The sequence below is a fragment of the Tachyglossus aculeatus genome, chromosome 8 (assembly GCF_015852505.1).
Source record: "Tachyglossus aculeatus isolate mTacAcu1 chromosome 8, mTacAcu1.pri, whole genome shotgun sequence".
NCBI lineage: Eukaryota > Metazoa > Chordata > Mammalia > Monotremata > Tachyglossidae > Tachyglossus > Tachyglossus aculeatus.
Window position 1 is genome coordinate 30,958,134 of NC_052073.1, and position 576,716 is coordinate 31,534,849.

Genomic DNA, 576,716 nt, shown 5'->3' on the forward strand with positions numbered 1-576,716 from the left:
GAGTGCTTACTATGTGCAGAGCACTGTACTAAGCCCTTGAGAAAGTAGAAGACAACAGAATTAGCAGACACCTTGAGAGCACATCACCACCAAGAGGCTTTTCCTGTCTAAGCCCTCATTAAATCCTCTCCCACTCCTATCTGCATCCCCCTTGCACTTAGGACTTGCACCCTTTATTCACCCCTCCCTTAGCCCCACAGCACTTAAGTACCCATCCACAATTTATTTATTTATATTAATGACCGTCTCCCCCTCTAGAATGTAAGCTCACTGTCTGCAGGGAACGCGTTTACCAACTCTGTAATATTGTACTCTCCCAAGCGCTTAGTACCATGCTCTGTGCACAGTAGGCACTCAATAAATACAACTGATTGTTTGATAAATGGTTACTAAGGTAGGGGCAGCAGGCCATAATGGAATAAGATTTTTGTTCCAAGGGTAAACGAAAGTCCTAATAGCTCACTAAAGTTTTCTGTGAAACTTTCTTAATTCTCAGTATTCTTAGACTTTCCTTCTCCTCCTTCCCTTTGTTTGTGGTTTGATCACTTTACTACGCATTAACCACACCACCAGAAGGCCAGATCTCTCTTGCCACTAGCCGAGCAACTGCCCCAGAGTCTTGGGATTGGACTCATCTGTGATGAGCCCCAAGGGGTCCAGGGATCAAACCCACCATTACATGAGACTAAGCCCCAGACTTCTGCTCCTGGAACTTTAGTTTCCAATGTACCTCCTCTAAGGCCTGTTTGGTTCTTCAGTACCAGACTCCAAGGATTTGGGTCTTAAATCGCACTCCCATTTGACCTCCTGGAGGGGGGAACGGAGGCTACAAAGAAGGGAAGGCTCCAGGGCCTCCCCTAGGGAGTTGTCCCACCCACCATTTCTTCTGACTGCTAGCAGTTTTTCTCAAAGCCTTGGTAGGGACGGTTGAAAATGAGACGGTTAGCTAAAATGAAGTTTCTGGATTACTCATGGATTAATTTAACTATGATGATTCTAGCCACAATAGACAAATATAGTAAAGAAAGTCTGCCACCCCCAAAGTGAGACCACCCAATCCAACTCCATGAAGGCTCCCATCAGATCCTTCTCCAGGATGGCAGAGAGAGGACTGTGCCTGAGGCTATGGTCCCTTCTAGATCGGAAAGGCAAGCAGCTTGGAAAGCAGGGTGGCCTAGTGGAAAGCGCAGGAGCCTGCCTCCAATCCTGACTCTGCCACTTGCCTGCTGTGTGATCTTGGGCAAGTTGCTTAACTTCTCTGTGGCTCAGCTTCCTCAACTGTAAAATGAGGATGAAATACCTGTCTAAATTGTGAAACCCCGTGTTAGACGGGGACTATGCCTGACCTGATTAACTTCTATCTATCCCAGCACTTAGTGCTGGACAAAGTTGTCAGCACTTAACACCATAAAAGAAAAAAACAAAGCAGCATGGCCTAGTGGAAACGTCAGAGGACCTGGATTCTAATCCCAGCTCCACCACTCGCCTGCTGGGTGACAGTGGGCAAGACACCTTTTCTGTACCTCAGTTTCCTCATCTGTAATATGGGAATTCAACAGCTGTTCTCCCCCCTATTTAGACTGTGAGCCCCACTGGGGACAGGGACTGTGTCCAAACTATCTTGAACCTAGCCCAGTGCTTAGTTCAGTACTTGGCATACCTAAGTAAGGGACTGAAGAACAAACAAGGTTTGAGGGTTGAAGGGTTAGTCACTCAAACTTGTGTAAACTGCACGGCATCCTACTTTTTGTGAGTCAAATCCATTGGAATTTCAATGTGTATTTTAGGAGACTACTCCTTTAAAAAAGCTACCACATACTTGGCTAAACCATCCCTGTTCACTGTCAGGAATTTCAGGGATCAACCTATTAACTGTGACTAGGTGAGTGGTGTGCAACAGAAGTGCTATCAAATAGCGTGCGTCAAAATAATCACATTCTTTTTTCCAAATTGTAGACTGATATCTACATATCTTTATATTCTGCTGCTTCCCCTAGCTAATTTATTTTAATGTCTGTCTTCCCCACTAGATAGCTCTTAGGGTAGGGATCATGTCTACCAGCAGTATTGTATTGTAATAATAATAATAATAATAATAATGGCATTTATTAAGCATACTATGTGCAAAGCAATGTTCTAAGCACTGGGGAGGTTACAAGGTTACAAGGTTACAAGGTTATCCCATGGGGGGCTCACAGTCTCAACCCCCATTTTACAGATGAAGGAACTGAGGCACAGAGAAGTTAAGTGACTTCCCCAAAGTCAATTGGCGGAGCCAGGATTTGAACCCATGACCTCTGACTCTCGGCCCAGGAGTCAGAGCGTTGTGGATTCTAATCCTGGCTCTGCCACTGGACTGGCTGTGCAGGCTTGGGCAAGCCACTTCATTTCTCTGTGCCTCAGTGACCTCACCTGGAAAACGGGGATTGAGACTGTGAGCGCCATGTGGGCCAGGGATGTCGTCCAACCCGATTTGCTTGTATCCACCCCAGCGCTTAGTACAGTGCCTGGCACATAATGAGCGCTCGACAAATGCCATCATCATCATTATTATTAGTCCTCTTCCTGGCACACAGACAAGTGAGGGGCAGGCCAGACCCCATGGAGCCCCCAGTACAAACAGCTTGACTCGGTGTTAAAAAAAATTCACAAATATGTGTCCACTTGGAAATAATTCAAACCAAAAAGGTGATTCCGCACCTATCCTTTAACCTGTGCCCTCCACCTGACTTTAACCGTTCCACCTGACTTTCACTTCTGTTCTCAACTGTCCTGCCAAGCCATCGATGGAAGTTCACCTGATTATAAGGCCATGCCCAAAGTCCATCCACAGTCCGGGGCAATTCTGGCATGGCTACTGTCTAGACCAGTCAAACTTTAAGGAGAGCCTCCTGTGTGCAGAGGACTGGGCAAAGTGCTGAGGAGAGGACACCAGAATTAGTATAATTGATCTTTGCCCTCAAGGAGTTTACCATGAAGACAGACACTGTGATAAATTACAAGTAGGAGAAAGCAATAGAGTATAAAGATTTGTACGCAACTGCTTGGGTACCTTTGAAGTGCTGATTCTCGGGGGAGATGGTTGGGGATTTGAAAGATGAATTGGGGAAGGCCTCCTGGAGGAGATGTGATTTTTTTAGAAGGGCTTTGAAGACGGGGAAAGCAGTGATCTGCCAGATGTGAAGGGGCAGAGTTCCAGGCAGAAGGGAGCAAGAGGTAGATGGCAAAATGAGGCACAGTGAGTCACTTGGCCTGAGGAGAAAGAAGCATAGGAGCTGGGATGAATTGGGAGAAAAGATAATTAAGGGGAGAGAGTTGACTGAATGCCTTAAAGCCGTAAATTGGAAATTTTCTGCTTGAGGAGGAGAGAAAAGGGCAACCATTGGAAGTTTCTGAGCTCCTTGTGGGCAGGTATCACATCACCCAACTCTGTCCTGTATTCTCATTCATTCATTCAATCGCATTTATTGAGTGCTCCCAAGCGCTTAGTACAGTGCTGTACGCACACTTGATAAGTACCACAGATTGATTTGTGATGTGAGAACGAGGTTTAAGAAACTCAGTAATAATAATGGCATTTGTTAAACGCTTACTATGTGCAAAGTACTGTTCTAAGCACTGGAGAGGCTGCAAGGTGATCAGGTTGTCCCACAGGGGACTCAGTCTTAATCCCCATTTTACAGATGAGGGAACCGAGGCACAGAGAAGCTAAGTGACTTGTCCAAAGTCACACAGCTGACAATTGGTGGAGCCAGGATTTGAACCCATGACCTCTGACTCCCAAGGCCGGGCTCTTTCCACTGAGCCACGCTGCTTCTCAATGCTAAGAAACTCAACGTCCAAGGACTCTTGGTGCGAGACCCTGTCGTTGCCGCATGGAGAAGCAGCGTGGCTTAGTGGCAAGAGGCCGGGCTTGGGAGTCCGAGGTTGTGGGTTCTAATCCCGGCTCTACCACTTGTCAGCTGTGTGACTTCGGGCAAGGCACTTCACTTCTCTGGGCCTCGGTTCCCTCATCTGTAAAATGGGGGTTAAGACTGTGAGCCCCACCTGGGACAACCTATTACCTCGTATCTACCCCGAGGCTTGGCAGTGCTTGGCACATAGTAAGCGCTTAACAAATACCATTATTATTATTATTATTATTATTATTATTATTATTATTATTATTATTATTATCATCATTACGGAGCATGGTGGAGGTTCCCTACTGCCAACCTGGCAGCTGGAAATCACTGCTACTGCCTGAACTACGCAAGCAATGCAGTGATCTGCGCAGTAGCAGCACAATTTTGCTGCAGTGAAAGGAGTGCAGGTATTTGCTGTGTCTGTGTGCTGATATCTACCGCTCTTTCCCCCATATTCCCTTCATTCTCTCTCTTAACCTGCTTTCATTGCCCCCCTCTTTCCCCTTTGTCCCCACTTTTCTCTTTCACTCTTCTCTCGGTCTCTTTTAACCTTTGCTTTATCTTTCTCCCTTACCTGAGTTGATAAGTGCTTAGTACAGTGCTCTGCACCCAGTAAGATTGAATGACTAACTTCATCCCCTGCTCTGGTCACTTTAATACGGAACGTATAGCCTTTGTGGGCTAAAATTGAGGCGATTACATCACAACAAAAACTCCGATTTTATAAGAAAGCCTTTTCTTAAACTGAATACCCGTGGAAAACCCGTTTTTATATCCTGCTTCTCGGGGCTCCCGTGGGGAAATCTGCCCACGGCAACCCGGCAGGGCCTTTATGAGTCAGGGTGATAGCAGCATCAACCCCTTTAAGGTTGCTTTTTTTGGAGCCACGCATCCAGATGACACATAAGGACGTTTAAAGGGAAAAACATCACAACAGAACCACAACAAAATTACATTTTACGAGGCAATGCAATAGCCCTGTCAAAAGTGTCACCCTCTGTGAGGCCGGTGTTTCCAGAAGCTGTAAAAATTGTGTATGTGTGTGTCGGGGGGGTTCTCTGCAGGTCCCTTGATATTTCACCTTAGGAAGAACGTCAGGATTTGAGTATGGGTGGGGATTCTGCTCTTAAATTCCCTGCCCACATTGTAAAGCTGTTTACGCTTTTTGGGTTCTCTTGTTTTCTGGCTGCATTGTCGGTCTCTGGGCAGGCTGCATTCCACTTGGGGCAGATAATAACCCGTGGCTAATATCCGGTGAGGAAGAGGTGGAGACTGTCATTATCCGTCTCCATATGTTGCCAACTTGTACTTCCCAAGCGCCTAGTACAGTGCTCTGCACACAGTAAACGCTCAATAAATACTGGATTGATTATCCAGCAGCAGGCTGAGCCACCCGATGCCACCTCTTGCAGCTATGCCCCCGATGACCCGGCCTGGGAAGCCCTCGGGGGTCTCGTCTCCCCTCCGAATTCAATATATTTTAAATATAGATAAATATTATTATTCAATTATATTTATTGAGTGGCTAAGTGGAAAGAGCCCGGGCTTGGGAGTCAGAGGTCGTGGGTTCTAATCCTGCCTCTGCCACTTGTCTGCTGGGTGACCTTTGGCAAATAAATCACTTAACCTTCTCTGGGCCTCAGTTGCCTCATCTGTAAAATGGGGATTAAGAGTGTGAGCCCCACGTGGGACCACCTGACTATCTTGCATCTACCCCAGCACTGAGAACAGTGCTCGGCACATAGTAAGCACTTAATACCATTATTATTATTATTATTATTATTATTATTATTATAAGTGTCGCAGGGTGGGGGGGAATAAATAAAGAGGGAGAGTCAGGGCGACGTAGGAGGGAGTGGGAGAAGAGGAAAGGAGGGCTTAATCACGGAAGGCTTTTTGGAGGAGGTGTGCTTTCAATAAGGCTTTGAAGAGGGGGCTTTCAGCTCTCACTTAACTACTTATACCTTCTTCATTCCCCGGTTCGTGGGTGAGATCCAGGGGAGCGGAGGAGGCGCCTCGATCTCGGCCCCGAGGAGCGGATAGGGCCCGGGTTCTAATCCCATCTCCGCCACTCGTCTGCTGTGTGACCTTGGGCAAGTCGCTTGGCATCTCTGGGCCTCATCTGAAAAGGGGGATAGAAACTGTGAGCCACAGGTGGGATGGAGATTGGCATAATAATAATAATAACAATAATAATGTTGGTATTTAAGCGCTTACTATGTGCCAAACACTGGGGTAAATAATAATAATATTGGTATTTGTTAAGCGCTTCCTATGTGCAAAGCACTGTTCTAAGCGCTGGGGTAGATACAAGGTAATCAGGTTGTCCCACGAGGGGCTCACAGTCTTCATCCCCATTTTCCAGAGGAGGGAACTGAGGCCCAGAGAAGTGAAGCGACTTGCCCAAAGTCACCCAGCTGACAAGTGGCGGAGCCGGGATTTGAACCCATGACCTCTGACTCCAAAGCCCGGGCTGTTTCCACTGAGCTACGCTGCTTCCCCGATACAAGGTAATCAGATTGTCCCCCGTAGGGCTCACAGTCTTCATCCCCATTTTACAGATGAGGTTACTGAGGCCCAGTGAAGTGACTTGTCCAAGGTCACACAGCTGACAAGTGGCAGGGTGGGGATTAGAACCCACGTCCTTGGACCCCGAAGCCCGGGCTTTTTCCACTAAGCCACGCTGCTTCTCGCATCCCAGCGCTTAGCACAGTGCCTGGCCCAAGGTAAGCGTCTAACCAATACCATGGTGATGATTTCGAGACTGTGAGTGTGTTTCTAGACTGTGAGCCCGTTTTTAGACTGTGAACCCATTGTTCGGTAGGGATTGTCTCTATCTGTTGCCGAATTGTACTTTCCCAGCACTTAGTACAGTGCTCTGCACCCAGGAAGCGCTCAATAAATACGACTGAATGAATGATGAGGAGGATGATAAATAAGTGGCTTAGTGGAAAGAGCTCGGGCTTGGAAGTCAGAAGATGTGGGTTCTAATCCTGCCTCTGCCACTTGTCTGCTATGTGACCTCTGGCAAGTCACTTCTCTGCTCCTCAGTTCCCTCATCTGTGAAATGGGGATTAAAAATGTGAGTCCCATGTGGGACAACCTGATTGCCCTGTATCTACCCCAGCGCTTAGTATAGTGCTTGGCACATATATGTTGCCGATCTGTACTTCCCAAGCGCTTAGTACAGTGCTCTGCACACAGTAAAATGCTCAATAAATACAACTGAATGAATGAATGGATAGTGGCAAGAGCCCAGGCTTGGGCGTCAGAGGTCGTGGGTTCTAATTCTGCCTCCGCCACTTGTCAGCGGTGTGACTTTGGGCAAGTCACTTCACTTCTCTGGGCCTCAGTTCCCTCATCTGTAAAATGGGGATGAAGACTGTAAGCCCCATGTGGGACCACCTGATTAACTTGTATCTACCACGCTGAGAAGCAGCGTGGCTCAGTGGAAAGAGCCCGGGCTTTGGAGTCAGAGGTCATGGGTTCAAATCCTGGCTCCGCCACTTGTCAGCTGTGTGACTTTGGGCCAGTCACTTCACTTCTCTGGGCCTCAGTTACCTCATCTGTAAAATGGGGATTAAAAATGTGAGCCCCACGTGGGACAACCGGATCACCTTGTAACCTCCCCAGCGCATAGAACAGTCCTTGGCACGTAGTAAGGGCTTAACAAATACCAACATTATTATTATTATTCTCTGGGCCTCAGTTACTTCATCCGTAAAATGGGGATGAAGACTGTGAGCCCCACGTGGGACAACCTGATCACCTTGTAACCTCCCCAGTGCTTAGAACAGTGCTTTACCCAAAGTAAGCGATTAACAAATGCCATTATTATTATTACCCCAGCGCTTAGAACAGTGCTTGGCACATACTAAGGGCTTACCAAATACCAAAATTATTATTATTATTCTCTGGGCCTCAGTTACCTCCTCTGGAAAATGGGGATGAAGACTGTGAGCCCCACGAGGGACCACCTGATCATCTTGTATCCATTTCAGCGCTCAGAACGGCGCTTGGCACCTAGTAAGCGCTTAATAAATGTCATTATTATTATTATCACCCCAGCGCTTAGAACAGTGCTTGGCACATAGTCAGTGCTTAATAAATGCCATTATTATTATTATTACTACCACATCGCTTAGAACAGGGCTTGGCACCTAGTAAGCGCTTAATAAATGCCATTATTATTATTATTATTACCCCAGAGCTTAGAACAGTGCTTGGCACATAGTAAGCGCTTAATAAATGCCATTATTATTATTATTACTACCACATCGCTTAGAACAGGGCTTGGCACATAGTAAGCGCTTAATAAATGCCATTATTATTATTATTATTACCCCAGAGCTTAGAACAGTGCTTGGCACATAGTAAGCGCTTAATAAATGCCAATATTATTATTATTATTACCCCAGCGCTTAGAACGGTGCTTGGCACATACTAAGGGCTTACCAAACGCCAAAATTATTATTATCATTCTCTGGGCCTCAGTTACCTCCTCTGGCAAATGGGGATGGAAGACCGTGAGCCCCACGAGGGACCACCTGATCGTCTTGGATCCATCCCAGGGCTCAGAACGGCGCTTGGCACATAGTAAGCACTTAATAAAGGTCATTATTATTATTATTACCCCAGCACTTAGAACAGTTCTTGGCACATAGTCAGTGCTTAATAAATGCCATTATTATTATTATTATTATTACTACCACATCGCTTAGAACAGGGCTTGGCACCTAGTAAGCGCTTAATAAATGCCATTATTATTATTATTATTACCCCAGCGCTTAGAACAGTGCTGGGCACATAGTAAGCGCTTAATAAATGCCATTATTATTATTATTACTACCACATCGCTTAGAACAGGGCTTGGCACCTAGTAAGCGCTTAATAAATGCCATTATTATTATTATTATTACCCCAGCGCTTAGAACAGTGCTTGGCACATAGTAAGCGCTTAATAAATGCCAATATTATTATTATTATTACTACCACATCGCTTAGAATAGGGCTTGGCACCTAGTAAGCGCTTAATAAATGCCATTATTATTATTATTATTATTATTATTATTATTACCCCAGCGCTTAGAACAGTGCTTGGCACATAGTAAGCGCTTAATAAATGCCAATATTATTATTATTATTATTACCCCAGCGCTTAGAACAGGGCTTGGCACATAGTAAGCGCTTAATAAATGCCAATATTATTATTATTATTATTACCCCAGCGCTTAGAACAGGGCTTGGCACATAGTAAGCGCTTAATAAATGCCATTATTATTATTACCACAGCGCTTAGAACAATGCTTGGCACATAGTAAACGCTTAATAAAAGCCATTATTATTATTATTATTATTACCCCAGCGCTTAGAACATTGCTTGGCACATACTAAGGGCTTACCAAACACCAACATTATTATTATCATTCTCTGGGCCTCAGTTACCTCCTCTGGAAAATGGGGATGGGAGGCCGTGAGCCCCACGAGGGACCACCTGATCATCTTGTATCCATCCCAGGGCTCAGAACGGCGCTTGGCACATAGTAAGCGCCTAATAAATGTCATTATTATTCTTATTACCCCAGCACTTAGAACAGTTCTTGGCACATAGTCAGTGCTTAATAAATGCCATTATTATTATTATTATTATTACTACCACATCGCTTAGAACAGGGCTTGGCACCTAGTAAGCGCTTAATAAATGCCATTATTATTATTATTATTACTACCACATCGCTTAGAGCAGTGCTTGGCACATAGTAAGCGCTTAATAAATGCCATTATTATTATTGTTATTACCCCAGCGCTTAGAACAGTGCTTGGCACATAGTAAGCACTTAATAAATGCTATTATTATTATTATTATTATTACCCCAGCGCTTAGAACAGTGTTTGGCACATAGTAAGCGCTTAAAAATTGCCATTATTATTATTACCCCAGCGCTTAGAACATTGCTTGGCACATAGTAAATGCTTAATAAATGCCATTATTATTATTATTATTACCTCAGCGCTTAGAACAGTGCTTGGCACATAGTAAGCGCTTAATAAATGCCATTATTATTATTATTATTACCCCAGCGCTTAGAACAGTGCTTGGCACATAGTAAGCGCTTAATAAATGCCATTATTATTATTATTACCCCAGCGCTTAGAACAGTTCTTGGCACATAGTAAGCGCTTAATAAATGCCATTATTATTATTACTACAGCGCTTAGAGCAGTGCTTGGCACATAGTAAGCGCTTAATAAATGCCATTATTATTATTGTTATTACCCCAGCGCTTAGAACAGTGCTTGGCACATAGTAAGCGCTTAATAAATGCTATTATTATTATTATTACCCCAGCGCTTAGAACAGTGTTTGGCACATAGTAAGCGCTTAAAAATTGCCATTATTATTATTACCCCAGCGCTTAGAACATTGCTTGGCACATACTAAGGGCTTACCAAACACCAACATTATTATTATCATTCTCTGGGCCTCAGTTACCTCCTCTGGCAAATGGGGATGGAAGGCCGTGAGCCCCACGAGGGACCACCTGATCGTCTTGGATCCATCCCAGGGCTCAGAATGGCGCTTGGCACATAGTAAGCGCCTAATAAATGTCATGATTATTATTATTATTACCCCAGCGCTTAGAACAGTTCTTGGCACATAGTCAGTGCTTAATAAATGCCATTATTCTTATTCTTATTATTATTATTATTACTACCACATCGCTTAGAACAGGGCTTGGCACCTAGTAAGCGCTTAATAAATGCCATTATTATTATTATTATTATTACTCCAGAGCTTAGAACAGTGCTGGGCACATAGTAAGCGCTTAATAAATGCCATTATTATTATTATTACTACCACATCGCTTAGAACAGGGCTTGGCACCTAGTAAGCGCTTAATAAATGCCATTATTATTATTACCCCAGCGCTTAGAACAGTGCTTGGCACATAGTAAGCGCTTAATAAATACCAATATTATTATTATTATTATTATTATTATTATTATTATTATTATTATTATTATTATTACCCCAGCGCTTAGAACAGGGCTTGGCACATAGTAAGCGCTTAATAAATGCCATTATTATTATTATTATTATTATTACCCCAGCGCTTAGAACAGTGCTGGGCACATAGTAAGCGCTTAATAAATGCCATTATTATTATTATTACTACCACATCGCTTACAACAGGGCTTGGCACCTAGTAAGCGCTTAATAAATGCCATTATTATTATTACCCCAGCGCTTAGAACAGTGCTTGGCACATAGTAAGCGCTTAATAAATGCCAATATCATTATTATTATTATTACCCCAGCGCTTAGAACAGGGCTTGGCACATAGTAAGCGCTTAATAAATGCCATTATTATTATTATTATTGTTATTATCATTATTATTATTATTACCCCAGCGCTTAGAACAGTGCTTGGCACATAGTAAGCGCTTAATAAATCCCAATATTATTATTATTATTACCCCAGCGCTTAGAACAGTGCTTGGCACATAGTAAGCACTTAATAAATGCCAATATTATTATTATTATTATTACCCCAGCGCTTAGAACAGTGCTGGGCACATAGTAAGCGCTTAATAAATGCCAATATTATTATTATTATTATTACCCCAGCGCTTAGAACAGGGCTTGGCACATAGTAAGCACTTAATAAATGCCATTATTATTATTATTATTATTACACCAGCGCTTAGAACAGTGCTGGGCACATAGTGAGCGCTTAATAAATGCCAATATTATTATTATTATTATTATTATTATTATTATTATTGTCCCAGCGCTTAGAACAGGACTTGGCACATAGTAAGCGCTTAATAAATGCCATCATTATTATTATTATTATTATTATTATTACCCCAGCGCTTAGAACAGTGCTTGGCACATAGTAAGTGCTTAATAAATGCCAATATTATTATTATTATTATTACCCCAGCGCTTAGAACAGGGCTTGGCACATAGTAAGCGCTTAATAAATGCCATTATTATTATTATTATTATTATTATTATTATTATTATTATTATTATTATTACCCCAGCGCTTAGAACAGTGCTTGGCACATAGTAAGCGCTTAATAAATCCCAATATTATTATTATTACCACAGCGCTTAGAACAGTGCTTGGCACATAGTAAGCGCTTAATAAATGCCATTATTATTATTACCACAGCGCTTAGAGCAGTGCTTGGCACATAGTAAGCGCTTAATAAATGCCATTATTATTATTACCACAGCGCTTAGAGCAGTGCTTGGCACATAGTAAGCGCTTAATAAATGCCATTATTATTATTATTATTACCTCAGCGCTTAGAACAGTGCTTGGCACATAGTAAGCGCTTAATAAATGCCAATATTATCATTATTATTATTACCCCAGCGCTTAGAACAGGGCTTGGCACATAGTAAGCGCTTAATAAATGCCATTATTATTATTACCCCAGCGCTTAGAACAGTGCTTGGCACATAGTAAGCGCTTAATAAATACCAATATTATTATTATTATTATTATTATTATTATTATTATTACCCCAGCGCTTAGAACAGGGCTTGGCACATAGTAAGCGCTTAATAAATGCCATTATTATTATTATTATTATTATTATTATTACCCCAGCGCTTAGAACAGTGCTTGGCACATAGTAAGCGCTTAATAAATGCCATTATTATTATTATTATTACCCCAGCGCTTAGAACAGTGCTGGGCACATAGTAAGCGCTTAATAAATGCCAATATTATTATTATTATTATTACCCCAGCGCTTAGAACAGTGCTTGGCACATAGTAAGCGCTTAATAAATGCCAATATTATTATTATTATTATTATTATTACCCCAGCGCTTAGAACAGGGCTTGGCACATAGTAAGCGCTTAATAAATGCCATTATTATTATTATTATTATTATTATTATTACCACAGCGCTTAGAACAGTGCTTGGCACATACTAAGGGCTTACCAAAAACCAAAATTATTGTTATTATTCTCTGGGCCTCAGTTACCTCCTCTGGCAAATGGGGATGGAAGGCCGTGAGCCCCACGAGGGACCACCTGATCGTCTTGTATCCATCCCAGGGCTCAGAACGGCGCTTGGCACATAGTAAGCGCTTAATAAATGCCATTATTATAATTATTATTACCCCAGAGCTTAGAACAGTGCTTGGCACATAGTAAGCGCTTAATAAATGCCATTATTATTATTGTTATTACCCCAGCGCTTAGAACAGTGCTTGGCACATAGTAAGCGCTTAATAAATGCTATTATTATTATTATTATTATTACCCCAGCGCTTAGAACAGTGTTTGGCACATAGTAAGCGCTTAAAAATTGCCATTATTATTATTACCCCAGCGCTTAGAACATTGCTTGGCACATACTAAGGGCTTACCAAACACCAACATTATTATTATCATTCTCTGGGCCTCAGTTACCTCCTCTGGCAAATGGGGATGGAAGGCCGTGAGCCCCACGAGGGACCACCTGATCGTCTTGGATCCATCCCAGGGCTCAGAATGGCGCTTGGCACATAGTAAGCGCCTAATAAATGTCATGATTATTATTATTATTACCCCAGCGCTTAGAACAGTTCTTGGCACATAGTCAGTGCTTAATAAATGCCATTATTCTTATTATTATTATTACTACTACCACATCGCTTAGAACAGGGCTTGGCACCTAGTAAGCGCTTAATAAATGCCATTATTATTATTATTATTACTACCACATCGCTTAGAGCAGTGCTTGGCACATAGTAAGCGCTTAATAAATGCCATTATTATTATTATTACCCCAGCGCTTAGAACAGTGCTTGGCACATAGTAAGCGCTTAATAAATGCTATTATTATTATTATTACCCCAGAGCTTAGAACAGTGTTTGGCACATAGTAAGCGCTTAAAAATTGCCATTATTATCATTACCCCAGCGCTTAGAACATTGCTTGGCACATACTAAGGGCTTACCAAACACCAACATTATTATTATCATTCTCTGGGCCTCAGTTACCTCCTCTGGCAAATGGGGATGGAAGGCCGTGAGCCCCACGAGGGACCACCTGATCGTCTTGGATCCGCCCCATGGCACACAGCAGGAGCTTAATAAACGCCATCGCTATTATGACTACGTTGCCATCTTGTGCTTCCCGAGCGCTTAGTCCAGCGCACACCGTGAGCGCTCAATACATAGGACTGACGGTGAGGGCTGGAACCCCTCAGCAGGCCCGTTGCCGTGGCAACGCCCGTCCCGGGTCGCCGGAAGTGACGACACGAGCGGGCCGTGGTGGGGGGAGGGGGAGCCGCGGCCGGGGTTGGGTCACGTGACGGGGTTTGACAGGGCCGCCGCGGGAGGGAGGGATGGTGGGCGCGGGGGGCCGGGACCGCGGGTGTCACCCGTCTCCTCAGGAGGACAGTCAGACAGCCCGTCAGTCAGACAGCAGTCAGTCAGGCGGTCGTCAGTCGGCCAGTCAGCAGAGGGCAAGGAGAAGAAGCGCCATGAGCCCTGGCGGGAGCTCCAGTGAGGCTGAGGGGACCCCCCCCCCCCCCCCGCCCTGCCCTCCCTAGCTCGGGGCTGAGCGCTTACAGCAGTGCTTAGCACCTTAACAACCGGCTCCTTCTCCTCAGCAAAGCCCCCCCCGTATCCTCCTCAGCAGGGACGGCGACCGGAGTCGAGCCCGGCCATTGCTGAGCCTGTCGGGCCTACAGGCCCCGTCGGCCTGTTCTGGTGGTGATTTCTTGTCTCTTCCCGTCCTTTCCCGTCCTTCGGGCCGCAGAGACGCTGGGCCCAACCGGGACACGATTCCAGAAACAGGGACACACTCAGAGGGAGAGACGGGGTCGGATTTTTGCTCCCTCCCCAGGACCTGCTGCTTCTCCTGTCACCTCAGTGGAGGCCTAGTTTCCCTGTGACAGCTAGGGAGATATATATCTATATATATCTATATCTATATATAGATATCTATCTATAGATATATCTATATATAGATATTGATATATATATATATATATTTGGTGGGGCAGCATAATTTGCTTTCCTTTCATTTTGAACGCTTGTGAATTGAACCAGGAGCGGCGACGACGGCGGCATTCCTACGGAAGAAAGGGGAGGACTCCCGAGCTTCTGGCGAGGAGAGACCTGGGTGGAAGTTTGGGGTGAAAATGAGACCAGAAAGAGGTAAATCCTTTCGCTTTTTCCCGAATCCTAATTCGTCTGATACCTGTATGGAGTGTGTATAGAGTGTGTTTGCCCGAATCCTAATTAATCGGTACCCGTATAGAGTGTTTTTGCCCGAATCCTAATTAGTCTGATACCTGTGTAGAGTGTTCTTGCCCAAATCCTAATTAATGATACCTGTATAGAGTGTTTTTGCCCGAATCCCAATTAATCTGATACCTGTATAGAGTGTTTTTGCCCGAATCCTAATTGATACCCGTATAGAGTGTTTGCCCGAATATCTGATACCTGTATAGAGTGTTTTTGCCCGAATCCCAAGTAATCTGATACTTGTATAGTGTTTTTGCCCGAATCCTAATTAATATGATACCTGTAAAGAGTGTTTTTGCCCGAATCCTAATTGATACCCGTATAGAGTGGGTTTGCCCGAATATCTGATACCTGTATAGAGTGTTTTTGCCCGAATCCCAAGTAATCTGATACTTGTGTAGAGTGTTTATGCCCGAATCCTAATCAGTCTGATACCTGTATAGAGTGTTTTTGCCCGAATCCCAAGTAATCTGATACCTGTATAGAGTGTTTTTGCCCGAATCCTAATTAATCTGATACCTGTATAGAGTGTTTTTGTCCGAATCCTAATTAATCTGATACCTGTATAGAGTGTTTTTGCCCGAATCCCAAGTAATCTGATACCTGTATAGTGTTTTTGCCCGAATCCTAATTAATGATACCTGTATAGAGTGTTTTTGCCCGAATCCCAAGTAATCTGATACCTGTATAGAGTGTTTTTGCCCGAATCCCAAGTAATCTGATACCTGTATAGAGTGTTTTGCCCGAATCCTAATTAATCTGATACCTCTATAGAGTGCTTTTGCCCGAATCCTAATTAATCTGATACCTGTATAGAGTGTTTTTGCCCGAATCCCAATTAATCTGATACCTGTATAGAGTGTTTTTGCCTGAATCCTAATTGATACCCGTATAGAGTGTTTGCCTGAATATCTGGTACCTGTATAGAGTGTTTTTGCCCGAATCCCAAGTAATCTGATACCTGTATAGAGTGTTTTGCCCGAATTTTAATTAATCTGATACCTGTACAGAGTTTTTTGCCCGAATTTTAATTAATCTGATACCTGTACAGAGTTTTTTGCCCGAATCCTAATTAATCTGATACCTGTACAGAGTGTTTTTTGCCCGAATCCTAATTAATGATACCTGTATAGAGTGTTCTTGCCCAAATCCTAATTAATGATACCTGTATAGAGTGTTTTTTGCCCGAATCCTAATTAACCTGATACCTGTATAGAGTGTTTTTTGCCCTAATCCTAATTAACCTAATACCTGTATAGAGTGTTTTTGCCCGAATCCTAATTAATCTGATACCTGTGTAAAGTGTTTTTCCCGAATCCTAATCGGATACTTGTATAAAGATTTTTTTTTTAGTTGTCGTTGTTTTATGGAGGGGTTAAGCATGACTTTTTTTTAAAGGAACGATTGAAAGTGTAAAATGAAAGCCAGGGACGATTGTGACATTAAGTGGACACACCATCCAGGGCTGCAAGTATAGATCAATAATTCTATTGATATTGATGCTGTTGATGCCTGTTTAGTTGTTTTGATGTCTGTCTCCCCCCTTCCAGACTGTCAGCCCAATGTGGGTAGGGATTGTCTCCCTTTAGTGCTGAATTGTACTTCCCAAGCGCTTAGTACAGTGCTCTGTGCTCACAGTAAGCGCTCAATAAATACGATCGAACGAATGAATTGGGCAGATTGTCACTTCAGATCGGGGTTCATTTTGTTGTAAAAATTTTAGGTGATGAAGTTGTGTGGCAATTTGTTAAAGTAAATCTTCTTGACCCAGATTGTAACCTTGATAAGGTTTATGTAGTCTTGACGAATTGATTTTTGGGAGATGGAATGGAGGAGAGGAAATCAAGCCCAAATTAATATATTACATTCTTAATTTCCTGTCATATATTGTTATCTTATTTTTATGCTTTCTGGACAAGCCAAATAATTGCTTTTGTTATATATCCAGGACTGTATACAACTCTGATTCTTAGATAACAAGCTGGAAGGGAGGTTGGGTTGAGGGGGTGCCTTGAGTTAAATTTATTTCCTCATTTCTAAATCTGGATTTTTAGGAATTATCCTGTACATAATGTAGTACTTTTCAAGAAATAGAAATGGCCTGGAAACCTCTTAATTTATCTTTAATTTTGTTGAGAAAGATGGCAGAGGCCACCTTTATAGAATTCAGGAGTCTATACTATTTTTGCTTTTGTTGAAAACAAAAATCCAAGAAATCAAATTAGGAACAAGCCTTATATTTTTGTTTAGCTTTTTCAGATGTCTAAAATTTTTAAGCCATTTGTAATTTATAGCTATACAGAATTAGTTCCTGCTCTGATCTTGGTTTTATTTTTAAGATCTGTTTTAAGTCTACGAAATATACCTCGTCTTTGAGGTTGTAAAGTGATTGTGATGTAGCTATTTACAATTCAGATATTAGGCAGTGAATATTGTTCTACACAGTATTTGGTAATGTGACTACCAATTTCAGGTCTTTTTATTTTTTCAATGAAACTTAACATTGGGAGACTCTTCTGTTTACTGAATAAGATATAGGAAAACCCGGGTAAAATCTTTAAAATATGGGGTTTTTCATTTATTTGGTTTTATTATTTTTACTTTAAAACAGGTAAGTTTATGCAGCTGTGTAGTGGTATGCCTTTAAAGGGCCTAGATATTCCTGAGTGAGTTTCATTTGGGTGCCAGTTTAGTTGTCGGATTACAACATTGACATTTGAAAGCTATCATCAAGGTCAATTCTTGCATCTCCAAATAAATAAGCAAATAAAACCGAAGTCAATATTTGCATGGTTTTTTGTTAACTTACTTTAAGGTAGAATCAAGTAGAGCAGTTCAAAATGTTTTATCTGACTTTCTTTTTCTAAAGCTAGTAATAACAGACCCCAAATACAAGAACTGATGTAGTTTGCTAAGGAAGACCAACAGATACAAAAGTCATCACTCTTAAAGCTGTGGATTTACCTCTCCAAGATTTCATCTCAGGATTTCTTGTGAATATGCCAAGAATTGTATATCTAGTGCTCCGAGTACACTTCATGATCACAATCTTCAGACGTTGTTAAAATAGAACATATTAAGCGATGCTTTAGTCACCAACAAAACGAAGTGTGTTTTGGATCCCCAATAAAGAAACCGCATGGCTATTTTACCCATCGAGCTGTCATGTTATTCAGTTGATCCTTTGGCGTTGGTCTTCAGTGCGACCCTAAGGTTCAAATCAGGCACACGGATTCAAACGTGAATTGGTAATAACAGTATGAGGGTTTATGTGTGCTGTGTGCTCTGCAGCCACAGCCCCACAGGATAGCAACCAGTCAAGTGTACAATCACCTGTTTAGTTTGGTGAATGTGAACAGTAAAGAATTCATGCGAATCTTCAACCGCCAAGAGCCAAATATATAGAATACCTGCGCCTTTAGTGTACTGGGCCGACATCCAAATTGGAGAAACTTCAAAATCCGAAAAGGTGCTTAAGAGCACTGGCAATTCATATTTCCATAGCGCTACCAGTTGTCATTTTAATTTTATTATTTCAACAATATAAATGTTATTGTCATGGGACCTCACAGAGATCGGTCTCTGTTCAGTAAACTGATAGATACCATCGAGTTGGTCATGAGTGGAAGCTTTCGGCGTGGGAATATAGATCTAGAAATAAGTTAGAACATCAATTTTGAAATGTGCAAGAGTTTACAGACATCGTGGTACACTCCCCAGCGCTTAGTACAGTGTTCTGCACACAGTAAAGCAGTCAATAAATACCACTGATTGATCTTCCAAAAGATTCTTAGCAAGCCATGCATGTCTTGAGGAAATAGTCAATGGGCTATATAGTCACAACCCCATTACATACTGCGGAGCTATTAAGGTAGAGGGAAGAAATGGTGGGGAGAAGAGTGGAAAGGAAAGAATGGAGAACAATCAGGATACGCATGATAAAACTGATGGTACACCTGCCAATAATGAATTGTTTGTGGTTGCAAGTTGCAAAGTGCAACAAAAATGTCAGGCCAGGGAGAAAGAAGAAAATAAAGTCGCCTTGAGGAAGGAAGTAGTCTGCTGTGTGACCTTGGGCAGGTTACTTAACTTCTCTTTGTCTCAGTTTTTTCATCTGTAAATTGAGGATTAAATACCAGTTCTCCTTCACTATGAGCCCCATGTGGGACAGAGATTGCATCCAACCTGATTTATCTTGAATCGCCCCCTCTGCACTGAGAGTTAGTGTGGGCAGGGAATGTGTATTCCAGCTCTGTTGTGCTGTCTCCCAAGGGCTCAGTACAGTGCTCTGAACACAGTAAGCAGTCAATAGATATTGATTGATCTACCTCAGTGGTTAGTATGATGCTTGGACATTGTAAATTCTTAAGAAATACTGTTATTATTAAAGCATTAGAGGAGCTGACCTTCTGATAAGGTACCATGTTATTATTAACAAATGGAAATTACCTTCATTGAGAACTGAAACTAAAACCTTTAAGAAGGTAGGCTTAAGAGCAGGGACCTGAATTCCACTCCAAGCAAACCCTACAGTGTGCGTTGAAGGAACACAAGAGAGCTGGATTTTAAGCTTCTGCTTAAAAGATGAAATAATACTAAATCATCCAACTGAAATATTTCAGACCGAAAAGTTTGAAGGGCAGTTGGGCAACTCCAGTAGTCAGAGCAAATGAAAGGGGGTGATTGGATACCTTTGAAAAAGAAAAAGGATAGGCTCCCTCTGGTTATACTTTGCCACCAGCATGTCAAAGGCTGGCCTTATTGGGCTCTTATCTAGTTTCCCTGATAGGTTTTCCTAGACCTGTTGCTGCCAAATGGTTCTATAATTGGTGTGTCTCCTGACTTTCTAATACAGAAAAGGTTAAAAGAGTTGTTCTCCCATCTAACTAGTAAGAGGAAAGGAGTCAAATTACTCCAAAATTCCCATGGCGGGGTGCGTGGTCTTATTAGTTTGCTACTCCTAATCAAATTATACAATATGCAATTTTTTAAAAAATGTGTAGTACATTATTAATCTAACTCAAAATTTGCAGAGCACACAACTTTGCCTTCCTTTTACACTTGGTTCTGTATTCTTTGGTCACTTGATAGTCACCCCTCCTTCAGCCCCACAGCATTTATGTACATATCTTTGCTTTATATTAATGTCCATCCCCTCCTCTATCATTGTGGGTGGGGAACGGGTTTACTAACTCTATTTTATTGTACTCTCTCAAGTGTTTAATACAGTGAAACATAGTAAGTGCCTTGTTCAGCGAAAGATTTGATAATATTGTAGATCAGTGAAAATTATTCCACCTAATCCGTTAAATGTTGTGCAGAGTATTTAGAAACATAAAAGAGAAGTAAATGACAGACCCTGTCCTTGAAAAACTTGCCATCTGTCATCAAATATTTTTCTTTAGCTCAGTCGTTTTTACTAAACTTGGCCTTTTTCTTCCACCATTATTATTATTATTTTTTTAAGTGCTCTGTCTTATGTACATGACTGGGTCATCACTGAGACCAGCTCAGTTCTGGGGTGCTCTGTTCATATGAGTCACACAGCATCGGTTCCTTTGTTGCAGTATGTATCTTGTAGGGTGCAAATTACATTTGAAAAAACAACATACTGAGGTATTTTGCATTTACTGATACAGGCTTTTGAAAATCTTTTTTTTCCCCCAGAAAAATTGCAACTGTTCTGCAAATGTTGTTACTGTAAGGCCAGGGGCTACTACTAATGAGCATTATCATTTATTTGAAAAAGGAGGAAAAAAAGATCATTAAAAGGAGAATCTTGGGACTCGTGCAAGGAAGGATTATTGGAAAAGTGGATTTCTCTTTTCTGTGCAGATGTTCAGGGCAAAATGTTCACTTTTCTTCAATCTGACCACAAAAAAGATTTCCCAAATGGATTGCTTTTGGACTTTGAAAACTGTATTTAAATCCTTAAATTTAAATTTGGATTCATTTAGAGTCGACTCAAGTTTTAGCTTTTACATTCAAGTAAATGGCCTGTTCCCTGTGAAGCAGTTGTGGGCAGGACAAAATGGGAAGTTTGTTTTTTTAACAGTCCATATATTTAATGAAAGACAACCTAATTAAGATTTTTCTGACATCTCCAAAGTATTGTCTTTTCAAATAGAGAAACTTAGATTTAATGTGTTGGAAGACATCAAATCTCAGTTGTTTAAGGAACAAACGTTAGGTGTATGGCAGGTTAGATGTTAGGTTAGAGAACCAGTGTGGCTCAATGGAAAGAGCACGGGCTTTGGAGTCAGAGGTCATGGATTCGAATCCCAGCTCTGCCAATTGTCAGCTATGTGACTTTGGGCAAGTCACTTAACTTCTCTGTGCCTCAGTTACCTCATCTGTAAAATGGGGATTAAGACTGTGAGCCCCATGTGGGACAACCTGATCACCTTGTAGCCTCCCCAGCGCTTAGAACAGTGTTTTGCACATAGTAAGCGCTTAATAAATGCCATTATTGTTGTTATAATGTAATAATCTTTCCTGCTTTACGGAGAAACCAAGATGACTTTGGAAGTGCTGCAGTCGTGAGGGGGGAAAAGGGGGAAAAATAGGAAGGGTTGATCATGGGATCCCTGAATTTAAACACTTCTGTGTCAAAATAAAAAGGTTGGGTTGACATAAACAATTGCAAAAAATGACTGGTGAATTAGATTTAGAATCTGTGATCACTATTACCCCATTACCGTGCTATACTATAAATGAACGAAGTTTCTCCATTTCTCTGTTAAACTATGTGGCACCTGTGCAACTGAATTTAAATTTGAGCCTTATTTCAGAAAGTGAGAAGATAGGCATTATTGTAGCAAATGAGTATTTAAGTTGCCAATAAAAAAATTAAAAATAAAAAGCAATTAATCAGGGGTATTTATTGAAAGAATACCAAGTGAGAAGCACCGGAGTAAGTTTTGGAGAGAACATAATAGATGTAAGAAACACAGTCCCCACCCACGAGGAGTTTATGTTTTGAGAGGGAGACATAAGAGATACTAGCCCAGCACTTTTTATATTTACAGCTTCCCATTGCACTACTGAATCTTTGCACATTTTAGAACACTTCCTTTTTTCTTTTTTCCTGTAAATTATTGTCTGTTTCCCCTATTAGACTGTGAGTTGCTTGAGGGCAGGGATCTATCGTACTCTCTCAAATGCATAGTCTCTGCACAAGGAAGGATTTCAATATTCATTCAATCATATTTATTGAGCGCTTACTGTGTGTAGAGCACTGTACTAAGCGCTTGGGAAGTCCAAGTTGGCAACACATAGAGACGGTCCCTACCCAACAACGGGCTCACAGTCTAGAAGGGGGAGACAGACAACAAAACAAAACATGTAGACAGGTGTCAATCATCAGAATAAATAGAATTGTAGCATAGCGCTGTGGATACAGCATGGGCCTGGGAATCGGAAGGTCATGGATTCTAATCCTGGTTCTGCCACTTGTCTGCTGTCTGACCGTGGACAAGTCACTTCACTTCTCTGTGACTCGGTTACCTCATCTGTAAAATGGGGAATGAGACTGTGAGCCTCATGTGGGACAGGGACTGTATCCAACCTGGCCTGCTTGTATTTACCCCAGCGCCTAGTCCAGTGTGTGGCATATATTAAGCACTTAACAAGTACCCTAGTAATTACTATTGTTATTACAAAGCTGGCTGTGGGCACAGGCAGCTTTGTGCTCCCTCCCACAGCCTGCTGCCAACCTGGACCATGGGGATGGCCTTGGAGATTCAAAAGGGGCAGTTTTGGGGACCGGTTGAAGAAACCCCAAATGCTCTCCATTAGTCAGACAGACATGTTGATGCCAGGATTTCTGGGGAGACCTCAGGATAGATCGTGCTCAGAAAAAGTGCTTTATGGTACAGACACCACCAAGGATTAAAATTCCTGGATTTTTGAGGAGGAGGGTGACATGTCCTGAATTTTTCTGTAAAAAGGTGATCTGGGCAGCAGAGTGAAGTATGGACTGGAATGGAGAAAAGCAGGAGGTTTGGAGATTAGCAAGGAGGCTGATGGAATAGGAAGAATGATTGTATTAACGTAGCAGTTTGGATGGAGAGGTAAGGGCAGATTTTAGCGATGTGAAGGTGGGACTGACGGGATTTGGTGACGGATTGAATATGTGGGTTGAATGAGAGAGAAGTGTCAAGGCTAATGCCAAGATTATGGGCTTGTGAGACAGGAAGGCTGGTGGTGCCGTCTGCAGCGATGGGGAAAGTCCAGGAGAGGACAGGGTTTGGGTGGGAAGATTAGTTCTGTTTTGGACGTGTTAAGCTTGAGGTGACGGGAGGGAGGACATCCAAGTAGAAATGTCTTGAAGGCAGGAGGAGATGCGAACCTGGAGAGAGGGAGAGAGATCGGGGGGAGGAGGTGTAGATTTGGGTATCATCCACATAGAGACGGTAGTTGAAGCCATGGGAGCAAAAGAGTTCTCAAAGGGAATGAGTGTAGATGGAGAATAGAAGGGGACTGAGAACTGAACCATGAGGGACCCCCACAGTTAGGGGATGGAAGGCAGAGGAAGAGCCTGCATACGAGACTGAGAATGAACAGCCAAGCCTGGTTAGTGGTATTAGAGTGACGAAGGGATAGGGGAGCGAGTGGGTTGAGTTCAGTAGAGGGGCGGTGTTGAGAATATCTATTTGTTCATCAAGCATGGGTAGATTGGGTATGGAGGCTAAGTGGGGTGTGATGAATTGGGAGTGTTGGATGAGGTCAAGAGATTGGAAGTCTCTGTGAGGGAATAGCACAGACTGACCTCCTTATCTTCCCTCCCAAACCCTGCCCTCTCCCTGACTTTCCCATCACTGTAGACAGCACTACCATCCTTCGTCTCACAAGCCCTCAACCGTGGTGTCATCCTTGACTCCGCTCTTTCATTCACCCCACACATCCAATCTGTCACCAAAACCTGCCAGTCTCTCCCTCAGAACATTGCCAAGATCCTCCCTTTCCTCTCCATCCAAACCGCTACCTTGTTGGTGCAATCACTCCTCCTATCCCAACTGGATTACTGCATCAGCATCTTCTCTGACCTCACAACCTCCTGTCTCTCCCCGCTTCAATCTATATTTCACTGGATTGTCTTTCTACAGAAACGCTCTGGGCCTGCCACCCCGCTCCTCAAACATCTGCAGGGATTGCCTATCAACCTTCACGTGAAGCAAAAACTCCTCACCCTCAGCTTCAAAGCTCTCCATCACCTCGCCCCATCCTACCTCATCTCCCTTCTCTCCTTCTACAGCCCAGCCCGCACCCTCCACCCTTCACTGTGCCTCATTCTTGCCTGTCCCACTATCAACCCCTGGCCCACGTCCTCCCTCCTCACATCCACCAAGCTAGCTCTCTTCCCCACTTCAAAGCCCGACAGAGAGCTCGCCTCCTCCAGGAGGTCTTCCCAGACTGAGCCCCCCTTTTCCTCTGCTCCTCCTCCCCTCCCCATCGTCCCTACTCCCTACCTATGCTCTACCCTCTTCCCCGCCCCATAGCACTTGTATATATTTGTACGTATTTATTATTCTGTTTATTAATGATGTGTATGTATCTATAATTCTATTCATCTATTTTGATGCTTTTGATGCCTATTTACATGTTTTGTTTTGTTGTCTGTCTCCCCCTTCTAGACTGTGAGCCCATTGTTGGGTAGGGGTTGTCTCTATCTGTTACCGAATTGTACTTTCCAAGTGCTTAGTACAGTGCTGTGCACACAGTAAGCGCTCAATAAATACAATTGAGTGAATGAATGAAAGCTTGTGGTCAGAAAGAGGGATTTCAGAGTTGGTGAGGGTAGAGATTATGCAGTGGCTAGAGATGAGGCTACCGAGTGTGTGTCCAAGTTGGTTAGTGGGGAAGGTCAGGTGGAGCAGGAGTTCAGTGGAGTTGAGGATTGATAGGTGGGAAGCAAAGGGGCCATCAGGAACATCTATGTGGATATAGAAGTCCCCAAAGATCAAAGTGGACATGGAGAAAGAGAGGAATGTGTGAACGGGATCAAAATGGTTAAAGAAGGTTGCAACACCTTCTTTGCTTCACCCTACTCTTACATACCAGTCAATCAGTTGTATTCATTGTGTACTGTGTACAGAGAAGTGTATCATGTGCTTGGGAAAGTATAATATAACAAGAGTTGGTAGGCACATTCCATGTCCACAACAAGCACATAAGTGGCGTGGCTTCGTGGAAAGAGCACGGGCTTGGGAATCAGAGGTCATGGGTTCTAATCCCGGCTCCGCCACTTATCAGCTGTGTGACTTTTAAGTCACTTAACCCTTCTGAGCCTCAGTTACCTCATCTGTAAAATGGGGATTAAGACTGTGAGCCCCAAGTGGGACAACTTGATAACCTTGTATCTTTTCCAGCACTTAGAAAAGTGCTTGGCACATAGTAAGTGCTTAACAAATACCATCATTATTATTATTATTATAAATACTGTGGGGCTGAGGAACGGGTGAATAAAGGGTGCAAATCACGGTGATGCAGAAGGGAGTGGGAGAAGAGGAAATGAGAGTTTAGGGAAAGCCTCTTGGAGGAGACGTGACTTCAATAAGCCTTTGAAGGTGGGAGAGTAATTGTGTATCAGATATGAAGAAGGAGGGTGTTCCAGGCCAGATATCTGGAGCTTTCGTGCCCCAGGAGCACCTGCCTTGCTTTTAGGTCATCATCATCATCAACAGTACTGAGTGCTTACTATATGCAGAGTACCATACTACAGCTTGGGAGAGCACAGTAGAACGGAGTTGGCAGACACATTCTCTGCCCACAGCGAGCATGCAAGCCTCGAGAGGGAAACAAACATTAATATAAGCATATAACTTATAATGTATAATTTATAGATGTCTACATAAGGGCTGTGGGGTGGACGGTAGGGCGAATATCAAATGCCCAGAGGTTACAGATCCAAGGACATAGATGTACCAACTGGAAGACAGGGCAGAGAAACCCCAAAATAGTGTATGATGTTCTGTGCATGCTGCTTACTGGTCTCCTCAGTTCTCACTGGTGAGCAAGCCCAGAGCATCTGGCTGCCTTGGTGGTTTTATTTTGTAATGGCCATTAGGGCCAATAAGACACGGAACACAAGTTAATATTGCTAGGCAGTAGCTCAAAGTTCAAAGATTGGAATACACTGTTTATGGGGAGGTCATTGACTTGAATAGTTTTTTAATCAAGTTTTTAGTACAAAAAACTTTGTTCCTTCACAGTGGATTTGGAATGCCACTTTTGTAAATGAGAAATTGATACAAAGCAGTCTTTTACTGCGGAAAAAGCAGGTTCTTATAGTAGGGTAATCCTCTTAAAATAATATGTGTTTATTTTAGAAGATCAGAGGGAAGCCGGGAAGGATGGTGGTTGCAGAGCATTTTAAATAACTCAAATATTGAGTTTCTGAGACATTGAGTACATATCTTTAAATTACAAATTATACATTTATAGACCATAAGCTTGTTACGGGCAGGGAGCGATCCACTAATTCTGTTGGATTGTACTCTCCCAAGTGCTTAGTACAGTGGTCTGCACATAGAGCTCAGTAAATACCATTGATCGATTATCTTCCTAAATTTTGTAATCGGATACAAAACAATGAGGTTTAGTAAACTACATTTTTTAAGAAAAGGAAGACTTGTTTCCTAACCTCATTTACAAATAACTTTCTTAACCTCCCCAATGAGTATATAACTTTATGGATACATGCTGTGAAATATTTTAAGTGTTTAAGGACATTGGACTGCCTAGGATTTCTGCATTATAACTTTTTTTCTAACCAGCCCACTAGTTTGCATGATCTCATGAAGCTCTAGGCTCTGTCACCTTGCTTCATCTGTTTCATTCTACCCTTAAAATAAAACTGAGATTGGTAATTAAACCCCAGCTGCACCCCACAGAAAGTTCATGGAAAATATTTTCCATGCAACCAAATTAAAAAGTTTTCAATAAGGAGTGCTTGTTTAGAATAAACACATAGTTTATGAAATGAGATGAGTGTTGTTTTAGAAACGATTGCACCAAATTGAGCAGGCCCGCATAATGTGAGCGTTTCTGTTGGGATTTATTTGTAGTAGAAAATATTGGCTTTTTTCTGCCCCAAATCTCCACAACGAAAGACTTAGCCGAGTGCCAAAACTCTGGGAATGGGGCTGGCAAGCGAGGACTACTTTGGTCTTTCTAAGACTCCTAAATTTAAGGATAACTGTGGGATGTGTGTGTAAAACAGTATCTCTGTGTTTTTTTAAAAAACCCTGCCCCCTTGTTGATGGTTCAGGCTTCAAAGTAGGGTTGTTGGTCTGAATTATGTGGTTTGGCTACGTTCAACAGGGTAAGCAGATACACTCACGGAGGCCTGCACTAGGGAACACGCACACCATATTAGTTGTGTTGTGCACTGTTGTGTGAGCAACCGTTTCTCCCAGCACTGCACCCTAGTCAAGCAGACTAGTCTTTCTAAACAAACATTCCCTAGTTAGCTAGCGTTGTTCTAGCCCAAATATCTATATTGAATGTGACTGACACCTCTCTGCTTCATTTTGTGCAGTCCCATGGAGAGTGAAATCAATCAGTGGTATTTATTGAAACTTTACTGTGTGCAGATCACACAGACTGTGAGCTGTGACTGTGAGCCCACTGTTGGGTAGGGACTGTCTCTATATGTTGCCAATTTGTACTTCCCAAGCGCTTAGTACAGTGCTCTGCACATAGTAAGCGCTCAATAAATACGATTGATGATGATGATCACTATACTTAACCACTTGGGAGAGTACAACAGTTGGTGGACATATTCCCTACCCACGTGAAGCTTACAGTCTAGGTGAAATTAGTGAAATTAGGACAAGTGTCTTAAATCCCTTAAATCAGCATTATTTGTGTGAAAAGCACTTTGGGATTTTAGTAGAAAAGCTTTAAATGCTAAATAGTATTTCTTATCATTTTAAATTAAATACACTTTGAAATTGTCACAGAAACTTAGATTTTGAAATTTTACTGGTGGAGGATGAGGGCGAACTAATTTTTCTTTACCTCAGTAGTTATTAGTCCTTGGTCTACCATTGCAGACCCTGGTTCCATGAAATAGTTGGAGGATTAAAATATACATTATTAATTACCAGAATGGGCCATGAGTATACCGAGTGACCATCTTACTTTATAGCAAATTAAGAACTAGTTTTAACCCATGCCAAGTTGTGGCAGCTTTTTTTGATTACAAGTAATGGGGAGTGACTATAATAACTACAATTCTTTTAAGCCATAATTAGACTTCATGTAGGTAATCAATGAGTTCCTAGTAGTATAAGCTGTGAGATTAAACAACTCCAATAGACTGTCACACATGTCAGAGGAATAATTTAATTTATGAGGAATGTGTTATTGTAATTACACAAATCTTTAGATTCGATCAAGCGCTTAGGACAGTGCTCTGCACACAGTAAGCTCTCAATAAATATGATTGAATGAACGAATGAATAATCATGAAAATTTAAAATACAATTAATTTAGTTCCTTAGCTTCCATCGATTTCCCTCGCTACACTTTTCACATTTTTTCTAAAATCGGCACACTTTCTACTTCTGTCAGGTGACTTTTGGAAAGCAAGAAATCATCATTTGGGTTCTTATTTTAAGTAGTCAAGTTGAGTTCTCTCTCAAATTTAGGAAGGCTTTCCATTGCTCAGGCTTCAAAAGGGAGAAGAGCCTCCTTCTAGTCTCTTACCATATTCCTTTGAAACCAGTTGCAAATTTGGCTTCAGGGGAGAATAAGCACCAGTAACCTAATTCGCTTGCTGGCAGGAGCCTCTAGTTACATTGTGTGACAGAACTTTGCACAGGCCCCGCTTGGCACATGGTATCTGAGCCTCTGGTGCCAGATTACACACAGTCCGCAGATTTATGACACAATCGGTTTCTCAATACTGCATCTTAAAATGCAAGTCGAAACCTATTCTTTAACAGGAACAACATTATAAGTTGGAGCTAGGATGGAGGTCCTGTTTTAACCAAAGTTGCCCAAGTTGTGTAGTCAATCAATTGCAGATCGGAAATGTAGCCTCATCAGTGACTATTCAGTTCTCCTATAACATGAGGGGGGGGTTCTTGCAAAACCTCATTATAGTATGCCAGAAGAACGTTTCCTAAATGATCTAGCCAAAATACATAGTGAAAACACATTATGGCAGAATAGAAATCATATTGCCACGAAAAGTTAATACAGTACACAAAGAAATATACAAAAACATCATTCCGTAAGGAATTTAGAAAGCCTAGAGTAATTTAAACCTTTTTTCCAAACAAAAAATAGCCTAGTCGGAGGGACTATTTGCGGGAGTTTTTCTGTTGTCTTAGTAATAATATTACAAATACAACTAAGGCTGTTATTGTTCTTATTGTATTTGTTAAACACTAGGTGCCTAAGATTGTAAATGCTTGTAAATCACCCTCCCCCAAAGCAGACCCCCACCTAGGACTGCTTTCAAAAAATAAAATTAACAGTTAGACACAGCTGGTTGAAAAATGAAGAGGAATAGATGATGGAAGAATATGCTATGATGTTTACATGACTAAAACAGGATGATAAAACATGTTATTAAAAACTATTTTAATTAGATATTAGACATTTACTGAATGCTAGCAGCATGCTAGATAGACACTGTATGAAGCGTAAAGTTCTTGCCTAGTAGGCTTAGACTATAAATAGCCCTTGTCCTAGTCCATTTTGACAATGTAGTATGAAGGAAGCCCAAAATAGACTAGAACATTTTCTTCTTGTCCCTATGATTTTTGGTTGTGTAAACAAACCATATTCTTGGAATCAGGGTAGGCCAAATCCTTCTGAAGACAAAGAGTGTTCACCAGATCTTTGTGCCCAAATCAATTAAGGTCATGAAGTGATTTTACCTTGAGTATTGAATAGCCATAGCACCATTTCGTTGCACCATAATAATTTCGGTATTTATTAAGCTCTCCCTATGTCTCAAAGTACTGTGCTAAGCACTGGGGTAAATATAGACAGATCAGTTGCTGCGAGATCAACGCAGTGAGTCGCTGTTCCATGCAGGTATCTGTCCCTCATTTTACAGATGAGGAAACTGAGGCTAAAGTGACTTGCTCTTCTGGTTGAGAAGGAGAGCTGGGATTAGGTCAGTATCAGGCCCCCTGATTCTCAGTCCTATGCTCTTTCCATCGGAACAGGCCAAGTCTCTGAAATGATGTTGCTACTGGTAATTGCTATTTGTGGATGCTCTGTAACCAGCATCCCATTCATCCCGTAAACTAAGATAGACTGGCCATTCTTGGTTGATGTCACTTTCTGTCTGTTGCTTCCTGGTGTTTCTTTTGGCTCTTCTTCTCTTCGCCGCTTTAAACCTCTGCTTAGAAAGAACCTAGCCGTGTCCGGAGCAGTTCATTCATTCAATCGTATTTATTGAGTGCTTACTGTGTGAGGAGCACTTGTGTTTTAGGATGGTCGGCCCTCCCATTATTTCTGGCAACGACACTCGCCTTGAGAGTGCCTGGTGTTGCTTTCGCCTTTGCCCCCGTTGCCTCACAATCCTCCAGAAGTTTCCACTCTGGGAGAGCTGTTCCTTTCTTGATTGACATGTCTTTCTGCCACCGCGCTCTCATTCATTCATTCATTCATTCATTCATTCGTATTCACAGTTTTCAGCAGAGATGCAGAATATTCTTTCCGAGGTCTCGTTCCATTGCGCCCTTAAAACATTTTCCTCTATACCCCTTAGTTTTTGGTTGCCCAACTTCAGCTCTAGCAGCTGTTGGGGTATCCTTCTGTCATTCATTCGTTCTCACAAGTCCCATCCTGTGAGGCTGTGTGGAAGAGAGCGTAACTTCAACGCAATGGGGACTGATTTTGTTCCAGAGCTTCAGGCATGGCACTCTGCCTGTCATCCTCAAAGGTCTCTCAGTGCATCGCTGGACAGAAAGCAGCAGAATTTGTGGCAACTTTCAGCCGTTGTGCTAGTGAAAATTTGGGGCTGTGTGTGGTGTTTCCCTGATGCACTCATTCTCCATCGGTTTATGGTCAATTTGTAGCCCTGTGGAACTCTGCAAAGTGCTCTGTAATGATTTTGGGGTGTTAGTTGTGAGGCTCCTGGGCATAATCATCAGTGGGCAGTAGCTCCAGATGTCGATATTAAGAATGTGTGATGATGCTCAGAACCTTTTGAGGTTTCCTGAGGGCCAGACTTGTTTTCCAACACTGATTTCCAGCCCCCCAAACCCCCACCATTGCATCTTCAGAGACTGGCTGTGAATAAGAATAGATTGAATAAGACTAAATATTAACCTAAATACCTTAGTGAGAATGCCCTTTAATGAAATTGTTCAGGGTGACGTGTATTTAAAGAAGCAATGATTGTTTATTATTATTTCTTCAGTGAAAAGAAAAGATCTGTTGGAGGTGCCAGTGCAGTGAGCCAAGTTTAGATTTTTTTGTTATGTAAGGAGACTGTTGACATCTAAGTAGGTTGTACTGTCTTAAAATTAGTCAATCAGTGGTGTTTACTGAGTGCTGAGCAGAGAACTGTACTAAGCGTTTAGGAAAGTACAGTACAACAGAATTGTAAAAGTACTCTGAGTATGGCCTACCTTTTAAAATTATGCCAAGCCGTGGGTAATAAAGTCCTTATTTGATTGTGACTGAGGAATAAATCATGTGAAAAGCAAACGTATTCTTCAGGCGATTCAAGTAGTTGAAAAAGATATAAATATTCAAGGTTGGGTGTCCTTAGGACAAACTGTTAAGAGGAATTGCAATAGTTCTAAGTCTATTTAACCTTTGTGCTTCCCAGGTAATATGAAAATTTGCTTAGTAGAACAAAATTTGTTCTTAGGCCTAACTTCCAGGATTGCTCTTACTGTAGAATTGCACTAAATTGTGGATTGGTTAACTGATAGATGTAAATAAGAACATCAAAGGACTTGATTGAGCTGCATCGTGATATAAACTCTTGTTTTTTTTGAGGGGGGCCTTGAACTTTCACACAGATCAGAACTTTGGTTATGTAATAAGAAGCACTCTCATTGGCAGGGGATGAGAGGTGATTATGTTTTCATAAGTACAGTAATACTGTAATCCAAATTTTGTTTGAGTTCTTACGGAAAAAGGCATTGTGCAAAAGCAGGATACTATTTCTGAACATCAAGCTTAGGTACTTCAATTTCACACTTGTTGCTTTTCCCAGGAGCAGGTTTTTTTTTTTAAAAAAATGGCCTTTTGTGGTTTTGCAGGAATTTCAAAGATTATTATTTTTAAAAAATAAAACTCAGCCTTAAAGAGATGTGAAGTGATAGGGTTTTCTTACTTCATCAGATTGGATTCAAATAGTTTTAACATTCCATTTTTAAGTCTTCCACTTTGTACACGGTGCATTGCTTGAGGTATGAAGTGTAATTTTTATGCTGCATATACCAAGTTGATCTCCCCTCCCTTCTTTGCCTTAAGCTTTAATGCGTGCACTGATGGAGAGCCGTTTCAGAATGTCCCCTTTCTAATTGGTTAATAATAACAACACAAGGTATCAGTTTTAGTGGCTCCTGCTACTCTGTACTTGTTGTTTTTCTGTTCTTTCCTCTCAAGTTGCCCAAACACAGCTGAGTTCACAAGAGGAGAAAAGAAAACACGATAGTGCTGCCAAATAGACAGGAAACTGTAGTAGCCTAGCGAGCAGTGAAGGGTTTAAGCACGCCCTCCATCCAATCAGCTGGGAGTGCTGTTGCTATGTGCACTCTTACTCTGCCGCCTTTGTGAAAAATGTCTTGCACAGAGAGAGGTTGACTATGCACCCAAAGCTGAACATTTTGTTTCAACCACTGCAGACATCTGGAGCCCTCAGCGTCTGACAGTGTAGCCTATTTTGCAGCCAAAAGGCAACCGCTTCCACAGAAGGATTCCAGTATGGTTTACAGGAGAAACAAAGAGCTAAACAGAGAAGGTGTGTAATGAAGGAAGTATTTTTTAACTGCTTTATGTCGTTTTGTTTTTCTTCCAGCTTTGATTAGACGTTTAACCATTTGGGTGGTCTCGTTCCGTGGGCTTTTATTAAGGGCTCTGAGAATTGCGTGACCGTGAAAAATGATGTTAAACTTAGGTTGTTATTGATGATCATCTTTCTGGTTTTTTGGACTACAAAATTAGGTAAGATTATTGTGCTGAGCTAAACAACATGAATGGGGGAAGGGAGAGAAACCTACTTATGAATTCGCTGGTCTTATTTAATGAAATAATAATCCAATAGGAAGACATTGGTAAGAGATTAAAGGAGGAAGCTTTGATTATACAGCCTTTATGAAAATTCTTTTGGGATGAGAGTACGTGTGTTTTGTGTTTTAAATAACAAATTAAGCATAGGCTTTCTTCAGACTTTCCTCATACCGCAATGGACAATGGTAGTCCAAAGCTTATTAAGATTTTTGACATTTTTTTTTGACATAATCGAGCTTCTCAAACATTTCCTTTTACAAGGCATTATCTAAAGATCGCTACATCACACTGCACATTGTTTTCTGTTGTTTCACTGGTTTCACCAGTTCAGAAATGGAGACGCGAGTTAATAAGTGTAAACTCATTAAGAATTTTAAAAACACCTCAGACTGAATTCACACTGAGTCAAAAACCTGTTCAGAATAAGTGAGTTTGTTTGGAGGCAACATACACCAAAATATTTATATACTTAGGGACTGAGTAAGAATGAAAGGAACTTTTAAGGAACTGACCTGTTTTTGTATTATAGGCACTTAGTGATTCTGGTTCATTTTTACTAAAATCTAATATGTGACTTCTTTATTTTCCCTGGAAATCACATTGCTTAGCTGTATTTTTCTGGTCTCTGTTTTTTATGTAAGGCAGATTGTTTTTCATAGGCCAAAAAATTTAATGTTTTTATATATACTATTATTGAGGAATTTATTAGAGTTCTGTAGCATTTTATAATATTTGCCAGTGAGTCAGATAAAGTTTGTTATATCTTTCAGCTACCAGTTATTAGGATTTCTCCAAATTTCCCTTCACATGCACACAAAATTTTGTGCTTTATTTTGTTTCTCTGCATAATCAGCATTTAATATTGATTAAACTTAACTCTTAATTTAAGACTTCTGGTGTCCTTTGTTGATGTTACTCAAGAATGTCATATTCAGTAAGGAAAATGGGTTAATTGTTATCTCTCTACTTTAGCTGGTGAGTACCTATTCTCATCATCAGTGGTATTTATTGAGCATTTGTGTGCAGAGCATTGTACTGAGCGTTTCTACCTGTTGGTAGGAATGTTCAACGTTCAAGTTGGTTTTGGTGACAAATGGAAGGTGTTTGTCCTCTGGTAAACCAAGAGCCCTATTTTATAAAAATATCTAAATGTTGATTTGAGAAAGAAAAGGAAGTAAACTAAAGTGAAACCAACTATCTTTTGAAGTCATTTAACTAAGATAAGTTTCTTCATTTACATTACCCAAGTAGACTCTTATAGGCCATATTATTAGGATATGTTTTGTTCATATAATGAAAACTCTTGAAGAGTAACCATATATACAGTGTAGAAAGAGTCCATTTTCTCCTTCCATTTAAAATACTGCATAAAATTCATATTGGGTTAATAAGGCAATATGCAAAGAAGCTGTGAATTCCTATGACAAAATCTGACATTTAGTTGTTGAGTAGAAGTATTAAAATAGCTGAGGGAATAAAACTTGGAAAAGAGTCTTAGGATCCATTAAAAGTGGAATATAGAATGTTTGAAAATTTGGCTGAAATACAGTCAGTTCTTACAGAACCCCCTGTCAAGGAAAACTAATGTTTTAATACTCACCCAATGTCCAATGTTGTGTGCTTCCACATAAACCATTGTTTCTAACATCACGTAGAACTGCATCCAGACATGTATTTTTTGTAAAAACAGCTCCAAATTTTGCCATCACATCCTATCCAAAACACATGCATTCGTCAAAACTCATTTTATTAGTAGGGCGAACTGAGCGGTTAAGAACCAGTTTCAGCGATAACTTTTTAAATGGAAAATTACGGTTTGAAACATGAAAGGGAATCTAATGGACAAAAGTAGTCCTTACTCAGGGTGACATTCGGAGACTGGAAGACAGGAGTCCCAGGTTCTGTTTCTGACTCTGCCATGTCACTTCTTACTTTCCCCATCTGTAAAATGGGGATAAAATAGCTGTCCTCCCTCCCTCATAGTCTTCAAGCCCCATCTGGGATAGGAATGGTGTCTGATCGGATTATATTGTGTCTGTTCCAGGGCTTAATGTTTTGGCATGTAGTAAGGACTTAAAACACCATCATTGTTATCCAAGAGAAATCTTATTTCCGTAGGGAAACACATTAATGATGCAGGCGTTAAACATTCTCATGTAGGAGGAAAGGAGGAGGAAACCTAGTTGACCAAATAAAATACTGCATAAGGACCTGAAGCGTGAGAAAAGAAGTTTCCCAACGTGGAAACTAGGCCAGACTATCAAAACACAGTACAAATAAGTAGAGTCCTGAAGGGGGAAAAGCTAAGTTGGTTGTAAGTAGGGAACATGGCTACCAACTCTGTTATGTTGTACTCGCCCAAGCACTTAGTATAGGGCTCTGCACACAGTAGGCGCTCAATAAATATCATTGATTGATTTGCATCATGTCCTACGAGAAACAGCAAAATGGTCTGGAAATATAGTGGGAATAAGAAAAGGATAAAGAAAGCATATTAGGTGGGAAAGCAAAACAGAAGTTGCTACTGAAAGGACAAACTTAAGATGAAGTTTTTATGATCCTATTCCTCCCCGCTTACTTTTGAGATGTGAATGTGTAAGATGGAGAGAGATTCTTGTGTACCTGCTCTCCAGCCAGGGAGATCATGTTTAAAGCAAACGTTGTGAGAAACTTTCAAACTGATTTAAGGGTTGGAAAAAAGACTTATGGGGAAAAGCCAAGGGGTGATTTATCTTGGAGAAGATTAGAATGACAGGCAACCTAAAGTCTCTGAATAGACATTACTCAAAGGGTGAGGACCAGCTATTTCCCATCTTCCCTGAGGAAAATGCAAAAACATTGGGCTTCAACCACAGTGTGACGGATTCAAGTACAATGAGAAGCAGCATGGTCTCGTGGATAGAGCACCGGCCTGGGCGTCAGAAGGTCATGGGTCCCAATCCTGGCTCCGCCACGTGTCTGCTGTGTGACCTTGGGGAAGTCACATCACTTCTCTGGGCCTCAGTTACCTCATCTGTAAAATAGCTGTATTTGGGCTCAGTCACACTTGCATAGCATCACTGAATAGTTTCAGTGGCTCCATCATTCCAGGCAAAGAGGGAATCCGAGTCGGCAACAATTCATTGATCTTCACCAAAAATGGCTAATTGGCCTACAGTCCAGTTCTTAGTGGAGACGCCACCATTAGTAGAGTCATGAAGAATGGTAAAGTTCCCAGGTCTATTGCTCTACTGACTGAGTTCTACAAGCAGAGAATGCATATATGGTGTAGACATGTAGACATGTTGACACATATATGGTGTAGAATATTGAGGACATGCCATCGAATTTCAAAGATGGCACCGTTGTAGTGAGTGGGGAGATATGATAGTAGTGTTATTTACTGAGTGCCTACAATGCAGCACATTGTACTGAGAGTGAGATTCTTCCATTTAGGAAATGAGTCTCCCTCATTTACCGGAATCTGCGTTCCCTGGGCACGGAGGAAGAGATGAGTTTCTCGTGCTTCTCCTGCTAGATTTTCCCTTTCCACGAGGCTTGTGGACAGGCAGAAGGAGGACTGTCTAATGGACCCTGGGAACTGCGCTCCTGGCTGCTCGGTAGCAGCTGGCGGTAGGATGCTCCCCCCAACCTACAATCCGTGTGTTGAGAATAAGGCTGTGTATGAGGGGAGGCAGCTGGAGAATGTGAGCCAGAGAACACAGGGTTAGATTGTTTTTGGCACGGGCTCATTGGCTCCATGCCCTTCATCATCCCTCCTCCTCCTTCAGCAATACTCCCTTTGGGCTGTGCATATCATTATACACGTGTGCAGAAGGCAGGTACAATATGTGTGCATGGAAGGGTGTGTGTTCTTTCCCACCTCAGAAACATGTTTCTGACCATGCGAGGTCAGCTTGGTGTCTCTTCTGGGGCAGGTGGACACTCTGCCTCAGTAAAAGTCTGCTACTGATACGTAGAATTCCTCCATACTGCAAACTTGTTGTGGGCAGGGAATCTGTCTGTGTATTGTTATATTGTACTCTCCCACGCGCTTAGTACAGTGCTGTGCATACAGTAAACACTCAATAAGTACGATTCAATGAATGAATGAAAGATTATTTTCATATTTGGGGCAAAAAAAGGTTTATAGGCATTATTTTTTTAATGCTATTTGTGAAGCGCTTACTAAGTGCCCGTCACTGTTCTAGGCGCTGGAGTAGATACAAGAAAATCGGGTCCGACACAGTCCCTTTCCCACATGGAGCGTACAGTCTTACTCTCCATTTGACAAGTGAGGTGACTGAGGCATAAAGAAGTTAAGTGACTTGCCCAAGGTCACACAGCAGACAAGGCCGGGATTAGAACCCGTGTCAATAAGGCTTTTTAAAAAATTAATGCAAAGAAAAATAAACCGCAAGGAGCTAGGTAATAGTGCCCTTAGTATGCTGTTTACACCAAAAATACGGTTGTAAGTAACTCCAGAAGGAAGTCTGACCTTTTATTTTTCTTAAACCCCATTACTCTTCATGAGTGGAGAATTTCAAGCCCTTCAAAATGTTATACTAATAAATTTAATGACTAGCTCGGTAAGTGGTAAATGTGAATTCTAATACATCTGCCCCCTTGGCATTTTTATGTTTCACAAATGAAATTAGCACACAGTTTGCATAGTCACATCAGGCCTTTGTATTGGGGGATCATGTAATGATACAAACCATCATCGTGTTGAATCTGAAAATTTTCTTTGTAAGATTGGAGGTGACTGCAGCAGTCTCAAGGGGCCAGATGTTGGTTTTGATCCATTGTTGAACTCTCTTCTGTTCTGGGTCCCCCGAATTCCCTGGATGCCACAGGAGCAGAGCTTCCTACATTCGCTCAGAGGAAAAGGACAAAATGTGCAGCATGGTCTAGTGGATAAACCCAGATGACCTGAGTTCTGATCTCGGCTCCACCGCTTGCCTTCTCCCTCTTACTAAGACCGTGAGCTCCTTAATAATAATGATAATAATAGTAATCGTGGTACTCGTTAAGCCCTGACTGTGTGCCGGGCACTGTGCTGAGCGCTGGGGTGGATGTGAGCAAATCGGGTTGGACACAGTCCCTGTCTCACGTGAGACTCACAGTCTCAATCCCCATTTTACTGATGAGGTAACTGAGGCCCAAAGACTTGAAGTGACTTGCCCAAGGTCACACAGCAGACAAGGAGCAGAGCCGGGATTAGAGCCCATGACCTTCACGCTTCAGGTGGGACACGGGACTGCAGAACTGTGCCCGGCCTGATTTGTATCCACCCCAGTGCTTAGAACAATGCTTGATGCATAGTAAGTGCTTAACAAATACCATTAAAACAAGCAAACACACCAAAAAACTGTCCCTGGGAGCTATGCTCTTCCCTGCAGATTATCTTTCTACAGAAACGTTCAGGACGTGTCACACCACCCCCACCTCAAAAGTCTCCAGTCTCCGTATCGAACAAAAACTCCTCGTTCATTCGATCGTATTCACTGAGCGCTTACTGTGTGCAGAGCACTGTTCTAAGTGCTTGGAAAGTACAATTCAGTATCTGCCCTCTGCAGATTTAGAACACGTTGAGGGCCATGCAGCACCGTGAGCATCAGTGTATCAATATCAGTGGTATTTATTGACTCGCTCTGGGCAGGGAAAGCATCTGTTTATTGTTCTATTGTACTCTCCCAAGCACTTAGTACAGTGCTTTGCACACAGTAAGCCCTCAATAAATACGATTGAATGAGTGCATGAATATTGAGTGCTCAGTGTATGTAGAGCCCTGTACTTAAGCACTTGGGAGGGTACAATACAACAGAGTTAGTAGACACTTTCCCTGCCACAGTATCTGCAGAACTCTGATCTCTACCGAAAAGGTGGTGGTAATAAGGTTCGTCTACTGAGCATTGATAGGTGAGTTTAATAATAATAATAATAATGATATTTGTTAAGCACTTATGTGTGCCAGGCCCTTTACTAAGCATTGGGGTGGATACAAGCAAATCAGGATGGACGCGGTCCCTGTTTCACGAGGAACCCCAGTCTCCATTCCCTGTTTTACAGTTGAGGTCACAGTAAAGTGACTTGTCCAAGGTCACAAAGCAAGCAAATGGCGGAGTCAGGATTGGAACCCATGACCTTAATAAGCACTCCTTTTCATTGTTGCTCTTCAACACTTAGGAAATGTTTAGGCTACGGAATGACTAGCTATAATAGAGATCATCCTCATTCTCATGGAGTATAATGAAACAGCCTTAAAGCTGAATTTAGAGCTGAAGAACATGGCAATAAGGTTTAAGAAGGATTTAGGTCAATTCCTGGGCATTAGGTCCTTAAAAGTGTATTAGAGGCCAAATTTAGAGATGTTAGAGATCTTTAAGGTTTAGAAAGATTTGTGGATGATAGGACCTAGTTGGGCATTAGTGGAGGAGGACTCTTCAGAGGATTTTTAGGAAGGTTTTGAAGGTGGGGAGGCTGAGATCTGGTGGATTTGGGTGGAAAAGATATTTCAGGCCAAGGCGTGAGCCAGGAGTAGGAGGCGGACAAGATGAGGGTGGTGAACAGTTAAGAAGTGGAGCCTGCGAGGAGGGAAAATTGTGAGATTTGGGGAGGGAGTAGTGGGCAAATGAACACGTTTGACTAGGCTGACTTTTTTTTTTTACTTCTCAACTGTGCAAATGACTTCTTGATAAGTAACAGTGCATCTTTTATTCAAGTTCCACAGCAATTATATTTGTTTATATTACAGTCTGTTTCCCCCTCTTGACTGTAAGCTGGCTGAGGGCAGGGAACGTGTCTACCAAGTCTGTTATATTGTACTCTCCCAAGCGTTTAGTACAGTGCTCTGCACCCAGGAAGCACTCAATAAATACCATTGATTGATTGAAGGCACTGAGGTTTTAAGTCTGCTGACTGCAGCGTTCTCTCAAAGTTTCCTCAGATTTCCCAAAGAAGGCACATACATCTCATTAGCTCTTTTAAAAGAAAGTGTCAAAGCAGGATATCTGAGAGGACAGAAAAGTTTGTTGTAAGTGCTAAAGCAGTGCCAATCTGGTTAAAAGCAGTGAAGCCTGGCATTGAAGAGGGCAGCCAGGCTTATCAATTCAATTTGGCTGGCAACAAAAAGAGCTTGCAGCTTTTAAAATATGGTCACTCCTGTAACATGCAAAAATCAGTATTTTAAGCTGACCCATTTGCTAATTTAAGGCATGTACACTATTTTTGTCCTTGGTTAGTGGCAGTTGCAGGTTGAAGTTATTCTGTTCCAAAAACCATTTTGAGTCTTCCTTACCCCCTCATTACAGGTCCAAACCTTTTGGTCTTTTGTTCAAAACAGAGAATTTAAAAATAAATAGTCCACAAATTATGGTCCTACCAGTTGATATTTTAAAACTTTTTTTTTCCATGATTCAGTGCATACATACACATAGAGAGGGATAAAATGAATTTTCAAAGATGACTTGCTGGTAAAAGCCTATGCAGAAAAGTCTTATGCCTGACTGAAAATCCATTTCACATTGGGCACTCATAAAGAGTTTCTTACTGCTTTGCTACATATGCAACTTCAGTAATTAAAACAACTGTCCAGTGAAAAAGTTGGGGTCTATTAAAGATTTCAGAAAGTTTAGTGAGGAAATTGTCAAATGAAATAAACAGTGAGTTTTTAAAATAGCCCTTGATGTTTGCTTAAAAATAGTATTCTGAGTTGACATTGTTGGACCTAATCTAGAAAAGCAAGGAAATACCCAAAGAGGCTGTAGTGTTTAGGCCTGTCCATTGTGGATAAGCCTTGCAGAATGCTTCAGATAATGGTTGATTTTACTTGGCATTGTGGTTTTCAGCCCAGCCCGCCTTCAACTCAGGCTATGCTTTTCATTTATTTGATGTTTATAAATGTTACTTTTGTAGAACTTAGTTCTACATCACGGCTGTGCCGCGGATTTGACTGTTTCAAGTAAAGCTTCAGTGCGTGTTTCCCCACTCCTGAAGAATCTCCGGTGATTGCCCGTCCACCTCTATATCAAACAGAAACTCCTTAGCACCGAATCACTCTGCCACCTCCTACCTTACCGCTCTGATTTTCTGCTACGAGCCAGCCCACACATTTCGCGCCTCTGATATCAACCTACTCACTGTACTTCCATCTTGCCCGTCTTACTGCCGGCCCCTTGCCCACGTCCTGCCTCTGGCCTGAAACTCTCTCCCCCTTCAACACCAAACTCAATCCCACATCACTCATAATTTATTTTAAAACCTGTCTCCCTTTCTGTATGCTCCTATAGAGAACGTGTCTACGAACTCTGTAATAATTATATTTCCCCAAGCGCTTAGTATAGTGCTCTGCATATAGCAAGCGCTTAAAAAATACAATCGAAGATCGATTGGTTGCTTACAAACCGTTCTAGATCCTCTGTCAACTGCTGTGACTTTTCCATTTTCCAAGAAATATTTATCTGCATTCTTCTCAAGGTGGAGCTGCAGAAAGAGATACAATTTTTCACAGATGTAGGTAAGCCTGACCAACTCTGCCTGCAGATGTCCAAAAAGGTAGATCTAAAATCTACAACTGAAAGTTGTTTCGCACCTTCTCCATCAGTGGGATTTATTAAGCCCTTTCTGGGTTCAGACACTGTACTAAGCACTCGGAAAAGTACAGTGCAGTGGGGATGGTGAACACTATCCCTGCCCACAAGAAACTTAGTCTGTGGAAGGAGACCGGTATTAAAATAGATTGCAGACTGGGAAAATAATAGAGTATCGGGATATGAACGTAAGTGCTCCGGCTCTGGGGTGCATGTTAAAATTCTTAAGGGGTACACAGACTGGAGGCTAGTTGACACAGAAGGGAGATTGGGTAGGAGAAATGAGAGCTTATTTGGGGAGGCATCTTGGAGGTGATGTAATCTTAGGAGGGTTGTGAAGGTCAGTCAGTCATATTTATTGAACGCTTACTGTGCTTAAAGCACCATACTAAGCACTTGGGAGAGTACAATATAACTATAGAACAGACCAGCATAAGAGAAAGTGGGGAGAGTGAAGGTCTGTTTTACATGGAGCAGTTCTACCAACTCTGCTATCTTGTGCTCTCCCAAGCACTTAATACAGTGCTCGGCACACAGTGAGCACTCAATAAATACCATCGTTTGGTTGATTGATTATGTGGAGAGATTGAACACGCAAATCTTTAGAGATGAGCAGCGTACTACTTGCTAGCTGGATTCAGCAATTGCAAGCTCTGGACTATAAGCTCCCAAGACTGGAAACTCACTGTGGGCAGGGAATGTGTCTGTTATATCCCAGCTTTGCCAATTGTCAGCTGTGTGACTTTGGGCAAGTCACTTCACTTCTCTGGGCCTCAGTTACTTCATCTGTAAAATGGAGATGAAGACTGTGAGCCCCCCCGTGGGACAACCTGATCACCTTGTAACCTCCCCAGTGCTTAGAACAGTGCTTTGCACATAGTAAGCGCTTAATAAATGCCATTATTATTATTATTATTATATTGTCCTATCATACTCTCCCAAGCACTTAGCACAGTGCTCTGCACAGAGTAAGCACTCAACAAATATGACTGACTTTTACATTATCATTTGCTCATTTTTAGAAGCACAGTGCACTGCCATAATCAACAACAGTAGGATTTATTGAGCATTTATTATGGGAATAATACTGACCTAGGCCTTAGGGAGTTTCCAGAAGAATAGCAGTAACAGTCCAAAGTAGTTTTCAGTCTAGTGGGATAAAAACACAAGACGAATATAGAATTAGTTGACTAGGAAAAAACGTTTATAAATTTCAGAAGTACAAGTAAGAAGAATGGGTAAATACAAGAGGTGATACATGAGTGCAAAGAGTTTCCAGAAGAATAGCAGTAACAGTCCAAAGTAGTTTTCAGTCTAGTGGGGTAAAAACACAAGATGAATATAGAATTAGTTGACTAGGAAAACATTGATAAATTTCAGAAGTGCAAGTAAGAAGAATAGATAAATACCAGAGTGCAAAGGTGGTTATAGGAATGTGGACATCTACCCCTTAAATTTTATATTTTCTTTCTCATCTCGTCCCCTCTCACCACCTAAAAATACTTGTCCCCAACCTTTTTTTCCAATTAGTGACCTTCAGTTGGTCATCCTCAGGAGCCCTTCTGTCTGTCTCCAAATTTGCTCATTCCTCTAGACTACAAGCTTGTTACGGGCAAGGAACGTGTCTACTGATCGGGTTGTATCGTACTCTCCCAAGCGCTTAGTACAGTGCTCTGCACATAGTAAGCGCTCAGTAAAAACATTGGCTCCACAACTCTGAAAAAAGCCTTGGCTCAATCCCAGCGCACCCTTTTGCTAGAGCTCCATTTCCTTGCTCTCATTCTTGTTTCACTGAGTTCACTCCTGTTTTTCTTCCTTCCTTTCGGGCGGCTCCTTCTCTGGCACCGTGGCTGGCCACCTCGTACTTCCTAACTGTGGGTGTCTTCAAGACGGTCCTCAAGAGTTGCCTACCCTTCTCACTTTGCACTCACTCCCTTGGGGAGTGCATCTGCTCCCCTGGATTTGGCTACCAATCAATCAATCAATCGTATTTATTGAGCGCTGACTATGTGCAGAGCACTGTACTACCACCTCTGCGTGGATGCCTTCCGAATCTATCTTGCTTGTCTCAGTCCCTCTCCCCATCTGCAAAGTATCATTTGCCCCTGCTTACAAGACACGGAGGAGTGGTGTGGCCTAGTGGAAAAGAACACGGCCTTGGGAGTCAGAGGACCTGGGTTCTAATTCTGGCTCAGCCATTTCCCTGCCGTGTGACCTCAGACAGGCCAGTTAACTTCCTTGTACCTCGGTTTCCTCCTTTGTTAAACGGGGATTCAGTACCAATTCTCCTTCCTAAAAGACTGTGAGCCCTATGTGGGACAAGTACAACATCCAATCTGGTGGTTCGGGTCTACCTCAATGCTTAGTACAGTGCTTGGGACATAGTGAACGCTTAGATACCATGATTATTATTATTACTACATCTCGATGTCTTACTTGCTACTCACCTCCTCCAGGAGGCCTTCCCAAACTGAACCCGCTCCTTTCTCTCCCACTCTTCCCCCTCCCCATCCCCCCGCCTTACCTCCTTCCCCTCCCCACAGCACCTGTATATATGTATATATGTTTGTACGTATTTATTACTCTATTTTATTTGAACATACTTATTCTATTTATTTTGTTAATATGTTTTGTTGTCTGTCTCCCCCTTCTAGACTGTGAGCCTGCTGTTGGGTAGGGACCGTCTCTATGTGTTCCCAACTTGTACTTCCCAAGCGCTTAGTACAGTCCTCTGCACACAGTAAGTGCTCAATAAATACAACTGAATGAACGAGTGTCAAAAAAGTGAATTCCTCATCTTTCCCCAATTTCCTCATTAAAGTTGAGAGCCCCACCATCCTTTCTGTTTCCAAAGCCTGCAACTTGGCATTTTCCTCATGTTTCTCCCACTGTATTCATTCAGTCGTATTTATTGAGTGCTTACTGTGTGCAGAGCACTGTACTAAGCGCTTGTATCAACTCTCAAGTCCAATTATTATTGTTGTCATTATGGTATTCGTTAAGCACTTTGTGTCAAGCACTGTTCTAATCTCTGGGGTAGATACAATACAAGTTCATTAGGTTGGGTATAGTCCTTATCCCACATGGGACTCAAAGTCTAAGAAGAAGAGCCGCATTTAATCTCCATCCTCTAGCCTGTGAACTCCTTGTGGGCAAGAAACCTTTCTTCCAACTCCGTTACATGGTATTCTCCCAAGCACTTAGTACGGTACTCTGCTCGAAGTGAGTGCTGAAAAAATATGATTGCCCGATTTTACAGTTGGGGAAACTGAGGCACAGAGACATTAAGGACTTGCCCAAGGTCACAAAGCAAGCACTTGGTAGAGCTGGGATTAGAACCCAAGTCCTCCAACCCTCAGGCCTGTGCTCTTTCCACTAGGTTATGCTGCTTCCAGTTTGTTGCCAAGTGCTGATGGTATTTCCTCCATAATATTTTCCAGATTCTCCCCTTTCACCTTCATCCAAACAGCCACTCCTCTGATCCAGGCACTTGTCCTATCTTGGATCTACACTGCCTCCGCCCTCATCCCTCTCCGGTCCATACCGAACTCTGCCGGCGAAATAATCTTTCCACACCCACCTCTCCACATCTCAAAAACCTCCAGTCGTTATTCATTTCTGCTTCAAGAAGAAACTCCTCACGATTGACTTCAAGGCCCTTCATCAGATCTTTCCCTCTTGCCTATCCATACTGTCTTCCCACTACTTCCCCGTTTGCTTTCTGTACCTCACCATGCCTCCCTCTTGACTTTCCCTCCTCCAACCTGTGGCTCAAGTCTTTCCTTCTGCCCTTCAAATCCATTTGATTCATTCAGTCGTATATATTGAGCGCTTACTGGGTGCAGAACACTGTACTAAGTGCTTGGAAAGCACAATACAGCAATAGAGACAATCCCTGCCCACAGTGGACACAGTTCTCCCCATCTCCCAAGCCTTCTGATATCTTACCACCTCAAGGAGCCTTTCACTGATTTATTTTTCTTCTCCCCACGTAACGTCGCTCGTATTATGATCTCAGCACATATTATCATCTTGTACATTCACAATCTCCCAGTGCATTTTAGTACTTATCCATTTACTTTCTCTACTGTTTGTGAACACTTTTTGTAAATTGATGTATATCGTTCTTCCCTTTAGATTATAAAGCCTTAATTGATAAGGGATCATGCCTCTACTGCTGGTACTCCACGCTGCTAGAGAAGCAGCGAAGCTCAGTGAAAGAGCCCGGGCTTTGGAGTCAGAGGTCATGGGTTTGAATCCTGGCTCTGCCAATTGTCAGCCGTGTGACTTCGGGCAAGTCACTTCACTTCTCTGGGCCTCAGTTCCCTCATCTGTAAAATGGGGATGAAGACTGTGAGCCCCCTGTGGGACAACCTGATCACCTTGTAACCTCCCCAGAGCTTAGAACAGTGCTTTGCACATAGTAAGCGCTTAACAAATGCCATTATTATAATTATTGTTACTCCCTCAGACATGTAGTACAGTGCCCTGTAGGTAGCACAGTAGGCACTCAGTAAATACTACTGCCTGATTAATAGCTCAGTAGTAGGGAAAAGCCTTCAAGGAGGAACTGTCTTTTTAAAATGGCTTCTAAGGGGAAACATAAGTACAATAAAACTAGGTGGAGGAACTAAAGATTTGTGTAGGAAGTAAAATTGAATTTCTTTTGTCTTCCGTTCATATCCTTTAGAAAAATATTTCTGCTCAGGGGTCAGTTTCATTGCAGAATCGATAAAATAATTTCAGCCTTAAATTCTCTCCGGCCTACTTGAGTGGAAAGATCATATTTATCCATCTCAAGTTTACCTGCATCCTCCAGCTTAATTCACTTCTTCTAAGGCAGCCTTTGAAATGGGTATTTGGAAAGGCCGAAGTGATCTTAAGGTAATTCAATACCTTGTTTAAATTCTAGGTACTGTCGGTTAGAAGCATCCTTGCTAATTTTCTGTTAGTGTTGAATAAGGGGGAAAGCCTGTTTCAAGTGAAAATCCATCTATGAGGCCGTGTGTTTGTACAGTTTGGGGGTTAAATGTTGTATTGGGCAGAAACTCAGGTGTAATTATCTTTCAGCCAGAATCACACCAGCACATCAGCAGAAATCAAAGGACACAGTCTGATATGGATAGTCTTATTCCAATCCCTTCTGCATCGCCCTGACTTGCTGTCTTTTAGAACAGTGCTTCGCACATAGTAAGTGCTTAACAAATGCCATTATTATTATTATTATTATTATTATACAGTCGTGGTCCCTGGGAACATGCATTTCAAAGCAAGATTTTACATTTGAAGAAAGGAACTATCTCCGTCTAGCACAGCTTTGGAATGAATTTAGCCAAGGGCGAATTTAGTGACGTTTATTTGCACAAAAAACAAATATTAGCCAAGTCTGCAAGGGGCAAGAGAGTTTTTTAAAAGGAATTTTCCAGTGGAAAAATCAATTTTTAACTTTATTCTTCACGGAGCAAAATCTAATCTTCAACATAACCCTCATATTAGCAGGGGTCACGCTGCCCTTGAGTTCCCTCTCCGAATCTGTTCCAGGAAACACGCCAACCCAATTATCAGAGAAAGTCAGAGTTGGACACTGCCCCAACCCCCAATTTCCTGCTGGGGCTACCAGATTGGAGGGCCGCGGGATCCGAGAGTCTCGGAGGGCTGGCTGCCTGGTGGCTGGCGGGGGACAGGAACAATGTGATGTCACTCTGCAAACCCACCCTGCAGACTTGAGTAGCTAAAAATGTCACCTAAAGTTGGCTTTCACTCCCTAGACACAATCCAGCCTTCTAGAATAGGCAGTGTTAGTGTGCTGATGTGATGGGGGAGTGGGATTATCTCTCTCCTTCTTTCAAGAGGGTCCGGGGTGGGAGGGAGGATTTGTGCTGATCTCTCAGCCGTGGGACACGGAGTTGTCATTGCGGATCGGCTATGGAAGTGGCTTCTAGCCCCGGGCCATCTGGTCCGCAGATGCGAACGGATACAGCATGGAATACAGTCCAGTTCTGTGGCGGCATCCAGGAAGCTCCAGGGAGACAGAACTGCATCCAGGATGGATTCCTTAGGAGAAGCAGTGTTGCCTAGTGGATAGAGCTGCACAGGGCTAGGAGTCCAAAGGCTGGGTTATAATCCCGGCTCCCCCACTTGTCTGCTGTGTGACCTTGGCCAAGTCACTGTTCTGTGCCTCAGTGACCTCATCCGTAAAATGGGGATTAAGACCATGAGCCCCATGTGCGACAGGGACTGTGTCCAATCCCATTTACACGCCTCCACCCCAGCGCTTAGAATGGTGCCTGGCACGTAATAATAGCAATAACAATAATGATGGCGTTTGCTAAGCGCTTACAATGTGCCAAGCACTGTTCTAAGTACATACAAGGTAATCAGATTGCCCCACGTGGGGCTTACAGTCTTAATCCCCATTTTAAAGATGAGGTAACTGAGGCACAGAGAAGTTCAGTGATTTGCCCAAAGTCACATAGTAAGCGCTGAAGAAATACCACAATTATTAACATTATTATTGTTTTCATTGCCTGCTACACAGTCTGGGCAATGACAAAGGGGAATGGGGCTCCGCTTCTCATAATCTTGCAATGGGCAAGGAACATGTCTGCAAATTCCGTTGTATTGTGCTCTCCCAGGTGCTTAGTAAGCGCTCAATAAATACCATTGATTGATACTCCACATGTGCTTCGGCATCTCCATCTCCGTAGCCAGAATAGTGGACTGCACTTTTCAGAGGGCTAGGGTTTTAGGATTTGTGGCCTGATGACACTGCAGGTCAAGAAGAGGTGAAGGACAGAGGCTGTCCATTGAGGCTGTCCAGAGTGAACAACTAGAGTAGGGGTCTTTCTGCTTTTTCCTGTCAGGGTGGCTCAATGGAAAGACCATGGGCTTGGGAGTCATAGGCCATGGGTTCAAATCCCGGCTCCGCCAATTGTCAGCTGGGTGACTTTGGGCAAGGCACTTAACTTCTCTGTGCCTCAGTTCCCTCATCTGTAAAATGGGGATTAAGGCTGTGAGCCCGCCCGTGGGACAACCTGATCACCTTGTATCCTCCCCGGCGCTTAGAACAGTGCTTTGCACATAGTAAGCGCTTAATAAATGCCATCATCATTATTATTATTATTACCCTTTCTTGGCTACTGATAATAATAATAATGATACCTGCTAAGGGCTTGCTATCTGTCCAGCACTGTTCTAAGTGCTGGGGCAGATACAAGTCAGGTTGAACACAGTCCCCATCCCACATGGGGCTCACACTCTTAATCCCCATTTGGCAGATGAGGTAACTGAGGCCCAGAGAAGTGACTTGTCCAAGGTCACACAGCAGACACGTGGCAGAGCTGGGATCAGAACCCAGCTCCTTTCAAGTCCCAGGCCCGTGCTCAATCCACTTAGCCTTGCTGCTTCTCGGTGCAGGGTGATGCGGGCTGACCTGGCGTGGCCGGAGTTTAAAGATGGCACACGAGGGGCATCCGCTGGGAAGTGAGAGGAGTCTCCAGAGAAGTGGGGCCAAATGAAGTACGGGAGGTGGGTTTGAGGAGAGGCAAAGCGAGCGACACCTGCCATCACACCACACCTGGGTGATGGATATTTGGTCAAACGGTAACCGTGGCCGCCCCTGACCCTGGCTGCCCTCGGGGATGGAGCTGGTGAGAGAGTGGCTTCCAACAAGAAGGCTGTAGAGCTACTGGAAGGGCTATTTTTTGGATGCGCCGGTGGCTGACCTTTGTTCCTTAAGTCTGGCATCCAACTCTTCAGGCCTGGATGAAGTTCACCGTCCTGCATCCCCTACGCCGCCGTCTTCCTCCTCCCTCACAGAGCTTCATCCGAGCAGAGGAGCCTTAAATACTGGAGGGAGGCTCCGGCCTGGGTGTGCAGTCAAACGGCAAAAGACTCGACACTCTGCTTTTCACAACAGTGCCAGGCCCTTAAATGTGCCCCCACCCTCCCCAGTTAATTATTGGTGGTATTTGTTAAACTCTCAGTGTGTGTCAAGCACTGTTCTAAGCGCTGAGGCGGATCTGACCTAATCAGGTTGGACACAGTCCCCGTCCCACGTGGGCTCGCAGTCTTAATCCCCATTTTGCAGGTGAGGTAACTGAGTCACAGAGAAGTGAGGTGACTTGCCCAAGGTCACACGGAGGGCAAGTGGTGGAGCCGGGACTGGAACCCAGGTCCTTTTGACTCCCAAGCTCTAACCGGTAGGCCGTGCTGCTTCTCTACTGGAACCACTCTTGAATAATAATAATAATAATAATGATGGCATTTGTTGCCAATTTGTACTTCCCAAGCGCTTAGTACAGTGCTCTGCACATAGTAAGCGCTCAGTAAACACGATTGATGATGATTTGTTAAGCGCTTACTATGTGCAAAGCACTGGTCTAAGCGCTGAGGAGTATACAAGGTTGTCCCATGGGGGGCTCACAGTCTTCATACCCATTTTGCAGATGAGGGAACTGAGGCACAGAGAAGTTGTGACTTGCCCAAGGTCACACAGCTGACAGTTGCTGGAGCCGGGATTTGAACCCATGACCTCATTGAGCCACGCTGCTTTGAAATCTCACAGCTAGAAATCTTCGAGTGTGTAACCTTAATGTGGTGGTTTCAGTTTTGCCATGCTAACTTCATTCATTCAGTCTTATTTATTGAGCGCTGACTGTGTGCAGAGCACTGTACTAAGCGCTTGGGAAGTACAAGTCGGCAACAGATAGAGACGGTCCCTACCCAACAGTGGGCTCACAGTCTAGAATGGGGAAAGAGAAAACAAAACGTTCGGATAAACAGCACGCAGAAGCAAATCTCTCTTGCGTTTGGTTTGAAAACAGGATTGCTACCATCGGTGCCATTAAGAAACGTGGATTCTGGTTGGACCTGTTTTTCAAATAAATGTTTATTTTGCCCTATGCAGATGGCCATTATGTTTACATGAAAAAGTGGCACATCCCACTCAGTAGAAAGAGAAAATCTGTATCTGCCATTACAAGTGATAATTCTATTTTTGGGGGTTTTTTATGAGGACTATGTAAGATGTGCCTTCTCAGTTGAAGCCACTTGGAATTTTGCATAGTTTAAAAATGAATAGGCCCCATGAAGAATAGGAAGAATTTGAAATTTTCACATGGAAAAGTGAAATTCAGTATAGAGCAATTTGCTGACAGAACAGGTTGTTTATACTGGGGGTAGGAATTTGAAGTATTCTTTATCTTTGTGTTGGAAACTTCTCAGTTGAGGGTGAGCTCTCTGAATAATAATAATGGTAGTATTTTTTAAGTGCTGTCTACATACCAAGCACTGTACTAACCATGATTGATGATGATGATGATGATGATGATGAGGATAGATACAAGATAGGTTGGACAAAAAATCCTGGCTCAAATGGGGTTCACAAGTCTAAGGGGGAGGGAAAACAGGTATTGCATCCCTGCTGTATGGATGAGGAAACTGAGGCAAAGAGAAATGAAGTGACTTGACCAAGTTCACACAGCAGGCAAGTGGCAGAGCTGGGGTTAGAACCCACATCCTCTAACTCTCGTGCTCGTTCATTAGGCCACATTGCCAGGGACTGTCTCTCTATTTCTGGTGCTCTCTCCGGCGTATTTTGGGTATTTAAAGTTTTGGCTAAAAATTCCTCAACCCCATAGAATTCTGGAGTTGTCTCCCTAGGGCCTAGTACAGTATTCTGAACACAGAAGGTACTCAATAAATACTGATGATCTTCTCTACACTTGTCCCTTTTCATCTTTCTCTGTGATATATATGTTTGTCTAGCTTGTCCCTTTTCCTCTTTCTCTCCCCCCCCGACACTCTGATATATATGTGTGTGTGTGTATGTATATATATGTACATATATATATATCTGTATTTAGATAGAGATATAGCTATTTTTTTGTGTGTGTGTATATGCTCTAAAAAAAACCCAGGTAAACTTTCATACGTTTATTCTTTCTAAAAAGACTGTAGAAAATGGAAGTTTTTGATTAAATGTAATTTTTTGTTTTGATTTTATCTTTTTTTCAGCTTTTTTTGGCTTTTGGTGTCTGAACCAAATTTTGGGGGAAAAATAAGATGACACGTGAAGATCAAAGTGATCACTGAATGGATAGTTTTAGTTTCCATAACTCGGTCATTTGAACGTTGGGCAACATTTTTCCATTTGTTTTTTAGTTTTCTTTCTTCCTGAGCACAATCACGCTGTACACTCGGAGTATTTCATCAGAGGCTGTTCTCTACCAGAAGTAGGGAGTGTTTCTTTTCTCTTATCTAACCTTTTCTGAATTTATTTTAAAAATCCAGTACCAATTAGGGAAGTGTTTCTTTTCCCTTATCTAACCTTTTCTGAACTTATTTTAAAAATCCAGTACCAAATTTCACTGTTGTAACTCTCTACACAGCCATCTTATGTGACTCTTTTGAGGCTACTCAAAGGGCCACCAATTCTATATTATCCACGGTCTTCTAAAGATAGATCTGTTATTCCTTTAAGTAGGCCAGCGTCAATTAGATTAAAAATAGAAGGATTAATTTCCATTCAAATGCATACCTGAAGTAGTTAAAATCGTGTATAAATTATTTATTCCTAAACAAAGTACAATCTGAATAATACTTCCAGATCATCTTCTCCCCCGCTTTCTAAAAATTTTAATGTCAAATTTGACCTGCTGGAAGAGATTAAAAGTAGGCTTTGACACGAACAAAAGCATTGTTCAGCATAGATTTCAGGGTTAAGCATGAGTTGAGATTGCCAAATTGGCCTGCACAATTGCCAGTTGGAAGCCCCAGGAATATTATAGAAACACATGAGAGTTCATTTAATTGCTGAGGCGAATGCACTCATCTGAAGACCACTTTTTATTTTAAAGAAGGAGTATAATGGTCTGCAGTAGTACCAAAGAAAGGATATGAGGGTGCGCATTTTCCCAAGGAGGTTTTCTTTTCTCTAAATGTAGGTTTCGAGCTTCGGTGATCAAAAACACACTGGTGCTATTTTCTTGGGAAAGGTTTAAGGATAGTTAATTTTTGCAAAAGGATATTTCATTTATTTAGACAAATCACATTCTACCTCATTTGAATTCATCCTCCAATGGTGATCTATGTTCCAGACATGTGAGAAGCATATGAGCATCATGTGTTCCAGACATAGAGAAGCAGCGTGGCTCAGTGGAAAGAGCCCGGGCTTTGGAGTCAGAGGTCGGGGGTTCAAATCCCGGCTCCGCCACTTGTCAGCTGTGTGACTTTGGGCAACACTTCTCTGGGCCTCAGTTACCTCATCTGTAAAACGGGGATGAAGACTGTGAGCCCCCCGTGGGACAACCTGATCACCTTGTATCCTCCCCAGCGCTTAGAACAGTGCTTTGCACATAGAAAGCGCTTAACAAATACCATTATTATTATTATTATTATTCTCTGGACCTCAGTTACCTCAGCTGTATAATGGGGATGAAGACTGTGAGCTCCCCCGTGGGACAACCTGATCACCTTGTAACCTCCCCAGCGCTTAGAACAGTGGTTTGCACATAGTAAGCGCTTAATAAATGCCATTATTATTATCATTATTATTATCTTTACTAAATAGAGGCCCAAGACTGAAAAAGTGACAGTTTTTCATATTCCCCCAACTCTAGAGCAATTGATGAGCCTGGCCAAATATCAAGCTTCATCCTCCCTAGGGGTTAGGATTTGGCACTTTCACCGCCACGGCCGAAGTTCGATTCCTGGTCAGCGAAACTTGATTTTAAGGGAAGCAGCTTGGCCTAGTGGACAGAGCGCGGGTCTGGGTGTCAGAAGGACCTGAGTTCTAATCTCGGCTCCGTCACTTGGCTGCTGTGTGACCTGGGGCAAGCCACTTCTCTGTGCCTCGGTACATAAAATGGGGATTGATACCGTGAGCCTCATGTGGGACACGGACTGTGTCCACTCCAATTAGCTTGTATCGACCCCAGCGCACAGTACAGTGTCTGGAACATAGTAAATGCTTAACAAACACCATAAAAAAGAGGACTTAGGTTGAGGTGGTGCTTAAAAAAAAACCTGCAGCGTGCACCCAAGCCTCTGCAGTTGTGAAGGTTTAGGGAGATCTGAAGTGGGGTCCAGGCAGACACTTCCAAACCCAATTGGTGAAGCTTCTGGGGCTAAAAATAACCAGGAAGCCATGCCGTCCTTGGATGCTCTGGGCCTCATGAGGCCTGACTTTGCCTTTTCTCGGCCCAACCCAATTCCAGAGCAACAATTAGAGAAGCTTCCCCCATGGAGAAACAAATGACCTTTGGACCTTGGGATTTTCAGACCATATTTTCGTCCATTTGGGGGAGGTAGGATTTCATTATTTCAAGGAGTCAGCCATGATGTAATTTCTATGATTAGCACCAAATTCAGCCATGTAATACTCCGTCTAAACAGAAAAATATTCAGAAGAATTGTCAAAGGATTTGTTATGGGCCGAATCACAAAATGTCAGCTGCTCTGACTCAAGCGAAATGGAAAATTTTAAATTGTGCTGAATTTTCACATCTTAACTACAAAACAGTGTGCTGTTATGGCCTAATTTTTGCATCTCCTTTGTTTTCTGAGCAGTATGTACTTGACTCATGGCAATGCCCTAGATAGAGAAGGAGCGTGGCTCAGTGGAAAGAGCGTGGACTTTGGAGTCAGAGGTCATGGGTTCAAACCCCCGACGCCGCCAATTGTCAGCTGTGTGACTTTGGGCAAGTCACTTAACTTCTCTGTGCCTCAGTTACATCATCTGTAAAATGGGGATTAAGACTGTGAGTCCCCCATGGGACAACCTGATCACCTTGTGACCTCCCCAGCGCTTAGAACAGTGGTTTGCACATAGTAAGCACTTAATAAATGCCATTATTATTATTATTATCTGCAGGATATTTTAATTGTGTTTCCCTTTCCTCCGTGAGCCTCAGTTACCAGGAGAGAAGTTCATAGAAGCAGGAAAAATAAGAAACAGGGGTGCACTGAGGCCCGAAGAGAGGAGAGAGGAAACTGAGTCTGCATTTTTTGGGTCACAGCGCCTTATGGCTGGGTCATAGGACCCGGGTGGAGTGTGGAGGCATTTTCTTCTAGACTGTAAGCTCCTTGTGGGCAGGGAACATGTCTGCCAACTCTGAACACAGTAAGTGCTTAGTCAATTTCCTCACCACGGGCAGGAAACGTGCCTGCCAACTTGGTTGTACTCTCTAAAGCGCTTAGTACAGTGCTCTGCACACAGTCATTGCTCAATAAATGCCATCGATGATGGTGATGAATACAATTGATCAGTTTTTTTCCTGACACAGACAGAGATCTTCCTTTCAGAAACACTGGGAAGCAAACGTTACTAGATAAAAGGAAGACATTTATGCTTAATACGAGTGTGCAGTTGGGTGGCAAGGTAGGTTCTGTGACATTTTATTCTGGGTTGAATGTTTAACTTGTCACCTTTGTCACCTTCCTTTCATTTGCTTTTATTCCCACCAACATTGTCACCCCGATCTTGCTGTCGTCTGTGTTACACGAGGAAGTGGAGGGCTAGCCGGTCGGGTGCCACCCTCTGTGCTGGCCACCCGGATTCAGTAGTCGCTGTCAAGTCCCTGGCATCTGTGTATTCAGTGTCTCAGCTGCTTTGGACACATCCCCATTACACGTATCACCTTCATGGTTGATACACTAGACGACGTGTCGCTGTTGGGGTTTCTTTCGGGTGCCTATAGTAGAAGCGATTTTCAGATGCTGGTGAACAGCAGGTGCAGACCTCTGCAAATCGACTTTCCCAATTGTCCCCACCCCCTTACCTTCCCGTCCTGAAGCTCAATCGCTGCCTAAGCACCAACGGGAGTATTTTAAAATGCAAATGTCTCTGTCCATTTCAGCGCAACTTTCAACACGGGCATTTTTCATACACCCCCAACTCTCGGCTTTTTCAAGCACCACACAACAGTCTCCCAAGTTATCTGAGGCTTGAGGCCAGCCACCGCATTCCACAAGCCCTTACCCTTTCACCCACCAGGTACGACCAGAGCGGGGGCTAGCCAGATATGTCTTTTTTTGTTCCTTTCTCTCTGTCTTTCTGCTCTTTCTCTTCCTTCTCTTCCTGAATTTTGTTTCATCACCACCTTCCTTTTCCATTCCCCTCTGCCACTCTCTCCCTCCTTCACTAATGTTCCTATGTATTTCCGCGGGGCTAACTTTCAGGTCTCTTCTTCTGCCCACCAGCCGAGGGACCTTATTTTTGTCCCACTCGATATCCCTTAGCCCTGTTTATGTAGTCTCTCTGTCCCTCTTCTCCCCTTAGAGAACCTCTGTCTATTTCTTCTTCTCATTCCCCTTTTCCTTCATGATTAATGACATTCCTCTCAGTCTTTCCTTGGACCTGAATATCTAGGGACCCTCTTCTTTCCTAACCTCGCAGCCGATTCTCCCCTTTTTGTCCCTTTTCTTCACTGCCCGTAATTGCCCCTCCAAGCCCCCTCTGTCTGGTCCGTACTTCTGTTTTCCCTTCTTCAACTTCCTTCTCCACCCAGTGCCCTAAGTGCACTCCCTGCTCTCTCTCCTTATAGCTGTATGTCTCTTCGAGTGTCCACCCCTCCTGAGAATTAGCCCATTGTCAGCTGGGACTGTAGTAGCCGTCCCCAGGGGCCTCCCAGGTCTCCTCCCCCCTCCCAGGGATTAAGCATTCTATGGTGGAAGAGCTGGGGTAGACTGGCAGGTGGCCAGGAGGAAGGGAGGAGCCCTACTCCTTCCCCTTTCTCTGCCAGTCTTAAGCCTCAGCCCTCTTAGTCAACGAATTCATGCCCCTCGGAAGCCAATAAAAATGTTCCCAGAGACTGCAGCCATGCAGCTACCCGGGGGTGTGGGTGTGTTTATGCCTCTCTCTTGTACGTAGATAAAATCTTACCGTCAGAGATAAAATCTTCAGCTGGAAAAGACAACGCTACTCACAATTATAGACTATTACTAGCCACTTCTTAATTGCTGGAGGGAAAAAAATTCAAAGTTTGAAGAAACTGACCAAGTTATCCTTAGTTACACATATATTTGATCCCTTTGAAAGTTTTCACACTTCCACTAATAACCTACCATCTACATGCCAGATCAATTACCCTGGCAAAAAATATGAAACCGTTCTTGGAGGTTTCCTGTTGACTGCGTTTCCTTTTCTTTTAAATGGTATTTGTTAAGTGCTTACTATGTCAGGCACTGTAGTAGGCACTGGGGTAAGATACAAGATAATCAGGTCAGACGCAATCCATTTTCCACATGCGATTCACATCCAGCGCTTAGAACAGTGCTTCCAGCGCTTAGAACAGCGCTTTGCACATAATAAGCGCTTAACAAATGCCATCATTATCATTATTATTAACCCCATTTTACAGATGAGGGAGCCGAGGTCCGGATAAGTGAAGTGACTGGCCCAGGGACACACAGCAGACAAGCGGCAGAGCTGGGACTAGAACCCAGATCCTTGGGACTCGCAGGCTCTATCCACTGGGTCATTCTGCTCCTTGAGCACTTACTGCATGCAGAGCACTGTAGTAATAGTGATTATGGTATTTGTTAAGTGCTTACTATGTACCAAGCATTGTTCTAAACACTGGGGTAGATACAAGGTAATCAGATTGTCCCACTTGGGGCTCACAGTCTTAATCCTCATTTTACAGCTGAGGCACAGAGAAGTTAAGTGGCTTGCCCAGGGTCACACAGCAGTCAAGTGGTGGAGTCGGGATTAGAACCCACGTCCTCTGACTCCCAAGCCCGGGCTCTTTCCATTAAGCCACACTTCTTCTCTAAGTGGTTGAGGAAGCTGGTGGTGGTCTTCAGACACAGATGTTGCTGCCAATCAGGAGATTGTTATCCCTTAATGTGAATTTATTTGAGAGAGGAGTTCATTCACGCTTGCCCATTTTGTCCGTGGAAATTCCATCCTGCACTTTTCTGGCCTCTTGCCATTTGGATGAGCGTCGCTCAAAAACGAATGGCGAGGAAGAGCTGGAAAATAACATGTTAGAGCAGGACAAATGCGCGCAAGGTCATTCATTTCAGGGGGCAGCACAGTCTCACCGGACTCATGTCTGGCTGGATTTGAAGGCCCGATCCCAGCAATTGTCCGTCAGCAAAAACATCCATCCCCCCGTCAGCTGCTGCGTGATGAGGATAGAGGTTTCCTGAATGAAACGAATCCAGATCCTATCTTCTTCAGGCCACACACCTCATGCAGGACTGTGATGCCGACTCCACCACCGGCCAATCCGTATGCAAAAAGTTTTCCTATCGCCACGTTCCCTGGGCAATCAATTCCCACTGGCGTATAGTGTCCCTGATCACAAGTGGCACCGTACTGAAATGGCCTTTGTAATAGCAGAGGAGCCGGGTGGAAAAAGGGCAAGACTTCACACTCTGCACCATGCTAGCCAGGAAGCCACGAATGGGAAAGGACCAGTGGAGGGAAACATAAAAAGTGAGGTGGCGTTCTGTTGCCCGGATCCAGTTTGTCAGCTATCTCTGAGAGAGATTATCCCTTCCAGCGTTCAAAATATTAGCATCCACTTAGCGTTTGGTAGTGGAGGCTTCAGCTGCGGAAAGTGAAAGACGACAAATACAGTCCACGTGTCTGAAATGCGTCTATTTTTCTCTCCCACGACTTCCCAGCTTGGGAGAACACACCAGAAACCAAACATGTGTTCCCTGCATTCAAGGAGGTCATGGCCATTGGGTGACCAAGGAGTTCTCCTGCCCTTAGTGCTGCTCAGATCCCCCCTTTCTGATTTGGAGAAGGAGAGGGTTCCAAGCGGCAGTGGGCGAGAGGAAGGAGGCGGGAGAATCGAGGATGAGGTACGGTTTGAAAGTCGGCTTGAGAGGGAGGAGGAGAGTGAGTAGGGGAATCGTAGGTGGAAAGAGCAGATGGGTGAGAGTGGGTGAGTTGGTGTAAATCCCCAAGCCGATTGTGCGAAGTTTTTGTTTGATGTAACGGGATACAGGAAGTCAGTGGAGAGGGAGAGATTTGTGGGCCGAGAGATGCTTCTAGATGAAGATCGATGCAGTTGAGTGTATAGTAGAGAAGCAGAATGGTTTACCGGGTAGAGCACGGACCTGGGTTCTAATCCTGGCTCCGCCACATGTCTGCTGTGTGACCTTGGGCAAGTCATTTCACTTCTCTCTGCCTCAGGTACCTCATCTTTAAAACATGGGGAGTAAGATTGTGAGCCCAATGTGGGACAGGGACCGCTTCCAACCTGATTAACTTGTATCTACCCCAGTGCTTAAAACAGTGCTTGGCACATAGGAAGCACTTAACAAGTACCATAATTATTATTATTATTATTAGTTGGAGGTGGTAGAGCCTGGAAGTACAGGGATCAGAGAGCAGCCTTGTATGGGTAGACTAATGGCAATGTGACCAGAGTTTGCATCGGGGTGGTAGCTATTTGGGAGATGAGAAGGACAGAGTCAAGAGCTGTTGTGTAGGAAGAACCTTTAGGGTTTGGTAGTAGTTTGATTATGAGAGTTGAAAGACAGTAAGGAGTTGAGGATGACACGGAGGTTCCAGGTTTCATGTGGTATTATCGACTGATACGGGAAAGTTAGGTGAAGAACTGGAAATAGGGGGAATCAAACAGTGGTATTTATTGACTGCTATTTATCGTGTGCAGAGCACTGTTCTAAGAGCTTGGGAGAGTACAATACAACAGAGTTAGACACAACGAGCTTACAGTCTAGAGGTCTGGTCACCAAAAATGGTAAATTGGATTTTGGGCCACCAGCCGGCCTGTATTGAAAGGGGCACAGGCAGTCGGGCTGGCCTTAATGGATGGGGCTGAGAGGAGTCCGCCTTCCTGTAGCCTCTAACACCTTTGTTCTTATTCTGAGGAGGTTTAAATTGTTTTGCTAGCACTCTAGAAAGTCACAAAAGTAGAGATACTGTACCCTACATAAATCACAGCCCCAGGAGCCCAAATATCACTTCTTTGTGCTGAATAAGTTCCACTTCCTAAAACTTCTCCAGTGTGGGAAAGATGAGAAGTTCTGTTTCAGATACGTTAAATTAAAAGTGTTGGCAGGCAATCCAACTAATGATAATAATAATAATAATAGTATTCAAGTACTTACTATGTGCAAAGCTCTGTACCAAGCACTAGGGTAGATGCAGTTTAATTAGGTTGGACACCGTCACTATCCCACATGGGGTTCGTAATCTAAATGGGGGAAGAACAAGTACTGAATGAAAAAACTAAGACACAGAGAAGTGAAGTCACTTGGCCAAAGTCACCCAGCAGATCAGTCGGTGGTGGAGCCAGGATTAGAACCCAGGTCCTCGGATTCCCAGGCCCATGATCTTCCTGCTAGACCACACTGCTTCTTCATTCATTTAGTTATATTTTATGGCACGCTTATTGGGTGAAGAACACTGTGACATGAGAGCAGTACTAAGCCCTTGAGAAAGTACAGTACAACAATAAACAGACATATTTCCTGCCCACAGTGAGCCGACGGTGTACAGTCTAGGGTCTGGAATGTCTCATGACAACGCCCACGGAGGCAAGAAAAGATGCAGGATTGCCAGTCAGATCAGAGGTCAAGACTAAAGAGATTTGGGCGTCATCCACATAGGGTAGTTGAAGCCATGGGAGCCGATGAGTTCCCCAAGGGAGAGGATTTAAAGCAAGGAGAATAAGAGACTCAAACAGAGCCAAGAGGCTGGAAAGGAGCCAGTGGGCAAAACCGAGAAGCAGCAGTCAGGAAGAGAATCAGTGAGCACTGTGTCAGTATCCAGCGCTTAGAACAGTGCTTTGCACATAGTAAGTGCTTAATAAATGCCGTTATTATTATTAAAGCTGAGGTCAGATGGTATTTGTTGGGAGAGGAGGGGCCCACCTTCTAAAGCAATTCAGAGGTCAAAGATCATCAGGGCGGCGTATAGCCATTTGGAGTCCACTTTGAAGAGGTCGCTGGTGACCTTAGAAAGAACATTCTCTGTGGACTGAACAGCCTGAAAGCCTAACTCTAGTGGGTGGAGAGAAGCAGCTATATATGACTCAGTCTAGGACTTTGGATAAGAATGGGAGCAGGGAGATGGGATAATAGCTGGAGGTGGTCAGGGGTTCAAGAGAATCCCTTTTTTAGAATGGGGAAGACTTGAGTGTGTTTGAAGCCCTAAGGGAAAGGAGTCACCAGAGAATGAGAGGTTGAAAATAGTAGGAAGGAGGGAAGGAGAAGAAGAGCAAGTGATTTGGGGGGCGGTGAGAGGGTATAGGGTCAGAGGCGCAAGTAGAGGAAGTGGGTTTATAGAGCAGCTGGAGACCTCCTTGAATAAAAGCTGGGCTGGGCAGCAGAAGAAGATAACTAGAATTGGCTAGGATGGGAGAGCAGGCAAGATGGAACAGAGGAACGCTGTCTATTTCAAGCCGGGGTTAAGTCCCTCAGTTATTATGTAGAACTTAAGTGAGCCAGAGGAGATCCAGTGATAGTAACTGTAGATTTTTTGATATTACCTACCTAATAATAATAATAATATTTATGGTATTTGTTCAGCACTTGTTATTAAGCGCTAGGTGGATACAAGCAAATTGGGTAGGACACAATCACTGTCCCAGTCTCAATCCCCATTTTACAGATGAGGTAACTGAAGCCCAGAGAAGTGACGTGACTTGCGCAAGGTCACACAGCAGATAAGTGGCGGATCCGGGATTAGAACCCATGACCTTCTGACTCCAAGTCCTGTCCTCTGTCCACTATGCCATGCTGCTTCCCTAAGTACGTCTGTATTTTAAAGGCGTGCCACATAAACTAAGTAATGTTTCCTCCTGAAAATTGCATGTTACTACACCTTGTTTCTTGGGAGCGTGATGAGCTACTTCCCTGGTCCCAGGTGATGCCATCTAGATATTTCCCAGCACTGGTATGACCTTCTCGAGTTGGCAATCATCATCAATCGTATTTATTGAGCGCTTACTATGTGCAGAGCACTGTACTAAGCTCTTGGGAAGTACAAATTGGCAACATATAGAGACAGTCCCTACCCAACAGTGGGCTCACAATGTGGCTAAGAATGCAATGTCGGCATGGCAAAATTTGAGGAGAAACCCTAAGGCTTCCCAGGGTGCCCCAGTGAGCTTCAGCACTGATCGAGTACCTCTGCCACCTAAAAAGAAAAATAATTTGGATAATACTGTCATTTTTCAAAGGATTTCACCTACTAGTCTGGAGAACCAAATCTGTAAAGTTCATGGACTTTGGGATGGCCACCCAAGGGAGGAATCAGTCATTTTTTTCCCCACCCACAAGTCGTCCTTCTATACTTCTTGCACCATTTTTATTGTTCTGTCACTTTCAGTTTTCCCTCTTGTCTGCATCAAAGTCAGCCAAAGAGCAAGGACAGGTACTTCAGGAGCCTTTTTCTCCACAACAGAATCAATACCCTCGGAATGGTTTCAGCAATTCCTCCAAATCACATCAACTAAACTGGCGTGTTACAGTAGGTGATGTGAGAGCTGCGTTAGGTTTTTAGGGTTTTTGTATCGACCAGTTTGCGGAGAAGGTAAGAAGTGACCCATTCGAAAATAAAGAGTGTTAGTTGTTAATGAAAACAAAATGAATGATGGCAGTAAGGCTATTTGTATAATACCAGGCATATTGGGGGGAGATGATATAGTGCTTTGCATACATTCATAAAGAAGAGTTTTGTTTTTTTGTTAAACACCGAGATTGTTTTGTTTCTTATACTCTTTTCCTCCCTTGTTCTTAATTTCATCCGTTTCCATCAGCTGTTTTGCTCTGGGTCATGGAACAGTCAACCCCGCTTCTCCATGTTTTTACCTCCCCTTTCCCTTGCCTCTTAAAAGACTCTTTTAAAAAAGAATCGTAAAGCATGAAATGTACTTAAACTCTCGGTGGTGTCTTCAAAATATGTGTTCTTGTGTCTGCTTAATTTTAGGTTTTAAAAAAGTTACGGAAATATCAAGTGGAGTCTCTTGTGTTCCATAGCTGTTCTTGTTCTGTCCATAATGTCCCTCCCCTCTGCAGTTTTCTGCCATGAGCCTCACCTGTGTTAGCCCCATCCCGCTTATAATTTATTATTATTATTCATATTAATCATATTTATTGACCACTTACTGTGTGCAAAGCACTGTACTCAGCGCCTGGAAGAGTACAAGATAACATCAAACACATTCCCTGCCCGCAACGAGCTTACAGTCAAAAGGGGGAGTCACCTCCTGTTGCTTCCTCCCGTTTCATTCCTTCCCACCAGTTTCTTATTACTGCTCAACTCGACCCGCTCTTTAGCTCTTTATAGCTTCTCTTGAGATCCTCCTCGCCGGTTTTCGAGATGGCTGCTATTCATTGTTCGTCTCAACAGCCTTGGAGGTTTTACAAAGGCATCACAAGGTCTCATCCAAGCTTGCTCCATCCTCACTCTGAAGAACCTCATGATGGAAAGATGTGTCCTCAGCTGACAGAGGACTGGCTATTTTTAGTCCAGAGGGCTTGGCAGTTGGCAAGATCCACGTCGAGTGGTAATAAAATGGCAATGGCAGGGATTTGGCACAGGAAACAGAGAAGTGAAACTCAATGCCACTAGGAGGTAGTTTGCAGAGAATAGTTTTATATTTCTCAGTATGACGTCTTTTATATCTAATCAATGATTGTTCCCACATTTTTATGGTGCCTTCCTGTTGAGGAAGGAATAGGTGACCTTTGATTTATACTGGGGATAAGGAGGACAGTGTTTGCAGACACTGAGTATATCAGTCAATCACTATTATTTATTGAGTGCTGTACTAAGCGCTTGGGCGAGTGCAATATAACAATAAACAAACATATTCCTGCCCTCAATGAGCTTGCAGTCTAGAGGGGGAAGACAGGCATTAATATAAATAAATAGATCAATCAATATAAACAAATTACAGGTATATACAGGAATATGCATTTGTGCTGTGGGGATGGGAGGGAATGAAGGAGCAAGTAAGAGCGGCGCAGAGGGGAGCGGGAAAAGAGGAGAGGAGGGCTTAGGGAAGGCTTCTTGGAGGAGATGTGCCTTCAATACGGCTTTGAAGTCGGGGAGAGCAGTTATCTGACTGAAATGAGGAGGGAGGGCGTTCCAGGCCAGAGGTAGGATGTGGGCGTGAGGTCGGCGGCCAGATAGATGAGATCGAGGTACAGTGAGAAGGTTAAGGTACAGTGAGACGTAATATACTTGCTGTCTCCTCTTCCAATCCTTGATCCCCTCCAGTCTAATCTCTGCCCCCGTAATCTTAACAAAACTACCCACTTGGAGTTCTTCATGCCAAATCCAATGGCCTCTGCTTCATCCTAATCCTCTAGACCTCTCAGCTGTCTTTGATATTGTGGATCACTCCTTTATTCTCGAGGCATTATCCAAACTTGGCTTCACAGATTCCCACCCCCTAATTGTGGGATTCCATCAAGGCTCAGTTCTGGATCCCCTTCTATTTTCCACCTACACCCTCTCCCTTAGAGAACTCATTCGCTCCCATGGCTTCAGCTACCATCTCTATGGGGATGGTTCCCAAATCTACATCTCCAGTCCTGATCTTTCTCCTCTGCAGTCTCACATTCCCTCCAGCCTTCAGGACATCTCTACTTGGAGGTCCTGCTGACATCTCAAACTTAACATGAGCAAAACAGAACTTCTCCTCTTTCCACCCAAACCGCATCTTCCCCCCGACTTTCCCATCACTGTAGACAGCACCACCATCCTCCCTGTCTCACAAGCCTGTAACTTAGACGTTATCCTTGACGCCTAGCTCTCGTTCAACTCCCCTGTTCCGTGTCACCAAATCCTATTGATTGTACCTTCACAGCATCGCTAAAATCCACCCTTTCCTCTCCATCCAAACTGCTACCATGTTCCTCTAGACTGTAAACTCGTGGTGGGCAAGGAATGTGTCTCTTATATTGTACTCTCCCAAGCGTTTAATACAGTACTTGGCATACAGTAGGTGTTCAATAAATATGATTGACTGACTTGATCCAAGCAATTATCCTGTCCCGCCTGGACTTCTGCATCAGCCTCCTTGCCGACCTCCCTGCCTCCTGTCTCTCCCCACTCCAGTCCATACTTCACTCTGCTGCCCAGATCAATTTTCTAAATAACCTTTTGATCCACGTTTCCCCGCTTCTCAAGAACCCACAGAAGTTGCCCATTCACCTCCATATCTCTAATAGAAACTCCATACGATTGAGGGGTTTTAAAGCACTCGATCACCTTGCCTCCTCCTATCTTATCTCACTGATATCCCACTACTACTGATAATAATAATGGCATTTATTAAGCGCTTACTATGTGCAAAACACTGTTCTACTACGACCCAGCTGGCTCATTTTGGTTCTCAGATACCCACCTGCTCGCTGTACTTCGATCTCTTCTATCTCACCCTCTCGCCCACGGCTTGCCTCTGGCCTGAAACTCCCTCCCCAATCGAATCTGACAGATCGTCACCGTCCCCACCTTCAAAGTCCTACTAAAATTTTATCGCATCCAAGAGGTCTTTCCTGAGTAAGCCATCACTTCCTCTACTCACCCTTTCATTGTGTCTCCCTAGTACTTGGATTTGTACACTTTATTCACCCCACCCACAGCCCCACATCATTTATATCTGTCTGCCCTTCTGTAATAATAATAGTAATAATACTGTAAGCTCCTTGTGGACACATAACATGTCTTCCTATCTTCCTATTCTGTTATATTGTACTCTTCCAAGTAGTTAATACAGTGCTTTGTACGCAGTAAGTGTTCAATAAATAGCAGTGATTGATTCCAAGAGAAGGGGCACCCACAATGCTGAAGGCTATTGAGAGGTCAGGGAGGATTAGGGTGGAATAAGGACCATCAGATTCAGTGCGAAGGAGGTCATTGGTGACCTCAAGACAGCAATTTCCGTAGCATGGCGTATAATGGATGAGGGCAAGATGTAGATTGTAATAATAATAATGATGGTATTTGTTCAGCGCTTACTATGTGCCAAGCACTGTTCTAAGCGCTGAGGTAGATACAAGGTAATCAGGTTGTCCCACCTGAGGCTCATAGTCTTAATCCCCATTTTACAGATGAGGTAACCGAGGCACCGAGAAGTTCAGTGGCTTGCCCAAGGTCACCCAGCAGACAAGTGGCAGAGCCGGGATTAGAACCCGCATCCTCTGACTCCCAAGCCCGGGCTCTTTCCACTAAGCAGCATGATGGTAGACAGTTAAGGAGAAGTTGGAGGAGAGAAAGTAGAGGCAGCAGGTGTAAACAACTGTTTCAAAGAATTCAGATGGGAATTAGGCGGTAGATGGGGTGATAGCTGGATGGTGCAGTGGAGGTAAGGATTTTTTAAGGTCAGGAGACACGTGGGCTTGTTTGAAAGCTCATTCAGCTCCAGGATCAAAGATACACAAATATCCCTCACTGAGGATCAATTTTAGAAAAGGGTGAAGTCCATGAAGAGGCAACAAGAAGGATTAGGTTTCATGTCAAATAACTGGGGCAAATGTGAATCAGTATAAATGACAAATATCTATCTTTATAATGAATTGTATTGGGGAAAATAGTGTTGAGTGAATTTCATGTCAAATAACTGGGGCAAATGTGAATGAGTATAAATGACAAATGTCTATCTTTGTAATGAATTATATTGGGGAAAATAGTGTTGAGTGAATTTCTGCCCAGAAGCAGGCCTGGTACTTAAATTGCTTGATTTTCAGAGCTTAAAGCAATGTAACGTTTAAAAGAAAATGCTAGAGAAATCATTTTAATGATCAGTCAGGTTGGGATATTTTCATGAACAGACCATTGACTAGAGATTACTAGTATTATAATCTCTCTTATAAATTAATAATAACAGTGTTTATGAAGTCCTCACTGTGTGCCAAGCACTGAAATAAGCTCTGGGATAGATAAAGCATAGGCAGATTGGACACAGTCCCCGTAGCACATAGAGCTAAGAGTTTAAGAAGAAAGAACAGGTATTTAATCTTCATTTTACAGATGAGGAAACCGAGGCACAGAGAAGTGACTTGTCCAAAGTCATGCAGCAGGCAACTGGCAGAGCTGGATTAGAACCCAGGTCCTCTGACTCAGGCCCAGGCTCTTTCCACTAAGCCAAATTGATTCTTTACGGATTGAGGAGGAGGTAAAATCGGTAGCTGGGTAGATTGCCTCTAATCCCCACTCCCATCCACTTACTTTTCTTGGTCTAGGGCTTTGGTCTCCTTTGTGCCTCCTTCTTTTGTTGACTCACTCACTCAATCGTATTTATTGAGCGATTACTGTGTGCAGAGCACTGTACTAAGCACTTGGAAAGTACAATTCGGCAACAGATAGAGACATTCCCTACCCAACAGTGGGCTTACGGTCTAGAAGGGGGAGACAGGCAACAAAATAAAACAATAAATCAGTAACATCAAAATAGATAGAATTATAGGTATATGGACATCATTGATAAAATAAATAGAATAAAATGTACAAATATACACAAGCGCTGTGTGCTTTACATATCTGTCAATCACCAAGACCAAAACTCACATGAATTTCTTCAAGAAAAAGCTTTCATTGATTCATTCACTGTCGTGTTTATTCAGTGCTTACTGTGTGCAGAGTACTGTACTAAGCACTTGGGAGATTAGCTTTGAAAGTAAACCTTCAATTTTGAAAAAGCGCAGAAATAATTTCACACTGGAAGAATGCCTTTCCAGCTCCTTAAGAATGTGTGTGAAATATTAATAACTCTTTGGATTGTCATCAAAATAAAGAATGGGGTCTCTTGTTTCTGGAGTAGATGTGGGTGTCAACTGTGGGTTTTTACACGTGCACGTGTGCACATTTGTGTAAAATAGGGAAGGAAAATGAATTTTTTATTTTAAAATTCATGTTTCACATTCTGTTCTGACGTAGAAGCTGAAAGGAATTCATTCTTTATCCTTTTTTTCCTAGAAGACAGGGAATTTCATAAATTCAGAAAAGTGTTCAGGAAATACTGTTTCTGTTTTAGTTCTACCGAAGCCTGGGTATCATTAATTGTTTCCTTTTAACGTTACATTAAGCCATCTTAATAAAAGTACTCTCTTCTCAAAATTCTAGGAATATTTTTATTCAGTTGATTCAGAGCTACATGCAGATAAGGAGCAAAATGTTCCGCAGTCATGACTACAAGACAGCCGCGTAAAACAAGGGAATTTGTTACACTGTGTATCTGCTGGAATCAAGTTATCTCATTGTGATTTGTGAAAAGCAATGCCAGCTGTTGCTTTATATATTACTCAGGGTGTTGTGGAACTCAAATTCTTTGTACAGTATAAGGCCAGATTGAACCTAGAACAGTAACAGTGATTATTCTTTGTTTTTGATGAATTCTTTGCTTGGTATTGTGAAAGCTGTCCTATTTTCCAATTTAAAACTGAAGCCAGTGTTTATAAAGAAAAGTTACAGTAAGGTCGAATGAGATAATATGGTTGTACTTCTTTTGTTTAAATGTAATGCTTTAAGCTTTTTCATTCAGTGCTGACAGGATGTAACAACCAGGTAGTGAACTTTTATATTAACGTCTGTCTCCTCCTCTAGACTGTTAGCTTGTTGTAGGCAGGGAATGTGTCTACCAATACTGCAGAATTGCCTAGTGCTTAGTACAGTGCTGTGCAATATTGAATTTATTGAACATTGATGATGATATTGATTGAAGGGAATCAATATGGTGTGGTGGCTAGGGCCAGGGCCTGCTAACCACAGAGGAAGCACAGCAGTCGGCGGGATGGTGGCAGGGTTGCCCAGCTGCTGCCTCACCTTCTCTTCCTCTGCAGCGGCAGCCACAGCCGCGACTACTGCTTTTATAATCTCTTTTTAGCCTCCGTAATACTCAGATGCGATAGTTGAATGGCAGCCCTTACCTTCATTTTATGTAAGGCGGAACAGACAGAGAAATGAAAAGATACGCCAAGAGCATCAGGTCATTAAAAGGAGCGTCCCCCGGAGCGATTGTTGGTGTCCGTCCATTTCAGCAACCTGGAACTCATCAGAAGAAATTCAATTGCCTTGTGCTTGGTAATTTTAAAGTATTGCGTCAGACCGATTCAGGTCCTTCCTTCCTATAAAAATGACAAATCGAGCCCTGTTGAGTGAACTGGAGTGGAGGCAGCGACTTTTAAGGATATACTTTATAGTTCCCATTCCCATTGAGGGTGAAGAGTGCATTCGGAAATATACAGTTGTCCTTGGTATTCGAAGAAGACTCCACTTGATGGTGAAATTCATCAGTGTGTGTGTGTGTGTCTGAAAATGTCTTTATGGGATTTACAGTCCCAGCCACACTGTGCACACAAAAAGGCTGGCCCTTGTTGTGGTGGTGTGCTTAGTGACTGTAGCACCTGGCATTAGTTTCTCTTTTTCCTCCTTGCCTTTTGTTCCTGACAAAGTCAGTGTTCAAAAAGAAGCACTCCGAACCCCATGAGGGACAGGGACCATGTCTGACCTAATTTTCTTATATCTGTCTCAGTGCTTAGTACAGTCCTTTGCTCGTAGTTGCAATTAACTAAAACCAGAATTATTATTGATAGCAGTACGCCGTGCTTGTCTCGCCTCAGGAAATGCCTCCGGATTTTCAGCGGAGGTGCAGCATTTTCTGAGGCTTTGCTTTACCGCGACCTTAAAATGTTTCCTGGGCTCTGCGTGCTTTCAGTGTTCATGTTTCAGCTCTCCATATATTTGGATATCCTGCTGCTGCTCATTTTCCTCTGGAGTCCTACCCAGTCTAGCTGTCACAGGTGCAAAGCTTCAATGCTTGGAGACTAGATTTGGTTCCAGATCTTCACTGTTTGTGATCTCGTCTTGACATTAGCTATTGAGTATAATGCTGGTGGAGCTGCTCAAGAAACCAAGTGTGGGGTCAAGGGCTCACAGCCATAGAGACGGTTGGAGAACACTACAGCTCTGTAGACTTTTAATTTGGTTTTCAGCCTGTTATCCCGTTTGCCAGTCTCTCAAAAGACATGCCCACTTGGTTTTCAGTCATTTGCGTTTCTTCTTGGGTGGGGGGGGGGGGCCTGGGGCACAGTCATCAACATCAAGTCTGATGAGTTGGAAAAGTTTCCCAGAGGTGGGAAGCAAATTCTAACCTCCCACATCCAGGTCTCTGTCACATCTTCCAGCAGGACTGCATAATGAACAGAACTGGATCCATTATGCGCAGCCGCTTTTTCTTATTTTTGTGGTATTTGTTAAATGCTTTACGGTGTGTCAAGCGCTGTTCTCAACGCTGGGGTAGATACGAGTTGGCTACAGTCCCTGTCTCACATGGGGATCAATCAGAGAAATACCAGAAATTAATACCAGAGAAATCAATACCAGAGAAATTAAGTGATTTGCCCAAGGCCACACAATGGGCAAGAGGCAGAGCTGGGATTAGAACCCAGGTCCTCTAACCCCAGGCCCATGCTCTTTCCACTAGCCTTCACTGAACCTCTGTTTATTCTAAGGGCAAAGGGGAAATGGATTAGACAAGGTGCCCTCAGCCCCGATCCAGCCTGCTGTTCCACTGAGTAGTCTGAGAATGAAATTTTGAGGGCAGCCAAATTTGCTTAATAATTTCCGGTGCTGAGATCTGCCGATGGCATCAGGTGCTTTGGTAAGCTCTGTGAAACCGGGTAGCGGTCTTGGTACTGTTCTTTGTACCTTTTTCTGTACCAGATGTGCAGTAAAGACCACATCCACTGTGCCATAGATGTGGTCTCAAACCAAGCGATTCCAGGAACGTTTGGTGGACGACACCCCACCTACTAGGGTTTGCAGAGCCTCCTCTTCAACAGGGAAGCCCGGATGTCTACAGTGCTGGCAAACCAGACTGCTGCTGCCCCGATAGCCCCGATCTTGCCCAGGGCCTCCTCCTTTAGGGAGGTGTGTATGGGGCGGGTTGGAGGAGGGGTCCCACCACAGCTGGGACATGGGACAGTTTTGGCTTTTCTTTAGTAGTGATGGTTTTAGAGAGCTGTCTACTTGGCTTATGATCAACAGCACCCATTACAAGATGGTTCATTTGGGTGACTTTGGGCAAGTCACTTAACATCTCTCAGTTACCTCATCTGTAAAATGGGCATTACGACTGTGAGCCCCATCTGGGACAACCTGATTACCTTCTATCTATCCCAGCGCTTAGAACAGTGCTGGCACATAGTAAGCACTTGACAAATACCAACATTATTATTATAAGGGTGCCATCTGCCTGAGAAGCAGAACGTCTCTGTGTGGTTTCTTCATCCGGGTGTTGCCCCCTTTTTATCATCATCATCATCAATCGTATTTATTGAGCGCTTACTATGTGCAGAGCACTGTACTAAGCGCTTGGGAAGTACAAATTGGCAACATATAGAGACAGTCCCTACCCAACAGTGGGCTCACAGTCTAAAAGGGGGAGACAGAGAACAAAACCGAACATACTCACAAAATAAAATAAATAGAATAGATATGTACAAATAAAATAAATAAATAAATAAATAGAGTAATAAATATGTACAAACATATATACATATATACAGGTGCTGTGGGGAAGGGAAGGAGGTAAGATGGGGGGATGGAGAAGTGAAGTGAAGCCCAGAGAAGTGAAGTGGCCTGCCCACGGTGTCACAGCCGGCGAGTGGCGGAGCCAGGATTAGAACCCAGGTCCTTGTGAGAGAGGCGTTGGCATCCCTTGTACAAATGGCTGGTGTCTACGCCTTGCAGCCGCGAGACCCAAGCAAGGCCTCAAATCTGCCCGGCACACCTGCTGAGCTCTCCAGGCGTGCAAGGGACACACTGATGAAACTGAAGGCGGTCCTTATCGCCGCTAAAGCCGGGGAAGCAGGTCAGCAGCTCTGCCCTGAAGAAGACCTTCAGTGATCTAAATTAAAGGCGTTTCTTTGGAATGAAAAGAATGGACTGCAGGCTAAAGAGAATTAGTAGATGGCAAGTGTTGGCAACTCATTGCAGAAGCTTAAAACTGGAGGGAATGAGAGTCAACATGAGAAGGTGGATGGAGATCAAGTGGTCGGTTATTAATTATAAATCAAGGTATCGTGGTGGAATGGTTGGTGGGGGGCACAAGGGGAGGAGGGTTGGAGCCCGATGCACAAGGAATCAGAGAAGCGTGAAAGGTGATAATGAGGACCAGGGAGGAGGTCATTTGGGGACATATATTTGAACTGCAGAGAGCAAATTGTGTGGGAAGATGGTAGGTTTCAATACCCTTATAGCAATTTTTTTTTATATTTAGGAACTCGTACGTATTTTAAATGCAAGTCCGTTCTGTGGGAGTGCAGCCTGATTTAGCTTACCATCTCAAAGCAACCTAAAAATAGCGCACTTCATTGTACTACAGCGAAATTTTGTTCAGATTGCTACTTTGCGTTGCCATAATTTGGGGGTTGAGCTGAAATGATGTCTTATTTTTGGCAGCTCCTGTATAGGAAATAATTTCGAAGGGATTTCTTTGGTGGCCACATCTCACCTCTTGAAGAACAGATTTGTCCCAACTAAAAATACGCAGAGGAAGAAACTGATTTTCCGGTTTGGTGGGTGGGGTGCGGTTTATCCACAGCCCGTCTTTAACTCCAGGACCATTTACGGTCACTCGAGCTGGAGCAGGGGGGCTCTGGTGCCGATCCCTGAACAACTCGTGGCTTAGCGGAAAGAGCCCGGGCTTGGGAGTCAAAGGTCTTGGGTTCTAGCCACATATCAGCTGTGTGACTTTGGGCAAGTCACTTAACTTCTCTGTGCCTCAGTTCCCTCATCTGTAAAACGGGGATTAAGACTGTGAGCCCCGCGTGGGACAACCTGATTACCTTGCGCTTAAAACAGTGCTTGGCATTCAGTAAGCGCTTAACAAATACCGTCATCATCATCAACCCCTCCCACTCTTCCCCCCACCCTTGCTCTTTCTTTCCCCACAGTACTGCTTCAGCAGTACTCTTAGGCTGTAAGCTCCTTGTGGGCAGGAAATGTGTCTACCGACCCTGTTGTACTTTCCCAAAAACTTAGTACAGTGCTCTGCACCCGCGGTAAGTGCTCAGTAAATACCATTGATTGACTAATTGGGTTGGGAAGGCATGTACAGAGCCAGGTGTGCACGGTTGAATGGAGATGGGGAGAAAGGCAGGATGGAGGCCGGGCCAGATTCTACTGCCCAGGACCTCCCTAGAACTTTAAATTGCCCCTTGCACATTGTTATTCTTTGGTTCTTTAATGTTTTTACATTTCATTTCATTTACATTTCATTTACAGTTGCTCTCTTTCCTTTCATCTATGTTATTAAACCAGTGGGATCCAAATCAGGGTCCTTCTTGTTGTCTTATATTAGGTCCTCTCTGAAAGACACTCATCCAACTAATGACCCCACTCTCTGAGTATAGCCCAGCCAATACTATTTCTATTAGTAGTAGTATCATCATCATCGTTAATAGTAATAATAGTATTTCCTAAGTGCTGTGTATTATTTCTTCAGGAACTGAACACTGAAGCAGATACAGGATAATCAGATTAGACACAGCCTCTATCCCCTGTGGGGCTTACAGTGTAAGTAAGAGAACAGGAATTGAATCCCCATTTTACAGATGAGGAAGCCGAAGCGTAGAGAAGCTGTGACTTGCCCAAGGTCAGACAGCAGGCAAGTAGCAGAGCTGGGATTAGAATCCAGGTCCTCTGGCCCCCAGGCCGCTGTTCCTTCCACTATGCAGCTTAGTTTATCGACCTCTTTTCCAGATATTTCACAGTCAATCACTTTGAGGAGAGACTGTGAGCCCTTGTGGACAGGGAATGGGTCCATTGTTATATCGTAATAATAACAATAATGATGGTATTTGTTAAGCGCTTACTATGTGCAAAGCGCTGGGGGGATACAAGGCGATCCGTTCCCACGTGGGGCTCACAGTCTTAATCCCCATTTTACAGATGAGGTAACTGAGGCACAGAGACGTTAAATGACTTGCCCAAAGTCACACAGCCAATAAGTGGTGGAGCTGGGATTAGAACCCATGACCTCTGACTCCCAAGCCCGTGCTCTTTCCACTGAGCCACGCTGCTTCTCGTACTCTCCCAAGCGCTTAGTACAGTGTTTTGCACACAGTAAGTGCTCAGTAAATACGACTGAATGAATCTGTGAAGCTGGTTGATATTTGGATTTAACCGTTGTAACACGTACTGATCTTATGAGCAATCACAAAAATCCTTGAGTCCTCCATGCAGCCTGGCAGATGTCAGTCAATAGTGTTTATTGAGCACCTACTCTGTACAGAGCACTGTGCTAAATGCTTGAGAGAGTTCAGTAGTTAGTATATACACTCTCTGCCCTAGAGGAGTAAAGGCAATCTAGTGGAGATAATAATAATGGCATTTATTAAGCGCTTACTATGTGCAGAGCACTGTTCTAAGAGCTGGGGGGATACAAGGTGATCAAGTTGTCCCACGTGGGGCTCACAGTCTTAATCCCCATTTTACAGATGAGGTAACTGAGGCGCAGAGAAGTTAAGTGACTTGCCCAAGGTCACACAGTAGACATGTGGTGGAGTCGGGATTCGAACCCATGACCTCTGACTCCAAAGCCCGTGCTCTTTCCACTGAGCCATGCTGCTTCTCTGCGTGTTTGGAGTATGATATGTAATGCTTGGGGCAAATGATTTCACCCTAGGAACGTGATACCCAAATCTCCATCTCCAGCCCTGATCTCCTTCCCTCTCTGCATTCTCACATTTCCTCTTGCCTTCAAGACATCTTCAGATGTCCTCCAGTCACCTCAAGCTTAATATGTCCAACTCAGAACTCCTTATCTTCCCACCCAACCCCTCTCCTCCTCTGACATTCCCACGACTGTAGACGGCACCACCACCATCCTTCCTGTCTCCCAAGCCCGTAACCTTGGCGTTATCCTTGACTCCTCTCTCTCATTCAAGTCACATATTTAAACCATCCCTAAATCCTGTCAGTCCCACCTTCACAGCATCGCTAAAATCCACCCTTTCCTCTCCAAGTTAATACAATCACACATCCCATCCTGGATTCCTGCACCAGCCTCCTTGCTTCCTGCTTCTCCCCACTCCAGTCTGTACTTCTCTCTGCTGCCTGGATCATTATTCTTCAGAAACGGTCAGGACCTGCCACCCCACTCCTCAAAAAACTCCAGTAGTTGCCCATCTACTTTTACATCAAACAAAAACTCCTCACCATTGGCTTTAAAGCACTCCACCACGTTGCCCCCTTCTACCTCACCTCACTACCCAGCCCACCCACTTCACTCCTCTATTGCTGATATTCTCTCTGTGCCTCCATCTCACCTATCTCGCCGCCGACCTCTCGCCAACATCCTGCCTCTGGCCTGGGACACCCTCCCTCCTCAAATCATCGTCATCATCATCAATCGTATTTATTGAGCGCTTACTGTGTGCAGAGCACTGTACTAAGCGCTTGGGAAGTACAAATTGGCAACATATAGAGACAGTCCCTACCCAACAGTGGGCTCACAGTCTAAAAGGGGGAGACAAAACCAAACATACTAACAAAATAAAATAAATAGAATAGGTATGTACAGGTAAAATAAACAAATAAATAGAGTAATAAATATGTACAAACACGACAGACAGTTGGTCTCCCCCCCTTTTCAAAGCCTTATTGAAGGCACATCTCCTCCAGGAGGGCTTCTCTAAGACCTCCCCCCCTCCGCCCATTTCCTCTTCTCCCCCTCCCTTCTGCTTCACCCTGACTTGCTTCCTTTGTTCTTCTCCCCTCCTGGTCCCACAGCATTTATGTACATGTCTATAATTTATTTATATTAATGTCTGTCTCCCCCACCTCTAGAGTGGGCAGGGAATGTGTCCGTTTACTGTTGAATTGTACAGTGCTCTGCACCCAGTAAGCACCCAGTAAATACGACTGAATAAATGAACGAATGTACTTCCTTCCCCATATTGTAACCAGTCTGGTGCCATCCTTGTGCTGGGGCTCACTGAAGCGCTCCCCGGGGACTTGGGGGAGAACTCTGAAGCCCTTGTTTGCCCACTAGCACTTGTCTGAAAAATCACACAACTTTAGGGCGAGAGTTGGCCCAGAGAAGCAGCATGGCCCAGCAGAAAGAATTAGAGAATTAGAGGCCTGGGTTCTAATCCCAGCTCCACTCTGTACCTGCTGTGGGACCTTGGGCATACCGCTTAACTCCTCTGTGCCTCAGTTACCTCATCTGTAAAATGGGGATTACACCCTCCTCCCTCCTACTTAGCCTGGGAGCTCCATGGGGAACAGGGACTGTGTCCAACCTGATTTGTCTTGTATCTGCCCCGGAGTTTAGAACAGTGCTCGACACATAGTAAGTGCTTAATATGATTTTTTTAAAAGCAAACTCAAAAAAAAAAAACCTGTGACTGGAATTCCTATGAGCAGGAGTGACTAGGGCCAGGAACCAGAAAGGAAGCAGCCCCTGCTCTTCAAAATAACCCAGTTTTACCCGGCCTCTGACCATGAAGGACTTTCTGGGTTCCATATCTCTCAACAATGGGAGAATTATCCCTGTATCTATGCTCCGGTGTCTCTTCTAATATCAGTTAAACTCTTAACAAACCTGAATTTGGGGGTCATCTGGGAGGACTTTCCTGTTCTCCCAGGCTTTTACCAGGAAGATTAGATTATAATTACGATACTTTGTTCATTTTTGATATTCGGGGGCGTGACTTTTCCAGTTTCCCAAGGGCTAGCATGTTGGTTCATTATTTAAAAATAGAAAAGTAGACATTCTTTTTCGTGTTACCAGAGGACTTCCAAGACCATTGAAATATTAATAGTGCGTAACCAAAATCCAGTATTTGGTCCAGTCTTTCATTCGTATTTTGCAGATGCTTTCACTGCCTGAGAGGCATACAGAAAGTTAACTGATTTTTTTTTTGTTTTTTAGATCATTCAGTATGGCCTAGTGAAAGCATTGTAGTCTGGATTCTAGACTGTGAGCCCACTGTTGGGTATGGACCGTCTCTATATGTTGCCAACTTGTACTTCCCAAGCGCTTAGTACAGTGCTCTGCACACAGTAAAGCGCTAAATAAATACGACTGATTGATTGGTGGAAAGACCATGGGCCTGGGAGTGAGAAGACCAAGGCCTTAGTCCCGGCTCTGCCACTTGATTGCTGTGTGACCATGGACAAGTCACTCAGCTTCTCTGGGCTTGTTTTCTCATCCTTTAAAATGAGGATTCAGTACCTGTTCTCTCTCCTACTTAGCTTGTGAGTCCAATGTGGGACAGGGACTATGTCCAACATGACTATCTTTTGGGCAGGGATGGTCTCCATTGCTGAATTGTACTTTCCAAGCACTCAGTACAGTGCGCTGCACACAGTAAGCGCTCAGTAAATACGATTGAATGAATGAATGAATGTTTGGACATAATAAGTGCTTAATAAATACTATTCGTATTGTTATCCAGCAAATCGGTGGAAGAACCAGAACTTTGATGTCAAAGTTGACTTAACTAATTTCTGGGCTGCTTTTCAGTGAAGGCGATACCTGAAAATAGAAGGTAGCCTCTAGAATTATAACTGTTAGCCTAAATCAGGTTATCTTTTAGAAAATAAGAATATTCTGTGTTTAACTGTAATCTCTTTTCTTTTCTTTTTAATTTCAGATACCCTAGACGAATATTTTGAATATGATGCAGAGGAGTTCTTGGTCTCCCTGGCCTTACTGATTACAGAAGGGCGAACACCAGAATATTCCATAAAAGGTCGAACCGAAGGCTATCATTGTCCTCCATCGCAGTCCAGTCAACCACTAACGGCAAAGCATGAATGCAGCGACAAATTTGCCCAGGTATTCTTTCATTCATTCAGTCGTATTTATTGAGCGCTTACTGCGTGCAGAGCACTGTACTAAGCGCTCGGGAAGTACAAGTTGGCCACGTATAGAGGCGGTCCCTACCCAACAGCGGGCTCACGGTCTAGAAGGGGGGATATGAGACTGTAATGATGGTAATGCCTTTCTGTTTTATTGGACACCCTCTATCTGCACCACGTAAAAGGGATCCAAAGTAACAAACGTCAGCTTTGCGTCGTTTCTCAGTAAAATAGCCCTTTACACTGAGGCAGCCAGATGAGTTGCGGGACACCGTACAGTCAGCCCAACAGCCATTCTTTTGCATTTTATCTTCTCAAGTGTCGTCAAGCCCGGCGAACCAGGTCTGAGGTTATGTTGCTCTGGAAGAACAATCTCCCTATCATGGTCGAGGTGATCCTGCTGCCTGACTGTTGCTATAGCGATGATGGGCCCACCACGGAAGGGAGCGATTTAAACGACCCTGCCATTAAACAAGACGCGTTGTTATTAGAAAGGTGGATCCTGGAGCCAATTCCTCGACAGTAAGCTCTTTGGCTTTGTTCTGCATTGTTCTGCCACGTACTTGTTTTGATTTGGAGACTGATCCTTTATAAAAAAAAAAGGGCATCCTTTTCACTCTCTGTCACTGCCGTTGCTCTCATTTTTATGGTATTTGTTAAGCGCTTAGTGTGTACCAAGCACCGTACTAAACATTGGTGTAGATAGGGGAAGCAGTCTGGCGTAGCAGATAGAGCACGGGGCTGAGAGTCAGAAGTTGTCTGCTGTGTGGCTCTAGGCAAGTCACTTGACTTCTCTGTGCCTCAGTTACCTCATCTGTAAAATGGGGATTAAGATTGTGAGCCCCATGCGGGACAGGGACCATGTCCTACACCATCGCTTAGAACAATGCCTGGCACATAGTGACCACTTAAATACGACAGTTATTATTATTACAGGTACTTTTATGCAAGATAATCAGGCCCCACATGGGGCACACAGTCTAAGTAGGAGGGGGAACGGGTATTAACTTCTCTGTGCCTCAGTTACCTCATCTGTAAAATGGGGATTGAGACTGTGAGCCCCACATGCGACACGGGCTGTGTCCAACCTGATTAGCTTGCATCGACCCCAGCATTTAGTACAGTTCCTGTAAGCACTTAACAAACATCATTTTTTTTTAAAATTATTGAATCCCTATTTTGCAGATGAAGGAACTGAGGCACAGAGAAGCCCAAGGTCAGCCAGCAGACAAGTGGCGGAGCCGGGATTAGAACCCAGGTCCTCTGACTCCCAAGCCTGTGTTTTCCCCACTAGGTCATGATGCCTCCCTGCACTGTTTCGATTTAGGTTTTTTTTCAGCAAGATACTTGCTCTTAACAGTTGACCCAGAAAGGTATTCGTAATGGCAGAAAATTTAAGAGGTATTTTTGAATTTGAATTTTATGCCATCCAGCAAAATAATTAAGTTGTTTTTCCCCTAAAAGATGGGAGATTGCATCTAGCAAACTAGCTCTGCAGTCATATCAGAATAATTTTTTCACATATCGTAGGCTCTGTATGTAGCACGTAGCTAATAGAAAACAACGCCAGAATGGGATTTTGTTTCATTAGCTCAATTGTTTTAATAATGTATTGTCTTTGTGTCTGTAATTAGGTGATGACTCATACTTTCCTTCAGAATGTTTAGGAAATGTAACTGATGCAGGGGTTGGATTCAGCTTTGGCATCAATATCCTTTTCAGTTTGAAAAAGATCAGTTTTAATAGAGTTGGGTTTTTCGGAAGATTGGAATATTCGCAATGAGCTAGATTCTCTCCTGTTTGGAAAGGCAAAGAAGCTCAGCAATTTAGGATTGCGTGAGACAAAGGAGTTGCAATTCCAGTTTACCCACACAGCCTCATGTTCTGGAACTCAGTGCCTTTCAAAATAGAGCTTAAATATTTCTAAAATGCGCTATTTTTGTTCCTTTGCACGTCGACCTGTCGAAAGCTGATTGAGTTTTTGGTCTTTACCTTTCAGAAGCGGAGATCGGTTTATCGAAGAGAAGACTCTGCTATTGGCAGTTCGCTCATTTGTGTTTTTTTCCCAGTTAAGTGCTTGGCTGAGTGTCTCCCACGGTGCTATTCCCCGCAATATTCTGTATAGGTAAGTTCAGAGACTTTTTAAAAAGGACGGTATTTACTCCGAGTCCTAACAGACTGCTTCTGGAGTGCATCCTCGTTTACAATAGCTCAGGTGTCAGGGTCCACGCTGTTTAGTAAGTGCTTACTGCATACAAACCTAAGGAAATTAAAAATATGATCTCTGTCCTCAATCAAATGGGGCAGATAATAACTTGAATCGACAAATGTGTCATAAAAGCATAATCAATCATTTGTATTTCTTGAGTGCTTCGTGTGAGCAGAGCACAGCACTAAGAGCTTAGTACAAGTGGGTAGATGTAGGGAAGCGCTTGAGAAGCAGCGTGGCTCAGTGGAAAGAGCACGGTCATGGGTTCTAATCCCGGCTCCCCCACGTGTCTTCTGTGTGACCTTGGGCAAGTCACTTAACTTCTATATATGTTTGTACATATTTTTTACTCTATTTATTTTATTTGTACATATCTATTCTATTTATTTTATTTTGTTAGTATGTTTGGTTTTGTTCTCTGTCTCCCCCTTTTAGACTGTGAGCCCACTGTTGGGTAGGGACCGTCTCTAGATGTTGCCAATTTGGACTTCCCAAGCGCTTAGTACAGTGCTCTGCACATAGTTAGCGCTCAATAAATACGATTGATGATGATGATGATGAACCTCAGTCACCTCATCTGTAAAACGGGGATTGACTGTGAGCCCCACGTGGTGTACATGATCGCCTTGTGTGTCCCCCCCCAGTGCTTTGCACATAGTAAGCGCTTAACAAACGCCATCATTATTGTTATTATAAGCCAATTAATAACGTGCCCATGTGACTGTTGGGATGGCCTGACTGAGCTCAGTACAGTGGTTTGTATACACTAGGTGGTCAATAAAAACCATTTGTTTTGATTTGGAGATTCATACTTTTTTTAAAAAAGGCAGCCCTTTCACTCTACCATTGCCATTGTTTTCATGTTTATGGTATTTTTTAAGTGCTTAACATATACCGAGCACCGCATTAAGCGCCGGTGTAGATAGGGGAAGCAGCCTGGCATAGTGGATAGAGCAGAAGGTCATGGGTTCTAATCCTGGCTCCACCACTTGTCTGCTGCCTTGGGCTGTGGCCTTGGGCAAGTCACTTCACTTCTCTGTCCCTCAGTTCCCTCATCTGTAAAATGGGGATTAAGGCTGTGAGTCGCAAGCGGGACAGGGACCTTGTCTAACCCAACCCAGTTTGCTTGTATCTACGTCAATGTTTAGAACAATGCCTGACACATAGTAAGCACTTAACAAATACCACAGTTATTATTATTACTATCATTATTATTATTATTATTATTAGAGAAGCAGCGTGGCTCTGTGGAAAGAGCCCGGGCTTTGGAGTCAGAGGTCATGGGTTCAAATCCTGGCTCCGCCAACTGTCAGCTGTGTGACTTTGGGCAAGTCACTTCACTTCTCTGGGCCTCAGTTACCTCATCTGTAAAATGGGGATGAAGACTGTGAGCCCCACGTGGGACAGCCTGATAAACTTGTAACCTCCCCAGTGCTTAGAACAGTGCTTTGCACATAGTAAGCGCTTAATAAATGCCATTATTATTATTATTGTTATTATTATTATTATTATTATTATTACAGGCATTATTCTACAAGATAATCAGGTCCCACATGGGGCTCACAGTCTAAATAGGAGGGGTTTAGTGGATCGAGCACGGGCCTGGGAATCAGAAGGACCTGGGTTCTAATTCTGCCTCTGGCACTTGTCTACTGTGTGACCTTGGACAAGTCACTTCACTTCTCTGGGCCTCAGTTCCCTCATCTGTAAAATGGGGATTAGGAGTGTGAGCCCCATGTGGGACAAGGCCTGTGTCCGACCTGATTAATTTGTATCTACCCAGTACTTTGAACAGTGCATGGCACGTAGTAAGCGCTTAAGCACCATAATTATTATTACTATCGACCGAGAGGTAGGGTAAAATAATTTGCTCAAGCAGTGTGGGTGCTCTCAAACCAGGAAGTGCCAACTTGTACTTCCCAAGCGCTTAGTACAGTGCTCTGCACACAGTAAGTGCTCAATAAAGACGATTGATGGTGAAGTGGAACGGGATATTGGACTTTCTCAAACCCGTAGTTCAGTGCACACGGTAAGCATTTAGCAAATACCACTGATTGACTGATGAATTGCAGGTTTCATTGAGGTGGAGCAGGTCTGAGAGAAATTCCAGGTGAACTTCACCATATCGGAAAAGGGAGTGTCTCTCAGTCGGTAGTCATCAGCAGCCTCATCAGTCGTATTTATTGAGCGCTTACTATGTGTAGAGCACTGTACTAAGCGCTTGGGAAGTACAAATCGGCAACATATAGAGACAGTCCCTACCCAACGGTGGGCTCACGGTCTAAAAGGGGGAGACGGAGAACAAAACCAAACATACTAACAAAATAAAATAAATAGAATAGATAGGTACAAGGAGACTATGGAATCCAGGGGTTGGCTTGGACAGTTTCACTCCTGGGCTTCAGCTCCACCGGGGTGACACCCAGGATTTAATGTCGACCCCACTGCCCAGTTGGGTTAGTGCCCTATTTAGAGGTTCAGAACAAGGAGTATATTCTTTCCCATCCGTGGTACTATTGGCCCGTTACTGTCCTTCGTATTGTTTCGCTGGATTTCAGTCCCAAACCTCTGCCTAAGCGAAACGGTGCCTACCTGATTTTCTGTCTCTCGACTCCTGTGCCTTGCTTTAATTTCCTGCTCTGTTCGTGACTGTGGCGGTCAGAGATGGGGAAGCGGCGGGAGAGGGTCGACTTGAGCGGCATCCTCTTATTATCATCCTCCCCCTTCTAGACTGTGAGCCCACTGTTGGGTAGGGACTGTCTCTATATGTTGCCAATTTGTACTTCCCAAGCGCTTAGTACAGTGCTCTGCACACAGTAAGCGCTCAATAAATACGATTGATGATGATGATGATGATCTGAATCGACAGCATTTACTGGCAGCTGCTGGGCAGAGCACGGTCCTAAGCCCCCGGTGAACATACGACAGTAGAAGCCGTGATCGTTCCCCCGACGGAGCGTAGATCTCCTGGGGGATTGTCTTCTGCGAGGGCAGGATTACCAGTGGGGCCAGCCAAGTCAGATGCACGTGGGGGCCATAAAGAAGCAGGCCAGAGTGGGGCCCAGGAAGCCTAGACCTCCGGGTTCAAGGGCACGGAGCAGGTGCGTGGACGGTTTAGATAGTTCAGCGCTTAGAACGGTGCTTTGCACATAGTCAGCGCTTAATAAGTGCCGTTATTATTACAGTTCCGGGGACCGGGAATCCCGGCGATGACGGCGACGATGGGTTTTATCAAGCGTTGACTCTGTGTTCTCGGCGCTGGGGGAAATGCAAGCTAGTCAGGTTGGACACAGTCTGTGTCCCAAGTGGGCTCACGGTCTTAATCCCCATTTTACAGACGAGGTCACTGAGGCACAGAGGAAGGGAAGCGACTCGCCCGAGGTCACACAGCTGACGAGTGGCGGGGCCGGGATTAGAATTCAGTGCTCTATCCACTAAGCCATGCTGCTTCACACTAAGCCTTAAATGACTTGTTTCTCTTCACTCCCTCTCCCCACATTCACTATCATTAGGAAAGGGTGAAAGGGAGCCCAACGTGAAATTCCGTTTTGGAGTCTGCCTGGAATTTGCACCCTCCCTACCCGTGCATGCTCCCTTATCAATCATATTTACTGAAGCAGCGTGGCTCGGTGGAAAGAGCCCGGGCTTGGGAGTCGGAGGTCACGGGTTCTAATCCCGGCTCCGCCACTTATCGGCTGCGTGACTTTGGGCGAGTCACTTCTCTGTGCCTCAGTTACGTCCTCTGTAAAATGGGGATTAAGACTGTGAGGCCCCACGTGGGACAACCTGATCACCTTGTATCCCCCAGCGCTTAGAACAGTGCTCTGCACATAGTAAGCGCTTAACAAACACCATCATTATTATTATTGCTATTATTGAGCGCTTACTGTGTGCAAAGCACTGTTCTAAGCGCTGGGGGATACAAAGTGATCAGGTTGTCCCACGTGGGGCTCACAGTCTTGGAAGCGCTTGGAAGAGTACGCATCAAACACAATCCCTGCCCACAACGAGCTTATTCATTCATTCATTCAGTCGTAGTTATTGAGCGCTTACTGTGTGCAGAACACTGTACTAAGCGCTTATGGCCAACATGACCAGACAGCCCACATTAGGAGGGACGGTACACATTTTGCCCCTCCTCTGCCGACCCCTTCCCATCCCCACCGTCCAACGGCCTTTCGGCCGGACTTGCCAAAGTTCCTATTTCAGTAGAAACAGGGTTGCTGGGTCGGGATTGTCCGTATCTGTTGCCGAATTGTACTTTCCAAGCGCTTAGTACAGTGCTCGGCACACAGAAAGCGCTCAATAAATACGACGGAATGAACTGGATGAGTGAACAGCAGCAGCTAGAGCAGATAAGGAAAGAGACAGCAGTCGATAAAGCCGCACACTGCCACTGGCCCTTAATGGCTTCTCGCGGGCCGGCCCGGGGGAAACGTGGGGAGGCCAGCTTGCCGTTTCTCTCTTTGCCAAGGATGTTTGTGGTGGTGAGGGTTTGTCGATGTGTGTGTGTGTTGTCCCTGTGTGTACACGCGTGTGCGTGCGGGCCTCCGACTCCCTCACTTTCTCTCCGTCTCCCTCTTGATTCCCTGCGCACTCAGCCCGTTGTCCCCAGTCTCCGGAAGTCTGGCCTGCCTGACTCCCTTTTAGCCCCAGAAAATGCGGTTGCTTTATTTTTACCAGTCAGTCGTATTCAGTGAGTTCTTACTGCGTGCTGAGCGCTGTACTAAGCGCTCGGGAGAGTACACTATAACAATAAAACAGACGTATGCGGCTCCCGCCGAAGCGAAAGGCTAAGCGGCAGGTTTGTGGTTCGTCCCAATCCTTTCCTCACATATAAAATCCCTTTAAAGCTGCATTCATTCAGTCGGATTTGTTAATAATAATGATGATGGCATTTATTAAGTGCTTACTATGTGCAAAGCACTGTTCTAAGGGCTGGAGAGGTTACAAGGTGAGGTTGTCCCGGGCGGGGGCTCACAGCCTTAATCCCCATTTTACAGATGAGGTAGCTGAGGCCCAGAGAAGTGAAGTGACTTGCCCAAAGTCACACAGCTGACAGTTGGCGGAGCCGGGATCATCGTCATCGTCAATCGTATTTATTGAGCTCTTACTGTGTGCAGAGCACTGTACTAAGCGCTTGGGAAGTACAAATTAGCAACATATAGAGACAGTCCCTACCCAACAGTGGGCTCACAGTCTAAAAGACTTGATCTGAACCCGTGACCTCTGACTCCAAAGCCCGGGCTCTTTCCACGCTGCTTCTCTGAGCGCTTACTGTGTGCAAAGCACTGTACCGAGCGCTAAAGTTGGGAGAGACTTGTCTGAGTGTAGCAAATGGGACCACTCCCTTCCTTGAAATGCCCCTCACAGTTTGGGTACTGTGAGTCTGTGTTTCATAAACTCACAGAATTCATTCATTCATCGTCGTATTTACTGAGCGCTTACTGTGTGCGGAGCACTGTGCCAATAATAATGATGGTATTCGTTAAGCGCTTACAATGTGCCAAATACTATGTGGAAAGTACAGTTCGGCAATAGAGAGAGGAATCCCTGCCCACCCCGGGCTGACGGTCTAGAAGGGGGGAGACAGTCATCTTAAACAAGTGAACAGGCATTCGTGGGCAGAGATCGTGTCTACCCACTCTGTCATATTGGACCCTCCCAAACGGTCTCTACCTACAGAAAGCGCTCAGTAAGCACCACCGATCGACTGATTTGATTGTCAGGCTGGTACAAAAATAACACGAGCCTCTAATGCCAACCCAAAGGCTGACCGTGCGTGGTGTTTCTCGTCGCAGGGTCAGTGCTGCCGACGTGGACCTGCAGTGGCATTTTTCCCAGACTCCAACCGAGCATGTGTTTCCCGTTCCCAACGTCTCTCACAACGTGGCCTTGAAAGTCAGCGTCCAGTCCCTGCCCCGACAATCTAACTACCCAGTTTTGAACTGTAGTATTCACACCAACCTGGGCTTTTACGAAAAGGGGATTCAAGAGCGCGACTATCAGACTCTTCAACACTGTGATTCCAATGAAGTAGAGCAGTGCAGCTCCCCCAGCCCCCAGCGTCTGTGGAGCAAGCAGAGTTGGACCGTAGTACCCGAAGGCCTGTTGCACGCCAGGAAACCCCTAACCCCGGAATTTACCACAACTATCAAGAATTTCAAACTTTATCCAGCTTCTGGCCACGGATCTGACTTTGGGTCCTCACCGCCCAGGCTTCACTGCTTCAGCGCCAGCGGAGACGCGAAGCCACCCGACGCGTCCGTGCGAACGTTGAAATCGTTTTCGCTGGTGGATCCCCGTGGTCCCAGTAGCCACGCTTCCCGGCCGCCCAGGGGAGAGGCTAACCCCTTAATAGGCTCTCTCCTCCAGGAGCGCCAGGATGTTATTGCTAGGATTGCACAGCACCTGATTCATTGCGACCCAACTCATGTTCCGGGCAGTTCGTTCGGAGGGCAGGACTCCGGCGCGGTCCACGCGAAAATCTTCCGGAGTTCATACGAAAACGAGAACTTACTGAAGAGGAGCAAGGAGAACCCTCCGGTTCCTTCGGTCGGCCCAGAGTTCGCTTCCTCCGAAGACACCAGTGCGGCAAAGGCCAGACCACGACCCTCCGGGCCACCGATCAACACCTCCGTCTCCAGTGGCCGGCCTCCTCATCAGTCAGCCGCCGAGACTAACCCTCTCATCGGCTCTTTGCTTCAGGAGCGGCAAGAAGTAATTGCCCGGATCGCGCAGCACCTGATTCATTGTGACCCATCTGCATCGCACATCACCGGGCGGCCCTTCAACGGGCACGACTCTGGTCCTCTTCGCTCGAAAGTTTTTCGGGGTTCGTACGAAGGCGAAAACCTGGGGAAGAAGAGCCAGGACGCCAACTCGGAGTTTACCGAAAACAACAGCGAAACGAAAAACAGGACGGTTCCTGAGGACCCTCTCGGTTCTTTAAAGTGTAACGGCGGATTGAAGTCCTCTCCAAAACCACAGGCGAGGAGAAATCTTCATTTAGCAAAAGCCAGCGAAGTTGTCCAAAGCACATTTCAGCAGACTCCGAGTAAAGCTTCCCCACTACTGACTTGCTCTAATACATCTCGTAGCGGAGAAAACAAATCGGAGTCGCCGGACAGATTGGAAGCAACCCTTCCTGGTTGCGCACTTGTAGGCCAGGACGTCAGTAATGGACTTGCTAAGCAGCATTCGATTTGCAACAGCTTTGATGAGCAGATTTGCACACGTAAACTTAGGGAGAGAACAGTCGAAACCGAGAATAGGAATCTGGAGTCTCTGACTAATCTCCATCTAGAGAGCTCAAATAAACTTGAAGGTTCAAAGAAAGCTGCTGGCACGCAGATATCTGACCCTTTGCCGAAACGGGAGCTTAAGTGCTTAAATAAAGACTCCAAGAAACCAAAACCATTGGAGCAGAACGGCCAACTTGTTAGGATAGAAAATTACGCAAATAAAGACAGTGACAGCTCGAAATGCAAAAATAAGCCAGACAAGTTAGAAACCGAGCATGATGAGAACAAAGCCCCGACCGATCGAGAATGTCAAAACTGTGGTCAGAGAAAGCCTTTAGAGGATCGTCTGGCAAAGTGCGAGCGCCTAAAAAACACGGACATCCTGGTAAGTAGCAACTGGATTTCAGGTTTGCTTGGTTCCTCTGAAGTGGCCGCCCATCCTTCCAGTTGAGTGTTACGGTCTTCTCTGAGCCTTCTCTCTCTCATTTTGGCTCTGAACTCTGTTGTAGGCCATATACGCTTCGGTATCAGCATCACCACCAGTGGTACTTATTGAGTGCCTAACCACTGTTCCGAGCACTTGGGAGAGTGCTATGCAACACGCTCCCTGCCCGCAACGAGCATACCTTCTAGATGGCAATGTTCCTCCCTTGTTTCTGCTACTTAGGCGTGCCTAGCTGTGGTGGGAAAGAACTTGATACTCGTTTCTATTCCAGACGTGAATCCCAAGGGAGTGTCTTGTTTTCTGGTTTGTGCGTCTGTCGAGTCAAGACATTTGAAGGATTACCTGCATTTATAAGTGCAGTGACCAGGGACCTTTGTTCTATGTAAAGTGCTTACAGCTACCCCTTCACTATTCCACAAATCAGACTGTGAGCCTCATGTGGGACAGGGACTGTGTCCAATCTGATTAATTTGCACGTCCCCCCTTCCAGTGCTTTGAACAGTCCTTCACACACAGCAAGCGCTTAGTAAGGTGGCATCGTCATAATAATTTCCCAGCTGATGGATTATCCAAGCCCTCTACTTGTTCTCTCCTGCCTGCCTTTAGACTTTTCAGTGTTCATCAGCAGCTCCTCCAGAAGCGGGGAGAAGAGGTGACCCACAAATTCCTCCATACACTAAGAGATTTTTAATGGAAAGGATGTTGACACTTTGGGTTATAACTTAATCTTTTTCATTATCTGGACTTCTGGTATCCATGCTGTTCCTGTCTTTCATCTAAAACCAGGGCTATTTGAGAATTGATTGCATCCTGTTAGATTAAGCCCAGATTTCCTTCTAAGTGGAGATAGCAGAAAACATTTATATTGCTTTCATCCTAAGTAGGATGATCTCTGGGTGGGGGGAAAAAAAGCACGGTGGAGCTCTCTGATCAGTTTTTGAAACTGAGACTTCTGGTAACCTTTCTTTAAAAACCTTTCTATGGGATAACCCCATATAGGTCGCTGGTGCCTGGTCTGGGTTTTAGTGGTGGACCAGAGTTCTTCCGTGTGCGTTTTTGGATTGTTCCCACCATTAGCCTGTGTCTCCGTTCTCACTTTCATCTCTGGGTGTGAACTGTCCCCCTTGAAGGAACATTTTGCTTTTTGTCCCACTCAAGTCAGGTCCATACTCCGGGCTGCGGGCACTCGCAGCTTCCCGGCTATTGCACCCCTAATTTAGATGTCCCCTTTCTTTCCCTGGGCCATTCCTGGCTTTCGACCACGAAAGGAAGAGGGAGAGGAGCAACTCCGTTAGATCCCCTCCATCGTTCACGGCCCACCCAGTGCTATTTTTAGGGAGGTGCTTGGGCTGTCTAAATTCGGTGCCAGAAGTCTCAAGGAGGGGAAGCATGGACATGGGGAGGGAATTGGGAGCTGGAATAGCTGCTCCCAAAATACCAGTGCTACCTTTGCTGGTGAATTTCAGGGCTGGGAGTGAACATTCTTCCCCACTACACTCTTCCTCCGCCCTCGTTCCCTGATTCAGGACTGATAGCTGGCAAGAAGCAAGGGGTGGGAGAGGAGAATCTCTCGTCCTCTCACTCCCGATCACGGTACGGCCCATCAATCTGCAGAAGTGTCAACACCCAGCTCTGGTTGATGTCTTCTTCTCCTCCGAACACCTCAAAAGCGAGCCCTGTTTTTAGGATGCTTTATGTTTTAGGGCATGGACATTTCTGATTTCCTTATAATTATGTGCTGCAGTAACAACTCTCTAAAACCTATGCTCAGGATGTAACATGTCAAAGAAGACGCAGTGTTGCTGCATTAGGAAGCAGCGTGGCTCAGTGGAAAGAGCCCGGGCTTTGGAGTCAGAGGTCACCGGTTCAAATCCCGGCTCCGCCAGTTGTCAGCTGTGTGACTTTGGGCAAGTCACTGAACTTCTCTGTGCCTCAGTTACCTCATCAGTAAAATGGGGATTGAGACTGTGAGCCCCCCATGGGCCAACCTGATCACCTTCTAACTCCCCAGCGCTTAGAACCGTGCTTTGCACATAGTAAGCGCTTAATAAATGCCATTATTATTATTACTGTCAAACCTTGTATTTTCATAAATCAGTCAACTAAATACCTAGTGGAAAATAAGATGTTAGTCATTTGTGGTGTCCGCAGTGTCATTTTTCACTGGCAATGCTTCAGGAGATTTAGAAATATATTTAGTATGTTTCTTTAAAAATCGCTGTTTCTGAATGGATTGGTTTTATCTTTGGGTAGTAAAGAATAGGAAAATATTTTTCAGCTCTGAATAAGGAAGGAATGTGGAAACTCGGGCATTTTAGCACTAAGGATCTGAAGGCATTGCTTTCAAACATGCTCATGTCTCGGCTATCCTAAAAAAACATCCCCTTGACCCCACGGCTCCTTGAAAGTATCACCGCATCTCCCTCCTACCATTCCTTTCCAAACTCCCTGAGCGAGTTGTCTGCCGCTGCTGCCTCCACTTCTTCTCCTCCAATTCTCTTGTCTCGGCTATCCGAAAAAAACGTTCCCTTGACCCCGCGGCTCCTTGAAAGTATCACCTGGCATCTCCCTCCTGCCATTCCTTTCCAAACTCCCTGAGCGAGTTGTCTTCCGCCGCTGCCTCCACTTCTTCTCTCCAATTCTCTTCTTGACCCACTCCAGTCTGACTTCTGCCCCTGTCGCTCCACAGAAACCCCCCTCTCAGGGGCACCGATGCTCTCCTTCTCGCCAAATCCAACAGCCTCTACTCCATCTTAATCCTCCTCAACTGCCTTCAACACCGTCCAACACCCCGTTTTCCTGAACACATGATCCACCCTTGGCTTCACCGACACTGTCTTCTGTGGTTCTCCTCCAATCTCTCTGGCCTCTCAGTCTCTTTTACGGGTTCTTCCCCTGTCTCCCGCCCCTTAACTGTGAGAATCCCTCCAGACTCATTTCTGGGTCTTCTGTTCTCCATCCACACCCATTCCCTTGGAGGACGTATTTGCCCTTACGGCTTCAACTGCCATCTCTACGCGAACTATTCCCCAATCTGTATCTCCAGCCTCGTCTTTCTCCCTCTCCGCAGTCTCACATTCCCTCCTGCCTTCGGGACATCTCTACTTGGATGTCCTGCTTGTCGGCTCAAACTTCACACGTCCAAAACAGAAGTCCTCATCTTGTCACCCAAACCCTGTCCTTCCCCTGACTATCCCATCACTGTAGACAGCACCACCATCTACCCTGCCTCAAAAGCCCACTAACCTTGGCATTATCTTTGAGTGATCCCTCTCGTTCAAACCACACACTCAATCTGTCACCAAATCCTATCTGTTCAACCTTCACAACATTGCTAAAACCCAAACTGCTAGCGTGTTCATCCAAACACCTCTCCTATCCCTCCTTGATTACCGTATCAGCCTCCCTGCCTCCTATCTCTCCCCACTCCAGTTCATCCTTTATTCCGCTGCCTGGATTATTACGGGAAGCAGCGTGGCTTACTGGAAAAAGCCCGGGCTTGGGAGTCAGAAGACGTGGGTTCTGATCCCGGCTCTGCCATTTATCTGTTGTGTGACCTTGGGCAAGTCCCTTCACTTCTCTGCGCCACAGTTCCCTCATCTGTAAAATGGGGAGGAAGACCGTGAGCCTCACGTGGGACAACCCGATTACCTTGTATCTACCCCAGCGCTTAGAACAGTGCTTGGCATGTAGTAAGCGCTTAACAAATCCATCATTTTAATTATTTTTCTACAAAACCATTCTGTCCAGGTTTCCCACTCCGCAAGTAACCTCTCGTGGGTGCCTATCCACCTCCATATCAAATAGACGCTCCTTACCATCGGTTTGGAGGAACTCAACCCCATTCCCCCCTCCTACAACCCAGCTCACACATTTCACTCCTCTAATGCCAGCCTACTCACTGTACCTCGCCTGTATTTTGATGCCAGCCTCTTGCCCACGTCCTGCCTCAGACCTATTATGCCCTCCCTCTTCATATCCAACAGGCCGCCACTCTCACCTTCAAAATCTTATTAAAATCACATCTCCTCCGAGACCTTCCCCGACTAAGCCCTCATTTCCTCTTCTCCCACTCCCTTCGGTGTCACCTTGTCCCTTGAATTTGCACGCGTTATTTACCCCTCCATCAGCCCCAGGGCATCTATGTCCGTATCCATAATTTATTTATATTAATATTTATATTAATGCCTGTCTCTAGACCATAAGATCGTTGTGGACAGGGAACATGTCTACTAACTCTGTTATATTTTACTCTCCCACGCACATAGTACAGTGCTCTGCACACAGTTAATGCTCAATAAATACGGTCGATTGATTTGATTGAAGGATCACGTGAAGTGTTTCTATTTAAAAGTAGAATTTTTTTCTGGCAGAGAACAATACCGTTGAAGCATTCAAGTGTGTGGCGGAAACACAATTTTCGTTCCTTGGATGGGACCTCAACCAAGGCCTTCCATCCTCGAACTGGATTGCCTCTACTCTCAAGTCCTGTAAGTTCTGTTGACTTTTAACCTGTTTTCTGGAGATAGGTCAACTAGCTTTAAGTATTTTTAAATAATAACTTGTCCACAGTAAAAATAAAGGAGTAACAAAGTAAGTACCAGCCATAGCTGAATGAGGAGACATGCTGTGTCCATTAGCAAAGATTACTATAATCTGTTTTTTACAATCTTTTGTAGTCAGTTAAGGTTGAACATTTCCAATGTTAAGGATTATTCCATTCTAGAAAGTATGTAAGTTTGCAATTTTTATAATCAGCTCAAGTGTATTTAGAGGTGAAAGGCCTCATTATATATTATCCCAAACTGATAGAAATCGCAAATTAGACATCAGATCACAGGCCTTAGTAAAATTCCACCTAAATTGCTAGTTAGGTTATGTGCGTTTGCAAATGTAGAAATGAACACATATGAATTATTTCAAAGACTGAACACAGAAAACCTTTCAGCCACTGTTGAGTAAAAGAACAAATAAATAAATAGGCAAAAAGAGTCTTGTACTACTGTAGATAATTGGAAAATTTCTCAGCACTTTAGTGTGATGATATGACTGATATGACTTATGAGAAGCTGTGTGACTTTGGGCAAGTCACTTAAGTTCTCTGGGCCTCAGTTCCCTCATCTGTAAAATGGGGACTAATCATCATAATAATAATGATGGCATTTATTAAGCACTTTCTATGTGCAAAGCACTGTTCTAAGCACTGGGGAGGGTACAAGGTGATCAGGTTGTCCCACGGGGGGTTCACAGTCTTAATCCCTATTTTACAGATGAGGGAACTAAGGCCCAGAGAAGTTAAGTGACTTGCCCAAAGTCACACAGCTGACAGTTGGCGGAGTCGGGATTTGAACCCATGCCCTCTGACTCCAAAACCCGGGCTCTTTCTACTGAGCCACAGATTAAGACTGTGAGCCCCACGTGGGACAACCTGATCACCTTGTATCCTCCCCAGCGCTTAGAACAGTGCTCTGCACATAGTAAGCGCTTAACAAATGCCATCATTATTATTATTATCCATGGTTCAGCATCAGCACCTGAAATATATGCGTATTCTTGTACACCATAATTAAAATTATTTTACCCCACAGTTGCAGTTCCTGGCAAGAATGTAAGCTCATTATAGGCAGGGAATGTGTTTGCTAATTCTGTTGTATTGTCCTCTCCTAAGCACTTAGTACACTGCTCTGCACATAGTAAGTGCTCAGTACATACTGTACTTCCCAAGCGCTTAGTACAGTGCTCTGCACACAGTAAACGCTCAATAAATACGATTGATTGATTGTTGATTGATTATGCGTTCATATAATGTTTTCAAAATCAATCAGAGACTGGTCAAGGTTTCCCCAACGTGGTTACCCTTGGAGGAATGTGGTTCTGAGTTCTTAATTTAAGGTTTTTTTTGTTTTGTTTTGGAATTTGTTGAGCACTTACTAAGCGGCAGGCACTGTGCTAAGCACTGGGGTAGGTACAAGCTAATCAAGTTGGACACAGTGCACGTCCCACATAGGTTTCACCGTATTATTCCTCATTTTACGGATGAGGTAACCGAGACCCAGAAGAGTGAAGGGACTTAACCAAGGTCACACCGCAGACAAGTGGCAGAGCCAGGATTAGAACCCAGGTCCTTTAGGCTCCCAGGCCCGGGCTCGTTCCACTAGGCCAGCCTGCTTCCCAGACCTCAGTTCTGCCTTTCTCCTTTCTCCTTCCCTGTCACAGTGGAAAGCCTCAAAAAGCTGCAGAACTCTTTAAAACCTGTTCTTACTCTTCATTTGAAATGGGAGCACATCATTTGATTTGATTTGTTTTGCCAGGGAAAGCTGGGACTTGACATTACTTGCCTCAATCCATCAGTAGTATTTATTGAGTCGGTGCAGAGCACTGAACTAAACTTTTGAGAAAGTACAGTAGAGGTAAAAGTCCCGATCCCTGCCTTGAGGGAGTTTACAGTCTAAGGAGGAAGATAGACATAAGATAAAATACAGATAGGAAGACATACTCAAATTATAGAGTGGATAAATATATATATATGAGTTTGTCTATAAACATAAAATGTGCCAAGAGGATGTGAGTGTAAAATTGCTAACAGTAAGGAGGGTATGAAGTGAGAGCAAAATTTTCTTTCCATGTTCAGTGTTTGTCTCGGTTTTTCCAGCACCTTAAAATATCTTTTCATCCTCAATGGAATTTATCGAGCATTTACGGTGTGCACAGCACCATGCTAAGTGCATGGGAGAGCATAGTACAATTCTGATTATTATCCTTGTATTTGGCATTAAAACGTCTTAATGTTCATAAAATATGGAGAGGGAAAACATATTGAATATGTTTTAATTTAGAACTTCAGATGAAAGTCCTATATGCATATATATCTCAAGTTTTAGCTTTTATTGATTTTTGCTATTTTTTAATGTCATAAATGACTTTTTGTTCCAAGGTTCCTCAGAGAAAAATGCCATCCGGTTGCTTTGATCTGGATTCATCATTGTTACAGTTGAAAAACTTATCTTCCAGAAGGTAATAATTTTGGTATTTACCAGAAATTTGACAGATACCCTTCTTGCACATTAACAGATTTTAGACTGTGAGCCCACTGTTGGGTAGGGACTGTCTCTATATGTTGCCAACTTGTACTTCCCAAGCGCTTAGTACAGTGCTCTGCACACAGTAAGTGCTCAATAAATACGATTGATGATGATGACAGATTCCAACCTTGCTCCAAACACCCGCTAAGCTCTTCTGTGCATGGAACCGTTCCATTAAGGGCAGAGGGAAGTGAGAATCTGATTGATGATATTCTTTCACGAAATATTATTCAATCGGTAATTTTGCCGGTCAGGGAGTACTTCTGTTTTAAATTGCTTAAATTCTGTGGTGCTTCTCATATCTTTAAACAGTGGCTTTCAAACATTCTCAGAATATACCTGGGTACTTCAGTTGCACACCTCCTTAAATGTGCTACCTGTTTGAGAGTGTTGACTAAGACATTATTTAACATATGTTAAACATTAACATTAACATTTTTGAAGTAGTCTGTCATAGGCTCAGTCTTTCAAATGTATTCTGAAATGCCTTGTCAACCTATTTCGTAATCGAGACGAGAATTGTAGTTTTTTCGTATTTAAGATTAGCGATTTGGGGTTCATGTAACATCTAGACCCACGCTCAAACCGATTTTCAAGGTCTCCGAGAGGCTTATAAAGGGTTTTTTTCAGACTTACAGAGACTACTGCTGCCGAAATCTGAGTTCCTGTTTGATGGAGGTGAACTAGAAACTTTTGACAGTGTGGTGTTTCTGTCCAGAAACCTGCCATTTGTTTTATTAAAAAAAAAAACGCTTCAAACATTTGATACCATAAATTTTAAGTTCATGTGATTGTAATGGCATCCAACATTCATATGATCCCTTTATTATTCCAAATACCTTTTTTCGTAACCTATGAAATTGTTGTGGTACATAGCTTTAATAATAATAATAATGGTATTTGTTAAGTGCTTACTATGTGCCAAGCGCTGCTCTAAGCACTGGGGTAGATACAAGGTAATCAGGTTGTCCCACGTGGGGCTCACGGTCTTAATCCCCATTTTACAGATGAAGTGACTGAAGCTCAGAAAAGTGACTTACCCAAAGTCACCCAGCTGACAAGTGGTGGAGCCCGGGATTAGAACCCACGACCTCCGACTCCCAAGCCCGGGCTCTTTCCACTAAGCCGTGCTGCTTCTCAAAAGCCTACAGCACCCGGTATTCCCGGGCGGTCGCCCACCCAAGTACTAACCAGGCCCGACCCTGCTGGGCTTCCGAGATCGGGAACGTAGAGGGTGGCATGGCCGTTGAATGGTCTCTGTAACCGTCGATTTATTTTTTTGACATGAACTAAAGACATGTGGCCTTAAGAAAGAGTGAGAGATGGTCTTTCCCAGAATATCGAAGCCGCTTGAGCAGCATTTGAGACCAAAATGGTCAGTTCTTGCCTCCTCTTTCAAAAGATGGGGGTCCTGACGTTGTCATTGTCTACAGAGGGAAGCTTTGCCGTACTAGGATTTATACTTGGGAGAGTCCAGTGTGTACTTGCTTGGTGCCAAAGACATATAGAACTAATTGGACCTTGTACGTTTGTGTGGGAAATAATGAAGTGCGTTATGTTTTCCGATACCGTTGAAAAGTCATCCGACGTACTTGAAATCGTGTGGTGCAATTTCTTAAAAATGATTTTAAAATTTGGATAATGATCTTCTGTTCAACTACTAGACAGAAATAATGAACAGCTAGCTGGAATAATCTGCCACTTGGATTAACTTTTTAATCAACTTTTTAATTAACTTTGGATTAACTCTTTTCTTTTCCTAGTCCACAGCCGTGTGCGAATATAGAAGGTGACTCAGACAGCCACGGAAAACCATGCCTGAGCTCTAGTGCTCCACCTGTAACAAGTCTTAGTCTTCTAGGAAATTTTGAGGTACGGTGCACATTTCCAGAGCTGTAGCATTTGTTTTTTCCCGATTCGTATATTATTTTGGGATTTCTGTATCGTTGCTTTGTGGGGCTGGTTCACAATTCACATTTGAATTTTGACGCTATGCCACGTATGTGGTTAAATTGGACACAAAATGCGATTTGCTGTGGCTTCCATTTTCAATACCTGCCGTTTCTCTTAGGATCCTGGTATTAGCATTATGAAAAGTACATTCCCTCGTGAGTATTGCCATCATACTGTTTGCTCTGTCCTGCACGATAGGACAAAAAAAAGAATTCTGGTAAAGTCCTGGCCTCACAATTTACTAGCCCCCTTGCTCTCCACTTTCCTTGGGTCAGCTGTCCTAGGCTAAACCAGTCCAGGGGACACAAAATCACTGAATTTTTATCTCCTTCTTTACTACATTTTCCTGCTTTCCCTGGCCCAGATAATATGAGGCTTAAGATTAGAATTAGGATGCTTTTAAATGCATGGGTCTTGGTGGATTGTTATTCATTCATGTTTTTAGGAAAATCTGAAGTACCGTAATGTCTACCAACTATATATACTACTCTCCCAAGCGCTGGGCACAGTGCTCTGCATATAGTAAGCACTCAGTAAAAATCATTGGTTGATTTAACATTTTCAAAGGTAAAAGGAGCGAGCTCCTAACAGTTCCTGGAGTTTATAGCAGGCCTTTCATTCTATGGGACCTCAGAGCACTTCAGAGAAACTGAAATGTTAAACAAATTATACCCAGCAGTTGTTTCATTCACCAGCAAAAATACAGCTATAATACTAATAATAATTATGGTATTTGTTAAACATTTACTGTGTGCCAAGCACTTTTTTAAGAGCTGGAGTAGATAGAAGGTGATCAAGTTGTCCCACGTGGGGCTCACACTCTTAATCCCCATTTTCCAGATGAGGTAACTGACGCACAGAGAAGTTAAGCGGCTTGCCCAAGGTCACACGGCAAGCGGCGGAGGCAGGATTCGAACCCACATCCTCTTGACTCCCAAACCCGGGCTCTTTCCGCTGAGCCACGCTGCTTCATAAATGAGTCGTATTTATTATTCCCGCTAATTGCGGAACAGCAGGCCGACCCTCTTCCCAGGCCCTTGGGACAGGAATTAGAGAATATTTTATCCCAGGATACCCCTCCCAGTAGCTTGGAGGTTGGAGTTGGTCGACGACAAGTAGATCTCATGAATATATCATACCAATTTAAAAATTAATCAATCCATTGATCGTATTTATCCAACACTGTGTACAGAGTATTGTACTAAGCACTTGAGAGAACCCACACTGTCTGCCTTCAAGGAGCTGCCCAGTAGCCACAAAATTAATGACAGAGAGGAAGAAAGAGATAATGGAGCGCTAGGTATGTGTTTGAGTAGTAGAGTACATACATCTTCATGTTCCAAAGGGCAGAAGCGCTATGTAATGAGTTGGGAATTCATAAGTGCTGAAGCGGTAGATGGGAGAGCATGATTTGGGAAGCAGAAAACAGCCCACGCAGGGTTGGGAATGCTTAGAGAGAAAGGAGGCGTCTGGCTAGTAGCCCCCTGCCCTCCTCCTCCAGGGGATGCTCCTTGGAATTGGTTCTCTGTTTTGGTAGAAGAGATGCGGGAGCCTTGGCCATATTTTTGTCCAGGCTGTTGTTTCCCCAGTCCAACCCTGATCTGAGAGATTACCCCTCAAACTTCCATATCACTGGATTTTATCCCATCTATTTCATCCATTTCCAAGAGCACCTTGTAGGTGATCAGATCACCCCAGCAATGATTTGTTGGAGGACCCGCGAGCTTTCGTCACTCTTTCCAGAGAAAAGATCTTGCATTCTGCTGAAAAAGGCATCTCGTGTAACTAATTTGCCACCTGTCAATGTTTCTCAGGTTCCTCCAAAGTTATTTCTCAGACACTGTGCTTTTGGGACCGTTAGCGTAAGGTAATAGTGGCAATGGGCCTAGAAGAATGGGTTAGCGAGCCTTGAGAAGGGACAGATATGGTCGAGGGTGAGAGAAATGAGCACAGAAAATCATGACTGAGTCATGGGGAGAAGTCAGGAAGCCCTAGGGGAGGTTGACCTGTAGACTGTAAGCTCGTTGTGGGCAGGGAATGTGTCTGTTATATTGCACCAAGCGCTCAGTACAGTGCTGTGCACAAAATAAGCACTCCATAAATACGATTGACTGAATACGGCAGCACCATACTAACGTTGGCCTCGGCATGGAATTCATTTTCGGTCATAAGTTTTCAGCAAGCAACAAGAGTGAGATCTCTCATGCTTCATTTGTATAACTCTCTTTTTAAAATATAATCAGCATTACTCTGTAGATCACAGGATAAGTGACAAGTCTACTGTGTTCTATTTGGGATTGTACCCTGGAGGACTTGAATTAAAATTCCTAATTAGGTCAGAAGGAAAGTCGAGATCAGTGGTCTTATCCATAGTCATTCATTTGTGCAGTTCTTAAGTCAACCTTAGAAATGGTAAAATTAGGCACAGATCGATAGAGTAGTTTGTCTTCCCTGCAGACATGATATCCGTGTGTATGGCAATGTTTCAAGAGCAGTACACTTGTTAGAACTCGGGAATTTATAATAAAGCTGCCCACATTATGGCTGACTCAAATTATAAATTCACTCACTACAAATGCACAAGAAGGGAGATAGCATAATTATTCAGTTACGGCAGATATATGTTTCAAGTTCAGAGAGTAATGAGAATAGAAATTCTCATTGTATATTTTAAAAATACAATAACCTATTTTTTCAAATTATTACCTTTGGCCAAGTAGCTGTAAAAAGTGGCATTTCGCGACACTGTACAAAGTTGTATTATACCATGTACTCCATATGTTTTTGTTTTATATGAAGAAGAAACAGGTATCATCATTGTAAGTGGATAAAGTAATCTTGACTTGATGCCCTTTTTTTTTTTGTTTTAATCTCGCAGGAGTCTGTCTTGAACTATCGTTTAGATCCTTTAGGCATTGTCGATGGTTTTACAGCCGAGGTGGGGGCGAGTGGAGTTTTCTGCCCCACTCATATGACACTTCCCGTCGAAGTGTCCTTCTACAGCGTTTCCGACGATAATGCCCCCTCTCCCTATATGGCAAGTACATTTTTACTCCTTTTTTGGTTGCGTTTCCCTCCAAAATCAAATGTATTTGAAATTTTGAGGAAGCCGATGCTTTTGGTCTATCTTCGGGGATAAGGGAATATGATTTTCCCTAAGAGCAAAAAGAAAGGCGATTACCGCCCTATATTGGAATATTATCTGCAGTCTGCCTTTGACCTAACTCTAATAGTGTATATTTTCTATATAATTGAAAAACGATCCTGTTGACACGGTTTATATTTAGGACTGCGTGCAGCCCTACAGCACAAAACAGCTGTTTATTTTTCCGAGCTAGAAAAGCGCATGAATATTTTTTATTTGGCGCGTGCGTTCCTGGTCCTGGGTTCTAATCCCGGCTTTGCCACTCGCCTGCTGGGTGATCTTGGGCAAGTCACTTAACTTCTCTGTGCCTCATTTCCCTCATCTGCAAAATGGGGATTGGATACCGGTTCTCCTTCCTGTTGAGACCGTGAGCCCCACGGGGGAGCTGATTATCTCATATCTGCCCCAGCGCCTAATACAGTGCTTGGCATATAGTAAGCACTTATCCCGATACCACAATTATTTGACTTGTTGTGTACAGATTCAGAAGCTCCTCTGGGCAGATCAGCAAAGCAATCTAGGGTGATGTCGTATAATTCAGGAACCGCTGCTGTGGCAGAATACTGTCAAAGCCACTGCATCTGAAATTGTACCTTTCCCTTGTTTTTATTTACTCCTCAACCCTCCTGCTTTGTTCGTTTACTGCTTAAATTTGAGGAGTTGTCTTTTCAGAAACTGTGGCTAGAGCGGCTGGTCCCAAATTTGCCGCTCCGGAATCAGCCTAATTATCTTCTTCCAGTTTGACCTCTGGTCCGGGGTATTTTCTGGGCAGTTTGAGCTCCCGATGAGTTCGCCAAGCGGGCCAGGTGTTCCGAAGGGGTATTTTAAAGTATCGAGTTATGGCTTTCAGAGCGGTAAAATTTCCAAAACCGAGTTATTTGCGATGAGGTTGGAGTTCGGCCAGTATGTGGGTGCGTTTTCCAGATGAAGGTTGAGAAAATCGAATGCGGTATTTCCAACAAAGAGATGAAGTAGGGGGCAGGAGAGGAGAGGGTAGGTGGGAGCACATTTCCCCATTTTTAAATAAATATAGCTAAACTTTATTTGTGTCCGATGAAAAGAAGCGACTCTAATGCATGCCTCAAACTTCTTTAGTTCATATTGTTAAAAGTGGAATGCATGGGCAATTAAAACAAGCTGTTACTGTTTTTTGTCGTGAGCTTTTAAATTTTAAGTGGTCACATGATGCTACAGGCATGAGTCCTCTTCCGTCCGTATTTTCTAGATTCATCCCCTGGATGCCAACTCGTCAGGGGCGATGGAAGCGAGGTTCCTTGCAGTTTTTTGAGCTGGACACCCAGCCTCCCTCCCCCCGGGGCCGAAAAGAGCCAGCCTGGTGGCTTTCTGGCCTGTTGCCTCTTCGAAGCAGGCCCTATCCCAGTCTCCGCTCTAATTCTGCCCACCCCCGCAGCCCCATTTCAACCTCAAATTCACAATTAGAGTTGGCCTGCCCGTTAACGTACCATTTTACGGCTGGAGATGCCCTATTCCGCAAAGAAACCCTTTGAACGGACGGCCCGGATGGAGATTTGCCGTGAGCTGGCAAAGCCCACGCTTATAGAGAGGACGGCTGGCGTCTCCCTAATCTGCCGTGCACCTGGATGACGACTATTATCCTCCTGGTGACATTTTGAAAGCATTCTTTGGGCATTAGAATTATGGTTATCTAATAACCATACCCATACATAACCATACAGCGCTTAGAACAGTGCTTGGTACGTAGTAAGCGCTTAACAAATACCATCATCGTTATTATTATTATTATATACCCCTCAGAACAGACACCCGGCAGCCTGGCTCGGGGGAAGCAGCGTGGCCTAACGGAAAGAGCACGGGCCTGGCAGTACGGGGGACCTGGGTTCTAATCCGGGCTCCGCCACTTGTCTGCTGCGTGACCTCGGGCAAGTCACTCCCCGTCCCTGGGCCTCAGCCGCTTCGTCTGTAAAATGGGGATTAAGACTGCGAGCCACTGCGGGACGTGGACTGTGTCCAACCTGATTAGTTGTATCTACCCCAGCGCTTAGTACGGTGCCTGGCACAAAGTAAGCGCTTGACAAATATTAAAAAAAAAGACCTTTCAGTAGCCAGCCGTGACCGCCGGGCAAAATCAACCTCATCCTTAATCAGTGGTATTTATTGAGGGCTTACTATGTGCAGAGCACCGTTCTAAGCGATTGGGAGAGTCCGATATAACAATTAGCAGACACGTTCCCTGCCCTTAATGAGCTTAATAGGTCCATTCTGATGAATACGCTGTAAACAAAATGAGAGCAGTGCTGCTTGCTGGACTTGTCCTTCCTGAACTGTTTAGTTTTGGGACCCCAGAAGGGCTCTTTGACCTTCCCCCGTATCTGGCTGGGGACCCCCAGAGCCGTCACATCTCATAGCCTTTGAATCCAAGAACGAAACGATTTCATCGCGGTTATTATTTACCGAGCACCGAAGCCTGGAGCGGCGCATATCCTTTAAAGTTCGATGTACGTACGGCACAGAGTCACAGTGTTCATCCGGACAAACACCGCTTGAAAACTCGACTGGTTCCGTGGGTTAAGTGTTCTGGTGTATTGGTCGCGTACAAAGCTCTTTACTAAATTTGTCTTTCTCATTTCAAGGGTGTGATCACTTTAGAGTCCCTTGGTAAAAGGGGTTATCGAGTACCTCCTTCAGGAACGATACAAGTGGTATGTGTTTTCTAGCCTACAAATTGCAATAATAATTCTCTCACATACATGTAGAACTTAGCACTTGCTCCCGCTTCTGCTGCTGCCGCAACCGCATTGGTAAGTAACAGGGGGACTGCGGCTCTGTTGGGAGCTTTCCTGCTCTGCCACACAAATGGCCAGTTTTGGACACTCAGTGAGAGGAAAGCATGAATAAAATAAACACGGTGAATCATTAAGGTAGACGGTTATGTGGAGAATGTAGTTTCAGTTGAGCGGTCCTGCCTTTAAAAAATAAGGAAAGGTCAGCGGAGATTTTCAAAGATTTAGAGACTAATGGGAAAGAGGACCCCCAGATCATCTTTGGGGGGTAGAGAAGCAGCGTGGCTCAGTGGAAAGAGCCCGGGCTTTGGAGTCAGAGGTCAGGGGTTCAAATCCCGGCTCCGCCAATTGTCAGCTGGGTGACTTTGGGCGAGTCACTTCACTTCTCTACGCCTCAGTTCCCTCATCTGTAAAATGGGGATTAAGACTGTGAGCCCCACACGTGGGACAACCTGATCAGCTTGTAAGCTCTCCAGCGCTTAGAACAGTGCTTTGCACGTAGTAAGCGCTTAATAAATGCTATCATTATTATTATTATTATCTTTTCTGGGACGGCAGGAAAGATTTTCTTAAAAAGAACTGAATTGACATCATCCCCGATCCGAACAGACCAAGGAAAGGAATGGCATTCCGCTTGGTGTGTTCACTCCCTCTTGTTACTCTCAGAAGACAGATGTACCAAGGCGATTGTGGGCTCAGGAGGGCTTCTCCCTCCCTGCCTCACCTTGTTGTTTGCTTATTCAGGTCATTCATTCATTCAGTTGTATTTATTGAGCGCTCACTGTGTGCCGAGCACTGTGCGAAGCGCTTGGGAAGTCCAAGTTGGCAATATATAGAGACGGGCCCTACCCAAAAGCGGGCTCACAGTCTAAAAGGGGGAAGTTCTGTCCCAGTCCCGGGAGTGGGGGCCCAGCCCAGCCCACCTCAGGCTCATCCTCGGGGACGCCACGTCCGTCCCGAGGCCAAACGAAAGAGAAAGGGCCAGGTCTGCGTCAGGTTGGGCTCAGAGCAGCCGCCGGCCCTCAGTCTGGCCGCCGATGGGCCCCGGAATCGACCTTGGGTCCGGGCCTGGATTCCCAAACCTCAGGTACAACCCCGTAGCCAGACTTATCCCTGCTCCTCCTGTTCTAGCACTGTAACAAGATCCTCACGGGGATAGTGTCTGGTGTGATTTATTTTTTAATCACACCCAAATGAGTCAGTCATCATCATCAATCGTATTTATTGAGCGCTTACTGTGTGCAGAGCACTGTACTAAGGACCATGCTCACCTTGAGGAGGGCTGCTAGTCTTCAACTCACTTTTCAAGACCAAAGTTCTCATGCCTCCTTTAGAACCCAACTTGATTCCCCCCGCTCCAGGAGAGAGACTGGGGTTGAGGGGGAGAGACAGAGCCATTAGCACGGAAAGAGGCCCGGTTCCTTTCTTGGAAAAAGCTACCAACTTCCAGGCCCGATTTTCCAAAGCGGGAGCGTGGGTATAGCCTTCGTTACCTTTTCAGTACGGTCCCTTGACTTACCGCGATGGCGTTTGGAAGTGTCCGTGTTGGGAGTCTTCTTCTCCTCTTGGGCTTCATGAGGCTGTGGAGGAAAGATCAGAATGTTGGTTCTTTGACAATATCGGCATTTTGAGTCTGATTTCCTGGAAGTGAAATCCATTACCATCGCTAGGTACCCCAGAAGGTTTGGTCCAGGGGAATTTTCTGTTGACTCGTTTTGTGATGTGACTGAAGTACAGATCAGAAGATTAGGGCTCGTACAGACAACTAGCTGCTGTGTGGGGAGTGAAAAAGGGAGCCAGATATCTGTCTATAGATGCACACACCCAGCTACTCGTCGAAATGAGTTCCTCTGAGAGTGGACATTTAGTTACTAGTTCGAAGCCAACCTCTTATTGCCAGTACACATTTTAAAACTGAGCACACTTCAGAGGCGACTGAAAGAAGACATTTTTTTGCCCAGGAAAAAATGTGTACTTGGATTCGGATTTCACACGAGCGGGCAAGACATTATTTTGAAATGGAGAAAAAGACCGACTTCTCCGTTTAAACCATAATCCTCAAATATCTCAGTTTTTAGTGTTTGCACCAAAACTGAATGTCCATTTTGACCGTCTACTACAGCTCTTTGTTGAAGTGAAAGAGATGCAAATGTTTTAGTGCTACTTTGGGCCCTTACTGTTATTAGAAAAATTGATTCAGTCGAAAATATGTAATTACAAGGTTGCCGTTGGTTGAAACTGATTGCACCCGTGCCAGAAAAGAAAACTTGTAGGTTTATTATGTTTGCAATATGAGTGTGGTCGTTTCTCTACGTGGAGACATGTTATTACTTTGTGGCACAGCTTCACTTTAATTCTAATAGAGTGAAGAAAAGAATATCATTTTAAGATACGATTGACAAAGTTTCACAAGTGAACGCCCCAGAAGAGAACAGTAATTCCAAGATCAGGCCTATCTCCTATTAAAGACACAGAGCCCTCTTTTGTAACTGGCACAACTGGCCATCTCAACTTCCCAGGAGATGGATTTCCGATTTTAAAAAGCCATTCTTTCGTCTTTCTTTCAGACCTTATTTAATCCTAACAAGACCGTGGTGAAGATGTTTGTTGTGATGTATGACTTACGAGAAATGCCAGCCAATCATCAAACATTCCTACGACAGAGAACGTTCTCTATACCCGTCAGACGAGAAGTGAGGAGAAACGGTAATAAAGAGAGCCTTCGCCAGACGGAAGAAAGGCTATTACGCTACCTCATCCATCTGAGGTAACTTTGCAGAGTAAAAGCGGGGCGTCCAGGGTGCCCGCCTCGTGGTCGAGAACCGTAAACTTCCCTAAGCCGATCCAGAATTCATTCATTCATTCATTCAGTCGTATTTATTGAGCGCTTACTGTGTGCAGAGCACTGGACTAAGCGCTTGGGAAGTACAAATCGGCAATGTATAGGGACGGTCCCTACCCAACAGTGGGTTCACAGTCTAGAAGGGGGAGACAGACAACAAAACATATTAACAAAATAAAATAAATAGAATAAACATGTACAAATAAAATAGGTTAATAAAGAGTAATATAAGATAAATAGAGTAATGCACATGGTAAGAGCCCTCTGCGGGACAAGGCCTGCGTCCAACCTGATCTCCTTGGGAGCCACCCCGGAGTTCATTCATTCATTCGAGTTGGAATCCTAACTCCGAATGGCTGAAATGCCGAATTGTAATTGGGTATCAATCAATCAATCGTATTTATTGAGCGCTTACTGTGCACAGAGCACTGTACTAAGCGCTTGGGAAGTCCAAGTTGGCAACCTATAGAGACAGTCCCTACCCAACAGTGGGCTCACAGTCTAGAAGGGGGAGACAGAGAACACAACCAAACATATTAACCAAATAAAATAAATAGAATCGATATGTACAAGTAAAATCAATCAATCAATCGTATTTATTGAGCGCTTACTGTGCGCAGAGCACTGTACGAAGCGCTTGGGAAGTACAAGTTGGCAACCTATAGAGACAGTCCCTACCCAACAGTGGGCTCACAGTCTAGAAGGGGGAGACAGAGAACACAACCAAACATATTAACCAAATAAAATAAATAGAATCGATATGTACAAGTCAAATCAATCAATCAATCACATTTATTGAGCGCTTACTGTGCGCAGAGCACTGTAGTAAGCGCTTGGGAAGTACAAGTTGGCAACCTATAGAGACAGTCCCTACCCAACAGTGGGCTCACAGTCTAGAAGGGGGAGACAGAGAACAAAACCAAACATACTAACAAAATAAAATAAATAGAATTGATATGTACAAGTAAAATCAATCAATCAATCGTATTTATTGAGCGCTTACTGTGTGCAGAGCACTGTACTAAGCGCTTGGGAAGTCCAAGTTGGCAACCTATAGAGACAGTCCCTACCCAACAGTGGGCTCACAGTCTAGAAGGGGGAGACAGAGAACACAACCAAACATATTAACCAAATTAAATAGAATGGATATGTGCAAGTAAAATAAATAAATGGAGTAATAAATATGGGAAGCTAAATGACCCCAGGCTGCTTCCTCTGGAAGCCGGACTCCCATCCATTCCCGAGGCAGTGTTATTTCTGGGGTGTTGATTATACACGGGTCACGGTTTTCAGCCTTTGAGGGGGTGGTTGACATCCGCCCAGGAGTTCAGCTCTAGGCCCTCTGCGGGAACTGAAAACGGTAACTTTTTTTACGGTATTGTGAAGTGTTTACTATGTGCCAGACACTGTACTCAGTGCCGGGATAAATATAAGCTAATCAGGTTGGACCCAGTCCGTTGTCCCACGAGGGACTCGCGGTCTTACTCCACATTTTAACAGATGAGGCAACGGAGGCACGGAAAAGTTAAATGACTTGGCCAGGGTCACACAGCGGACACGCGGCGGAGCTGGGATTCGAACCCGGGTCTGCTCTGGTGCTATCCCTCTGCGACCCTCCCTTCTCTTATTTGGGAGGGACTCACTGCGTAATTCTGGCATCTCGCATCATCCTAGGAAAGGACACGTTCCTCTGACTTTTGTTAACAGATTCCACTTCTCCATTTTAAAAAAGCACCGTCTTCATTCATTCATTCATTCATTCAATCATTCAATCATTCATTCATTCAATCGTATTTATTGAGCACTTACTGTGTGCAGAGCACTGTACTAAGCGCTTGGAAAGTACAACACGGCAACAAAGAGAGACAATCGCCGCCTACAACAGGCTCACAGTCTAGAAGGGGGAGACAGACATCAGTACAAGTAATCAATTCATTCATTCAGTCGCATTTATTGAGCGCTTACTGTGTGCAGAGCACTGTACTAAGCGCTTGGAAAGTACAATACGGCAACAAAGAGAGAGAATCGCCGCCTACAACAGGCTCACAGTCTAGAAGAGGGGAGACAGACATCAGTACAAGTAAACAGACATCATTCATTCAGTCGCATTTATTGAGCGCTTACTGTGTGCAGAGCACTGTACTAAGCGCTTGGAAAGTACAATACGGCAACAAAGAGAGACAATCGCCGTCCACGACAGGCTCACAGTCTAGAAGGGGGGAGACAGACATCAGTACAAGTAATCAATTCATTCATTCAGTCATATTTATTGAGCGCTTACTGTGTGCAGACCACTGCACTAAGCGCTTGGAAAGTACAATACGGCAACAAAGAGAGACAGTCACCACCCACAACAGGCTCACAGTCTAGAAGGGGGGAGACAGACATCAGTACAAGTAAACAGACATCAATTCATTCATTCAGTCGTATTTATTGAGCGCTTACTGTGTGCAGAGCACTGTACTAAGCGCTTGGAAAGTACAACACGGCAACAAAGAGAGACAATTGCCATCCACAACAGGCTCACAGTCTAGAAGGGGGGAGACAGACATCAGTACAAGTAATCATTCATTGTCGTATTTATTGAGCACTTACTGTGTGCAGAGCACTGTACTAAGCGCTTGGAAAGTACAATACGGCAACAAAGAGAGAGAATCGCCGCCTACAACAGGCTCACAGTCTAGAAGAGGGGAGACAGACATCAGTACAAGTAAACAGACATCATTCATTCAGTCGTATTTATTGAGCGCTTACTGTGTGCAGAGCACTGTACTAAGCGCTTGGAAAGTACAATACGGCAACAGAGACAATCGCCGCCCACGACAGGCTCACAGTCTAGAAGGGGGAGACAGACATCAGTACAAGTAATCAATTCATTCTTTCAATGGTATTTATTGAGCGCTTACTGTGTGCAGAGCACTGTACTAAGCGCTTGGAAAGTACAATACGGCAACAAAGAGAGACAGTCGCCGCCCACAATAGGCTCACAGTCTAGAAGGGGGGAGACAGACATCAGTACAAGTAATCAATTCATTCATTCAGTCGTATTTATTGAGCACTTACTGTGTGCAGAGCACTGTACTAAGCGCTTGGAAAGTACAACACGGCAACAAAGAGAGACAATCGCCGCCCACAACAGGCTCACAGTCTAGAAGGGGGGAGACAGACATCGGTACAAGTAATCAATTCATTCATTCAATCATTTATTGAGCGCTTACTGTGTGCAGAGCACTGTACTAAGCGCTTGGAAAGTACAACACGGCAACAAAGAGAGACAATCGCCGCCTACAACAGGCTCACAGTCTAGAAGGGGGAGACAGACATCAGTACAAGTAATCAATTCATTCATTCAGTCGTATTTATTGAGCGCTTACTGTGTGCAGAGCACTGTACTAAGCGCTTGGAAAGTACAACACGGCAACAAAGAGAGACAATCACCGCCTACAACAGGCTCACAGTCTAGAAGGGGGGAGACAGACATCAGTACAAGTAAACAGACATCAATTCATTCATTCAGTCGTATTTATTGAGCGCTTACTGTGTGCAGAGCACTGTACTAAGCGCTTGGAAAGTACAATACGGCAACAAAGAGAGACAATCGCCACCCACAATAGGCTCACAGTCTAGATGGGGGGAGACAGACATCAGTACAAGTAAACAGACATCAATTCATTCACTCAGTCGTATTTATTGAGCGCTTACTGTGTGCAGAGCACTGTACTAAGCGCTTGGAAAGTACAACACGGCAACAAAGAGAGACAATCGCCGCCCACAACAGGCTCCCAGTCTTCATTGGAAAGCTCGTGCGTGCCGAACTGCAGACTCGTTGCGGGGAATCCTTCGCCCTAGTACCTCGGCCTGTTTCCATCAGAAATGGGGGGAAAAAACGTGCCTTCAAACGGAAAAACTCACCAGACTTCAAAAGGATAGAAACAAGGCCCCGGGAGTCAGAAGGACCCGGGTTCGAATCCCACCACTTGTCCGCTGGGTGATCCTGGGCAGTCAGTCAATCGATTGTATTTATTGAGCACGTACCGCGTACATTCATTCAGTCGTATTTATTGAGCGCTTCCTGTGTGCAGGGCACTGTACTGAGCGCTTGGGAAGTACAAGTTGGCACCATAGAGAGACGGTCCCTACCCAACAGTGGGCTCACAGGGTACTAAGTGCTTGGGAGAGTATTACACAACCTGATCACCTTGTATCCCCCCACAGCGCTTAGAACAGTGCTGTGCACATAGTAAGTGCTTAACAAACGTCATTATTATTATTCCCTGCCCACAACGAGCTTACAGTCTAGAGGGGGAGATGGGCATTAATATAAATAAACAGCAGATACGTACATACGGGCTGTTTGTTTGTACCAAGCGCTTAGTACAGTGCTCTGCACACAGTAATAAGCGCTCAATAAATACGATTGATTGGCTGGGAGGAGGGACGAATAAAGGGAGCAAGCAGGGCGATGCTGAAGGGAGTGAAATCAATCAATCGTATTGAGCGCTTACTGTGTGCAGAGCACTGTACTAAGCGCTTGAAGAGGGATTGTGTCTACGCCAGTGGTTAATATGGTGACTGCCTGACACATACTGAACAAATATCGTGGAAAAATGGGGGGGTGGGGGGAATCTTTTATATGTTGGCGGGAAAAAAAAGTGAAATTTTACCAGGTGGTTCCTTCTGATGTAAACGTTGGCCGTGTAAGTCTGGAATTTTCCTCGGAAGCAGGCGTTCGTTTCCCCTTTTACCGCTTAAGGAATTGAGTGTGAAAACCTGGCTGCGATGGAGGGGGACGGGTGGGAATCATCATCATCATCATCAATCGTATTTATTGAGCGCTTACTATGTGCAGAGCACCGTACTAAGCGCTTGGGAAGTACAAAGCGGCAACATCTAGAGACAGTCCCGACCCAACAGCGGGCTCACAGTCTAAAAGGGGGAGACGGAGAACAAAACCAAGCATACTAACCAAATAAAATAAATAGGATAGATATGTACAAGTAAAATAAATAGAGTAATAAATATGTACATACATATATACAGGTGCTGTGGGGAAGGGAAGATGGGGGGGAATGCAGGCGTGTGAGGTAAACTGAGGTAGGAGCGAGGGCCGCCAAGCCGGGACCGGCGCTCCTACTCGAAGCTGGAATTGGGGTTTGTGGTGCCGGGCCGCGTCCTTTCGGAAGCGTGCCGGGCCCCGGCATTCCCAAGGGCGGGAGAGATGGACGAACCCGAGGCAACCTGAGAGGACGGTTCCCGCCCGTGAATCCGTGTCTGCCGGCGTGCCAGCCGTCCAAACCCACGAGGGCTTTCCCTTTGTCCCGCTCAGGTTCCAGAGCTCTAAATCTGGAAAGATCTACCTCCACAGAGATGTGCGGCTCCTGTTTTCCCGGAAGTCCATGGAAGTCGACAGCGGGGCCGCGTACGAACTCAAATCTTACACTGAAGCGCCGACAAACCCTCAGTTTTCGCCCAGGTGTTGAAAAGCGGCACGGAGCCGAGGCACCCGTTGGACGCCCCCGTCTCCGGTCGGAGGGGGAGGACTCGGGGCCCGGAGGGAGCGTCCCCCAAATAGCGACCGCCGGTGGGATCGTAGCCGCCCTCCCGGCGCCGGACCAGCTTCCAGGAGCCGTGTCTGGAACGGGCTCCGTGGAATCCGAGGAGACTGGAAACGAACACTTACGCCCTGACGCTTTTTTTGTACTGTGGAAATCACTTGGTTGGATGTGTTGCAATAGGAAAAGCCCCCCGTTAGTTTAGTGTTTACACATTTTGTTTCTCAGTTATTTAATATTTAAGGTCTCATTTACTACTCAAGCGACGTCGGTCTCTAGCGTTCTAATGTAGCACAGATCCTATGTAAAAATCATACCGTGTATTTTTGACCTTAGTATTGAAATCGGAACTATACGCAGAAGGCTCTGATTCTGTGTGAGGTGTTTTTAAGTGATGTTCATTTAAGTTATTGAAAACCGGATTGACTTTTCGAACTCCCGTGAGCGTCACCATACTATGCAAGCACGTGTGTGGTTTCATTTCCGTCGCCCTCCGCGTTCTGGATTTTCACGCTCCTGTGCCCACACACCAGTCCTGGGACGGGAACGGCGGGGCAACGCACGACCCGCGGCTTTTATCCTTTCTTTCTCCCCCCAACCCCAAAACCCCCGAATTCGGTTTTCCCGGGAAGTTTGTTCTAACGGTTCGTCGTCTGCTCTCCGTCCTTCTCTCTCCCAAGAGCGAATCACCACTACGCCCATTTTACAGAGGTTGTCCGTCCCCGCCGTGTCCCTCCATTTTCTCAGATTGTAAAAAAAAAAAACCAACAAAAAAACGGTGTACTTTGGAAACAGATTAGTATTTATATCATAAATATAATCAAAAGGAAAACGAACGTGTGCTCTGTGTATTTAATCCCACGTGCAGAGTGGCAGAGCGGGGCTACGTAGCTATTCATTCATTGTCGTATTTATTGAGCGCCTACTGTGTGCGGAGGACTGTACTAAGCGCAGCGGGAGAGAGGTGCCTGCGTGTTGCACCTGGGGCACGTCGAGGAAATTCTGGGAAAGATAGTTGGGCGAATCCGTAGGCGCCCTGACTCCCCGTGGCCCCCAGCTTAGAAAGGAAGGGGAAATCAATAATAATAATAATAATGATATTTGTAAAGCGCTTACTGTTCTAAGCGCTGGGGAGGTTACAAGGTGATCAGGTTGGCCCATGGCGGGCTCACATCTTAATGCCCATTTTCCAGATGAGGGAACTGAAGCCTAGAAAATGAATGAATGAATGAATGAGCCCGTGACCTCTGACTCCAAAGCCCGGGCTCTTTCCACTGAGCCACGCTGCTTCCCTGCGCTCAGTAAGCGCTTAACAAGTAGCAGCAGCGGCAGATGGACATTCATCCATTCACTCAATCGGATTTATTGAGCGCTCACAGCGTGCAGAGCACTGCACTGAGCGCCTGGGAAGTCCAAGTCGGCGACACAGAGAGACGGTCCCTCCCCGACAACGGGCCCGCCGTCTAGAAGGGGGAGACGGGCGGCAAAACGAAACACGCGGACGGGCGTCAAGTCGACGGACTCCGTCGACGGTCTTTATCGGGCATTTACCGTGTGCTGAGCGCTGTTCCGAGCGCTTGGGAGCGTGCGGTACGACAGGGTCGGCCGACGCTATCCCTGCCCTCAAGGAACTAGGGGGGACGGGTATTAAAATAAATTCCAGATGGGACATATCTCCCAACTCTGTAATATCGTACTCTCCCAGGCGTTTAGTAAGGTGCTCTGAACACGGTAAGCGCTCAATAAATACGAATGATTTACTGATGGGGGAAACGGCAGAGGCAGAGAAGACAGTGGTTCCCTCCTCTTGAATCCCAGATACGGCTCTGGGAGACTCCTGTATCAGTGGCGTATCTATTCATTTAGTCGTATTTATTGAGCGCTTACTGCGTGCAGAGCACTGTACTAAGCGCTTGGGACGTACAAGTCGGCAACACGTACAGACAGTCCCTACCCAACAGCGGGCTCACAGTCTAGAAGGGGGAGACAGACATCAAAACAAAACACGTTAATAAATAGAATAAATATGTACAAATAAAATAAATAGAGTGATAGATATGTACACCCATGTCTATCCCGCTCCACCTCTTGGGAAAGGAAATTTGGGTTCAGTGACTATTTAAATTCATTCATTCCTTCATTCTGTCGTATTTATTGAGCGCTTACTGTGTGCGGAGCACTGGACTAAGTGCTTGGGAAGGACAATTCAGCAACAAAGAGAGACCCTCCCTGCCCACAGCGGGCTCACAGTCTAGAAGGGGAGAGACACACAGCAAAACATGTAACAGGCATCATTCATTCATTCTATCGTATTTATTGAGCGTTTACTGTGAGCGGAGCACTGTACTAAGCGCTTGGGAAGGACAATTCAGCAACAAAGAGAGACCCTCCCTGCCCACAGCGGGCTCACAGTCTAGAAGGGGGGAGACAGACAGCAAAACATGTAACAGGCATCATTCATTCATTCAGTCACATTTATTGAGCGCTTACTGTGTGCAGAGCACTGTACTAAGCGCTTGGGAAGGACAATTAAGCAACAAAGAGAGACCCTCCCTGCCCACAGCGGGCTCACAGTCTAGAAGGGGGGAGACAGACAGCAAAACATGTAACAGGCATCATTCATTCATTCAGTCGTATTTATTGAGCGCTTACTGTGTGCAGAGCACTGGACTAAGCGCTTGGGAAGGACAATTCAGCAACAAAGAGAGACCCTCCCTGCCCACAGCGGGCTTAAATGCATTACGGTCCTCCTTTAATTTCCCCAAAATAAAGTACTGGCATTCCCAAATGATACGACAGTGAGCTTCACTGAAAAAAGTGTTTTTTTGTATTTTACTTGAATTTAACCAGAGCTGCTGTTCATTCATTCATTCATTCATTCAATCGTATTTATTGAGCGCTTACTGTGTGCAGAGCACTGTACTAAGCGCTTGGGAAGTACAAGTCGGCAACACATAGAGACGGTCCCTACCCAACAGCGGGCTCACAGTCTAGGAGGGGGAGACAGACAACAAAGCCAAACGCATTAATACATAGAATAAATATGTACAAATAGAGTAATAAATACGTACACACGTATATACAGTTGTTGAGTTGTTGTTATGTGATTTTTCCATCAGACTGTATTCAGGTTTCCTACATTTTAATATGGTTTATATGGCAGTGAACATACCTACTCTCCTATGTATTAGCGTCTTAACGTGGCAGGAGAGTTGCTTAGAGCTCTGCCACTGAGAGACATATTCTCACCAGGGTTTGAGAGACGTTGTCTCACCAGGGTTATTCATAATGGAAAGGGCTAGGTCGAAGCATCAAAGTCGACTCCCCTGTGCTGGGCAGCATCAGCGTGGGAAGTAATAATAATAATAATAATAATAATAATAATAATAATAATAATAATAATAATAATAATAATAATAATAATAATAATAATAATAATAACAATAATAATAATAATAGCTATAGGTATAACTTTATTAAGTTATAAGTTAAGTTATTAATTATTTATTAAGTTAATTATAATTATCAATTATAACTTAGTTTATTAAGTTAAGTTATTATTATCATGGCATTATCGTGGTATTAATTATTAATAATATTAATAATATTATATTATATATTAGTTATAATGCATAATATTATTATACATTATAATTATACATTATACATTATTATTATACATTATATAGTCGACTATATAATAATATTATCAAGTAATGTAAAATAATATATTAATAATATATAATAATAATATTATAAAGCTATATAAAATAATAATATATTATATATAATGTAATGTAAAATAATATATTAATAATATATAATAATAATATTATAAAGCTATATAAAATAATAATATATTATATATAATGTAATGTAAAATAATATATTAATAATATATAATAATAATATTATAAAGTTATATAAAATAATAATATATTATATATAATGTAATGTAAAATAATATCTTAATAATATATAATAATATTATAAAGTTATATAAAATAATAATATATTATGTATATGATGTAATGTAAAATAATATGTTGATAATATATAATAATAATATTATAAAGCTATATAAAATAATAATATATTATATATATAATGCAATGTGAAATAATATATTAATAATATATAATAATAATATAAAGTTATATAAAATAATAATGTATTATATATAATGTAATGTAAAATAACATATTAATAATATACAATAATAATATTATAAAGTTATATAAAATAATAATATATTATGTATTGTATTATAATAATATATTATTATTTTATATAATATTATATATAATATATTATTATTTTATAGAATATATTATATAATATTATAATAAAATTATTAACATTATGGTATGGTATTATACCATTATTGTGGTATAATAATTATTATAATTATGATATTATTATTATTATTATGGTATTTGTTGAGCACTTACTATGTGCCAAGCACTGTTCTAAGGTAATCAGGTTGTCCCAGGTGGGGCTCATAGTCTTAATCCCCGTTGAGGTAACTGAGGCACGGAGAAATTAAATGGCTTGCCCAAGGTCCTCAGGCAGACAAGTGGCAGTGGCAGGATCAGAACCCACATCCTCTGTCCGACTCCCAAGCCCACGGTCTTTCCACTAAGACACGTCAAAGGCTCTTGACTCAAAGGCAAGAGTTAAGTGCTCTGCACACAGTAAGCGCTCAATAAATACGACTGAATGAATGAATGAAAGTGAGCAAAATGTTCATTCATTCATTCAATCGCATTTATTGAGCGCTTACTGTGTGCAGAGCACTGGACTAAGCGCTGGGGAAGTACAAGTCGGCAACATAAATGTTGATCAAAAGACTTAAGTTTTTACTGTGCGACGGGGGGCAATGATAAACCACCTTCTGTATTTTTTTACCGAGAAAACTGTACGGATATACGCAGCCGAACTGCTTAAAATTCCCATCAAACCGCCAGGCCCCCAAACCCGACTGTTCCGTTAGCCAAGCTTTTATCCCAACGAATTTTGGTTCCGATTCATTTGGCGAATCTTTTAATGAACTTTTCCATTTGAATGAAACCCCAAGTTGAGCAGGCGTTTCAAGAAAATAAATCTCCCGTCTACCTCCTCTCCAAGGCCCCGGCCCTGAGCCCTTCGGGGTGGTCGTCACCCCAGTCTCTGCCTGGTTGACTGCCATTACACCCCTTTCTGACCCCCAAAACCCCATCATCCCTGCCACCTCCTCTTAAGCGCTTAGTACAGTGCTCTGCACACAGTAAGCGCTCAATAAATACGATTGATTGATTGATTGATTAACGCCACGGGCCCAGATCCTCCGACCTATCTCTCCGCATGCCTTTCAGCGTGGCCTTGCTCGTGAACCGAACTCTCGTGTGTCGGATGGGACTCTCAAGTGGCCTGAGAGTCGAACCTGTGATAATAAACGGTAACAGCGATGGTATTTGTTAAGCTCTTACCATGTGCCAAGCACTGTTCTATTATTATTATTATTATTATTATTATTATTATTATTATTATTATTATTATTATTATTATTATTATCAATTCATTCATTCATTAAAGACTGTGAGCCCCATGTGGGACAACCTGATTTCCTTGTATCCCCTCTCATCATCATCAATCGTATGTATTGAGCGCTTACTGTGTGCAGTGCACTGTACTAAGCGCTTGGGAAGTACAAGCTGGCAACATATAGAGATGGTCCCTACCCAATGACGGGCTCATTTGTTAAGCGCTTACTATGTGCCAAGCACTATTCTTAGCGCTAGGTGGGGGGATGCAAGGTAATCAGGTTGTCCCACATGGGGCTCCCAGTCTTCATCCCCATTTTACAGATGAGGGAACTGAGGCCCAGAGAAGTGAAGTGACTTGCCCAAAGTCACACGGCAGACAAGTGGCGGAACCGGGATTAGAACCCATGACCTCGGACTCCCAAGCCTGTGCTCTTTCCACTGAGTCACGGGGATCCAGAACTGATCCACATGGGGCTCACAGTCTTCAATGAATGAATAAATTGATAATAATAATAATAATAATAATGATGGTGTTTGTTAAGCGCTTACTATGTGCAAAGCACTGTTCAAAGCACTGGGGGGATACAAGGTGATCAGGTTGTCCCACGGGGGGCTCACAGTTTTAATCCCCATTTTACAGATGAGGTAACAGAGGCACAGAGAAGTTAATCAATCAATCATATTTACTGAGCATTTACTTTGCGCCGAGCACTGTATTAAGCACTTGGGAGAGTATATCTTCATTATTATTATTATTATTATTATTATGATCTTCCCAGCATGGCTCACTGGAAAGAGCATGGGCTTTGGAGTCGGAGTTCACGGGTTCAAATCCCGGCCCTGCCAACTGTCAGCTGTGTGACTTTGGGCCAGTCACTTGACTTCTCTGGGCCTCAGGTCCCTCGTCTGGAAAATGGGGATTAAGACTGTGAGCCCCCCATGGGACAACCTGATCCCCAGTGCTTTGAACAGTGCTTTGCACATAGTAAGCGCTTAATAAATGCCATCATTATTATTATTATTATCATTATTATTATTATTATTCCCGGGCCCAAAAGGCAGCCAAAGTAGCCTCCTCCCTCTGCAAGAAGCCAAGCGGTGGGTTGGGCTATTTATTTATTTTATTCTGTTGGTATGTTTGGTTCTGTTCTCTGTCTCCCCCTTTTAGACTGTGAGCCCACTGTTGGGGAGGGACTTTATGTGTTGCCAATTTGTACTTCCCAAGCGCTTAGTACAGTGCTCTGCACATAGTAAGCGCTCAATAAATACGATTGATTGATTGATTGATTGATTGGGCCTCCAGGCTGAGCAGGGCAAGGGCCAGTGGGCAGCGGCAGGGTGAAGTCGCCTCCTGGGCTCTGCGCTTGAGGTGCCAGCATCGATCCCCCCACCCGCTTGCCCCCAGCACCCTCACCTCCAGAGCAGCTTGGCCCGGGGTGGGGGGATCACTCTGGACGTGTCCTCATCACCGTGGGCGCGTCCTGGGCGGCCCTGGCCGTCGCGGCTACTGAGTCGCCCTTCGGAGGTTGGCCGGAAAGGTCCCCCGCACGTTCCCCCGACGGGAGCCGGGGCCGAGCGAGAGCCGGCCCGGTCCTGGAATCAATCGATCAATCAATCAATCGTATTTATTGAGCGCTTACTATGTGCAGAGCACTGTACTAAGCGCTTGGGAAGTACAAATTGGCAACACATAGAGACAGTCCCTACCCAACAGTGGGCTCACGGTCTAAAAGGGGGAGACAGAGAACAGGACCAAACATACCAACAAGATAAAATAAATAGGATAGAAATGTACAAGTAAAATAAATAAATAGAGTAATAATTACGTACAACCATATATACATATATACAGGTGCTGTGGGGGAAGGGAAGGAGGTAAGATGGGGGGATGGAGAGGGGGACGAGGGGGAGAGGAAGGAAGGGGCTCAGTCTGGGAAGGCCTCCTGGAGGAGGTGAGCTCTCAGCAGGGCCTTGAAGGGAGGAAGAGAGCTAGCTTGGCGGAGGGGCAGAGGGATTGGGGGCATTCCAGGCCCGGGAGAGGACGTGGGCCGGGGGTCGACGGCGGGACAGGCGAGAACGAGGTACGGTGAGGAGATTAGAGGTGGAGGAGCGGAGGGTGCGGGCTGGGCTGGAAAAGGGCAGAAGGGAGGTGAGGTAGGAGGGGGCGAGGGGATGGAGAGCCTTGAAGCCCAGGGTGAGGAGTTTCTGCCTGATGCGCAGATTGATTGGTAGCCACTGGAGATTTTTGAGGAGGGCAGTGATATGCCCAGAGCGTTTCTGGACAAAGATAATGCGGGCAGCAGCATGAAGTATGGATTGAAGTGGAGAGAGACACGAGGATGGGAGATCAGAGAGAAAGAAGGCTGGTGCAGTAGTCCAGACGGGATAGGATGAGAGTCAGAGAGTCAGAGAGTCAGATTTGACTCTGGAAGTCAGAGTCAAATCCAGGAATGGGAAACGGAGCCATTCTGGGGACATCCCGGGACAGACCGATCGCCACCCGGGCCTTTCCTGGGAGCGGCGGTGCCCTGCCCCGTCTCCTTCGGCCAGGCCACGCTAGCGAGGCCGTCTCAGTGAATCACCACCGGGGCCGGGGGCCAAACACCCGGCTTGGTGACTAAGCTAAGCGGTGGAAATGGCAAGTGTGAGGCTCGGCCTGAGCCAGCCAGTTTCTGATGAGTTGAGGGGAGCCCTCCCGCGCTGCTGGGAAAGAAGGACGGCCACCCCAGGGCTGACCTTGACCCGTGGAGCCACCTCCATTTCTCCCAGCGGGCTCCCCCGGGCCCCGGTGGGATGAGTCGGGGGGCCCCAGAGGGCCTGCTCCAGAACCAGATGTGGGGGAACCACGGCACCGCCTCACCCCACCCTCCCGGAGCTCCTTTGAGCCGGTGTGGTAATAATAATAATAATAATAATGATGGCATTTATTAAGCGCTTACTATGTGCAAAGCACTGTTCTAAGCGCTGGGGAGGTTACAGAGTGATCAGGTTGTCCCACAGGGGGCTCACAGTCTTCATCCCCATTTTACAGATGAGGGAACTGAGGCCCAGAGAAGTTAAGTGAACCGTGCCTTGTTCTCGCCTGTCCTGCCATTCCCGCCCCCGGGCCCGGAATGCCCTCCCTCTGCCCATCCGCCAAGCTCGCTCTCTTCCTCCCTTCAAGGCCCTACTGAGAACTCACCTCCTCCAGGAGGCCTTCCCAGACTGAGCCCCTTCCTTCCTCTCTCCCTCGTCCCCCTCTCCATCCCCCTCATCTTACCTCCTTCCCTTCCCCACAGCACCTGTATATATGTATATATGTTTGTACATATTTATTACTCTATTTATTTTACTTGTACATATCTATTCTATTTATTTTATTTTGTTAGTATGTTTGGTTTTGTTCTCTGTCTCCCCCATTTAGACTGTGAGCCCACTGTTGGGTAGGGACTGTCTCTATATGTTGCCAATTTGGACTTCCCAAGTGCTTAGTACAGTGCTCTGCATACAGTAAGCGCTCAATAAATACAATTGGTGATGATGATGATGATTATAAAAAATATGATTGAATGAATGAAGGATTATTAAGATGATGATGGCATTTGTTAAGCGCTTACTGTGTGCAAAGCACTGTTCTAAGCACTGGGGAAGTACAAGTTGGCAACACATAGAGACGGTCCCTACCCAACAGGGGGCTCACAGTCTAGAAGGGGGAGACAGACAACAAAACAAAACATATTAACAAAATAAAATAAATAGAATATGTAATAATAATAATAATGATGATGGCATTTGTTAAGCGCTTACTGTGCAAAGCACTGTTCTAAGCGCTGGGGAAGGATACAAGGTGATCAGGTTGTCCCATGGGGGGCTCCCAGTCTTCATCCCCATTTTCCAGATGAGGGAACGGAGGCCCAGAGAAGTGAAGTGTGTTGCCCAGTCACCCAGCTGATAAGTGGCGGAGCCGGGATTTGAACCCATGACCTCTGACTCCAAAGCCCGGGCTCTTTCCACTGAGCCACGTGGCTTCCATACATTTATTATGTACAAATAAAATAGAGTAATAAATATGTACAAACATATATATTCCGTGTCTTCAAACACAAAAACCGAACGTGCCTCGGGCCAAGTAATCAATCAGTCGTATTTATTGAGTGCCTACGGTGTGCAGAGCACTGTACTAAGCGCTTGGGAAGGCCAAGTTGGCAACATAAGAAGGGAATCTCTTTCCCGGGCAGAAAGACAAAAAAATAAACAGCGATGTAAAGACGAGGAGCGTATTTACCTAGCATGGCAGACTTCATCCTGGCACAACGCGACAAAGGGCAGATTCCCGGCCCTGGAGAACTCAATTAAGAGAAGCAGCGTGGCTAGGTGGAAAGAGCAGATGTCTGCTCTTGCAGTCAGATGTCATGGGTTCAAATCCCAGCTCTGCCAAATTGTCAGCTCTGTAACTTCGGGCAAGTCACTTAACTTCTCTGTGCCTCAGTTATCTGTAAAATAGGGATTAAGACTGTGAGCCCCCTGTGGGACAACCTGATTACCTTGTAACCACCCCAGCGCTTAGAACAGTGCTTTGCACATAGTAAGCGCTTAATAAATGCTATTATTATTATTATTATTAGAGAAGCAGCGTGGCTAGAGAAGCAGCGTGGCTCAGTGGAAAGAGCCCGGGCTTTGGAGTCAGAGGTCATGGGTTCAAATCCCAGCTCCGCCAATTGTCAGCAGTGTGACTTTGGGCAAGTCACTTCACTTCTCTGGGCCTCAGTTCCCTCATCTGTAAAATGGGGGTGAAGACTGTGAGCCCCATGTGGGACAACCTGATCAACTTGTCACCTCCCCGGAGCTTAGAACAGTGCTTAAGGCACATAGTAAGCACTTAATAAATGCCATAATTATGTGACTTTGGGCAAGTCACTTAACTTCTCTGGGCCTCAGTTCCCTCATCTGTAAAATGGGGATGAAGACTGTGAGCCCCATGTGTGACAACCTGATCACCTTGTAACCACCCCAGCGCTTAGAACAGTGCTTTGCACATAGTAAGCACTTAATAAATGCCATCATTATTATGTGACTTTGGACAAGTCACTTCAATCAATCGTATTTATTGAGCGCTTACTGTGTGCAGAGCACTGTACTAAGCGCTTGGGAAGTACAAGTTGGCAACATATAGAGACAGTTCCTACCCAACAGTGGGCTCACTGGGCCTCAGTTCCCTCATCTGTAAAATGGGGATGAAGACTGTGAGCCCCTCGTGGGACAACCTGATCACCTTGTAACCTCCCCGGCGCTTAGAACAGTGCTTAAGGCACATAGTAAGCGCTTAATAAACGCCATCATTATGTGGCTTTGGGCAAGTCACTTCACTTCTCTGGGCCTCAGTTCCCTCATCTGTAAAATGGGGATGAAGACTGCGAGCCCCATGTGGGACAACCTGATCACCTTGTCACTTCCCCGGCGCTTAGAATAGTGCTTTCCACATAGTAAGTGCTTAATAAATGCCATCGGAATGCCCTCCCTCTACCCAGCCGCCAAGCTAGCTCTCTTCCTCCCTTCAAGGCCCTACTGAGAGCTCACCTCCTCCAGGAGGCCTTCCCACACTGAGCCCCTTCCTTCCTCTCCCCCTCGTCCCCCTCTCCATCCCCCTCATCTTACCTCCTTCCCCTCCCCACAGCACCTGTATATATGTTTGTACATATTTATTACTCTATTTATTTATTTATATTACTTGTACCTATCTATTCTATTTATTTTATTTTGTTAGTATGTTTGGTTTTGTTCTCTGTCTCCCCCTTCTAGACTGTGAGCCCGCTGTTGGGGAGGGACCGTCTCTCTATGTTGCCAACTTGGACTTCCCAGGCGCTTAGTCCAGTGCTCTGCACATAGTAAGCGCTCAATAAATACGATTGATGATGATGATGATGCATTCAATCGTATTTATTGAGCGCTTACTGTGTGCAGAGCACTGGACTAAGCGCTTGAGCACTGTACTAAACCCACTGTCGGGTAGGGACCGTCTCTATATGTTGCCAAGCGCTTAGTCCAGTGCTCTGCACACAGTAAGCCCCTTCCTTCCTCTCCCCCTCGTCCCCCTCTCCATCCCCCCATCTTACCTCCCTCCCTTCCCCACAGCACCTGTATATATGTCTATATGTTTGTACATATTTATTACTCTATTTATTTTATTTGTACATATTTATTACTCTATTTATTTTATTTGTACATATCTATTCTATTTATTTTATTTGGTTAGTACGTTTGGTTTTGTTCTCTATCTCCCCCTTTTAGACTGTGGGCCCACTGTTGGGTAGGGGCTGTCTCTATTATGTTGCCAATTTGTACTTCCCAAGCGCTTAGTACAGTGCTCTGCACATAGTAAGCGCTCAATAAATACGATTGATGATGATGATGATGATGATGAGTAAGCGCTCAATAAATACGATTGATTGATCGATTATTAGGAGGATGAGGCAATGTGGGGCCAAACTACAACTCCCAGCAGGCACCGCGCCCCCGCCCCCGCCCCCGCCCGACCATTGGCTGCGCGAGGCGCCGTCCGCGCGCCGGAGCGTCATGACGTCATAAGGCGGCGGCGGCCATTTTCGGAAGGGAGCGGCTGCGCGCGCTCCTCTTCTCCTCTGCTGGGCGCCGCGCGGGCCGTGTCCCCTGGCGCGCACGCGCGTTGGAGGGGGCGCCATGTCGGCGGAGCTCCCCGAGCCGGCCTTCGCCCAGGAGCACAAGGTGAGCGGGCCGGGGGGGGGGGGGCGGCCTGTATCCACTCACTCATCCTCAGTCGTATTTATTGAGCGCTCACTATGTGCAGAGCACTGTACTAAGCGCTTGGGAAGTACAAATTGGCAACATAATAGAGACAGCCCCTACCCAACAGTGGGCTCACAGTCTAAAAGGGGGGGGAGACAGAGAACAAAACCAAACATACTAACCAAATAAAATAAATAGAATAGATATGTACAAGTAAAATAAATAGAGTAATAAATATGTACAAACATATATACAGGTGCTGTGGGGAAGGGAAAGAGGTAAGATGGGGGGATGAAGAGGGGGAGAGGAAGGAAGGGGCTCAGTCTGGGAAGGCCTCCTGGAGGAGGCGAGCTCTCAGCAGGGCCTTGAAGGGAGGAAGAGAGCTAGCATCATCATCAATCGTATTTATTGAGCGCTTACTATGTGCAGAGCACTGTACTAAGCGCTTGGGAAGTACAAATTGGCAACATAATAGAGACAGTCCCTACCCAACAGTGGGCTCACAATCTAAAAGGGGGAGACAGAGAACAAAACCAAACGTACTAACCAAATAAAATAAATAAAATAGATATGTACGAGTAAAATAAATAGAGTAATAAATATGTACAAACATATATACAGGTGCTGTGGGGAAGGGAAGGAGGTAAGCTGGGGGGGATGGAGAGGGGGGCGAGGGGGAGAGGAAGGAAGGGGCTCAGTCTGGGAAGGCCTCCTGGAGGAGGTGAGCTCTCAGCAGGGCCTTGAAGGGAGGAAGAGAGCTAGCATCATCATCAATCGTATTTATTGAGCGCTTACTATGTGCAGAGCACTGTACTAAGCGCTTGGGAAGTACAAATTGGCAACATAGAGAGACAGCCCCTACCCAACAGTGGGCTCACAGTCTAAAAGGGGGAGACAGAGAACAAAACCAAACATACTAACCAAATAAATAGAATAGATAGGTACGAGTAAAATAAATAAATAGAGTAATAAATATGTACAAACATATATACAGGTGCTGTGGGGAAGGGAAGGAGGTAAGCTGGGGGGGGATGGAGAGGGGGATGAGGGGGAGAGGAAGGAAGGGGCTCAGTCTGGGAAGGCCTCCTGGAGGAGGTGAGCTCTCAGCAGGGCCTTGAAGGGAGGAAGAGAGGTAGGTAGCATCATCATCATCATCAATCGTATTTATTGAGCGCTTACTATGTGCAGAGCACTGTACTAAGCGCTTGGGAAGTACAAATTGGCAACATAGAGAGACAGTCCCTACCCAACAGTGGGCTCACAGTCTAAAAGGGGGAGACAGAGAACAAAACCAAACATACTAACCAAATAGAATAGATATGTACAAGTAAAATAAATAAATAGAGTAATAAATATGTACAAACATATATACAAGTGCTGTGGGGAAGGGAAGGAGGTAAGATGGGGGGGATGGAGAGGGGGAGAGGAAGGAAGGGGCTCAGTCTGGGAAGGCCTCCTGGAGGAGGTGAGCTCTCAGCAGGGCCTTGAAGGGAGGAGGAGAGCGAGCTTCTCCTCTCCCGACCGCTTAGTCCAGGGCTCTGCACGCTGTAAGCGCTCAGTAAATACGACTGAATGAATATGTTGCTGCTTTGCCCTCTCCCAAGCGCACAGTCGTGTGTTCTGCACGATTGAATGATTATGTTGCTGGTTTGTCCTCTCCCGAGCGTATAGTAAGCGCTCAGTAAATACGATTGAATGAATATCATCATCATCAATCGTATTTATTGAGCGCTTACTGTGTGCAGAGCACTGGACTAAGCGCTTGGGAAGTACAAGTTGGTAACATATAGAGAGAGTCCCTACCCAGCAGTGGGTTCACATCTAAAAATATGTTGCTGATTTGCCTTCTCTCAAGCGCATAGTAAGCGCTCAATAAATACGATTGAATGAATATGTTGCTGATTTGTCCTCTCCCGAGCGCGTAGTCCAGTGCTCTGCACCCAGTAAGTGCTCAATAAATACGATAGATTGATTGAATGAATGTGTTGCTGATTTGTCCTCTCCCGAGCGCATAGTAAGCGCTCAATAAATACGATTGAATGCATATGTTGCTGATTTGTCCTCTCCCGAGCGCTTAGTCCAGTGCTCTGCACTCAGTAAGCGCTCAATAAATACGATTGATTGAATGAATATGTTGGTGATTTGCCCTCTCCCGAGCGCATAGTCTTGTGTTCCGCACGATTGAATGATTATGTTGCTGATTTGCCCTCTCCCAAGCGCATAGTAAGCGCTCAGTAAATGCGATTGAATGTGAATATGTTGCTGATTTGTCCTCTCCCAAGCGCATAGTCCAGTGCTCTGCACTCAGTAAGCGCTCAATAAATACGATTGATTGAATGAATATGTTGCTGATTTGTCCTCTCCCAAGCGCATAGTAAGCGCTCAGTAAATACGATTGAATATGTTGCTGATTTGTCCTCTCCCGAGCGCTTAGTCCAGTGCTCTGCACTCAGTAAGCGCTCAATAAATACGATTGATTGAATATGTTGTTGATTTGTCCTCTCCCAAGCGTATAGTAAGCGCTCAGTAAATACGATTGAATGTGAATATGTTGCTGATTTGTCCTCTCCCAAGCGCATAGTCCAGTGCTGTGCACTCAGTAAGCGCTCAATAAATACGATTGATTGATTGAATGAATATGTTGGTGATTTGCTCTCTCCCAAGCGCTTAGTCTAGTGTTCTGCACGATTGAATGACTATGTTGCTGATTTGTCCTCTCCCAAGCGTATAGTAAGCGCTCAATAAATACGACTGAATGAATATGTTGCTGATTTGCCCTCTCCTGAGCGCATAGTCTAGTGTTCTGCACGATTGAATGAATATGTTGCTGATTTGTCCTCTCCCGAGCGCTTAGTCCAGTGCTCTGCACGCAGTAAGCGCTCAATAAATACGATTGATTGAATATGTTACTGATTTGCCCTCTTCCGAGCGCATAGTCCAGTGTTCTGCACGATTGAATGAATATGTTGCTGATTTGTCCTCTTCCAAGCGTATAGTCCAGTGCTCTGCCCGCAGTGAGCGCTCAATAAGTACGATTGAATGAATTTGTTGCTGATTTGTCCTCTCCCAAGCGCTTAGTCCAGTGCTCTGCGCGCAGTAAGCGCTCAATAAATGCGATTGAATATGTTGCTGATTTGTTCTCTCCCAAGCGCACAGTCCAGTGTTCTTCACGCAGTAAACGCTTAATAAATACGATTAAATATGTTGCTGATTTGTCCTCTCCCAAGTCCAGTGCTCTGCACGCAGGAAACGCTCAATAAATACGATTGAATATGTTGCTGATTTGTTCTCTCCCAAGTGCATAGTCTAGTGTTCTGCACGCAGTAAACGCTCAGTAAATATGATTGAATATGTTGCTGATTTGTCCTCTCCCAAGCGTATAGTGCAATGCTCTGCACGCAGTAAGCGCTCACGAAATACGATTGAATGAATATGTTGCTGATTTGTCCTCTCCCAAGCGCATAGTCCAGTGTTCTGCACGCGGTAAGCGCTCAGTAAATACGATTGAATGAATATGTTGCTGATTTGTCCTCTTCCAAGCGCCTAGGCCAGTGCCCTGCACGCAGTAAGCGCTCAATAAATACGATTGAATGAATGAATGACTAATGGTAGGTCAGGACCCCCCTGCCCGGGCCCCCAAGCTTTGACTTTTCTCCCCTCTCTTTGACTGGGAGCCCGTTGTGGGGTCGGGATGGTCTCCACCTGCTGCCGGATTGGACTTTCCGAGCGCTTAGCACAGTGCTTTGCACCCAGTCAGTGGAAAAGAGCCCGGGCTTTGGAGTCAGAGGTCATGGGTTCACATTCCGGCGCCGCCGCTTGCTTGCCGGGTGACTTGGGGCAAGTCACCTCACTTCTTTTAGACTGTGAGCTCACTGTTGGGTAGGGACCGTCTCTATGTGTTGCCAACTTGTACTTCCCAAGCGCTTAGTACAGTGCTCTGCACACAGTAAGCGCTCAATAAATACAGTTGATTGATTGATTCTTCGGGCCTCAGTTCCCTCATCTGGAAAATGGGGCTGAAGACTGTGAGCCCCGCACAAACCCCAACCTCCCCCCACCCCTTTCGGCAGCCCGAAAGGTGGGTGGATGCGGCCAAGCACCTACGATTCGATGCTCTGGGCCTTCCTGGAGACGCTTTTATTAGCACTAATAATAGCAATAATAATGGTGATGTTGGGGAAGCGCTTCCTATGTGCCAGGCACTGTACTAAGCGCTGGGGTGGATACGAGCAAACCTGGTTGGACACAGTCCCCGTCCCGCGTGGGGCTCGCAGTCTTAATCCCCATTTTACAGTTGAGGGAACTGAGAGAAGTGACTTGCCCAAGGCCACACGGCAGACGAACAGCGTGGCTCAGTGGAAAGATGTGTTCATTCATTCAGTCGTATTTATTGAGCGCTTACTGTGGGCAGGGCACTGTACTAAGCGCTTGGGAAGTGCAAGTTGGCAACATAGAGATACGGTCCCTACCCAACAGTGGGCTCACTGTCTAGAAGGGGGAGACAGAGAACAAAACAAAACATATTAACAAAATAAAATAAATAGAATATGTACAAGTAAAATAGAGTAATAAATACGTACAAACATATACATATATACAGGTGCTGTGGGGAAGGGAAGGAGGTAAGGCAGGGGGGAATGGAGGGGGAGAGATTCCCCCAGCACTGGGTTCAAATGTGGCTCCGGCACTTGTCAGCTGTGTGACCTTGGGCAAGGCACTTAACTTCTCTGGGCCTCAGTTACCTCATCTGGAAAATGGGGATTAAGACTGTGAGCCCATGGGACAACCTGATCACCTTGTAACCTCTCTAGCGCTTAGAACAGTGCTTTTCACATAGTAAGCGCTTAATAAATGACATTATTATTATTATTAAGTGGTGGAATCGGGATTAGAACCCATGACCACCTGATTCCCAGGCCCACGGTTTCAACACCGCTGTTCCCAGATTATTATTATTATTAAGTGGTGGAATCGGGATTAGAACCCATGACCTTCTGACTCCCGGCCCACGGTTTCGACACCACTGTTTCCAGGCCGTTTTCTGCTTTTCCGTTTGTACCAATTCCCGATTACTTTTCCTCCATTCATTCAGTTGTATTTATTGAGCACTTACTGTATGCATAGCACTGTACTAAGCGCTTGGGAAAGTACAATACAACAATAAACAGGGACATTCCCCGCCCACCCGAGTTTATAGTCTAGAGGCCGCAAGACAGACATCAAAACAAATAAATAAAATTAGAGACGTGCAGTAAGTACCAAGGGGCTGGGAGGGGGGAATAACGATGATGGCAGTATTTCATTCATTCATTCAATCGTATTTATTGAGCGCTTACTGTGTGCAGAGCACTACTAAGCGCTTGGGAAGTACAAGTTGGCAATATATAGGGACGGTCCCTACCCAACAGCGGGCTCACAGTCTAGAAGGGGGAGACGGACAACAAAACAAAACATATTAACAAAATAAAATAAATAGAATAAATATGTACACACACACACGTATATATATATATATATATATATATATATACAGGTGCTGTGGGGAGGTGAAGGAGGTAAGGTGGGGGTGATGGGGAGAGGAAGCGCTTATTTGCTAAGTGCTCACTGTGTGCCAAGCACTGTTCTAAACTCAGGAATAGATTCAAAGTAATCAGGTTATCCCACGTGGGACAGCATAGGGAAGAGCATGGGGAACAAGTCAGGGCAAGGCAGAAGGGAGTGGGAGATGAAGAAAGCTCGTTTTGGACAGGGAGTGTATTATATCACTCTATTGTACTCTCCCAAGCGCTTAATACAGTGCCCCGCACACAGTATGCACTCAGTAAACACAGTTGACTGCCTAGAAAGAATTTGGGCTAATATTTCGACCCTACCGGATAGAGCCAAGTGGCAGAATTGAGGAGGGAAATTGTGTGACTCTCGTATTTCTTGCTTGGAACTGTTTTTTAGTAGTGTCTTCTCAAGGCTGAGCTCTACCAGCCTAACAGAATAGCCGAGCCGGGGAAATCCTGTAATGCCTTCGTTTGTGCAAAATGGAAGCTTCTGGAATTTAAAATAGCTACAGAAATGCCAGCAATTTATTCATTGTAGTTTACACAGGTTAGCATGCATCGTCGCGCTATGTGTCAAATTGAAGTAGCTTTGAAGAGCCGGTTAAAAAGCTCATAACTCAGGTTTTCGGGTTGGGCTCCTTCCCCAGAACTCTGCTGTCTAAGTGCTTTAGGAATGTAGTTAACATTTTTTAGGCATATCCCAAGTTTCTGCAGCACAAGGCCTTGTTACTGCAAATTCATGATTTCTTTTAAGAAAACTCGCTTCACATCAGCACTTAACCCTCTAATTTTGCGCGTGGTTTCTTGGTTTTAAGCCCGGTGTCGTAGACGACATAGGTACTGCAGTATGTATTACGGATATTGTAGCAGTCCTTGTGGCTCCGGATCTGTCTTGGATGTTTAATGGATGCTTTGCTTAGAGAGTGGGAGAAATCTGCGGAGTCACTCCACTTCGGCCGTTTATCCCAGTTGAAGGAACAGCCCCACAGTGACCTGAGAAGTCCGGTTACTGTTTGGGGACAAAAATTTAGACAGTACTGTAAATGAGAACTTGGTTGCCGTGGCTTAAGGATTATGTGTGTGGAGGCATAGGGTCAGAGCTAGAGAGAGGCACCAGAGGAAGTCATGTCTCCGTGTCTCAAGCCTAAACCTCTCATCTCATAATCCACTGTTTCGCCATCCTAGCGGGGGAAGGCTTTTTCTTAAAACCAGCCCAATCTTTGTTGCTGCAATTTAAACCCTGCACTTGTTTTTTAATTTGGTGTATGTTTTTGCTGTTCTCCACGCTTGCCCCACAACCTCTGAGCCGACAGGCAACAGTGTGGCCTAGTGGAAAGACACCAGCCTGGGAGTCGGATAATCTGGGTACTAAAACCGGCTCTGCCACTTGACAGCGGCAAGCCGCTTAAATTCCGTGTGCCTCAGTTATCTCAGCTGTAAAATGGGGATTAAAACCGTGAGCCCCCTGTGGGACAACCCCAGCTCTTGGAACAGTGCTCGGCACATAGCAAGCACTTAACAATATTAATAATAATGGTATTTGTTATGAGGGACAGGGGCGGAGTCCAACCTGATTAGTTTGTAGCTACCCCAGAGCTTTGGTACACTGTCTGACACAAAGTAAGTGCGTAACAAATACCAAAAGGATTATTATTACTAATGGGGGAATTGGCCTAGGCGGGGCAGCAGGAAGTGACTTAAAGGAGAAAGAACTCCCATTCCATTTCCCAGGGGAAAAAAGATTTGTGGGTGAATGGACAGAGTTTTACTCTGGTTTGAATGGGGGTCAAAAGATGAAAATTGGCTGACTTCGGGTGGAGCCAGAACGCCAGGAACAGTATATTGGTGACAAAGCCAAGAGAAATTACATGGCAAAAAATTTTGCCTTTATCAATTAGCATTTACCGAGTGCCTACGATGGGCAACACACTTTACTAAGCTTGGGAGAGAGCAAAAGAATTACAAGACATGATCCTTGCCCTCAGAGAGTTTACAGTTCTTGGGAGACACTGGAATGATAGGCTTTCTGGGGCGTTGATACATATAAAAAATGGAATATTTCCCCTTTTCAGTATCTTAGGCTTTCCTATAAATGTACAAGTCGTTATTCGGTTTGGTGTGGGGAGAAAATACTTCAGAAAGCCAGCCGTAATTTTCCCTTACTGTGTCTCAGCTGCCTTTTATTGAGTCGAGGTGTGGGATATTTAGGACCTGTCATTTTCTGTTTAGCTCGTCTTTTTCCAGAATTTCAGTCCATCAGGAGTATTTAGTGAGCACCTTCTCAGTACACAGCATTGTGATAAGTGGGAGAGTAAGGGGCATTCCTGTTGATATTCTTTTAGCTTCTCCCTGCCCCTACTCCGAATAGCGCTACAGGTGAGAGGGGACTTTTAGGTCACCTTTGAGAACCAAGATATAGGATTCGGGTAGATGGCCTGGATTTCCGCCATCCCCCTTCCAGATCAGAAAGGGATTCCAGGAAACCTCTTCTGTAGCTACATCTTCCCTGGACTTCTGTTTCATGTGAACATCGGGGAGGAGGGGTGGGATCCAGATAACATACTCTGTGAAGCCTAGTAATTTTGGTGTAAATTGGTTTACGCTGAAAGCAAAGGGCCGAAAGTTCAGAAACTGTCCAAAGGAAAACGTATTGGAATCGTAAAGACGGTGAATTCTAGTTTGAATGGCCCCTTTGCCAATTAGTCTGCTCCCCCAAACACACACTCCAGAAAAGCCTCATGTAGATTTGAAGCACAAAGGGCTGAAAAGAACAAAATCTGAACTCACTAGGTTTAACCAGTATATTCTTTGGAATACTTACAGCATCTGGTTAGCTGTGGATTTCACAGGATTTGGACAAATAGATAACTAGTGAGGTTTTTACAGAACTTGGAATCTTAAACCCATAAAAATATATTAAAATGAACATCTAATTATAGGTAAGTGCTAGCTGAAGAATACCATAAAAGGTGGGTGAATATGAATGTGCCATATGTGATTGGAAAATGAAGGCAGGGAAACCTTCAGCGCTGCGCTACTTTGATATTTTTATCCAGTGTGTGGGGTGGTACTCTCATGCATCATAGCTATAATTCAGATGTCACTTGGATAACTTAAAAAAAATTAGCTGCAGTTTCTCAGAAACTGAGCTGCTTAGATTCTGACTGCATGTTGAAGGTGCTTTGTCAGGGGCCGGTGGTATTCTGAAACAAGAACACTAATTGAAAAGGGATTTCTTTTCTTTAAGCATAGGGGAATAGAGAAATAATCTATCTGAATTTTTTTTCAGGAAATGGAAGATAAAGTAACTAGCCCCGAGAAGGCTGAAGAAGCAAAATTAAAAGCGCGGTATCCTCATCTGGGACAAAAGCCTGGAGGTTCGGATTTCCTGAGGAAGCGTCTGCAGAAAGGAGTAAGTTAATCTTGATTCGAACTGCCGTATACCATGTGAGTCGAAATCATTTGCGGGCATGGTGTAAAATGATCGCCCAAGCGACTGCCTTGAAAGCAAAGGCTGAGAAGGATTTGAATGTTTTTATCTAAAATTTTATGACAGTTATGTATCATTCATAAGAGTGGTTTCTCTCTGGTTACTGGGGGCAGAGGAGACCTGGTTCTCTGTTATCTTTAACCTGATTGAAACTTGCAAGACATCTAAAGATTTGTAAGGGTTACATAATACATATATGTTTATCTTCTGATAACAGTAGCCGAAGCCATCGTGAAATAGCCATAATTTATATGGTCCTAGTTTATTTGGTATGCTGACTAGAGCTTCAATGAAATGGCATGATTAATTGGATATCCTTGGAATTTTTTTTTTTAAGTCAGGTGTAAACCTGAGGCTCAGAATGGTTGTCAGTTGTATTTATTGAGTGCTTACTATGTGCGGAGCACTGTTTTAAGTGTTTGGGAAAGTACAGTATAACAATAATACTGCCCTCAACAAGCTTACAAGAGGGAGCTTGTAGTCTTGAGGGAAATGGTTTTAAACAAATTTGGAAATACATCCAGCACTTAGAACAGTGCTCGGCACATAGTAAATGCTTAATAAATGCCATCATCATCATCATGGAGAAAAGCTAGCAGGAGAATCAGGTACTTTAGGATTCTGTTAACTCCTTACCTGAAATTTTGCATCCTTAATAGAGCCTCCTCCCCGCCCCGCCAAAAAAAATTTACTCGGGGCTCCTCCAGCTTGTTTGTTCCGACCAGCCAGTTCTTCGCTCCAGTATTCCCAGGGGAAAATAAAATAAAATTGGCCCACTCTAAATCCGTATGCACAATCTGTGGCTCTGTATGCCAGACTAATGTAACAGGTGTGCTAAATTTGTTTTTGGTATGGAAAGTGAGTTTGCAGGCACCCAAAACTGGAAATATTAGCCCGTAAGTGAATTAATAATAACGACAGTAATAATCGTCGTGGTGTTTATTAAGCACTCACTGTGTGTCAAGAACTGTTCTAAGCACTGGGGAAGATACAAGATAATCAGGTCAGAAACCGTCCCTCTCCCTCACAGGGAAGAACAGGTATTGAATTCTCATTTTACAGATGAAGTAACCGAGGCACTGAGAAGTTAAGTGTCATGACCAAGGTCACACAGCAGGCATGTGGTGGAGCTAGGATCGGAACCCAGGTCCCCTAACTCCCAAACCCACGCTCTTTCCACTCGAACCCGCTGCTCCTCAAGTTGCGGTGGGGGACGTGCACGGTGGCCCCTAAATCCATACCTCCGAACATTTTTAGGGTGAAGCCTCTTTTCTCACCAGTTCCACCGCCCCCCAAAATTAAAAAGGTTTTCACATTTTCACTGCTGAAATGCACCTAAGCAGACTTGATTTAGTACATTTGGGTGATAAATTATCGACAGCTCTTTCGTCAACAGAATTAACATTCTTTTGGTATAAGGGCACCTAAAAGATTTGGTTCTTCTTAAATGTCAGCTGCCTTCCTGGGGGATTTCCTCGGTGGAGATGTCTGGTATTTTCATGGGTAATTGGCACATATGGCCCGTTTTTGTTACTCTCATGTGTCATCATGTTTGACAGCTGGAGTGTGAAATTTTGGAATGGCACCGGAGTTTGGGAGTCCAAATGTTTTTAGCAGGGTTACTGTGACATTACGGTGCGTACCCAAAATAAGCAATGGTGCTGCATCACTTGCAGATGCCAGAAAAGAGTAGCGTTACCGAAGAAACCCTTGTCGTGCCATGCAGTTGTCGCTCAAACTGAATCAAGAATAAGGCTCAAATTTTTGAAATCTCAGCCTGATTTTGTGTATTTTAAAAATAAATTCCAGTTGCCCTCAGACTTCATTCACATGCTTACAATACGCTGCAGCGGTCACTGATTTACCACTATCCACTAAACTTCTAGCATAGAGACAGGGAATAGATTTTTCTTTTTGATGTTTTCCTAAAACACGGGGGTTGATCCGTGAAAAGCTCTGTGGTAAGGAAAACCAGTGTGGCGCATGCAAATGGTTTCTTTTGACGTCACGTCATGCCGTGTCCCAACAGACGGACATCCCCGATAGCATTTTAGCCGAAATGCGTCATGAAAGCACAGCGTTCTGGCAGAATTGAGTATCGCTGTGTATATGCCACAATGATAATGTGGAAAATGGATCGATTCAATTAAATGACCTAGATTAGGTGGTCAGAAGCCCATCACACTTCACCCCTCTTGATGTTTTATGCGAGATCCGCAAGCAGCAGTTCTCGTTTCTAAGCATTAATTTTCACCGGGAAATTATTTTTTTTCTTGAGAAAACCCCTTTGTGAGTTACTGAGCCTAGATAGAGGTGAACGCACATTGTGGCTGCTGACCATCTCCTGGACCTTTCATTCATTGATTTCGTTCAAATTGTATTTATTGAGTGCTTACTGTGTGCAGAGCACCGTACCAAGCGCTTGGGAGAGTACACTATAAGAATAAACAGACACATTCCTGCCCACAACGAGCTTACAATCCAGTGGAGTCTGGACCCAATTTTTCTGACCTCCTGGTCCCCTAAGGCTGTCGGAAGAGTCCAAATGAATTTGTCTAGAACTGTGTGAAGCCAGTTGTCCTTGGCACAGTCTTGGTAAAGGCTAGGATGAGATAATTAGCTTCTGGCAAAAACTTTTGCAATCAACAGTTACAAGTGTTATTCGGACTTTTTCCTAGGCTTGTTCAGTGAGTCAGCTTTATATTTTGTGCTGACATGACGCTGTTCTACCGATGAGGTGTGCGTGTGGGGGGGTGTTTTGAAATTTAGTGCATAAGGATATGACAATCTTATTTAGGATTCAGATTATTTAAAAATCCTCAACAATATGTCAGTTAATAATTACACATTTTTTCCCCCAAACCGTAAGGTCTGTAAAAATGATTTGGCCCCCATATTGAGTATCTGCATTAATTTTGCCAGCGGCAGCTTATTTTACGAAATCTGTACATAAAGCAGCAGAATTAGCATTGAAAATTTTAAGCAAGGTGAAATCTCATGGGTAATTTGTGTGTTTGAGAAGGGTTTAAGGGTGCACACTGTAAGGGTGTGGTTATTTCAGGGTTGCAGTCCTGGCTCTGCCACTTGCCTGTTGTGTGATCTTGGGCAAGTCACTTAATTTTCTCAGTGCCTTCGTTTCCTCATCTGCAGAATGGGGGCTCAGTATCTGCACTTCCTACTCTTTAGACGCTGAGCCCCATATGGAATAAGGATGGATCAACCTGATTATCTTGTATCTACCCCAGTACTTAGCACATAGTAAGCACTTAACAAATACCATCGTCATCAGCTCCTCCCAGCCAACCACCCGGTCTCTTGTGTACGCTGTTGATGTTGGTGCTGTTGACGACAGTCACACTAGGTGAAGAATACAGTCCAGTACACCCAAAATGGCTTGTCAAGATTTGGTTCCAATGGGGGAATAGACAGAGGTCAAATGTATTCTGTTTGCTTTAGGCCCCGGGGCAGTCTTTATCTTTATGTATGATTATTAGAGATTTTTGCCCTGTTGTACGATTGGCAAGTGCCAGAATGAGCCAAACCAACTTGGTTTTGCCTGTTCTGGAAAGATGTTTTAAAATGTGTATCTTGTGTGTGATTGACATCCCTCCTTACCACCCCCTGCCATTTCCACCCCCGCACCTCCCACCCCATTTGCCTACTCTTGTCTATCTGTGATCCTGGGGGGATAGGGCTAGTAATCCCCGAACCGTATCGTCTTCCTCAGCCAAAATTTTCACCAGAGCTACTCTGTCCCCAAGTGGGATAGTTGGAGAATCCCTGCAGTGACTTCATGCGCACAGCATAACTCCTGCTGGAAGTGTTAACTGTCAGTTAAAACGGTCCATAGAGAAGCAGGTTGGTAGAAAGTTCCGGCAAGCCACAAATTGGATAATCAGCCCGTGGAGAATTGGCAGAATTTGAAGAGCGTAAAGCCAAAATCTCCATTAAAACCATTCTTGTCCAGTGTTCTAGCTCCTGGGTTTAATTCTAGCCTTGATTATTTTTAGTATCAAGAGATAGTTGCTATGGTTAAATCTAAAAAAAAAAGACTCTGAAGAAAAGAATGCCCACTTTCTAGATGACCCACATCTGATTTTGGATTACAAAAATACCAGTGGATTGAAGAAGCCCTTCTGGATTGGGCTATGTGGCGGGGGCCGGGGGGGTTGTTTGTTTTTTGTTTTGTTCTGTTTTTTTTCCCCTTTTAACAGCAGTTTCATGTTGGGTAGGGAGAAAAGTATATATACATATATATGCCTTGAGATTTGTCCATTCATGATCATCATTAGTTGGTGTTTCACAGGGTAGATTTGATTTAATCATTGTTTTCTACCCAAAATGTGTTCTTGCGTGGTATAATTGTTATTTTTGAAGGTGGATTTTAAAGCAGTGGTTTATCGCCTGTATCGTAATGTTTTTCAGATTAATTTTCCAGGTATACCGAAAGTGGAATTGTGACTTCGCCGTTCTGAGGCCAGACGAGCCCGCTGCTTTTGGTTTCCCTCCTTCAAAACCGTTCCGACTCTAGATTGCAACGCAGTGGAGAAGCCATATCTGGGTGTTCTCGTTGTCCTTCTACTGCCCCTCCCTCAGAGGACCATTTCCCTACGATTCTTGACCTTGTGGTCCTCAAGGTTTTCAGGGTGCAGTCCAGTGAACCTGAACAAAAGACCATCGTCAGACCACCACCGAGTGGGTGGCAGAGGTCGCGTGTTAGGTCATAGGTACCCACTATCAATCAATCAATCGTATTTATTGAGCGTTTACTGTGTGCAGAGCACTGTACTAAGCGCTAGTCCCACGAGCATCCCGTTTTAAAGTGCGGAACACTGGGCAGCGGCTCCCTAGCTAAAATTAGAAGGGCCCCAGGAAGGGGTTTAGCTCACAGGAGGCCATAATCTATGGAGGAACTGTATAAAGTCAAGCCCCTAATATTGTCCCTGATTGACTTTTTTTTTGACCTGTTTATTCATGTAGTCATTTTAGGAGAGTTTTATGTTGTCAGATACTTGAAAAATGTAGGTAGGCTTCTTTAGGGTTCTGGGAAGCACCTGTGACCCAGTGGAAAAAACACAGGCTTAAGAGGACCTGTGTTCTAATCCTAACTCTGCCACATAACTGCTATGTGCCCTTGTGCCTCAGTTTTCTCATCTGTAAAATGGGGAATTTGATATTTGTTCTCCTCCTACTCAGACTGCGAGCCCCATGTGAGACAGGGACCGTCTGACCTGATTATCTTGTAGTTACCCCAGCGCTTAGAACAGTGCTTGACGCAGGAAGCACTTAACAAACACCATTATTATTACTGCTACCTAAAACCTTGGGAAAATGTTTACATTTAAAATGCTTTTTTCCTTTATGGAAAAAAAAAAGCACAGTCCACTTTGGTGTTGGAAATTGCAATGTAAATATCTTCGTCTATAGCCTCACCGCCAAGTTTACAGTGAGAATGTTAGTTTTCAGTTAGCTGTGGAACGCCAATGATAGAGGTACCAAATTGGATTTTGTGGACTAGGCTGGAAAACACGTGGAGACGATGGGTGAGGCAGGAGTCTTTTGGGCTCGTACCTGCTGTTCAGTCTCCTGGCAAGCCACCTGCTGCTAATGAAGTGGCCACAACACAAGGTCTGTGGAAGTGGAGCGCTGCCCACGCTTAGTACAGTGCTCTGTACGCAGTAAGCGCTCAATAAATACGATTGAATGAATTCAGCCATCGTGTCTAGCCCAGGCTCCTTGTCTCATCACCCCGAAAATGACGGGGCTCTTGATAGCCGTGGGCATTTGGGAAAGGGAGTGGGCAGAGCCGGGTAGAATGACTGTAGGGTGGGGCTCAACGGGTTGACCGGAGCCCAGTGCTCGCTCAGATTATTTTCAAGCTTCCGAGGTTGCGCCTGTCAAATATCTTTCAGCCAACGTCAAGGTTTAAGATGGGTGCGTGAATTGGTTGTCAACAGCTTCCTGAATTCTTATTGTGTGTTTCTCTGTTATAGCAAAAGTATTTTGATTCCGGGGATTACAACATGGCTAAAGCAAAAATGAAGAATAAGCAGCTGCCCGCTGCGGCTCCGGACAAGGCCGAGGTCACTGGGGACCATATTCCCACTCCACAGGATCTTCCACAGCGGAAACCATCTCTCGTGACTAGCAAGCTGGCTGGCTGATTAAACCAGCCGAACTGCATGAATTTTCTCATTCCCTTTATTTCTCCTTTACTATGTTATTTCTCAGCTTTTTTTCTTACACTAAGTCGTTGAGACTGACAGCTTTGCAGGTAGCGATAGCGTGTGCTGCTATTGTAAGGGAGGGAATATGCTGTTACGGTTAAAGTGTGTAGTACTTTGGACTAGTTGAAAACCATGCACTGATGAAAAGGACATGTTAGAGCAATGTAATCTACTTGAAAATAAGTGTACATATTGCCTATTTCCTAGTGTAGGGCAGGTTCCAGCAAGTAACAAACAAGTTTTACAACTTTTAATGTTTTGGCTTCCCTTATTTCACCTTAATTTCAGCTTTGTGTGTTTGTATTATTTAATATAACCTCCTATTGTGTTGCGTTCTTCTGTACTTTCTGTTGGGATTTTGTAAAAGAGGTTTAGACCACAAGTTGTTAGAAAGAAAAATCATGTGCGTTGAAAAAAAAAAAAGCCAGATGGGGTTCTTAAAAATTTGTATCTCTGCTCTTGAACTTGAATGGCCTTAAACCTATTTCAGCTTTAACAATAGAATTTTACTTGGGCAATATTTGCTCATTCTTGTGTAACCTTTTGTGAACCTAGTGCTTAACAGCTGCCCGTTGAAGCTGGTATTTTTTTTTTCCAGTTCTGTAGTATTAGAACAATTTCTGTTGAAGATGTGAATGAAGTGTGCATGTGCATAGACTGTTGAATTCACTTTTGTGCCATTTTTGTAAATACAATAGTTTTGCACAACCTCTTGCAAACGTCTGTATTAATTTCACACTTTGAAGAACAGATAATGTGTCACCTATAAGCAAGCACAAGAGAGTTCCTTAGGAGGTTCCCACCCAAAACGGAGGTCGGTACTTTTGTGCCGGAAGAGCAGTTTACAATCTTGGGTTTACAGACTACCAAACTGGAATCTTTATTCCAAGTCAACCGTGGACTTAATGCTTTCTCCTCTAGAATGAACATCACTGAGACCGGTGGCCTTAGGCGTATTTTGAAGGCCTATAAGGAACACTCTGGAGTCACTGTCTTTTATGAAATGGTAAATCTCGTAATCCATAGGATTTTTAAAAATCCGACTTTGTGAGCTCCAGATCAAAAGCCCAAAGAATTTTAGTCCCTTCCGCGGACTAGACCCAAACAGAACTGCGGGAAATTCAGCCATTTCGCTAATACGGAGTTGCCAGTGTACTGGTGATTTTCTTTTTACAACTGCTCTGCTGAATTGTGTCATTATCAGTGTAACACACTAGGATAGCTTATTTAAAGCTGCCAGCACATCTTGATCATCAGTTGATCATTTGACACTGTCAGATGCAGATCTGGGGGGGTGGGCAAAGCAAATAAGAGTTCTTGCTGACAACTCAAACTTAGAGTTGCAGTGCCACAAAGTAAGAAATCTGAATTTAATCAGAAAAAGAAAGGCTGAGTATGTAAGGCCTTGCCACGATTACAGAATCTCACTGATAATTTTGGTTATCGGGTGTGGCTTCAATTTTTCTTATGAAATTAATTCACAGCTGAGGGTTAACTTCAGCCCTACTGTCTGGCTTTTTAGATACCTCCACTGATGGTAAGCGCTCAATAAATACGATTGAATGAATATTCCAGTTCAATCCTATGGACAGATTCAGAAGCTCTGTCAAGTGTAAAAATGAACAGCCCCCGATTTCACCAACGCTTCCTGAACTTGTTAGTGTCATAGTGATGTTGCAGCTAATGTGTGAGCTTTGGTAGCCTAAAGAACAGTGCTGGTGCTGATTTATTTTGTTGTTGATGTTTCTAAGTGAAATTGGGCTAGGAAGACTTCATTTCTGACTCAGCCTAGTTTCCTTTTGGTGTTGTAGAAATCTGCATGAATACTTTTTTTTTTTAGCAAAAAAAAAAATTACTTTTCCAAGTGGGTTGAGGTGGTTCTGAGGGTGTAAACTGAGATTCAGAGAGGGGCTCCCTCCAACATATTTTTCACCTCTAGCCATTTTCTCTTTGGAAAAAAGGCTGCCAACCTGCTGTTACCTTTCTCCAAACGGATTTTTTAAAAGGGTATCAAGAAGATCTGGGTTTGCTCCTTAACTGTCCAGTAAGCAATTTTAGATCGTTACGAGGGGATACTAACCCATTGGGTAGATAAGCGTTTAGCCAAGGAATGATTTCGGAAATGCAAAATAATCCAACCTTGAATTTCCACTCTTCGGTCCCTTATTTTTGCAATGATGCTACCTCCATTAAACCCATTCCTCCGAGAAGAATGGTCTGAAAACTGGACTGAGGGAAGACTCGAGGCTGATCCCTACCATGAAAAACAACAACTGTGGCCTTGAGCAAGTGACTTAACCTTTGCCTCGGCTTTAACCCAGGATGTTAATACTTAATCTACCTCACAGCCGTTTTGAGGGCCTGAGAAATGCCGTCTTAAGTGCCCGGTATGAAAGACTTGCAGTCGTCTTTATTTAAAATGATGCAGTTGCCTCATAAGACAACCCAATCTCTTGCTAGTCAGAGTACTGAGCACCTCAGGATTTTTCCATACGCAAGATCTACCCACAAAGACTAGTTTGGCCAAGCGAGCACATGGTGGGAGCCTGGGGAGAGCCTAAGTGGTGAAGACGTTTCCTAACGGCTGGCAGAGCAATCATGTAAACACTTTCCAGTTCTTCTCCCCTCAAAAAGCCGTCCAGTGAAAATGCCTCTAGATTGTATAGAACGATGGAAACAATTTAGGATTTAATTGTAAAACAAAACGGTCAATTCCTAACAATCTGTTCCAGGCCAAGGATGGTCTTGGATAACTACTTTTTCTCCTCGATGATCCACTTTGAAGTTTTTTGCTAATTTGTCCTAAAATCTAAATAACAAAGGATAAGAATGAGTAACTCTTTTTCTGCGTGGCCTCACCGTGCATGGCCGGCTCTGGTTTATTTTTGCCACCGTTTAATCTCTTGCTTTGTAAAAGAGGTTTGGATTTAGTCATCGTCCCTGTGTTTGTAACCGATCGGATTGAAAATGCCTACTGAAAACTCATTTATAACAACCTCTTACAACCTTGGAACCTTTAAAATAGATAAACCTATGCACATTGTATCCGAGAAATCCTGAGCGTATTTTGGCTTTGAGGGTGGATCATGTAATATGTTTCTATTATATAACTTATGAAATAACCAGCAGTTTGAAGTGAACCATTGACCCCTTCAGTACTATGCCTTCAAACCTGTATAACTGTATATCTCTCATGTCACAGTAGGACCCTCAGTATATATGAAAGCACCACATTAATGTCCATTTCGTCCAAGGTGACCCCTTATAGAGTTGAGAATTAATGATGGAAATTGTCAATTGCTCCTCCTAAAGTTACACATTGTATACAGTATATGGAAGAATAAATCGATCTACCTAATTTTTATTTATATGACTTGCAGATTGTCTTTTTTTTAAGTGATAACTGGTCTTTAGGCTTTTGACATGATTTTGTCTTATCTTCCTTCTGAAGCACCGATTGAGTCCAGGCACCCCTAAACTTTGTACTCCAAAAACTAATTGCCTGTATTCAAGGACTAGTTTGGTGTCTTAAATCCATCATTTGAGAACCTGCTCTACTTTTGAGGCTGATTGTTGGCAAAAACTGTTAAGCTTAACCGCTTCTAAGAGCCGGAAAGTGAGCCTGGACCTGTGGGCACTGCTGCACTGTGCCCTGGGTATTCCTGGCACTCTTTCTCAGACTAAACACTGGGTTTGATGCCGAGCGACCCATGCCACCAGTAGACACGAAGCCCAGCTCGCGCTTTCCAGTTCAGTGTTTGGTTGGAAGGCTTTCAAACCTATTGGATGCTACCCTGCGACTTACCAGCAGCCTGTGATTAACCATTAGCTGCTGATGCCAACAGCTTCATCTGTTTATTCCCACGTTTCTCCACAAGGCATGTTTTTCAAGGAAACTGGCCCCTTGTTCCCTCTGGAACAGCTGCCAGTGCTGCTTCCCCAAATCCTGTCTCTGGCTGTGAGCAAGATGGAGCGCTGTTTCCTAGGCAAGTCCATAAAAGTGCAGAGACTTTTATAAAAAAAGATTTAAAGAAACAACTGGTTGGCTATGGAAAGTAATATGAGTGGGGCTCAAAATATACTCATATGGCCACAGGCTAGAGGCTTCCCTGCATTTCAGGGAGTTGGGAGGGAGTTGAAGGCCTTTGTGATGTAGAAGCGGCTCTGCCACTTGCCTGTTGTGTGGCCTTGGGAAAGTCACTTCACTTCTCTGGGCCTCAGTTACCTCATCTATAAAATGAGGATTGAGACTGTGAGCCTCACATGAGACAGAGACTATATCAAACCCAACTTGCTTGTGTCCACACCAGGACATTGCCTAGCATGTAGGTGAGTGCTTCACATACACCATTAACAAACAAGCAGCTAGAGAGGATGCCTGTTGCTCCTTCTTTACGTGCCCCCGCCCCCCACCACATACACTTTACAGAATGGGAAAAAGGGATAAAGTGATATTCCAGAAGGGTTCTTGGAACTCCGGAGGGGAAGTGGGAAAAAATCAATTATTTCACCAAAAGGGGATCTCTGGTCATTCTATCCAGAAGTTATAACGAAAGAGGGTTAGCTAAAAACGAGTAGTTGTGGGATGTAGGTTAGTACAGTGCTCTGCACACAGTAAGTGCTCAATAAATACGATTGAATGAATGTAGGTTTATTTCTAGGGGGAGAACCCAAGTATGTCTGCTGGCTCTGGGAAACAACTGGGCAGGATGTATGGCGGGGGAGGGAAGAGTAGGGAAGGAGTGGGTTTTAAAAACCCACCAGCTCACAACTAGCTAGGCATCGCTGTGGCTACGATACTGCATGTGTGCTGTGGAGGGAGGTGAGTCTAATCGTCACCTTTACGCTGGTGCTACTACCCCCAAAAGACCTTCAGGGTTGTAGCAGCTAACAGTAATCATCGTCATCATGGTATTAAGTGCTTACTGTGTGCCAAGCTCTGGGGTAGACAATCAGAGGTAACCTAGTCCCTGTCCCAGATGGGGTGCCACAGTCCAAGGGGAGGGGAAGCAGCTACTTAATCTCCAGTTTATAAATGAGGAAACTGAGGCTCCGAGGAGACGGCCCCTCTGGACTGGGCCACCATCCTAACTGGGGAGCGGTGTGGGGCTGGCTGGCCGAACCTCTTCGGCCGCTATCGGATTTCCCCTGCCCGAGCTGCAGCGGTCTTTCCAAAGTGCCCGCAGAAGCAGACTCGGTGGCGGCAACAGCATGATTTCTGGGCTTGGCCTTGCTTGGTGAGACGTGGCCCTCCGGCCCTCGGCCAACCCCGACACCAAGCTCCAGCACATTACTTGCCCAAAATGCTAAAACCGAGCAAACAATTTCATAGTAATAGATTGGGGCATATCTGGAAGAAGTTCGAAGTTCCGGCCAACAAGAATGGTTTAAGAAGGGGGGAAACGAGACTCGTGCTGCTTCTCGTCCTCCGAAGGGAAGGCAGAGAGTGAGCCCGGGCCGAGGGACCTCTTAGGCCGGGGATGCCCTCGCCGGTCCAGCTCAATAATAATGATGGTATTTGTTAAGCGCTTACTATGTGCGAAGCACTGCTCTAAGCGCTGGGGGGGGCACAAGGTGATCAGGTTGTCCCACGTGGGGCTCACAGTCTTAATCCCCATTTTCCAGGTGAGGTAACTAAGGCATAGAGAAGTGAAGTGACTTCCCCAAAGTCGCACAGCTGACAAGCGGCGGAGCCGGAATTAGAACCCATGACCTCTGACTCCCAAACCCGTGCTCTTTCCACTGAACCATGATACACCAGGCGAGACTAAGCGATCGCCTCGTGGTAGGAAAACTTTCTGCCCGGGTTGGGCGGGGTACAGTTGTGTTTGCTGCTATAGCTGAATCTCTGATTTTCTGTGGATGGCATGCTGTATGGTAAAATACCTAATTTCCGACTAAGTTGTGGCGATCGTTTCCTCGGCGGCCCCGAAACATGAACCCTCTAATATAATCTCCAGTAACAAGTTGGCCACTCGGGACTCGACAACTGTGCGGAGGACGTATGTGGGACAAAAGGCAGGTAAGGAGGAGGTCTGAATGTGGAACTGATATGGTTTTAGGAAAATAGGAGAAATATTTCTAACTTTGGGAAATGCCAAAAAAAAATTACAAAGATCTGCAGACTCTAGTAGTAAAAATAAAGGAAGCCCATTAAATATATGAGGTGGTTACATTTGCTAGTGTGGATTTTATAGTTGCATAATTAATTTCATTAGAAATTGGTTAATATAGATATTTAAAGGGGATGGTGCTATAATGGAAACAGCATAGCCTAGCGGAAAGATCATGGGAATGGGAGTCCGAGGATGTGGGTTCTAATCCGGGCTTTGCCGTATGTCTGCTGTATGATCTTGGGCAAGTCACTTAACCTCTCTTTATCCCAGTTAGGTCATCTGTAAAATGGAGATTAAGACCGTGAGCCCCACATGGGACATGGACTGTGTCCAACCAGAGTATCCTGTATCTACCCCAGCACATAGCAAGCGCTTAACAAATAACACAATTATTGTTATTATTACTCTTACTCTCCAGCCTTCAAATCATTAAGTAATATACACTATGTCTAAATGTAACATACAAAATTATTAACTTCCACAAACAGACCTTGTGAATAACGTATCTCCCTTTGAAGAACCAGGTCGATCAGTACAAAAATTATAGCACTAATTTCCCTGCCAAACAACCTTTCCTTCTCTTCTCTTCTCTTTTTAGCTTGTAGCCTTCCTATGAAGCTCAGAATTGACCACTGAATGCCTTGCAGCATGATTTGAATTTGCTGTACTCCAGCAAATTTCTTCTTCCATTTGCCAGATTCTGAGTCCTAAATAATGGATGGAATCCATGGTGGGAAATCCAGTCAAAAAGAGGTTTCCAACAACAATATGGAGAAGTGGTGTGATCTAGTGGATAGAGGTGGGCCTGGGAGTAAGAGGGACCTACCTGGGTTCTACTGCCCCTTGTCTGCTGTGTGACTCTGGGCAAGTCACTTAACTTCTCTGTATCTCAGTTATCTCACCTGTATAATGGGGATTAAGAATGCGAGACCCATGTGGGACGCAGACTGTGTCCAACCTGATTTTCTTGTATCTACTCCAGTGCTTAGCACAGTGCCTCATACATAGTAAGCACTTCATACCATTAAAAAATGCTTTTAGTGGAAAACATAGATTTATATACATGCCTATCAACCATCACCAATAGTGTTTATTGAGCACTTACTGTGTGCACAGGACTGTACTAAGTACTTGGGAGAGTACAATGCATCAGAAGCAGTGTGGCTCAGTGGAAAGAGCACAGGCTTTGGAGTCAGAGGTCATGGGTTCGAATCCCGGCTCCACCACAAGTCTGCTGTGTGACCTTGGGCAAGTCACTTAACTTCTCTGAGCCTCAGTTACCTCATCTGTAAAAATGGGGATTAAGACTGTGAGCCCCACGTGGGACAACTTAATCACATTGTATCCCCCCCAGCGCTTAGAACAATGCTTTGCACATAGTAAGCGCTTAACAAATGCCATCATTATTATTATTATTATTATCAGAGTTGGTAGATACTTTCCCTGCCCACAGTGAGCTTAAAGTCTATAGGGGAAGTCAGACATTAAAATAACTAAATAAATGACGTAATTTATAGACCTGTACAAAAGTGTTGTGGGGTTGAGGGCGGGGCGAATAGCAAATGCCCAAAAGTCACAGATCCAAGTGCATATCTAATGTGCCATGTTTACCAAAATAACACATCCTTTTAATTACACGTCTCCCTGCTCCTAGAAATCCTCCAGTGGATGCTCTTCCATCTCACACAAAGCAGAAACACCTCTCCATTGGCTTTAAGGTACTCTATTCCCATTTCCCCATACTTATCCTTACTCCTTTCCCAGTTCAACCCAGGCTGCACACTTTACTCCTATAATACTAGCCTACTCACTGTGCTTTGCTCTCATCTCTCGCCGTTGACCCCTGGGTTACGGCCTCCCTCCTTCTTGGAACTCCCTCCCCACTAATATCCGGCAGATCACTACTCCCTCCATCTTTAAAGTCTTATTAGAATCACACCTCCTTCAGAAAGCCTTTTCCTGACTGGTCCCTCATCTCCCCCAACAATTTCCCTTCCCACTGTGTCACCTCTGCACTTAGCCACACATCCGACCCCTGAGCCCCGCAGTACCATACATACATATGAGATCTATTTGGGACAGGGACTGTCTGATTGGATTACCTTCCATCTACTCCAGCGCTTAGCACATTGCCTAGAAAATGCTCAACAAATACCACAATTATTACTACTCTCCTCGACTGCTTCCCCGATCCATAGTTTATTTTAATATCCGCCTCCCCCGCTTCACTCCAAGCTCATTTAAAACAGAGATTATGTCTACGTATTGTATTTATTGTATTGTTTCCTTTGTGCTGAACACTGTTCCAAGCACTGGGGTAGATCGAAAGTAATCAGGTCAGACACAGTCCCTGTCCCACATGGGGCTCACAGTCTTAATCCCCATTTTGTAGATGAGGGAAGTGAGGTTCAGAGAAGTGAAGTGACTTGCCTGAGGTCACACAGCAGACAAGTGGCAGAGCCGGGATTAGAACCCAGCAGTCTGGCCTAGTAGATAGAGATGGGGCTGGGAGTCAGAAGGACCTGGGTTCTAATCCCAGCTCCACTACCTGCTTGTTGTGGGATCTCAGGCAAATCATTCAACTTCCCCAGGCTACAGTTTCCTCATCTGTAAAATGGGGATTAAGACTGTGAGCCCCATGTGGGACATGGACTGTGTCCACCCTGATTAGCTTGTATCTACTCAGTGTTTAGTATGGTATCTGGCACATAGTAAGTGCTCAACAAATACTATTAAATAAAATAACAGAGAAGGGAGAGTATAGGTGACACTGCACAAACCACTATCACGATGATCAATTCCTTCATGCAGGTTCTTGATCCTGAAGCCTTGGAACCCCCACTGTGCCCATCGCCCTCGCCAAATTTTCCAACTCCTTCCTCAAACCCCCCGTCTCCCCCATCCCTTCACCCTAACGATCTGCCCACCTACTTTATTGCGAAAATTGACACTATCAGGAGGGATCTGCCCCTCCCCATTCCTTCCCCGCTCCTGCCCCTCCTTCAACTCTCCCATCTTCTCCAGCAGTATCTCCAGAGATCTCCTGCCTCCTCTCAAAATCCACCTCTTCCACCTGCGCGTCCGACCCCATTCCGTCACACCTTGTCCAAACACTTACCCCTCCTGCCATCTTCAACTGTTCGCTGTCCAATGGCTTCTTTCTCACTGTTTTCAAACACGCCCATGCCTCCCCTCTACTAAAAATGCTCTCCCTTGACCCCACAGCTCCCTCCAGTAATTGTCATCCATTCATTCATTCATTCGTATTTATTAAGTGCTTACTGTATGCAGAGCACTGTATTAAGCGCTTGGGAAAGTACAATACATCTTCCTCCTACCTTTCCTCTCCAAACTCCTTTGAATGAGTTGTTGTCTCAAGTTCCTCTCCTCCAATCCTCTCCTGGACCCCCTCTAATCTGACTTGCGTTCCCTTCACTTCACAGAAACCACCCTCTCAAAGGTCACAAGTGATCTCCTTCTCTCCACATCCAACAACCTCTACTCCATCCTACTCCTCCTTGACCTCTCATCTGCCTTTGACACAATCGACCACCCCCTTCTCCTGGAAACATTATCCAACCTGGCTTCCCCGACACTGTCCTCTCCTGGTTCTCTTCCTATCTCTCTGGCTGTTCATTCTCAGTCTCTTTCACAGGCTTCTCCTCTGCCTCTCATCCCCTAGCTGGCCTGCACAGTTCTGGATCCCCTTCTATTCTCCATCTACACCCACTCCTTTGGAGAACTCACTGGCTCACAGGGCTTCAACTATCACCTCTATGTGGATGATACCCAAATCTACATCTCCAGCCTTGATCTCTCTCCCTCTCTGCAGTCTCACATTTCTTACTTGGATGTCCTCCTGTCACCTCAAGCTTAACATGTCTAAAGCAGAACTCCTTATCTTCCCACCCAAACCCTGTCCTCCCCCCGACTTTCCTATCACCGTAGACGGCACCACCATCCTTCCTGTCTCACAAGCCCGTAACCTTGGCATTATCCTTGACTCCTCTCTCTTGCTCAACCCACATATTCAATCCATCATTAAATCCTATCGGTTTGACCTCCGCAACATTGCTAAAATCTGCCCTAAACTCTCCATACAAACTGCTACACGTTAATCCAACCACTTATCCTTCCCTGCCTTGATTATTGTTTCAGCCTCCTTGCTGACCTCCCAGCCTCCTGGCTTTCCCCACTCTCGTCCATACTTCACTCTGCTGCCTGGTTCATTTTTCTACAAAAACGTTCAGGCCATGTTTCCCCTCTTCTCAAGAACGTCCAGTGGTTGCCCGTGCACTTCTGCATCAAACAGAAACTCCTCACCGCTGGTTTTAAAGCACTCAATCACCTTGACCTCTTCTACTACAGCCCAGCCCGCACGCTTCACTCATTTAATGCTAACCTTACTGTACCCCCGTCTCATCTTTCTTGCCACCTAACTCTCGCCCACATCCTGACTCTGGCCTGGAATGCTCTCCCTCCTCATATCCATCAGACAATTACTTTCCCCCCCTTCAAAGCCTTATTGAAGACACATCTTCTCCAAGAGGCCTTCCCTGACTAAGCCCTCCTTTCCTCCTCTCCCACTCCCTTCTGCATCACCCTGACTTGCTCCCATTATACTTGCTCCCCTGCCCCTCCCAGCCCCACAGCACATATGTACATATCTGTGATTTATTTATATTAATGTCCATCTCCCCCTCTAGACTGTCAGCTTATTGTGGGCACAGAATGTGTCTGTTTGTTGTTATTCCGGAGTCTCCCAAGCACTTGGTACGGTGCTCTTCACACAGTAAATGCCCAATAAATCCGACTGACTGACTGACTATTCCCGACGGGAGAGACACTCCATCAATTTGCCCTGAGACATCCGGGGCGGGTCAGGCCAAAATCACTTTCAACCCAGGAAGCCCACAGAAGCACCAGGTGGCAGATAGTTCAGTGACCTTTTGATTCCTTCAGCCCACTTCTATGTTTTAATGTCACAATGCAATTTCCTGTGCTCAACTGCTCATTTTTTGTGGCAATATCAAATCGCAGACTCTGGGCTTTAAGGAGCCTCAAGAAATCATCAACAAAGCCATCTCCCTGCCTTCAGTCCAGCCCGTCGATAAGCATTCCTATCCCGAGAATAAAATCTCCATAATTCTTTTTTTATGGTATTTGTTAAGCGCTTACTATGTGCCAGACACTGTACTAAGCACTGGGGTAGATACACCATAATCAGATTGGACGTAGTCCCTGTCCCACATGGGGCTCACAGCCTTAAAGCCCATTTTACAGATGAGGTAGCTGAGGCACCGTGAAATTAAGTGCCTTGCCCAAGGTCACACAGCAGACTAGTGGCAGAGCCGGATTACAACCAAAATCCTTCTAACTCCCAAGCCCGTGCTCTGTCTAGAAGCCATGCTGCTTCTGGGTTTAACAATTTCCCTCGTTAAACCCATTTCAGGGTTCAACCTTCACAATCCTGCCAGGAAAATTTTCCCCGTAGCCTCTTTCTGCAATTTTAGCTCATCCCTCTCTGTCCTATTCTTCAACAGAGATGAAGACCACCAATCCTGAGCACTTCTGTGGATATGCTATTCAATTGTACATTCAATTAGTTCCTTTGATTACTCTATTTGTAAATACCTTCAGGTCCGCCTCTCCCATTCTGTAAATTCTATAAATTCTGTGTGGGCAGGGAATGTGTCACTTGCTTATTTTGCTCCTCCCAAATTCTCAGTACAGTGCACTGCGCCCAGTGCTCAGAAAATACCATTTCTCTTAGTTTGCCCCAAAATGATTCATATCCTTGAAGGATAATAATTAGCTTTCCCCTTGGTCTTCTCTTCTCAACTCCAGTTTAACTAATCCCAGTTCCTTTCACTGGCGTAAAACACATAGTCCCAGAAAAGAGCCAGAGAGGGACGAGTCATGTATTTTCAGTACTCTAAACAAGTCCGGCGATCCCAGGGACCTCCACCGTCAACATCAAAGTAACTCATTTGTACCTACATCGCAGAGTTCTACAGTAGGTTTTAAAGACTGCCTAAAGTAAAATTAATTAGAGACAATCTCTCTCCAAAAGGAGATCTTGGGGGAGGAAAGGAAAAGCAGGAAAGGCAGGAACCACTAACAAATCAACATTACGGATACGTATTCCGACAATTAGACGTATGTTTCCTGGGGCGACCTTTCAAAGCAGTACCGTGTATCCCCTTCCTCCCCAACCCTCCATCCCACGGTCAGGTAAATGATAAATATGCCCCAGTGTTTTTAAGTGTATATACATCCATTTCAACTTCAGCTGTCTTCTGCACCATCATCAATCGTATTTACTGAGCGCTTACTGTGTGCAGAGCACTGTACTAAGAGATTGGGAAATACAAATTGGCAACATATAGAGACAGTCCCTACCCAACAGTGAAGGAGTAGTGCTCATTCAGAGCAGAAAACAGGTTCATCAGTGGATGGGGTCTCTAACAGGGGGGACAGCAGGTAAGCCTTGGTCTAGAGACTTCAGAAATAAGAAGCTGCATAGAAGAGTTGATTGGAGGACTCACACTCTCTTGATCCTAACAGTTGGGTCCCCACAGGGGCAGGCAGAAATGCAACACACTGTGAAGTGCCCGTGAAGTGTGGTCCTCAGCCCCATTAGCCAATTTCAGGGAGGACTGGGACTGGAACTCAAGTCTACTCATTCCCAGAGCAGTGCTCTTTCTACTGGACCAGTGGAAGGGCTACTCGTATTTGGGTGAAAGGGAGAAGGTAGTAGTAATCATACTTATTATTAAGTTTTCACTGTGTGCAGAGCACTGTACTAAGCGCTGGGAGAAAATACAGAGGTGGGGAGTAAACATGGTCCCTGCCCCCATTGGATTTACCATCTAAAAAGATGATTTGATTCCAAATACTGGAGTGCCTGAATCTGGGCTAATTTTAATCACAATCTTATGAAGGGTTGATTCAGAGTTTGACCTGGATGGGAATGATCTACATAGTAATACTATTAATACGCACTGGAAACCCGTTAGAGTGAAAGGTCTTCAAGTCTTAATCCTCGATTTACAGATGAGGTAACTGAGGCACAGAGAAGTTAAGTGACTTGCCCAAGGTCACACAGCAGACAAGTTCATTCATTCAATCGTATTTATTGAGCGCTTATTGTGTGCAGAGCACTGTACTAAGCTCTTGGGAAGTACAAGTTGGGAACTCAAGTTGGTTGTCAGTCACTCATTCAGTACGATTTTTTGAATCTTAAAATAGAGGTTTTTCTATCGACCGCTTCCCCAGCGCTTACAACAGTGCTTTGTACATAGTAAGCGCTTAACAAATGACATCACTATTTGTGATTGAGTTAGTCTCCTAGTTTTAACATATTGTTCCCTACCCAACATTATCATGAGGTAACTACATTATCATGAAGCAGTGTGGCACAGTGGAAAAGAGCCTGGGCTTTGGAGTCAGAGGTCATGGGTTCAAATTCCCGCTCCGCCAATTGTCAGCTGTGTGACTTTGGGCAAGTCATTCTACATGGCAAGCAGTGTGACAAGTGAAAAAGCAGGATTCAAACCCAGGTCCCTCTGAGTCCCAGGCCTTTTACTTCTATTTTATGTTCCTAAGCACCTAAATCAGTGTAACTGAGAGAAACTTGATTCCTGCCCTGAGGAATTTACACTCTAATGGGTTTATAATGCATACAGAGCACTTGCTCTTCCTACCTTTGCCATCTCAAATAAGGGACCAGGAAAGCTACTGTTTTTACTTTAGGGAAGCAGTGTGGTCTATTGGAAAGAGCACAGGCCTGGAAGTTCTAATTCTGGCCTGATTAATTTCCTGCTGTGTGAATTTGGGGAAGTCACTTAATTTCTCTGGGTTTCTGTTTCCTCATCTAAATATGGGGATGATACCTGTTCTCCCTGCCTCTTAAACTATGAGCCTCAGGTGGGACAACGACTGCATCCAACCCGATTATCTTGCATCTACTCTAGTGCTTAGTACAGCACTTGGCACACAGTGGACACAACAAATACCACTATTATTATCATCTTCCCTTTAGCAGATTTCCAAGAAGCTGGTGAATTAAAAATGGGAAGTGTGTTCCTCAATTCCAGCTCCCTATTTTGGACCCCAGCTGTCCCAAGAAGGCCGTTTGTGGCAAACCACACAGGTGCGCATTAGATCCGTGAACACAGAGATGGATTTAATGTCCATTTTCATGAATGGCTTTTGCTGGCAGCATTCGACTCATGTGCACAGTTGAACAATTTATGTTTTTACTCTGGTAAAACTGAATAAAGCCCTGCAACCCGCAGGACTTCTCCCCTCTCCCAGTCTCCTTACTTTGGGTCGAGGCAGAGTCGCTTGTAGGCAGATTTCTCCTCCTTCCCGGTACGGTGACTCAAGGCCATGTTGAGAGGGTGGCGGAGATGGTGGTTGTCACAGTCTGGCTGGGGGTAGGGAAGGTGGAAGGGGATGTAGGGGGGAGGTGGGGGAGCGGGGAAGGTGTGGAAGGTTTTTAAAATAAATGTGGGGGTAAGGCGAGGAAAGCAGTGCAGGTGGGATGAGGGGCAGGGGTGGGCCAATCAATCAATCAATCAATCGTATTTATTGAGCGCTTACTGTGTGCAGTGCACTGTACTAAGTGCTTGGGAAGTACAAGTTGGCAACATAAGTTGGGCCAAGAGGTTGAGGAATACCTTGGGCATGCATCTGATGTGAGAAGCCTCCTGCTGCCCCACTGTCCTTTTCCATGCCTTGGTTGGCCCAGAGATGAGGGTGAGGAGTTGAGAGGAAAAGGTTTTTTTCCCTCCTTTTCTCTCTCCTTCTCTAGGATTCCCATGGATCCCATTTCCTCCTGGAGGCTGCTGCAGCCCCATTCCACTCTCCTTAGGCAAGTCACTTGCCCGGGACCTTAGGCAAGTCACTTCTCGGCTCCCTCAAAGACTGTGAACCCCGTGCGGGACAGGGATTGCGTCCAACCTGATTAACTTATATCTACCCCAGCGTTTACTACAGTGCCTGGCACAGAGTAAGCGCTTAGCAAACACCACAACCATCATCGTCATCTCCAGCTCCTGCAGGGCTGGGCCTGGGGGTTTGGGAGTCAGGGTGGGCTCGGGGGTGAGGGGTTTGGGCTTGACTTTGGCCGGATGGGTTCCCCCTCCTCTCTTGGGCCCTTCATCCCTTATTGGGGTGTGAGTGCGGTTAGAGAAGTAGCGTGGCTTAGTGGCAAGAGCCTGGGCTTGGGAGTTAGAGGTCGTGGGTTCTAATCCCGGCTCCGCCACTTGTCAGCTGGGTGTCTTTGGGCAAATCACTTAACTTCTCTGTGCCTGTTACCTCATCTGTAAAATGGGGATTAAGACTGTGAGCCCAATGTAAGACAACCTGATGTCCTTGAATCCCCCCGCAGCGCTTAGAACAGTGCTTGGCACATACTAAGCGCTTAACAAATACCATCATTATTATTCTTCTCTGGGCCTCAGTTCCCTCATCTGGAAAACGGGGATGTGAGCCCCATGGGGGCCAACGTGATGACCCTGTATCTCCCCCAGTGCTTAGAAGAGTGCTTGGCCCATAGTAAGCGCTTAACAAAGACCATCAATATAATCTCCCCCAGGGCTTAGACCAGTGCTTGGCCCATAGTAAGTGCTTAACAAATACCATCATTATTAGCTCCCCCAGGGCTTAGAACAGTGCTTGGCCCATAGTAAGCACTTAACAAACACCACCATCATCGGGGGTTGGCCGGGGGTCGCCCCTGAGGGGCCTCCCTTAGGGGGTTCCCAGAGGCCCTCACTGACCCTTGAAGGGTGGGGAAGGTGCAAAATGGCGGTGGGGAGATAGGGGACTGGTCCTCCGGCTCGGGGTGGCTTGAGTTTGTGTTTGGTGGGGGGATGGCGGTGGAGAACAGTGCTTGGCCCATTGAAAGCACTTAACAAATACCATCATTATTATGTACCCCAGCGCTTAGAACAGTGCTTGGCCCATAGTAAGTGCCTAATACACACCACCATCATCAGGGGTTGGCCAGGGTCGGCCCTGAGGGGCCTCCCTGAAGAACAGTGCTTGGTCCACAGTAAGTGCTTAACAAATACCATCATTATTATCTCCCCCAGCTCTTAGAACAGTGCTTGGCCCACAGTAAGCCCTTAGCACACACACCACCATCATCAAGGGTTGGCCGGGGTCGGCCCTGAGGGGGTTCCCAGAGGCCCTCACTGACCCTTGAAGGGTGGGGAAGGCGCAAAATGGCGGTGGGGAGATGGGAGACTGGTCCTCCGGTCTGGGGTGGCTTGAGTGTGTGTTTGGGGGGGGATGGCAGTGGAGAACAGTGCTTGGCCCTTAGTAAGCTTAACAAATACCATCATTATTATGTACCCCAGCGCTTAGAACAGTGCTTGGCCCATAGTAAGTGCTTAACACACACCACCAACATCAGGGGTTGGCCGGGGTTGGCCCTGAGGGGCCTCCGTGAAGAACAATGCTTGATCCCATAGAAAGCTCTTAACAAATACCATCATTATTATCTCCCCCAGCTCTTAGAACAGTGCTTGGCCCACAGTGTTTAACACACACCACCATCATCAGGGGTTGGTTGAGGTTGGCCCTGAGGGGGTTCTCAGAGGCCCTCACTGATCCTCAAACGGTGGGGAAGGCACAAAATGGCGGTGGGGAGACGGGGGACTGGTCCTCCGGCCTGGGGTGTCTTGTGTGTGTGTTTGGGAGGGGATGGCGGTGGAGAATAGTGCTTGGCCCATAGAAAATACTTAACAAATACCATCATTATTATGTACCCCAGCGCTTAGAACAGTGCTTGGCCCATAGTAAGTGCTTAGCACACACACCACCATCATCAGGGGTCGGCCGGGGTCGGCCCTGAGGGGGTTCCCTGAGGCCCTCACTGCCCCTCGAAGGGTGGGGAAGGCCAAAAATGGCGGCGGAGATTAGGGGGGCTGGTCCTCTGGGCCGGGGTGGCTTGAGTGTGTGTTTGAGGGGGGATGGCGGTGGAGAACAGCGCTTGGCCCATAGAAAGCTTAACAAATACCATCATTATTATGTACCCCAGCGCTTAGAACAGCGCTTGGCCCATGGTAAGTGCTTAGCACACACACCACCATCATCAGGGGTTGGCCAGGGTCAGCCCTGAGGGGCCTCCCTGAAGAACAGTGCTTGGCCCACAGTAAGCGCTTAACAAATACCATCATTATTATCTCCCCCAGTGCTTAGAACAGTGCTTGGCCCATGGTAAGCGCTTAACATACAACAACACCATCATCAGGGGTTGGCCGGGGTCGGCCCTGAGGGGGTTCCCTGAGGCCCTCACTGCCCCTCGAAGGGTGGGGAAGGCCCAAAATGGCGGCGGGGATTAGGGGGGCCCGTCGTCCGGGCCAGGGTGGCTTCAGTGTGTGTTTGAGGGGGGATGGCGGTGGAGAACAGCGCTTGACCCATAGGAAGCACTTAACCAATGCCATCATTATTATGTACCCCAGCACTTAGAACAGTGCTTGGCCCTTAGTAAGCGCTTGGCACACAGACCGCCATCATCAGGGGTTGGCCGGGGTCGGCCCTGAGGGGCTTCCCTGAAGGGGTTCCCTGAGGCCCTCACTGCCCCTCGAAGGGTGGGGAAGGCCCAAAATGGTGGCGGGGATTAGGGGGGGCCCGTCGTCCGGGCCAGGGTGGCTTCAGTGTGTGTTTGAGGGGTGATGGCGGTGGAGTACAGCGCTTGGCCCATAGGAAGCACTTAACCAACGCCATCATTATTATGTACCCCAGCGCTTAGAACAGTGCTTGGCCCATGGTAAGCGCTTGGCACACACACCACCATCATCAGGGGTTGGCCGGGGTCGGCCCTGAGGGGGTTCCCTGAGGGGGTTCCCTGAGGCCCTCACTGCCCCTCGAAGGGTGGGGAAGGCCCAAAATGGTGGCGGGGATTAGGGGGGCCCGTCGTCCGGGCCAGGGTGGCTTCAGTGTGTGTTTGAGGGGGGATGGCGGTGGAGAACAGCGCTTGGCCCATAGAAAGCTTAACAAATACCATCATTATTATGTACCCCAGCGCTTAGAACAGCGCTTGGCCCATGGTAAGCACTTGGCACACACACCACCATCATCAGGGGTTGGCCAGGGTAGGCCCTGAGGGGCCTCCCTGAGGGGGTTCCCTGAGGGGGTTCCCTGAGGCACTCACTGCCCCTCGAAGGGTGGGGAAGGCCCAAAATGGTGGCGGGGATTAGGGGGGCCCGTCGTCCGGGCCAGGGTGGCTTCAGTGTGTGTTTGAGGGGTGATGGCGGTGGAGTACAGCGCTTGGCCCATAGGAAGCACTTAACCAACGCCATCATTATTATGTACCCCAGCGCTTAGAACAGTGCTTGGCCCATGGTAAGCGCTTGGCACACACACCACCATCATCAGGGGTTGGCCGGGGTCGGCCCTGAGGGGGTTCCCTGAGGGGGTTCCCTGAGGCCCTCACTGCCCCTCGAAGGGTGGGGAAGGCCCAAAATGGTGGCGGGGATTAGGGGGGCCCGTCGTCCGGGCCAGGGTGGCTTCAGTGTGTGTTTGAGGGGGGATGGCGGTGGAGAACAGCGCTTGGCCCATAGAAAGCTTAACAAATACCATCATTATTATGTACCCCAGCGCTTAGAACAGCGCTTGGCCCATGGTAAGCACTTGGCACACACACCACCATCATCAGGGGTTGGCCAGGGTAGGCCCTGAGGGGCCTCCCTGAGGGGGTTCCCTGAGGGGGTTCCCTGAGGCACTCACTGCCCCTCGAAGGGTGGGGAAGGCCCAAAATGGTGGCGGGGATTAGGGGGGCCCGTCGTCCGGGCCAGGGTGGCTTCAGTGTGTTTTTGAGGGGTGATGGCGGTGGAGAACAGCACTTGGCCCATAGGAAGCACTTAACCAACGCCATCATTATTATGTACCCCAGCGCTTAGAACAGTGCTTGGCCCATGGTAAGCGCTTGGCACACACACCACCATCATCAAGGGTTGGCCGGGGTCGGCCCTAAGGGGCCTCCCTGAGGGGGTTCCCTGAGGCCCTCACTGCCCCTCGAAGGGTGGGGAAGGCCCAAAATGGTGGTGGGGATTAGGGGGGCCCGTCGTCCGGGCCGGGGTGGCTTGAGTGTGTGTTTGAGGGGGGATGGCGGTGGAGAACAGCGCTTGGCCCATAGGAAGCACTTAACCAACGCCATCATTATTATGAACCCCAGCGCTTGGCCCTTAGTAAGCGCTTGGCACACACACCACCATCATCAGGGGTCGGCCCTGAGGGGCTTCCTCGAGGCCGTCGAAGGGCGGGGAAGGCCTGAAATGGCGGCGGGGACTGGGTGGGGGGGGGGCCGGGGCTTGGCCGTTGGGAGGCAGCCTGACCCCGCCACCATCATCGTCGTCGTCGTCGTGGTCGTCATGGTGGTGGTTCTCCTCAGAGGCCGCTCCCACAGTGCAGCGGGCGGCTCCTCCTCCGGCTCCTCCTCCTCCTCCTCCTCCCCGTCAGGCCGGGCACCATGGCGAGTTGAGGAGCGGCCCGTCTCCCCGTCCCCATCCGCCATCCTCTCCCCTTCCGCGGGGCTGAGGCGCGGCCCTTTGGGGCTCTAAGGAGGCGCATCCATCTTGGCGTTGGAGGGCAGCGCCATGGCCGCGTCCGAGCTCTACACAAAGGTAACGGACCGACCTTGGGGCTGAGGGAGGCCCCCCAAGCCGGACCCCCCGGTTGGGGTTGGGATGGGGGTCGGCTTCCATCATCATCATCATCATCATCAATCGTATTTATTGAGCGCTTACTACGTGCAGAGCACTGTACTAAGCGCTTGGGAAGTCCAGATTGGCAACATACAGAGCCGGTCCCTACCCGACAGTGGGCTCGCAGTCTAGAAGGGGGAGACAGAGAACAGAACCAAACATACTGACGAAATAAAATAATTGATTGATTGAGGTGTGTGCTGATGAACAGGAAGCGCTTAATCAATCAATCAATCGTATTTATTGAGCGCTTACTATGTGCAGAGCACTGTGCTAAGCGCTGGGGAAGTACAAGGGGGCGACATATAGAGACAGTCCCCACCCAGCAATTGTAATTATGACGGCATTTATCATCATCATCCGTCGTATTTATTGAGCGCTTACTGTGTGCAGAGCACTGTACTAAGCGCTTGGGAAGTCCAAGTTGGCAACATATACAGTCCCTACCTAGCAGTGGGCTCACAGTCTCCCTCCCAGCGCTTGTAATTATGACGGCATTTATCATCATCATCAATCGTATTTATTGAGCGCTTACTATGTGCAGAGCACTGTACTAAGCGCTTGGGAAGTACAAGTTGGCAATATATACAGTCCCTACCCAGCAGTGGGCTCACAGTCTCCCTCCCAGCGCTTGTAATTATGACGGCATTTATCGTCATCATCATCAATCGTATTTATTGAGCGCTTACCGTGCGCAAAGCACTGTAGTAAGCGCTGGGGAAGTACAAGTTGGCAACATATAGAGACGGTCCCTACCCAGCAGTGGGCTCACAGTCTCCCTCCCAGCGCTTGTAATTATGACGGCATTTATCATCATCATCATCATCATCATCAATCGTATTTATTGAGCGCTTACTATGTGCAGAGCACTGTACTAAGCGCTTGGGAAGTACAAGTTGGCAACATATAGAGACAGGCCCTACCCAGCAGTGGGCTCACAGTCTCCCTCCCAGCGCTTGTAATTATGACGGCATTTATCATCATCATCAATCGTATTTATTGAGCGCTTACTGTGTGCACTGTACTAAGCGCTGGGGAAGTACAAGTTGGCAACATATAGAGACGGTCCCCACCCAGCAGTGGGCTCACAGTCTCCCTCCCAGCGCTTGTAATTATGACGGCATTTATCATCATCATCATCCATCGTATTTATTGAGCGCTTACTATGTGCAGAGCACTGTACTAAGCGCTGGGGAAGTACAAGTTGGCAACATATACAGTCCCTACCCAGCAGTGGGCTCACAGTCTCCCTCCCAGCGCTTGTAATTATGACGGCATTTATCATCATCATCAATCGTATTTATTGAGCGCTTACTGTGTGCACTGTACTAAGTGCTTGGGAAGTACAAGTTGGCAACATATAGAGACAGTCCCCACCCAGCAGTGGGCTCACAGTCTCCCTCCCAGCGCTTGTAATTATGACGGCATTTATCATCATCATCAATCGTTTTTATTGAGTGCTTACTGTGTGCAGAGCACTGTACTAAGCGCTGGGGAAGTACAACTTGGCAACATATAGAGACGGTCCCTACCCAACAGTGGGCTCACAGTCTCCCTCCCAGCGCTTGTAATTATGACGGCATTTATCATCATCATCATCATCAGTTGTATTTATTGAGCGCTTACTGTGTGCAGAGCACTGTACTAAGCGCTTGGGAAGTACAAGTTGGCAACATATACAGTCCCTACCCAGCAGTGGGCTCACAGTCTCCCTCCCAGCGCTTGTAATTATGACGGCATTTATCATCATCATCATCAATCGTATTTATTGAGTGCTTACTGTGTGCAGAGCACTGTACTAAGCGCTGGGGAAGTACAAGTTGGCAACATATAGAGACGTTCCCCACCCAGCAGTGGGCTCACAGTCTCCCTCCCTGCGCTCGTAATTATGACGGCATTTATCATCATCATCATCATCAATCGTATTTATTGAGCGCTTACTGTGTGCAGAGCACTGTACTAAGCGCTTGGGAAGTACAAGTTGACAACATATAGAGACAGTCCCTACCCAGCAGTGGGCTCACAGTCTCCCTCCCAGCGCTTGTAATTATGACGGCATTTATCATCATCATCATCAGTCGTATTGAGCGCTTACTATGTGCAGAGCACTGTACTAAGCGCTTGGGAAGTACAAGTTGGCAACATATAGAGACGGTCCCTACCCAGCAGTGGGCTCACAGTCTCCCTCCCAGCGCTTGTAATTATGACAGCATTTATCATCATCATCATCATCAATCGTATTTATTGAGCGCGTACTATGTGCAAAGCACTGTACTAAGCGCTGGGGAAGTACAAGGTGGCAACATATAGAGACGGTCCCCACCCAGCAGTGGGCTCACAGTCTCCCTCCCAGCGCTTGTAATTATGACGGCATTTATCATCATCATCATCATCATCAATCGTATTTATTGAGCGCTTACTATGTGCAGAGCACTGTACTAAGCGCTTGGGAAGTACAAGTTGGCAACATATACAATCCCTTCCCAGCAGTGGGCTCACAGTCTCCCTCCCAGCGCTTGTAATTATGATGGCATTTATCCAGCGCTTACTATGTGCAAAGGTTACAAGGTGATGAGGTTGGCCCCCCCCCCCCCCCCCCGGGGGGGCTCACAGTCTTCATCCCCATTTTCCAGATGGGGGAACTGAGGCCCAGAGAAGTCACACAGAGTCACACAGCTGACAAGTGGCGGAGCGGGATTTGAACCCACGACCTCCGACCGCTAGAACAGTGCTTGGCCTGTAGTAAGAGCTTAACAGATACCATCATTATTATCCCCCCCTCCCCCAGCACTTATAATAGTGACGGCATTTATTAAGCACTTACTATGTGCAAAGCACTGTCCTAAGCACTGGGGAGGTTACAAGGTGATGAGGTTGTCCCCCGGGCGGCTCACAGTCTTCATCCCCATTTTCCAGATGAGGGAACTGAGGCCCAGAGAAGTCACACAGAGTCACACAGCTGACAAGTGGCAGAGCAGGATTTGAACCCATGACCTCCGACCGCTTAGAACAGTACTTGGCCTATAGTAAGCGCTTAACAAATACCATCATTATTATCCCCCCCCACCCGGAGCTTATAATAATGATGGCATTTATTAAGCGCTTACTATGTGCAAAGCACTGTTCTAAGCGCCGGGGAGGTTACAAGGTGATCGGTTGTCCCAAGGGGGGGCTCACAGTCTTCATCCCCATTTTCCAGATGAGGGAACTGAGGCCCAGAGAAGTCACACAGCTCACAAGCTGTGTCACACAGCTGACAAGTGGCGGAGCGGGATTTGAACCCATGACCTCCGACCACTTAGAACAGTGCTTGGCCTATAGTAAGCGCTTAACAGATACCATCATTATTACTACCCGTACCCGCAGTGCTTATAATAATGATGGCATTTATTTAGCGCTTACTATGTGCAAAGCACTGTTCTAAGCGCCTGGGAAGTTAGAAGGTGATGAAGTTGTCCCACTGGGGGCTCACAGTCTTTATTCCCATTTTCCAGATGAGGGAACTGAGGCTCAGAGAAGTGAAGTGACTTGCCCAGAGTCACACAGCTGACAAGTGACAGAGGGGGATTTGAACCCACGACCTCCAACTCCAACCGCTTAGAACAGTGTTTGGCCTATAGTAAGCACTTAACAAATACCATCATTATTCTCCCCCCCTCCAGCGCTTGTAATAATGATGATATTTATTAAGCACTTACTATGTGCAAAAGTTACAAGGTGATGAGGTTGTCCCACAGGGGGCTCACAGTCTTCATCCCCATTTTACAGACGAGGGAACTGAGGCCCAGGGAAGTGAAGTGACTTGCCCAGAGTCACACAGCTGACAAGTAGCGGAGCGGGATTTGAACCCACCACCTCTGACTCCGCTTGGAACAGTGCTTGGCCCGTAGTAAGCGCTTAACAAATACCATCATTATTCCCCCCCCCCGCCACCCGGCGCTTATAATAATGACGGCATTTATTAAGCACTTACTATATGCAGAGCACTGTTCTAAGCGCCAGGGAGGTTACAGGGTGATGAGGTTGTCCCACAGGGGGCTCACAGTCTTCATCCCCATTTTACAGATGAGGGAACTGAGGCCCAGGGAAGTGAAGTGACTTGCCCAGAGTCACACAGCTGACAAGTAGCGGAGTGGGATTTGAACCCACGACCTCTGACTCCGCTTGGAACAGTGCTTGGCCCATAGTAAGCGCTTAACAAATACCATCATTATTACCCCCCCCCCCCCACCCGGCGCTTATAATAATGACGGCATTTATTAAGCACTTACTATATGCAGAGCACTGTTCTAAGCGCCAGGGAGGTTACAGGGTGATGAGGTTGTCCCACGGGGGGCTCACAGTCTTCATCCCCATTTTACAGATGAGGGAACTGAGGCCCAGAGAAGTGAAGTGACTTGCCCAGAGTCACACAGCTGACAATTCCCTTCAAAGCCCTACTGAGAGCTCACCTCCTCCAGGAGGCCTTCCCAGACTGAGCCCCCTCCTTCCTCTCCCCCTCCTCCCCCTCCCTCCCTCCTTCCCCTCCCCGCAGCACCTGTATGTATGTTTGTACAGATTTATGACTCCTCTATTTATTTGACTTGTACATGTTTACTATTCTATTTATTTGATTTTGTTAATACGTTTTGTTGTCTGTATCCCCCTTCTAGACTGTGAGCCCGCTGTTGGGTGGGGACCGCCTGTATACGTTGCCAGCTTGTACGTCCCAAGCGCTTAGTGCTCCGCACGCAGTAAGCGCTCAATAAATGCAAATGAATGAATGAATCGGAGCGGGATTTGAACCCACGACCTCCAACTCCGACCGCTTCGAATAGTGCTTAACACACACCACCGTCATCGGGCTGGCCGGGGTTGCCCCTGAGGGGTTCCCTGATGTTGGTGGGGGGTACCCGGTGCCCACCTAAGGGGTGGCAAGGGAAGGTGTGGGCCTCGAGAGCCGGGCCTCGGGGGGGCCGAGGGAGGGCAGGAGGACTCCGGGTTGCCCCGAAACCCCCTTGTCGGGCCGGGGTCAACGTGGGCAAAGGTCAAGCTGGCCAGGGGTCACGCTGAGTAGGGGTCAAGCTGAGCAGGGGACAAGCTGACCCCAGGAGAAGCCAACCAGGGCGGATGCTGACCCGCCGGGAAACGACGCTGACCCGCCGGGAAACTGGCCTGGGAAATGTGAAAGGGCAGCGCTGCGGGACGTCACTAATAATGTTGGTATTTGTTAAGCGCTTACTATGTGCCAAGCACTTCTACACGCTGGGGGAGATACGAGGTAATCAGGTTGTCCCATGGGGGGCTCACAGTTTTCATCCCCATTTTCCAGATGAGGGAACTGAGGCACAGAGAAGTTAAGTGACTTGCCCAAGGTCACACAGCTAAGTGGCTAATTCAGGATTAGAACCCACGACCTCTGAGGTCCAAGCCCGGGCTCTTTCCACCATGCCACGCTGCCCCAAATGGGATCCTGCCGAATCGTACTTTCCAAGCGCTTAGTACAGTGCTCTGCACAGAGTAAGCGCTCAGTAAATACGAATGAATGTCTGCTCACCCTGCCCTCTTTGCACCGTGAGACTATGTTACAGTCTGCCCTCCTCCCCCTCCAAAAAAAAAATCACAAAAGGAAAAGAAAAAACAACCAGGGTTGGGATGGATGAATCATCTTCTCTTGGGGCACGATGACTTTTTGGGCTGCGCCTCCTGGATTCAAAGTTTTCATTTATTCTTTCATTCATTCAATCGTATTTATTGAGCGCTCACTGTGTGCAGAGCACTGTACTAAGCACTTGGAAAGTACAATTCGGCAACAGAGACGATCCCTACCCAACAACGGGCTCATCGTACAATCATAATAATGATGGCACTTGTTAAGCGCGTCCTATGTGCCAAGCACTGTTCTAAGTGCTGGGGTAGCTCAGCACATAGTAAGCGCTCGATTAATCCAATGGAATAAATGAAGACAAGGTAATCAGGTTGTCCCACGTGGGGCTCACAGGCTTAATCCCCATTTTGCAGATGAGGTGACTGAGGCGCAGAGAAGTTAAGTGACTTGCCCAAAGTCACCCGGAGATCATTTGGGATTCTCCGGCATTTCCATAAGCCATCCGTATGCCACACGCCCGTTCGCTGAACCCTGGGAGAGTCCTTTAGCCACTCCCGACCTGGTCAGGGTTTGGTTGACCGATCTCAAGGGAAAGTGCTCGTCAAATTCCTTTATTTTCCACCAGAAGTTGGCCGATTTTCATGAGTTCCTTGAACCTACACTTTCAGGCGTGAGAATTGGGTGAATAGGGGCCAGTTTAGGAAGTGGTTTTCATTGGTAGAAAGGGTGAGGTGCATGGAATTAGGATACCGTTGGCCATTTACCTGAGTTGGGCCCGTCAAAGTGGAGATATTCCTATTAGAAGACGTAAGCTCGTTGTGAGCAGGGACTTTGTCAACCCTGTTGTACTCTCCCAAGCACTTAGTACAGTGCTCCGCACGCAGTAAGTGCTCAAATGCCGTCGATCGATGGACTAATAAATGGTATTTATTGAGCACCTGCTATGTTCCGAGCACTGTACTAGACGTTTAGGAAAGTACAATACTATAGAGTTGGTAACATGATCCCTGCGCTTTTACAGTCTATGAGGGGAGATGGATATTAAAATAAATTACAGATAGGGCAACTGTAGGGCAACAAAGTGCTGAGGGGCTGGGGTGAATGTCAAAGAGTTGGAGGGGTATGCAGCCAACTGTGAAGTTGACGCAGAGGGGAAGACAGCGAGAGGAAATGAATGCTTAGTCTGGGAAGGCCCCTTGGAGAATATGTGATTTTTAGGAGGGTTTTGAAGGTGGGATTAATAATAATAATTGTGGCATTTGTTAGGTGCTTACCATTCTAAGAACTGGGGTAGATACAAGTTCTATCATGTTGGACACAGCCCCTGCCCGACATGGGGTTCTCAGTTAAAGTAGGAGGGAACAGGAATTGACTATCCATTTTGCGACACAGAGAATTTAAGCAACGCAGGCAAGCGGCGGGGCCTCTGACTGTCAGGCCGGTGCTCTTTCCACTAAGTGGTGGACTGTGAGGTATGAAACGGGAGGAAGGTCCAGGCCTGAGGGAGGATATGGGCAAAAGGTTGGTGGTAGGATAGAGGAGATTGAGGTACTGAGATTAGGCTGGCATTAGAGGAATGGTTGTTTGTAAACTGGATTGTAGTAGGAGATCAGCGAGGTAAGGTAGAAGGGAGAGAGCTGATTTAGTGCCTTAAAACCCGTGGTAAGGAGTTGATGTCAAGATGGATGGGCAACCATTGAAGGTTTTTGAGGAATTGGGAGGTAGGAACTTGAATATTTTTTCAGAGTGAAGTATGGACTGGAGTGGGAAGAGACAGGAGGGAAGGAGGTCCATGAGGAGGCTGGAAATAAATGCTCGGATCAGCGTGGTAGCGGTTTGGATGGAGAGGAAAGGGTGGTTTCTAGAGATGCTGTGAAGGTAGAACTGACAGGATTCCGTGACAGATTGAATGTGCAGGTTGAATGAGAGAGGCATTGAAGATAATGCCAAGGTTATGGGTTTGTGAGACAGAAAGATGGTGGTGTTGTCTACAATGATAGGAAAATTGGGGGCGGACAGACAGACGCACACACGGAAAGGGAGAAGGGGCAGTAGGGATCTAGTCCTGGTGTGTGATTGATGAATGCAATGATGGAAGTGAGCTGGGGTAGAATAGAGAATTTATAATGGATTTAAAATGAGATTTGGGCCATATTTGAATGTGCCCCTGGGTCTTGATGACTGAGAATTTTAACCGTGAAAACGTTTTTGTTTGTTTTGTCCCCCAGGTAGTCACTGATTAAGTCCCTGACCAGTAGGAAAGCTCACAGGGATGAGTTGGGGAAAATTATGGAAACCCTGGCAAAATTTTGTGGCCACTTCTGTTCCTGCTAGGCTGTTTGGCCACATCAGTTGATTCAAACAATTCAGTATAGAAACACTTTCCGATAAAATAAATACTTAGGCCATTATAAGCCCAAATAGAATGTTTGCTGAAATATATTTTAATTGGAACGTTCCTGCTCATAGGGACTGGTTAGAGTCTGGCGAACTATTGTCGGGGCATCTTCAACCTCTTCCCCACATCTCAGTGATTTATTTAACAGGAAAAAAAAGCTTGAGTATAGTCTCTGCCTAACATCTTCCAGGAATAGGAATGATTCTGCCTTCTTGCACTTAATTCTCTTGCATTCTTTCACTTAGTTTTCCCACTTGAAAGCGAAAGGAGCAGAAGGAGGAAAGGGATGTGTGAGTTTGTGTATGAGTATATTTCCTGAGAGTCTATCAGTCTGTTTCTATTATTTCCTAATGCTGTTGTTACTGATTCCCCACAGTGCCTTCCCAACATAGCAGTAGGAAACGATAGAAACAGATTGATATACTCTCCTGTCTCCCCCCGTTCCAGCCCTTCCTTCACTCTGCTGCCCAGAGCATTTTTCTAAAAAGCAAAACAAAACAAAAAAAGCACACTTCATTCCGTGTCTCCCCACTCCTCAAAAACCTTCAGGGGTTGCCCATCCAGCTCGGTATCAAACAGAAATTCCTTACCAACAGCTTTAAAGCATTCAGTCAGCTCTCCCACTCCTCCGTACTGATTTTCTACTACAACCCGGCTTACATTCTTTCTTCCTCTATGGGCAACCTACTCACTCTACCTAGATCTCATCTATTTTGCCACCAACCCCTAGCCCACATCCTCCTGCTGGCCTGGAACTCCCCTTCCAACCCCTCATATATGCAGACCGCCACTCTCCCCACCTTCAAAGCCTTACTAAATAACCTCTCTTCCAAGAGGCCTTCTGCACTTGGATTTGCATCCTTTTTTTCACCCCTCCCTCAGCCCCACAACACTTATGTGCATATCTGTAATTTATTTATATTAATGTCTGTCTCCCCTTCTAGACAAATTCTAGGGAATTTGTCTACCAACTGTATGTTGTGCTCACTCAAGTGCGTAATACAGTGCTCTGCACACAGTAAGCTTCAATAAATGTGACTGATCTTCAACCAAGCCCTCATTTCCCCTATTCTTTCTGTTCTGCGTCACTTGTGAACTTGGATCTGTAACCTATAAATCCTTGATTCATTCATTCACTCATTCAGTCAGTCGTATTTATTGAGAGCTTACTGTGTGCAGTGCGCTGTCCTAATCGCTTGGGAAAGTACAATACAGCAACAAAGTGTGACAGTCTCTGCTCACAATTTGATATTCACCCCACCCTCAGCCCCATAGCACTTCATGTGCCTAGCTATAATTTATTTTATTTTCTCTCTCTCCTGAAGACTGTAAGCTCCTTGTAGGCAGGGGATGTGTCTGCTAGCTCTGTTCCGTTGTACTTTCCCAAAACTCTTTGTGCAGTGCTCTGCACATAGTAAGTGCTCAATAGATACCATTGATTGATTAATAATAATAATACAAGCAGATTGGGTTGGATACAGTCCCTGTCCCACATGAGGCTCTAGTCTCAATCCCCATTTTACAGATGAGGTAACCGAGGCACAGAGAAGTGAAGTGATTTGCCCAGGGTCACAGCAGATAAGTGATATCCAGAGTATAAAAAAAGACCACCAACCATGAGTGCTAATTTATCTTTGGTGTACAGTGGTTGAAAAAGAAATATTTGTGTGAAAAATAATCTTTACATGTACTTATGGAAGAAGAATTACACTGAAAAATGGTGCATTTTCAGTATAAGATGTAGAATTGCCAGGGGTAGAGGTAATTTCCATTTGTCCTTTGCTTCCAAAGTGCGGTAAAAAGGAATGCAGTATGTCCATAGGGAGACTGACAACACGGAAAGTGAAATTTTTCTGTTTGAGGATGATAGAAGGAGCAGTTCCTCATAGTGGTTTTTAAATAGCTGAATAGGAAGCAAGCAGTTGGAAGTAGTTTACCATTAGTTAGTGGGGAATTTTGCAGATCTTTTGCTCCTAGATCATTGATTATCTCCACCTAATGGAACAGTTTGATGTACTTTTGTTTGCATGTAGAATAACTGAGTAAAACGTAAGGATGTGATCAGTTTAGACTACAAGTGACAGTTTCTGTAATCTGTGTAGAAACAGGGGAATGGATTTGTCTTTAGTTTTCCTATTGCTGAAAGATGTTGGGGCTCCTGGGAAGACCTTGTAAGCCGAAGATTTCTGGGAGTGTCTGTGGGAAGAGAGATGGTGGTTGGGATGGAATAAGGAGAGGTTCAAAAAGGTTTTGAATAATTTTTGGATGAGAGCTCCTTAATAAGTAATTAGAAGGAAGAGTTAGGGATTTTAGAAGGTGTGAGAAGTGTTTAACAGATTACTGAAGGATAGAAACATGATGGACTATTAGAAGAAAAAGGAAAGACTCCACCACCTTGAGGATGGATAGCCAAGAATGGCCTAAGGGAAAGAGCATAGGTCTGGGAAATCAAGAGACTTGGGTCCTAACTCCAACTCAGTCACTAGTGTGTGACTTGGTCATGTAATTTCTTTCTGCCTTAGTTTCTTCAACTGTAAAATGGGGATAAGATATCCACTCTTCCTACCTCTTCAAATCTGAACCCCATGTAGGACAGGGGCGAGGTCCGATCTGATGATCATTTGCGTATGCCAGCGCTCGTCGGAGCGCTTGGCATCTAATACGTGCTTAATAACTACTGCAAATATTATGCTGACATTTAGGAACCCTAATGTAGTATTAGAGACCCTGTTGCTTTTTTAGAGGATGGGTGTACCTCGCCTTCAGGTTGTGGAAAGAACAGACATCATGTGCCTTCTGGAGAAATATTCTCTTTCAGTTGTACAGCAACCCATACCTCCAAATTGTTTTGAATGCCACAGAGAGTGCGGATGATGCATCTTGAGCCATTTCCATTATACAAAATGGTGGTGTGGTAGGGCATTTTTAGAGTGGTCACTTGGTGTGGTCCTCTCTACTAGACTCAGAATAAAGTGACACATATCCTGCCCACAAGGAACTTACATTCCAGTGGGGAGAGAAGCACAAAAGTATTGGCAACTAGAGTGGTCAGAACAAATAATCGAGAGCCGAGGAAGGTATAAACAGGGTCCTAAGTGCTAGAGTTGGGTCAGGATGCTGGTTAAAAAAAGAAACAACCCACTCAGGAAATAAGTTGCAGTGTCATCCCTGAATATAAAGGAGATCTCTGCAATTTATTCATGGGTGAATTTATGTTAGAATTTCCCTGATCTTAGGCAGAAAGTGTAATTTATGGACTGGTAGAGTTAGGAGGGAAATAGCTTTTGCAGTATTGTGTAACAGTAAGAGCTCTTATCAGGAGATCACACTTTACTGGTGGTAATACTAATCTTACATTTTTTTTTGGTTTTAAGGTGTGTAGAGTTCCTTGTTTTGATGCTGTCTTCTTTTTTTATGGTATTTGTTAAGCACTTACTATGTGCCAGGCACTCTTCTAAGTGCTGGGTTAGATACAAGGTAATCAGGTTACAGTCCATGTTCTGCATGGAGCTCACAGTCTTAATCCCCATTTTACGGATGAGGTAACTGAGGCACAGAAAAGTTAAGTGGCTTGCCCAAGGTCCCACAGCAGACAAGTGGCAGAGCCAGATCTAGAACCCAGGTCTTTCCTGACTCTCAGGCCTGTGGTTTATCCTCTAGGCTGTGCTAATACTTGCTTTTCTCACTATTTGTGACTTTGTGACAAAGTGAAAGAGATAACAGCTTTTCAGATTGTTTTGTACATTCCGCCCCAGTTTAGGTTCTTCCCATTTCAAGGTCTGTTGTGCAATTGCATCTCCAAAGGTTTGTGTCTAATACCAAGCAAGTTCCATTAGTATCTTGCTACCGGGTTTACTTTTTTTATTTTATATCAGCCACTCAATCAGTGGTATGTATTAAATGTTCACTATGTGCAGAGCACTGTACTAAGTACTTGGGAGAGTATAGTACAACAGAATTAACAGACATGTTCCCTGCCTATTATGAGCTTACAATCTAGAGGGGCAGATAGACATTAATATAAATAATAATAATAATAATAATAATAATAATGATGGTTTTTGTTAGGCACTGTGTGCCAAGCACTGTTCTACGTGCTGGGATAGATACAAGGTAATCAGGTTGTCCCTTGTAGGGCTCACAGTCTTCATCGCCATTTTACAGATGAGGTAACTGAGGCCCAGAGAAGTGAAGTGACTTGCCCAAAGTCACACAACAGACAAGTGGAGGAGCTGAGATTAGAACCCATGACCTCTGACTCCCAAGCCTGGGCTCTCTCCACTAAACCACGCTGCTTCTCAGAATCAAAAAAAAAATTGAAACCGTAAAAAGGGGCAACCTTTAGTTTGCCTAGAGCTTGTGTTTTGTTACATCTCCGTTAAGGATGCACCTTCTTTGGCTTTTTAAGAAAGAGGTACTTTTATGTGTCTGGAATTTAATTGGCTCGACTTTTCAAATCTAGCCCGTAAGAAATTTGAGTACCTAATTTACTGAAAGCGACCAGTCCTCTTAGTTACTTTCTAGTGTTTAATTCTAAAGCAGCTTGAGAGCTCCAAATCACTACTACGTAATAATTTCAATGGAAACTCCATAGTTCAGTAAAATTGCCTCATTTTCTAAAAAATGGACAGCAGTGGACTGTTACCATCATTACTATCCTGATAGCCATCTACTTTAATGCATGCTGTGTCATTTACTGTGATACACACTTGGATCAGGGTGACATTTCCTATTCTTTTATTCTTATTGTAAATTTTAGGTACTTTACAATAAAGAATGGTGATTAATTCTGTTCATCATTCTATAGAGGGGAAGCATTCTAGTTTTCCCATCTCAGAAAGATGGGCCAGAGGTGAAGTCAATTTTAGCACTACGGATAAGTGGGCAGATTTCCAAGTCATCTCGTTTGTATCAAACACACCTGATGTAGCTTTACAGTTACATGATCTGCAGTCCCATCTTCTTGGTCTTTGTAGCATTTTTCTTCACTACGTTGTTTCTCCTTTAAAGCCATGACTTTGGAGTGGATATATGGAAAAGTGTTTGGTATATGCATTGGCTTTTTGAGGTGTTTACTGAAATTTTGCCCGACTTGATACCCCGACTCTGTGCAAGAAAGGCTTGCAGCGATTCAGCCAGAATTGTATTTGCTAAAATACTTCTTTGTGAGTACAGCAACTTAAAAGAAATACTAATGCAGGAAAAGGGACCTGGTTATGTGGAAACCTATTCCATGCATACTAAGCTAATTAACCATTTGGTAATCGGGTGGTTAATCAGTATCATTTATTGAGCACCTACCATTTGCAGAACATGTACTAAGTTCTTGGGAAAGTACGAAAGAGATGACAGGAGGGAGACAGACATTTAAATAAAATACAGATGGGGGAGTAATGGAATAGATGTGAACATAAATACAGTGGGGTTGTGGAACTATAAACGTTTAGGTGTCGTGGATGGGCTAAATGTTGGTCAGTCAGATATGAAGGGTGAGAGAGGCTAGAGACTTGCTCATCAAACCTCAATTATCTCAAATAACTGGCTCAATTTTCTTATATTTGTGAGTAGAAAGCAAATGAAGCTTGACGAAATGAAGCTTGCTGCTCATCGTCAAGATATTGGTGTTAGTTTTTCAAAAAGGGGAAGTGATACAGTGGGTTGTAGAGAAGGAAGTCGTCTATTTGTGAAAGCTGGGCCCCGGCCCACAAAATAGTAAATGAAAACTTTAAGAGAAGCTACTATTCATGATAGAAGAAACTTTGGATTCTAAAGCCTGTCACGGTACATTCTCTGTCAAGGGATTCCTGGTTAAATGAAACTTCCTGATGACTGAGACTCCAGGTTGACTGAATCAACTGAACTCATTGCTGTTTGTTTGGGCATTGTGGAAAGGAAGAATGATTTTACTCGTACATATTTACTATTCTATTTATTTTGTTAATGATGTGCATATAGCTATAATTCTATTTATTATAACGATTTTGACACCTGTCTACCCGTTTTGTTTTGTTGTCTGTCTTCCCCTTCTAGACTGTGTGCCTGTTGTTGGGTAGGGACCATCTCTATATGTTGCCGACTTGTACGTCCCAAGCGCTAAGTACAGTGCTCTGCACACAGTAAGCGCTTAATAAATTCGATTGAATTAATGAGTGATTATGCATTGATCTTTTTCAGCTAGTGTCGTGGGCTTTCTTTGCTTGTCTGTCTCTCCAAACAGTAGGGTCGTTTTTTTATCATGAAGAGCAACCGTACAGTCATTCATTCATTCAGTCGTATTTATTGAGTGCTTACAGAGCACTGTACTAAGCGCTTGGAAAGTACAAGTCGGCAACATATAGAGATGGTCCCTACCCAACAGCGGGCTCACAGTCTAGAAATGAGTAGGTTCATGGGTGGTAGCAGAAGGACTTGGTGAGCAGGAGATTAAATCAGCTATTCCATTTCCTGTCTGCTCTCCTTCTAGTGCGTGGGCAGTTAGCTTTTCCAAACTCCCCTAGCTTCTTCTCAACAGCCTTGCAATTAAAATGGTGCATTAGATGGTAGTGTCTAATCTAGCAGCCCTACACAGTTATAGTTTTTAGTTTTTGAAAAAGCAGCTGGTCCTTTTTATGTTTATAATGGTATTTGGTAAGCACTGACTTCATGCCAAGCACTGTACTAAGCACTGGGGTAGGTACAAGATAATCAGGTTGCACACAGCCCCCGTCGCACATGGGGCTCACGGTCTTAATCCCTGTTTTACGGATGAGGGAACTGAGGCCCGGTGAAGTTACTTGCCCAAGATCACACAGCAGACAAGTGTGGGAGCAGGAATTAGAACCCATGTCCTTTTGATTCCCAGATCGTGCTCTACCCACTAGGCCATGCTGCTGTTTTTCTTTGAGTTAATCCAGAGCCCGCATTCTCTAGACTAAAAGATCATTGTGGGCATGGAAAGTGTCTATCAACTCTGTTGTTATATGCTCCCAAGTGCTTAGTATAGTGCTCTGCAAACAGTAAACTCTCAATAAATATGATTGATTATTCAGTTCTTACCTAGATTTTGGAGCCAGTTTTCTTACCTGTTTGGGGAGGGATCTATAGAGTGGAGTGGAATTAAACATGACACTTTAGTTTTATGTAGAGTATCACATTCCTTGGACCATAACATTGGGTGTTTACTTATTACCCACACTAAATACAGGTAGTACCCCAGTATTAAATACAGACCAGCTATGTGGCCTTGGGCAAGTCACTTAACTCCTCTGTGCCTCAATTCCCTCATCTGTAAAATGGGGATTCAATTCCTGTTCTCCCTCCTACTTAGACTGTGAGCCCTATGTAGGACAGTAATTGGGTCCAACCTGATGATCTTGTATGTACTCCGGTGTTTAGTATAATGCTCAGTGCTCAGTACAATACTCAGCACATGGTAAGTGCTGAACCAATACCACAATTATTATTATTATTACTACTAGGACAAACATAATTAACAGCTGAATCTAGACATGTCATGGTTTCCAGGTTTGCCTCTAACTGTATTGCAACATTTTTTAGTAATGGTAACTTTAATTCTTGTAATTGATTGTTGTGATTGTTGTTGTTGTTGTGTCATCAAGGAAAGTGGGAGGTGCTGAACAGGATTGCCCTCCTTTGATGTGCTGGCTACTCTCTTGAGCATTCCTTGGAGATGGAAAAAAGCCATTTTCTCCTCCTATGTGTGTACACTTATTTAGGGAGAGGACTGTTGTATGAATATTTTTAGATTAGCTCACAAGGAGTGTAGCCTAATGAGAAGCAGCCTGGAAAGAGCAAGGGCTTGAAAGGCAGAAGGACGTAGGTTCTAATCCTGGTTCCAGTACTTGTCTGCTGTGTGACTTTGGGCAAGCCACTTGGCTTCTCTGTGCCTCAGTTCCCTCACCCGTAAAATGGGGATTAAGACTGTGAGCCCTATGCGGGACGGGGGCTGTGTCCAATCTGAATTGCTTGTATCCACCCCCGTGCTTAGTAAAGTGCCTGGCACATAGTAAGCACTTAAATACAATAATAATAATAGTGGTCTAGAAACTCAGAAATTGAAGTGTCAGGATTAGTGGTCTGAGCTGATCAATACCCCATGTTGTGAAGAGGTTCTGTTGCTGCGAGCCCCATCAGCCAGGGGCTGTACAGGCTGAAGCAGAATAGTCCCGTTTAGCGGAGAGAGTGTCCGCTGTGTCCCAGATTGACCTGATGCCAGCTGCAGCCCCAATATCCGAGAGACAGCCGGGTTAATTTTAGCTTGTTTCCTGCCCAGGCTGACATGGGGTTGGCAGCAGCCCAGTTACCCAGGTGGAGTTGGGTTTAAAGGGGTCCGTTGCCTCTTGAATATTGGGACTGTAGCCAAGCTCAGATCAGTCAGTGTTGTGGTTGGAGAAGCCCTCTGTGGAGTAGAGAAGACAACTCCAATGAGTAGTTTGCTCTGGGTCAATGGAGAAGCTCCGTTTGCAACTTGGAGAAAGGAGAAGCGGTCACCTGCCCTTTTACAGCTTAAATGTGTGAAGGTTGGTTTCCTGCTTCAACACCACGAATTGTTTCCAAATTTCTGGAATGTACTGTTCAGGCTGCACATATTTAGCGATGATGAATGGAGGTTACTCTCAAAACATTAGCTCAACAGATCATTTGAAATAGTCCGAAAGAGGCTTTGCCGACTACCATGTTTACTTGCATAATTGCTTCCAGCACATAATTCCGCCTTTCTCCTCCAATTTTTGAGGAAATAAAAGGTGACTTATGTAAGAGTGATAGCGGTAGGCACCAAGGTAGGAAGAAAAAAGTCAGAACATGCTATCACAGATTCAGCCTCCTATGGAAAGGGAGTTTCTTCACTGAGATGTATGGAAGTTTGGGTTGGGGAGAGGAGAAGGAAAGGTGGGTAGTTCATTGCGTGGCCATTATATGCAGCCCTTGGGAGAGTGCAGTTGAAGTAAGAGACTCAGTCTCAAATGCCCTCTTACCTTTTTGTTCCTTCTCCCCTTCTTTCCTCCTCCTCCTTTTTTTCCTTACCTTTTCTTTTAATCACTCTCCTTATTTCTAGACTTAATTTTATGTGAGCCCACATAATAGCCCCATCCCCTTTTGGGGCTGCAAAAATTATGCCCAAAAAGAGACAAAATTTGTGTATATTCATTAAATAACACTAACTGTTGGTTAGCACTTAATTGGTGCCAAGCCCTATACTAAGCATTGGGTTAGGTACAAGATAATTAGGTTGGACATAGTCACAGTCCCACATGGGGCTCCTAGTCTAAGAGGAAGTAGGATTTAATTCCTCTAGACTGTAAGCTCGTTGTGGGCAGGGAATGTATCTGTTATATTGTTGTGTTGTACTCTCCCAAGTGCTTAGTACAGTGCCCTGCACACAGTAAGTACTCAATAAATACGATTGATTGATTGAAACCCTATTTTACAGATGAAGAAAGTGAGGCACAGAGAAGCGTTTTGTTTTATAGTGGTATTTGTGTAACATTTAAGCAGCATGGCTTAGTGGATAGAGCACGGGCCTGGGTTCTAATTCTGGCTCCACCAAATGTTTACTGGGTAACCTTGGTTAAGTCACTTCACTTCTCTGTGTGAAATTTACCTCATCTGTAAAATGGGGATTAAGAGTATGAGCCCCATGTAGGCCAAGGGAATGTGTCCAACCCAATTAACTTGTATCTACCCCAGCACTTAGAACAGTGCTTGGCACATAGTAAACACTAAACAAGTATTAGTATTATTGTTTGTGTGTCAAGCACTGATCAAAGAGCTGGGGTAGATACAAGTTTATCAGGTGGGACATAGTCCCTGTCCCATATGGAGCTCACTATCCAAATAGGAGGGAAAACGGGTTGAGGAAACTGAGTCACAGAGAAGTTAAGTAACTTTCCCAAGGGCACACAGTGGGCAAGTGGCAGAGCTGAGATTAGAACCCAGGTCTTTTGACTCCCAAATCAGTGCTCTTTCCACTAGGTCACACTGCTTCCCATGCGGCAAGTATAAATTTAGTTACTATATCTGAATTATTCACATATTCATAGTATGAAAATTATTAAATGAAGAAATTAAGTTTCCGTTGCAATCTGGACAATTTTTTTAAGTTATATGGTTTGGCCGGTTGTTATAGAAATGTGTATATTTTACCAAATCCTTAACCATGTAAGGTTGTGAGAGCGTAACTAGGATCAGAATGCAGTATAGTTAGTATGGTAGATTTCCCCAAATCCATTGTGCCAAGATAGGTGGAATTAATACATAATGTGGCTTAAGGTACTTTTTGGAATGTTGCAAACATTATTGTTCCTTATTTCAGTGGGTTAAGCAGACTTAGCTCTGAAATGTATTTATAGCAACTAAACTCTGATGGTACTCGTTCACAGGAAGGACTCAACTATCCAAAATGCATGGCCAGAAGCAAATGTAGGGATGGTGATATTTTGGATAGTTGAATTTTCTACTGGCATAAACCACAGGAAGATTTGGACTAAATTTAGGCCAACTGCTCCAATTAAGAGGCCGATGGGCTCTTAGGAATCCGTTGAAGTCCCTGCTAGGGAACAGGTTCATATAGGGACTGCTAGGGAGCAGTTCATATAGCAGCATGACATAGTGGAGAAAGCACGGGCCTAGGATTCAGAAGGTCATGGGTTCTAATCTCGACTCTGCCATTTGTCTGCTGTGTGGCCCTGGGCAAGTCACTTTACTTCTCTGTGCCACAGTTACCGCATCTGTAAAATGGGGATTAAGACTGTGCGCCCCATGAGGGACAGGGACTGTGTTGAATCCAATTTGCTTGTATCCACCCCAGCACTTAGTACAGCGACTGGCACGTAATAAGCACTTAACAAATACCACAATTATTATTACTGGATGAAAAATTTGCAACCTTTAGGATCAAGCAGTGTGTGAATTTTAGATTACTTGGGCCGGGGATTGAGATCTGAATGCACACAAATATACAGTCAAGCATACAAGTTTCAGACCAAAATTTGTCCTAAATGCAGAAGTGCAGGCAGTAGTTACCTCTCTAAATTAGGACCATTTGCAGATCTGAGAGCTGCTATAGCAGGTGTCCTAAATAAAGTACCCATGTAACTCTGTCATCCCGATTCCACAAATCCAGGAAACCAAGTGTCCTGTTTAACACACAGTCTAGATACTAGTGGTTTTACAGAACACACCAAAGGTATTTTGTATAATTGAGAACAGTAGATAAGGACATCCTTTGTAGTATTGGTTTTTCAACTCTGTAAGAAGAAGAAAACCATATGCTTTTCATGGAGATATACAGTAGAGCAGAGTGGCCGATTAGTATCGGTTAGAGGCAAGTGGAACAATTAGACTCTTGTGAGGGGAAAAATTAGGTTACAAAAAAGTAAGCCTGCAGCTGGAAAAGTCAACGAGTGCTGTTATCTTCCCGTGACATAGCTCTTCTTGTCAGTGAAAATTGTTGAGATCTTACCGCAGTTGCACAAGAATTCACAACGTGGCTAAAATCCGCCCCTTCCTCTCTTTCCAAGCTGCTACCACATTAACACTAGCAACTATCCTATCGTGCTTTGATTGTTGTATCAGCCTCCTCGCTGACCTTCTTGCCTCCTTTCTCTCCCCACTGCAGTTCATACTCCACTCTACTGCCTGGATCATTTCCCTTCAAAAACGTTCAGACCACACTTTCCCACTCCTCAAGAAATTGCAGTATTTGCCCATCCACCTCCGCATCAAACAAAAACTCCACCATTGGCTTTAAAAGCATTTAATCAACTTGCCCCCTCCTACCTCACCTTGCCGCTCTCCCCTCACGCTTCTCATCCATCTCGCCGCTGACCTCTCGCCCACATCCTACCTCTGGCCTGGAACACTCTGCCTCCTCATATCAGACAGATAATTGCTCTCCCCCGCTTCAAAGTCTTATTGAAGGCACATCTCCTCCAAGAAGTCTTCCCTAAGCCCTCCTCTCCTCTTCTTCCATTTCCTTCTGCTTTGCTCCCTTCATTCACCCTCCCTCCCATCCCCACAGCACATATGTATATATCTGTAATTTATTTATTTACCTATATGTATGAATGTCTGTCTTCCCCTCTTGACTGAGCTCGTTGTGGGCAGGGATTCTATCTGTTGTTGTATTGTACTCTCCCAATCGCTTAGTACAGTGCTTTGCACACAGTAAGTACTCAATAAATATGATTGAATGAATGAATGAAAGACTTTCTATTCCTTCTGCTCCGCATTCTTTGTCTTTCTATCCCTCTTCACTCCTAGGCTGGCCGCCATCACTTCCAGCTTCTCACACCTTTTCTTGTTATTCACTCATTCAATCGTATTTGTTGAGTGCATACTGTGCGCAGAGCACTAAGCACTTGGGAGAGTACAATATAACAAAAGCAGCCACATTCCTTGCCCACAATGAGCTTACGGTGTAGAAGGGGAGACTGACATTAATATAAATAAACTAATTGCAGATATGGACTTAAGTGCTGAGGGGCAATGAGGAGAGATGAGTAAAGGGAGCAAGTCAGGGCCACGCAGAAGGGAGTGGGAGAAAGAGGAAAGCAGGGCTTAGGGAACACATCTTGGAGGAGATTTGCCTTCAGTCAGGCTTTGAAGTGGGAGAGAGTAATTGTTGGATTTGAGGAGGGAGGGCATTCCAGGCCAGAAGCAGGACGTGGACGAGGGTTCGGTGGAGAGATAGATGAGATCGAGGAACAGCGAGAAGGTTGGCATTGAGGAGCGAAGTGAGCAGGCTGGGTTGTAGCAGGAGACTAGTGAGGTGAAGTAGGAGGGGGCAAGGTGATGGAGTGCTTTGACATCAATTGTGAGGAGTTTCTGTTTGATGCAGAGGTGGCTGAGCTACCATTGGAGTTTCTTGAGGAGTGGGGAAACATGTCTTGAACGTTTCTGTAGAAAAATGATCTAGGCAGCAGAATGAAGTATAGATTGGAGTGGGGAGAGACAGGAGGCTGGGAGGTCAGCAAGGGGGGAATAGGATAAGTGAATGGATTAAAATTGTAGCCGTTTGGATGAAGAGAAAAAGGAGGACTTGTTGAAAGGAATTGTTTACCAACCGTGTTATATTACATTCTTCCAAGTGCTTAATACAGTGCTCTGCACACAGTTCGTGCTCAGTAAATACAGTTGACTTGATTTCTTGCCCCCTTTTTTCCCAGGTCCTTTCCTATCACATTCAATCAGCTCAGCACACTTCCATTTCCCTTTATCAGCCTTAAACCTCTCTCTCTCAGCTCCCTTAGGCATCGCCCCCATGTCCTGATGTCCTCACTTATTCAAGCCAGTCCTCGGGCCAAACTCGTTTGAAATAAGCCCGCGGTTAGACCATTCTGTCCCACCCTGCAAATAGATTGAGGCGGGGTCCTTAAGGGTCCCATGCTTTCAGCTGAGATGACCCACTGCAGAGGTGGAGGTGGTAGAGAGTAGTTGGATGAGGAGGAGTATAGACAGGCTGGAAAGGAAGCAAGAACTCAAAAACTTAGAGTCCCCCAAATTGGTTAGAAATGAGGGCTTGTGAAGGCAAGGTGCCCTTCTTGTCCTTTTCTGGTTTTTAATACTAGCCTAAACCTCATATTATGCTTAACAGATACCACTATTATTATTATTATTATAATAAAGGAAAGACTGTAGGTTTGTTATGAGCAGGGAATGTGTCTACTTATTCTGTTGCACTCTCCCAAGCACTTAGTTCAGTGCTGTTCACATAGTAAGTGCTCCATAAGTACCATTGATTATGTCTCTTGTCCTTTTATGGTCCCACTGTTACAATTTAATCAACTTTTGTTTTATTTTGCCTGGGTTAAATGTTCTGTTTAAGATATTTCCAAAGAGCATCTAGTAGGGTAAAGGGCTTTGGCGCTTGTTTACATTGTGCCACGGTGCTAGGAAATGAATGAAAACATCTGCATATTTCCAGGGGCATCCAGAAGTTTTGCTTATTTTGTTCAAGGAAAGCAACAAAAATCAGGGTGGGTAGAGGAAATAACCACAGGCGAAGTAACCAGGGAAATTTTTTCACTAGAGCAGACATGTGGGTGGTTGTCTTTGCCCTGATCCTTGCTAAGGTAGAATTGCTAAAGTGTACACACATTTGAGATCATTTTTTGAAGTAACCCATTTCCCAGAGTTTTCTTAGATGCTTATACAAACCACTCCCTGGATTTGGCAATCAAGGGAGGAAATAACATCTCTGCATTGTGTGAATCAGCATTATGGTAAGCGGCAAAATTGCTTCATTTAGGCTGGATAAGTCTTGAGGTTTCCTTAACTTCAGCTCATGTGAAGGATGACTGCATAAACCCCCTTTTTGAGGTTGGTTCTATTTTGTCTGGCCCCCAAGTATTCTTTCTGAAGCAATCATTTATCCCCTTGATAAGGTTGGGACAGAAATAAAAATTATGGGTTGGTCTGCATAATATCTGGCTACAGGATCTGCCCTGAGTCCTGCCTCTCAACCCATGTCTGGGAGATTTGTGTCTCCAGGAGGATGTTAGGGGAAAAACGTAAGGCAAACTCTGTCAGATTTTTCTACGGTTAGAATGTGTATGTTCTTTTGCCTCTTTAGAAATGAATAATAAAATTCATCGGCAGGGTTTTCCTTTAGCCTTCCCAGTTTCCGTTCCTCTGAATGTGTCTACTTCTCAGGGCCCAAGTAGACAGTCAGTCAGCAGTATTTATTGAGTGTTCATCATCATCATCATCATCATCAATTGTATTTATTGAGCGCTTATTGTGTGCAGAACACTGTACTAAGCGCTTGGGAAGTACAAGTTGGCAACATATAGAGACAGTCCCCTACCCAACAGTGGGCTCACAGTCTAAAAGGGGGAGACAGAGAACAAAACCAAACATACTAACAAAATAAAATAAATAGAATAGATATGTGCAAGTAAAATAAATAAATAAATAGAGTAATAAATAAATAGAGTAATAGTGTGTGCAGAGCACTGCACTGTACTAAGTGCTTGAATGGAGCGTGGAGAATACAGAGTGGAGACAGGAGGAACCATGGAAAATTTTCTAGAAAAAAGTTTGACAGTAGTTTACTGAATATGGCCAAATTAGTATGCTCTATTGTCCTTGATCCTCTGGACCTTAGAATAGTGCTCTGCCCACAATAAGTACTCGATAATTACCATCGATTGATTGATTAAATGAACAGGGATACTGTTTGTATTAGGGATGTGTAAGGAGAATGCCAGTTCACTGAGAGCAATTATAAATCAGTGGTATTTACTGAGCACTTTGTGCAGAGCATCATAATGTGCCCTTGAGAGTAAAATTCAACAGAGTTGAAAGACAATTTTTAGTAGTATTTATTAAGCACTTACTAGGCTTAATCACCCCCCCTTCAAAGCCTTATTGAAAGCTCATCTCCTCCAAGAAGCCTTCCCTGACTAAGCCCCCCCTTTCCTCTTCTCCCACTCCCTTCTGTGTCACTCTGTAATTTATTTATATTAATGGCTGTCTTTCCCCCTCTAGACTATAAGCTCGTTGTGGGCAGGGAATGTGTCTGTTTATTGTTATATCGTACTCTCCCGAGCGCTTGGTACAGTGCTCTGCACACAGCAAGCATTTGATAAACATGGTCAAATGAATAAATGACTGTGCCAGGCACTGTAAACTCTGGGGAAGAAGCAAGATTATTTAGATTGGACACAGTCTCTGTCCCACATGGGGCTCATGGTCTTAATCCCCATTTTATTGATGAGGTAACCAAGGCACAGAGAAGTTGTGACTTGCCCAGAGTCACACAGCAGACAAATGGCAGAGCTGGGATTAGAACCAGTTCCTCCGACTCCCAGAGTTTTGCTCTTTCCACTAGACCACACTACTTCCCAATTCCATTTTGCAATTCCACTCTCCTGGTATGAATTGCCTCAGGGTTGGAGGATCCACCCAGGTTTCTGGAGAAATCATGTTATATTCATTCCATTTCCTGAGATCTTGAGCCATGTGCCAGACTCTTTACCAGACACTCTGGGTTTCAGGTGTCATGAAGAAGATCCAGCAAAGATTTCTGGTGATTTTTGCCATTCTCTTCTGTTTCAAACACCTGAATATGTTCCACAGATAAATCCTAGGGGCTTTAGGGATATCTAGTCAAGTGCTTATAAAAAACAATATCATGGCATTTTGAGACATTAAAATTTATATTGGATTTCTGGGGCATTCAGTTCCTCTTCTGTTACAACGTAATGTGACGGTCCCATGACCTCTGAAGACGTAAAGAATATCCGAACTCTTAAAGATCTTCCACTTAACTCAGGGATGTTTTATAATAGGATTGGCACTAATTGGGAATTAATCCTCACAGCCGGAAAATCAAGGTCTCTGTTAATAATATGAGCCACCTCTTCTATGTTTCTTAAGCTCTCCCGGCTTCTGGATGATTCTTAGGCTGAGACAGGGCTGACGTTATACAGGAATCGCTATGTCAGCTGAGAACTCTATTTTCAGCCATTTTAGATTTTAATGGAAGACAAATACAGGGAGGGATTATAAATAGAAAACCTGCATCCGCCATACTGACGTGCCAATAGCTTCCATGGAAAGGAAATTACTATGTTGTTAATAATAAACTGTAGTCAAATCGGTAGTGCCAGGATTGCTTTTTGTGAATTGGATGGTTTCTGCTTATCAACCAATTAGTTCCTTCAGTTTTCTACTTTCCCCAGTGTTCCTTGCCATAACAGTGGCCTAGGCTGGAGTTGAAGCTAGAAGGGAAAAATACCCTGTTAATTACTTCCAATGAAACAAAATCTGACTTTAAATAATGAGATTATTGGTTTATTCAGTGGCCTTTTTTTTAAGGAACTAGAGAAAGTGGCACTAACACAAATGGTTCAATCTAGACCCTCCCAAGCCATTTATTTGACTCACTGACTTGCTGCAAGATCTGGATTAAAAATGCATCATTCAGTGGGTGTAATCCTTTCTCTCTGCCTGCGTATGACCTTACTTTGCTTCCTATGGGTTAGTTTTCAAGAGCGAAATGTTAATGCTTTGGTCTGAAAAGATCCAGGTGATTGAATGCAAAACATTGGTCTGTAGTCTGAGGCAATTTTAAATTTGGGGAAGCATCTCTTTTGATAATAGGAGGAAAATACTTAAGATATAATATTTGCTCCAGTAGTTGCCTCCACTGCAAAATCTTCCCCGTCTGATTTTCAGGAAATAATATTTTTGTAAGCATGATAAAATATCTCCTGACCAAAAAAAAACTTCCCTTAATCCCTCTGTACCCTCCAGCTCTCTCCCCGTCTCCCTCTTACCATTTCGACCCCTCTGATGTTGAACTCTGTCCCACGCCTCTGGCCTGGAATGCCCTCCCTCTTCATATCTGACAGATGATCACTCTCCCGGCCTTCAAAACCTTATTAAAAATGCATCTCCTCCAAGAGGCTTTCCTTGATTAAGCCTTCGTTCCTCTTCTCCCACTCTTCTGTGTCACCTTGAATTGCTCCCTGTTAACATCTCCACCATCCTCCCTGTCTCACAAGCCTGCAGACTTGGCATTAACCTTGACTAATCTCTCATCAATCAATCAATCATATTTATTGAGCCATTACTTTATGCAGAGCGCTGTCTCAAGTGTTTGGGAGAGTTCAGTATATTAGAGTTGGTAGACATGTTTCACACCCACAATGAGCTTACCCTCTAGAGAGGTAGACAGACATGAATTAATATAAATAAATTAGAAATTTATCAAGTATATAAATCTCTCATCTTCAGCCCATATTTTCAGTCCGTCACCACATCATCCCTGTTCTGTTATCACAGAATCTGCCCCGTCCTCTCCATACTCCCAGCGCTTAGAACAGTGCTCCAGCGCTTAGAACAGTGCTTTGCACTTAGTAAGCGCTTAATAAATGCCATCATTATTATTATTACTCCACCACATTGGTCCAAATACTTGTATTCTGTCCTGACTACTCCATTAGCCTCCCTATTGAGGCACAGAGAAGTTAAGTGACTTCCCTAAGGTCACACAGCTGACAAGTGGCGGAGGCAGGATTAGAACCCAGGTGCTTCTGACTCCCAGCTGGTGCTCTTTCCAGTGGGCCAGGCTACTTCTCCCGCCTACTTAACTAATCTCTTTACTCTCCATCCTGTTTTCTCTGTCTTGCGTGAACCCTCTAAGCACGTAAAGACTTATCCCTGGGCATCCCCAGCCCCCAAACACTGAAGAACATATCTTTATACTAGGTTGCCTCCCCACTCTGAAATGTATTTTAGTGTCTGTCTCCCACACTAGACTGTAAGCTCTTTGAGGGCAGGAATTGTATCTACTTACTAAAACTGGATTCCCCCAAGTATTTAGTACAGTGCTCTGCACGCAGTCAGCGCTCAGTAAATACCATTGATTGATTGACTGAGCAGTGCATGCCAGGGTAGGAGAGGGCTCCAAATAATAATAATAATAATAATGATGATGATGGTGTTTGTTAAGCGCTTACTATGCGCCATGCACTGTTCTGAAACCGCTGTGGCAGTAAATTCGGGCATGTGCCAAGGAAGTAGTTTCTCCACTGAAACTTATGAATAGTGGAAAGAAGAACTCATTCATTGAGTTCCTAGTGTAGGCAGCATTTGGGAGGATATGTAATCTAATAATGATAATCAGCAAAGTAAGAGTCAGTCTCAAGTGCCCTCTTTTCTCTTCTTTCTCTCCTTCTTTTCTTCTGTTTTCTTCTCCTCATCTTTTCTCTTCCTGTCTCTATTCCTAGACTTAATTCTTGTATTAGCAGCATGGCTCAGTGGAAGGAGCCCGGTCTTTGGAGTGAGAGGTCATGGGTTCAAATCCCAGCTCCTCCAACTGTCAGCTGTGTGACTTTGGGCAAGTCACTTAAATTCTCTGGGCCTGTTACCTTAACTGTAAAATGGGGATTAAAACTGTAAGCCCCACGTGGGATAACCTGATCACCCTGTAACCTCCCCAGTGCTTAGAACAGTGCTTTGCACATAGTAAGCGCTTAACAAATACCATCATCGTCATTATTATTATTAATAACAGTCCCTCCTCTCATTTTGAGGTGCAAAAAGTAAGCAGATATATTTCAGATCAAGTCATAACAACATTTGCTATGGAGAATCCTAGCTCATTTGTGAGTTTTCATAACTTGATTGTGATCGTAAGACAAAATAAATGTTTTAAATAAATGGCACAATGAGGGAATTGACTTTAAGATTGTACTGCCACACATAAAATCTCCCCCTTTTAGACTGTGAGCCCACTGTTGGGTAGGGACTGTCTCTATATGTTGCCAGCTTGTACTTCCCAAGCGCTTAGTACAGTGCTCTGCACACAGTAAGTGCTCAATAAATACGATTGATTGATTGATTAATTGATAAACCTTTTCTCTGTTCTTTTGTGGCTGCTGTGGGCAAGAAGGAAGGTTCCCCACAGTCATCTCTCTGACAGTGTTGGAAATGGCCGCCATGGCTATTAAATAGACTTTAATGTAAGTGGAGCAAGGCCAAAGCAAAAATTATTACCTGAAGAAAGTTGTTTTGCCAAGAGACAGTACTTGAATGCCCTGTAAGAAAGTTAGGTAACTTTGTATAAACTACAGGATTGGAAGAAGGAGGAATACTTAGATTGCCTAAATGTTTGGAATGGTACACTGTACTCTACTAATGACTTTTAGACTTGCTGATACGCAAGACATTTTAGCCTTTACATACATTTAAAAAACCTCTGCTTGGTTAATTTCTTCCTGAACTTTAAAAGCAAATAAAAGAGTTTTATCATTTAATTCCTAAGCAGCGTGACCTAGTGGATAAAGACCAGGCCTGGGAGCCAGAGGACCTGGGTTCTAATCCTAACTTTGCCATTTGCCAGTTGAACAAGTGATTTAACTTCTCTGTATCTCAGTTTCCTCAACTGGGGATTCAACAATACCTGTTTTCCCTTCTAGTTAGATGGGGTTGGGATGGGGACTGTATCTGGCCTGATTAGGTTGTATCTACCTCAGTTCCTTGAACTGTAGTGACCACTTCAAACTCCTAGATACTGTAAAAAAGCAAATTCATTGATGTGATCACTTCCTTAAGAGAAAGTCAACATTGACCCAAACACACTCAAGTGTTCTCTATCCTTAGGAGTGGGGGAAACGAGGAGGGAATGTTAATTTGAAAGAGGGCATTCATTTCAAAGAATTGTGATTAAAGACTATATCTTTGATTACAAAGTCAGCAGTTAGACTTGTTTTCTTAAAAACTAGTTCAATCGTCTTGAGTTGTACTTTGTAATAGTCAAAGTCAGTGGCAAGCTGCATTGTATTGTGTTTGTGGAATAATATTTTAGGGAAAGAAAATTTACAGTATTTAAAGTAGTGGGGACAGTCAATCAGTGGTATTTCCTGAGTGCCACTGTACTAAGTATTTGGGGGAGTACAATGCAACAGAACTGGAAGAAGTGCTTCCTGCCTGCGAGAAGCTTACAATCTAGAGGGGTAGACGACATTAAAATAAAAGAATTACAGATATGTACCCAAGTGCTGAGGGCTGTGTGAATATCAAGTGCTTACAGGGTACAGAACCAAGTGCATAGGTGATGCAGAAGATTTCCACCCTAGCACCTAGTATGGTGTCTGGCACAGAATAAGTGCTTAACAAATACCATTATTATTATTATTATCTTTATTAAAGCCCCTTCTGGCAAGAGTGGCAGGGAAGGCGGTGTCTTCTGGGATGAGCCAGATTTCAGTAAGGTGAAGAGAAGCAGTGATTGGGTCAGGAAACAGATGAAGGAAGAAGGAAAACTTTCCCATGATGGAGCGGGGATTCCACAAGCTTTATTGGAGGTGATTCCATGCGGAGCCATCCAAATTATTTTATTGAGTGCTTACTGGGTGGAAAGCATTGTACTAAGTGCTTGGGAGAGTACAATACAGTAGAGCTGGGTGGCACATTCCCTGCCCACAAGGAGATGTCCAATTTAGATTTTGGCTCACCTTTGCAACCTCCAAAGATTCAGAAACACAGAAGGTTGGGAATTTCCCAGAGTCAATCAATCAATCGTATTTATTGAGCGCTTACTATGTGCAGAGCACTGTACAGTAGAGTCATTCTGCACAGTAGCTCCACTCTATCCCATCCATGTCTGTGTGCAGATTAAGTTTCTTATTGATGTCCTTATAATAATTGTGGTATTGGTTAAGTTTGTACTATGTGCCAAGTACTGTACTAAGTGCTATTAACCAGGTCCCACATGGGGCTCACAGTTTAAGTAGGAGGGAGGACAGGTTTTGAATCCCCATTTTGCATGAGGGAACCAAGGCATAGAGAAGTTAAGTGACTTGCCCAAGGTCTCACAACAAGAAAGCGGTATTTATAGGCAACTGCTAGAGGGAAATTAAAGTTAGCTTCAAATTCAAATGAGTTCCTGTAATTAAAATGCAAAGTTGACTAATGAGTTCCAATGAGTAGGATTTTAACTTTATATTTCACGTCCACATAAAGTGGGAATGAAAAGTAATTTAGTTTTTGCCTAGAGATCTGTTTTGCAAGATGCCTCTTTAGGGAAGTAGAAGTATATTTTCTGGTACTCTTCCATTACCCCTTAACTATAAACTTCTTTTCCATCTTATTTAAAAAATTAATTCAAGTGACTCCATGCCCACAGAGCAGTTCTCCATAATTTGTCTCTCTTTTTGTGAATGGGCCTCCCAAGAGGACGGTCAACTGCAGGCAGCAGTCGTTGGATTATTTTTTCCAGCGATTATTGACGATGCACGAGCCTGGTGGGTCAGAAGTGTATTCGGACTCCAGCTTCCGGATTTTTCATGCCGTCCTCCGGAGAAGCAGCATAGAATAGGTGGAACAGGGATGATTTTGCCGCTAGTCCCGATGTTCTCCAGTAATAATAGGAAAAGTGTAATGTAGGCCACCTTCAGCTATGTCAGCGAATCATACCATTATGAAGCAGCCCGGAGGTGTTGGTGAATTTCTGAGGAGAGCTGTATTTTCAGTCCTAAGAAACTGCCCTCTTAATCTTGACTGCACGTCCAACCTGATTGCCTTGTTTCTACCCCAGCAGTCAGTGTAGTGCTTAGCATATAGTAAATGCTTAACAAATACCACAGTTATCGTAATTCATAATGGAATGAATGGCTTAACCGTTTCCAGGGTTGGTGTCAAATGGCTTTGTAAAGTCTTTGAAAATAGTATAGAGGATCTGGTACAGTGAGAAGCAGCATGGCTTGGTGGATAGAGTTTGGGTCTGAAGGACCTGGGTTTTAATCCTGACTCCACCGCTTGTCCGCTGTGTGACTTTGGGCAAGTCACTTGACTTACCTCGTATCTGCAAAATAGAGAATAAGACTGAGTCCTGTGTGGGACATGGATTGTGTCCAAGCTGATTAGCTTCTGTCTACCCCAGTGCTTAGTACAGTGCCTGGCACATAGTAAGCACTTAACAAATACCATAAAAATAATTGTAAAAAGGCCAAAAAACACTTAACACACAGTGGGCACTTAATAAATGCCATTATTACTAATACTCTGTGTTTTTCCTTTTCTCATGATGCAAAGATCATCTCTCCAGTGGCACTTTTTGCATGAATAATAATAATAATAATAATAATGGCATTTATTAAGCACTTACTGTATACAAAGCACCGTTCTAAGTGCTGGGGAGGTTACAAGGAGATCAGGTTGTCCCATGGGGGGCTCACAGTCTTAATCCCCATTTTACAGATGAGGGAACTGAGGCACAGAGAAGTGAAGTGATTTGCCCAAAGTCACACAGCTGACAATTGGCGGAGCCGGGATTCGAACACATGACCTCTGACTCCAAAGCCGGCACTCTTTCCACTGAGCCACGCTGCTTCTAACATGAAGCCATATTGGGACTCAGATCTTGCATGATTGAATGTATTCTTCATCTAACGGCCAAGAAGGAGTCTGGCTGTATTCAAACTGGCAGTAGAAAGGAATAAGATTTCAAATCTTTTCTCAAATATGGTGATTATGGAGGCATCTTGGAAGTTCTATGACTTTTCTTCAGTGTTCTGAAAGTTAAGAACTCGTGTTTATGTCTGAGGTTTAAGTTTCCTCTTTGCTATTAGATTTCTCCAGAATACCATCAGATCCATATGTTTTACTGCATTTCCTTGCTTTGACTTTAGAAATTACTCAAGAAGCTGGGCTAAGGCCATGCCTTTGTATTTGGTCCACTTTTCTATACTATTCAGTGGTGGGAGGTATGTTCAAAAGGTTCAAAATAATGTGGATAAGAGCCCCTCTTTGGAATGAGGGTGATTTCATATGTATTTTTTACTGATAATAATAATAATAATGATGGTATTTATTAAGCGCTTATTATGTGCCGAGCACTGTTCTAAGATCGGGGGGAGATACAAGGTAATCAGGTTGCCCCACATGGGGCTCACAGTCTTAATCCCCATTTTGCAGATGAGGGAAATGAGGCACAGAGAAGTTGCGACTTGCCTTAAGTGACTTGCCCAAAGTCACACAGCTGACAAGTCATGGAGCCAGGATTAGAACCCATGACCTCTGACTCCCGAGCCCAGGCTCTTGCCACTGAGCCACACTCTGATGCCAAGGAAGTATAGCTGGGGCCTAATGGTGAGGAGATGTTCTTAGATTGATGGTGGTCAGGATATCCCCAGATCTCTGTTTAGTTTTAGCATTCCACCTTTGGCTGATCATACTGCTTCACTTGATCCCTACTTCTCATCCCAGGATGTTTTCAGCCTGCCATAAAATGTCATTGATCTATTCCGTACTGTACTGCAAGCCTGTGATTCATTTTATCTGTAACTTATTTTAGCATCTCCCCTAGGAGATTATTACTTCAAGGACCAGAATCAAGTCTAGTAATTTTATTGTACTCTCTCAAGTGCTTAGTACAGTGCTCTGTACACAGCGGGTGCTCAAGGAATCTGGCCTCTTCTGTTCTCATGCTGTGATCTGTGGAGGTGGTTATAAAAATGCTTTTGGAAGTATAACCCTTGTCTTAGTGGACAATAACCTGCTTTGCCACATAGTCCTCAGAGAGTTTGAAAGACACTTTTCACCTTCTTAAGAAGCGTCTCTGATGACATCACTTAAAAAAGTTGACTTCAAGATTTTTTTTTTCTTCAGTGAAGTTTACCTGTTTAAGAAGCCTGCTTAATTAATAATGATGGCAATAATGATGGTATTTTTTAAGCGCTTTACTAGGCACCAAGCAACATGGTAGGTACAAGTTAATTAGGTTGGACATAGTCCTTGTCCCACATGAGGCTCACACTCTTAATCCCCATTTTACAGATGAGTTAACTGAGGCCCAAAGAAGTAAAGAGGCTTGCCCAAGGTCACATAGCAGACAAGTGGCAGAGCCCATATTAGAATTCAAGTCCTTCTGACTCACAGTCCCGTGTTCTGTCACCTAAGCCATGCTGCTTCTCGGTTGTTTCCTTCAGTCAATCAGCAGTACTTATGGAGTGCTTACTGTGTGTAAACTGTACGCTCATTGTGGGCAGGGAACATGCCTGCCAACTATGTTATATTGTACCCTCCCAAGTGCTTCGTTCAGTGCTCTGCACACAGTAATACTCAATACATATGACTGATTGACTGCAGAGCATTGTACTAAGCACTTGAAAGAGTGCAATTCAATAGAATTGGTAGAAATTCATTCATTCATTCATTCATTCGTATTTATTGAGCACTCACTATGTGCAGAGCACTTTTCTAAGCGCTCGGAAGGTACAGTTCGGCAACAGATAGAGACGGTCCCTACCCAACAATGGGCTCACCCTGCCCACAAGGAGCTTACAGTTTAGAGGGGGAGACAGACATTAAAGGATAGGGGAAGCAGCAGAGAGTAAGGATTTCTGCATAAGTGCTGTGGGTCTGAGGTGGGGAATGAATATCAAAGTGCTTAAAGGGTACAAATTCAAGTGTATAGGCGATGCAGAAGGGAAGGAAAATGGGGCAAGTGAGGTTTTAGTCAGGGAAGCCCTCTTGGAGCAAATATGATCTTAGAAAGGCTTTGAAGATGGGGGAGAGTGGTGGTCTTTAGGATATAAAGCGGGAGGGAGTTCCAGGCTAGAGGGAGGATGTGGGCAAGGGATTGGAGACAGAAAAATGAGATCTCACTGGAGGTTTTTTAAGGTGTTGGGACTGATGTTTTTGTAAAAAAACAAAGTGAGTTGGGCAGCAGTGACATGGACTGGAAGTGGGAGAGGCCAGAGATAGGTAGGACATTGAGGAGGTAGCCATCAGTGGTATTAATAATATGGTGCTAAGCATTTAACTAAGTTTGTGGGAGAGTACAAAGGAAGCAAGATGCAGTTTCCTCATCTGTAAAATGAGTACTCAATACCAATTCTCCCTCCTATCTAGACTGTGAACCCCAGTGTGAGTCAAGGATTGTATCCAACCTAGTTAACTTGTATCTATCCCAGACTTAGTACAAGCATTTAACAAATGCTGTAATTATTATTATTACAATAATACTGGCCTCAAAAAATTTGTAGTCTGTCCTTCAGTAACAAAGGAGGTAATAACAGCATAGATCTATCCTGAACCATGCTAAATCCAAACCAGGCAAATCCTCAGGATGGCAAGGGGCTAGGCAGAGACTCAAGGCAGGAGTGGGCCTTTCCAAGCGGGACTTTTGGGTTTATGTCATTCTGCTTGAGGTGGCTTAGATGGTGGTGGAGAAGACAAGCAGCTCAACTCCTGGCTGCAGTTGGCCCCAGCCCAGCCCTTCTCTCCGCTCCAAAAAAAAACCAAACAGATTACCTTATGGACTACCAGGAAAATATCTGATTTGGTAGCATGAAATTAATCAGTCAAGATATTTCATGAGCACCTTTGTGGACAGAATACTATTCTAACATTTGGGAGAATATAGAGGTAGAACGCATAGTGGAGTTTTCAACGGAAATGGGGATGGAGGAGGAGAAATTGAGCTGAGGAGGGAAGATGAAGAGTTCCTGTTTGGTGATGGGGTATCCAAATAGAGAGATCTTAAAGGAAAGAGGAAATGTGAGATTAACAGGAGAGAGGTTGGGACTGGTGAGGTCAATTTGGGAGTTAGTGAAAGAGGTAGCTGAAGCCGTATACGCGGACAAGTTTCCAAAGAGGAAGACTGTAGAAAGAGTAAAGTAAGGGACCCAGAAGAGAGCCCTGTGGGACACCAACACTGGGGACAGCAGGAAGAAGAGCAACCACCAGGAAATGAGACTGAGAAGAAGCAGTCATGCGAGTGCTGTGTGGTGAAAATGAAGTGTTACGGTGTATTGACCAATGCAAGCCTCTACTGTAGTGTCAGTCCCAGTGGCTATTAGAAGAGCTCATCTTCTCTGACTGTAGGGCTGAACAGGTCTAGAATCGCGTTGAGGTCCGCATTCCCACCCTGGAGCGATTCCGCTCATCGGTGACCTTGGAGAGGGCTGCTTCTGTGGAGCGAAGGGGGCAGAAGTCAGATCGGAGGGCGTCAAGGAGAGAATTGGAGGGGAGGAACTGGAGACGACTTGCCCAAATAGTTTGGAGAGGAAGCATAGGAGGGAGATGGGGCAATAACTAGAGGGAACTGTGGGATCAGAGGAGGGTTTTTTTAGGATCGAGGAGACGTGAGCACGCTTGAAAGCATTTGGGAAGAAGCCACTGAATAGTTGAAAGTTGAAGATGGCAGTCAGGGAAGGAAAAAAGGAGGGGGAAAGCGGAAAGACTGAATAGAGAAAAGCACCCACAGCACGGGCCCTCCCCAAAACCGCGGAAAGGCTGCTGGAGCGGTCCCCACTGTGGCTACGGGAGGGCCATGAGCCCTAAGCCACGAGGCGCCTGAAATTCTTCTCCTCTAGCCACAGCACCCCGCTGATTTTTCCCTGTAGCCTGTCAGCTCGTCGTGGGCACAGAGCATATCTACCAACTCTATTGAATTGTACTCTGCCGAGCGCTTAGTACAGTGTTCTGCACATAGGAAGCAATAAATACCATTGATTAATTGACTGATGTATTTTGTCTTTGTACCTTGTGTTTTATACTGCTTTCGTGGGTTTTTTGTTGTTGTATCACATTTAATGCATCGGTTTCTAGTCCCTTTTCCCCCACATTTAAGTTTAATTTAAGCTTAGTGGGATCGTTGAGAGGTAGGTATTGGTTCTAATTTTCCCAGTGCTTACTACAGGGCTTAGAAACCCCTCAATAATTACTAGCGCTGCTACTACCTGAATTTGCTGATAAATTTGATGTACACTTCTTGTGATAAAAGTCCGTAAGCACACAGAAATCAATCCGTTATACACTAAGTTCTCCTATAATCAATCGATCTTATTTAAGTGCCTACCTATGTGCAGAGCACTATACTAGGCACTTGGGAGTATACATTCCAATAAAATCAGGAGACATATTCCCCGCCCAGTCTAGAGGAGGTCAGGATTACGTTCCTGTTGAGCTAGAATTCAAACTTTAGGAAAAATTCAATGTTCAAGAACTTATGCCTTGATCAGTGCTGCACTTAGTGCATATAACTGTTTTTCTCCACAGCACATAATAATAATAATTATGGTGTTTGTTAGGCATTACTACGTGCCGAGAACCGTACTAAGTGCTGGGGTAGATGAAAGATAATAAGATCCCATGTGGGACTCACAGTCTAAGTAGGAGGGAGAACAGGTATTGAGTTCCCATTTTGCAGCTGAGGGAACTGAGGCAGGGAGAAGTTAAATGTCTTGCCCAGGGTCAAACAACAGTAAGTGGCAGAGCCGGGATTGGAAAGCAGGTCTTCCGATTCCCAGTCCACCCTGTTTCATATTCTTTCCAAATAGAAGTGCATTGTCAAGAGAACATCCACTAATTTCCTAATAGTATTTTACCTAATATTCAAAGTGAAAACATACATTGCAGAAGATATGAAGTTACACCAAAGTATTGGTTAAATTAAAAAGCAGTTGGGGATATGGTTTATCCAAATCCTTGGTTTAATGAGCCATGTGCCGTTAGACTTTGATCATAATTTAGAATATTTATGGAAAGGAGCTTCTCCTATACCATGAGGGCTTGTGTTTTTTAAAAATATAGAATTAGAGAGATATCAAGTTAGAGTACTTGCCACTTGACTGATGCCTCACTTCTTTGCTCTACGGATCGTACAGGCAGATGTACATTATAGAAAGAATTTTTCAATCGTATTCTATGCAGATTACATTGGGGACACATTGTAGGAGAACTTTGGTATTACTTTCATTCGTATCTGCAGTGCAAGTGAATATAGAAGGAGTGGTTTATGGATTATTGAAGGCAGAAAGGGCTGTTGTCAGGATATGCGAGTCTGTAATTTCTTTTCCTCCCCAATTTGATGTTGGGTTTCAGTCAAGTCATCGAACAATTCTAATAATAATAATGCTATTTATTAAGTGTTTACGGTGTGTTAAGTACTGTTCTAAGCACTGGGGTAGATAGAAGCTAATCAGGTTGGACACAGTCCCTGTCCCATATGGGGCTCATAGTCTTAATCTCCATTTTACAGATGAGATAACCAAAGCACAGAGAAGTGAAGTGATTTGCCCAAGGTCACACAGCAGATAAGTCTGCTGTGGTGGAGCTGGGATTAGAACCCAGGTCCTTTTGATTCCCAGTCACATGCTCTATCTACTTGCAGCGTGGCTCAGTGGAAAGAGCCTGGGCTTTGGAGTCAGAGGTCATGGGTTCAAATCCCGGCTCCGCCATTTTTCAGCTGTGTGACTTTGAGCAAGTCACTTCACTTCTCTGTGCCTCAATACCCTCATCTGTAAAATGGGGATTAAGACTGTGAGCCCCCCATGGGACAACCTGATTACCTTTTAACCTTCCCAGCGCTTAGAACAGTGCTTTGTACATAGTAAACGCTTAATAAATGCCATTCATTCATTCAATTGCATTTATTGAGCGCTTACTGTGTTCAGAGCACTCTACTAAGCGCTTGGGAAGTACAAGTTGGCAACATATAGAGGTGGTCCCTACCCAACAATGGGTTGTTATTATTATTACTAGGCTTGTTGCTTCCCCGTTCTACATTTTTACCATGAGAATACTTACTTCCCTGAGCTGCGTAGAAGCTTAAATTATGTTTACAAAGAGTTTTGAGATGGGAGGATGCAAAAGGCCCTTGAAGTGTGAAGTATTTTATTTCATTACCATGAAACTGGGTCTCCAAACATTTATGAGTCCGGGATTTCCTACATACGTTGGAGAGCCTCTTTCAAAACGCATCACTTGGCCTTCATTACTTGGTCTTTCAGGTCCAATAATATGGATAGGCCCCTCAAGTTAAAACTAGTTTGTAATTATGCGAGTTGGTGCAGCTCCCTAGTTGTCCAGAGAAGTGGCCCAGCCTGAAATTGAGATGCTCCATTTTCATTAGATAGCAGGCCAAACTTGAACCTGAATATTTGCGTGGCTCTTCACATATGAACACATGTGCTTGTACATTGATTGTAGAGACCCAGTAAAACCGCGCCTCAGTGCTGCATTCCAGCTGGAGTGGCTAGACTGTAAGCCCGTTGTTGGGTTGGGATTGTCTCTGTTGCTGAATTATACTTTCCAAGCCCTTAGCATAGTGCTCTGCACAAAGTAAGCGCTCAATAAATACGATTGAATGACTGAATGAATCAGTGAATCATTGGAAACTGGCTGTCAGTTGTCAAGGATGGACCAACATGGCACGCTCTTATGGGCAAGTGTGCCTCAGTTACCCCATCTGTAAAATAGAGATGAAGACTGTGAGCCCTGGGACAACCTGATCACCGTGTATCCTCCCCAGCGCATGGAACAGTGCTTTGCACATAGTAAGCACTTAACAAATGCTATCATTATTATTATTATTATCATCAAGAAATGAGCTGCTCCAAGGGACCTGAGATGAGAAAGCCCAAGAAAAAGCAGCGTCAGGAGCTGCAAACGTTTAAAATTACACAAAAAGATCAACTTTTATTGTGTACATAATATGGTTGCATACAGTAAGCCCTCAGTAAACACCAAGAAGCAGTGTGGCCAAAGTGGTTAGAGCACTGGCCTGGGAATCAGAAGGTGATGAGTTCTAATCCTGTCGCCACCACTTGTCTGCTGGGTGACCTTGGGAAAGTTACTTCACTTCTCTGTGCCTCAGTTACCTCATCTGTAAAATGGGGGTTGAGATGGTGAGCCTCACATGGGAAAGGGACTGTGTCCAATTCAATTTGCTTGTATCCACCCCAACTCTTAGTACAGTGCCTGGCACATAGTAAGCACTTAAGAAATACGACTATTATTATTATTATTATTTTCGGGCCTCAGTTCTTCCTCTGTAAAATGGGGATTCAGTACCTCCTGTTCTTCCTCCTACATAGACTGAGCCCCTCATAATAATAATAATAATGATAGTGATGGCATTTATTAAGCGCTTACTATATGCAAAGCACTGTTCTAAGTGCTGGGGTAGATACAAGGTAATCAAGTTGTCCCCCGGGGGGCTCACAGACTTAATCCCCATTTTCCAGATGAGGTAAGTGAGGCACAGAGAAGTTAAGTGACATGCCCAAAGTCACACAGCTGACAAGTGGTGGAGCTGGGATTTGAACCCATGACCTCTGACTCCAAAGCCCGGGCTCTTTCCACTGAGCCACGCTGCTTCCCCTGTCCTCATAGGACAGGGACGGGGGATTAACTTGTATCTACCCCAGTACGTAGAACAGTGCTTGACGCATAGTAAGCGTTTAACAAATATCATTAAAAAAAACAACTCAAAAACATCTGATAACAAGCCCGTGATTCTGTCATCTCCCTGAAAAGACATTCCTGACAGAACCCAGTCGGTAACCGAGGAAGCAGTGTGGCTTCCAGCCCGGTCTTGGAAGTCAGGACCTGGATTTTAATTCCAGCTCCACCACCTGTCTGTTGTGTGACCTTGGGCAAGTTACTTCACTTCTGTGCCTCAGTTACCTCATCTGTAAAATGGGGATTAAGACTATGAGCCCCAAGTGGGACGGGGACGGTGTCTAACCTCACAACCATGTATCTATCCCAGCACTTAGTACAGTGCCTGATACATGCCAGTTGTCAGCTGTGTGGCTTTGGGCAAGTCACTTGACTTCTCTGGGCCTCAGTTACCTCATCTGTAAAATGAGGATTAACACTGTGAGCCCCAATGGGACAACCTGATCACCTTGTAACCTCCCCAGCGCTAACAGTGCTTTGCACATAGTAAGCACTTAATAAATGCCATTATTATTATTTTTAACAAATTACCACAAATAATAATAATGTGGGACAGGGATTGTATCCAATCTGATTAGTTGGTGTCTACCGCAGTGCTTAGTACAGTGCCTGGCACATAGTTAGTGCTTAACAAATGCCCCCTCGTCCCCCTCTCCATCCCCCTCATCTTACTTCCTTCCCTTCCCCACAGCACCTGTATATATGTATATATATATGTATATATGTTTGTACATATTTATTATTCTATTTATTTATTTTACTTGTGCATATCTATTCTATTTATTTTATTTTGTTAGTATGGTTTTGTTCTTTGTCTTCCCCTTTTAGACTGTGAGCCCACTGTTGGGTAGGGACTGTCTCTATATGTTGCCAACTTGTACTTCCCAAGCGCTTAGTACAGTGCTCTGCACACAGTAAGCGCTTAATATATATGATTGATTGATTGATTTATAAAAACACCATTGACTGAATGGGACTGGAATCCCACAGTGGCCTTTTTGTCCATATAGACTGTAAATCTGCTGTGGGCAGGGAACTTTTCTACCAGCTCTAATGTATTGAAAGTGCTTTGTACAGAGCTCTGCACATAGTAAGCGTTCAATAAATACTATTGATTGATGCTCTCCCAAGGACTTAGTACAGTGCTCTGATGATGATGAATACTAAAGGAGGTGGAAAAAGTGCCAAATCAAATGACACTGTTGCATTCATCCTTACTATGAAGTAACATAATCTATATTTGAAGTCCACAATCAGCCAGGTACTGTACAAATATTAAGAATATCATTGATTTGTTGACTAGTGTTTACTAGTCAACAAATCAATGATATTCTTAATAGATTGAGCAACTAACTAGGCAAAGAACTGTACTATAAGAGCTGGGGAAAAGTACTAGGATGGTACTGTAGATTGAATATAGATTCAAAACACAAGATGTAATCCTTAACCTAACCTTTAAAATCTTATTATTTAGAATATCCTTAAGTGTTCTCTTTAAGTAAAGGAAATTTATTCCTATTTCTTCATGGTATTTATTGATAATGACGGGATTTGTTTAGCGGTTATGTGCCAGGCACTGTTCTAAGCACTGGGGTAAATACAAGGTAATTAGGTTGGACACAGTCCCTGTCGCACATGGGGCTCACAATCTTAATCCCCATTTTAGAGATGAGGTAACTGAGGCACAGAGGAATTAAGTGAGTTGCCCAGGGACACACAGTAGACAAGTGGCGGAGGCAGGATTAGAACCCCGGCCCTTCTGATTTCCAGGATTGTGCTATATCCACTAGGCCTTGTTGCTTGTATTTATTGAGCTCTTACTCTCTGCAGAGCATTGTACGAAGTGCTTAGGAGAGAATAGTACAGCAGAATGGGTAGACACGTTTCCTGTCCACAACGAGCTGGATTCATGCGGAGTTTTCATTGTCTAGTTGGGGGAAAAATCCAGTTCTGTGTGACTGGGGAATACTCCAGGATGGAGGGCGATTTTGAGATGAGCGTGAAAAAGATAGAGGTGATTTCCAGGTAACAGCCTGCTAAAGCACATTGAAAATTTCCTCCAAATATGCTTCATGTAAAATGGGTTGCATTGCAGAATTAAAAACAACACATTTTGTAATGTGGATAAGAATCTTATTCATTTTGATTAAACTCATACACTAAAAATAATCAGATTTATCTGGCAAACCTATAATGGCGAATCACAGCGCTAAAATTTCAAACGTTTAAAAGGTGGCAGGAGATAAGATGAGAATGAGGAATCTGAAAATAAATATGTAAGTCAATCAGTGGTATTTAAAGAGCATATCAATATTAAAAAACAAATCATCTCTTGTATTTACATTTTGTTCCCTGTCCTTGCTTATAAATGAGCACAATTGAGAAAATAAACTAGAAAGAAATCTGCCTATTTTAATGGCAGCAAGCTCTACATTGATGATCTGTGTAACCATTTATTTTCATTTTGGTTGTCAAAGTAACAACACTTTTTGGATTGATCTGTTGGGTCTCGTGCCTGATTAGCTAAGACTTTTCCGTGGCTCTTTGGAAACATTTAGGACACAAAGTGAGTGCAAATCTTGCCTGTTTGGGGTAGGGAAAATCGAATGAACTTGGAAACCTTAGATAAAATAATACCAATAGAAATATAATGATGTTTGATATAGTAGAGAGGAGGAATCCCTTTTGCTTTGTATCTTGATGAACATCACAATAGATGCTGGCTAAAGTAGCCAGTGGAGAAATTTATTTACCTGTTTTTTCATTGGCAATTTTTAAGGACAGGTGAGCTGCTTTACACCAAGTGCTCCTAGTTGTCCCATGTTCTTTTTTTCCATATCTCTCTTCTTCTTTGTTTTCCTTCCTTCCCCTATGGCTTTTCTTTTCCCCTTTTCCTTCTCCTTCCTCTGACTTTGACTTTGTTCTCCATTTTCCCTTCACCTGTGCATTAGAAACCAGGAGCAGGCAGTCTTATAGGTGGGTTTTTGGGAAGGAACGTGAGACAGGGATAGAATTGGAATTATGGAATGTGTGTTAACCTTTTATAAAGACAAATTGTTTTTAATCTGACGATGTGATAGAGATAACACAAGTGATAGAGAAGCAGCGTGGCCTAATGGATAGAGCACAGCCTTGGCAGTGAGAAAGACGTGGGTTCTAATTCCGACTCTGCCGTTTGCTCTGTGACCTTGGGCAAATCACTTAACTTCTCTTGAGAGAAGCAGTGTGGCTCAGTGGAAAGACCATGGGCTTTGGAGTCAGAGGTCATGGGTTCAAATCCTGATCCTCCAATTGTCAGCTGTTTGACTTTGGGCAAGTCACTTCACTTCTCTGTGTCTCAGTTACCTCATCTGTAAAATGGGGATTAAGACTGTGAGCCCCCCGTGGGACAACCTGATCACCTTGTAACCTCCCCAGCGCTTAGAACAGTGCTTTGCACATAGTAAGTGCTTAATAAATGCCATATTCTCTGGGCCTCAGTTACCTTATCTGCAAAATGGGGATTAAGACTGTGAGTCCCAAGTGGTACATAGACTGTGTCCAACTTGATTAGCTTCTATCTACGTCAGCATTTAGTAGAGTGCCTGGCACATTGTAAGCACTTAACAAATACCATTAAAAAAGCCTCTTCAGTGTAACTCAGATCGGGAGTCTTTGGAGTGACAAGGTTTCTGTATTTGTCAGGGAACTCACCGGAATACAATCTGAGTCTTCCGAAGTTTCTTCTTCAGACCGACACCCAATTTCAGCCTTTGAGAAGTGAGGCAGAGACGTCCAATACACAGAAAATCAATTCTGGCAAGCATTTTATAAAGGAACATGCGATGGAAGCAGAAAAGCTCTTTGGAATATGCATATATGGACATCTTTTTAGCAGAACTCATGGAAGTTCCATTTATACTTTCCTGCTGTCTGGATGTATAAATAGAAAGAGCTTGGAAAATGGCATTTAAAAGGCATTAAGCCATCCATCTAACTTTCTTTCAGTACAACTGCCTAACATCGTTGCCGATGGATATGAGTCCATCTCAGTTCAGATGTATGCAGCATACGCTGTACAGAACAGAGAATGTACTGCAACGAAGTGTTGGAGAGTTACTTAAATGAGCACCAGTTTCCGAATTTCCATTATATTCATTATCTGAACTCATGAGAACGTGAACGCCAGTGCTGGGACAGACCAGTGGTTCATCCAGTCCTGTGTTTATTTTGATTTTTTGTTTTGTTTTGGTGTGTTGTTTTTTTTTTACAAGTATTTGTAAAGTGCTTACTCCATGACAGGCATGTTTCTAAGTACAAGCTAATCAGTTTGGACACGGTCCCTGTCCCACATGGGGCTCACACTCTTAATCGACGTTTTGCAGGTGAGGTAACTGAGGCCCAGAGAAGTTAAGTGACTTGCCCAAGGTCACACAGCGGACAAGTGGCAGAGTCAGCATTCGATCTCAGGGCCTTCTGATTCCTGGGACTGTGCTCGGTCCACTAGGCCATGCTGCTTCTATTATTCTGAATCTGACACTGACCACGGAAAGCTGGGAGGAACTGTGGGATGATTGCCCATTTGACAGCAATACTTATGTTTAGGATATAACAACTAAGGTTCCTAATTTCCCCCCGTACAGACCTAATTTTACCTCTAATAACTCTTTATGGGATTGCTCACCCCATGAATCTAGCTAAACCTCTCTTGAACTTACCGATAATTTTTACCTGCACATGATTTGCACAACTCTTTCCACATGTTTATCTCCCACTGTATAAATGATTGCTTTTTTTATGTCTGTTTAGAACTTATCACCTTCAAACTTCAATAGATTGAACTTTGCCCTGTTATTGTGACATTTGGATGAACCACAAATCTGTTTTTTGGGTTTTTTTTTTAAATCAATCAATCAATCATATTTATTGAGGGCTTACTGTGTGCAGAGCACTGTACTAAGCGCTTGGGAAGTACAAGTTGGCAACATATAGAGACGGTCCCTACCCGACAGTGGGCTCACAGTCTAGAAATGGTAAGCACTTACTATATGCCAGGCACTGTGTTAAACGCTGGGTTGTATACAAGCAAATTAGGTTGGATACAGTCCCCTATTCCACATAGGACTCTTCTGTCCTCAGCATTCATGATTTTACAACCTTCAATCATACTCCCTCTTTGCCAGTTTGTGCTTTTTCATCCCTAACTTCTTTCCGTCATCATCATCATCAGTGTTATTTACTGAGCACTTACTGTGTGCAGAGTACTGTCCGAAGCGCATGGGAGAATCTAATACTACGAAGTTGGAAGACACGTTCCCTGCCTACAACGAGCTTCCAGTCTAGAGGGAGAGACAGATATTAATATAGATAATCTCCCCTCTGAGGCTGCTTTCACTATGTTTTCTCATGCTCCATCAAGTCCTTTCTAAAATACGACAGAATTGGAGGCAACATTTCGTGGGTGGCCGTTTGCTGTGACAAAACTCTGCCCTTTGTTTTCTTTTCCGTCCCTTTCCAGATAACATCTGGTATATCTAATTGGCCTTTCCGGCTGGTGCCGTTCATTGGAAAAATGAACAATGTCTTCTCGGTCTCTCCTCAGTGGTATCTGGTAGCTCTGAGGCCATCTCACATAATTGTCATTATTATAATTTTCCCTGGGCGCGTTGCCTTGTTATGCTAGCTTCTCTGCTTACTTTTCAGCCCACTAATTCAGCTTCATGTGGTCTTCCTTGAGTGTTTATCTCATTCTCCCTGGTATTCCGGCAACCAGAAGATTTCACTGCAAACTCCCTAGAATTTGAATAAATCAAAGGCAGCCCGAAATATTACAAAGGCAGCCCAAAATATTAACCTGGCTTCATTCAGGACATCCTAGGACCGGGAATGAGTAGCATCATGGTCACATGGAAAGAGCACGGGACTGGGGGTTAGAGGATCTGTGTTCTAATTTCGGCCCTGCCATGTGCCTGCGGTGTGACCTTGGGCAAGTCACTTACCTTCTCTATGACTGTTTCCTCATCTCCAAAATGGGGATTCCATGCCTGTCCCTTCTTTTAAAAAAATTTTTTATTGTATTAAAGTGCTTACTGTGTGGCAGGTATTGTACTAAGCTCAGTCCCTGTCCCACATAGGCCTCATAGTCTGAATCCCCATTTTACAGATGAGGTCACTGAGGCACAGAGAAGTAAAACGACTTGCCCAAAGTCACACCGCAGACAAGTGGCTCTCATCTGATGATGTTGTCCCTACCTCAATATCCAGTAGAGTGCTTGGCACGGAGAAAGCTCTTAACAAATATCACGGTTATTACTACTGTTATTTTGGGCCCAAGTTCAGCTTTTTTCGCTGGTCAGCTAGTTTTAATTTTGGCAGTCTCTAGAGCAAGACCAGACACTATTCTTGAGTTCCCAGAGGTTTCTGGCGTTATCCTTAAGTATCTGGAATCCACGTTTAAAAATCAGCAAGGCCTCCATCTTTAAAAACTTTATAATACAGAGTTGAAAAGAAAGCCAAGCGTAATAGTCATCATCAAACTGTTTAAATAGATATGGGAATTATATGAGTAGTTCTAATACAGTGCTTGGAACAAACTAAGCACTTAACAAACACCACTGTTGTTATTCTTCATATTCATTCATTCAGTGCTGTTTATTGACTGCTTATTATGTTCAAAGTCCTGTACTAAGGGCTTGGGAGAGTACAGTACAACAAACAGATGCATTCCCTGCCCATCATGAGCTCACAGTCTAAAGGGAGAGACAGCCATTAATAATAATAATAATAATAATAATAATAATAATAATAATAATAATAACAATAGTATTTGTTAAGCACTTACTGTGTGCAAAGCACTGTTCTAAGTGCTGGGGAGGTTACAAGGTGATCAGGTTGTCCCACTGGGGACTCACAGTTTTAATCCCCATTTTCCAGATGAGGTCACTGAGGCACAGAGAAGTTAAGTGACTTGCCCAAATATAAATAAATAACAGATATATACATATGTGCTGTGGGGATGGGGTGAATGGATCAAGGGAGCGAGTCAGGGTGATGCAGGAGGGAGTGGGAGAAGAGAAGAGGCGGGTTTAGTCAAGGAAGACTTCTTGGAGGAGATTCATTCAATCATATTTATTGAGCGCTTACTGTGTGCAGGGCACTGTACTAAGCGCTTGGGAAGTACAAGTCGGCAATATATAGAGATGGTCCCTACCCAACAACGGGCTCATTTGTTAAGTGCTTACTATGTGCCAAGCACTGTTCTAAGCGCTGGGAGAGATCCAAGGTAATCAAGGTGCCCCACGTGCGGCTCACAGTCATTCATTCAATGGTATTTATTGAGCGCTTACTGTGCGCAGGGCACTGTACTAAGCTCTTGGGAAGTACAAGTCGGCAACATATAGAGACGGTCCCTACCCAACAACTGGTTCACAGTCTGGAAAGGGGAGACAGACAACAAAACAAAACATGTAGGCAGGTGTCAAAATCGTCAGAACAAATCGAATTAAGGCCATTCATTCATTCAGTCGTATTTATTGAGCACTTACTGTGTGCCGAGCACTGTACTAAGCGCTTGGGAAGTACAAGTTGACAACATAAAGAGACGGTCCCTACCCAACAGTGGGCTCGCAGTCTAGAAGGGGCTTCAATCAGGCTTTGAAGTGGGGAATACCAGAATACCAAAGAAACAGTGTGGTCTAATAATAATAATAACAATGATGATGACATTTATTAAGCGCTTACTATGTGCAAAGCACTGTTCTAAGCGCTGGGGAGGTTACAAGATGACCAGGTTGTCCCACAGGGGGCTCACAGTCTTCATCCCCATTTTACAGATGAGGGAACTGAGGCCCAGAGAAGTGAAGTGACTGTCCAAAGTCACACAGCTGACAAGTGGCGGAGCCGGGATTTGAACCCATGACCTCTGACTCCAAAGCCCGTGCCCTTTCCACCGAGCCACGCTGCTTCTCTATCCAGTGGATAGAGCACGGGCCTGGGTTCTAATCCTGGCTCCGCCACCTGTCTGCTGTGTGACCCTGGGGAAATTCATTCATTCATTCAATCGTATTTATTGAGCGCTTACTCTGTGCAGAGCACTGTACTAAGCGCTTGGGAAGTACAAGTTGGCAACATATAGAGACGGTCCCTACCCAACAGCGGGCTCACAGTCTAGAAGGGGGAGACAGACAAGAAAAAAAAACATATTATCAAAATAAAATAAATAGTGGTGGTATAGCCCCAGTGGGAATTCCCCAGCTTTGAGCCACTGCACCTCCCTTTGCCTGCCAACCACGGGGAAATGTGGGTCAGAAGAATATAAAAATCGATTAAGTACATCAGGACACAATAGGATATGATTCCTTTAAATTTGGAATAGTTAACAGATTTTAACACTTTAATAAGAGTACCTGCTCAGAGAAAAAATTTTAAATACAAATTACATAGGCATTTAGAATAAAACAGCATTATAAGATACAAATTCCAGATTTCAAGACGCTGCATCACTCCATTTATTATTATTACAGTGGAGAAGGTGGACGATAGTGATGTTGACAGCTCCCCAGGACTTTCCCCACCTGGCCTCCCTGAATGAATGGGGAGGCTTAGTAGGGAAGGGAATTAGGGTTAGGATTTCCTAACTTTGGGAAGGAACAGGATTCTGCCTCCTGTCCATCCTGAGGGTCCGGTCCCCCAGAGAAAGGACCTTGCAGGGAGCCCAGTAGCCACGGTGAATGCCACTGGCTGGAGGTTAGGAAGGCATCCAGGAAACTTTTGAGTCCTGAACATTCCCCCTGCTGGGATCAGGACTCTCAGATTTATCTCCCTAACCTTTCCTGGATTTGTCTCCAGGGATGGGTGGAGAAGCAGCGTGGCGTAGTGGAAAGAGCACAGGGAATCAGAGGACCTGAGGATTTACTCAGCTCTGCCACTAACCTGCTGTGCGACCTTGGGCAAGTCACTCACTTCCCAGGCTCTCAGTTTCCCCCTCTGTAAACTGGGGTGGCTCAGTGGAAAAGAGCCCGGGCTTTGGAGTCAGAGGTCATGGGTTCAAATCCTGGCTCCGCCAACTATCAGTTGTGTGACTTTGGGCAAGTCACTTCACTTCTCTGTGCCTCAGTTACCTCATCTGTAAAATGGGGATTGACTGTGAGCCCCCCGTGGGACAACCTGATCACATTGTAACCTCCTCAGCGCTTAGAACAGTGCTTTGCACATAGTAAGTGCTTAATAAATGCCATCATCATCATCATCATCCTGGCTGCGCCAACTGTCAGCTGTGTGACTTTGGCCAAGTCATTTCACTTCTCTGGGCCTCAGTTACTTCATCTGTAAACTGGGGATTTAAGACTGTGAGCCCCACGTGGGACAACCTGATCACCTTGTAACCTCCCCAGCGCTTAGAACAGTGCCTTGCACGTAGTAAGTCCTAAATAAATGCCATTATTATTATTATTATTACCTGTTCTCCCTCCTTCTTAGATTGTGAGCTCTCTGTGGGTCAAGGACTGTATCCTTGACTATCCTTGTATTGAGAAGCAGCGTGGCTCAGTGGAAAGAACCTGGGCTTTGGAGTCAGAGGTCATGGGTTCAAATCCCAGCTCTGTCAGTTGTCAGCTGTGTGACTTTGGGCAGGCCACTTAACTTCTCTGGGCCTCAGTTCCCTCATCTGTAAATCAAGGACTGTATCCTTGACTGTATCCTTGTATTGAGAAGCAGCGTGGCTCAGTGGAAAGAACCTGGGCTTTGGAGTCAGAGGTCATGGGTTCAAATCCCAGCTCTGTCAGTTGTCAGCTGTGTGACTTTGGGCAGGCCACTTAACTTCTCTGGGCCTCAGTTACCTCATCTGTAAAATGGGGATGAAGACTGTGAGCCCCCCGTGGGACAACCTGATCACCTTGTTAACCTCCCCAGCGCTTAGAACAGTGCTTTGCACATAGTAAGTCCTAAATAAATGCCATTATTATTATTATTATTATTACCTGTTCTCCTTCCTTCTTAGATTATATGTATATATGTTTGTACATATTTCTTACTCTATTTATTTTACTTGTACATAGCTATTCTATTTATTTTATTTTGTTAGTATGTTTGGTTTTGTTCTCTGTCTCCCCCTTTTAGACTGTGAGCCCACTGTTGGGTAGGGACTGTCTCTATATGTTGCCAATTTGTACTTCCCAAGCGCTTAGTACAGTGCTCTGCACATAGTAAGCGCTCAATAAATACGATTGATGATGATGATGATGATGATTGTGAGCTCTCTGTGGGTCAAGGACTGTATCCAAACAGATTATCTTGTACCTACCCTAGCGCTTGTGTGTGACACAAAGGAAGCATTTAACAAATCCTACCATTACTCTTCTATTTAAAGAGGAAATCACTATATTTTGGGGCAGCTAGGGCTAAATAGGCTATTCCGTGACCGTAAGTCCTTTCCTCTATGCGTGCCCACAGATATTTGCTAGTTACCGTTCAGGATTTGACGAGGAGCGACACCTCATTCCTGAATGGTGCTTTTCAGCTTTGCCTCCCTGCTGATGCGGTCTCCCAGCAAGACGTGTGCTTTAAAATATGTTTTTTCTGCTCATGCTATTTGCAGCTAATTCAGTTCACCGCCTAGCAGCTGTGAAATATCATCCGTCACCTGCTCTCTGTACAAGGTCTTCTGATGTGCGGGTGTATAGAACAGTGCTTCAGTCCTGTAGGATAATAATGGTGGTATTTGTTAAGCGCTTACTATGTGCCAAGCACTGTTCTAAGCGCTGGGTGGGGTGGGCGGATTCAGGGTAATCAGGTTGTCCCACGTGGGGCTCACAGTCTTCATCCCCATTTTACAGATGAGGTCACTGAGGCACAGGGAAGCAAAAAGATATGCCCAAGGTCACAGAAGCAGATGAGTGGTGGAGCCGGGAATGATATGAAATGAAAAGAATGAAATGAATGAGAAGATATGCAACAGAGAAGTCAAGTGACTTGCCCAAAGTCACGCAGCTGACAAGTGTGAGAAGCAGCGTGGCTCAGTGGAAAGAGCACAGGCTTGGGAGTAAGAGGTCATGGGTTCAAATCCCGGCTCCGCCACTTAGCTGTGTGACTTTCGGCAAGTCACTAACTTATCTGGGCCTCACTTACCTCATCTGGAAAACGGGGATTAAGATTGTGAGCCCCCCATGGGACAACCTGACCACCTTGTATCCTCCCCAGTGCTTAGAACAGTGCTTTGCACATAGTAAGCACTTAACAAATGCCATCATTATTATTATTATAAGTGGCAGAGACGAGATTAGAACCCATGACCTCTGACTCCCAAGCCTGTGCTCTTTCCACTGAGCCACCCTGCCTCTCAGTTACCCGCTAATCAGGTTGGACACAGTCCCTGCCCCACATGGGGCTCACAGTTTTAATCCCCATTTTACAGACGAGGTAACTGAGGCACAGGGAAGCGAAAAGATATGCCCAAGGTCACATAAGCAGACGAGTGGTGGAGCCGGGAATAGAACTCAGATCCTCCTGATTCCTAGGCCTGTGTTCTATCTACTAGGCTAGGCTTTTTCCCCCTTGCTGTGTTGTCAGATGTAGCCTAGGAAATTTTATGTTCTTCATTGTGTCCTACATTAGTGATTCTCTGCTCCCTGCCCATTAACAGGAATCATCATCAATCGTATTTATTGAGCGCTTACTGTGTGCAGAGCACTGTACTAAGCGCTTGTAAGGTGACAATGACTCTTAGGTGACAATGATATTGCCCTAGGAGCCTAAGGTGATATCTAACAACTTCAAAAAGCTAGCCTGGGGTCCTGGCAGGAGTAAGTCCTGTTAGCCATCAGCTAGGAACACCTACTAAATACACAAAATCTATAGATATTGAATGCAAGTGACTCCTTTTCCCAGCCTCCCTGACTTCAGAGAATTCCCTTATTTGCTTTCCCTTTGAAAAAGAATGTGTTTAAATTCTATACTGCCAGCGCTTCCTGAGCAGAGAACATGCTTATCAGTCCTAGGTGCTCAGTACAGTGCTCCACACACATTAAGTGCTCAATAAATACAGTTGATTGAGTTACAAGGCCCAGAACTTGAGTGATTATAGTTTGTTTTTCCAAAGGACATGGGAAGAGAGGCAAGCAAAGGGCTTTGTGACTCCGTCGGAGAAGTTGAATTCAGTGACCTCAGTAACAGTCAAGGAGGGGCCAGAAAAACCTATGCTAGATTTAATTCCATTCCCAACCTGAAGATTAATTTTTTAACTAAGGTGACTATTAGTGTGTTAATGACTAACTTGACAAGGTAGTCTTCACCACTCTTTAATCTCCTCACTTTATAACTCCCAACACCCATGGCAGTGCATAGAACCCTCCCGGCCACCACTTGTGTGTATATTTCATATACAATCAATCAATCAATCGTATTTATTGAGCACTTACTGTGTGCAGAGCACTGTACTAAGCACTTGGGAAGTACAAACAGGCATACATACCCCACTGTACAGACATGTCATGATCTTTGACATTCAGAGGTGTGTTGCAAACATCTGTATCGGAGTATGTTTCCCCATAGACTTACATGTTATAATTTGGGATCTGTTCCAAAACCTTTGGGAAAATAGTAAATTTCTTCGCTTTTGTGCTATTTACTGTAATAGTAAGCATTCCTAAACTATTGCTTAATCTAAAAAGTAATTCAGAGCCGAGCATCACAGCATTAACTGAGTCGTAGTATAATTATGAATCTTTGCATGAGGCTGGAAAAGTCGAAGCTCCTTCTGCTTGTAATAATAATGACGGTATTTGTTAAGCGCTTACTATGTGCCAGGCACTGGACTAAGCGCCCGGATGGATACAAGCAAATCGGGTTGGACACAGTCCCAGACCCGTGCTCTTTCTACTAGGCCACACTGCTTTTTGCAGATCACACTGCAGAGGTCACGTTAAATGCCAGTCCACTATTATCTTCCTCCTGTGAATGAGAGCTACTCCTAATTATTCTCTCCTCTTGCAGATTGTCTTTGTAAGTAGTTACGGAGAGATATGGATCGGAAGATTAGGCTTCATTGGAAAGTGGTGGCTCCTGGGTGTAAGCTCGCAAAGTGGATTTTTAAACCTGGTGCTTTGCGAGGAGTCATCCAGCTGGGCCACACTTACTTAACTGGCCACAGTGAATGGAAATTTAAATCCTAGTGCTTTCCAGCATTCTGGGATCTGGGTGGTGTGATTACATTGTATTCTCCTTTTATGTCTTAGGGAACGTGTTTCTTCTGTGGCCTCTCCTGGCCTCTCCTCCCTGCCCAGATTTATAAGAGGTGATGTTCTGGCTACTCCAGGTTCTATGGATACTGGTGTTTAACTAGTAATGATGGCATTTGTTAAGCGCTTACTATGTGCAAAGCACTGTTCTAAGCGCTGGGGGGGATACAAGGCGATCAGGTTGTCCCACGTGGGGCTCACAGGCTTAATCCCCATTTTACAGATGAGGGAACTGAGGCTCAGAGAAGCTAAGTGACTTGCCCAAGGTCACACAGCAGACATGTGGCGGAGCCGGGATTCGAACCCATGACCTCTGACTCCAAAGGCCCGGCTCTTTCCACTGAGCCACGCTGCTTCTCAAGAAATCTGTTGATATGCGTGGGGAAAATCCCTACCTTATTTTTATGGTACTTGTTGAGCACTTACTAGGTACCCAGCACCCTAATAATAATGATGATGGCATTTATTAAGCGCTTATTATGTGCAAAGCACTGTTCTGAGCGCTGAGGAGGTTACAAGGTGTAACCCATTTTAATCTGTAAAATGGGGATGAAGACTGTGAGCCCCCCCCCCCCCCCCCCCCCCCGTGGGACAACTTGATCACCTTGTAACCTCCCCAGCGCTTAGAACAGTGCTTTGCACATAGTAAGTGCTTAATAAATGCCGTTAAAAAAATGTGATCAGGTTGTCCCACAGGGGGCTTGCAGTCTTAATCCCCATTTTACAGATGAGGTAACTGAGACACAGAGAAGTTAAGTGACTTGCCCAAGGTCACACACCAGACAATTGACGGAGCCGGCATTTGAACCCATGACCTCTGACTCCCAAGCCCGGGCTCTTTCCACTGAGCCACACTGAGGATCCGAGATAATCATATTGGGGACGGTTCCTGTCCCACACTGGACTCATGGTCCAAGTAGGGGGCAATAAGATTTAATCCTCCATATACAGATGAGGGAAAAGAGGCACAGAAAAGTTTAAGGGACTTGTCCAAGGTCACAAAGTAGACAGGTAGGGAGTCGGGATTAGAACTGAGGTCCTTTCGACCCCCAGGCCCGAGCTCTTTCCACTGGGCCACACTGCTTACCTTGCATAGGTAGTGCATCCCCAGAGGATAGAAGGCCCCTGTGCCACCTTTGGATTGATCTCCATCAGGTCCTGATTTTCTTGTATCCCAGGGCTTAGCACAATGCTTGACACATAATAAATACTTATCAAGTACCACGATTATTATTATCCTCATCCTTGGGACTTGGCCTTACCAATAAGTCTTTGTATCATCTGGGCTCTTGGGTATGATAAAGTGAAGTTGTTTAAATGTTCCCGGACTCTGAATACAGTGAAACGATGATCCAGGTTCTGTTAGCCCGTTAAAGCCATTGCAGAACTCTTGGATAATAATAATGATGACATTTGTTAAGCGCTTACTGCGTTCTCCCCCTTCTAGACTGTGAGCCCACTGTTGGGTAGGGACCGTCTCTATATGTTGCCAACTTGGACTTCCCAAGTGCTTAGTACAGTGCTGTGCACACAGTAAGCGCTCAATAAATGTGATTGAATGAATGAATGTGCGAAGCACTGTTCTAAGCGCTGGATAGGTACCACAAGGGCCCTGCTTGAACACCAAGGTTATTTGTATCTGTTGTATGAAGTGCTTGGGAGAGTCTAATACAACAGAACCTGCCCACAAGGAGCTTACAATCCAGGTGGGGAGACAGACATTAATATAAATGCATTTAATCCAGCCCAGCCCACAACTTCCACTCCTCTGCCGCTAACCTCCTCACTGGGCCTCGTTCTCGCCTGTCCTGCCGTCGACCTCCGGCCCACGTCCTTCTCCTGGCCTGGAAAGCCCTCCCTCCGCACATCCTCCCTTCAAGGCCCTACTGAGAGCTCACCTCCTCCAGGAGGCCTTCCCACACTGAGCCCCCTTTTTCCTCTCCTCCTCCCCATCCCCCCGCCCTACCTCCTTCCCCTTCCCAGGGCACTTGTGTATATTTGTACAGATTTATTACTCTATTTTACTTGTACATATTTACTCTTCTATTTATTTTGTTAATGATGTGCATATAGCTTTAATTCTATTTGTTCAGACAATTTTGACACCCGTCTCCATGTATTGTTTTGTTGTCTATCTCCCACTTCCAAACTATGAGCCCGTTGTTGGGTAGGGACCGTCTCTATATGTTGCCGACTTGTACTTCCCAAGCGCGTAGTACAGTGCTCTGCACACAGTAAGCGCTCAGTAAATGCGATTGAATGAATGAATGGAAGCAGAGGAGATAGGCAACTCCCTAAGGAGTTTGGAAAGGAATGATAGGAGGGAGCCAGGGATCGGGAGATTTTTTTTTTAGGTTTGGGGATGCATGAGAAACGTGATAGAGTGTAAACATAAAAATAAAACAATTGCTGTTTTCTCTAATTTGCCAAAGCAGTGAGAAGCAGCGTGGCCTAATGGACAGAAAATGGGTCCAGGAGTCAGAAGGACCTGGTTTCTAATCCCCGCTCCTCCACTTGTCCCCTGAGTGACCTTGGGCAAGCCACTTCAGTTCGCTGTGCTTCAGTTACCTCATCTGTAAAATGGGGATTAAGACTGTGAGCCCCGTTTGGGTCATGGACTGCGTCTGACCTGATTTCCTCGTATCTATCCCAGGGCTTAGAACAGCGTCTGGCACATAGTAAGTGCTTAACAAATACCATTAAAAATTGCTTTCTCCCAGGATGTAATAACTTTCTATTGAAGCACTAAAAGCTGAGTTGAATTCTTGGTTTCATAGCTAAATTGGCACTGATTACCGTGTAGCAGGATTCAGTTTACTCCTCCATATTAAAAGCCCTCATTTCTTTGCACATGGTTGATTAAATTATAACTTAGGAATGGTGGGACTGTTTTTAGAAGAGTGCCATCAACAATATTAATTTAAACTCCCCAGTGGAGAATTTTCAAAACAAGCCAGCTAAAAAACGTTTGAGACTCATCAGTTCAATTAACTGACTCCTTAGACCCTATCTTTAGCAAAGCCTTGAACAAAACAGTTACTCACCACTGTAATTTTGCTCCACAACTAAAATCAATAAATAGTATTTATCAAGTTCTTATTCTGCGCCAAGCAGTGTACCTAACACGTGAGAGAATAGACTAGAGTAAGTAGAAATAATTCCTGCCCTCAAGGATATTATAATCAAGGGGCGGGGGTGAAACGGGCACTAAAATAAATTACAAATAGGAGGTAGTACTGGAATGTGAGTACGTTAGCGGCTTGGTGATGGAGAAGAACTGAAACGGCAGTGGCCGAGGAATATTTAGGAAGATGAGAACGTAATCACGGAAATCCTCCTGGAAGGGATGCGATTTCAGCCGGGCCTTGAAGGTGGGCCATCGTTATTATTATTATTGTTATTAACAGTATTTGTTGAGTGCTGTATGCAAAACACTGTCTAAGCGCTTGGGAGAGTACAACAGAATGAACAGCCACGTTCCCCGCCCAAGATGAGCTTACAGTCTAGAGGGGCAGACGGACGTCCAGATAGACGTTAATATGACTATATAAGTAATTTCTAATAAATAATTTAAGGATATCCATTCAATCATATTTATTGAGAGCTTACTGTGTGCAGAGCTCTGTACTAAGCGCTTGGAAAGTCCAGTTGGGCAACAGATAGAGACAATCCCTACCCAACAACGGGCTTAGGTTCTATAAGTGCAGCCCAATAATACGATTCCATGAATGGTACAAATGGTGCCGAGGGATGCAATGTTATGTAAGTGCCGGCAGGAACTGGCGAAGGGGCAGATTCTGGAGATGATGTGGAGAAATAATGATAATAATTATGGTATTTGTTTAGCGCTTACTGTGTGCCAGGCACTGTATTAAGCACTGGGGTGGATGCAAGCAAATCATCCCCATTTTAGAGATGAGGTACTGAGGCCCAGAGAAGTGAAGTGGCTTGCCCAAGGCCACACAGCAGACAAGTGGTCTGCTGAGTCTGCTTATGAGAAGCAGCGTGGCCTAGTGACAAGAGCACGGGCTTGGGAATCAGAGAACATGGGTTCCGATCCCGGCTCCATCACTTGTCCGCTGTGTGACCTTGGGTAAGTCGCTTCGCTTCTCTGGGCCTCAGTTACCTCATCTCTAAAATGGGGATTAAGACTGTGAGCCCCATGTGGGACAACCTGATTACCTTTTATCTACCCCAGCGCAGTGGGGTAGATAAACATAGATAACATAGTAAGCACTAACAAGTACTGTAATTATTATTATTATTATTATTAAGTGGTGGAGCTGTGATTAGAACCCATGACCTTCTGACTCCCAGGGCTGTGCTCTGCCCACTATGCCATTTTGAGAACCATCAGGACTGAATGCGAGGTGGAAAGAGAGAGGAGAGTCAAGAATAACGTCAAGGTTATGGACCCGACAGCCAGAGAGGACGTTGTCAACGAGGTGGAAAAGTTAAGCAGAGGAGAGGATTTGGGAGGGAAATTGAGTTCACTTTTGACCATGATGGACTTGAGTTGCCAGTGGAACTTCCAGGTAGAATTGTCCCGGAGGCAGGAAGGAGTTGCAAGATTGTAGAGAAGGATGGAGGTCAGGGTTAGTGAGATAGACCTGGCGTCATCCACATAGAGGTGATAGCTGAAGCCATGAGAGTGGATGAGCTCCCTTGGGTAGTGTGTGTAGACTGAGCACAGAAGAGGACCCAGAAGTGAACCTGATGAAGAGTTAGGGAGAGGGAGGCAGAGACGGAAAATAATAATGATAATAATAATAATAATGGCATTTATTAAGCACTCAGTATGTGCAAATCAAGGTTACAAGGTGATCAGGTTGTCCCACGGGGGGCTCACAGTCTTAATCCCCATTTTCCAGATGAGGGAACTGAGGCCCAGAGAAGTGAAGTGACTTGCCCAAAGTCACACAGCTGACAGTTGGCGGAGTCGGGATTTGAACCCATATGACCTCTGACTCCAAAGCCTGGGCTCTTTCCACTGAGCCACACTGCTTCTCTGCAAAGGATCGGCCGGAGAGGTAGGAAGAGATGCAGGAGAGGACTGTGTTCTCTATCTATCAGCCTAATGCTACCCATTCCATTCCAGTCAGTGTTTTATTAACCTGGGTGTTCAGAACTGTAGTAGCGCATACTGGTAATTAGACGTCCTAATATTCAGCATTTTCTGAACAAAAGTTTTTTTATGGCATTTGTTAAGCGCTTACTGTGTGCCAGACATTGTACCAAATGCCACAGTAGATTCGAGATAGGTTGGACACAGTCCCTGTCCCACAAGGGGCTCATCGTCTTAATCCCTGTTTTACAGATGAGGTGACCAAGGGTCAGGGAAGTAAAGTGACTTGCCCAAGGTCACACAGCAGATGAGTGGTGGAACTGGGATTAGAACTGAGGTTCCTCTGATTCCCAGGCCCGTGGTTTTTCCACTAAGCCATGCTAATTCTCAACAGAAGCAGCATTGTTATTTCAATAAACACGTCTATTTCAATAAACAACCCCAGAAGTTGAGGCATCTTCATTATTTACAATGTCGTTGACTCGTCTGTATCACAATTATGCCTCGAAGTTCTGTACTTCATCACTATAGTCATCAGCAGAACTTACTGTGCATTGCACAAGACAATTTCACATATAAAAGAAATGACACGGTCTGTACTGTCAAGTCTGATGGTTCACACAAGTGGATACAACAGTCATTGAACACCAGGTAAAAGAATGAGGGCATAAATCCAAATGATTAAACAAGTGAGTAGTTTAATCAGTTTTAAATACATAAACAGATGTACAGCTACAGTGACTGATGTGGTGATCTGACTTTGAAGGGGAGGTATTAGTCTGGGAATGCTTTCTGGAGAAGATCCTTTCTTTAACTGGAAGTGTTTTTGGTGAACTGGAAGGGAAGGTAGTTCCACGTGAAAGAAAAGGTGGGAGAAATGAGTAGGAGACGGGAGAGTCACAAGTAAGGATCCTGCCTAGGAGTAGCTCTCCTCTGCAGTGGAGAAACCTAACTGATGAATGTTTATTTCTCTGTATACAGAACCCTGAGCCAGATCTTAAAGCACACCATGTAAAGCTGAAAGCAAAGTTAACCTTTATAAGTCCCTAGGGCCTCTCGACAGCAAAATTAAGCTTCAAAGCATTTGTCAAATATTGGGTGGTCGGTGGCTGACATGACTCAGGCCTCAAGTGTTCATTTTCTTCTGCATCCTGCCGTTTTGCCTTAATATCAGCTACCTAAGTCAACCAACCTTTCAGTAGTGACATATAATGATGATGAAGTCTACCATCAAGAAAGATGGAAGAGCCTGGATCCCGAAACTTCAGGACTGAGAACTCGCGTAGAGGGATTGATAGTGGCTTGTTGGAGCCATTCACACGCTCTTGTCCTTTTGGCAAGGCTTTGTGACAAATGATCTCTTCTTAATCCTGGGTTCTATGGTCTGTGTGACAGGGTGCGATTAGGAGTTGTAGGGTATGAATCAAATCAGAAGCTGGTGGAAGCTTTTACGTCATCAAATTCACATATAGGAGGAAAATTAAGTTGGTTGTGAGATAGAAAATAAGAAATGCAGCCCAGAGTCGTTCTCCTAGACTTCTTCAGGCTGTTTGTGTGCCTGGATGACCAATTCAAATATGAAAGAAGTCCAGAGTTTCTCTTTCTGTCCCAGGAATTCAGCAGATAGCACTTGCTGCCTAATCTGTGAAGTGAACTTTTCACTAAGGTGCTGCCTTAATGAACAGCTGAGTTGTGGGTTATGAGCCACATGTCCTTCATTGAGACCCTCCCCTCCAAAACCCTTCTGAAACTCCAGGGTTCTGGAGTACTAACCCAGTTCCTGGAAAATAATTCCCAGGAAAGGGTGGTAGTCCAGAGAGTAGGAGTGATTTTGGAAAGTAGCCAGCAACTGTGGGATTAGGGTGAGTAGGCGATAATATTATGAAATTATTTCCCAGTCCGGTCTAAAGGAAGGTGATGGAGCTTGCTTTTCAGAATCACTGCCAGTTTTACAATCCTGCCATTCCCCTGTTTGCACATTTCATCTTTGGGCTCCTTGTCTTTGCTTCCTTTTTAGAATTCTCGGCCCTGGTTCCTCGCCAAGTGTTTTGGTACTACCTTCCTTGACTACAGTTCAGTCACCAATTTTCATTTACCTATGGTTTTAATGTGGTAGCTTTTTACTGTTTACTTGGGAAGAGCAGGGTATCTTCCCTTACTGAAAAAGTACTCGAAAATTCATCCTGAATTATTTGCCAACTTGTTTTTCTAAGAGGAGATGGAAATGACTTGATCAGCCTTCCTTGAACACTGTTGAAAAAGGACCAATTAAATGAGTAATTTAAAAAAATTATGCTCCAGTGGGCCGTTCATGTCTGATTTTCAAATTAGTAGGAGGGCCGTACCTCAGAGGTTTCCTCTACCTTGTTATGACTCTGCCTTTGCTACTTTGCAACATCATCTCTAATTCTTGAAATGAATTTCGGGCTGTGGGCAGAGCCAATTTGATGAAAGAACACTCCTCTTCTGTGATAAATCTTGTCAGAAGCAAAATAAGCCTCGCTGCAGAGACAATATAATCAGCACCTTCATCTTGCTGCTGCAGGACAGCCCCATTTCCAAAAGTCCATCCAATCTCTGATCTTGATGATATTTTTGACATTAACTGTGAATAGGATTCCTCAAAAAAGGAGTCATTAGAAGAGGCATCTTACCATGCTGTCAGCTATTAAGACATCATTATACTTTGCGTCTCTTTTTTCCTTTGCTTTCTGTTTGGGTATAAGAGACTGTTGAAGGTATTTGATTCAGGTAGAAACTTGCATTCTTCATCTCGTAGTATGCAGATCCCTTAAAGAAAGTACACGTGGTTAGGGGAGAGTGACATCGGTAACTCTGGGTGGAACCTATAGAACATTTGGTAAGTAAGATTATTTATGAGGTAATTTGTCAGGTTGATTTACCCACCACTGGGGAAACAGATAAAAGGTGACGTTTCCCGTAGTTAAGAGATTGGCACAGAATCCCATTCTTGCCTTGTCCCCCACCCTTTCAGGCAGCATTGAAATAGATTTAGCTTGGCCTATGATGTCATATGGCATCCCATCCCCCCTGCCTTACCTCCTTCCCCTGCCCACAGCACCTGTATATATGTATATTTGTTTGTATGTATTTATTACTCTATTTTATTTGTACATATTTATTGTATTTATTTTATTTTGTTGATTTGTTTTGTTGTCTGTCTCCCCCTTCTAGACTGTGAGCCCGCTGATGGGTAGGGACCGACTCTATATGTTGCCAACTTGTACTTCCCAAGTGCTTAGTACAGTGCACAGCACACAGTAAGTGCTCAATAAATACGATTGAATGAATGAATATGGCAGTCCCCTTGGCATGCTTAGGAGCACATCACAAACCCCAGTTGTCCCAGCTTTTCTATGGGGCTTTCCCAAAACTTGTTCCCCACATACCCTGCCCCATTAATGGAGTTTGTGGGGCTAAGCCAAATGATTTAGAACAGATCTTTTCCAATGCAGAGCAGGTTCAGGTTGTTTGCTTCTAACCAAGGCTGACTCTTGTCCAGGAAATCCCTGTGAGGGCAGGTTTGTTCTGGCAGGGAAGGAGGAAAAGATTCCGCTAATGAGCTCAGTTCCTTGGTTTCCTTAAGAGTGGTACTGCATAGGTTAGTGACTTGTTTTAATATGTGAGTCATGCTTTCTGCAATGGATTGTGAGGTTCTTTTTTTTAAAAAAAATATGGTGTTTGTTAAGCACTTGCTATGTTCCAGGCTCTATACTAAGGACCGGGGCAGATTCAAGATAATCAGTTTGGACACAGTCCATATCCCAAAATGGGGCTCACAGTCTTAATCCCCATTTTACAGATGAGGTAATCGGAGTATAGAGAGGTTAAGTGATTTCCCTGTAGCTACTGAGAAGAAAAGTGGCAAAACTGGGATTTGAATTCAGGTCCTCCGACTCCCAGGCCGTTGCTTTTTCCATAGTCATGCTGTTTCTTGAGGTCAGGGACTGAGTCTTCCACTTGTATTATCCCTACTAGGAGCTTAGTACAGTGCACTGCGCAGAATGGAGCTGCACGATGCTACTGTTATCTGTGTTTTATGGTTAGAGACCTCTTGTAGAAAAATGGAAGTTGGCTCTTTTAGGGTGACAGCAGATCCTTTGTGAAGACAATGTTCAACCTGTTGTCAATACCATTACAGTTCTATTCCTTTGAATGGCTTTAGTTAGCAAGGCCAGTGCAGTAAAAGTCTGTTTTCAGAGTGACTATTTTGGCTTGGGTCATTTGGATGCTTTCTTGTGTACAAATTCATCAAATCTTCAAACACGGAACCGTCAAATACTAAGGAACGAACATTATGCCTACTTTGCAAATCCTGACAAGGTGACTGTGACATTCTGGCATAAAGACGGGTATGGGAAGTTCTCTAAAATCATCCTAACTGGCCCTCCCAAAAACTTTGGTAATCCCTTCCAACAGCCATCTGTCCCTCCCTACTCTAGGAAAAGTACCTACCCTTTTAATACACCATGGGAGCTCTACTCTGGCTCTTCAGCTAATTAAAAGAGCCAACATACAAGCACCAGGAGAAAATGTATTTATGAAGTTTCCCATGGCTGTCAAGATTGCAGTACTGAAAAGTACTAGTCTACACAAACTGAAAAGACCTTTGAAGTGAGAGATCTGCATTCACTAGTGAGATTGTATTAACTACTGCTGTATTGATGGCCAGATTTATCACAAGATTAGGAACCTTACAATAGGGTAATTGTTGCTATTTCCATAATATTGTGTAAGCTTCCTAACTCTTGAGAGACTTGACTAGTGTAAACACAGTTTAAACTGCACTCCGTTTGAAGAGATATATTGACATCACTTTTTTCAAAGTTGCTGTTAGTAATCCCTTATGGAAGAGGCACTCAAACCCACAAAATGCCAGGAAAGAAAGAAAGAAAGTCGGGCAGGAATTTGCATCAATTTAGTTCTTTGCAGTAATGTGGTCCAGTATTTTCTGGAGGAGGGGTTTCCAAAAGAAGACCTTTGGTCTCATATGCTGTTGTATCTTATGATCTCTCCCCAAGATCACATGTCCGGATCAGCAGACCATTTTCTTGAACAAATCTCTCATGACAGAAATCTTAGATGACCTTTAAAAGTCCTTTTTGCTGTTTGCCAATTGTCCCATTAAACCAAATCATGTCTATCATCTTTTGTAATTCTGTAACTTTGTAATTTTGTAATCAAAAGTGAGAGGGAGCACTTTGTTCTGCACAGTTATTCCATGGCCAGGTCATCTTAAGGAAAAGTATGTTTTTGGAGGGGATTTTTTTTTCTTTAAAAGGAAAATGCTGCTTGTGTCCTGAAGCTGCATGGAGATGGGGGGCTATTTCTGGAATAACGTGATGTTATTCCCATCTTTTTATTAATCAGTCAATCGATGGTATATTTTGAGTGCTTACTGTGTTCAGAGCACTGAACTTTTGGGAGAATTCAACAGAGTAGGTGGATATGATCCTTGGAAATCTTCGTTGATAATGGCGTTTCCCGACAGAAATGAAGGATAAGACTCAATCTGGCATCAGGAAGGAGAACCTGCACAGAAGAATTGATTAAAATGATAGTGGTTTGGGGGTTCCATTTGCACTCTCTCATCCTTGCCGGTTATGTTGTCACTGGGGTGCAGTAAGCAAGTTGATGGTCAGGTGTGTAGCGCAGTGCAGAGTTCATGCGTGATGTTCACCCATGGAGTCAGATACAATCCGTTCCTGAACTGGAACCCAGATCTTCGGATTCCCAGAGCTTTGTTTTATCCACTGGGCCAACAGCAGGGCTGGGAATCTAGTTACTGTTAAGAGAATACCTGCTTGGGCAAATCCGCTGCCCATATTCTTCCCCAAACTTGGATTATCTCAGGCAGTGGTGCAGTGGATAAAGCACAGGCCTGTTACTCAGAAGGTCATGGTTCTAATCCTGGCTCCACCACGTGTCTGCTGTGTGGTCTTGGACAAGTCAGTTCACTTCTCTGTGCCTCAGGTACCTCATCTGTAAAATGGGGATTGAAACTGTGAGTCCCACGTGGGACAGGGACTGCGTCCATCCTGATTTGCTCGTATCTACCCCAGCGCCTGGCAGATAATAAGCACTTTACAAATACCACAATTATTAAGAGGAGGAGAGGGCACTCACAGGCTCATATGAAGAGCTTTTGACAACGGTTCCAACTTCATAAATGCCCTTTGAACTCAACATCAGAGGTGCCAACTCTCAAACCTGGGGGCCAAAAAGAGGCAGGGATTTTTTGGAGTGGTGAGGATAGGCTTCAAAGAGCAGATGGGCCTGAAACCCACCATTTTGGGTCTTTTTTATCCTGATCAGAAACTCTCGGGTCTTGACAGAGTCCTAGAATGAGCATGCCTTGGAATCTAGCTCAGAAAGTTGTGGGGTCATAGGCCTTTTGGAGTGGGCACTTATTCATTCATTCAGTCGTATTTATAGAGCACTTATTGTGTGCAGGGCACTGTACTAAGCGCTTGCAAAGTACAATTCAGCAACAGAGACAATCCCTACCCAGCAGTGGGCTCACAGACTAGAAGTGGGGGAGACAGACAGCCAAACAAAACAAAAGTAAACAGGCATCGATATAAATAAATAGAATTATATATATATACATCATTAATAAAATAAATAGAATAATAAATATGTACATATACATTTATGCAAGACATTGCATGGGAGTGGGAGTCAAGACACCTGGGTTTTCTCCTGGCTCCACCATCTGTCTGCCATGTGACTTTGGGCAAGGCATTTAACTTCACTGTGCCTCAGTTTCCTCACCTGTAAAATAGGGAGCAAATACCTTTTCTATCTGCTTTTTAGACTGTGAGCCCCATGTAATAATAATAGTAATAAAAATAACTGTGAGATTTGGTTTTTTATGGTGTTTGTTAAGCGCTTATTATGCATCAAGTACTGTTCCAAGTGCCGGGGTAGACACACATTAATTAGGTTGGACACAGTCCTTGTCCCTCATGAGGTCACAGCCTAAGAAGGAGGGAGAACAGGAAAACTGAGACACAGAAGTTAAATGATAATGATGGCATTTGTTAAGCACTTACTATGTGCAAAGCACTATACTAAGCGCTGGGGAGGATATAAGGTGATCAGGTTGTCTCACGTGGGGCTCACAGTCTTAATCCCTATTTTACAGATGAGGTAACTGAGACCCAGAGAAGTAAAGTGACTTGTCCAAGGTCACAAAGCAGACAATAGGCATGAACCAAGATTAGAACCCAGTTCTTCTGATTCCCAAGCCCGTGTCCTTTCCACTAAACCATGCTGCTTCTCCAGCCAAGCGCTGCGCTAGTTGTTTGGGGTAGTTGATAATTCAATTAATCTTATTTATTGAGTGCTTACTGTGTGCACTGTGCTAAGTGCCTGGGAGAGTGCAATACTACAGAGTGGGTGGAGCATGTTCCCTGCCCACAACAAGCTTACCGTCAAGACGGGGAGATAGAAAATAATCAGGTCAGACTCAGTCCTTGCCCCAAATAGGGCTCACAGTCCAAATACGATTGCCCTTATGGACATCCATCTCTGCTCAGTGTCCTATCTAATTGCCAACCATGTCGTTCACTAGAATTTCAGGACTAACTCTTCTCATCTCCTTTTGCATGTGAATAGCCTGCCAGATGTCCTGGCTAAAATGGTTCCTCTTTTAAAAAACATATTCAGTGACTTTCTGAAGTTTCCATGTAGAAGTTTGCAGAAGCGAAAGACAAATAGAAACCTTCTAGAGCTGGTAAAGAGGGAAGATTTCCAAATTCTTTTCTTTATGGTATTTGTTAAGCTCTTACTAGGCACTAAGCCCTGGGAGAGATACAAATTAAGTTGGACACAGTCTTTGTCCTATGAGGGGCTCACGGCCTTGATGCCCATTTTACAAATGAAGTAACTGAGGCACAGAGAAGTGACTTGGCCAAGGTCCCACAGCAGACGTGTGATGGCCCGTGCTCTTTCCACTAGGCCATGCTGCTTCTATAATAAAAATAATAATGATGGTATTTAAGTGCTTATTGTGTGCCAGGCACTGAACTAAGCGCTGGGGTACCTACAAGCAAATCGGGTTGGACACAGTCCCTGTCCCACATGGAGCTCACAGTCTCTATCCCCATTTTGCAGATGAGGTAACTGAGGCCCAGAGAAGTGAAGTGACTTGCCTAAGGTCACGCAGCAGACAAGCAGCAGAGCTGGGATTAGAACCCATGACCTTCTGATTCTCATTGAATCTAGCCATTAATGCAACCATTGAAAACCTTGCAAAAATGAAAGTATTGAACAATTCAGGATGGGGATTGCTTTGGAACAATTTTGGGAACAGGTGTTGGCCAAATTCATTTTGGACCAGAGTAGTTTAAGTAGCTTCTGTCAATCAAGTGTGGAGAGTATCTTGTGTCAAAGCATTTTGCCAACCACACCCAGAATGAGGACCCAGGGCTTGTGTTATTCTGTTATTGTGTTATTTGGACGAAGGCATTTTTGCAGCCGGCCTTGTAATTGTAGTCGCAGCAACTATCCCAATCACCTAAGAGAACCAGCCAGTGGAAGTGGAGGGAGTTAAGAAGGCATCCTGTTTGTGTGACTATTTCTTTCCCGGGGCTTTTTGTTTGGATCCCCACAAAGTTCATTCCATTTTATTTTCTTAGGGAACTTCAGATATTTCAGTATTTATCGTCTTTCACTGGGGTGCTATTCACCAGTTCGATCCCAACCTGATTGTGTGTCTTTGCAGGAGAGAGAGGTTTCTGCGACATCAGGCGATATCACTGGATTGTTTTATCTTCTGTATTAATCACTGACTGTTTTAGTTGGGTTCTCTGGCAAGGATTTGAGAACATGCGTTCTTTCCCAGCACAGCCCCAGTCAGCTCATTCCCATCCAACCCCCTCCCCACCACTCAAACTGGTCTCTCCCCTCCTGGTATCTTACCACGAACCCACAGCCCTGGATCACCTTCACAATACACTTCCTTCGCTCCTGTGCCCAAGTTGAAAAGCTCCGCGGGTGGAAATCCGGGTATCAGGCCGACCGTCTTCGTCCCAAATGCATCCTTTCCTGCTGTAACTCTGCCCGCTCCTCTGCCTGGCAACAGGGATGGAGTTCAGCTTCCTGTGCGAAAGCCAAATGACTCACCTAGTTTGCATGTTCCACTGAACAGCTGGGTGGTTTGCAATTCATCTCAAATAGGCCGATTGCTACAGATAGGTTATAGTGGTAGAAAATGACTAAAAAAATGCCCTGGGTAAAGAGGCCTGAAGAATGTCAGAATGAAGTAGCCAAAATAATAATAATAATGGCATTTATTAAGCGCTTACTACGTGCAAAGCACTGTTCTCAGCGCTGGGGAGGTTACAAGGCGATCAGGTTGTCCCACGAGGGGCTCACAGTCTTCACCCCCATTTTCCAGATGAGGTAACTGGGGCACAGAGAAGTTAGGTGACCTGCCCAAAGTCACACAGCTGACAATTGGTGGAGCCGGGATTTGAACCCATTACCTCTGACTCCAAAGCCCATGCTCTTTCCATTGAGCCACGCTGCTTCTCTAAAAAAAAAGTGTTAGGCTGTCAGTTAGCAAAAAGCCCCAAGAGCTCAGTGGATTAGCAGGATTAATAAACCGAGTTGTTGTGAGGTAATATAATAATAATAATGGCATTTATTAAGCGCTTACTATTTGCAAAGCACTGTTCTAAGCACTGGGGAAGTTACAAGGTGATCAGGTTGTCCCACGTGGGGCTCACAGTCTTAATCCCTATTTTACAGATGAGGTAACTGAGGCCCAGAGAAGTGACGTGACATGTCCAAAGTCACCCAGCTGACAAGTGGTGGAGCCGGAATTTGAACCCGTGACCTCTGACTCCAAAGCCCGGGCTCTTTCCACTGAGCCACACTGCTTCTCTGTATCTTGCAGAGACTCTTGTAGAAACCGTGAGCAAGGTTTCTTGGCTAAGTTGACCAATCCTTATGTGATGAATAAATGAATCCATGCCATTTTTGAGATAGCATCAAGGATATAAGTCTCATTATGCTACTCATCAGATTTAATATTTGTAACTAGGGCATTCCTTGTAATTTTCTAGGTGGAGCTTTCTGAAACAGAACAAACTGTGGATGAGTAATTTGGAGCCCATTTGAGTTTTTGTGGACGACTCAAGTGGTATTGGCAATTAAGTTTCCATGGTGACTGGAAGGATGAACTAGAATATGAGAACAAAGGATTGAATGAGGGCTCATGAATGAAGGAGTGCTACAGAAAATTAACAGTATCAATTTCTCACCTTCTCCGAATCTGGGGTGCTTTTTAGCCAGAGCTCCTAGATTGACCTGAAGATGTTGAACCGTATTTTAATATGAAATAACGTAGTATGTCAATGTGGGTTCTTCATATTATGCATATAAAACTGCATTTTTACAAATTATTTAAGGGCAGTTGTCGCAGCTCTGGTTAATGTTTTGTAACAGAAATATAGAAATTAAGTTTATTTTATTTGGCCTTGTTTTTCCTTTCTTTTCCTGAGTAGATAAAGTTTATACACAATTGTCAACCCAGTTATTAGTTAGCATTTCTGGAATACCTGCTAGGTGGGACAGCTTTGGACTAGGATATTTAAAGACTTCTAGCGTTCTTTTATCTGGGCCGTAGTGATTTCAGCACTGAGCCATCCACAGTGGCCATCCATCGGGGGAAGCTTTGAAAGTGGGATGCAGTGACATGGTGAAATACTGATTTGTGTAAGTGTATTCTGTCTGCCTAAAGGTCATTTGTATTATTTCCTTCGGGAGCTGAGCGCTTGCTGAGAAGACAGTCATGCATTTATAACTATTAGTGTTCCTTCCTTCCCCTATAAATAACACTGCAAATTTCATGACATGTAGACAGATGAAATACCCATATTGTCTTGTGTACAGTTAAGTTCTAAACTGAGAAGTTGGCTGATGGGGATCATTTGTACTTTCCAAGCGCTTAGTACAGTGCTCTGCACACAGTAAGCGCTCAATAAATCAATTGAATGAATGAATGAATCATCCTTGGTTTAAAAACTGTAAAATTCCTCCTCTGTTCAGTCATTCATTCATATTTATTGAGCACTTACTGTGTGCAGAGCACTGTACTAGGCGCTTGGAAAGTACAGTTCAGCACAAAGAGAGAGAATCCCTGCCCACAATGGCCTCACAGTCTAGAAGTGGGAGGCAGATATCAAAACAAGTAAAAAGGCATCAATAGCATCAAAATAGAATTACAGATATAGACATACACATCAGAACAAGAAAACGGGCATTAATATAAATAGAGTTATACATATGTATGAGAGGTGGGGAGGAAAGGTAGAACAAAGGGGGTGAGTCGGGCCGATGGGGAGGGGGAGATGAGAAAAAGGGGGACATTAGTCCTCCACTTTATTCCTCCCAACTTCCACCCCACAATGAACAATAACAAGCCAAAATGATATCCAGTAATAAAGTCAGGGGTTGGATAAAAAAAGTAAGGCCTCCTAACTTTTAAATCTTCCCAGTCGGGTATCATCCAACCCCTTTGCGTGGAGTCCTGGCGTTGAACTCTGGCTGAGGTGAAGCAGAACAGCAGTTTCCCAGAATGGCTACTGGATGTGAAACTCGTATAAAGCACAGACACTCTGTGAGCTTCCTACTGCAGGAAATCACAAGCCTTCTGGCATTCACAAGTGACTGAAGACAGTATATGGTGGTAACTGTTAATTCTCCTAGACTGTTAAATCATCCTAGATCACCTCTGTCAAAGGGAGCTAAGAGAGAAACCATCTTTTGGGTTCAGGATGCTTTCTATTTTGAACTATTCTAACTCCCACCTATGTATGGATGAGTGAGTGTGTCTCTGATTTTTTTTTTCCCCCTCCTGATTCTGCCCCTCTCTCTCTTTACCACTCTCCTTTAGGGATTTTATGTCTTGGCTACCCCATTAGAACAGTACTCCAGGGCTTAGATCAGTGCTGCAGCACTTAGAACAGTGCTTGGCACCATAGTAAGTGCTTTAAAGTACTAGTATTATCGTTCATTCATTGTCATATTTATTGAGCGCTCACTGTGTGCAGAGCACTGTACTAAGTGCTTGGGAAGTACAAGTTGGCAACGTATAGAGGCGGTCCCTACCCAACAACGGGCTCACAGTCTAGAAGGGGGAGACAGACAACAAAATAAAACATGTAGACAGGTGTCAAAGTCGTCAGAACAAATATAATTGAAGCTATATCATCATCATCATCATCATCATCAATCATATTTATTGAGCACTTACTGTGTGCAGAGCACTGTACTAAGTGCTTGGGAAGTACAAATTGGCAACATATAGAGACAGTCCCTACCCAACAGTGGGCTATATGCACATCATTAACAAAATAAATAGAATAGTAAATATGTACAAGTAAGATAGAGTAATAAATCTGTACAAATATATACAAGTGCCGTGGGAAGGGGAAGGAGGTAGGGCGGGGGGAATGGGGAGGAGGAGAGGAAAAAGGGGGCTCAGTCTGGGAAGGCCTCTTGGAGGAGGTGAGCTCTCAGTAGGGCTTATTATTCTGTAAAACCCATTTGCAGAGTCATTCAGAAGAAATCTAGCAGAAGCCCCAGCTAGCCAGAAAATGATGTTCGTATTGTGTTGGTGCAGGGGAAGAGGAGGAAGGGAAATCAGTACTTCATTTTTTAATAAACTTCCTTGAAATTATCGATAGGCTGAGTGTATGTTTAACATAGAGTCCAGCATAATTTTGAGGACACTTTTCAGTTACATTAATCACGCTTTAGGTGTGAAAATCATCATCAACAACTGTAGTTTTGACTGAGCCCCTGTTTTCTGCCCAGCACTGACTAGTATTTGGGGGAAAAAGAAAGGAACTAGGTGATTTGGGCATCCAAGTCTGCTGGACCTTAATGAAAGGGAAGTCAGACTTCCCAAATCAAGCTATTTGCTGGAGTATTCTTTTTCACTTGTGAAAAAAGAGTGGTTCATTCATTCAGTCATATTTGTTGAGTGCTTACTGTGTGCAGAGCACTGTACTAAGTGTTTGGGAGAGTATAGTATAACAGTGAACATTCCCTGCCCACAGTGAACTCACAGTCTAGAGGGGGAGGCAGACATTAATATAAATAAATCAATTATAGATATAATAAACCAGATATGGTGGTTCAGGGCTTTTAAAATTTGGTTCCAGGAATAATGCACAATAAAATTCTTAAATTTTACCAATCTCATGTTTGTGAGAAGCAGCGTGACCTAGTGGATATAGCACTGGACACGGAGTCACGAGGACCTCGATTCTAGTCCCAGCTCCGCCACTTCTGTGTGACTCCGTCTTCTGTGTGACTTTGTGCAAGGCACTTCACTTCCCCGTGCCTCAGTTACCCCATCTATAAAATGGGGATTAAGACTGTGAGTCCTAAGTGGGACAGGGACTGTTTCCGACCCGATTTGCTTCTACCTACCCCAGCGCTTAGAACGGTGCTTGGCACATAGTAAGCGCTTAAATGCCATAGTTATTGAAGGAATGAATGAAGAATGGTTCTAGAGGGTAAAGGGGGCATTAGCGTAGCAGCAGAACCATGAGGCATGTCCTCACTCTTGTTGTGTTGTCAATGCACAAGGGAAGTCGAATAAAGCCAAGAGGGATCCCGGAGGGAATTGCGGATTCAAGGGGTGCCCGTCCATTTACTGAACTTCCCGGGGCTGGAAAACACCCATCTGAATTTGCTGGCTCCGTAGGGTCCCTGAATCTCCCAGTGACTTTAGGGTACCCACGTGCCGTAGGAGTATGATAATAATAATAATAATAATAATAATAATAATGGCATTTATTAAGCGCTTACTGTGTGCAAAGCACTGTTCTAAGCGCTAGGGAGGTTAAAAGGTGATCAGGTTGTCCCACGGTGGGCTCACAGTCTTAATCCCCATTTTACAGATGAGGTCACTGAGGCACAGAGAAGTTAAGTGACTTGCCCAAAGTCACACAGCTGACAATTGGCAGAGCCGGGATTTGAACCCATGACCTCTGACTCCAAAGCCCATGCTCTTTCCACTGAGCCACGCTGCTTCTCAAGTATCCAAGGTTCAGGCCAGCCTAGGTCACTTAATGTAGGTTAGAGGTGTCCCGAAGGCGTGGGTCAGCCCATTTCCTGGTGGTTTTGTGAAAAAATTTGTAAGGTTTGGAGTTTTTCAGAATAAAAGACGCTAAATGGGAAGCAGCGATCACACAGTTCATTAGTTCTTTGTTCCACAGTCTGAAACCAGGTAGGACAGAGACACCTCACCTATATTTTCGAGCAGTTTAGCGGGAGTCATATTGCTGACTCTCTCGGGATGGATAATTTGAAGAATTGTTTCCTGTCAAATGAATTAAATGAAAAACAACTGGCTGTATGTTAGAGTCTTAGAACTGTGTGAAACTAACGCTAGACCTGCTCTCTTACTTCTTTTATTCTTGCCGGTAGCCCAAAAGGAGAACTCAGACTGAGAAGTAAAGGTTTGCTTAGGAAAATAAACTAAAATTATGCCTTTTTTTAGAGCAAGGTACCCACCCACCCCCATACTTCCTTTGCATTTGCTCAGAGAAAACTAGTTCGAATCAACCCACAGGGCAAAGATGGCATTTCGATAGGGAGAAATGGAAATGGTATTATTCCCTTAAAGCTGTGAGTGTCCCTCAGGATTCTGTTCTGGATCCTTTTCCCTTCTCAATTTACACGTACTCCCTTGGGGAGTTCATCTGTTTCCCACGGCTTCACCTTCACTTCTGTTTGGATACTCCTCAGTGATCTGTCGCCTTCTCTGAAAGCTCTCATTTACTTCTGACTTCAGAGCATCTCTGTCTGAGTGTCCTGCTGGCACCTCGCACTCAACAGTCCCCAGTAAGCACTCAATAAATAGGATTGAATGAACAGTCCGAAACTAAACTCCTCAAATTCCCTCGATTGTGAGCCCCTTGTAGGTCAGGGACTACCTTCAGTACTCGGCAAGCTTAACAAATATCAAAGTAGTTATTGTTATTATTATTATATCCCCCTCCTACTGCCACTTGGGTCCTCTGCGCCACCCCCCCCCCCCCCGCAGTAGTACTTAACATCCATGTGTTTCTGTTCTTTTATTTCCTCCTGTCTGTTATTCATTTTAGTGTCTATCTCCCCTACTAGATTTTAAGTTCTTTGAGGGCAGGGACTATGTCTTCTAACTCTGTCATACATTCTCAAATGCTTAGTTCAGGGCTTTGCAAACTGTAGGTGGCTCCTAGGGCAATAGCCTCCCGGCTGATCTCTCTGCCGCCAGTCTAATTCCTTTCCAGTTCATACTTTATCATCATCATCAATCGTATTTATTGAGCGCTTACTGTGTGCAGAGCACTGTACTAAGCGCTTGGGAAGTACAAATTGGCAACAGATAGAGACAGTCCCTACCCAACAGTGGGGCTCACAGTCTAAAAGGGGGAGACAGAGAACAAAACCAAACATACTAACAAAATAAAATAAATGCTCAGTCTGGGAAGGCCTCCTGGAGGAGGTGAGCTCTCAGTAGGGCCTTGAAGGGAGGAAGAGAGCTAGCTTGACTTTATTCTGCTTTCTGGATCATTTTCCTAAAAGGCCATTCTGTACGTATCTTTCCACTCTTCCAAATCCTCCAGCGATTACTCGTTCCTCTCCACATCAAGCAGAAACTCCTGATTGACCTTAAAACACTGTCTGCTTGCTCTCTCTTTCACTCCTGTAATAATAATAATAATAATGGTAGCATTTATTAAGCGCCTATTATGAGAGCTCACCTCCTCCAGGAGGCCTTCCCAGACTAAGCCCCCTCCTTCCTTTCCCCCTCCTCCCCCTCCCTATCCCCCCTGCCTTACCTCCTTCCCCTCCCCACAGCACCTGTATATATGTATATATGTTTGTATGTATTTATTACTCTATTTTACTTATACATATTTATTCTATTTATTTTATTTTGTTAATATGTTTTGTTGTCTGTCTCCCCCTTCTAGACTGTGAGCCCGCTGTTGGGTAAGGACCGCTTCTATATGTTGCCAACTTGTACTTCCCAAGCGCTTAGTACAGTGCTCTGCACACAGTAAGCGCTCAATAAATATGACTGAATGAATGAATGAATGTTCAAAGCACTGTTCTAAGCACAGGGTGATCGGGTTGTCCCACGGAGGGCTCACAGTCTTAATCCCCATTTTACAGATGAGGTAACTGAGGCCCAGAGAAGTTAAGTGACTTGCCGACAGTCACACAGCTGGCAGTTGGCAGAGCCGGGATTTGAACCCATGACCTCTGACTCCAAAGCCCGGGCTCTTTCCACTGAGCCATGCTGTCGATCCACTTACAGTTCACACCCATGGTTCCTCTCGCGCCTTGTCTTTGTCTCTCTCACTGCCAACCTCCTCCTGTCTGGAACTCTCTCCACCTTCCCATCTGACAGACCCCTTCCCATCTTCAGAGCCCCGCTAAAATAATCGTAAAAATTCTGATATTTGTTTAAGCGCTTTCTCTGGGCCAAGCACGGGGCAGATGCAGGATACAAGGTCAGAATCAGACATCACCCACAGACATCACCTCTCTTGGAGCCCTTCTTATGGAGCCAGCGGAAAGGGGGTGGTCTGTGTATGCACTAAGCTATTTCGCTGCCGCTCAGAAATGTGGTTCTTGTGTTTAATGCCGCATTAAAATTGCTTAATGCATGTGCAGACTAGCTTTGCTAGCGAGGGGAGGGACCAGGAATTCTGCGCCTCTGAATCCCTCTTCTGTCTGGGGCACCTGAGCTGGAAGAGTTGCTCAAAACTTTGGCTCCTCAATCTAGAACCGGGGTTTGGATGTGTCTCTGCCGTGGGAACAGAGACAGAGACGCCTCCCTTTCCTGATCGTGTAGAATGGGGACTGGAGGAGCTGGGGTGTTGCCAGTACCTGTTGGGCTGCTGGAACTAAATCACCCTAGAAATTGTCATCTCCCCCTTTTCTCCAAACTCACAATTCTTCGTCCTTCAGTTCCCAGCCATCCCCCCAATCTACCAGCCCAACTCCATCAGACCCTCCAACCAGATCTATGTGCAGACCTAATCATACTACAAATGCTAAAAATATTGATAATGATAATTGTGGCATTTAAGGGCCCACTATGTGCCAAGCACTGTACCAACCACTGGGGCATTTAGTCACTCATTCAGTTGTATTTATTCATTCATTCAATCGTATTTATTAAGTGCTTACTGTGTGCAGAGCACTGTTCTAAGCGCTTGGGAAGCACAAGTTGGCAACATATAGAGACGGTCCCTACCCAACAGCGGGCCCACAGTCTAGAAGGGGGAGACAGGCAACAAAACAAAACTTAACAAAGTTAAGATAAATAGAATAAATATGTACATGTAAAATAAATAAATAAATAGAGTAATAAATATGTACAAACATATATACATATATACAGGTGCTGTGGGGAGGGGAAGGAGGTAAGGCGGGGGGATGGGGAGTGCCTACTGTGTGCAGACCACTGTACTAAGCACTTGGGAAAGTGCCATACAGCAATGAAGAGAGACAGTCCCTGCCCACAAAGAACCACAGTCTAATAATAATAAAAATTCTAATTACGGTATTTGTTACGTGCTTACTATGTGCCAAGCGCTGTTCTAAGTCCTGGGATAGATACAGGGTAATCAGGTTGTCCCACTTTTATCCCCATTTTGCAGATGAGGTAACTGAGGCACAGAGTCTAGAGGGGTAGAGATACGAGATGATCAGGTCCCACGTAGGGCTAAATAGGCGGGAGAGCAGGTATTGATTCCCCATTTGCCGGCGAGGGAACTGAGGCGCAGAGAAGTTAAGTGACTGGCCCAAGGTCACACACAGCAGGTACGGGGGGGAGGCGGAATCAGAACCCAGGTCTTCTGACCCTTAATGCGCACATTAGGCAAGCTGTTTCTACCTGCGGAGAGGAGCCCACCCTAGCCTGGGAGGAGGGAAGGGACCCTGGGACTTGCAGCCATCACCATGACAACCAAGCAGGCACAGGAGGCTGGGTGATGAATTTGTTGCCGCTGAGCCCTCATTAGAAGGACCGCAGACCGAACAACGACTCCCGCAAAGCAGGCCCACGAGTTTCACACGAACAGCAGGCCACCAAGGCGACCCCATACAAACCCGTTGCTGCCGTATAATAGTTCGGTACGGTTGCTAATTGAGTCTTGGGGAATACTAGCGCTACCTTGTAGTCTGTGCTCTTTCTCCTGGGTCATACTGCTTCCCTGACAAACCTGACCAGTTCTTTTCCCTGTCTGACTCTCCGGTCTATCCATCCGATCTTGTCATTCCCCCGCCTACTTTTCAGACCCCGTATTTTCCCTCACGTGGTTGGAGATTGGGACGAAGGTCCGAGAAATGGCTGAGATGGCTCCCTTCAAGGCCCTGCTGAGAGCTCACCTCCTCCAGGAGGCCTTCCCAGACTGAGCCCCTTCTTTCCTCTCCCCCTCGTCCCCCTCTCCATCCCCCCGTCTTACCTCCTTCCCTTCCCCACAGCACCTGTATATATGTATATATGGTTGTACATATTTATTACTCTATTTATTTATTTATTTATTTATTTTACTTGTACATTTCTATCCTACTTATTTTATTTTGTTGGTATGTTTGGTTCTGTTCTCTGTCTCCCCCTTTTAGACTGTGAGCCCACTGTTGGGTAGGGACTGTCTCTATGTGATGCCAATTTGTACTTCCCAAGCGCTTAGTACAGTGCTCTGCACATAGTAAGCGCTCAATAAATACGATTGATTGATTGATTGATTGAGATGAGGTGTTACGTCGGCAGGATAATTTGGCTCCTTTCAGGGTCCAAAATGCTGAAGCAGCTTCCCTTGGAACTATGGCTAAGGCTTTTCAGTGTATATGCATAATGTATAATGAGGTGGCAGTTGAAAACAAATATTGAAGATTTGGTTTCCAGAGAAGCGAGGATGATTAAGGGCCATAGGTAAAGAGGGTGTGGGCAGCCTCTAAGCAGCCTTCTGGAGGCATTAGTGATTTAAACCGTCTGAATAGGATTTAAAGAAATATCCGGGTTGCAGTGTTGATGAAGCCTAAGGCCTTTTGTCTAGGATGAAGAGTACCAGTATTCCCCTTGACTCAATTAGCAACCATACCGAACTATATAATAATAATAATAATGGTATTTGTTAAGCGCTTACTATATGCCGAGCACTGTTCTATGCTCTAGGATAGATACAAGGTTATCAGGTTGTCCCACGAGGGGCTCACAGCCTTAATCCCCATTTTACAGATGACTGAGGCCCAGAGAAGTTAAGTGACTTGCCCTAAGTCACAAAGCTGACAAGTGGCGGAGCCGGGATTAGAACCCACAGCCTCTGACTCTCAAGCCCGTGCTCTTTCCACTATGCCACCCTGCTTCTCTAATAACCTGCCTTGTGATAAACAGAAAGAGGGATGAGATTTGACATGGGGTGAATATTTTGAAAGCGCATCATCTTCAATTGGAGGGATTTATATCCAGTTATACGAGGGTTGTCCTTCGGTTTGAAGACGATGCTGTTGAGGCTGTAATCACGAGTGCGTGTGCTGAAAGAAAATCTTCTGTAAACTCGGGTCTGTGTTCATGAAAATAAGAAAGTAAAGCTTTTACAGTAAGCGTTCCTCAGACACCGGTTGTTAAGGGAGGGGAAAGTATCAGACTGTCAGTGGGACATGCTGATGTGAGCCCGCTGTTGGGTAGGGACCGCCTCTACGTGTTGCCAACTTGTACTTCCCAAGCGCTTAGTACAGTGCTCTGCACACAATAAGTGCTCAATAAATACAATTGAATGAATGAATGGCTGAGTCATCTGCACTCTAGTTCCAGATATTAAGAAAGCACAGAGCAAATTGTCAGTGTTGAGAAATATTAATAGTTCACCTGCTTTTCTGGTTGCCCCATTCTACCATTTAGGATTTCACTTGTTTCGAATCTCGTACTTTGCTCACTCCAGTAATAGGATCAGTTGCCAAGAAATATCTTTTTCAAATATATGATTTCACTAGAAATGGTCATGTTAACTGATTTGCAGATAGATATATTGAGTGATCTTAACATCCACAAAGAATTCCAAATGATTCCATAATACTCTCCTCCCTCAATTTCCTGGCGAGCTCCAGACTGTTTCAGTGAGCATTCATTGACGTCAGATTTGAATTGTCTTTTTTCATATTTTTTGCAAGTTTGTTGACCCCGAAAGAATTTCCTCACTGACCTGAAACCAGCAGATTGGAGCTTCCTTTTCATCTTCTATTCTCTAAGGTTTTGGGGGAGCAGGATTTTGTTCCATAAGTGGAGCAAACTGGTTCCGAGGAATGTAACTCACCAACATCCCTGGGAAAACGAGAGGAGAGAGAGAGAGCCAGGCCTGATAGCATGGGCCAGGGAACCAGAGGACCTGAGTTCTAATGAGGCTTCCGCACGTCCCTGCTGTGTGATTTGGGCAAGTCACTTACCTTCTCTGTGCCTCAGTTTCCTTCATCAGTAAAATGAGGCTTAAATCCCTGTACTCCTTCCCACTTAAGCTGTCTGCCCATTGTGGGACAGAAGCTGCATCCAACCTGGTTATCAATCGTGGTGCTTTTATAGTGCTTGGCACATATTAAGCACTTAAGAAAACTAATAATAATAATTGCCATTATTATTATTGTTATGATTTCAGTAATCCAGGGGAAAAGGTGAGTTTCTCAGGAGTGAAACCAAATATTTGACTTTCTTGCCGCTCTCCAGTTGACAGAATTGGGATTTTCTTTCTGGATCTTGAGTGGGAATTCCACACCTTTGGTCTCCCTGTCAGCACATGGATGACTGTAGATCTCACCTGGTAAAACTCATTAATAATTATGAAATTAGTTGTCTCTCTCTGCCAGGCACCGTATACACCCAAGCTTGGGTTAGGTACAAAGATAAACAGATCAAACACAGTACCTATCCCAAGTGGGGCCTGCAGTTTGAATGGTAGGGAGAGCTGGTATCCTATCCTCATTTTATGCATGAGGAAATCGAGACATAGAGAAGGGAAATGATGAGAAGCAGCATGGCATAATGGAAAGAGCACGGGCTTACGAGTCAGAGGACATGGGTTCTAATCCTGGTTCCGCTATTTGTCTGCTATGTGATCTTGGGTAAGCTTCTTAACTTCTCTGTGCCTCAGTTACCTCGTCTGTAAAAGGGGGATTAAGACTGTGAGCCCCACATGGAACAACCCGATTACCTTGTGTCTACCCCAGCGCTTAGAACAGTTCTTGGCACATACCAAATACTTAACAAATACCATATACCCAAACAAACAAATAACCAAGATCACAGTGCAGTCCAGTGATCCTTCTTGTCCTCTGTTTTCCCAGCTAAGCCTGTGGCAAGTGCGGTTTAGTGTTCACTAAGTTAAGTAATTATTAAAAAAAAAAAAAAACCTCAGTGTACTTTGGGCAACCTTTCAAAACCTGTTGAAGTTTGAAATGTAACAGTGCGATGTTTTTTTCATTTGTGCCCTTCTATTAAACATGATTGAACTGGCATGTGGGAGATGTGCATAATGGGAGGAAAATCATTTGTGGCTGGGTGTTGCTCATCTTTAAATAGACCTTTGGTGTTCTGTATATTTGAGTGGCATAACATGAAATGGCTTCTGAAGACCAAGCAGTTATAGGAAAATTGATTGAGTTAATGGATCGGGAAAAGCACTTTAGCGTGATTGGAGATTGGAATGTGTATATGTGTTTTGTCTGCCAGAAATTGACATGTGGCTGGTATCCTCATTTTTCAATTTTTTTAATTTATTTTTTTAAATTTGTGCTCCTCAATGCAAATTGTGACCTATTTTTTTTTTTAATCAGCCAGTAAAATTCACAAGACTCCATATCTATTTAAACTGCAAGGCAGTGATTTGGAGAGCTAGAAATTTTGCAAGCGGTTTTTCCTTTTCTCAGTTATTTTAAAACCGATTCAATAACCGGGTATTAGTCTGCCCTTTTTCTTTCAGAGATGGGGGGCATAGAAGGAATGTAACTGTGTCTGGCTGGAAGATACCTGAACCGTTAATCCCATATGAAATGATTAAAAGCAGGACAGTTTTATCAATCCATCATATTTATTGAGCGCTTACTGTGTGCAATCAATCAATCAGTCAATCAACCGTATTTATTGAGCGCTTACTGTGTGCAGAGCACTGTACTAAGCGCTTGGGAAGTACAAGTTGGCAACATATAGAGACGGTCCCTACCCAACAGTGGGCTCACAGTTTTAGTCAGTTTCAGTTACTGATTTTTATGATGCATGCTTTTGATTACTACTTTTTTACATACAGTTATTTGTTTAAATTTGATTTTGAAAACAAATGGCAGTATTAGCAAAGGACACTTTATAGGCCATGTTTAATTGAAGTCAGTACGTTCTAGACTGTGATCCCACTGTTGGATAGGGACTGTCTCTATGTGTTGCCAACTTATACTTCCCAAGTGCTTAGTACAGTGCTCTGCACACAGTAAGTGCTCAATAAATATGATTGATTGATTGAATCTCAGATTATTTTTAAAAATGCGATCTTTTTAATTAGAAAAGAATGGTTCGAATAGAGATCTCCCAAATGCTCAAGAACAAAAAAGCACATTTAGGGTGTTTCCTCTCAAATGGGACGTTTGGGAACGCCCCCATCTTGGTGTGAGCCTTGATTTCCCCGATTTCTTCAGCTAGAAGCTAGCTCTTTGCCCTGTCCCTTCCTCCACCTTACTTGGAGAGCCCAGATTCCCATCCTCGGCGGGGGATGCAGCACCTTGAGAAAGGCTCCATACGCACTTGGTCTGGAATGCCAGAGACCAGTTGAGGCAAGTCAAAGTGGAGCTTTTTGCTCAGCATCTTGAAGGGCCAAGAAAATGCCCTTGGGATGGGAGGCAGGGGTGGGGTAGCTTGCAACTCTCCTCCTTTTGACTTTAGCCTTTTTCATTTTTCCCTTCTCTTTTTTCCCCAAAAGTAAGGGGCATTCCTTGAACCCTTTATTTACCTTTATTTACCCTTGAACCCTCCCTCAGCCCCACTACACTTATATACATATCTGTAATGTCTGTCTCCCCCTTAGACGCTAAGCTAATTGTGGGCAGGGAACAAGTCCTCAATAAAAATACAGTTGATTGTTTGACTCATTGATTGAATGTGGGTAGAAATGCATTTGGAAGAATTGTTCCCAAACTTTTCCTGTCAAGGATACTGGAGATTTGGGATCTCCGTCATTAAAATCAGTATGGTTATTGATCTTAATGTCTCAGAGTTGGGAATGTGTCCGTTTACTGTTGTATTGTACTCTCCCAAGTGTTAAGTACAGTGCTCTGCACACAGTAAGTGCTCAACTGAAAGACTGTGAGCCCACTGTTGGGGTAGGGACCATCTCTATATGTTGCCAACTTGTACTTCCCAAGCGCTTAGTACAGTGCTCTGCACACTGTAAGCGCTCAATAAATAAGATTGATTGAGTGAAAGCGTTTTGTGTGGACTTGACTTCATATAGGAGACTTTAAAGGGTTGTTCTGATTTTATTTTTGGCTTAGGTTTAGGAGAACAGATGAATAGTTTCTGGGCAGATGCTATGGAAAGTTACGATATTCCATCGAGGGTGCCCAGCCTGGATTAGTCCCAAATTCACAGTCAAGCTGTGCACCTCTATTTTAACAGCACAAAATCCAGACTCTTTTCCAAATCCCATTCCTTTCCACCCAGAGTAGTCCTTCTATAACATCATCATCATCATCACCTTTAGTATTTGAATGTTCACCGTGTGTGGAGTACTGTAATAGGCCTCCAAGAAAAACACAAAGGAAGTATCAATGTGATCACCGCCCTAAAGAAACCTGCAGTCCAGTGGGGCCAATAAGCTAGTAAATTGCTGGAGCAACTGAAACAAGGTACTGCCCGAATAATTTTCTATCAAAAACATTCAGAACACTTTTCGCCTCTCCTCAAAAAACTCCAATGATTACCCATCGAGAAGCAGCGTGGCCCAGTGGAAAGAGCCCGGGCTTGGGAGTCAGAGGTCGTGGGTTCTAATCCCGGCCCCGCCACTTGTCAGCTGGGTGACCTTGGGCAAGTCACTTCACTTCTCTGTGCCTCATTTCCCTCATTTGTAAAATGGGGATTAGGATGGCGAGCCCCACGTGGGACCGCCTGATCACCTTGTATCCCCCCAGCGCTTAGAACAGTGCTTTGCACATAGGAAGCGCTTCACAAATGCCATCATCATCATCACCTCCGCATCAAACATAAACTCCTCACCATTTAAGGCACTTAATCACCTTGGCCCCTCCTACCTCACCTAGCTATTCTCCTACAGCAGCCCACTCTGGGCACTTCGTTCCTCTGGCGCTAACCTTCTCACTTGTACCTCGATCTCGTCTAGCTCGCTGCCCACCTCTCGCCCATGTCCTGCCGCTGTCCTGGAATGCCCTTCCTCCTCAAATCAGACTGATAATTGCCCTCCCCTCCACCCCGCTTCAAGCCTTATTAAAAGCCCATCTCCTCCAGGAAGTCTTTCCTGACGGAGCCCTCCTCTCCTCTTCTCCCACTCCTTTCTGTGCCACTCATACTTGCTCCTCCCTTCCCCGCATCACATATGTATAGATCTGTATAGATCTGTAATTATTTATTTATTTTATTTGTGCATATTTAGTCTGTTTTATTTTGTTAATATGTTTTGTTTTGTTGTCTGTCTCCCCCTTCTAGACTGTGAGCCCACTGTTGGATAGGGACCGTCTCTAGGTGTTGCCAACTTGGACTTCCCAAGCACTCTTCTATAACATCATCATCATCACCACCTTTAGTATTTGAATGTTCACCGTGTGTGGAGTACTGTAATAGGCCTCCCAGAAAAACAGAAAGAAAGTGTCAAAGTGATCACTGCCCTAAAGAAACCTGCAGTCCAGTGGGGCCAATAAGCTAGTAAATTGCTGGAGCAACTGAAACAAGATACTGCCCGAATAATTTTCTATCAAAAACATTCAGAACATGTTTCGCCTCTCCTCAAAAAACTCCACAGTGAATACGATTGAATGATGAATGAATGAGTGAATTTATTTATGTATGTTAATGTCTGTCTCCCCCTCTAGACTGTAAGCTCGTTGTGGGCAGGGAATATGTCTGATGAAGCAGCGTGGCTTAGTGGAAAGAGCACGGGCTTGGGAGTCAGAGGTCGTGGGTTCTAATCCCGCCTCTGCCACTTGTCAGCTGGGTGACTTTGGGCAAGTCCCTCAACTTCTCCATGCGTCAGTTACCTCATCTGTAAATTGGGGCTGAAGACCGCGAGCCCCACGTGGGACAACCTGATTACCTTGCATCTACCCCAGCGCTTAGAACAATGCTTGGCACATAGTATGCACTTAAAAAATACCATTATTATTATTATTTGCTCAATAGTACTCAATACAATTGAATTGAATGAATGGTTTAAAGTATAAGAGAGTAGATAATGACTATTTTGCTTCCCTGTCTTTTTCTGTCTCCTCAAATCTTTGATTTTACTGGCACTAATCTTCTGGGTCAGAGAACTTCTTCATCGTGAGCCTCAGAGAATCACGTTTCATCCAGCCTTTTAGGAAACACTAGCCCGGGTGAAATCAGTTCGCTGTATGTTGCCCTTTTTAAAAATGGTATTTATCAAGTGCTTACTATACGCCACACCGCTCTCAGGGTCGCACCTGGAGAGTTTCCAGTACTCTACCAGTCTTGACTCTGGGAGGGAAGAGTCAAGCAGAAGCATATCCTTTCCATTCTTGGTTTGGACAGTGGCTATCAATCAATCAATCGTATTTATTGAGCGCTTACTGTGTGCAGAGCACTGTACTAAGCGCTTGGGAAGTCCAACAAGTTGGCAACAGTTGGCTAGCGAGTGGAAAGCCATTTACTGAACTGGGGTACATACAAGATAAGTGGGTTGGCCGACACAATCCTTGTCCCTCATAGGGCTCACAGACTTAAGCCCCATTTTACAGATCAAGTAATTGAGTCACAGGGAAATTGAGTCACAGAGTCACCCAGCAGACAAGTGGCAAAGCTGGGAGTAGTGGGAAGCAGCGTGACTTGGGAAAGCACGTGGGCCTGGGAGGGCCTGGGTTCTAATCCTAGCTCCGCCACGTACCTGCTGTGTGACCTTGGGCAAGTTAGTTAACTTCTCTGTGCCTCTCATGTTCCTTCATCTGTTCTCCCGCCTACTCGGAATGTGAGCCCTTTGTGGGACCTGATTATCTTGTATTTTTTTTAATGGTATTTGTTAAGCACTTGCTATGTGCCAAACACTGTTCTAATCACTGGGGTACATACACGATAAGCATTCATTTATTCAATCGTATTTATTGAGCGCTTACTGTGTGCAGAGCACTGTACTAAGCTCTTGGGAAGTACAAGAAGCAGCGTGGCTCAGTGGAAAGAGCCCGGGCTTTGGAGTCAGAGGTCATGGGTTCAAATCCCAGCTCCGCCAATTGTCAGCTGTGTGACTTTGGGCAAGTCACTTAACTTCTCTGTGCCTCAGTTCCCTCATCTGTAAAATGGGGATTAAAAACTGTGAGCCCCCCCCTGCCGTGGGACAACCTGATCACCTTGTAATCTCCCCAGCGCTTAGAACAGTGCTTTGCATGTAGTAAGCGCTTAAGAAATACCATCATTATTATTATTATTACAAGTTGTCAACATACAGAGACGGTCCCTACCCAACAGTGGGCTCACAGTCTAGAATTGACTGAGAATTGTCTAGATTGAACACAGTCCATATCTCACATGGGGCTCACAGTCTCAATCTCCATTTTAAAGGTGAGGTACCTGAAGCACAGAGAAGTTAAGTGACTTGTCCAAGGTCACACAGCAGACGAATGGCAGAACCAGGTTCAGAACCCGGGTCCTCGGATTTCCAGGCCTGATTTGTATTCACAAGGTCATGGCTGTTAAGCGCTTAGGAAATATCACTATTATTATTGATAGTAATAATAGTAATAACAACCCAGGCCTAAGCCCATGATTCCTAAGCCCATGCTCTTTCCACTAGACCACATAGCCCTTTGTAGAGGGCTATGAGAAGCAGCGTGGCTTAGTGGAAAGAGCAAGGGCTTGGGAGTCATCGGTCATGGGTTCTAATCCTGGCTCTGCCACTTGTCAGCTGTGTGACCTTAGGGAAGTCACTTATCTTCTCTGTGCCTCAGTTACCTCATCTGGAAAATGGGGATTAAGACTGTGAGCCCCATGTGGAATAACCTGATTTCCTTGTATCTACCCCAGCGCATAGAAGTGCTTGGCACGTAGTAAGCACTTAACAAATACCGTCATTATTATTATTATTATTATTAGAGGGCCTTCATGAAATTTGTATACATGTACTTCCCTCCTGGATCCCGGAGAGGGATTTGTTGCAACAGATGGAGATGAGGGAGAAAGCAGCAAGTTGTAGTAAAAATGTTTTCAAAAATGCATGTGTAACTGTATGCATGCACACATCTAACCACTGCAAGTAATTTTAAGCCTATTATAATCTATTAAATTGTAAGCTCCCTAAGGGCAAGGACTGGATCTTTGGCTTCTGTTGTACTGTCTAAGTACTTAGTGCAGGGCTTTGCCCAAGACAGTCAGTAAATACCCTTGATTGACTTTTCCAAGCACACAAAAACTCTTGTGTTGTCTTTCCTGTTGCACATAATTTTACAGTGATTTATTTTAGTGAAGTCTCATGTGAATTCCTGACTACTATGAAAGGTCATGAGAGGAGGAGGTCTTAAATGGCAGCCAGCCTGTGGAAACATTTTTGAAGCAAGCATTTCTTCTTTCTTTTTTTTTTTTTTTGGCCACAAAAATGGAAACAAACCAACACTTCCAAATTGGAATTGTTGTAGGACTAAACAAAAGTTGCTTTGAGAGTGTTGACTTGGGCTGTTGGGTGATAATAAATAAAATCTGGAAGCAACTGCTTTATGTAAAAAGCCTGTGATGATGAAGTGCTTTGATATGGTAATCCTTAGCTCTTAAGATTCTCTTTAACTGTATCTGTTTCAGAGCCTCATTAAATAGGATGATGAAGGAGATAGGTTTTCAAGTCAGATTGTGGTTTCTGTTTTTCCACAAGAGTGGGAAAATCCTGGATATGATCCTGGACAAGGATCTCTCCTTGACCCCCTCCAATCTGGTTTCCGTCCCCTACACTCCACCAAAACTGCCCTCTCAAAGGTCACCAATGACCTCTTTCTTGCCAAATCCAATGGCTCCTGCGCTATCCTAATCCTCCTCGACCTCTCAGCTGCCTTCAACACTGTGGACCACCCCCTTCTCCTCCACACGCTATCCAACCTTGGCTTCACAGACTCTGTCCTCTCCTGGTTCTCCTCTTTATCTCTCTGGTCCTTCATTCTCAGTCTCCTTTGCGGGCTCCTCCTCCCCCTCCCATCCCCTTATTGTAGGTGTTCCTCAAGGGTCAATTCTTGGTCCCCTTCTGTTCTTTATCTACACTCACTCCCTTGGTGAACTCATTCGCTCCCATGGCTTCAACTGTCATCTCTATGCTGATGACACCCAAATCTACATCTCTGCCCCTGCTCTCTCTCCCTCCCTCCAGGCTCGTATCTCCTCCTGCCTTCAGGACATCTCCATCTGGATGTCTGCCCACCATCTAAAACTCAGTTTGTTCAAGACTGAACTCCTTATCTTCCCTCCCAAATCCTGTCCTCTCCCTGACTTTCCCATCACTGTAGACGCCACTACCATCCTTCCCGTCTCAAAAGCCCGCAACCTTGGTGTCATCCTCGACTCCGCTCTCTCGGTCACCCCACACATCCAATCCTTCACCAAAACCTGCCAGTCTCGCCTCCGCAACATCGCCAAGATCTGCCCTTTCCTTAGTACAGTGCTCTGCACACAGTAAGCGCTCAATAAATGCGATTGGATGAATGAATGGATGTCGATAAGATGTAGAAAGAATAAGCTTTTGGGAAAACAGCCTTCAAATAAATATGTCCCATTCTGCTTCATTCATTCAGTCATATTTATTGAGAGCTTACTGTGTGCAGAGCACTGTACTGAGCGCTTGGAAAGTACAATTTGACAACAGAGACAGTCTCTACCCAGCAACAGCCTCACAGTCTAGAATGGGGAAGACAGACAACAAAATAAAACAAGTAGACAGGGTTCAATAGCATCAATATAAATAAGTAGAATTATAGCTATATACACATCATTAATAAAATAGAATAATAACTGTGTACATATATACACAAGTGCTATGGGACAGTGAAGGGGGTAGGGCAGAGGGAGGGAGTCGAGGCGATGGGGAGGGGAGGAGGAGCAGAGGAAAAGGGGGGCTCGGTCTGGAAAGGCCTCTCTGGAGGAGGTGAGATTTCAGTAGGGCTCTGAAGGGGGGAAGTGTGCTAGTTTGGTGGATGTGAGGAGGGAGGACATTCCAGACCAGAGGTAAGACGTGGGCTAGTGGTCGACGCCGGGGCAGGCGAGAATGTCACACAGTGGGAAGGCTAGAACTTGCTTCCAAGCCCTTCCAGAAGCATTGACTTCAGCATGCCTCGTGAGCAGCATTTCAGATTTTCCCATTCCCACCCCCAGCTCTCTTTAAAACAATCAATCAGTGGTATCTCCCCACTCTCCCCACTTCAATCCATACTTCATGCTGCTGCCCGGATTATCTTTTTCCAGAAACGCTCTGGGCATGTTACTCCCCTCCTCAAAAATCTCCAGTGGCTCCCAATCAATCTGCACATCAGGCAGAAACTCCTCACCCTGGGCTTCAAGGCTGTCCATCACCTCACCCCCTCCTACCTCACCTCCCTTCTCTCCTTCTCCAGCCCACTCCGCTCTTCTGCTGCTAATCTCCTCACCGTACCTCGTTCTCGCCTGTCCCGCCATCGACCCCCGGCCCACGTCATGCCCCGGGCCCGGAATGCCCTCCCTCTGCCCATCCGCCAAGCTAGCTCTCTTCCTCCCTTCAAGGCCCTACTGAGAGCTCACTTCCTCCAGGAGGCCTTCCCAGACTGAGCCCCTTCCTTCCTCTCCCCCTCGTCCCCCTCTCCATCCCCCATCTTACCTCCTTCCCTTCCCCACAGCACCTGTATATATGTATATATGTTTGTATATATTTATTACTCTATTTATTTATTTATTTTACTTGTACATATCTATTCTATTTATTTTATTTTGTTAGTATGTTTGGTTTTGTCTCCCCCTTTTAGACTGTGAGCCCACTGTTGGGTAGGGACTGTCTCTATATGTTGCCAATTTGTACTTCCCAAGCGCTTAGTACAGTGCTCTGCACACAGTAAGCGCTCAATAAATACGATTGATGATGATGATGATGATGGTATTTATTGAGCACTTACTGTGTGCAGAGAGCACTGTATTAAGCCTTTGGAGAGTACAGTACAACAGAATTGGTTGACTCGTCCCCTTTGTCTGCCTGTCATAGATTGGATAACCGCAGGGCACCCCGCAGAGTTCTGGCAGGTTGGCACTCGCGATGGGGTTTTGTGCCACCCATTTTCACCAGGCCTTAGGAAAGTGGCTTGGGAGCAAGCGGGATTTTCAGTAGTCCCACCGGAGAAGCAGTTAAAGTTCGGGTGAGCTTAACTCCCTTCTGCAGAACTGTTAATGGAACATTATGCTGTATACCCAGCACAGTGCAGGTGATGTCACATAATTTCCAATGCTCAGTATTCCCCCAGTGTCGTCAGCATCCACCTGTGTTAGGCTCATTAGAACCGGAGCCAATTAAGTGCGGTTAAGAAACACGTTGCTTCCGTGAACATTTTCAGTTGGCCATCCCATTTGTCTCATACTGCCCTGCTCAGACTGTATTAAGGCTACTCTTCCTTTGGTCAGTTAAAAGATTTTTTTTTCCATACTTGTTGGAAATTGCTTTTGGTCCACACTCTTTCATTGATATCTTAAACTATTATGGACATTATATGTTACCAGTTCCCAAGTGCTTAGTACAGTGCTGTGCATACAGTAAGCGCTCAGTAAATGAATGAATTATTACTTTGATGAGGATGATGGTATTTGTTAAGTGCTTACTCTGTGCCAAGCACTGTTCTAAGCTCTGGGGTATAATAATAATAATAATAATAATAATAATAATGGCATTTGTTAAGCACTTACTATGTGCAAAGCACTGTTCTAAGTGCTGGGGAGGATACAAGGTGATCAGGTTGTCCCACGTGGGGCTCACAATCTTAATCCCCATTTTAAAGACGAGGTAACTGAGGCACAGAGAAGCTAAGTGACTTGCCCAAGGTCACACAGCTGACAATTGGCAGAGCTGGGATACAAGGTGATCAGGTTGTCCCACGGGGGGCTCACAGTCTTAATCCCTATTTTACAGATGAGGTAACTGAGGCACAGAGAAGGTAAGTGATTTGCCCAAAGTCACACAGCTGACAGGTGATAGAGCTGGAATTAGAACCCATGACCTCTGACTCCCAAGCTTGGGATCCATCCACTAAGCCACGCTGCTTTTGACCCACTGCTTTGCTTTGGTCTTGCTGACAGAGGCATCGTCAATAGAAGGGTGGTTTGGGTTTGTGGGTTCCTTTATAGCTAAACAAACATATTGCACATTTTGAAATTTTGAAAGGATTTGCCGTATAAACAATCAATTACATCACAGAGGTGTCAGAGAAAAGTTTGAGTGGTTAGCTACTATAATTAGGAAGTCTGAGATGAACTGCGGAAAACAATCCTGAAAAATGGAAAATTAATAATTTGAAAACTCCCTCAGCATAGAGTTTGGCGTTAAAGTGCAAATTGATTGAAATTTTGCTTGAAAATGAGAAGTAATAGATTAAAATAAAGCACACATTTTAACTTATTTTTAGGAGCTGTGTCTGGAGTCCCTGGCGGTTTTTTTTATTAAGTAGATTAAGAGAACGATCATGTTCTTAATGATTCTGTTTATGTTTATAAACATTGCTGTTTCTTGGGAAATATATTGCCAAATGTTTAGAAATTATAATGCTTTTTTCTTTTGTCCTAACTCTTTAAAAATTAAAGTTCCCATTTATGAAGCTGTTTTGAGAACAAATTGTAAATCCAGGGGAAGAAATCGATTTACTGAATTGTTTTTCATTTTGCAGTTTGCCAGGGTTTGGATCCCTGACCCCGAGGAAGTTTGGAAGTCAGCAGAGCTCGTCAAAGATTACAAACCAGGTGACAAAGTGCTCCAGCTTCACCTGGAGGAAGGCAAGGTAAGGAAGATTCTGGGGTTCTCAACCTTCGTTGTGACTGGGGCAAAATGGAGATGTCTTTGGGATTGGTTTTTATTGCTCAGGTGATTGAAGGGGAGGGTTCAGCCCGGGTTTCAGAGATCAGCTTTGGGCTTTTTGGCCCCTGAAAAGCTACTATTCTTGAAATCTCCCCGGATTTCAGAGCAGGGTGCCAAACATCCGCTCTGTTGGAGACGGATAGCGAAGTGGGAAGAAGAGGGTGGTGAAACAATTTCTGAAAACCAATGACATCTGGAAGCGGGAGCTGGTTTCATGGGCCCCGCGATTATTGGGCACCATCTTAATTAAAAGGTAATTTTTCTGATCCTCTTCTTTCCACGCCCCGCCACATTTTGTTTGTCTCAGTGTGTTAGAGACACCCGAGTGTTGGGAAGCAACACCTCATTTCTTCTGAGGATTGCTGTGGATATTATTAGAGGACTGTCAGTGTCTTTGGTGCTCAAGGGAATGGTTCAGCTGCGCGGCATATGGCCGAGAGTGGATAGGCTGTGTCGTTCTGGCATTAAAATGGTCCGTGTTGGGAGAGAAGGTAGCATCTCTAAAGTGCATTTCTTTTGATTTTTTTTTTTAAAGAAACCTCAAGGGCCATGTCGCAGTCAAGCAGCTTCAGTTACTTGTCACTTCCCTGGCCAGCACTGGTTTGTAAAAGATGCAATTGAATCCCAGTCCAATCAGCCCTCTAGAATAGCCTTTAAAAAAATCTCTTCATTCCCTTTAGTAGTAAGAAATTTCTTTAGCATCTGCCTGTGCTATGTTTGTTAATAACGTGTGCCTGAAAACTGTTTTTCCCCAGAAGGGGTAGTGAGCACTCCCTGCTTTCATGGGAGTCACTCTCCTTTCTTTTTCATCTCAAGTGGTAACCGGGGCCCTTTCTCCTCTCAAGGCTGCTCTGCTCCCTCGTTTCCACTGGAGATGTAGCCTATTCGGGGGGAAGGATGAGAATGTTACCCTTGGAGGGTCAGCATTTGGAAGAGGAGAAGCCAGGGGACCATTGGAAACGCTTAAGCCACTGAGATGCAGCAGATAGTCCCCCAATTCATTATCGTTCCCATCTAAATTATGTTTCCAGCCCCAATCTCACCCTATTGCAGTCAGCTGAAACTCACACGAGGTGCCGGGGGAGTTACCTTCTTTACCCTGGCTGCCCCAGGACCCTGTTCTGCTGTTTCTGGGTGGGAAACCCTACACCTTCTAGTCCCTGATTCGGTTCATCCAGTTATGTTACTCCTTTGAGCAGCCACCACTGAGAGTCACAAAACAAGCCAAAAGTCAATAGCTACTTATCCTGAGCAGGTAAATCCGAAATTTGGGAAACGTGCATCGCCATGATCGCGGCCTGTATGTTAAGCCCCCACTGTGTGGAGAGGACCACGCTGGCTGCTGAGGATGGTCCATAAATATTTTGACGTAAACAGTCCCTGAAGGAGCTCCCAATCTAGTGGGCATAAAACGTAGAAAACATTCAACTGATTTGACCCAATTTTCAGCAAGCAGATGTCCACATGGGACTGTCTCTTCCATTCTGGCCGTCTCAGAAACTCTGGGTTTATTAGTCATTTTTCCTTAAATATTCTAAGGCTCCCTTTAGAATGCCAAGACAGGCCTCAGACATCTTTCCCCCTTCTCACCTTTCCTTCATTCCCCTTCCCGCAAGGTAGCCACTCAGAAGACCTTAGTCTGTGGCAGCTTTGACCGCACTTTTGGGATTCCTCTTCTCCCAGAAGCTCAAGGGAACTAACCCAGTCCCCGAAAGCCCAACATTCAAGATCCCTGCCCTTGTTAACAATACACATCACCACCCATTGAGCAGCGTTGAATCCTATTCTGTTGCGTTGCCGGGAGAGGCCAGAGTTCATTCTGCATTCATTCATTCAATCGTATTTATTCGAAGTATAATCGTATTTATTCGTATAAATACGATTGATGATTTATTGAGCGCTTACTGTGTGCAGAGCACTGGACTAAGCGCTTGGGAAGTACAAGTAGGCAACATATAGAGACGGTCTCTACCCAACAATGGGCTCGCAGTCTAGAGTTATCTTGGGTCTTCCCGAAACTTCCAAAAAGACTCAATTGCCAGGGGGTGGAATCATCTTAAGATATGTAGCTTTTCAGTTCCCACTTATTTCAAAAATTTCCCCTTTGCCCTTCAAATTCAGTAGAGACGAGTTTTGAGGCACGATGACTTGATGCCGGGTGTTTTGGCATTTTAAAATAGCATTTAAATTTTTCGGTACTTGTAAGTCTCTTCGAATTGTCACATTTTAAAGGTTTTCCACAAAGTTTGAGAGGAGTTTTGAAGAACCGAGAGGTTAACGGTATCTCCACAAAATCCTTCTGAGGATGGCCCCCATCTCCAGTGGCACATATATTAAAGGAAGGGCACTGGCTATGCCAGCCTTGTAAGCAAATGCAGCAGCCTTACTGAGCCACTCCGTTGTTATATCAGCCTCACTCCCTCCCCTCTTCCCCTTCCCCCGTGGAAGTAAAATGCTGTTAAACTGAATAAAATTGGCAGTCTTGTCTGGCATTAATCGTTTCCAGTTCCAATTCCATTATTGGGTGCTTACTGTGTGCAAAGCACTGTACTAAAAGCTTGGGAGAGTCCAATGCAGCAGACACAGCATGAGAAGCAGCATGACTTAGTGGTTAGAGCACGGGCTTGGGAGTCAGAAGGTCACGATTCTACTCCCGGCTCTGCCACCTGTATGCTTTGTGGCCTTGGGCAAGTCACTTAACTTCTCTGCGCCTCAGTTCCCTCATCTGTAAAACGGGGATTAAATCTGTGAGCCTTATGTGGGACAGGGACTGAGTCCAACCCGATTATCTTGTGTCTACCCCAGCACTTAGCACAGTGCCTCCACTTAGTAAGCACTTAACGAATACCATTATTACTATTATGATATTATTATTAATAGACTTGGAAGACACGTTCCTGTCCCACAGTGAGCTCACTTACTCACTGCCTGGCACTTGGTAAGCACATAACAAATGCCAGTATTACTATAATAATAATAATAATAATTATGGCATTTATTAAGCACTTACTATGTGCAAAGCACTGTTCTAAGCGCTGGGGAGGTTACAAGGTGATCAGGCTGTCCCACAGGGGGCTCACAGTCTTAATCCCCAATATTATTATAATTATATAATAATAATTATATTATTATTAATAGATTTGGTAGACACGTTCCTGGCCCACAGTGAGCTCACTTACTCACTGCCTGGCACTTAGTAAGCGCTTAACAAATACCAATATTACTATTATTATATTATTATTAATAGATTTGGTAGACACGTTCCTGGCCCACAGTGAGCTCACTTACTGCCTGGCACTTAGTAAGCGCTTAACAAATACCAATATTACTATTATTATATTATTATTAATAGATTTGGTAGACACGTTCCTGGCCCACAGTGAGCTCACTTACTGCCTGGCACTTAGTAAGCGCTTAACAAATACCAATATTACTATTATTATATTATTATTAATAGATTTGGTAGGCACGTTCCTGGCCCACAGTGAGCTCACTTACTGCCTGGCACTTAGTAAGCGCTTAACAAATACCAGTATTACTATTATTATATTATTATTAATAGATTTGGTAGGCACGTTCCTGGCCCACAGTGAGCTCACTTACTGCCTGGCACTTAGTAAGCGCTTAACAAATACCAATATTACTATTATTATATAATTATTAATAGATTTGGTAGGCACATTCCTGGCCTACAGTGAGCTCACTTACTCACTGCCTGGCACTTAGTAAGCGCTTAACAAATACCACTATTACTATTATTATTAATAGATTTGGTAGGCACGTTCCTGGCCCACAGTGAGCTCACTTACTCACTGCCTGGAACTTAGTAAGCGCTTAACAAATACCAGTATTACTATTATTATATTATTATTAGTAGATTTGGTAGGCACGTTCCTGGCCCACAGTGAGCTCACTTACTGCCTGGCACTTAGTAAGCGCTTAACAAATACCAATATTACTATTATTATATAATTATTAATAGATTTGGTAGGCACGTTCCTGGCCCACAGTGAGCTCACTTACTGCCTGGCACTTAGTAAGCGCTTAACAAATGCCAGTATTACTATTATTATATTATTATTAGTAGATTTGGTAGGCACGTTCCTGGCCCACAGTGAGCTCACTTACTGCCTGGCACTTAGTAAGCGCTTAACAAATACCAATATTACTATTATTATATAATTATTAATAGATTTGGTAGGCACGTTCCTGGCCCACAGTGAGCTCACTTACTGTCTGGCACTTAGTAAGCGCTTAACAAATACCAGTATTACTATTATTATATTATTATTAATAGATTTGGTAGGCACGTTCCTGGCCCACAGTGAGCTCACTTACTCACTGCCTGGCACTTAGTAAGCGCTTAACAAATACCAGTATTACTATTATTATATTATTATTAAGAGATTTGGTAGACACGTTCCTGGCCCACAGTGAGCTTACCATCTAGAGAGAGAGACTGACATTAATATAAGTAGTTTATAGATAATAATGATGGCATTTATTAAGCGCTTACTATGTGCAAAGCAAAGTGGAGTGAGGGTGGGGTGAATACCAAAGGGTACAGATTTAAGTGCATAGAGGACACGGAAGAGAGGGGGGAAAGGGCTTAAATGAGGAAGGCCCCTTGGAGAAGATGTGACCTTAAGAAGATGAAGGTGGAGAGAGTGATGGTCCAGGGTTTATGGAAGGGGAGTGTATTCCAGGACACAGGGAGGATTTGGGAAAAGGGGTTGACAGTGAGATAGACGAGATTGGAGCCCAATGAACAAACTGGTGGTAGAGGAGCGAAGTTTGTGGGCTGGGCTGCATTAGGAGATCAGGGAGGTGAGGTAGGATGGGACAAGCTAATTGAGTGCTTTAAAGACGATGGTAAGGAGTTTCTGTTGGTGAATGGGCAGCCATCGGAGGTTCTTGAGGAGTGGGGAGACATGGACTGAACTGTTTTTGGCTTTTTTTTAATGATCTGGGCAGCAGAGTGCAGTTTGGACTGGAGTGGGGAGAGACAGAAGAGAGACAGGCAGGGAGGTCAACGAAGAGGCAGATACAGTAGTCAGGGCGGAATAGGATGCATGCTTAGATCAGCATAGTAATAATAATAATCAATCGTATTTATTGAGTGCTTACTGTGTGCAGAGCACTGTACTGTTGCCAATTTGTACTTCCCAATTTGTACAGTGCTCTGCACATAGTAAGCGCTCAATAAATACGATTGATTGATTGATTGATTGTACTAAGTGCTTGGGAAGTACAAGTTGGCAACATATAGATAATAGTAATGATGGCATTTAAGCGCTTACTACGTGCAAAGCACTGTTCTAAGCGCTGGGGGGGATACAAGGTGATCAGGTTGTCCCACATGGGGCTCACAGTCTTAATCCCCATTTTACAGATGAGGTAGCTGTGGCTCAGAGAAGTTAAGTGACTTGCCCAACGTCACACAGCAGACATGTGGCGGAGCCGGGATTCAAACCCACGACCAGCAGCATGACCCATGACCCAGTAGCAGCGTAGATGTTGCCGTACACATTTTTCTTTTTTCCAGGACTGGGATATGCCAACTATAAAACTAAATGGGTATCTTAAACATTGGCGGCAACAAAAGCTTTTCTTCACGGGCTCCCATTTATCAGACTATTACGTATAGGTCACCAGGTAGAAACCTTCACAGAAATAGCTAATCATTTTTAAAAAGTCTGAAATAGGATCTCTCATTTTATCTGACCAGATTTCAAATGGTCAGTCAAGTAATAGTATTCAGTGTGTGCAGAGCAGAACGCTAAACACTTGGGAGAGTACTTCCCAAGCGCATAGTACAGTGCTCTGCACACAATAAACGCTCAATAAATACGATTGAATGAGTGAATACAATGGAGCTATACACGATCCCTGACCTCCAGGGAGATCAGGGAGACATAACTAAAACAATTTACAGGTAGGAGGAAGAAGAATATGTAAGTTGATTTGTACAAAAGGGCTATGCGTGGCTGTGAGTGGCGAATAATAATAATGATGGTATTTGTTAAGCGCTTACTATGTGCCAAGCACTGTTCTAAGCGCTGGATACTGAGGTGGTCCTAAAGTACTGAAGTGGCAGTGAGATGGGGGAGAGTCTCCTCTGGGGATAATTAGAAATTAATCAGGGAAGACCTCCTGGAGCAGACGGGATTTCAGAAGGGCTGAGGAAAGCTGTAGTCCGGTAGATACAAAGAGGAAAGGAGGTTCAGGCAGGAAAAAGGACATTAAAATGAGGTTGGCCATGGGAGAAACGAAAATGAGGCACAGTGAATAGGTTAGTTTCAGAGGAATGAAAAGTGCAAGTTGGGGAAGAAAGTTAAGTAGTGGGGAGAGAGCTAAATGAATGCCTTTGAACCCAGATTCATTCATTCAGTCAGTCATTCAATCGTATTTATTGAGCGCTTACTGTGTGCAGAGCACTGGACTAAGCACTTGGGAAGTACAAGTCGGCAACATATAGAAACGGTCCCTACCCAACAACGGGTTCACAGTCTAGAAGGGGGAGACAGACAACAAAACAAAACATGGAGACAGGTGACATGTAGACATAGTAAACGCTTAATAAATACTATCATCATCATTCCCCGGGGTGAGCAATTGAGCCTCCTTCCTCACTCCCTTCCCAGTGCTTAGAACAGTGCTTGGCACATAGTATGTGCTTAATAAATGCCATTATTATTATTATTATTATTATTATTAGAGAGTGAACTGATGAAGATGGTAGTCAGGGAGGAAAGAAGAGCTGGTAAAAGCATTTTTAAGAGGTGAGTGGGGATGATGTCAGAATATTAGCAATTGATAAAACTACGCCTTATTTCCGATATATAGCAACAGGTAACTGGAATTGGAAATCTTTGCATAGATAGCAGCCAAGAAGCAGTGTGGCTGCGTGGATAGAGCACGGGCCTGGAACTCAAAAGGATTTCAGCCCTGATCCTGGCTCTGCCACTTGTCTGCTTTGTTAGACCTTGGGCAAATCACTTCACTTCTCTGAGCCTCAGTTCCCTCATCTGCAAAACGAGGATTAAGACTGAGCCCCACGTGGGTCGTGGACTGTGTCCAACCTGGTTAACTTGTTCTCGAGCGCTTAATACAGTGTCTGGCGCATAGTGAGTGCTTAGCAATGCCATACCAAAGAAACAAATCAAAATGAGAAAACAGATACCCGAGGGCATGAATTGTTTTCAGTGGATTCATTGTCTCTGCAAATGTTGTGTTTCCCAATTTCCAGGACTTGGAATATCGTCTGGATCCAACGACAAAGGAGCTGCCACACTTACGAAACCCTGATATCCTTGTGGGTGAGAATGACCTCACCGCTCTCAGCTATCTCCATGAGCCCGCAGTGCTTCACAATCTCAGAGTGCGCTTTATCGACTCCAAACTCATTTACACTTACTGTGGTAAGTCCCCATCCCTTCCCGTGGGTTCGCTGAAGATCTTATCCTTACCCGTGCTGGCCAGCGGAAGCCGCGGAAAGCATGAAACGGGCGTGAGAGAGGCAGAAGAGAAGGATTCTCCGTGGAAATGAAAACGCGGGAGAAGAAGCGTGGCCTAAGGGAAAGAGCCCAAGTCTGGAAGTCATAGGACCTAAATTCTAATCCCAGTTCTGCTGCTTACTGTGGGAAAACCACTTAACCTGTAACTACTTAACTTGTATCGACCCCAGTGCTTAGAACAGTGCCTGGCACGTAGTGCTTAACATATATCATTATGATTTTTATTACTATTATTATTAAATATAAATAATATTAACGATAATAAAAATAACCTCTCTTTGCCTCAGTTTCCTCATATGTAAAATGGGATTAAATGCCTGTTCTCCCTTCCCCTTAGAGTGTGAGCCCCATGTGGGAAAGAGACTATGTAGTAGTAATAAGACTGTGAGCCCCGCGAGGGACAACCCGATAACCTTCTACCTATCGCAGCGCTCGGCACATAGTAAGCGCTTAACAAATACCATATTATTATTATTATTACTGGTAGTAATGCGGGGCTTAGTGGAAAGAGCCCGGGCTTGGGATTCAGAGGTCATGGGTTCTAATTCCGGCTCTGCCAGTTGTCAGCTGTGTGACTTTGGGCAAGTCACTTCACTTCTCTCCATTCCCCCCGATCTTACCTCCTTCCCTTCCCCACAGCACCTGTATATATGTATATATGTTTGTACGTATTTATTACTCTATTTATTTAATTTACTTGTACATATCTATTCTATTTATTTTCTTTTGTTAATATGTTTGGTTTGGTTCTCTGTCTCCCCCTTCTAGACCATGAGCCCACTGTTGGGTAGGGACCGTCTCTATATGTTGCCAACTTGGACTTCCCAAGCGCTTAGTACAGTGCTCTGCACACAGTAAGCGCTCAATAAATACGATTGACTGATTGATTCTCTGGGCCTCGGTCACCTCATCTGTAAAATGGGGATTAAGACTTTGAGCCCCGCGTGGGACAACCCGATTACCTTGTATTCATTCATTCAGTCATATTTGTTGAGCGCTTACTGTGTGCAGAGCACTGTACTAAGTCTTGAATCTACCCTGGTGCTTAGAATAGGATTTTGACACCTTTCTATATGTTTTGTTGTCTGTGTCCCCCTTCTAGACTGTGAGCCCGTTGTTGGGTAGGGACCGTCTCTATGTGTTGCCAACTTGTACTTCCCAAGTGCTTAGTACAGTGCTGTGCACACAGTAAGTGCTCAATAAATATGATTGAATGAATGAATGAATGAACAGGGTTGGCACATAGTAAGCCCTTAACAAATACCCTCATTATTACTATGTGGGGAGCCCTGTACCAAGCTCTGGGAAAGAGTGGAAATTAGACATGGACCCTGAGGCTTGGGGAGGCCTGGAAGCAGACACTTTGGGGGTAATGAAACACTAAAAACAGCCTAAGGGACAAGGACAAATATGCAGTGCATAAAATAAAAACGGAGGTCAGTAGGAAGCTATGGCTAGAGAAACAGCATTTTTTCTCAGGATTGAGTTCAGAGCAATTGCTACTACAGCCACTCATCATCATCATCATCAATCGTATTTATTGAGCGCTTACTGTGTGCAGAGCACTGTACTAAGCGCTTGGGAAGTACAAGTTGGCAACATATAGAGACAGTCCCTACCCAGCAGTGGGCTCACAGTCTAAAAGGGGGAGACAGAGAACAAAACCAAACGTACTAACAAAATAAAATAAATAGAATAGATATGTACAAGTAAAATAAATAAAAAAATAAATAGAGTAATAAATAAATAAAACTCGCTTTCCAGGGAGTATATGAGGCCTCAGGCTGCAGGTGGTGGAAAGCAGGATTGGATGGGGGTCTCCGGAGTGGAGCAGAGGGGAGCTGGGGCCGGCCCGGGGTGGTGGGGAAGGGAGAATCAGATCTGACTTCATGGAATCTACCCCAAAATCTAGTACAGCGCTTGGCCTGTAGTAAATTCTTATTATCATTAATCATTCTTACACTCAAAGTAGGAAATCTTAACAGCTGCAAGCCAAGCTCAGAATATTTTTTCCAGCTGACCAGGGTAAGCAATCCTGTTTTTTGGGGGAGTTGGAGTGCGGAGGGGTGGAGGTTAGAAAATGTTAATGAACAGATCTGGAAACAGATGCAGCATCAACAGGAATGCTTTATGGAGTCGGCAATTTGCTTCATGCCATGTCCCACGTCCCTAAAATGAATCGCAATCCTAAAGCCCATAAACTTACTATGGAAGGCCTCATTTGCTGTATGCCGCACAGTCCTTTACCTGCTAAGTCCTTTTCCTACTGGGCATTAAGACCCCAGAACTTCAAGTGGTCCATTTCTCTCTTCAGATTTGGCAAGGAAAACCCATTCCCTGGCCACCCACCCACTGTGTGTCCTGATTGGATGTTGGTGGCCCATTTTGTTTTTTTAAATAAGAATAATAATGATGGTATTTGTTAAGCGCTTACTATGTTCAAAGCACTGTTCTAAGCTAAGCGCTGGGGAGGTTACAAGGTAATGAATGATGCCTGTTACATGTTTTGCTGTCTTTCTCCCCCCTTCTAGACTGTGAGCCCGCTGTGGGCAGGGAGGGTCTCTCTTTGTTGCTGAATTGTCCTTCCCAAGCGCTTAGTCCAGTGCTCCGCACACAGTAAGCGCTCAATAAATACGACTGAATGAATGAATGATGCCTGTTACATGTTTTGCTGTGTGTCTCTCCCCTTCTAGACTGTGAGCCTGCTGTGGGCAGGGAGGGTCTCTCTTTGTTGTTGAATTGTCCTTCCCAAGCGCTTAGTACAGTGCTCCGCACACAATAAGCGCTCAATAAATACGATAGAATGAATGAATGAATGATCAAAGCACCCGCATCTCAACCCTGATGTGCAGGCTACACACCTGGCCATTCCCTCTCAATTTTGCTCATTCTACCTTCATTTGCAATTATTACTATTACAATAATAATAGCATTTGATAAGCGCTCATTATGTGCCAGGCACTGTTCTAAGCGCTGGGGTGGATGCAAGGAAATTGGGTTGGATACAGTCCCCGTTCCTCCTGGGGCTTACAGTTTTAATCCCCATTTTAAAGATGAGGTAAATGAGGCACAGAGAAGTTAAGTGTTTTGCCCAAAGTCAAACAGCAGTCAAGTGGCAGAGCCAGGATTAGAACCCAGGTTCTTTGACTCCCTAGCTCTTGCTCTGTGATGACTTTGCTAATCTGGGGCTCTGAACCCTACAGTGTTCAATAGTTATGTTTCACATAATGGTGAATAGATTTTCTCTTGCATTTAAGTAACTCCTCGTATTCAATAGGGAAATATTTAGTGCTGAGAGAATTATGAATTCCTCTAGATTGGAAGCTCCTTGTGGGCAGAGAACATGCCTACCAAGTCTGTACTTTCCCAAGCTCTTAGTACAGTGCTCTGCACACAGTAAGCGCTCAATAAATGCGATTGATGATGATAAGCAGCGTGGCTCAGTGGAAAGAGCCCGGGCTTTGGAGTCAGAGGTCATGGGTTCGAATCCCAGCTCCGCCACATGTCTGCTGTGTGACCTTGGGCAAGTCACTTAACTTCTCTGAGTCTCAGTTACCTCATCTGTAAAATGGGGCTTAAGACTGTGAGCCCCACGTGGGGCAACCTGATCACTTTGTATCCCACCCAAGCGCTTAGAACAGTGCTTTGCACATAGTAAGCGCTTAACAAATGCCAACATTATTATTATTATTATTATAAGCCCTTAATACATATGATTGATTGATGGATCGAATTATTTTTCATAGGAGTCCAAGATAAATATCCAGCACTGTGGTTCCCTTCTAGACTGTGAGCCCCTTCTAGACTGTGAGCCCACTGTTGGGTAGGGACTGTCTCTATATATTGCCAACTTGTACTTCCCAAGTGCTTAGTACAGTGCTCTGCACACAGTAAGCGCTCAATAAATACGATTGATTGATTGATTCTCTTAATTGTGGGGAAAACCTCTCCAGAAAGATACAGTGGAGCGGATTTTTGAAACTTAAATTTTGGGCTTCAGTGCCTAAACAGTGCCATTCTTTACTCAGTAAGTTTTAGTGGACAGTGATCGAGAAAAGCACAGGGCTGAATATTTTCCCTTTGAGCAAAATCCCTGTTACTGTAACCCCAGCTTCTCTCATCTTTCCAGGATCAACCCTCTGCTGTGCTAGCCCCCCTCCGCTTGGAATTCACCTCCTCTTGTACAGCCTGGACATTCCCACCCTCCTTTACCCCCCTCAGCCCCACCCTTCTGCTCCCCTTACTTGGCTTGGTTATGCTCCTCATCCTCTTCGAGAAATTGTATTGAGAATTTAGCATAGTAGCTCTAGAATGAAGGTTAGTGAGTTAAGTGGATAATGAAAAATAAGGAACCTTTGGCCAAACGGGAGGACTTGTGTGGAGCTGAAGATGTGTGAAGCTGGGAATGTGAGAAGAAGCTAGTTTTAGGAATGGGCAGAGCTGAAGAGCTTCTTGCTTACCCACTAATTATGTGCCAGTGGGATCCATCTATTGGAAGGGAGATCACAAAAACACAACGTAATTTAAAAGCCTGAACCTTACATGGTTTGTAAGAGGTGAAGGATATTTTATCCCCGTAGCTCCCACCTTTCCAGGAATAGGTGGGTTTGTTTGGCTTCTGCATTTCAGAGTTATGTTGGTGTCCCAAGCTTGGAATGTGGAACCTTTATCACAGGAATCCTCACAATATCCTCTGCGCTGAGAAAACCTTGTTATTCCTACCAGTAAAGCCGCCTCTGTGACTCTAAGGGCAGGTTTTTCGTCATCTCTTCATGTTTTCGGTTGCCAAGAAAGGAGAAAGTAGAGGCAGTAACTGGCGCTGCAGTTTTACCAGTGCTTTGTTTCTTCAAAGTGACTTCCGACTCGCTTTACATACGTGAGTCATTCATGTGAAAACTTTCATTCGTTCATTCAATCGTATTGAGCGCTTACTGTGTGCAGAGCACTGTACTAAGCGCCTGGGATGTACAAATTGGCAACGTGTAGAGATGGTCCCTATCCAACAACGGGCTCACAGTCTAGAAGGGGGAGGCAGACAACAAAACAAAACAAGTAGACGGGTGTCAATACGTGGCCGATGAACGAATTGCGCGGCCATAGAGATGAGTGAAATAATCTTGCACCATATGCCTATAAAACCTTACAGCATTAGAGCAGGATGGTGCTCTTTAATATATTATATATGGAGAGCAGTGGCTTTGGTTTATCTTTAAGATTTGGATGATGTAAACTCCAGTGGAGCGACTCAATTCATTGAAGTGAACTGCCTTTTCAGGCCTCCATCGTAAAGCTGTTTGACTTTCCTTTTTAAGCTCTTCCAAGAATATTGTGTACCATTCATAATATTTTCACCCACCTTGTCTCTCCATGATGCAATTAGTTTGACTGTGGGAATGTCCATTGTTTTCTGCATCAGAAAATGCTGGAACAGCCTTTCATTCATTAGGCCTTTATTCATCTGTTGTTTCTGTAAATTTTTATGGGAAAACCTATTCCCCTGGGGCCGAGAGCCCCATGGTTGGCCCAAGAATAAGCTTTACTGCTACGTTTCCTTCCCACCCCCTTATTTTGGGAGCACGCCAAAGGGAACTGCTCCACCAGCCAGCCTAGACAACGGACTTGATGTGACATCTCCCCACCCTTTTACTTGGGGTGCTCTCTGAAGGGACCCCTTCAACCTGTCCAGTAACAGGGTAGACGACAACACAGGTTAGACGGTTCAGCTATTTATAGCCTAAAAGGGGTTTGGTAGCCCCCACCTTGTTTTTCTTTGTCGTCTTTGCAAGACCCCTGCTGCCCAACCGCTCTCAACTAGACGCTCGAGGGCATTCTTTCTTCCACACCTCCTCACTCGGCAACTTCTCTTCTTTGGGTAAATGATATCTGTTCCGTGACAGCTGTTTTTCTGCCCATTTGGTATGCCTGGCCTTTCATCTTGCATCCAACCTCCCGTTATATCTTGTCTGCATTCCTGGCTTTTCATCGGGCCCCTTCTTTACAATCTGGCCTGCCCGTCTTATATTCTATACCCCTACTGGGGTCACACAGGACCCATGTTTCCCCCTTCCCCGCTTTGTGGTCGAGGTCAAGTTGCCTCCACTAACACTTAAAACCAGTGCAGTTCACCTCTTTGTTTACGATGATGAATTATCCAAAACTGTGCTTCTCCTCTCTTTTAAGTGGTCATTCATAAGGCAGGGAGTGTAAAATGGAGAAAGCAAGCTCCCAGTTCATTGCTTTTCTTGCTTCTCTCGAAGCAACATGGTGTAGTGGATAAACCATGAACCTGGGAGTTAGAAGGTCATTCATTCAATTGTATGGGTTCTAATCCCGGCTCTGCCACTTGTCTGCTGCGTGACCTTGGGCAAGTCACTTCTCTGTGCCTCAGTTTCCTCATCTCTTTTAGACTTTTAGACTGTGAGCCCACTGTTGGGTAGGGACTGTCTCTATATGTTGCCAACTTGTACTTCCCAAGCACTTAGTACAGTGCTCTGCACACAGTAAGTGCTCAATAAATACGATTGATTGATTGATTGATCTCTTAAATGAGGATTGAGACTCTGAGCCCCATGTTGGAAGGGGACTGTGTCCAACCCGATTTGCTTGCATCCACCCCAGCACTTAGTACAGTGCCTGGCACCTAGTAATCGCTTAATAAATACTATTATCATTATAATAATAATACTAAATAAATGATAATGACATTTGTTAAGCGCTTACTATGTACCAAGCACTGTTCTAAGCGCTGGGGGAGATACAAGGTAATCAGGTTGTCCCACATTGGGCTCACAGTCTTAATCCCCATTTTGCAGTTGAGGTAACTGAGGCCCAGAGAAGTGAAGTGACTTGCCCAGTGTCACACAGCTGACAAGTGGCGGAGCCGGGATTAGAACCCATGACCTCTGACTCCCAAGCCCGTGCTCTTTCCACTGAGCCTCGCTGCTTCTCGTTATTGTTATTATCATTATTATTGGAAGTTAAAGCCAGGACAAATCTCATCCTCCTTAAGCTGTCCCTTCACTCTCCAACATGAGAGCGTCAGCCCTTGTAGATCCTGGGAATAAAGAGACAATGTGTTCCATCCTAGAGTGAGCCTTAGCATTAAACTCCCTACCCTCTTCTTTGTCCACTTGGACCAGACCTGCATAAACTCAGTGCACCCCAAAAGGGCTGTGTGTTTGGGGTTTCAGGGAGGAGATTTGGACTGGGGAAGAGGGAGGGAAGAAGCCAAAGGGCAGAACTGTGGTAACGGATAAAGTGAGTTGGAGGTAGATCACGCCAAACTCCCCTTTGCTTCTGGTTGTGTAGCTCATAAGGCCTGATGCCGTTTGAAATTTAACTGCCTCCGTCCACACAGTGGTGAATTGACTTACGTTTTTGTGCTCGGAGGCAGTAAAAGGTTTCTACGGGTTCGACGCTTCAGTTAACCACCAAGGTCGATCGAAGTGTCCTGGAGAAATCAGATACGGCCTAGGTGTTAATGGTTGAATGGAGCTCAAACCAGCCTCAGTTAAAACACGGTATTATTTATTTAGAGCCGTTACCTTTCATTTGATGAATGTTTCTCATGCCTGTGCTTGCTGCTTTCGTAGCACACGTTGACTAATGCATTGTGTCATTTCCTTTTTAGGTATTGTCTTAGTAGCTATAAACCCCTATGAACAGCTCCCCATCTATGGCGAAGATATCATTAATGCTTACAGTGGTCAGAATATGGGAGATATGGATCCCCACATTTTTGCCGTGGCAGAAGAGGCTTACAAACAGATGGCCAGGTTGGTGGACGAGGAATTTGTCATTGGGGTGTGTTTTTTTTTTTTTTATTAGCCTTCGGAGCAAAAATCACCATTTCAAATTTTGCTCCCCTGCCCAATTTTATCTCGTCTTCTCGTTTAGTATCGCTTTTTAGGAATGTTTGAATGCAGTGGTTGGCAACCTAGGGCTCATGAGCCGTATATCCCCCCTGCCCTCTTGTCAGCTTCAAAAGTCCGAGTTAAGTATAGCAAATTAAGTATCGCTTGGGGTTTGGCTGAGCCTCTAGGGCAAAGGATTAAGTCAGAACCTAAAATATAGTTGGCTTTCAGACTCTGCTGGCCCAACTAGCCCATTATGCTTCGTCAAGAAGTCCTTAGACACTGCCTCTGGTTTCCCTGGACACCCTTTAGGCCTTGGAGTCAGAGGATGTGGTTTCTAATCCCAGCTCTGCCACCTGTTTGCTGTGTGACCTTGGGCAAGTCACTTCACTTCTCTGTGCCTCAGTTACCTCATCTGCTAAATGGGGATTAAGACAGTGAGCCCCGTGTAGGACAAGGGACCGTATCCAACCTTGTTACCTTGTATCTATCCCGGTGCTTAGAACGATGCTTGGCACATAGTAAACGCTTAACAAATAACCCCATTTATTATTGTTATTATATTATTATGTGATCAGAAGTGACGTGAAGTCCTTAATAATGGACTGGCCCCTTCCAGCTTGGGGATGAGGGAATAGCAAGATTAAGATGCTGAAGATGGACCTGTAATAAATCCCTTGTAAATGGTTAAAGGGATGAAGGCAGTCACGTAAATTAGTGCAGGCTCATAGGTCTGGGGCCTGAAAGCAACTGAGGGTGGACCTAAAAGAAATCAAACTGTTGTCAAGTAAGAATCATTTTATTGATTCATTCAAGGCTTTAGGAGTCTCTTTATTTGCATATTTTTCATAGTCATCATTTGAAGAGTGGATTGGACAAATTCTTGGACTAAATTGGTTATTAGGAGAAAAGTTAGGACTGCCAGAGGGTACGTCTTTGAGATGTCTGTGAAGGTGGATGCTGAGGACAATCATCACCTCATTCCCCCAGATCTTTTGGAGTAACTATCAGGCAGATTACTTTGTCTGACCCAGGATAGCATTTAATGCAATCTGATGGACTTTGTATTATCTATTTATATTATCTACCCGCTTAAAGAAGGGATCTTGCCCCTCAACTCAAACTAGAGAACGTTTCCAGCGTTGTTGATCTGAGAGCTCTGTAATAGACTTCCTTGTGTCTATCAGTAATGACCTCAACCTTGATGTGTGGAGAATTCACTTTCCTTTTGTTGGCTCACCTGCATGTCTCTTCACAGCGCAACTTATCATAATTTGCAGCCATTATTGACAAGGACTCCTGGTGTGTGTTCAGAGTACTGTGATCAGTTGTCCAAACAAGTTAGCGTATGTGGGTCGCTTCTTTGTCTGATGCCCTCATTTTTGCTCCGGTCTTTATTCTCGGGAAACGATTTATAAGAGGTATAAATGATGTTCTGAGCATTCCGGCTGGCTAGTTTAGCGTCATTTGCTGGACGATACTTGTTCAAGTAATAAGAAAATCCCATTTGAAACCACCTAAAGTAGAACAAGATATGAGATGATCATCGTCATGGCTACCGAACAGCATACCAGTCAGACTGATTTAATTTCTTTCAGACCAATTTAATTTAAATTACGTATGGGCTTCATTCAGTCTTTCTATTCTGTTATACCTAACATTTTCATCTTGCCAAGAACTTCTAGTCAAAAATAGTGTTCCCCGATCTTTTCCTTCCAGAAGCACACAGGTTCTGGGACTTACTGCTTTTGATTTCACTGCTCATGGTTGGGTGTATATCTGTCCTTGGGAGAACATGTGGGCATTCCAGGGAAATGAAAGACGGCAACAAAGCATAATTCCAGGACTCAGCTAGAAACTTCCCGGGTAACACCAACGTGCCCATGTCATCCCGGTAAGGAAGTGCTGAGCTGGAGCATGCTGTTGTCAGAGTTACCTGACTGAGAAGTTCTGCTCAGCAGTGGGTTGGAAATAATCAACCAGGGGGACAAGTGCAGTAGCATCTTACTGGGATCAATTGGGGAGCTCATAATAATAATAATGATGGTATTTGTTAAGCGCTTACTGTGTGCCGAGCACTGTTCTAAGCGCTGGGATAGATACAAGGTTATCAAGTTGTCCCACGTGGGACTCACAGCCTTAATCCCCATTTTACAGATGAGGGAACTGAGGCACAGAGAAGTTAAGTGACTTTCTCAAAGTCACACAGCTGACAAGTGGTGGAGCCGGGATTAGAACCCACGACCTCCGACTCCCAAGCCCGTGCTCTTTCCACTGAGCCACACTGCTTCTAATTGCCAGGCTGGCATGAATAATCAGCGTTCTTCTGAGATTGGGGTAATGCTCTCTCAAGCCCCTTCGGTTTGGCATTGAAATTAATCGATGATTTTCTCCTTTCCCCAAGAGGAGGTGCGGAAGTTTGTATTTCCGCAGAGGGGGACTGGCGAAAAAGGAGCTCCTCGTGGGATACCGAATAACCCCACACAATCAGTCAGTCATCTTAGAAACAAGTCTCCTCAGACTGAGCTCAGCCAAAGGGAGGGAGATGTGTGGAGCTGCTCGCCGTATACGACTGGCCTTGTTTCCTAACATTGCCATTGCCTTCCCAAACACAAACGTTGCTTCGAAAATAAACTCCATCAGCTCGTCTAGTAATGTAACTTGCCAAGGCCCTTCCGGATGCTTTGAAGAAGATGCGAAGCAATTTAGCTGTATCGATCCCAAGCAAGCTAAGGGAGAAATCTATTTAAAATATGAAGGGCAAACTCTTGGAACTTGGGCCTTGGTATCTGTTTTTGCTACCCTGTCTATTTCCCACCCAATCAATCAGTTGTATTTATTCAGCTCTTGGTGTCCGCAGGCCAATTTCGACCTTGTATTGGTGAGTTCAGCTACATCTTTTTAGAGAGTAATGGGTTTGATGGAAGATTTGAGTGCCACACTTAACAACAGTGTCAAAAGTGGGTGAGGGAACAACAGTTTCTCCTCCCGCAGAGAACTCACGGAGGTATTTTAATTTCCACGGCCTTACCCCCGATAAGCAACCTCACAGTGCCAGTTACTGGTTATGTGGGAGTTGGGGGGAGGGAGAAAGATGGGAAAAAGAGAGAGAATCTTCCCCACTATTAATCAATCAATCAATCGTATTTATTGAGTGCTTACTGTGTGCAGAGCACTGTACTAGAAACAAAAATTCCAGTGGGGGTCCAGCCGATGGTAGGATCTCTCTTTTCTCATGGATAACGCTCTCACCCTCCGTGGTATCATTTTCAAAAACAAAGGGCAGCTGTACTAACTAGGTGGTGTATAAAACAGCCAAGTGTGAAGAGATGCCTCCTTCAATTTCACATGGGATAAGACTTGTAAATGTGAGCAAGATTGCCTGTGAAAGGCAATTTAGCAGACGCTAAAAATAGGTTGTTTTCTACTTTCAGATGCTCTCTCCGGTTCTGGGGATAAGCCGATTACACTCAATTTCCAAAGACAGGATGCACAGGAATGGTTTTGGAAGCCGCTGTCATTTTTAATGAGCATCATTAGTAGCACATGTCTGTTGAGCGCTGAAGAGTGGAAATTGTCCCTTCACATGATCACTCAGGAAAACCGTGGGCCCCGATGTATAGGGAGGCACTCTGAGGCCCAGCCGTGCTCAGGGCGGAATAGCTCTAAATTCATTCAGTCGTATTTATTGAGTGCTTACTGTGTGCAGAGCACTGTACTAAGTGCTTGGGAAGTACGAGTTGCCAACATATAAAGACAGTCCCTACCCAACAATGGGCTCACAGTCTAGAAAACAGCTCTAAATGAGGCTCACATGCTTGGTCTCCATTTTACAGATGAGGTAACTGAGGCACAGAGGGATGCAGTGACTAGCCCAAGGCCATAGAGAAGACTGCATGGCCCCCCTCTAGGTTGTAAGCTCGGTGTGGGCTGGAAATGTGTCCGTTTATTGTACTTTCCCAAGTGCTTAGTACTGTAATGTGCACACTGTAAGCGCTCAATAAATATGACTGACTGACTGAATGAATGAATGAAGCCCTTTGAAATAGTTCACCACCGTAGCTAATCAGTGAGGAAGAGAGAAGTCTTAATTCTGCATATCTGACTGGTTTTGTGGTCACACAGTGAGTGGTAAATCAATCAATCAATCAGTCGTATTTATTGAACGCTTACTATGTGCAGAGCACTGTACTAAGCGCTTGGGAAGTACAAGTTGGCAACGTATAGAGACGGTCCCTACCCAACAGCGGGCTCACAATCTAGAAAGGTGCAGGTCTATCTGTCGGAGAGAAAGTGAACGTGTGCTTGCATAGAGAAGCAGCGTGGCTCAGTGGAAAGAGCACGGGCTTTGGAGTCAGAGGTCGTGGGTTCGAATCCCGGCTCCGCCACATGTCTGCTGCGTGACCTTGTGAAAGTCACTTAACTTCTCGGAGCCTCAGTTACCTCATCTGTAAAATGGGGATGATGACTTTGAGCCCCACGCGGGACAACCTGATCACCTTGTATCCCCCCCAGCGCTTAGAACAGTGCTTTGCACATAGTAAGCGCTTAACAAATGCCATTATTATTACTATAGAGGAAAACCAGAGGCTCAGACCGTGCTGCATCCCAACTGAAAACAGGGAGTCAGTTGCTGAAGCTAACATACTGCTCTTCAGGAAGCAGTGGCTCTTTTCTTGCAAAAGCTACGTAAAGAACAAGAAGACAAGGAGGTGTCAGGCACTGCAAGCATCAAACACAATAACACAATCAATCAATCAATCAATCGTATTTATTGAGCGCTTACTGTGTGCAGAGCACTGTGCTTCCCAAGTACTTGGGAAGCACAAGTTGGCAACACATAGAGACGGTCCCTACCCAACAGTGGGCTCACAGTCTAGAAGACAACACAACCTTTTTGTGTGCACAGTAGGACTGGGGCTGTGGGTCCCACATTGGCCCTTTCATCCTCACATACACTCATGTGAAGTTCACCCACCATCAGTGGTTTCTTCGTATACAAAGCACAGCTGAAAAAAACAACAACTTAGTGACTCATTTGGAACTAATTCTGAATCTGGCAACTCTTCTCTGGAGAAGTGCAGTTAGATGGGACTATGAAGACCCAACTCTCTTTTGTCAGCAGTTTGCTTATTAGGTTTGAAATATTTCTTAAAGGGGCTTCGTTGCCCTGGGGAAAAGAGTGGTGGGTTGAGAAATGGGAGCCTGGGATTTTATTACGCTCAGCTATGTGAACTTTGGACAAGTCACCCCTTTCTGAGTCTCTCTTTTCGGTAAAATGCCAAAAGCAGTACATTCCCTAACTCACCTTACAGGGCGTTTGTGTTAGACTGTGAGCCCGTTGTTGGGAGAGACCGTCTCTATATGTTGCCGACTTGTACTTCCCAAGCGCTTAGTACAGTGCTCTGCACACAGTAGGCGCTCAATAAATACGATTGAATGAATGAATGAACAAATTATCTTCCTCCTGATCCAAAGTTTTTTACTGGGTGTCTATTTGTTTGCAAACCGTTACAGTGTACTATTTTCTGGGGCTACGATAAGTTATGCATCATAAAAAAAAAGATTCAGTCTCTGTCCTCATGAAGAGGATTCCTGCTATTGGCAGTAACTCCTGGGTGGTGTGGAAATCCCCTTGAGCCACATGAATTGAAGGAGTAAGATGGCTGTTTCCACCCGTGTTGCCACGAGGCCTATCGAAAAGAGGTCAGGCTTGGGAGTCAAAGCTCTTAGTCCTAGCTCTGCCTGTCTCTTGCCTGCTGCTGGCCTTCAGCGAGTCACTTGACCTCTCTGTGCCCCAGTAGCTCATCTGTAAAATGGCCATTTAGTACCTGTTCTCCCTCCTTCTTAGCCTAAATGCTCCCTGTGGGATGGGGATTGCGTCCAACCTGATTGTCTGGTAGCTATTCCAGCACTTAATACAGTTCTTGGCATAAAGTGCTCAACAAATGCCGCAATTGTTGTTATTGTTACGATGATGACGTTTGTGATATTGATGATCTCAGGCAGGCGGGAGGAGAGGAAGAAAAGCCCGGGCACTGGTACGATAGCAAGACGGTCCAGGAATGGGGATTGGCCATGGTTCTCCATTAAGGTGAATAATTGACTAAGGTGACTAAGTGACTAAGGTGACTAATTGAATAAGGTGACTAAGTGACTAAGGTGACTAATCCTAATTTATTAAGGAGAAGCAGCGTGGTTCAGTGGAAAGAGCCCGGGCTTTGGAGTCAGGGGTCATGGGTTTGAATCCTAGCTCTGCCAACTGTCAGCTGTGTGACTTTGGGCAAGTCACTTCACTTCTCTGGGCCTCAGTTCCCTCATCTGTAAAATGGGGATTCAGACTGTGAGCCCCCCAGTGGGACAACCTGATCTCCTTGTAACCTCCCCAGCGCTTAGAACAGTGCTTTGCACATAGTAAGCGCTTAATAAAAATGCCATCATTATTCTTAATTGAGTGTTGCCGTATGTGCACTGACTAAACCAGTGTTAATCGTTTCAAGTAATCCAGCCAGTATAAGAGCTGTTTTCTTCTTTGGGATGTAATATATTTATAAGGGACTTAGGCAGTGAGCTCTTTCTAGACTGTAGGCTCCTCGTGGGCAGGCAGTCGGTCATATTTATTGAGCGCTTACTGGGTGCAGAATATGACGATGATGGTATCTGTTAAGCACCTACTATGTACCAGGTACAGTTCTAAGCGCTGGGGTAGATACAAGGTAATCGGGTTATCCCACATGGGGCTCACAGTCTTAATTCCCATTTTACAGATGAGGTAACTGAGGCACAGAGAAGTTGACACAGCTGATAGGTGGCGGAGCCGGGATTAGAACCCACGACCTCTGACTCCCAAGCCCATCTCTAGAAACTAAGCCACACTGCTGTTGTACTTACAACACTGTATTAAGCGCTTGGGAGAGTACAATATAACAGACACATTCCCTGCACACAATGAGCGTAAAGTCTAGAGCCGGCAGGGACGTGTCTACCAACTCTATTGTATTATTCATTCATTCATTCAATCATATTTATTGAGCGCTTACTGTGTGCAGAGCACTGTACTAAGCGCTTGGGAAGTACAAGTTGGCAACATATAGAGACAGTCCCTACCCAGCAGTGCCAAGCGCCTAGTACAGTGCTCTGCAACACAGTAAGTGCTCAATAAATGCCATCGATTGATTGATAGAGGGTGCTGGGATTCAAGTACCCTAGAAGTATCATTCCTTTTCTGGTAACATTGTCAAGGAAAATAAATGTCTTGTGGAGGGAATTAGTTTTGGATTAGTGGCAACCAGTTGCTTAAGTCATAAGTTCTTCAGTGTCAGGGACTTTGTGTTTTTCTTTTGAAGTGTACTCTTTTGAAGTAGTTCAGTGCCTTGCCCAAAGTTTACATTCAGCAAATCCATCAGTGCTCATGCCAGTGAAAGATGTTAGTCTGTATCCATTTGAAAAGCATCGGGCACAGCCAGTGCCCATTTGGGTCCATCATGGATGTGATACTTGGTGAACATAAAACCCCTCTTGGGTCCTTCTCTTAAAGGGCGCTTCTGTTAAGATATCCGCTGATCTGATTATTGGGCCCCGTCCAACCGGGAGTGCACGCGGGCTTGCCGACGGGGGAAGTGAGTCATTTCCAAATGGAACGGGCAGAAAACAATCCAGACTCCGGGCGGGCTGGGAAACAGCTGGTAATTAATGCCGTTTGTCTTCCAGAGACGAACGGAATCAATCCATCATTGTGAGCGGCGAGTCGGGAGCGGGAAAAACCGTCTCGGCGAAATACGCCATGAGATACTTCGCGACCGTGAGCGGTTCGGCCAGTGAGGCCAACGTTGAGGAGAAGGTCTTGGCTTCCAACCCCATCATGGAGGTAAGGGAGGAGCGTTCTCATCGTTACTGACCCTCCAGTGCCCTTGGCAAGAGCAAGACCTAGGGAAAAGGGGAGCGTGAAGTTCCAACAGGCTACAGAAATGCCGGTCAATCGGAAGAACTCTTGTAGGCTGCAGTGAGGAAAGCAGGAGACAGCTTCAGCTGGGCAGGCAGGCGAACCTGGGGAAAAAATCCTGGTGTTTTCATATTGTTTCAGGAATAAAGACTGTGAGCACCATCCTGGCCCAGAGCGACGATTGGAATACAGGCAGCTTGTCTCCCCGGCCCTGTTTATTTCGCCTTGGCAGAATGAAGAGATTCTGCAATTTGCGGCTAATTGTGTTCCCTAGGTACTAGTTGGCCAAGGATTCACTACCCTGCAAGTTGCTCAGCTATATTTGTCCTATAGTTGTTGAGGAGTTATTTTTCTTCCAGAATTGGGCAAACATCTCATAGCAGGATGTCAGACCAGTGGCAGTCAAAGCACAGGAAAACACCGTTCGAAATTGTAGTTGTTCCATGGGCTGCGTCCAGGCAGCACACAGATCCATTTGAGAGAAGGATCTGAGAGGGAATGTAATTTTCCAGGGTGGTTAACCCTCGCTGGAGAAAGATCCTTTCAGAGCAACAACCTGCACCGAGCCCTTGCCCAAGGAAGTGGAACACGTGAGGGAGAAAATCCAAGAGTTTCCCTATCAGTGACTCTGGTCATATTCATCAGGGGACAATGGATTACTAAAACCGAATTCCGTGAGGGAAATGACATAGCCCCAGCCCGGAGACGGAGAAGGAAAAAAATGAAAGCGACTGAATGTTCTTATTCCTTCTTTCTCTTTGTCAAGCCCTTCTTGTCAGCCAAGGCTCAGATGGAGTTAGAAGGGGCCTAACGCCATTGTGGTGCCTGTGGGTTTGCTGTTGTCTCGCAAGGTAATTGTGCTTGGTTTGCAGTGCCGTGTGGAGTTTCCAAACAAAAGTCTTGTGCCCGAGCAACCCTAGGGGAGCCCCTCAGTGCCCGGTGGCACCGCTTTGGTCGTGAGGTGAAGAAATCGGTTGCCCCGGAGGAGCTGAGAAGCCCTCTGTGGCTCGGCCTGAAGTGGAGGTAGAAGTGGCAGTGATTGTAGGAACAGCAGACAAAGGAGGAAGGCAGTGAACGATGCGATGTAGGGCAGAGGTCGGGAGCACCTTATGGCTCTTCTTGGAGTTGAACGTGGCTCTCTAAAATAGGCCTCCACTGAAAGGCGCCACGCAGGAAGCTGGACGAGCGATGCCTGGGCCGTCCCACAGAAAATGGCGGGGAGAGCCAGGACAGCAGCTCTGAACCTAACCGGGGGACTGAGTGAGCTTGTGCTCACTCGTACCCTCTCATCCTCCCCCAGTTCCTACCGCACTGGCTGCCCACCCAACTGCGGGCAGCGGCGTCTGACTGTCCGGCCAATCCAGGCAGGGAAGGATACTGTTCACCTCCAAATATGTGCCACCTCCGCCCCCCCCGAACACGTGCCGAGGCCAAGCAAGCAACCCCCATCCCGGGCATTGGGTGCTGTGTGCTCTGATGGCAGCTGTGAGTAAGCTGTGCCCTGGGCAGGAAAGCACCAAGGCAGGGATGATTTCAGCGCTGACACTTATTGCAGGCCCTTATAGGGCCAGATCTGGGGGCAGATGAGTTAAGCAGCGACAGAGAGGAGAAAGAAAAGAAGCAGCATGGCCTAGTGGATAGAGCATGGGCCTGGGAATCAAAAGGTCATGGGTTCTAATCCAAACCCCAGCTCTTGTCTGCTGTATGATCTTGAGCAAGTCGCTTCATTCTCTGTGCCTGTTACATTATCTATAAAATGGGGATTGAGCCTGTGAGCCCCACATGGGACAGGGACTGCGTCCAACCCAATTTGCTTGTATGTACCCCAGCACTTGATACATAGAAAGCGCTTAAAAAATACCACAATTATTATTAATTATTAGAAAACATCAGTTCAGTTCTCTGCCTCGCACTCTTTCTCTCCCTATTTACTTCCTCCCTCTCTCTCCTTGTCTTCTCACTTCCTACCCTTTCCTCTCTTTAGTAGGGAAGGACAAATGATAGTCTTCCCAAATCTCCCTCCCTTCCCACCACACCACTTCCTTAGTACAGTGCTCAGTGCTCAGCACACAGGGAGCACTTAATAAATAATATTACTACTATTTCCTCAACCAGCTTCTTCTGCCGGCATTAATGTGAGGGGAGGGTGTCTTCTTAATCAGCCTCACAGATCAGCTACGGGAACGTGTTCCTTGACCTGCTTCCTTCCTTCCTTGCATGGCAGCTTTTTGGAGTTGTGGAGGAAGGAGGTAGTCCCTAGTCAGGGGGCTGTGAGCAGAGCGAGAATGTCACCCTCCTCCTGCCTCCCTCACTCAGCAGCTTTTTGGGTTTGATGGTGATGGGAGACGGGGGTAAAGGCTGGATGAAACGGTGGCAAACACGGGTGAGGGACGCCCTCCTTCCAACTGACACAAGAGGCAGAAACTCCCTCCCTGTGATGACAAATTTGACATGCACCCTCCCTATTTCCAGTCACAAAGAAAAAAGATTGTTTGCCGGAATCACATCCACGGGTAAAAGCGAAGCGTCATGGGTGGAATTATTTGGCTAAATTCTTAAGGTAATGTCTGTCTTCCTCTCTAGACTGTAAGGTCATTGTGGACAAGGACCGTTTCTGCTAATTCTGGGATAAGGATACCCCAGTCAGAGCGGTGTAAATCAGGCCCCGGAATACCCCCGAAGACTGTGCCCACTTGTCCTTTCTAAAGGACATCCCTGCATTTCTTTCCTCTTCCCTTCCCGTACTTTTCCTTTCCCTTCCTCTTTCCCTTCCCCTTTTTCTTTCTTACTTCCTCTTCCTATTCCCTTGTCATCCTCTTTCCTTTCCTTTCCCTCCCTTCCCATTCCCTCTTTCCTTCATCCCTCCCTTCTTTCCCTTCTCTTTCTCTCCCCTCCCTTTTCCTTGCCGTTCCCTTCCCCACTGGGAGCAACAGCCGTTGCTGTGATGCAGATGCGTGGCACGGTGATGCCATCACTTGCACCATGCATTGCATGTTGTAATAATGTTACATGTCCAATGATCTTATATCGATCGCAGTGCTTAGTACAGTTCCTGGCACATAGTAAGTGCTTAACAAATACCACAGTTATTATTGTGTTTATCTTTAGGTCACACGGGGACCTGTAAATCATAAGGCTGTTTGTGCACCAACTACTCAAAGAATTCATTTTCTTTGGCTCTTCTGCCACAAAAGGTTGCTGACCCCTGGCACCTTTCTTCATTCCATTGTAACGTGTTCATACTCCTTATCTCAGCGTGTCTGTCTGTATCCTGAACTGATAGTGCAGGGTAAAAATATAAGCAGTGCCACAATGTGTCAGACCAGTATTCCTTTACCCCCCGTGGTAACAAATGATGCTTGAAAGTGTTTTTGCCAGCAGCAGTCAGATATCTAACCAAAAGGTATTTCTCAACCAGAAAAGACACTTCCCCCGTAATTGGAGGTGGCCGTTTTTTAAGTAGTCTTGTGGACTCTCCAGTGCCTCTCATATAGCTATTTTCCCTCTTCTGGGCAGATGGCAAGGTAGCCCCAGAGGTTTTATCTGGTGCCATCCTGAGCGTTCTGGTCTAGTTTAAGTTAAATTAAACCTCCAGGAGCCTCTCGAGGCCAGACTAGTCTTCTCATGAGTTCTCTGAGTTCAGAAGCTAAAGAGCATCCTAAATGACTTACTCCGAGGCCATTTTGGCGGTCAGTAGTGGTGATGTAGTGTTGCTTCTCTCTCCCTCCATGCCTTCCCCCCACCTCCCGTACGTGTGCATGCGTGCTGTGCTATTCATTCATTCATTCAGTCGTATTTATTGAGCGCTTACTGTGTGCAGAGCACTGTACGTAGCTCTTGGGAAGTACAAGTTGGCAACATATAGAGACGGTCCCTACCCAACAGTGGGCTCACAGTCTAGAAGGGGGAAATAATAATGATGGCATTTGTTAAGCGCTTACTATGTGCAAAGCGCAGTTCTAAGCACTGGCGGGGATACAAGGTGATCAGGTTGTCCCATGCAGGACTCAGTCTTAATCCCCATTTTACAGTTGAGGGAACTGAGGCTCAGAGAAGCAAAGTGACTTGTCCAAAGGTCACAAAGCAGGGATGTGGTGGAGCCGGGGTTCGAACCCACGACCTCCGACTCCAAAGCCCGTGCTCTTTCCACTGAGCCACGCTGCTTCTCCAGTCAGTCTGCTTCATCAGTCAGAGATGTTTATCAAGCAGTCCTTTGTTTGCAGAGCATAGTAATAATAATAATAATAATAATGGCATTTGTTAGGCACTTACTATGTGCAAAGCACTGTTCTAAGTGCTGGGGAGGTTACAAGGTGAACAGGTTGTCCCACGGGGGGCTCACAGTCTTAATCCCCATGTTCCAGATGCGGTAACTGAGGCACAGAAAAGTTAAGTGACTTGCCCAAAGTCACACAGCTGACAATTGGCGGAGCCGGGATTTGAACCCGTGACCTCTGACTCCAAAGCCCGGGCTCTTTCCACTGAGCCATGCTGCTTCTCTAGTAGCTAGTATTAGTTACTTGGTGCCCAACTTGGAGTGGACTGCTTGGAACCCCCCTTTCCAAATTTCTAGGTGAGGAAATCCAGGGTTTGTGTAAGAAAAGGGAAATTGAACCATACTAACACTTACCTCCAAGAGCAAGAGCAAAATCGGAGAAAAGCGTGAACTGCTATAGAAATTAACTGGTGTACAATGAGCTACTGTTTAAGATTGCCATAATTTGGTGGACTTTTGCAGCCTCTGCTCACGTAACTAGAATGCTGTGTTAAACCCCACTTTCAGCACATATTATAGCTGAAAATTTCCTTTGCTAAAAGTAGACAGTTTAAGTTGCATCATGTATAAATAATTACCTGTTGCGGAAATGGATTTCTACAGCATTAGTTACTATTGATCTTATGGCTTTCTGGATTAAGCATCAGATTCCTGTCACGGATATAGCTTGAACGCCTCGTCGGCTTTATGCTCGGTTTATGCTGCTGGACTATTGAAAAATAATTATTTGGAAGCAAATGCTAAGCAAGATAACAGTAAAATGGATTTAAAAGATCACAAAAAATTATTGGATCATTTTTGGAATGCATTCTAAGGGACAAGGCATTACCACTCTGTTGTACTGTTTTCTCCCAAGCATGTAGTACAGTGCTCAGCACACAGTAAGCACTCAGTAAATGCCATTGATTGATTATTTGCTAAGTGATTTTAGTAAATGTAAGACATTTCTCTGATAAATTGTATGTAGGGGACTTTTTGACATCTTGGAGACGAGCTTTGCTTCCTTCTCAGAGCAAGCTTACCTCTTAGCATTTGGCATCTGAGGTCTTTAGAAAGTCTTGCCATTTCTGGGGTTGAGTTCTCGTTTAGGCCGGGGATTCATTTGGGCCAGAATCTTAGATCTCCCTTTAAGCCCGTGAGAGGATACGAGTGGGTCCAGCTTTTCACGCCAATCCAAAAAAAAAAATAATGATAATAATGGCATTTATTAAGTGTTTACTATGTGCAAAGCTCTGTTCTAAGCGCCGGGGAGGTTACAAGCTGATCAGGTTGTCCCACGGGGGGCTCACACTCAATCCCCATTGTACAGATGAGGTAACTGAGGCCCAGAGAAGTGAAGTGACTTGCCCAAAGTCACACAGCTGACAATTGGCGGAGCCGGGATTTGAACCCATGACCTCTGACTCCAAAGCCCGGGCTCTTTCCACTGAGCCACATATATATGACATTTCTAGCCTAGGGCCCTCCAAAATATTGGAAGCAAAGCAGAAATGATACTCCCAGATAGCTCAAGACATAGCATACTTTAGTGTGACCTTTCACCCCAGCACGGACGTGGGCTTTGAGGTCACAGGTTTGGGTAATAGATAGTTTAGTGGGTGTCCCCCTCTAGACTGAAAGCTCATTATGGGCAGGGAGCGTGTCTGCTAACTCTGTTATATTGTGCTCTTCCAAGCGCTTTGTACAGTGCTATACACACAGTAAGCCCTCAAGGAATACCAATGATTGATTGATCGAAGTCAGGATCCAGGAATTCTCTGAAAAGGAGTTCACCAGGTGTACCCCCTTAAAATTGCTAAATGTGAGCGGGCACCCCTCCGTGATGCAATAAAAAAGTTATTCCTTACTTCAGCAAGGAACACCGAGATAGCATTAGCAATGCAGGACAAACCAGGGCCTTGGCAGAATTAGAATCAGGGTCTTCAACGGCCCCACATTCACTGGTCTGGCATAGGCCCGGGCCTTGTATTTTTTCAAAGGGCCATCCCCAGTGTTTAAATAATAATAATAATAGTATTTATTAAATTTTGCAAAAACAAGGGCAATCCCTTGTTTTAATTCCGCTTGCTCTGAAATGTTTTACAAGTCTCCTCAGTAATCTACAATGATCAGTCAAGATGAACGAGGAATAAGCGTCTGCCAACCTCAAGTCACGATTCCATGCTGATGTTAAATTGAACTGCCCCTGAATTTTGCCTTCAGCCTTGGTCATCTCCATATTTTGTGTAAGCTTATCTATTGTTGTGCTGTCCATACAGGGTATTTGGTGTTCAGCAGGTTTATTGGTGGCAAATTGGAAAGGCTACGTGTTCCTCAGTAGAAACCTACTAGTACGAGAACATTTTTCAATTGTTCTAGTCAACATTTATATTTACGCATCTGTAACCTTTTTGAAACTAGTATTTCTCATTTTGAATTTCTGAAATAGAACAATCGTAACTTCCACAGGAGATGCCTGGAGGTAAAGTGAGTGCCGAAAAGACATCCAGTAAACCCGTGGCGGAGCTGGGATTAGGCATAATGAGTTCCTAATCTCCAGATCCATGCGTTTTCTATGGAATAGTTCTTTCCCAGCACTCCTGAAGCATCTTGGATTCAAGCCCAAGAGGTTTATACTAATCCTCACTCTAGCATTCAGTGGTGAGACAGTACATATCGCTTCCTAACATGCACGTGTGCAGTGTCCTATTTTCCTGAAATGTTGGCATTTTCACTGAGGGTACATGAAGTGTTTTTCTGAATGTTGTTTGTTTTATTGTGCTACTGCATTATATAATGTTCAGTACACAAAGTTACACTTGTTTCCTTCCCAGGGGCTTTTGATCTAAATTGACAGATGCAATCCACAGACATTTAGGATATTAGCTACGGTTCTGCCTCATACACCTCACTAAATACTCTGCCACTCCCTGGAACAGGGTGACTTGTCTCATCAACGAAGGAGAGTGTGCTTTTCTCTCCCCTCATCCTCCATCTGCCTATTTACTCAGTTCTATTGGGTTGGATTAAAAGGTACGCGGCTGGTCACCTTCTAAGCCAAACAGTTTTGACCCAGGGCCATCCCCGATGCTTAAATAATAATAATAATAATAATAGCATTTATTAAGTGCTTACTGTGTGCAAAGCACCATTCTAAGAGCTGGGGAGGTTACAAGGTGATCAGTTTGTCCCACAGGGGGCTCAAAGTCTTAATCCCCATTTTACAGATGAGGTAACTGAGGCACAGGGAAGTTACGTGACTTGCCCAAAGTCACACAGCTGACAATTGGCAGAGCTGGGATTTGAACCCATGACCTCTGACTCCAACAGTGCTCTTTTCCCCTGATCCATGCTGCTTCTCTTTATGGGGCCGGGGCTTACTAAATTGGGAACAGTCTCATAGCTGTTTTTCAGAAAATAACAAACCTGGAACACCACCTGGTGATTTCCCAAGGGCAGCATTTTGTTTTGAAAGGTGTTTATATTGACCACTATGCACTAACTGATTTCCTAAGTATGTCTCTAGGCTGTAAGTTCCTTGTGAGCAGAGAACATGTCTACTTAATACTCTCCCAAGCACTTAATACAGTACTCTGCAAACAGTAAGTGCTCAATAAATACTATTGATTGATTTGCCATCCTTTGTTATATATATAAAAAGGTACTACAGATAACAGTAATAATGATGGTATTTGTTAAGCGCTTACTATGTGCAAAGCACTGTTCTAAGCGCTGGGGTAGATACAAGGTTATCAGGTTATCCCACGTGGGGCTCACAGTCTTAGTCCCCATTTTACAGATGAGGTAACTGAGGCACAGAGAAGTGAAGTGACTTGCCCAAAGTCACACAGTTGACAAGTGGCAGAGCTGGGATTCGAACCCATGACCTCTGACTCCAAAGCCCATGCTCTTTCCACTAAGCCACAGCGGCTTAGATAGTAGAACAGGGTCAGTAGAGCTTTAGCGAAATAAATGAAAAGAAGGTGCTTGGACTGCACCCTGTCAGATCCTTGGCGTCCTTGATAAGGTGGTTGCCCAGAGGGGAGAAAATAAGTCCGTTAGGAGAAGCAGCATGGCCTTGTGGAAAGACCACCGGCCTTGGAGTCAGAGAACATGGGTTCAGTCACTTATTCCTTCAATCAGTTGTATTTATTGAGTGCTTACTATGTGCAGAGCACTGTACAGAGCCCTTGGGAGAGTGCAGTATAACAGTAAACAGACCCATTCCCTGCGCACAATGAGCTCTAATCCCGGCTTTGCCAACTGCGTGCCGGGTGACCTTGGTCAAGTCACTTAACATCTCTGTGGCTCAGTTCTCCTGCTCAGACCGTGAGCCCCGTGCGGGAGAGAGACTGTGTCCAACCTAATTGACTCTTATCCATCCCATCGTTCAGACCAGTGGTCGATGCGTAGTAAGCGCCTAACAGATTCTACAAAAAAAAAAGTAATCGGACGAGGAACGTGCCAGATCGTCCATTCCGGTTGGCATTGTGTCACATCAGATGATTTCTTCTGGGGGTTCATCAGTGGTGGCCTGAAGGCTGAGCTGCTGGTCATTTACGTGGGCAGAGGAGCTGGCACCCCCCCCACCACCACCCGAGGCCAGGAATGTGTGCCATCCAGCAGCTCCGGCGGGCTGCAGAGTTCGATCAATCAATCAATCGTATTTATTGAGCGCTTACTGTGTGCAGAGCACTGTACTAAGCGCTTGGGAAGTACAAGTTGGCAACATATAGAGACAGCCCCTACTCAGCAGTGGGCTCACGGTCTAAAAGAGATCTCTCAGGTGGGGATGGAGATCTCTCAGCCTCCTAGGCTTCCCCTCCCCTGCATCGGGCCGCAGGGTGAGTCAGAGACTCGCCTCTGCTGCAGTTTGAAATGGTTTGCTCATCTGCAAAGCGCTCCCACCCCTCGACACCCACGCGCCGTCTTTCTACTTCCCTCCCGCGCAGCTCCCGACCTCATCAGAGCCGCCAGGCGTTTAAAGGCTCCTTGCCCCTGTTCCAGAATGAGTCAGGTGTACTTCGTTCCCTCCTGTCAGCCTTCTGAATGCCATGGGACGTGAAAGGAAGAGGTGAAGGTGGCTATTCGCAGAGAGAACAGTGCTTGGCACATAGTAAGCGCTTAACAAATCCCATAATAATAATAATTATTATAAAACTGCTAGACCTAACAGTGCCCAGCGCTTCAAAGTGCTTGGCACCTACTGAGCACCTAACAAATACCATAATAATAATTATTATTATAAGACTGCTAGACCTAACAGTGCCCAGCGCTTTGAAGTGCTTGGCACCTAGTAAGCGCTTAACAAATACCATAATAATTGTTATTATTGCAAGACTCTTAGATGTAACAGTGCCCAGTGCTTCAAACAGGGCTTGGCACCTAGTAAGCGCTTAACAAATACCATAATGATAATTATTATTATAAGACTGCTAGACCTAACAGTGCTCAGCACTTCGGAGTGCTTGGCACCTAGTAAGCGCTTAACAAATACCATAATCATTATTATTATTACAAGACTGTTAGATGTAACAGTGCCCAGTGCTTCAAACAGGGCTTGGCACCTAGGAAGCGCTTAACAAATACCATAATGATAATTACTATTATAAGACTGCTAGACCTAACAGTGCTCAGCGCTTCGAAGTGCTTGGCACCTAGTAAGCGCTTAACAAATACCATAGTCATTATTATTATTATAAGACTGTTAGATGTAACAGTGCCCAGTGCTTCAAACAGGGCTTGGCACCTAGGAAGCGCTTAACAAATACCATAATGATAATTAGTATTATAAGACTGTTAGATGTAACAGTGCCCAGCGCTTCAAACAGCGCTTGGCACCTAGTAAGCGCTTAACAAATACCATAATAATTATTATTATTATAAGACTGTTAGATGTAACAGTGCCCAGTGCTTCAGACAGTGCTTGGCACCTACTGAGCGCTTAACAAATACCATAGTAATAATTATTATTATAAGACTGCTAGACCTAACAGTGCCCAGCGCTTTGAAGTGCTTGGCACCTAGTAAGCGCTTAACAAATACCATAATAATTATTATTATTACAAGACTGTTAGATGTAACAATGCCCAGTGCTTCAAACAGGGCTTGGCACCTAGTAAGCGCTTAACAAATACCATAATGATAATTATTATTATAAGACTGCTAGACCTAACAGTGCCCAGCGCTTCAAAGTGCTTGGCACCTAGTAAGCGCTGAACAAATACCATAATAATTATTATTATTACAAGACTGTTAGATGTAACAGTGCCCAGTGCTTCAAACAGGGCTTGGCACCTAGTAAGCGCTTAACAAATACCATAATGATAATTACTATTATAAGACTGTTAGATGTAACAGTGCCCAGCGCTTCAAACAGGGCTTGGCACCTAGTAAGCGCTTAACAAATACCATAGTAATAATTATTATTATAAGACTGTTAGATGTAACAGTGCCCAGTGCTTCAAACAGGGCTTGGCACCTAGTAAGTGCTTAACAAATACCATAATAATAATTATTATTATAAGACTGTTAGATGTAACAGTGTCCAGTGCTTCAAACAGTGTTTGGCATCTAGTAAGCGCTTAACAAATACCATAATAATAATTATTTTTATAAGACTGTTAGATGTAACAGTGCCCAGTGCTTCAAACAGGGCTTGGCACCTAGTAAGCGCTTAACAAATACCATAATGTTAATTATTATTTTATGACTGTTAGATGTAACAGTGTCCAGTGCTTCAAACAGTGCTTGGCACCTAGTAAGCGCTTAACAAATACCGTAATAATTATTATTATTATAAGACTGTTAGATGTAACAGTGCCCAGTGCTTCAAGCAGGGCTTGGCACCTAGTAAGCGCTTAACAAATACCATAGTAGTAATTATTATTATAAGACTGTTAGATGTAACAGTGCCCAGTGCTTCAAACAGTGCTTGGCACCTAGTAAGCGCTTAACAAATACCATAATAATAATTATTTTTATAAGACTGTTAGATGTAACAGTGCCCAGTGCTTCAAACAGGGCTTGGCACCTAGTAAGCGCTTAACAAATACCATAATGATAATTGTTATTTTATGACTGTTAGATGTAACAGTGTCCAGGGCTTCAAACAGTGTTTGGCATCTAGTACGTGCTTAACAAATACCATAATAATTATTATTTTTATAAGACTGTTAGATGTAACAGTGCCCAGTGCTTCAAACAGGGCTTGGCACCTAGTAAGCGCTTAACAAATACCATAATGATAATTATTATTTTACGACTGTTAGAGGTAACAGTGTCCAGTGCTTCAAACAGTGCTTGGCACCTGGTAAGCACTTAACAAATACCATAATAATAATTATTATTATAAGACTGTTAGATGTAACAGTGCCCAGTGCTTCAAACAGTGTTTGGCATCTAGTAAGCGCTTAACAAATACCATAATAATAATTATTTTTATAAGACTGTTAGATGTAACAGTGCCCAGTGCTTCAAACAGGGCTTGGCACCTAGTAAGTGCTTAACAAATACCTAATGATAATTATTATTTTACGACTGTTAGATGTAACAGTGTCCAGTGCTTCAGACAGTGCTTGGCACCTAGTAAGCGCTTAACAAATACCATAATAATTATTATTATTATAAGACTGTTAGATGTAACAGTGCCCAGTGCTTCAAACAGGGCTTGGCACCTAGTAAGCGCTTAACAAATACCATAATAGTAATTATTATTATAAGACTGTTAGTTGTAACAGTGCCCAGTGCTTCAAACAGGGATTGGCACCTAGTAAGCGCTTAACAAATACCATAATAAAAATTATTATTATAAGACTGTTAGACCTAACAGTCCCCCTCCCCATTCCCTCCACCTTACCTCCTTCCCCTCCCCACTGCACCTGTATATACGTTTGTATGTATTTATTACTGTATTTATTTTATTTGTACATATTTATTCTATTTATTTTATTTTGTTAATATGTTTTGTTTTGTTCTCTGTCTCCCCCTTCTAGACTGTGAGCCCACTGCTGGGTAGGGACCATCTCTCTATGTTGCCAACTTGTGCTTCCCAAGTGCCTAGTACAGTGCTGTGCACACAGTAAGCGCTCAATAAATACGATTGAATGAGTGAATGTGTGAACGTAACAGTGCCCAGTGCTTCGAGCAGTGCTTGGCACCTAGTAAGCGCTCAAAAATACCATCATTATTATTATTATTATTACCTAACCCCTGTCTCTAGCCATTCTAGTTCTCAAGCAAGGCCTGCCATTATTATTACCTCACCCCCATTCTAGCCATCTCTAGTTCTCAAGCCACAAAGGCAAAATAAGTTCTCTCTTCCATTTCTGCAGAAGCAGGAAGGCGCTTCCTGGGGGCCATTCCCGAGGTGCTTCGTTTTTTTCCCCCCTCGACACTCTGCCACATCAAAATAAGCAACCGAGCGTCCCTTGGCAACGACGTGGAGATGTTGGAGTCCATGGGGGACAGTGGGAACCCCTGGCCTGGTTCTTTAGAAGCTAGGTTGGGGTGCCCCTCTCCCCCCGACATCACTGTGAGAACCATGTGGACTCCCCTAAACAGCGTGGTCTCTGAGCAGCAGGCCTCCAGGAATGGGGAATGGGATTGGGAATGCCACCTGCTCCCATCTCCTGGCCCTGCTAGCTGAAAAGCAATCTCCCATTAGTTCCTCCGAAAACAGAGAAAGGGGCAGGGATTTCCCTGGACTTGAGGCCCACGTTACCAGGGCACCGCGAGTTCCTTGTATCCACCCCAGCGCTTACTACAGTGCCCGGCTAAGTGCTTAACAAATACCATAATTAGTATTATTAAAACAGAGAATAATAATATTACTTTGCAGTGCTGGGGTGGGTACAAGCAAATTGGGGTCGGACACGGTCCCTGCCCCACGTGGGGCTCCCGGTGTCAATTCCCATTTTACAGATGAGGGAACTGAGGCCCGGAGAAGCGACTTGCCCAAGGTCACACAGCAGACATGTGGTAAAGCTGGGATTAGAGAAGCAGCATGGCTCAGTGGAAAGAGCCCGGGCTTTGGAGTCAGAGGTCATGGGTTCAAATGCCGGCTCCGCCAGTTATCAGCTGTGTGACTTTGGGCAAGTCACTTCACTTCTCTGGGCCTCAGTTACCTCATCTGTAAAATGGGGATTAAGACTGTGAGCCCCCCGTGGGACAACCTGATCACCTTGTAACCTCCCCAGTGCTTAGAACAGTGCTCTGCACATAGTAAGCGCTTAATAAATGCCATCAAAACAAAAAATTAGAACCCAAGACCTTCTGACTGCTATGTCCATATTCTATCGACTGCCCCATGCTGAGGAGCATGGCCTACTGGAAAGAGCCCGGGCCTAGGAATCAAAGGACCTGGGTTCTAATTTTGACTTGCCAGTTGCTTGCTGTGCGACCCTGGGCAAGTCAGTTAACTCCTCTGTGCCTCAGTTTTCCTGTTCTCCCTCCTACTTAGGCTGTGCGCTGCAAATGGGACAGGGACTGTGTCCACCCTAGTTGACTTGTATCTATCCCAGCACTTAGTAATAATATAATTATATATATTACTATGTTCGACACATAGTAATAGCATAATAAATACTGCAAAAAAAAATGTGTGTGTGTGCGGGGGGAGCAAAACCCCATTTTTTGATAGTGACTGCAGTTGCTGCAAAGGTTTTCCCCGTCTTCTCAGCCATGTTCACCTCGTAGTGTTTGGTGGCTAAAACTCATATCACTGAGGCTACAGGTAAAGACACGGTTCTCCACAGTAGCCCTTTATTTGATGCTATAAAAGTGCACAATCTGTTGTAATTGAAAAGTCATAAGCTCTTAAAATAATGGCTATAGAGTTTTCCACGGTCATTGAAGTCAAAAGCCCTTTAGTGTTATTTGCCATATTGAAATTGCTCTCATTCAGAAGAATTGATGTTCGATTTGATTTTAGAAAGAGTTGCCTATGCCTTACTTTCCGTAGCCGCTCTTTCACTCATGTCCTTATGTCCTCGCAGTTTTTAAAGTACGATAGATCCGGACTAAAGATGAAATTTATGGCTACTGACAGCGTCTTCAGGTCTTATACCATTGAACACCTAGTGTTTGCTTTGGGTGGTTGAGCAAAACAACTCTGGAAACTTTGTTATTACCCAAACGGTGGGAATTTAGAAAAATTTGAATTCCTTTATAAGGCTAGGAAAAGAAAACCGTTGGAGGTGGAAGGAGAGTACCATGTGTATGCTGATAGAGATTCTTCCATTACCCATTCAGTAAAGCTGGAGGTTAACTTTATGATCGCCACTTGAAAAATGGGATTGGGAGAGTGGCAACTTTGTTTTGTGGGATTGACATGTAATTCGGACTGTGGGAATAACTACTTCGTGATGCGTAGTAAACTACTTCATGTCTGCTCATTTGCTTTCATTTCCAGGCAATATTAGCTCATACCTTGAAAGACAAACCACGGTGACATAGCATCTGAGTTGTTTAGGACAGTGCTTCATGTAATTTTTATTTCTGAGGTGTCTATTTTTTACACTAAGTATTGTTACTTTTCATGTGGCATGAAACAAAAAATCTGCGAGAACATTATAAAATAATCTTTTCACTCTTCTTCTCATCTCCTCCTCCCTGGCCTTGAGGCCTTTCTCTGCAAGTGTTATTGGGAACTTGTGGGCATTGGCCTTCAGCGGGGCTGAAATCTATGCTTCTTCTGAGGTAGCTTTGTGCGGAAATAGCGACATTGGCAGATCTAATGAAATGAATACTTTATTCCATTCATGACATAGACAAGATCACATGTGATGGCATTCAAAGGTGGAAAAATTGTACTTTTCCAAAAGGAAGCAGCCTTAAAAATTAGACCCTGCTAGTCCACAGACTTTCACCCCACCAATGTGGTATCTCTCTGACAGAGCAAATTCTAAAGCAACACATTTCTCAAGGAGTTAAAGCATTAAACCGTTGTTTTGCGTTTCACCTCCTAGTCGATCGGAAATGCCAAAACCACCAGGAATGACAACAGCAGTCGGTTTGGGAAATACATTGAGATCGGTTTTGATAAGCGATATCGGATCATTGGCGCCAATATGAGAACGTATCTCTTGGAAAAATCCAGAGTGGTGTTCCAGGTAGGGTGACTTTTGCAATTATATGTGGGTGTCATCTGTGTGTCCTTTCACGTGTTTGATGATGTATTGTCTAGAACCCCAATCAATCAATCAATTGTATTTATTGAGCACTTACTGTGTGCAGAGCACTGTACTAAGCACTTGGGAAGTACAAGTTGGCAACATATAGAGACGGTCCCTACCCAACAGCGGGCTCACAGTCTAGAAAACCCGTACCGGGTTGTGTTGGTAGAGAATCATGTCTCATTGTGAGGTATCCTGAGCATTCCTTGGCTTCAAAAGATGATGATGGGTGATGATGATTGTTTTATATTAATCACATACTGTGTGCTAAGCCTGGGATAGATAAAATTATTAGGATCAGATACACTTCCTGTCCCATCTAGGGCTCACCATCTGAGAGGTAGAGAGAGTGGCTACCCATTTTATAGATGAAGAAACTTGCACAGAGTAGTCCAAGGTCAAATAGCAGGCATTTGGAACAAGGGGGAAGAGAATCCATGTCTCCTGACTGTCAGTCCAGTTCTTTTTTCACTAGAAGCCCAAAGGAAGCTTTTTCTGGCATCACTTTGGTCACTTCTCTAAATATCCATCCATAGCTAGAGGGGTGGAGTGGTCCACCACAGTCTTCCCTCAACAAAAACTAATGTAGTGCCCACCAGGGAGTGTACGACCGAACAGCAGATGGTTGAGAGCCCTGCCCTTGGGACTTTCCGCAGCAGGAAGCACTAATGAAACTTTCAGAATGATAAGTTCAGTGGCACTGCTTCAGAAGATGTCACTCCCCAGCTAGTCAAGCGCTTAGTACAGTGCTCTGCACTCAGTAAACGCTCAGTAAATACGGTTGAATGAACGAATGAGAGCTGAGTTCCCAGACGGACCTCAAGATAGGACCAAGCTACTTCCCTCTCCTTCCGCCCCCCTGCTACCTCTCTGAAGGAAGGTTGTGGGGGTAGGGGGGCCAAAAGGAAGAGGGGTACTGAAGCTGGAGAACAACCTTTACAAACCGCTCAATGGTGAGATAAATCTTTCATTTACAGCACTCTACAAGGAAGAGTATAAGTGTGGCTCACGACCTTACTCTAGACTGTTAGCTCATTGTGGGCAGGAAATGTGCCTGTTCATTATTGTACTCTCCCAAGTGCTTAGTACAGTGCTGTGCACACGGTATATACAATTGGATGAATGAAATGTGGATGTCAACAGTTCGCGTCAGACTTTTAAGTGTTTTGATGTTTGCCTTCCCCCTCAGATTCTGAGTTCCTTAAGGGCTTGAGGCTGGCTAATTAATTTTTCCCCTGTATAGCCCCAAGTGTCGTGTGCAGTGTAGGTGCTCAATGAATTATTCTGATTGAGGGCAATCTCTCTGAACCCAGCAGCGGGCTCACAGTCTAGAAGGGGGAGACAGACAACAAAGCAAAACATATTAACAAAATCAAATAAATGGAATAAATATGTACAAGTAAAATAGAGTAATAACTATGTACAAACATATATACAGGTTCATTAGGTTGGACACAGTCCCTGTGCCACATAAGGCTCACAGTCGTTAATCCCCTTTTTACATATAAGGTAACAGAGGCACAGAGAGGCACAGAGGCCTCTGAATTGAGGCTCTGGTTGTTATACTTCAGTCCAAGACAATCATCGTATATAATTTTTAGGATAAGGCCTAAATCTAACTCTGACCCTGGGGTCCTATCACTTATTCATCACTTAAAATGACGTAAAATGTGGGGGATATATGAGGTTTAATTAGTGATAGAGGTGAAAATCGAGACCTTTCAATGACTTAAATTTATGTGTATGTATATATATATGTATATGTTTGTACATATTTATTACTCTATTTTACTTGTACATATCTATTTCTATTTATTTTATTTTTTTATTTTGTTAATATGTTTGGTTTTGTTCTCTGTCTCCCCCTTCTAGACTGTGAGCCCACTGTTGGGTAGGGACTGTCTCTATATGTTGCCAGCTTGTACTTCCCAAGCGCTTAGTACAGTGCTCTGCACACAGTAAGCGCTAAATACGATTGATTGATTGATTGATTAAATGTTTTTGGAGTTTTTGAAAGGAGTGTTTATTGGGAACTGTAAAAATGTGTTACTTGCAGACTGACAACCTATTGTAGGGCAACTTGGGCAAACATTTGCGGGGGGGCAGGGATGGAGTTGGAAGGCAGAAAGAGAAAGGGAAGGGGGAGTTGGTAGGAAGTGGCAGCTTCCCATTATTTTTTAGGGTGTTGTTTCCGTTGTTTCTAAGGGCATTAAGATGGGGGAAATCTGTCTGCAACAGTTTTCTCCCCCTGCCCTTTGAAAACCCAGTCACCTTGCCTACGCACCTGAATTTGCCACTGCTCAGGGGCGACCGAGTAGAGGTCACCACTCTTCCAGCAGCTTAGATCTCAGAGATCAGGTACATATTTATCAAATGCACGATGGGTTACATGGCAAATTCTACTTTTCATTCTGTCAGTTAATTTTCCAGGTTCTGGATTGAAACAATTTAAAGTAAAAGGAAAGTCCCATTGACCCCTTTCCCCCCTTTTTAGGGATTCTCTGTGTATTTTTCAATACTGTAATTGAATGTTTTTTTCATTTGTTTTTGGATTTTGTTTTTCATTAAAGGCGGAAGAGGAGAGAAACTATCACATCTTCTACCAGCTCTGTGCTTCAGCCAAGTTACCTGAATTTAAGTCATTGCATTTAGGTATGAATCTTTCATCAGGTGAAGATACTCTTTTTCAGTTGCTACCACCGAGCTCGTTAATTGACTTGATTTGTCCAAGAGGAAACGATCCAATTATATAATGAACTAGGGACCAGCCAGAAATCTTACTTGTGAGCAGTGGAAATGAATTATATGGAAATGTATAAGCACTTAGTACAGTGCTCTGCACACAGTAAGCGCTCAATGAATACGATTGAATGAATGAATGAGTTTGGCAATGCCACTAAAGCTGCTTGCAAAAAGACATGCCCCAGTTGGTTAGTTCCATCTCCAAGGCACAATTCTTCTAAGGTCTCTTGTGGAATTTGTCCAGCAATTTACCTTGAAAGCATGAAAATTGAGTTAAGTTGAGCTCCTTTGGGTGATCTGACTTCTCCTTTTATCCTAGATATTCCCTGAGTTTCGATCCAGAATCATTTTGCGAAATATTTTGAACCCAGATTAGGATTTAGCATGAAAGCTATAGACCTGAGTAGAGGTAACTGATGTAGAAACATTCATCCCTAAACCGTCTCCACTCTCTGAGCTCTTGTGGCCAGGAACAATTTGGGCAGGACTCCCTTTCCTCCCTGCCTGTTTCAGGTCGTTATTTCAGAGTCCGGAGCAGCCCTCTCTGCCTCTTCCTGTTTTAAGAAAGAGTCTCACCCCTGCTCTGAGGGCCACCGAGTTAAAGGGCTGCGGCAGAAATCAAGGGAAGCCTGTAGTTTGCCTTTTCAGCCCAGCCAAGTGTTCTGAGCCAGTGGGCCTGGTCAGAGTGAAGCAAAAGAAGGCTTGGCTGGGCTCAGCTGCCCTTCTGGTTCGCTCTCAAAGGCTGGGAGTTGTGGTACAGCAAAGAAGTACTGTCACACAGAGGGGATCACGCATGTTTTCGTGGGCAACCGGGACCCAGTTCTCTTCCACAATCTGTATTTCCCAAAAACCTATAGGAACCAATGTGCATGCATGACCTCACCCTGTGAAACTGAGGCTGGAAATCGACCTTGGGCCAGGCAGGGATTGGGCCTACAGTGTTCCAAGGCAGGATTTTGGGCTCTGCATTGCGCTTTCAAAGGGGGATGTTACTCTTGAAACAGCAAATCACCTGCATGCTTGCCCAGCCTCCTCTCGTACCTGGGGTGCCTCAGTGCAGCTTTTGGACAGGAGCCTCACACCCCCGTACGATGAATAGCATCCTCACCAGCAGTAGCTAGAATTCTTGAGCCTTGACCTGACGGTTTCAGTGATGAGAAATTTTCAGTGGCGAATGGGGAAACCGTTATGCCCAATTGGATTCTGAATCCACTTCGCCAGCCAGGTTGTTTGATTGGCGTGTGTATTTTAGGTCTTTTTCTTCAGGCAGACTTCTGCTTCCGTAGACCCCTTTCACCAGGGGAGTCTTCAGATCCCATAGAAGCCTAGTAGTGGTAGATTCTGCTTCTGAGGCAGAGGAGTAGTAACAGAAACTGCCCTTTCTAACTCACCTTTGTGCTGCAGACCCTTTTCTTTTTGCGTTTTTGCAGGGAATGCAAATTACTTCCACTACACCAAGCAAGGAGGCAGCCCTGTGATTGATGGGATCGATGACGCCAGTGAAATGGCACAAACCAGGAAAGCTTGCACTTTGCTAGGTAATTGTACCTTTTCACTGGGGCCTGGTGAGGATAGCGTACGTATACCTTTTGACGACGCAGTAACTTCTTCAGAGTGAGCAGGAGGGCATGCGGATTAGGAATGCTGGGAAAAGCCACTGTAGTTCCTTGTAAAACACATTTTGGCTTTTGTCTGAAACTGCTTGCTTGAATTTTGTACACATCTTGCAATTCAGATTGGGTGTTATCTCACAGGATCTCAGATTTAATATCCTTCTAGTGGGTGGGAAAGAGTCAAAAAATAGCAATTTAAATTTAGACATCTTTTCCTTTGCAATGATAGACTTAATTTGTTATGAATAATGGACCAGAAGAAAGTGAAAATGGAAAAAAAAAGAGTAGAACCTTAGAAAGATGGCAGAGCTTTCCTAAAATTTACCCCACGCATCACAAGCCAAATCCTCTTCTAATTATTTCTGTGACTTTTCATGAGATCTACTCTGTAATTGTCTTGTATTTTAGGTATTAATGAGGTCTACCAGATGGGAATTTTTCGAATCCTTGCTGGCATCCTTCACCTAGGCAATGTTGGGTTTACTTCCCGGGACTCTGACAGTTGCACAATACCCGTAAGTCCAAAACAAAGGTTGACTTGAGGTCTGTGGTATTTCTTGCCTCCGATTCTTTTGAGAGAAATCCGTTGGAATCCCCGTGGTGAAATGATGTGCTCCAGTGGTGAGAATTTGGGACCGGGAATCCCGAAACCTGGGTTCTAAGTCCCGGGGGTATGAAACCTATGAAACTACGGGCTAATCACCAAATCTCTGCAAAATAGGGTTGGTGCCTTCCATTCTTCCTTTGCAGCTTCAGGTGAAGCAACAGCCTCCCCTTGCCCTCCTCCCACCGGTCTGCAGAGAGGAAGAGGGTCTCTGCACCTCCTTCTTGTAGCCTTTGGGGAAACTAAGTTTAGGACTGGTTTCATCAGAGAATTGTCCAGATTCTGACAGGGGAAACAGCCTTGAGTTCTGCAGTTCGTGAACATATGTGTCTTTCAAATGCCCTGGAGAGTTTTCATGGGAGGCACTGGAGGCTTATGGTAAAATCTTCAAAAATTTATGCCACTGTCCCTCTCCTCCTTGATCCCTTCTGGAATCTTGTTAGAAGTCTCTTCTTTTCAGCTGCAAATAGCATTCCACCCCCCTCCCGTTAGCCCCACTCCCCAGACTCTTCTGCCCTAAGCTCAGAGCAGGAAAATATTCTTGGGCTTGCATCAACCTGTCCTCCCTCTTCTCAAAAGGAAATAGAGCTCTACTCTCTTCTCCCTCCTCCTGCAACTCTTGAGCAGGTTATGAGGCTCAGCGCAATAGTGGCTATGAAAGCCCTTTGTGTTTTTTCAAAGAAAAGATCTATGTAGTTTTAATAAATAAATCATTTAAGTGGCAAAGTTCAGAAACTAGTGAGCTAAAATGTTTATTTTATGGGCTTCTGCGGAACAGAAATGATTTACTTTGTCCTCTTATAGTCTCTTTTTGCCCACGTTGAAGCTCTAAACTCCCGTCTGTCTCCTCTTGAACCTTTCACAGAGGAATTCTTTGTGGGGCTTTTCAGAAAAAATGGGGTGAAAAAGGGGCCCAGTTTCCTTTTAAGTTGTGGGGATATTTTTGAACTCTCTGCCCCTCACTCTCACCAGGAAAAGAAGGGATCCTGTGAGAACTGTGAAGCAGCGTGGCATAGTGGATAGAACACGTGACTGGGAGTCAGAAGGTCATGGGTTCTAATCCCGGATCCTCCACTTGTCTGTTGTGTGACCGTGGGCAAGTCACTTCACTTCTCTGGGCCTCAGTTCCCTCATCTGTAAAATGGGGATTAAGTCTGTGAGCCCCACGTGGGACAACTTGATTACCTTGTATCTACCCCAGTGCTTAGAACAGTGCTTTTTCACATAGTAAGTGCTTAATAAATGCCATCATTATTATTACCCCAGTTTTTAGAACAGTGCTTGGCACATAGTAAGAGCTTAACAAATACCATGATTATTATTATTATTATTATTATTATTATTATTAATTTACATAGGATCCTATCACTCTCTACTAAGGAATGTATCCAGAGCAGCGTAATTAGGCATTCCACAGTGCTTTTTCACATAGTAAGCACTTAATAAATGCCATCATTATTATTACCCCAGTTTTTAGAACAGTGCTTGGCACATAGTAAGAGCTTAACAAATACCATTATTATTATTATTATTATTATCATTATTATTATTATTATTAATTTACATAGGATCCTATCACTCTCTACTAAGGAATGTATCCAGAGCAGCGTAATTAGGCATTCCTCAGCCAGCAGACATATACTGGCTGTGTCCCATCTGATTATCTTGTATCTGCCTTGATCTTAGCTTGGTACCAAACACTTAGTAAGGTATAATAATAATAATAATAATAATAATAATAATAATAATAATAATAATAATAATGTATTAAGTGCTTTTACTATGTGCAAAGCACTGTTATAAGCGCTGGGGAGGTTACAAGGTGATCAGGTTGTCCCCGGGGGGCTCACAGTTTTAATCCCCATTTTACAGATGAGGGAACTGAGGCACAGAGAAGTTAAGTGACTTGCCCAAAGTCACACAGCTGACAGTTGGCGGAGCCGGGATTTGAACCCATGACCTCTGACTGCAAAGCCCATGCTCTTTCCACTGAGCCGCGCTGCTTCTCGGCATTTAATGAACTTCGTAATTATTACCTGGAGACTAAGGGCGGCTTTGGTCAGGAAGGTATGGACAGTTTGAACCAGAAGCCACTTCTTCCTATTGTAAAGTGACACAACATTCGTCAGCCAGTACAATGGAGTGAGCAACATCGCTCAGCGCTTAAAACAGTACTTGGCACATTGTAAGCGCTTAACAAATATCATCATCATTATTTGGTAGAGTGGGTCCTGGCTGTAGGACTTCAAAACCCTTCTCTAGTGCGGCTGTTTTCCAGATATATGAAAAGTCTTTTCTGAAAAGTCATATTCTCGTGACATTGCATGTAATTTGCCCCCTTTATTCAGGAGGTGGTTTAGTTGCAACTTTTTTAAATTGAGGGAGAAATTTGCACAATCGCTCGTTTGACCTGCCCCCCACCTCCCAGGCCTCTCAAAGATTGTAACAGGAAATGATTTTGAGGCCAGACTGTCAAGGTATAAGTTTCTCTCCCCATCGTTCTCCAGATTTCTATCATTCATTCATTCAATCATATTTATTGAGCACTTATTGTGTGCAGAGCACTGTACTAAGCTCTTGGGAAGTACAAGTCGGCAACATATAGACTCTTCTAGAGTCTAGACTGTGAGCCCACTGTTGGGTAGGGACCGTCTCTATATGTTGCCAACTTGTACCTCCCAAGCGCTTAGTACAGTGCTCTGCACACAGTAAGCGCTCAATAAATACGATTGATTGATATAGAGATGGTCCCTACCCAGTAACGGGCTCACAGTCTAGAAGGGGGAGACAGGCCAGGCTGATAAATAAATTCTCCGTGGCCACAATTTTAAGGGCCTCCAATTGGAGGAAAAATCATCCAGTGTAGAATTCCCTGCCCAAGGAGATTCTGGACTCAATCCTAGGAATAAGGGAGGGGCTGTTTAAGGAGCAAAATTACTGCATGACTCCTTATGTTTCACTCTTCCCAAGGAAGTGGCCTTGGCCCGAAAGCTGGACCCATAAGTCCTGGTAGTATTATGGAAGGCCCTAAGTTCTAGGATGAAGGGTTGATAGAAGGATGATAGCATCATAAACTAGAGTATATTGATAATTATGTGGGCTTAGATCACTTTTGTCACACAAATCTCCCCGAGCAAGCTAAACTTTTAACCCAGAGTTTTGTGGTGGCAGTGTTTCAGAAAGGTCTTTCGCTCTCATTTTGTTATTTGTCATGGAAAATTATATCATTTCAATCTATTAAAACCTCTTTGTGTTTAGTCATCTTAGTGGTGGTTAATAGAGTGTTTTATGAGAAGCAGCGTGGCTTAGCGGAAAGAGCACAGGCTTGGGAGTCAGAGGACGTGGGTTCTAATCCCGGCTCCATCATTTGTCTGCTGTGTGACCTTGGGCAAGCCGCTTAACTTCTTTGTTCCTCATTAACTCATCAGTAAAATGAGGATTAAGACTGTGAGCCCCACGTGGGACAACATAATTACCTTGAATCCACCCCAGTGCTTAGAACAGTGCTTGGCACATAAGTTCGTAACAGATACCATTATTATTATTGTTGTTATTATTATTATCATTACATGCGCTTTCAGAAATAAGCCCAATCCCACAGCCTGTACTGTGGGGTTTGTCACCTTCCGTATTACGTGAGGATGCTAAATATTGGCTTCTGACTTCAATTGCTGTCTCACTGGAATTAAATGTTCCTGCGCTATTTGAATGAGTAGCTTTTTGTAGCAAATATGAAAGATAGACAGGGTTTAGCTTGGGAAATGATGACCATGCAGAAGAAGCAGAAAGTAAAGAAAATGCTGATCTATTTTCAAGTGATGTTGTGGATTTTTGTACATTGAAATGCTTCTTTAGGGGAATTGGGTCATCCTTTCAGTAGCCTTGTCTCCTGATAAAGACCGAGACTATCAGTAGGTGAGTTGGCTGAATGGATAAGAAGGAAGCAGGGAGTATGGACTAAAAAATCTATATTAATCCTGACCCTGGCAATTTTTTTTTGTACCTCAACATAGTCGCCACTCTAAGCTTGTTATCTTCACACTTGGTGTATCCAGCCCTCTTCCCCATCACCCAGACTCCTCCCCTAACCCTGGTTCCTAATTGAAAGAATTCCTAGGAGTCAGGGCCATGAATGCCCATGCCCTGTGATGGTTTCATGGGTGCCACACCCCTTCTGAGCTCCTTCTAACAGCTCCAAGAAAAGAGGAGCCTGGGGAAATGTAGCTGCTGCCCCGGGAGCGCTTTTTCGTTGGAATGGCAAAATAAGGAGGGTGGGAAGGAGAGGTCCTTCTGATTCTCCACGGCTCTGGGGGGATCCATTATTGCGCAGTCAGGGGCTTGGACTGAAGGAGAGGATCATTCTGAACTAAAGATCTGAACTAAAGCAAGGAACCATCTCTTTTGGCAGCCCAAACACGAGCCGCTTGGCTTCTTCTGTGACCTCATGGGAGTTGAATATGAAGAGATGTCCCACTGGCTTTGCCACAGAAAGCTGGCCACCGCAACTGAGACTTACATCAAACCCATCTCCAAGTTACAGGCTGTCAACGCCCGGGATGCTTTAGCAAAGCACATCTATGCTAAACTTTTTAACTGGATTGTGGATCATGTCAACCAAGCGCTTCACTCTGCTATGAAGCAACATTCCTTTATTGGCGTACTGGATATTTATGGGTAAGTATGGGCTGCTTTATTTTTAGTGGCTGTGTTCAATCTTTCAAGGCCCCGTCTCCAGGTTTTGTTTAACCTGAGGTTGTATTGAAAGGGAAAATAAGTCATCCTGGGTTCAGGGAAGGACAGTTCTGGTATTCTGTTTCAAACTTGACTAAAATCCCACTATTTTGTAGTTAGTAATCTCATTTTCAGATTTTCTTGATGTGAATTATATGCCTCTAGACTGTAAATTTGTTAGGAGGAGAAACATGCCTGCTAATTCTGTTGTATTATACTCTCCCAAGCACTCAGTATAGTGCTTTGTACATAGTAAGCGCTGATTGTTAAAATTCTTGAGAATCTAGGCGTCCTCTTGGATTTTTAATTACTTAATGATATTTTTGAGTGCCTACTGAGTGCTAGACCCTGGTACTAATTATTCATCTATATTTATTGAGAGCCTGCTGTGTGGTAGAGCAGTGCACTATGTAATTGGGAGAGCGCAATAAAGTTAGTAGACATAGTCCCTGCCCCTAAGGAGCTTACAATTTAATGGAGGAGACAGACACTAAAATAATTTACAGGTAGGAGGAGGACGGGAACGGGGTTTAAGTAATTGGGTATGTAATTATGTATATATAAAATGCTACGAGACACAAGGGCATAAGTGGGGTAAAAGTGCTGAACTAGCAGTGGTAAGCTAGACTATAATAGACTCTACTAGCGTAGGAGATTAAGGATCTATCAGGGAAGGCCTCCTACAGGAGATGTGATTTCAGAAGCGATTCAATATCGAGGGACCAGTGGTCAGTCAAATTTGAGTGGAGAGATAGTCTAGGCGGGGAAAAGATGGTGAGTTTTTCAGTGGGAGAGGCAAAGATGAGGAACAGTGATTAGGTTAGCTTGAGATAAATGAAGATTGTGAACTGGGTGGGAGTGAGAGATGAGAATGGATAAGAAAGCAGAAGAGAGCCAGTGAGTGAGTTAAAGCCAATCATGCAAGGTATTGGAGATGTAGGGAGATGTGTGCACTTGTACTTCCCAAGCGCTTAGTACAGTGCTCTGCTCAGAGTCAACGCTCAGTAAATACGATTGAATGAATGAATGTGCACAAGGCATTGTAGAAAAATGATGTTGGCAGAGTGAAATATGGTGTGGTGAGGGGAGGAACTGGGGGCAGTGAGAACAGTTATCATTATTATTATTATTAATCATATTCAGTGCTTAGTGTGTATAAAGCACTGTACTAAGCGCTTAGAAGAGTACAATACAATATCAAACACATTCCCTGTCTGCAACAAGCTCACATTCTGAAGGGGTGAAGAGAGTAGTCAAACCAGGATATGACAAGTGCCTGGACCAACTTAGTGGCCTTTTGGGTAGAGAGGAAGGACCGTATCCCGGAAATATTGTGGAAGAGAAACCGACAGGATTTGAAAAGAGAGTGAATTTAGTGATTGAAAGAGAGAAAGGAGTCTAGGATAATTCCAAGGTGGTGGGTCTCAGAGATGGGGAAAATGGTGGTGTGCCCAGCTGTGATGGAAAAGTTAAGTGGAAAGGATTTGGGAGGGAAAGTGAGGGGTTCATATTTGGACCTACTGAGCTTGAAGTGTCAGTGGAACATCCATATATCCATAGAGATGTCCTATGGACAAGAGGAAATACAAGATTGTAGAGGGATTGAGACATTGGTTCTAGAAGTAGTTGTTGAAGTCATTGGAATGGATCAGCTCCCTGAGAAAGTGAGTGTTAAATAAGAGAAGACAGAGTCCTAGAAAAGAGCCTTGAGGGACCCTACAGATAATGAGTGGGAGTCAGAGGAAAGGCTGGGAAAAGGGACTGAGAAGGCATGGACAATGAGATAAGAGGAGAACCAAAAGAAAATTGTGCCAGTTAAACCCAAGTTAGTGTTTTTCAGAGAAGGGAATGGTCCACAGTGTTGAAGGCTGCCAAGAGTTCAAGTTGGATTAGGATAAAGTAGAGACCATTAGATTTGGTAGGAGGAGAGAGGGCAGTTCCGTTGGACTAAAGAGGGCAAAACTATCTTGTAATGGGAGAAAAAGGGAATTTTAGGAGAGGAAATGGAGTCCGGGGGTATATTTAACTCGTTTGAGTAGCTTGGACGGGAGTGGGAGGAAAGAGATGAGGTGATAGCTGGAGGATGCAGTGAGAGCCAGAGATTAGATTTTTAGGTCAGGGAATATATGGAGTTGAGGGAGTTGAGTTTGATGGAAAAGGTGAAGAAGTTGAGGTGGATTAGTGCAAGAGAGGGGAGGTTGGAAGTAATCCAAGTGGGGTATGAGGGTCAGGATTAAGCGAAAGCAGTCTAGTGGTCAGAATCATCTAGGCGGACAAAGAAGAGTTTTGCAGGGAAGAGGGGATGTAGATGAAAAGCCAAGTTAAAAGGAGCAGTGACTAGTGATGATGAGATCCAGCTGATGAGTAAGTTGATAAGTACTTGAAATAGGGTGGAGCAGGAGGTATGTGGAGTTGGTGTGAGAAGAAACAGGTGGGTGAGGGGTCGTGGGGAACATCCACGTAGACTTTGAAGTCCCCACGGTTCAGTGGAGGGGAGTAGACAGAAGAGAAGGAAAGTGAGAAAGGTGTCAGAATCACTCAGAGAAGCAGAGATGAGACCAGGAGAAATGCTAGGTGACTGCAACAAGTAGTCAGAGTGAGTGGTAAAGACAGATGACTTGGGCTTCAAAAGAAGTTGAGGGATGGAGAAGGTGAACAGGTGCAAAAGCAGCATTGGGGCCAAGGCATTGGCTGAATTCCCTCCCTTTCCCTGGATGTATTTTGGAATGAGCCAGGACAGACTGGTAATAGCAAGGAGGAACTTTGGGAGATTGTAAATTCCCTGCCCTTAAAGGAACTTATAGTCTAACTGAGGAATATTTTCTCCTCTTTAGTAGTAAGAGGAGGAGAAAGAGGCGGGTTTATTAATAATAATAATAATGATGATGGTATTTGTTAAGCACTTACTATATGCAAAGCACTGTTCTATGAGCTGGGGAGATACAAGGTGATCAGGTTGTCCCACGGGGGGCTCACAGTCTTCATCCCCGTTTTACAGATGAGGGAACTGAGGCACAGAGAAGTTGTGACATGCTCAAAGTCACACAGCAGACAATTGGCGGAGCTGGGATTTGAACCCATGACCTCTGACTCTTAAACCTGGGCTCTTTCCACTGAGCCATGCTGCTTCCCTATTGAACACTTTCTGTGTGCAGAGCGTTGCACTAAGTACTGGGAAAGAATACGTAGGTGGGAATTAGTCACAATTCCTGCTCCTCAGGGGGCTCACAGCCTGTTACCCTACATTTTAAAGTTGCTCATTTGGTATTTTCATTTCATTCTCTTTCACTTAAAGAAAGCGGTTGCTTCAGGGTTCATTTCAGCTGGTTCCCTCTTTAAAATGAGGACACAAAATCTCAGTGTCTTGCCCAGCAATGCACTCTGCCTGTGCCTTTCCGTAGCCTCGGCTTGATCTCGCTCCGTTGCTGTTTCATGACAGGGTCCCTACGTGGTTTCATTGACTCCTGATACACTGTGCAAAGATATATTTTATTATTGTTCATGAATACTTCCAACCACCTCATTAGCTTTAAATGGAAGGTAGTTCTGTAAGAGTTGTGTGTGCGCATGTACGCACATGCATGCGTCTGGCCCCACCAAACTAATTCGTTTTGGTTTTGCAGGTTTGAAACATTTGAGATCAATAGCTTTGAACAGTTTTGCATTAATTATGCCAATGAGAAACTGCAGCAGCAATTCAACATGGTGAGTAGGAATTCACTGGTGTTACCTCTTCCTAATTGTTTCCTTCCGTTTACAGAGTTCCCTTCAAAAGCCTGATCAACTCGGACTCCACGTTGAATTTTCAGTGTTGTGTTCTCTGAAATTTAAAGTAGCTGTGGAATTTATAGTAAATACGGGACTGCCGGAACTATCTAATGCAGTACTAGAAACAAGGTTTCCAAATGCATGCTTGTAAAATTGTTGATAAAATTCAAAAGCCTCATCAGACCATCTTCTGAGATCCCCTTGAGCATGTTGTGCTTACAGAATAGAAAGCGTATGTGATGAGGGGAGGCAATTTACAGATGAATGTGTTTGTCTTTTTTCTGTATGGCATGAGGCACTCTCCTTATGATATTGTGGCCTCCAATCACTTAACAACTACCGTCATTATTGTTATTATTATTATTACTGTGTACAGAGTACTGTATTGTGGGCTTGGGAGAGTATAATAGAGATGATAGGTACAATCCCTGCCCTCTGGAATTTACAATCATCTCCCACCCCCTCTGCTCCCATCTCAGTTCTTATTTGCAATTGTGGCAAGTCGTTGGAACTAGAACACCCGAATTCAATTCTTAACCCTTCCTGTGCTTTACTGGACCAGTCGAAAAATATCTTTAGCTCTGATTTTGCCCTCCTGTTAAGTTGGCTCCCTATAAGAAACACTCCACAGGAGAGCTGTGATATTTTGGGACTTAGAACCTGTATGAAAGATGACGTATAATGAGTAAAAGGAGTCATCTGTTCAACAAATCAAGCTGCTAGACCCAATAATAAGTTGAAAGTAGACGTAATAACAAAGAGAGACTGAAGCTATATCCAATTTTTGATATAGAATAGAATGTCCACTTCTGCCTTCACATTTCAAAAACCAGATTTAAGTCCATCCTGTCCTTCCACACCTCCTTCTGTATCCCCCTTTATATGGCAAGCAGGATTTTCTCCGAAATGATTCCCACCATCAAATAAGTCAGTTTGGTGCTGTCTGTTCAGGGTCTGCATAAATAGCGCTTCGTGGCATTCACTTCCTGACACAGCCATGTTCATCACCCCCAATTGCTTTCAACCCAAAGATGTCTCCTTTGTTCAGGCCAGTTCTGTCCCCAGAATAGTGCTTCTGTTATCTGACTGAAGGCTACATGTAAGATAATAAAATGAAAAAAAAAAAAACCCCAAACCAGAGATAGTGTTAGGAAAGGAGATGCTACTGTTTATCTCTAGAGCAAGGCAGTAGGAGAGCCTTTTGGACTAGCCAATTAAAGTGTTGGAAAAAGCGCATTGTTTTCGGTTTAAATGGATAATCACTACCTGTGGAAGTCCATAAAGCTGCTCCTCAGAGGCCTGTATGGGAACCGTGATAATGGAACAGGTTAGCCAATATTCTGCCTCTACATCCTGATCCTCGGTGGCCCAGACTCATTGATAGGATGCTTTTTTCTTTGGACATTTACAGAGATTGAAACGTGAAAGGTCAGAGACTGTGGGGTCTCAATACACTCCATAAGATGCTGATCACAAATTGTTTTTTCCTTTGCAGCATGTGTTTAAACTGGAACAGGAAGAGTACATGAAGGAACAGATTCCATGGACACTCATAGACTTTTATGATAATCAGCCTTGTATTAATCTTATAGAAGCAAAACTGGGCATTCTGGACCTGTTGGATGAGGAATGCAAGGTCTGTATATCTCTGACAAGAGGTTTAAATTTTCATAGGCCAGTTGGTGACCTGGGAAACTCTAGGATGATATGTATTGAGCGCTTACTCTGTGCCAGGCACTTTACTAAATGCTGGGATAGATACAAGCCAGTCAGGTTGGACGCAGTCCATGTCCCACATGGGACTCACAGTTTTAATCCCTGTCATACAAATGAGGTAAGTTAGGCCCAGCAGACAAGTGGTGGAGCCAGGATTAGAACCCAGGTCCTTCAGTCTCCCAGGCCCATGGCCTATCCACTAAGCCACACTGCTTCTCCATTCTGGGCTACTGTTGTGACCTCCACCATAGCCTCTATTTCCCATCCCCCAACAATACAGGATTTCTTGGTTTGAAGGGCATGGCAGATCCTAAAGATTCCTCTCTTTCCAACAGCAGGTGCAGGGTTAGGGTTTACCCAACAAAAAGTCACCCTAATTTTTGACCATCTGATGAAGCCTGATTTGCTCTCTAACTCTTAACACTAGCAATTTTGGTAACCTTGCAGCATAAAATGTTCAAAGGATGCACCTCTGAACAGCGGCAAGAAGTAGATAATTAGTCCTAGTGTATTGTTAGACTGTGAGAGTGTTAATAATATTTATTAATCAATCACTTACTGAGTGCTTACTACGTGCAGAGCTCTGTACTTAGCATTTGGGAGAGTACACTATAACAGAGTGGGTAGATTTGTTTCCACCCCACAAATCATACTTTGTGCAGAGCACTGTACTAAGTGCTGAGAAAGAGTAAGTTGAAATTAGTCACGGATCCTGTCCCTGAAGGACCTCACAGTCTGTGAATGTAAATTGGGAAGAGTATTGGGGAAATTGTGTGGTATAATTCTGATAGTCTTGTTTTCTGAATTTTTTCTTCACTTAGGACACTCTTGACAATAGTTGCATCTTGGCAAAGAGTCTAGATTAGATGTTAAACTAGAAAGTGTATTCCCATGAAAATCCACTTTACGAAACTACTCAGTTATTTCGGAGACTTGATTTTAGATTTTCCAGATTCCTCACATTTCCTTGGGAAATAATGCAAAGTACATTGATGCATTTCCAGTATCCAAAAAAATTAACCAAAGAAATATGTGTACATAAAAAGCACACTATACATCATTACATGATCAAATAATAATGAAAATAAATTCCAACAGGGGAAGATTTTAAACCATAATTTTTGTTATACGTATGTAAATCCGGTATTTATATTTCAAAGTGGTTTTCTCATATCCTATTCAGTAAGAAAAGCCTTTTAGAACTCTGTCATTACCTTTGCTAAAAGGGCTGTTATTACAGTAATGTTCAATTAAAATAGCCCGTGATCATTGTATTCAAATCAGTCAGAGTACCTGAAGGGTTGAGGAAGGGAAATGTTTAAGCCTAAATAAGTTTGCTGATAATCTAGAAGCCCTTTAAGGCTTACTCTGATATTAAAATTGAGTTGCACTATCTCCAAAGAGACAAAAAGAAGAGGGAGTGCAGTTAGAGGTTATAGGATGGTTTACCATCGAAAACCACTTAGTGATAGCCTAAGTGCATATCTGGAAGGTAAAAAAAAAAAAAAAAAGGTGAAACTATTGACATAAGCGAAGTTTAGGTGACATTATAGCTATTTAAATTACATAGCAGTACTTGCCATAGTAGCCCAAATAAGAGAGGTATGAGGAATGTTTTAATCAGAAACACAGTCTTTTGGGCCCACACTTAGAAATCTTGTTCAGGCAGTTCCTTGAAACACAGAAATTACATTCTTGATCAGGTCTGTGTGTTAAGGAAATATCATTACGGTACATGTGCTTTCACTACCAGGCCCATGTGCACAACTGCTTTTTCCGGCATCTCATAACTTTCTGTCCAAAAAGAGGGATGTTGTTGGACAGACATTCCCTAACCTACCCCAAATGCAAAGCAAAAGCAGCATTATGGGAGAACTGACTATTTGAAATGCATTTGAGATTTTGGACCTCTTTGAATTTGTGTCTGGTAAATATTTTATTTAAAATGTTTTGCTCATGTATATTGTGACACTAAATATAATGTTTGGTACTTGTGTGAAGAACTATATCTACCGGCACCTTTACTAATAGCTTGCATGCAATTCTTTTTCTTTGTTAAGAATATGTGTGCTCATTACATTTTTCACTAGGTCAGTTTTTTAGTAGCAGGCGTAAATGAAGTGGTTATTTCAGGAAATGGGTGGGGAAACGCTGCAAAGAGTAATTTGGGTTGCCCTTGGGAAGGTTCTTATTATTGCAGTGACTTCAGTATTTGCTTTCAGCCTGCAGTTTACAAAAGAGAATCCAGGAATATTTAAGGGAGGCATAAGAGTTCCCAAATCAAATGCAAAAGTTATAAATGCCAGTCAATCGCATTTATTGAGGGTTTACTGTGTGCCGAGCACTGTACTAAGCGATTGGGAGAGTACAGTATGATAGACACATTCCCTGCCCACATCGAGTCTAGGGGGGAGGCAGACATAAATGTAAATAAATAAAATTGCAGCTATGTACCAAAGTGCTGTGGGTAATGACAGAAACCACCTTTTGGCATCTGATCTCTTCTCAAGGATCTCATAATATGCTGATAAGGCCTTGCTTTTTCTCCTGTGCAGATGCCTAAGGGCTCAGATGACACCTGGGCCCAGAAGTTATACAACACTCACTTGAACAAGTGTGCCCTCTTTCAGAAGCCCCGACTATCAAACAAAGCCTTTATCATCCAGCATTTCGCTGACAAAGTAAGCAATGGTGTTTGTGGATTTTTCTTCTTTCAGAAACTTAGGTGACCAGTGAAAAATCTCTAATTAGCAGGCATCTCTTTCTGAAGATTGCATTACTGAATGTGGTGCTTCGAGGATAAAACTGGACATTCTGGCCCAGGGTTCAGCATGGCATGAAGTTTGCCAAAGATTTTTCTTTTCTGTTCTTTACATGTCAGAGTAGCTGTTACTAGAACCATGTTATTTCCTTCCTGGTAATGCGTGAATTTGTCAAACATAGCAGCTCTTTCTGGTATCTGTTAAATTTCATGTCATTTATTTCCTAATGGAAATCAATCTAGTGGGTAACACTGTGGCTTCCATTTAATGAGTGTCGCAAGTTGTGAAATGGTAAAATAATAATCATAAGGAAAATGAATCTAAAAATATTATTACTATTATAGTATCTGTTAGGTGCTTACTATGTGCCAAGCACTGTACCAAGTGCTGGGGTGTAGATAGAGAATAGAATGGTTCCCAGAACTGAGCCTTGAGCCACAATTAGAGGGTGGGAGGTAGGGGAGGAGCCCATGAAAGAGACTCAGATTGAGTGGCCAGAGAGATAGGAGGAGAACCAGGGGAGAATGCTCTCAGTAAAGCCACAGTTAGATAATGTTTCCAGGGGAAAGAGTTGATCCACAGTGTGGGAGGCAGCTGAGAAGCCAGGTTGAGGAAGATTAGGAGGGAGTAGAGGCCACTGGATTTGTCAAGAAGGAGATCATGAGTGACCTTTTAGAAGGCTTTTTCTGTGGAATGAAGGGAGCCAAATTGGAAGGGGTTAAGGAGACAATTTAAGGAAATGACCTGGAGACAGTGGGCGTAGAAAACTTGCTCAAGGAGTTTGGAGAGGATTGGTAGGAAGGAGATGGGGCAATAACTGGAGGGAGCCGTGGGGTCAAGAGAGAGTTTCTTTAGAGTGGGGAGACATAAGCATGTTTGAAAGCAACAGAGAAAGAGCCATTAGACAGTCAGTGGCTGAAAATGGCAGGCAGAGAGGAAAGAAGGGATGGGGCAGCAGCGTGGCTCAGTGGAAAGAACACGGGCTTTGGAGTCAGAGGTCATCGGTTCAAATCCCGGCTCCGCCACTTGTCAGCTGGGTGACTTTGGGCAAGTCATTTAACTTCTCTGTGCCTCAGTTACGTCATCTGTAAAATAAGACTGTGAGCCCCACATGGGACAACCTGATCACTTGAAAACTCCCTAGCGCTTAGAACAGTGCTTTGCACATAGTAAGCACGTAGTAAATGCCATCATCATCATAAGATGGGAAGGGATGGGTTGGAGTTGCAGGTGGAGGGGGTAGATTTTCAGAGAAGTCAGGAGATCTCTGGAGATAGTGCTGAGAAGGATGGGAAAATTGAAGAAAAGGCAGGAGTGGAGAGGAGTCAGGGAGATTTTAGGGAGCTCATGCCTGGTTGTTTCAATTTTATCAATTAAGTATGTGGCCAGGAGATTAGGAGCAAGAGATGGTGAGTAGGGAAGGACAGGGAGTTTGAGGAGGGAGTTAAACATCTGAAACAACTGGTGAGGTCACTGGGCATAGAAATCAATAAGGATGGAGAAATAATGCTGCCGTGCAGAGTTAAAGAAAGTGAGGATGACTTTGAGATAGACGGGGTTCAGCCTGATATCTAGATTTCCACCAGTAATGCTCTGCAGTTAATAATAATAATAATAATAATGATAATGATGGCATTTATTAAGCGCTTACTATGTACAAATCACTGTTCTAAGTGCTGGGGGGGTTACAAGGTGATCAGGTTGTCCCACGGGGGGCTCACAGTCTTAATCTTAATCACAGTCTTTTTTAGACTGTGAGCCCACTGTTGGGTAGGGACTGCCTCTATATGTTGCCAACTTGTACTTCCCAAGCACTTAGTACAGTGCTCTGCACACAGTAAGCGCTCAATAAATACGATTGATTGATTGATTAATCCTCATTTTACAGATTAGGTAACTGAGACCCAGAGAAGTTAAGTGACTTGCCCAAAGTCTCACAGCTGACAATTGCCGGAGCCCGGATTTGAACCCATGACCTCTGACTCCAAAGCCCGTGCTCTTTCCACTGAGCCACGCTGCTTCTCATAATAATAATAACCTTAATAATAATGATGGTATTTGTTAAGCTCTTACTATTTGCCAAGCACTGTTCAAAGCGCTGGAGTAGATACAAGGTAATCAGGTTGTCCCATGTGGGGCTCCTAGTCTTTAATCCTCATTTTACAGATGAGGTTATTGAGGCACAGAGAAGTTAAATGATTTGCCCAAGGTCACACAGCAGACAAATGGTGGAGCCGGGATTAGAACCCAAGTCCCCTGATTCCCAAGCCCATGCTCTCTCCTCTAAGCCGTGCTGCTTCTCATGGGATCCACTTACTACTGTGACTACTGTGGGTGCTTGGCATGCACTGGGGTGAAGAAAAAAGTAGTTAGTGTGTTAGCCTGGAGTCGTGCTGGTGGGATTTCCTTCACACTTTTTGTTTGCAGAAGGCAATGCAGAAAGCAAAAGAGCAGTCAACACAGGTTTAAATGGCAGTTAAGTGTGTATCTGGGAGTAACTGGAGATAATCTGGGACAGAACCGTGAAAAATGAGATGTACTTATCCTAACCGGAAGAAGATAATGGAACCTACTGGATGCCAATTTTGAACCAATTGAAGGTCCACCTAACAGCGGTATAATCTAGATCGGAGCTGTCTGCATTCATACCAAAGAACAATTTTGAACTGTAGGAAATTATTTCTGGACCTGGGAAGGTATTTGTAAACTGCAAATCTTTGACAGGACTGCTGAGGATTGCCCCGTGTGCCTCCGTTTTGCATTTAGGGGACTTGTAATTTTTTTGATGTCTAAATAGATTTTAGAAGTTACATTTGTGAGTCAGCCAGTGGTATTCATTGAATACTTACTGTGTGCAGAGCACTGTACTAAATGCTTGGGAAAGTATGATTCAGTAGAGTTGGTAGTCACAATCCCTGCCCACAAGAAGTTTACAGTCTAGAGGGGTTAGCGGTATATAAATAATAGTAATGATAATAATTATGGTATTTAAGCACTTACTATGTGCCAGGCACTGTACTAAGCACTGGGTTGGTACAAGCAAATCCAGTTGGACACAGTCCATGTCCCACATAGGGCTCTCATTCTTTATCCCCATTTTACAGACGAGGTTACTGAGGCACAGAGCTGTGAAGTGGCTTGCCCATGGCCACATAGCAGACAAGTGGCAGAGCAGGGATTGGAACCCATAAATAACAGAATGTAGGAATATGGGCATAAGTATTGTGGGGCTGAGGGTAGAGTGAACATCAAGTGCTTCAGGGGTGCCCAGTTGGCACAGAGCGGGAGGATGGATAGGAGAAATGAGGGTTTAGTCAGGGAAGGTCTCTAAGAGGAGGTGTGATTTTAGGGGGGTTGTAGTAGGGGACCAGCGAAATAAGGTAGGAGAAGAGCTAATTGAGTGACTTAACTGCTGGTAAGGAGTTTCACTTTGATGTGGCAGTGAATGGTAAATCATTGGAAGTGTTTGAAAAGTGGAGAGATACGTACTGAATGTTTTTATAAAAATGATCTGGGCAGTAGAGTGAAGTATGGACTAGAGAGGAATAAACAGGAGGCTCCTTCTGCTGCTCTTCCTCCTCCATCTTCTTCATATTTCTCTTCCATCCACCCCAGCAGTTAGTACAGTGCCTGGCACAAAGTCAACGCCTAACAATTACCATCATCATCATCTAAGCACCGAGGTAGATACAAGATAATTAGGTTGGACCCAATCCATGTCCCTCAAGGGACTTTTTGCAGGTGACATAATGGAGGCACAGAGAAATTACGAGTTGTCCCAAATCATTCAGCACACACGTGGTGAAGCTGGGATTGCTGTGACTCCCAAACTTGTGCTGTATTTACTAGGCCGTCCTGCTTCCCACGAGGCTGATGCTATGTCTCCTAGGGTCGTCTGGGAGAGGAGAGTGAAGAGAAAGTGAGATATCTGATTGTGGAAGCCCATGAATCTACACCTGGGAATGGACAAAGAGCTGATTGTTGTCAGCAGTGCTGTCCCCTCTCCATTCACACAGCCCACATGTCTCTCAAGGCGGGAGCAAGAGCACCATGATTAGAGGCTGTGGTCCCGAGGGATGGAGGGTCTTGGCTAGGGCCAGATTTTTCGTAGAGGGCACAGGTGTTTTGGGCACCCTGCCATTTTTCCATTTGACTCAGATCTTTACAATTCACGCTTCAGAGACCCTCTTGTTTTCAATTTACTGCTCTCCTAGTTCTATTCCCCTAATCAGCTCTTTAAACCAATCTATCTTGGAGGTTCACAGAGAGATGTATAGGAACTGCTTGAATTTAGTTAGGCAACTGGGTGGTTTACACTTGAGATCTATTAAAGACCTTGCTTGAAAAAGAATTGGTGGCAAAACACTCCTTTAAAGGCTCTCTGCTCATAAAATTTTCTGGATTTTTTTTTTTTTTTTACATTTTTTAAGGTGCTCTTTGTAACAGCCATAATTTTTCATGTATCTACCTTGAAGTTTTCCTCATTAAGGCATATTCAGTAACTGCTTTGATGATGAACTCCTCGAGATTTTTTACTGTAGTTACCACGTTTGCATCTCATATGGTGTATGAGATTAATGTGATTAAATTAAATTAAATTTAAATTAATCACATTAAATTAAATGTGATTGAATGAATGAATGGTGCCTAGATTTTTAATAGCTGGAAAGGAAAATTTTCATTTGAAAATTATTGAATAAGAATACCAATTCTGAAGCTGTCTTGTTAAGGAGCCTCTATAATAATCTAAACAGATCCATTTGTTTTAAGGTGGAATACCAATGTGATGGCTTCTTGGAAAAGAATAAAGACACAGTGTATGAAGAACAAATTAAGGTTCTTAAATCAAGTAAGGTAAGTATGGAGGGTTGTTTCCTGATGGAGAAATATTATCCAATTTCGTTTTTGTTTTTTAAACCAAGTCAGTGTTATTTTAATTCATTCAACTCCTTGGCCTGGGGCTAGCCAGTCTTGGTAGGGTGTGTGTCGTGGGGATGGAGTGTTGCTGGGAAGGTGGGGAAACGAGAGGATGAGGTAGAAATGGAGGTGTGAATAGAAAAGAGGCAGAAGAGTGGGATGAAGGCAAGAGAGTGGCATTACTTGGCTGGTGAATCTGCAGACGTGGAAGCCTGAGTCAAATGGGATGCCTGGAACCCTCACTTCTCCACCCAACAAAACCAAACAGATTTTTCCCCTCCCCAGTATCTCTCCTAACTCATTCATCCCAATCCGCTTCTGTGCCCAGAGGCAGGTAAAAGGAGAGCTGTGGAATGCCCAGCCGTGACCCCAAGGATATGTTCAGGGGACACTTGGTGAAATTTAGGAAGCAAGCCCTTTCAGTGCAGCGCTCAATCCCCAGTTGACTTTTGGGACTTGAAGCATCTAGTTCTGTTGCAGTTGCAGTTATGGAGAGGAGCCATTTGTACGTAATAGCATCCAGAGGCGGCAGCAGCTTTTTTACAACTGTTCCTCCCCCCAAGGAGCAACTTCTTCCCTTCATCTCCATCCTGGGCAGTCCTTAGCATTTGCGACTGTGACCCTTCCATCTGCCTCTGTGCCTGAGGACTGGTTTGCGGAAGTGCCGAGTGCCGTTTTCAAGAGTGGAGGGGAAAGTAACTATACTGCTTACCCTAAGCCGCCCACTGTCACTGGGCGTCCCAACACACACACACACACACACACACACACACACACACACACACACACACACACACACACACACAGAGCCACCCCCACCCATCCCTCTCCTTTCCACTCTGGGAGCAGTTTGGAAAGGTGACAAGTTTCACCCATCAACCACGAAGGTAATCAAAGGCCCGTCATCATCTCCCACCTGCCCCGTGATTCCATCATAACTTTCTTTGGAAATGAATAATTTCAGAACTAGTCACAGTAGAGCGACATAAGCATATTGAGATGTGTGTTGTTTTCAGCAACTCTGAAAATAGGAGTTTTTCATAACAGTCAGGACCCTTTAAACTCAAGCCTCAGTTCAGGCCCTCGGACAGCATTCAGTGGGAATCCAGATGAGAAATGAGATTTAGAAATGGAAGGTCAAAGCTTTCCCCGTTTCTTTGTGCCTCAAAAGTCATGGTTGTGAAGATGTGATTTAGAAGAGAGGGATCTGGAACTTTGCAGTCTTGAATTTCCAAAAAAATTTGACCCTGATTTGGCTTGTTATCTCTGGGTGCAAAAAGGGCCGAGTTGGTAAGCTATTTGTCTTCTTAACTCAGTTTCCTTCTTTTATTTCATTGTTTCAATCTACTTGTTCATCAGAAGGTAATTGTGAATCCTAATGCATCACTTATAATGACCAAGCATTATTTTCTGCCTTACGTTTGCAGCTCAAGTTTCTTTTTTCCTTTGCACAACAGTAAGCATGCTTCCTTGTAAAGTCTGAGTAAAAGCACGGTTTTGACTCAGCAGTGAGTTTGGCTGCCAGGTCGTCATTCCGAATGGAAGTCACTGTTGGGAGTAACCCTGAAATTCATTTCGTTCTGCCATCGTTTATGTCTCACCCCACCCCGCTTCCTCAGTTTCTCCGGCAGTTAATATGCTTCTGGCTGAGGGTGGAATGGGGTGTTTTCCAAAAGAGGGAGCCTTTTCACTGGCACAAGGAGTTTTAGGGGATAAGCTGCCTTATAAATGAAGGAAAGCTACAGCCCTGGATGAGAAGCATAGACTTGCAGCAGAACAGACTTGCAGCACAACAGCCTTGCAGATAAGTTCCAAAAAAAAAAAAAAATCCTTGGGCACTCAAAATTTTCTCCAGCTCACAAAATTTGCATTGATCCTATCTATGCTCACTGAGGCCACTTCCTTTTCGTCCTCCTCTAAGCCCACCTCTTACTTTGTCACAGAGCACAAGATTAAGAGAACACTGGTGTCTGTTTCAACAAATCAAATCCAGGTCACAGCCCACCTATACCACCACATATACCATTTCCTTTGAAAACCTTGCAAGGATGTTGAAGGAAGGAGAAAGGTAATCTCTCCCTGGCACAGTGTAAGTTCTAGTTTGTGAATGACACTTTTCCTTTTAAGTGTCATCAACAAGTTAGAGTCCTAGTAAGATGCCATAAAGTGTCCCTTGAAGAATAGGGCTGAGAATTGTGGTTCAGAAAATAGATAGGCAGGTAAGGTAGCCATTAAATACTTGGCTATTAACTTATTCATTCTCTTCAAGCTGTGTCTCTGGAAGCTTCTAAGAGCTTTAGAGCCCTCCTTTTTCATTCATTCATTCAATCGTATTTATTGAGTGCTTACTGTGTGCAGAGCACTGTACTAAGCGCTTGGGAAGTACAAGTTGGCAACATATAGAGATGGTCCCTACCCAACAGCGGGCTCACAGTCTAGAAGGGGGAGTCCTTTTTGGACTCAAGTCATAAAACTGGATCTACCAATGCATCTCCAGGGCTGTTGTTGCAATTAGCACCCGTAGCGCTTAGAACAGTGCTCGGCATTTAGTAAGCACTTAACAAATACCATTGTTATTATTATTATTATGGATAATGCTTCAACTTTGTACGAGGGGTTGATTAATTCTGCTTAACAGCAACATTCTCAGCATTGCTTTGCCATTCCTTTCTTTCTAAACCTTTTGTTCTGCATTGGATAGAGTTTTAGAACATGTGCATGAAAGCTATTTTGCTGTGGTTACTTGAGGAAGTAGGAACCCGTTCTCGATTAAAGAGCCCACTCTGTTCCTACTGCGTGTCTCCGAATCTGAGTTTATATTGGGATGTAATTATTTTTGCTCTTTTTGACACAGTTTAAGATGCTGCCAGAATTATTTCAGGATGATGAAAAGGCCATTAGTCCCACATCAGCCACGACTTCGGGGCGCACCCCGCTCTCCCGAACCGTTGTGAAACCCACCAAGGTCAGGCCAGGCCATGTGACCAAAGAGCATAAGAAAACAGTGGGACACCAGGTGAGTGGAGAGCGGCTACTGGAACAGCCGATCATCGGCTCTGTCTCGCAATTTACGGCACTAGCCTCCAGGGCCCACTTGCCGTTCCTTTTTCTCCAATTCATTCATTCAGTCGTATTTATTGAGCATTTGCTGCGTGCAGAGCACTGTACTAAGCGCTTGGAAAGTCCGATTCAGCAACAGAGACAATCCGTACGCAGCAACGGGCTCACAGTCTAGAAGGGGGGAGACAGACATCAAAACAGGTAAACAGGCATGAACTTCTCAGACACAAAGAGGCTTGTAACCTCCCCAGTGTTTTGCACATAATAAGCACTCAATAAAAGCCATTATTATTATTATTATTATTAAATCAACCATTTCAACAGGATTTGGAATACATTGAGGTAAACCCAGGCAAAAGTGGAATCAGAGAAACAGCATGACCTGTAGTGGAAGACCACAGCCTTGGGAACCAGGAAACTTGGTTCTAATTCCAGCTCTGCCAGTTATCTACTGTGCAAGCCACTTAACTTATCTGTGCCTCAGTTTCCTCCCCTGGAAAATGGGGCTGAAATACCTAGCCTCTTTCTCACCCTTAAAATGTGAGCCCCATGTGGGACAGTCCAGTCTGATTGAACTGTTTCTACTCCCTTGGGCTTGGCACATAGTAAGCGTCGAACAGATACCACAGTTATTGATCCTATCTCACTTTCCATTTTATGAGTCTCATCGATGTTCTCGGGGAAATGCATCAATAAAAATCATCAGTGGAAAGACTCTAACATTTTGCTTTCTGATCTTACATTCTCTTCTACATGGCCTATGATGATCTATGGTAGATGTCTGCCAGAGAATGCAATTTGTATTGATCTGTTTGCTTTAAATGCTCGTTTCTTACATTTCCTGGGATCATGAGACCAAAAAGGAGTTCACCCATCACTTAGCTTCTCCCTTCTCTTTCTTCTGTGTTCTGCTCCTTCAGTGTCGAGATCAGCCACATTTAAGCCATGCTAGAAAAATGGGTGTCCCGTTTTTATAAACTTTTACAAAGATAAAAATTCTAATCACCTGTTCCAGTAGGCAACAACACTGACATTCAGGTGGTTTTTCCATCTAGCTGAAAAAAAAATCTTCCATACCATGGTGATCTTGGGAGTAAGCCGTAACCTTGCTCTCAGCTTTGCCAGGAAGTTGCCAATTCCAGGAAGATCACCTAACTTCTCTTTGCCTCAGTCTCCAGTTAGGACAAAATGCGGTCAAAATATCCTTCTTCCTTCGCAATATCATGGGATGTTGAAGTTAATGAAAAGCATTTTTAAGGCAAAGGTGTTGTGTCGATTTATTAGATGTACTTTTTCAACCACTCCCCTCCCACTCACTGTACCTCAGGCACAAGAACAAAACTACCAAATTCATTAATCACAAAACACAGGAGGATCAATAGAACCAATATAAGATGACCCGACCCTGATGGTCAGCAAGCTAGGGCCCTGCACGACCAGGGCAAGCCGAGAGTTCGATTCATGTGGCAGTTTCATACCTCTAAGCCAAGGTAGATAGAATTTGGAAACTCTCAACATACATGGATGTGGCTGGAAATAGTTCTAGGTAATAATGATGGTATTTGTTAAGCACTTACTATGTGCAAAGCACTTTTCTAAGCGCTGGGGGGATACAAGGTGATCAGGTTGTCCCATGTGGGGCTCACAGTCTGAATCCCCATTTTACAGATGAGGGAACTGAGGCACAGAGAAGTTAAGTGACTTGCCCAAAGTCGCACAGCTGACAATTGGCGGAGTCGGGATTTGAACCCATGACCTCCGGCTCCAAAGCCCGTGCTCTTTCCACTGAGCCACGCTGCTAGGTAATCTTAACCTTGTGAACAGTCCTTAAGAGAGGACTGTGCTGTTGACTTAGAATTTAAGCATCATTTACCTTCCCTTCCCCAAATCAGGAGATGAATTGGGCTGACAGGAGAAGGTTCTGTCATGAATCATATTTAACCAGTCTAGGTTTCTCATTGTCATCGTCACCTACTCTCCCTTTTCTGTCATTTTTCACAGTTCCGAAACTCCCTTCACCTCTTGATGGAAACCCTCAATGCTACAACTCCGCACTACGTACGATGCATTAAACCTAATGACTTCAAGTTTCCGTTCACGTGAGTTCACAGCAATTCATATGAAGAATCAAGGTCATCGTGGCCTAGTGTAAAAGAGCACACGCCTGGGAGTCAGGAAACTTTCGTTCTTCTCCCGGCTCTGCCACTTACCTGCTATGTGACCTTGGACGAGTCACTTCACTTCTCTGTGCCGCAATGTCCTTATTGGTAAAATGAGGATTTTGCCTGTTTTCTTTACCCTTTAGACATACGGGACAGGGACTTTGTCTGTTATGATTGCCTGATACCTACCACAGTGCTTAGCGTATAGTAAGTGCTTAATGGATACCACAATTATAATGACATCTCTCTTTAGCAGAGAAATGATCCCAGTGGTATCAGCTTTTTTAAATGAAGGGGATGTGGATTATCTTTTCCAGATATTAGGAAAGATACTCATAATTTTTTTTGTAAATTACCTGGTGTCCTGTACAGTTTTCAAAGAAAAAGCCTTTGATCACTACCCACTTGGGAGTCAAACATTGCTAGTTTAATTTCTGACTTTGAACTCTCATCAACTGGAGGCTTCTGAAAAGTTTTTTTTTTTCCTTCCCATAATCTGTGAGGTCATGGTGGGCAAAGAATATGTCTGCTAAGTTGGTTGTATTGTACTCTCCCAAGTGCTCAATAAATACCACTGATTGATTGATTCTTAAATTCAGGAGCAAGTGATGATGAAAATCAAGTTCACCCTCATTTTATTAATAGTGAAGCATCAGTTGCCTAGAAAGAGAGGAAAAAAGGCATTCAAATATCATGCCAAGTACAAGAAGTGCTGAATTAAATTAAATTCAGGTATTTTGGGACCATCTTTCTTGGAACTACCAGCCCACATATTGCACTGTGGTTGCTCAGAAAATATTAAACAAAATATCTGTTCTTTCCTTTTCCTTGATCCTTAAAATCCTTCACTCTGGTCCCATGCAGACTTTCCTTAAATATTTGTCCCAATTCATGACACATCTGGTAATTTGAAAGAACTCCTTTTTGCCTCTCTTGCTAGCCTGGTTTCTTCAGAGAAGAGATTGCCCTCTGTCCTGAGAGGGGGGAAAAAAATAGACGGGGAAATAGACCGTGGCACCCGAAATGCTGCTTGTGTTTTAATACATGTGACTTTTCATCCCCAGGTTTGATGAGAAGCGGGCAGTACAGCAGCTCAGGGCATGTGGCGTCCTTGAAACCATCCGAATTAGTGCAGCTGGGTTCCCCTCCAGGTAAGCAGTCTGGAAACCTTTCCGAGCTGGCAGCATATTGTCCCGCAAACAGCACGGGAGCTGGGAGACTTGGGAATCTAATCCCATCTTTGCCATTAGTCTGCTGGGTGACTTGAGACAAATCACTGAACCTCTCTGGGCCTGAGTGTCCTCTCTACCTCAGGGATGTTGTGAGGCTAAAAATGAGATAATTAATGTGAAAGTGCTTTGGAAACAGCACTATACAAATTCAAGGAACTATTATTAGTATTGAGAGAGGTTATCTCCTGTTTTCCAAGGTGGACATATCAAGAGTTTTTTAGTCGCTACCGTGTCCTCATGAAGCAGAAAGATGTCCTTAGTGACCGAAAGCAGACGTGCAAGAATGTGCTGGAGAAACTGATACTGGTAGGAGAAATTAAATTTCTGTTAAATTCTGATAAGGAACTTAAAGCATCGGGGGAAATTTGGTCTTTAGATCTGTGAGACCTTGGGCCGGGTTTAGCAATAAGGAATTTTCATTAATTGGGAGGAGTTTCAATTCAGTTCTCCCTGGAAGTTGCTTGTTTCTACCGGGGTAAATTCATGCTAAAAGTCAAGAACAGTTTCAGATTGAGTGTTATGCGTGGATTTCACATAACCTTGGAACACTGTCAATAAGCCTTTGACAGGGACATGATCCCATTTGCTTAGATTACTAATATCTTCTGGTTCCTAGGGTTTTCGATTAAAACAGGAACTCACTGACTAGAAGCCAGAATAAAAATCATACGGAATAAAGGCGCTAAATAATAAATGCTAAAAGCAAAGCCAGTTATCTTAACATCTCATTCTTCAGGCTGGCGGGGCCAGGGAGAATCTATTCCGCATCTTTTGGCGAGGAAGAGTCGTGTTGGCTAGCACTGACTCTTGAGCTCGACCAGGCCCAGAGCTGACCTTTGCCTGCTCTGTTTTGAGAGAGCTACTCAGTGAGATCAGTGTAGCAACTGATCAAAAACAAATCAGATGAAAAGATCACATTTTTCAGTTAGAGGCGGTTCTGAAACACAAGGTGAACGTGACTGAGTCACCTCATTGAAACAAATGGGGCGAAAATAGTACTGCAGTAAAAATCGAAACCAGGAAAATGACTGTATTTGGAGCAATTTTTATGCCGTTCCAAACCCCACACTGCATTAATTCCAGCCCTCCTGGAGGTTCCCCAATCTTGCCCTAGAGCTTCAACGAAGCCTTCTGCCCTCACCCGACTCCCACCCCTTTGAAACTCCTCCCTCCCAGTCAGATTTACCTGGTCCAAACTACACTGTTGCCTTCAGGTGCCTAAAATATGAAAAAAGTGGTATTTGTTGAGGATTTACTCTGGGTCCAGAGTAAGGAATAAATTTAAAAAAAAGGAATTTGAAGGCAGCCTGAACATCTTTCCCCATCATGTGGAGTCCATGTTTTGCGGACCTGTGGGTGGATTTTGAAGTGATTTTAGAACCTTACAAACAAGTAGAGCTTTTTTCATTTTACAGAAAGAAGTGTTTTCTATCAGAATTTTGGTTCTTAGTGTAATTAAGCCATGTAAATTTCAGGTGTGCTTTTCCGACGCAGTGGTTGGCTATCTAACAGTCCATATACTGTATCCTCACACCAACGTGTGCTACAGCAAAGTAGTCCGGAATTGACTTGGCTTTGACCTTCACTGTGACCTTGTGGAAAGAGCACAGGGCTGGGGGTCAGGGGACCTGGGTTCTAATCCCACCCCTGCCACTTACCTGTTGTGTGGCCTTAGGCAAGTCATTTAACTCCTCTGTGCCTCAGCTTTCCCATCTATAAAAATGGGGCTTTCCTGACACCTCTCCCCACTACCCCCTTGGCTGTGAGCCTCATGGGACAGAAACTGTATCTGATCTGATTGAATTTTTTCATCTGATCCCAGAGCTAGTTCATATATAGTAAGAATTTAGCAAATATCACAATTATCATTACTATTACTACTATCAGTATTATTATTAACCAACCACCCATGCATATTGCCCCATGAACTTGAAATGACTGTTTTTAAAAAGGCGTAGATCATAGTGCTCGGAATGGTGGTTTTCCAGGAAGGTTGACACCTGCTGGAAGAAGATTACTCAGTGTACGTTTTTCTCATTTAAAATTCTAATTTGTTTGCTTTTCTTCTTGTCTTTATTCTTTTCATTGGTGTTTTTGTCCCCTCAGCTCTCCCAAGAAATACTGAATGGTCTAAAACTGGCAGCATGAATCAGATAGAAGAAATAGCAATCTTGAATTCCTTGAGATGTTTAAAATGCAAATGAACAAACAAAAATACTCCCCAAGTCCCACATTTTGGCCTCAGATAATGGTTCCAGGTAGAAAAATGCTGGAAATTAACTCTCACTGAAGTCTTCCTTAAAATTCCTTCCACTCCTACCTCCCTAGTGCTAGTCATTTTTATGAGGACATGCGTAGGATCCCAAACTGGTTCCTTAGTTACTTGCAGATTTAGCCAAAGCATTAGACCAGTAGTTTCGCCTCTTTGCTAGTTCACCTTTAGGCAATCTTTCCTCCTACCCATCCCTTTAAAAATGTCATTTTCTCACCAGCTAATTCTGTCTCCACGTGTTCAATTTCTCTGACACTAGGACAAGGATAAATACCAGTTTGGTAAGACTAAGATATTTTTCCGTGCCGGTCAAGTAGCCTATCTGGAAAAAATAAGGGCAGACAAGTTGAGGGCTGCCTGCATCCGCATCCAGAAGACCATCCGGGGTTGGCTGATGCGAAAGAAGTATCTGCGGATGAGGAAGGCGGCCATTACCATCCAGAGATATGTCCGAGGCTATCAGGCGCGATGGTAAGCAGCACTCTTGCTGAACTTTGCTCATCTGAGATTAGTTTCTTCTAAGTAGGGTCATCAGAGGAAGTCGTCAACTTCTGTCTCCTGCCAGAAGCACAAGAAGATTTCAAGGGAAGGGTATAGCTTGTGAAATGTCCTCACCGTTGTTTTTTTGTCATAAAAGATAGAAAAGTTAGAAAATAACGCTTTCTGTGGCATTCACGGGGACTTTGCCTCATGTGAGAGTCACTGGGGACTGTGTGCCGGGGTGGTATAGTGGCAGTTGCAGCTGGCTGTTGTCTCCCAGATTACACCTTTCAACATCCCTCAAGACTTCTGTCCCCGCAGCCTGACATTTCATCTGTATGCTTCCGTCAGCCAATCAGTCAATCAGTGGTATTTATTGAGCACTTACTGTGTGTGGAGCACTGTACTAAGCGCTTGGGAAAGGACAGTATAGCGAAATGAATCTTAGAAGCAACGTGGCTCAGTGGCTAGAGCACAGGCTGGGAGTCAGAAAGACCTGGGTTCTAATCCCAGCTCTACCACTTGTCACCTCTGTGACCTTGGGCCAGTCACTTCACTTCTCTAGGCCTCAGTTTTCTCATTTGAAAAATGGAGATCTAATCCTACTCCCTCCTACCTAGACTGTGAGCCACATGCAGGACAGGGGCTCTGTCCAAACTGATAACCTTGTATCCGGTGCTTAGAGCGGTGCTTGACACATAGTAAGCACTTAACAAATACCACAATTATTATTACTATTATTATGCCTATTCCTCAGTCCCAGAACTCTTGAGATTTGCCTCCATTAGGATGGAGTCTGATGCCTGTTTATCAGAATTTCCAGCCCTCCTTTCTGGAAGATTCCTGGTGGAAGAAAAGCCTTTAATGATCATGGAGAGGGTTTGTGCGTATATGTAGTGTGTGCTCCTACTTGAGAAGGGCAGACAGGACCGCAAAATAGAGCTGAAGGCCACAGACATTGGAGTCTCTGCCCACTCTATTACTGGTATCACATTTGTCTCAAGAAGATGAAGATGATAATGCCTGCCCTCTCCTGACCTCAAAGTAGTAGTAAGAGTAGTAATAGTATTTATAAAGTGTTGACTGTTTAGAGTACTGTACTCAGCCCTGGGAGAAAATATAGGTGGGTTTTAGACATGGTCCCTGTCCCTCGGGAGGTTCATGTTAAGCCTTTGAATTAAACACCTGTGAGAGTGAATGAGATAGAATTTAGCAAAAGCGAAATTCAGTGGTGGGGTTTCTTCACAGTGGTGATCATTGTTATCCCCAGTATAGCCAGTATTTAATAAAGTTGCAGCCAGCCATTCACTGCTAGTTCCAGCATTAGATAATCCAAAGCCCAAGTGCTTAGTACAGTGTTTTGCACACAGTAAGTGCTCAAAATACGATTGAATGAATGAATGAAGGGGGAGCCACTTGGGACAAAATGTCTGAATTTTTCCCCAATAGCTCTGTGATTGTTCATCTTTATTTGCCCTGGCCAGCTATGCGAAGTTTCTGCGCAGAACTAAGGCGGCCACCGTCATTCAGAAGTATCGGCGCATGTACGTGGCCCGCAGAAAGTACCGGCTCAAGCGGAAAGCCGCCATCCTTCTCCAGGCTCACTTACGAGGATTCGTGGCCAGGAATAAGTATCGGAGGGTAAGGAGAACTCCCCACCTTTTCGATTCATCTTTGTCTCGGGTCCTCTCGAGGCTGAGCTGAAGAGGGGCTAACATGGAGAAGGCCTGGCCCCTGCCCTTGGTGGGCTCACAGAATGGCAGCAAGAGTTTAAGCTAAGTTTGAGTTTAAGTTAAATACATACAAGTTTAAGAAGTGACCTATTTACATGAACAGGAAAAGAGAGTAGAAGAAAGCCATGTGTGTCTCTTGCCTGGTGTCGAGGGGATTTTGTTGGAAAAGGGCCTGGAATTGTCTGTAAATGATAGAAGCTATGCATGCAGCCTGGCAGATGGAACAGAGGCTGTTCCAAACACAAAAGACAGGCATGGGAGGAGAAAAGGCAGGAAACACGGCATATTGGATAGTTAAAAGGGTTTTCTAACTAGCCAGCCCGACAATCACCAGCCCTCATTGTCCTCGTGGAGTCTGATTGGCATATAACCTTGACAAAATGGCCAAGGAAAGTTTAGACCTGTAAGCTAAGTTTCTACATCTGAAAAATACCAGCACCCTGAATCTCTAGATAATGACTGATCAAACTGGCTCTATGAAAATGGTTTGGATGGTGGCATAAAGACTTGGGGCCTCGCTTTTGGTTTTCCTTTATTTAGTCAGGGTCTCAATAAAGCCTTTAATGAGGCTTTTTGAGTCCCTCCCACCTTTGGAATGATGTCTGTCACAGATGATAAAGTGGTTTGATTACCCTCAGCAAGACAGAGTCCCTTAAATTTGAGCACAAAGGATCACCGCAAGGAGATCCAAAGTTTTAAACTGCATTTGGCTGACGTGTGGACTCTGTTACCCAAGGGTAAGATGCTAACAGCCTTTGATGGAGTCTGCGTGTGACAAAGTCAATTCCTATTAAAAAAACAAAACCCAAAACAAATCCCAAACCCACATATTCTTGAAGTCAGTTTTTTTGTTGTGATTTTTTCAGATAGGCTGGAAACCATTTGCCTGAGCATGTACAGATGCGGATTTGGGGCAGTGAGTTACATGTCGGAGCAGATCTCCCGATTAGCCCAGGAATCTGCTTATTGACACCTGGTTTCTGGTAGAGCATTGGGACACTGTGGCTGCTCACTGTACTTTATTACCGTCCTGCCTGATTCTGGGGAAAGTCATGGATTCTCTAGGGCAGTGGGACCCCCAGTGTTGTACCTGTCAATCCTCTATATGGGCAGAAATCATTGGGTCCAGTGCAAGTGAGTGGTGATATGTCCACAAACGTGACCTGCATAGCCTCTCTCTGCACGTGGTGATTTCCTGTGCAGTTTGGGACCCCCAAATAAGCAATAATTATGGTAATTATTGAGCACTTACTATGTCCCAAGCAAGCACTGTGCTTAGTGATAAAACTATTCAAGAAAGATAGTCTCAAAATGCACACGAGCAGACTTGGCCACTGGGCCCATGCAAACAGATTTAAAAATAAGAAAGTTATAACCGGAAGGTGGGGGAAAAGCCTTTACTTTGTGAAGCGAATGAATAAACCATGAGGTGTACATTTAATTATGTTTTCCAGAATCTTTTGAAGTAGACTAGCTCCTTTTTCCCTCGCCTTATAATTGAGAGCCTCTCTGCCCAGCCAGGCTACAGTGTATTCAGCACCAGACAGGTGATACCTGATGTAAAAAGCATCTTGCACCTTTCTTCTTATATATACAGTCCAGAGGACCTCCTTACACCTCTGCTTCCCTGGTGCTGGTCCTATCCTACTCCGCATGTGGGCAGTGCCTTACTGAAAAAAAAATTCCCACTATCCACACCAGCTGTTTGAAGTGTGACGTTGTCCAGCTGGGTAGGAGGGTGGGCTCAAACAGAGACATGCTGCTAATGCTGGGCCCCCACACAGCTACCAACCTACCTGACTCTGGGGAGAGTCATGGATTCTCTAGAGCAAAGGAACCCCCAGTATTTTACCTGTGAATCCTGCGTATGGGCAGAAATCATTGGCTCCAGGGCAAGCACCACCAACAGACATTGGCCGCCTCCGGATAGTTTTACAAGTGAGGGGATCTACCCTCCTTTCTACAGTCTCAGCATGTTCCCGGAAAAGAGGTAGTCAAGGGCTACCTAACCATGAAGCATAAGACGGGGACCTACTCTACTCTATCGCTGTTAACAGTGACAGAGAGCAGCTACTGTGAGCAGAGTGTGGTAAAAACAGAACAAGCGTAAGACCGGATCCCTGCCATCGAGGAGCTTTCCGTCTAAAAGACAGGCCAACATAAAGGGATGACTGTGCGGTAGCTAAAAGCAGGTGAGACTAGATATGAAGATGAGCACAAATGGATAGTCAAAACAAGGGAACCCCTCTGGACACATTGCTCCCCAAGGCCAACCCTGGCTTTGTTTTTTTCCATCATGTAACACATGCATTTCGGCCTTCAAGTAGTTGAGTAAAACCTAGACTGGGGTGTGAAATTGCCGGCTTTTCCCGCAGATGCTCCGGGAACACAAGGCCATCATCATCCAGAAACACGTGCGGAGCTGGCTGGCCCGAGCTCATTACAAGAGGACCCTCCGGGCGATAGTCTACCTGCAGTGCTGTTTACGGCGGATGTTGGCCAAGCGAGAACTGAAGAAGCTGAAGATTGAGGCCCGCTCCGTGGAGCGCTACAAGAAGCTCCACATCGGCATGGAGAACAAGATCATGCAGCTGCAGCGCAAAGTGGATGAACAGGTGTGTGCTGTTTCTGACCCGCCTCAAGGAGAATAATACAAATAATAATGGTATTTGTTAAGCACTTCCTGTGTGCCAAGCACTGGTCTAAGCGCTGAAGTGATACAAGCTCCATCAGCTCCACAGTCCGTGTCCCACATGGGGCTCACAGTCTTATTCCCCATTTTGCAGATGAGGTAACTGGGGCACGGAGAAGTTAAGTGGCTTGCCCAAGGTCGCGCAGCAGACAAGTGGCGGGGCCGGGATTAGAACCCAGGTCTTTCTGAGTCCCAGGCCCGTGCTCTCTCTCTAAGCCATGCTGCTGCAAGGTGCCCCTCCTCAGTGTTTGGACAGGTGGTTAAAGGAAGTCTTAGAAAGTCACAGTCCTCTTCAGGTCATCTAGACTCAGTATCAGTAGACATCTGTCCAAGAGCTGGAAACTGCAAGGGGCGAGCAGAGAGGAAGCGAGATAATAGGGGTAGAGCCAGGAACTGAAAACTCATACTGTGAAAGGGATGATTGGGACGGAGGGATTACATCTAGGCTCTGCCCTGCAGAGGATCATGCATCTTTGGTTCACAGTGAGCAAGTGTCACTCTTATCTCTTTGCCTCCGACTTTGGAAATGGATTGGCTCCAAAGCTGCTTTAGAAAAAGCTGTGTGTTTGTGTCGGTCACTCCAAAGCAGACCTCTTTAGAACACCTCCCCCTAACCCAGGTTCATCTTTCAGAGGATAATCATCTCTTCCTCCACTTGCTCCACATGGAGCCTGCTTGTGAGGGAGGAAAATAGCGTTTCCTACAGAAGAGGAAGCTAATTAACATATATCTTCACAGAAATACCCAGAAACTGTACTCACCAGTGTTTAAGATAGAGTTCAGAGTGAGCAGATTAAACCTGAATATTGCAATTCTTAAAATTAGTATAATTCATTTAATTCCAAAAATTTCCACTTTTACTCGAAAAATTTGATAAAAACCCAACCCAAAGGGGTTGTTCTGAGGTCTAAGACTGGAACATCAAAGTGAAAACCCTGGGAATTCAAGAACTGGGAATTGATTCCATACAGACTGGCATCACTGTGTACATTGTCCTGGCAATATAAAATACGTAATCTCCTACAAGGTTGATTGAAAGGTACCAAATGGAGTTTGCAGTGGCAGGATAGCAGTGACCCAGCTAGACTCTTCCATCTTCGTAGATGATCAGATTCATCCCTATGAATTTTAGGATCTGGTGACTGGTTCACAAGATACCACAAATCATATCACTTTCCTGCTCCTCCATTTCCAAAACAATTTTCTAATACTTGCCCTCTCAGTCTGTCCCAGGGATGTTGTAAGGCCACTGGCATTATAATTGACGCTGTTGTGATCAGTATCTTAATTATAGATTGTCTGTGGAAATCGTCATGCATCACTTACAAGGCTCTCCCGTCCACAAATAGAAGTGGGTCAGACTTTTCTTTCTGAAGCTGATGGGATGTTTGTAATCCTTTGGCACTTTTTGCTTCCGTTGCTTCTGCAAAGAACAAAGACTACAAATGCCTGCTGGAGAAGCTGACCCACCTGGAGGGAACCTACGCTACGGAGACGGAGAAACTGCGGAGTGACCTGGGCCGGCTTCGCCAAAGCGAGGAGGAGGCTAAAGTGGCCACCAGCCGCGTTCTCAGCCTCCAGGACGAGATTGCCAAACTCCGGAAAGACCTGCAGCAAACAAAGAAAGATAAAAAGACCATTGAGGAACGGGCCAGCAGATACAAACAGGAAACAGAGAAGGTGAGGATCTCAGCGGTGTTGCCCAAAGGAAATAACTCCTCTTCTGGCTGGGCAGTCCCATCTGTAGAGAAATAATGGGAGTGTTGAGCAAAGCAGAAGAAATGAATCCCTCCAGATCTGGATTGGGTTAGTGACCTTAAATGGGGCTACCCAGGCATTTTTCCCAAGTGAGTAACTTCCTTGGACATTACTGACAAGCCAAGCCTCGCAACATTAGGGGCCCAGAATTGTTGACTCAGTACAAATCCACCCTTCAAGTCTGCTAAGTCTAGATGGAATGAAGTACAGCTTCGTCATTCCCCTTGTGGTGGTGTGGTTTTGATTCACTGCATGTAAAAGGTTTCAGGATAGAGCAGTATAAGCCTCCTGAATTAATCTCCTCAACTGCTTCACTTGTAGCTACTTGAAATAGTGAGCATATTCTATTTTCCACCTTCCATCCTCCCTTATCCTGGCCCCATTGGCAACTGCCATTTTGTCTCGATCCAGGCAAATTAAGTGGAAATCTGGTGGCGATGGGGAAGGGTGGTGATTAGGAAGGTATTTGAGGAGGAAGTCAAGAACAGAGGGCACCTAAAGGAGTCAGGAAAATGGAGCCGAGGCTGCTGTTGTGTAACCTCTTTGAACAAATCCTCCCACCCCAACTTCCCTTGTGGAATCTCCCAGCTTTCTCTCTATTCTTCGTTGAACGTGGCCCAGAGTCCATGTTGTGTGACTTAAAGGGAAAGTGTTACTGCTGCTGCTCCAGCCAGAGGCTAATGCTAAGACCCAGTGGGGAATCTCTTTTCTCCTAAACCTGAATCTACTGTACCCCACTGGGAATATCAGAGTACTTTCACCTCGAAGGCCTTCTCTCTATTCTCTGATGTCTGCAAGTTGAGAGAAGTCCTTTTCCCTGATGACTTATTTCTGCTCCTTATCCTGCCTTCATAGCCACAGACTGTTTATGACTATACCTCTCTCAGTATATAGATGCTGGCCATTAGTGGGCACACAATGGACGAAACTATTTCTTTTTTGTCTATTAATAGAGAGAGCTTGTGAGCCTGAATGTCCCAAATGAACATATCTGTGTATTCCATTTTTATATAGGTTCAAAAGATGCTATTTAATGATGGCCTTTATTAAGCGCTTACTATGTGCAAAGCACTGTTCTAAGCGCTGGGCGGATACAAAGTGATCAGGTTGTCCCACGTGGGGCTCACAGTCTTCATCCCCATTTTACAGATGAGGTCACTGAGGCCCAGAGAAGTGAAGTGACTTGCCCAAAGTCACACAGCTCACAAGTGGCAGAGCCGGGATTTGAATCCATGACCTCTGACTCCAAAGCCCGTGCACTTTCCACTGAGCCACACTGCTTCTTTGAAAATTGCTATTTATCTAGAGACCTTAGTGAGTTGCTTTATTCTCAATCGAATGATAAGGTTCATATCACTACCGTAATCCCCGCTTTCCAATTTAGCAAACTTTTTGCTCTCTAAATAGGCTCTAAGCTTAAGAATTTATTTACCCTAATCACCCCCCTAAATTTGGATGCCCCTTCACCCCTAACAGCAGACCTTCACACCCCAGATTTCCCTAGAATGTGTTCCTTTTCTTCTTATTCATATTCCGCTGTCGTCTGTGGCTCAGGCCCCTGACTTTTTGAAATGTACCAGAGAGTTGATCTCTTTTCTTTGTGTATTTCTCCGAGAGGGGATGCAGCTCCCCGTTAACTCCTGGAAGAGAGAGAAGGAGGTAATCCCTAATCGATCTGTAAAGCCACATCCCAGCTACCCAATCGTGTTTTAATCTTCAGTCAAGCTAGATGCAAGTCCTTGTCCATTCAACCCCCAAGCCCTAAATTCAGAAGCAAGAAGGAGGATTCTGTTCATAAACAGAGTTCTCATTCTGGGAGCTTATTGCTTCTGTGGTGGGGAGGAGGATTTGAAAAGCGCACACTGAAATGCACCCACTTTTTCCAAGCATGAGCATGCTGAATTGCGCTTCCGGTATGCAGAAGTTGAAATGGATAATGTAGGCGTCTCAATCCATTAACACCCGTCGTCTCCGTTTTGCAGCTGGTCTCAGATCTGAACGAACAGAATATACTGCTGAAAAAGGAAAAAGAAGAACTCAATCACCTTATTCTGAAGCAGGCTAAGGAGATGACAGGTTGGCTCATTTCAGAGTCTCTGGTTCATCCTTACTGAATAAATGTCCTTTCCCAGCAACATCCTCTCACTCCTGCCAAATATGTTATAAAACAGATCTATCTGGTCTTCATTAGGATGAATGTATTAGTGTATTAATATCAATGTATTCATGTATTAATGTTGAACTGATGAAGGGGCTCTGCTGCTAGTCAAAATGCTACATAGGGGCTTCCAAAGCTAGTTGTTTCCATTTTTAAAGGACTTTCTAGCCTTTATTTTATAAGGACTTTCTAGCCTTTATTTTATGTCTCAGAAGGGCCTTTTTGTCATTCAGAGGGGTTTACCAAATAATTTCCTGCTGTTCTTAATGCAGAGTATGTCAGTCTTTTCTTTATTTAGAACAATAGTTTCCATGTTTCTTGACTGGTGACCCCTAAATCTATTTTTTATTACCCTTCCTCCCCCTATACTGGGCAGTCGTAGTAACTAGATCTTTTTTCATGTTTTAAATTTTTAACGTAATGTCTTCTTGAGTTACGGATATTTTGGTTAAAAATGGAAGTAAAAAAATCACAAATTTATGTTCACCTGCATTTTCAGAATCACCTTTTAAAGAAAGGAATTGTACCAAAATAATTAATTCTGAAAACTAGAACAGTTAGTATTGTATGTAGGAATAGGTGGAAGTTGAAGTGACCTATTTTAACTGGTTTTTAATGCCACTTGTGGGGTTGAGGAGATATACAGATGTCCTTTAGCCAGACATGCTCATTTCTTCTTCACCAGTCTAGAGTTATTCCCTTTTCTTACAGGAACATCACCACGGAGGGTCGAGGTAAAAGCAGCAGTGCTTTTCTGGCTGCAGTTCAAGAGGCAGGGCTTCTTGTTTTATTAGGAAGAGGAGTAGTAGTATTTATGAAGCACCTGCTGTATGCACAAAGCAGGGGCTACCAGTAATCTAACTTGGTCGTCCAGTGGGTTGAGAAAAGTGGAGCTAAAAAAGATGTAGCTCAGAAAGCCTGATAGCTCCTGTTAAAGAGGTAAATTTCATCAAATGCTATCAAGGCCCTTTAAAAAGCTGTCTCCATTGTAGCCAACTTGCCGATTAGCCCAGTTACCCATTCCGCATCCAGTTTGGCAGCCACTGCCTTTACCATGGTTCTGTATATATTGTAATCATCCTGAGGCCTGGCTGTGGTACGATTCAGCTGCTCCTGGCAATAAGGTGAATATCCAGCAGTGAATTGAGGAGCAGTATTTTTCCTCTAGACAAAATCGAACTGCTGCTGAAAAACTGAAAGCACACACTGTGAGAGTGAATGAGAAATACCAGGGAGGTCTACAGAGGAAGGGGTTGGATGGAGGGATTTTCAGGAATTTTTGAGCTTTTTATGGCATGTGAATGGGTCGTCTTCATTCTACGCCACCATTTAGATGAAAGTAGAGAATGGAAAAAATGGAGGAGGCACTGATCGTGATGATTTTTTTTTCTGGGTCTTTTGATGCAGTAGCATGCCAGAGAGCAGAGAGAGGATTCTTTTGTTTTAAAACTACAGAATTAGAAAACGCGTGTGAAAGACAACACCCCCACATTCAAAGAAGCCTTCTTTGGAATACCCTGGCAATACATCTTTTGATGCTATGTTTTCCTGTTGCGTTTGTCAGAGGCCATGGAGAAGAGGTTAGCAGAGGAAACGAAACAGCTGGAACTTGATCTCAATGATGAGCGGTTGAGGTATCAGAACCTTCTGAATGAGTTCAGCCGCCTTGAGGAACGTTACGATGACCTCAAAGAAGAGATGACCCTCATGGTGGTAAGTTGCTTAAGAGGCTTTACAGTGAGTCAGCTGACAATGCTTAATCAAATGGTTGTGTGGCTCTCAGCTCTGATTAGAGATGGAGAAATCTTGGAGCAGAGTGAGGGTGAATATGATTAATCAGTCAGTCGATGGTGTTTTTAGAGCGATTAGTGTGTGCAGAATACTGTAATAAGTCCATGAGAAAGTAGAATCCAACAGAGCTGATTGACACGTTCCCTGCCCACAATGAGCTTATGCCTAGACGGGGAGACAGATTAATATAAATAAGTAAATTACAGCTATGTAATAAGAGCTGTGGGGCTGAGGGTGGGTTGAATGTCACATCAAAATATACAGATATGTCACATATGTCATATGTGGAGGGGGAGGGAGTTTCAGACCAAAGGGAGGATGTGGGAAAGGGGTTGGCGGTGAGACAGGTGAAGTCGAGGCACAGCAAGTAAGATGACACTAGAGCAGCGAAGTGTCCTGCCGGGCTGAGGGGTAGTAAGGAATCAGTGAGGCGAGGTAGGAGGGATCAACCTGACTGAATGCTTTAATGCGGGCGGTAAAGATTTTCTGACTTATGCAGAGGTGGATGGGCAGCCACCGGACGTTCTTGAGGAGTAGGATGACGTGTTGAAATATGTTCTTTTAGGAAAATGATCCGGGCAACAGAGTGAAGTATGGACTGGAGTGGGGGGAGACAGGAGATGAGGTCAGCGAGGAGACTGATGGCAGAAGTCAAGATAAGATACGATAAGTGCTTCCATTGGAGAAGTAGCAATTTGGATGCAGAGGATAGGGCAGACTTGAATGATGTTGTGAAGGTAGAACCGACAGGATTTGGTGACAAGACCATGTGGCTCAGAGAAGCAGCGTGGCTCAGTGGAAAGAGCCCGGGCTTGGGAGTCTATTCTATTTTATTTTGTAGTATGTTTGGTTTTGTCTCCCCCTTTTAGACTGTGAGCCCACTGTTGGGTAGGGACTGTCTCTATATGTTGCCAATTTGTACTTCCCAGGTGCTTAGTACAGTACTCTGCACACAGTAACTGCTCAATAAATACGATTGATGATGATGATGATGATGAGTCAGAGGCCATGGGTTCAAATCCCGGCTCTGCCACATGTCTGCTGTGTGACCTTGAGCAAGTCACTTAACTTCTCTGAGCCTCAGTGACCTCATCTGTAAAATGGGGATTAAGACGGTGAGCCCCACGTGGGACAACCTGATCACCTTGTATCCCCCTCAGCGCTTAGAACAGTGCTTCGCACATAGTAAGCGCTTAACAAATGCCATCATTATTATTATTATGTGGGTTGTGAGAGAGATGAGTTGAGGATAATGTCAAGGTTCAGGCTTGTGAGACAGGGAGGATAGTGGTGATGTGTACAGGGATGAGAAAGACAGGGGGGGCAGGATTTGGGTAGGAAGTTTGCCGTCTGGGCGGGACATTTTGAAGGCAGTAAGAAATACAAGACTGTAGAGAAGGAGAAATAATGATAATGCACGTCTGGTGAAAAAACCCGGGCCTGAGAGTTAGGGGGACTGGGGAGCTAATCCCGGCTCCTCCACTTGTCTGCTGTGTGACTTTGAGCCAGTCTCTTTACTTCTCTGGGCCTCAGTTTCCTCATCTGTAAAATGGGAAACAAATACCTGTTCTCCTTCCCCCCATTAGACCATGTCGGACAGGGACTGTATCCTACCTGATTATCTTTCACCTACCTTAGCACTTAGTACAGCCCTCGGCATGTAGTGCTTAACAAATAACACAATTATTGTTATTATTGTTATTATTAAAAAGAATAGTCATCTCTCCTAGATTCATTCATTCATTCAGTCGTATTTAGTGAGCGCTTACTGTGTGCAGAGCACTGTAATAAGCACTTGGGAAGTACAAGTTGGCAACATATAGAGACGGTACCTACCCAACAGTGGGCTCACAGTCTAGAAGGGGGAGACTTCCCTGTGCCTCAAAGCAGGAGACTGGACTTTTTGAATTCCATATCAATTTTATTTTTCTACTGTTTTCTGATTCTGAGAGGAGAGAGAGTGAGTAGAGGGAAGTAGATGAAGAGAAAACAAAGAGGGTGAATGTAAGAGATCCCGGCTCCGCCACGTCCCTGCTGTGTGACCTCGGGCGAGTCACTTCACTTCTCTGTGTCTCAGGTACCTCATCTGTAAAATTGGGATTAATACTGTGAGCCCCATGTCGTACATGGACTGTGTACAACCTGCTTAGCTTGCATCTACTCCAGCGCTTAGTACAGTAGTTGGCACATAGTAAGCGATAAATTCTGTAAAAAATCGCAATTCAGATCCCGCACTTTGTGTCACCTGACTACCAGCAGAGAACAGCATTGTGTCCTAGTTCCTTTACTGCCCAGCTGGGCATTCATTCGTTCAGTCGTATTTATTGAGTGCTTACTGTGTGCAGAGCACTGTACTAAGCGCTTGGAAAGTACAATTCGGCAACAGAGACAATCCCTACCCAACAACGGGCTCACAGTCTAGAAGATAATGCTGGGATTTGTTAAGCCCTTACTATGGGCCTAGCACTGTTCTAAGCGCTGGGGTAGATACAAGGTCATCAGCTTGTCCCACGTGGGGCTCACAGTCTTAATCCCCATTTTACAGATGAGGTAACTGAGGTACCAAGAAGTTAAGTGATTTGCCCAAAGTCACGCAGCTGATAAGTGGCAGAGGGGATTAGAACCCACAACCTCTGACTCTCAAGCCTGTGCCATTTCCACTAAGCCTTGCTGCCTCTCAGATTTGTGGAAGCAAGGGAGTAGAGAAGGGAGGGAGAGGGAGGAAAGTGGGGCAGGGGATGGTTGAAGAGATTTCATTTCATCATCATTTTCAAAGATGATGCTAAAGACAGTGAGCTCCTGTCCATGTGGGTGAGTAGAGCTGAAAAGACCATTGTGAGGCTGGCACTGTCTTCCTCATTATTTGTATTGCCCAGAAAAATTAAAGTTCATCAGGTGTGGTCTGTCACTGAGCCAGTTGTGAGTTTGGTGAGGCAGGCACTATTTGCATGACCTTTTCTAGCCCTTCCCACGGCCTGGACGAAAAGCGCTTCCCTAAATCGGAATGATTAGACTCCCAAGGTGTTGCCTCATCAACCAGTGAATGACCAGTTTTCTTGGCTGAGCAGATTTCTTTGTAGGGTAGCGCAATCGGAAAATGTGCCTGCTTATGTCATTTTCCCAGTCAGGATAATGGTTTTTCCTGAGCCATCCACACACCCTCTCTCCAGTCCTCTGGGACCAGCGGCAGCAACGCAAGTCGGCCGATCCGAGGCCCCGGTAGAATTAGAGGTGATGGGCTCACTGGCCAAAATTAGAAGCCTTGAAGAACAAGGAGCCTGGGCCGGGTTATTGGTCAAGGGATCAATTCCCAGAGAATCCCTTAACCAGATTGCACAAAGCCAGCGTCGTCTGGCGAGAAATGCCAGAAGGTAAACACGGGCAGTGTCTAGGAAGCGGTTGTTGTCCCAGAGGGTGAGGCTGGAATGACTCTTCTCTCAAAGGGAAAGCAGAGTGAGTCAACTCCCCCGAAGTTACTTCCCACACCCGGTTAACTCATGAAGGTGTAGTCGATATCATAACTAGGCTTTCTGAAAATGAAGAAGAAAGAAGGGCGAACGGTGTGTTAAAGAGAATGAGGATGAGGCAAAATCAGTCGTATTTATTGAGCATTTATTATACTCAGAGCAGTCAGTATTTATTGAGCACTTTCTATGTGCAGAATAATAATAATAATAATGATAGCATTTATTAAGCGCTTACTATGTGCAAAGCACTGTTCTAAGCGCTGGGGAAGTTACAAGGTGATTAGGTTGTCCCACAAGGGGTTCACAGTCTTAATCCCCATTTGACAGCTGAGGTAACTGAGGCCCAGAGAAGTGAAGTGACTTGCCCAAAGTCACACAGCTGACAGTTGGCGGAGCCGGGATTTGAACCCATGACCTCTGACTCCAAAGCCCGAGCTCTTTCCACTGAGCCACACTGCTTCTCCAATACTGTACTAAGCACCTGGGAGAGTACGGTACAACAGAATTACCAGACACGTTCCTGAGTTTACAGTCTAGAGGGGGAGACAGACATTAATAGGAATAAATAATCTTTTTGTAATATATAATTTAAAGATATGTGCATAAGTGCTGTGGGGTTGTGGGTGGGGCGAATAGCAAGCATCCAAAGGTCACAGATCGAAGTGCATAGGCGATGCAGAAGGGAGAGCGAGCAGGGAAGCAGCATGGCGTAGTGAATAGAGCACGGGCCCGGGAGTCGGAAGGTCATGGGTTCTAATCCCAGCTCCGTCACTTGTGTGCTGTGTGACCTCGGGCTAGTCATTTAACTTCTCTGGGCCTCAGTTCCCTCATCTGTAAAATGGGGATTAAGACTGTGAGCCTTAAGTAGGACAGGGACTTTGTCCAACCCAATTTGCTTGTATCCGTCGTAGCGCTTAGCACAGTGCCTGGCACATAGTAAGCGCTTAACAAATATCAGAATAATAAGAGCTTGGATTAATGATATGGCAGTTTGGACGGAGAGGAAATGGCAGATTTTAACAGTGTTCTGAAGGGCGAACTGACAGGCTGTAGACATCTAAGTAGTTGTATCTTGAAGGCAGGAGGAAATGTGAGATTGCGGGGAAGGAGAGAGGTCAGGGCTGGAGATATAGTTATATATATATAGTTATATATATCAAGTTATATAGCAAGCTATAGTTGCATTGCAAGGCACTGTGATACGTAGGATTATGTTTTCATTCTCCCTCTCACCCAATTTCTCCAATTTTCTCTAAGCATCCTCTCATCCCCTTCACGTGGGATTATCTCTCTGTCTGGGATAGAAGGAATTTTCCAGTTTCTCTCGGCTCCTCCTCAGCTCCCATGAGCAAAAGAAGTTTGGGTGTTGCTTTTATTTCACTGTTTATTCACTGACTCTTCCATTCTGTGACTACTCTGTTATATCACTCAGTATGTTAAATTTTCAATTCAGATTAAACGTAGGGAAAAGGCCTTGTAAAGGAGATTCAGCATAACCCAGAGGAGCTCAAAATTCAATTTTTTAAGCTAAAAACTTATTTTGGCTTTCATGCCATAAAAGACCTTGGAGTCCCTAGCAAGGAAGGTAAGCAGTCCTCCTTCTTGGATTTGAGTTTCCCTCAAAACAAAACCAGAATGTCACATCAGAGCCCCCACTTCTGGAACACCATAAACCTCTTGAAGCTGCTTTCCCTCCCATGTTGAGTCTGTCTACTCCCTGTTGGTCCCCCCCTCTTCCACCCTTACCCTTCTGACCCTTATAATACCCATTACGAACTCCTTCCATTCAGGTATGGTAACCAGAAGGGGGCTGTTCTTTGCAAATTCTTGGCAAGGGAAGAAATGTGGTTGGTGGCTAGCCCTTCTATATCTTTTCGTTTTTCTTTTTTCCTTTTTAAGCCCTGCCTATAACCCAGAGTAAATGGAATTTTCAGGTAAAAAGTGCTTGATCGAGTCCAAAGAAATTTCTCCCATTTCTGATAGGGTTGCATAGAGTTCAGAGGATTTAAAGATCCAGTAAGTGCTGCCGCCTTTCACTCTCAGAAACACTAGGCATTTCAGTTCTACTTGAATTATAGATGAGACTAGTTCCCTGGGTCTGCCCAACCACAGTCTGCTGTACTTCAGCATAGTCTCACAAATTCAAAGCTCTAATTTTTCATCCTTTGTCGCCAACCCCAAGAAATGACAGTTCCCCAGATCAGTTCAGCTGGGTCCATTGCTGGAGTTATAATCAATCAATCAATCAGTGGTGTTTATTGAGTGTTTACTGTGCACAGAACACTGTACTAAGAGCTTGGAGAGTATAACAGGGTTGGTATACAAGTTACCTGCCCACTAAAAGCGTACAGTCTAAAGAGGGATACAGACATTAAAATAAATTTTGGAAGCAGCATGGCTCAGTGGGAAGAGCCCGTGCTTGGGAGTCAGAGGAAGGGAAGGAGCCAAAATCCTGGCTCTGCTGCTTGTCAGCTGTGTGACTTTAGGCAAGTCACTTCTCTGTGCCTCAGTTACCTCATCTGTAAAATGAGGATTAAGACTGTGAGCCCCCCGTGGGACAACCTGATCACCTTGTAACCTCCCCATCGCTTAGAACAGTGCTTTGCACATAGAAGCACTTAACAAATGTCATTATTATTTTTATTATATGTACATAAATGCTGTGGGGTTGAAGGTGAAGTGAGTACCAAGTGCTCAAAGGGTACAGATTCAAGGGATTAGGGGAAAAGAGGACTAAATCAGGTAAGACCTCTTGGAGGAGATGTCACCTTAAATTTGATTTTGAAGGAGGAGAGTGTAGTGGTTTGACTGTAGGGACGGGGAGGGTGTTACAGACCAGAGGGAGGATGTGGGAAAGGGGTCGGCAGTGAGATAGGGGAGATCGAGACACAATGAGCAAGCTGGAACTAGAGGAGCAAAGTGTGCAGGCTGGTCTATCGTAGTAGATAGTGAGGTAAGGGAAGGAAGGGTGAGCTGGTTGAGTGCTTTAAAGCCAGTTGTACAGAATTTCTGTTTGATGTGGAGGTGTACAGGCAACCACTGATGGTTCTTGAGGAGTGGAGAAGCCTGGACTGAACTTTTCTTAGAAAAATGTTCTGGGCAGCAGAATTCATTCATTCATTCAATCGTATTTATTGAGCGCCTACTGTGTGCAGAGCACTGTACTAAGCTCTTGGGAAGTACAAGTCGGCAACATATAGAGACGGTCCCTACCCAACAACGGGCTTACAGTCTAGAAGAGGGAGAAAGGCAACAAAACATGTAGACCGGTGTCAAAATCATCAGAACAAATAGAATTAAGGCTATCTGCACACCATTAACAAAATAAATAGAATAGTAAATATATACAAGTAAAATAAATAGAGTAATAAATCTGTACAAATATACAAACTATGGCTTGGAGTGGGGAGAGACGGAGAGGTCAATGAGGAGACTGATGCATCACAGTTTGGATGGAAAGGATGGATTTTAGTGATTTTACAGGATTTGGTGACAGATTGAATACTTGGGTTGAATGAGAGAGAGGAATTGAGAATAATATCAAAGTTATAGGCTTCTGAGAGAGAGGATTATGGTATTGTTTGCAGTGATAGCAAGGACAGGGGAAGGATGGGGTTCTGGTGGGAAGATGAGTTCTGTTTTGGACATGCTTCATTTGAAGTTTCGTCAGCACATGGAGAAGCAGCATGCATAATGGTTAGAGCACAGGCCTTGGAGTCAGAAGGTCATGGGTTCTAATCCTGGTTCTTAATAATAATGGCCTTTATTAAGTGCTTACTGTGTGCAAAGCTGTTCTTCCACTTGTCTGCTGTGTGAACTTGGGCAAGTAGCTTCTCTGTGCCTCAGTTACCTCATCTGCAAAATGGGGATTGAGACTGTGATCCCCACATGGGCCAGGGATTGTGTCCAATTTGATTTGCTTTACAGACACCATCATCATCACATCCAGGAAGAGATTTCCTGAGGGCAGGAGGAAATGTGAGACTGCAGAGAAGGAGAGAGGTCAGGGCTGGAGAAGTAAATTTGGGAATCAACCACATGAAGATGATAGTGGAGGCATGAGTGTGAATAATAATAACAATAATTATGGTATTTACTATGTGCCAGGCACTGTACTAAGTGATGCGGTAGAGACAAGCAAATCCTGTTGGCTGCGGTCCCTGTCCCACATAGGGCTCACAGTGTCAATCCCCTTTTACAGGTGAGATAACTGAGGCACAGAGAAGTGAAGTGACTTGGCCCAAAGTCACACAGCAGAGAAGTGGCAAAGCCGGGAGTGAATGATTTCTCCAAGGGAGAGGGTGTAGATGGAGAATAGAAGGGGACTCAGAACTGAGCTTTGAAAAAACCCCTCACATACACCCACTCTCAGAGGGTGAGAGTTAGAAGAGGAGCCTGCTAAAGAGACTGAAAAGGAGCAGTCAGAGAGATAGGAAAGAACCTGAAGAGAACCGTGTGAGTGAAAGCCAAGGTTGGATATCATTTCAAGGAGAAGGAAGTGATCCACAATGTCAGAGGTAGCTGAGTGGTCTAGGAGGATTAGGATGGCATAGTGATCATTGGGTTTGGTAAGAAGGAGGTCACTGGTGACCTTACAGAAGGCAGTTTCCCTTGAGTGACGTAACTAGACATGAAAACTGTCGGAGCAGATCATGACTTTATTTTGTATTTCAGAATGTTCCCAAGCCCGGTCACAGAAGGACTGACTCCACCCACAGCAGCAATGAATCCGAATACACCTTTAGCTCTGAGATTACTGAATCGGATGACCTACCACTGAGAATGGAGGTAAACATTAGCATTTTCTAGGGAAAATTAGCACACAACCAAATGCCAGCATTTAGTGACTTTGGAAGCCTGTCTCAGCTCACAGCTGAGACACTGTGAGAACAAAACAGCTCTCAGAGGATCACATATGCTCCTTTGGGTGATAAATGGATTTTAGGAAGAGGGGGTCATTTTCTCATTTGTCCCCAACTGTTTGCACTTTGACTAAAAATGTTCAGGTAGGTTTCCTCTCAAGCACAGATGAACTGCAAACATGTTAGTCTAGTTAGAATAATCAAAACCAGTTTTGGTATTCAGTAAATGTGTACTACGTGGTGAAAACAGGTAGATACAAGATAATCATATCAGACACAATTCTCTAGAGCTTAGAACAGAGACTGGTACATAATAAGCGCTTAACAAATACCATTAAAAAATTGATCAGAGCTGAGGTTTTACTAAGCATAGAGAACCTGCCATTGTGCAGAGGCATATAGCTCTCCTTCCGACTTGAAAGGCGCTACTACCACAGAGCCCTGAAGAATGGCCAGATTCCTAAACCTGATGGCTAAGATCTATGAGCAGCGGGAGAGATTCATTCAATTGTATTTATTAAGCACTTACTGTGTGCAGAGCACTGTACTAAGCACTTGGGAAAGTACAGTATGACAGTAAAGAGTGACAATCCACAATGAGCTCACAGTCTAGAGGGATGTGCAGCTTAGCTGTCTGTATCAGCGCAGGTGACTCCTCAGCCCATGGAACACCAAAAAATGCATCACCACCTACCTCCATCTTTAAAAAGAAAGTTGAAAATGCATTGTGTGGAATGAAAATGCCTGAGAACTAGATCCAGAAGGCCAGTTTGTCCTTTGAGAAAATTGCAGTATGGTGCCAATATGGAAGCAAGCCCCAGACCAGACTAAAGGTGTTTAGAAGAGGTGGCAATGCCCATCACCTCAGTGGCTCCACATCCCATACTTGTCACAGAGTATTTCAGTATTCTTGAGCCATTTCACTAGAATCGCCTGGGAACTCCCATTGGAAGAACCGGTTGGATCAGACCACTAACAATGAAGCCATTTTACGAGCATAGAAATAATCGTCTTAATGCAGTGGACCACGTGAGGGAAAGGAATAACAGCAGGTTACTAAGTTTCTGCTTTATGGTGAGCTGTAATAAATCTACTCAAAGCAAGGCTGGCAGAAGCTCTAACAATAAGATATAGGTGTTGGTTGGTGGGAAACATTTTTTTTCTAGTATTTGTTAAGTGCTTACTATGTGCCAGGTGCTGTTCTAAGTGTCGGGGAGATACAAGGTAATCAGGTAGGATCCAGTCCGTGCCCCACATGGGGCTCACAATCTTAATCCCCTTATTTCAAATGAGGTAACTGAGGAACAGAGAAGTGAAGTGACTTGCCCAGGGTCACACAGCAGGACAAGTGACGGAGCTGGAATTAGAACCCAGCCAGTGTTCTAGGCACTAAGCTGTGCTGCTTCTCAGCTGTGGCAGGGGTGTAGCTTTTTTAAATCTGAGGTTGGTCTTTTTTTAATCTGAGATAAAACTGAAATAGTACCAGACTCCCGCCACTGGCCAAAGGACAGTCTCTATGTATGGAAACTCAGAGTGAAAGAGATTATGCACCCTTGTTTTAAGTTACATACACGTAATGGATAGGGATTTTTGAATAGGTGGATCACGTCTTGGAACACAAAAGATGACTGAATCTATCAATCAAGCGTATTTATCGAGTGCTTACTCTATGCAGAGCACTGTACTGAAGGCTTAGGAGAATGCTATTGCTTATTTGTTTTGTGAGGTTTTGTGGCCAGCAATACAAGTAAAAGCCTCACTTCTCAAAGGCTCAGAGCAAGTATGTACATATCTATAAATTATATATTATGAACTATTTATAAAAATGCCTGTCTCCTCCTCTAAACAGTGAGTTCATAGTAGGCAGGGAATGTGTCTCCCAACTTTGTTGTATTGTAGTCTCCCAAGTGCTTAGTTCAGTGTTTTGCACACAGTAAGCACTCAATAAATACCATTGATTGATTGAATAAGATTTCTTCCCTGACTGGAAAAAATTATGTTTTTGGTCCAGAGGGGGTTGATATTAAGCCACACTGGCCTTCGCAAGTTTTGATATTCATTTTGGGGGTGGCCATTATTAACTTTTTGACATGTTTCAAGTGCTATATTGATAGGAACAAAAATGGTTATCTGAATCAGGATGTAAATCACACGAGACTTTTTTTTTATCCAAGTCTTTGGCTTGCATTCCAGTGTTGGCTCTCTTTGCAGCTGCCTGCTAGTGAAGATTCTGCTTCAAGCCTGTCAGTCGTTGTGAACATTGATGAACAGACAGAACTGTTCTATTAACAGAACACGCTGACTGGATGCTAAGGCCCCAAAAGTGCTTGAAGTCTTCATCGATTAAATAAGTGACTATTTTGTAAATAGGGATGCGTGCAAGGGGAGGAAGAGGGCTGATAGGATGGTTAGTTACCCTGGGAATAAAATCTCTGATTCAAGAGGCTATCAGCTCTTGGGTTGGGTTTAAGTCCGTGTTTCTGCTTCAGTTTTCCAGCCTGTTCTCTCTCACCTGAGAGAAGCAAGGGCCTGGGAGTTGAAGGACCTGGGCTCTGCTACTTACATACTGAGTGACCTTTGGCATATTGCTTAACTTCTCTCTGCCTCAGGTTCAATGCCTGTTCTCCCTACAGGGACTGTGTCCAACCTGATTATCTTGTATCCACCCCAGCGCTTAGTACAGTGTTTGGCACACAGTAAGCACTAAAGAAATACCAGAATTATTATTCACATCCGTTGCCACTTTTGCAATACATTCCAACATACAGTTTTCTTTGACGTAATCATTTTCCAAATACTCTACTCCGCTAATTCAATCTAAGTAAATGACCCCAGTGCTCCACTGGAAAGAGATGGTGCTCACTTTAGTGTTAGCAAAATTTTACTTTTATCTTCAGTTAAGTTTCTAGTAAGTGTGACCACGAATTCATTTCTTTTGTCCTCTTATCTACCCCAATGTACAGGTAATTAAAACGAGATTCTGATAGTTCCAGAAACTTGATTTTCCAACTAAAGTCTACGGCTTTCTGACTTCTCAACCTTTCATTAGAAGCCTTTGTTTTTCTCAGTAGCTTCTTCTACTCAGGACTCTGTTTTGGAACTGATTGAGAGAAATTTTGAAATGCGAGTCAGTAGCTCTTGGGCTTGATTTAAAAATGCACGAATCTGCCTGTTCAGTTTTCTAATCTCTTCGCTCTCTTTTGCTTCCTCTTCGCGATCACCTCATGATCTTTGGTCCAGGAGCCAAGTGAGAAAAAAGCGCCTCTGGATATGTCCTTGTTTCTCAAGCTGCAGAAGAGGGTGACAGAACTGGAGCAGGAAAAACAAGCCATGCAAGATGAACTGGATAGGAAAGAGGAGCAGGTGCTCCGGAGCAAGGCCAAGGTATGGCTCCCTCACAAAGGCCAGCCACCCTTCTAAATACACAGCAGGTTCTGACTTCAACGTAACTTTTAACATATACCTCAGAGAGAACTCAGCCCATTGTGACACGTGGCCTCTTGGGACACGTAACTCGACTGAAGGCTCTGGGTGTTTTTTCAGGACAAATAGCCAAAATGTGGTAACTAAAGAACCTGGGCGGCCTTTACTGTTATCTTCGTTTTTTCCCAGGAGGAAGAAAGACCCCAGATTAGAGGTGCCGAACTAGAATACGAGTCACTCAAGGTAATACTGGTTTCTGTAATAATGAGGCAGGAGCTGACAGAAATGTTTGTAAAGTTTTATTACTCCTTCTTATCACCAGCTACTCCAGCTTGTTTCCCTCCCCAGCGAGCTTCATGGCAGGGATAGAGCAGGGCATTCAATGTTGGCAGCTGCTTTTTATTTTCCAGATGTGGCACAGAAATTGAGATTTGTCACCTTGGTAATTTTTGTGATGTAACTGCGGCACAGTCTGCTGTGGCTGGTAATAAGGCTGAAAAATATCCGTGTCCACCAGTATTAAGTAGGCATTTTCCAATTTTCTTTTTTTTCCCCCACAGCTAGGTTATAGTTCAATAGGGAGGCAGGAGAGAGAAGAGAGGGGTGTATTTCCCTCACCTGAAGTTACAGCAGTAATTACTATGCTTTTTGAACCCATAGGAAACTATTTAAATATTAAATTACTGCTGTAACTTGATTGAATTTTGCACTGGGGTAAATAGAGGCCAGAGCCTGGAGGGAATGCTCACTGTTCCTTGAGATTTGCTCTTGGATTGTAAAAAAGACTTTGTCATGGAATTAATGCAGTCTCATCAGGTCCTCTTCCTCTCTCCAGCTTCTTTGGAACTGTGCAGATAACAATAATAATTATTGTTATTATTATTATTATGGTATTTGTTTAAACGCTTACTATGTGCCATGAACTGTCCTAAGCACTGGAGTAGATAAAAGGTAATCACGTTGTCCCACATGGGGCTCACAGTCTTAATCCCCATTTTACAGATGAGGTAACTGAGGCACAGAGAAGTTAAGTGACTTACTCAAGGCCACACAGACAGGTGGGAGAGCCGCGATTAGAAACCACGTCCCCTGACTCCCAAGCCCGGGCTGTTGCCACTAGGCCATGCTGCTTCTCAGTGCCTTAGTGGGCCTGAACTCCGGGTCTGGCGGTGGGTGGGTGGGCTAGGAAGTGAATCTGGGATGTGCTCTCACTCTGCTCAATTCCAGTCAGTGCTGGATTTTCAAAATTCTTCCAGACTCTGCTCACGGTAGTGAAGAGAGAGATGTTCCCTCTTTCCCGTATAACGGGGCAGGGAATATGTCTGTCTATTGTTGTATTGTACTCTCCCAAGCACTTAATACAGTGCTCTGCACACAGTAATCACTCAATTAATACGACTGAATGAATGAGCAAGATAGCTCTACCGAACTCCCTTAGGGCCCTAGGGTGTTGACCTGGAGGCAGAAGGGAACAATCCAAACCAAGCACTCACCAGGGTGGTTTTGTTTGTTCATGTAGCGTCAAGAACTGGAATCTGAAAACAAGAAACTTAAGAATGAGCTGAATGAGCTCCGGAAGGCCCTCACGGAAAAAGGGGCCCCAGAAGTGACGGCGCCAGGGGCCCCTGCTTACCGAGTCCTCATGGAGCAGTTGACGTCAGTCAGCGAGGAGCTGGACGTGCGCAAAGAGGAAGTTCTGATCCTCAGGTCTCAGCTGGTGAGCCAGAAAGAGGCCATTCAACCCAAGGTAGGGACCAATTGGGAGCTGACTTCTCCGTACAGGGTCCGAGATGGTCCGTGGGTTCGGCACGTGCCCTTCTCTCTCTCTTCTTTCCCACAACAAATCTTCCAATTGAGGGTTAAATTCAGTGGTTCTGTGTTTATTGGTTTCAAAAATCAGGATTAACCATAACAAACTAAGCGTCGATTGGCTGGAAACAAGACTGAGGCAGGCTAGGTTTTCGTTTTGGACTAGGCAGGCTGCAGAAAGTTGGTGAAATACAGAATTCTGTGCGTCTTATCTTATTCACAAGAGACAGATATTTGGAATGGATTATCGTCCAGAAAACACCCTAATCTATACTACTTTGAAGTAACAAACAAAGCTACAAAGAGCCAAGGATGTCTTTCTGTGGTAGGGATTCAATATTGATTTTAAAATAACCAGCTTCATCCGGCAGTTCCATATCTTTTAACTGGACCGCTGTGCCTATGTGATATTTTGAGCCCATACCATGAAAAGCTCCGTGTACTACCCCTGTGTTCCAAATAGAAGCTGGATTAGGGCCATCGTCATCTTCAGCAACAAAAATATTCTTTAAACATTTTCCTGGGCATGGTGATCCTTCACATAAGAACTAACTGACAAAATCCTTGCCTCCCTAAGAGTTTAATGATAACACTGGGTACTCGGTGAAAACTGATAGTGTTTTAGAGTACTAAAGCACCTAGTACTAAAAAACTAGTACCCACAAGTGGTCTGTACACTGACTTTGGAATTGGCCAATTTGACTGTTAGTCGTGGATCCGGGCGAATCCTGTCCTTGCCCCCCTTCAGAGCTGATAATCTGACAGTAAACAACACCCACTTTGTGTGAATAAAGCTGAGGATATTGGCTGGGTTTCTGCAGAGTCTTATCTCCGAGCAGAGCGTCACCTCTGCCAAAATATCCAAAAGAAACCCATGAGCTACGCAGCAAGTGACGGGACCCAGGAGCCAGACCTTCCAGAGGCAAAAGAGAGAGAGACTTGGGGACCACGGTTTCCTGTCCCTGTCCCTCTCCTGAACGCACATTTTATCTCCCGTGGTTCACTTGAGCGCTGCCGAGAGGGTGGAGTGATATCAGCCTTTTATTTCTCCTCCCACAGCGTCCACTGCACAGGATTACTGTGTGCTGGTTTGGCGTGACCAAATGAGTTTCTCACTGTGTAAAGATGATCATCTTTGCCACTGTACATGTCTGGTTGCTATGATAAGGATGCAGGTCAACTAATAGATGGCCAGCTCCTCCCCTTTCGCAGCAAGGCTTCTTGGTGCCCCCAAATCTATCTCTCTTTTGTATCTGAGGATCCCCATCTCTCAACACACAACCCTACCGTTATCTTAGGGAACAGGTTTCCTTAGAAATGGTTCCCCTCTTCAGGGGCTTCTCGACAGTAACTGTTTCCTTCCCCAACATAGATCATTAATTTTTGCAAGACGGAATGAACAGGGTGAGTATGAAGTCGTAGAAACATTACTAGTGCTGATATCACGTATCTTCATTTCATATGCATTAGCCTTAATGTGTGTCTGCTGTCTCTTCCCTTTCCCTTCCCCACCCCCCGCCACCCCTATCCCTTTTTCAGGAAAAAAATTCATTGGAGTAAAATCCGGTGATTTAGCAGTGAATTTTTGCCCACGGTGCATATGAATTTAGGTTCTGTGAGAGGAACTGGTTGCTTCTCATTTATTGGTACTTTCTGTACCCCTTTGTTTAATTTTTTGCCATAAGCCTTTGTTAATGGTTGAAATAGCCGTGACTCTTATCATTGATCAGAAGGCCAGAGATCCGTATTCGCCCAGGAGCTAAATTGCTTGTAGCAGGCAATGTCTAATGCGGAACTCAGTAAAATAATCTTAGAGCTGTTTCTTAAGCTGGGAAAATGCCCTGTAAGTGTAATGCATTCATGGACATGCTTCTCAGCAGGTCAGCTTGCCATGCAAGTGGTCATCCTGTTTATCCTCTTTCCAAAAGCAGCTTGGTAATCCTTAAAAGTAGCCTGGTCTTAGAACCTGGAGGGCCATGAAATGAGTGTTCTTTCCCACCAATTCCAGGCCACCTTCTCGAAGCCTGAGGAGGACTCTCAGGCCCAAGGAGGCCGAGAAATTGAGGCTAGAGGCATTAGACCAGAAGGAGTGAGCCAAGCTAATCAAAGCTTCCCAGGACCGGAGGTGGTCACCCCTGAAGATCCTCTGTGCAACTGCTATGCTGCTGTCCTTGGTGTCTGGGGGCCAACGATCTGGATTTATTTTCATAAAGATTCAGAGGGGAGCTATTATCATCCCCCTGGGTGGGCTTATTGTGGTAGAAAGGAGGAAAGAGACATTGTCCATGGAAATATATATTGCTAGATCATAAAATATTTCTCTGACTCTGATGAAATGTCTTTGGGGTGAATCGTTTTCAAGAAGGCAATTTAATGTGACTTTTATGGGTCCCAGAAGAAGTGATCCCTGAATAAGGGCATTTTGCAGTTATCATCAGTCAGTCCTTATTTGGAGTCATGGGTGGAATTTATTAGCAGAATTAAGTGTTTTTCTCTTTCTTCTTTTGTGCTTGGCAATTTGTGATTCCCAGGAGGATAAGGTAATCATAAGACTTTTTTTTAACCTTGAAATGCTGTAATCATAAAAAAAATTACCTGTGACACGCATTTTAGCTCAGCATTAATTTGAAAAAAGAACGTGGTTCGTGTATGAAGTCTAGTGTCCACCTAGCTTGAGGATGTGAAAAATTGCTATTTAAGATGGTGGAGAAAATATATTTGTTTTCTCTTAGGAAATGAGAAAAGAAACATTCTCTGGAACATGGAAGCACAATTCAGAAGCAGAGTGCCATAAATATCTAGTTTATTGGGAATGAGAAGGTTAAAAAAAGTGCTTGTTTACTACTGACAAAAAATATATTCCGTTTTTATCAGCGAGCATATTTAAACAATACAAAAGGACAGCAGTAAGATGCTCTCTCCTTTTATTGAAATGCTTGCTTTAACGTACTTAATCACAAATGCAGTTTTGTGATTCACTTTCTCATGTTCTAAAATGGCTTAGACTAATTTATTAACTGATATTAAAACCACAGCCTTTGAAAAAACAATCAACTTTGGAATACAAGGAGTTGACTGGAGCATTTCACAGATATTGATATTTGTGGAGAAGAGTTTGGTCCTCTATTGCAAGTCCTTCATCCAAGGATTGTTCTGCTTTGATGTCGGATCTTGAGCCGATTTAATCCCCGGCAAGCCTGTTGCCAGGTTTTCCCACCCATGACTGGCCCAGTGTCACAGTTACAGATACCCACAAGGGAGTGTGATCCAGGGAAAGGGAAAGGAGGTGCCAGAAAATATGTTTCCCCAGGATCTTGGGGACCCTCACTTTCCTCCCATGACCTCTGCAAATGTTATAATTGTCCCAAGGGCCCAGGGCCCGCTGACTGACTTTTAAAAATAGTAATAATAATAATAATAGTAGTAGTTGTTGCATTTAAGCGCTTACTATGTGCCAGGCACTGAACTAAGCTCTGGGGTGGATAGAAGCACATTGGGTTGGACACAGTCCCTGTCCCACATGAGGATCACAGTCTTAATCCCCATTTCATGGTCAAGGTACCTGAGGCACAGAGAAGCTAAGTGACTTTCCCAAGTTCACACAGCAAGCAGATGGCAGAGCCGGAATTAGAACCCAGGTCTTTCCGACTCCCAAGCCCTTTCTCTAATAACAATAATAATAATAATTATAACAACTGTGGCTTTTGTTAAATGCTTACCATGTGCCAGGCGCTGTTCTAAGCACTGGGGTGATTACAAGAAAATCGGATTGGAAATAGTCCCTGCCCCACATGGGGCTCCAAGCTTAATTCTCACTTTACAGCTGAGGTAACTGAGGCACAGAGGAGTTAAGTGACTTGGCCAAGGTCACTCAGCAGGTAAGGGACGAAGCCAGGATTAGAACCTAGATCCTTTTGATTCCCAGGCCTGTGCTTTCTCCACTAGCCATGCTACTTCTCTACCCAAAGCAGCACCTTAGGGTACATGGCTCAGGGGAGCAGCCAGCCAACCCTCTGGCCCCAGGGAGAGAGCAGTCAGGATGAGAAGCAGTGTGGCTCAGTGGCAAGAGCCCGGGCTTGTGAGTCAGAGGTCGTGGCTCCACCACTTGTCAGCTGTGTGACTTCGGGCAAGTCACTTTACTTCTCTGTGCCTCAGTTCCCTCATCTGTAAAATGGGGATGAAGACTGTGAGCCCTACCTGGGGCAACCTGATTACCTTGTATCCCCCCCAGCACTTAGAACAGTGCTTGGCACATAGTAAGCGCTTAACAAATACCAACATTATTATTATTATGGTGAAGGTAGGACTTTGGCCTTCTGTGGTCCAAGAGGGAGCTTGGAGAGGAAAAGTAAACTGATCCATTCTCATTAGTCCAGTTCTGTCTCCTTGGCCGAATTGTGACACTTCATTTGGTGTCAGAGGCAAAGGAGAAACTGCTGATGGAAGCAACAAAGCCCTTGGGTATGAAATTGGACTTGGTGAATCTCGCCTGGCAGATTTTTCTGATGAGAGCGTGAATCATGGCATACATATTGTGGGGAGAAAAAGGATCGAATAATAGCAGATGGGAGTTATTTACAGGGTTCTAAATCATGTACGTTTATATAAGTCTAAAGTGTGAAATTTTTGCAGTTACACACAACTTGTCATCTGTTATGCCACCTCAACTGCTTTTGACTTGTTTAATTAGGAAAATGAGCTTTTGTCTGTGATACCTTTCCAGCATTTCTCTGAGGCTTCTACTTTGCAACCAGAGGGTGAGAACAGGAGAGGAAAGCAGAAAAGAAGGAAACTCTCCACTTTATAGATCCGGTCAAATGAATAAACAACTCATGTTCAGATCAGGCTGCTTGTCAGAGCTGCATTCTATATATCAGTTATAGCGGTGGTCTGTACAGAAGTCAGCAAGAGCCTTGTTTGGACATCAGAGTTTCAGCTGAGCTTCACTGTGGAAATGTGTCTTTTTCCTCTTCAGAATACAATGACTGATTCCACAATCCTCCTAGAGGATGTACAGAAGATGAAAGACAAAGGAGAAATAGCCCAGGCGTACCTTGGGCTGAAGGAAACCAACAGGTAGGCCAAATGATTCTCTTATCCCTTTGGCTTTCTGACCTCTATCTGCTGAATTTTTTACTTCACACTTTTTGCAGCAAACCATGATCATGTGCCACTGAGCTTTTCCAGCTTTCCAAACCAGATCATGCCTATCCAGATCACCTTGGCAGCCAATCCATTTCCAATTAAAATCTCTCATTAGCCCAGGGGCAGCACCATTTTAAATACTAATGAGAGCTGTCAGGGGAAATTCTCTTTGCCCCTGGTAAAAATAACACTTTTCGATCTAGCATGCCTTCGGACTTTGGAGACTAGCTCGCTAATACAGTTTGATTTTGATGTCTTAAAGGGTAGCAAAAGGCTTTTCTGAATAGACAACCAGTCAACCTCGGTTAGATTGCCCTGGGTTTCACTTAGTGTGGCTCTGACATTCAGATCTAAAGGTGTAGCTGGGGAGCCCAGAACTTCTAGCATTTGTGTCAAACTCCTGAGCCTCTTAGGCCTCCAAGTATTTACCCAATCAGGCCAATTCCAGGAAAACTTCTGGCCAAAAGGGTCTAACCTATCCCAGGCTGCAGTTGCCCCCGTCCCTCACCCCAAACCTCGAAGTGGTCCTAGGCAGAGGCCTGACCACACTCTTAGTTCCAGCCTTGTCCAACCTGGGACTAATGAGTGTAGGGCTCAGACACGCTTACAGAAGATGAAGGTGAGGGTCGGGGGCTTCCAGGTGCTTTTTCATCCATGTGGGAAGGCATGTTCCCACAGATGGTGTGGTCTGTCTGATAGGAAAGTCCCAGATCTGTGATAGATATGTGAAACAGGGGCTAGGAAACTTCTCCATCCAGTGGTGACCAAGATCCCCTTGTTCCATTCTGGACCCAATAACCCATATTCTCAGGGATTCTTTAGTTATTGAGCAAAATGGACAGCTAACCTGGGAAGAGGCATCTTCCAGCCAACCAGTTAGCATTCCCCTTTACTCAGTCATATTTAAATGAACACAAACTGTACTAACTGTACTGGGAAAATGCAATATTTGAAAAGTTAGTAGACATGATCCCCACCCACAAGGAGCTTACAGTCTAGAGGGAGAGGCAGATATTAAAATAAATTACAGACTTGTACGTAAGTGCTATGGGGCTGAGGGTGGGCTGAATAAAGGGTACAAATCCAAGTGTCAGGGCAACGCAGAAGGGGGCAGGAGTAGACAAAATGAGGGTTTAGTTGGGGGAGGTCTCTTGGAGGAGATGTGATTTTAGTAAAGCTTTGAAGATGGGGAGAGCGATCTTCTGTTAGATACAAAGGGATAGGGAGTTTCAGGCCAGAGACAGGATGTGGGGAGCAGTTGGCAGCAAGATAGACGAGGCTGAGGTACAGTGAGTAGGTTGTCCTTAGAGAAGTGAAGCATGTTGTTGTAGAAAATCAGCAAGGTGAGATAGGAGGGGTCATTGAGTGCTCTATAAGGGGTTTCTGTGTGTGGATTCCCTAACCCTCTGCTCTCCCTTTTTTCTTTGGCTGCAGCCTCTTGGGGAAAATTGCTGCAGCAGTTGGAGATTGGGTTGAATTTTTGTTGGGACAACCCACAGGACCCCCAGTATTCTGGGCCACCCAAGGCCTTATTCCAGCCCTACTTCCAATGCTTGACCTGAGCTCAGCCCGAGGGCCAGGGAGATGAATAGGGGAACCATTTAGAGCTGTAGCTCCAGAGCCTTAAGGACCATTCCAAAGATGCAGGTGTAGATCAGAGCAGGCCTCTGGTGCTCTTCATGCCCAGTAAGAATCCCAGCAGAAAAAAAAGCGGGCTACTAGAGGTCCCCTCAACCCTGACCTTTGGACAGGGCTGCTGCTGGACTAATCTGGTAATACCGGAGATGAAAATAAAAAATTGTGTTTCCTGGTACGGCTAGCAGGCATTTTGTAGGGTGGGGCGGGGTTCGGTGAGGGTTGGCGGGTGGCGATGAGCAGACGTTCCCAGGGGAGGAGGGGGCCGGAATAAGAGCAGGAAACTTAGGCAAACTCCATCCTCCTTTTCTGGCTAGCCCATACCTGGTGTTTGAGGCGTGGCTCTCGGTTCTCTTCCAGCTTGATTGGACAATACCCTGGGCAATAGGGTGGCCAGGGAAGAAGGTGGATATGATGACACGTGATAACTCTAGGCATAGGCCCCCAGGCTAAGGGGAGCAAGAGTCAAAGTGGGAAAGGTTGGATAGTGGCTGCTGGGTATTCAAGGAATTATAAACCCCCAAACAATTCCTGTCAGACAGACACTACAGGTTTGAGAGAGAGAGTTCATAATGGGACTTTGTATAACATTTGTAATCCAACTTAGTTTCCTGGGCAAGAATCCAAACTCTGCCCATCCAGGATTGTCAGTGTCTAATGTAGCATTCATCTCAATACATACAAACTCACCACAGATCATACTTTTTAACCCTACATGGCTATTTTGAAATAGCTGGTTCAGGGGCTAGGTGTGAAGCCAGATGCCACAGACCCTCCCCAGCCCACGCACAGGGCTGAGACAAGGAAACATTGCAGTCCACCGCCACGGCAGCAAAATCATTTTTATACTAGAATGGACCTTTTTGATTTTACCAGGGACGGTTCTGGCTCATTTTGGTTTATTTTCATCCCTGCAAGGGAACTACATTTTGAGAGTTTTCATGGGACTAGAGAGGAACCTGGGCCTCAACCCTGACCCTGTCGGCCCCTGTCCAACCACACAGAGTGTGTTGTGTGTAAGGTCTTCTGAATCCCAGATGCTCAACCTGGCTATGTGCCTGGGTGCTCCCCAAATCCAGGGGTCTCCACTCAGAGCTTGGGAGTATGAAGGGATACAGAACATAGGAAGGGTTAGGGAGGGTAGGTGGAGGCTCATTTGCCTGATACGGAAAGATCGGGCTACATACCTGTGTCAATCAATCAATTATAATTATTGACCGCTTACCCTGTGCAGAGCACCGTACTAAGAGCTTGGGACAGTCGGTCTGGAAGCCAGAGGATTCAAGTCCAAGCCTTGCCCCCAGCCTGCTGTGTGGTCACAGACAAGTCTCTCAACCCCTTTGTACCTCAGTTTCCTCATCTGCAAAATGGGGATAGTAATACTTGGCTACCTACCTACCTACCTACTTTTTGAGAGAGGGAAAAAGTTTAGAACTAGTGTAAGGTTATTTTAGAAACAAAATTCCTATACAAAACCAAGGCAGTGGTATGCTAGATTTTAAACTCCTCAAGGACAGGAATCTTATGTACTTACTCTATTGCACTTTCCCTAGCACTTAGAACAGTGCTCTGCACAGAGTAAGTGCTCGATAGTCAATGAATCAGTGGTATTTTTCATGGCATTTGTTAAGTGCAAACACTGTTGATACAAGATAATCAGGTCCCACATGGGGCTCACAGTCTAAGCAGGAGGGAGAATCAGTATTGAATCCCAATTTGCAGTTGAGGGAACTAAGGCAAAGAGAGGGAAGTGAATTGCCCAAGGTCACACAGCAGATACGTGATGTGGCCGGGATGAGAACCTAGGTCCTCTAACTTCCAAATAGGCCATTCTCAAACGAAACAAATCTTCTCAGATCCCCGAAAAGATTGCCAAAGCAAGAGGCAGAACTCGGCCAGGGAACCCCTATTCCTTTACTATCCATACCTGGAAACACTTTGCCAGTTGAGAATTTCAAATTTCTGCTACCATGGACATTTTCTTTTTTAACTCCGGAAACCTCGTTTTTTTAGTTTCTCAGACTACTGGTCTCATTTGCATTTTTAAATGGATTTCCAGTAGCAAATGGAAAACTGGACTGAATCGTTTTATCCAAAGCCACCCTACTCAGGACTGTGATGGTAACTTGTCACACTTTTCCCCTCTGGAGAAGGCAGAAAGGGAATAATCCAGAAATTTCACCTTTGCCTTAGCTACCTATGTCTCCAATGTTGCTGCCACCTCCTCCTCCTCCTCGTTCAGAATATTCAATGAAGATGTCAAACTGCAATCTCTGGGAGTTGCATTCTTTTCTCCTGATGAACAGAACACCCACTAGAGAGTGATGTTACCCTGACAATGTTCTGTTAGCAACTACACCCACGCACCTTCCCCTCTGGTTTTATATATATATATAAAATATATACATATACAAAAGCCCATCACAATATATACATATACATATTTAAGAATATTCCAAAAGAGAGGTTTTGCAATTGTTTGTGTATTTTTGTGTCTTTATTAACAAGACCTGGCACGGACTTTTAAAAGAAAGTTCAGTTAGGCCCAAGGAAGAATCTTAATCCTTTCCATTTCCATCATTCTATAAATCTATGATAGATTCTTAAGAAACAGTTCCCTGCCATCCCCTATTTTTTCCATTAACAGCATTCAAAAAATTTTTTCTTCCTCCTTCTTAGACCGTGAGCCCTCTGTGGGATAGGGACTTTGTCCAATCCGATTAACTTGTTTCTACCCCAACGCTTAGAACCGTTCTTGACACATAGTAAGCACTTAACAAATACCATAGTAATAATTATTATTGTTAGGAGCATTATCAGGAGAACTGAATGGTCTCTGCTGGGCACAACCCTTGGGAAAAGAAATCTGATCTATCAGTCAATCTAGCAGGCTTTGTCAGACCAAATTTATGTTAGAAATTCATTTGGGGGATCATATTCCATTTTATAAATTAATACAATATTCACAAGGTGATTGGTGATGAAGATTTCAAAACAGCCACATAGAATTTAAAATGATTAAAAGAAAGAAGACAACAGATTAGATCTATGGTGAGTTTATATGCATTGAGCTGGATGGGTAAGAGTTTGGATTCTTGCCCTGGAACCTAAGTTGGGTTGTAAATGTTACATGATGTCCTATTACAAACTCTGCCTCTCAAACTTGTAATATCTGTCTGACAGAAATTGTTTTGGGAGTTTATAATTCCCTATATTACCAGGGCTGCATTGCTTCCTTAGCAAGACTTTGAGGAGAGACATTTGCATCCACCAGTGGAGTTTATGGATCTTACGATGGCCTACAACCAACCTAGTTTTTTGATTCCTCCTAGCTATTCTACCCCCCAAAATATGAAGACAATTGCCCATCTAGACTTTCAGCTCGTTGTGGGCAGGGAATGAGTCTGTTGTTATATTGTACTCTCCCAAGCTCTTAGTACAGTGTTTTGCTCAATAAATGCATATGAATGAATGAATTATCCAGAGGACCTATTCTTTGGAATTTTTTAAATGAATTCATTTATATGATGCTTTAAATTGCACCTGTTACCTCAAAGTATCTGGACATGTGTTGGTATTTTTACATTACCAAACTTAAAATGAAAATGGTAAAAAAAGACAATCGGCAGACCATTTTACCCACCCAAATAAGGCAGATGTAAGAGTAGATATTCAACCCATTCTCAATTAATCAGTCAGTGGAATGTATTCCTACTGTGTTGTAAATATAAATATTAATTTAAATATATGTATATTAATGTCTGGCTCCCCCTCTAGACAATAAGCTCGTCGTGGGCAGAAAATGCACCTATCAACTCTGTGGTAATCTCCCAACCCCTTAGTGCAGTGCTCAGTAAATACCATTTGATTGCCCGTTAACTGCTGAATGCACTAACCGATTGCACCTGAAGAATTGTGATTTAAACTATTTCAATCAGCAAAAGCCCATCACAATACCTTTCTAAAGTGTCGAGGGCCACGTTCTTCAAGTACAAGTACGTTTTGCTCAATGCTCTTAGTCCCCAAAGCGGGACAGAGCTGCCAGCCTTGCAGTCAAATCGTCAGTGTTTATGTAACTCGGAATAAATATATTCCCGTACCACACTGAGTGGGGGAATTGGACAGTGAGGGGCAGTGCCACCACTGAAGCCCTCGAAAGGGATAAAGACTGCTGGAGACCTGGGCAATGAGAGAAGCATGACTTAGTACTTGGGACTAAGGAAATAGTCTGGGATTGCCAAGGGAGAAGAACCAAACAGGCTTTCATTATCAGTAGGCTAGAGTGATATGCTTCACTTTTCCAAAATAAATATATTTCATATTTTTAAGTCAGATTTAATGTTTGACTAAATCAGAATGTCACGTTGTAGTAAGATTTGGAGGCCAAGGGAAGGATTTGAATTGTTCCTTTTTTCAAAAAAATGGTAAAGCTCAGTGTAAAAAGAGACTAATATCTGGGCGATCAGCAGGAATCCCAACCTCCCCCTTCCATTCTCTGCTTAATGTTTTCTTTTCTGTGTCCTGCATTTCTTATTTTTGCAATGAGTGGTAAATTAAATACCCTTAGAGGGAATGTCAGTCATGTTTTAGATCCTTTAAATCGTTACCTCAAGTAATAGCTTACAGTTTATTGCCTATTCTTTCTTTTAATAACCATTTAAATCATTGGTATAATTTGTCTGTCATACCCATAATGAGTGTTAAATAACAATTTATGTTGATATTATTTGTGTGCCGTCATCTCGTTCCCATCATGTATTTTGTATTTTTGTATTTACTTTTTTTTTTATTTTGCTTGGAAGATCTTCCCCTATGGATTGCCATGAACTGAATGAGGATGGAGAGCTGTGGCTGGTTTATGAAGGGCTAAAACAAGCCAACAGGTTACCAGATTCCTCAAAATGGGGAATGTTCTAAATGTGCTGTTTCTGTAACTATCTGTGGCCCCTTTGCTTAACTGCTGTGTCTCTCCTGTACTAATTATTTCCTTAGGAAAATTACTGGAGTTTCCAAAAAGCTTAGGACATTCAGTCACTTACACGTGATGTATAGCCCTGCCTGCCACGTGGTGCCATTTAAAAACAAAGATCCTGGTAGTCATGAATGCAACCCTAAGGTTTAAAATGTTCACCACATACCGAATACATTACCAACCCAAATGCGTGTAGCATTTGGACGTAAGTGGTAATGACGATGCCAAGAAAAAGAATCTAAAATTGAAGCCGCAGCTTTGCAGCACAGATATCCGACTGTACTTATGGGGTCTATAGAAATGCTTTCTGTCACTCAGTACTTCGTCTGGGGAACTATTCTGTGGTTTCATTGAATGTTTTTTTCGTGCTCTCTGGGAGCAACTAGTTTATGGAAGGTTAAAATTCCTCCGAGGAAGTCCTGTGTTCCAAAAGCAGCCCTGAAATAGTTTTAACCTGCAGTTATTAAAAAATCTGACCTGAGTGGCATTTAACATTTACAGAGCAGTTGTACCAAGGCTTGGACTAAAGGAGAAACTCTAAACTAATTGTGACTTTTCTTCCTTTCTTTGTGTTAACAAGTCCTAACAATGGCCTTGCTTTGTGTTTTTTCAAAGAGTGTGCTTGGAACGATGAATGGTGTCCAGGAAGTGGGGGAGGGTGGGAAATGTGGGATGAAAGCACTCAGTACTATTTCTCCATTTAGAGTTGAAACAAATGACATGATGTACTGAAGTACCAAACTGGCCATCTGCTTGAAGCTATGAGCTAATTTGCCTGTCTGAAGCCTAGCTAAACCTGAAATTGTGTCTCCTTAGTTTGCAGTTGTCACTACTAACTTTATCCTCCACTATATCCCCAAGCAGTCCTCTGAACGTGCCTATGGATGTTTAAGATGATTCTTAGGCGCTGAAGTCTGAATTGTATTCTCGTCCAGAAATATTCAGCCTTCCAGAGGTTTATTAAGTGCTGAGGTGGTACCTCTCCTATACCAATTTTCTAATGTGCTACCTGTAAGTAATAATAATAATAATTTTGGTATTTGTTAAGCACTTACTATGTGCCGAGCACTGTTCTAAGCGCTGGGGGAGATACAGGGTAATCAGGTTGTCCCACATGGGGCTCACAGTCGTAATCCCCATTTTACAGATGAGGGAACTGAGGCACAGAGAAGTGAAGTGACTTGCCCAAAGTCACACAGCTGATAAGTGGCGGGGCCCGGATTAGAACCCACGACCTCTGACTCCCAAGCTGAGCCCCGTTCTTGATCGTAACTGGGTCATCTCATTGATTTACCCTTATCTAATGTCCTGGAGCTGGTGAGCCAAAGCTAGAACTCGTGGATTTTTCAGAGATCTTTGAACTTAACATTGGTTACAGTATATTGGTGGCAGTATCAAAAACCACGTTGTTTCAGTTGGGCAAGAGGCAGCTCCGTGGAAGCAACAATTTTCCCGTCCAGATTTTAAGAATCCTTGAGTTGATCCGGTTAAAAGGCACACTGAAGGGTTTAAAGAATAGCGGCATCTTTATCCTGGTAACTCACTGTCCATACTGAAAGCACTCGAGATAACAATCCTAAACTCCTGCCCACTTTTGGCCTTTGTAGGCTCTTGGAATCACAGCTCCAGTCCCAGAAAAAGAGCCATGACAATGAGGCAGAGTCCCTGCGTGGAGAGATACAGAGCTTGAAGGAGGAAAACAACCGCCAGCAGCAGCTGTTGGCCCAGAATCTGCAGTTGCCGCCCGAGGCCCGGATCGAAGCAAGTCTGCAGCACGAGATCACCCGGCTGACAAATGAGAATTTGGTAAGGAAATGGCAGCTCGGACCATTCGGCTTGGGCCTGGATGGTGGTTTCTTAATTCTTCCCCATCGCTTTAGCACACAGTAAACGCTTCCTGAATCCGTAATAGAAGTAATAATTATCACTCTTCATCTTGAGAAGCCGTCCCCTCGCCCTTTGTACGAACAGTTTGCACACCCCAGAGCAAGGCATGGCAAGGCCTGGGAATATGCTTATAGCTAGGTCAGAGGACTGTTTATTTAGCTTTCCCGAAGGAAATTCTTGAGCGTGTTCCAAACCACAGTCATGTGAAAGTCACATAGCTTGATGTAGCATTCTCCCTGATTGACTATCCTCGCAAATCTCAATTAGGGAAAGGTAGACAGAACTCTTACGTAGGTTTGTGAATCTATGTATATGTCTTTTCATATACACAAGAAAGTAATTGTTCAGCACTTACTATGTGGAGTAGATACAGTATAATCAGATCAGACCAGACACAGTCCCTGGTTCCTGTCTCATCAGGAGCTCATAGTTTGAAGGGGAAGGAGAAAAAGATTTACTCTCCATTTTTACAGATGAGGAAACTGAGGCACAGAGAAGTTAAGGTATATGTCTATATAGCTATGGATTCACGTGTGCTCAACTATTACAGTCAAAATCTGTAATATATGAAGCCTTAAACTATTGACATTTGGCATCTTTTTTCCTTCTAACTGGAGAATGGAATTTGGGTCATGAGTCTCTTAAATTGGTTTGTTTAGAAAATCAAGTAGTTTCTCACCCTCTTGGTGCTTTTGAGCATAAAATGAGTTGTGCAACAGGTGAGATGTCCTCTGTGTGTTGAACAGTTTCCTGGCACCTCAAGTGTTCTCTAGAGTGGAGAGAATTTTTATTTTCCAAATACACCACAGTGTTATAACAAATATCTATAAAATATTAAAAAGTGATTAACTCTACAATCACTAAAGTCTGCCACCCACTCCAGTTGCTAGTCATGGTCATATACCACCGTCAGGCCACTTCTCCAACTTTCTGAAAGATTTTGATCCTTTTCTCACATTTTTCTCTCTTTTTCCATCCCTACATCGATCACTGGGGACTTCAGTATCCTAATGTATGTTCACCACGACCCTTCCGCTTACTCCTCAACTCCCCTGACCAACCCTCCTCATCCACTCACTAACTAGGACACACACTCGATCTTATCATCACTTGATCTTATCATCTCTAGTCTGGTAGAGAAGCAGCGTGGCGCAGTGGAAAGAGCACGGGCTTCGGAGTCAGAGGACATGGGTTCTAATCCCGGCTCCGCCACTTGTCTGCTATGTGACCTTGGGCAAGCCACTTATCTTCTCTGTGCCTCAGTTACCTCATCTGTAAAATGGGGATTTAGACTGTGAGCCTCACGTGGGACAACCTGATTACCTTGTATCCACCCCAGCGCCTAGAACAGTGCTCAACACATAATAAGCGCTCAACAAATACCATAATGATTATTATTAGTCACTGTACAATCTGTACCCTAACCAACTCTGAAATTCCACTATCTGACAACCTCCTCACCTGGCTTCTCTCCCACACACCCACTCTTCACAAATCTTCCTGTTCCCCTGCAGAGACCTTTGATCTTTTGGCCCCCTCTAATTTTCTAAACTCATTATACCGCATTTGGTTTTCATATCCATACTACCTTCTCTTAACAGACAAATCCACCTCCTCAACATTGTCCTCTCCAGTGAACTCAACCCCTTCACTCTCCCACCCCTCCACCAATCTCATATCACAACCCCGCAGCCCTGGATCACCTCCACAGTGCACTTGAGCTCCGAAGCACTTCCGGGAGAAATCCAGATATCAGGTTGACCTCGCCTATCTTAATTTCATCCACATCTGCTTTAACTCTGCCCTCTCCTCTACCCAGCAACATTGTTTCTCCATCTTCTTGAACTCCCATGCCCATTGTCCAAGCAAGCTCTTGCAGGTGTTTAGCTCCATCCTCAAGTTTCCTCTCCACTCACTGTCCTCAACTTATCTCCTGCCCCTAGTGACCTAGCCATGTCCTTTATTGATCAAATTTGAAACCTTCAGGCATGATCTCCCTTAAATCTCCCCTGAACTTCTCCAGGCCTTCCCTCCTCCTGTCCCTCCTTTTACTCTCCCATCTTTCCCAGCAGTATCTCAAGAAGAGATCTCCTACTCTCCAAATCCACCCCCTCTACCTGCATATCACTTTGCTATCAAAACACTTGCCCCCCTCCCTGACTGCCATCCTAATCTGTTCACTTTCCAATGGTCTCTTCCCCACTGCTTTCAAACACACTCATGTATCCCCTAGCATGAAAGAAACCCTCCCTTGATTCTGTGGCTCCCAGTTATCATCCCATCTCCATCCTATCATTCCTCTCCAGACTCCTAGAGCGAATTGTGAACACTCACAGCCTCCATTCATTTCCTCCATCCCTCTTTTCTACCCCCTTCTGCTCCTTCTCATTCTCTTTCGCAGGCTCCTCCACTGCCTCCCGTCCTCTGACAGTAGTTGCGGGGTGTTCTTCAAAGCTCAGTTCTGAGTCCTCTTCTGTTTCCCATCTACTCCCACTCCCATGGAGAACTTACTTGTTTCCATAATTTCAACTACCATCTCTATGCAGAAGTCTCCCAAATCTACCTCTCCAAGCCCTGATCTTTCTCCCCTCTGCAGTTTTGCATTTCCTCCTGCCTTCAGGTCATCTCTACTTGGATGACCTCAAGCTTATCATGTCCAAAACAGAACTCCTCATCTTCCAACCCAAACCTCCCACTGTCTTTCCCATCACTGTAGACCACACCAATATCCTCCCCCTCTCACGAACCTGTAAGCTTGGTATTACGCTCAACTCGTCTGTCTCATTCAGTGCACATACCCGACCTGTCACCGAATCCTGTTGGTTCTACTTTCACAACATCACTAAAATCCACCATTTCCTCCTCATTCAAACTGCTACCCTGCTAATAGAAGCACTTATCGTATCCCACCCTGACTATTACAACAGGCTCTTCACTGATCTTCACGTCCTGTCCCTGCTCCAGTCCTTCGTTTACATCTGCTACCTGGATCACTTTTCTAAAAAAAAGTTCTGTTTACATCTCCCCACTTTTTTTTATTGGTATTTGTTAAGCGCTTCTGATGTGCTAGACGCTAGACTAAACACTGGGTGGATACAACCTAGCCAGGTTGGACACAATCCATGTCCTACATGGGGTCCACAGTCTTAATCCCCATTGTACAGCTGAGGCAACTGAGGCACAGAGAAGCGAAATGACTTTCTCAAGGTCACAAAGCAGGCAACTCAAAGAGCCAGGATTAAAACCCACATCCTTCTGACTCCCGGGCCTGTGCTCTATCCACTAGGCTACACTGCTTCTCTACTCCCCACTCCTCAAAAGCCTCCAGTGTTTGCCCATCCACCCCCACATGGATGGCTATCAAGGATGGCTAGAGGTGGCTACCTCCAGCTAAATTCAAATTCACTCCATAGGCCTGGGCTTTTTCTGGACTAGAGTTCTTCCATGTTAGCCAGGTTCCCCTTTGTTCCCCTTCGAAGATGACATTAGTGAAAAGCTGCAGTTCTTTTCAATAAATCGATCGTTGTGGTCTCAGATCCCTGGTTCTCTGAAAGTTGCCCTAACAGTTGTCTTCCATACATTGCTCTGGTGTTCTCAGAAACAGGTTTCACCGTACAGTCATTCTCGAGGTGAGAAAGGGGAAAAATTGCAGGGAGGGGACAGGAAAAATGGTTTATAAATTCAGTGCTGAGAACGTGAACTTGTTAATACTTTTGTTTAATGTAACTTGTGAATCGTTTTCTTAAAGAGAGGGAAAATTAAATACCCACTGTGCCTGTTTTTTCAGTATTTTGAGGAATTATATGCAGATGACCCCAAGAAGTATCAATCCTATCGGATATCACTTTACAAACGGATGATTGTATGTAAATCCCACAGACTCTGCTTCTTCGTTGTCTCGTTTGCTATTTCTGGATCTCTAAGAAGAGCAGCTGGTTGTCTACCCCCTTCAAAGGAAAACCTCTTCAGAAACTCTCACAATGTCTATTTTCCCCCACAGCTTTCTTTTAGCCAAAGATGTTATTCTGTCTCTGTCACTGGCGATACTTAATATTCTGTTTGTTACTAATACAGGTCTCATGGTATGATGGAAGCAAAGTTTCGTTTTGAGGATAAAGTTAAACTTAAGGAAAATATATTAGCTTTCAGACTGTGGAAAACGTTTATTCGGAGAAGTCAGTCTGTCTTCCAAATTGGCTCTTGGAAAAAAACAGAGCAAATTGTATATTCATTTTTACATCTTCTTATTTTTGGATTTTACCTCTATTATGCGTATAGGTCATTCTCAACTCCTTCCCTGAAAGCCCTGTTTCCCTTCTTTTAACTGACAGAAAAGAAATGCTTCCTTAACCTATTTTCCTCTCCTAGTGCAAACTGTTTTATGACTTGAGCACTTTCTTGTCTCTGATTCTTTCCTTGTTGATTTCCAGGTCTGTGGTCCAGATTTCATCTTTTCACTCTCCAGCATTTCAGTGCATTTTTCCCTTATATAATCCCATTATAGAAAACCACCGTGAGTTTGTCGTGAGATACTCGACCTACCTATAGGAACGTTACACTTTTGTGCCCTGTGGTTCAGAGCCGCAGTGGACTTTCTCCACTCAGGCCTTATCCTCCCTTCAATGTCTTTTTTTATGGTATTTAAGCACTTACAACGTGCCAGGCACTGTTTTAAGTGCTGGAGTAGATACAAGGTAATAAGGTTGGACAACGGTCCATAGCCTTCATGGGGCTCACAGACTTAATCCCCATTTTACAGATGAGGTAACTGAGGCACAGAGAAATGAAGCGGCTTGCCCAAGGTCACACAGCAGACAAGTGGCAGATGCAGGATTAGAACCCAAGTCCTTCTGATTCCCAGGCCTGTGCTCTATCCACTGGAGGCCACGCTGCTTCCAGAGGGGAAGAGCCCTGGGCTGGGGATCAGAAATCCCGGGACCTAGCCCCATCTCTGACCCTGGCTCACTGGGCAAGTCGCTTCATCTGAAAAAATAAATCACTCCCCTCCCTTAGCTTACAAGGATGCCCTGAGGATAAAATAAGATAATATACGAATGAAAGTACTTCAATGTTCTTGGAAAAAAGGTGTGTTAGAAATCCAAAGTGCTGCCACACATTCTAAGTTCTCGAGGATAATGTCCCCATCTCTTTGAGAAATCTCCCTGTCTACTTCTTTCCTAATTAGTGTGTCAGAAGAAACGCTTGTCAAATTCTCAATCTTTCTCTGAAATTTCTCTTTAACCTTTTTTTGTGCAATTCCAGAAATTGTCCTTTGCCTGTTTGTTTTATTTCCTCTTTTAAAAAATGTTGAGATTTGACCAGTATATCTTTTTGGAGCCACATGGGGCCCTTTTTAAAATGACCCCACAGTAAACTCTTTGCTTCCGTTATGCTGCGCAGGATTTGACAGTTTTATATGTACTTTATAATGTTTGGCTTTGATTGTTTAGGCTTTCAGTAGACTTGCCCATCTCAACCTGGGCAGTTGTGCCTCACCATCAGCCTGCTTACAAAAAACTAACTGTGCTGTTTTTGTGATTTCATTTCTGTTTCTCTTTTTGTGAAATGGAACTCTTTTTGTTTCTTGAGCTTTAATCTCTTATTTTTTACCTGCAGGACTTGATGGAACAACTCGAAAAGCAGGACAAGACTGTCCGGAAACTGAAAAAGCAGCTGAAAGTGTTTGCTAAGAAAATCGGTGAACTAGAAGGTAATTAAACTTGTTGGGCTGAGTAGCACTGTCTCAAGTAGGTTGCATTTTTACTGTATTTCATGAATATAGATACAGGCCTACATGTAGGTATTCAGTGAGGAAGTAAAATAATTTTATGCTTGTATTAGCAGCCGTTGAATGAGTAGAACTTAGAGTAGAAAATTAAATATCCTCCTTTGAACTGTCGTTGTGATTCTGCACTGGAGATAAGGTCAGGAGGATGCCTAAATCGAGGACTGTTTCAATTTTTTTTTTTGGTCCAGGAGTAAATAGTCACAGGAGCGTTTGAACCCTGAAAGAGCGGAATGTGAACAGAAAAGATTGGCCCCATTAATGGGGATCCCTGGACTGACTCTCAGCCAAATATGTGCCTCGCCTAAAATGACTCTCTCCATTGTACAGTCCCTGACTTGTGAAGTGAATGAATCTATCCTTTTGTCTCTAGGAGGAAGCTTCCTAGCTGTAACTGAGCCAGTTTGTCCTGGAAGGGAGCCAAGAAATAAAAAAGTCTTTTAGAGGATCTGTTGGCGGTAACCAATCACAATAGCTGCCTTAATATCTCATATACAAATGCAGTATCTCTGTTTAGGTGTCTAAGAGCTGAAAGATTAAAAGTAAAAGCTGTCAGAATGGGCAGTTTTGTTAAACTCATAGTTATAATTCAACTCCTTCATCGTCATCATCATCACCATCATGTAATATCTATTTAGCACTCTCTCGGGTTATTGCAAGGTATCAGGCTCTTGGGAGAATCCCACCTAATCCAAAAAAGCCATGGGGTGAATTGTCTTAAGGAATGTTTATGCCAACTCTGATGCAGACTCAGAGTTGCTTAAGGAACAATAAAATATTTACCTGGATATAAATGGAGAGAAACATTTGAGAACAGACAAAATGTTATGACTGTTATCTTCCATTCCAGATCCCCTTTTCCCTCCCAGAGAGTTAAATGATTTGGTCAAATTGTGTCATTTCTTTTGCCAAGCCCCTTAGGAGCATTTTACCCATCCCTAGGAGTATCCAAGAATATTTGCAGTTTTTCTTTTGAGCTCCTGTAGCAAATCGAAAGGCTAATTTAAAATTACAGGATCAAGGAAGCATTTTAAAAGCTAGGAACAGATTGCAGTTAACTGCAGTGACTGTGATGGAGTGGAAATGATGTGACATTTTGGAAGGTGTTAATGTTCCAAAATTAATTTCATTTGTTTCTTCCCATTTTTAATTCAGGAGGGAGTGTGTCATTCTTCCCCTTCTATATTGCTCCTTCCTCTCCCATCATCTGTTTTTCCATTACAGATTTTGTGAAGTTTTCTTTTAGGGTTTTTGCAAGGATCTGTGCCTAGCAACATGTCTGGGTGAATTCAGCCTTCTGAACACCTCCAAGTTCTAAAATTTAATCTCATCATCAGAGCAAGGGTAGTATTGATGAAACATTTTCTGTCAACTGTCTGTGTGTTTACATAAAACTTCTAATCTCTGAGGAGGGTGGACAAATCTCCTCAGGGGGGAGAGAATTGAAATGATTTAATGAGAGCTGGCTTAGCACTCTCCTGTTCCCACAGAGATATTTCTATCTTTTGATTGGATTTTGGATGAGAAAAATTATTCTACGAAAAAATTTTGGCAGAATTAAAATGTGGCAATCACGTAAACAGCCTCTTTACTGTTTTCATTACACAGTAGAGATATGTGAGTATTCCGTAAAATCAAAGTGTTCATTGGTTTCCCTCTTCTAGATTTTTCAACTGTAAGAGTGAATGTTTGAGATTTAGGGCAAGTTGAAGAAAGCCCTTTTCAGTGCTAAAGAAGACTAAGTAGAGCATGGGAATTTTTCAGTCTTGATGCCAAATTTGTTTTCCTTCTGAAATTTTCTCCCAATTTCTACCACAATCATAAAAGTATGTATCAGCCTGACTCACTTTTTGAGATTCACTAGCGCTGGGTAAATTAGCTGGCGGACTGGATCTGGCTCTCAAGGGAATTTGAGACCTCATATAATTGCAGAATTAGATTTGCAGCTTCTCTGCCTCTCGTGCTCTAGTAGAGAGATCAGCCTGAGACACCTGAGCTCCCTCCTGATTTCCAAGCTTTGCAGGCCCACATGACAGTAGGTCTCTCTCTCTCTCTCCCCCCTCCACCTCTCTCGCTCTCTCTCTCTCCCCCTCCCTCAGTGGGCCAGATGGAGAACATATCTCCTGGACAGATCATTGATGAGCCCATCCGTCCAGTGAACATCCCGAGGAAGGAGAAAGATTTCCAGGGAATGCTGGAATATAAGAAGGACGATGAGCCGAAACTCATCAAGAATCTCATCCTAGGCAAGTATATTCTGCTTTGGAGGAGTTCAGCACAGTTCTTCAAACTAAAGGTCTTCCCTATTGTCCACTTACGCAGAGCATTCCGTGTGAACTCAGATTGAGCACCTTCTCATTCTAATATCCATGGGTTTCAGCATTAGTGCAGAAATATCCTTGCTACTGCAACGCAAGAGCCACTTTGGCAAGCATCTCGCTCCTGTGTTCTCAGGACCTGCCTCCTTGCTGTGCTGCATCTTCTTTTGACTAGAGCAGCTTGAGGTTTGGTATGCCACTGCAGTCACCGTCATCATTTGTTGGGTGCCGCTAGCGTTTACGACACTGCAGAAGGCTCGGCCAAGATGATGCCTCACTTTGTCCTTTTCGACAAACTTTGTAAGATCTCTTTAAGATAAGAAATTGGTATTGAATCGAACCAAATGTACATCGAGCCCAGTTTTCTGCCTCCAGTTGTCAAACCAGGATGCATGGTGGAATTAAGTGGTGGTTGCTCTGATGATTTTGTTTTTGAGGTCAGTTTTGTTTTTGATTTTGAGGTGGCTCTGATCATCCATCTCGTGATTATGGATAAATCTTCTGGTATTTGTAACCTTTCCATTTACAAACTGATTATGGATCGATCATTCAGTTATCAAGCTAACCCTTGGGGCCTTTTAACATTCTGAACTTTTCTATCGCCATTACTATCCTGTAATCATTCATTATGGTCCACTCTTCCAAGAGACATCAGGTGCCCCACTCACTCTGTCTCATGAGGCTTTGACCACTCTATGTCACCGTTCGTTTGTTTCCAGATCTGAAACCACGCGGCGTGGCAGTGAATCTGATCCCCGGGTTGCCGGCATATATTTTATTTATGTGTGTCCGGCACGCTGACTACTTGAATGATGATCAGAAGGTGCGGTCATTGTTGACTTCGACGATTAACAGCATCAAAAAAGTACTGAAGGTCAGTTGGAGTGTCTGACTCTTGAAGCCATTTCATAAGAAGTGTTAATGACAGTAAGAATGGCATTGAGGATGCGGTATTCTTGTCTTTTGAAAAAGAGACTTCCATAGAACTGGAAGCAGCTTACTGGCTAAAGACAGTTGCCAAGCAATGGTTAATAGGAATCTTCATTATAAGAAAGTTTTAGTCCAGAAAGCATATTAACTGATCATTTAAATATGAGAAACCAGGTAACAGAGTGATTGGTATAATTTTTAGTGCGTTGTATTTCTCCATCTCTAAAGAGGAGCAGACATCTGCTGCTAGCGTCTAAGGGAACTAGATTCAGGATCATGAAGTGCAGTAAACTACAAAACATCCAAAGAATAGCAGGCTGGACAGAAAATGGCTTGCACCATGCAGATATCCAGGCTGTGGATTAGCCCTACAGAGAACCAGCATAGCTTAGTGGAAAGAGCACAGGCTTGGGAGTCAGAGGACATGGGTTCTAAACCTGCTCTGCCACTTGTCCGCTGTGTGACCTTGGTCAAGCCACTTCACTTCTCTGTGCTTCACTTACCTTATCTGTAAAATGGGGATTAAATCTGTGAGTCCCACGTGGGACAACCTGATTACTTTGTATCTACCCCAGAGCTTAGTACAGTGCTTGGCACATAGTGCTTAATGAATACTGTTATTATTATTATTAGAAGACAGCAGAAAGTCCCATTCATTAATTTTTCCCCTCCTCTGATTCCATGTCTTTCGTGGAAAAGTCCTTTATTATCAGAGGAGCTTCGTTCAGTGAACTTGTGAACTTGGCTGCCCTCCTCACCCCAGGTGGTGAAGAAATCAAGCAATGGACCAGTAAGAATTTTGATTAAAATTGGAATATGAGCCACGGCACTGGTTCCAGAGGAAATGTTCCAAGGAAAAAATAAAACAAAGGTTTAGCCAATGCCGCATCCCAGCTGAAAGCTGGGCCTCCAACTGTGGGAGTCCTATGCTACTCTCCATCTACACCCAACCCCTTGGAGAAGTCATTCACTCCCGTGGCTTCAACTGTCATATCTCTGCAGATGATTCCCAAATCTACCTCTCCAGCCCTCATCTGTCTCCTTCTCTGTAGTCTCGTATTTGCTCCTGCCTTCAGGACAGCACTATCAATCAATCAGTCAATCAGTGGTATTTATCGACCGCTTACTATAATAATAATGATGATGGTATTTGCTAAGCACTTACTATGTGCAAAGCACTGTTCCAAGCGCTGGGGGGGATACAAGGTGATCACGTTGTCCCACGTCGGGCTCACAGTCTTAATCCCATTTTACAGATGAGGGAACTGAGGCACAGAGAAGTTAAGTGACTTACCCAAGGTCACACAGCTGACAAGTGGCAGAGCCGGGATTCGAACCCATGACCTCTGACGCCCAAGCCCGTGTTCTTTCCACTGAGCCATGCTGCTTCTCTGTGTGCAGGGCACTGTACTAAGTGCTTGGGAGAGTAGAATACAGCAGAGTTAGCAGACACGTTCCCTGCCCACAACAAGCTTACAGTCTAGAAGGGGAGACAGACATTAATATAAATAAGTGATTTATAGTATTTAATTTAAAGATAGGTCCGTAACTGCTGTGGGGCTGTAGGTGGAGCAGATGTCAAATGCCCAAAGGTCACAGATCCGACGTGGAAGGTAGAGGGAACCAGGGAAAAGAGGCATTGATTGGTGAAGACCTCTTGGAGGAGATGTGACCTTAATAATGCTTTGAAGGCAGAGAGGGAGGTAGTCTGGCGCACATGGAAGGAGAAGGAATTCCAAGCTAGCAGAAGGACGTGGGAAAGGGGTTGGTAGGGAGGTAGATGAGATTGGGGATAGTGAGTAAGCTAGCGCTGGAAGAGCAGAGTGTGGGGGCTGGACTGTAGTAGATAAGTAAGGCAAGGTAGGATGTCTGCTTGGGACATCGACTTGGATGTCCTGCTGAAGTCTCAAACTTTACATGTCCAAACCAGAACTCCTCATCTTTCCAGCAAACCCTGTCCTGCCCAAGTTTCCCATCACTGTAGACAGAACCACCATCCTCCCTGTCTCACAAGCCCACAGTCTCAGCATCATCCTCAACTCATCTCAACCCACATATTCAGCCTTTCGCCAAATCCTGTCAGTTCTACCTTCACAACATTGCTAAAAACCACTCTTTCCTCTCCTGCAAACTGCTACCACGTTAATCTAGCACTTATCCTATCCCTACTTGATTACTGCATCAGCCTCCTTTCTGGTCTCCTGGCATCCTATGTCTCACCACTCCAGTCCATACTTCACTCTGCTCCCTGGATCACTTTTCTAAAGAATCATTCAGTCCATGTTTCCCCGTTCCTCAAGAACCTCCAGTGATTGCCCATCCGCCTCTGCTTCAAACAGAAACTTCTTAGCCTTGCATTTAAAGTAATAATAATAATGGTATTTGTTAAGTGCTTATTCTGTGCCAGGCACTGTACTTACCGCTGGGGCAGATACAAGCAAATGAGATTAGACACAGTCCCCATCCCACGTGGGGCTCACGGTCTCAATCCCCATTTTATAGATGAGATAGCCGAGGCACAGAGAAGTGAAGTGACTTGCCCGAGGTCACAGAGCAGACAAGTGGCAGAGCCGCGATTAGAACCCATGACCTGCTGACTCACAGCCTTGCTCTATCCATGCTGCTTCTCTAAAGTCCTCAGTCACCTGGCCCCCTCTTATCTTGCCTTGCTCCTTTCCTAGTACAACCCAGCATGTTCACTTTACTCCTCTAACAGCAACATACTCCCTGAACCTCAATCTCATCCATCTCACCGCCGACCCCTCTCCTATGTCCTGCTTCTGTCCTGGAATTCCCTCCCCCTTTTTCAAATCATATCACATCCAACAAGCCTTCCCCAAGTAAGCGTCATTTCCCCTACTCTGTCTCCCTTCTGCATCACCTTTGTATTTGGATTTGTACCCTTCATTCATTCATTCATTCATTCACCCACCCCATCCTCCCCCCACAGCATTCAAATACGTATCCATAATTTTTTTTTTAAGGTCTGTTTCCCCCTAGACTGTAAGCTTCTTGTGGACAGGGAACATGTCTACCAATTCTGTTACATTGCTGTCTCCCAAAGCACTTAGTAAAGCACCCTGCACACAGTAAGTGCCCAATAAATACAATTGATTGGTGCACTGCTTCCAAGAAAGAAGTGGCTCTTTTCTAGCACATGCTTAGTGAAGAGTGAGAGACAAGGAGGTGAAAAAGTATCAGGCGCTGTCAACATTAACCCTGACACGCTCTGTCGTCTAGACTGAAGCTTGTCCTCTAGTGCGTAAGCTCATTATGGGCAGGAAATTCATTCATTCATTCAGTCGTATTTATTGAGCGCTTACTGTGGACAGAGCACTGTACTAATCGGTGTACTAATTCCACTGTATTGCACTCTCCCAAGGGCCTAGTGCAAGTGCTCTGCACGTAGCAAGCGCTAAATAACTACCATTGATTGGTAATAAGGGGTAGACTTTTTGTGGGTACAATATGACTGGGGTTAGGGGGGGTCCCTTTTTGTTACTTTCAGCCACATGTGCATTCAAAGGAGAATTTCACTGTCCGTGGTGTCTTCTTCAAATGCAAAAGGCAACCATTTCAGGCTCCTCACTTGTCTTCAACCTGAATCCCCTTCCCTCTCCATTCCATTCTTCACTCCACCGACTGAATCATTTTTCTAAAACATCCTGCTCACACCTCCCCGCTACACAAAAACCGTAAGTGAGTGCCTGTTCTTCTCTGTATCAAGCAGAAACTCCTCACCATCAGCTTTAAGGCACTCGGTCAGTTCTCTCCCTCTAACTTATCCAGCTCTCTTCTCCCACAGCACCCCAGCTCACGTTCTTGCCCCTTTCAAACTAATCTTGTTCTCATTTCTCCTCTGGTGAGATTGATCCAGACCTGGGCATTGCTATAGGCCTAGCTTCTGTGGCTTTTTTCTTCGAGCTACTCCAAGCATGCTTATCATTAAATAAAGCTCTTCATGAAACGGAAGAGAGCCGAGATTAGTACACGGCTTTAGGTAAAAGTAAAAAAAAAAAAATAGTGGCCAGCTACAGTTTTAGCCAACAGGTGAAATCAGAATGGAAATTTTATTTCCTGGGACCTCAGGAGAATTGTCACGTGAAAATAATTTTACTAATAGCATAATTACCTCCCCAAAATGGGTTTGGTTGAATTTAATCTTGATTTCTGTTATTTTTGTTGGTTTCAACATGCTGTTTTTCTAAAAGGATATCAAACTTTAACATATTTTCTGTTTCAGAAAAGAGGTGATGATTTTGAAACTGTCTCCTTTTGGCTCTCAAACACTTGTCGATTTTTGCACTGTTTGAAGCAGTACAGTGGAGAAGAGGTGAGTGATGATTTTCACCCCACTAAACAATAGGCACATTGGATGTTTCCCTATCTTTCATTTAAAAATAGAAATAGATAAATAGCTTTACCCACTCAGGATCAGAAACAGGGGCGGTCAGATACAGTTGTGTTTTTTCCTTGTGGGGGGTTCTCAAAGGGCTAGCCATGACTTACCCGTGACATGGTTCCTACCCTCTTGGCACACTTTACAGATGACCTAGTGCAAATGAACTAAACACAGGCAAGTCACAGCACTTCCACAATTGTCCAATTAAAAGCAGGTACTCCATGAAGCAATTATGGAAAACTTTTGATCATATAATTCATCTTTAAAGGATGTCAATACCTTAAGGAAGGCCAGAATTTTCCTCAAAATTGCCCAGTGAGTAGAGAGATGAATAGGGAATTGAGGGGCTTGTTCAGTTAATTGGCTATTTGTATCATAGTTATTTGGAATACAATTTTGAAAAAAAATCGCCGGAAGTGAGGAATCAGGGATACGCATATGTGGGAGGGAAAGAATAGTCAGGAAAGTTTTACAAAAATAGCAAAAAGCCGTACATGCGAAAGCTTTGCCTGAAATACCAGTTTTGGAATAAGCAGATGTGTCATTGCAGTCTGGACCACTCTGAACTGACTTACTTTTCTGCTCTGGGCAAGATGCAAGATGGCAAAGTTGCAGTTAATTAAGAGACCTAGACCCAGCCTTCTTGGAAAATGCTCTCTCATGGAATAACAAAGATCACAGAGAAAGAGACTCGAAAAAATAAGCCTCCTTTGCTAAATGGATGCTCTCTCTCACATACACACACAGAGAATTGTATCCATGGCTCAGCAAGAGGTTCCAGTTCCTGTGCCTTGGATCAATCCAACAGACCGGCAAGCTACTCGCTGGTTGAAACTCAAAAATGGTTCCCTCTGCCCATATGGACTAAGGGGATGACAGACATCAGTGTGCCCTCTCCACTCCCAGGAAAGTGGATGGCCAGGAGGAGTAAGGGAAGGGAGTGGTGTGGTATAGGGAATTTCTTGGAAGCTTAATTTTCCCACCAGAAGAGATGATGACTCTGTGCCCCGGTTTTGAAAGTGCTTTTCATACAATAAGCATTTCGTCTCAAAGCTCATCTTAAAATTGACCAGGACCCCTCAAACAAAGTGCTAATGTTGCTAAGATCAAGCATGATGAAATGAACCAATATGATCATGAGTAATAGCAAGATGGTCCTCCTGTTGGACTCAGCACTGAGTCCAGTTCTCAGCTTTACCACTAAAGGAAAATGTAATGTTGGAGAAGGTCTCCAAGAATCCCATGATCGATTAAAGCGATAGGCCAAAGGACCCCCCCGACCCCGCCAAGAACAGGCTAAAGAAAGTGGGATCATTTAGTCTGAAGAAGAGAGAGAGCTGGGGGGTGACTTAATGGTTTCCAAAAATATGGAGAGCTTTTACACAGAAAATAACAACCATCTGTTCACTTTGCCTTATGAGGATAGACCATGAAGAACTAGGCCACACTGCTGCTGAAGGATTTGGATAGACATTTTGGATTTCCTGAGGTGGGTGGTTGACACAAGAGGACATGCAATTCCTTTCTCTGGAGATCTGTAAAATATAAACTTTTCTAGGTTGGTTTATATCTGGGCAGGAGTCGAAGTCACGTGGATCGGTCCAGAAAGGGACACCGGTCCGGCCTGAATTTGTTCATAGGGGACGCTTTTTATTCTTTCTGCTCCATGGCGTTGCGGTGGCTAGGTTGCCGCACTCCAACATGTGTGCCAAATGGACTTGGCCCCTAAGCAGTACCGGTAGCGACGCAGGCTCTGGGCTGCAGTGGGCCAGGTGGCTACAACAATGCTGGCAGTCTCTGTAGCGAGCTAACTTGCCCTAGGTGGGGTGCCGAGAGTGTGGTGATGGGGGAATGCCGGTCCACACTCCTGCTTCTCCTGCTGTTTAGGCCCCAGGACCCAGCCTCCCCTCCCATCCCAGAGACCTGCGGTATTCCCCTCATCCTGCAAGGTGAGCTGGAATCTCACCACTGCGGATTGAGAGGCCCCCTCACCCACCACCGCTCCACAATGCCTCGTCTTATCCGAATAGCCCCCAGCCCCGCCCTCCCTCTACTGTGAGACCAGTCCATTTTTTACTTTTGGCCCCATGCCTGGACCTGCCGTGAGGGTGGACTAGCTGTTCTGTCAGTGATCCTTTGAGCACTGTGCTCTCTGCCTTTTCACGTCAGCGTCTGCTCGTCTTGTCTTATGCCGTCGAGTCGCCTCCGACCCATAGCGACACCATGGACATATCTCTCCCAGAATGTCCCCTCTCCACTACCAGGCGTTCTGGTAGTGGATCCATAGAGTTTTCTTGGTAAAAATATGGAAGGGGTTTACCATTGCCTCTTTCTGTGCAGTCAGTTTTGAGTCTCCACCCTCATTCATTCAGTCAGTCGTATTTATTGAGCGCTTACTGTACTAAGCGCTTGGGAAGTACAAGTTGGCAACATATAGAGACGGTCCCTACCCACCAACGGGCTCACAGTCTAGAAGGGGGAGACAGACAACAAAACAAAACATGTGGACAGGCGGCAAGTCGTCAGAACAAATAGAATTAAAGCTAAATGCACATCATTAACAAAATAAATAGAATAGTAAATATGTACAAGTAAAATCAATAGAGGAATAGATCTGTACAAACAAATATATAGGTGCTGTGGGGAAGGGAAGGAGGTAGGGCTGGGAGGGGATGGGGAGGAGGACCGCGCCATTGCTGCCTAGCACAGGGGAGTTTTGACACTCATCACATATTCTTTTCCACAGATGTGTGGGCTCTAACCAGCACTGCTAACAATGGTAAAGCAAAAACGATAAAGTTAAAATGTTTGCCAGGCTAATGACAGAGAAAAATCACTTTTAAAACCCTGAGTAATTTTTAAAGATAAACTAATTAAATCTGCATAATTTAATATGCACTGTTAACCCAAACATATTCCATCTAGGTGGGAAGGGCCCATCAGGTGTATCCTTTTTGCCTGGTTTGATAAGCTCTCTTCCAAGTTTTATGATTTTTCTCTGAGGAACAGGATGATGTGAGAGGTCATTCTTAAATGGGGAGAGAAGTCAACTTTGCCTCTTACCTGCTTTCCTTGCTTTCTGGATTTAGGGATTTATGAAGCACAACACGTCTCGCCAGAACGAACACTGCCTCACCAATTTTGACCTGGCTGAGTACCGGCAGGTGTTAAGTGACTTGGCCATACAGATCTACCAGCAGCTTGTGCGAGTGTTAGAAAATATCCTACAGCCGATGATTGGTAAGGCTCAACCCGAGACAGTGTGGGGCCAGTAAGAAGAACGAGGCAGAAAACAAGAGTGATCTTAGCCTGACATTATCTGGGGAGGCCGGCCTTCCGTTAAGCATTCATATTTAAGTATTGGTACCTAATTAATCCATCAGTGGAAGTTATTGAGTGCGTACTGTATGCAAGGCACTGTATAATGCACTTGGGAAGGTACAGTCCAACAGAGTTGGTAGACATTTTCCGTTCCCACAGCAAGTTTCCAGTCTAGAGATTAACTAATTAGCTCCTGACCCTCCCCAGAATGATTTCCCGGCCACTACCAGGACAACTTATCGGAGAAGTTGTCTCTCTAAGACAGCTAAGAAGTTGTCTTAGAGAAGCAGCATGGCTCAGTGGAAAAGAGCATGGGCTTTGGAGTCAGAGGTCATGGGTTCCAATGCCGGCTCCGCCAATTGTCAGCTGTGTGACTTTGGGCAAGTCACTTCACTTCTCTGGGCCTCAGTTACCTCATCTGTAAAATGGGGATTAAGGCTGTGAGCCCAACGTGGGACAACCTGATCACCTTGGAACCTCCCCAGTGCTTAGAACAGTGGTTGGCACAAAGTAAGCGCTTAATAAATGCTATTATTATTATTATTATCATCACTTTTTCCCCACTATTAGAAATGAGGACTGGGCTCTCCGTGAAGCAGCAGTTCACTTAGTCTCCTGGGCCTGCAAGGAGAGAAACCTTTCGTAGAATTTAGCTTTGTAGTGACAAACTCAGCTGTCCTATTCCACAGTCGGTTAGTGGTGTTTATAGAGCACTAGCTGAAGGTTAAGCACTGTACTGAGAGCTTGGGAGTGTACTTAAGAGAAGCAGCGTTGCTCAGTGGAAAGAGCCCGGGCTTTGGAGTCAGTGGTCATGGGTTCAAATCCCGGCTCTGCCAACTGTCAGCTCTGTGACTTTGGGCAAGTCACTTCACTTCTCTGTGCCTCAGTGACCTCATCTGTAAAATGGGGATTAAGACTGTGAGCCCCGCGTGGGACAAACTGATCACCTTGTATCCCCCAGTGCTTAGAACAGTGCTTTGCACATAGTAAGTGCGTAACAAATACCATCATTATTATTAGTAGTAGTATTATTACTTGAGAAGCACCATGGCTACCGGCCTTCCGGCACAGGCCTGGAAGTCAAAAGGACTTGGGTTCTAATCCTGGCTCTTTCACTTGTCTTTAATGTGACTTTGGGCAAGTCACTTAACTTCTCGGGGTCTGTTACCTCATCTGTAAAATGGGGATTAAGACTGTGAGCCTCATGTGGGACATGGACTGTGTCCAACCTGATTAACTTGTAATCTACCCCAGCGCTTAGTACAGTGCCTGACACATCGTATGCCCTGAACAAATGCCGTTGAAAGAAAGAACGAGAGAAACAAGTCCCAAGTTCCCTGCCTTTAAGGAGCATGCCTCTAAGGGAGAGCCATTGATGAACCCTGTAGCTGAAGCCAGTATTCTGAGGAAGGACATTTCTGGGCTCTGAAGCGGCCCAGTTGGGAGGTGGTTGAGTTACTGTGAATATCTAGTATGTAGATCAGGCAGTCCAGGTAAATTCACGCTGGAAAGGAAAATCCTGGAAGCCCTGGAGAGTGAGATGGCTGGGGGAGGAGGGATGAAGAGGGAATCTTGACCTTTCTCATGAGGGCCTCCTCATTCTGGAGTTCATGACAGAGTTATTGTAAAACCTGAGGTGTTTGTTGACTGTGGAATAGTCTTTTAGTTTTTACACTCTGAGAAGCAGTATGGCTTAGTGGAAAGAGCCTGGGCTTGGGAGTCAGAGGTCAAGGGTGCTAATTCTGGCTCCACCAAGTATCCGTTGTGTGACCTTGGGCAAGTCACTTCACTTCTCTGTGCCTCAGTTCCCTCATCTGCAAAATGGGGATTAAGACTGTGAGCCCCATGTGGGACAACCTGATTACGTTGTACCTACCCCGGCGCTTAGAACAGTGCTGGCACATAGTAAGCGCTTAACAAAAACCATCATTATTTACTATTTATTTACACCTGAGAAGGATTCCCCACCTTGGGCCGCTAGTCCCTGCAAGGGAAAGTCTGGGTCAAGGAGATTTTTCCTCTGTCATGCGGTGCCTAGCGTTGGCTCCCTCCCAACTGTCTGTGCCTCTGATTTCGTCCTAACCCAGTTTCCGGCATGTTGGAACACGAAACGATTCAGGGGGTCTCCGGAGTGAAGCCCACCGGGCTGCGGAAGAGGACCTCCAGCATTGCTGACGAAGGGACCTACACCCTGGACTCCATCCTCCGCCAACTCAGCTCCTTCCACTCAGTCATGTGTCAGCACGGGATGGATCCCGAGCTCATCAAGCAGGTGGTCAAGCAGATGTTCTACATCGTTGGGGCCGTGACCCTGAATAACCTCCTCCTGCGCAAAGACATGTGCTCCTGGAGCAAAGGCATGCAGATCAGGTGAGGCAGCGTGCCAAAGCTGGCAGCTTTGGGGTACTTACCCTGCTTTAAGACCGTCACTGAAGAATGATATCATTTATATGATGAGAGAGATAGCTGGGAGAAGGGGTGGTGTACAGTTTCAGAAGGAACCCTGGAATTGGATGTTAAACGTATTGACCCTTCTGAAGGAATGGACATCGAGACTTAATTAGCCAGAGGATGTTGTTTACCTTTCCTTGGTTTTTCAAAGTATCACTGATTACAGCTCCTCACTGCAGGCCCTAGCCAGAAAGCGATCCTCCAGGATCCCAGGGGAAAATCCCTGCTCAACCAGGAAGCTCATTATTTTGAGATCAGGCAGGGGATGGGGAGGTGTTAATTAAAATTGGGGTGAGCTGACTGCTTTCTTGAAGTTTGAAATGCGAAAACTTACAGTGCCCAACGAATGACTAAAATACTTTAAAATCTTATCTCGAAAAACTCCAATCAGTCTGTCAATCAGTGTCATTTATTGAGTCCTTACTGTGTGCAGAGCACTGTGCTAGGTGCTTGGGAGAGTACAGTACAGTAAAGTTGGTAGACATAATCCCACCCTTTAAGGAGCTTACAATCTAATGGGAGAAACAACCATTAAAAGTAATCACAGATAGGGGAAGTGGCAGAGTACATTGATATCGATCATATTTATTGAGTGCTTACTATATGCAGAGCACTGTACTAAGAGTTTGGGAAGAGTACAATGTAACAGAATCAGTAGACACTTTTTTCCGCCTAGGGCGAGCTTATGGCATAGAAGGGTTATGTACATAAATTCAGTGGAAGTGGGGTGAATATCAAAGTGCTTGACATACAGAGCCAAGTGTATAGGCGGCACAGAGGAGAGGATGTATAAGTTGGGAAAATGAGAGGTTCGTCAAGAAAGTCTTCTTTTTCTTATGGTATTTAAGTGCTTACAGTGGGTCAAACACTGTACTAAGCACTAGCATGCAAGTTAATTAGGTTGGAGGCCGCATAAGGCTCATAGTCTAAGTAGGAGGGAGAACAGGAGAACTGAGGCATAAAGAAGTTACGTGACTTGCCCAGGGTCCCCCGGCAAGCATTTGGCAGAGCCGGGATTAGAACCCAGGTCCTCTAACTTGCAGGCCTGTCCTCTTTCCACCAGGCCTTGCTGCTTCCTGGAGGAGATAAGGTTTTAGTAGGACTTGAGGATGGGGAGAGTGGTAGTCTGTCGGATATGAAGGGGGAGGGAATTGTTTCAGTGGTTCGCACACAGTAAGATCTCAATAAATACAGCTGATTGCTTGATTAATCATTGAAGTTACGGGCTGCAGTGGATTATCCGTCCGGGGACTGCAGCCTGCCAGGCTGTCATCCCAGCCGGTGCAGAACTTGCGGAAGGGTGAGGTTGTGGCTTATTGCATCTTCTTTCAATTTGAAGTTAATTCTCATGGATTTTCCCACTGGGACCAATTTCATTCTGGAGAATTCCCAGGCAGGTCCATGGGGTAAAATCCCTGGGAATTCCTTTTGAATTTAAAAATATACAGTGGAAACCCATGGTGGCCCCCCAACTGCGCCCCTCCACCCGCCCCCAGCCCACCTTCATCACCATCCAGAGATGACCATTCAGGCCGGGAATGGTTATATATTTTATGGGACTGCTTAGAATGAAGACCATTCAAGGCCATCCAGACAATCAAGATTACGGGAGAGATGTTCAATTCTGGGCCTGCAGCCTCCCTCACACTATGGGGAAGGTTGGCCACCCAGTGGGAAGCCGCTTCCAAATCCTGAGCCCTGGGGATCACGGGCATGTTGACTTGCTTTTCTTTCCCAGGTACAACGTCAGCCAGCTGGAAGAGTGGCTCCGGGACAAGAATCTGATGAACAGCGGGGCCAAGGAAACCTTGGAGCCCCTCATTCAGGCCGCCCAGCTGCTGCAGGTGAAGAAGAAGACAGATGAAGACGCAGAAGCCATTTGCTCCATGTGTAATGCTCTAACCACAGCGCAGGTAAAAGAGCAGCCCTTTAAATCATGGGCCTTGAGAACATGAAGGACATGTCCATGATCATTATGTCCCCTCTCTCTAGCTCCAGGCAGGCCGCCTGTAATCCATTCAGACAGGTGGATGGCTGTCCTTAAAAAACATCTCCAGAAAAAGAAATAGGACAACAATCTTTGAGCACTTCAGAATACTTACTATTAGGAAAGAGCGATAATGGTATTTAAGTGCTTATTATGTGCCAAGCACGGTTCTAAGCTCTCGGGTAGATAACCGTATAATCAGGTTGGAAACGGCCCGAGTCCCCCACGCGGCTTACAGTCTAAGTAGGAGGGAGAAGAGACATATGTTTTCTTTACTGTCCATCCCACTCAGAGTGTGTCAGAGTTTTTGTTTGTAGGATAGAATTGTCTTCTTTAGTCCACCGACGGACCTGCTTGTGCTTAAAGGGTTGAATTAGACTTTAGGCAAGGCTCGATCCTCTTGCTAATAATTTCCTTTGCTCTGCTTTTTGACTCTGAGCAAATTTAAAGCCCAGTAATGAAGATTAAAGCTTTCCCTGGGCAATGCAGTGATCTGAATGCCTAAATTTCTATGAGAACATTTTCGGTCTGTGATTATTGTGCGTTAACTGGGAAAAGATGAACCTTTCCATTTGCATTTTCCAGTAATTATCTATAAAGGCCACCCGTTTTTATCTAGAGTGTAGGTCTGTTTAATTGATATTAGATAGAAATCGAGAATGATTTCTCTTCCACCAGATTGTCAAAGTATTGAACTTGTACACCCCAGTGAATGAGTTTGAAGAACGAGTCTCTGTATCGTTTATCCGGACCATTCAGGTAAGAGGCTAAACTCCTCCCTTGTAGACTGGCGTCTGGGTTTCTGAAGCTTGGGACTGCGAGCCAGGGTGTTTTCAAATGAAGATTTTGGTTGATATTTTGATGGAGGCAGTATCTTTGTCTCAAACCCTGGTGCCTTGGTTACATGTCCATTTTGTTTGTTCTTTTTCGTTGGAAAACAGCAGAGAAATGAGTGCCAGGGAAAATTGACTGGAGAAAACAAGAGTCTTTTCTTTTCCTTCCTCCGAATTGCTGTTTGTATGCATTTTTAGTAGAAAAAGTGTTCCTCGCAATCAAACACTGACAACCTATTTCTTATCTTTCTAGATGCGTTTCCGAGACAGGAAGGATTCTCCCCAGCTGCTAATGGATGCTAAGCACATCTTTCCTGTTACATTTCCCTTTAACCCATCCTCTCTTGCGCTAGAAACCATCCAGATCCCAACCAGCCTAGGTCTGGGATTCATTGTGCGGGTCTGAGCGGGAAAACACCCAGCCTGTCAGCCGTCGAACAAGAAGTTTCTTTCCTGAAGCCTGAATCCGTTTCCCCCCAGAGCTACTGAAACACATTTTTCAAAGAAGCAGTACCATGTTTCCATGCCTCCCCACCCCTCGCCCCTCACCCCGTATTCCCCAAGGTGCGGGGGGAGAAAACTGTAGCTGGGTAACTGCAAATCTGCCTAGGATTCCTGTACTTCCTTGGATAGAAAGATGTGGTCCTGTAGCAATCCTTACTTTCACACTGATAGTGTACCCTGATCTTTGAGATAGCTGGAGTTTGAATCCAGGCGTGTGGCCAGCTGAAAAACGGGGCTTCGGCTGCCGAGAGCTGTTTTAGAGCCTTAGTCCGTATTTAAATAGTGTAAATGAATCTTAATTCCGTGCGTGAGCTGCTACCGGGGCGGGGCCAACAGGAATCAACAGGATACCAAACGGAAGAGCGGAAAGAAAGGAAAATAATTGACAAGGTGTAGTCCTTTAGAAAACGGTTCTGTGTTAAGCATCAACCTGGAATGGAGAAACAGACGATATGTAAAGTAATTTGTCAAGTTGCTTCCTTGTGTCACTTTGCAATCAATTAAGAGGTATTACAAGGTCTACTGGCGTACTCAATAGCGTAGATATTCATTTGATAGCACCGTAGTTTTCCCGAGCATCTTAATTGCTGCCGCGTACTGTGTTCTTTTAAATGTACAAGGATATTCTTCTTAGACACTACAACAATAAGATCCTATTTATTAACTTTGTTTACAATCCAATACGATCCATTAATTTAACTGGATTATATGCAAATGTCAACAACTATCACCTATTAAGGAAAATGGTAACTAAGCACAAGTAGCACACTGGAATTGACGAGATAGTTTCATTTAATGTAGCTTATTCACATGTTCAAATGTAGGGTCAAAGCGAATGCAGTTTGTTTTGGGATTTTGTCACATGAATTTATTTGGTATGGGGTCAAAGCCATTTTAGTCTGCAGTTACCCGCTAACCATCTCATTCCCGATCGTCTTGCGGTGGGTGTTTTCCACGTGCCCGGCTTCATTTCTTTAGCCTTTTTCCTCAAACCGTAATTTCTCACAGATGTCTAGAAGAAAAGGGGGAGCATCAGTGATCCAGGTTTTCATCTCAGATCTTTTGTAAACGTCTGTGTGTGAAGCATATTTGCTTTCCTTGTTACTACCGTATCCTGTTCTCAACTGTCACTGGATTCCGAAGGAAAGAAGTCATAGGCTAGAATAATAAGGTAGTCAGGATATTCGGAAGATTTCGTTCATAATGTACAAGATCGATAAAAAACAGTTTTCATCGTGCACCTCTAAGAGATTCTTTACATTCTCTCTCCAATCGCTGACCGTTTAAATCCTCTTCTTGAAGTGCACAGACCCAGATACCTGGCTGTACATCCAAATCCCTGGCCCCGAGTTACAATCATGTGATTTGTTTTATCGCTGGCAGATGTCTTTTTGAATAGTGACGTATCATGTTGGATAGCAGGGTGCATTATTATTGAGGCAGAGTAGAAAATTTTCCACTTCCTGGTGATGCTGACTGGGCTCGGTTCCCCCTATTTGGAAAAACATAAACTCCCCGCTGCTGGCTTGTCCTTCCGCTGGTTATTGCTTGCGTTGTCGAGACGTGCGAAGTGTCGCTCCATTCTAGCGTATGGCCGTTTTGCCACACAACCCCAGGTACCTGCACCTATACACCCTTCAAAATATCGATGAATCTAGCGTCGTTTCTTAGAAGAAAAACATTGCCTGGTCTGGTACTGGAGGGATCAACTGCATAGCTACGTAGTTTACCATCTGTTGGATAGACCAGTACTCTTTGACTCTTAAATCTGCATGAAGGCAAATGACCTTGTACATCATGGTGACCGCCAGAAGCGGAATCAACCGTTTTCAAACTCCAATGCACAGTTTTTAAATCGTGTCTGAAGCATTGCCAAGATCTGCACCGATTCGGGTACCGTATAGAAACAAGCACTGTCTCCTTTGTTTCCGTAGGCCATCTAAACCCTTTAGAGTAATTCCATTTACGGAGTAAACCAAACCCACTCCACCCACCGAACCAGAGCTTCCCGGTGCCCAACGGGCACCTCGGAAGGCAGCCAGGGATAGAAGCAGCATGAACTCTTGCAAGCCAGTGGGGCACTTTGTGCACTGAAATCTTTACTTACTGAATTAACCCCCAATGGTCCGAGAGTTTGCCCAGCTTCCCAAGGCCTGTCATGCCCGGAGAAGGCCGCCCTCTGTGATGCTTTCATTTTGGCCCAAACGCAATCATTTCTGCCTCTTAGCAATCCCTCTGAGAGATAACTCGAGCTTCTTGGCTCTGGCACTGAAGGTAGAGCAAACCAATGTTTCAGGCATCGTGTACCTCTCTACCTTTGATTTAGACCGGGTTTTGCGTTTTGAAAGAAAATCCTGAACTTCGGAAGTAGACGGATTTGTTTTAAATTTTATCTTTGAATTAAAAAGAACTGGAACTACTGTATATTCTTGCTGTACATCCGAAACTGAGAAATGCTGTATTAAAATATCTGCCTAAAATATTTTTGCGTTTATTTTTGAAAATGTGTTTACTTGTATAAAGCCTTCCTCTTCTCTCCAGAAAAAGGTTAGTTTCTTTTCTTTACGGGTATCGTCGGTTGATTGGCATTTCTTTATTATCCCATAGAAATTGTATGTTACTCGACCTAGTTTGCAGGAAGATGGTATTAAGTTAAATTCTCTGTGTGTTTGTCACAAAATTCTCGGCAGAACAGTATTTTACATGCACTTTTCAGATGCAAGATATCTAGTGTTGTGTTAGAAGGTAAAATGTACTATTATCACTTTAACCCCAAATATCAGGTTTCTGTTGAAATAACTTGTGAAGTAATGCAAATGTTTGGACTTTATTTTTTTTTCCTCTAAATTATCAGTTTACCATTTCATCGCGGACATATACGTTGTGTTTTATTTCATGTATGGTTAGAGATGCGATAGATGTTACAGAATGATGGAAAAATAGGAATTTATCAATATCCCTTTTGGAACCTAGATCTTCTGCGGAGGTGTCGCACAGAGGTCACATCTGAACTTTGGCAAATCATGTTCCGGTGGTTTAGAAATTCTGAACTTTTTAAAGGGATGTTATCTGGACTTGATTCCGATACAGACCTGGAAACTCCTGCTTTCCCACCCCTCCCCTCGTTTCATTGGAAGGTGGGATCGCAGCTGGATCTGTGACTAAAAGATGGGGTGTAGTTTGTCTCCGAAAGGATCATTTAAGTAATAACATTCACTGTACAAAAGAGAAAACGCCATGCCGAGAAGCTGAAGAGCAGCATCGTTTAAGTGCGATTTTTAAACGAAACCCATTTCGAGAAATCATTCACCAGTTGTTCTAGGAGTTGTTTTAAGATTTATTTTTTTTCCCCAGAAATATGCTGACGATTCACCTCGTATCAATCAAAGCCTTGGAAAGTGGGTTCTCACTAGGTATCACCGCAGCGCTGAAAGGAAAGCCAAAACAAGATCAGAATGACATTTATGCCCTAAACTGTCGTAGCCGTCCGTTGTTGTACTTAGTAAATGTGTGCATCGTACCCTGTTAGCTGTCCCAGAGAATTGTTCGAATAAAGATACACCTGTAAATTGCTATTGTTGGTGGCCTCTCGCTAGACTTGTTGCCAACATGAGGGTTCCCAGAGGTAGGGGCTGGGAGGGGGCGGGGGCCAAGCTCCTCTTCCTCCTCCTCCCTCCTCCCTCTCCTCCTCCCTCCTCCTCTTCCTCCTCCTCCTCCTCCTCCTGCCGCTGTGACCGGGCCCTCGAAGGTCCCGCTGGCTCCCGGGGACACGCATGGAGCTGGCCGAGCTCTACACCCAGGTAGGGGCTGGGGCTGGGCCCTGGGGGCTGGACTGGGGCTGGGGCTGGGGACTAGGGGCTGGACTGGGGCTAGGGCCGGGGGACTGGGGGCTGGGGGCTGAGCCCTGGGGCCTGGGATTGGACCCTGGGGCCTGGATTGGGGCTAAGGCCAGGGGACTGGGGGCTGGGACTGGGCTGGGGCTGGGCCCTGGGGGCTGGACTGGGGCTAGGGCCGGGGGGCTGGGAATGGGATTGGGCCCTGGGGCTGGGGGCTGGGACTGGGCCCTGGGGGCTGGGGCTGGGGACTGGGATTGGGCCCTGGGGGCTGGACTGGGACTAGGGCCTGGGGACTAGGAGCTGGACTGGGGCTACGGCTGGGGGGCTGGGGGCTGAGCCCTGGGGCCTGGGATTGGACCCTGGGGCCTGGATTGGGGCTAAGGCCAGGGGAATGGGGGCTGGGGGCTGAGCCCTGGGGCCTGGGATTGGACCCTGGGGCCTGGATTGGGGCTAAGGCCAGGGGAATGGGGGCTGGGGGCTGAGCCCTGGGGCCTGGGATTGGACCCTGGGGCCTGGATTGGGGCTAAGGCCAGGGGACTGGGGGCTGGGATTGGACCCTGGGGCCTGGATTGGGGCTAAGGCCAGGGGACTGGGGGCTGGGACTGGGCTGGGGCTGGGCCCTGGGGGCTGGGAATGGGATTGGGCCCTGGGGCTGGACTGGGGCTAGGGGCTGGGACTGAGCGCTGGGGGCTGAGCCCTGGGGCCTGGACTGAATCAACTTGTACTTTCCAAGCGCTTAGTACAGTGCTCTGCACACAGTAAGCGCTCAATAAATACGATTGATTGATTGGACTGGGGCTAAGGCCAGGGGACTGGGGGCCGGGACTGGGCTGGGGCTGGGCCCTGGGGGCTGGACTGGGGCTAGGGCCAGGGGGCTGGGAATGGGATTGGGCCCTGGGGCTGGACTGGGGCTAGGGCCTGGGACTGGGGGCTGAGCCCTGGGGCCTGGACTGAATCAACTTGTACTTCCCAAGCGCCTAGTACAGTGCTCTGCACACAGTAAGCGCTCAATAAATACGATTGATTGATTGGACTGGGGCTAAGGCCGGGGGACTGGGGGCTGGGACTGGGCTGGGGCTGGGCCCTGGTGGCTGGACTGGGGCTAGGGCCGGGGGGCTGGGAATGGGATTGGGCCTTGGGGCTGGGGGCTGGGACTGGGGCTGGGGGCTGAGCCCTGGGGCCTGGACTGAATCAACTTGTACTTCCCAAGCGCTTAGTCCAGTGCTCTGCACATAGTAAGCGCTCAATAAATACGATTGATTGATTGGACTGGGGCTAAGGCCGGGGGACTGGTCTGGGGGCTGGGAACTGGGATTGGGCCCTGGGGCTGGACTGGGGCTAGGGCTGGGGGGCTGGGGGCTGAGCCCGGGGGCCTGGGATTGGGACTGGGGGACTGGGGCTGGGACGGGGGCTGGAAGCGCCTGGCGCACCTGCTGGGAGTGAGCAGCCGGGCGGAGCATATGGGAGAGAGTGGAGCAGGGGACTTTGAGCCAGGGAGAGGGGGCTCGGAGCAGGTGGGGATGCCAGAGGGAAAGTAGAGGGGCCTGGATCCGGGCAGACCCCTGCCTGGGAGAGGGGCGCCCCTCCGCCCTCCAGAAAGTGCCCCCTGCCTTGGCCCCCTAAATACCCAGCCAGGATATCCAGGATCCAAGCTAAAGGAGGGGATGGGGGAGAATGGCACCCTGCAGCCCCTCCATCCCACCGAGCCGGGCCACCGGACCCCCAGATCCCCTGGCCTGCCAGACAGCTTCTGGGGAAAAGATTTCCTTCCCCAAAGAGTCCACTGCCAGCCTGGAGTGGGCTCCTTTTTTAAGGTCCCCCTCAATACAGAGCTGCCCCAGGCTGCTGCTCCCCACAGAGACCCCGCTCCCACGTCAGGGCATCCAGTTGGGGCCCGGTCCGGGGCCTGTTCAGGCGGTTGGGAGTTGTTCCCTCTGGCTGACATGTCTCCCTCGCTTGTTTATCAATAATATAATCATCGTCGTCGTTCTTATGATTAATAGTAATAATAATGATTACATTCGTTAAGCACTTTCGATGTGCCATAATAATGATGGCATTTGTTAAGCGCTTACTATGTGCAAAGCACTGTGGGGGGATACAAGGTGATCAGGTTGTCCCACATGGGGCTCACAGTTTTAATCCCCATTTTCCAGATGAGGTAACTGAGGCTCAGAGAAGTGACTTGCCCAAGGTCACACAGCAGACACGTGGTGGGGCCGGGGCTCGAACCCATGACCTCTGGCTCCAAAGCCCGGGCTCTTTCCACTGAGCCATGCACTGTCCTAAGCTCTGGGGCAGATACCAGGTTACCAGTCTGGACACAGCCCCCGTCCCATATGGGGCTTTTACTGTCTAAGTCGGAGGGAAGAGAATTCAGTACCCATTTTTGCCAATGAGGAAACTGAGGCACCAAAAACTTGTGACTTGACCAAACTCACGTAAGCGAGGGGCGGATCTGGGATTTGAACCCAGGTCCTCCGGCTTCCAGGCCCGGGCCGTTTCCACTAGGCCACACTGTTTCTCTTACCTTTCTCCCAAACGACAACAAAACCTCCAGCTGAGTTTGGCTCATCTTTCCGTCCAGGGTCGCTGGAGATCAGAGCCTTTTTGGTTTGAATCTTAATAATAATAATAATGATGATGATGGCATTTGTTAAGCACTTACTATGTGCAAAGCACTGTTCTAAGCACTGGGGAGGATACAAGGTGATCAAGTTGGAGCTCACAGTCTTAATCCCCATTTTACAGATGAGGTAACTGAGGCCCAGAGAAGTTAAGTGACTTGCCCATAGTCACACAGCTGACAATTGGCGGAGCCGGGATTTGAACCCATGACCTCTGACTCCAAAGCCCAGGCTCTTTCCACTGAGCCATGCTGCATCAGAGAATCTTGGTCCCCCTGGGTCAGAATCATGGATCTAGGAGCCTAATTCAGACTTGATCAGTCTATCAATAATAATCAATAATTGAAAGGGCCAGTAGGGATTTCTCCTGGAGGGCCACCCATTCATGGGTCAGCTCCATGATCCACCCAGCCTCAGACTTGGTCTTTGACTGAAACACCAAGAAATTGGGAGAAATGGTGTGTTTCTGCCTCTCAAGCGCTTAGTACAGTGCTCTGCACACAGTAAGCGCTCAATAAATACGATTGATTGATTCCTGGATGTCCAACCCAGGAAGCAGCAGTAGTATTCATTCAGTCATATTTATTGAGCGCTTACTGTGTGCAGAGCACTGTGGTAGCAGTAGTAGCCCAGAAGCAGCCTGGTCTAGTGGACAGAGCATGGTCTGGGTGCCAGAAGGACCTGGGTTCTAATCCTGACTCGGCCACTTCACTCATTCATTCATTCAGTCGTATTTATTGAGCACTTACTGTGTGCAGAGCACTGTACTAACCGCTTGGGAAGTACAAGTTGGCAACATATAGAGACGGCCCCTACCCAACAGCGGGCTCACAGTCTAGAAGGGGGAGACAAAGAACAAAACAAAACATAGTAACAAAATAAAATAAATATGTACACGTAAAATAAATAGAGTAATAAATATGTACAAACATATATACTTCTCTGCTGTGTGACCGTGGGCGAGTCACTTAACTTCTCCGTGCCTCAGTTACCTCAACAGTAAAATGGGGGTTACGATTGTGAACCCCATGAGGGACAGGGACTGTGTCCAACCTGATTTGCTTATATCCACCCCAGTGCTTAAAATGGTGCCTGACACATAATGAGCACTTAACAAATGCCACAATTATTGTTAGTTATAGTATTAGCAGTAGTATTTGATACGATGCACCATGCTAGGAACTTTGGGAAGTACAGAATAAGAAAGTGACACTTTCCTTGCCCACCCAGAGCTTGCAATTTAAAGAAATAATTCCCTTTGTTGGCAATGATTTGGAGATGAATATGTTATTTGCCACTTTCTATTTCCACGTATCAGTCGCCTCCCAAAATTCTGAAATGCATCAAGAATGTGGTGGAGTTTTATGGGAAATTTTTTAAAGTGTAAAAACAATGCTAAATCTCCAACGTCCATCACCATTTGTAGCCCAGCATCCACGGTGATCTATACGGCTGACATATTCTTGGGTCATGTGTTTTTCAAGGATAATAAGAGTATTATCATTAATTATAATAATTCCAAGGGGTACTCTGGCTTTCGGGAGGCCATAGAAAACCCCCTCTGGGAATTCTAAAATCAGGAATGTTTCCTTGACCACGTCCTGCCTCTGGCCTGGAACACCCCCCTTCCTCATATCCAACAAGCAATTACTCTAACCCTCTTCAAAGCCATATTGAAGACACATCTCCTCTAAGAGGCCTTCCCTGACTAAACCCTCCTTTCCTCTTCTGCCACTCCCCTCATCATCACCCTGACTGTCTCCCTTTATTCATTCCCCTTCCCATCCCCACATAATAATAATAATAATAATAATAATAATAATAATAATAATGTCATTTATTAAGCGCTTACTATGTGCAAAGCACTGTTCTAAGCACTGGGGAGGATACAAAGTGATTAGGTTGTCCCACGTGGGGCTCACAGACTTAATCCCCATTTTACAGATGAGGGAACTGAGGCACAGAGAAGTCAAGTAACTTGCCCAAAGTCACACAGCTGACAAGTGGCAGAGCCGGGATTTGAACCCATGACCTCCGGCTCCAAAGCCCGGGCTCTTTCCACTGAGCCATGCTGCTTCTCTTATGTTCTCTTCTCTTATGCTTCTCCTCTGTTATGTACATAACTTATGTACGTAGCTATAATTTATTTATTTACATTAACATCTGTCCCACTGGACGATAAGCTCATTGTGGGCAGGGAATGTGTCTGTTTATTGTTATACTGTACTCTCCCAAGTGCTCAGTACAGTGCTCTGCACACAGTAAACACTCACTAAATATGATTGACTGATGGACAGACTGACTGACTGAGAACAAAGCAAGGAAGAGAAGGTTTCTGCTGATACCTCTGTTTGTTCAGCCCTTCCCAAGAGCACCTCAAAACCTAAAATGCCAGAAGCGGTGAGGTTTGCCTGTCTAATTTTCCCTTGCATCTAATAATAATAATAATGGCATTTATTAAGCGCTTACTATGTGCAAAGCACTGTTCTAAGCACTGGGTGGGGGGATACGAAGTGATCAGGTTGTCCCACGTGGGGCTCACAGTCTTAACCCCCATTTTACAGATGAGGGAACTGAGGCCCAGAGAAGTGAAGTGACTTGCCCAAAGTCACACAGCTGACAAGTGGCAGAGTCGGAATTGGAACCCGTGACCTCTGGCTCCCAAGCCCGGGCTCTTTCCACTGAGCCACGCTGCTTCTCTAGATTCTCCAAGGCAACACAGCCATGTGGGCATGAGAGGTGGGATGGAAAAGGAGCAGATAAGAGGAGTGTATCAATCAATCCGTCAGTCGTATTGAGTGAGTGCTTACCTTGTGCACAGCACTGCACCAAGTGCTTGGGAGAGTACAGTAAAATGGAGTTGATAGACGCATTGCCTGCCCTCAAGTAGCTTACAGATTAGCGGACAACATCTTAAGCCCCCCAACCTAATGATCAGCCGAGTGTGTCCCTGAAGCCCCCTCCACTCAGCCAAAAGAATCGGTCCGGAGATGGGTGAAGGCCCTCCCGGAGCCGGTCACGGCTGCGTCCACCCCAAGGAGGTTTATCTACCTCCACTGGGCAACGTCATCCTTCCTTCTTGGGTTTCAGAGGAGGAAAAACAAGCCCAAGGGAGGAGGAGGGAGAAGGCCGAGTGGGTGTAACCAGAGATGGGATCGAGTCAAGGTGTTCCGTGTTTGCTTGGGAGGCAGGGCTTTCCACCAACATGGGCTCTGCCCAGCTAGGCCCGGCTTGTCTGGAGCGATGCACTAATAGTAATCATCATCGTCATTACTGTGGTATGTGTTAAGCGCTGACTATATGCCAAGCGCTGTGCTAAGCTCTGAGATAATAATGTTGGTCTTTGTTAAGCGCTTACTATGTGCAAAGCACTGTTCTATGCGCTGGGGTAGATGCAAGGTAATCAGGTTGTCCCACGAGGGGCTCACAGTCTTCATCCCCATTTTACAGATGAGGGAACTGAGGCCCAGAGAAGCGAAGTGACTCGCCCAAAGTCACACAGCTGACAAGCGGCGGAGGCGGGATTTGAACCCACGGCCTCCGGCTCCAAAGCCCGGGCTCTTTCCACTGAGCCACGCTGCCTGTTCCCTGTTCCACGTGGGGCTCATGTGCTGCTTTATTTCTCCACCCGAGCGGTGTGGGAAAAGCAGAGCCCATTCTTGGCCACTCTGCCATCCTGCCTAGCCCACCCTGGGCCAGGTGGCTGGCTCGGAGCTGAACAGAAACCTGGTTGGGTCCTGCTGCTGGGATGTTAGCAGCTTCCTCCCTCCTGAGAGCCCGGCGAGGAGAGAGAAAGTGGAATTTATCAGGCCAAACCTTGTGTGGCAAAGAGGCGGACCAGCTGACAGGAGGAGGGGGACGGCGGTAATCTTTCTGGGTTAAAATGGGACTTTTGATTCCGCTCCATTCTATCCTCCGAGGCCAGCCAGATAGGCAGGGTAACAAGTGATGGGAAATGATGCAGAATGCTCCAAACCCCGCCTGGGGCTTGGGGGTGAGGCGTGGGGGGGCTGTTGCAGGGTTTTCTGCAGAATAGACAATAAATTGTCCTTTCCTGGTTACAGCAAGAAACACCTTCCCCTGGGCCAGGCCCAAACCGGGAGGAAATATTTTCGATGTGGGATGTTCCGGACCGAAGATAAAATTAGAGGTGATGTTTTCAGGGCCCCAGGCAGTCAGTCAGTCAATCAATTGTATTTATTGAGTGCTTACTGTGTGAAGAGGACTGTACTAAGCGCTTGGGAGAGTACAATATAACAATATAAAGACACATTCCCCGCCCAAGACGAGCTTACAGTCTAGAAGACCACTCTTGTTGGCAGGGGATCCTTGGCAGGATTCCTCAAGGGAATAGAGCTCCTTGAGAGCAGGGATTGTATCACTCATCATCATCAATCGTATTTATTGAGCGCTTACTATGTGCAGAGCACTGTACTAAGCGCTTGGGAAGTACAAGTTGGCAACATCATCATTCATTCATTCATTCAATTGTATTTATTGAGTGCTTACTGTGTGCAGAGCACTGTACTAAGCGCTTGGAGGTACAATTCAGCAACAGAGACAATCTCCGCCCACAATGGGCTCACAGTCTAGAAGGGGGGAGACAGACATCAAAACAAGTGAACAGGCATCAGTAGTATCATTATAAATAAATGGAATTATAGATCTATACACACATCATTAATAAAAATAAATAGAATTATAATCACAAATATGGACATATATACACAAGTGCTGTGGGGAGGGGGAGTGAGCAGAGGGAGGGAGTCGGGGCGATGGGGTGGGGAAGGGGAGCAGAGGAAAAGGGGGACTTAGTCTTGGAAGGCCTCCAAATTGTACGTTCCCTAGTACTTAGTACAGTGTTCTGCTCAGAATAAATTCTTAATAAATATGATCGATTGGTTGATTCAATTCCATTAAGCACTCTTATGAAACAGTGACGCTTCACCGTGTTCAGGAGAGTTTGGTTAAAGGAACTTCGCCAGAGGGTGAACAGGTTGAAAGGTTTGCTCATGTCTAAGCCAGAGAAAAATCAATACTAGGCTGAGAATGGGATTCACCATCCTCAGTCCCTCCCCCTTCAAATCCAGCAGACCTCCCCATCTGCAAAGCCCTCCTGAAATCACATCTCCTCCAGGAGGCCCTCCCTGCTTTATTGATTTCCTCCCTCGTTACTACTTCAGCACTTCTATGTCACTTAATCCACACCCATGTAGAAGATACACATGTCTTTAAACCCTGTTGCTTCCCTGTACTTACCATTTATTTTAGTGGCTATTTTCCCCACTATATTGTAAGATCTTTGATAGCAAGGATCGTGTCTTCCAACTCCAGTAGCAGCAGTAGTAGTAGTAATTTTTTTTTTGCATTTGTTAAGCGCTTACTATGTGCAAAGCACTGTACTAAGCGCTGGGGAGGATATAAGGTGATCAGGTTGTCCCACGTGGGGCTCACAGTCTAAATCCCCATTTACAGATGAGGGAACTGAGGCCCAGAGAAGTAAAATGACTTGCCCAAAGTCACACAGCTAACAATTGGCAGAGCCGGGATTCGAACCCATGACTTCTGACTCCCAAACCCGTGCTCTTTCCACTGAGCCACGCTGCTTCTCAATAAATAAATACAATAAATAATTGCATTTATTAAGCACTTCCTGTGTGCAGAGCAGCCAGTCAGGCAGTCAGTTGTATTTACTGAGCACTGACTGTGTGCATAGCACTGTACTAAGTGCCTGGGAGAGTACAGTCTCCCATCTCCTTCCTACCATTCCTCTCCAAACTCCTTGAGCGAGTTGTCTACACCTGCTGTCTCAAATTCCTCTCTTCCAGTTCTCTCCTTCACCCCCTCCAATCTGGCTTCGGTCCCCTTCACTCCACAGAAAACACCCTCTCAAAGGTCACCCTTGATCTTCTTTCCAAATCCAACGACCTCTACTCCATCCTAATCCTTCTCGGCCTCTCAGCTGCTTTCAACACTGTGGACCACTCCTTCCTCCTGGAAACTCTATCCAACTTTGGCTTCACCGACTGTCCTCTCCTGGTTCTCCTCTTATCTCTCTGGCTCATCATTTTCCGTCTCCTTGGAGGGCTCCTCCTCTGCCTCCCACACACTAACTGTGGATGTCCGTCAAGGTTCAGTTCTGGGTCCCCTTCTGTTCTCTATTTACACCCACTTTCTCGGAGAACTCATTCCCTCGAGTGGCTTCAACTACCACCTCTAAGCGGATGATCCCCAAATCTACATCTCCAGCCCTAATCTCTTTCCCTCTCTGCAGTCTCACATTTCCTCTTGCCTTCAAGTCATATCTACTCGGGTCTCCTCCCATCACCTCAAGCTTAACATGTCCAAAACAGAACTCCTTATCTTCCGCTCCAAACCCTGACCTCCCGTAACTTTCCCATCACTGCAGACAGCACCACCATCCTTCCTGTCTCAAAACCCCGTAACTTTGGTGTTATCCTTGACTCCTCTCTCTCATTCATTCATTCATTCATTCAGTCGTATTTATTGAGCGCTTACTGTGTGCAGAGCACTGTACTAAGTGCTTGGGAAGTACAAGTTTGCAACATACAGAGACGGTCCCCACCCAACAGCGGGCTCACAGTCTAGAAGGGGGAGACAGACAACAAAGCATATAAACCAAATAAAATAAATAGAATAAATATGTACAAGTAAAATAAATAGAGTAATAAATATGTACAAACATATATACAGGTGCTGTCTCATTCAACCCACATCTTCAGTCCATTACTAAATCTTGTCCTTTCGACCTTCTCAACATCACTAAAATCCCCCCTTTCCTCTCCATCCAAATTGCTACCACGTTAATACAATCACTCATCCTTTCCCACATGGATTACTGCATCAGCCTCCTTGCTGACCTCCCAGCCTCCTGTCTCTCCCCATTCCAGTCCATACTTCATTATTCTGCCCGGATCATTTTTCCACCAAAACATTCAGGACATGTGGCTCCTCAAAAAACTCCGGTGGTTGCCCATCCACCTCCTCATCAAACAAAAACTCCTCACCATTGGCTTTAAAGCACTCCATCGCCTTACCCCCTCCTACTTCACTTCACTACTCTCCTTCTACAACCCTGTCCATGCACTTTGCTCCTCTACTGCTAACCTCCTCACCATTCCTCTATCTCACCAATCTCTCCACCAAACCCTAGCCCACGTCCTGCCTCTGGCCTGAAAAGCCCTCCCCACTGAAATCCAACAGACAATTACTCTACCCACCTTCAAAGTCTTATTGAAGGCACATCTCCTCCAAGAGACCCCCCCTTCTCACTCCCTTCCCCCTGACTTGCTCCCTTTGTTCTTCCCCCCTCTCAGCCCCAGAGCACTGACATATATATCTAATTTACTTCTTTTTTATTGATGTCTTTTTCCCCCACCCTAGACTGTAAGGTCATTGTGGGCAGGGGATGTGTCTATTGTTGTATTGTACTCTCCCAAGCACTTGGTGCACGCAGTAAACGCTCAATAAATATGATTGAATGAATGAATACAATACAAGAATAATAGTCACATTCCCTGCCCACAGTGAGCTTCCAGTCTCGAGGGGGAGACAGACATTAATATAAATAAATTAATTACAGGTAATGATAATATTAATTATGGTATTTGTTAAGTGCTTACTCTGTGCCAGGCATTGTTCTAAGTGCTGGAGACACTGTTGAACACAACTGCTGTGGGGCTGGGAAGGGGGGATGAATAAAGGGAGCAAGTCAGGGTGACCCAGAAGGAAATTGAAGAAAAGAAAAAGCAGGGAAGACCCCTTGGAGGAGATGTGCCTTCAAAAAGGCTTTGAAGGTGAGGAGAGTAATTGTCTGTTGGATATGAGGAGCCAGGGTGTCCCAGGCCAGAGGCAGGACGTGAGCGAGGGGTCGAACTTACAGGATTAAGTGATTGATCGAATGTGTGGATTGAATGAGAGAGATGAATCAAGGTTAAAATGCCAAAGTTACACACCAAAATTGTGGGCTTGTGAGACAAGAAGGATGGAGGTGCCCTCCACATTAATGGGAAAGTCATGGGAAGGACAGGGTTTGAACACTAGCCTGATTACTGAAAAACATATACAGGTAGATATTAGACAGGTACCGTGGTATATCGGTTGTTTGATAAACAGTAAAAATTTGCTAATAGCTCTGGGATGGGCTCTGAGGTTAGAAACTCCTCGTGAGCAGGAAACGTGTTTTACTTCTATTGTTCTTTCCCGACCTGTGCAAGCCACCAGCAGCACTATAATCAATTGCTTTGCACAGTCTTTGTGAGTCGAAGACTTTGCGAGTCTGGGAACCATCTGTTATTTATGTCAGGAGCCTCTATTATTGCTTTTCCGAGGACTGCTCTCAGCGGGCATGCAAATACCATTTCTACCGCAACTGCTCACAATTCTAGCCAATGTCGGTTTAGTTTGGAGGAATTTCTGGTATCCCACCTGGTTTTGTGACTTTTCCCAAAGTGGCATTTAGAGTCTATTCTTATTCACTTGGTTTAGTACAACAGAGTCTGGATCCACGATCCCGAGGAGGTGTGGAAATCAGCAGACATAGCAAAGAACTACAGCGTGGGAGATAAAGTCCTTCATCTCCTTCTAGAAGATGGAACGGTAAGGTCCCTAGCAGCTGCTGGATCCAATTCAGTGGCTTTGAGGTTTCTCTTTCCTTGCCGTTTTTTTCTTCTATGGCATTAATTCCTCTTTACCTAGCTTTGTCTCTCCCTGCCCGCAAAACTTTACTAAAACCTCCCTTCCTCCGGGCAGTCTTCTCACATTAGTCCCACATAGCTCGAGACCCTCAAATCGTTCCATGAACATATCAACACTTGTGCATCTCTCTGAACAAAATATTGGTATGTTTTGATTTTTGTGTCCTGCATTGTGTTTTTAAGTTTTGTCCCTTGTGTTTTGTGATTGCATACTTGTGTATATTGCCCGGTTCAGACCTGCTTCCCAGTTAGCTACAACTGATCCTCCACAACAGACTATTTCTGTGCACCAGGAAGCCCTCCCTGATTAATCTCTCATCTCCCTAGGATACTGCTCCCATCCCTCCCCCGTCCCACTAACTGCCACCTCAACACTTTTGCATCACCTAAACCCTTGGATATTTACCCCCATATCCCCCTAGCACTTACGTTTTGTTGTTTTTTTAAAATGGGATTGGTTTAGTGCTTTATGCCAGACACTGTGCTAACTGCTGGGGTAGATATAAGCTAATCAGATTGGACCACAGTCGGTGTCCCACGTAAGGCTCACAGTCTTAATCCCCATTTTACAGATGAGGTAACTGAGGCACAGAGAAGGAAGGCGACTTGCCCAAGGTCACACAGCAGACACAGTACAGAGCTGGGATTAGAATCCAGGTCTTCTGTCTTCGAGGCCTGGGCTCTGTACACTAAGTCACACTGCTTCTTATTATCCATATCTTTATACTCTGTTATTCTGCCCTACCTTTAATTTATTTTAGGGTCTGTCTCCCCCACTAGACTAAGCTCCTTGTGGAGAAGGATCATGTCTATTTATTCTGTCGTGCTCTCCTGAGACAACAGTGGTCTGCCCAGAATAAGCGTTCAGTAAATATCATCATTGATGATTGATTGATGATGATGAATGGCGATTACAACATTTCTAAATTTCCACTCTTTCAGCTTAGTGGCACATCAGTGACGATTTCACAGCTCTAACTTCCTTTATGGCACTAGATCTGGGGGTTCAGAGAGAGGGGACTCTGAAGGAGTCAAGGGAAAGGGGGAAAATTTTTAAAATCCATGATGGTGGGGGAGTGTGGAGAGAAAGTTTACAGAGGGTGGGAGGGACAGAGCAGGAGGGGCCAGGGGCCAGGGAGAAGTGGCGAACTCCCCGAAGAACTGGGCAGAATCACCAGGGAAGGGTATCGCATCCATTTCATTTCCATTAAATTACAAGTCAGCTACTTTTACCTTTTAAACTCTCTGACTCAATATAAATACGTTTATGCAGTCGGGTTGTGCATTTGTATTGATTAGGTATAAAATTCAGGGTGCTTTTTGTAAGGACCTGGGTTCTAATTCTGACTCTTCCACTTGTTTGCTGTCTGACCTTGGGCAAGTCGCTTTCCTTCTCTATGCCTCAGTTACCTCAACTGTAAAATAATAATAAAAATAATTATGGTATTTTTCAAGTGCTTACTGTGTGCCGGGCACTGTACTAAGCTCTGATAATAACTGTGGTATTTATTAAGCAGCGTGACTTAGTGGAAAGAGCACGGGCTTGGGAGTCAGAGGCTGTGGGTTCGAATCCCGGCTCCGCCACTTGTCAGCCGTGTAACTTTGGGCAAGTCACTTCTCTGGGCCTCAGTTACCTCATCTGTTAAGTGGGGACTGACTCTGAGCCTCACGTGGGACAACATGATAACCTTGTATCTACCCCAGTGCTTAGAACAGTGCTTGGTGCATAGTAAGCACTTAACAAATACCATCATTATTATTAAGCACTTATTATGTGCCAGGCACTGTACTAAGCACTGGGGTGGATACAAAGAAATCAGGTTGGATACAGTCCCTGCCCCACATGGGGCTTACACTCTTAATTCCCATTTTATAGATGAGGTAACTAAGGCACAGAGAAGTGAAGTGACTTGCTGAAGGCCACACAGCAAACAAGTGGCAGAACCAGGATTAGAACCCATGACCTCCCATGCTCTGCTTCTCTAGGGATTATTACCTTGAATTCCCTGCAAGGCAGGGACTGTGTCCAGTCTGATTAGCTTGTATCTACCACAGAGCTTAGTACAGTGCCTGGCATATAGTAAGCACTTAACAAATACCATAAAAAAATAGGGCTACCAACCTGATTACAGGAACCACACCCCCATGTATTATATTTTCCAAAGAGAAAAGTGGTTGCAACTTTCAACATTTCGCCCTAAGGTGCATTTTCCAGGAAGCAATTGTGTGGTAAGTCTGAGCACCAGTTATAGTCTCTGCATCGCCTTCTCCTTCCTCTGTAAGCTCTAGAGTAGCCATAGAGGTGGCCCAGTGGGTTCGTTGTGGGCAGGGAATGTGTCTGTTGTATCGTTATATTATACTCTCCCGAGTGCTTAGTACAGTGCTCTGCACAAAGTATGCGCTCAATAAGTACAATTGACTGGGCGACAGTTTGGAATGACCATTCAGCCCCAGCCACAAACCCAGAAGAGCAGCATCATGGTATGTAGATTGAAACACACCTCAATCTTTTGAAACATGAAATTCATTTCAGTCAATTTCACGTCTTTGAATAGGAGCAAGATTATCCTGTGGATCCAGGACCTCTGCCCCCTCTGCGAAATCCAGACATCCTGGTGGGAGAGAATGACCTCACCGCCCTTAGTTACCTCCACGAGCCCGCTGTCCTCCACAATCTCAAGATACGCTTTGTGGAATCCAAGCTTATTTATACCTACAGCGGTAAGTAGAGCGTTCCGCTTGGTTCCCAGCTCAGAATGCCATCTTTGCTGTCTACAACAGTGTTGGTTTGTTTTGTGGTATTTGTTAAGCACTTACTATCTGCCAGGCACTGTACTAAGAGCTTGGATGGATACAATATAATCAGGTTGGACATAGTCCATGTCACGCATAGGCTCACGGCAGTCAGGATGGCTCTATGACCTTGGGATGTTTGGCTTCCACGCTAAACCAAAATGTGAAAAGGGGCCTGAAGGACAATGTGAGGAGCTTAGAGGTGAACTGATCATGGTCCGATACACTCCACGCTCACACTGGTTACACAAATGATGTGTCCAAAAATGGTCTGCAGCCACCAATACAGCTCCAAGCAGTGGACTGCTCTCCGGACCCCCTCCGTGAAGAATGGCTTTGCATTATCATCCCGACCCTAAGGACCGATAATAAGGATGAAGTAATAGATCGGCCCAGACCGAAGAAACCCTACACCCTACCGAAGATCTTCACTGACAGCTTGGAACTAAGTGCTCTCCCAGAATTCAGTTACCTAAAACAGTACAATCTCCAGCAGGGTCATGACGGGCAAAGGTGTAGAAAATCGAATCAGGAAGGCCAGGGTGTCCTTTAGGAAACTGTCAGATAGGCCCAGGTGGCAGGAAGAATAAAGTACAGTCCCATCTCAAAGTTCACCAAGTGGCCCAAAATAGATTTTTAAACCCCAATTCTGGATTCCCTCTTAGATTCTTAGACTCCCTCCATGCTGAGTAAACTACCAAGCCAGCTGCTCTCACTTGTTGTGGGCAGGAATGTGTCTGCTTATTGTTATTTTGTATTCTCCCAAGTGCTGAGAACAGTACTCTGCACACAGTAAGTGCTCAATAAATATGATTGAATGAATGAATGAATGATTGAATGAGTGAGAAAAAACTGAATGTCTCTACTGAGGTGAGTAACATACTGTAGGAAAGGCAGACCAGTTCTGAGTTAGCGGGGAATGATTTTTACCAGAGACCATCACCCCGGTCTTCTCAGGGGCAGATAATGGAAAGAACCAGATTCCAAGATAAAGGCGGAGCAAAAATGAATGCGTACGTGGTGCAGGGCCTCCCTTTTTGACTTTCGTTTCGAGCAAGCTGAAGTGTTAGTGAAAGCGGTGTGGCAGAGATCTGGATTGTTATTTGTGGTTGTTCACTGTCGGGGGAATGGCCCTGATCCACTTCTCAGTGGGAAATTCCTGGAGCCGGCGATAATGGGACCTGGATGTTGGGTGGCTGGTCTGAGGAGGCTCCGGTATGGGTATAACTGGGAGATCCTGGAACAGAGACTGGACCTTCCTGAGATCCTGAGCTCCTCTCACCACTGGCCAAGTTCCAGACCCGGAAGAGCCCAGCCAAAGGCCCAGACTCGCCCTTTCCCTGGAGGGAGGTTGGTCTGCGTTGGAGGGAGCGGAATTCATTGCCTGGTCACCGGGCCAGATTTAAGTTCTGTGTCAAACGCCTAGGTCCCAAAAGCCTCTAGGTTGGGGGAGGGATGGAGCCCTAAAACCCCAAGCCCTGGGGGAGATTGAGCAGCCTCAAGGCTTAGAGGGGAGCCACATTATGAGGGAGCCACATTCTCTGCTCTCACTCTGTCCGAACCCTAAAGCCCCCCTCCTGCCTGCCACTGTCCGGTAGACTTCTGTTAGCCTGTTCAGGGCTCACATGTGATCACACGTATGGGGATGAGAGAAGGCTCAAGAAGCACTGGACCGGCACCAGAATCCATCTGGAATGAAAACTCTCTGGAGAATGGATCACCCCCATCACCTGGGCTGTACAGCTTGTCTTAGAGAAGCAGTGTGGCTCAGTTGAAAGAGCCCGGGCTTTGGAGTCAGAGGTCATGGGTTCAAATCCCAGCTCTGCCAATTGTCAGCTGTGTGACTTTGGGCGAGTCACTTCACTTCTCCGTGCCTCAGTTCCCTCATCTGTAAAATGGGGATTAAGACCGTGAGCCCCCCGTGGGACAACCTGATCACCTTGTATCTCCCCAGCGCTTAGAACAGTGCTCTGCGCATAGTAAGCGCTTAACAAATACCATCATTGTTATTATGCCGGCGAGTCGTTTCCGAACCTTAGCGACACCACAGGCACATCTCTCCCAGAACGCCCCGCTCTCCATCTGCAGTCGTCCTAGTAGGGTATCCAGAGAGTTTTCTTGGTAAAAAATACGGAAGTGGTTTACCATTGCCTCCTTCCGTGCAGTAAACTCGAGTCTCCGCCCTCAATTCTCTCCCATGCTGCTGCTGCTGCCCAGCACGGGTGAGTTTTGACACATAGCAGATTGCCTTCGACTGGCTAGCCACTGCCCAAGCAAGGAATGGAATGGGTAGGCCTCCGCTTGACTCTCCCTCCCTTAGCCTATACTGGTAGAGTGCTGGAAACTCTCCAGGTGCGACCCTGAGAAGGGGGCTGTGGTGCTAGTTGTAATCATTTCCCACCCAGCGTGGGCAGTCAATCAAAATTTACTGAGCACCTACAGTGAGCAGAGCACTGGGCCCCCTCTCTCCAAGAGCACTTCCTTCTCACTGCGTCTAGCGGACCCTAGTCTACCCTAATCCTCCTTGATCTCTCAGCTGTCAGTCAATCGATCAATCAGCCGTATTTATTGAGCACTTACTGTGTGCAGAGCACTGTATTAAGCACTTGGGAGAGTACATCGTAGTAATACAATAGACAGATTCCCTTCTCACAACTATGCAGCCTCTGACACTGTGTACTGAAGCAGCGTGGCTCGGTGGAAAGAGCCCGGGCTTTGGAGTCAGAGGTCGTGGGTTCAAATCCCGGCTCCGCCACTTGTCAGCTGTGTGACGTTGGGCAAGTCACTTCACTTCTCTGGGCCTCAGTTCCCTCATCTGTAAAATGGGGATGAAGACCGTGAGCCCCTTGTGGGACAACCTGATTATCTTGTACCTACCCCAGCGCTTAGAACAGTGCTTTGCACATAGTAAGCGCTTAACAAATACCAACATTATTATTATTATTATTATTTCTTCTTCCAGAAATACTCTCTAACGAGGGTTTCCCTGACACAATTCTCTCCAAGTTCCCCTTTATCTACCTGGCCTGTCCTTCACAGGCTCTTTCACAGGCTCTTGCTTGGCCTCTCACCCCCTAACTATGGGTGTCCTGAAAGGCTCTGTTCTGAATTCCCTTCTGCTCTTCTTCAACTACCACCTCTATGCAGATGATACCCCAACCTATCTCTCTAGCTAGCCCTGACCTCTCTCCTTCTCTGCAGACTCTCATCTGCAGATGCTGAGAAGCAGTGTGGCTCAGTGGAAGGAGCCCGGGCTTTGGAGTCAGAGGTCATGTGTTCAAATTCTGGCTCTGCCAATTGTCAGCTGTGTGACTTTGGGCAAGTCACTTAACTTCTCTGTGCCTCAGTGACCTCATCTGTAAAATGGGGATTAAGGCTGTGAGCCCCACATGGGACAACCTTGATTACCTTGTATCCCCCCCCCCAGTGTTTAGAACAGTGCTTGGCACATAGTAAGCGCTTAACAAATACCAACATTATTATTATTATCTCTTCCTGTCTCCAGAATGACAAAGTGTCTCCTCAAGTTCAACATCTCCAAAACTGAACTCTTCATCTTCCCTCCCAGTCCTCTCCTCCATCTCAACTTTCCCTTCACAGGTGTTAACACCACTACCTTCCCCATGTCTCAGGCCTTCACCCTTGGCATTGCCGAAATCTGACTTTTCCCCTACTACTTTCCACTCTCTTCTCCCACGACACCCCAGCTCACGCTTTTCATTTCTCTCACGCCGGTTGCCCGCAGTGCCTCGCTCTCATCTCCTGCTTGCTTGGATTTAACCTTCACAGCTGAGTAACCACTACTGTCTTCGTCTTCAATACCCTATTGAAATCACATCTTCTCCAGGAGGCCCTCCCTGATGGATTCATAATCTCCCCACCTCATTTTCCCCAGCTGCTATTTCATCACTTCCCTACCCACTAAGCACTTAGATACTCACAAATACTACCCCCTCTTACCACCCCTACAGCATTTATGTCCATGTATTACTCTATTACTTCCTCCTAGCTTTAATTTACTTCAATGTCCGCAATCCTAACTAGATTGTTACCTTGAAGAAAGGGATCATGTCTATTAATTCTACTGTACTCTCCCAAGTGCTTAGTACTGTGTTCTGCACACAGTAGTTGTTTAATAAATCGTCTAAGTCATATTAATAAATTTAGACTGTAAGCTCACCCTCTAGACTTAAGCTTGTTGAGGGCAGGGAGCATGCCTACCAACTCTGTTATATTGTACTCTCCCAAGTGTTTAGTACAGTGCTCTGCACACAGTAAGCTCTCCACAAATTCCATTGATCGATTAATTGATTGATTGTAGTAAGAGCTGCAGTCCCTGCCTTTGAGGATCTTGCTTTAATACTAATAATAATTATGGTATTTGTTAAGTGCTTACTATGTGCCAAGCACTGTTCTAAGCACTAGGGTAGATACAAGGAAATCAGACTGTCCCACGTGGGGCTCACAGTCTTACTCCCCATTTTACAGATGAGGTCACTGAGGCCTGGAGAAGTTAAGTGACTTGCCCAAGGTCACACAGTGGACAAGTGGCAGAGCTGGGATTAGAACCCGCGACCTCTCTAATGGTGGAGCTAATTAAGGGCTAAAGGGATGTACAGAGGGAAGGGATGAGGCCTTCACCCTTGGGAAACTGAAGTCTGATTGTACATCTGAGAAAATCACCTTTTTAGACAAAGGGGTCGATGCATCCCTGGGTCGAGCGCCCCGCCGACATCCCTCCTTACCTCTGTAGGAATCATCTTGGTGGCTTTGAACCCCTACAAGCAGCTGCCCATCTATGGAGATGCCATCATCCACGCGTACAGCGGGCAGAACGTGGGCGACATGGATCCGCACATATTTGCTGTGGCAGAAGAAGCTTACAAGCAGATGGCCAGGTACCTTCTTCTTCCATCCCACAGATGGTATTTTCCTTCCCAGCCCGTGGGCAACAACGGGGAGGTGGGGGGATGCCGGGGGGAGCCGAGAGGCAGCAGCTTTAGTCTCACTGCCATAATCCTCAGGGGGAACTCTTCCAGCTCACCAAGCTGCTTCCCCGCCCTCCTGGGCCCTGATTAAAATCCTGGAGCTTGGGGTCATCTGGTGAAATCCCCTGCCTCCAAGCAGGTGACTCCCTCAGCCATCAAGGCACTTTGGGGGTCTACCCTTTGTCTTAAAGGTCTTCAGAGACAGAACCCTCCCCAACTCTCTTTTTCCTTCCACCCCTGTCAGTTGGGAAGTTCTTCCCTTTGTCCCACCCAACTCTCTCCTGCTGTAATTTAAGGCACGGGGGCCCAGAGGCTAGCCTGGCCAGCTTCCTTCCTATGAAAACCCTTCAGAGACATGAAGATGGTTATTGTACTACTTCATTTTTCTTTGCTTCTCTAGGCTAACCAGCTTGGTTTCTTGGATTTTCCTCTCAGGACCTCTTCTCCATCCTCTCAGCCATCTTTTTCCCTCATATCTGGACCTTCTCCAGTTTCTCCACATCCTGCTTAAGGACCTTTCCACATCCCTATTCCCCTCTCCTCAGCCCCTTTTCACACCCCCATTCCCCTCTCCCCCAGCTCCTTTTGACACCCTCTTCTCCTCAGTTTTTTTACACCCCATTATTCTCACACACCCCTTTCTCCTCTCCCAGACCTTCTTTACCCCCTTCCTCCCTCCCCCTTTTCACACCCCCATTCTCCTCCCCTCATCCCTCTAGACTGTGAGCCCGTTGTTGGGTAGGGACCGTCTCTATATGTCGCCAACTTGTACTTCCCAAGCGATTAGTACAGTGCTCTGCACACAGTAAGCGCTCAATAAATATGATTGAATGAATGACAGGGACTACAGGATTGGGGGAATGAGAGGCACTGCTCTTTTTTTTTTTGCTTCCCCACCTCTCCCCGTTGTCTTCTTGTCTTATGCCGTCGAGTCGTTTCCGACCCAAAGCGACACCACGGACGCATCAGTACCAGAACGCCCCTCTCTGCATCTGCAATAATGCCGGCAGGGTATCCATAGAGTTTTCTTGGTAAAAATATGGAATTGGTTTACCATTGCCTCCTTCTGTGCAGTAAACTCAAGTCTCCACCCTCAACTCTCTCCCATGTCGCTGCTCCCCAGCATGGGAGCGTTTTGACTTGCAGCAGATGGCCTTCCACTCACTAGCCACTGCCCAAGCTAGCAGTGAAATGGGCAGGCCTCTGCTTGACTCGCCCTCCCTTAGCCGAGACTGGTAGAGGACTGGAAATTCTCTGGGTGCGACCCTGAAAGGGGCCATTGTCTTCACACTCCTCTTTTCTTACAAAAAAAAGAAAAAGAAAAATTTAGTCTCCGTGGACTTCGAAGCAAAAATCCAGGGATGACAGGGATAGCGTGGGACATGAGAAGTAGCGAGTCCTAGTGGGAATAGCACGGGGCTGGGAGTCAGAGGACCCGAGTTCTAATCCCGGCTCCACCACTTGCCTGTTGTGTGACCTTGGGCAAGTCATTTCACTTCTCCGTGCTTCAGTTTCCTCATCCGTAGACTGGGGATTAAATCCTACTCCCTCCTTCCTAGACTGCGAGGCCCATATGGGGTAGGGATTGTGTCCAACCTGATAATCTTGTATCTGCAGCAGAGCCTGGGGTCATCTGGTGAAATCCCCTGCCTCCAGGCAGGTGACTCCCTCAGTCATGTAGGCAGTTCAGGGGATTACTCTTTGTCTTAAAGATCTCCAGAGACAGAACCCTCCCCAACTCTCTTTTTTCCCCCCATCCCTGTGCTTGGACCATAGTAAACACTTAACAAATGCCATAAAAAAATGCAACATCCTTCAGCATTCCCTCCTACCAGTTGGTCCCTCTTCCCTATCCGCCGTCACCTTCCGCCACATCCCGAGCTGGTGCCCTTCATCCCTTCCAACCAAGCAACAGAACTGTTCTTCCCTCTCCATTCTCCAGCCTCCACCCTCCAGCTCATTCCTTCCCCCTTGCCTGGACTGCTCTCCCCACGATGCCTCCTAGGAACCCCCAAGGAGGCCTTCATTAATAATCTCCACCCCCTCAGCCACCATAGATCTGCTCATTTATCTATTATTTATTTATCCAAATGTGTCTATCACGAAGAGCTAGTCTCCCCCTCTTAACTCTGGGTTATTCATCCATTGGTGTGCATCACTGGTGATAAATTTCTTGAGGGCAGGGATCGTGTCTTGAATTTCTTCTGGACGTTCCCCCAAGTGCCTGGGTGCAGAGTAGTTGCACAGCAGTTGCTTAGTCAATGCTCTTGACACCTGATACTCAGGGTTCCACCGCCAATCGGCCCGTTTTATGCTATGTCACATTAGGGGAAATTCTTCAAGATGATCCGATAAATAAGTAGCACATACCGGCTTCCGATTAATTGTCCGTGTAGTTATGAAGTCCCCCGATCTTGCGACCCGGGGGGACAGCCCCGTGAAAAAGGGAAGCAGAGCTTGCCGTGACCCTGGGCTCCGGAGGAAGGGACCGAGGTCAACTACGAGACCTCCCTCCCAGTTGGGCACCCGGATCGGGGTAACTTGTACTTCCCAAGCGCTTAGTACAGTGCTGCACACAGTAAGCACTCAATAAATACGATTAAATGAATGAATGAATGAATCGGGGACGGCCCCGTGATGGAATGAAGTCGGTCATTCGTATTTATTGAGAGCTTACTGTGTGCAGACCACTGTAGTTAGCACTTGGGAGAGTACACTGAAACATTAAGCAGACACATTCCCTGCCCACAATGAGCTTACAGTCTAGAGGGGATGAAGGTGGGGTGGGTGGAGGAAGATTATGAAGATTATGCTCATCTCCCATTGTCACTTATTTAGGAATGTATAGGAAGTCTCCCTCCTTTGGATCAATCAATCAGTCAATCATATTTATTGAGCGCTTACTGTGTGCAGAGCACTGTACTAAGTGCTTAATAATAATCATTATAATCATAATAATAATCATTAATAATAATGGCATTCATTAAGCGCTTACTATATGCTAGGCACTGTACTAAGTCCTGGGGTGGATACAAGCTGATAGGGTTGGATACGGTCCCTGTCTGGGCTCACAGTCTTAATCCCCATTTTACGTATGAGGTAACTGAGGCACAGAGAAGTGTTCTCCCTCCACTATGCCATGATTATGTCTCTCATGTCTCTCCTGGGACCCTTCCTCCAGAGCTGACTGGGGCATGGACCAGGGGGTGGGCTCCAGGTGGCTGTCAGATTGAATCATATAATAATAATAATTATTATTATAATGGCATTTGTTAAGCACTTACTATGTGCAAAGCACTGTTCTAAGCACTGGGGAGGATACAAGCTGATCAGGTTGTCCCACGTGGGGCTCACAGTCTTAATCCCCATTTTACAGATGAGGGAACTGAGCTCAAAGAAGTGAAGTGACTTGCTCAAAGTCACACAGCTGACAAGTGGCGGAGCCGGGATTAGAACCCGTGACCTCGGACTTCCAAGCCCGGGCTCTTTCCACTGAGCCACGCTGCTTCTCTCTGACTGGCAGGTGTCAATCATAGGGGACGTGGTGCCATTTGGGGTCATAATTCGACCCCTTCTGCTAGGGATTGGTAGATCTGACAGGATGCCCCGACACATTCATTATCTAAGTGAAAATCTCTCGAGTAAATCACATCTCCCTATCGCAAACCCATATGTCCCTGGTTCAGGAGAGTGGAAGAGGGAAAATGTGATCCGCGACTGCCCTGATCCTCTTATCTTTTCCTAACCAAGGGATCCCATCTCATGGGGGTCTCCCTTGGTGGTCTGCTATTAGAGAAGCAGCGTGACTCAGTGGAAAGGGCCCGGGCTTTGGAGTCAGAGGTCATGGGTTCAAATCCCGGCTCCGCCAATTGTCAGCTTTGTGGCTTTGGGCAAGTCACTTCACTTCTCTGGGCCCCAGTTCCCTCATCTGTAAAATGGGGATGAAGACTGTGAGCCCCCCATGGGACAACCTGATCACCTTGTACCTCCCCAGTGCTTAGAACAGTGCTTGGCACATAGTAAGTGCTTAATAAATGCCATTATTATTATTATTATTATTGATGGTTACTAAGGGCTTACTTTGTGTTCTCTTTTTATGATTGGGTAACACATTTCCTGCTCTTGTAGAGTAAAAAGCCCTGCTCCTTTTATTATTAGCATTACTGTTCTTGTATTTGTTAAGTGCTTATCGGGTAGCCCCGGGGTAGATATGAGTTAATCAGGTCAGACACGGTCCCTCTCCCACCTGAGACTCACAGTCTATGTAAGAGGGAGGACAGGAATTAAACTCCCATTTTACGGATGAGGAAACTGAGGGACAGAACAGTTAAGTGACTTGCCCTTGTCACTTGGGCAAGTGACAGAGCTGAGACTAGAACCCAGATCCTCTGACTCCTGGGCCCGTGCTGTTCTTAATAATAATAATTATTATTATGGCATTTGTTAAGCGCTTACTGTGTGCAATGCACTGTTCTAAGCGCTGGGGAGGATACAGGGTGATCAGGTTGTCCCACGGGGGGTTCACAGTCTTAATCCCCATTTTACAGATGAGGGAACTGAGGCATAGAGAAGTGAAGTGACTTGCCCAAGGTCACACAGATGACAATTGGGGGAGTCGGGATTTGAACCCATGACCTCTGGCTCCCAAGCCCATGCTCTTTCCGTTGAGCCACGCTGCTTCTCTATCCTGTTCTTATCCCTCTTCACCCTCTTTCCGCCTTCCCCAGCCCTTTTTCCCCTCACGTCCACCTGCTTCCTCTTCCTCCTACTCCCTTCCCAGAAAATACACCAAACATTTATTAAAATGTATAAATGCTATTTTACCACTAAACCTACACACACCCTTCCCTGTTTGCTGGCCAAGTTAATATCAATACTGGTCATTTTTTGCGGTTTGGGAACCAAGGCCAATGCCCATTGTATAAGCACAGGCTAAACTGTGATGAGATCAAGTCTCTAAATTTATTTTTTATTTATTTGTTAAGCACTTATTATGTGCCAGGCACCGTACTAAGTGCTAGGATAAATGCAAAGCAATTGGTTTGGACACAATTTAGACTGTGAGCCCACTTTTTAGACTGTGAGCCCACTGTTGGGTAGGGACTGTCTCTATATGTTGCCAACTTGTACTTCCCAAGTGCTTAGTACAGAGCTCTGCACACAGTAAGCGCTCAATAAATACGATTGATAATGATGATGATGATGTCAGCTGCGTGACTTTGGGCAAGTCACTTAACTTCTCTGTGCCTCAGTTGGCTCATCTGTAAAATGGGGATTAAGACTGTTAGCCCCACGTGGGACAACCTGATCACCTTATATCCTCCCCAGCGCTTAGAACAGTGCTTGGCATGTAGTAAGCGCTTAACGAACGCCATTATTATTGTTATTATGTTCCACTTGGGGCTTACAGGTGTAGTGAAGTGATTTGCCTAAGGTCACACGGCAGACAAGTGGTGAGACTGGGATTAGAACCCAGGTCCTCTGGCTCTGAGGCCCGAGCTCTTTCCACTAGGCCGTGCTGCTTCCGTTGCTCTACTGAGCGCCCCAGGCTCTCCAAATGCTCCGACCCCTGTCCCTGCAATAAGGCAATCAAGCCACATCCATCATTTTCTTAAACTATGGCTTTCAAGTAGCAGCCCCCACCTGTCACGTTTTGTTTTGTTGTCCGTCTCCCCCTTCTAGACTGTGAGCCCTTTGTTGGGTAGGGACCGTCCCTAGATGCCGCCGACTCGTACTGCCCAAGCGCTTAGTACAGTGCTCTGCACACAGTAAGCGCTCAACAAATACCATTGAATGAATGATTGAATGGCCAGATCCTGAGGAGTCCAGGCTCCTCTGGAGGTGCATTGTGGGAATATCTTTTAGACTGTGAGCCCACTGTTGGGTAGGGACTGTCTCTATATGTTGCCAACTTGTACTTCCCAAGCGCTTAGTACAGTGCTCTGCACACAGTAAGTGCTCAATAAATACGATTGAATGAATGAATGAACAGCAGCTCTGGTTAAATTCAAGTAAAATACAAAAAAAAACACTTTTTTCAGTAAAGCTCACTGTCATATCATTTGGGAATGCCAGTACTTTATTTTGGGGAAATTAAAGTAGGACCGTAATGCATTTATGCCCGCTGTGGGCAGGGATGGTCTTTGTTGCTGAATTGTCCTTCCCAAGTGCTTAGTACAGTGCTCTGCACACAGTAAGCGCTCAATAAATATGATTGAATGAATGAATGAACAGCAGCTCTGGTTAAATTCAAGTAAAATACAAAAAAACACTTTTTTCAGTAAAGCTCACTGTCATATCATTTGGGAATGCCAGTACTTTATTTTGGGGAAATTAAAGTAGGACTGTAATGCATTTATGCCCGCTGTGGGCAGGGATGGTCTTTGTTGCTGAATTGTCCTTCCCAAGTGCTTAGTACAGTGCTCTGCACACAGTAAGTGCTCAATAAATACCATTGAATGAAGGATTGAAAGGCCAGATCCTGAGGGGTCCAGGCTCTTCTGGAGGTGCATTGTGGGAATATCTTTTAGACTGTGAGCCCACTGTTGGGTAGGGACTGTCTCTTTATGTTGCCAACTTGTACTTCCCAAGAACTTAGTACGGTGCTCTGCACACAGTAAGCGCTCAATAAATACGATTGATTGATCGGGAAGCAGCATGGCTATGAGAAACAGTGTGGCTTAGTTGATACAGCACAGGCCTGGGAGTCGAAAGGACCTGGGTTCTAATCCCAGCTCCGCCACTTGTCCGTTGTGTGACCTTGGGCAAGTCACTCCACTTCTCTGGGCCTCAGTTCCCTAATCTGTAAAATGGGGATTAAGACGGCGAGCCCCATGTGGGACAGGAATTGTGTCCAGCTGATTAAATTGTATGTGCCCTGGTGATTAGAACAATCAATCAATCAAACAATCAATCAATCATATTGAGTGTTTACTGTGTGCAGAGCACTGTACTAAGCGCTTGGGAAGTACAAGTTGGCAACATATAGAGACAGTCCCTACCCAACAGTGGGCTCACAGTCTAGAAGGGGGAGACAGAGAACAAAACCAAACATATTAACAAAAGCAAATAAATAGAATAGATATGTACAAGTAAAATAAATAAATAAATAGAGTAATAAATATGTACAAACATATATACATATATACAGGTACTGTGGGGAAGGGAAGGAGGTAAGACGGAGAGGATGGAGAGGAGGGCGAGGGGGAGAGGAAGGAGGGGGCTCAGTCTGGGAAGGCCTCCTGGAGGAGGTGAGCTCTCAGTAGGGCCTTGAAGGGAGAAAGAGAGCTAGCTTGGCGGATGGGCAGAGGGAGGGTATTCCAGGACAGGGGGATGACGTGGGCTGGGGGTCGATGGCGGGACAGGCAAGAACGAGGCCCGGTGAGGAGATTAGTGGCAGAGGAGCGGAGGGTGCGGGGTGGGCTGTAGAAGGAGAGAAGGGAGGTGAGGTGAGGGGGCGAGGTGAACAGTGCTCGGCACATAGTAACCGCTTAACAAGTACTATTACCAATTGATCTCTCAAGCCACAGTAGCGCCATTTACCAAGTTATTGTTCCCCTGGAACCTGAAATTGCTCCCGCCCTTGAGAAACTCCTGGCTTCCTGCCCGGCCGGGCTGGCTCACCCGCTGACCAGCTGGATCCGGCTCTCAGGGTGCCAAGCCCTTGAAGCAGGTTTTCGACTCCAGCAAAAACACTGCCTGTATCCATGGTTCCTCGGTTTCAGAAACAACAAAAACCAGTCGATCATAGTCAGCGGAGAGTCCGGGGCGGGGAAGACCGTGTCGGCTCGCTACGCGATGAGGTACTTCGCTACGGTCAGTAAATCCAGCAGCAATGCCCACGTGGAAGATAAAGTCCTGGCATCCAACCCCATCACTGAGGTAAGTAAGGGAGGGGGCCGGGTTGGGGGTGAGGGTGGAGGTGAAGAGCGGGTGGGAGGGAGGAGTGGAGGTGGTGGTGGAAAATGGAGGCGGTGTGGAGGTCGGGGATGGAGGTACCTGAGAGTGGATTCATTCAATCGTATTTACTGAGCGCTTACTGTGTGCAGAGCACTGGACTAAGCGCTTGGGAAGTCCAAGTTGGCAACATAGAGAGACGGTCCCCACCCAACAGCGGGCTCACAGTCTAGAAGGGGGAGACAGAGAACAAAACAGAAGATATTAACAAAAGAAAATAAATAGAATAAATATGTACAAATAAAATAGAGTAATAAATACGTACAAACATATATGCATTCATTCATTTCATTCACTCATTCAATCGTATTTATTGAGCGCTTATTGTGTGCAGAGCACTGGACTAAGCGCTTGGGAAGTCCAAGTTGGCAACATAAAGAGACGGTCCCCACCCAACAGCGGGCTCACAGTCTAGAAGGGGGAGACAGAGAACAAAACAGAACATATTAACGAAAGAAAATAAATAGAATAAATATGTACAAATAAAATAGAGTAATAAATACGTACAAACATATATGCATTCATTCATTTCATTCACTCATTCAATCGTATTTATTGAGCGCTTATTGTGTGCAGAGCACTGGACTAAGCGCTTGGGAAGTCCAAGTTGGCAACATAAAGAGACGGTCCCCACCCAACAGCGGGCTCACAGTCTAGAAGGGGGAGACAGAGAACAAAACAGAACATATTAACAAAAGAAAATAAATAGAATAAATATGTACAAATAAAATAGAGTAATAAATACGTACAAACATATATGCATTCATTCATTTCATTCACTCATTCAATCGTATTTATTGAGCGCTTATTGTGTGCAGAGCACTGTAGTAAGCACTTGGGAAGTACAAGTTGGCAACATATAGAGAGGGTCCCTACCCAACAGCGGGCTCACAGTCTAGAAGGGGGAGACAGAGAACAAAACAGAACATATTAACGAAAGAAAATAAATAGAATAAATATGTACAAATAAAATAGAGTAATAAATACGTACAAATATATATGAATTCATTCATTTCATTCATTCATTCAATCGTATTTATTGAGCGCTTACTGTGTGCAGAGCACTGGACTAAGCGCTTGGGAAGTCCAAGTTGGCAACATAGAGAGACGGTCCCTCCCCAACAGCGGGTTCACAGTCTAGAAGGGGGAGACAGAGAACAAAACAAAACATATTAACAAAATAAAATAAATAGAATAAACATGTACAAATAAAATTAATAAATAGAGTAATAAATACGAACAAACATTTATACATTCGTTCATTTCATTCATTCATTCAATCATATTTATTGAGCACTTACTGTGTGCAGAGCACTGTACTAAGCGCTTGGGAAGTAGAAGTTGGCAACATATAGAGACGGTCCCTACCCAGCAGCGAGATCACAGTCTAGAAGGGGGAGACAGAGAACAAAACAAAACATAGTAACAAAATAAAATAAATAGAATAAACATGTACAAATAAAATAAATAGAGTAATAAATACATACAAACATATATACATTAATTCATTTCATTCATTCATTCAATCATATTTCATCATCATCATCATCAATCGTATTTATTGAGCGCTTACTGTGTGCAGAGCACTGTACTAAGTGCTTGGGAAGTACTAGTTGGCAACATATAGAGATGGTCCCTCCCCAACAGTGGGCTCACAGTCTAGAAGGGGGAGACAGAGAACAAAACAAAACATATTAACAAAAGAAAATAAATAGAATAAATATGTACAAATAAAATAGTAATAAATACGTACAAATATATATGAATTCATTCATTTCATTCTTTCATTCAATCGTATTTATTGAGCGCTTACTGTGTGCTGAGCACTGTACTAAGCACTTGGGAAGTAGAAGTTGGCAACACATAGAGACGGTCCCCACCCAAAAGCGGGCTCACAGTCTAGAAGCGGGAGGCAGAGAACAAAACAAAACATATTAACAAAAGAAAATAAATAGAATAAATATGTACAAATAAAATAGAGTAATAAATACGTACAAATATATATGAATTCATTCATTTCATTCTTTCATTCAATCGTATTTATTGAGCGCTTACTGTGTGCTGAGCACTGTACTAAGCACTTGGGAAGTACAAGTTGGCAACACATAGAGACGGTCCCCACCCAACAGCGGGCTCACAGTCTAGAAGGGGGAGGCAGAGAACAAAACAGAACATGGTAACAAAAGAAAATAAATAGAATAAATATGTACAAATACAACAAATAAATAGAGTAATAAATATGTACAAACATATATACATATATACAGGTGCTGTGGGGAGGGGAAGGAGATAAGGCGGGGGGGATGGGGATGCTGAGGTGAAGGGAAGGGTGGATTAGGGGTGAAGGGAAGGACAGATGTAGGGATGAAGGGGTAGGGGTGAGCGTAGGGTCCCTCTCTCTTGAAGAAGGTGCTGCCCACAAGGACAGCCTCATCAGTAAGGCAATTGTGAGGTGTTTTGGTTGTGAGTTAGCATTAACTCACAAGCCCGTGCTCTCGATAATTTCCTTCGTGGTAGCTGAACCATTTGTGGTTAGACCGGCAGGATAATGTCATTTGGGAAAAAAAAAAGGTCCTTGTTAAAAGTTGAAATATGACATTGGTCCTTTTTAATAACGGTTGAAAGGGAGCTCGGTTTGGAGTTTAGTTTGGAACCTGAGCCCCCCTTTTTCCTCTCCTTCTCCCCATCCCTGCCCCGCCCTACCTCCTTCCCCTCCCCTCAGCACCTGTATGTATGTTTGCACAGATTTATTACTCTATTTATTTCACTTGTACATATTTACTATTCTATTTATTTTGTTAATGATGTGCATCTAGCTTTACTTCTCTTTATTCTGATGACTTGACACCTGTCCATGTGTTTTGTTTTGTTGTCTGTCCCCCTCTTCTAGACTGTGAGCCTGTTGTTGGGCAGGGACCGTCTCTATATGTTTCCAATTTGTACTTCCCAAACGCTTACTACAGTGTTCTGCACACAGTAAGCGCTCAATAAATACGATTGAATGAATGAATCAATCAATCAAATGCATGAAATGACTTGTTTTGCGCCAAACCATCCTCCCTAGCCCCGTCTCAGCCCTAAAGCAGCCTGACTCAGGCTTGGGATGAAGCCCCCTAAGGGCCTTCAGATTGGAAAGGGGGGTCTCTCCTCGGCCCCCTTACCCCACCCCACCCCGACCGGAGCTGTGAGCTGAGCACACCCCCCCTGTTCTCAGGCCATTGGCAACGCCAAGACCACCCGCAACGACAACAGCAGCCGCTTTGGGAAATACACGGAGATCAGTTTTGATAAGAGGAGCCAGATCATCGGGGCCAACATGCGAACCTACCTGCTGGAGAAATCCAGAGTTGTCTTTCAAGTAAGGAATTCATTTCCTTTGAGGCATTTTTTTAGCCGGATGTCAGTCCCGTAGGCACCTGGGCTGAAAGGGGTTGTTTTTTGCCAGTTAGGGCCCCTTTGGATTCCTCCAAGACAAAGATTCCACCATCTTTCTTCTCCCTTCTGGAATCCTTCCACCTTGTGTACTGAGACAGTTGAGCGAGCAGCTGAGACCCCAGTGGAAATGCACCCTGAAGAAGGAATCTACGATCCTTTGGTCGTTTCCCAGGTCTTCCTATTCCTGCCCAACTGGGAAGTGACATCCCCCTGTTGGAATAAGGAAATCACTCCCGTAAGCGGGAACAGCAGGCAGGCTGTGAGGATAACTGAGCTGACATTTTACAGCTTGAAGTGAGCAGAAGCAGGTACCGAAACAACCCAGAGAAGACAGCATCTGCCTGGTGCTACGCGGACCACACTATCAAGCAATCATTCAATTTATTGAGTGTTCACTGGGTGCACAGTACCTCACTAAGCGCTTGGGAGAGGGCAATACAACAGACTTGTTCCTTGCCCACATCAAGCTTAGAGTCTAGAGAAGGAGACAGATATGAACATAAATTAAAAAAAATTCAATATGCTTTGATTATTAAATCATTTAATATGAATAAATGGTTTATGATATATCGCATATATGATTTATGGATAGGTACATTGCCTTAATAGTGTGTACACTATTGCGATAATCAATCAGTGGTATTTATTGAGCAGTTAGTGTGTGCAACGCACTGTATTAAGCGCTTGGGAGAGTACAATAGAAGAGTTGGTAGATACGTTCCTTGCCACAAGGAACTTATCGTCTTAGAGGACGTCACCTGCGTTCTCGCCTAGGGTTGCAGCCACCGTAACACCTATTATGCACTTAATTCTCCGTATTGGTCTCCATTTAAGCATTTGAAATGCGGCCACTCACAATAGGGGATGTTAAGGAGACAGGATTAAGGGAAAAGACCCACTGAAGGAATAAATTGCTCTCAAATGATGTGATTTTGTTTGCATTGGATGTGGCCACCCCCGTCTATCCCCCCACATCTATCCCCCCACCACCAACCTTCCCTCTTCCTACTGAACAGGGGCCCCGAGTTTCTCGCCGAAGTTTCAGGGCTCAATAGTTGGAAGCAAATATTGTTTTTCCATTTTCTCCACCTTCAGAATACTGATGTCATATTCCATTTTGCCCCTGCAGTCGGAGAATGAACGGAATTATCACATTTTCTATCAGCTTTGCGCTTCTGCGCGGCAGCCTGAATTCAAACATCTGAAACTAGGTATGTCGGGAGGGCCAAAGGAATAATCTGCCTTCCCCATTTTTGTGGTGGTCGTTTTGGGGTGTTTATTAATAATAATAATAATAATAATAATAATGGTAACAATCGTGGTATTTTTTAAATGCTTACTATGTGCCATTCACCGAACTAAGTGCTGGGGTAGATACAACATATGCAGGTCAGATTCAGGCCACATAGGGCTCACAGACTAAGAGGGAGGGAGAACAGGTATTTAATCTTCACTTTACAGTTGAGGAAACTGAGGCACAGAAAAGTTAAGTGACTTGCCCAAGGACACTCAGGAGGCAAGTTGCAGAGTCAGGATTAGAACCCAGGTGCCCATGCTCTTTCCAGTAGGCCCCGCTATTCTAGTGTTTGTGGAGACCTTCGTTTTATTAAACCGATTCTGTAGGCAGTGGCCAGAGACCAGGCGATGGTAAGCTAATGGAGGACCAGCCCCAGTAGGGCCTTTTTCAGCACGTCTTTCTCCCGGAAAGTGGGCTGAGCCCATGGCCCAGGGCTGGCATTGTTGGTTATTAAATGGCAGCGGGACTGGACACCCCTTTGGGTGGGTTCATTGGAGACCCTCTCCTCCCCGAGAGGTCCAGAAATCAATTGCGTTTCACATATTTTCTTCTAGCGAGTGCTGAGGAATTTCACTACACGAGAATGGGGGGCAGCACCGTCATCGAAGGCATCAGCGACAGGGCCGACATGCTGGAGACGCAGAGGACGTTCACGATGCTCGGTGGGTGAGATCTCTCTCTGCTGGGCAGCGGTCACTGCCCTCACCCCTCAGGTCCGGGCCTGCCTCCTCCCTCTCCCCCACAGCGGATCCTGGATCCCACCACCCACTCTGTGAGGAGAAATGGATCTTTCTGAGATTCCCTGGTCTCCTTCACCACTACAGATGGAGGCCCCAGGGAGGGCGTGAGCTAGTGGCGTCACCAGCTTCTGCTTCAGGGTTCACTGGACTGCAACTGCTCCGGGAATCTTTTCACGGTGGAATCTGAGGAGCTATTGCATGGCAAAGTGGAAAAGTGGGATTAGAACCCAGGACCTCTAACTCCGAGGCCTGGGCTAGTTCCATTAGGCTACGCTGCTTCTCACTGAAGCACAGAGCGAGAAGATGCCTCCTGGCAGAACTGAGTGCATTTTATGACTACTGTCTCCTCCATTATAGAGTATGCCCTCAATAATAATAATAACGATAATTGCGGGATTTGATAAGTACTTGCTATGTGCCAGGCACTGTTCTAAGTCCTGGGGTAGATACAAGATAATCAGGTTGAACACTAAGGATCACAGTCTTAATCCCCATTTTACAGGTGAGGAAAAGGAGGCACAGAGAAGTGAAGTGACTTGCCCAAGGTCACACAGCGAACAAGTGGCAGAGTCGGGGTTAGAGCACAGGTCCTTCTGACTCTTAGGCCTAGTCTCTATCCACTAGGCTACACATTGTGCTTACTACAGTGCCCTGCACTTGGCAGGCACTCAGTTCAGGGCTGTGCAGAGAAGTGCTCGGTACATTGCTCTCCGCACAAGTGCTCAGTACAGTGTTCAGCACATAATAGGCACTCAGTATAGTACTCCGTTCAGAGGTACTCAGCACTATGCTCTGCACATAGTAGGCTTTCAGTAAATACCTGCTAATGATAGACGTGGCTCCCAGGGGCTCTCCCTTCCCAACTGATTTTCCCAGGAAGTAATTTCTTCCTTCCCGCTCTTCCTTCTTCCCCTCCCGCTCAGTTTCACATGAGATCTTTCATCAGTTTGGACAGGGTTTGGTTAACCACCGGTATCCACTCTGGAATTTCCACTGTCCGGGGGGCAGATTCTGTACGTTTTGCTCTTTCGAGCTGTCAGAACGGTGACGTCACACAGTGTGATGTCTCTTTGTCCCGTGAGGTGGCTGATTGTCATCATCGGAGGCTGTGGGAGCCCCTGGAGTGATCTGGATTCAGTGGCACCTGGTTAAATCTCCTCTCTTTACCTTCCTGCTTCTGCATCTGTCCAAGGGGCTTTAATCGGCCAGCTAATTGGAAGCCCCGCTCTGAGCCGCCCAGTTACAAATCCGCCGTTCTTTGTAGCTTCTCTGTGTATTCCTCCAGCTGGTCGCTTCAGCCCCTCGCCTGCTTGCTCACTATTGTCACAGCCCTTTGTCTCTCCCCAGGGAGGGATGCGCTGAAAGAAGGGGCCAGCAGTGGCTTGAAATTGGGCTTGGCATTTCTTGAAGCGGGGAGGGGACTCTAGCCCGAAAACCTTCCAGAAACGGTGCTTCTCTCGCCAGAGGCTCTGTGGACCTGGGAAATGACAAATTCTCTCACTCCCCTGAGAAAACATCAATCAATCAATCCATCAATCACACTTATTGAGTGCTTACTGTGTGCAGAGCAAGAGTTGGAAGACATGTTTCTAACCCAACAAAGACCTTACGGTGTAGAGGTCTCTTGCTTCTTCTCTTCACATGACCGTGCCATTATCGTTTAGCATTTGTGAGGAGCACAGCTTTTCCACAGGGCAGAGGCCCTGTTTTGGACCCCTGTTGCTCAGATCTGGAGGGCTGGAAAGACATTGACAGGCGCAGAGTGGTTAGGTGCCAGGCTCAGGGACACACAGCCTGCTAATATCAGGGTCAAGATTAGAGTTTCCCATGTGTTGTTTAGTCACCTGCCTCTGACTCCTTGCCCATATCCTCCCTCCTCCCCTACCTATCTGACAGGCCAGCACTCTCTCCAACTTCAAAGCCCTACTAAAATCATATATCTCCTCCAGGAAACATTCCTGGACTAAGCCATCATCCCCCCCCCCCCCCCATTTCACCTCCCTACTGCCAATTCCAAGCACTTAGATCCACCCCCTAAGGACTTAGGCACATCACAAGTACATACCATAATTATTATTAGCTTTAAGGCACTCCATCAACTCTCCTCCACCTTACCTATCCACTTCTTCCTCTATCACACCCCAGCTCACTCTCTATTCCTCCCAAACTCACCTTCTCACCACACCTTGTTCCCTACTCACCTCCCTCCTATCCCTGATTGGAACCCCCCACCCCACCATTCCTCAAATCCACCAGCTCACACCCCAAATTTCAAACTCCTTCTGAAATCCTACCTCTTTCAGTAGGTTTTTTCCTGATTAGTTTTTCTTCTCCCCTGGTCACGTTCTCTCCGCTATCATTAATTAATTTAATTGTGGTATTTCTAAGTGCTGGGGTAGATACAAGTTAGTTAGGTAGGTTACAGCCTCTTTGCTACATGGGGATCACAGTCTAGGTCTCAGCACTTTTGCAGTTATAATGACTCGTTGAGCTTTTATATAGATTATTTCACAAACCATTTCTTCCCCCGATTTGTAAATTATCTTATGTCTTTCTCCCGGGGGAGATACAAGTTAGTCAGTTAGGTCACAGCCTCTTTGCTACATGGGGATCACAGTCTAGGTCTCAGCACTTTTGCAGTTATAATGACTTGTTGCGCTTTTATATAGATTATATATATATAGATTATTTTACAAACCATTTCTTCCCCCAATTTGTAAATTATCTCAGGTCTTTCTCTCCCACTAAATCTGAGCCGAGATCATGTCTTTTTTATTGTACTGTCCCAAGTGCTTAGTACAATGTCCTGCACACAATAGGTGCCACATAAATACTGTCAATTGATCGATTGATTGGGTACAGTCAATGTACCTCCTGGGTGCAAGGAGGTAAGCCCTTCAGAAAAAACAGAGTGAAAGATGTGTTTCCTCCCCACAAGGAGCTTACTATGCTCTAATGTGGGAGGCCTACATTAAAATATTAACACATTTGAGGATGGGCTAAAAGGGGGTGTGTTAGGGGGCTGCTGGGTTGATATGACTCAGAAAATGGGAATTGGCTGAGGACGGGTTTGTGGATTGGGTGGGATTTTAGGACGGCTTTAGCAGAATGCACCAAGCCATGCCACACCATGGGAAGAAAAAGCGAAGGTTATCTGGTCCTGGGACAACTGGGTGACATCCCACCCTGGTGATATCTTTCTTGACAAAAGCACCAGCCTCCATTTCGGCAGCGTACGGAAGCTAGGCTGAGAGAGCCCAAGCTACCGATGCCTGGCTCAGGATTGCTGGAGTGATCCGGGCCTGTTCTAGCAGTAGAAGGCGAGTTGTTCTTGGGCTCCAGTGTGACAATGCTGACAGTCAGGTTGGATCCACCGTGGAGGGTGTCACACTGAAAACCTCTTGCACGCTGCCACACAGTTACCGTGTCAATACAGAGTCCGGGAAAATCCCTTTTCCAGCGCTTGGCCATTTGAGGTGAGCAGTGGTGAAGAGGGGAATCAGTCAAGAATATCATATTGAGAGCCTGCAGTGTGCAGAGCACTGTATTAAGCACTTGAGAGACTACATTAGAATTGGTAGACAGGATCCCTGCCCTCAAGAAGCTTGCAACCTAATGGGGGACCCAGAGAATAAATTAAATTTCAGGTGGGAGGAAGTAATCAAGATACGTACCTAAGTGCTCCCAGGGAGTTTGAGTCCCCAAGTGTTCAGGTGATGCAGAGGTGCTGAAGTTGCTGTTGTGGGGGATGCAGGGTTGTGGGGATGAGAGATTAATCAGGACAGACCACCTTGAGGTGGTCTGATTTCGGGAGGGAACAGTGCATCTTATCAGCAGGATAGGCACTGAAGATGATGATGGTTTGCATTGGGTCACCACACTCTGGGTGACAACTGGTAGGGCAGACAGATGCAGCCTGTGATGATGGACCAGAAAATCCTTGAGATGTCAACAAGAGCAGACGCCACCGTGCCCTCACCTGCCCTTATAAGAGTTTGTTGAGAATGATTTTTAGAGTGACTTCGTAAGGGGTCCCCGCCCCTCGGGCCGCCCCTGGGAAGTTGGCCTGGCAAAGCTTCTTGTTGCCAACTGGTGGGTGGGAGCAGTCTCTTGAGTCCTATTCTTTCAGCCCAGGGAGTGAGCAGCATCTCCTGACAATCATAGTATTCACACTGGCCTGGCGGCCTGAGAATTGTATTTTCTTTGATGGTCCAATGTGACTGACCTTCTCAGAAGTCTCTGGGGCCCTGAACAGTCTGATGGGCAGGGAAAGTGTCTACCAACTCTGTTATGGTGTACTCTCTTAATACAGTGCTCTGCACAAAGTAAGCGCTCAATGAATATGGTTGATAGATGGATTTACAGCAACAGTCCCGCCTCTGGGCAGTTTTTGATATTTGATATTCAGCACCCGGGAGACAAAGGTCTTTGACCTTCACTTTCCTAGAAACTGAACGCAGCCTCTACTTCCTCCTCCTCCAACTCTCTACTTGACTCCCTGCAGTCTGGCTTCCACTCCACTGAAACTGCCCTTTCCAAAGTCACCAATGACTTCCTCGGGGCCAGATCCCCTGGCCCACGTCCTACCTCTAGCCTGGAATGCCCTCCCTCCTCTCATCTGCCAAACTAGCACACTTTCCCCCTTCAAAGCCCTACTGAAAGCTCACCTCCTCCAAGAGGCCTTCCAGACTGAGCGCCCCTTTTCCTATGCTCCTTCTCCCCTCCCCATCACGCCGACTCCCTCCCTCTGTTCTACCCCCTTCACCATCCCACAGCACTTACGTGTATATGTACATAGTTACTGTTCTATTTATTTTATTAATGATGAGTGTAGATCTATAATTCTATTTATTTATATTGATGAAATTGATGCCTGTCGACTTGCTTTGTTTTGTTGTCTGTGTCCCCACTTCTAGACTGTGAGCCCTAAGGTAGGGATTGTCTCTTTGTTGTCGAATTGTACTTTCCAAGGCTTAGTACAGTGCTCTGCACACAGTAAGCGCTCAATAAATATGATTGAATGAATGAATGAGCTCTACTTCCCAATCCTCCTAGACTTCTCAGCTGCCTTTGACTCTACAGACCTGTCCCTTCTCCTGGAAACGTTGTCTAACCTTGGCTTTATCGATACTGTCATCTCCTGGTTCTCCTAGTTTTGTGGCCTCCCATTCTCAGTCTCTTTCACCACCTCCCACCTCCTAACAGCGGGGTTCCCTCAAGACTAAATTTTGGGTCCGTATTTATTCTCCATTTTGGCCTAGTGGCTAGAGCACAGGCCTGAGAGTCAGAAGGTCATGGGTCTAATCCCAGCTCTGCCACTTGTCTGCTGTTTGACCTTGGGCAAGTCACTTCACTTCTCTGTGCTTCAGTACGTCATCTGTAAAATGGGGTTTGAGACTGTGAACACCACGTGGGGCAGGGACTGTGTCCAACCCAATTTGCTTGTATCCACCCCAGCTCTCAGTACGGTGCCTCACACAAAGTAAGCACTTAACAAATGCCACAGTTATTATTATTATAATTCTCACTCCCGTGAGAATTCGACACCCACAGCTTCAGTTACCATCTGTAGGCAGTTAATTCCCAAATCTACCTATCCAGTCCCAACTTCTCTCCTTCTCTGCAGTCTCGTGTTGCCTCCTGCCTTCAGGACATCTTTACATGGATGTCCAGCTGACACCTCAAACTAAATATATCCAAACAGACAGAACTTCTCATCTTCCCATCCTTAACCTGTCCTACCGACTTTTCCTCACTGTTTAAAACACCACCATCCTACCTGTTTCACAAGCCCACACAACCTTGGCATTATCCTTGACTCATATCACTCCTTCAACCTGCATATTCATCTTCACAATATCTCTAGAATCCACCCTTCAACTCCATCCTGTTACTATGCCGATCCAAGCACTCGTCTTATCTCTCGATTCCTCGCTGACCTCCCTGCTTCCATCTTCTCCCCTCTCCAGTCCGTATTTTACTCTGCTGCCCAGATCAGTTTTCTTAAAAATAATTCTACACACGTCATCTCGTTCCTCAAAAACCTGCAGTGGTTGCCCATCCATGCCCTCATCAAACAGAAACTCCTCACCATTGACTTGAAGGCACTCGATCAGATCTCTCCTTCCTACCTTTCCTCGCTTCTCTCTCTCTTTAACCCAGCCCGCAAACTTCTCTCCCCTATTGCCATCATACTTTGATCTCTGTCACTGTCAATCCCTTGCTCATCCCCTCCCTCCTGTCTGGAACTCCCTCCACCTTCATTTCCAACAGACCACTGCTCTCCCTATCTTCAAAGTCCTACTAAAATCTCATCTCCTCCAGGAACCCTTCCCCGACTAGCCTCTCATCCTCCCACTCTGTTTTCCACCCCTTCTGGGTCACCTACGCCCTTGGGTCTATAGCTTCTAAGCACTTTGATACTTACCCCAGCCCCACAGAACTAATGTACGTATCCACATAATCTCCCATTTCCCCTACCTGTATCTGACTTTAATGTCTATCTCTCCTGTGAACTCTTTGTGGGTAGGAATCATATCTACCAATTCTCCTAGACTCTTAGTGCAATGGTCTATGTACAGTAAGAGCTCAATCAATACCATTGATTTATTTCTGATCGGGGGCTCCCTTTCCATCAGGTCTGAAGGAGGATTTTCAGAGGGATGTGTTCCAGATCCTGGCGGCCATCCTGCATCTGGGCAATGTGCAGATCACGGCTGTGGGAGACGAGAGATCCTCCGTACCGGTAACGAAGCATCTCCCCGCCCCTGCCTCCCGGGGCAGCTTTGGTCTCTCCTGCACTCTGTTTTGGGCCTCGCCAGTTACCACAGGGGACCCCGAGTCTCCATAAAGCAGAAGAAAACCGAGTCTTTTTTAGAGACTGGTTTAGCAGGAAGGATAAGAGCTTTTCTTCCCCATTCCCTGTCAGTGCCTCCTCCCGCTTAGAACAGTACAGGAGCTGTAGCATGCTGTTGTTTGGGGCCTGAAGGTATTGTTTTAAAGCTCACACTCAGGGATTATTCCAGTTCCTTCCCAAGCCTAAAGAGTTCCCACAGGTGTGAACTCCAAGGGGACGATGCTCCTACGGCTCTTGGAGCTGAATTTGGGCCTTGCTTATCCCAGTCCTCACACAGGCCCAGGTCCCCTCCCTATCCGCAGACCCCATACAATCCCGGCCCCTTTTGGACTCCACATGCCAAATAAAAAGTTAGGCCCGGTTATCCCCATTCTGGGATATTTGGCCTCTGAGGCCAATCTCACTCCCGTTCTTATCTCCACCCACCCATTTCCCCCAAGCATTTTCCCTTCCTCTCCCCCCCCCGCACCGGCCCTCTGCCCCCTCTCCGGCCACGCTCACCACTCTCTTGTTCCCTCTCGGCAGGACGATGACCATCATCTGGGCGTCTTCTGTGAGCTCCTAGATGTTGACTGCAGCAAGGTGGCCAAGTGGCTGTGTCGCCGAAAGATCATCACCACCTCCGAGACGGTCATCAAGCCCATGACCCAGGGTCAGGCCCTCAACGCCAGGGACGCGTTGGCCAAAAAGCTCTATTCTCACCTGTTTGACCTCATTGTGGAAACAATTAACAAAGCTTTGCAGTTCTCAGGCAAGCAGCACACTTTTATTGGTGTTTTGGACATTTATGGGTAAGACACTCTCTAATGTCCCCGCCTTTTCTAGCAAACTTTGGATTTCTAGATCAGCACCCCAATTCCCACTTCTCCCAATCTCGTGAGGCAGGGAGGGGTAGCAGCCTTTCAAACAGAAGCCCATGCCTGCCCCAATCAGGTCCTGACTGCTGGCTTTCTCCAGAACAGAATGTCTACAAAATTTGCCCAGGGGAAGATCCAACGAGGATCAGGATAGGTCTCAGGATGGGTCCCCGTTTCTCCATCTGGGAGAGACACAATGGATGAATGAAGAGAATTCTCCACAAAGGACAGTTTCAGGCCTTTCATTCCACCCAACCCCAAAGACTGAACCTCCAGAAGCTCCTCACTTACAAAGTCTCAGCCCCACACTTTTTTTAATGGTATTTGTTGAGCGCTTACTATGTGCCAGGCACTGTTCTAAGCACTGGAGTAGATAGAAGATAATCAGGTTGGACATAGACCCTGTTCCACGTGGGCTTCCCAATCTTAATCCCCATTTTACTGATGAGGTAACTGAGGCACAAAGAAGTTAAATGATTTACCAAAGTCTCACAGCAGACAAGTGGTAGAGCCAGAATTAGAACCCAGGTCCTTCTTATTCCCAGGCCCATGTTCTATCTACTAGGCCACGCTGCTTCTCGAGTAACGACATGTCATTACTTCAGGGAGAAATTCAAGGCCTTCCCCTAAACTGGGGCCTGGGGCCTTTTCTTTACATTGGGCCTATTTTAAATCATTCCGAAAGCGTTGTCAACTGCCAAGGAGTCCCAAGATTGACTCTGAGAATGGAACTCCAATCTGTGGTTCTGGAGTGTTCGATAAACATATTCTCCCATTCCTGCTTTCGTGTCTTCAACTCACAGAGGGTGTAATTTACATCACTCACCTTCTGGCAGGTTTTAAAAAAAAAGGAGTTGAAGATTGACTTGTTGCTGGGGGAAATTGCTGGGAAGCGTGTGACTTTGAGACAAAGTGGGAATAGATGTAAAAGTGAGAATTCATTTTCCAAACGGTTAGGAATAAGATGGAACAGTCAGTCGCGTGCTTATGGGAGGTAATTCACATGCCTCTTCCCCAAGGTATGGGCCAGGAGGAGCAGGAGATTACAGTTGGTCACATGTCGGTGGTTGGGAATATGCAACCCCCCTCCCAGAGGTTTAGTGCAGAGGCGTCGACTGGGGGATTGGAAGAGATGGAATGGGAGGATACTGTTGGTCAGTGGATAATGCACATAAACTCCCACCCACCCACAATTCCTCCCCAAGACATGGTACAGAAGAGCGGCCTGGGGAGAGTCGGGGAGGGGGATTGGGAGGGTGCGATTAGGTAAAGCCGATAATATGCCCAACCCTGCATATCTCCTCATGGAAATATGAGGGGGATACGATGTGTGAGGTGAGTGTGAGAGAGAAGGAACTGGAAGAAGCCTTGGAAGAGAAAGGAGAGCTACCTTCCTTTTTGACACCTAGAGCCCATCATGCAGTTTATCCCCAAAGTGTTTAACCCATCCAAAACCAAAGCCTCAGGCAGGGTCCTAGGCTAATAGCATCGAAGCGTACAGAAACATCTCTCAAATGTTTGTAGATTCAACTGTTCATTTAAGGATAATCAACATATGCGTCTTCCCCCAACTTTTTCTCATTATTTAACTTATATTTCAGCTTTGAAACTTTTGACTTGAACAGCTTTGAACAGTTTTGCATCAATTATGCTAATGAAAAACTGCAACAGCAGTTTAATCTGGTAGGTAACAGTTCTCTCACTTTCAGCACCAGAACTTGTAACCCATTTTATAAGTGTAGGCAAGATATTTTTCGCCCGATTTTTTTAGTTTGTTTTGCCAAAGGCATTTGCGATTCATTTTACCCTTGCTTTGTGTACATGCAGGCATTTTCCTTTCATGACATAGAGTGCTGAGAGGCTCTATAGTGCAGTGAAAAGAACGTGAGATGAGGGGTCAGGGTACTTATCCCTGCTTTGCCACTTTATCTGCTGTGTGGCCTAGGGCAAGTCACTTGATCTCTCTGTTTCCCCGGTCTCCCCTTCTGTAAAACGGGGATAAAATATCTGCCCTCCCTCCCTCTTATATTGTGATTGTACCCTGATCTGATTATCGTATATTTACCCCAGGACTCAGCTCAGTGCTTGGCACCTAATAAGGGCTTAATAAATACCATTATTATCACCTTTGTTATTGTTGTTATTTCTTATTTAACTTTAGAATCTTGTTTTTCTTTTCCTGTCACCCACTGGATGCCCAGCATGTTTTTAAACTTGACCAAGAAGAGTATATGAAAGAAAACATCCCTTGGACTCTCATAGATTTTTATGACAACCAGCCCGTTATTGACCTGATCGAAGCTAAAATGGGCATTTTGGAGCTGCTGGATGAAGAGTGCATGGTACGGTGCTCCTGGATTCTTCCATTGCCTTTCCTTCCTGGCAGACTGAAAGTGTTTCCTCTGACTCCATTTCCAGGACAGGGATGTTTGGGCCCCTCTCTCTGCCCTGCCCATTGAAAATTAAAATGGTCCCCCAGTGGGCTTCGTAATTCCTTCCGCTGAGCCCCCGGACATCACCGAAGGAAAAGGAAAAGATTTTCTGAGGGACGCCGGAGGTGAAACCACTGGTTTGGTGATTCTTTTATCTCCCTGAAAGGATCCTGTAATTAGTCAATCAATCAATCAATCGGTGGTATTTTTTGAGGTACTTAATGTGGGCAGATACTGTACTGAGTACTTGGGAGAGTATAATACCACAGAGTTATATGATAGAGTTATGCTATTGAGTTGTATTATTGAGCAGTGTGACCTAGTGGAAAAAGACCAGGCCTCGGAGTCAGAGGAACTGGTTTCTAATGCCGATTTTCTGTGCCTCGGTTACCTCATCTGGAAAATGGGGATTAAGACTTTGAGTCCCAGGTGGGACATGGGCTGTTTGCAACCTGATTATCTTGTATCTACCTCACTGCTTCGGAGAAACAATGTGTCTCAGTGAAAAGAGCACGGGCTTGGGAGTCAGAGGTCATGGATTCGAATCCCCGCTCAGCCACATGTCTGCTGTGTGACCTTGGGCAAGCCACTTAACTTCTCTGTGCCTCAGTTACCTCATCTGTAAAATGGGGATGAAGACTGTGAGCCCCACGTGGGACAACCTGATCACCTTGTATCCTCCCCAGTGCTTAGAACAGTGCTTTGCACATAGTAAGCGCTTAACAAATACCAACATTATTATTATTATTACAGTGCCTGGCATATAGTAAGCACTTAACAAACGCAATGAAAAAAATGAAGTTGGTAAACATGATCCTTATTCACAGGGAGCTTACAGACATTGAAATAAATTACAGATGGGGCTGAGCGTGGGATGAATATCAAGCACTTAGGTGGTATAGACTCAAGTGTATAAGCAATGCAGATGGAAGGGTGAGTTTTGGAAGGGCGAGTATTGGAAAGGAGGGCCTAGTCAGGGAAGGCCTCTTGGAGGAGATGTAATCCCACGTTTCACATGATTAGAATTCACACGCTCTAGAATCACAGATCTAGCAGAACACAAGCATGCGCGCAGACGACTAGCACTCCGTGATAGTTAATCTTTCTTGCCCTCAATTAATATTTCAATGACATTTCATTAAACTGGCGTTAGTTTTGTTTCCTTTTTTTTTTTTAGTTACCTCAGGGAACAGATGAAAATTGGCTCCAAAAGCTGTACAATCAGTTTGTCAACAAGAACCCTCTGTTTGAAAAACCTCGAATGTCTAACACATCCTTCTGCATCCAGCACTTCGCTGATAAGGTATAATGCAGTCCTGGTTCAAAGTAGTCAGTATTTTTCGGCAGGCAAGTAGTAGTATCGCGATCTCGTCTATCTCATCACCAGTGTCTCACCCGCATCCTGCCACTGGCCTGGAACGCACTCCCTCTTCACATCTGAAAGACAATTACTCTCCCCACCTTCAATGCCTAATCAAAGACACATCTCCACGAAGAGGCCTTCCCTAATTAATCCCTCATTTCCACTTCTCCCACTCCCTTCTGTGTTCCCCTTGCACTTTGATTTACTCCTGTTTTTCACCCCTCCCTCAGTCCCACAGCACTAATATACATATGTATAATTTATTTATTTATATTAATGTGTGTCTCCCCCTCTAGACTGTAAGCTCGCTGTGGTCAGGGAATGTGTCTACCAACTCTGTTATATTGTACTCTCCCAAGTGCTTAATACAGTGGTCTGCACACTGTACGTGTTCAATAAATTTGATTGATTGATAGTAATACTACTTATTAAATGCTTACTTTAGAGCACTGTACGACATGCTGGGAGAGAATACAGATGTGGAATCAGAAATTGTCCCTGCCTTCAGGGAGCTCATAATCTAAGTCATGTCTTCCAAGCCACTTCTAGTTTGATTGTTCTCCGCTCCTGGAAAACCCAGACCCCTGCCTTGAGTCTTGAAGATGCAGGATAAGTCTAAAAATAATCAATAATGTTATATTAAATTATACCGGTGGTCCAAGCAGGCAACTCTTTAATGCCTGGATCAATGGATTTCATTTCTATCAATCAATCCATCAATCAATCATATTTATTGAGCACTTACTGTATGCAGAGCACTGTACTAAGTGCTTGGGAGAATACATTATAACAGAGTTGATAGACACGTTCCCTGCCCACAACGAGCTTTTAGTCTAGAGGGGGAGACAGACATTAATATAAATAAATACATTATGGATATGTACATATGCACTGTGGGACTGAGGGAAGGGTGAATAAAGGAGGAAATTTTATGTGCAAGGGTGATACAGAATGAAGTGGAAGAGGAAATGAGGGCTTAGTTGGGGAAGGCCTCTTGGAGGAAACGCGCTTTTAATAGTATGTTCCCATGTGTCTGGAAGCGCTCTCTGTCCTTGTAGTAGGTGATCAGACAGGGCTGGTCTCCAGGGGAATTTTGGAGGAACTTTGTGATGGTTGCTCTCCTTGACATCCATCTTCATTAGAGAAGCAGCGTGGCTTAGTGGAAAGAGCACGGGCTGGAGAGTCAGAGTTTGTGGGTTCTAATCCCAGCTCCACCACTTATCAGCTGTGTAACTTTGGGCAAGTCACTTAACTTCTCTGTGCCTCAGTCACCACATCTGTAAAATGGGGATTAAGACTGTGAGCCCCACGTGGGACAACCTGATTACCTTGTATCTACCCCTTTGCTTAGAATAGTGCTTGGCACATAGTAAGCGCTTAACAAATACCATTATTATTATTATTATTATCAGAGTGCACCTGCTAATGGGCCATAACTCACTTCTAATATATCTAACAATCCCTTGAATTGCCCATTGTGGACTTAATCACCCAAGGATTTCTCCAAACCCTCTTCATCCTTTGGTGCAAACTTTGTCCTCGGGGGAGCAGCTAGAAAAGCCATCAGACTGATTTTTCTATCATTCAATCAGCAGTACTTACTGGGCGTCTATAATGTGCAGAGCACTGAACGAAACTCTTAGGAGAATATAATAGAATTAGTATACATGATTCTGGCCTTCAAGGAGCTACCTATCAGCTGGGAGACAGGCTTTAAAATAAATTGCAGCTAGGAGGAAGAAATAGAGTATGAAAATACGGTCTTTAGTGCTGAGGGGGTTGTATTTAAGTACTTAAGTCATGCAGAAATACTGATACAGCAGTTGCAGGGTTATAAGCTGGGAAGGTTAAAAATCAATCAGGGAAGACTTTCTTTTATGGTATGAAGGGCTTCCAGCCTCGCAATGCCTAAAGTTAATTCTAATTATTGAATTTGGTCCTGTGCATAGGTGGAATATGAATGCGAAGGGTTCCTAGAGAAGAACAGAGATACTGTGTATGAAGTCCTCATTGACATTTTGAGAAAGAGCAAGGTTGGTGAATTCCTCCAAACTACTTGCTTTATCCACTGGGCACAGCGTGTGGATAGAGCAGAGTGGCGGCTAAAGCGGGGAAACTTCTTAATTAGGGGCTTTTCAAAATTGGACTTAAAGGGGAACAGCAAGGGGCTTTTTTTCTTCCTCTCAAGCATAGTTTTCCCCTTAATTTGGAACCTCTCAAATTTTCCTATTTCCTACTTAGACTATGAGCCCCATTTAGTACAGGGACCATGTCCAACCTGATTAACTTCTATCTACCCCGGTGTTTAGAACAGTGCTTGATACATGGTAAGCACGTAGCTATTATTATTATTACTAAGAATGATAAGAAGAAGGATTTGGACACCTGACTGGTTTTCCCTCAGAAAAGAAGGCACAGACATCTTTCCAGGCTTCTCCCTCTTCTCTTTCACCCACCTGCTTCGACTTTGAAATGTGAGGAAGGATAATGTGGCTCAGATCCCACTATTTCCCTTGTAGACAGTGCCCGCAGTAGACACTTGTTCTGACAATAATCTTAGCTGGTGATAATGAAATCACAGGCAGGAAAACAAATTCTACCTAGGGAATCTAGTTTTGTGGACCTAAAATCACTCATGAGTCGCTGCTTCCTGACCTTACTAGCAATGATGACTCTGTGACAGTGTGGAGTCTAACAGGCCCCCAGATGGGGGGCCAGTGAAGACTGGGTAAATCACTTAACCCCTCTGTGCCTCATCTGTAAAATGGGGATGAAACACCTATTCTCCCTCTCTGTTGGACTGTCAACCCCACGAGGGGCATAGACGATGTCAATCTGCTTACATTTTTTCTACCCCAGTGCTTAGTACAGTGCTTAGCATGCCCAACAAATAGCACAATTATTATTATTATTAGTCAGAGAATAGAGTCCAGAAATAATACTCCTCTACTGGCAGATGATCCTTTAACTTATGTACCCCTTTGGTCGTGATGGCTGCTGTGCCATGGAGCCACTGAAACCAAAATTTCCCCTTTGCGGGGCTGATCATCCCTCAAGTGAACGGTGAACTTCGTTTTCATTTTTCAGTTTCACCTCTGTGCCAGCTTTTTTCAAGAGCATCCAGTTTCTCCTTCCCCCTTCAGCTCGGGTATTACTGTGAAGTCAGCAAAGCAAGTAATCAAGCCAAACAATAAACATTTCCGGACCACGGTGGGCAACAAGGTACAGAGGGCCTGGGAAGGGGGTAAGATTTGGGAAGTTTGGGGGCGGGAAAAAGGGTGTTTTGATGCCCCCCAAACCATTGGCCCCTATACTTTTCCTGTCCCAGGCCTGAACAACTCAGCTGGGCTTGAAAGCAGGAACTTTCTGCAGATTTCAAATCCACCCAAATTGCCAATCGATTAGAAAGATTTCTCAAGGACCCACTAAGGGCAAAGCCCTGCAGTAAGCACAGGGCAGACCATAACAAATGCAAGACATATATTCCTTGTCCTAAAGAGCTTATTGTGTGATCGGGGAGACAGACATGAATGGTTTCCAAGCACTTGGGACAGTGCTCTGCACACAGTAAGCACTCAATAAATGCCATTAATAGGGAAAGCAGGAAGAAGACAAAGGAAAAGCCCGCAGGTAGTAGCATGATTATATCAGACTGCAATAGCTGAATGCGGTTGCTTGACTCATATAGCTCAAGAGGACATTCATTATTTGACCCTGTGGGCAGGGAATGTATCTACTGACTCTGTCGTACTCGCGCAAGCACTTAGTACAGTACTTCGCACCCAGTAAGTGCCCTGGAAATTATACTGACCAATTGACTGACTGTAATCTGTTCTAGTTCCAGAGCTCCTTGTCTTTGCTAATGGAGACTCTCAACGCAACTACTCCTCACTACGTACGATGTATCAAACCGAACGATGAAAAACTACCTTTTGAGTAAGTGTGGAAATTTGAAAATATAAAGTGGCAGCTATTCAATCATGTGAAGAAACCCTACCCCAAGGAGGATGTGAGAAATTGTCACTTGTGCAAAATAAACGTCTAAGAGACACCAAAGCCCCCTTAGGATTAGATTCCAAGTGCTGAAATAGTTTAGACTGCAGAACTTAACTGTAGGATTTGGGGAAAATTTGTCCCAGTATTTATTACTCAAGCCCCATTCCCTACATGCTCTTTTCTTACCTTTTGGGATGTGTTGGTGAATTACCTGGTTTGCGTCAGCCTCCTTGCAGACCTCCCTGCCTCCTATCTCTCCCTACTCCAATCCATACTTCACTCTGCTGCCCGGATCATTTCTCAACAGAAACTTTCAGTCCATGTTTTCCCATCCCTCAGAAAACTACAACGGTTGCCCATCCACCTCAGCATAAAACAGAAACTTCTCACCATTGGCTTTAAAACACTCAGTCACTTTACCCCCTCCTGCCTCAACATGCTGCTCTCCTAATACAAGCCAGCCCCCACAGTTTGCTCTTCTAATGCCAACCTACTCACTGTACCTTGATCTCACCTATCTTGCCTATATCACCACCAACCTCTCGCCCACATTCTGCCTTCCTCTTCCTGACAATTTCTCTCCCCCTGCCTTCAAAGCTGTATTGGAGGCACATCTTCTCCAAGAGGCCTTCCCTAACTAAGCCCTCTTTTTCCATTTTTTCCATTCCCTTCTGCATTGCTCCCTTAATTCATCCCCCTGGCCCAGCCCCTTAGTACTTATGTACTTATCAGTAACTTATATTAATGGCTGTCTCCCCCTCCAGACTGTAAGCTCGATGTGGGCAGGGACTGTGTCTGTTCTATTGTTATATTGTACTCTCCCAAGAGCTTAGTACAATGCCCTGCACATAATAAGTGCTCAATACATATAATTGATTGTTTGATTATAGTCCTCAGACACCACTTGTTGAGGTGCCTTGGTCCCAAGTCTCTCATTCTCTGTCTCTTCCTTTCTCCCCTTCTCTCCCTCTGTGAGGTCAGGGGTGGCAGGTTAACACTGTGCATGGTGTCGATTAAAAAAGCCAATTGTAACTGTTCTGCTCTTCTAGGTTCAACCCAAAGAGAGTCGTGCAGCAACTGAGGGCCTGTGGGGTTCTGGAGACGATTTACATCAGTGCCCAGAGTTACCCATCCAGGTATGGGGTCTCCAGGCCTCGGGGCTTCTGACCAGGAGCGGTTCTAAACCTGCCCCCTCATCAGCCACTTTCTGCTTCCTCTCATTCCCAGGTGGACGTACATAGAGTTTTTCAGCCGCTACAGCATCCTCATGACTCAGCAGGAACTGGCCTTCGGCGAAAAGAAGGAGGTCTGCAAAATGGTTCTTCACCGGCTGATCCAGGTGGGCCGGGAACTGTCCCGAGGGTCATTGCTGTCACTCTGGCTGAAATGCCAAATCCCAGGGGCTTTCCTCTATCTGGCCCCGTGACTTGACAGAACCATCGATCAATCAATCAATCGTTCGATGGTATTTATTGAGCACCTCCTGAGGGCAAAGCATGGCTAAAAACTTGGGAGGAAAAGTGTCCATCAATCAACCAATCATTCAGTGGTACTTTTTGAGCACCTCCTGAGGGCAAAGCATGGCTAAAAGCTTGGGAGGGAAAGTGTCGCTTCTGGGTAAAGAATGAGAGAGTTCACCCACCTGTTCTGACAATGATCTTAGCTGGTGATAATGAAATCACAAGTGGGAGAAGAAATTCTACCTAGGGAATCTGGTTTATGTGGGTCAAAAGTTACTTGTCAGCAGCTGCTCCCTGACCTTATTAGCAGTGGTGACTCTGTGACAACATGGAGTCTAACGGGCCACCAGATGTGGGGCCAGTGAAGATTGGGCAAATCACTTAACTGCTCTGGGCCTCAATTTCCTCCTCTGTAAAATGGAGATTAAATACCTATTCTCCCTCTTCATTAGACTGTGAGGGAGAACAGGGCTGGAGATGTAGATTTGGGAATCATCCACATAGAGATGGTAGTTGAAGCCATGGGAGTGAATGAATTCTCCATGAGAGTGGGTAGAGATGGCGAATAAAAGGGGACCCAGAACAGAACCTTGAGGGACTCCCACAGTTAGGGGGTGGGAGGAAGAGGAGGAGCCCATGAAAGAGACTGAGAATGAGCGGCCGAAGAAATATGAGGAGAACCAGGAGGGGATAGTGTCCGTGAAGCCGAGGAGAAGGGGATGGTCGACAGTATCGAAGGCAGCTGAGTGGTTGAGGAGAATTAGGATGGAGTAGAGGCTGCTGGATTTGTCAAGATGGAGATCATCGGTGACCTTTGAGAGGGTGGCTTCTGTGGAGCGAAAGGGACGGAAGCCAAATTGGAGGGGATCAAGGAGAGATTTGGAGGAGAGGAAATTGAGACAGCAGGTGAAGACAACTCAGTCAAGGAGTTTTGGAGAGGAATAGCAGGAGGGAGATGGGGCAATAACTGGAGGGAACCGTGGGTTAAGGGAGGGGTTTTTTAAGATAAGGGGGACACGGTCGTGTTTGAAAGCAGAGAGGAAGAAGCCACTGGAGAACAAACAGTTGAAGATGGCAGTCAGGGAGAGGGGAAGTATTTTGATACAATGTGAAGTGATGGGATCGGATGCACAGGTGGAGGGTGGGGGAACAGGACAGATTTGCGGGGAGGAGGTATGTGGGAGAGAAGGAATGTGAGAAAGGGATCAAAATGGTGAAAAAGTTGGAGGTGGGACCTGGGGGGAGGGGGCAGTAGATGACTGTAACTGGAATCTGGAGTGGGTGCCAAGGAAGGGAAAGAAAGGAATGGGGGAGGTGAAATGGTGAGAAAACATCATTGGGGTGCAAGAAGGAACCCAATTCCTCCTCCTTTCGTAGTGAGTCTCGGTAATTGGGTGAAGATGAGACCCCCTCTAGAAATAGAAGCAGACTTGGACACCTCTGAATTAAGATGAAATAGTTAATAATTGAATAAATAATTGAATATACAGATTAAAAATTGTATATGAACATAAGTGCAGGGGCTAGGAATAGAAAGAGTTACAGGAATGGAAGTCAAGGGACCTGGGTCCTGATCCTAGCTCCACCACATATCTGCTGTGTGACTTTGGGCAAGTCACTTAACTTCTCCATGCTTCAGTTTCCTCAGCTGAAAAATGGAGATTAATACCTGTTTTCCCTCCTTCAGACTGTGAGCCCCATGTGGGACAGGTTCTGTGTCTGATCTGATGATCTCATATCTAGCCCCTACACTTAAAACGGTGCTTGGCACATACTAAGCACTTAACAAAGACCACCACTATCATTATTATTATTATTATTATTATCATTTTATTATCATACTCTAAGGTAGAATAAAAGGTCCTCCACAAAGTGCCTTCTGCAAACCCAGTTAGAACTCGGCTGTGTGCTGAGTCCGGATAACTGTCAATATTCGTAAGCTTCTCACCCCCACTTTCTTCCCCCTTAGGCGCTGGCTTGTAACTGGAGGAATTTGATTTAACGGGCCCATAGTAGCCAAACCTGATTATCTCAGGTCGCTTGTCAGCCAGGGCATACTACTTGGGGCTTCGCCATGAGCTGGCCCTTCTCTGGGGCCCACCATGTTGGATAGGAGCCTCGATTGGTTTGGCTTGCTCCACTGTCTGATGGTGCTCCTTGAAGGCAGGATTCATGCCTACCAACGCTGTCATATGCTCCCAAATGCTTTGTATGGTGCTCTGCAAACAGTAAACGCTCAATAAATACCACTGAATGATGATCGATTGCCCAGCCCTCAGTGTGCCCCCTCCCTTCTGTCTGAGCAGTACAATCATTGCTCCCTTAAAGAGGACTCAAAAGCTGGGATGGATACTGATTCCCTGGCAGTCTTCCCTCCAAAAGGGTTCTCAGGCAGAGAGGCAGGGGCCCCATCATCAGCTTCCCTCTAGAAATCCAGGGCCCAAGCGCATCCTCTCATAGCCAAGCCTGGATCCTGCATCCCGCCAGTCCTTAGTCACCCTCTGTCCTGATGCTCTCAGGAATCTCCCCGCCTCTGGGGGAATCCTTAGTGAGGGGGTCGTTGCTGATCAGATGTACTGTTTTCTCTTCCAGGACCCCAACCAGTACCAATTCGGTAAAACCAAAATTTTCTTCAGAGCAGGGCAGGTGGCCTATTTAGAGAAACTGCGGTTGGATAAACTGAGGCAAGGGAGCGTGGTGATACAAAAGCACATCCGCGGCTGGCTCCAGCGGAGAAAGTTTCTGCGGCTGCGGCAGGCCGCCACGCTCATTCAGCAGTACGTCCGGGGCCAGAGGACCGTGAGGTGAGGTGCCCTGTCAGGACGGAGCCTGGTTCTAAGCCCCAGCTCTGCACTGGCCTGCTGGGTCACCTTGGACCAATCACTTGACCCCTGTGGGCCTCTGTTTCCCCACCTGTAAATTGGGAATAGCAATACTTGCCTCTCCCTGGCTCCCAGGGATGTGGTGAGGACAAAATGAAATCGGTAACATGAACGCACTTAGGATATAATTTAAAAGCACAGTGTAAATTCAAGGTATTGTCATTGTAGTAGTAGTAATAATGGCACTGGGTGGAATGCACTGTACTAAGCGCTTGCATTTATATTTACAAAATGGAGGTTGCTTGATAGATTATTTAGAATGTCCTGGGGCCTTAAAGCTGTGCTGGAGTTCTGTCTACTTCTTGAAGAGCTGGGCTGTTGGAAGGGGCAAGTCAGATTTGTGACCACCAAGTGGCAATGGAGGGCTGGAGAGTCTGAAGTTTGAGCGGGGAAGACTCCCGGGCCTTGGAATATTTAGGAATGTTTAGTGGAATGGGCCCGCATGGAGCCAGGGGACGGATCAAAGGACTTTCAGCTTAGCCCTGGGATTGCAAGGTGAAATGCCGCTTCTGCCGAGTAATTTGGATGCCATTATTGGTGGTGGGAACTCAAAGAACTAATTAGTGGAAGCACAACTTATTGGACAGTTACTGATAAACCTTCCATCCTTTTTCATCAAGGAAAGCGATCACTGCCAGAGCCCTCAAAGAAGCTTGGGCCGCTATCATCATTCAGAAACACTGCCGAGGCTTTCTGATCCGTAACCTCTATCAGCTAATCCGGATAGCCACCATAACCATACAGGCCTACACCCGAGGGCTCCTAGCCCGGAAGAAATATCACAAGGTATGTGAGGTGCCAAGTGGTCATGGGCTTGTAAACTGTGTCAGCCCTCATGGATCCGAAATCCTTAGGCGTGTTTAGCGTTTGCTAGACCGGGGTCGGGGACGTGGGGGTGGGTGGGTGGGGAGGGAGATGAGGGTTGTATCGCTACAGGTTTCAGAGCCAAAAACCCACATTCAGGAAATAAAGCCAAAGATGGCTACTGGTCAGCTTTATTTCCAGCAGTTTTGAGGTGACAGGGCTCCCAAGGCCACGGGGAAATGGTGAATCAGTCAGCCAATTAATAAATAGTATTTATTGGGCTTCTTCCGAGTGCAAAATGCAACAGTCGGCAGGGTACAGCAGAAGCGAAACACGTTCCCTGCTCTCAAGGAGTTTATGGGGGAGGCAGGCAAATCTTACGCACGTAAGATTTATCAGGGTGAAATCACTGAGAAATAAATTGGACGGGCAATTGATTATGCATGCCTACATAAGTGTTGAAGATGGGAATAAATAGGAACATTTGAGAGGCTGAGCTCTCCTATGTAGACATTTGCAGCATGGAAATAGCAAACAACGGAGGAGCCGCCTGAGAGTGGGAGTCTGTGGGGGCGGGTTCTGCTTGTTTTAAAGATGCTGGAAGAACACAAAGCCATCATCCTGCAGAAGTACGCCCGGGCATGGCTGGCCCGACGACGCTTCCAGAGTATCCGACGCTTCGTGCTGAATATTCAGCTCTCTTACCGGGTCCAGCGCTTGCAGAAGAAGCTTGAGGATCAGGTGGGTGACTCGTTTCCTCAGGGCTGGCTCCCGGCCTGGGGCCACCCCAGCCGCAAGAGACTGTGGGCTGGGAGTGGGGCTCTTGGAGGAAGGAGGGGCTGGCTCAGGGGGTTGCCACCGCTGCCTTAGGTGACCCCCTTGGTGGTTGTTCTGAGCCCAAGGAGCCTCTGACCTGGAAGATAATAAGATGGGACACAGTAGTCCCTGTCCCACTCGGGGCTCACAGTCTAAGAGGTGGGGAGATGAGGTATCTTACTCCCATTTTACAGATGTGGAAACTGAGGCACAGAGTGATTGCATAGTACGTCCAAAGCCCCAAAGCAGGGCAGTGGCAGAGCCGAGCTTGGAAAGGGGTCTCCCAGCTCCCAAGCCTGTGCTGTTTTTACTAGGCCACGCTGGCTGCAGGAGTATGTGTCATCTGGTGAGAAAAATCTCACTTTTCGACCTAAAGCAGAAAGGTCTTTCACCCCCGTTTTCCCCTAGTTTCAAGTCACATGATGTCTCCCCCCTAGAACAAGGAAAATCACAGCCTGGTGGAGAAACTGACCAGCCTGGCAGCCACACACGCCAACGACACAGATGTGATTCAGAAGCTTGAGTTGGAACTTGGAAAATCGGCTTCCCAAAGGAAGAGCATCGAGGAGAAGGGGCAGAGATTGAAGAGAGACATGGAGCAGGTTCGAGCGCATCGCTCTTGGGGTTCAGCAGCGAGGAGCCATTGCACTCCCACAGGACACTGGCCAGCCATGAGGGGCTGGCTCCGTGCAGAGGAGGAAAGGACCCGAAAAGCCTTTGGGCTCAGGCGCCCGCCTCTCTGAGCCTCTCACCTCTTGGGGCTCGCTGCCTTTAGGGCGAATCACCTTTTATTCCTCCAGGAAATGAATCTGGCTTGGTCTTGGTGCTCTAGCAATCATGAGAACCCTGGGGAATTATGTCACGGAAACTCAGACCTTTGGTTCTTTCTCCGCACCCCTCATCCAGCTGATAATAATATTAATCATGATATTTGTTTAGCACTTACTATATGCCAAGCACTGAACTGAGCACTGGGGGAAATATGCTGCAATTAGAACAGACACAGTCCCTGCCCCACATAGGGCTCACAGTGTAAGAGGGAGGGAGAACAGATATCGAATCCCTGTTTTACAGATGATGAGCGGGGACCCAGAGAAGTTAAGCAACCGAGGTTACACAGCAGGCACGGGGCAGAGCTGGGATTAGAACTCAGGTCCCCTGTTTCCCAGGCCCATGCTTTTCCCTCTAGGCCGGCCTCTTCTTGTTAGGCCTTCTGCCAACACACAAGGTGGGAGGTGGTAGATTCAGAGAAGGCCCATCCACCAAACAAGATATTCAGTACCATATTATCTGTAGGACAATCACGGGAGACATGACCAGTGTTGCTCTCCCCATCTTCAAAGCCTTAATGAAGGCCCATCTCCTGCAAGAGGGCTTCCCTGACTAAACCCTCCTTTCCTCCTCTCCCACTCCCTTCTGTGTCACCATGACTTGTTCCCTTTATTCATTCCCCCTCTCAGCCGCACAGCACTTATGTACATAGCTGTAATTTATTTATTTATATCAATGTCTGTCTCCTCCTCTATACCATAAGCTTGTTGTGGGTGGGGAATGCCTCTGTTTGTTGTTATATTGTACTCTCCCCCAGTGCTTAATACAGTGCTCTGCACTAAATATGAGTGATTGACTGACTGTGAAAGGCAGTGGAAGAGAACTGCCAGCACCCAAGCCTCCACCCAGTTTCCAGCAGGGAGGACACATCTGTTAGAACTGCTGCTTGAAAGCTGTGCGTTTTTGCTCTTGTAGAAAATGACGAAACTTCAGCAACACAATGCAGAGTTGGAGGAGCAGAAAGACCAGCTGGCAAAGAAGCTTCAAGAGAAGACTGACGAGATGAAAGGTAACAGGAGAAAAGCCAGCTGGGTGGTTTGATAGAACTGTTTAATCATGGTACCCTGTGTCCTGCCGTTGCCTGTGTTTTCCCTGCGAGTTTTGGGTAGGATGGTGTTGGGAAGTTAGGGAGTGTTCTTCCAGGCTGCCTGGAATGGATATTTCTCTGAGGTCAGTGGCCGCTGGTTAAAAGCTTCAGCAGCTGAACCTGAATTAGTCAATCCATCAGCCTAAACCTAAATCAGCCTCCCCGCTTGTAATAATAATAACAACTGTAATGCTTGTTAAGCGCTTACTATGAGCTAAGCACTGGGGTAGAGTCAGTAGAATCAGGTCAGACACAGTCCCTGTCCCACATGGGGCTCATAGTCTCAAGGAAGAGAACAGATATTAGATCTCCAATTTACCAATAAGGAAACTGAAGCACAGAGAAGTTCAGTGGCCTCCCCAAGATCACACAGCAGGTGTGTGAGCACCCCCTCTAGACTTAAGCTCATTTTGGGCAGGGAATGTCACTGTTTATTGTTGTGTTGTACTTTCCCAAGTGCTTAGTACAGTACACCAGAGACAGTAAGCGCTTGATAAATACGATCGAACGAGTGAGTGTGACAGAGCTGATTGTGGATCCAGTTCTCCTGACTCCAAGTACTGCACTCTTTCCACTAGGCCATACTGCTTCTCTAAGCCTCTCAGGGCATCACTAGTGTCCCTTGTCTGGCTCTCACGGGCTCCACAGGGAACGAAGCCACTTGTCCAGCTTGGCTGAGAAGCTGATGCCATCAGCCCAGAACATCTCTGAACAAGGGGAGAGTGGGCTTCTCAGACCTGCAAGATATCCCTGCCACCCTAAAGCTCCTGGCTTCATCATCCCCACCCGCCCTCCCATCCCTCTGTCTCAGAGCATTCCTAGCCCACGTCCTTTTCTTGCTTATACCGTCAAGTCTGTCTGAAATATTGATTACATGGAGTGAAGTGCCCATATGCATTGTATCGGGTCCTCAAACAGAGTTGTCTTTTTGCAGATAAAATGGATGACCTCACCAAGCAGCTTTTCGAAGATGTCCAAAAGGAAGAAAGACAAAGAACGTATGAAATCCGGGTTGCTGGAAATCTCCCCATTCTTACTCTGGCTGCCTTTCTCACTCTTGCTGCCTTTCTCTTTGGTTTTTTTTTTGATGGCATTTATTAAGCCCTTACTATGTGCAGAGCACTGTTCTAAGCACTGGGAAGGTTACAAGGTGATCAGGTTGTCCCACGGGGGGCTCATAGTCTTAATCCCCATTTTACAGATGAGGTAACTGAGGCCCAGAGAAGTGAAGTAACTTGCCCAAAGTCACACAGCTGACAATTGGCGGAGCCGGGATTTGAACCTATGACCTCTGACTCCAAAGCCCATGCTCTTTCCACTGAGCCATGCTGTTTCTTTGTTCTGAGCTCCACCAGCACCTAAAAGAAAAAGGAGCGGCCAAGGTCCAGGGGTTCGGCTGGTGGGGTAGTTAGCTGGGGGCATTGTCTGTCTCTCCTGTTTCTTTTCCTCTCTTTGCTCCAATCTCTTCCCCTCTCCTCTTTCCTGCCCCCTTTTTCCCTCCCCAAATCTCCCCTGATCTCTTCTCTTTTTCCCTCTTACTTTCTCCTCCTCTTACCCCCTCTGCTCTCTCCTCTCAACTTGCGTCATTTATTGAGCACCTACTGAGTGCAAAGTCCTGAACTGAGCACTTCTCACCTCTCCCCTCTTCTCTCTCTCTTTCTCCCCCTTACTTTCCCCAATCTGATTCCTCTGCTCTCCAGCCAGGGTAGGCTGCCTTAGGCAAGAATTTGTAAAGTAAATAGTGTGTGGCTTCTTCTGCACTTTCCTCCTGCTACTGTTAAAATGAAAATCCGCAACTCAGTTTTTTTGCAACTCACAATGACTCTTTAACTCCTCCAAGCTTTGCCTTTCCCTGGAGGAGCAGCTAGTGGTAAGCTGGATCTGTGTGTAGTTTCTGGGTGTACAATATGTCTGTGTGTTTTGTTTGCCTTTGTGTCAGTGTTAAGTAGTCTTTGTTTTTACAGGTAAGTTGAAGTACCCAACTGAAGAATATTTCCATGTTCTGTCCCCAAGCACTGCTTTGTCAGGAAGCCAAGGAAATGCATGTTTTTTTCTGGGTACTGTTCAGAGACACCAGAACTGGTCAGTGCCCACTTTTCTAAGCTCCTGGACAAAGGGAAGAGGAAGCGAAGGAAAGCATTCAAATCAGCCAGGCAGTCATTCAGTCAATCAGTTAATTAGCCAGTCAGCAATTTATTCAGTCAGTCAATCAGCCAGTCAGTCCATCAGCTGGTCAGCCAGCCAGCTAGTCAGCTATTGAGTCAGTCAGCCCATCAGCCAGCCAACCAGCTATTCATTCAGATCATCAGCCTGTCAGTCAATCAGCCAGTCAATTTGTCAGCTGGTCAGTCAGCCAGTCAGTCTGTCAACCAGCCAAGCATTTAGCCAGCCCATCAGTCAGTCAGTCAATCAGTCAGCCTGTGAGTCAGTCAGTAGGTCAGTCAGCCAGTCAGTCCATCAGCCAGTTCATTCATTCATTCAATTATATTTATTGAGCACTTACTATATGCAGAACACTGGACTCAGTGTGTGGGAGATTTCAATATAACAGTACAGACACATCCAGCCAGCCAGTTTATCAGCCAGTTTGCCAACCCACCAGGCAGTCAGGTGTTATTGTGTGCTGAACACTCTATAAATGAAAACTGGAATGTAGTGCAACATACTTTTCATTTAGAAACCCTGTTTCCATGGTCCACAGAGGGCCACCCACCTGTCTGGCTGCCTTTGAAGCCATCTTTCAAGGCAGTAGCAGGACAGAAAACCCTCTAGAGAAGAAACCACTGTACCCGGAGGTTGGAATCAGACCATTCAGCCAGCAAACTCCGGGAAAACTGGCTAATCCTGTCACCTGTCCTTGCCCCCTCTGGGCCTCTGAGACTGGATGTGGGAACTCATGAGCTACTGTGGCAACAAACTTTCTCCTCTCATGGAGCCTGCCATAGGAGCTCTTAGCCCTGGCACTGAAATGTGATCCTTGAGGGTTAAGAAACACAGGCGGCTGGGCTCAGGCAGAGCTGAAGATTAGGGAGGTTATTGGGGCTGCCTGTTTTGGGTTCTGATTTCCAAGGTAAGGTTACACTAAAAGCATGGGACTTTGAATTCCATTTTCCTGAGAATCTGGTTTGGATTCTGTGGTGATTTAAGGACAGGAGGTGAGAATGGAATCAACTTTTGGGGCTGAGGAATATGTGTGTGAGGGGTTGGAGTTGGGGGGTGCTCAGCCTGGGACTGGCTTGGAACCATCTCCCCGGCTTGATTCTGGAAACAGTAGTGGTCTAGGGCACTGCCAGGTTCAATCCATCCAAACCAGTATCTCCAGGATGTTTGGAACAACCCAACTCCCTGGGAATGGGTGAGCAGAAGGCACCGTGACTGGCGTTGAACATTCCTTCATTCACTCAATCATATTCTAGACTGTGAGCCCATTGATGGGTAGAGATTGTCTCCATTGCCAAATTGTACTTTCCAAGTGCTTAATACAGTGTTGTGCACACAGTAAGCACTCCATAAATGCTATTGAATGAATGAATGAATTTATTGAGTGCTTACTGTGTGCAAAGCACTGTACTAAGCACTTGGGAGAGTACAAGATAAAAATAAACAGACACATTCCCTGCCCACAGTGAGCTTTCAGTGTAGTGGGGGAGACAGACAATAATATAAATAAATTACAGATGTGTACAGAAGTGCAATGGGGCTGGAAGGAGGGATGAATAAGGGGAACAAGTCAGGGTGACGCAGAAGGGAGTGGGAGAAGAGGAAAGGAGGGCTTAGTCAGAGAAGGCCTCTTGGAAGAGTTGTGCCTTCAATAAGGCTTTGAAATGGGGGCGAGTAATTGTCTGTTGAATATGAGGAGGGAGGGCATTCCAGGCCAGAGGCTGGATGTGGGCGAGAGTTCGGCAGTGAGATAGATGAGATGGAGGTACAGTAAGAAGGTTGGCACTGGAGGAGTGAAATGCGTGGGCTGGATTGTAGTGGGAGAGCAATGAGGTGAGGTAGGAGGGGGCAAGGTGATTCAGTGCTCTAAAGCCAACGCTGAGGAGATGAACCCATCACTTTGGTGGGCCAGAGGAGTCCCATGGCCAAGCATCCTAGGTGCCCTTGCTGGCCCCACCCTGGCAACCTCAGCATCCCCCGTGGTGGGTGGATACGGAACACTTTCTTCCCCCCGAACTAAGCTTCTCAGATTTCTTCCCCCCGAGTCCCGGTCCCTGTTTCTCACCCGGCCAGCTTCATCCAGGACTGAAGCAGCCTGACGCTCACCCCGTCCCCTCCCACTCTCTGGCTCCACAGGCTCCTAGAAAAGAGCTTCGAGCTGCAGAAGGAAGACTTCGAGAAGCAGATTCTGGAGTTGAAGGGCGAGATCAAGGCTCTCAGAGAAGAAAAGCTGCAGCTGCAGCGTCAAGTGGAGGAAGAACAGACCCTCACCGAGGCTCTCAGGGGGGAAGTGGCGGACCTCAGCCAGCAGGCCAAGGTGGACAGCAAGACTGGGGGGCCTCAATCTGCCCAAAACACACCCCTGCCCCCATGAAGGGAAGGAAGGGCACTGTCCAAGATAGGAGTCCCCACTAGCCCTTGGCCCCTGGGCATCCGGACCCGTCTCTGGGTGCTCATTCTGCCTCATTTTATAGGATGGCAGTGCCAGCTAGCCAGTTCTGAGTTCCAGATTGATGATAGGCAGTAGTGGCCCTGAAATGGGGCGTCTTAAAAGTTGAAGTTTAAATTCAAGCTGGGCAAAACTTGCCCCTACGGATTCTCTCTTGTATAGAACAGAAGAGACTTAGACCGTGAGTCTCGTGTGGGATGGGGACCGTGTTCGCCCCGATTATCTCATATCCATCCCAGTGCTTAATAGAATACTTGGCACAAAATAGGCACTTAACAAATGCCACAATTATGATTAGATCGATGAGTAGCATGGGTATCTGATTACATGAACTGACTGCTGTAGGTGCCCCTTGGCATTTTCACCAGTCTGAATTCATAAAAGGGGTACTGTGATAGTGGATTGCTGCTATTGTTGGAACTTTGTAAGCCAACACAGAGCACCAGGCTATGGCATGTCTTTGGTCACTGTCTGAGTAGAAGGACATCATCATCATCATCAGTCATATTTATTGAGTGCTTACTGTGTGCAGAATACTGTACTAAGTGCTTGGGAGAGTACAATATGAAAAACAACCAGACATGCTCTGCCCACAATGAGCTTACATCCAGTGCTTAGAACAGTGCTTTGCACATAGTAAGTGCTTAATAAATGCCATCATTATTATTATTATTATTAAAGGGGGAGATAGACATTACTATAAATAAATTACAGTTATGTTCATAAGTGCTGTAGGGCTGGGATGGGATGAATAAAGGGAGCAAGTCAGGATGATGCAGCGCAACATCAGTGCTATTTATTGAGTGTGTACTTTGTGCAGAGCAATGTACTAAGCACTTAAGGATGTAAGTAGTGACCCTCTGTGGGCAATGACCAACATATATTGCTTCCTTTATCCCATTATCTCCTCCTCTTTCTCCCGGATGCTGTGGACGCATGCCAGACCATCCCTGAGTTTCAAAAGGACATAGAGCTGCTCCAGATGCAGAAGTCGGAAGTGGAGAAGCTGGCCCAGTCCCAGAAACGGGAAATGAGAGGTAGGGAGACCCCAGGTAGCCAGGCGACTTCCATGGGAGCTTGTTCCAGGTGGGCAGGTCCTCTCCGGGTGAGCGCCCAGCAGGCCGGATTGGGGGAAGTTTGGCTCCATTTGAGCGCTTAGTGCAATGCTTTGTACACAGTTGACCTGCAGTGGATACTTCTGATTGCTTGATTGGACTGGAGTGCTATCAGAGCCAAAAATGGGGAGGAGACGTGTGAAGCCGGATTCTGGGGAGGGGGAGCGTTATGCCACTGGGGATCCCCTTCTTTCGCAGCCTCCTTTCTCCCCCGTCTCCTGCTCCCCTAGGGCCCTCTCAGGGGCAGGCAGGAAGGCATCCTGCAAATCCGTGATGCTTTTCTGTCAATCAATCAATCAATCAATCAATTGTGTTTATTGAGCACTTACTGTGTGCAAAGCACTGTACTAAGCGCTTGGGAAGTACAAGCTGTCTCCCGTTTGATCTTCAGAAAAGATGGCCGAAGTCACCAAGCAACTTCTTAACAGCTACGACATTGAGGATGTCAAAAACAGGTAAGTTAAACCAGCTTTGTTATTGTTGCTGAGCCAGACTCGGCAGGGGGAAAGAGGGCTGATTGCTGGTCTCCCGGGAGCCCTCCCGGCATCTCCTTTTCAGGCTCTCCATGGAAGATCTGGAGCACTTAAATGAAGACGGGGAACTCTGGTTTGCCTACGAGGGGCTGAAGAAAGCCACAAGGTCGGGAATGGAATAATCATGTTAATAATAGAGTTGTCCTCCAAGTTCTCATTTCCATCCGTAAATTTCTGCATCAAAAGGTCAGGAAGGGCTGTTGGAGAACTCCGGGCGTTCTCAGGGAAACATTGTGACCTAGCAGAAATAGCTCGGTCCTGGAAGTCAGGGGTTCTAATCCCTGCTCTACCACTTGTCTTCTGTGTAACCTTGGGCAAGTCACTTAACTTCTCTTTGCCTCAGTTACCTCACCTGTAAAGTGGGGATGAAATCCTACTCCCTCCTACTTAAACTGTGAGTACCATGTGGGACAGGCACTGTGTCCGCCCTGATTATCTTGTGTCTACCCCAGCGCTTAGTACAGTGCTTGGTACATAGTAAGCATTTAACAAGGACCATATGGCCTTGCCCATCTGGCCTCAGGGAAGTTCAGCCCAAGACTCTGTTCAGCCTGAGAACAGGAGGGACAAAGGTATCCCCTCAGTAAGGCATCGTTTTCTGGGGCTATCTTGTCTTCTGAGAATCACCTTTTCCCTGGAAGATTAAAAGTTGGGACAGGTACATGGGAGACACTTTTTTGGGGAAAAACAATGGGAAAATCTTTCATTAAAGAGAAACCGTCATATGGACAGTGGAGACTTACTGCCCAAGAAAGCCATTTAGGCAGGGCAAATTTTGTTGGGTGGGAAATAATCCCTTACCAGATCTGTCGCTGAAACTTATTCACCTGCCTAGAACTTGTGAAAATCGAAGTTGCCTTTTAGGAAACAAAACCGATCCTTGGGGAGGCTACTGAGAGTTTCTGACCTCTACTGCAAAGGCCCGTGGTTTTCTTGCATCTCCCTGAAGAGTCTTCTATATTTACTGTATTGAAAAAAATGCTTTGGGAGGAGTTGAGAGGACTTTGGAATTGAGCCATCATAAACCTGTGTGGCCTTGGGCAAGTCACTTCACTTCTCTGTGCCTGTTACCTCATCTGTAAAATGGGAATGGAGACTGTGGGACAGGGACAGTGTCCAATCTGATTTGCTTGTATCCACCCCAGTGCTCAGTACAGTGTCTGGCACATAGTAAGCGCTTAACAAATACCATAATTATTATTATTATAAACCTTGGGGGGACTGGGGTGAGGCCTGGAAGAGCAGGAGGGCAGCCTAACTGCCCTGTCCCCCTCTTTCCTCGGCCATATTCCCTTCAGCATTGTCTCACCCCCTTCGGCACTGCCTACTGGGAAAAGAGACGCAGGTATCCACCCTGCAGTGGGCTGGCCACACCAGTCTTGGAGAGGAAGACTGGATGACAGAAAAGAAAATCTGCTCCACCCTGGTGCCAACCCTGCCCCCTAACAACTCTGGCATCTGTGCCTGGAGAGGCAAAACAGTGCCCACCCCTTGCCCCTCTAGGGCCATATGTCTGTGGTAGCTTCCATGCCTGTTACACCCTCAACACAGCTGTGGCATTTCTAAAGTGTTTACTATGTGCCAAATGCTGGGGTAGCCACAGTTCAGTCAGATTAAACCCAGTCCCTGCCTCACACGGGGCTCCCGATCTAAGGGAGAAGGAAAATCGGTATTGAATCTCCATTTTCTGATGAGAAAACTGAGGCACTGAGAAGTGATTTGCCCAAGGTCAAACAGCAGACAAGAGGCAGCGTGGCTCAATGGAAAGAGCACGGGCTTGGGAATCAGAGGTTATGGGTTCAAATCCCGGCTCCGCCAATTGTCAGCTGTGTGACTTTGGGCAAGTCACTTAACTTCTCTGGGCCTCAGTTACCTCATCTGGAAAATGGGGATTAAGACTGTGAGCCCGCCGTGGGACAACCTGATCACCTTGTAATCTTCCCAGCGCTTAGAACAGTGCTTTGCACATAGTAAGCACTTAATAAATGCCATCATTATTATTATTCCCCTTCTAGACTGTGAGCCCGTTGTTGGGTAGGGACTGTCACTATATGTTGCCAACTTGTACTTCCCAAGTACCTAGTACAGTGTTCTGCACACAGTAAGCGCTCAATAAATGAAGCAGTGTGGCTCAGTGGAAAGAGCGCAGGCTTTGGAGTCAGAGATCATGGGTTCAAACCCCGGCTTCGCCAATTGTCAGCTGTGTGACTTTGGGCTAGTCACTTAACTTCTCTGGGCCTCATTACTTCATCTGTAAAATGGGGATGAAGACTGTGAGCCCCCCGTGGGACAACCTGATCACCTTGTAATCTTCCCAGCGCTTAGAACAGTGCTTTGCACATAGTAAGCACTTAATAAATGCCATCATTATTATTATTCCCCTTCTAGACTGTGAGCCCGTTGTTGGGTAGGGACCATCACTATATGTTGCCAACTTGTACTTCCCAAGTGCTTAGTACAGTGCTCTGCACACAGTAAGCGCTCAATAAATGCGATTGAATGAATGAATGAGGCAGAGCTGAAATTAGAATCCAAGTCCTCCAATTCAGAGCTGGCACCGAAACTTATTTAACTGCCTAGAATTTGTAAAAATCAAAGTTGCCTTTTAGGAACAGATCCTAGGGAGGCTACTAAGAGTGTCTGACCTCTACTGCAAAGACCTGTGCTCTTTCAGCTAGGTCAGGCAGCCGCTCAGTAGTTGGCAGCAGGGTGCTCTTCAGAGAAAGGTGGACTCTTGAACCACTTGGCTAAATTGCCTGCGCTTGGAGAAAGGCTAAATTAGTTTCCTCCACGGAGCCCCCCTGCCCTCACCCGTAGGCTTAAGGGGGTGATGGCAGACTCCCCTCCAGTGCGGTGTGTCCATGATGGCTAGCACAGCTGCAGCCATTTGCTTTCCTTTCTTCCCCGCCCACCGCCAGGGTCCTGGAAAGCCATTTCCAGGTCCAGAAGGAGAACTATGAGAAGGAGATTGAAACTCTGAACCTCAAAGTGGAGCACCTGAGTCAGGAGATGAACCACTTACAAAAGCTGTTTAGAGAAGAGAATGACATCAACGACAACATCCGGCACCAGCTCGCCAGGCTGACGTCTGAAAACATGGTACGTGCCGGTGGTGGCGGTGGCAGGCCTTACCTGTCATCTCAGTCTTTTTTTGTGTGTGATATTTGTTAAGCATGTTACTATGTGCCAGGCACTGTACTAAGCACTGGGGTGGATACAGCAAATCAGGTTGGACACCATCCCTGTCCCACTTGGGGCTCAAAGTCTTAATCCCCATTTTACAAATGAGGTAACTGAGGCACAGAGAAGTGAAGCACCTTGACCAACATCACACAGCAGACAAGTGGCAGAGCTGGGATTAGAAACCAAAGGGACATTAAAATAAATTACAGATAGGGGAAATGAGAGAGTATAAGGACATGTACATAAATATTCTAGGGGTGGGGTGAATATTGACTGCATAAGGAGTACAGACCAAGTATATAGGTGACACAAAAGGAAAAGCAGGTAGGGGAAATGAGGGCTTAGTTGGGAATGGTCCTATGGTGGAGATGTGATTTTAGGAAAGTTTTGAAGGTGGGGAGAGTGGTGGTCTGTCAGAGATGTTGGGTTCTGGGCCAGAGGGAGGATGTGGGCAAGGAGTTGGTGGAAGACAGATGAGATCAAGCTACAGAGAGGAGGGACATGTGCAGGATGGATAGTAGTGAGAAATCAGCGAGGAAAGTTAAGAGGGAGAGAGCTGATTCAAGTGCCTTAAAGCCAGTGGTAAGGAGATTTTGTTTGACTTGGAGGTGGATGGGCAACCATTGGAAGTTTTTAGGAGTGGGGAGATATGGACTGAATGGTTTTTTCAGAAATGTGATCCAGGCAGCGGAGTAAAATATGGGCAGGAGAGGGGAGAGACAGGAGGCAGAGAGGTTAGCAAAGAGGCTGATGCTTAAGTCAGTGTGGTAGCAGTTTGGGTAGAGGGGTGAGGATGGATTCTAGGGATGTTGGGAAAGTGATAATTGATTCTATACAGTCTTCAAAAGCAGTGGATCATGCAGGAGGGGAGTGGTGAGCCAAGAAAAGAGTTCCCCTACAGAGCGGGGTTGAGGAGGCCCAGGGTGAAGCTGGCACCCGTGTGCACAGATTGGTTTCATCTCAAACTGCTTGTCTGTTGCCAGGTAGACCTGGCTTGATAATAATTATGGTACTTGTTAAGTGCTTACTATGTGCCAAGCACTGTTCTAAAGCACTGGGGTAGATACAAGCGAATCAGGTCGGACACGGTCCCTGTCCCAGACAGGGCTCACTCCTTTGATCCCCATTTTGCAGATGAGGTAACTGAGGCCTAGAGAAGTGAAGTGACTTGCCCAAGGTCACACAGCAGACCTGAGGTGGAGCCAGAATTAGAATCCATGACTTTCTGACTGTCAAGCCCGGGCTATCCCCACTAAGCCACATTTTGCGGGGTGAAACTCAGTCTCATTCATTCATTCATTCATTCAATCGTATTTATTGAGTGCTTACTGTGTGCAGAGCACTGTACTAAGCGCTTGGAAAGTACAAGTTGGCAACATATAGAGACGATTCCTACCCAACAATGGGCTCACAGTTTAGAAGGGGGAATCCCCAACGCCCCTGACAGCTTCCCCACAGAACTGAAAAGGCTCAAAATTCAGCCTTCCTGTCCCATTTACTCTTTGAGGCTTGCCTACAAACCCCCTTGCCACGTAGCCTCAGAATGAAAAGTTGGCAGATCATCATCAATCGTATTTATTGAACGCTTACTGTGTTCAGAGCACTGTACTAAGCGCTTGGGAAATACAAGTTGGCAACATATAGAGACAGTCCCTACCCAACAGTGGGCTCAGAGGAGGGAAGTGTGCAGGATGGATTGTAGCGAGAGATCAGCGAGGAAAAATTAGAGGAGGAAAGCTGATTCAAGTGCCTTAAAGCCAGTGGTGAGGAAGTTGAGGATGAGGGCTGTCCTGCGAAATTCATTCATTCAATTCATTGTCGTATTTATTGAGCACTTACTGTGTGCAGAGCACTGTACTAAGCGCACCAACACCCGCCAGGGTCTGCATCAGGAGTCTTTAGCCCCCAGACCAAAGAGTTCCTGGAAACTCCTGTGATTGTTCAAAAGAAACTGCAGAAGAGGGAAATGTTGAGTGTTTGGGGAATAATGTCATGTCAAAATCTTTGCTGATGTTCTGTGGGAAGAGAAGATGATAAAAATGGACTTGTGTGTGACCAGAGATTGGGAAGGTGTGCATTGGTCTCCTTTGTCACCTTGATTACTCTATCAGTCTCCTTTCTGGCCTCCTAACTGCTGTCTCTCCCCACTCTAGTCCATAGTTTACTCTGCTGTCTCAATCATTTTTCCACAAATACGCTCAGGACACGTTTTCCCAGTCCTCAAGAAATTCCAGCGGTGGCCCATCCACCTCCACCTCAAACAGAAACTCCTCACCATTGGTTTTAAAGCACTCAATCACCTTGCCCCCTCCTACTTCACCTCACTACTCTCCTGCTACAACCCAGCTTGCACATTTCGCTCCCCTAATGCTAACCTTCTCACCATACCTCAATCTCTCTGGCGTGGAACATCATCCATCTTCAATTCCAAGAGACAATTACTCTCCCCTCGCCTTCAAAGCCTTCTTGAAGGTGAATCTCTTCCAAGCGGCCTTCCCTGCCCAAGCCCTCCTTTCCCCTTTTGCCACTCCCTTCTGCATCACTTTGACTCACTCCCTTTATTCTTTCATTCAGTCGTATTTATTGAGCGCTTAGTGTGCAGAGCACTTTATTCATCCCCCCACCCATCCTCACAACACTTACGTAGGTGTCTGTAATTTATTTATTTATATTAATGTCTGTCTTCCACCCTCTAGACTGTAAGCTTGTTGTGGGCAGGGAATGTGTCTGTTCATTGTTCATTGAGAAGCAGCGTGGCTTAGTGGCTTGTTGTGGGCAGGGAATGTGTCTTCATTGTTCATTGAGAAGCAGCGTGGCTTAGTGGCTTGTTGTGGGCAGGGAATGTGTCTGTTCATTGTTCATTGAGAAGCATCATCATCATCAATCGTATTTATTGAGCGCTTACTATGTGCAGAGCACTGTACTAAGCACTTGGGAAGTACAAATTGGCAACATATAGAGACAGTCCCTACCCAACAGTGGGCTCACAGTCTAAAAGGGGGAGACAGAGAACAAAACCAAACATACTAACAAAATAAAATAAATAGAATAGATATGTACAAATAAATTAAATAAATAAATAAATAGAGTAAAAAAATACGTACAAACATATATACATATATACAGAAGCAGCAAGGCTTAGTGGCTTGTTGTGGACAGGGAATGTGTCCATTGTTCATTTGAGAAGCAGCATGGCTTAGTGGCTTGTTGTGGGCAGGGAATGTGTCTTTTCATTGTTCATTGAGAAGCAGCATTGCTTGGCTGGGCTTGGGAGTCAGAGGTCGTGAATTCTAATCCTACTTCTGCCACTTGTCAGCTGGGTGACTTTGGGCAAGTCACTTAACTTCTCCGGGCCTCAGTTCCCTCATCTGTAAAATGGTGATGAAGTCTGTGAGCCCTCCATGGGACATCCTGATTACCTTGTATCCACCCCAACTATGTGCTTTGCACATAGAAAGTGCTTATTATTATTACCATTATTGTTGTATTGTACTCTCCTCTGCACAAAGTAAGCGCTCAGTGAGTATGACTGACTGACGGACTCTGTGGGTAAAACGCAGCAGTAATGTTCCGTGTCATTGCCATTTGCACAGATGATTCCAGACTTCAAACAGCAGATCTCCGAGCTTGAGAAACACAAGGAAGAGCTTGAGACCCGCCTGAAGGAGCAGACGGAACAAACCAGAGGTAATCGTCGGGCTCCTCAAGTCTGTCTGCCCCATACTCCAAAAATGAGCCCAGGCCCTCAGGGACAAGGAAACATCTGAAAGAGTGTCTAAGATCGAGGCCAAAGCAAACTGGTGGCGGTTAGGACAGTTACCATAGCATGTAAATTGGTGGCAGGTAGAGCAGTCGCCTTAGCAGGGAAATCGGTGGAGCTGAGAACAGTCACTGTAGCGTGTAATAATAATAATAATAATGTTGGTATTTGTTAAGCACTTACTTTGTGCCAAGCACTGTTCTAAGCACTGGGGTAGATACAAGGTAATCAGGTTGTCCCACGTGGGGCTCACAGTCTTCATCCCCATTTTACAGATGAGGGAACTGAGGCCCAGAGAAGTTAAGTAACTTGCCCAAGGTCACACAGCTGACAAGTGGCGGAACTGGGATTTGAACCCACGACCTCTGACTCCAAAGCCCGGGCTCTTTCCACTGAGCCATGCTGCTTCCCCTGTTCTAACCTCTAGCGGTTCTCACCATAGGTAAGACAATTATCACGGCTAGCAAACCGCTAGAGGTTAGAACAGCCACCTAAACGTATACATTGGTGGTTAAAACCATATTGTGTAAACAGTGATGGGTTAGCTCTCTTACCATAGCATATAAAATGTTGGCAGCTAATAGTAATAATAATTATGGTATTTGTTAAGCAGATCAGCCTAGTAGGGAGAGCACAGGCCTGCGAGTCAGAAGGACCTGGGTTCTATTCCCTGCTCCACCACTTATCTGCCATATAACCTTGGGCAAATCGCTCAACTTCTCTGAGCCTCAGTTACCTCATCTGTGGCATCATGGGACTGTGTCCAAACTGGTAACCGTGAATCTACCCCAGCTGTTTGAACAGTGCCTGGCACATAGAAAGCGCCTAACAAATAACAAAGGAAATAATAATAATAATAATGGTGGTATTTGTTAAGTGCTTACTATGTGCAAAGCACTATTCTAAGCGCTGAGGAGGATACAAGGTGATCAGGTTGTCCCACGTGGGGCTCGCAGTCTTAATCCCCATTTTACAGATGAGGTCACTGAGGCACAGGGAAGTGAAGTAACTTGCCCAAAGTCACACAGCTGACAGTTGGCAGAGCCGGGATTTGAACCCATGACCTCTGACTCCCAAGCCCGTGCTCTTTCCATTGAGCCACGCTGCTTCTCTAGGAGGGAAGTGTTTGCTATGTGCCAAGCACCGTTCTAAGGGCTGGGGTAGATTCAAAGTTATCAGTTTGGACACAGCCCTGTGTCCTGCGTGGGGCTCACAGTCCAGGTAGGGGAGAGTAGTAGTAGTAGCAGCTAGAGTGGTTTTGTTAGCGTTTAAACTCTGGAACTTAGAACAGTCACTGTAGCTTGTAATCGGTGGTGGTTAGAAGAGTCATCGTAATGTATAAACTGGTGTTGGTTAGACGACTCACAAAAGTGTATAAACCAGAGGGGCTTAAAATAGTCTTGGTAGCGTTTCAACCAGTGGTGGTTAGAATAGTCACCACAAGTGTATAAACCAGTGGTGGTTTAGAAGAGTCACCGTAAGGTGTAAACCTTGGGCCGTTAGAATGCTCACTAATGTTTGTAAAGTGGTGGCAACTAATGTAATGTTTGTAAAGTGGTGGCAACTAGAGCAGTCACATTAGTAGGTAAACTGGTGGAATTAGAACCGGTCACCCTAGTGTGTAGCATGTTAGAACAGTCACCATTGTGTATAAACTGGTGGTAGAGAAGGAGTGTAACCTGGCGGAAAGAGCACGGGCCTGAGTGTCGGAGGCCCTGAATTTTAATCCTATATCTGCTGTGTGACCTTGGATGAGTCACTTAACTTCTCTGTGCCTCAGTTACCTCATCTGTAAAAAGACTGTGAGCTCCACCTAGAGCAGGGACTCTGTCCATCCCAATTTGCTCGTATTCTCCCCAGTGCTTAATACAGTGCCTGGCACATAGTAAGCACTTAACAAATTCCACTATTACTATTAGTAGTAGTGTTATTATTGTCATTTATAACAGTCAAGTAGCATGTAAATCAGCGCTGCTTAGAACAGCCAAGTGTGTAAACCCGTGGGGGTTGGAATAGTCATAGCAGTCGGTACATCAAAGGTGATTAAAGCAGTCACTGTATTGTGTAAACTGGTGGTAGCTAGAATAGTTACTGCATTGTGTAAACCAGTGGCTAGAATAGTCACCATGCTGTGAAAACCATCAATGGATAGGGGAGTCACCGCAGCATGAAAACTGGTGACACTTAGCAAGTCACCATAGCCTGTAAACCAGTGGCGATTAGAACAATCACCTTGACTTGTGAATGGGTAGTAGTTGGAATAGTCATCACATTGTGCAAACCATTGGTGATTAGAACAGTCACCTTAGTGTTTAAACTGGTGTAGGTTTAATGGTCAGGTAGCGTGGAAACTAGTGATGGTTAGAACCGTCACCATAGCATTTAAACCAGTGGTGATTAAAATAGTCACCATAACGTGTCAGCCAGGGGGGTTGGAATAGTCACCAGAGCATTTAAACTAGTGGTTGTTGGAACAGTCACTGTAATGCGTAAACTGGTGGTGGTTTAAACAGTCACCATAGGTAAGAACAACTACCACGGCTTGTAAACCGATGGCAGTTAGAATGGTCACCGTATTGTTTAGACCAGAAATGGTAAGAACAATTACCATAGCGTGTAAACTGATGGCAGCTACAATAGTCACCTTAGCATGTAAATGGTGTCAGAACAGTCACCGAAGTGTGTAATTATGGGCAGGGAATGTCTATTGTTGTATTGTACTCTCCCAAGCGCTTAGTACAGTGCTCAGCACACAGAAAGCGCTCAAAAAATATGACTGTTTAAACCAGTGGATGATAGAACAGTCACCAAAGCGTGTAAATCGATAGTGGTTGGGGCAGTTAGAACAGTCACCATGGTGTGTAAACTGGTGATAGGTAGACTAGTCATCACATCGTATGAAGTGGTGGTTACAGCAGTCACTGTAACACGAAAACTGGTGGCAGCTAGAACAGTCATCCTAACAGTAAACTCTTTAGAGGTGTGTGTTAACTGGTGGCCGTCTGAAATGTCACTGTAACATGTAAATTGCTGGTGGTTAGAATAGGCACCGTTACACACACACACGCAGACACACAAAAAAAGCAACCAAGCCTGAAGTTTATGTACCGTTCTGGAAGATTTCATCACACTCTTCCCTTTGAAAACCAAAGTTACATTTCCTTTCATCTGACAGGACAGTATACCTCCTTTGATTGCGTAGAGACACACGGCTGTTTCATTCATTCATTCGTATTTATTGCACGCTTACTGTGTGCAAAGCACTGTCTAAACCCTGGGGAGAGTACAGTGCAACAATAAGCTGACACATTCTAGAGGGGAAGACAGACATTAATATAAATAAAGAAATGTACCTAAGTGCTGTGAGGCTGGGTGAGGGATGAATAAAGGGAACAAGTCAGGGTGACACAAAAGGAAGTGGGGAAAAAAGGGCTTAGTCAAGGAAGTCCTCTTGGAGATGGGCCTTCAATAAGACTTTGAGTGGGGATAGAGGACTTTTCTGTCAGATTTGAGGAGGGAGGGCATTCCAGGCCAGAGGCAGGATATGGATAAGGGGTCCATGGCAAGATGGAGAAACAGTGAGAAGGTTAACATTAGAGCACTGAAGCATGAGGGCTGGGTTGTAGTTGGAGAATAGCGAGGTGAAGTAGGAGGAGGCAAGATAGTTGTCTGCTTTGAAGCCAATGGAGATTAGTTTTTGTCTGATGCAGAGGTGGCTGGACAACCACTGGACTTTCTTGAGGACTGTAGAAATACAACCTGAACATATTTGTGGAAAAATGATCCAGGCAGCAGAGTGAAATATGGGCTGGGGTCGGGAGAGACAGGAAGAGGCTGGGAGGTCAGCGAGGAGGCTGATCAGTAATCGAGGTGGGATGGGATAAGTGATTGTGTTAATGTGGTAACAGGAGCCTGGTGTGGGCTGGGATTTTTTCTCTATATTGCTGAATTGTACTTTCCAAGTGCTCAGTACATTGCTTTGCACACAGTAAGCGCTCCGTAAATACAATTGAATGAATGAAATGGAGAGGAAAGGGAGGATTTTAGTGATGTTGTGAGTTTTGGATGGAACGAATATTCATTCATTCAGTCGTATTTATTGAGCGCTTACTGTGCGGAGAGCACTGTACTAAGCGCTTGGGAAGTACAAGTTGGCAACATATAGAGATGGTCCCTACCCAACAACGGGGGTGGGTTGAATGAGAGGGAGGATTCAAGAATAATGCCAAGGGAAACACTGCTTTGTACAGTTCATTCAAATGATGGTCACCTTCAAAGCAGTTTTTTTTCTCATCTAGCTCCCAAACCACAATATCAGAAATAATGCATTTAATGTATATGTCAGCCCCAGGACCCAACACACATACAAACACAGAGTTTTGCCAAAAGTCATGTTTTCACTATGAATTTTGATTAGAACATTGTTAGGAAATCTGGGGAACTTTCATCTGAAAAACTGAGCCTGTTTACCTAGATGGAGGATGCCACAGGTTTGGAAAAGTTGGCTCGTGAATGTATGTTCGCAGTGTTGGACAATGTGAGCACTACAGTGCAGAACTTCCTTAACACAGGTTCTGTGTTTTCCTACATTGTAAGAAAACTGTGTGTGTATTATTGTGTCATTGTGCATAGCTGTACTGCAAGCTGCTGCCCAGCCTGTGGGGAAAAAATTTATTATCTAAGTAGGGTCATGTGGCCCTAGAGAATTCAGAACCCTCCCCAAACCCTGCCTTCTCTGCTAATCATCATCATCATCATCATCAATCGTATTTATTGAGTGCTTACTATGTGCAGAGCACTGTACTAAGCGCTTGGGAAGTACAAATTGGCAACATATAGAGACAGTCCCTACCCAACAGTGGGCTCACAGTCTAAAAGGGGGAGACAGAGAACAAAACCAAACATACTAACAAAATAAAATAAATAGAATAGATATGTACAAGTAAAATAAATAGAGTAATAAATATGTACAAACATATATACATATATACAGTAATGTTCCTCCATCCATGCCGATGGCGACTCGGATAAGGGGGACAAACTGTAGAAAGTGATTGACATTAGAGCTAAGAAAGGAACAAACTAAGAACACAACAAGAATCTTAAAACAATCTTCTCATCCCAGGAAAAATGGATGAAATAGCCAGTCAGTTACACCGTGACCTGGAGGAGGAAGGGATGCAGAGGAGGTGAGTGTTTGTTCCCTGGACCCTTGGACATTGGGTGGGGCAGCCCCGCACCAACCTACCATGATTACTGGGTTACTGGTTTGTAAATAGATTGGGGCCTGTAAAGCCAGGAGACTGGTGGATTTGGGGCCGGGGGCCGTCACAAGCTGCTCCTAAAAGGACTTTCGGGCCTCATCAAACGTGGGCCCAGTTCTAGAGAGAGTCACTTCAGGGAGACCCACTGACAGAGTTCACTTTAAGGGAAGAGGGGCAGAGAGAAAGAAAGCTGCCCCTGAGGCTCTTCCCAGCCGAGATGGCACGTATTTGCTCGTGGGACGTCCTGGGCCGATCAGCCAGGATTTAAATAGCCTCTTTCTTCTTGGTGGGCAGATGGCAGAAGAGTTATATAACTTTTATAAAGGCCAGTTCTTGGTCTGTTTTGGTCTCCACTGCCGCAGATCTTTGGTATTTTGTGTGCATCTTTGTACCCCTGGTACTATCGACAGCACTGGGTATCATTATCCAGCAGATTTGGCTGAAAACTTACTGTGTCCTGGATGCTCAGGGACAAGATAATCAACTGTGTATAGGCGATGGAAGTTGTATGTGATGGTGAGGTGGTAGGGGGCTCTTTTTTTCTTGGCTCTGACTTGGGGATGCCTGGTTCAAAGCGACACTCAGTAGGTAAGCCTCACTCTTCTTAACCAGAGAGCTCACTAGGTGGACAATAAACCTTACTGAACCCATCTGGGAAAACTGCCTATCAGACTCAAATGCTGGGGATCGCCCTTGGTTGGATAGTACCCAAGCTCTGTATGGGCAGGAATTGTCTCTCTTTATTACTGAATTGTACTTTCCAAGTGCTTAGTTCGGTGCTCTGCAGAGACTTACCCTAACTGAGGGTAAGCAGAGAAGCAGCGTGGCTCAGTGGAAAGAGCACGGGCTTTGGAGTCAGAAGTCATGGGTTCAAATCCCGCCTCTGCCAATTGTCAGCTGTGCGACTTTGGGAGAGTCACTTAACTTTTCTGTGCCTCAGTTCCCTCATCTGGAAAATGAGGATGAAGATTGTGAGCCCCCCATGGAACAACCTGATCACCTTGTAACCTCCCCAGTGCTTAGAACAGTGCTTTGCACACAGTAAGTGCTTAATAAACGCTATCATCATTATTAGTAGTAGTAGTAAGCACTCAATAAATGCAATTGAATGAACAACTAATACCTCAATCCTAAGCCATATAAACCCATCAGCCATTTCTAGCACTTGGGTACGTATTTACACTCCTCCTCATGAGTTAGGTGTGTCTCTTGATTCAGTTGTATTGTCAGAGTGTTCTGCACACAGTAAGCGGTCAATAAATATGATTAATTGAATTGTACAATCGATAATTTATTTTGATTACTCTGTAAATCCATTTATATCTCCCTTATAGGAGTGGAAGTTTCTTGTGGACAGTGAATATGCCCCTTGTTCATTTTTAGCTTCCCAAGCACTTAGTACGGCACATTTCACCTAGGGGGTACTCAATAAATGGTAATACTACTAAATAAATTAACAGAGAAATGTATAGGTGCTCAGGGGGCTGAGGGTATTAGGATCGGGGTACTCATTAAGGAACCACTATGATCCCTACCCTCATGGAAACTTCAGTTTAATAAGAAAAGCAAAGGCTCGTGCAACCACCATAAATTAGGGCTCAGTGAATTAGGCGCAGGAATTAAAAGAAAGATTTGAGGACAGGAGTGAGTCACAGAATACGCTAATGAGCTGGGAAGGGTAAGTCAGGGAAAGCTTCCTGGATGAGGTGGTCCCGGGCAGGAGGTGGGAGGATTAACAGGACAAACCCTCTTGGTGCTCTTCTTTAGAAACCTGGAAGTCCAGAATGAAATCCACAGCAAAGAAAAAGAGAAGCTGATGGCCACAATCCAGACCATTCAGGAGGCCAATGACCATTTGAAGAAACAGCACGAAACCGAAAATGAAGCAAAGAGCAGAATCCAGCAGGAAGCCTCTCGCCTCACTGTGGAAAACGGGGTGAGTTCTTGATCTGACTTGAGCTCCACTCCAAACACTTCAGCTTAACTCTAATGAATAGAAACAATTCGGAATGGCAACCCGTCACTCAAAGATAATTTTGGAGAAAGCATTATTTTTAAACACAACGGCTGTCTTTCCTCAGTTATTGAAGTACCCATTGGTAGACTGAGCAGACTGAATTGTAACAAACCAGCTGCAAATCGTCCAGGGGCCCCACCATTTTCAGGGAGACTCATCCCCTCATGCTGGGATGGGATTTGGGACCAAAAAAAATTTCTGAAAGGAATCACCAGCTTGAAAACTTGTTCCCCCCAATCTGTTCTCTGCTTCATTCATTCATTCATTCATTCATTCGTTCAATCGTATTTATTTAGCGCTTACTGTGTGCAGAGCACTGTACTAAGCACTTGGGAAGTACAAGTTGGCAACATATAGAGACGGTCCCTACCCTACAAATATATGTGTATTTGTACATATTTATAATTATAGTTATATTCATTTTTATTACTGATGTGTATATAGCTATAATTATTTTTATGTATAATAATGCTACTGATGCCTGTTTACTTGTTTTGATATCTCTCTTTCCCCTTCTAGACTGTGAACCCGTTGTGGGCAGGGATTGTCTCTATTTGTTGCTAAATTATACTTCCCAAGTGCTTAGTGCAGTGCTCTGCACACAGTAAGTGCTCAATATGTGTATATATATGTGTGTATATATGTTGCCTACCCAACAGTGGGCTCACAGTCTCGAACCCGCTTGTACCCCTTCCCCTTATCCCTGCCCTCCCATAATCCCCTAGTCCTTGGCAATATTACAGACATGTCATCTGTCGACTTGTTGCCGACTTGTACTTCCCAAGAGCTTAGTACAGGGCTCTGCACACAGTAAGCGCTCAATAAATACGATTGAATGAATGAATGAATCTGTCACTCCAGGAATCTCAGGCTGGAGCCTTGCATTGCTGTTCTCTGAAAGTGTCAAATCCTCTTTGGGAGGTAAGAGTTGGTTTAACTGGCCCTTGCAGCACTGAAGTGTCTGCACCTATGTGCAGAATCGCTGAAAAGATCTTCTTAGAGACTTTCTGCTGATAACTTAGTTTGCGCAGGTTGAGGAGTCCCCCCTGCTGCTGGGGCAGACTGCAGAGGGCAGGCAAAGGAAGCAAAAACTCCTCACTGTTGGCGTCAAAGCTCTCCATCACCTTGCCCTTCTTACCTCCCCTCTCTTCTCTCCTTCTACATCCCAGCCTGCACACTCTGCTCCTCTGGTACTAACCTTCTCACTGTGACTCGTTCTCACCTGTCCCACCATCAATCCCTGGCCCACGTCCTACCTGTGGCCTGGAATGCCCTCCCTCCTCAAATCCGCCAAACTCGCACACTTCCCCGCTTCACAGTCTTTTAGACTGTGAGCCCACTGTTGGGTAGGGACTGTCTCTAGATGTTGCCAACTTGTACTTCCCAAGCGCTTAGTACAGTGCTCTGCATACAGTAAGCACTCAATAAATATGATTGATGATGATGATGATGACTAAGCCCCCATCCCTCTGCTCCCCTTCCCCTCCCTATCGCCTCGACTCGCTCCCCTCACTCTGCGTCCCTCCCCGCCCCACAGCACCTGTGTATATTTGTACATATTTGTAATTATAGTTATATTCATTTTTATTAATGATGTGTATATAGCTATAATTATTTTTATGTATAATAATGCTACTGATGCCTGCTTACTTGTTTTGATATCTGTCTTCCCCCTTCTAGACTGTGAACCCGTTGTGGGCAGGGATTGTCTCTATTTGTTGCTAAATTATACTTCCCAAGCGCTTAGTGCAGTGCTCTGCACACAGTAAGTGCTCAATATATGTATATATGTTTGTATGTATTTATTACTCTATTTTACTTGTACATATTTATTCTATTTATTTTATTTTGGTAATATGTTTTGTTTTGTTGTCTGTCTCCCCCTTCTAGACTGTGAACCCGCTGTTGGGTAGGGACCGTCTCTATATGTTGCCAACTTGTACTTCCCAAGCGCTTAGTACAGTGCTCTGCACACAGTAAGCCCTCAATAGAGAAGCAGCGTGGCTCAGTGGAAAGAGCACAGGCTTTGGAGTCAGAGGTCATGGGTTCAAATCCCGGCTCCACCACTTGTCAGCTGTGTAACTTTGGGCAAGTCACTTAACTTCTCTGTGCCTCAGTTGCCTCATCTGGAAAATGGGGATTAAGACTGTGAGCCCCAAGTGGGACAACCTGATCACCTTGTATCCTCCCCAGTGCTTAGAACAGTGCTTTGCACATAGTAAGCACTTAATAAATGTCATTATTATTATTAATAAATACGATTGAATGAATGAATGAATAAATACAATTGAATGAATGAATGAAAGAATATAGAGGTCCCAGGGTTCTTCCCAGAGGTTCTAGGGCTGAGCCCCGGCATAGAGTAATAATAATGATGATGGCATTTTGTTAAGCGCTTACTATGTGCAAAGCACTGTTTTAAGCGCTGGAGGGGGATACAAGGTGATCAGGTTGTCCCACGTGGGGCTCACAATCTTAATCCCCATTTTCCAGATGAGGTAACTGAGGCTCAGAGAAGTTAAGTGACTTGCCCAAGGTCACACAGCAGATAAGCCCAGCTTCCCATGCCACCCAGATTCTGACTTCTGACCTCAAGAATGAGAGCAACTATCAAAGAGGACAAGCTGTTAAAATACCATCATGGGTTCTGCCCAAACTGAAGCATGCTCTTTGTGTCAAATGATGCCCAGTTGCAGGGGTGGGGGGAAAGCAAGTCCCTTCTAAGTCGATGTCGATATTTTGTTTGCCTGAAGGATCTTGAGGAAGAGCTGGACATGAAGGACAGAATGATTAAGAAGCTGCAGGACCAGATCAAGACTCTGACCAAGACGATCGATAAAGGTAGGAGAACCGTGGCCCTCACCCCGTTTCCCCAGCCAACCGTCAGGGTGGGCTCTGCCTCGGCCCACCTGAATGGGCAAAAACTTTAAAAAGAAAATGGCCCCTTGACAGCAGAACCACCTCCTCTTCAACACCCCTCAGGAGAGTATGGATCCCAGAAAGCCTCTAAACTGTAAGCTCATTGTGTACAGGGAATATATGTTATACTGTTATTAGTACAGTGCTAAGCACACAATCACCTTGCCCCCTCCTACCTCACTTCTCTACTCTTCTACTTAAAACTCCGCCCTCACACTTGGCTCCTCTAGTGCTCACCTTCTCACTGTGCCTCGTTTTCATCTATCTCATAGCCGACCCCTCGCCCACATCCTGCCTCTGGCCTGAAATGTCCTCCTTCCTCAAATCCAATGGACAGTTGGTCTCCCCACCTTGAAAGCCTTATTGAAGGCACATCCCCTCCAAGAGGTCTTCCTGTCTAAGCTCCCCTTTCCTCTTCTCCCACTCCCTTCTGCATCGCCCTGACTTGTTCCCTCTGTTCTTGTCCCCCTCCCAGCCCCACAGCACTTATATCTATATCTGTAATTTATTTATTTCTATTAATGTCTGTCTCCCCTCCTGTAGACTGTAAGCTCGTTGTGGGCAGGGACTGGGTCTGCTTGTTGTTGTACTCTCCCAAGCATCTAATACAGTGCTCTCCATACAGTAAGTGCTCAAAAAATACATTTGAATGAATGAAGGAAGCGCTCAATAAACGTGATTGACTGACTGACTCAGACCTTCCTTATACTGGGAAAGGGAAAGGTTTTGTGGGGGAGAAACCATCTTAACGTGCTCACCCACATCAAGTAGCACTATGAATCTTTTCCTCCCCTGCGCCATAAATGGAGGGGTAAAAGGACTATGGATTGCCCCAGTGTTAGAGAACAGAGGCGAGAGAAGAGACCCAGGATCACTCACCCACTAGCAAACCATGTCCTGAGTCACTGAGGATTTCTGTAGGAGGAGTGAGATTTTGTTGGAAGGGGGTGGGGGGTGTTTGTACGTGTGTGTGTGTATTTTCTGCACACACAAAAACTAGCCAGGATTGGGGGCATTGGAAAGGAAGTGTCATTTTGATAGGCAAGGGCGTCCATGCTTAGTACACGTTTCTCTCTGCAGCCAGCGATATCCACGTTCCTTCAGGCCCCAAGGAGTTTATGGGAATGCTGGAGTACAAAACAGAAGATGAAGCAAAGCTGGTGCAAAATCTCATCCTTGGTGAGGACATTTTGGCTTTTGGCTTTGTTTTCACAAGCCTGATGGCCAGGCAGAACTGAAATAAGCTTCCGGGTGGTAGGGTTTTTCTCCTTCCAATTCAAATTGCCCTTCCAGGAAGCTGCAGGATCTGGGACCTGCCAAGGTAATATAGGACCATCCGTGCGGGGTGAGTCTGGAGCTGCTCTCAGAGAGAAGCAGCGTGGCCTAGGGAAAAGAGAACAGGCCTAGGACTCAGGAGGCCTGGATTTTAACCACAGCTCCCCCACTTGCTTACTGTGTGCCTTTGGGTCATTTAACTTCTCTGTGCCTCAGTTTCCTCATATGTAAAATGGGAATCCAATACCTGCTCTCCCTCCCCCTTAGACTGTGAGCTCCACATGGGACAGGGGCTGTGTTCGACTTGATTGGAGTAGATCTATCCCAGAGCTTGGCACATTTCAAGTGTTTAGCAAATACCAGGAAGACGCTGGTCGTCTTGCCGGCTAGTGGGGCTTGGCAAGTGAGCCCTGGTCTGCGGGCCTTCCCGGGGTTCGCTCTGGATCCGATAATGGGTGATCCGCTCTCTGCCTCCGTGCCCTTTCAGACCTGAAGCCCCGGGGAGTGGTGGTGAACATGATCCCAGGACTGCCCGCTCACATCCTCTTCATGTGCGTGCGCTACACGGACTCCCTCAACAATGCCAGCAGGCTGCAGTCCTTCATGCACATCACCATAAACGGCATCAAGCAGGTCGTCAAGGTAGGCGGGGGGCTGGGGGGAGGGAGCCGCCGCGCCTCCCACGGCCCTGGGTGGGGTCCGATGGGCGATCGGGGGTCTCTCCTGGGTTTCAGGAACACCCGGAAGACTTCGAGATGCTGTCCTTCTGGCTCTCCAATACGTGCCACTTCCTGAACTGCCTGAAACAGTACAGCGGGGAGGAGGTGAGGATCAAGCGCCTGCTGACGGTCGGGATTTGCGGCCCAAATCCACCTGAGCCTCTTCACGTGGGTTGGGAGGGGAGAAGCGGGAGGGCCCAGCAACTACGAAGGAGTGCCCGGCCGGGGAGCGTGCGGGGCCTCAGAAGCAGCACCATCCAGCACGATATCAGGCTTCAGGGTCCCTTCTGAGCCCCCGTAGTTCTCCCTGGTAGTTCATGTGTCAGCTGGTTTTGTCGACGGCATCTGGGAGAGAGAAGTGAAACAGAGGTAATAATGGAAACAGCTTACTGTGCGCAAAGCACCGATGAGAGAGATGGTCCCTGGATCTCCAGGAGCTCACAATCGAAATATAGGGTGGAAAATGGTTTGGCCACAGACTGAGTAGGGAAGATGAAAGCCAACATAAAAGCACAGAGTCCCATGAGTCTGGTGGTGAAGGGGACCACCCTTCTTGGAGAAGGAATGAGAAGAAGGTCAGGGAATAGGAAGAGGTGAGCATGGAGCATGCTGCCACTGCTAAAATCTCCCGTGGCCCCGTAGGCCAGGGTCTGTTGTTACCAGGAGCCCTGGTGTTGCGATGAGCTGGCAAGTTTTTCTGGCGGTTTCGCTCAGCAGCCCAACGGAAAGAGGGGTCGAGGGATGTGCTGCTTCAGCGTGCGGGTCCCCACAGCCCAGATAATCCCACCCTTGTAGTACAGTCACCCAATAATAATAATAATAATGGCATTTATTAAGCACTTACTATGTGCAAAGCACTGTTCTAAGCACTGGGGAGGTTACAAGGTGATCAGGTTGTCCCACGGGGGCTCACAGTCTGAATCCCCATTTTACAGATGAGGTAACTGAGGCACAGAGAAGTTAAGTGACTTCCCCAAGTGGCTGAGTCCTGGATGTTGTTCCCAGCCTCTAGTGTTCCATGACTAGGCCTGAGGTGAGAGTGGAGAGTTTCATGCCCCTTCCTCCCCATCCTCAATTACCTTTCAGGAGTTCATGAAGCACAATACACCCCGCCAGAATAAGAATTGTCTGAAGAACTTCGACCTATCCGAGTACAGACAGATCCTCAGTGACCTGGCCATCCGGATTTATCACCAGTTCATCGTTGTGATGGAAAACCTCCTTCAGCCAGTGATAGGTAAGAAGGAGCCAGTGCTCCACGCTGTGGTCCATGGCCTGAGATGAGCTCGATACGAGGTACGATGGTACAAGGGGCAGGGACAGAACGAGAGCGTAGTCGGAGGCGGCACTTTATCAGTTAATATTATGCAGCATATTGAGCCTACTTCGTTTTCTGGGTCCCTGGAGTGTTGCCAAGTCCTTCCCTAAACTCTGATTCCCCTTAATCTCATCAGTTACTTGGAGATAATAATCCCTGGCCTTGCTTTCTCCCAGGGATGGCCAGAGAATGAAATGAGACAAGAGTTGTGAAAGGGCTTTGCCATTTTAGAAGAGAGGGGATTGTTGTTGACCCTGGAGTCCTTTGGATAAGTGCAACTCCCTGCCCCTTTTTTTTGTTTAATGGTATTTGTTAAGTACTTACAATGTGCCAGGAGCTGTACTAAACACTGGGGTAGATAGAAGCTAATCAGGATTTATTCAATTGTATTTATTGAGCACTTACTATGTGCAGAGTACTGTACTAAACACTGGGGTAGATACAAGCTAATCAGGATTTATTCAATTGTATTTATTAAGCACTTACTATGTGCAGAGTACTGTACTAAGCACTGGGAAAAGTACAATACAACAATAAGGAGTGACAATTCCTACCCACAACGAGCTCACAGTCTAGAGGATGGACAGGGTCGCTGTCCCACATGGGGCTCACAGTCTCAATGCCCATTTTACAGATGAGGGAACTGAGGCCCAGAGAAGTGAAGTGACTTGCCCAAGGTCACGCAGCAGACAGGTAGTAGAGCTGGGATTAGAACCCAGGTCCTCCTGGCTTCCAGGGCCATGCTCAGTATACTAGGCCATGCTGCCTTATGTAAGATAGCAGGCCACAGAGACACCCAAACTTTCAGCTCTCCAGGCACACTGCAGGACAACTCGGAGTCATTTCACCATTTTGGTCTGTGTCCTACCAACCGTGTCCTGCTCATTCGCCAACCTATCCAGCCTCATGCTCACCCATCCTTGCCCTGTCTCTCTTATGTAAGAGCAATAATGAAATCTAATTATTTATTTTAATATCCATCTCCCCCTCTATACTACAAGCTCCTTGTGGGTAGGGAATGTGTCTCCCAACGTTTTTGTATGTACTCTCCCAAGAACTTCCCATCGCCTCTCTCTCTCTCACACACACACCCCCTTTCTTCATCCCCTCCTACTTTTCTCCCTCCTTCTCCCTCTCCTTTCTTATCTCTTTTCTTCCATCTCCTGCTCCCACGTTCTGCTACTAATTCTCCTTTTTTCTTGCCTGCTTCTCTCTCTTGGGCCAGACGCACAGTCACCTCACCTTTTCCTATTCCCAATCCTTCTTCTTGTTCTTCCCCCTTCCTGTCCCCACTCCCCTCTCCCTCTCCTGCTTGTCTTTCACTTCCTCCCTCACTCTGGGTGCCCAAAGATGCCCAGGGCCTCCCCACGTCTCTAATCATGTCATCCCAGCAGCTAGTCCTGGGGGCAACCCTTCCCAATGGAGTTTTACCTGGAAAACGTGGGGTTTGCTTCTGCTGACTTGCCCGAGTGCTTAGGGTAGAGCTTAACACTCCGCAGGTGTTTGATAAGGTCCATGGATTGATTGATTGCGGGCAGGGAACGTGTCTGTGTATTGTTATATTGTACTCTCCCAAGCACTTAATATAGTGCTCTACACACAGTAAGCATTCAATAAATACCGTTTACTGACTGACTGATCAATTGATTCCATGTGTGACAAGACTTTCCCTTTCGCCTTGCAGTTCCGGGCATGCTGGAGTATGAAAGCCTGCAGGGAATTTCAGGGTTGAAGCCTACGGGCTTCCGGAAGCGATCCTCCAGCATCGATGACACGGACGCCTACACGATGACCTCCATCTTGCAGCAGCTCAGCTATTTTTACAGCACCATGTGCCAGAACGGCCTGGACCCCGACATCCTGAAGCAGTCCATGAAGCAGCTTTTCTTCCTGATCGGTGCCGTCACCCTCAACAGTCTCTTCCTTCGCAAAGACATGTGCTCCTGCAGGAAAGGAATGCAGATTCGGTAATAAATCACTGTGGTATTTGTGAAGCGCTTTCTCTGGGCCCAGCATGGTACAAAGCACCAGGGTAGATATGAGATGATCATGTCACACACAATCTCTGTCCCTTTCCCACATAGGGCTGACAACCTACAGTCTTCCCAGAAGGCACTGAACAACTGAGCTGGGGAGACATGTTTTGTTTTATTGTCTGTCTCCCCCTTCTAGACTGTGAGCCCATTATTGGGTAGGGACCGTCTCTATATGTTGCCGACTTGTACTTCCCAAGCGCTTAGTACAGGGCTCTGCACACAGTAAGCGCTCAATAAATATGATTGAATGAATGAAGGAGAGAACTTTGGACAGCTCATTCTAGCCCACAGACAGACACACACTCACGCATGCACATAGCCACTTGATCTGTGATATTGAGGATTATCATAGCTCAGGGGAAAGAGGATGGGCCTGGGATTCAGAAGACCTGGCTTCCAATCCAGGCTCCAGCATTTGCCCATTGCGTGACCTTGAGTAAGTCATTTAACTTCTCTGTGCCTCAGTGTCCTCAACTGTAAAATGGAGATTAAATACCTGTTCTCCCTCCCTTTAAGACTGTGAGCCCCATGTGGGACAGGGTTCTGTTCACCTGATTATCTTGATTCTCTCCCAGAGTTTAGTGTAGTGATTGGCACGTGGTAAGTTCTTAAGTACCATTTTGAGAAATTGATTATTATTATTATGATGATGATGATATGTGTTAAGCACTTACTATGTGCCAAGCACTGTTCTAGGCGCTGTTCTAGTTCTAGTTCACTGTTCTAGTCTTCTAGACTGTGAGCCCGTTGTTGGGTAGGGACCGTCTCAATATGTTGCCAACTTGTATTTAAGCGCTTAGTACAGTGCTCTGCACACAGTAAGTGCTCAATAAATATGATTGAATGAATGAATGATGGAGTTGGAGCTTTCATGTGGACACAAATAGAAGCAGTGTGGCCTTGTCAGTTGTACAGTCATATTTATTAAGCACTTACTGTGTGCAGAACACTTTACTAAGTGCTTGGGAGAGTACAATACAACAATATAATAGACACATTCCCTGCCCACAACGAGCTTACAGTCTAGAGGGGGAGGCAGTCCTTAATATAAAAAAATAAAATTACAGATATGGACATAAATGCTGAGGGGCTGGGAGGGGGGATTAATTAAAGGGAGCAAGTCAAAGTAATGCGGAAGGGAGTGGGAGGAGAGGAAAGAAGGGCTTAATCAGGGAAGGCCTCTTGGAGAAGATGCATTTTCAATAAGACTTTGAAGCAAGGGAGAATAATTGTCTGTCGGATATGAAGAGGGAGGGCATTCCAGACCAGAGGCAGGATGTGGGTGAGAGATTGGAGGCGAGATAGAGGAGATCTAGGTACCGTGAGTAGGTTGGCATTAGAGAATTGAAATGTTTAGGCTGGGTTGTAGTAGGAGAGTAACTAGGGGGCGAGGTGATTGAGCGCTTTAAAGCCAATGGTAAAGAGTTTCTGTATAATGTGGAAATGGCTACTCAACCCCTATAGGATTTTGAGGTGTGGAGAAATGTGGACTCGGCAGTTTTGTAGAAAAGTGATCCGGGCAGCAGAGTGAAGTATGTACTAGAGCGGGGAGAGACAGGAGGCTGGGAGGTCAGCAAGAAGGCTGATACAGTCATCAAGGCAGATTAGGATAAGTACTTGGATGAACATAGTAGCAATTTAGATGTAGAGGAAAGGTCCTATTTTGGTGATGTTGTGAAGGTCAAACTGGCAGATTTTAGTGAATATATAGACAGAATGAGAGCGAGGAGTCAAGGGTAATATCTGAGGCTTGTGAGACTTATGCCCGGATAATAAGGGCTTGTGAGACAGGAATGATGGTGGTGCCATCTACAGTGATGGGAATGTCAAGGGAAGGACTGGATTTGGGTGGAAAGATAAAGAGTTCTGTTTTAGGCATGTTAAGTTTGAGGTGGCTACGGGAAATACAAGTCTTGAAGGCAGGAGGAAAAGCGAGACTGCAGAGAGGGAGAGAGATCAGGGCAGGAGATGTAGATTTGGGAATCATCCGCATAGAGGTGGAAGCTGAAGCTAATCAGTTCTCCAAGGGAGTAGGTGTAGATGGAGAATAGAAGAGAACCTTGAGGGACACCCACAGTTAGGGGGTAAGTGGCAGAGGAGGAGTTTGAGCATCCAGAGAGTTAGAAGCAGAACCAGGAGAGGACAGTGTCAATGTAGCCGAGGTTGGATAATGTTTCCAGAAGAAGGGGTTGGCCGACAGTGTTGAAAGCAGCTGAGAGGTTGAGGAGGATTAGGATGGAATAGAGTAGCGGCCTAGTGGCCTGAGAGTCAGAAGGACCTGGGTTCTAATCCTGACTCGGCCAATTGCTTGCTGTGCGACCTTAGGCAAGTCACTTAACTTTTCTGCACCTCAGGTTCCTCAACTGTAAAATGGGGATACCGTTTCTCCCTCCTACTTAAGACTGTGAGCCCCATATGGAACTGCGACTCTGTCCAGCTTAATTAAATTAGGTTAATTAGGTAGATATTAACCCAGTGCTTAGAACAGTGTTTGATGCATAGTAGTACCATTAAAAAAAACCCGACTCCACTCATCTATTTTGCTTATAGCTTGATTGTGTGAATTTTGCCCCACCATCTGTGGGAGGAGGCTAGCCTCAGTTGGCGCTTGGTTTTAGAGAGGGCGACGGGAGGGCTGTATCTTTTGGACCATTTGTGCATGGGCCCTGCAGTGATGAAAATGGTGAGGTGTGGGCTAACTGCCAGGGGTCCCCTTTGACCTTCAGTCAATCCACTTGCCCCCCAAGTGGGCACCTCGCCACCTATGTCAGAATTGCCTGGACCACCACCCCTGATCATAGCAGGAATGAGCCGAGTCATGTTGAGTTTAGCATCCCAGAGAGGATGTGTGAGAGATTTGGATTAGTGCAAAACAATCCCATCCACACCCAGTCCCCATTAATGTCCGGCAGAGATACCGATCCATCAATTAGACGATCAGCGACCACCTACTTTGGACAGAGAACTTTGTCAAGTACGTGAGAGAACACATAGAGTGAGTAGACATGATCCCTGTCCCTAAGAAGTGTAAAGATCTAGTGGGGGAAACAAGACACAATAATAAATCCAGTTTGAAGGAAGAAATAAAATACAAAAGATATGTACGAAAGTGCCACTAGTGGGTGGTAAATAGGTGATAAAAAGTGGGGAGAATAGAGATTAAAAGGTCTTTGAAGATGAGGAGAGCTATGGTCTGTGGTTTTGGCAGGAGGATGGATGTAAGCAAGGGGTCCCATGAGGGAGAGAAGCACAGTGAGGAGGTTATTTTCAGAGGAATGAAGAGTGCAAGGTGGGGTGTAAAGAGGAAAGAGAGTGCATGAGTAGACAGGAGAGAGCTGAATGCCTTAAAGTCAAGTCAGGAGTTTCTGCTCCTTGTGGGCAGGGAATGCGTCTATCAACTCTGTTGTATTCTCCCAAGCTCTTAGTACGGTGCTTTACACAAAGTAAGTACTCAGTAAATACGATTGATTGATTGATTTCTGTTTCATGCAGAACGGGCACCAGTGAAGGTGTTTGAAGAGTGGAGAAATGTGTGCAGATTGTCATTTTAGAAAAATGATACATTCTTTCAATCGTATTTATTGAGTGCTTACTGTGTGCAGAGCACTGTACTAACCGCTTGGGAAGTACAAATCGGCAACATACAGGCAGCAGAGTGAAGTATGGACAATAGAGAGGAGGGTATGGAGACAGAGAGGCCTATGAGGAGGCTGAGAGAGTAATTGTATCGGGATACTATAGGTGATCTGACCAGCATGGTGGCCATTTGGAAGGAGAGGAAGGGGCAGATCCTGAAGATGTGGTGGAGGAAGAACTGTTAGGATTTGGTGACAGAGTGAATATGGGGGTTGAAAGAGAGAGAGGAGTCAAGAGTAATGCCAAGGTTTTAGATTTGAGAGATGGGGAGGGTGGAGGTGTCAGTTGTGATGGGGGGGGGGAACTTAGGAAGAGGAAAGGATTTTGGAGGCAAGATGGGGAGTTCCACTTCAGAAATGCTCTTGAGGTGTCCTAGCCTCCAGTGCTCCTCTCCCACATTTTGGGAAAATCCCTGCGGCATTTCCCCTTCCCTTTCCACTCTTGCTCCCTTCTCCCAGAGAGCAAGCACCCAGAGCCAAGCTTGTCTCTGCTTTGCATTCAGGTGTAACATCAGTTACTTAGAAGAATGGCTTAAAGACAAGAACTTGCAGAACAGCAATGTCAAGGAGACTCTGGAACCCCTCTCCCAAGCGGCCTGGCTGCTCCAGGTCAAGAAGATCACAGACAGCGATGCGAAGGAAATCTCCGAGTGCTGCACGACGCTGTCTGCTGTCCAGGTAACCGGCCCCCACCTCTGTTCCGCCCCATCCTAGGCAGTGCCATATGCTCTCAGGGAAGCCAGTGCATTTATTTATTTATTCATTCATTCAATCATATTTATTGAGCGCTTACTGTGTGCTCCTACTACTTAGGACAGAGAACTTTGTCAAGTACGTGAGAGAACACATAGAGTGAGTAGACATGATCCCTGTCCCTAAGGAGCGTAAAGATCTAGTGGGGGAAACAAGACACAATAATAAATCCAGTTTGAAGGAAGAAATAAAATACAAAAGATATGTACGAAAGTGCCACTAGTGGGTGGTAAATAGGTGATAAAAAGTGGGGAGAATAGAGATTATTCATTGCAGGCCTCCTGCAGGAGATAGGATTTCAAAAGGGCTTTGAAGATGAGGAGAGCACTTGGGAGAGTACAATACAACAATAAACAGACACATTCCCTGCCCACAGTGAGCTTACAGTCTAGAGTGGGGGAGACAGACATGACTACAAAAAAATTACAGAGATGTACATAAGTTCTGTGGAGCTGGGAAGGGCGGAAGACCAAAGGCAGCAAATCAGGGCAACGCAGAAGGGAGTGGGAGATGAGGAAAGGTGGGACTCACTCTGGGATGGCCCCTTGGAGGAGATGTGCCTTCAATAAGGCTTTGAAGAGAGGGGAGGGTCATTGTCTGTTGGATTTGAGGAGGGAGGGCATTCCAGGTCAGAGGCAGGATGTGGGTTAGGGGTTGGTGGCGAGATAGGAGAGATGGAGGCACAGTGAGAAGGTTAGCACTGGAAGTCTGCAGGCTGGGTTGAAGAAGGAGAGAAACGAGGTGAGGTAGGAGGGGGCAAGGTGGTGGACTGCTTTGAAGTCAATGGTGAGGAGTTTTTGTTCGATGTGATGCATCACTCCTTTATCAGCAGGCTGGCAGTGGGTCACTGCTGTTAAAACTGTCTTTCTGCCTCTGGCCTGGAATGCCCTCCCTTCCCATATCCGACAAGACAATTACTCTCCCCCACTACAAAGCCTTATTGGTCACATCTCCTCCGAGAGCCCTTCCCTGACTAAACCCTCTTCTTCCACTCCCTTCTGCATCACCCTGACTTGCTCCCTTTATTAATCCTGCCTCCTAGCCCTTATATACATATCTGTAATTTATCTATTTATATTAATGTCTGTCAACCCCGTCTAGACAGCAAGCTCTCTGTGGGCAACGAATGTTTCTGTTATATTGTACTCTCCCAAGCACTTAATACAGTGTGCTGCACAAAGTAAGCACTCCATAAATATGATTCATTGATTGATTTCCCATCACTTGTTTCCATGCTTAACTGGCTGGCCTCTGAGGGATCTTATCCTATGGAGCAGATTCAAAGGTCTCTTAATTATTCATATTAATGTCTGTCTCCCTCTCTAGACTGTTAGCTCAGGAGTGTGTCTGTTAATGCTATTGTATTGTACTCTCCCAAGCGTTTAGTACAGAGCTCTGCACACAGTAAGCACCCAATAAATATGACTGACTGATTGACTAACTGACTGGCTATTTGGAGGAGAAACACTACCTGCTTTCTATGGCTGTGGCCGGTTTTGGAATTTTTTTGGTGATTTCCTTCTCTGCCCCTTCCCAGTCCCCTCCACCTCCCCCAGAGCTGTCTCTCATTTCCTAGAATGGGGCCTGAAGCAGTGATGATCCCAAAGCACACTGGCTCGGGAGAATTCTGCCAAAGGGAAAATCCCTTGGCTATAGTAGCAGTGGGCTCTAGGGCCAGGGGTTGGGGATGGCTGGTGGTACGGTTTTGACGTTACCATAGAAACGGTTGCCCTAGTTACATGTTTTTGCTCTGGGAGACAAAGGTGTTCTTTGCCACAGGGGGTTAGAGAAGAGTGATCTGGAAACAGCTGGGCTGGCTTGGCAAACCAAATGAAATTTTATTACCCCGAAGTTAAACCCACATCTCCCTGTGGCTGGGGGCTAAGATGGTGTAATAGCAGGGCAATACCTGCTGGGACCAGGCCAGCCATGTTGCAGATGTTTGACCTGAGAGCTGTCAGAGTTTTTTAATAATAATGGCATTTATTAAGCACTTACTATGTGGCAAAGCACTGTTCTAAGCACTGGGGAGGTTACATGGTGATCAGGTTGTCCCACTTGGGGCTCACAGTCTTAATCCCCATTGTACAGATGAGGGCACTACCATCCTTCCCGTCTCACAAGCCTGCAACCGCGGTGTCATCCTCGACTCCACTCTCTCATTCACCCCTCACATCCAAGCTGTCACCAAAACCTGCCGGTCTCAGCTCCTCAACATTGACAAGATCCGCCCTTTCCTCTCCATCCAAACCGCTACCCTCCTCGTTCAAGCTCTCATCCTATCCCATCTGGACTACTGCATCAGCCTTCTCTCTGATATTTCATCCTCATGTCTCTCCCCACTTCAATCCATACTTCATGCTGCTGCCCTGATTGTCTTTGTCCAGAAACGCTCTGGGCATGTTACTCCCCTCCTCAAAAATCTCCGGTGGCTACCAATCAATCTGCGCACCAGACAGAAACTCCTCACCCTGGGCTTCAAGGCTCTCCATCACCTCACCCCCTCCTACCTCACCTCCCTTCTCTCCTTCTCCAGCCCACCCCGCACCCTCCGCTCCTCTGCCGCTAATCTCCTCTCCGTACCTCTTCTCGCCTGTCCTGCCATCGACCCCCGGCCCACGTCATCCCCCGGGCCTGGAATGCCCTCCCTCTGCCCATCCGCCAAGCTAGCTCTCTTCCTCCCTTCAAGGCCCTACTGAGAGCTCACCTCCTCCAGGAGGCCTTCCCAGACTGAGCCCCTTCCTTCCTCTCCCCCTCGTCCCCCTCTCTATCCCCCATCTTACCTCCTTCCCTTCCCCACAGCACCTGTATATATGTATATATGTTTGTACATATTTATTACTCTATTTATTTTACCTGTACATATCTATTCTATTTATTTTATTTTGTTAGTATGTTTGGCTTTGTTCTCTGTCTCCCCCTTTTAGACTGTGAGCCCACTGTTGGGTAGGGAGTGTCTCTATATGTTGCCAACTTGTACTTCTCAAGCGCTAAGTACAGTGCTCTGCACACAGTAAGTGCTCAATAAATATGATTGATTGATTGATTGTTCTGTCGATTGTATCCAGATCGTGAAGATCCTCAATTCCTACACTCCTATCGACGACTTTGAGAAAAGAGTGACTCCGTCCTTCGTCCGCAAAGTACAGGTAAGCTCCCGGAGCCGTCTGAAGAGGAAGCCCTCTCCTCGTGTCCTTGGGAACCCAAGGGGATTATGGCTTAACTCCCATCCCAGTGTCACCATGAGAACCATGATATTGAACCATATCTACATGCAACAGAGGAAAACACAGCCTGTCTGTGTCTTTTCTCTGCTGCATGTAGATGTGGTTCAATATCATGGTTCTCATGGTTGTCCTCCATCCCCAGGGTGCACCCTAAGGGGATACTGGGGGCCACTGCCCACAGGGAAAAATCATTGTTTCCCCCCGATAACATTGGGGGCTGCTCTTGCTCCTCCAGGTTCTCCAGCTAGAGAAGCAGCATAGCCTAGTGGATAGAGAACAGGCCTGAGAGTCAGAAGGAACTGAGTTTAATAATAATAATAATAATAATAATAATAATAATAATAATAATAATAATGGCACTTGCTAAGCATTTACCATGTGCAAAGCACTGTTCTAAGTGCTGGGGAGGCTACAAAGTGATCAGGTTGTCCCATGGGGGCTCACAGTCAATCCCCATTTTCCAGATGAGGTAACTGAGGCCCAGAGAAATTAAGTGACTTGCCCAAAGTCACACAGCTGACAATTGGCAGAGTCGGGATTTGAACCCATGACCCCCGACTCCAAAGCCCGGGCTCTTTCCACTGAGCCATGCTGCTTCTCTAATCCCAGCTCTGCCACTTGTCTGCTGTGTGACCCTGGGCAAGTCACTTCACTTCTCTCAGTTACCTCATCTGGAAAATGGGGATTAAGACTGTGTGCTCCACGCATAACAGGGGCTGTGTCCAACCTGATTATCCCATATCTACCCCAGAGCTTAGAGCAGTGCATGGTATGTGCTAAACAAATACCATGATACCAAATACCCTACTGTCTGGGCCGGACTGACAATATTCAAAACTGGGCCATTGGCTATCTAAAGCCTGCATACTCATGGCCAGTGCTCTTCCACCTGCTCCCTCCCCAGAGCCCCAGTGCCCAAAGAAGAGAGTTGGCATTTGTGCAACCTCAGTGTTGGAGAAGCCTGGCATGGCCTCCTCCCCCAGCCTGTGGCTCAGGCTGGTGAGGGCCGGGAGGGGCAGGCTGGGGGTCACCTGGCAGTCCTATGGATGGCTGCCCAAGTGGCCTGCGTTTTCTCCAGCTTCTCTTCCCCCGGCCCCCCGGCTCCGGTTCCACATAGTCATTTCCTTCATCTCCACTGGAAAGCTCTTGCCTCTACTCTCTGCTTCTCGTTCCAGGCCCTGCTGAGCAGTCGGGAGGACACACCCCAGTTGATGATGGACACCAAGTATCTCTTTCAAGTCACGTTCCCCTTCGCCCCTTCCCCCCACGCCCTGGAATTAATAGAGATCCCCAGCAGCTTCAAGCTGGGCTTTCTCACAAGATTGTAGCAGCAGAAAGAAAACGTTTGGCTTTCTTTCCTCCAAAGCAAGACCAACCGATCCCCGGGGGCTCAGTATGCTCCTAGGACATTGTTTAGGGTCCCGGGCTAGAAAATGGGATCATTCTCCAGACAGCTGCCCTGCCGACCCTCCAGCTCGAAGCCTGCAGAGCCATCCACTGAGGCAGGGTCCGGAGTTCCCCCTCAGAAGCTCCACTGAGGCAGGATCAGGTGTTCCGCCTCAAAAGCTCATAACAGCAGAGCTTCAAGAAGGCCTGGGCCTTATTCCAAGTCCGACCTGCTCGTGCTGAGACTGGCCAACTGAGGCAACCATGGAGCCCTGCCCCATAGAGAGACTGCCCCCCACCACCACCACCACCTCCGGGGGCTAGAGCCACTAGGAAGAATTCCCAGACCCGTGGGCCCTGGAGGGCCTCAATGGGGTGGGCCACAGATGCCCCATTTTCAGCGTGAGGCAACATCACCTGTGACGGGATTGGAGCTTTAAGGTTCAGGTGACCCAGGGTCATTGTATCAGACATCACTCTTAAGGTTTTCACCCAGGGTCTCTGTCCCGTGGTCTATTGCCACGTTTTTGTTAGCACATTCCTCTCATCTAGCCCTGTGAATAAAGAGCCTGTCCCAGAGGGCTGCAGTCGGCCCTCTTCCAATTCGATCTTCATCCGGATTTGATCAGGTGTGCTGTCTGGATCAGGTCTACACTGGAAGCTCTGAACTGGGAAAAGCCAAGGAGGAACAGCCAGGGCCCCAGTGTACTGCCCTGGAGTCGCCCATGAATTTGGCACCATGAGATTCCGGGTGGGGTTTGGGGGTGGGAATCCAATATGGTTTTCCAGCAACAGGACTGCGGTCAGACGGCGGAGCGAGTCCAGCCAGTTGAAACTCGCTGCATCCCTTTCTCGTCTTTGTGCCCTGGGAAACTCTCCGTTCCACCACTGTGTAAGCTTCTTGATTGCAGGGGAGCATATCTGCCAACTTTATTGTACTCTCCCAAGCGCTTAGTAGAGTGCCCTGCATAAAGTAAGTACTCAGTAAATGCTGTTGATTAATTTGACTCCATCTCCTCCCTTGACCCCACTACCCCTTCAAGTTATTGCCCACCTCCCTCCTATCATTCCTGTTCATTCTCCTTGAGCAAGTTATTTACGCATGGCATAGTGAATAGAGCACAAGCCTGGGAGTCTTACGGTTCTGGGATCTAATCCTGGCTCCACCACTTGTCATCTGTGTGGCCTTGGGCAAGTCACTTCCCTTCTCTGGGCCTCCGTTACCTCATTTGTAAAATGGGGATTGAGACTGTGAGCCCCACGTGGGACAGGGACTGTGTCTAAGTATCCACCCCAGCGCTTAGTATAGTACCTGGCAAATAGTAAGCACTTAACAAATGCCACAATTATTATTACTCCCTTTGTCTCCGCTTTCTCTTCTCCGACTCTCTCCTTGACCCCCTGAAGTCTGACTTCTGCCATGCTCCGTTCAATGAGTCAATCAGTGGAATTTATTGAGTGTTTACTGTGTGCAGAGCACTATACTGAACACTTGGGAGAGTACAATTCAAGTTAGACATGTTCCCTGCCCACCAGGAGCTTACAGTCCATTGAAACTATCCTTTCCAAAGTCACCAATGACCTCCTTGCTAAATCCAATGGATTCTAATTCCCCTTAACCTCTTGGTTGTCTTTGACACTAAGTACCGTCCCCTTCTACTGAAAACCCTATCTAACCTTGGTTTCACTGACACTGTCATCTCTTGGTTCTTCTGCTATCTCTGTGGCCTCTCCCTTTTGGTCTCTTTCACCGATTCTTCCTCTGTCTTCCACTCCCAAACTGTGTGGGGATTAGGGTCCCCCAAAGTTCGATCTGTGTCCTTTTCTATTCTCCATCTACACTGACTCCTTTGGGGAGCTCATCCATTCTCACAGCTTCAACTACCAGCTCTACACCAGTGATTCCCAAACCTACACCTCCAGTCCTGACCTCTTTCCCCTCTCTATAATTTTGCATTTCCTCTTGCCTTCAGGACATCTCTACCTGGATGACCCACTGTCACCTCAAACTTAACATGTCCAAAATGGAAATTCTCATCTTCCCTCTAAAATGCCCCATGACTTTCCCATCACTGTAGACAATACTACCATCCTTCCTCTAGCACAAGTCCCCAACCTTGACATTATCTTTGACATATCTCGCTCCTTCAGCCTGCATATTCAGCCAGTCACTAAATCTTGTCGATTCCAGCTCTACGTCTCCAAAATTTGCACTTTCCTCTTCATCCAAACTGCTACTGCACTGGTTCATGCACTGGTTATAGCTCATTTCAACTGCAGCATCAGCCTCTCACTGACCTCTCTGCCTCCAGCCTCTCCCCTCGTCACTCTGCTGCCTGGATCATCTTTAAAAAAGATGATTCTGCAGACATCTCCCCACTCCACCAATGGTTGCCCATTCATCTCTGCTTGAAGCAGAAACTCCTTATCCTTGAATTCATGTCATCAATCAGCTCTCTCCCCCTTATTTAATAATAATAAAAATAATAATGGTATTTGTTAAACCTTTACTATGTACCAAGCACTGTTCTAAGCACCGGGGTAGATACAAGGTAATCAGGTTGTCCCACGTGGAGCTCAAATTCTTAATCCCCATTTTACAGTGAGGTAACTGAGGCACAGAGAAGTTAAGCGGCTTGCCCAAGGCCACTCAGCAGACAAGTGGAGAAACTGGAATTAGAACCCAGGTCCTTCTGATCCCCAGGCCCATGCTCTAATTCACCATGCCATGCTGCTTCTTGTTCTCTCCCAAGCACTGAGTACACTGCTCTGCACACAGTTAGCACCTCACCACTGATGGATGGATTAATTGACTCCAACTTTTCCCATACCAGGCTCCTATGCCCTCCCAGATCCCTGTGACCCAAGCCAGGCAGATTCCTGAAGCTGGAAGGGAGGTTTAGAGATCATCTGTTCCTGCCCCTGCCTCCAGGCAGCTGAATGACCAAACCGCTATATGACCAAACCGATATAGGCAGTTGTATCCACTGCCACAGGGACTGTGTATCCACAGTCAAAGGGAGTAATAATAATTGTGGCATTTGTTAAGTGCTTGCTATTTGCCAGGTACTATACTAAGCTCTGGGGTGGATACTTAGACACAGTCCCTGTGGACACAATTCCTCTTGTCTGCAGGATACTACTCTTTTTGATGGGACTTAAAGTGGCCCTTCCAGGCATGAGGGGAAGCCATTGGGCAGGCAGGAGAAAGAGCAGGGGACTGGGAGTTAGAGAACCCGAGTTCTAATCCTGATTCTGCCACTTACCTGCTCTGTGTGACCTTGGGTGAGCCACTTAACTTGTCCGTGCCTCAGTTCCTCGTCTGTCAAATGGAGATTCAACATCTGTTCCCTCTCCTACTTAGAATATGAGCCCCGTGTGGGACAGGGACTCTATCTGGCCTAATTATCCTTTATCTACCCCAGTACTTATTTTAGTGCCTGACACAAAATAAGCACTTAACAAATACCACAATTATTATTATCTAAGAGATACGGGGAAAAGGCATCTTATCCACATTTTACAGGTAAGGAAACTGAGGGCCAGAGAGACCAAGTGACTTCCCTGAGGTCACCTAGCAATCCAATGGCAGAGCTGGACTAGAACCCAAGTCTCCTGATTTCCAGTCCTCTACTCTTTCTGGTAGGCCACACTGCTGCTCTCCTCTCCCTGAGATGGGGCTGGGAGCCTCCACGGGGACAAATCTGCAGTGTGGAATCCCCTTCAGCCAAATCCCAGCCAACTGACCTGGCTGTGGATGACCTTATTTGCCAGCCTCTGCCCAGAGTCCGATGTTCTTCCACAAATCATGTGAAACCAAGATGAATGTGGAACCTGCTGCTGGATTAGACACGAAAGCCCCTCTGGGCCAGCAAGAGACATCTGGAGTTAGGGGATCAAAGGAGCTGGCAATAAGAGCCCATTCCTGGGAGAGGCAGGTGGGTGGGTGGGGGGAAGGCAGGGAGAGCATGTGAAGAAGCCTGAAAACTTGCCTCGTCTGTCATGACAGATGTCCCAGGGATCGATCGGGAGCGGACTTGAGGCTGGATGGGAGGGAGGGTGGGGGCCGGTAGAGCCTGGGGAGAGGCCTTAGAGGGGAGGCAGCGGAGAAGTCGAAGCCCTGCAGGAAGGGAGTGTTCTGGTGGGGAGGCAGAAGGGACCCTCTTTGACGGGGAGCGCACCGTACAAGTCCCCTTTGGGGCTAGACCCCTTTCGTCCTGCCCAGAATGAAAGGCAAACTCTCCTGGGCCCAGTTGACAGGTCAGACATGCACAGACCAGCTCCGGCTCCAGGAGGCAAAATGAGCCACCAGGCACTAAGGAAGACTGGGCCCACGGGTGGATAAGGGGCCAAGCGCTCGCAGTTCTTCTGAGCCCTGAGCTGCACTGAGGCAGCCATTGAGGCTGAACGGGTGACACGGGTTGGCTCTACCGCAGGCAGAGCCTGTTCCACAAGCTACAAACGTCCTCAAAAATCCACATGCTTGTGAAGCTTCACCCCTAGGAATAGCAGGAGGAAATCTAAGCCTCCCGAAACAGGTGGCAGCTTGAGGCTGGGGTTAAGCTGAAGGCCCCGGTAAGGAGCTTAGAGGGCCCAGCCAAGGGGCACCCTCCCGCCCCGCAGACACATTGCTGTCCGAGGCCCCTGCTTCTCCAGCTGGTCAGCACCAAGTCGGACTTGGCGAAAGGTAAGCAGTGTATCAGGCTTGGGGGGAATGCTTTAGGGGCTTTTTCAGCTTGGGAGAGTATGGAGGGTTACCCATACTTGTTTACAAATGGGTTCACTTTGGAAGACTCTTGGGGAAGACCGAGAACCCAGCTCTGGAGTCTGGGGACACAGAACCTTCCTGGAGTGCTGGCGAAGGCCTTTTGGGGTCACCTAATCTATTTGCCAGATTGAATATTTTCAAAGGGGGGATTGGGGAGTGTTCGTAGGAGGCTTGACGTTTGGGGGTTCTTATCCTCAGCTGCAGGTCCCCATCCCCTACTGCACAAGCAAAGTACAAACCAGAGAGAATTGGACCTCGAGGTAAAAGTGGGTGAGCCCCCCCCACCGACACCAAGATCCCAGAAGCTGGGGTCCCTGGGGGGCTGGATCTTCTTCAAGGGGCTCTAAACCCAGAAGCCAAAGGGGGAGGGCCTTGAGATTTCACTGGAGATGGTGGGGAAGGGGGAAATGGATGTGGAAAAGACAGAACTGAACCTGGATTGTCCATAAGAGCTCAGCCCCCTGTGGCCCACCAATTTACGGCCTCGAGCAAGAGCTGCAAACGCAAGTCCAAACCTTAAATTACTACTAATATATGTGGTATTTATTAAGCTCTTACTATGTACCAGGCACCGTACTAAGCGCTGAGATGGATACAATTAAGTTGAATTGAACAGAGTCCCTGTCCCACATGAGGCTCACTGTCTAAATTGGACAGAGGAAGATTTAATCCCCATTTTACAGATGAGGTAACTGAGGCACAGAGAAGTTAAGTAACTTTCCCAAGATCACACAGCAGACAAGTGGCAGAGCCAGGATTAGAGCCTAGGTCCTTCTGATTCCCAGGCCTAGACTCTTTCCACTAGGCCTTGCTGCTCTATTTTGCTGTACTTTTTTGGTTTCTCAGTCAATTCATCAATAATATTTATTGAACACTTACTGCGTGCAGAGCACTAAACACTTGGGAAAGTATAACACAACAGACTTGGTAGACATGTTCTCTGCCCACAAGGAGATTACAGCCTAGTGGGAGAGACAGACATTAAAATAAATTACATATATGTACATGAGTGCTGAGAGACTGAGGTTAATATCAAATGCTTAAAGAGTACAGATCCACGTCTGATGCAGAAGGGAAAGGGAGGAGGGTAAATGAGGGCTTAGGAAAGTTGAGGGCTTAGAAAAGTCATCTTGGAGGTGTGATTTTAATAAGGCTATGATAGTGGGGAGAGGGGTGATTTGTCATATATGAAGGGGGAAGAGTTCAGGCTAGAGGGAGGAGCAAATTGTGCAGACTAGGTTGTAGTGGGAAATCGGCGAGATAAGGTAGGAGGGGGAGAACTGATTGAAAGTCTTAAAGTTGATGGTAAGAAGCTTCTGTTTGATGCAGAGGTGGATGGTTGCCCATCCACTGCAGGTTCTTGAGGAGTGAGGAGATGTGGACTGAACTCTTTTTGGAAAAATGATCCAGACTGCAGGGAGGCTGATGCAATAGTCAAGGTGAGAGATGATAAGTGGTTGGATCGGTGTAGTAACAGTGTGGATGAAGAGGAAAGGGTGGACTGATGCTGTAAAGGTAAAGCTGATAGGATTTGGTGACAGATTGAATATGTGAGTTGAATGAGTCGAGGATAATGCCAAGGTTACAGGCTTGTAAGACAGAAAGGATGGCTGTATTGTCTACAGTGATGGGAAAGAAAAGGAAGCTTTGGGTTGGAAGATGAGTTTAATTTTGGACAAGTTATTTTAGAGGTGTCTGTGGCACATCCAGGTAGAGACGTCCTGAAGGCAGGAGGAAATGTAAGACTGAGAGGAGCGAGATCAGAGCTGGAGAGGTAGATTTTGGAATTATCCGCCTAGATGAAGTATTGGGAGTGAATGAGTTCTCCAAGGGAGTGGATGTAGATAGAGAATCGAATAAGGGGAGGCAGAACTGAGCCTTAAGGGATTCCCAAAGTTAGAGGGTAAGAGGCAGAAGAGGAGACTGTGATAGATACTGGGAAGGAGAGACCAGAGAGGTCAGCAAAGGACAGTGTAAGTGAAGCCAAGGTTGGGTAATGTTTCCAGGAGAAGCGGGTGATAGGTAATGTTAAAGTCAGCTTGAGAGGTTAAGAAGGATTATGATGGAGTTGAGGCTGTCACATTTGGCAAGAAGGAAATCACTGGTGAGCTTAGAGATGGCAGTTTCTGTGACGTGAAAAGAATGGAAGCCAGATTGGAGGAGATCAAGGAGAAAATTGGAGGAGAGGAAGTTGAGGCAGCAGGTGTAGACAATTTGCCCAAGGAGTTTGGACAGGAATGGTAGGAGGGAGATGGGGCAATAACTGGAGGGAGCCATCGAGCAAGGACCGGCTTTTTTTTTAGGATAGAGGCTGCATAAACGTGTTCGAAAGCACTGGGAAAGAAGCCATTGAATAGTGAACGGTTGAAGATGGCAGTCAGGGAGGAAAGAAGAGAGGGGACAAGTGTTCTGGTAAGGTGCGAAGGGATAGGGTTGGAGGCCTAAGATCGTGGATTCACAGGAGTCCTAGGCACAGACTTTTCAGCTCATCCAGACCCGTTGCTGGATTCTCCGTGGCGACTCAGACGGCTACTCTCCCCCTACCATTTTGGGCGAGGAGGCATTCATGTGTCTGTGTATATAACTTCCAGGGTTAAAGAGGAGACAGTGAGAGTCGAGCAGTGTGTGAGAGCGTGGCTGAAAAGAATATGGTGCCCACCGAGCCCTTGTACAATTAGCAGAAAAGCGTTTAGCAGTTCTGAATGAGCCCAAAACAGCTGGATTGGGGTTTCTGCTTCCTTTCCTCTCTCCAGCCGCAACCTGCGAGGAAGATGTGTGACCAGACGTTTTTAGTGAATGTGTTCGGCTCCTGCGACAAATGTTTCAAACAGAGGCCTCTGCGAACCGTCTTCATCAAATCCCAGCAGCTCAGCTACTGCTCGCTATGCGTGGAAATGGTATGGTCCCAACCATTCGATTCCTAGTATTTAGTGGGCACCTGCTGTGGGCACCATATTATGCCCTTGGGAGAGGACAAGAGAGGTGAAAAACTCAATCTCTGTCCTCCAGGAGTTTACAGTCCAACAGGTTTTTATCGGGAAGCTATTGGCTGGACAGTGGCCCAAGCACGTTGACTCAGCCCAATTTTGATCATCTCCATCATCACATCCAAAGGAAGGACTATTGCTAAGTCGACCTGAGTTTGAGTTTCTGGTGGATAGGAGCAAACCCTGGAGGACCCATACACACTCACCAGCACTGATTTTTCTCTGAGCCACCCTCCTTGAAGTCCAAATTCTCATAATCCCAGCCTGGGATGGCTGGGGCTGCTTCTCTTGGGACCAGGAACAGAAAAATGGGGGAGGGTGGAGGGTTATTTGCCTGTAGTCAGTCAGTCAGCCAGTCAATAATATTTATTGAGAATTTACTGAGTGCAGAGCACTGTACTAAGCACCTGGGAGAATACAATTTAATGATGTAACAGATACATGCCCTGCCCACAGTGAGTTTACAGTTTAGCGGGGGAGACGGACATTAATGTAAATAAATAAATTGCAGATATGTACATAAGTGCTGTGGAGGTGGGAGGGGGAATGAATAAAGGGAGCAAGTCAGGGCGACACAGAAGGGAGTTGGAGAAGAGGAAAGGAGGGCTTAGTCGGGGAAGGCCTCCTGGAGGAGATGTGCCTTTAATAAGGCTTTGAAGAGGAGGAGAGTACTTGGCTGTCAGATATGAAGGGGGTGGACATTCCAGGCCAGAGACAGAATGTGGGCCGGTGGTGAGATAGACAAGATCGAGGTGCAGTGAGAAAGTTAGCATTAGAGAAATGAAGTGTGCTGGCTGGATTGTAGGAGGAGAATAGCAAGGTAAGGTAGGAGGGGGAAAGGTGATCGAGAGCTTTAAAGCCAATGGTTAAGAGTTTCTGTCTGATGAAGAGGTGGAGGGGCAGCCACAGGAGGTTCTTGAAGAGAGGGGAAACAAGGCCTGAACATTTCTGTAGAAAAATGATCCAGGCAGCCGAGTAGGGAGAGACAGGTGGTCACGAGTACCCTGGGCACAATTATACTTACCATGGCATCACCATAAATGTGTATGATTTTTCCCCTTCATGTCCACACTGTCCACTCCTGGTCCTTGCTTTGCCCTAAGTCTATATTTTTAGTTAGTTATGGTATTCATTAAGTGTGTACTATGTGCCAAGTACTGCAGTAGACCCAAGTGATTCACAGTAGACACAGCCCCGTCCCACATGGGGCTCACTCTAAGAGGGAGAATAGATATCATGTCTCCACTTTACAGATGAGGAAGCTGAAACTCAGGGGGGCTGAAGTGATTTGCCCAAGGTCATAAAGCAATTGCAAAGCTGCAGTTAAAACTCCAGTCTCCTGAATCCCAGATCCCATGTCCTTCCCCCTACACCACTCACCCTCTTTTCTTGGTTTGATAGCAGAAACGAGGCTAGATTCATTAGAAAGAATGGAAAAATGTCAGTCTTGCAGATTTGTGAATTTCATCAGAGAAGATATTAACACACAAACTCTCCTTAATCAGAGATGGTTATTTCAATGCCTACATAAAAAACAGTTGCCCTTAAACTAACTTGGTACAGATTCCCTATGAATCGACACTGGGAATTTTCCAAATTTTTTTTAATAGCATTTATTAAGCGCTTACTATGTGCACAGCACTGTTCTAAGCGCTGGGGAGGTTACAAGGTGATCAGGTTGTCCCACGGGGGGCTCATGGTCTTAAGCCCCATTTTACAGATGAGGTAACTGAGGCCCAGAGAAGTTAAGTGACTTGCCCAAAGTCACACAGCTGGCAATTGGCAGAGTCGGGATTTGAACCCACGACCTCTGACTCCAAAGCCTGGGCTCTTTCCACTTTGCCACGCTGCTTCTCCAACTCTTCTTGACCAACACAATGTAAACTTTTTTTAGCCACCCTCCATAGATCCAGAAAGTTGGAGGAACCTGGCTTTTGGAACTACAGGGATGCTTAACTTAGCCACAGTTCCGATGAGCGGCAGCCAAGATCCTGTGGGCCTGGGTCAGTGCCTCATTCTCTTGGGAGGGAGACAACATCTCCTCCGGCCCGAAACACACCTTCCCAGGTTTGATCTCATCTGGGAGTTGGAAAGATCCTAAGGGTTGGACAGACCACTAGAGGAGGAGCAGGATTCATCCTTTCCCAGGCTCAACTCCCTGGAATAGCTGGGCTCTGGACTGGATTTAGTCCTGAGCATTCCGGGTCATTTCTGAACATCAATAACTCAGAGAGCTGGGCCTGAGTTGATGGAGATGGGTTGGGTCTGCAGCATCGATATTTCTAACCACCTCAGCGAAGTCGGGCCTTTGATTGGAATTAGGCAATCTTGGATGCTTTTAAGAGGAAGGAAGCGGCTGCTGAACAAAGACTTACCTCTATCCATTGATTTTTTTTCCCACACATTCAATATCAGACTCTTAGCATCAGAGGAAATAACCTTGCAACAGCAAAATGCTCATTCCATTTACCTTCTGCGGTGGGTACTTGATAGCTAAAAGGTTTCTACCTTTTTAGCCTCTCTACCAGGTTCCTGGGTACAGTGGGCTTTGAAATCCACACATCACCCAGTCAGCACTTTGCACTCATGAAACAGATCCACCTGGACATCCTGCTGAAGTGGAGATTATTAAATATCGTAACTATTAATAATCCAAGACACAGAGCAGGATTACGGGTCAATCTGCTGGCAAAGAATGCTCTTAGAGTTGCATTTTTGTTTCTTGAACTTATTTTTAGAAAAATGGAAATAAAACCCAAAATGAATGCAAAAACCCCCAATCAAGACTTGCCAATGTGACATATAGAATTGACATTTAAAATCAGGGCAGTAAGTCCCTGTGCTTAGAACAGTGCTTGGCACATAGTAAGTGCTTAACGAATACCATTATTATCATTATTCATCCATCCAAGAACAGTTTGGATAAATTAATGGATGAGGACCCCCTACTAAGCTATTAAATGGGAAAGTGAAGGATGTTAGAGGAAAAAGTTAGAGTTATTAAGAAGGCTCGAGAGAGGATAAATGTGGACAGGTGCCCCACAGAAATTGAGGAAAAAGTTAGGGATGGTGGGGTCCGTGTCTGCATGAGGCATCCTCACATTTTTAACTGTGAGGAAGGGTGGGTGTCAAGGAGGGGGACCGTCGAACTAACCTGAAAGTATTGTAATGGCAGAGAAGCAGCGTGGCTCAGTGGAAAGAGCATGGGCTTAGGAGTCAGGAGTCATGGGTTCAAATCCTGGCTCCGCCGTTTGTCGGCTGTGTGACTTTGGGCAAGTCATTTAACTTTTCTGTGCCTCAGTTACCTCATCTGTAAAATGGGGATTAAGATCGTGAGCCTCAACCTGATCACCTTGTACCCTCCCCAGCACTTAGAACGGTGCTTTGCACATAGTAAGCACTTAACAAATACCAAAATTATTAGTAGTAGTAGTAGTAGTACTAGTAGTAGTATTAGCAGCAGCAGAAGCAGTATTTATTGAGTACCCCCTTGGTGTGGAGCACTGAACTAGGCCCTTGGGGAAAAAAAATCTCACTTCCAATTAGCACTACCCAAATCCTGCTACTTCTCCCTAAAACAGATGACAGATGACACTATTGGTGTCATCCAGTAAGAAACTTGCTTATGCCTTTTTGGTAAACCATAAGCTCCCAATCATGGTTTGATTCATTTAATCAGCTCAATTCTCTCCTTTGCTGGACATTTCAGAATAAGTCATCAAAACACATGCCCTGAGGATAATGATGGGAGGAAGATAATGATGGGGGAAGCAGCATGGCCTAGTGGAAAGAGTATGAGCCTGGGAGTTGGAGGACCTGGGTTCTAATCCCTACTCTGACACCTGCCCGCTGTATGATCTTGGGCAAGTCACTTAACTTCTCTGTGCCTCAGTTTCCTCAGTTGTAAAATGGGGATTCAGTACCTTTTCTCCCTCCTACTTAGACTGTGAGCCCCACATGGGGCAGGGACTGTGTCTGACCTGGTTGATTTATATCTACCCCAGCACTCAGAACAGTGCTTGACACACAGTAAGCATTTAACAAAAAACATTTTAAAAAACCAATAAATAGATAAATAAAAACTGTGAGCTCTCAAGAGCAGAGAGTGGGTCTTATCCTTCTTCTGTCTGTTCTACAGCCCTGTACTGCCCACAGAAGTGACTCAAATCAATAATGCTGATGATGGTGATGATGAGAGGCAACCATGTTATCTTAGAGGAAAACCAGTGCACTAAGCCGTGGGAGTGGGGAGAGACTCTGCTGCCTGGTTCATTTTTTTCAACAAATATGTTAAGTCCATGTTTCCCCACTCCTCCAGAGGTTGCCCAACCATCTCCACATCAAACAGAAACTCCTTACCACAGGCTTTAAAGCACTCAATCACCTTGCCTCCTACCCACCTGGCTACTCTCCTACTACAATCCAGCCCACACACTTCACTCCTCTTAACACCAAACTTCTCACTGTATCTCGATCTCGTCTATCTCACCGCTGATCTCTCTTCCATGCCCTCCCTCCTCATATCCAACAGACAAATACTCTTCCCATCTTCAAAGCCACATCTTCTCCCAGACGCCTTCCCTGAGCCTTCCTTTCCTTTTCTCCCACTCCCTTCTGCGTTGCCCTGACTTGCTCCTTTTATTCATCCCCCTCCCACCTCCACAGCCCTTATGTACATACCCGCAATTTATTTATTTACAGTAATGTCTGTCTCCCCCACCAATAATAATAATAGTTATGGTATTTGTTAAGCACTTACTATGTGCCAAGCACTGTTCTAAGCACCGGGGTAGATACAAGCTAATCAGGTTGTCCCACTTGGGGCTCATAGCCTTAATCCCCACTTTACAGATGAGGTAACTGAGGCACAGAGAAGTGAAGTAACTTGCCCAAGGTCACACACAGACACGGGGCAGAGGCGGGATTAGAACCCACGTCCTCTGACTCCCAAGCCGGTGCTCCTGCCACTAAACCACGTTGTTCTCTAGATTATCAGCTCGTTGTAGGCAGGGAACTGTCTGTGATGTGGGTACTCTCCCAAGAGCTTAGAACAGGACTGCGCTCACAGTAAGGGTTTAAGGAATATGACTGACTGACAAACTAACCCCCCGCCCCTCATTTATTCATTCGATCATATTTATTGAGCGCTTACTGTGTGCAGAGCACTGGACTACGTGCTTGGGAAGTACAAATTGGCAACATATAGAGACGGTCCCTACCCAACAACGGGCTCACAGTCCATAAGCCAACTCCCTTCTCCCCTACCCACGGGAGAGCCCACCCCGGTGACATAGAGAAGCAGCGTGGCTCAGTGGAAAGAGCCCGGGCTTGGGAGTCTGAGGTCATGGGTTCAAATCCCAGCTCTGCCACATGTCTGCTGTGTGACTCTGGGCAAGTCACTTCACTTCTCTGGGCCTCAGTGATCTCATCTGTAAAACGGGGATGAAGACTGGGAGCACCAAGTGGGACAACCTGAATAGCTTGTATCTACCCCGGCGCTTGTCAGCTGTGTGACTCTGGGCCACACTTCACACTTCACTTCACTTCTCTGGGCCTCAGTGACCTCCTCTGTAAAACGGCGATGAAGACTGGGAGCCCCCCGTGGGACAACCTCATTCGTTCATTCAATCGTATTTATTGAGCGCTTACTGTGTGCAGAGCACTGGACTAAGCGCTTGGGAAGTACAAGTTGGCAACATAACCTGATCACCTGGTTACCTCCCCAGCGCTTAGAACAGTGCTTTGCACAGAGTAAGCGCTTAATAAATGTTGTTATTATTATTATTATTATTATTATTATTATTATTATTATTATCTTCCCTCCAGCACGGAGAAGAGAGAGATAGAGAGGGAGAGAGGGAAACAGAGAGCGGGAGAGGGAGCGGTCCCCGCGTCGGCTGCCCGCGCCGCAAGTGTCGTCACCGCCAAGGGCTGGCGGAGGGCGGGGGACCAGGAGGAGGAGGAGGAGGAGGAGGAAGGAGAAGAGAGGAGGAAGAGGGAGAAGAGAGGAGGAGGAGGGAGAAGAGAGGAGGAGGAGGAGGAGGGAGAAGAGAGGAGGAGGAGGAGGGAGAAGAAGAGAGGAGGAGGAGGAGGAAGAGGGAGAAGGGAGGAGGAGGAGGGAGAAGAGAGGAGGAGGAGGAGGAGGGAGAAGAGAGGAGGAGGAGGGAGAGGAGGAGGAGGAGGCCAGGCCCGAGCCGGGGAAGGAGCCGCCCCCATCCCCCGGCCCCGATCCCCCGGGCCAGCCCTGCTCTCCCCCTGGCGCGCAGATGGCCACCGAGGGGCTGCACGAAGGGGAGACCCTGGCGTCGCTGAAGAGCGAGGCCGACAGCCTGAAGGGCAAGCTGGAGGAGGAGCGGGCCAAGCTGCACGACGTGGAGCGTGAGTGCCGCCCCGGGGGGGAACCGGGGGGGACCCCGGGGACCCGGACCCCAAGGGGCTTCTGGCCAGGGAAGGACCGGACAAGGGGCTGGGACCGCTTGGCCTCTCCCCCTGGCCCTCTGTCTCCCTGGCCCTCTGTCCCCCGTCCTCTTGCCCCCCTGTCCCCCGTCCCCCTGTCCTCCTGTCTCCCTGCCCCCCTGCCCCTCTGTCCCCCTGCTCCCTGTCCCCCTGCTCCCCGTCCCCCGTCCTCTTGTCCCCCGTCCCCCTGTCCTCCTGTCCCTCTGTCTCCCTGTCCCTCTGTCCCCCGTCCTCTTGCCCCCCCGTCCCCCTTCCCCCGTCCTCCTGTCCCTCTGTCCCTCTGTTCCCCTGTCCCCCTTCCCCCTGTCCCCCCGTCCCTCTGTCCCCCGTCCTCCTGTCCCCCTGCACCCCGTCCCTCGGTCCCTCTGCTCCTCTGTCCCCCTACTCCCTGTCCCCCTTCCCCCTGTCTCCCTGTCCCCTTCCCCACAGCACCTGTATATATGTATATATGTTTGTACTCCCTGTCCCCCTTCCCCCTGTCTCCCTGTCCCCTTCCCCACAGCACCTGTATATATGTATATATGTTTGTACATCTTTATTACTCTATTTATTTTACTTGTACATATCTATTCTATTTATTCTATTTTGTTAATATGTTTGGTTTTGTTCTCTGTCTACCCCTTCTAGACTGTGAGCCCACTGTTGGGTAGGGATTGTCTCTATATGTTGCCAACTTGTACTTCCCAAGCGCTTAGTACAGTGCTCTGCACACAGTAAGCGCTCAGTAAATACGATTGATTGATTGATTGATTGATTGATTGTCCCCCTGTCCCCGTCCCCCTGCCCTCATCCTCCTGTCCCCCTGTCCCCCTGCTCCCCATCCCCCTGCTCCCCTGTCCCCCTTCCCCCCTGTCCCGTTGTCCCCCTGACCTTCTGTCCTCCTGTCCTTCTGCCCCCCGTCCCTCTGTCCCCCTGTCCCCCTGTCCCCCTCCAGGTCCTGACCAAGGACTAACGGTCCTTACTGCTTATAAGATGCCCGCCCAAGCGAGCCTGCCCAGCCACCCCCTGGGCTCCAGCACTTAGTGCCCAGTGCTTAGAATGGTGCTTGGCACATAGTAAGTGCTTAACAAATATCATTATTATTGTTATTATTATAATCACTCTGCCTGGGTCACTAGCCTCGCTGGGGCTGTCAGGCACCCAGGGCCCCAGGATGGGCAGAGAAAAGCCCCTCCGCCTCCGGCCAACATCCCCACGCTTCAAGACCCACTTTTCCCTCCCAGGGTGTTGGGACTAAGGAATCCGCAGTGGCCAGTCCGGGCTACAAACCCCTGCAGCTGGCCGAGAACCCCACCCCCTACCCCAGCCCTGCAGAAGCTGTAAACTGGAGAAACTCCAGGAAACTGGCATCCTTTTCCCTGACCTGAATTGGCATCCAAGGATAATGGGAAGGAACACAGATAACTTCGACTGGAACATTTGTTTATTCTCTGCCTCTCTGCTCCACTATTCCCTCCTCCCCTCCTCCCTTCAGTCCATCAGCAGAGAAGATGGAGCCTCCAGAGACTAGCTTCAGTTTTTTGTTTCTGTTTTTAAGTCCTGGATGGTGCCATGTCCCATCCTTTGAGGTGATGGAAGGTCATGGCCTAGTGGATAGAACGCGGGCATGAGAGTGAGAAGGTCATGGGTTCTGATCCAGGCCCCACCATTTGTCTGTTGTGTGGCCTTGGGATAATCATTTAACTTCTCTGTGCCTCAATTACCTCATCTGTACAAAAAAGGGGATTAAGAGTGTGAGCCCAATGTGGAACAGGGACTGTGTCCAACCTGATTAACATGTGTCTATCCCAGCACTTAGTAAGTGCTTGGCAGGTACCATACTAATAATTATTATTACTATCATTCAATCCCAGGAATCTCCCATTAGGGCTAAATAAGTCATTTCTGCCCCATGCTGGATAAATCTGTCTCTTTCTCCTCCCCCTCCTGATCTATTCTCCCATGGAACAGAGTATTCTGCCCTCTCCCCACCACCACTTCCCAATCAATCAATCAATCAATTGTATTTATTGAGTGCTTACTGTGTGCAAAAGTTTGGGGAACCTTCTCTTTGTCTTCCTGGATCTGTTATGGCTTTCAGAGGTTCACCCAAGAAGCTCAGGGGCCAAATGAACTTGGAGAAGCATCGTGGGATGATTTGAATTATGTGACAACTTGAAACAAACTGAGCAGGGTTCTACCCGCAGAGGAATGAGCAGGTGAAGGGAAATGGTGTTTCTGAAGAATGGGTCCGAGATGTGGGGCACGTCCCTGCCTGACGATGTGGGAGTGGGGGTATTCCTTATTTTTCCTCACAAGTCTGGGTTCCGTAGTAGGGATGCCTGGCAGGTGTTGTTTGGGACAGGTTCACCCAACCTGGCCACATGCACACATATGGCGGCATACATGCATACTCAAAAATTTACAACTTGATTCTCTCCCTCTGCCAGCATATCAGGCCTGGTGTTGGTAAAAACCAGCACCTTAAAACAAGGGTTGTCTCTTCTTAGGCTTTTCCTGAGGTTTACTTCACTCCCAGTACTCTCAGCTTAAAGAAATCTAATGCCAGTGTGCTTAACCTGAGAGCAAAATGTTCCAGACCCCACTCTGAATGTTGGGTGGATTTTTAAGGCAACAAATGCCAAGCCTCCCTCAGTAGGGCAACATCTGACATCAGAAGCATTATTCTGGCATCTGGCACAGTGTGTGCTCAGCGCTTTATGAAAGGGAAGTGTTGGAGAGATAATACATTAGGAGATGGGCCTGATTTCTCTGCCTCATAGCCAAGCTCTTAGGTATCCAGGACAGTAAAAAGCCCATTAGCTAAACCTCGGCTATCTGAACAACCAGATATCCAAGCATCACTAGCTCAGATCATCAGGGAGGGGGGAAAAAACTCAGCCAGACAAAATGGGGCATGCCCAGCGTGCAGTAGCCAAACCCCATTAGGGCCAGCTACCTGGGTGCCAGTATTTTGGGAAATTTCCCTTCTCCAGTAATTTTGCACAGAAGGCCAGGAAAGGTTTTTTCCAAACATTTCCGCATCCAAATGGGGCAGCTGGAATGTCAGACTTAGGCTGAGCTGAGAGACTTTGGCCCCAGAAGGGGAAAGTATACTAAGGAGAAGAACTACTGGGTGAGAAATGGTCAAAGAGGTAGAGTCTCAATTTTGGTTGCATGAGACAGAATCTTTTTTAGGAGCTAGACATCTCTTCCCAAACTCCTGAAGTTGAGTGAAACAGTGCTGGTCATGGGGAGTTTGCAGAGCTGATATCCCTCTTCCCTGAGGCACCTGCAAACATTCATGGCCTGCGGTCAGAGTTTTCCCACTCTCTGTGCCTGCGAACAGGAAGAGAGGAAGGAAGAGTGTCCCTTTAAGGATGCAGATGACCAGATCTGGTCTCTGAAAAGCTTGAAAATAAAACGCCGAACACCCTGGCCCGGATGCGGGCAAGTGAGTTGGCTCCTTTGGGATTAAAAAAAAAATATGCTTTCAAGGTGCAAACACAGTGGGACAATGATGCAAGAGGTTACTTGGGGACATTGGAGGAGGCCAAAGAAGGCAGTTTGCCAAGTGACAAGCCGGCAGCCTGCAAAATTTTCAAGGATTCCATTTTTCCTATGGTCTTCGTACTAAATAATCTTGGGCTCAGAATTGTTGATGTTTGGATTTTCTCTGTTAACCGCTTAGGTATCTTGGACAACCTCCTTTGGTGCGCCTGCAGCGTTTTAATCCATTCATGACGCTAGTGCGGGGATGTGGAGATTGGGGTGGGGGGGCGGAGAAGTTTGCGCTCGCATCCCTCTCTCCCTCTGTTCTGACATAAAGTTCTGAGTCCAGAGCTCTCGATTCTCTCCTTCAGATTCCGAAGGGCAATGATAATTCTCCCCACCCTAGATTCTCCAGTGCCACATGGCTCATACCCAGCGACCTTGGAAAATCTTTGGAGTTGCTTCCAGGTGGGCAGTGGCTGAGGAAAAGACTTTCTCCGTGAAGGCTGAGCATTAAAGCCTGGAGGAAACTGGGACTGAATCCTGCATGTGCAAAGAACTGAATGATGTGTAGGGGGATTATCTAATACGTGGCCCCATGGACCTTACATTCTAATAAGGCTCCAGTATTTCTTCTTAGTATATTTTCCTCTTTGAAGGCCAAATTCTCTCTCAACTCACCCCAGGTCTGACATTTCTGCTGCCCCAGTCGGATGAGGAAATGTATGGAAAAGGCCTTTCCTGTCTCTCTGTGCAAAATTACTAGAGAAAGCCAATTTCCCAAAATACTAACAGATGCATAGATAGGGCCCTCATGGGGCTCCAGCAGGCCTAAATCAATGAATAAATGAGGGAGAAAAGTGATAGAAATAATCCCCAAGTGGATAAATGCATTGACAAATAGATACTTGAGTGCTACTAGGAGCACTTGATGGGGGAGTACGAGTATTCAGCAGGACTCCACCTGCTTCTGGAGGCTTTTTAGGACTTAGAACAGGGAAGGTGGTTTGGCAGAGTTAAAAGGGGAGAAAGCTCTCATCAGGGAGTACTTTGACTAAGCTGTCAGAGCTGCAGGCAGCTGCAGCATCCCCTCTAAACTGGATGCTCATCGTGGGCAGGAAACGTGTTTACCAACTCTGTCTTATTGTACTCTTCCAAGTGCTTGCAGTGCCGTGCACAAAGTACGAGCTCAATAAATATGACTGAGGGAATGATTGATTGAGCTGCTCCCTTTTCCCTCACCTCTCTGGCCCTTTCTCGTGCCAGGAGCAGAAGCAGTCCCGTAAGCTGGGGGCTGAATTAGAGCCCAACAGTCTCTATGTGATGGGGGAGAGACATCTCCCCAATCTTTCGATTATAATAAATGTGATATTTGTTAAGTTTTTACTGTGTGCCAAGCACTGTTTTAAGCACTAGGGTAGACACAAGATCATCAAGTTGGACACAGTCCCTGTCCCACACGGGACTCAGTTTCAACAGTGCTTAGGAAAGTGCCTGACACATAGCAAGTGCTAAACGAATACCATAATTACTATCAATTAGGAGAGAGAACAGGCTTTTGATTCCCATTTTACAGATGAGGAAATTGAGGTTCAGAGAAGTTAAATGACTCCCCCAAGGTCAAGTGTTAGAGCTAGGGTTAGAACCCCAAGTTCCCCCATTCCTAGGCCCTTGATCTGTCCATTAGACCGAGTTTCTTCAACGGGGTGATCTCTGTGCAGCACTCCACAGAGGGGAAGAAGAGTCGGGGTGACATGTTTCCCCGAAGTCATTTCGGCAAGATAAACAAATGGTCGCCTCCTTTCATTGGCCTGCACCCTGGACACTCGTTATTTTCAATAATTTGTGAAATTCTAATGTGGCTTCCTGGCTGAATGGTACTAGGTAAGGCAGCTGTTTGACTTGATTCCTTGCAGTTCATCAGGTGGCTGAGAGAGTGGAAGCTCTGGGCCAGTTCGTGATGAAGACGAGAAGGACGCTCAAAGGCCACGGCAACAAAGTTCTGTGCATGGACTGGTGCAAGGATAAGAGGAGAATTGTGAGCTCTTCCCAGGTAAAAAAAAAGAATACTCGTCCCAAGCATGGCTGAGGGAGGCCTCAACATTCCCGATGTGCTTGAGAAACAAGGAACGCTAAAAGCCAACACCTCTGAGGTGTCGTCCTAGACCCTGGAGCATCCCTGGGAAGTGGAGCATGATTGTACCAAGGTCACATGTCAGGGAAGATAATATTGAAAAGTTACTTTGGTCTAGGAAATCCATTCATTTATCAGCAGTATTTACTGAGCACCTCCTGGATGAAGAGCACGGTATTAGATGCTTGGGAGCATCAAGTAAGAGTAACAATTATCTCTGCCCTTGAGGATCTCACCATCTAACTGTGACTCACTCCCTTTGCTCTCCCCCGCTCCCCACCCCACAGCACTTATATATAGATATAATTCTATTTATATTGATGCCTGTTTGCTTGTATTGATGTCTGTCTTCCCCCCTAGACCGTGAGCCTGTTGTGTGCAGGGATTGTCCCTCTTTATAGCTGTATTGTACTTTCCAAGCGCTTAGTACAGTGCTCTGCACCCAGTAAGCGCTCAATAAATACGACTGAATGAATGATTGGACGAGCCAGGCAGACACCAATTGTATGTGTACAGTGGGAACAGGAGGAAAGCCATAGACAAAAGCAGTAACAACAAAAAGTGGGAAAAGAAAAAACAGTGGAAAAAACAGTCTACACAAGTGCCAAGGGAGTGGCAGGATGGAAGTCGGGGAGAGATGAGATGATGGAATAGAGGAGGAGGGCTTCATTGGGGAAGGTCTCCCAGTGGAGGTGGCTTTTCAGAGGACTTTGATGATGGGGAGAGCTGTGGTCTGGTGGATTTGGGAATCCCCTAGGGATCTGCCAGACCTTTATCAGGCCCCGGCTGAAGGACTGCTAGAGGCTACAGGCCCACTTTCTGTCGGCTTCTGCACAGCCAGGTGAAGTGAAAAGGTGAGCATTTTATTTAGCGTCCTGGACCCCTTCCTTTTCCCACACTAACAGGGTTCTGGACCAAAACTACTTAGAAATAATAATAATAATTGTGGCATTTAAGCTTGGCATTATGTGCCAAGCTCTGTACTAAACACTGGGGTAAATACAAGATAATCAGGTCAGAGACAGGCCCTACCCGACATGGGCTTCTAGTCTTGGAGGGAGAGGGAACAAGTATTGAGGATAATGACTGCAGTTCTCCACTTCACCCTGTCCTTATACGAATTGTCCGTATGGTCTTTGTTGGATTCCCTGATGTTCTTTTTTTTCCGCTAGGATGGGAAGGTGATTGTGTGGGACTCCTTCACGACTAACAAGGTGAGAGACAGTTGTTGCCCTGTCTGTCTTGGAGCTATGAGGAAAGACACCGGGGCAATCTTGATGAGGATTTGTTAAAGAGTTTATTAGGTGCCAAGCGTTGGGGCAGATACAAGGAAACGAGGTTGGACAGAGGAGGCTCACAGTCAAGAGTGTTCTGTTTCTGATACAGATAAAAGTGCAGTGAGCGAGTTGAGGGTTAAAGGGAAAACCAGCTGCCTTTCCCTCTAGATTGTGCGTGATGTAGTGGATAGAACAGGGCCTAGGAATCAAAAGGTCATGAGTTCTAATCCTAGCTCTGCCACTTGTCTGCCGTGTGACCTTAAACAAGTCCCTTTACTTCTCTGTGCCTCAGTTACCTCATCTGTAAAATGGGGATTTAAACTGTGAGCTCCATGTGGGACAGGAACTGTGTCCAACCCAATTTGCTTATATCCACCCCAGCACTTAGTACAGTGCCTGGCACATAGTAAGCACTTAACAAATACCATAATCATAATAATAATGTCTACTAACTGTTATACTCTCTCAAGCACTTAGTACAGTGGTCTGCTCACAGTATGCGCTCAATAAATATGATTGATTGATTTCCTTTGTAAATTTCAGCTAATGCTTGACCAATGAAATAATAGTATTTATGGAGCAGCTTCTCTATGATGAGCACTGTGCTAAACTCATGGATGATTAGAGTGGATTTGGGAAGATCCCTGCCCTTAAGGGGCTCACAATCAAATGGGGCTATATGCATCTGTGTATACACACTGATCAAAAGTATAATTGTCTCTCTGAAAGAGGTGGAGGCAAAAATTACCAGTAATTAATTAATAAATGGCATTTATTGAGCGCTTTTTTATGGTATTTGTTATGCTTTTACTCTGTGCCAGGCACAGTTTTATCTGCTGGGATAGATACGAAGTAATCAGGTTGGACACAGTCCATGTCCTATGTGGGGCTCTCCATCTTACAGATGAGGTAACTGAGGCACAGAGAGGTTAAGTGACTTGCCCAAGGTCACACAGCAGACAAGTGGAGGAGCCAGGAGTAGAAAGTAGGTAGCTTATTGTGTGTAGAGCGCTGTACTAAGGGTTTGGGATAGAATTGGTAGACACATTCCCCACCCACAAGGAGCTCACAGTCCAGGGAGGGTGGCAGACTTAAAATAGATTACGAGTACGTTCACAAGTGCTGCGGAGCTGATGGTGGGTGGATAATAATGGCATTTATTAAGCGCTTACTATGTGCAAAGCACTGTTCTAAGCGCCGGTGCAAGGATGACACAGAAGGGAGACGGAGTGGGGAAAGGAGTTTCTAGTCAGGGTAAGCTTCTCAGTGGCGGTGTGATTTTAATAAAGCTATGAAGGTGGAAAGCATGATCCTCTGAAGGGGGAAGGAACTCCAAGCCAGAGGCAGGACGTGGGCGAGGGGTCAGTGGCAAGACAGACAAGATCGGGATACAGTGAGTAGGTTGACATTACAGGGGCAAAGTGAACGTGCTGGGTTGTAGTAAGAAATCAGCAAAGTAACATAGGAGGGGACAAGGTGATGAGTGCTTTAAAGCCAGTGGTAAAGAGGATTTACAGACCAAAATCAAGCCATTTGCCACTGACACTGCTGTACCACTGGTGTGCCACCTTTCGAGTGGCCCTGAGCATGTTCGCTGCATGTATGTTTCAGGAACACGCAGTCACGATGCCCTGCACCTGGGTGATGGCCTGTGCATATGCCCCATCTGGATGTGCCATTGCCTGTGGGTAAGTAGTCACCTGTTCCACTGCGTTTTCAAACTGAAACCTTATTTTTGGGAAGACTTTTGCATCCTCTGCAGGTATCTTACAGTTTAACAATCAAACACTAGTATATATTGAGCACTTACTGTGTGCAGAATACTATACTATACTTTTAGACCGTGAGCCCACTGTTGGGTAAGGACTGTCTCTATATGTTGCCAACTTGTACTTCCCAAGCGCTTAGTACAGTGCTCTGCACACAGTAAGTGCTCAATAAATACGATTGATGATGATGATATATGGGCCTGGAAAAGTACAGTGCAGCAGAGTTGGTAGACACAGTCCCTGCCCACAAGGAGCTTACAGTCTAGAAGGGGGAGGTACACATGAAAATAAATTACGGGTATGTACAGAAAGTGCTGTGGGGCTGAGGGCTGGGTGAATATCAGGTGCTTGAAGGGTACAGATCCAACTGCAGAGTCGATGCAGTAGGGTGAGTCAGAAGGGGAAACAAGTGCTTAGCTGGGGAAGGCTTCTTGGAGAAGATGTGATGTTAAGGCCATGCTGCCGGGGAGGGTGATGGTCTGTCGTACATGAAGGGGGAGAGCATTCCACGCCAGAGAGACGATATGGGCAAGGGTCAGTTGGTACAGATAGATGAGATCAAGGTACTCTGAGTAGGGTGGCATTAGAGGAGTGAAGTGTGAGTTCTGGGTTGAATGAGGAAATCAGCAAGTTAAAGTCGCTGGAAGAGAGCTGATCGACTGCATGAATTAAACCCGTGGTAAGGAGTTTCTGTTTGATAACAAAGTGGGAAACTCATCCCTTTTGTTGAAATCTGAATCTCTGGCTCTTCCGTCTGTATTTTCATACACTCCCTCACTCCCATTGTGTACGTAGCTATTGTTCCAAGGGAACTGTGCCCAGGGGACTGAAGCAGAGTGGGAGGAAGAGGTCTGAGAACTGCATCTCCGATGCTGTCACTGTAGCCTGCAAACAGCCAGAAGAGGGAGGGTCTCTCAGTGGCTGCTGGCCCTGCTGCTGTTTTCCTGCCGCTGGAGACTGGTTTGCTCTCTGGCTGACGCCGAGCCATCACCATTGTTGATCTTAAAGCAAAGCCGTGGCAGCACAGCAAGCTCAGCAGCAGCTACTTGGCATCTGAATCAATCAATCTGCGCATCAGGCAGAAACTCCTCACCCTGGGCTTCAAGGCTCTCCATCACCTCGCCCCCACTACCTCACCTCCCTTCTCTCCTTCTACAGCCCAGCCCGCACCTTCCGCTCCTCCATCGCTAATCTCCTCACCGTACCTCGTTCTCGCCTGTCCCGCCATCGACCCCTGGCCCACGTCATCCCCCGGGCCTGGAATGCCCTCCCTCTGCCCATCCGCCAAGCTAGCTCTCTTCCTCCCTTCAAGGCCTTGCTGAGAGCTCACCTCCTCCAGGAGTCCTTCCCAGACTGAGCCCCTTCCTTCCTCTCCCCCTCGTCCCCCTCTCCATCCCCCCCATCTTACCTCCTTCCCTTCCCCACAGCACCTGTATATATGTATATATGTTTGTACATATTTATTACTCTATTTATTTATTTTACTTGTACATATCTATTCTATTTATTTTATTTTGTTAGTATGTTTGGTTTTGTTCTCTGTCTCCCCCTTTTAGACTGTGAGCCCACTGTTGCGTAGGGACTGTCTCTATATGTTGCCAATTTGTACTTCCCAAGCGCTTAGTACAGTGTTCTGCACATAGTAAGCACTCAATGAATACGATTGATGATGATGATGATGATCTGAAGTAGTCAAAGAAGAGGAGCAAGAAGGTGGTGGTGGAGGGAGGGAAAGAGTGGGAAAAGGATCTGGCCTGCCTCTCCCCCTCTCCCCTCCTCAATTCCCAACCAGTTGCCTCCCTCATTGGCTCCCTTTCCTGACAGCACTTATGAACCTATCTGTAATTTATTTCTATTAACGTCTGTCAGTCAGTCAATCGTCTCCCCCTATAGACTGTAAACTCTCCCTGGGCAGGGAATGTGCCTGTCTATTGTTATATTTTACTCTCCCAAGCATTAAGAACAGTGCTCTGCACATGGTAAGTGCCCAATAAATGTGACTGATTGACTGACTGATGCTCTTCTTTCCCAGGCCTCACGGGCACAGAATATTGGGCAGGAGCGAGCCAAGCCACCAAATGGGGAACCCGTCTAAGAAGCTAGTCAATTCAGGACAGATAGTAAGGGGATTGAGGAGGAGAGGAGGGGAGAGATCTAAAATGCTTTGACTGCAGATGAACCACAGTAAGGTGTTCTTTGAGAATTACTGTGGAGGTTGTACTTAAGCATTTTCCGAGTGATTACTGTTTTTGTGCAGTTAGTACTGTTGTGAGGTATGATTTCATTTATGTGATTTGGATAGATCACTCTTCCTCTCCAGACTGTAAGCTCACTGTGGGCAGGGAATGTGTCTGTTTATTGTTATACCATACTCTCCCAAATGCTTAGTACACTGCTGTGCACATGGTAAGTGCTCAATAACTACGATTGCCTGACTGAAGAATTAGGGAACGTGCTTCCTGCAATGCACATCTGTTCTGAGCACGTTAGCATGAGCGAATTAGGTGCAGGAAAAAACAGATGTGTGAGTGGCATTGGGAGAGACAGGTAGCTGCCTAGGCATTGGGAGAGACAGGAAGCTGCCTAGACTCTACAGCACTTTTTAAATCAATCAATAAATGGTATTTTTTGACTGTTTACTTTGTGCAAAACACTATTCTAAAAGCCTGGGAGAGTACAGTATAGTTGGTAAACATGATCCCTGCCCTTAAGGAACTTAAAATCTAATGGATGCAACACACATTAAAATAATTTACAGGTAACGGAATAGACCAAGTTTAAGGATATGTACATAAGTACTTGGGAAAGGGAGAGGAAGTAGCTGGGGAAAGAAGAGTAGGGAGTTGAGTGTTTAGTCCAGGAAGGCTTCCTGGAGGACATGTGATTTCTGTTGGGCTTAGAAGGCGGAGGGAGTGCTGGTCTGGAGAATATTAGGGGGGAGGGATTTCCAGGCAGTAGGGAGGGCGAGAGCAAGGGGCTGATGGCAGGTGAGGTGAGATTTATTTATATGTAAGAGCTTTGGAGCTGAGGGATGGGTTAATAAAGGGTGCAAATCCATGTGTGAGGGTGATGCAGAAAGGAGTGAGAGAAGAGGAAATGGGGGGTTATTCGGGGAAAGCCTTTTGGATGTTAGTGAACTCCTAATCCTTCCACATGGTTGGAAAATTTTCAGTCTTGGCCAAATCAGTCTTTTCCCACCTTTCACATCCCACCCTATGATGACCCTTTAGTGCTTGCTCCATATAATTCTGTCTTTGTGTTGTTTCTTCTTTCGCAGTTGCCTCTCCCTGTGAATGTCCTTTGGGGTGTTTCTAGACTGTGAGCCCATTGTTGGGTAGGGACTGTCTCTATATATTGCCGACTTGTACTTCCCAAGCGCTTAGTACAGTGCTCTGCACACAGTAAGTGCTCAATGAATACGATTGAATGAATGAATGAATTAAGGCCTGGGGAGTAGATTGGTGTTAGAGCAGCAAAGTGTGCAGGCTGGGTTGTTATAGGAGAGGAGATAATAATAATTATTATTATTATGGTACTTGTTATGTACCAGGCACTGTTCTAAGCGCTGGGGTAGATACAAGGTAATCAGGTTGTCCCACATGAGGCTCACACTCATCCCCATTTTACAAATGAGGAAACTGAAGCACCGAGAAGTCAAGCGACTTTTCCAAAGTCACACAGCAGACATGTGGCAGAGTCAGGATTAGCACGCTCTATCCGCTAAGCCACGGTGCTTCTCCAGGGTGAGAGAGCTGATTGAATGCCTTGACTCCAGTGGTGAGGAGCTTCTGCCTGATGCGAAGATGGACAGGTAACCACTGGAGGCACTTGAAGAGTGGGGAGATGGGCTCAGAAAGATTTTTTTTTTTTTTAGAAAAATGATCCAGGCAGCAGAGTGAAGTATGGAGAGGGGGAGGCTGGAGGCAGGGAGGCCAGCAAGGAGGTCGATGCAGTAGTTGAGAGGATTGTTGGATAGGGACCGCCTCTATATGTTGCCGATTTGTACTTTCCAAGCGCTTAGTACAGTACTCTGCACTAAGCAGTCAATAAATACAATTGAATGAATATAAGTGCATTTGGTTCTTTGTGCTTCTGCAACTTTGCAGTCGTCAATGTAGTAAAACAGCAGTGAGTGGCAAGCGTGAAAGCATTCTGCTAGAGGTGGATGTAACAATAATGTAGGTATTTTTGTGGAAAAATGTAAGTCATTGTGGCATCTTTGAACCATCTCCTCCCTATTAATTCCAATCGAATTAGTGGTTGCTCTGTTGAAGTTTTCCCATAACCTAAAGCACTTGAGGTACACAACTATGTTTGAGCAGAACTGTCTGTATTTATTTGAGCGTTAAAGTTTATGTAGCTTCTCCCTTTAAAAGTTGAAAGTTCCCCCATCAAACAGTGTAAAGTGACCAGCCAGCGATAAGGAGACTGAGTGTCAGGAAAGCTCAGGGGAAAAACTGCTCCACAAATTGCTTTTAATGGTCCAGTTTTCCAGGTTTTTGACTCTTACCCTCCGGAAACACTGAGGACCGAAGCCCCTGAAACTGGTTTCGAGAAATACAGACCTCATCCTTTGTCTACACAAAGAGGGAAAGAAGGCAGGAGAAGATAAACATGCCAAAAATGTTTGACTAAATGATGTGGCATATTTATAAATGATAGGAGATTCATGTTTTGCTAACGCATTTATGAAACATTAGTGAATGAAGAGGCTGTGCATGGCTGAAGTAATGGTCTTCCTGACCTGCCTGGTTTGGGAAAGCAAACCAGAAAGATTAATAGAAGACAATAATGATCCTAGAAGGGATATTTTAGGGTAATACCCAGCTGGAGTTGGAAATGACTTTCATTGATCCTCTTTTCCTCCTGGTTTGGCAGTCCTTGAGGCCCACATGAGAAGCAGTGTGGCTCAGTGGAAAGAGCCCGGGCTTTGGAGTCAGAGGTCATGGGTTCAAATCCCTGCTCCGCCGCTTGTCAGCTGTGTGACTTTGGTCAAGTTACTTAACTTCTCTGTGCCTCAGTTCCCTCATCTGTAAAATGGGGATTAAGACTGTAGGCCCCCCGTGGGACAACTTGATCACCTTGTAACCTCCCCAGCGCTTAGAACAGTTTTCTGAGAAGCAGCGTGGCTCAGTGGAAAGAGCACTGCTTTGGGAGTCAGAGGTCATGGGTTCAAATCCCTGCTCCACCGCTTGTCAGCTGTGTGACTTTGGTCAAGTCACTTAACTTCTCTGTGCCTCAATTCCCTCATCTGTAAAATGGGGATTAAGACTGTGGCCCCCCGTGGGACAACTTGATCACCTTGATCACAAGTGGCGGAGCCAGGATTTGAACCCATGATCTCTGACTCCAAAGCCCGTGCTCTTTCCACTGAGCCATGCTGCTGCTCATGTCCCACTAGGACCCCCATCGATCAGTGATATTTATTGAGTGCTTATGGTGTGCAGAGCACTGTACTAAGCACTTGGAAGAGTACAATTCAGAGGAATTGAGAGTCACATTCCCTCCCCACAACGAGCTTACAGTCCAGACCCCAACCCAACCTCCCCTCTCTTGATGCATAAATCCTCACCCTCTACTCCACTCTGTCCAATTCCCTCACCCCCTGCCCCGTGGTCAGTCATGCCTTACCAGACGCTAGCCCTGGAGTACCTCCACCGTTCACTTCATTGACTCCTGTGTCTGTGCCGGAGAACACTATTGGCAGGAATCTGGGCAGCAGGCCAACTTTGGCCACCTCAAATGCCTCTTTCCTTGCTGTTAATCTTAGTAATAATAATAATCATGGTATTTGTTAAGTGCTTAGTATGTGCCAAGCACTGTTCTAAGCTCTGGGGTAGATACAAGGTAATCAGATTGTCCCACTTGGGGCTCACAGTCTTAATCCCCATTTTACAGATGTGGTAACTGAGGCACAGAGAAGTGAAGTGACTTGCCCAAGCAGCAGACAAGTGGCAGTGCCAGGATTAGAAGCCACGTCCTTTGACTCCCAAGCCCGTGCTCTAGCACTCACCTCTGCTTAGCAACATTACTTCGCTTCCCTCATTGACTCCCCAATCCATGGCTCCCGGCAATTATTCTAGACCTTCAACCTCTTCCTGAACCCTCCAATACTTTCTCTTTCATCCTCTCTTGCTCCTGAGGACTTGGCCAATTACTCTGTAGTCAAAAGTGAAACTTTCAGGTGTGAATTCCCCAAATCCCTCCCCTGCCACATCCACTCTCTCATCCTTCCTGGCCTTATCTCAAGGTATTTCCTGTCTGTTCTCCCCCTCTAGTAATGATAATGAGGTATTTCTTTAGCGCTTACTATGTGCCAGGAACTGTACTAAGAGCTGGGGTGGATGCAAGCAAATTGGGCTGGGCACAGTCCCTGTCCCAGGGACTGTCCCTGTTGGGCTCACAGTCTCAATCTCCATTTTATAGATGAGGGAACTGAATCCCAGAGAAGTGAAAGTGGCTTGCCCAAGGTCACACGGCAGCCAAGTGATAGAAACAGAATCAAAACCCATGACCTTCTGATTGCTAAACCCATGCTCTATCCACTGTGCCATGCTGCTTCTCTCCCCACTCCAGTCCATATTTCACTCTGCTGCCCAGATCATTTTTCTACAAAAATGTGCAAGACCATGTTTCCCCACTCCTCAAGAACCTGCAGTGGTTGCCATCTACCTCCGTGTCCAATAGAAACTCCTTACCATCGGCTTTAAAGCCCTTAATCACCTTACTCCCTCTTACCTCTCCTTGCTACCCTCTTTCTACAACCCAGCCCGCAAACATCACTCCTCTTAAAGCCAACCTACTCTCTATACCTCAATATCATCTATCTCACCCCTGATCTCTCATCTGTGTCCTGCCTCTGGCCTGAAACTCCCTCCTTCTTCATATCCAGCAGACAATTACTCTCCCCCCTTCTTCAAAGTCTTATTGAAGGCACATCTTCTACAAGAGGCCTTCCCTGACTGAGCCCTCTTCCCCTTTTCTTTCACTCCATTCTGAGTCACCCTGAGTTGCTCCCTTTATTCATTCATTCATTCAATCGTATTTATTGAGTGCTTACTGTGTGCAGAGCAGTGTACTAAGCGCTTGGGAAGTACAAGTTGGCAACAAGTTCCCCCTCCCAGGTCCACAGCACTTACATACATATTTGTAATTTATTTATTTATATTAATGTCTGTCTCACCCTCTAAATTGTTAGCTCTCTGTGGGCAGGGAATGTGTCTGTTATATTAGTATATTGTGCTCTCCCAAGTGCTTAGTACAGTGCTGTGCACAGAGTTAAGTGCTCAATAAATATGATTGATTGATTGATTCATTCATTCATTCAATCGTATTTATTGAGCACTTACTGTGTGCAGAGCATTGTACTAAGCACTTGGAAAGTACAAGTCGGCAACCTATAGAGATGGTCCCTACCCAACAATGGACTTAAGGTCTAGAAGGGGGAGACGGACAACAAAACAAAACATGTAGACAGGTGTCAAAATCATCAGAACAAATAGAATTATAGCTAGATGCACATCATTAACAAAATAAATAGAATAGTAAATAAGTATAAGTAAAATAAATAGAGTAATAAATCTGTACAAACATATATACAGGTGCTGTGGGGCGGGGATGGAGGTAGGGTCTGGGGGAAGAATACTCACGGCCTCCCCGTCAGGGAATCGAACCCCGGTCTCCCACGTGACAGGCAGGGATACTTACCACTATATTAACGAGGAGTTGCACAGAGTAAGTGCTCAATAAATATGATTGATTGATGCAATACAGCAGAATTAGCTGACACATTCCCTGTCCATAATGAGCTTACAATCTAGAGGGGAAGACAGACGTTAATATGAATAAATAATTTATAACATATAATTTAAAGGTTTGTACATAAATGCTTTGGGTTGGGGTGAATATCAAATGTCCCAAGGTCACAGATCCAAGTGCATAGAAGATTCAGAAGGGAAAGTGAGGTGGGGAAAAAAGGACTTAATTGGGGAAGGCCTCTTGGAGGAGATATGACCTTAATAATGCTTTAAAGCGGAAGAGAGTCATGGTCTGGCATACATGGAGGGAGCAGGAGTTCCAGACCAGGGAGAGAATGTGGGAAAGTGTTCGGCAGCAAAATAGACAAGATCGGGGGCACAGTGAGAAAGCTAGTTCTATAGGAGTGGGGTTTGCAGGCTGGATTATAGTAGGAGATAAATGAAGTGAGGTAGGAAGGGGAGAGACGATTGAGTGCTTTAAAGCCAGTGGTAAGGAGTTTCTGTTTGATGTGGAGGTGGATGGGCAGCTATTGGAGGTTCTTGATGAATGGGGATACATGGACTGAATGTTTTTGTTGATAAATGATCCGGTCAGCAGAGTGAAGTATGGACTAGAGTGGGGAGATTCAGGAGGCTGGGAGGTCAGCGAGGAAGCAGGTGCGATAGTCAAAGCAGGGTAGAATAAGTCCTTGAGCTAAAGTGGTAACAGTTCGGATGGAGAGGAAAAGGAGGATTTTAGCAATGTTGTGAAGGTTTTGGTGACAGATTGAATATGCGGTTGAATGAGAGGTTACTGACTTGTGAGTTAGGGAGGATAGTGGTTTCTACAGTGATGGGAAAGACAGGGAGGAGAGTGTTTTGGGGGGAAGACAAGGAGTTCAGTTTTAGACATGTTTAATTTGAGGTTTCAGCAGTACATCCAGGTAGGGATGTCCTGAAGGTGGGAGAAGATGCAAGGTTGCAGAGAAAGAGAAGCGATAACTACCCAATACTGCCCCGACACCCACCCACCCGTGGATAGTTAGTCACGGTATTTCATAATCGAGTTTCAAGATTGGTAGATTGAATCACATGTTCTTAAATGCTTTTGTTTCCACTTTAGTGGCTTGGACAATAAGTGTTCAGTGTATCCCCTTACGTTTGACAAAAATGAAAATATGGCTGCAAAAAAGAAGTCAGTCGCCATGCACACCAACTACCTGTCGGCGTGTAGTTTCACAAACTCGGATATGCAGGTAAACCAGCATGCCTCACTGAATGGTGGGTAATAGGTGAGTAGGCATGCAGCTGACCTACGTATCACCGGATCTACTCCAGGTGAGCTTTTTCCATCATTTGGGCCACTCCCAAATGGCCCATTCCCTGGCAACTGGCAATCCCCTTGGGTTGAAGACCGAGGAGGGGAGAGGAAACAGTGAAGCCAGGTGTCTCTCTTTTAACATCAGGATGTTCACAGGTGGCAAGCATGTGGAATCACATACCTCAAATAGTTGTCAGATGGCCAAAATTATCAGCAGGCCCCATAGGAGTTTGGATAAATCCATGGATGAATGGGCCATAGTGGGTTAGTAAAGGGAAATTTAGGAGCATTCATTCCTAAACATGAGGATAGATATCCTGGAAGGGAACCAGCACATGGTTCCTCTTACTTATATCCACCTCAGCGCTTAGTACAGTGCCTGGGACTTAGTAAGCACTTAACAAATAAAAAAAACCAAACCCACAATTATAAGAAACAGCGAGGCCTAGTGGATAGAGCTCAGACCTGGGATTCAGAAGGTCATGGGCTCTAATCCACTTGTCTGCTGTGTGATCTTGGGCAAGTCACTTCACCTCTCTGTGCCTCAGGACCCTCATCTGTAAAATGGGAATTGAGGCTGTGAGCCCCATGTGGGACAGGGACAGTGTCCAACCCAATTGTCTCATATCTACCCCAAAGCTTAGAACACACTGTGCCTGGCACATAGTAAGAGCTTAACAAATACCGTAATTATTTTTATTAGTATTAAGTATCCAGATGCTGCCGTCAGGGGTAGGACACTGGGCTTACAGGACTACTGAGTTGACCCAATGAAAGCACAGTTTATGCTGTCATGCCGTCTTCCTGGTATGGCCAGGGTCTGGCCCACCCTGCTTTCCTGGTAGAGCCCTGGAAGGGTTGGAAGTTTCCAAATTGGGCCCAGGACTGCGGCCCAATATCCAAATCCAACCAGACCTGAGGAGGCCTAAACTCCACACCCATCTCCCTAATCTGGGTCCAAGGATGTGCCCCATACACCCGGAACTGGCAGATTCTCAGCGATCACCAGGATTGAAGCAGCCTCATGGCCCAGGCCAAGGAGATGCCTAGAGCCATTGATTTCCAATGGAGTCCCCCCATTCGCCTCCAACTCCCACTCTCCAGAAGATCTGTGCTCAGGCAGCAAAATGCAGTTTCTAAATGCAGTTTCTTCGTCTCTCACCTTCCCGGCTGGCTGCCTTGAGAAGACACCACCCCCCCAGCCTGGATAAGCAAGACCCAGCTCTCTGTGGGGCTCTTGGTCTGTAGCCTCCCTCCTGGTGGCTCAGGGCCACCGCTCATTTCCGAAAAGCCTTACATGACGACTCTGTTTGCCTTCCACCCGTTGACCTGCATCCAAGCGGCGTCCCACTGGAGTCATTTCTGAAAAATAGCTCGAGCAATTTGTCTCACCTGAGCTGTAAAGAGAACTCCACGCTTCAGCTGGAAGGTAGAGCCGTGACATTTGCAGAGCCCGAGTTTATATTCTCATTTTTCTATTCGATTCACATAATCCGTGATGGATTCTCCTGGCTTAGATGGCTGAGTATTTTGTGCTTGGGGCCCTGTATGTATGTAGTAAAGCTAGTTTGTGCAGAGCAGCTCCAGCTGAAAGTACTGGATGTGCAGCTTCCCAATGACGACACCCCTTTCCTGCGTTGCCTTAGCGGCACCACGGTCTGCTGATGCTTTCTTGAATAACCCTCCCCAAAATGTAAAGCTGGAAACCAAAAGTCAAAGCATCCAGCTGGGTTCTTAGGGCTCATGGCTGTAACTCATTTGAGCAGGGAGAGAGGCCTTGTGGTTGTCGATTTGGTAAACCTGGTTCACTCTCTTCTTGTTTCTAGGCAGGAAACATTCCTCTGAAAATAAATAGCGTTCACCTCCTGAGAGCCAGGGGAAATGAGGGACTACCAAATTCCCCCTTTCTGAAGGGAAAGGAATTGAGACAGTGAGATTCAGGCAGATGACCCTTAACTGCATCACCATTTTAGCAGAAGCAGGAGACTGGCTGCCTGGAGAGCCATCTAGCTGAGAGCCGAGACCTTCCAGTGGGGCTAACAGATTGCCCTGGGGTTTTGAGCCTCAAATGTTCCCTGTTCAAACGGAGGGAACTATCAGCCACAGTTGTTTACTCTGGGATATTTTTGGGTCCTGAAATAGAAGTCCTTCGTCACTCTATGGTTTCAACAGTAAATCTGAGATGCTAATATGTCTGTTGCCATAGAAACTGCAGGAAGAGAGGATATACCCAGAATGCCCTGCTGGACTGTGGCTGCTGAACTAGGCCAAAATAAAACCTAAGTACAGGGAGAGAAAAATAAGTGTCGGAAAACACTGTATACATGTGGAAATGGTTCTTTGCTTCAGTGCTTGCAGCAGTGAGCCGAGGAGGGTGGAGTGGGAAGATTTTGTTTGGCCTAGGATGACTATTCAGACTGAATCACCCTTTCAAGTCCTACAGGATGCTACTAGGAATGCCTCTCCCTCTTTCCCCACTTGGAATGTCTGTGAGGAGAATATCTTCCATCCTCCACCCTCCTCCCCTTAAGAGGGATTTATGCCCTGTTCAAGAGAATCACTCACCTGGAGCCATTCTTCATGGTGATTTGCTAAAGCAATTTCCCATCCAGAAGGTGAAAGTCACTTAAAGATGGCGAAGAGGGGGCAAGAGCACAGAGGAGGAGTCATCAGCCCTCTAGTTGAGGAAAGGTTCCCCAGATTCAACTGCTGCCAGCCTTATTCCAACCTCTTCTCCCTCCCCTCCTACTCCCACCAAGACCATCATCATCATGATCATCATCAATGGCCCTGACTATGCTGCTGGTTGATGAAGCCTCCCATCAGATGAGCCTCCAGTCTGGAACTTCAGGACCAAGAACCGACACGAAGGCATTAATTTTGTGCCAGGGGTTTGTGCCACAGCATCCCTCCCACTGTCATCTGCCAACCACGTTCCCACTGGGGTACAGAGGACAACAAAAAAGTAGATGCATGTGCCATCTTTGCCAATGTAAGTTAGCCACAGCCTCTGATTCCCAGAGCAGTGCTCTTTTTGCCGGACAACAGGGCTTTCCACAGAGCTTGCAAAACCCTGTGAACTAAGCAGTTAGGAACGTACAATAGAAATACACATATGTGGAAGTACAATGGGAAAGACAAGTGGAAACAAACTGCCAAATAGGTATTCTACTGTAGGTAAAAATGAGAGAATAGATATGAATAATAGACAAAAGTGAATGAATATATATGGCTATTATTCATATTCATAAATACATCCATTCACTTTTGTCTATTATTCATATATATATGAGTGCTATTGTGGCTGAGAAGGCATGACCAGGTTAGCCAGGGAAGACCTCCTGGAGGAGGACTTTTTAGGATGCTTGGACAGGAGGGAGAGATCTAGTTTGGCAAAGCTGGATGGGGACAGTGCCAGAGATGTCTGAGCCATGGGGCCAAGGTGGGAGAGTTGTAAATGAGTTGTACTTAGGTAAGCTTGTACAGAGCCAGGAATATGAGCTGGGGTGTAGTGGGAAAGAGAGCAGTTAGGTTAGGAAGAATCAGGTTTGGGCTGGGGCTGCATTCCCTTTGAGCTCTCTCAGGATCAGTGGGGGATTATTATTATTTTTTTAATGGTATTAATCACTTACTATGTGTCCAGCACTGTTCTAAGTGCTGGCATAGATACAAGTTAATCAGTTCAGACATAGTTCCTGCCCACATAGGGCTCACAATCTAAATGGGAAGGAGATCAAGTTTTGAATCCCCATTTTACAGTTAAGCAGACTGAGGCACGGAGAAGCTTAGTGACTTGTCCAAGGTCACCCAGCACATAAGTAGTGGAGCCAGGATTAGAACCCAAGTCCTCTCACTCCCAGGCATGTGCTCTATCCACTAGACCAAGCTGCTTTACCATTATTGGATTAATAGGAGAGCAGCAATGTCCCACTGCATTGGTCTGGAGTTGAGGGGTGCAGGAAGGCGGAGAGGTCCTCTAGATTATAGTTAGGTGCAGCATCATTAGGTACAAAGTTTCTCCTAGTAGTTTGTCAGATCAAAGAAACAAGACCCACTCAGAATCCTGTAAACCTGAGGAAGAAGCAGATATTGATGAAGAGTACTCAGTCACCTTGCCCTCTCCTACCTCATCTCGCTACTCTCCTATCTAGCGTGCACACTTGGCTTCTCTAATGCCAACCTTCTCACAGTACTTCGATCTCATCTATCTCACCGCTGACCTCTCGCCCATATTCTGCCTCTGGCCCGGAACCCCCCTCCCTCTTCGTATCTGATGGGCAATTACTCTTCCCCACAACTTCAAAGCCTTATTGAAGGCACATCGTCTCCAAGAGGGCTACCCTGATTAAGCCCTCCCTTCCTCTTCTCCCCCTCCCATCTGCATTGCCCTGACTTGTTCCCTTTATGAATCTCCCTCCTTCAACCCCCAAACACTTTATGTACATATCTAATTTTATTTATTTATATTAATGTCAATCTCCCTGTCTAGACTGTAAGTTCGTTGAGGCAGGAAATGTGTCTGATATATTGTTATATTTTACTCTTCCAAGTGCTTAGTATGGTGCTCTGCACACAGTAAGTGCCCAGTAATATGACTGACTGTCTGGCTGACTGAGAGGGAACTCAGTGATTAGCCAAGCCCCACCTTGTTGAAATTAAGTGACTCTTTGAGGGGGATGTAGCCCCTGCAGATCTGCCCCATCACTTGCCCCGGCTCTAGCTGCTGAAGCTAGATAACTAGCTGACACTTGGCTGCTCACCAGACAGTCCTGTTAGGACTTACCAAGAGGGCATATGCAAAGGCTCCCTGAGAAAAGCATCTTAACCATACTGGTGATCCCCGGAAAGCTCTGACCTCACCTGCTTGTAGATTCCTCCCACTGGCTGGACATATTCCTTCCCTTTCTCCTGGGGATCAGTTGGTCTGAATGCCCAGAAGAAGAAGTTTTGTTCTCTGCATCACCAGCGTAGATTTGGGAGTGAGGAAGTCTTGCACCGATTATAAAGAAAGCAAATTAATTTATACAAATGATTGAAGTTTCTGATGGAGAAAGAAGTTCCAAAGTGAGAAGAGGTGTTCAGAGGGAATTAGCATGCCACAAGTTACTTTATGAAGATAGTGAAGGCTGTTGCATCTCAGTTGGACAAATTCTTCCCAAAAGTTAAAAAACCACTACCAGTCAGCAAAGCAGGCTTCTAATTTTGCAACCAACTCTAAAGGTTCCTAATTACACTACTCATCATTTAAGGCAATTTTGTGATATTATGGTTTGAATGAACAAAGATTAAATAGTTTAGTGAAGCTTAACGTAACAGTAGACAGCACATTAGTGAATTTCGTATTCTTCCAGAGGCATGTTTTAGGGTATTTAAGTGCTTACTATGTGCTATGCACTGGCACATTAAGGAATTTCATATTCTTCCAGAGGCGTTTTAGGGTATTTAAGTGCTTACTATGTGCTAGGCACTGGGGTAGATACAAGCTTAATAATAATAATAATAATAGCATTTATTAAGCGCTTACTATGTGCAAAGCACTGTTCTAAGCACTGGGTTAATCAGATTGTACCCAATGCCTGTCCTACATGGGACTCATAGTCTTAATCCCCATTTTACAGATGAGGTAACCGAGGCACAGAGAAGTGAAGTGGCTTGCCCAAGGTCACAAAACAGTCAAGTGGTAGAGCTGGGATTACAGCCCAAGTCCTTCCGACTCCCAAGCCCATGCTCTAGCCACTAGAACACGCTGCTTTGGGGACAAATCCCAATTTATAACATGAAAGTCCAAAGACACTCCACCAGCAAACCAACTACAAGATGTACCCCACGATTCAGCCATAATGCGTTCCTGGAAAGCCTTGGGAAGTCAAGAGCTGAATCGTGGGGTGCACAGCTGGTTGCCGATGGGCTGCATTTGGAATTCTTGGCATTAGGACGAGGTGGCAGGGGAGACCGTAGGAACCCACAGAAATGCCATTTGGCTTGCCCTGGGTTTTAAACACTAGGTGCTTAATCTGTATTATCGACTGCTCCTTCCCCCTACCCCAACCCCGGACCTGAGGAGAGGGCAGCTGGCCTCTCCATTGCCCATTCATTCATTCATTCAATCGTATTTATTGAGCACCTACTGTGTGCAGAGCACTGTACTAAGCGCTTGGGAAGTGCAAGTTGTCAATATATAGAGACGGTCCCTACCCAACAGTGGGCTTACAATCTAGAAGGGGGAGACAGACAACGAGACAAAACATATTAACAAAATATCCGTGCTCTGGTTTCAGCTGCTGGAATAAAACCCAGGTCTCCTTTCTCTCTTCCCCAAGAAAAAGTTAACCCCAAGGACACTCAGCTAGGTTAAATCTCATGCCTGGCCAAGATTAAGTGGAGCGGGAGGCCATGCCCTTCCCCTCCCCTTCTTCGTTGGCCTAGTTCTCAGGATTCCAAAGGAAAGACAAAAGTCCCATTCCTTTTTTCCTTCCGTCCCCGGGGAAAATTGTTTAGATAAGAGCGTTTTTGTAGCCTGATTTAATGCACTTTAAAAAAAGAAAATAGTCACCCTGCTCTTCTGTCCTCTGACAATTGAATTGCTTATCTCTGGCAGCCAGTAATGTCCCCTCTTCCCCCCGCACCCCGTCAACCACTCTGTTGTGTTTGTTGCAGATCCTGACGGCCAGTGGGGACGGGACCTGTGCTCTGTGGGATGTGGAGAGCGGGCAGCTGCTGCAGAGTTTCCACGGACACGGGGCGGATGTTCTGTGCCTGGACTTAGCACCTTCGGAGACTGGAAACACCTTTGTATCAGGGGTAAACATGACTTAAAAGGAGTTCCCCCTTATCGTGTGGGTGGCACGGGAGAGGCGAGGCTGTGCTGGCGAGCCGGGATAGTTCCTTCATTCTGGGATTCAGTGTTTATCATGTGCCAAGCGCTGTGCCTCTACCCCAAGCAGCTGGGGTAGATTCAGGTGAATCACATCAGAGACAGGCCCTGCCACCACAGGATTCACAATCTGAGACTCCCCGCAAACTTGGCTTCCTGGGCCAGGTCAGGTTGAGAGAAGCAAACAAGTCAAATGATCCTTTGTCATAGTCCTAGGAGTAGCCAGGATCTCCGGGAATGTATCTTTGGATGGAATTTATTAGTCTAGTCATCCTCCGGACCAGTTTTTTGCCCTGTAAAGAAGAGGAGAGTTGGTCAGTTTGCACTAATGTTCCTAGTCCATGGTGGGAAGGAGCCCAGAGAAGCCAAATTCAGGGTTTGCTTTCGCCTCCTTGCCTCTTATCCTTCCCACCCCAGGGTTCCTTTCTGCCTCTGAATAAGTGCTAAATCTGGCCAGTTATTTTCCCTCCTTTTTATCTCCAGGAAATGAGTTAAGAGCCTGTTGGAGCCTTTCTGGGGGTGGCGGGGACTGGAATTTGGAGGTAGGAAGGGGAGAGGCAGACATTCTTAGTCCTTGCCTGGTCACCTCCACCCTTTCCGTGGGCGCACGCCCACGCTGACCCTTCGCTTCTGTTCTCATGGAAAGTTTCCCATTCACCGAGTAATGGAGACGAGTGACCCAGAAAAGAGTAAGAAGGAAACCAGGTTTGTTCCTGGTCACAAGCAAGAATATCAAGTGGCACTGAGCCCTAAAAGATCCACATTTTAGATTCACTTTCAATATGAATTGCCCCAAGTCATTCATGACTTTTTGAATGAACTCGAAACCCTGATGGGGAAAATCAAAATTAGTCAACCATATTTCCCCTTATGGTATAGCTGGTACTAAAATTTACTGCCACCAAAACAGTAAATGGAGTGCTGGGGTTGGGGCAGAAGAGGCCTGCTTTCAGCCAGGCAGGGCTAAAGGGATGTAATGCTTTTATTTTTCCAAAGTGCTTTTCTTGTCAGTGATCTTTTTTATTTTTTATTGTACTTATGTATTTATTTTGGTATTTGCTAAGCGCTTGCCGTGTACCAGGCACTGTACTAAATGCTGGGGTTAGGTGGGTGTGCCACATGGGTGTCCCACATGGGGCTCACAGTCATAATCCTCAGTTTACCCATGAGGTAAATGAAGCACAGAGAAGTTAAGTGACTCACCCAAGGTCACACAGCAGACAACTGGTAGAGCCGGGATTAGAACCCAGGTCTTTCTGACACCCAGTCCTGTGTTCTATCCACTAGGCCACACTTTGAGGGGGAGAAAGAGGCTGGTATTATTATCCCCCTTGCATAGATGCGGAAACTGAGGCATGGGGAGAGGTTAAGTGATTTCCCCAAGACCACCTAGCAGGCCGGTGGCAGAGCTGGAACTAGAATCTGGGTTTCCCGACCCTAAATGCTTTCCATGAATCCAGGTTGCTTCATGGGGCCAGACCATGGGGTGACAGTAGTCACTGGATGGCCAAGTCAGGTGTCTCCAATTTGGGACTCCTCTACTACTACTACTACTAGTAATAACAACAATAACAGTGATATTAGTGACAAGCACAGTAGAAAGCACCAAGACAATCAGGTCAGACTCAATCCCTGTCCCACGTGGGGCTCTCGAGCTAAGTAGAAGGGAGAAGAGATATCAAATCCCCATTTTGCAGATGAGGGAACTGAGGCACAGAGAGATTAAGGGCCTTGATCTAGGTCACCCAGCAGGCAAGTGGCATGAAAAAACAGGTTCTGGCCAGTATAAAGACTGTATGACTGCTAGCCATACGTAAGAGAAATGCATTTTCCAGGACTATCAATTCATTCATTCAATCGTATTTATTGAGTGCTTACTGTGTGCAGAGCACTGTACTAAGCGCTTGCCCAGGCACCCTTAAAAACCACTGCATGTGCTCACTGTCTGACATGGGAGTGACCACCACCCCCTAGTAGTGACAGACTTGGGCCCCTGCAGTGTTCTGGCAGGGTCACAATGGTGTTGCTTGGGGTCCATTTTCTTCCAGCCCCCCTTGCTCCCTTTCTCCCTTGCTCCCTCCTTCTCAGCTTCTTTCCCCTCCCACTCCTCATCCCACCCCAAACTCTCCTCCTTGTCCCACTGCTGGGCTTCCTCACTTTTTTCCCTTCCTAAGCCCTCAACCAGCCGGCCATCCCAACCACCAAAGGAAATTGCCCCATTGGCCCGTGACAGTAACCACCAGTGGCCTCTGGTCTTGGCCCAGCAGATGCCCATCTCACCTTCCAGAAGTGAGAGCCACAGTAGACTGAAGACCCTGACCCTCTCTTAGACTCTAAGGAGCAGACTAGCGTGCCTCATCCCAAGACCCGCTCTGAAATCTGCATGGAAAGTCCCGGGAAAACAGGGGGGAAGGAAGCAGTTGGGCAGTTCAAAATGAAGGGGATCTCTGCGCCCTGGAACCAAGTTTGCAGGGCTCTCCTGACTGCAGGACAGCTCACCAGGTGTTTGGCCATCATCAAACTGTGTTTATTTAACCCCCACATGTGTAACCTGAGGTCAAGCACTGCAGAAAGCTAGTCGAGCTGACCTGGCCCTTCCCAGAAACTCCACCTGGAAAAATCTGACTCCCAGAAGTGGCTCAGTCACCATTGTACTGAAGAAAAGCGGGCCTGGGTCCAGCCTGGGGAGGGGGCTCAAGTTGGCTTCAAGGAACCATCGGTGGGCATAACCCGGGGTGCCCTTGTCTTCCTAGGGGTGTGACAAGAAAGCCATGGTTTGGGATATGCGGTCCGGGCAGTGCATCCAGTCATTCGAAACCCACGAGTCCGATATCAACAGTGTCAGGTTCGTGTACCAGACGTGTTCTGTATCCTGCGGTGGGAAGTGAGTCATGGAAAATGTATTTGGGGTTGGGAGAAATGGTCCCTTCTAGAAGAGTGGGGTGATTTTGGGAACCAAGCTGGACTGAGAAGCCTCAGATTGGACTCCGACCCCATGGCGTGGCCATCCATGGGGCCCTGGGAGCCTAAGAGCTGGGCCAGGATCCTCAATGACCATCTCTAAGATGGCAGGTCTGCCTGGCACAGGCCAGAGAGGCTGTAGCCTGGGCCCTCAGGACCCTAAGCACCCTGGACTCATGTGGCCGAGCCTATTCTGGGTCCGGTCTCGACCACTGGGAAGGGACAAGTCCAGAGGCCGTTCTCCTCCCAGATGGCTGTAGAGAAGTGGTATCCCACCCCCCATCCCTTTCCAAAGACCAACAAGACTCCTCAAGGGGCCAGGTCAGTCTGGATCTCACTTGCCTTAACTCGGCCCTGACCACCGGATGGGTGCCAAGACAGCAAAGACCCCACCTGGCCCAGCTTCAAGGTCTCGAGTCCGCAACAGGAGTAGCCTCACAGAGACCTACCTTTTTGATTCCCCACCATCCCCTCCCAAGTACCACTCTGGACCCGGGCCCAGGGCCTGATCCCCAGGATCCTGCCCACCGTTGAATCCCCAGCGGGCAGCAACGTTGACCCACCACCCGTGGGGATGCTTGCTCGGCCGGGGTTCCAGAGTGGGATGCGGCTCGCCCCCGGGGTGCTGCCCTCCTCACTGGGGATTTGTTCCCTCCAGATACTACCCAAGCGGAGACGCCTTCGCTTCCGGCTCAGATGACGCCACGGTGAGCAACTATGCCAGGGACTCATCTCTCGAAATCCCTCTTCGTGATTTTGCCCCTTTGGCACCCTCTCGATAGGTGTTGGGGAGGCACAGGCTCTGATATACCTTCTCTGTGCCTGGACCTCATCCCCAGGAGGTCTCCCAGGCCCCTCCTTTCCTGGTCCCGACCAGCCGACTCCGATGCACCAAAGCATCAGAAAGAGTGCTTTGTGCTTCTGGGAATGAGGGTGGGGATGCAGCATACTTTCTAAAACACGGCTGAGCTCAGACCCCGTTCCTCTTCAGTCAAGCAAAAGAGAAATGTCACTGAAGGCTGTGATTTTCTGTCTCCTGGGCAAAAAGCCTTAAAAATTAAAAACTCAGCGTAGTGCATCCATCCAATAATAATAATAATGGTAGAATTTAAGTATATACAATGTGCCAAGCACTGTACTAAGCACTGAAGTAGATACAAGGCAATCAGGTCAGCCACAGCCCTGCAGTAGGGAGAACAGGCATTTTACAGGTAAGAAAACTGAAGCCCAGAGAAGTTAAGTGACTTGTCCAAGGTCACACAGCAGGCATGTAGTGGAGCTGGGATTAGAACTCGAGTCCTCTGATTTCCAAGGCCTGTGCTCTTTCCAATAGACCATGCTGCCTCCTCAGACTATGGCGCATGGGAATCTAATTGCTTTCGCAAGTGCAAGCAGCAACAGAGACCACTTTCGTGGATTGGGCTCGGGCACGGGTGCAAAGTACAGTCCTAGTGTCCACATCCCTGAGAGCCCCCCAGCCTCGCCTCCCGAGGTGGTTTGGGCAGTGGGCCAAAGAGACCCTTTTCTTGTTCAGTTCTAAGCTCTAAAACTCAACAGGCCACAAGCTTTCCCTAGATTTCTGTTTCTCTGTCAACCCCATGAATGCAGCAAGAGTGCTGACCAGACAACTTTCATCTTGGCGTGGCAAAACAGGGGTGAGAGGGCTAGCCCTGGGGGCACCTTGGCAGGTGGGGCTAGTCTAGACTCCCCTTGGCTGGGCCTCTTGCTGACCCTCCTCCATCCCCACCCAAGCTCCACTGGGGCCTTGGGTTACTCCACTGGCTACCATCCTTTTGGCCACTGTTTCCCCCGCACCCTTCCAGCCCCCCCAGCTCTTAGACTAGCTCATACAGTGAAGAGAAGGGAGAAATTATTGGGGCACAGAGCTGGAAAAGAGAGCTTTATTCAAGTCCTGCCTCATGTTTCTTCCTCTGGGAGCCAAAATACGACATTCCCATTTTGCAAGGGAAGAACAGAATGACTTGCCCCAAATCCAAACCAGGAAAGAGCCCCTTCACTCGCTCAAATCCAGCTGTCCTGAGTTCTCCTGATGTCCACCCGGCCGAACGCAAGAGGCTTCAGTCATTCATTCATTCTTTCAATTGTATTTATTGAGCGCTTACTGTGTGCAGAGCACTGTACTAAGCGCTTGGGAAGTACAAGTTGGCAACATATAGAGACGGTCCCTACCCAACAGTGGGCTGACAGTCTAGAAGAGGGAGACAGACAACAAAACAAAACATATTAACAGAATAAAATAAATAGAATAAATATGTACAAGTAAAATAAATAGAGTAATAAATACATACAAACATATATACATATATACAGGTGCTGTGGGGAAGGGAAGGAGGTAAGGTGGGGGGGATGGAGAGGGGAAGGAGGGGGAGAGGAAGGAGGGGGCTGAGGATTCCTGTGCAGGAGAGGGAGGAGTTTTGGGACAGGGATGGGACATCTTATTCCTGAATTCCTGGCCCTGGGTGGAGCTTAGAGCCCAGTGCTCTAGGGAGGAGTGCCAGGTTAGCCACTCCAGCACATTAAAGGGAAGGCAGTTTGTCTGTGGGGGGTAATTTAGGGCTTCCAACAGGTGGTTCTGCTTTTCTCTTCACCAGCCTCATCAGAACGATTCCCGGGGGTAGTTGGTGGCTGAGACAGCCCCGGCATTGTTCCCACTGGCCTCTCCCCGACCAAACATGAGGAAAAGAGCGTGTCCAACCCCATAGAAATAGAGATTGTCATGTGGGACTGCCCGTAGCCAAACCCCCATGACGGGCTGGCCCAGGGGTGGGGGGACCACGCGTGTTGTTTCCTTTTGACTCCCAGTGTCGTCTTTACGATCTGCGGGCCGACCGCGAAGTCGCCATCTACTCCAAGGAGAGCATCATATTTGGAGCGTCCAGTGTGGATTTCTCCCTCAGTGGTAAGAGCTGCTGCCTCATGGCCACTTCAGAAATCTCCCGAGCGGAATGAAAAGGCCACATCCTCTCGACGGCATCCCAGGGACTGGACTCCAACCTTGGCCGGCCCCATGCTGCTCCCCCACACCTCCTGTCCTTCTCAGGGGAGGTGGAAATCCGGGATTTTCCTGCTCCAGTGCTAGACGGACCCCCATACTACCCTGAAGCATGCCCGGGGAAAGGAGGCGTCCACGGAGCCCTGCACCCTCATCATCCATTGTGTTGGGTGGGACTTGCTCTGCTAAACTTACCCAGCTCTCAGAAAGTACAGAGCCAGTTTTCAGGCCCATGCAGCTTTTCTTTGAGCTTCACAATGGGTGTCTGGGTCCTAAGAGAGCTGGACAGAATAACCTGTGTCCTCTGCTTTGTGACTTAAGGAGAGGAAGGGGCGTGTTGGGTGAGTGTGTATGTCCTAAGGGCTGAACAAAATGTCCTGGTTCCTCTGTCATGTGACGTAAGCAGAGGAAGGGATGGGTGTGTGTCGTAACTCAGAGCTGGACAGAATATCCTGAGTCCTCTGCCTTGTGATGTAAGTAGAGGAAGGGGTGTGTGTGTCCGTCACCTAATTAAGAGCTGAACAGAATGTCCTCAGTCCTCTCACTTGATATAAGCAAAGAGAGAGAGTGTGTCCATGAGTTGTCACTTTCATTGGTTTAGAGCAGTGCTTCTGAAACTTTTTCATCCCTGCAGAAATCCTTCATCCTTCATTTCCCTCTCCCTTGCCCCGCAGGAGCCAGTCCCCCCATCCACAATGCCCCCTGAACAGTTGACAAAGGGATGAGAAAATGACCTCTTTACTTTGTTCAATCGTGTTTATTGAGCTCTTACTGTGTGCAGAGCACTGTACTAAGTGCTTGGAAAGTACAAATAGGTCAAGGAGAGAGAGAGACACACCGGGGGAGGTGTCTCTGCCTCTAGTAATGTTGTAAACTGGGGGGGTCTAAGAGTCATTTATGCAGGAAGACTTTTTTAAAGTTCCATCCATAGCTGCAGGGAACATCAAACAGATGTTCAGAGCCCCATTGCTCCAGTCCTGGCTACCCTGGGACGTCCTGATAACCCCCAACGTGGGGGTCCGGGAGCAAGAGACCCACCCAGTGAGAAGCTTTGAGGCAGCTCCCCTTTTTTCCCCCATGGCTTTGTAAATATCTCTCTTTAGCATGTGGACTCTTCTCTTCACAGGTCGTTTGCTCTTCTCCGGCTACAACGATTACACTATCAATGTGTGGGATGTTCTGAAAGGGGCCCGGGTTTCCATCCTGTTTGGACACGAGAATCGCGTGAGCACCTTACGCGTTTCACCCGATGGGACGGCTTTCTGCTCGGGATCCTGGGACCACACTCTCAGAGTACGGGAAGGGTTTTCTCACTTTGTGTCGGGTCGGGGGTAGCAGAGGCCGAGGGAGCGGAAGGGCTGGGTTTAGACCTGAGGCCTGGAAATCAGAATTTGGATCAATTAATCGACTGATGGTGTTTATTGAGCACTTACTGTGTGCAGAGCGCTGTACTAACCACTTGGGAGAGTACAGTGCAATGGAGGGGTCTAAACGCCTTACGATCTAGTGGAGGAGGCAGACATTAAAGTAAACTACAAATGGGGAAATCGCAGAATATAAGGGTGCGTATGTAAGTGATGCAGGATGATAAATAATTAGGAAATATGAACCTAAATGCAGAAAACATGCAGAGGGAAGGGAGATTGGGGGAGATGAGTGGTTAGTCATGGAAGGCTTCATGGAAGAGGCATGCTTTCAGTAGGGAAATAGAGAAAATAGGGAGAGTAGGGGTCAATTGGATATGGCAAGTGGGTGGCTGAGTTGGAGTGGGGAAGGACTGCAGCATGGTGTAGTGGAGAGACAGGAGTGGGAGTCAGAAGGGAATGGGTTCTAATTCCGGCTCTGCTGCTTGTCTGCTGTGTGACCCTGGGCAAGTCACTTCACTTCTCTGCGCCTCAGTTAAATCATCTGTAAAACGGGGGTTGGGACTACGAGCCCCACATGGGACAGGGTTCAACTCGATTTGCTTGTATCCACCCCAGCACTTAATAGAGTGCCTGGAACATAGTAAGCACTTAACAAATACCGTCATTAGTCTTATTAAGGGGATTGAATGCCTTAAAGCCAGTGATAAGGAGTTTGATGTGGGGATGGGACAACCATTGGATGTTTTTGAGGAGTGGGGAGATGTGCACAAGACAATTTTTTTTTAGAAAAGTGATCCAGGAAGTGTGGACCGGACAGGGAGAGGCTGGAGGCAGGGAGGACAACAAGGAGGCTGGTTCAGTAGTCCAGGGGGGGATGTGACAGGTCCAGGGACTAGTGTCATAGTAATGTGGGCAGAGAGGAAGGGGCAGATTCTAGAGATGTTAGGAAGGTAGAACTGACAGGATTTGCAGGTTGAATGAGAGATATGAGTTAAGGGAGAAGCCAAGGTTGCAGGCCTGTGAGATGGGGAGGGTGGAAGTGTTCTCTGTAGTGATGGAAAAGTCGGAGGGATGAGGGGTTGAATGAGAAGGCCATGACAAGTCACCTTACTAGCCCATCCTCTATGCCGGACTCTGTACGGGTTCAGATAATGAACGCGGTGTTGGGGAGATGTGCAACTGTCTGGTTTTCTGAGGGTAAAACATCACTTTGGAGACCGAAAATTCAGAAACACATGGTACCGAAATGGTGTTTGAACATAAACTCAAGAGAGGATCTTCCTGCTCAAATTTCTGGCCTCAGAATAAATCAGATTTCTCTCTAGCATTTAAGGCAAAACTTCGGTTTTACTCGTGAGATCGTAGAGAAAGAAAATTGAGAATTCTGGTAGCTGCTCCATTACCCGAGAAATGCAGTTATTATTAAGGGTGGATTTTTACCTCTGAAACCCACGAATTGAAGGTGATTCAATTCTTTTTTTTTTCCAGATCTGGGCATAATCTGCTATGTCCCTGCTAGATGCAAGTTAATAGTGGAATCTTGGACTACATGGAATAGCTGAATCAGAAAATGGGATCTGACTTTAAAGAGGATTTAAAAAGGTTTTATTGTTTCAGCCTACTGAAAAAAACTTGGGAGCTGAAAGTTCATTCACTTTCTTAGTATGCTATCAAATGTTGTGATGGAAAATGCAACCCCTACGGAGACCATATTATAAGCATTTAAGTCACAGCAAACATCACCCTCTAGGAAAATGTTTTTAATCTTAATTTTAAGATCACTTTTATTAGAAGTGCTTTAGATAATTATGAAATCAGGGTTTTCTCTGAAGTCACCTATCCAACAGAATGCATTCCTTACCAGGCAGTCTGCACTGTATTGTTTGCATGAGTCAAATTCTTTCCTAAGGTGGAGTAATCTGTCGGGGATCAGTTTCACCCAAGGCAGCCTGACTTCTGGAAAGTTCCTCTCTCGACGATGAATTTTGATGTAGCGTGTTAGAAGGCTGGTTTGGGGGGAAGTCCTGACCAAAAGCAATTCCACACTGACCGTTCAGTATCCAGTTAAAGAAAAAGGTCCAGCACTAAGGCAACTCGTTGCTATTAAACCCTGTTTTCCCTGGCTTTTTGCAATCACTGAATGTAAATAAGAGAGCAGCAGGTCACGGAAGCTGGGGAATAGGCTGCTCTGTGGTGAGGTAATAGCTCTACTTTGTGGGAATTTTTTGTCCTTTGGCTTGGCAAGTCCAACTCCTTTCATTTGAGGAAATACTTCCTGTTGAGCACAGGTGTGTTTGTGGTGCAAATTCCACAGCCCCACACAAATATTCAACAGCTTTCTCTGAAGAGAGTCAGGACAGAGGACTTCTGGGGAAGCTGGTAGGACGCTCATGTTTGGGTGGATATTATTGAGTGAACAAAATGTTTTTTGCCCCGATGAATCAGCCAGTTGTATTAAAATATTTATTGAGCTGGAAGTGTGACATTTTACTTGAAACACATGAATATCGGATAAGTGTTTCATCATCTAACTGAAGGAAAACTAACTAACAGGAAGGTAAATACCTTAAAAAATCAATTGGGAAGCAATCCTTTGCTTGAGGTTTGAGTGATGACCTGGAAGAAGGGAAGAAAATGCCTCATTTGGTACTGCTGTTGATTTAGTGTAGGCTATGTGCTCCAGCAAAGTTTCCGTGAAAACAGGGAGATTCTCCAGGCACGGAACTTTGTGAAAACAAGATCGGCTGCCAAGAACATTAAAAAATTAGAGCTGGGGCTTCAGGGAGGACAGGTTTGTGCTGGTGGAGAGTCGCATGGGGTCCGTGGCAGCCAGCTTGGATGCCCCTCGGAAACAATGCCCAGAGCAACGCCCTAGCTGAGTCCTGGAGCCTCTGCCATTTCTCTGCCGCTTCCAGAGCTGTGCCTGTGCCCTGGTCGACTTGGGCTGGCACAGCCGGGGAGCTGGGATCAATCAATCAATCAATCAATCGTATTTATTGAGCGCTTACTATGTGCAGAGCACTGTACTAAGCGCTTGGGAAGTACAAATTGGCATCACATAGAGACAGTCCCTACCCAACAGTGGGCTCACAGTCTAAAAGGGGGAGACAGAGAACAGAACCAAACATACCAACAAAATAAAATAAGTAGGATAGAAATGTACAAGTAAAATAAATAAATAAATAAATAAATAGAGTAATAAATATGTACAACCATATATACATATATACAGGTGCTGTGGGGAAGGGAAGGAGGTAAGACGGGGGGATGGAGAGGGGGACGAGGGGGAGAGGAAAGAAGGGATGGCTGGCATTCGAGCCCAGCAGGAAGCAAGAGATGATGGTGGCATCAAACAATCCATCAGTGAAATTTCCTGAGCACGAGAAGCAGCACGGCCTTGGGGATAGAGTCAGAAGGACCTGGGTTCTAATCCCGGATCCACCACTTGTCTGCTGTGTGATCTTGGGCAAGTCACTTCACTTCTCTGGGCCTCAGTTCCCTCATCTATAAAATGGGGATTAAGACCCACATGGGAAATGGACTCTGTCCAATCTGATTAGCTAGTATCTATCCCAGTGTTTAATACAGCACCTGGCACGTAGTAAAGCACTTAACAAACGCCATTTTAAAAAAACCCAAATAAATAACTTTGTTCAGAGCATTTTACTAAATGATTGGAAGAGTCCAGTAGAGTATGTTGACCACTCTACTTGCACCTACAGTGTGCAAGTTAATATGTCAGCACGATTATCCACTGCTTGAGACGACTCTGAGCTTTCTCTTCTTGCCGGCCTCTCGACTCTTTGGGGAAATATCCTATCTCGGAGCCCTGTTCCTTCCCTAACCCCCATTGCCGACCTTCCCTCACGGCTGGTAAAAGGCTAAGTTGGCTGAAAGAGCAGATGTGGAGGAAGAGGAGAGAGACAATCTTTGGAGACAGGGTGAACAATGACAGAGGGGAGGGGAGGGTGTTCATATTAATTGAGCATTTGCAGGGTGCAGGGTACGAGGCGCCTGGGGGATTTACAGAAGAGGTGAAAGACACAGCCCTCAAGGAGTTTACAAGTCTAAGGATGGGCATTCAGATTCTATTTCTACCACTGGCCAAATTGTATACATTTAGCGTGTATCACCATAATAAATAGGCACCCAAATCAGCCTTCAGCCCCAAAACCTTCCTTGCAGTTGGAAACGTCCATTTCAGTTACAATGCCGCGATGAATCGAATGCACTATGGAAATTATAGAATGTGGAGTAGAGCTCGTTGTGCAATATTGAGTTACACTGTAGACATTTATCCAAAAAAGGTTAATAATGCCTATGTAGTATTTATTACAGATCCTGTATATTTGCTTTTGAACATACTATGCTGTGTTGAAATGTAAGCCTGGCCTAAGTGTAATAAATTGTATTTTACATATTGAAAGCTGTGACTCATGAATAGGTTAGGCTATTTCACTGAATTATTTCGTTTTTCCCAGGAGAGTCCTGGGTAGACTGGATTCCATGGTTAATTCTTCATTTTTCACGCTTTGGGCTCCATTCTAGTAGAGTAGAAGTACTATTTTTTTTAGCACCTACAGTGTGCAAAGCACTGAAATGAGCCCTGGGAAAAACAAATGAAAAACAAAACAGGAGTGAGAATTGGTCCCTGTACCCCAAGGGGCTTGCAATCTAAAAATAAGGTGGGTGGGGAGACTGGCAGCAAAAACTTAAGGAAAAATGAAACCGTAAACACAAAAACAATGCAAGGCAAGGGCAATCATAATTACATAGATACAAACAGAAGAGCAATAGGGAACTTTGGCCCGAGGAGCAGAATTTCAGGCTGTTGGAGGCTCTGAGCCCAACAGTGGTAGTGCAGCCACTATAACTTCCCTAGATACAGCAGTAGCCACGGCCTTCCCAGTGAGAAGCAGCATGGGCTACTAGATAGAACAATGGACTTGGGAGTCAAAGGACCTGAGTTCTAATTCTGACTCTGCCACATCATGTCTGCTCTATGACCTTGAACAAGTCACGTAACTTCTCCCTGCCAGTTACCTCATCTGTAAAATGGGGATTAAGACTCCGAATCCCATGTGGGACATGCATTGTGTCCGATCTGATTAGCTTGCTTTCTACCCCAGTGCTTAGCTTAGTGGAAAGAGCCCGGGCTTGGGAGTCAGAGGTTGTGGGTTCTAATCCCGGCTCCGCCACTTGTCAGCAGTGTGACTTTGGGCAAGTCACTTCTCTGTCCCTCAGTTGCCTCATCTGTAAAATGGGGATCAAGACTGTGAGCCCCAAGTGGGACCACCTAATAACCTTGTATCTATTCCAGTGCTTAAAACATAGTAAAGGCTTAACAAATACCAATATTATTAGTATTAGAAGTACAGTACCTGGAAAGTAGTTTGTGCTTAACAAATACCATTAAAAAAAAGTTCCAAATGTTCTGGAGGCCCCAGGATAGCACAAATTAGAGAAGAGGGGGTTGCCAGTGATCTAACTCAGCATCCTGGCATGTTGGAAGACCAAGGCCATAAACCGCACTGTTTTTGCCAAGCCAGCTCAGGGCAGACTGGGAATGAGGCCCCAGGATGACATGGAGGAGGATGGGTGAGGGTTACCGGCCATGTAGCTTGCTACTCTGGGATGTTTCCACGGGGGCTACCAGTTCTGCGACCCGACCTGGGTCATGGGGCTAGAACAAATTGTCTAGAATAAGCCAACCACTGTAACAGTACTGATCCATCAATGTCAGCTCACTCATTCATATTTATTGAGTGCTTACTTTGTGCACAGCACTGTACTAAGCAGTCGGGAGAGTACAATATAGCGATAAACAGATACATTCCCTGCCCACAGTCTAGAGGGAGAGACAGACATTAATATGAATAAATGAATAAATTGCAGATTAATTACAAATAGGTACATCTGTCAAAAGGGGAATGCTAGTAACCCTTAGTGCCCTTGGGTGGAGATGGGAGGTCGTCATCCAGACGGAAGTCCCTTCCGGGATCGGATGCACTTTCTGTAGCTTTTAATTGGAGGGCTGATCCTGTGCTGGACCACAGGGCGTGGGTGGATAGGTCAGCATCCTAAAGTCAGTCAGCAGGTCAGAGCACTGGCCCTTCAAGCAGATCCATTAAATCTTCCACTTGTCCCCAAACTGTCATAGGTGATCAACTCCTGATGTTTGGACACTCGATCTCCATGAGGACATTTACGATCCTCTTAGGATCAGTAATAACATAAACCGCAGCATCGGAGCCTGGGAAACAGCGATAAATGAAACAATGTAGTGGAAAGGGGCCTACTAAGCATAAACAAGGGAGAAAGCTGTGAAGGACAACATTACTGTCTAAACGACTATCTCCACATTCTATCAAACACAAATACAGAAATATTTATGTAGCACAGGAAGGGTGGGACCCAGGCCCTTCTCTGTGGGCATGTTAGCTGCAGCAGTTTAAACTAACTTTCGACACAAAAGGCCGACTCGGTTGTCATGGCTCAGGAAGTGCAATAGGAGACACAATTGTTTTGTCTTTTTCTTCGCGGGCGTGCAGTCAACTGGAGGGCGAAGGGAACCGTGCCAGCTGCCCTCTGGAAAGGTGTATCTCCATTTATCTTGGGTTTATTGTTTGGAACAAACTTTCGATAGTCCAATCGGTGATCATTGAAGCGCCCGCTGCGTGCACAGCGTGGTACTGACCGCTTAGGAGAGTACGTCTGGAGCGGAAGACCCGATCTGTGCTCTCAAGGGCTCATTTTCAGCAGTCAAATTCCATGGTTCCAAGCCAAACCAGGAAACAAGGGGGTTGCCCTGAGGATGAACCCAGGAAAAATGGGCCGATGCTCGATAGGGATCTGACCAGAGCCAGCTGTAATGGAGTCGTTTCCCGGCACGGCTTGGTTTTGTGTTTGTGTGAAATGTATCTCGCCGTTGAAAGGTATCAGGGGCGGAAGCCCTTCTTCCACAGAGTCGCTCCCCAAAACCGACCGCTTCTCCGAGCACATTTGAATTCTGCTCTCTGGAGAGAGCTGCTTTGAACGGCCCCAGTGTCTCTGATGGACAACGAGTGCTTTCACTTCTGTTCCTCCCTTATCCCCTCAGCATCTCTGTCAGGAAGACCAGGGGAGGTGCGGGCCAGGGTTCCTTCTGCGGGTAAGAAGACAGTTCAGTTTTCATTCCCGTGCAACCCGTGAGCTTTTTGCTTAGATGTGGAGCTGCGATATGGACATCAGTCCCAGAAAGCAGGAGATAAAATCACTAGCTGCTTCCTTTATGTGGGTCACATTAACCGTCAGCAGCCTGTCCTTTGTCTTCTCCTTCCTCTTCTCTGTCTCCACTCCCACTGAGGACCGCCCGTCAGTGTGCCAGTTGGGCTCCCATCGCATTTGACTAAATAGTCCACACTCCGGGCTTATGCGCCCCTGCCAGCCCCCAAAACAGGGCCTCCTGAGGCGCGGTAGGCTGAGGCATTGTGCCCAATTAGCAGGCCTACCCATTATGGGGGGCTGTGACAAGTTGATGGGGGCTGTGGCTGGGATGCCTGGGATCCCAAAGTACCCTGGGGAACGGCCTTAGAAAAATGAAGGAAAAAACCTGGAATGTGGAGAGTACTTTTATCTTCCAAAGTTCTATCACATCATTTGTCACCTTTAGCCCTCAAACCATCCCTGGAAGTAGGGGGAGGCAAGAATGATCCCCTGGAACAGATGAGGAAACCGAGGCCGGGAGAGGTAAGGGACTTGTCCAGGGTCACTCAGCAGGCCTGTGGCAGGGCTGGGATTACAACTCAGGACTCCGGACCAATGGCTCCTTGCTATCACCATCTGTTCTCACTGCCTCACACTCAACCCACAATCAGTCGGTTACCAATGATACCCGGTCCCATGTGTCCTTGGGTATCCTAAGAGAAACCCACAGGTCAAGAGCAATTAAGATCCTATGGTGCTCGGGGGTATTTGCTTTGGGACCAGGAGAATTTCAGGGGTCTCCCTCGGCAGCCTGTGCCCACCACACCCTGCAGAGGTGAAGCAGGGTTGGATGGGATTGTCCCATGCCGAGAGGAGGTTCGGCCAGCCAACCACTTCTGGTCTCTTCTCCTCCAGTGCCCATGATCTTTCATCCCAGGGTAGGGACTGTCTCTATATGTTGCCAATTTGTACTTCCCAAGCGCTTAGTACAGTGCTCTGCACATAGTAAGCGCTCAATAAATACGATTGATGATTGGCTGGAGGCCCTGGCCATGGCAGTGGTCCTGAGCCTCTGACCTCTGACCTCTTGGTCTTCCTTGATTCTAATCCATATTTGGATGGTTTCTCCCTAATAGTAATAGTATTTATTAATTGCTTCTTAGATGCAGAGCACTCAACAAGGCACTAAGAAAGAATTAAATGGGTGGAAATTAGACATTGCCCCTGTCCATGGGTGGGGAAGGGGGGAAAAAGAAGGGGAATGGGGGAGATGGGGGCGGCGGGGCTGTCCCTGTCATTCGTCTTCATGGTGATTGACTGAAATTCACCAGATGGGACTGAGGTGGGTGCCGAGTGTTTACTTTGCTGTTTTCTGAGATTGTGCAAGATTCATAAAAAGCATCCCATCTGCTCAGTTTCCAGATAGGGAGGGTTTCATCTGACATTCACAAATGCGATTCTGTACTGTGATAACTGTTAGAACTAAAAACAAAGCCGACTCTAGTTCTCCATCTGCAGGGCAACGTTAGTTGGCTTTGGCACCCTCAGTCTTACTGGAACTTTATGTTTGTTTTCCTTTTGTTAATTTTCATGTTTATTTCAAAGTACAATAGCCTCTTGGCTGGCCCAAATCTGGTTACCCACACTTCTGGCTTGTCCATACTCAGAGCACATTGTAGCAAAAAAGAGAAAATGTTATGGGATAGAAGAATTGACAGGGACTGTAATCTTCTCAGTTTGGAACTTGCAAATATGGAGGATCTAACAGTGGGAGGCATCCTGGGGAAAAGTGGTCATAAACGGATGGATTTGAGGACTCCTAGGAAAGAAACGGGAGAAAGAAATAGCGGTCAGGAACTAGTTGAATAGCCCCCAAGGACATCAAGAGAGTTGGGTGTTTCTGAAGAAAAATATCAAGGTGGCAAAAAAGATAGGAAAGAAGGAATAAAGTGAGTTGGAGTTTGCATATGGAGCTTAGACACAAAGGGAAAGCAGGGAAAATGAATGGAGATTTTCAAGGAAGAGAACAAATCAATCAATAAATCATATTTATTGAGAGCTTACTATGTGCAGAGCACTGTACTGGGAGCTTGAGAGATTACTACATTCATTCATTCAACCATATTTATTGAGCACTGTACTAAGCACTTGGGAAAGTACAATATAACAATAAGCGGACACATTCCCTGTCTACAATGAGTTTAAAGTCTAGAAGAGGGGAGACAGACATTAATACAAATAAATAAATTACAGATATGCACATAAGTGCTATGGGGCCGGGATGGGGGAGAAACAAAGGGAGCAAGTTAGGGTGATGCAGAAGGTTGTGGGAGAAGAGGAAGGGGGAGGCTTAATCAGGGAAGGCCCCTTGGAGGAGATGTGCCTTCAATAAGGCTTTGAAGGTGGGGAGAGTAATTGTCTGTCGGATTTGAGGAGGGAAGGCGTTCCTGGCCAGAGGCGAGATGTGGACTAGGGGTCGGCGGCGAGATGGGCGAGATGGAGGCACAGTGAGAAGGTTGGCATTACAGAGCAGGCTGGGTTGTGGAGAGAGAGTAGTGAGGTGAAGAGGAGGGGGCTAGGTGGCAGAGTACTTTAAAGTGAGGAGTTTTTGTTTGGTGTGGAGGTGGAGGGGCAACCACGGGAGTTTTTTGAAGACGGGGGTGACACGTCCTGAACGTTTTACTAGAAAAATGATCCAAGCAGCAGAGCGAAATATGGACTGGAGTGGGGAGAGACGGCAAGGAGGTTGTTGCGGTAATCCAGGCAGGATAGAATGACTGATTGTATGAATGTGGTAGCAGTTTGGATGGAGAGGAGAGGGAGGATTTTAGCGAGGCTGTGAAGGTGGGACAGACAGGAGCTAATGATGGATTGACTATGTGGGTTGAATGAAAGAGAGGAGTCAAGGATAACACCAAGGTTACAGGCTTGTGAGAGTGGAGGGTTGGTGCTGCCGTCTACAGTGATGGGAAAGTCAGGGGAGGACAGGGTTTGGGTGGGAAGATGGCAATATAACTATAATCCCACAGTTCATTCATTCATTCAATTGTATTTATTGAGTGCTTACTGTGTGCAGAGCACTGTACTAAGTGCTTGGGAAGTACAAGCTGGCAACATATAGAGACGGTCCCTACCCAACAACGGGCTCACAGTCTAGAAGGGGGAAGGCTCACGGTGATCTTACCATCTAGAGGACAAAGAAATAGCAGTAGCTTCTGGGAATTAAATCAGAAAGGGTAGAAGAGAAAGTGTGGTGTAATTCTCAGAAGACCAAAATAAGAAAATATCTTCCTCTTTAGTAGGCAGCAGATGGAGGAAGGTGCCAGGGTTTTTGGGCAGCCGAATCATGCCCCCCTCCTCCTGCCTTCACCCAGCTGGGTGGCTGCTGTGACAGTTCCAGTTGGTGGGGAAGTAGCAGGGCTGATTTAGGCAAAACTGTTGTCCATGTGAACTCTGCATTCAGCATTCCTGGGATAATTAGTGCATGGGCTCATCTGGCAACAGGGACCAAACATGTTTTTGCTCCTCTTGAGAGCAGCACTCGACTTTTGAGAAAAGTCCATCCCCTTTATAATAATAATAATGGTATTTGTTAAGCGCTTACTATGTTCCAGGCACTGTTCTAAGCACTGGAGTGGATACAGGCAAATCGGGTTGGACACAGTCCCTGTCCCACGTGGGGCTAACAGTCTCAATCCCCATTTTACAGGTGAGGGAACTGAAGCCCAGAGAAGTGAAGTGACTTACCCAAGGTCACACAGCAGATCCGTGGTGAAGTTGGGATTAGAACCCATGATCTTCTGACTCCCAAACCCATGCTCTATCCACTACGCTACGCTGCTTCTCATACAGCGTTTAGAACAACGCTTGGCACGTAGTAAGCGCTTAACAAATGCCATCATTATTATTAAATAAAAGGATGTATTTGATCAAATCGTAAATTATTTTCCCAAATACAAAGACCCTGGCACTAAATTGGAAAAGAGAAGCTCACTATAATGCTCATTTTGGCACCCCTCGTCGGGGTTGAGGTGGGGTGATGGGGAGGAACTGCACGTCATCTGCCTCAAAAGCTGGACCTAAAGTTGGTTTTGGCCCCTGTGCACATTTTCCTCCTTCTCAGCCAGCACATCTACTCAGAGCAGAGTGGAGATACTGCCAGGATGGGAGTGGGGAGCCACTGATGATGGGCACTTCAAATGTCCCTCCTCCTATTAAATGGACTGTGAGGGGACCGGTGGTAAATGTCTACAGCCCTCCCCTTGTTCAAAGCCTTCCTAAACTCCAACTTCCTACAGCAAACCTTCCCCAAGACATCCCCGTCACCCCGAATCCCGCCAACAGGCCACCTCTAGCATTTATGTACTGGGACACTCACTGATGATAGAATCTCCTGTCACGAATGATGATGATGATGATAAATGGTATTTGTAAGTGCTTACTATGTGCCAAGCACTGTTCTAAGCACTGGGGTAGATACAAGTTAATCAGGTTATCCCACGTGGGGCTCACATTTTACAGTCCCCTATTTTACAGATGAGGGAACCGAGGCACAAAGTGAAGTGACTTGCCCGAGGTCACACAGCAGACAAGTGGAGGAGGTGGGATTAGAATCCTTGACTTCTGATTCCCAAGCCCGTGCTTTTTCCACTAAGCCATGCTGCTCCTGACAGGAATGACAGATGAGCCTGTCCTGAAACTTCTACGACTTTGAATAAGGCACTGGCCTGGAGTCAGAGGCCCTGGGTTCTAATATTGGCTCCACCTTTGCTGTAAGACCTTGGGCAAGTCACTTCACTTCTCTGTGCATGACCTTGGACAAGTCACTTCACTTCTCTGTGCCTCAGTTTCCTAAACTGTAAAATGAGGATTCACTACCTGTTCTCCCTCCTATTCATTCATTCATTCATTCAATCGTATTTATTGAGCACTTACTGCGTGCAGAGCACTGTACTAAGCACTTGGGAAAGTACAATATAAAAATAAACCGATGCATTTCCTACCCACAGAGAGCTTACAGTCGAGAGGGGGAGACAGACATTAATATTAAAAAAAATGAAAGATATGTACATAAGTGCTGTGGGTCGGGAGGGGGAAATGAATAAAGGGAGCAAGTCAGGGTGATGCGGAAGGGAATGGGAGAAGAGGAAAGGAGGGCTTAGTCAGGGAAGATGTGCCTTCAATAAGGTTTTGAAGAGGGGGAGAGTAATTGTCTGTTGGATTTAAGGAGGGAGGGAGTTCCAGGCCAGAGGCAGGTCGTGAGCGAGGGGTCGGCGGCAAGATAGACAAGATCAAAGTACGTGAGAAGGTTGGCATTGAGGAGCAAAGTGTGAGGGCTGGGTTGTAGCAGGAGAGTAGCGAGGCGAGGTAGGAGGGGGCAAGGTGATTGAGTGCTTCAAAGCCAATAGTGAGGATTTTTTGTTTGATGTGGAGATGATTGGGCAACCACTGGAGTTTCTTGAGGAAACTCCCATCTGATTAACTTGTATCTACCCCAGCACTTAGAACAGTGCTTGACACATAGTAAGTGCTTAACAAATACCCCCAAAATTAAAAAAAAACCTGCAGGGAGGAATTGATTAGGGTGCCAAAAGCCTGCTCAGTGTCCCCCACAGTCTCTCATCCCTGCCAGTAGTGTTCCCACAGAAGTCCAGAATATGTTTGACAAGTAGGCAGGCAGGGGTATAGCCCATTACGAATTGCATGTACAATCTTCCTCCATGCTAGCCAGCTGAGAGCAAATGTGGGATTCGAACTCAGGTCTCCCGGTCCTCCAGAGTCCTGCTCTACCCACAGGGCAAATAACAAATACACCAGAAATTAAAGACCTAGCCTCTGCCCTTCTAGGATAATCCTTTGGGTTATGTTTGGAGAATAACCATCAAACCATCAATGGTGCTTATTGTGTGCTTACTATGTGCAGAGCACGATACTGAGTTCTTGGGGGAAAACAATGGAAGCTTCAAATTCCCTCTCCTCCGATTCTCCCCATGACCCCCACCAATCTGGCTTCTGTCCCCTTGACTCTGCAGAAACCACCCTCTCAAAGATCACGGATAATATCCTTCTCCCCAAATCCAAAGGCCTCTACTCCATCCTAACCCTCTTCGACCTCTTACCTGCCTTTGCCACTGTGGACCACCCCTTTCTCCTGGAAACATTACCCAATCTTGAATTCCCTGACTCTGTCCTCTCCTGGTTCTCCTCTTATCTCTCTGGTTGTTCATTCTCAGTGTCCTTCACAGGCTCCTCCTCAGCGTGGCTCAGTGGAAAGAGCCCGGGCTTTGGACTCGGAGGTCATGGGTTCAGATCCCAGCTCTGCCGTTTGCCAGCTGTGTGACTTTGGACAAGTCACTTCACTTCTCCGGGCCTCAGTTCCCTCATCTGTAAAATGGGGATGAAGACTGTGAGCCCCCCGTGGGACAAACTGATCACCTTGTAACCTTCCCAGTGCTTAGAACAGTGCTTTGCACACAGTAAGTGCTTAATAAATGCTATTATTATTATTATTATTATTATTATTATTACCTCCTACCTCGTAAATTGTCCCTCAAAGTTCAGTTCTGGGTCCCCTTCTATTATCCATCTACACCCACTCCCTTGGAGAACTCATTCGCTCCCATGGCTTCAACTAATAATAATGGCATTTATTAAGCGCTTACTATGTGCAAAGCACCGTTCTAAGCACTGCGGAGGTTACAAGGTGATCAGGTTGCCCCACGGGGGGTTCACAGTCTTAATCCCCATTTTACAGATGAGGTAACTGAGTCATAGAGAAGTTAAGTGGCTTGCCCAGAGTCACACAGCTGACAATTGGCAGAGCTGGGATTTGAACCCATGACCTCTGACTCCAAAGCCCGGGCTTTTTCCACTGTGCCATGCTGCTTCTCTTATTTCCTCTTCATTTCCTCTTGCCCTTAAGACATCTCTATTTGGATGTCCTCCCGTCGCCTCAAGCTCAACATGTCCAAAAACCAGAACTCCTTATCTTCCCACGTAACCCCTGTCCTCCCCCCTGACTTTCCCATCACTGTAGACGGCACCACCATCCTTCCTGCCTCACAAGCCCATAACCTTGGCGTTATCCTTGACTCCTCTCTCTCTCGTTCAGCCTACATATTCAATCCATCACCAGCTCCTGTTGGTCCCACCTTCACAGCCTCGCTAAAATCGTCCCTCCCCTAAATCCTCCCTCACCTCTCCATTCAAACTGCTACCACGTTAATACAATCACTCATCCCATCCTGCCTGGATTACTGCATCAACCTCCTTGCTGACCTCCCAGCCTTCTGACTCTCCCAACTCTCCAATCCACACTTCATTCTGCTGCCCGGATCATTTTTCTACCGAAACGTTCAGGACATGTCACCCCACTGCTCAAAAAACTCCAGTACTTGCCCATCCACCTCCTCATCAGTTAAAAACTCCTCACAATTGACTACAAAGCACTCCACCAACTTGTCCCCTCCTACCTCACATCTCTCCTCTCCTGCTACAACCCAGCCCGCACACTTCTTTCCTCTAACGCTAACCTTCTCACTGTACCTCAGTCTCGTCTATCCTGCTGCTGACACCTCACCCACATCCTGCCTCTGGCTTGGAACACCCTCCCTCCTCAAATCCAACAGACAATTACTCTTCCCCTCTGCAAAACCTTATTGAAGGTGTATCTCCTCCAAGAGGCTTTCCCTAAGCCCCTGTTTTACTCTTCTTCCACTCCCTTCTGCGTTGCCCTGACTTGCTCCCTTTGTTCTCTCCCCTTCCCAGCCCCACGGCATTTGTGTACATATCTGTAATTTATTTTTTTATATCAATGTCTGCCTCCCCCCCATCTTGACTGTAGCTCGTTGTGAAAGGGAATGTATCTGTTTATTGTTGTATTGTACTCTCCCAAGTGCTTAGTACAGTGCTCTCCACACTGTAAAGACTCAATAAATACAACTGAATGAATGATGACAGTAGAAAACTTATCCTCTCTCCTTTGATCTTTTCCTCTTCCTCTCCTTAACGGGACCCCTGGCATTGGTCAGAGAGACAGGAGAGTTACTGGCTGTCCAAGGGTCTACATCCCTAGCTGTTGGGCTTCGGGAATGCCTGAGGAGATTGTCCTCTGATTTAGATCCCTAGGCCACAAATCCCAGTCTCCGAGCCCCAGAGGGCAAGGGTCCCAAACCCAGTAACCCTGCTGGGATCCTCAGGAACCGCTTTAGAGGGGAGCTCCGGGCCAGATGGATCCTGTCCTCATAATCGGCTTTGAGGCTCCCCACCATCTGGCCCCACCTTACCTATCTGCTCTCTTTGCTCAACTATTCCCCAGCTCACTGTCTTTGTTTTCCCCGAGCCTACCTTATACCCGTATTTTCTCTCGAGTCCTTCCGTCCTCCCGTTCATGCCGTTCCCCCTGCTTGGAATTTACCACTCCCCCTCCTACCTTACGTTGCTGATTTCCTCCTACAAACCACTTCATTCTGCCAACACCATGGTTATCTCGTACCTCCGTCTCCTATATCCCCTGCCAACAGCTTGCCCATGTTCTCCCTGTTCCTAGCTGACCACTCTCCCTACCTTCAGAGCCCTCCTAAAATCACGTCTTCCAAGAAGCCTTCCCTGACTAAGCCCCCAATTTCTCCTCCCATCCCATCTGTGTCACCAATTCCTTCAAATCTTGATATTCACCCCACCCTCAACCCTACAGCACTTATGTGCATATCCTCACACTCTGCCATTTCCCCTATGTGAAATTTATTTTAATATCAGTCCTTCTGTCTAGGCTGTAAGCAATTTTTACGGTATTTGTTAAGCACTTACTATGTGCTGGGCACTGTGCTGAGTGCTGGGGTAGATACAAGTGCTGGGGAAGCAGCTTGGCTCAGTGGAAAGAGCCTGGGCTTTGGAGTCAGAGGTCACGGGTTCAAATCCCAGCTCCGCCGTTTGTCAGCTGTGTGACTTTGGGCAAGTCACTTCTCTGGGCCTCAGTGACCTCATCTGTAAAGTGGGGATTAAGATTGTGAGCCTCACATGGGACAACCTGATTACCTTGTATCCTCCCCAGCGCTTAGAACAGCACTTTGCACATAGTAAGCGCTTAACAAATGCCAAAATTATTAATTATTATACAAGTGCCTGGCACATAGTAAGTGCTTAACAGATACCAGTTATTATTATTATTATCACTGGAGAAGCTGGTCCAGTCTCCTTGACCACAAACAGTTCTCCACTTTCAGCTTGGGAACTGTAGAGCAAGTGATGCAGTCAACAGCTTCAGCAGGATCAAGAGGGATTTAGATACATTCATGGAAGAGGATCCATAATAGGTTATTATGTAGGGATGTATCCTTTAGGGATGTAGGAAGGTAATAATGATAATAACAATTGCAGTGTCTGTTAAGTGCTTACTATGTGCCAGGCACTGTACTAAGCACTGGGGTAGATACAAGCAAATCAGGTTGGACACGGTTCCTGTCGCATGTGGGGCTCCCAGCCTCAATCCTCATTTTACAGATGAGGGAACTGAAGAACGGATAAGTGAAGTGACTTGTCCAAGGTCAAACGGCAGACACTTGGGGAAGCCAGGAGTCCTTCCCTACGTAGGCCATGAGGGTCTACGGTTGGCAGATCGTCGACTCCCGGTTTCTCCAAGCCCCACGGGGGTGGAGGCTGAGCCCAGGGCCGGCCCGGAGGTGGGAGGCAGGAGGAGGGTCCGGTCTGGAATGGGGCGGACAATGCCACTGGGGCTCGTTGGAGGACCGGAGAGGTATCATCACTGCCTCTTTCCAGGCAAGGATGCCCAATAGCCAGGGATTACACGGAGAGGAGAGGAGAGGAAAGGGAGGAGGGGGAGAGGAGGCAATAAAGAAAGAAAGAGAAAGAAAGGCAAAAGGAGAAAAAGAAAGAGAAAGAAGGAAAGAGAGAGAAAGAAAGCAAGAAATTGAGAGAGAGAGAGAAGAAAGAGGAAAGAAAGAAATAAGAAAGGAGAGCGAAAGAAAGAAGAGAGAAAGAAAAGTTGTCTCTGTTGCCAAATTATACTTTCCAAGCACTTAGTACAGTGCTCTGCACACAGTATGTGCTCAATAAATATGACAATGAATGAAGGAAAGAAAGAAAAGGAAAGAAACAAGGAAAGAAGGAAAGAGAAGGAAAGGAAGGAAGGAAGGAAGGAAGGAAGGAAGGAAGGAAGGAAGGAAGGAAGGAAGGAAGGAAGGAAGGAAGGAAGGAAAGAGGAGAGAAAGAAAGAGAAAGAAAAAAGAAAGAGGAGAGAGAAAGAAAGAAAAGGAGAGAAAGAAAGAGGAGAGAAAGAAGGATTGTCTCTGTTACTGAATTATATTTTCCAAGTTCTTAGAAGAGTGCTCTGCACATAGTAAGTGCTCAGGAAGCAGCATGGTTCAGTGGAAAGAGCATGGGCTTTGGAGTCAGGGGTCATGGGTTCAAATCCTGATTCTGCCAATTGCCACCTGTGTGATTTTGGGCAAGTCACTTCACTTCTCTGTGCTTCAGTTACCTCATCTGTAAAATGGGGATTAAAACTTGTGAGCCCCCCGTGGGACAATGGGACAACCTGATCACCTTGTAACCTCCCCAGTGCTTAGAACAGTGCTTTGCACATAGTAAGTGCTTAACAAATACCATTATTATTATTATTAATAAATATGATTGAATGAATGAAGGGGAGAAAGAAAGAAGGAAAGAGGAGAGAAAGAAAGAAAGCAGAGAAAGAAAAAAGGGGAGAGAGACAGTAATGGTGAGGAAGAAAGAAAGAGGAGAGAAAGAAAGGATTGTCTCTGTTGCCAAATTATACTTTCCAAGTGCTTAGTACAGTGCTCTGCATATAGCAGTTGCTCAATAAATACAATTGAATGAATGAAGGAAAGAAAGAAAAAGAGAGAAAGAAAGAAGGAAAGAAAGAAAGAAAGAAGAGAGAGAAAGAGAAGAGAGAAAGAAAGAAATGGTGAGGAAGAAAGAGGAGAGAAAGGATTGTCTCCATTGCTGAATTATACTTTCCAAGTGCTTAGAAGAGTGCCCTGAACACAGTAAGTGCTCAATAAATATGATTGAATGAATGAAGCAGAGAAAGAAGGAAGGAAAGAGGAGAGAAAGAAAGAGAAAGAAGAGAAAGAAAAAAGAGGAGAGAGAAAGAAATGGTGAGGAAGAAAGACGAGAGAAAGAAAGGATTGTCTCTATCTGGAATTATACTTTCCAAGTGCTTAGTCCAGTGCTCTGCATAAAGCAAGCACTCAATTAATACGATTGAATGAATGAAGGAAAGAAAGAAAAGGAGAGAAAGAAAGAAAGAAAGAAAGAAAGAAGAAAGAGGAGAAAGAAACAGTGAGGAAGTAAGAGGAGAGAAAGGATTGTTTCTGTTGCTGAATTATGCTTTCCAAGCGCTTAGTCCAGTGCTCTGCACACAGTAAGCACTCAATAAATACGATTGAATGAATGACAGAGAGAAAGAAAGAAGGAAAGAGGAGAGAAAGAAAAAGAAGAGAAAGAAAAAAAGAGGAGAGAGAAAGAAACGATGAGGAAGAAAGAAAGAGGGGAGAAAGAAAGGATTGTCTCTATCTGGAATTATACTTTCCAAGTGCTTAGTTCAGTGCTCTGCATATAGCAAGCACTCAATAAATACGATTGAATGAATGACAGAGAGAAAGAAAGAAGGAAAGAGGAGAGAAAGAAAAAGAAGAGAAAGAAAAAAAGAGGAGAGAGAAAGAAACGATGAGGAAGAAAGAAAGAGGGGAGAAAGAAAGGATTGTCTCTATCTGGAATTATACTTTCCAAGTGCTTAGTTCAGTGCTCTGCATATAGCAAGCGCTCAATAAATACGATTGAATGAATGAAAGAAAGAAAGAAAAGGAGAGAAAGAAAGAAGGAAAGAAAGGATTGTGTCTGTTGCTGAATAGCACTTTCCAAGTGCTTAGTACGGCGCTCTGCAGACAGCAAGCGCTCAATAAATATGATTAATGAATGAAGGAAAGAAAGAAAAGGAGAGAAAGAAAGGATTGTGTCTGTTGCTGAATTACACTTTCCAAGTGCTTAGTACGGCGCTCTGCATACAGCAAAGCACTCAATAAATACGATTGAATGAATGAAGGAAAGAAAGATAAGGAGAGAAAGAAAGAAAGAAAGAAAGGAGAGAAAGAGGAGAGAGAAAGAGAGAAACGGTGAGGAAGAAAGAGGAGAGAAAGGATTGTCTCTATCTGTTACTGAATTATACTTTCCAAGTGCTTAGTCCAGTGCTCTGCCCATAGTAAGCGCTCAATAAGTACGATTGAATGAAGGAAGAAAGGAAAGAAAGATAGAAAAAGAAAGACAGACTGAACGAGTGGATGAGTAAGTGAGTGTCAGGGTGTGGAGGCTCCCTCCGTCCCTCCATCCCCGGGGGGGACCGCGCGCTCAATAAATAGGAAGGAAGGAAGGAAGGAAGGAAGGAAGGAAGGAAGGAAGGAAGGAAGGAAGGAAGGAAGGAAGGAAGGAAGGAAGGTAGAAAAAGAAAGACAGACTGAAGGAATGGATGAGTGAGTGATTGAGTGAGTGAGTGTCGGGGTAAGGAAGGTCCCTCCGTCTCCGGGGGGATCGCGCGCTCAATAAGTACGACTGAAGAAAGGAAAGAAAGAAAGAAAGAAAGATAGAAAAAGAAAGACAGACTGAAGGAATGGATGAGTGAGTGAGTGGGTGAGGGAGTGTCGGGGTGCGGAGGGTCCCTCCGTCCCCTGGGGGATCGCGCGCTCATTAAATACGATTGAAGGAAAGAAAGAAAGATAGAAAAAGACAGACAGACTGAAGGAATGGATGAGGGAGGGAGGGAGGGAGGGAGGGAGTGTCGCGCGCTCAATAAATACGATTGAAGGAAAGAAAGAAAGATAGAAAAAGAAAGATAGACTGAAGGAACGGATGAGTGAGGGAGGGAGGGAGGGAGTGTCGCGCGCTCAATAAGTACGATTGAAGGAAAGAAAGATAGAAAAAGAAAGACTGAAGGAACGGATGAGTGAGTGAGGGAGTGTCGCGCGTTCAATAAATACGATTGAAGGAAAGAAAGAAAGATAGAAAAAGAAAGATAGACTGAAGGAATGGATGAGTGAGGGAGGGAGTGAGAGTGTCGCGCGCTCAATAAGTACGATTGAAGGAAAGAAAGATAGAAAAAGACAGACAGACTGAAGGAATGGATGAGGGAGGGTGGGAGGGGGGGAGGGAGTGTCGCGCGTTCAATAAATACGATTCAAGGAAAGAAAGAAAGATAGAAAAAGAAAGATAGACTGAAGGAATGGATGAGGGAGGGAGGGAGGGAGAGTGTCGCGCACTCAATAAATACGATTGAAGGAAAGAAAGAAAGATAGAAAAAGAAAGATAGACTGAAGGAATGGATGAGGGAATGAAGAGTGTCACGCGCTCAATAAATACGATTGAAGGAAAGAAAGAAAGATAGAAAAAGAAAGATAGACTGAAGGAATGGATGAGGGAATGAGAGTGTCGCGCGCTCAATAAATACGATTGAAGGAAAGAAAGATAGAAAAAGAAAGACAGACTGAAGGAACGGATGGGGGAGGGAGGGAGGGAGGGAGGGAGGGAGTGTCGCGCGCTCAATAAGTACGATTGAAGGAAAGAAAGACAGAAAAAGAAAGACAGACTGAAGGAATGGATGAGGGAGGGAGGGAGGGAGGGAGTGTCACGCGCTCAATAAGTACGATTGAGGGAAAGAAAGAAAGAAAGAAAAAGAAAGATAGACTGAAGGAATGGATGAGGGAATGAGAATGTCGCGCGCTCAATAAATACGATTGAAGGAAAGAAAGATAGAAAAAGAAAGACAGACTGAAGGAATGGATGAGGGAGGGAGGGAGTGTCACGCGCTCAATAAGTACGATTGAGGGAAAGAAAGAAAGATAGAAAAAGACAGACAGACTGAAGGAACGGATGGGGGAGGGAGGGAGTGTCGCGCGCTCAATAAGTACGATTGAAGGAAAGAAAGACAGAAAAAGACAGACAGACTGAAGGAATGGATGAGGGAGGGCCGGGGTGCGGTGGGTCCCTCCGTCTCCGGGGGGATGGCGCGCTCACTAAATGCGATTGAAGGCAAGAAAGAAAGCTAGAAAAAGACAGACAGACTGAAGGGATGGATGAGGGAGGGAGGGAGGGAGGGAGGGAGGGAGTGTGGCGCGCTCACTAAGTACCATTGAAGAAAAGAAAGACAGACTGAAGGAATGGATGAGGGAGGGAGGGGGTGAGGGAGCGTCGGGGGGCGGTGGCTCTTTGTTCGAGGGTGGGCGTGGCTTGCGGGCGAGGCTCCGCCCCTTTTGGGCCACGCGGCCGGTTTGTGGGCGTGGCTTGAGGCCGAGTCCCCGCCCCCTCTGGGGCACGTGGCCGGTTTTGTGGGCGTGGCCATCGCCGTGGCCCCGCCCCCCTCGGCCGGCCGCTTAAAAGGCGTCCCTCGCGGGCCGCCGGCCGTTGTGGTCGCCCGGCCGTGCGGACCGTTCCGCCCGCTCCCCCCCGCCCGCTCCGCCGGGATGTCGGGGTCTCTGCGGGACCAGACGGCGCTGCTGGTGGGCGACTACCTGGCGCACTGCCGGCCGGGGCCCGCGCCGCCCGCGCCCGCGCCCAGCCCCGCCGCCGACACCCTGCGCCGCGCCGCCGCCGACCTGCGCCGCCGGCACCGGCGCTTCTTCGAGCGGGCGGCCGCCGCCGGAGGGGGGGCCGGAGGGGGCGCCGGACCCCGGGGCGGGGGCCCGGGGGGCCCGGCCGAGCTCCTGGCCCGCGTGGCCGCCGAGCTGGAGCGCGACGGCGGCCTCAACTGGGGCCGCGTGGTGGCCCTGGTGGCCCTGGCGGGGGCCCTGCTGGAGCCGGACCCCAGCCGCCGCCGGGCCCTGGCCGACACGCTCTGCCGCTACCTGGCCGAGGAGAAGGGGGACTGGCTCCGGGACCACGGCGGCTGGGTGAGCCGGTGGGGACGGGCGGCGCTCAGTACAGAGCCCCGCACGCGGGAACCGCTCGGGAAATACCGTTGAACGAGTGGCTCGGGATGATGCTGGACTGGGACCTTCCCAAGCGCTCAGCACGGTGCCCTGCGCGCGGGAAGCGCTCAGTAAATACCACTGAATGAATGGCTCGGGATGATGCTGGCCGCCGCCGGTGGGGATGGACTGGGACTTCCCAAGCGCTCAGCACAGTGCCCTGCACGCAGTAAGCGCTCAGTAAATACCATTGAACGAATGGCTCGGAACCATGGTGGCCGCTGCCGGGGGGGATGGACTCTCTATGTGTTGCCAACTTGGATTCCCAAGCGCTCAGTACAGTGCCCTGCACACAGTAAGCGCTCAGTAAATACCATTGAACGAATGGCTCGGAACCATGGTGGCCGCTTCTGGTGGGAATGGACTCTCCATGTGTTGCCAACTTGGATTCCCAAGCGCTTAGCACAGTGCCCCGCACGCAGTAAGCGCTCAGTAAATACCACTGAATGAATGGCTCGGAACCATGGTGGCCGCTGCCGGGGGGGATGGACTATGTGTTGCCAACTTGGATTCCCAAGCGCTTAGCACAGTGCCCTGCACACAGTAAGCGCTCAGTAAATAGCATTGAATGAATGGCTCGGAACCATGGTGGCTGCTGCCGGGGGGGATGGACTATGTGTTGCCAACTTGGATTCCCAAGCGCTCAGTACAGTGCCCTGCACGCAGTAAGCGCTCAGTAAATACCACTGAATGAATGGCTCGGAACCATGGTGGCCGCTGCCGGGGGGGATGGACTATGTGTTGCCAACTTGGATTCCCAAGCGCTTAGCACAGTGCCCTGCACACAGTAAGCGCTCAGTAAATAGCATTGAATGAATGGCTCAGAACCACGGTGGCTGCTGCCGGGGGGGATGGACTATGTGTTGCCAACTTGGATTCCCAAGCGCTCAGCACAGTGCCCTGCACACAGTAAGCACTCAGTAAATTGCATTGAATGAATGGCTCGGAACCATGGTGGCCGCTGCCGGGGGCGGATGGACTATGTGTTGCCAACTTGGATTCCCAAGCGCTCAGTACAGTGCCCCGCACACAGTAAGCGCTCAGTAAATAGCATTGAATGAATGGCTCGGAACCATGGTGGCCGCTGCCGGGGGGGATGGACTCTCCATGTGTTGCCAACTTGGATTCCCTAGCGCTTAGTACAGTGCTCTGCACACAGTAGGCGCTCAATACGATTGAATGAATGAATGAATGTACTTCCCAAGCGCTGAGACCGGCGCTCTGCGCACAGTAAGCGCTCAAAAAGGATGATTGAACTTTTCCAAGCAGCCCTTGAAGAAGGAATGGGGACTGGGAGCCCAATGTTGGGTAGGGACCGTCTCTATATGGTGCCAACTTGGACTTCCCAAGCGCTCAGTACAGTGCCCTGCACACAGTAAGCGCTCAGTAAATACCATTGAATGAATGGCTCGGAACCATGGTGGCCGCTGCCGGTGGGGATGGACTCTCTATGTGTTGCCAACTTGGATTCCCAAGCGCTTAGTACAGTGCCCTGCACACAGTAAGCGCTCAGTAAATACCATTGAATGAATGGCTCGGAACCATGGTGGCAGCTGCCGGGGGTGATGGACTCTCTATGTGTTGCCAACTTGGATTCCCAAGCGCTCAGTCCAGTGCCCTGCACACAGTAAGCGCTCAACAAATACGACTGAATGAATGTACTTCCCAAGCGCTGAGACCGGCGCTCTGCGCACAGTAAGCGCTCAAAAAGGACGATTGAACTTTTCCAAGCAGCCCTTGAAGAAGGAATGGGGACTGGGAGCCCACTGTTGGGTAGGGACCGTCTCCATATGGTGCCAACTTGGACTTCCCAAGCGCTCAGTCCAGTGCCCTGCACACAGTAAGCGCTCAGTAAATACCATTGAATGAATGAATGAGTGGCTCGGAAGGATGGTGGCCGCTGCCGGTGGGGATGGACTCTCTATGTGTTGCCAACTTGGATTCCCAAGTGCTCAGTCCAGTGCCCTGCACACAGTAAGCGCTCAGTAAATACCATTGAATGAATGAATGAGTGGCTCGGAAGGATGGTGGCCGCGGCCGGTGGGGATGGACTCTCTATGTGTTGCCAACTTGGACTTCCCAAGCGCTCAGTCCAGTGCCCTGCACACAGTAAGCGCTCAACTAATACGATTGAATGAATGAATGAATGAATGTACTTCCCAAGCCCCGAGACCGGCGCTCTGCGCACAGTAAGCGCTCAAAAAGGACGATTAATCTTTTCCAAGCAGCCCTTGAAGAAGGAATGGGGACTGTGAGCCCACTGTTGGGTAGGGACTGTCTCTATATGGTGCCAACTTGGACTTCCCAAGCACTTAGTACAGTGCTCTGCACACAGTAAGCGCTCAATAAATACGATTGAATTTAATGATTGTGGCCACTGGCGGTGGCAGCTTGGGGATGTACTTCCCAGGCGCCGAGACCAGCGCTCTGCACACAGTAAGCGCTCAATAAATACGATTGAATGGATGAGAGGCCCTGCCCCGGAGCCCTTCACGTGCCCACCCACCCCGGAGCCTCCCTCGCCTCCCTGGACCTTGGGGGAGCCCCTTCTTTAGGATGCTTGCAGGCCCCCGGGGCTGCGGTTAAGCCCACTGCCTTTCCCTCCCCACCAGGACAAAATAATAATGATAGCATTTATTAAGCGCTTACTATGTGCAAAGCACCGTTCTAAGCGCTGGGGAGGTTAACAAGGGGATCAGGTCCCCCCACGGGGGGCTCACAGTCTTCATCCCCATTTGACAGATGAGGTAACTGAGGCATAGAGAAGTTAAGTGACTTGCCCAAAGTCACACAGCTGATAAGGGGTGGAGCCGGGATTTGAACCCATGACCTCTGACTCCAAAGCCCGGGCTCTTTCCACTGAGCCACGCTGCTTCTCCACCAACAGGGAGCCACCCATCCTCACCATTAATGTGTAATAAGTGGCCATCAGCCTCAGCACGGCGCTTGGCACAGAGTAAGCGCTTAACAAATACCGTCATTATCATCCGCCTCGCTCCCCACTTTTTAAAAAAATCCCGCAGGACGCGGTACGAGTTTAACTGACGTTACCGACTCCTCCCTCTCCCCTGTATGATGCCCCCATTTCCTCTGGCTCTCTGTGTGAGACCGACCACCCACGCAACTGTTTCCATGAAAGCGTAGCCAAGAAGGGTCTGATTTCCACCCCCTCCACTTTAGGTTGAGGGATTCTGGGCACACGTAGGGCTCTCAGCACCCCAAAAACTTCTTAGAGTGGGTAGGCGTCTGGGAAAAATAGCGGTCTGTAGCGGAGGCCTTAGCGTTTCGAAGGGGGAAAACACTCCCCCGGGGCACCTACCCTCGGAAATGCCCATCCAAATAGGGAATCTTGCGTGAAAAGTCAACTTCGTGAAGGTGAGAAACTTGAATTGATGACTCCTACAGTTAGGGAATAAAGAACAAAGTTCCGGAAGAAATTAAGACCCCGGCTTGTTTACACAGACATCTGCCAAGCGGAGTTCAAACAGAGCCATCTGGAGTTGTATCCCTGCCACTCTTCATTATCCTGAGTAAAAATCTCCCGAAGCAGCTGGCAGCCTTAGTCTCTTGGGTCAGTTCTCAAGCCAGTTACTCGAGGATCTTCCAAGGAACATATGTTCCTTGTTCGGAATTGAGAGGGTGGGCCATTTCTCTGACCCTCCATTCTGCTTTTCAGTAGGGAGAGAAGAAAAAGGATGGGACAGTGTCCAGCCACGGTAAACTCTGAAATGCCCATTGGGGTTAGAAGTTCCAGCACTCAGCTGGCTCTCATCTCCGTCTAGCAGCAGTCAGAAGCACCGGTATCTGTAGGTAATAGGTGCCCCTGTTGCCATGCCGACTGCTGAATCCAGAGCTTAGTACAGTGCTTGGCACATAGTAAGCGCTTAACGTACCATCCCTATCATTATTATTATTAATAGACAGTGAGGCTTCCTCTGAAAAGATGCTTAATGAGCCCCACTGAATAGGAGATGCCAAGTGACCAGTTTTCGAAATTCACACTCAGCGTGCATCTGTTTGAAGTGCATTGGGTTTAGTGCATGAGGATGGTCAACTAATTCTCCCTCTTACCCCCGCCAGGATGGCTTCTATCATTTCTTCAACCAACCGGATGGCCGCCCGGCCGAACAGAACAGCGCTCTGTGCAACGCCATCATGGCCGCGGCAGGCTTTGGGCTAGCGGGATTAGCCTTCCTCTTGGCTGTGCGGTAGACGGCGCCTGGGGAGCGAAGAGAACTCCGATCTGTTCGCCCCGTGCCGTCGCTTTTCTTTTTAAAAGCAAATCGACTGACCAGAGACACTAGGTACACTTGCAGAGGGGCAGACGGTAGACGGGTCTTCAAAGGACAGTGGTCCGAGAAGTATTCGAGAGCATCCGAGCGAATGCCGGCGGACCGGTACCTGGGATACTGACATCTAAGCTCGTTGCAGAGAGTTTGAAAAATGTGCGTCTTGCTTCCAGCGTCGTTATCCAGACACTGCCGGGCTTGTGTTCTGTCCAGGCCGCCTGGCCTGTGAATGCTGTCATACCTCCAGGGCTCTATTTTGTGAATGAGAGTTGCATGTTCGTGAGATGAGGAAACACGAGAAGGCAGCACGTGACTTAAGCCAGTTTGTAGATGGGAACTTGTACCGAGTGACTTGTGGTTTATTTTATATATATGTCTATATATATATATATATATAGATGTGTATATATATCCTGTTAATGAGTATGTGATGTTCTTGAAGATATAAATATTACACGGCTAGTTTTAGCAAGATAGTTTAGGAGTGGCCGCAGTCTCTTCATGTGAGAAACTAATGACAAAACCTTTGTAATGAATTGGAGTATTGGCAAATCCTTTGAAATCTGGAATTTCTGGGGGTTTCTCTCTCAAAGCGCGTTTCCAATAGATCTTAATATATTTTTTGGAAATATTTATCTCTGTATAATACTTGTGCTGACAGCAGTATAGCACCTTTTTTTATTTTTGTTTACAATTGCTTTTAAAACCTAGGTTCTCATTAAATTTTTATTCCTTTTTTTAAAAAAAAACAAACCAGACGACCTTGTTTGGGCATTCTCTTGAGCCGCTTTCTGTTCCTCTTCCTGCGGCGGTTCCGTTACTCTGTGGTCTTTTTCCCATTAGGAGGGAAGAACCTCCGCCGGTACTTACCACGTATTTATTTTGGGAGGTAAGTGGGGTGGAGGGGGATGAGACGTCAGTGGCCGGGGGGGATGCTGATCCTCCTCGGTGCCACCACGTAGCTTTTTCGGGTGCCAACAAGCTCCCCGTCCAACCCCACCTGGGACTAGCGTACGTGAGAGGTGAATTCACGGGTCAGGCTGCAAATACCCACCGAGCACTGCAGCAGAGGGTGGCCTTGGTAGTCTGTCAGTGCCTGTCCTACAGAAGAATGCCCTCCCCCTGGCCTTGTCCTCTAGAATCCTACTGCCGGTGGTTTAGGAGCGCCTGTGCCCCCTCAGCGTCATGCTTTTTACCCCTGTTGGACATCTGGCCACGCCGAATGAAACCTGGAACTGGCTCCCAACTCCCTCGGTGTCCCGCGCAAGCCGGCCACGCAGGGTCAACGGAGACCGCCGACCATCCCGTGGTGTCCTCTTTCCCTCCCGGGTGGCCACTGCAGCGATGAGGCCTTGGCCTGCCCCGGGCCGTGAGCGGTCGGGGCTCAGAAGTCTCACCAGAGGTCGGACTGCTCCCCCAGGGGCCGGAGGAGAGGGGACCCCGATGGGGTGAAGAAAATAAAAATAGCATCTGGGCCGGGCAGATTTCACTTTCACTTTTTCCTCAACCACATTTTAGCTGTGACTCACGCGCCGAGGGATTCCGACACCGCAGTTTCCGACATCCGGTCCGCACGCTGTGGAGTTTTGCCCGAGTTGCCGGAAGAGTGGCGGCCGCTCTGGTCCCCCTGCCTCCCCAATTCCCTCTTCCCTCTTGCCCCTCTGCTCTGTCACCTTGAGGGGCGACCGTTACAGGTTGCGTTGAAAGCGGACACAACTCCACGGGCCGAGGTGGGGGCTTTGGGCGTTCTCGGGCCAGACGCTTACTTCGAACTCTTGTCTTCCAGAGGAGGGTGGATGTTGGCAACCGCGGGATCTGGCCGGCTCACCGCCGACTGCTCCTTTTAGCTTAATCGTAGCATCGGCGTGAAGCGAGGTGCTGTTGAGGCCGTTCAGGAAGGATGTGCCCGTCTGGGTTGGTGGCTGTGGGCGATCGTAGGTGCTCAGACTACCGCTGAAGCCCGAACCCATAAATACCATCACTGTAAGAGGAAAGGACTGAGCACAGAAGGGCCCTGACCCATCTCCCTCTTCCCAAGTGGTGGGCGGGGCGAGGCTCACACCCTCTCCAAGAGCACCCGGTTCCCGCACGGATGCTAAGATTAAGCTCACAGTGGCGGGCTGGGCAGATCTCCGGGAAACAGAAGTTCAAGGTAAGAGTCCAGGCCGAAGACCCGTGATGTTGGGGGAAGATGGAGGGGGAGAGCGCTGTTCTGGGGCTCCTTTCCCCTGCTCCGTGACTTGGTTGATAAAGACACTCCTCACTCCCTTCCTGTTCCCTCCCCGCCCTCCTTTGGTGACCTTGCATTAGAGCCAGAGGTGCCCAGTAGGAATGTGTGGCTCCCTCGCTCATCCGGGAAGCCGAGCACGGTCTCCTGCCAATGTTGCTCCTCTCCAGACCCCTCCAAACCTTGGGGATTCTGCCTAAAGACTTTCCTCCTCCAGAAACCCTTCCTTAGTTCAGCTTCTTCCACCCCCTCATCCCAAGGCACCCACCTGACCTTCTGTGTTTCAGCTACTAAAAGGAAGCGTTTACACCACCTGTACCACCCCGCACAGAGGCGAGAAGTAAGGCCGTGTTAGGCCTTCCTTCTTGTTCTGGGATCTTCCCCAGCAGGCTGGGGGCAGCAGGCAGGGAGGAGGGAAGCTGCGTGGCCTAGGGGCGAGAGCACGGGCTTGGGAGTCGGAGGACATCGTTTCTAATTCCGGCCCTGGCGCTTAGCTGCTGTGAGACCTTGGGTAAGTCACTTAACTTCTGTGCCTCAGTTACCTCCTCTGTAAAATGATGATTAGGACTGTGTCCAACCTGATGACCTTCATGGCCGAGTGGATAGAGCGCCAGCCTGGGAGTTGGGAGGACCTGGGTTCTAATCCCGGCTCTGCCACTAGTCTGCTGTGTGACCTTGGGTAAGTCACTTGGCTTCTCTGGGCCTCAGTTCCCTCATCTGGAAAATGGGGATTAAGACTGTGAGCCCCATGTGGGACGGGGACTGTCCAACCCCAGCCGCTTATTGCAATGCCTGACACATAAGTGCTTAACGAATACCACAATTATTAGTGCCCCAGGACTTAGTACAGTGACACATAGTAAATGCTTAACAAATACCATGATTATTATTATAATTAGGCTCCTGAGGTAGTTGCGGGGTTGGGGGAAGACTTGGGGCTGCGTTGGTGCCAAGGGAGCAGTAACGTGCTTGGTTTTCTACTCCCACGGGAGCCTGTGGGGAAGTAGTTGTGGCAGGTCCCCGGGACTCTCTGGGGGCCGTCCCACCCTCCCCGGCTCGGGATCTCCCCAGATCCACGCTGACCCCCCAGGAGCACCTCAGACCACCGAGGCTCCTTTCGTTTTGCGACTTCCTCTCCAACTGAAAGAGCCGTGCGGCTCCCGGCCCTCCGTCTCTGGAACGCCCGGCGACATTCCTGAGGAACACAGCTTATTTTTGGATTTCCTGTATCCTGATAACATCAGCATTCATGAGGAGTCTGGTGCTGGGGTCTGGGCGTTCCATCACCACCTGCCTTTTTGTTTGAAACTGGATGAACTTTTGTAGCGGTACGTCCTGCAGAGCCCCGCTCTGTGCCACACCTCTCCCCTGCCCTCCCATAACCCTATTCAAACGGGTGGCAAAAATTTTCAGGCTTGAAATGGAAAGTGGGTTAAAAATAGCCAGAGTTGTTTGTGTTTTTGAGTCCAAGCACGAAACCTGGAAAAACACATACTCTCTCTTTCTCCCCCTCCCCCCGAGTTCCTCTCCCATAAGGGTACTTTTCATTCATTCCGTCGTATTTATTGAGTGCTTACTGTGTGCAGAGCACTGTACTAAGCGCTTGGGAAGTACAAGTTGGCAACCTATAGAGACGGTCCCTACGCAACAGCGGGCTCACGGTCTAGAAGGGGGAGACAGACAACAAAACAAAACATTAACAAAATAAATAGAATAGTAAATATGTACAAATAAAATAGAGTAATAAATCTGTACAAACATATATACAGGTGCTGTGGGGAGGGGAAGGAGGAGAAGAAAAAGGGGGCTCAATCTGGGAAGGCGAGCTCTCAGTAGGGCTTTGAAGGGTGGAAGAGGAGGTGGGTGTTGGGTCACTTTAGGAATGGGGTGCGGGCAGGTTTTATGCCCTAGGATAAGATGAGTCCCTCTGTCTTCATTTTCACCCTATGCAAGACCTCCATCCACCTAATCCTCTCGCCCACCCCGGTGCCACAGCAGATGCCCAGTAAACACTGTTGGCGACAAGGGTGACGTACACCTCAGTCCTGCACTGGCCCTTCTAGTCGAGGCCAGCCCAGGGTCAAACTCCCACAGCCAGAGACCGGAGCTCTGCGGAGCTGAGACCTCCTGAATGAAAGGCACAGGCCAGTGGCCTCCTCAGAGGTGGCTGGGAAGAGGGGGGGTTTGGGGTTTTTGTGTTTTTTTTTTAAGTTTCATTTCTCTTTCCCAAACAGCCCTTAGGAGAAAGAGAAACTACTGGTTGATTGCCACTTCGATTGGTGGGAAAGACTGACGCTGGAGCCAGTATCTTGGGTCAGTGCCAAATCTGGTCTTCTCTTCCAACTCCACACTCTGGGGATCCCAGGTGACTGCTCACTTATTAGGGGAGGGGAGATGGGGGCGGAGGGGGGCGGTTAGCAGCTGGGGTTGCTCTGAAAAACCCAACCCAAAGCGGATGGGACGGAGAGGAGTTGGAGAGGCGGGTGTCGGAAGGGTTGGGTATTGTGTTGGTGAGCTGCCCCAATCAATCGATTGTATTTGAGTGCTTACTGTGTGCAGAGCACTGTACTAGGTGTTTGGGAGAGTACGCTGTAGCAGTTGGTAAACGTTGCCTGCCAACGAAGAGCTTACAGTCTAGAGGGGAGACAGATATTAATATAACTACATTGCAGATACGTACACAGTGCTGTAGGGCAGAGGATGAATAAAGGAGGAAAAAATGGAGTCATCTGCCCTTTCTACCAGGGAGTACGTGTGTTTAGGCGCAGGCCAAACACCAAATGATCCACTGGGATCTCTAAACATATATATGGTAGATCGTCTAGTACAGAGCCCTCATGACCCAAAACTCACCTATCCACACTGACCAGGACGTCCTGACTGGTGTGTTGGGCCACTGAAGGAATTGTGAGGAGGAGGAGGGAGGGGGAAGAAAGGAAGAGAAGCAGCACGGCTTAGTGGAAAATGCCCGGACTTGGGAGTCAGAGGATGTGGGTTCAACTCCCTGCTCCACCACTTGTTTGCTGTGTGACCCTGGGCAAGCCACTTAATTTCTCTGTGCCTCAGTTACCTCATCTGTAAATGGGGATCGACACTGGGAGCCGCACGTGGGACGACCTGATTACCTTGTATCTGCCCCAGCGCCTAGAACAGTGCTTGGCACATAAGTGCTTAAATACCATAATTATTATTATTATCTTCTACTTTCATTGTACTCACAGTCAGTTCCTCACGCGTACTGAGTAGTAGAGCACTTTAAAAAGCTGTTGGGGGAATACAGCAGAATCAGTAGACACAATCCCTGACCTCAAGTTGTCCTTTGTATTCGAAAGCTGAGGGTGAAAGCTTTCCGAAGCGCGGAACCGTGGTCTAGTGAATAGTGACCCTGGGCAAGTCACTTCTCTGGGCCTCAGTTACCTCATATGTGAAAAGGGGGTAAGAGTGTGAGCCTCGTGGGACAGGGGCCATGTCCAACCTAATTTGTTTCAACCCCAGTGTTTAGCACGCAGTAGGTGCTTAGCAAATACCACAGTTTGTGATTATCATCTGCACCCAGCTGATGCTTCTTAAAGCTATTGATTGATGAGGAGGAGGAGACAGGGATGTTACGGTCTACCTCATACATTCTGCATTTGAGAAGTAGTGTGGCTCAGTGGAGAGAGCACAGGCTTGGCGTCAGAGGTCATGGGTTCTAATCCCAGCTCTGCCACTTGTCAGCTGTGTGACTCTGGGCAAGTCACTTCACTTCTCTGGGTCCCAGTTACCTCACCTGTAAAATGGGGATTAAGATTGTGAGCCCCACGTGGGACAGCCTGATCACCTTGTAGCCTCCGCAGCGCTTAGAACAGTGCTTTGCACATAGTAAGCGCTTAACAAATACCAAAATTATCATTATTATCTCCTTTTCTCTCCCAAGTGCTTTGCACACGGTAGGCGCTCAGTAAATGCTACTGACCGAGGAACACGAGGCGGGGAGGCTCAGACTAGAAGGGCCTGGTGGTGCTGACATCACCTCCCTCTGCCAGCAATTTGGTTTTAATTAGGATTAAGCTCGATGAATCATGTGACCCGCTTGCCTCTAGGTCTATTAAAGAACAGGCTGGATCTGGCAGCAGAACAGAAAGGTAGAGAGCTGCGGCCATGGCCCCCGCCTGGCCTGCAGCTAACATCTGCTGGGAGGATTTATTTAGGGGGTTGTTGTTTTCCAGCAGTCACATGCTGACTTGTGATCGGGTCAGCTGATGAAGCGTTCCATCTTCCAATATTGAATTCCCTCCCAGGAGTTCCCGGGAAAGGGCCGGAGCCGGAGTCGTCCTTGGCACGGCGACCCGGGGCCGGACCGGCTTGCCGTGGCACCCCGTCGCCGGCCCCCTGGGCTCGGGGAGGGCATCCTGGCCAAAGCGGCCGAGGCCCCCAGGAAGCCGCAACTGGAGGGGGGCTTCAGAGGGGCCGCCCGCCAACACCTCCGCGTCCACGTGTTCCAAGTGAGGGGCACAAACCATCCTTGCCGGAGCCTGACGCAGACTGATTCCAGAGCAGCGGGCCCACGGGAGACCCTCGTAAATGCCGGACAAGGCCCTCCAGGAACGTAGAATAGCACAGAGACGTCTCGGGCACCACTGTGCGCTGATTTCCTGTGATCCTTCAGTGTTTCTTCAGGGGTAGCCTGACCCCCACACGTGTTCCCGGTCCACATGAACCCTGACATCGGGTCCGGGGTTAGAGCTTGGCTGCAGGAGCCTCACAGGGAGCTGAAACTAAAGCCTCCCGACATAAGAGCATCTCCATATCGGTCCTGGACAGGGCACAGAACAACTAATATCAGTGCTCAGTACTGTGCTTGGCACATGGTAAGCGCTTAACAAATACCATTTAAAATAAAATTAATAATAATGGTACTGGTTAAGCACTTATTCATTCATTCAATCGTATTTGAGCTCTTACTGTGTGCCAAGCACTGTTCCAAGTGCTGAGATACATGTTAATTAGATTGGGCACAGTCCCTGTCCCCCATGGGGTGCACACTCTTAATCCCTGTTTTACAGATGAGGGAACTGAGGCCCAGAGAGCTTAAGTGCTTTGGAGTCAGAGGTCATGGGGTCAAATCCCGGCTCCGCCAACTCTCAGCTGTGTGACTTTGGGCAAGTCACTTAACTTCTCTGGGCCTCAGTTACCTCATCTGTAAAATGGGGATTAAGACTGTGAGCCCCCCGTGGGACAACCTGATCACCTTGTAACCTCCCCAGGGCTTAGAACAGTGCTTTGCACATAGTAAGCACTTAGTAAATGCCATTATTATTATTATTATTATTAAGTGACTTGCCCAAGGTCACACAGCAGATATGTGGCAGAGCCAGGTTTGGAACCCAGGTCCTGCTGATTCCCAGGCCTGTGCTCTACCCACTAAGCCACACTGCTTCTCACAACTGAACAACCATTGTGCTTCTCACAACACCTGAAACCAGCCTGTTGGTTGTAGAACTGGCTGACCAGCCACCCTAAATCCAGAACTACCCCGTCCCTCCCTGCCCTCCTCCAAACTCCCGTCAATCAAGGGTATTTATTGAGCGCTTACTTTATAGAGAGCACTGGACTAAATGCTTGGGAGAGTACGACAACTTTGATAGGCACAATCCCTGCTCTCACGGAGTTTACAGTCTAATAGGGCAGTCAGACATTACAATAAATCACAGGTCAGGGAAGTAACATTGTACAAGGATCTGTACATAAGCGTATGTATGTGGAGGTTAGGATGGTAATAATAATAAGGATGACATTTGTTAAGCGCTTACTAAGTGTGAAGCGCTGTTCTAAGCACTGGGGGGGGGCGGATACAAGGTTTTCAGGTTGTCCCTTGTGGGGCTCACAGTCTTAATCCCCATTTTACAGATGAGGCTCAGAGAAGTTAGGAAGTTAGATGAGGGAACTGAGGCCCAGAGAACTTAAGTGCTTTGGAGTCAGAGGTCATGGTTCAAATCCCGGCTCCACCAACTGTCAGCTGTGTGACTTCGGGCAAGTCACTTAACTTCTCTGGGCCTCAGTTACCTCATCTGTAAAATGGGGATTAAGACTGTGAGCCCCCCGTGGGACAACCTGATCACCTTGTACCCTCCCCAGTGCTTAGAACAGTGCTTTGCACATACTAAGCGCTTCATAAATGCTATAATTATTATTATTATTATTAAGTGACTTGCCCAAGGTCACACAGCAGACATGTGGCAGAGCCAGGATTAGAACCCATGACCTCTGACTCCCAAGCCCGTGTTCTTTCCACTGAGCCACGCTGCTTCCTTAAGTGCTTATGGGATGAAACTAAGTGTGTGGGAGAGGTAGTTGGGAGGGAAACTTTCCAACGGCTTCTTCCCTTTCCAACAGCTTTCGAATGTGCTTACGTGTCCCCTATCTTAAAAAACCCCACGGCTCCCTCCAGTTATCACCCCATCTCCAAACTTCTTGAGAGAGTTGTTTATACCCACTGTCTCAACTTCCCCTCCTCCAATTCTCTCCTTGATCCCATCTGATCTGGTTTCTTCCCCCCTACTGCATGGAAACAGCCCTCTCTAAAGTAAATAATAACCTTCTTCTCACATAATCCCCCCCAAACCTCTCACCTACCTTCAACACTGTCGACCACCCCCTTCTCCTTGAAACTTTATCCAACCTTGGCTTCACTGACACTGGTTCTTTTCCTATCTCTCTGACCTCTCCTTCTCAGTCTCTTTCACGGGCCCCTTTTCTGCCTCTGACAGCCTCAAGGCTCAGAATTATTCTATTCTCCATGTACACCCCCCCACCTTGAGAAGTAGAGTGGCCTAGCGGCTCTACCACTTTCCTGCTGGGTGATCTTGGGCAAGTCACTTCACTTCTCTGTGCCTCAGTTACCGCATCTGTAAAATGAGGATTGAGACTGTGAGCCCCATGTGGAACAGGGACTGCGTCCAACCCGATTTGCTTAGTACAGTGTCTGGCACAGAGTAAGTACTTAACAAATACCAGAATTATCATTATAATTTCTCTCCCATACATTTAGTATAGTGCTCTGCATACAATAAGCCCTCAATAAATTCCACTGATGATGATAATGCCCAGACTAGGGTTGAGAGGGTGAGCAATTAGTCAGAGAAGGCTTCCTGGAGGAGGTAAGATATTAGTACAGCTTTGAAGATGGAGAGAGTCCTGGTCTGTCAGATTTGTAGTAGGAGGGGAGGGAAAGGGTCTGCCAACTCTCTTGTCTTGTACCCTCCCAAGTGCTTAGTACAGTGCTTTGCACAGAGTAAGCACTCAATAAATAACCAGTGATGAGGATGAAGAACTTCCAGGCAAGAGGGTGGACGTGAGCCAGAACTTGAGAGCGAAGCACAGTGAGTTACAGTTAGCGTGAGAGGAATGAAGTTTAAGAGCTGGGGTGTAGTTGGAGAAAAGAAGATCAGTATGAGGATAAGTTTAAGTCAACTGAGTGCCTCAGGGACAATGGTCAGAAGTTTCCACCTCATGTGGAAAGGAATGGGTAACCAGTGGAGGTTATTGAGTAAGGAAGAGGAGGCTATGTGTGCAGAGAGATGTTTGCAAAAAATGATCCGGGCAGCCGAGTGGAGTTTGGACAGGAGAGGCTGAAGGCAGGGAGGTCTGCACGGAGGCAGTCTGGCCTCCCTGCCTCTCTCGGGCCCTTGAGAGATTGTTGGGATGCTTCCGTCCCAGGCAAGGGGTCTCCAGGACTAGGTGTGCCGAAGCCGGCCGGGGGACACCTAGGTCCCCCCGCTCCAGCCGGTGTCACAGGACAAGCTGAACGGAAGCCACAAGATTCTCACTGAGGTCCCTAAATAATTAAAACTGTGGTTAGGAGCTTACTAAGCACCGGGGTGGATACAAGCATATCAGATTGGACACAGACTCTGTCCCACATGAGGCTTACGGTCTTAATCCCCATTTTACAGATGAGGTAACTGAGGCACAGAGAAGGCTAAGGCCGCAACAGCAGACAAGGGGCAGAGCCAGGATTAGAACCCAGTTCCTTCTGAATTCCAGGCTTTTACTGTAGCCACTGGGCCACGCTGCCTCTCTGCTATGCACATGAGGTTGGAGGCTGGAGGGTGGAACCCAACAGAACCCCAATAATAATTACAGTTGTTTTCCGGCCTGGGAGATCTCTTACTCTGGGCTGCCCGGTCTTTTCCGTCCTCCCACCAGACCTCTCTGTGCCACCACACAAATGCTCTCTTCACACACAAAGCTGCGCTCGGTGCAAGCAACCAGAAAGAAACAAACTACTCCTGCTCCAACAGGTTTGAACTCATGTGGCAAGCTTGCCCCGACCAATGCCCATTCCTGCCACGCAGCCACCGAGTGCCCGGCAAGTCATGCCAGTGCTCTCAAGCAAATCCCCATGGGAAAGCACCGTGAATATCCCATGCTCCCCAAAAGTCAGATGTGATTTGAAAGCAAAGCGGCCCAGTGCCGAGAGCACAGGAATGAGAGTCAGGAGACCTGGGTTCTAATCCCAATTTTGGCACTTGGACAACTCACATCCTCTCTGTGCTTAGATTTCCTCATCTGTAAAATGGGGATTAAATACCTGTTCCTCCCTCCTCTTTAGACAGTGAGCCCATATGGGATGGGTCTGGGTTTGATCTAATTGCATTGGAGCTATCCCAGACCTTAGCACATTGTATATATCATCATCATCAATCGTATTTATTGAGCGCTTACTGTGTGCAGAGCACTGTACTAAGTGCTTGGGAAGTACAAGTTGGCAACATATATGTATATATACACACACACATACACATATATACACATACATATATATGTATGTATATATACATATATGTATATATGTGTATGTATAGATACACAAAGGATATAGAACAGTGCTTGGCACATAGTAAGTGTGTAACAAATACCATTAAAAAATATAAGTACAAAGGGCACACGCATAAACACACAAATTTCTATTTATCTACAATACGTCCTTTGTACTTGAAGAAGACACCACTGATGGTGAAGGATTTTTTTTTTCTTTTGTTTTGCTTTTTATGGTGTTAAGTGCGTAACAAATAGCATTCAAAGATATAAGTACAAAGGGCACACGCATGAACACACACATATTTATCTACAATACCTCCTTTGTACTTGAAGACACACTGATGGTGAAGGGTTTTTTTTTGTTTTGTTTTTATGGTGTTTCAGGCACTGTACTAAGCACTGGGGTAGAAACCAGCTAATATCAGGTTGGACACAGTCCATGTCCCACATGGGGCTCAGTCTTAATCCCCATTTTACAGATGAGGTAACTGAGGCACTCAGAAGTCGTGACTTACCCAAAGTCACCAAGCAGAAAAGTGGCAGAGCAGGGATTTGAACTTGGATCCTTAAACTCCCAGGCCTACTTGCACAGAATGCTTCCCTTTGTTGTGATGTCTCCATGTTTGCAGTCAGGGGCACTATTTTCTCTTTTTCTCATTACATAACTTTTATTCAAAGAGAGTCACTCCTTTCTTTGGGTGTGCTATGCTGGTTTGTCCTTGGTAACTGACTCCCAGTTTTCAGCATTGTTCTACTGTGTCCTTAAAACATCTCCTCTGCTCTCTTGCTTTCAGTTTCCTGGTTTTGACGCCATACAGCAGCTGTCTGGGTCTCCCGCTCTCTCTCACCCTCCTCACGTGTGTCACCCCAGTGAAGCTGTGTTAAAGTGAGCAGAACTTCAGTCAATCAATGGTATTTATTGAGCACTTATGTGCAGAGCACTGTACTAAGCACTTCAGAGAGTACAATATGGCAGAATTAGCGGACATGTCCCCTGCCTCATAAGGAGCTTAGAGATGAGTTTACAGTTCTTTCATTCAATCGTATTTATCGAGTGCTTACTGTATGCACAGCACTGTACTAAGCACTTGGGCGAGTACAATATAATGATAAACAGACTCATTCCCTGCCCACAGCGAGCTTATAGTCTAGTGGATAGAGCATGGGGCTGGGAGTCAGAAGGTCATGGGTTCTAATCCAGGCTCCGCCACTTGTCTGCTGTGTGACCCTGGGCAAGTCACTTCACTTCTCCGTGCTTCAGCTACCTCATCTGTAAAATGGGAATTGAGACTGTGAGCCCCACGTGGGACAGGGACTGTGTCCAACTCGATTTGCTTGTATCCACCCTAACACTTAGTATAGTGCCTGGCACACTGTAAGTGCTTAACAAATACCATCATTATTACTGTTATAGGGGGAGACAGGCATCATATAAATAAATAAATTACAGGTATGGACATAAGTTCTATGGAGCTGGGAGGGGGGAATGAATAGAGGGAGCAAGTCCGGGTGACGCAGAAAGGAGTGGGAGAAGAGAAAAGAAGGGCTTAATCAGGGACAACCTTACAGTCTAGAGACGCTAGGAGACTGACAAGGTTCCAGAACTTCATCATTTGGGAATCTCGCCTTGCCATTTGATATTTGAGTCATGCCTGTAAATGACGCCGGTTGGAACTGCTCAAAAAGCCGGGTATGGCGCCTGTGTGGGGTCCAGATCTCCCAGCCGGAGAAAAGGTCGGACCCCGCTATGGCTCGGTAGACTTTTAGTTTGGTCTGGAACCTGACACCCAGGCTGCCGCCACACTCTGGCAATCTCCCAGAGGATGTGCTGCTTGGCCTTCTCGATTCGGTTTCCTCCTTTCTTGCCTATCACTGGTCCGTAGGTCGGTGTGAGCTTGGCGCATGGAAAGCCCTAGGGACGCTGCAGTTCCAGGGAAGGTTAAGTGGCTTCCACGGCCTCGGCCGAGAGCCAAGCCAGTCTTACAGTGGTGCGGAGGGAGCAGTGTGACAGGACGGCCTGTTTTTCAGACGTGTAGGGAGAGGGATCTTGAGGGGGCAGTGAGTGTTTCAGGGCTGCACCTGGAGCTTAAGATTTGATAGAGGAATAGAAACAGGCCCCGAATCTCCCTTCAGCTGCATCTCCATTGTAAAGGAACTGGTGGGAAACTTTCCTTTCTTAATATCTTCCTGGGAAAAAATGTATTTTGGCAAACTCTCCTCCCGGCACTGAAAATAGATCAGGGCTCTCCGGTTACGTGTTGGGCGTCTCCCCCGCCTCACAGCCCGCTCACCCGAGCCTAGCGGAGCCCAGCTAGCCCCCTTAAAACCAGTCTCAGCCTGTTCCCCCAACCCAGCAGCCCCCGTAACCTTCCCCTCCACCATATTCAGCAGAAGCCTCTCTCTTCCCAACTGCCAAGCCTCCCTCCATCATTCAGACCCAACTACAGTGGGCTCTAGTCCCTTTCCTGGCCAGTACTTAGCTCCTATGGCTGGACTAGGGCTAGAAATGTGGTTTCAGATACTTTAAAGAAGCAGCACGGCCTAGGCGATAGAGCACGGGCCTGGGAGACGGAAGAGCCCGGGTTCTAATTCCGGCTCTGCCGCTTGCCTGCCGTGTGATCGTGTGATTGTGGGAAAGTCACTTCACTTCTCAGTACCTCAGTTCCCTCTTCTGTAAAATGGGGATTAAGACTGTGAGCCCCACGGGGACAGAAACTGTGTCCAATCTGATTAGCTTGTAATTACGCCAATTCAATTCAATCCTATTTATTGAGTGCCTGCTGTGTACAAAGAACTGCACTAAGTGCTTGGGGACAATATAACAGTAAAGGGACACATTCCCTTCCCAAAGCACCTAGCACAGTGCCTGGCTCATAGTACGCACTTAAATGCCACAGTTACTATTATTATTATTCCACCGCTAGGACAAATTAGGGGTGGGGGCAGGGGGGACATTCAACCAACATGGGGCCAAGATTAACCACATCTTCTGGAGGGCTCTGAAGGGTAGCAGGTTTATACTCTGTTTCAACCTGTGGTGGGGGGGCCCCATTTGATGCCCCGGAATCAGTCTTCGGGCTTTCCTCCCGCCGTGCGCAGTGACAGGAAAGCGACCGCTAGCATCAGCTGTTAAAAGGTGAGAGAATTATTTCTCAGAAACCAGCCAGAGCAGAGGAAATGATCTGTCTCTAGTCTTTGACAAGTCCTACCCACCCCACCACAACTCTTTCTCCATTCAGTGGGGAAGAAGGCTGCAGGCCTTCCAGTAACCGGGGCGCCTGCGGACACGAGCAGAGCTGGCCGGGGAAGCCTAGAAGGGGGGGCTTCTCTGTCGAGGAGTCCGCCATAGTTTCTGCAGGTGGCCCCCGGCCGGGATCATGGAGAAGAAAACAGCCCCAGCCTCACACTGTCCAGGCTGAGGGAGCGGGGTGGTTTCCTCATCTGCAAAATGGGGCTCAGACACCTATTTTTTTATTATGTTATTTATTAAGCACTTACTTTGTGCCAGGCACTGAACTAAGCGCTGGGGTAGGTACAAACTAATCAGGTTGGACACAGCCCCCCGTCCCACACGGGGCTCACAGTCTCAATCCCCATTTTACAGATGAGGTAACTAAGGCACGGAGAAGTGCCCAAGGTCACCCAGTGGGTAAGTGGCAGAGCCAGGAAGAACCCAGGTCTTTCTGACTCCGGGGACCATGCTGTAACCATTAGACCACACTATTCCCCCTCCTGTCTAGACTGTGAGCCCCATGAGGGACGGCGCCTGGTTTGGACCTGATTACCGTGGATTTAATGCAGCACGTAGTACAGCGCTTGGCCCAGAGTAAGCGCTTAACAAAGACCACAAGTTGTATTATTAGGGAGGGCAGTGGCAGCAACATGCAACCTGCTGGGAGGTCCCCACGGGTATCTGGACCCCCCTCCAATTCTTCATTTATGGCAATCCCAACTCCCCCATCAAACCGGCAGGATTGGACCAACTTCCCAGGTTACTGGGCCACTGGAAAGAGCTCCCTGAGGTGGGGTTTCTGGGATGGGTAAATTTCTTTGGGGCAACCCTAGCGTGTTACTACGTGGATGATTCCCAAATCTACCTCTCCAGATCCAACCTCTCTCCTTCTCTGCAGCCTCACATTTCCTCCTGCCTTCAGGACACCTGTTCACCAACTCAAACGTAAAATAAAACTTCTCATCTTCACACCCAAACCCCGCCTCCCCCTGTTTCCCGTCACTGTAAACAACACCACCATCCTCTGTCTCACAAGCCCGCAACTTCAGCCTTACCCTCGGCTCGACTCTCATTCGCATATTCACCCTGTCACCAAATCCTGCCGGTTCTAAGGGGGAGAGAGGAAATGTGTATTTTTATCCCCATTTTACAGATGAGGAAACTGAGGCACAGACAAGTTCAGTGACTTGCCCAAGGTCACAGGGCAGGCGAGTGGTAGAGCCGGGATAAGAACTCGGGTCTCCTGGTTCCCAGACCCATGCTCTTTCCACTAGGCCAAAGTTCACCTGGAGGAACGGAGTGTTTCTCCCCAGCTTCCGGGCCATCTCAGCCTGGCATTCCCTCCCTCTGAAGAAATCCCTGCCTGAACCTGGAGACTCCTGCAGATTCCCACTTGGGGCCCCGACATCCCGCCTCAGAAATGAGTACGGGCCCTGCCATTTAGAAGGGCCAGCAAAACAAGACCCCGGGAAAAGGTTTGCTTGTGGCGAGAATCAAATCCACATGGAGCCCCGCTCTGCTCCTTCAGCCACATGAGAACAATTACAGATTGCTGATTCTGGATCATGGGACCCAAGGCGCTGCAAATTCCATTCTGCCCCGCTGTTGGATTTTCCCCTGGCTCAAGAATCAAGCCCAATCCTTTGAGCTGCACGTCACTTTATCGGCCAAGGCAGTCTTGCCTCTGGCAGCACCCAGAGAAGGCCGGCTCTGGCCTCAGCTCCCAGGAGGGGGAGGGGTGACTTCCCTTCAATAACAATATTGATATTCATTGTCGTTGCCTCTATTTGCCCGGTAAGATTTTTTAAAAAATTTTCCAGAGCACTTTCACCTCAGTGATCTCATTTTGTCGTCGCAACATTCCGGTGAGATAGGAAGGGGTGGGTATTATCCCTGTTTTGCAGATGAGGAAATGGGGCATGGGGAGGTTAAATAACTTATTCAAGGTTACGCAGCAAGCCAGTGGCAGAACTGGAACTATCATGATCACCACCGCCACTACCACAGGCTGAGTATTTCCTGTGTGAGAGCACAGATACTGGAGGGATGCCTGGAAGAACTATAAAAAGCATCATCCCTGATGCTTACAATCTCTCCAGGGAGTCGAGCAACCAAACTGTCATGAGAAATTGAGCCGGCGAATGAATGACGATTGAAGGAGAGTGAGAAAGTTTACAAAAGGCAGACCCAGTGGCTAAGTGAATCACAAGGCTGAGGGGAAGGTCCGGCCACGAAGGTGAGTATCTGGAGGGGGTCGTGTGAATCGGGGAAGGCTTCTTGGAGGAGGCTTTTTGGAAGCACTGGAGTAGATACAAGGTAATCAGCCTGCCCCACGTATGGCTCACAGTCTTAATCCCCATTTTACAGATGACGGAACTGAGGCACGGAGAAGTTGAATGGCTTGCCCAAGGTCATACAGCAGACAAGTGGCAGAGCCGGGATTTGAACTCAAGTCCTCTGACTCCCAAGCCCGGGCTTTTTCCACTAAGCCATGCTGCTTGAGTGAAGAGTGTGGAGTCAAGGAGGGAGGAGAGTGACGGGTAAAAATACGAGAGGCGGGGGACGGTGGGGTGGGTGGGTGGGAGTGAGTGAAGTGGCAGATGGAAGGGGGAAGGACAGAGTCTGGATGGACCAGGAAGTTGGAAGATTCATTCATTCATTCAATTGTATTTATTGAGCACTTATTGTGTACAGAGCACTGTACTAAGCGCTACCCAGTGAGAGGGGTGGGGCGAGAAACTGCGAAAGTTGAGACATTGCCAAGATCCGCCCTTTCCTCTCCATCCAAACTGCTACCCTGCTCATTCAAGCTCTCATCCTATCCCATCTGGATTACTGTATTGCCTCCTCTCCGATCTCCCATCCTCCTGTCTCTCCCCACTTCAATCCATACTTCACGCCGCTGCCCGGATTGTCTTTGTCCAGAAACGCTCTGGGCATGTTACTCCCCTCCTCAAAAATCTCCAGTGGCTACCAATCAACCTACACATCAGGCAGAAACTCCTCACCCTGGGCTTCAAGGCTGTCCATCCCCTCGCCCCCTCCTACCTCACCTCCCTTCTCTCCTTCTCCAGCCCAGCCCGCACCCTCCACTCCTCTGCCGCTAATCTCCTCACCATACCTCGTTCTCGCCTGTCCCGCAGTCGACCCCCGGCCCACATCATCCCCCTGGCCTGGAATGCCCTCCCTCCGCACATCCACCAAGCTAGCTCTCTTTCTCCCTTCAAGGCCCTACTGAGAGCTCACCTCCTCCAGGAGGCCTTCCCAGACTGAGCCCCCTCCTTTCTCTCCCCCTCCTCCTCCTCTCCATCCCTCCCACCTTACCTCCTTCCCTTCCCCACAGCACCTGTACATACGTATATGTTTGTACGTATTTATTACTCTATCTATTTTACTTGTACATATTTATTCTATTTATTTTATTTTGTTAATATGTTTTGTTTTGTTCTCTGTCTTCCCCTTCTAGACTGTGAGCCCGCTGTTGGGTAGGGACCGTCTCTATATGTTGCCAACTTGTACTTCCCAAGCACTTAGTACAGTGCTCTGCACACAGTAAGCGCTCAATAAATACGATTGAATGAATGAATTGGCATGCGGCCTAGTGGAGAGGACCCAGGACTTTGCACATAGTAAGCACTCAGTAAATACTATTTATTGATTGGGAGTCAAGAAACTCCAGTTTCTAGTCCCAACCCTGCTATAGGCTGACTTGGCAACCATGGGCAAGTCACTAAGCCCCTCTGGGCCTCAGTTTCCTCCCCCCTCCCTTTTAGACTGTGAGTTCTGTTTGGGTTTGGACTATGTCCAAACTGACTATCCTGAATCTCCCCCAGAGTTTATCCCAGTCCTTGACTCATAGGAAGTGCTGATTCCAGACCCACATCTTCAGCCCTGATCTTTCTCCTTCTCTGCAGTACCGTATTTCCTCCTGCCTTCGGGACATTTCTTTATGGATGATCTGCCAACACTTCAAGCTTAACATGTCCAAAACAGGACTCCTTATCTTCCTACCCAAATCCTGCCCTTCCCGTGCCTTTTCCATCACCGCAGGCAGCACCACCATCCTCCCGACTCACAATCCCGTCACCCGGGCATCATCCTCGACTCGTCTCTCTCATTCAACCCAAATATTCAGTCTGTCACCGAATCCTCTCCATTCAACCTTCGCAACACGGCTAAAATCCACCCTTTCCTCAAGTGCTACCATGGAAATCCGAGACTTGATTACTGCTCAGCCTCCTTGCTGATCTCCCTGTCTCCTGCCTCTCCCCACTTCAGTCCATGATTCACTCTGCTGCCCGGATCATTTTTCTACTGAACTGTTCAGTGCATGTTTCCCCACTCATCAAGAACCTCCTGTGGTTGTCTATCCACCTCCACATTAAGCTGAAACTCCTTACCATTGGCTTTAAAACACTCCCATCTTATCTTGCTGCTTTTCTATTTACAACCCAGCTGGCACCCTTCGCTTCTTTATGCCAACTTAACCACTGTACCTTGATCTCTTCTATCTCACAGCCAAACCCTCACCCACATCCTGCCTCTGTTCTGGAACTCCCTCCCTCTTCACATCCAACAGGCAATGATTCTCCCCAGCTTCAAAGCCTTATTAAAAGCTCATCTTCTCCAAGAGGCCTTCCCTAACTAAACCCTCATTTCCTCTTCTCCCACTCCTTCTGAGTCACCCTTGCTCTGGAGTTTGCACCCTTTATTCACCCCTCCCTCAGCCCCACAGCACTTGGGTACATAGCCATAATTTGTTTATACTAACGTCAGTCTCCCCTCTCTACTGTAAGGTCCTTGTGGGCAAGAAACATGCCTACCAACTCTGTTAGAGTGTACTCTCCCAAGTGCTTAGTCTAGTGCTCTGCACACAGTACGCACTCTATAAATATGATTGATTGCTGAATAAATATCAGGAGTTGAGAGGCTAGGAAGGAAAAGACAGACTCCTTCAAGCATCATCAGGTAAAGAACAGAGGAAAAAAAACAAAGACAGAATCCCATCAATAAATGAAACCATGGTGTGGCCATCCCTATAGGGACCGTCTGTATATGTTGCTGATTTGTACTTCCCAAGCACTTAGTACAGTGCTCTGCACATGGTAAGCGCTCAATAGATACGATTGGATGAATGAATCCCTGGAATTCTGGGTTGCCATTCCCCATCCCTGTGAGCTGTCCCATCCCAGGAAAGACCGAGTAGAGCTGAAGACGGTACAGCATCAGGTGACAATGATGATGAGAGAAGAGAAGAAACTTCTGGGTGAGAGACATGGGGCAGGTTGGAGAGATGAAAGCTTAGGGGAGACTAGATTGAAGTTCTCAAATCACTAAGGGGTAGACAGGGTGCTGATTGGTTACCAAACGCAGGACCACCGAGTCAAGAGGCCATCCGCTAAGGCTTGGTTCTGGTAACAGGAGAAGAGTCAGAAATAAACACCGCTTCAGCCAACAAGTGGAATTCCTTCCCTCAGACAGTTGTGCAGGGAGGAAATATCAGCAGGTTCAAGAGGGGTTTGGATAAAGCCGTGGACAAGCCGTCGGAAGGAGAGCTACCGGAGGGAATGTTAATGATGATCCGTAGTTCATCCCTAAACACCAGGCTGGAAATAGCTCACACTGGAATTTCCTTCCTGGCAGCAGGGTTGCTTCACAGGGCAATGCTGTCTGCTCCCACCCAGTAGCCCAAAAGGGAGGCCAATGGCACCAAGTCTCCTGGCGTGAGACCGTTGAAGACAGAAAGTGCCCAGTTCTTCGCTAGCACATGCTTACTACACCTTTTGGGTACAACACTCATGAAGTATGACTTAGTGGCTAGAGCGTGGGCCTGGGAATCAGAACCTGGTTCTAATCCCGGCTCTGCCATATGTCTGCTGTGTGACCTTGGGCAAGTCACTTAATTTCTCTGGGCCTCAGTTACCTCATGTGTAAAATGGGGATAAGAGTGTGAGCCTCGTGTGGGACAGGGACTGTGTCCAATCTGATTAATTTGTATCTACCCCAGTGTTTAGAACCTTGCTTGGCACTTAGTAAGCACTTTACAAGTATCATACCTTCACAACATCGCTAAAATCCACCATTTCCTCTCCAACCAAACTGCTACCATGTTAAAACAATCACTCATCCTATCTTGCCTGGGTTACTGCTTGGCACTTAGTAAGCACTTAACAAGTATCATACCTTCACAAAATCACTAAAATCCGCCCTTTCCTCTCCATCCAAACTGCTACCATGTTAAAGCAGTCACTCATCATATTGTGCCTGGGTTACTGCATCAGCCTCCTTGCTGACCTCCCAGCCTCCTGCCTCTCCCAACTCTAGTCCATACTTCACTCGGCCACCCGGATCATTTTTCTACAGAAACGTTCGGGCCGTGTTTCCCCACTCCTCAGAAAACTCCAGTGGTTGCCCATCCACCTCCGCATAAAACAAAAACTCATCACCTCTGGCTTTAAAGCACTCCACCACCTTGCCCCCTCCTACCTCACCTCACTACTCTCCTACAACAACCCATTTGGCACACTTTGCTCCTTTATTGCTAACCTTCTCACTGTGCCTCAATCTTGCTGCCGATTCCTCGCCCACGTTCTGCCTCTGGCCTGGAACGCCCTCCTCCTCAAATCCGACAGACAACTACTCTTCCCTTCTTCAAAGCCTAACTGAAGGCCCATCTCCTTCAAGAGGCCTTCCCTTCCTACTTTCCTCTTCTTCCACTCCCTTCTGCGTCACCCTGACTTGCTCCCTTTGTTCTTCCCCCCTCCCAACCCTACAGCACTTATGTACGTATCTGTAATATATTTATTAATATTAATGCCTATCTCCCCTCCTCTAGACTGTAAGCTCGTTGTGGGCAGGGAATGTGTCTGTTTATTGTTGTATTGTACTCTCTCAAGCGCTTAGTACAGTGCTGTGCACACATTATGCACTCAATCAATACAGTGGAATGAATGAATGATTTTTATAATCTTCGAATCTCCCTCTACCTTGGACTGGGCGGATCGGAGACTGTGTCTGACCTGATTATCTTGGCCATATCCCAGCGCTTGTCACATAACAGGCGCTCAGTAAAGTCATAATTATATGAGACTTGGCAAATGGTCTTTCCACAATGCCCGTCTGTCTAGATAGAACACAAACACCGGTCAAGGCTCACAGGGAAAAACACCAATCTTCCTGTACGCAGCACTCTCCAGTTGCAGGAGAGTTGAGTGGTCTGATCAGGGGGGTCCGAGATGGCGGCAGGAGGGTTTCCAGCCACCCGATGCTCACGCTGAAGGTCTTGGCTGCTGCAGAGTCGCTCAGACTCCTTTAGCTCATTGTGGGCAGGGAATGTGTCCGTTATACTTTCTTAATATGGTGCTCTGCACACAGTAAGCGCTCAATAAATACTACTGATTGACTGATTGACTGACTGAGGGGTCTCTCTTCTCCAGGCCCCCAAAGGACAACACCCACCAGCCTGGAGGTCGGTTCTGCCCTGCTTCACAGGGGCCTAGAGCCGGCAGAGGTTAGTGGAGCTCACCGGCGGGTGTGGGGAAGGAGAGGGAGTATCAAGGTCTGAGCAGCTTTGCTGCCCAAAACTTGCCGTGGCTTTATAAAGAGATCACTGAGGACCCAGGTCAGAATCCTGCTGGGCACTGGATTAAAAAAAGTAATTGTGGAGTTTGTTAAACACTTACTATGTGCGAAGCTCTAGGGCTAGTGTTAGAGTAGACACCAGACAATCAGGTCAGATGCTCGGCCCCTGTCCAACACCAGGCTCACCGTCTAAGGGAGAAGGAGAACAGGTACCTTAGTCCCATTTTATAGAGGAGGAAACTGAGGCCCAGAGAAGTTAAGTGACAACAGACAAGTGTTGGAGCCAGGATTAGAACTCAGGTGTCTTAATTCCCAGCCTTCTGCTCTTTCCGTTAGGCTATGGTTCCAAGTCCCTGCACAATCAAAACACAAATTAACAGAATTCCTTGAGCCTCCCAGGCCCCTCATTCATTCCCAGTCAGACACTGCTCCTCGTCTCTTCCCTTTTCCTTTCCTTCTCCCTCAGCCCAGGGGAGAAAGGACCCTTTCCAATTTACAGAGAGATCTTTACTGTATCATATGGAAAAATAACAACCCACGACTCACAGCCACTTCCCGCCTTCACTGGAGGGTTTCAGGGTGACTTTACTGCCAAATCAACAAAACCCTTCCCCCAAGACTCCTCCGGCCTTGTGACTCTGACTCCATAACTCACGCTCAAATATGTTGACATGGACATTTCCTGAGCGCGTTCGCTAAGCCTGCTGTCTGCATTCTTGCTGAGTTAATGTGTCTTCCCGAGACTTTGCTAAGGTTACTCGAATCTCCTCGGCCATCCGAAAACACCCGGCTTGATCAGAAACCGGGAATCTTCCAGGGGGCTGCTGTCTCCTTCCCTCCGGGCCCACCCGAAGGGAAGGAGACAGCAGCCCCCTGGAAGCTTCCCGGGCCTCAGTCCTGAGTTGGAAGTTGGCCTGTGTCCTCTGGGTTATGTCACCTCATTTGGGACCCAAGGAGAAATTCTTGGGCAGGGGGAAGGGAGGGAAAGGTGATGCAGTTAGGATTCCCATCCAGTTTTTCTTTCAATTCCCCTTGTGTTCAGGGCCCAGTCTGATGAAAGCCAGAGACTTTCGCTGACAGAACACAGGTTCCTAGGGACTCACCAACTGGAAATAATAGCTCATCTGGGACCCTGGAAGCCCCTTCCTTGCAGCAGCAAGAAGCAGCGTGGCTCAGTGGAAAGAGCCCAGGCTTTGGAGTCAGAGGTCATGGGTTCAAATCCCCGCTCGGCCAACTGTCAGCTGTGTGACTTTGGGCAAGTCACTTAACTTCTCTGTTCCTCAGTTCCCTCATCTGTAAAATGGGGATTAAAACTGTGAGCCCCCCCATGGGACAAACTGATCACCTTGTAACCTCCCCAGCGCTTAGAATAGTGTTTTGCACATAGTAAGCGTTTAACAAATATCATCATCAGCAGCAGCAGCAGGGCTTTCTCCCAGAGCGCTGGCCTGTTGTTCACTTTCCTATTGTTATTCCTATTTCCTATTCCTATTGAGTTTGGTCGAGATGTTATTTACATCAACTCCGATCCCTTTCCTAGGAAGTGTCCTCCCTTCAGAAGAGCGGAGACTGTGAAGCGGAACTGTGGCGGATGGCCCGTCCCAAACCTCCCGGCCTTGGCTCATTAAGCATTTACTGTGTGCAGAGCCCTGTACTAAGCACTGTGAAAGGATATGCAGGTAGGAATTAAACAACGTCCCTGTCCCTCAGGGGCTCACAATCTAAGAATATAAGTCAGGGAGAGGAAACTGGTGACCTACGCAAAAGGAAAGCTAAAACATTAAGAACAGTGGAACAACATAAAGAACAAGTACAGAGATCAGCATAAAAATAAAATAGAAAAAGCAGGAGGGTACTGAGGCAGGAAGAGCAGAGTTTCGGGCTCCTCGCAGCCCAGAATCCAACAGGCACAGCCACAGTATCCGCCACAGCTAGGGCCTTCCTGACATTTTAAGGCTTATCTCCTCCAAGAGACCTTCCCTGACTTGGCCATCCTTTCCTCTTCTTCCACTCCCTTCTGCATCACCCTGACTCTCTCCCTTTATTCATCCCTTCTCCCAGACCCACGGCACTGACGTACATTCATTTCTTTTACTGTTATATTGTACTCTCCCAAGTGCTCAAAACAGTGCTCTGCACCCAATAAGCACTCAATAAATATGACTGACTGATTCTACATATTCAAACCAGGGTAGGACCAGTGTGGAGACCATTCGGATGGAGGAGGAAGGGGAATTCTCTAGAAATGTTGTAAAGGAAGAAGCCCAGACTGGTAGTATTTAGTGGTAATATTTAGCCACGGACTGAATATGGGAGTTGAGAGAGAGGGATGAGCCAAAGGTAATGCCAAGGTCATGGAATTGAGAGGTGGGAAGGATGGTGGTGGTGTCAACCATTGATGGAAGAGCTAAGAGGAGGAGAAGATTTGGAAACTGAAGGTGGAGAATTCAGTTTTAGACATATTGAGCTCAAGGTGTCAGCAGCACAGCCATGTTTTGATGTCCCAGAGGCAGGAGGTGACGCAAGATTGCAGGGAAGGAGAGGATCAGGGCAGACCAGATAGATTTGGGCATCATCAGCATAGAGGTGGTAGTTAGGAAGCTGAGTGATCAGTTGAGCTTCCCCAGGGAGTGAGTGGAAATTGCGGAGAGAAGGGATCCCAAGAAAGAGCATTACGAAAAGTCCTCAGTTCGGGGTGAGAGGCAGAGGAAGAGCCGATCAAAGAGACTTTGAGGGATCATCCAGAGAGGTAAGGAAAACTCTGATGTCTGTCTCCCCCCATCTAGATTGTGAGCTTGTTGTGGGCAGGGAATGTGTCCGTTTGTCATTGTATTGTACTCTCCCAAGTGCTTAGTATAGTGCTATGCACACTGTAAGTGCTCAATAATGCTACTGACAATGAATGAATGAACATGTACCCAAATCCTGAGGATGGGTACATGAATATAGATGCTAAAGGTGACTACTGGGCACCGGGAATTAATCAGGGAAGACTCCCTGTAGGAGGTGTGAGGTAAGGAGAACTGTGGCAGGAAACCAAGGTTAGATAGGGGTTTAGAAGGGAGTAGTCTGCAGCACGGAAGGAAGAGCAGGAATGGGGTGTTTTGCTTCAATAGTATTCTCTTAAGAATACTTAAGAGTATTCTTCAGGCCCAGAGAAGCAGTGTGGCTCACTGGAAAGAGCACGAGCTTTGGAGTCAGAGGTCATGGGTTCAAATCCCAGCTCTGCCAATTGTCAGCTGTGTGACTTTGGGCAAGTCACTTCACTTCTCTGGGACTCAGTGACCTCATCTGTAAAATGGGGATTAAGACTGTGAGCCCCCCATGGGACAACCTGATCACTTTGTAAACTCCCCAGCACTTAGAACAGTGCTTTGCACATAATAAGCGCTTAATAAATGCCATTATTATTATTATTATTAAGCACTCAGTATAGTCCTTTGCACTCAGCTTTCATTCATTGTCGTATTTATTGAGCACTTACGGCGTGCAGAGCACTGTACTAAGCGCTTGGAAAGTACAATTCGGCAACAGATACAGACAATCCCTACCCAACAACAGGCTCACAGTCTAGAAGGGGGAGACAGACAACGAAACAAGTAGACAGGCATCAATACCATCAAAACAGATAAGTAGAATTATAGATATATACACATCATTAATAAAATAAATAGAGTAATAATATGTACAAATATACACAAGTACTGTGGGGCGGGGAAGGGGGTAGAGGTGATGGGGAAGGGAGGAGGAGCAGAGGAAAAGGGGGGGCTCAGCAAAGCACTGATGGATTGATTAATTGATTGATAAATTGATGGACCTGAGAGGCCAGTTCTGGGAATTCAGGCTTCAGGAGGCCTCTCAGAAGGAGATTGGTGGATTGATTAAAGGCCTGTCTGTGAGAGAGGGTCTGTCCCTTGTCCTAAGAAGACAGGAGAAACCATGATCGCCCAGGGGCCAGGGTATTTCAAAGGGATATAGGGAGACAGAGCAATGGAGCATGACTTTGCCCCTACCCCCCAGAGCCACCCCATCATTCCCTGGTGAAGATACCAATCTGGGCTCTCAATCAGTGGAATTTATTGTGCGCTTACTGTGTGAAGAGCGCTGTGCTCCCAGCAGCCTGTCTTGCAGGAGGCACGTTCCCCAGCTGAGCTGGACACCAGGCTCTCTGAGTCACATTTTCCGCATTCTCCCCAGGATTCTTAACAGGCCTTGGAGAGAGAGCGTGTCAGGATGAAAAACAAGGACGTGCCTGCTGCGGAGGTGTATCATTAGGTAATGTCTGAGAAGTAATTATCCCCCTGCCCGGAGGCCCACAGGTGGGCTAGGCTGTTGGTGGGACAGGGGTTGTTCTGCCGGCCAAACAGCACATTTGTGAGATTTTTGCTTAAATCTGAATGGGGTCCTGCCTGTTTGGGGGCATAATGCCTTGGAGCAGGCTAGCCAAATTCCCATGAAGCCAGGGGCAGGGCAGCAGGAGGCCAGGAGCTTGAAAAGACCAATTCCTCATCCTCAGGCTCGGTGGAGATTGGGAGAGCTAAAAATCAATCCATTAATCAGTCAGTGGTTTCTATTGAGCAGTTACTGTGTGCAAAACACTCGTACTAAGAGAGTATAATAAGTACCGTAGAGTCAAAGGCGTGATCAGAGGTGGAATCGTGGGTGGGACCAGGGGGTGGGGAGACTTGGGGGGGGAGATGACTGAAAGGGGAAGAGGGAAAACCCAGAGGAGAAAACTTGGTTATAAATCCAGGACCTAAAACAGGCAGCAGGGCAGATTCTTAATTTAACTTGAGGTCTGTCTCGCCCAAATCAGGATGTCTGGTCACCTGACGGGAACAAACACAATTTAAACCCACTTTGGAATTACAGTATTTGCTTACAAAATTGCTCCGTTCCTATTTTTGAGGTGGAAAAAAAAAGATTATTCTGTTTACCACATGATTATAAGCAGTAGGAGTGTGACCTTAGGCAAGTCACTTAACTTCTCTGGGCCTCAATTGCCTCATCTGCATAATGGGGATTCAATACCTGTGCTCCCCCCTACTTGGACTGTGAGCCCCATGTGGGACCTGATTGTCTTGTATCTTTCCCAGAGCTTAGTACAGTGCTTGGCACAGACTAAATGCTTCACAAATACCACAGTCATTATTAGTAGTAATAGTAGCAGCAGAAGTAGAAATAAGTAGAAGTAGCAGTAATATTAACGTAAAAACATGAAAACAAAGCAGAGACAGACTCTGATCAGGAGGGTATTTCTTCTTAAGCAGTCTGGGGAAAGAAGAGGTGAAGGGTCAGAACAGGATAAATAGCAGAAGCAAACTCCTGGGGGAGGAAATTTCTTTGAAAGGAGAGGAAGGGGAAAGGGGGGCCGTTAATGCCTATTATGTGCAGCACTTGGGAGAGAACAATAAAAGACTCAAGTGCTCTCTTACCTTTTTCTGCCTTCTCCCTTTCTTTCTTCCTCCTCTTTTTCTTCTCCTCCTTTTTCTCTTCCTCCCCTATTTCGATATAGCCTGCATAATTGCCCCACCACATTTTACTGTATTAACAATTTTGCTTAGATTGTGAGCCTTATGTGGGACAGGGACTGTGCCCAATTTGATTGTCTCGTATCTTCCCCCGGGGCTTAGTACACTGTTTAGCACATAGTAAGTTCTTAACAAGTGCTATTTAAAAAAAGTAGTGCAATTTGGGGGGTAAATATGCTAACTGCTTTCTTAAAGCCCAGGACGTCTGATTAACCCAACTTCTCCCAGAGAAGCAGCGTGGCCTAGTGGAAAGAGCCTGGGCTTTGGAGTCAGAGGTCATGGGTTCAAATCCCAGCTCCGCCAATTGTCAGCTGTGTGATTTTGGGCAAGTCACTTAACTTCTCTGGCCCTCACTTACCTCATCTGTAAAATGGGGATTAGGACTGTGAGCCCCCCCGTGGGACAACCTGATCACTTTGTAACCTCCCCAGAGCTTAGAACAGTGCTTTGTATATAGTAAGTGCTTAATAAATACCATCATCATCATCATCCCAAGATTTAGATTGCGATTTAGATTGCTGTGGCAGGTTCCCATTGGGCCTTACTCTATTCAGGTGCTGTTCTGATCCTGGAAGAACTGGGCTGAAATTCAAAATGTCTCTGGGTTGCGGGGGTTGGCTGAGATCCTGCTGCTCCTCCCCCTGTTCCCTCTCTCTCTTCCTCCCTCCCTCCCTCAAATCCCTCCTCCCCTGTTAGCCCTTTGTCAGCTGGGCAAAGTGGCCACCATACTCCCCAGCCCAAAACTGTTCTCAGGTGTTAATTTGGGAAAGACCACTGCCTTTGGGATGGATCTGTAAGTCTTAGTAGTAGTAGTAATGGTTTTTGTGAGCACCTACTGAGTGCAGTACACTGTATTAAGCGCTTGGGAAATACTAAAAACACAGAAGACACGTTCATTC

General features: G+C 45.6%; 6 protein-coding genes, 1 long non-coding RNA gene and 1 pseudogene across 14 annotated transcripts; 6 read left to right on the forward strand and 2 right to left on the reverse strand.

Moving 5' to 3' along the window:
* The first annotated feature begins 14,288 nt into the window (after positions 1–14,288).
* On the forward strand, positions 14,289–111,834 carry FAM214A (family with sequence similarity 214 member A). 3 transcript variants are annotated; one of them, XM_038750590.1, is made up of 13 exons: positions 14,289–14,426; positions 14,976–15,083; positions 77,561–77,745; positions 78,088–78,290; positions 79,768–79,893; positions 85,779–87,606; positions 92,040–92,156; positions 94,601–94,680; positions 96,512–96,620; positions 99,580–99,738; positions 102,459–102,527; positions 105,176–105,375; positions 110,777–111,834. In XM_038750590.1, exons 1-13 carry the CDS (start codon positions 14,405–14,407, stop codon positions 110,928–110,930), a joined length of 3,360 nt encoding a protein of 1,119 aa, XP_038606518.1. In that variant the 5' UTR covers positions 14,289–14,404; the 3' UTR covers positions 110,931–111,834. The 3 variants fall into 3 exon arrangements, 2 of the variants coding, with proteins under 2 accessions (XP_038606518.1, XP_038606519.1); XR_005452150.1 differs by lacking the exon at positions 110,777–111,834 and having other exon boundaries at positions 102,459–102,626; positions 105,176–105,262; XM_038750591.1 differs by lacking the exons at positions 14,289–14,426; positions 14,976–15,083 and adding an exon at positions 32,945–33,120.
* Positions 95,891–95,999, reverse strand: LOC119931949 (annotated as a pseudogene).
* Positions 96,614–153,046, reverse strand: LOC119931721. The gene is made up of 3 exons (XR_005452151.1): positions 152,982–153,046; positions 104,128–104,188; positions 96,614–96,888 (listed from the first exon to the last, which is right to left on the reverse strand). It is a non-coding gene; the product is annotated as an uncharacterized LOC119931721 (long non-coding RNA).
* ARPP19 (cAMP regulated phosphoprotein 19) lies at positions 123,149–141,905 on the forward strand. 2 transcript variants are annotated; one of them, XM_038750592.1, is made up of 3 exons: positions 123,149–123,247; positions 132,110–132,232; positions 138,304–141,905. In XM_038750592.1, exons 1-3 carry the CDS (start codon positions 123,203–123,205, stop codon positions 138,472–138,474), a joined length of 339 nt encoding a protein of 112 aa, XP_038606520.1. In that variant the 5' UTR covers positions 123,149–123,202; the 3' UTR covers positions 138,475–141,905. The 2 variants fall into 2 exon arrangements, with proteins under 2 accessions (XP_038606520.1, XP_038606521.1); XM_038750593.1 differs by lacking the exon at positions 123,149–123,247 and adding an exon at positions 131,914–131,997.
* A 5,106-nt stretch (positions 153,047–158,152) lies between the features above and the next one.
* Positions 158,153–381,893, forward strand: MYO5A (myosin VA). 4 transcript variants are annotated; one of them, XM_038750542.1, is made up of 43 exons: positions 158,153–158,293; positions 247,468–247,578; positions 254,905–255,076; positions 262,803–262,947; positions 270,736–270,892; positions 286,190–286,333; positions 288,967–289,048; positions 290,569–290,676; positions 291,160–291,266; positions 295,764–296,029; positions 299,710–299,791; positions 301,350–301,490; positions 304,126–304,251; positions 309,103–309,186; positions 310,609–310,611; positions 312,104–312,265; positions 314,311–314,408; positions 315,536–315,622; positions 315,901–316,009; positions 318,235–318,446; positions 319,940–320,096; positions 322,564–322,803; positions 324,312–324,560; positions 326,621–326,714; positions 328,361–328,509; positions 336,729–336,842; positions 340,157–340,300; positions 340,529–340,582; positions 341,859–342,086; positions 344,680–344,688; positions 347,124–347,224; positions 353,731–353,811; positions 355,508–355,706; positions 361,404–361,497; positions 363,672–363,818; positions 364,610–364,764; positions 369,064–369,153; positions 372,312–372,462; positions 374,631–374,913; positions 376,733–376,907; positions 377,660–377,740; positions 378,068–380,865; positions 381,673–381,893. In XM_038750542.1, exons 1-42 carry the CDS (start codon positions 158,267–158,269, stop codon positions 378,218–378,220), a joined length of 5,571 nt encoding a protein of 1,856 aa, XP_038606470.1. In that variant the 5' UTR covers positions 158,153–158,266; the 3' UTR covers positions 378,221–380,865; positions 381,673–381,893. The 4 variants fall into 4 exon arrangements, with proteins under 4 accessions (XP_038606470.1, XP_038606471.1, XP_038606472.1 ...); XM_038750543.1 differs by lacking the exon at positions 310,609–310,611; XM_038750544.1 differs by lacking the exon at positions 353,731–353,811 and having other exon boundaries at positions 158,155–158,293.
* A 152-nt stretch (positions 381,894–382,045) lies between these two features.
* MYO5C (myosin VC) lies at positions 382,046–476,833 on the forward strand. Of its 2 annotated transcripts, none has more exons than XM_038750013.1 (41): positions 382,046–382,118; positions 393,290–393,400; positions 396,054–396,219; positions 401,045–401,189; positions 409,004–409,160; positions 412,450–412,593; positions 413,800–413,881; positions 414,522–414,629; positions 421,346–421,452; positions 422,089–422,354; positions 424,022–424,103; positions 424,622–424,762; positions 426,030–426,155; positions 428,165–428,248; positions 429,303–429,437; positions 430,054–430,151; positions 431,261–431,347; positions 431,439–431,550; positions 434,264–434,475; positions 435,174–435,339; positions 435,952–436,098; positions 436,611–436,775; positions 437,920–438,013; positions 439,026–439,089; positions 442,388–442,568; positions 443,644–443,737; positions 444,207–444,270; positions 444,374–444,454; positions 447,267–447,447; positions 451,125–451,218; positions 456,417–456,480; positions 458,323–458,491; positions 461,326–461,413; positions 462,572–462,670; positions 463,254–463,408; positions 463,501–463,590; positions 464,572–464,722; positions 466,488–466,770; positions 470,978–471,152; positions 474,296–474,376; positions 475,630–476,833. In XM_038750013.1, exons 1-41 carry the CDS (start codon positions 382,092–382,094, stop codon positions 475,780–475,782), a joined length of 5,229 nt encoding a protein of 1,742 aa, XP_038605941.1. In that variant the 5' UTR covers positions 382,046–382,091; the 3' UTR covers positions 475,783–476,833. The 2 variants fall into 2 exon arrangements, with proteins under 2 accessions (XP_038605941.1, XP_038605943.1); XM_038750015.1 differs by having other exon boundaries at positions 435,985–436,098; positions 475,630–475,782.
* Positions 476,834–489,817: 12,984 nt separating this feature from the next.
* Positions 489,818–524,983, forward strand: GNB5 (G protein subunit beta 5). The gene is made up of 11 exons (XM_038750552.1): positions 489,818–489,973; positions 495,439–495,575; positions 496,829–496,870; positions 498,545–498,621; positions 507,562–507,694; positions 514,417–514,560; positions 517,387–517,478; positions 518,253–518,301; positions 520,418–520,514; positions 521,734–521,900; positions 523,463–524,983. The coding sequence occupies exons 1-11, from the start codon at positions 489,862–489,864 to the stop codon at positions 523,472–523,474; spliced, it is 1,062 nt and encodes a 353-aa protein (XP_038606480.1). The 5' UTR covers positions 489,818–489,861; the 3' UTR covers positions 523,475–524,983.
* An 18,657-nt stretch (positions 524,984–543,640) lies between these two features.
* Positions 543,641–549,197, forward strand: BCL2L10 (BCL2 like 10). Its single transcript, XM_038750747.1, has 2 exons — positions 543,641–544,077; positions 548,236–549,197. Exons 1-2 carry the CDS (start codon positions 543,652–543,654, stop codon positions 548,365–548,367), a joined length of 558 nt encoding a protein of 185 aa, XP_038606675.1. The 5' UTR covers positions 543,641–543,651; the 3' UTR covers positions 548,368–549,197.
* The last annotated feature ends 27,519 nt before the right edge of the window (positions 549,198–576,716 follow it).

Coding starts and splice junctions, on each gene's coding strand:
- FAM214A (XM_038750590.1), top strand. CDS start 14,405: ATGAGCCCTGGCGGGAGCTCCA. Junction 79,894..85,778: donor CCCCGCAATATTCTGTATAG/GTAAGTTCAGAG, acceptor TTCTCGTCGCAG/GGTCAGTGCTGCCGACGTGG. Junction 87,607..92,039: donor TAAAAAACACGGACATCCTG/GTAAGTAGCAAC, acceptor TTTTTCTGGCAG/AGAACAATACCGTTGAAGCA.
- ARPP19 (XM_038750592.1), top strand. CDS start 123,203: ATGTCGGCGGAGCTCCCCGAGCCGGCCTTCGCCCAGGAGCACAAG. Junction 123,248..132,109: donor CCTTCGCCCAGGAGCACAAG/GTGAGCGGGCCG, acceptor ATTTTTTTTCAG/GAAATGGAAGATAAAGTAAC. Junction 132,233..138,303: donor GGAAGCGTCTGCAGAAAGGA/GTAAGTTAATCT, acceptor TCTCTGTTATAG/CAAAAGTATTTTGATTCCGG.
- MYO5A (XM_038750542.1), top strand. CDS start 158,267: ATGGCCGCGTCCGAGCTCTACACAAAG. Junction 296,030..299,709: donor GGCGTACTGGATATTTATGG/GTAAGTATGGGC, acceptor TTGGTTTTGCAG/GTTTGAAACATTTGAGATCA. Junction 377,741..378,067: donor CGTTTATCCGGACCATTCAG/GTAAGAGGCTAA, acceptor TTATCTTTCTAG/ATGCGTTTCCGAGACAGGAA.
- MYO5C (XM_038750013.1), top strand. CDS start 382,092: ATGGAGCTGGCCGAGCTCTACACCCAG. Junction 438,014..439,025: donor GAAGACTGACGAGATGAAAG/GTAACAGGAGAA, acceptor GTCTTTTTGCAG/ATAAAATGGATGACCTCACC. Junction 463,409..463,500: donor GCATCAAGCAGGTCGTCAAG/GTAGGCGGGGGG, acceptor CCTGGGTTTCAG/GAACACCCGGAAGACTTCGA.
- GNB5 (XM_038750552.1), top strand. CDS start 489,862: ATGGCCACCGAGGGGCTGCACGAAGGGGAGACCCTGGCGTCGCTGAAG. Junction 507,695..514,416: donor TCACAAACTCGGATATGCAG/GTAAACCAGCAT, acceptor TGTTTGTTGCAG/ATCCTGACGGCCAGTGGGGA. Junction 518,302..520,417: donor CCGGCTCAGATGACGCCACG/GTGAGCAACTAT, acceptor TTTGACTCCCAG/TGTCGTCTTTACGATCTGCG.
- BCL2L10 (XM_038750747.1), top strand. CDS start 543,652: ATGTCGGGGTCTCTGCGGGACCAGACGGCGCTGCTGGTGGGCGACTAC. Junction 544,078..548,235: donor TCCGGGACCACGGCGGCTGG/GTGAGCCGGTGG, acceptor TACCCCCGCCAG/GATGGCTTCTATCATTTCTT.